The following is a 576,716-nucleotide window of genomic DNA, read 5'->3' on the forward strand; positions in this document are numbered from 1 at the left end:
CTGACCTTAACAGAGCATAGATGTGCATGAAGCTAATACTTTTTATTTGAACAAAATAGCAAGTCAGAGTAAGAAATACAGCAACAAAAGTGTCAATTAGGAATGGAACTAGATGGCTTATGGAGAAAACAAAAATGAATGAGTCCCTTCAGCTTTGGCCTAATTCAAATTTCAATTTTGTGAAAATGTAGACTGATACCAAGCAGGTGATTGACACTGTGGGGGATCAAAATTGGCCACTCCAAAATGTATCTCTTTGGCTTGACTACTTTTAAAGACAGAAAACTCTGAACCTTTGACCTTTCTCCTAACTGCCTAAAAGAATTCAAGATAGAAAGGCCTCTCCCAAGAAGGAGCTATCACCATGGATAATTCAAGGTGTGGTAGACAGGAAGGCATCTAGCAAGGACCGTGTTATCAAAAGATCTCTTTCAGGTTCTATTGTCTATAGATAGCCCAGCAAACACTTGTTTATCAAAAATTTGCATTTCCATCTGCGTGTAAATTGCTTTCCTCCCCTTTGAAGCCCCAAACCACTACCCCCAACATCCTCCTTTGTCCTTAGCTGAAGATGGTATTTAAGATGGTGGCTTCAGGCATCTTGGGAGGTTGCTCAGTTTTCCTGGGTTTCTCCCATGTATACATGTTATTAAACTTTGCTTGATTTTCTCCTGTTATTCTGCCTCATATAACAGAGTCAATTGCTCAAAACAGAATTGCTGGCCAATTGAATTCTTAGACCAGCCGGAAGGACCTAGAGGGTGGAAGAATAGTTCTTCCTCCCCTACAACACCATTGAAACTGTGCTACCACTCACCCAGCTGCCCTGCGAGTCTGGAAAACCGCACCCCCACTGGGTCTCATAGCTCTTGGCCCACTGTCTTTGCACTGTGTGGCCAGGCAAAATGTTAAAACGTTTACTAGCTTTGTTCAGGAGGCCTTCTCTGGCTCCCCAGTCTGTCATAGGACCCCATTTTACATCTCTCAAAAGTCTCTTTGTCCTTATTCTTTGATATTCTCATATCCTCCTGAACATATCACAAGTATAATTAAATACTTATTTTCTTATAGGTTTATTAAAAGCCTGCCTTCTCCCAAGGGATGGTCAGGTGCAAGAAGGTAGGTCGCTTCTGAGGGGAGGAAAAATCATTTCCCCTCTACCTTCTAGGTTCTTGGCTGAAACTTCCCTATATTAAAATATGGATTAACAGGAGAAAAACAAACAGAAGTTTAATAACATGTATACCTCCTGTACACATGGGAGAGACCCAGGAAAACTGAGTAACTCCTGGAAATGTCCCAAGCCATCACCTTAAATACCATCTCCAGCTGAAGACAAAAGACATTGCAGGGGGCCAGCCCTGTGGCCGAGTGGTTAAGTTCGTGCACTCTGCTTCAGCGTCCCAGGGTTTCACCAGTTGGGATCCTGGGTGCAGACATGGCACTGCTCATCAGGCTATGCTGAGGCGGCATCCTACACAGCACAACCAGAGGCACTGACAACTAGAATATACAACTATATACTGGGGGGCTTAGGGGAGAAGAAGAAGAAGAAAAAAGATTGGCAACAGTTGTTAGCTCAGGTGCCAATCTTTAAGAAAAAAAAATGTTAGGGGAGTTGGGGAGGCAGTTGTGGAAGGTGACCAGGAAAAGCATGGTAAACAAGGATAAGGTTGTAATGCAGATTTAAGTCAGTGCCTTCTTCATTGATAAGAGTTTCTAGAGATTTGGTCATCCCCCTATTCCTGGCACAGAGAGAGAGACACACATACAAATGGAGATTTCCCTTATAAATGTAAATGTCTCTTACAATAGGGTAACTTTAGAGGTTTCCCTGTGTCTGCAGTCTCTGAAAAATAATCATGCCAAATAATTATGCCAAAGAGGCGCATTTAGGGAGCAAATTCTGCTCCCTTTTACTTCCCCCAGCACCTGACACTGTGTGTGGCTCATGCTGGGGGCTCAAGGGACATTTGTTGAGTGGATGATTTATAACAACTTTCTATATGTTCATGTCCCCTGGCTGGTCCACCATCCTAAGCAGCCACGCTACTACCATTCTGTGCTTCCTGGATTCCAAGTTCAAGGGGTGTCTCCAAAAGAGAAAAAGCTCATGGAGCAACAACAAAGAGGCTGCTTTATTGTTCTTTAAGTGCCCTTCCTTCCGGCCCTATTTACATGCAGCATTAGCCCACAGCAGCTAAAGCACTCTGTTAGAAGTGACTTTAGAAATCCTAAGCCTTACAATTGGAAACTTTCATTTAAGCCAGACTACCCCTTTGTAATATTGAAGTACCTGCTCTGTGCTTACTTCACTCTCTCCAAGAGGCCTATTCCAGCTTTTAACCTACCCTGTAGATTTTTCATTCAGAGCCTCTGTGATCTTCAAGCTGTAATTTTCACAAGTGGAGCCCTAAAGATCTTTAATACCAGAATTATTCATTTCATTTCTGCATGTGTTTGGTAGATGAATTTTCTGTAGCATCTCACAAAATAATGCTGTAACACCTTATAACAGTAAGAGAAAAAAGGGAAAAGGACAAAAACAACCACAAAAAAAAATTAGCTGGGCAGTTAAAAGATTTAAATTAGTATCAGAAAGCTCAAATGTAAGCAACAACTAAGTCATCCCAAGCACATTCAACAGGAAAGAGTTACTGCACAAAATTGGGGCTCTCATCCCCATGCACATAAACAAGCCAATTAATTATGGCATCAGCCTTTGGGAGAGAAATCAGCTTTTATTCTGCGAGATTGATCTGCAGGAAAACAGGGGGCATGTGCCCCCAGATCTGTCTCCCAGATTCAGGATTTGAGGAGAAATTTAAGAGAGGGAGAACAGGCTGGCATGTGGAAACGTTGGTAGGACAGGCTTTGATTGGTGGGCTTCAAGTATTTACATAAGGTTTTAAACATTTATGACAGGGTTCTAAACATTTATGATGGGGTTCTAAACATTTTTGATGGGTGGGGAAGGAATTTTAACACTGGATCTTCCTGAATGAGGGACCCCTTCGCTTCTGATAAGAGTCCGACTTTCAAGTTCTGGTCATGCTCCTGTCTTTAGGTTCCATGGGAAGGAGGATCTTTGGTTCTGAGGTTGTTTCAGCTCACAATTTCTTTTGCACACGCTCTGGCTATGTGACTTTGCAGTTTTCTGAAAGATAATTTTTTTTTTTGAGGAAGATTAGCCCTGAGCTAACATCCACCACCAATCCTCCTATTTTGCTGAGGAAGACTGGCCCTGAGCTAACATCCGTGCCCATCTTCCTCTACTTTATATGTGGGATGCCGCCCACAGCATGGCTTGACAAGTGGTGCCATGTCCACACCCAGGATTCGAACTGGCAAACCCTGGGCCATGGAAGCAGAGCATGCAAACTTAACCACTATGCCACGGGGCTGGCCCCATGAAAGATAATTCTTAATCACTCTATTGATAAGATGTGGGGTCACTTAAACTAGTCCTGGAGGGGCCTGCAATTACAAAGTCAGGAAGCATACTGGATGAGAATGTTGTATAACAGGGCCAGGACTGGGCAGGTGAGGGAGGCGCAGGGCTGGATCCTGTCTTTATATTAAAATACAATATTTTGTTCATTGTGAACTTTTTAATTAATTTTTTAAAATACTGCATTAAAATATTACTGATGCTTTCTTAAAAAGTTAAACAGAATTACCATATGACCCAGCGATTCCACTCCTAGGTATAAACCCAAAAGAATTAAAAACAGGTATTCAAACAAATATTTGCACATGAATGTACACAGCAGCATTATTCATAATAGCCGAAAGGTGGAAACAACCCAAACGTCCATCGACTGATGAGCAATAAACAAACTGTGGTAGATACATACAATGGAATTTTATTCAGTCATAAAAAAGAATGAAGTACAGATACATCCTACAACAAGGATGAACCTTGAAAACATTATACTAAGTGAAAGAAGCCAGACACAAAAGGCTACATATTGTACGATTCCACTTATATGAAATATCCACAATAGGCAAATTCATAGAAATAGAAAGGAGATTAGCAGTTTCCAGGGGCTGGGAGGAGGGAGGAAAGGGGAGTGACTGCCAACAGGTATGGGGATTTATTTTGGAGTGCTGGAAATGTTTTGGAAATAGATAAAGGTGGTGGTTGCACAGCACTGTGAATGTACCTAATGCTGCTGAATTGTTCACTTTAAAATGATTAATTCTATGTTATGTGAATTTCACCTCAATTAAAAAATATACATATTACTGATCTTGATTCCTGAGTTTTTTATGCCCCCTTAAATTCTGTACCTGAGGTGAGGGCCTTATTTGCCAACCCCAGTCTTAGACCTGTTTAATTTTACTTTTAACTAGAAATAAACAGGGTGAGAAATTGAAATAAGCTTGGGGAGCACAGAAATCTGTGGTTGAGTTCCAGGTAACAGAATGAGTCATTTTTGACTCAAAATTAGTTATCGCATGTGCCCTGCCACCCTTTCCACACGGCACAGCGAAGGCTCAGTTACCCCGATCCTTGCTCACCACCTGCACATCACGATACATAGGACGAAACACGAACACGTTTTCTCCCCAGTGAGGGTGTTGGGAAAGTTTAATCAGCTACAGAAATTGGTGAGAAGCGAAGGCCACCTCTAGAGGAAAAGGGAAACTACCCCTTTGGTTCTGGTTCATGGAAGGACGTATTATTAGCTTCCCTTCGAGGCTTTACAATCCCACGTTTGGTGGAGAAGACAGTGATTAAGAGTGTGGTGATTTCTTCAGACACTTCCTTCATCTTGGCTTCAAGGACTTCAGATCCTTAAAAAAACCAAGAACATCAGCATCAGCGACATCAGAAACTGAGCAATGTAAGTCTTTCAAATACCTCCAGCTAATCTTTGCACCATTTTGGTCTGCTCCTAAAGGTCTCCATGTTTGAGGCAAACCTAGACACAGATACGCTTTCCCTGGTGAACACGAATATTCTGCCCCTCAGTGAAATATGAAGAGAGCTCACACTGGAGCAATGAACTCTTTACAAATTTTCCAAAAGCTGCTGTCCCTGCTCGAGAGAGCAGCTCATCCATCTCAGGGCCCACTATAACCCTAGGGTTGTCCCAGGCAGTATCTGCCTCTGAGCTTGGATGTGATAAAGCCATCCAGGCTGCTCTCCTCTCTAGTAAAGCCTAATAGAGCCTCAGGGAAAATAAGCTGCCCTCGGAAGCCAAGCCAGTCTCAGCATCTCCCTACGAAGAAAGAAAATACTACAAATCCAAGGAAATCTGCTTTTCCATGAGTGACCTAGACCAGGGGTCAGCAAACTATTTTTATAAATAAAGTTTTATTGGGACACAACCGTGCCCATTTCTTTATGTATTGTCTATGACTGCTTTCCTTCTACAATGGCAGAGTGGAGCAGTTGCAACAGAGATGGCAGGGCCCACAAAGCCTAAAATATTTACCATCTGGCCCTTTATGGAAAAAGTTTGCTGACCCCTGACCTAGACTATTACAACTCTAACCATTACAGCCTCCAGGTATACATTTATCGGGCCACTTATAGATTTATTCCTGGCCTCAGGTGCTTTCCATTTTTCCCATGCTAACAGCTAAGTGCCAGCCTTCTCAGGTGCATTCCAGTTTCCCAAAAGCGTGACCGGCCGTCAAGTCTACCCTGCTAACTATACCAGTCAAACAGGAGCAGCCCGGGGGGAGCAGGATCCTGCGAGACAGGTCCTGTAATGCTTGCTTCTACCCCAAGACGACAGCTTGACTGTAAAATAAACAAGAACTTCAAGAGTCCACCTTACCCTCTCAGGCAATCCCTGTTATTCCAAGTCATGTATTGGTTTCAGCTTATTTCCAACTCAGCTATCCGTGGCTCTGAAAAGCTGTCATCACTGGCATCACTGTACCTATCACTAGATGAAAAGAGGAACTCACTTAGTAAGGTGTAAAAAAACCCTGGATAATTATTCTATTTACAATCCTGCACACTTTCCATAATTAACCCCCACTCACAGAAAAGACTCTGGGATACTCTATTATCACTTTCTAGTTACCATAGGAAGATGTTAGTCCAACCACACCCAATGGTCATCTTCTTTTGTCAGAGGAGTGGATCACTTGCTTTCAATCTTAAAGATTTTTTTTTTAATTTTTCCTTTTTCTCCCCAAAGACCCCCGGTACATAGTTGTATTTTTTCAGTTGTGGGTCCTTCTAGTTGTGGCATATGGGATGCCGCCTCAGCATGACCTGACAAGCAGTGCCATGTCTGTGCCCAGGATCCGAACTGGCGAAACCCTGGGCCGCCGAAGCGGAGCGTGTGAACTTAACCACTCAGCCATGGGACCGGCCCCACTTGCTTTGAATGTTAAACTGAAAGTAACTTATTCAGAAAATGTATAAAAGCATTTCAATTTAGATTAAATCTGTAATTTTCTGAAGATCACTGATCATTTCTAAAGTTCGACAAAAGCCTTGAAAGCAGATTGCTCCTGCCCCTCTTACCTATTGTTTGCTTTCTACTAGAGGTGTTATGTTAATAAATTAAGTTGAAATGAAAGCCTGACCTGCTGGATTCATTTATTTTCTGTGAATCTACTCTTGTCACACTAGGGCCCAAAGCTCAGTCCATCTGAGGTTGAACATCACTTAGTCCTACTCCTGCCGATCTCAATTCGTTGTCAAGTGCAATGACATAGCAGAAAAGAGTACCTGGATACTCAGAGTTTTTTCATTTTTCACCCTTCCGACGACAACTGTTTCCTTTAGCGACACGAAAGGACTAGAGAACAGCGAGAATAGCTGCATAGCCCCTGATTACGTTAGTCAAACACTATCCTTTTTGTTCAGCAGCAGGCTGGATTTTGCTTCTGTGTTTAAGGACCACAGCAGCTCCCTAGATAGCACCATTATAGAGAAGCTGGTGATCCACAGTCAGCAAACTCCGCAGGGATACTGAACTTGGTGGTCATTAGAACTAAGACATGCGTGTTGGCTCAAGACCCAGAAAACACCCAGTAGTGCACATAAAAAATGTTAATGTACTCTCTAAACTCGCCTTGAAATCCTATCCGCTTCAGATCATATCTCCACTACAATTTACAGGTCAGCAGCATGAAAGTTTTCCATTCCAACAAACATTCTCATAGATCCAAGGATTTGAGAAATAATTATGCTATTTTCAAATTGGAAACTTTATGGGATGCTCTGACTACCTCGAGTCACATCTAGTATTCAAAACAGGACCGCTTATTGACATAGATGTCACCATGTTGAGTGCCCTTAGAAATACACCCTCTCCATGAGACAGCCCTACATTTGTACTTTTGCTCCGAGCTGTGTGTTCAGTTCAGGGTTCCTCTTGCTCAACTCCATATAAGTCAGCAAGTTGATGAACTCCAGAGTTCTACTGATCTATGGGATAACATTGCCAGCAAGTAAGTACTTTATGCCTGATCCATCTCTAGCCTTGGCCAAGTTTTTGCTGACTTGTAGCAATAGAAATCTGAATTCCATAACAGGTGAAAATCCCCTTTTTTTAAGGGAGGAGAGGGAACAGTTGGAGGAATCTATGCTGACAAGTTAGAAAACCAAGATTTACTCTAAACATATTAAGTATCACTAATTACGTAAACAAAATAATAAAAGACAACCTTATTCTCCTCCCTGTCTTTTGGACAAAATACCGGGGTCGGGGGGCTAGAGTACGGAGATAGAAGAGTAAGAATTGGCAGAAAAGACATGTTAGATAAACATATAAATCAACATATCCTTAAAACTAATCAAGTAGAAGATACCTCCTAGTTAGATTCTAGTCAGTGAAATCACTTCTGTTACAAAAGGGTTTCCAATAAAGAAAACACAGGAATAACTTAAGAATATTTAAAAAGAACGCCCCCAAAAGTTGATATATCCTTATTCATGCACTTACACTACACAAATACAGAATCCTTCCTGGTTCCACGCAACATTTCCCATCATAGAACTAGCAACGAAAGAGGATTTGGAAGTTGTAGTCAACTCCCTATCTGAGAAGAAATGAAGGTCCAGGGTGTTCAGCTGATTCACGGGGCACAAAGCCCATTCGAGGTGGGGCCAGAATCCCCATAAGGTTAACCCAGGCCACAAGCTCAAGTCCAAGCTGCCCTGCAGTGGGCCAACAGGGCCCACAGGGCATGTCTCCTGATACCACAAGTGAGAAGGCCCGAAGGGCCAAGGGCATTCCATTTCCTCAGGCATCCAGATTTTATACCTGGTTTCTTCCCCACCTCGGAGCCCTGGAAGAGTAGGATGGGTCCACATCTGCCCCCTCATACTCCTGGTTGTACTATTTACCAGCCATGTACCTTTGGACTGGTCATTTGACTCCTGAGAGTCTAGGAAAAAAGCAGTAATAATACCTACAACCTCACCAAAATGGTATGAGGGCTGAAAGAGAATATACAAATGTGCTCTGAAAACTATATACAAATATAAGCTGTTGCTATTTAGGGGAGTTACATATTCATAATATGGTATCTCTCAAAAAGTCATGGAACTATACAGAGAAGCCATGAAAACCGCCAAGTGCATGATTTTCAGAATTGTTTCCTGTACCAGGAGAAATTCCTTACCCCCATTAGCAAGTTGACTTGAGTGGGTCTATTTCTAACCTAATGGCTCTCATTTCCTGTCTGATGGCTATCTGCCTCAAATTCTGCCAACACATCAAAATGGCACAGGCTGACTCTAACAAAGTGAGGTTTGGCCCGAGTTTACTCACCTCCAAGGCAAATGACTGAGTTCACTAATTTTCTTTCATATGTGTCAGGGGCTGGTGGTAGGACAATTAAATAAACCATGACACTCAGGAACAGAATTATCAAAATAGACATTGCTGCTAAACTTGCTGATTTTACGACATTCGTGTGCCGGCAAAAAACAGCTGCTAGACTCAAATGTGGATCATTATCTGCATGCAGAACAGCAGTGGCTCCTGCACATTCAGGAAAATGTGGACGCTATTCTGTGCCGCATATGACTTAGGGTTCATTTTTGTTTCACACAGAACAGACTTAAAGAAGTCATAAGGTATACTTATCTGGGTATATCGTCACTTAATTTGAGACATCTCAGCTCTATCTTAAGACTAACCTGTCTTTTTAAATAATCTTTTCTGTACACACACACATACACATGTGCATGCATACACGTGTGCACGTGGACATACACGTTTCTCTATGGGGACAGTTATTAGATATTAGGGTCTTGCATGTTAAACTTTATGAAATGCCACAGAATACAGACCCATTCATGTGTGTCTTGTTATATTTGAGGAGGGGAAAGTTTTAAACTTGCACTGTCCAGTATGGTAGCCACAAGCCACAGTGGCTATCTAAATTTAAATCAATTAAAATCAAACAAAATTGAAAATTTCATTCCTCATTCGAACACATGGAGCCACACTTCAAGTGCTCAATAGCCATGTGTAGTTGGTGACTGTCATATTGGATGGTGCATCTTATAGGACATTTCTACACTGCAGAAAGTTCTACTGGATAGCACTGATTTAAAAACAAATGAATAATGATTTAAAAAAGCAAATCATCATCACCATGCAACAGTCCTCCTTGTTACTTTCTAAAAAGGGGTTTTTTTTAAGGTCTGGATGTCTACAGTTAATTAAAATCACAGCAAATCTCTCTCGTGCATGCATGTGCCCCCCAAATAATGGAAGCATCCTTTAAAAACATTTTTTACTGTACTACTTACAAGACAAAACCCAAATCAGCAGCAGCAACGCATGAGAATCGCTTTCCTTACAACCCTGGCTTGACTTGCAACACTTGACAGCAACAGTCTACACATGGTTCTTTGACAAACAAAAGGCGCCTTTCATCATAGTCAAGTTTGTTTGTCAAAGACTTCTAGTTCCTAATAAATTCCCAATATAAGAAAACATATATTCCAAGGCGCCAGGGTAAGGGTACAGCAATGCCTCATATAGCCCACCTTTTATGCTGCCCCAGGGACAGCTGTTAAACCATTTCTTCTCCATTAACAGAAAGAGGTGGTTGGAATTAAATTTTTTTTTAACGGCATACTTAGGATTCCCAGCATGCACGAGTTCCTACAATACTTTATGTCAAAATCCATTTCATGTGGAAAAAGCATGTTTTAAAACAGGTTGCCATGCACACAGTTTTCCCCAAAGCATTTTTACCACTGTACTTACTTCCTTCTCAAAGGGCCCCTGGAAGCCGTAAAATATAAGAGCAATGGGAAAAAATTTAGTATGCTTTGAATGAATTTTGCATTGAATACTAAACAGTAGAATTACAACCCCAGCAGGGCATTAAAAGCACAATAATCTATATTACTATTAACTCTGTTCCTGGCCGGAACCACGTCATCAGCACCGCAGTGAACCGCGACGATCAATAAAGAGCACCTTGTGACCAACATTTAATCCTCTAGGGAAGATATATTCAAATGTGGTTTACTAGCTGTACTTTACCAGAAAAAGTCTCAAGGTATGGAGCTGGAGTCAAACAATCACAGAGGGGGAGCTGTTTTAAAAGATGTTTAAAAGAACTGTTAATAAGAAAGCAAAAAAGAATTGGTTTTTTCCAGTTCATTTTTGCATGAAATGTAATAAAGGGGGAAAAGTGTATTCTTCTATCAGCTTAAAGTTTACAAAGCACCATCTCAACGTTCCTCACAGCATCCCTAAAGGATGAAGGTCCTGAGGTTTAGGAGTGGGGCTTGGAAAAGATTACCCAGTAAGTGGCAGACCCAGAAATTAAATCCACAGCACCCGCTCTACTCATCCCCGCTGTCCCCAGTGAAATAAAATATTTGCACCATAAATTGCAAGAATGGCTCCTGGCAGCATCAACCATGCAGCTATTGCGGCCCAGGGCAGGCCACCCCCAAATATCCCAGAAGAGCATATTGATTATTTTGAATTAAAGTTACTTGAGAAACAAACAGGGCATTCAGACCCTCCTCTCTCTGTTCCCTCTGAAAGCGGGAAATCCCTCTCCCCTGGGGAAGGCGCTCTCCCTGCGTCCTTATCACCAGAGCTGAGGGATTCCAGGCGAGAAGGCTGCAGAAACAAACCTTGCTAATTTACTACCTCAAGCCTGGGCTCTGTGTCAATTCCTCGCTAATTATGTACCTCAAACCTAGGTTTCTTTGTCCTGTTGTTCCTCACAAATTTATCATTTCTTTGTGTAAAAGATATCTATACTGCCTGCTTTGTTCACTCTCCGAGCATCATTTTCATGATTCTCCTGTGTGCACATATTAAAACGGGTTTTTCTCCTGTTAATCTGGTCTTGTGTCAATTTTATTATTAGTCCACTCATAAGAACACAAGAGGGGATTTTCCCCCTCCCCAACACAGCCCAAAGGTAAAAAAATAAGCAAGGTGATTGTGAGTTTAAAACAGCGCTGGAAAATGAACATCAGATTCACGCAGGAGAAAAAGAGTATTTTACTCTCCTTGTCAAAGAGAAAGAGCCACTCAATGGCATAAGTATGCCTTAGAGGGAGGAATGCACACTCTATAATCAATAGAGGGGCCACTCCCACCTCCGATGCCCACCGTCAGTAATGATTCGGCGAACTAGCATCCTAACAGGATATAGATCAGTACTCCCCTCTTGCTAAGCAATTCAGGCGTGTGTATCAAGAGCCAAGAGAGGGGTGTGAGCCGAGGCAAAGGCATTAAAACCCTCTGGGGAGATCAGGGGACTGCAAGCTGTTCCGTGTGGCTTTGTGTGCATTTTATCCTGTAAGTCAAGGGAAGCCATTGAGAGTTTTAAGCTCCACAATAATGTAGGAAGATTACCCTGCCAGCAGAGATGGATTGAGGGAGGGAAGCTGGAGGCATAGAGACCAGGTAGGAGGCTTTGCAGTAGGCAAGAGATGAAGGCGACTGGAACTCAGGTCAAATTAATAATAATAACAGCAGCAGCAGCATCATCATAATTCCCATTTAACTTCCTACCATAGACCAGGCACTGTGCTAAGGACTTTACATTTAATACAAAACTGAATCTTCATTACTACCATGTGAAGTGGGTACTAGTACCAACCCCTTTTTATAAAGAAACTGATGCGCAGAAGAGTGAGATCACAGCCAGCTGGGAAAGAAAGAGCTAGGTTTGAACTCAGCAGCTCCCACCTCCAGAGTCTCGTGCTAAGGCCCAGACCACACTCCTTGCAGTGCAGAAGAAGATATGGGGAAGGCGAGTGGACTCCAACACCAGGAATCTCCAGGACGTGCTGACTGTGAGAGATGGAGGGAGAGAGGAGGAATCTGAGCTTACTCGTAGGAGTCCAGCCAGGTGTGCGGATGATGTGGATGGTGGTACGGCTGGCAGGAAGATGTTTATCTGGATTAGGCACAACCCTGGGAACCTGGGGGCAGCCCTGGGCTGCGGCCATCGAAGAGAGAACAAGCTATAAGGCAGCATTTCCCACATTGCTGGGGCTGTACACGGCCCCGTCGTTTCTTAGCTGGGGGTCTGTATCTGAGGCCCCCTAGAAGAAGGTCGTTGGATGGGGGGCTTCAGGATGTGAACTCCAGGAAACAACACCAAATTGGTATGTGTGTGCAGTCTTCCAGGAAGTGGGTCCAGAGCTTTCATCACATTCTCTGAAGGTGATTTGTCAGCCCCAAAAAGTAGAGAACCATTATACTATCCGATGAAGCCCCAGGACAGGGAATGTGTTCGTATCAACTAGCACTTGATTCTCTCATGCCCAGCAGAGTGGTTGGGATAGAATACGCTTTAATACATGCAGTGCATTGAGTGAGTGCTGGGGTATGCAGCCATTAAATATTATGAGCATCATGCAACTTGGAAAAATGCATACGAGGTGTTAAGCTCAAAAGACAGGCTTTGTAATTAATAAAGAATCTGTGGTGATGCTTTAAGAACATGTGGATATCCTGTTTCCCACAACCTTTCACGCAGTGGTTTTGGCATCCGCTAATGATCCTCATTTGACTCAGTTATTACATCAGGGGTTGCTTCTACATTTTTAACTGACCTTTTTTAAAAAAAGCTTCTTAGTATCATTATGGAATTTTAAAAAATGTAAATGTGTTATAATCCAATACTGTTATTATTCTTTTTGATGTTCAAATTGTCCAAAATGAGGCCGGCGGGAGCCCTTTCAAGCTGACTTCTTTGACTTTATACAAAACCTCCCCACTGGTTTTTTAGCTCTTCCTTCCTAGAAGTCCAGCAATATGTGCCAGGCTCACCTTCTACTTCCCCTGCCCCAGTCCTGGAATCAACCATTTCTTCCAGGAGCCCTAGTTCATCTCAGTGGGGAATGGTATTTTAGAAACAAAAATGGAAGAAAATATTCCTTTACAAGAGATATTCAGACAGTCACGACCCTAACCAGGTGATTAACTTAATCAGCATCACCCACAGCGGGACAAAAAAGGGAATGTGAGGTGCCTATGTGGCTCCTATGTGTACTTACAAAATGCACCACAGCCCCAAAGAACTATTCTTCAAAAAATCTCTAACCTGATTCTAATCATGAGAAAACAATCAGATGAGTTCAGATTCTGGTCATTTCTACAAGACAACTGGCCTGGACTCTGTAAAAATCAATGTTATGAAAAACTAAAAAAGACAGGGTGATTTATCCAGATTAAAAGAAACTAAGGAACCACAACCAAATGAACCTTGAATGGATCATTGACTACATTTTTTATTTTAAAAAAAGCTAAAAAGACATTTGGGGATAAATTTAAATACGGACTGGATATTAAATGATATCATTAAATTAACCTTAATTTTCTTAAGGTGTGATAATGATATAGGAAACGGGTGATGAAGCATTTAGGGGTGAAGTGCTATGATGTTTTGCAACTTACTTATATGTGGTTCAGAAATAAGTTTATACAGAGAGAGAAGCAAATGTGATAAAATGGAAACAATGGATGAATCTAGGTGAAAGGTATACAAAAATTCACTGTACTATTCTTTCATCTTTTCTGTAGGCTTGAAAGTTTCCAAAATAAAAGAGTTGGAGAAAAAAATACATATATACACAGACACACTCACTATTATAATTACAACCATGAAAAGTGTCATATATGGATACAGAATAAAGACGAAGGAAATACTCAAATATGAGCACGGTGACTGCGTTAGGCTGGAGAATTTATGGGTCCTTTTTTTGTATTTTCCCAATTTTCTAAAATGCTGCATCTAGAAGTCAACAGAAAACAAAATCTTCCCAGGCTGGAAGCCCAGGATGTCACTTAAAAGGAAAACACCAATAGTTGCCGAAGAAAGACCAAAGACGACGGTGAATGAATGGGCGCTTTCTCTCCCTGACTGCTGCCAGGATTCAAAAATAAAAAGGGAGGGGGAAGAGTAAGCGCGAAGGAGAGAATGGACTTATGTCCTAGGAGCTCTAAAGGGATCAGGAAATGGAAGGAAACGGCTCCGGGTATGTTTTTCCTGTAAGGACCCTCTGATTATAAAGTAGTTTCAACTTTTGAATTTGGTCTGAAACAGTCCAGCAAAAACAGTGAATCACCCAGTAACTTCCCTCTTGTTGTTTCTGTACCAGCCTGCCTCCTGTTTTGCCACAAAAAGATGATTTTTCTGCACAAGAGATAGAGATTGGGTGGAGACGTGGAATCCAAGAACCTAAAAGCCAGGATAAAACGCTGCTCAAATGTCTTAAGATTCCAGTTCTATACTTTAAAAACATGTTTCCCTGCTGACTGAACCCCATGTAAGTTCTTGCTTTCCAACAGAGAACTGAGTACTGTCTAAGCAAGAGAGTTTTACTCTGACCTGACAAATGGGCATGATGAATGCCAGCATCATAAAGACTGGAAATTACTCCTAAACTTGGTATATAGTGAGCGCACCTACAAGCCTTGAAGGCAGTCATGGAGATGCACGTGCTGAAAAACAGCTTAGGAACTTTAGACTTTGAGCCCTCTTCTGTTTCCAGGTGCTTAAAAATGGAAGTCTGGACAGAGATCATGTGCTTTGTCACAATTACAAGCACCTTTGTATATTCTATTTAGAATAAGTCTCAAAATTTTTTTCTCACAATTACACGAAGCAGTCTCATTCCATTATATGCCAGCAAGACCATGCAAATTTGTGGTTGACTTTTATACATGGGACAAATTATCTTTAGATACCAGGGGAGAGATATCAGCAAAGAATTACAAAGATTTATTTAATGGGCCATAATTATATTTATTTATTCTAAAAAATGGTTTATTAGACTCGTGCAAAAGAGTTAACACAGCAGGCCTGCTATCTTTGGAAGGGGCTGCTGGCAGGGAACTTGGCTTTCAGAACGTTTTCTCCATTACTAACTGATAAGGTCATTTTGCTGGGCCTAGGCTGTTTGTACACACAATGTGATTTATAACGAACACTTGCTTTCCTCCTGGGAGTCTGGAATTTGGATGGTTGCTAGGTAGAGAATGCCTATGTGACCAGCCCCCAATAAAAACCCTAAATTCTGAGTCTCCAATGGGCTTCTCTAGGCATACACATCACAGACGTGTTGCTGCGTTTTCACTGCTGGAGGGAGGGTGAGCTCCGTGTGACTTCTCACAGGAGAGACGGAGCATAGGAAACCTGCAAATAGATTTCACCAGACTCCTCTTATCCCTCTTCCCCTTACCAATCCAGCTGTGTATGCTTACTCTGTCACTGTGATAAATTTTAGCCGTGGGTACAACTATATTCTGATTTCTTTTAGTGAATCATTGAATACGTGTAGGTGATCTTGGGGGACCTCCAAAACCAAGACTCTTAGTTTGATTTTGCAAGTACTTTTGAGTAGCTTATAAAAGCCTAAAAAATACTATCCTAAATCTATTGTGCATCTTGAACTGACCACAAGTCTAAAACCCGGTGGAACTGGTCTTCATAACTCCTGCCATTCTGTAGAGAGCGAGGTAGCTAGGAATTTAACTCATCAGCTCCAGATCCCAAAATAATATTCTTACTGCAACTTCCCAGGCACTAAAAGATAAATGTTCTCCACAGGGCAGAATGCAGGGGTTACAGCTCAGGTGCACTTGCTCAAGGCCAAGGATTTTTTACATTCTGGGCTTTAAAGACATCAGCTGCACATGTGCCATACAGTTAACTATCACCAGCCAATTTCTGGGAGAGGAAGTCATTATTCTAGTGTTCATATTCCTTGTCACATTTGTTTAGGGTTGATTGCAGATAGTAATCTTGTTTGACAGAAATACGGTCCCAACTCAGCCCACATTAGAGCCCGGCCATCAAAGCAGTCATGCTTTGCTTTTCAGTGCTCACTAACGCCATGAAGCCAGGCAGGGAGGAGGTGAAATGCAAGGTTCCTCTGGAATCCTAGTGTCTGTCACCAGATTAATACAGGGTCACCATTCTTAGTTGGAAAACCCGCTACAAGGTGTCAAGATTAAACTAAACTATGTCCATCCTCCCATGCTACCTACATTTATTACTTTAATGGGTAATAAACAAGCCCCGCGTGCTAGGGAGCTGGGGAGATAAAGATGAATAAGATGCTGGTTGCTCTTAAGGAATACATAGGAATTCTTTGACCACAGCGGAAGCCTGCTAGTCAGCTGCAATTCCAATACCAACATCAGAGTTTTGTTAAAAGGTCTTTCCTTCTCTCCAAGACACACTGTGTCTTGCTCAGGAGTCACTAGCAAGCAGTCACTTTTCTCAGAAACTACCTGTGAGCTTTACCCAGAGACTACCAGCCCCATGCAGGAATCAGCAGGCCATTCAGCACAGAGGTGGGCAGGCCACATAAACCAGACACCATCTGTATATTAGTTGATGCTTGCAAACAACCAGATAGTTAGGCGTGAATTATTATGCATGAGTTATTTCTCCCAGCCATCTAACTTGCTCCACTGTCACCCTCCTTTCATGTGTGAACACCTGAAATAATGGAGACGATAAAGTGGCTGAGAAGGGTCACAGCACACATCCAACATGGGACCACACTAGAATTTCCCATCTGCTGTGTAAGCCATGTAGCCTCAGAACACAGGAAGCTCATTTTCATAGGAAACCTCATGCAGAATCACCCCACATGAGCCAGAAGTGTTGGAGCTGCTCAGGTGAAGCAGGGAAGAGCCTGGAGCCCCTCCAGCCCGCTCCTCAGGAAGCTCAGCTCCGCAAGGCACAGTGTGAAAACCAGTGCACTGGTTCAAGAATGCAAGGAGTGATCATTAATTCAGTAAGACGCCCGACATGCAAAATATGTAAAGCTATTCCCATATGTACGCAAGATTAAAGGAAATGCTAGAAAGCCTTGAGCTTCTCCTAGCAAGTAATGTTGCAAACAAGCAGGCTTGTTAACACAAGCATACACAAACACACCATGTACTGATCCTGGCAGTCCTTAATTGCAATATCGCAAGAGTTATCTGCTAGGATGAGCGTCCATCATGGTAATCTTCTAAACAACATATATCTAGTTATTGTGGTAATAACCCCTACCTATGTCCATGATTCTGGCTGGTTCCTCCCACTTTTAAAGTTATTACACACACTATTCTTGGATGAGAAGAAGTAAAGATATAAATTCTCCCCAAACTAGTATTTAAATGTAAAAAATATTTAATGAAAATCCCTCAGGGATTTTTTATTCGAACTTGATTTTTAAAAAATCATTGTATAATTCATCTAGAACAGCAAAATACATTTTTTAAAGTGTTAAATAATAATGGGATTGGGTAGATAAGGACTTGATTTACCATAATGCTATGATAATGAAAAGGGTGATAAGGGTTCAGAAATAAGAGAGGAAATCATCAATGGAACAAAATAGAAATCCCTGGAACAAATCAAAATTACTCAACTTACTAACAAATGGGGTGAGGGAGAGCCAGATCCCTACCTCACACACTACACCAACAATAAAGCCCATATAGAGTACAGATTTCAACTATGAAATTGAAACCATAAAAGTGCTAGTGGAAAACAAATGGGTTATTATTTCTATCATCTTTTGATAGGGAAAGACTTTAGGCATGATACTAAAGGCAGAATCCATAAAAGATAGATTTATGGACTGTCCATAAAAGATATATATATTTATGAAAGACTACATAAATTTAAAAAATACATAAACAAGGACTACATAAAGTCCTTATTTTAAACTCTTTAGGGAAAATAAAACCTACCATTAACAACTCAGAAGAAAAACAAAATCATTTTGAAAAAATATTTGCAATCTAACAAAGGATTAACGTCCTTTATATCTAAAGAGCTTACCAATCATTAAGAAACAGGATATAATAGCAAAAGGAAAAATAGGGCAAAGGATATGCACAGGCTATTCATAAAACAAAGAGCCAATAAACATATAAAATATTCATATATATTTACTAATCAAAGAGTCAACAAAAGAAAATCCCATTTTTCACTACCAAAATGACAAAAATTTCTAAAATAATGCCCAGCATCAGCATGATTTGGAAAGCTGACATGTTACAGTTGTAGATACGATTAAATCATTTTCACTAAGAGAAAAAATTATGCTTGCTAAGAGGGGAAAAAAATCATTCTTCACTTTAAAAAATCCTATAATGATATTAAACTTTATGAGAAACTTAAGATGTTGATAACTGCATCTTGGGTTGTTGCTAAGAGCAGTAAGCTAATTACCTGGAAGACAGCTTGCATCCCTGTTGCAAGTAGGCATTCAGGTTCCCAGTTGCTGCAAGTAACAGTCCCAGGTATGGAGGGGAAGGCTTCATTGGCCTAGAAGAAAACTCGGGATGGAATTGGACACCAACAAAATAGGGATGATCTGAAATGAGAACAATCACGATGCAATTGAAGCAGACAAACATAAGAACTGCTTGAAAGGTCTTCTTACCTTTGAATAAGAAAACTCATTAAATGGTAAGATGATTACTTAACTTGTTATCATCATAGCCAGTTACTTTCATGATCCATCTCCGCAGCAGAATCTCAAATTGCAAAACACATCTCACTTATTAAGAGATTGGGCATTTTATTTGTGGAAGGTGTTAGCCAAGTTAAGGAAAAATTTTTGAAAAGCAAGATGAATTCTGCTTTCCCAGAATTTGAAGGTCCTTGGTATCCCTCACACTTTAGGCTGACAGGAGATCATTCTTCTCTTAGATGGCTTCAGGCCATTTCTCACAAGGTCTTCTCCTTTCCCAAGGGAAGGGTACCTTTGGGAATGCAGCAAGTAAGCTGCTTTTCTAGTCACAGCTTTAAATTGGATATTAATCCTAGATAGTACCATGAAACTGAACCGGCACACATATTTCAGCCTATGCCAACTTATCCTTTGTGATGAAGAGTCTTTGAGTGATAAAAGGATGGCCTTTCAACATATTAATGGTGGTTATGGCTCACGGTGGTGAGAGTTCAAGATATTTTTCTTTTTTTCCTTACACTTTTCTGCATCATGTGAACTTTTACAATGAGCACATACTACTTAGATTATCAGGAGGAAAAATTAAGCTATTTTCATAGTGAGGGTTGAAAGAAGCCCCTATATGAGCAATTCCAGTTCTCCTACATTTAATAGGAACAGAAAAGTAGCTTTTCCCTGGTATCTGTAATCTCCTGTTTTGGAATGCTAAAAACTAAAAGGACAACATTTCCAAATCTGGGTAGAAATTTTCTAGGATTACACATTCCTTCTCCCAATCTCAAAAACTACGTTTATTTCCAGATTAGGAAGCAACTCCTACTCAGAGATTGGGCAACTCTCTAATCCCATAATTACTACAGTACAGAGCATAGTCAATGTGCCATATTCTCTATTTTGAAATCATTTTAATTGATATATATATCAATCTGAAGATGACAAAATGTAAGTTTTATAGAGAGAAGTAAATATAACTTTAAACCTTTCAATGAGACGCTTTATCAAATGATCTAAAAATCAAGTATGGAATTCAAAATCACAAATCCCCATCACTTACCATTGGAGACCCAAGGCTAATGCTACAGTAGGGAGGAAATGATGACTGAACAGAAATATCCACTCTCCTAAGGTTATCATTTAAAGTTTTGCTACACCAAATGATAGCCCCTAGCCACATGTGGCTATTTAAATTCTTTCAAATTAATTGAGCATGTTTCAAGTGCTTAATAGCCACAAATAGCTAGTGGCTACCATATTGAATAGGACAGAATAGCTCTGTCATGCCAGCATGCTCTATTGGACAGCTGAGTCCAGAAAAACCCAGTGTAGAAATCCTCTACATCACATCTGGGAAGAAGCCTTCTTGAATTAGAGGGGCACTCGGATATGAAAGCTTGACGAAGGGAATGCCACCTTCTCCCAGGAACATATCCCCTCAAGAAAAGAAGAGATATCATCCACACTTAGAAAAGAAACTAAGTAATGTAGCTTTAAATTTAGGATGCAATGAATCTTACGCAGCACAGCATCTAGGGATGTCTTTGAAAGAAGCAGACAGTAATTGTGCTTTTGTACCACTACAAACAGAAGCTGAGCAATGGATCATGTCATAGCCAGGGACAGAATATTTGAATAATGGACCATTGCTCCGAATCACTTTATCAAAAAACTTCCCTATGCCAATATGAGGAAAGAGACTAAAATGTTTTTATTTTGATGATATTCCATTAGTCAGACAAAGTATCTTTGAAATAATGCTCTTAATTGCTTTGAACCAAATTCTGGCGTTATACTAATCTCAAGTTTTGTTGTTCCTTTTAGAACTCCTTTAGCAACGTAGAGATTTGTGGGTATGCTTCTAAGGGGTAGCTAAGATCAAAATCTTCTGGGGAATTGTCCTTAATAAAATGAATTCCCTTGCAGTCAGCTTTTAAAAATCGCAAGGTTTTACAGGGGCTCTCATTTCCTTTACAACCCACGTGAAATTTGAAAGTGTCAATGGGAATCTAAGTGCTTGAGATGAAAGAGGCTTCTAAGTATTTGCTGACAATAATGAGAGCCAGGAGAATTAGAAGAGAATCGGTACTTGAACAAAGTAAACAGATAGTAATCTGCTTAAGAAATTCTCTGCCCTCTCACATGCCAGAAAGACTTGAGACTTCAACACCAAGCAGTGCTCCACACTATAAAAATTCGAAATGATGAGCATTTCCATCAGAAAGACTATAGGAAATACATTTTCATATTCTAATTCAAAACTTGAGGCACGATTAATAATCTTAGGCGGAATGTCCAGTGGAAACAATAGGAACAATAACATCCCACAGGGGTGGTGGCAGAAGGAGGTGATGACCTGGCTTGGCTCCAGCCCTGCCGGTGACTAACTGGATGGCCCTGGGTGGGTTACTCAACCTCTCTACACTCTAGTCTCCTCTGTAAAGTTGGAATAATATCACCTGCCTTGTGAGTTACATAAGACACGTGGAGTCCCTAGCAAGGGACTAGTGAATGCACACTCAGTGTCCATTGCTTCCCTTCTTTCAGGATCCAGGTAACATGTTACTGTATTCAAAGAAGCCTTTTCCAACTTCAGTTCTCCTCCCTGCTCAGGACTCCTGAAGTGCCTGAACAGATTAGAGACAGAAAGGGAAAAGGACAGAGAAAGGGAATCTGAAGTAGAGAACAGACATGGGCTAAGATGAAAAAAAGAGGTAGGAAAGTTAGAAAAGTAAGTAGTCCAGGTTATCTGGAGCCTAAAGCATACAGGTTGAAAAGGCAGGTGCTGGAAAATTATACTACCATTTTTAGAGTTTCCTGTACACACTAAGCATTCAATGGGAGTGCTTTATCCAACAAATTAGTGTCACATGGACTGTACAATCAGAGCCCTGTCATCGTCAGCAGGAACTGGAGAGGGGAGAGCCTGCAGGCAGAAAGGAGCTCGAGAACTAGGCTGGGTTGGAGTCGCTATGCGTGGGGACCAGGGTGACAGGAATGGGAATGCAATCCCAAAGCTGGCCTATCTTTCCAGAGACGGAATTTACAGGACTTGACAACTGATTACGAGTTGGGGGTATGATGGGGAAGAAGAGCTAAATAAGTCCAATTTCAAGGCTGATAGTCTAGGACAGTGGTTCCCAACCAGGGGCAAATGTGCCCCTCAGGGACATTTGGCAATGTCTGGAGATGTTCTGGGGTGTTGCAACTCGGGTGGGGGGTGCTACTAGCATCAAGTGGGTAGAGACCGGGGATGCTGCCAAACCTCCTACAGTGCACAGGACAGCCCCCACCACAAAGAATGATCCCCCTCCAAATGTCAGTGGTGGTGAGGGCAAGAAACCCTGGACAAGGAGATGGATGACAACAGGAACCGTCAGGAGGAAGAACCACTTTGGAGATCATGTAAATTTAGTTTTAAATAAGTTGAGTTGGAAGTGCTAGGAGAATATCCATATAGACAAACAAGTCAAGCAGGCACCTGACAATGTTGAGTTCAAGTTAGTTAAATGAAGCGCGTGTGTGTGGGTCTAGAACAGGGCTTGGCAAACATTTCTCCAAAGGGCCAAGTAGTAAATAATGTTAGGCTTTGGGGGCCATAAGGTCTCTTTCCCAACTACTACTCATTGCCATTGTAGCATAAAAGCAGCCACAGACAATACACAAATGAAGGAGTGTAATTGTGCTCCAATAAAACTACTTATGGACACTAAAATTTCATATAATTTTCATGTGTCACAAATCTTATAATTTCTTTATTTTTTTAACCATTTAAAAATGGAAAAGTCAGGGGCTGGCCCCGTGGCCGAGTGGTTGGGTTCGCGCGCTCCGCTGCAGGCGGCCCAGGGTTTCATTGGTTCGAATCCTGGGTGCGGACATGGCACTGCTCATCAAGCCATGCTGAGGCAGCGTCCCACATGCCACAACTAGAAGGACCCACAATGAATAACACACAATTAAGTGCTGGGAGGCTTTGGGGAGAAAAAGGGGGAAAAAAATAAAATGTTAAAAAAAAATGGAAAAGTCATTCTTAGCTCATGAGCTGTACGAAAATGGTCAGCAGACTGAATTCGGCCCACAGGCCTTTGTTTGCCCACCCCTGGGCTAGAATGTCAAGAGAAAGAGCTGGAATCAGCTGGCAGCCTGGGCTTACTGTGTCTTTGCAGCTCTGAATGAGAACACTGCCCTCCGTCTCATCAATAATAGATGTATGGTTTGTGCCTATGCTCTGCGGGTGTCCCAGCCCAGACACAAACAACTTCTTTGGTGGCCTTCCTCAACAGAAGTCCGATCCCTTTGTGCTCTGTTTGGTCTTACTAAGAACTTGTCCAAGTGCAGAAATTAGTGTCCACAAGTTTAACGCCTGGCTCAGGCTTGACAACGGAGCAGGAGCAATAGGAAAAGGCAGATGCCCCATGGAATGAGGGGCCAGGTCTCACACGCAACACCAGTCACCAGTAGTGAGGAGGGCACTGGGCCACTCTTCCTCAAAGGAGGGAGAAAGCAGGGTGCTACTCATCAGGGGGCCACCTGCCTTTCCCAGAGCACCTAGCCTAGGGGCTAGCAAGAAGAGAAGCCCCAGAACGGGATGGTTAAGAAACATCCTACCGGGAGGACTGGGAGGCTCAGAACAATATAGCATTTTATGGTAGGTTCACACTAACAGACCGCAAAATGGTTAGGATTATAAGCGGTCTGTTTTTTCTTGCACTGTATATTTAGTGCATATTATTTATATTTAGCTGCATATTTATTTCAAAGGAGAGAGGAAAATAAAGAGAACAAACAAAATGAGTCTCAAGTTATATCTTTGTATGTCTACAGTCGACAAAATGACGTTAACTCATCACGAAAATTTCCAGAAATGAAGAGCCCACTTACTCGCCAGTTCAATGATTTCCATCCTCTCCCCATCGACATCCTGACCTACAAAACTTAAGTCGTTCTGCTCAAGTTGGTGGATCAGGCTAGGGTTCACCTGGAAAAACAAGAAATTGTCTTTGGGCAGCAGAGCAATACAGACATATCAGCTTAGGAAAATGTCCTCCACCAACTGCGTGGATTTTCAGTGATGTTCTAACTAGCAGTTAATTTCCACATTCAACCTCCAAAGTCTATTTTTAAACTCATGATGAACCTGAGATGGAAAGGCTAATCACAGCCTCTAAATCTTCCAGGCCCACTTTCTCTCACCCAAAAATGAGATTCAAAAAGTAGGACTGTGACACAGATATTCTGACTTGGAACCTTGAGACTAGCTATTTATAGCTGTCGTCATATTTGCTTCTTCCCTTGAGTTATGTGTAATTAATTATCTCTTCCCAAATCACAAATCTGCTTGAGGATTGAAACTCTCTTATTTCCCTTGTGACTAACCCCAAATGCTTTCTTCATATATAGCTACATAAAAGCTCTAAAGAGAAGCTTGGTGCAATTTTTCTACTAAAATATTGGTTATAGATGACAACTTGATGACCTGGCTCAAACCCCTTGCCTCACTCATTTCATCGCTAGCCTTTTCCCAAACTTTTCAGCCTCTCCTTCACAGAAAGCACTTCCTCAGCTAACACCAAAATGGTGTCCCACTTGTCCTCAATCTTAACCCCATACGCTTTTATTTTATTTTTTAACTTTAGGCTAGTTGTCATAATTTGCAATTATTTTCCTTTTTTTTAAACAGCTTTACTGAGATATAATTCACATACCATACAATTCACCCGCTAAAAGTGTACAACTCAATGGTTTTTAGTATATTCACAGAGGATTTCAACCATCACCACAATCAATCCAAAAATATACCCTATACCCTCTAATCAACATCCCCCAATCCCCTCATCATCACTCCTTCCCCAAGCCCTAGACAACCACTAATCCACATTCTGTCTCTTTAGATTTGCCTATTGTAGGAATTTCATGTTAATGGAATCATACAGTATGTAGTCTTTTGTGACTGGCTTCTTTCACTTAGCATAATGTTTTCTAGATCCGTCGAGGTTGTAGCATGTATCAATATTCCATTTCTTTTCATTGTCAAATAATATTCCATTGCATGGATATACCACATTTAATTTCTTCATTCATCAGTCGATGGGCAGACATTTGGGTTGTTTCTACTTTTTTGGCAATTATGAATAATGCTGCTATGACCATTTGTGTACATATGGTTTCACTTCTTTTGAGTATATACTAGGGATGGAATTATGGGTCATATGGTAACTATGTTTAACCTTTTGAGGAACTTCCAGATGATTTTCCAAAGTGGCTACACCACTTTACATTCCCACCAACAGGGTATGAGAATTCTAATTACTCCACATCCTTGTCAACACTTGTTATTATCCATCTTGTGATTATAGCCATCCTAGTGGGTGTGAAGCGATATCTCTTTGTGGTTCCCTGATGACAAATGATGTTGAACATCTTTTCATTTGCTGATTGGCCATTTGTATTCTTCTTTGGAGAAATGACTATTTAGATCCTTTGCCATTATTTACTATTGAGTTGTAAAAATTCTCTATTCTAGATTCAAGTACCTTGTCCAATATATGATTTAATAGGTAATCATTTTATCTATTATCTTATTTTTCGTCCTCTCCAATTAGAATATAAGCTCCCTAACAGGAGGGAGACCATGTCTGTCTTTGACCCTTCCATCTCCAATGCATATCAGTTGCAAAGTAAGTATGAATGAATTAAAGTCCACACTATTGTATGCATAGTAGTTCTTACACCTTCTAACCACCACTTAGGCAAAGTAGCTCAATAGTTTTTGTCCCACCAGTTGGGCCAGTTCCCAACAGAAATAAGACCACAAATAGCCTACACTCAGAAAATCACGTTCACTCGAATGGATAAAGAAGATGTGGTACATATATACAATGGAATACTACTCAGCTGCAAAACAGAACAAAATCATTCCATTTGCAATAACATGGATGGACCTTGAGAGAATTATGTTAAGTGAAATAAGCCAGCGAGAGAAAGATAATCTGTGTATGACTCCACTCATATGAGGAATTTAAAATTATGGACTAAGAACAGTTTAGTGGAAACCAGGGGAAAGGTGGGGTGGGGGTGGGCACAAAGGGTGAAGTGGTGCACCTACAACACGAATGACAAACATTAATGTACAACTGAAATTTCACAAGATTGTAACCTATCAATAACTCAATAAAAAAAAAAAAATCACGTTCACTGATTATAGTGACACTGTTGGTAGCTTACCCAGCATCAGTTCCCACTGGCCTTCCTTCAAAATAGGACCCTGGTATCTGGTATCTATTCCACCCACATATGGCCCAGGGAACTCCATCTCCCCCATTCTAGAAGTTGGTCCTAAGTGGTCTAAGCCAAACATGATAAACTCATCCTTCCTGGCAGATGAATGATACAAGAACACAGGATTAAGCCTGGCTCAGTATTGCCCTGGCAATGGTTACTAGTTCACAGTGGGGCAGGTCATCTAAATTGACCCAATTAAACTGAAAAAAAACTTCCATGTCTAAGAGAGACACACGTTGCCTTAATTGCTGCTGGCAGCCATCTTGCAACCATGAGGAAGACCAGCTTGAGAGCAAGGCACACACACAAAAAAGGGTAGGGCCAAGAGAATGCCAGACACAGCAGGAGCCCTGATTGTACCATGCCTGGAGCCTGCCCAGCCTCTGGACTATTATCCGAAATAACAAATTTCCTTATTGTTTAGGCTGGTTTGAATTTAAAATAATGAGCAGCGATTTTGGTTCTTCATTGCTGAAAGCATCATAATTAATACACTATGAATCCTGGTATAGACAATCTGTATTTTGGGGAACCTGTGCTTCTCATGTAGAAATCTCAACAATAACTCCTCTTAATCATGTGACACTAAGCCTCATGCTCAATGTGGACTTCCAAAGAGATTCTCAAACCAAGAATCCATCATGTGATACTCAGAGAAACATCTCTATCCCAAGAGCCATTTGGTTCCTTTTCAGAAGATGCAAGTCCCCCTTTTCCCAAACCTGCCAAAATAAAGGGCAGGTGGTTAAGGATAAGGATGACGACCTTATGTTGGTCTAGGAGACAGCAGTTAGGGTAACATAGAACTCGGATATGTCCTGTGTGCAGATACTTAAAGATTTTGCCTTTGGAAAGCTAAGAAGAGCAGAGTCTCCCCACCCCACCCACCTCCTCTGGGAAATTTGGCACACCTCCCCTGAGCCCTACAGATACCACGGGGCTGGACACCTTTTCCAGAGGCCCACTTGTAATCACAAGTTCCTCGCACTCAGCAGCTATATTCTACAGTAATTCAGTGTGAAAGCCATACCTCATATCGATGTCTGTGTCTTTCTTCTATAAAAGGAACATCCCCATAAAGTTTCCCTGTAAAGATACGAGAGTAGAATTAATACTGAGTAATTGGCTTTAGAACCACATCCATGGCAAATATGTGGGCGAAGCCTCTTTGATCTGTCTATCAGAGACCTAAAAATGAACTAGACCCTGAGTAGTAATCTAAATTTTCTTCTTTTATGGTACAGGACAGTGATAGCTTCTTTGAAACCCTGAAGCAATTCTCAAGCAACCATCACCATTGCCTAAAGGGAAACTCGCTCTTATACGAGTCCACCTTGTACTCCAGCAGATGTGCCCTCCTTTCATACACCTGCCTACAGGACTGAGACACTGAGTGATGTCCGCACCATTGCCCTATTGTATTTTAGTCTCCAAAAAGACTAGACAGCAAGGAAGGTTGTGTCATTTTGTTGTTGTTGAGGATGTCCCCCTGTGCCTAGCATCATCGCATGGCAGGTGTACTCAATAAGTCAGTCCAGAGAACTGCTCCTAACAACATGGTGGGTCTACTCCTCAGTCTTTTCATTCCGCACCTAGACACAGTCTACACTCAGCAGCATCTAGCATCTTGCCTTGTCATGGATCGTCCTCCTACAGCACTTTCGGGGACAGTGTGGATCAATGGTTCCTAACCAGGAATGCACAGGGAGCCACTCGTGGTGCTTCGTAAAACCTCACATGCCTGGGCACTCTCCTAAAAGTAACCAAATTAGAATCTCTGGTGCCAGGGCCCTGGAATGAGCATTCTTAGTTTTATTTTGTTTTTAAGGTGTTTTCAAATAGAACTGGACTGGTAACATTCTGAGCTGATTTTTAACATACAGTTTTAAGGGAAATTTCAATTTTTTCCTTTATCACGGATATGGCAGCGGATTAATTTTTCTTCAATTATTTTATTGAAATCGTAAAGGTTTAATTTCAGGTGTACATTATTATTTGCAATATGCAGTATAGACTGCATCGTGCTCACCACCAGTAGTCTAATTTTTATCTGTCACCATACATACATGCCCCTTTACCCCTTTCACTCACCCCCCCAATCCCCCTCCCCTCTGGTAACCACTGGTCTGTTCTCTTTGTCCATGTGTATGTTTATCTTCCACATATGAGTGAAATCATGCGGTGTTTGTATTTCTCTATCTGGCTTATTTCGCTTAACATCATACCCTCAAGGTCCATCCCTGTTGTTGCAAATGGGACAATTTTGTCTTTTTCTTATGGCTGAGTAGTATTCCATTGTGTGTATATATATATATATACAAAACATTTCCAAAGTTCTGAAAACATGCTTCATCATACACCATATACATTTTATATATATATTATATATAGAGAGAGAGAGAGTACTTCACAAACAAATATTATTGAGTACCTGCTTATGCACTAGACACTGGTATCAAGAATTGAGGGAAGAGGTCCCTATCTTGTCTGTTATCTTGTAGAGCTTATGTTCCAGCTTCCATTCTTTCTACTGGGATTTCATAGTCTAGAGATAACAACAGCAATCACATGGTTTACTTATTGTTCTAAGTGCTTCACATATTTTGACTTATTTAACCTTCACAACAACCCTAAGAAGTAGAGACTCTCATAATCCCCATTTCACAGGATGAGGAAGCTGAGGCAGAGAGGTGAAGCAACTTGCCCAAGCCACACATCCACTAAATGATGTAGCAGAATTTAAAGCCGGGCAGTCTGGCTCCAGAGTCTTCACAGCTCCCTGTTCTTCCTGTCACCTCTGAGATATCTTAGCAAACACAGAGTTTGCCTTAAGCCAGGCAGCAGGCACAGGCCATGCAGTTTCAAAAGTGTGCACAATATCCTGCAAGTCCGGAAGACTCCGAGATATAATTCCTTATATCCTAATTTGGAGATTTTTGCCATTTTCCTCACCATCTCTGTTAATGTTGGTAGGCTCTCAGATTGGATTTGCTAAGTCATCTGTTGTAATGAGGAAGCAGAGAAGACATTTTGGACTATAGGAGGAAAAGATCAAAGTCAGAGGTCAAAGGGGAATCAGAATCCTCTTAAAGTTAAGTCCAGATCTTTCAACTGCTTTTTCTTGTAACTTTATCGCTTGCATCCCTTGAGTCAAGCACATGGTTTCAGACTGGCTTTCAGAAGCAGGGGTGGGTCTTCACTTTCTAGGCCCCCTGCTCTCCTCCCACAAGACACTCCTCCTGAAACATGCGGAACCCTGTCTCAGGGCTCTCAGCACGCGGTAGCTCTCAGCTCTGGGAGCTGATTGGGTTTTTCCATCCCCTCTGTGATTAAGGTCCAGCCATTCAGTATAGTGCAGTGGTCAAGAGTTCAGGCTCTGAAATCAGCTCAGAGACTTTCTAACAAGTGACTTAATCTTGCTGGGATTCCTTTCTCTCATGCAAAATGCGGCTGGGTCCAGGGGTGCTGAGAGAAATAACTGAAATGATGCACATATTGTCTTAATCACTGGTGCTTAGAAAGTGCACAGTCAAGGCTAGCCACTGTCTTTCTCCTTTGTTTATTACTTTTGGATTTTAGTATGTCATTCTTTTAATTTTTATAAAACGTCTCATTTCTTTTAAGTATCTAAACTCCTTCCCTTTCCCTCATCTTATTTTTTCATGATCTGCTTTTATCTCAATTATAAAAATGACAATTTTCTAGTTTAAAAATGCTAATCTTTGCCTTTAACTCTACATTGCAATGTTACATTCTTTTTCATTGCTTGTATCTCTTTTTTTCCCCCATTTAGTATTCTTATCCCATTTTCAACATCTCTTTTCTTAGATTTTCTGTATTCTTCTGCTAGTCCATATTAGTAGGTGGGCAGCAAAGACACCAGAACCTGCAAGACAAAGGGGCTGCCTGACCCCCTCTCTTCAGGCTGCCCTCCTGCTGCCCCAGTGGGACCACATTCTTAATACTAGGTCACTGACTGAAGTTTACACTGAGCTTTGAGAGAATCACAGGTCGATACAATAAACCCTTCACATTTATGATCCTCACAGCCACCTTGAATAGTGCCTGTGCCTGGTACTATTCTAAGGACCCACACGTATAATCGATTTAACCCTCACAAGAACCCCACAAGGCAATAGCTATTCTGACGTCCGTTTTACAGATGCAGAAACTGAGGCATAGTGCGGGTAAGGAGCTACACAGCCAGTGACGGAGAGCTGAGGCTGGAGGGGCCTCTGATGGGGCAGTGTGGCTCCAGGGGCTGGGCTGTTACCCACTCCACTAGCTCCCATGGGTGAAGTATTCAGCGCAGGTCCAGTAAGGGGACATAAATGCCATCTGTTGTTATGACTAAAGGAGCTGTGTCCCAGACCTGCGAGCCCCCATTTTAACAGAAACACTTTAGCAAGTGTTTTCCCCAACAAAAGGCAAGAAGCAGGGGAGAGAGGCGCCCTGCAGCATGGACCATCCGTAGGGAGGCAGGGAGGCTGGCCGGCTGGCACGCCCCTCTCACGAAGCCCCTCACTCTCCTTTCAAATTTGTGTCTCAGCATGACAAATTACCATGGCTTGGACTTTCAGCATCCTAAATCCCTGGCGACCTCTTTTAAACTATTTTGTAAATCACCTCATTAACCCAGCCACGGCTTTTTGTGTGGCATGGTTTTTTCTTAAACTTCCTAAAAATCTAGTCACCCCAGGAACTAGAAGGAGTTTTTCCCTACCAATGCTTTCATAAGCGATAAGAAAACAAAAGCAATTTTTCTAGCCTGTGAAAATTTGTTCCCCCATATCCTCATTTCTGTCAGTTCTTTCAAAGTGGAGATTGAACCACTCTGCATTTCCAATGCCATGAATTTGACCCAGATCCTTAACACCAGGACTCACTCAATACCTCCTCATTGGCCTCTTGCCTCTGTTTTCTCAGAACAAAAACCTTTTTCTCTTACAGTAAGGCAGAACCAAGCATTTTAGTCAAGTCTTTCTTACTATTATGAGAAAATGCAGAGAAGGTGCCCGAAAGGAATTGTCTTTTTCTAAAGCATTCAATTTCCAGCTGCCTGTCCAGCCGCCGGCGCTGGCCTCCTGCACCCTGGGCTCGGCCACATTCCCTGCAGCATCACCCTGAGGCACTCTCCCTGGCCTCTGCCAGCTGACACCTGCCTGCATCAAGTCTCACCGTCCTGTGTTGTCTGCCCTGAGGATGAAGGTCATCTTCTGGGAACTCTGACAGGAAATCACCAGGATCTGGTCTCCTGCACTGTTGTGTACACTGCACTGCAGTGGGCTCCTGATTCCTTCTCACACGTCCTGCTGCATTCTCCACTGGACTGGACACCCATAGAGGGCAAACTGGCATCCACTCTCTTTTAATGACCCCACAGCCCCGCACTGGGCTCATGGGGTGGCCCTGTCCCTCCTATGCCTCCCAGAGTGCTTGGCCTCCTCTGCACCCCTCCACCTCTGTGCATTGCTGTTTCTAAAGGCAAGGTCTCCCTACCCGTTTGGGTGCTGCTTTAGAGGGCAGAGTTACACAAATTGCATATAGAATTCAAGACTGCTTTAAACCGGGTTTACTGCTTTAAACTGAGCATTCCTAGCAGCGCGTATACACCAGATTGTGCAGTGTTCAAACACGTGACATGAACGGCCTGAAAAACATGTTCTTTCTGGTAGGCAGCAGTTTGGTTTGAAAACCAGACTCAGCATAAAGAAAGGCTTGCTTCCCTTCCCGGATATCTTGGCAACATGTCTGGGACCTGACCAAAAAAATTAAGCCTGGGGCTTGTCTTATTTTGGAAACACTATCAAACAAGTTGTCAGCTGTCCCCTGAATGAGCTCAGAACCTGGTCTGAATTGCTTTGCACTTTATGATGTTCCCATCTCTCACACTCAGTTGAAAGCCCCAAGCAAAATGATAAAGTTTATTTTTAGAGTCTTAAAACCCTCTAATAACAAAGTTCCTCAGTGCTCTCCCTGACTCCCCTGTCACCTAAGCCTGATCCACTCCATCTCTAGTCATCCCTCATTCTAGATTTCTCACTCTTCAAAGCACCCCATTTAATACATAACTGCTCTGTGCCATTTCTCCCTGCTTTGCAAGAGTCATCTAACGAGTTAATCAACCAAGTAATGGTGTCACTATAAGGAGACAAGTCCTACCATCTAGGTTCCCAGATAAAATGTGGGGTTTTTTAAATTGCGGTGTAATTTACATTCAATAAAAGGTACAGATCTGAAAGGTAGAGCGTTTGACAAGTTTAACACTCGTCAAATGTGTGTTTTAAGGGTTACATTCCAGAGAGTGATTGGAATGATGAGCTGTGTGGAGCCAGGGCCACGTGTTCCAGCAGAAGACTAGAAACTATGTGAGAAGAGTGGCCTGGGCCTGTTCTGACCACCCCCTGACCATAAGCCACTTCAGCTCTGAGCCCTCTGCTTCCTCAGCTGAGAAACACAGAGGTTGGGTCAAATGGCTTCTGAAAGCCCTACTGGCCTTACTCTGTCACTAAATAGGATATTTAGGCAGGCAAGTAGACAACTAGGAAGATGTCCTTGAACCCCCCCAGGAGGAGAGCAGCCTCATTGCCTCAGCCATGCTCCTCATTCAGCCTGTGCTGCTTCTGTCTAGCCAGGGTTTAGCAAGCTGTGGCAACCCCGAGGCAAAACAGGATTCCCCTGACTGTTTTTGGTCAGCCCTCAAACTAAGAATGATTTTTACATTTTCAAATGGTTGGAAAAAATCAAAAGAAGAATAATATTTCACGATGCTTGAAAATTAATGAAATTCACATGTCAGTGCCCATAAATAAAGGTTTATGGGAACACAGCCATGCTCGTTCATTTACATATTTGCCTATGGCTGCTTTTACACGACAATGGCAGAGGTGAGTGGTTGCATCCAAGACCATATGGCCCCAAAGTTGAAAATACTTACTATCTGGCCTTTTACATAAAAAGTTTACTGACCCCTGGTTTAGACCATTTAGGTAACAGACTTTGGGTTGGCAGACCACTCCCTTCCCATGTTTAAGTGCTAGTGGAGACTTGAGACGTGGGCAGTATACACACATGTAAATCAACATTTGGGGGTGGGGGGAAGTTTCCACTTTGTAAGAATGAAAAGAAATGCAAAATGAAATACAATAATAAAGGGCCCTTTTGTTCTTGCTCATAGAGCAAAAATAAATATAACAAAAATACTAGCAAAAGACTAGAGAAGGCAAGAACACTACAGTACAGTTAAGGTCATTGTGAACTGGTTCACCTCTTCTTTCAAACAATCCAGCAGAATTATCAGTCATAAAAGCATTCATACTCTTTGACCTAACAGCGTGACTCCTGGAAATCTATCCTAAGGCAACAATCAAAAGAACAAAAACACTGTGTCAAGACGCTCGCATCAGCATTGTTCTAATAAAATGCTAGAAACAACCTGAAATGTTTAACACTAGGAAATGACTCAGTAGATCATGGTTCCCTATCTCATATCGAAAAATTATATGCCCAAGTAATAGACATGAAGGCTAGATACATGAAAAAGTTACGCTACAAAAAAATACTAGACAAAAACTAAGCATGATAGATAGTTTGGAAAAGACCATGAATATGCAATTAATACTTAGGTAAAGGATTAGAGATATAAAGTTTGGGAAAATATCTTATTTCTAAAGACTCCTGAACCAGCTTTGACAATTCTACACATATTATCATTAGTCCTTTTATAAGAAAAAGCCTTTGCAGAACACAGACAGAACACAGGACAGGAATGAGCCTCTGGGAAGACATTTCTTATAAACAGAACAAATGATGAGTAGCAGTATTTTTGTTTAAATCAATTTATACCTATAATCTCCACTTGTGAAAACTCAAATTCAACCCATCAAGTTGTATACATTAAATATGTACAGGTTTTTGTATGTCAATCATACCTCAACAACCAGTGTTTAAGATTCATAAAAATCATCAACATTATTTTTATGTCTACTGTAAAGAAATACAAATCTTAAATCAGTCTTATTTCCATTAAGACACATCAAATTTTTAAATGTACTGAACACAATGCTCTTTTTAAAAAGTTTAGTACAGTTATCACTGAATCTTTTATAGCAGATACAATTTTAAAACATTAAATTTCTCACTAACCATTTTTTGTCACTTAGGTAATTATTTGAACAAAGTTTCAAAGTATTTGAAAACATCGGAAAGCCAAAGAATCACTGCCAATATCCACGAAGAGAAAAAAATTCTTCTATTCTTAAAGAAAAAAGTCACTTTGAGAACACCAGCTTCTTATCCAGAGAAAGCAGGGAAATGTGTACACTTTGAAACTTTTCCTTCTCAATTTCACTCTTGCTAGGAAGCTCTATATTCCTTAGAAGCTGTTTATCATCCTTAAAGGAGAAACTCACATTTCAGGTCTTATTCTTTGAGTTAAGAAGGCATGTTTCTAAGGTATTCTGATAACTTCACAGGAATGTGCTGGACGCCCCAGATGCCGGGATTCCCTTCCTCTGCCTCCAGCCCTTTTAGCATTTTGCATATCCCCTTTCATCACGTTCTTTCTGCTGGTTTTGAGGCCCAGGGAGAGCAGTGCTGGTATCTGTCCCATTCGCTACTGTATCTGCAGAACCTAGCACAGTGCATATGGCACAGAGCAGGCGCTGAAGATATATTTATTAAATTGAATTAAGGGCTTTGGGTTTTTTTACATTGTTGTTCTCATATAATACATTAATCTATAAAAAAGCTCCACAGAAATTAGAATAACTTTATGGGGAGTAGGAAGATCAGCAACTATCAGATGGTGAGCCACGTCATATTTTCCTCTCCACATGCTGGAGCTACGGGGGACAGAGAAACAGACTTCTGGGAGACGTAACTGCTCTCCTCCTCAGGAAGTTCATAAACTAGCCGCTAAAACCAGTCAGACATGAAACAATGAAACAGGGAGCGTGTTTCAACGCAGTGGAGAGAACAGAGATTCAAAAGAACTAAGTCTGAATCGGGGTTCTCCCAGTGCAACGGCATCTGCAGGGAGATCAGTGAGTCACAAAGCCGCCCGCTGGATAGGATACAGCGGAGATCAAATGAGAAGGGGCATTTGCGTGTGTTCTACCAACCGTTCCAGGGAGAGGAATCGGGAAGCAGGAGGGGCAGTGAGGGCAGGAAGAGACAGGTGAGACGGAGTCCGAGCTCCTGAGGCTGCTTGAAAGGAAGAGGGCAAGGTGGAAGGGGTGGGGTGAACGCCACCAGGAGGGCTGCAGCTGCACACAGTCCTGCACGCGACACCCGACATCTTGTAAACCAAATGATCCGAGAAACTTACTTAAAATTGAATTTTCAGTTTTGAAAACAGTTCTTCTTATTCCCAGCCTCATTGTTCCTCCCAAATTGCCAGGGTTGTGTTCGGGCATATCGATCACCTTAGAAAACAAAACAAGTCCGATTTTGTCATTTTGTAAAAATGCCATTTCCCAAATTTCAAGCTTTACTTTTAGAGGCACGATCATTGGGTAAGCATGTTCCCTAAATAATAAAACCTGATCATTCCTTTCAATTTTCCTATTAAATACAGCCATGCTTTATACACTCCTCACAGTACACTTCCTTTTTATCTCTGCTCCTCATCTTTCATTCAAATCCTTGTAAAAAATTTATCAGGGGCATCTTTGTGTCCTTCTTCCCATCACTACTCAACCTGTCAGTTCCAGGCAATGTTCACACTTCAAGTTCTGGACTTCTGAGGCCTCTCACTTGGGTATTCACATCTCTCCCATAATAACGACCCTCTCTCACTGCCCACTTCATTCCCTAAAGGTTTTCCATGAGCAAGTTTGTCAATCCTTGTAGAAAAGTATACCAAAAGTACTTATTTGTAGGAAACCACTCAATTCCTTTAAAAAAAAAACAGTAATATTATCCATTCTAGCACATTCTATAGGTCAGAAAATAAACACCACCCTGGATCTCTCTCCCCCCCACATCCTTCATATCCAATCTGTCAAGTCCTATCAATTTACCCCCTGCAGACTTCCTACGTCCATTCACAGCTCCAACCACCTCCCAAACCACAGCACCTCACCCAGGCTACAGCCAGAGCTTACTGACTGGCCACCCCACATTTACACGGCCCCAGTCCACCCAGCATGCTGCAGGCAGAGTGGTTGTGGTATTTCTCTTGCTTAAAATCCTTCAATGTGTGCTATTGGCCCAGCCTCACCCTCCAGCCTCACCTCCCGACTTTCCCCTCACACCCTGAGCTCTGCTCGCCACGGCCTTCCTTTAGTTCCTCAGGTGCCTCTTCTTCCCTACTGCCATGGGGACTTTGCACATGCTGTTCCCTCTTCCCAGAACATCTTCTTCCACTCTCCTACCCTCTTTTTCTAAATTAACCCATCCTCATCCTTGAGTTCTTAGCTCAACTCTCCAATACAAGCTTCTACAGGAGCTGACATTCCTGGACACTTAAAGCCTTGTCAGGAGGATCCTCTACCTACGCCCTCCCCACCACAGTACTTCTCTCAGTTTGCGCCTGTAGAATGCAGTCTGCAGTCTATAGACTGTAAATCTTTGAGAGTTGGGGTAGCATTGCTTTTCCTCACCATTGCATTTCCTCGAATTATTCATTTATTCCTCGAATAAATGAAACTGGCACACGGTATGCACTGAATGGATGCATGAAACACCAAACAAACTCAGACTAAATAATTTCAGATTTATCTTTATGATTAACTCACAGAAATTCAGAAACACATGATTTTTATGAAAAGCCTGTTCTCACTAGTCACTGGTCTGTTTTCTCAGTTCTGTTCACTACAATCTCATGGTTTTGTTTCATCTTTCTTTTAAAGTAATTAGGAGAGACTACAGTTGGGTGAGTTAACTTGTTCTAATGGAATTCACAGGCTTCCCTCTCATAAAACCTTTCTGGGTTTTTTTCCCCATACCCTAACTGCCACATTTGCTCTATAGGAATCTTTGACAAGTGGAATTTTCTGAGGTAAAAATTTTCCAAGAACTTCTCTGATCTTATCAGTGCCCCAGAAGAACTTTCCGAGCCATCTGAACCCTGTGCCCCGAGTTCGCTCTAAGAGCCCCTGAGGGGAAGGGGTGGAGAAAAAACCTGAATATGTCCCTTGTTGGATGGAACGCTCAATTCTGAAGTGCTCTTGGCCTTCACATCTCTTCCCTATCTACTTTGGTTGGCTAATTATGGCTAGATTAAGCACTACTGGAGTAAGGCGAGAGAGAGCATTAGCTTCTAGTTCACAAAGCTGAGCTGCTTACGTGTTTTCTAGGAAAGGACAGATAAGGCTACACTATTAACCACAGACTCATAAGACGTCCCAAGTTTATTCAGAGCCTCAATTTCTCTTAAGTTTAAGACAACCTGAACCATCTGGGAAGACCACAGCAATAAACTCCTCCTGGTTCCTTCTTAAAAGTGTACTGTGATTCTTCAGTCCACCCTTACCTGCTGCATTGGGTCCGTCTACCCAGGAAGAGTCTTGTAATGTAGTGTGCTCAGTTATTGGCGAGTTTGGTGTTCAGGAAATTTTCTGGTGTGAACCATTGAGAATAGAGTCAAATGACTCAACTAAGAATAGGAAATCTGACTTACTGTTTACTTGGGATAAACACGACAAACATCTCAAGACCAGAAAATATTTCCGAAATTAAAGTGGAGGCAAGGAGAGAGAAGGAAAATGCACAAGGGCTGCCTAAGGGCATGAAATACTCCTCCAACATAGGGGGAAGTCTGGAAATTCCCGACAGGGCAATGTGAGAATGTTACTCAGAAACAAAGAGGCAAATATCAGGAGAAAGAGCTGGAAGAGTTGACGGTGGAAGAGAGGAAGTAAGGATTACTGAATGTTTTTATTAAAGTCCTTTTGAAACTGTTGGCTTTTTAAACTTTGTCCATGGAATTACTTTAATGAAAATACAAATTTAAGGCCCGAATAGTGAACGTATTATTTAGGTTTTCCACTAGGGTATTAGTTCACGTCACCCCTGCTATTTCAGCAGCAATACATATGACCTGCTCCTGAAACGACAGCACTAAAAGAAATTCTAAGGAGTGACAGCCATGGTGATCCTCCGATTAAAACATGCAAGAATAGAACCCAGTGGAGAAGGTAAAGAGAATGTTAAAGAAAAGATGGGGGAGCAGGTGGGAGCAGCTTTCCAACTCCAAATGATGCCCTGAACGTCAGGGAAAGGAGAAAGGCAGAGCAAGAACTGACAGGAGAATTGCCGCTCTCTCTGGCGTAGGAGCCTCATCCGGGGCTGCCCATCACACACTCAGTCGAAGAACGTCCAGGCCAGGAACAAACTGGTGGGATCCAAACACTCAGGAGGGGGACGTTTGGGGAAGGTCAAGAACACAGTGCCTTTCTGGCCAAGCCTGGCCCAACCAGCTGCCTTGCAGAGTTATCAGGCAATCGTACAAGTCCTACAGGCCCTAAAGATAACACTGTGGTGCCTCTCGGGTTGTAAGCAACCTGATTCAGCAACAAAATTCAGGAAAACATCTTTGTTCCTGGCATTCCTTCCACAAAAAGTGTGAGAGACAGGAGAACATCACAGTTTCAAAACATATCTTTTATCATTACTGGGGTGATTAAAGAAAAGAACCTCAAATATGCTTTAGTATTAATCTCAACATTTCCCAAATACCCTAAATTTTGCGTTTAAGAGGAAAATGCCTCTTCCGCTACAAAAGGATTGCCTGGCCCGCGGGCTCTGATTTTACTTAAATACGGGCTGTCATCTGATCTCCACTACAGATCTGTCCTTTCTTGGAACTGAACCACATAGTACAAGAAAAATAAAAAAAGATCAATAAGTAACGAAAATTGGTGGTGATAAAGCTTTAGGAGATGTAAAAGTACCACATAGGGATAAATACGGCACTAATTAACCTTTACCAAAGTTTCTGCAGCCCGCAATAAAAGTGCAATGGGTTCAAGATCTTATGCATCTCGGGTGCCTTAAACAACAAGGTTTAGGGAACTTAGGTTCTCTTATCAAAGATGAAATTCCTAAATGGCAGTGCATGAAGGAGGGGAAGCCTTCTAACCAAGCCGCCAGAGCCCTGGGAAGGCTGGCTTCCCTCACGTCCCTTGCCTTTGGACATTTGATTTGGGGATATTGGGAGAGCCTACCCCCCAGCAGACCGTTTCCAGTCTCTTAGGCCACACACACAGTGATTCTCTCAGACTTTCTAGTATATTCTTCATGTATTCTTTACAAGGATTTCCCCAACCCATTCCTTTCCTCCTGTCCATTAAGTTTTTCTGGTTATTTTTTTTTTCAAGCCTGTTTCGGATTTTGATTCTTTTTTTTTTTTTTTCCAGAAGATTAGCCCTGAGCTAACATCTGCTGCCAACCCTCCTCCTTTTGCTGAGGAAGATTGGCCCTGAGCTAACATCTGTGCCCATCTTCCTCTATTTTTTTTTAAAGATTGGCACCTGAGCTAACATCTGTTGCCAATCTTTTTTTTTTGTCTTCTTCTTCCCAAAGCCTCCCAGTACACAGTTGTATATTCCAGTTGTAGGTCCTTCTGGCTCTGCTATGTGGGACACCATCTCAGCATGGCTTGATGAGCAGTGCTAGGTCCATGCCCAGGATCCAAACCGGCAAAATCGTGGGCTGCCGAAGTAGAGCATGCAAACTTAACCACTTGGCCACAGGGCAGGCCCCATTCCTCTATTTCATATGCGGGAGGCCTGCCACAGTGTGGCTTGATGAGTGGTACATAGGTCCGCGCCTGGGATCCAAACCAGTGACCCCTGGGCCGCCAAAGCAGAGCGTGCCAACTTAACCGCTAAGCCACTAGGCCAGCCCCTGATTTTGATTCTTGATGAGCCATATTCAAGTTGTGCAGAAAGTATGAACCAATTCATGTTGTTCAGTATGAATTAATGCTGAGTCACACTACTAGCTGCAGCAGCCACCATAGCCACAGATCAAATCTAAACTCTTCCACGTGGCACTCAGGTTCCACCACCTCATTCAGAAACCCAGTCTAGCTATGGTCTCTCCATGTATTCTAACTTGTGTTTCCCACCTCAGCCAGAAGGGTCCACTGCCAATGGCTCCTCTGCTCCCCTCCGCACAAGCCCACTACACACATCTTGCCTCTTCACTACTTTTCCTAAGAGGCCTCTCCCTACCATTCCAAGTGGGCTCATGCTTCAGGGGCACCATCCAGTTCTCCTTATTGCCCCATAATTAATACCACCCTGTTATGCTCACCCTACCAAATAAAAAACGTATACATTGTCAATTCATTTTTAATTAATTCTTGTGGTAGTTTGAATGATGCACCCCCTCCCCCACAAAAAATGTCCAAGTCCTACTCCTTGGAGCCTGTGAATATGATACCTCACATGACAAAAAGGACTTTGCAGATATGATTAAATTAAGGCTCTTGAGATGGGAAGATTATCTTGAGTTATCTGGGTGGGCCCAGTGTCACCACAGGGTCTTTATGAGAGGGAAGCAAGAGAGTCAGAATCAGAGAAGGAGATGGATGACAAAGCAGAGGCCAGAGAGAAAGAGAGAGAGAGAGATTGGAAGGTGCTGCATTGCTGGCTTTGAAGACGGAAAAAAAGGCCATGAGTGGGCAGTCTCTAGAAGCCGGAAAAGGCCAAGAAACAGATTCCCCCCTAGAGCCTCCAGAAGGAATGCATTCTACCAACTCACTTTACACCTCTCAGATCCAGGACAGGAAGAAAATTAATTTGCCTTGTTTTAAGCCACTAAGCTTGTGGTAATGTGTTACAGCAGCAATAGGGAACTAATACAGTCCGTTACTGTATACAACTTTAACCTCCATCATTTTGTATATGTGCCTCCTCTCATAAACTAAAGTGTGGGCTTGCCAAGCACAAGAACCAGATCTTCTCTGTCTCCACCAGAGTCCAGTAGAGCGTCAGGTTCTGATCGAGTGCTCCATAATTAAAGCCCCCTAGATTTTTATCAAAAACTAAGAGAGGAGACTAAGGGACTGGTCAGTGGGCCTAAGAGCGGCGGAGGGGTCTCTGAGATGCCGTGGATCGTCCCAAGCTGCAGGCAGGTCACTTCAGCAGATGGGAGAGGAGAGGCAGTGCCCTGCTCTGAGGCAGAGGCACCACAGTGCCCAAGCCCACCTCTCATCTGATACAGGGCCATTATTTCCCTTTCTGTCTTCCCAACCCGCCATATCACAGAGCAGCAAGAGGATGCAATCTATGATGGTGAAAGCATTGAGCAGTCCTATGAATTCGTATTTATCTTCCAGTCTTTTAAACTTGGTTTTTTTCCACCAGTAAATAAAGGCGTATATTACTTCCATCAGAAAAAGAACATTCTTCTACCTCAGGTGTGACCATAACACTTAAATCGAAGTCCTACCTCTGGGCCTCACACTAACATTTACCAGCTCTTCTCACAGAAGCCCCACTCCTGGGAGGGGGCAGGTGGCACAGTGGCTGAGGGTGCAGGCTGGGCCTAGGCTAGAAACCCAGCTCCATTACCCCCCAGCGATGTGACCTTGAATGGGTCCTTGACAGTCTCTGTAGACTGGAGGTAACAGTGGTATCCGAGTCACAGGAATGCAGCAGGAATTTCTCAAGGTAATAGGTCAGGTCCGGGGGCCTCACACAGCCCACAGTAAAAATCAGCTCTCAATAAACGTGCTATGATCAGGAGGCCTCAGGAGGCCTCAGGGAACTCAACCACCCAGGGCCAGCACAGGCAGGCCTCCAAACCGGTGAGACCCACAGCCCAGGAAAAGGTTGGAAGTGGAAAAGAAGGTGAACCCTGTCCTAGGGCTCAGGGAAGGCAGGGAAGGAGATGGGGCTCCCTTTTAGGGACGGCTGCACCGGAGCAGTCAGGGTCTCCTCCAAACCTCAGGATCAAAGACCACATGGAGAGCACTTCCCACCCATTTTGTTTTGCAGGGCCTGGGTACTGATACTGCACCCTCTTCCTGAAGGTGCTTTTCCAGGCGCTGCCTGCTGTGGACTTCAGTAGAAGAACGCAGCTACGGAAGCCTCTGGTACCCGGAGCTTTTAAAATAAGTTACTCTTAGCTTTCCTAGGAAAAACATAAGTCTGTCCAAAGATCAAGCAATTGAATAGTGAGGTGACAAGTAACCTTTGCCTCTCCATTTCTCCATAACCAATCTTGTGCCTGTCATTTTTTCCCCTTTCTCTAGTTTCAAAATGCACTCTTTTGAACACACCCTGCATTTATCGCCCGTCTCCATATATTTTTAGTTAATGTTTCATGAGATTATCTATTGGTGGCTTTCATGTTTCCCACTGCAGGTTTACCCTCACACTTGAGTCTATAGGTAAAGAGAAAAATAAGAGATGAGAGATGTGACTGGCAGAGCTGAGCAAGTAAAAATTTAAGAAGACCCATGAGTCATTTGTCAAGTTTTGTTATCGTTACTACAAGCATTAAGTTCTAACAACAAGCAGCATTGGGCCTATTTTAATCAGAGGTCTTCCCTTGAAACGAGAGACTTGTAGCCTAAAAGACTATTAACCAATACTGTTCCAAATGTTTTTCTTAGAGTTAATTTTATATATATACACACACATACATACATACACACATGTCATATATATGTCGTGTTATATATAACACATACCTGTCATATAACAGATAGTTACTAAAATCATATAGTTATATATTATATAGTTATTAAGGTCATACATAGTTAATATAATCATTTCTTCAATATAGACTCAAGAAATGTAACAACTGCCATGTTGATTTTAACTCAAGAGCTAATTTGAGAGAACAGATGATCTAAGATGCTATTTCCACAACTGGAGAAATTTGAATATGGGTTGTGATAATAGCATTGTGGTTGTGTGAGAGAGGAGATAAGATGCTGAGGTATTTAGGTGGAAGTTTCTGGATATATGTAACTAATTCTCAAATGGTTCAAGGGGGGAAAGGTTTCTGTCCACAGAAAGAGAAAGCAAATGTGGAAATGTTAGCGATTAGTGAATCTGGGCAAAATGTGGGTTGATGTTCACTAACTATTCTTGCAACTTTTCTGTAGATTTGAAATGTTTTAAAAAGGTCTTAGAGGGAAAACAACAATCTTATCGATTGCTCAACAAAACCCTACTTCCTCCAAGGTAAAACAGAGCATAAGTATAAAAACACTGGAAATTCTCTAAAATCTTGATTAAAATGCATTGCCAAAATTAGAATATTTTTGTGTAAAAGTCTTATAACTAAAAAGAAAATGCTTATCTTTACTCCAAGAAGTGAGTTAATACATAGTCAAAATACTGATGCATACCAAAGTCAAAGAATCTGAGATAAAAGCAAGGATAACATATACAAGACAGCGAAGGTGCATGGAACGATGACCGATGACCATTCGGGATTGGTGGGAAGCTTTTAAGGAACTCTAAGAGATTTCACATTTGTTCTCCAAGGTAGACAAGGCCCTAGAATTTTAGGGCTGAATAATGAAGGGTCAGCGAAAATTATACAGGAGTGGAAGTGTCCAAGTGGTTAAAAGCTGGTAAGTGCTTTTAAAGTCGATCTGAAAACCCTTGTTGTGAGTTATAATCAGTATTAGATCAATGTCCCCATTCTTTCATGGAACTCTTTCCAATAGAAATAAATTTTGTCTCCAATTTTAAAGCCCGGCAGTTCTAAAAGTTCGAAGTATTTCCAATTGAATAAAAGTCAGTCAAGTGTTTTCACAAGTTTTTAGAATGATTAACAAAATATATTTGGTAAAGAAAAGGGTATTAAACAAAAAGCATATATGGGAACAAATAATAAAAAGGTTGAAAAACGACCGCACTACTTGGTAATCTTGCTTTGCCAAATAAAACCACAAATTACTGTGTATCTTCTCCCCGCTTCTTAAACCTGCTTCTCAATGATACTTCTATTCATTCATTCAGTTATTCAAATATTTAAGCATCTAATATGTACAAAACATCAGAGGGACTTCAACAGCCAGACCGCAATTTTTTAAAACTATGTAGTATTGACTATCTATTATAGTATTTTCGTTCCTGGATGTGAAGAAAGTTATTTTTTCAAACTTAAATATGCGACTAAATTGAAATAAACCAACCTTCCATATTTAAGCTTTCCGAAAGGTGAACAGTGAGCAAACCATAATTCTACCTTGGAGGGAAAATATAACCTAAGGGGGAAAAAATCCACGCTTACTCTTGGGACTCTGAACCATGAAGCAATTGGGGAGGGGCCCCTTTATTGTATCTTGCCCTTAGTTACGAGGTTCATGCAATCTTAAGCTCGGTTTCAAAAACCATTAATAATTACCCTTAAGAGGCAAACAAAAGGAAAATTTCATAATCAGCGTGGTGTGCCTGTGAAGACTATAAAAGCCGCACAACCCTGCTCAGCTCCTCACACTCCTGTTCCATTCTCCTAGCTGCCTCACTGCTGGGTGACCAGGTAAGTGTGATCTTAGTATTATCTGGAGCTCCTTCTGCTTGCATTGATATTCACTCTGCTTCCTTTCAGAATGGTGTGAACGATAATGGTCTGGGGAGAAAGTGGGTTTGTGCCATCTAAACAGTCACTTAGAGGCTAGAAGCTGTGGTCAGGGTTCTTCAAGACCACAGCCTAGAGCGCAGACCAGGTACATAAAAAGTAAAGAATATCATAATTACCAATAAAAGTGTTTGGCTCCAGGGACTATCTCCTAACAGATGTACTCTAAGAACAAACATTTACAATACTGTCTAAGATGATTCTCTTTAAAATATGTGCAGTTCCAACGGTTCCTGCCGCCTCCCTTCTCCTCCTCCCCCTCTATTTCTTCTCTCCCTCCCCCCTTTTCTTTACTTTCCCCCACCTGTGCCAAGGAAACAGCCCAAGGGCACTAAACCCTTGCTGGCAATCATCAGTATAAAACTCCACTCCAGCTTTTTGGTAAATTCATTTCTTTCCCAAGTTACAGGACACCAAAATGAGCGTGAAAAAGTCTCCTGAAGAACTGAAGAAAATCTTTGAAAAATATGCAGCCAAAGAAGGTGATCCAGACCAGCTGTCGAAGGAGGAGCTGAAGCTACTGATCCAGAATGAACTCCCCGCTTTACTGAAAGTGAGTGCACAACCGCAGAGCCCGCTGAACCGGCCTCTGATGGGGGGAGTGGAAGTGGGTGCGGAGAGGAAAGGACACAGGGAGAGCCTGAGAGCTGCGACACTGAGCACTGAGCGCAGCTCGGCCGGGGCAGGGTGCGCAGCAGCCCAGGCGCCAGCATCGCTTGAGGGAAGCATCGCTTGAACCGGTGCTTTCCGCCCCTGGTGGCAGGTCACGGTTCAGACAGCAATCTCCTAGAAAGCCAGGGCCGAGCCGTCTATCCCTCACAGCCTGGGGGATAGTACTCTAGCCAGAGCAAACGGAAGCAGGGGTTGCACTTTCACTGAGCTGGGCCTGGAAGACCCGCTGGTCGCCAAGCAGACACACCAAGGCCTTCAGCCTGGAATCAGCAGCCCCGTGCCAGGCTTTCGGAAAACAAAGGGGCTGGCAAAATAACAGTCAGCCTTGGACGTGCTTCTCTGTTATAGGTAGGATCTCTCAACAACACCAACACTTACTTGGCAGTCCCTTAAGAAAACCTGCCTCTCACTGACAAATTGCCCTCTGTCGACAACCATTTAAATTTCAAAAGTATTTAAATTTGTGTTAATTTGCGTCAAGCACCTAAATGTGTGTTAATGAGGCAACCATGCATTTCTAAACAATCTTCCGGACTGCCTCTCCTTAGCCATAAAGTTTCTCATCAAAGCCGCCTCAGAGTTGTCAAAATCTAAACGCATCTGGAGGCCATGAGGAACAGGGAACTGCTGATTGTCCGGGCTCCGATGCCTTCCCTTGCAACTAAAAGCCACCTTCAAAATAGAAGCAACCTGTGCAACTATCACATCTCACTTGGTCACTATTTAGCTGTAACTTCAGAAGAAAGCATTTGCTTCTCAGATTTTAGCCAGAAATGTCCCTTCTGCCAATATGACATGTGAGAAGGTTTCTGGTCTTAGTTGTTGAGGTTTCTGTTTTTAGCACTATAAAGAAAAGTGGTTGAATTCAGTGAGCTTATAATCCAATATTTTCTCATTTTCTTCTAGTTAAAACATAGAATAACTTTAAAAAAAAGTTCAAGGTGCTAGCAGAAAGAGAGACTTTTTAATTAAAAATAAAAACAAAGGTTTCTGAGAAAGACTAAATCCTAAAAAAACTGTTAAATTTTTCCAAAAGGAAAAACAATAATAATAATAATAAGAGGAAGGAATAATAATAAAAGGAAGGAATAATAATAATAAAAGGAAGAAAAATAATCTGACAGGAAAGCCTAGGCAATCTACATGAACATGTTGTTTTAAAAGGTAAGACTGGGGAATTTTTCTATATTTAATGTATTTCCTATAGAAAACATATGACTTTTATAATTTGAATAAAGGTAGGAAGACTAATGGTAAATTTTGAAAAATCTACTTACCAAGTCATGTACCTGATTATATTTCCATAAGGATTACTAAGGTTTTCCAAGCTATACTCTGTTTACATCATCACCTTGTATGGTTTAGAATCTAGTAAATACTTCAGGAAAACAGTGTTTGGTATTTATAAAACAGACGCTGAATACCTTACAGTTTGTTATCACAACAAAGTGCCAAATGTCTTTGTAGGAATCTTAGGGGTTACGACATATCTTGATATAGAGGTCTGTGGCACAACAATGTGAACATACTTAACACTACAGAACTGGACACTTAGAAATGGTTAAGATGGTAAAGGTTATGTTATGCGGTTTTTTACCACAATTAAAAAACAGTTTTGAAGCTGACTTATAAACAATAGGTTTCCTAGGTACTATTTTGTCACAGACAGAAAGTCAGAGCTGCAATGGCTTTAAGATTTGAGTTTTACGGCAAAGACAAAAAGTGTCTGCTTAAGACACTACAGGAATATCAATAGTCAATAGGGCGTCAAGGTGAACATGATCTCATGTAACATCTCCAGCAGTGGTTCTCTGAGCGTGGTCAGTCCTAGACCAGCAGCATCAACAGCACCGGGGAACCTGTGGGAAACACAGATTCTCAGGCCTCCCCCCAAGCCTAGCGAATCCGAAACTCTAGGAGTGGGACCCATCAATCTGTATTTGCTAGGGTCAGCAAGCCCATCTGGTAATTCTGATGCACGAAGTGTGAGAACCATTGATGCAAAGTCATCATGCACAGCACAGAGGTGGGCTGCAGCCCAGGGTCTGGAAACAACTGGGGTCATTGCTAGTTAAAGGGTTGGGCTCTAGAGACAATGTTTGAGCCCCAAGCCCTCTTCTGACCAGCTGTGAGGCCTGGAGCAAGTGAGCAGCTGTCTCAGAGCCTCAGTCTCCTCATCTGTAAAGTGGGTCTCTCCCACAGAGTGGTTGGGAGGACTGCAGAGGCTACAGAAAGCCCTCGGCACAGTGCTGGCCAGTGGCCAGCCATGCATGCTGCCTCAGGTTAGATGGCGGCCCAGCCCTGGAGCTGGACGCAAAACCAGCTCCCAGGAAAACCCTGGGAAAGCAATCCTCAACTGTTTGTGGGCCGTGGGCCCCTCGGCAGTCCAGTGAAGCCCTCGGGCTCCTTCTCGAAAGAAAGTTTTCAGAGGCATAAAGAAAAATACAGAAGAGTACCTAGAAACCCGATTATATTAAAATAATAAATGTGTGATATGGGAAAAAAAAAAAAAAGTATAGCCAGTTCTGTGACATGGAGCAATACTACAGCTAAAGTTAGTTTTTCCACCTCTACCTCTCAGCAGCATATGACCAAAAACTCAGCTGCCTTCTTGGAACGCAGACCTAGTGCCTCTAATTTCAGAGAATGTGGAGCGGTAACTGATTCATTTTCTCTCCTCTCACTTATCCCATCTTTTTTGTCTAAAACTAGGGTTCAAGCTCCATTGATGACCTCTTCAAAGAACTGGACAAGAACGGAGATGGAGAAGTTAGTTTTGAAGAATTCCAGGTGTTAGTGAAAAAGATATCCCAGTGAAAGAAAAAACGAAACAATGTCATTCTAAGCCCCGAAAGAAGAGCACCTGGGATGTGGCCCTACTCTAGATGAATGGCTAAAGTCTCTGTTTCATTCTTTGCTATTGTAATAATCCGGTGGTGAGGCCCTAATAAAGAAATTCTTAAACATGTCTTACCTCGTCAAGTACTGACTCCCATAGTTTAATGGATCTAAAGGTAACTTGAGTCTGATGCATCTAATTTTATAGATTAAAAAAAATTGAAAAGGCCCAGAATAGTGCCGTGATCTTGACCAAGACTACAAAGATGTTGGCAGAGACGTGGAAAGAATTCTGACATGCCAAACTAACTCCCTCACTCCACTCCTCAACCAGAATAACCCTGTTCCAAAAAAAAGAATAACTGTTCCTTGCTCTCCCTCCCTAACTACTCAGTGCTCACATTCTTTCCACTTTCAACTCGTATCAATAGCTAGTGAGAAACAGAATTGAAAAAACAGACACTTGGCTTTAAAGTCATCTCCCAGCACTCGCTGTGCTTTTTGAGTCAATGACCTTCTCAGGGAATAGAAGGAAGACAAGACCAAGAATCAGATCTGCTCCATCACCCAGGGGCTAGCCTTTGTACTGGTATGCGATGTGTAAAATAAAAGGGACAGGAAGACAGAGGGCCCTCCCAGCTCTGGCATCCTGTGCTCCTGGGACTCTCGGAATCTCAGAAACAGTTAGCTCTCAAGTTCCACTTGTTGAGTCCAGCTAGGGGAACAGAAGAGTGGGGAGTGTGGGAGTGGAATTTAACCAAAAAAAAGAAAAATGACTTCTAACCCCTCCACCAAGAAACAAAGGAGATTTTTATATACAGTGAGAGAATGTTTACATACAATTTGTGGCATTCTAATTCAACACAAGAGCATACTCATGGCATCAAAAGCCTTAAATAGGGGTTGGCCCTGTGGCCGAGTGGTTAAGTTCGCGCGGTCCGCTGCAGGCGGCCCAGTGTTTTGTTGGTTCGAATCCTGGGTGCGGACATGGCACTGCTCATCAAACCACGCTGAGGCAGCGTCCCACATGCCGCAACTAGAAGGACCCACAACGAAGAATATACAACTATGTAACGGGGGGCTTTGGGGAGAAAAAGGAGAAAAATAAAATCTTTAAAAAAAAAAAAAGCCTTAAATATTTCCAGGGACTATATTTCTAATATAGTGTAATATAGTCTAAATATTTCTAATGACTATATAGTGATTATATTCCACTGCAGGGATATCCCATAATAGTCTTAAGTATTTACCCATTGTAAAGCATTTAGATTATTGTCATTTCTGATTCTTCTAATTAACGTTATAATGAGTACCTGTTTATATCTCTGTCAACGTATCAGATTTCCTTAGGAGAATTTCTGAGGAGCAAATGTCTAAGCCAGTGGGCATGAATATTTTTATGGTTTGTGAAACAGACCCCCAATTGATTTTCCAAAAGGTTGTATTGATTCATATTTCTACAAACAGGCAGGAAAACACCAGCCTCACTCCCCAGACAGCATTAGCCAGCATTACCCATTTTAACAACTTTATTAGTCACAAGAGTGCACGTCTTTTATTTGTCTCTGTTTTTAACAGGAATCCCCTACTATTTCACCATTGAGTTTACTGTTGGATATTGGTTTGTAAAAGGTATTCTTTCTCTTGTTTAAGAAGTATTCTTCTCTTCCTAGTTTGCTATGAGATTGTGAGCAGCAGGGTTTAGATACTGGAGACTGCCTATTGAGCATCTATGCTGACATAGAGGTTGTCTCTTTTGTTTGATCAATATGATGCGTTAATCGATTTAACTCCTGGGATAAACACACTATTCAGTCATGATCGATTATTCTTTAATGCTTTTTAAATTAGTCTACTATTTTATTCAAGATTTTCACATCTTTATTAATAACCAACATTAGTCTATAGTTTGGGATTTTATTTTTTGTTGCGTGTGATTTGTTGAGTTCTAATATCTAGGTCATGCTAGCTTCCCATTTTAGCCTATGTTCTGGACCTCAATCAGCTGCTCGCAGAGTAAATACACATTATCTCTTTCAACTCCAACATATATAAAGCACCTACTGTGGGCAAGGCATTATACAAGATGCCAAAGGAGATACAAATTTCCAGACCTCTGGGATCCTAAGTCAGTCAATCTGGGATCAGGCTAGGGAAAGGCTTACTTGAGGAAATGGTATTTCAACTGGAATTTGTAGGAGGAGCCTTGAGGGGAGCCTGCAGGGAATGGGCACGACTGGACATTCAAAAAGAGAGAAAACACCCCAAGGAAACACATCATGTCCAAGCACAAGGCAGTACAGGGGACGCACACACCACGTTTTGGGTGGAAAGCCAGCTTTGAGGAATAAAGAAAGCACACTAGCTTCAGATCATGAAAATCCTTGGTTGCCATGCCAAACCAAGGTCAGAAAGGGAGCAGGAAGGTATAGGAGTCAGAAAGTGACGTGAATGTGCTTTAGGAAGATGAGGTGGCACCAAGAAATAGTCTGCAAGGGGAGGTGGTCCCAGAGTGGAGGTCAGAGCTAGGCAGGAGGCCTCCCAGGCAAGCTGGGCAAGCTGGGCAGGCCTCGAAGGCACACCACCAATGCACAGGAAATGCATGGGAGAGATACTTTCTCCACCTGGCTGAGATTTACTGACGTGGACGAATTCATTTGAGGGTTAACCCTCAAGAAGGGTGAAAATGTTGTGTGTGGTGTGGGTGTATGGTGTCTGTATGTGTGTGTGTGTGTGTGTGTGTGTGTGTGTGTGTGTGTGTGCGCGCGCGCACGCACGGCTATTTCATTGGCCTTCCTGGCCTGGTTTCCAATATTGATTTCATCTCCCACATCCAACAGGATTCACCTGAATTTCCTCTTGAATCAACCGCACCAGCATTTTGTCAGCCACAAAACTCCAATCCTCATTAGATTGTAGGCTCCACCAGGGCAAGAAGTTTTATCTGTTCTTTTACTGATGTAGCCCCAAGTCTAGATCGGGGCCTGGCACATGGGAGACGCTCAATAGCTACTTACTGAATGAATAATTCTTGACTATCCAGTCAGTAAATCTTGTTGATTCATTCCATAAAGCCGCTTTGCCAGCCAGGTCTTTCTACTGTAACTCCCACTCCCACCTGGCTCCTTAGATCACAGACGGACGCTGCTGTAATACTCAACCACATGAGACCTCCAGGAGTCTTTTCTCCCTCTCTATCTCCCATGCCAGCTGAATCTTCCTAAAGCACCCATTCTATTGGAAAGCCTTCAGTAATGAGTATGGTATTTGCATAATATGTCACAGTTAACAGGTATCAGCTTCTTGGTTCCCTATTGCCTTCAGGATTAATCTTGGCACTGACACTCAGGGACCTCCACAAATCTGCACCAATCTTGATTTCCCTCCACTTCCCTACTGGAGCCACGTTCTTCAGCCAAGCTATCTCCTATTTTATGACCAAATCCTGGACATTCCAGCCTAGCGTACGCCTCTCCTCCTTTCTATGAAATTTCCAAGCCTTTGACAATCTTCCCTTCTTACTCTAACCCACAGCATTTTTCCCTGACTCTGAATTCTTAAAGTATCTAAGGTCTACCTGCACCGTGTAATACCATGACCACTAGATCAGGTGGCTATTGACATTTAAATTAAGTATAATTAAGTAAAATCTAAAATTCAGTTCCTCGACCACACTAGCCACATTTCAAGTGCTCCGTAGTCCCATGTGGCTAGTGGCTACCACATTGGATGGCACCAATACAGAACATTCTATCATGGCAGAAAGCTCTAGATGACAGTGCTAGTAGCATTAATGAGGTCCTATTTACATACTGCCCATGTATTTCGTAATATGTTTCACCAATCTATGCCTTGTGTCTCCAACTAAACTGCAAGTATGGCTGTGGTGCAACTCATCTGTAATACGCTATATTTAGGACTGCACTTAAGTGGACTAGCTCCAAAAGCACAGTGACTTTTTTCTTTTTAATAATCTCTTTCTGCTACCATCCAGCTATTTCTACCGCAAAAAAATCTTTCAAGTGATTGAAATACCTATTCCTAAGGCATCTCCCATTGAGCTCAAGGTATAAAAGCTTTAAAATACATTAGCTTTGAAGAACTCATTTAGTCATTCATTTACTGTTAAAATTATGGACTCCCCTTGTGATTCACTAATGGGGGCTTACTCCTAGCCTCTCTGTCTCCTTTCGAAATGTAGACTCAGGTAAGGGGGAGGGCCAGGTAGAAAAGATGTCCTTGCCATTAGGCAGCAGCCATCATGCCTGGAAGAATTTTTCTTTTCCCAGATAGAAAGCAGTTACTATGGCCAACAGCCTGATATCAACTCTGAACCTATCATCCCCACAGAGACAGGATTAAGCGACTATTAGGCCCTCAGACTGGTCCATAAAAGGCTATTTTGCCTATAACATAGCTGTTTTCCTGATGGCTGCTTTTATGGGAAAAAAGTTCTTTAGCCCAAACTAAGCTCCAAATGACTTCTGTAAGGTTGTTTTGTTAGTTGGGAGATGCTTAATACAATGTTCTAAATGTAAAGCAGTCTTCAAAGTAACAAAAGTTGCCTGAAAGCTTACTCTAAGTGGCTGTCCGGGTTTTAATGCCTCTTAACTTGCTTTCCATATGAAGTTGTCAAAAAAAAAACCACGGAAGTAGAAAATATTTCAAACAGGGCTTCAACTAAAGGCAGGAAAGGGTTATGCATTAGTTATGCTTAATGCATAATAAAAATTACCCTTCACCTGAATCGACTTTTAATTATATGTGACTATTTCACAAATCCATTGCATAGATGTAAAATTAATTTTGACTTTGAAAACTCCTGGATCAAAAAGGGGTAAAAGAAGTCATATCTATGATAAATAACTAAAATTGAAATAAAATGCCGCAATCTCAAATTTCCATGTGCATCTGCTTAAAATGCTTTGAATTTCTCACTTTTTCTTACCAATACCACCATCCAAGTGTGCGTGTGTGTGCCGACATGTCTGAAGGTGGAACATGGATTCTGTTTCCAGGATGTTATATCTTATGTAAATTCAGATTTTCAAAGTTACTATTTTCAGTAAACAGAAAAGAAATGCTAAAAATTAAGCATATCCATCTACCTCAACATCGGATTGAGATCATTCTTCCTTTATATGTCTCAAAAGTCAAAAATATTGTAAATATAAAGTCTACAGTGCCATTGTTACAGAGAAAAACCACAGGCCCCAAATGGCATCACTTGGGCTAAAGACCATGAGACCAAACCTAGATTTCATACCTGACCTAATTTCAGGAATGTAATCTTAATGGACCAGTCTGGAATTTCCTGACTAGCATTAGTCAGGTATCTGCAGGATAAAACCCCTGCTGTTCTCTTCCCCTCAAAGAGACGATGTCCTGGCCCAAAATAATCCTTTCTTTTTCTTTGCTAATAACTTCCTTGCCCCACCCTCCTTCCTATAAATGCCTTTCATTTTATACAGCTCCTTGCGGTATCTCTCTACTTGCTAGATGGGATACTGCCCAATTCATGAATTGTTGAATAAAGCCAATTAGATCTTCAAATTTACTCTGTTGAATTTTGTTTTTTAACACCATGAACTATCTTCTACACAAACTGGAGAGATGTGAAGCCAAATTCAAGGTCAAGGGTGTCAGCAGCAGCCACGTGATTGATATAAAGTCAGAACGCAAGTCAGTTACAGCTGTGTTCCTGGTAAGCATCATCTAGAAGGCAAGTAAAACTACTGTGAAGCAGGCCAAAAAATCAGACTTGCTGTATAACACTAAATATTCTGAAAAATTCCAGAGACTTCTATTTCACCTTGAGGATTAAGAAGAGAAATGACACAATAAAATAAATGTTACTCACTCTCTCCTGGTACTCTCAAAAAGAGTCTACCTTCACTCAGAGAAAAATCTGTTTCTCCTTTTATGTGTATAAATGACATCTCCACTTAGATATCTGTCCTGGATGCCAGTGTCTCTACTGATTTCATAAACAACCATAAGACTAATCAGGCACACTAAAGGAGAGTCATGATGGCCCATGAAGGGGAGCAGAATTTGCCACCCCAAAATATGTCTCTCTGGTATGAAGATTACCTTGAGCTGATTTTTTTTTCTTTTTTTTTGCTGAGGAAGATTCTCCCTGAGCTAACGGCTGTGCCAATCTTCCTCTATTTTGTGCGTGGGTCACTCCCACAGTATGGCCGATGACAAGTGGTGTAGGTCCATGCCCAGGAACCAAACCCCAGCTGCCAAAGCTGAGGGCACTGAACTTAACAACTAGGCCAAGGCACCAGCCTCTTGAGCTCATTATTTTTAAGAAACAACAAATAAAAGAGAAGCTCTGAAAACCTACCCTTTTGGAAGAGACATTTACCTTTATAAGGGAAATCTATATTTGTAAGAGTGTCTCCATTTCAGTACCAGGAAGAGGAGGATGACCAAATCTGTAGAAAGTCTTATCAATGGAGAAGGTGGGACTTAAATCTGCATAACAACTTTACCCTTGTTTACTGTACTTTGCCTGATCGCCTCCCATAACTGACCCCCATCTTCTTTTATCTTTAGCTGGAGATGGTATTTAAGGTGGTGACTTAGGCCATTTTGGGGAGTCACTTAGTTTTGCTGGGTCTCTCCCATGTATACTTGAGGTATATATGTTATTAAACTCCTCTTTGTTTTTCTCCTCTTAATCTGTCTTTTATGACAGTGAAGTCTCAGACAAGAACCTAGAAGGATAGAGGGAAAATTATTTTTCCTCCCCAACACTCATGAAACAGATTTTAGCAGCAAATATACCCTAAAGGAGGCTCCTGGTTTCCAAATTATTTACTTTTTTAGCTAGGAGGGCCAGAACAGCCATTACCCACTGTAAGTCATTGTTATTTGCTCGAGTTTAAGTGATTCCCCAGCCTTCCTGGTGTTTGCTGCCTGGTGATTCTATTACCTTAGTCTTTTTCTTTAATAAGACTTCTCACCATCGTCACAAAGGCTGGCTCTTATGGCTATTTTTCTCCGACAAACTGATTGCAGGCCATAAAGATGTTCAGTAGCAATTAGGTTTTATTGTTCTCATCTCACTTAGGAGGATAGAAGCTGTCAAAATGTAAAATGCGCATATCCCCTGACTTAGCAATTCCCCTTCTAGGAATTTATCCCATAGAAGTGCGTATGCGAGGGTACAAGGACATATGTACACAGATAGTAATTTGCAGCGTGATTTAAAGTAGCATAATCATGGACACAACCTAAATATTCATCAATATGAGACTGGTTAAATAAAGAATGATGCATCCAGCAAGGCAAGCACGTGGGAGAGCCCTGTGCATTGATGTGGAGCGATCAGTACAAAAAGCAAGAGAGAATGGTGTCTCAAGCACACTAGCATATGGATTTTTACAAAAGGGAACATGTATCCATGTATGTGTGCGGGTAGGTGGGTGTACACACACACACACACACACACACACAATCTTTGGAAGAATAACAAAAGAAATGGATGAAGGTAGTTGCCTCTGGGGAAGGGCACTGAGGTGAGATGGGGGGCAGATGAGAGGCCGTTTTATACCTTTTCTGTAGGGCTTAACTTTTTTACCTTGTGTATACGTTTTAAACACACACACACACACACACACACCCCCAGTAAAGGACAGTCATCAAAGAATTAACCTTGCCAAAGCTATCTAACAGTGGCACCTACTGGTAAAGTCACTTTCTACCCCAAAGTATTATCTTAAAAAAGAAAACCTATAGTTTGCCTGGCACAGCCATTTCAGCCATTAGTCAGGAAACATGTCTATGTTAAAGCCTTATAAGGAACTCTTCACTCGAATTAGGTCTTCTGAGCATAAGACTTAAAAGTACCATCTGGCTGGGAAGCCATGGCTCATTATAGTCTGAATTGCAAGCCATAAAAAGGAGTGAAGACTCTCTATCCTTCCCCGCTATGCTCTCCACTCCAGCATGTAGTGTTAAGTGAAAAAAGCAAAGCAGGAAACATGTGCAGAGTATGCTACCATTTATCTAAGAAGGGGCGGGGGTTACAAGTAGACATTCAGGTTTACTTATACTTTTAAAATGGAAAGATAACCCATACAAAAAAAAGAATTAATGGTTGCCATAGGGAAAGAACGGAATAGGCTGGAAGGGAGAAGAACAGAACTAGATTTCTCTAAATCAGTGGTTCTCAACAGGGGCTATTCTGCCTGTGTCCTCAGGGGATGTTTGGCAATGTCTGGAGGTATTTTTAGTGTCACAACTGGGGATTGAGAGAACTGTACTACTGACATCTAGTGAACAGAGACCAAGGATGCTATTGAACATCCCACAGGGCACAGGACAGCCTCCCTACAACAAAGAACGCTCCAGCCCAAATGTCAATAGAGTAAATTATATATCTAATAAGGAACTTGTATCTAGAATACATAAAGAATTCTTACAACTTAATAATAAAAAGACAAATAACCCAATTTAAAAGTGGGCAAAGGATCTGAATAAACACTTCTCCAAAGATGATATACAAGCGGCCAATAAGCACATGAAAAGATGTTCAACATCCTTAGACATTAGGGAAATGCAAATCAAAGCCACAAGGAGCTGCAACTCCACACCCACTAGGATGGCTATAATCAAAAAGACTGACAATAACGATTGTTGAGGATGTGGAGAAACTGGAAGCCTCATACACTGCTAGTGGGAATGTAAAATGCTGCGGCCACTTTGGAAAAGAGTCTGGCAGTTCCTCAAATGGTTAAACATACAGTCACCATATGACCTATAATTCCACTCCTAGGTATACATCCAAATGAAATGAAAACATTATGTCCACACAAAAATTTATACACAAATATATACAGCAGCATATTCATAAGAGCCAAAAAGTGTAAACAATTCAAATGTCTATCAATGGATGAATGGATAAATAAAATGTAGTATGTCCATATAATGGGATATTATTTGCCAATAAAAAGAAACAAAGTACTGATAGATGCTACAACATAGACAGACCTTGACAACGTTATGCTAAGTAAAAGAAGTCAGCCACAAAAGGCCACATATTGTATGATTCCACTTATATAAACTGTCTAGAAAAACCACATCTATAGATTTCTCAAAAAATTAAAAATAGAAATCCCATATGACCCAGCTATCTCACTACTGGGTATTTATCCAAAAAACTTGAAATCAACAAGTCAAAGAGATTTATGCACCCCCCCCCATTCACTGCAGCATTATACACAATAGCCAAGACGTGGAAGCAACCCAAGTGCCCGTCAACTGATGAATGGATAAAGAAGATGTGGTATATATTTTATATATATATATATACATACACACACACACAATGGAATACTACTCAGCCATAAAAAAAGACAAAGTCACCCCATTTGCAACAAGATGAATGGACCTTAAGGGTACTATGTTAAACGAAATAAGCCAGAGAGAGAAAGACAAACACCATATGATTTCACTCATATATGGAAGATAAACAAATACATGGACAAAGAAAACATATTAGTGGTTACCAGAGGGGAAGGGGGTTGGGGGGTGGGCATAAGGGGTAAAGGGGCACATATATATGGTGACTGACAAATAATAACGTACAACTGAAATTTCACAGTTATAAATTATTATGACCTCAATAAAATAATAAAATTTTTTAAAAACCACATCTATAGAGACAGAAAACAGATTAATGGTTGCCTAGGGCTGGGAGGATAGGAGGACTGGGGATGTCAGCTGAGGGGTGTGGAGTTTCTTTCTGGGGTAATCAAAATCGTCCAAAACTGATTATGGTGATGGTGGCAGAGATCTGTGAATATGCAAAGTCATTGAGTTATACACTTTCAATGGTTACATTTTATGGTATGTGAATTATATCTCAAAAAACTGTTTTTTAAAAAGCCAATCACAATGGTGAGGTGTGTACTCCGATAGAGGTGTGTGCAAGGTACATTAGGCAACGGCAGGGAAAGAAAGGAGGCCAGGGGAGGCTTCCCAGGATGAATAGGAAGTTGTCAGTAATCAAGTTTGGTCTATTTTTTTAACTAAATTCTTCACTGGTTGTATTGAGATTCCGGGGGGGGCGTAGTGGCAGAAGGGGGACATCTCAGGTGTAGGGAACCGCAGGATACATCTATAAAACGTATTCAGATTGTCCAAACCTAACACCTCGAGTGCAGGAGGGAGGGGCAGGCCACGGGATGAATTAGCAAAGCGGCAGGTGACAAAACACGACGGACTTCACTCCTGGCCAAGAACCTTGGACTGAATATGTTACGGGAAAAGGAATCAGTGGAAGATGAGGAGCAGCGGAAGAACAGTTGTCACTTTTGTTTTAGAAAGACAGATGACCGCCAATGTGGAAACTAGACAGATGGGGGATGAGTCCAGAAACAGGACAGCCCATTTATTTATATTAGCTGTTACAAATTGTTGTCACAGTCAATTTAATCCTTTCCTAAACATTAAGCTTGAAAACGGCTGCAAAGAGAAATCAGTCCAGGATGGTGTCTTTCTTCAAGGCACAGTTGACAAGATGGACCATTTGAGAACAAAGCAGTTTGATGCAAAAATAATAATAATGATAGTAATGACAATCATAAAGTTATTATGATTTAAATATAAACATATAATTTAAAATGTCCTGATGTTGTAATGAAAAAATAATAATAAACACTCCTTATGAGTTTAGGCTAGAGCCAGAAACAAAATGACAATGACTCAAGCCAGAAAGATAAACAGGCCACTTACCATAGGAACACGGGCATTTGGCTCAAATTCTGTGGAATCGGCATCTGAAGATGAAGAAACGAGTTCAATAATTCACCAATATTGCTGAAAATATTTTAAATAATAAGAATTTTTTTAATAAAAGGTTATTAGCCAATCTCAGACTTACCTTTCAAGTTAAGGCAGTTTCTTGCAAACTCTATCACTGCTAGCTGCATCCCAAGGCAAATTCCTATTTTAAAAAGCACATATATAAGGCAAATGAACCTCTCTTGCATTGCTTCGTATTTTCTGTTCATTTGTTTGCTGTCTGTCTCCTCCATCAAGAATGCAGGCTCCGGGAGAGCAAGACTCTGCCTGTCAGGTTCGCTGCTGGACCTCTGCCCTCAGAATGCCTGTGGCAGAGGCAGGGAAGGGGTCTGGACAACCCGGAGTTGAGGCAGAAGGAATGTGAGGCTAGAAAAGGGCAGGAGAGGACAGAGCAAGGTCCAAAAGGCAAATCTGCCTCCTTCCAAACTTGTCTCTAAACCGAGGTGTACGTGTGGGCTGCAGGGCTGTCCCAGAGCACCTGATTCCTTCAGAGGATATCTAACAACACTCCAACTCAAGAGGGAGTCTCCGGGGGCTGAGACTTCACACACTCTGCTCAAGGCAGTTTCACAGCCTTATATATGGGCTTTGCCTGAGGGGAGCCTCAGGCTGGCCAGCTGGCTGGGATCTAAGCAGCGCCTAAAGGCAGGCAGTGGAGCCGGAAGTCTGTGCCAGGCTGCTAAGCCCAGAACAGCGCTATCACCTCACTGTAGGAAAAGAGCAGCAGCTGGGGAAGTTGGCACCTCCCCTGCGGGCTCAGAGGTGGTGGAGAGCAGGGAAGGGAGAAGAAAAATGGAACTGAACAGAGAGCTCAATCAGGAGGAAAAGAGACCTGTGTGGCCTCAGATCTGTTGTCGCAGGGATGCATCCTTCACCCATCTCCACATTCACCGCGGCCCACAAACTGTCTCCACTAAACAAATGCCAAGGAGCATTCCAGACACTTTTATAGATACATCCAAGGTATACAAGGGACTCAAAGGAGAGAGCAATCAATATACTGGCACGCCAGAACAATAGTCAATAAGCACGAAATAGCTGAGCGCTCTGGGGGAACTTTAGAAAGATGCATATGGCTTGGACATAAAGAGACGCTGTGTTAAAGAGAAAGCTAAAAGAGTTACAAACTATTCTATACAGTGAAAATTATCTGAAGAACACTAACCACGTTTAGACAGAAACCAAACAAGATTACTTCAAAAGAAAACAGTGGCCCAGATGAGCATAGATGGGTAAAAGAAACCAAGGTATCAAGGTACTACTCCTGGCTTCTCTTTTGAAAATGGATCCCAAGTGAAGAGTGTCTAGGAAGCTAATCAAAGAACAGGCAATGGGGAAAAGGAACAGTCTGCTGATAGTAAAAGGCACCGAAGCCTGTCCACTCCGCTCACAAACCCACCAGTACATCCAAGCACAGTGTGAAACACAGCCTCTCCCCACTCCACTTCCTGCCTGAATCCCCAACTGCAGGGCTGCTTTAGCCCATCAAGATTCCGTTTCATCTGGTTTCACTGGTCCAGAAGCCATGCTTTGCAATTTGAACAAAAGCATTAAAAAGACGCAGCTCTATCGAATTTTAACAGAGCTGTTCCTGTAATGTTGGATAGTCTTTCTGCATTATCATTTCTAGAAAGAGCACACAAATTTCAACTTAAACACTTTTTTTCTGATTAGAAAGAACATTGTGGAGTTCTGTTGAATGCTTCTCTGCTTCAAGTGGTAAAAAGACGGACTCGGGTGGGAATAGGAGAAGGTAAGGGCAGGTGTGGACAGCTACTTCTCCCAGCCTCTTGCTACACAACCAGAACAGTAGTAAGTTCTATTAGATCAACAAATTTTTCCAGTACAGGGCCAGATAGTAAAGATTTTAGGCTTTGCAGCCTGTAGGGTCTCAAACTCTGCCACTGTACTACCAAAGCAGCCATAGACAATATGTAAACAAATTGAGGTGGCTGTGTTCCCATAAAACTTTATTTACAAAAACACCACAAGCCAGGTATGTCTTGCAGGGTATAGTTTGCTGACCCCATAGCAGACTGTTTGGCGCCTGAATATTCAAATCTGAGATTACACCTTTTACGTTAACAAATCTTACCAAGTGTTACCCCAACACGTGTCAAAAAATCAAATAAACTCATAGTCAGAATCCATAAACATGAGTTTTACCCAGAAAAGGAATCTTCTTTGCCCTTGCCCAAGAAATCGCTTGGAGTTTCCCCAATGTTCCTCTGATTCCGAAGCCTCCTGGCACAAGAACACCACTGCAATCAAGATAAGATGAGGGTGAATTTGACATTATTTTTATTTTTAAAGCTCTTATTTTCAGCCAGCCATGCTTACTGATCTCAAATCCAAGACTTGTTGCCATCGCTAGAGAATATGCTTGGGGTCTACTTTCAGAATCGATTACATGATTTCACATCCTGAACTTTCTTCTTGAAATTCTCCCAATGTTATTGAAGAAGCTGGGACAACTTCTCACAACTGACCTCAATATAATATATTTTCTGATAGGTGTCTGCGGCATGTGCGCATAGTGACTGAGAAATGCAATTCGATTAAAAATGCCACTGAGAGAATTATCTGAGTAAAAATAGGTTAAGGTTCTTTTAAAAGCACTATTAAAAAAATGTTAAGATCTCTTCCATAATCAGAAAGAGTTAAACTGGTAAAATCAACCTTTGATTTCAATCACTAATTATGTAGTGGCACATGAACATTTCCTGGCTGGGAGACACTTTAGAGACCTTCTAGATAAACACTCTTATTTGAAAAGACAAGAGTTCAAGAGAAAAAGCGGGAGGGTCACGCTACCCTCACAATACAGTGCTGCCCCCAAGAGTTCTATCGGTTACTTATGAAATAAAACCTAGAATCAAATGATGTGGAAAAGAAAATAAAACCAAGAGAGAAGGTTGTCATTCTCGTACTTTAACTTTGTATATGTAAGATCTCTGCATCTTTTAGTAGCATCAACACACTTTCTCTCCAATACAGTATCCCCATCCTCCGCAAAATAAAACCATTTCCAGTGCACATGCCACTAACGTTACCATGGCACATTACAAAGTAAAGGCAGTGTGAATGTGGCACAACCACCTGCAATGGCCAGAACTAATCCAAACTACCTTTAAAAATGAACAAAAATTAGTAACTGGGGTAAATCGAATCATTATGGAAAAAGCACAATGGCATTCTCCTAACTGGTGTGGATGGTCCCCAGGACTCACTCAGCTTTGCATAGCTTCTGCCAAGCTTCATGGAATTTCACAGGGTCCTCGGTTTCAGTGGTCTGCTCCAGATCAATCGAGTCTATGTACTAAAAAACATCCAATAGATTAAAGGAACATTTAAGAAAAATAAATACTGGAAAATATTAGAGCTGTCCAGCACTATGACACAATTATTCAATAACCACTTATTATGCAAACACCGGACTGGTCACTTAGGTTAGAAAACCACGATTTCTGTCTTGTGGCTCTTACAATCTTTCAGGAAGATTACAAAACCAAATAACCAGGCATCCACACCATAGTGTGACAATGGCTACGATGGGCAAAGAAGAGAATGCTGCAGAAGTAACCAGGAGCCACACCTAACCTAGACCTGGACACGGAGGAAAGAAGGGAAGGAGCACCAGCAGGGAAGATCTCTGAGGAGGTGATGTCCAAGAAGCTCAGCCCTCGAGGAGGAGCAGAAGCAAGATGAGCATGTGTGAGCATGCTGGGAGGCAGGCAGGAAGGTGTGCAGGAGACAGAGGGAGGGGAGGAGGTGAAGGAACAGCTTGTATGAACCCTCAGAGGAAAGAGAGAAAGTGGTGTCCACTTCGGGGCCCTCCTCTACCCAGCAAGAGGAGAAGTTTCCAGTTGAAGCCACTGAAAGGTCTTAAGTAAGGGGAGAGAGAGAACAGAGAGTGATTTTCGAAGCTCACTCTGGTATAATGTGGAAAATGGAGGGAAGACTGGAAACCAGTTACAAAGTTGCTGCAATAAGCCAGGCAAGATAAACACAGCAGCAAACTGGTCTAAAAAGAATATGACAAGACCATGATTCAAATAGTACTTGGTAGAAGCTAACGTCAATAAATTCTATTAAATAAAAAAATCACACACAACAATTCCTATGTACATAACAGTCCCCATATAGCTATATTATTTTAGTATTTCTTTCATAAAAATTACTATCTGAATATATCTTAAGATACAAGATTTTAAAATTTATATTATAACAATTTTCTATTGTTTTCTTTTTTCTACAAGGGGCCGGGGACTTGGCAGAGTGGGAAGAACAGGAAGTGAAATATCCCTTGGAAAGCCAAAAACAAAAAGTGATTAGAAAAGCAAGAGGCTGCAAAGAGGTGAGAGAAAAATTGGATAGGTCCTAAGCTGGTGTGGAAGTGGAAGTTACTAAATTTCTGGTACATAGAAGTGTATCTTTTTGCTCATTGTATAAAGGTTTTATCATTTAAATCAAGATAACAAGGGCTTGCTTAAACTGTGATATATCCAGACAGAGTATCAGTAAATATAAATGTTCATATAGAGAGAGAGAAAAGTCTCAAAAGAGATGCACCAAACTGGGAATGACAGGTACAACAGAGAAGTGGGATTTCAGGGAAGAAGAATTTTCCACTTTCTGCATCTTACATTATGCTTTGCTTAAATTTTCCACACTGAGCATGTACTGCTTCTATTTTAACAAAGACAAAGAATATACCCAGGCTATCCACGATAACTCCACCTCTGCTATCCCATTATACTCATTTTAAAAAACAAATAACTACTGTTTGCCAGATATCAGTCCTCCAAGTTAGAAATAGGAATATATATATACACACATATATGTATGGCATTTTTAAAATCTGGATTCAATTCCAGTGCTAAAGGGGGGAAAAGTTCTATCATTTTCTTATTAGGCAAATACAATGTACTTAAATGAGCATGAAGTACATATGTCCCTGGATGTGCAAAGCCTAATTTCAGGATCATGCCTTAAACCTGTATGCAGAAAAAAAGCTAACATGGCAGGCCTGATCGCTGTCCTTGGAAAGGCCTGCTTACAAGGTTGGCCCTTGGCTGGCATCTGGGAACTTGGATTTGGGGAGGGCTCCCACCATTCCCAGAGCTGGTAAGAGTGGTTCACTGTGCCTACAGTGTTTGTAGAACCTACATGATTTATCCTGAACACCTGCTTTCCTTCTGAGAGTCTGGAATTCTGGTACTCGGTAGGCAGGGGGTGTCTATGTGGCCAACCCCCAATAAAAACCTTGGGCACTGAGTCTCTAATGAGCTTTCCTGGGAGACAGCACTTGACACATGTTGTTATAGCTCATTGCTGGGAGAATTAAGCTCAACCTGTGTGACTCCACTGGGGGAGGACTCTGGAAGCTTGTGCCCGGTTTCCCCCATACTTCATTCTTTGCTCATTTTGCTCAGTATTCTTTCACTGTAATACATCTTAGCCATAAATCCAACTACATGCTGAGTCCTGTGAGTCCTCCTGGCGAATCATCAATTCTGGAAGTGTCTTGTGGAGCCTTCAACACAACCTGCCTCTCTGAACCACGAGATAGCAGAGTGAATGACTGAAATATGCAAAAGACCAGGGCTCACCATCAGATTCAGTTTGTGGTTGATGGCCAAGGCTGAGTGTTCCAGGGCTTTGAACACGGAGGCGTAGCAGTCCCTGAGCTTGGTGTATTTGCCAACCAGGGCTATGGAGCATGTTTTCTGTAACCTTTCATATCTGGGGAGGAAGACAAGCTTAAAGGTTATATGCACGCAACGTAACATCACAAACACTATGACAGCCACTGTTCTTATCCCAAGGCACTTTTTAAAACCTTAGGAGCAGACTAGCCTCAAACTTGATATACTTAACTCAACTCCCTACCCACCCCCAAAGAATGAATATCTGTATGCCAACAGATTTCAAAATCATAAGAAATCCCAACGTTGGCTTGCATAAGCAGGCACAGATATAAATCCAAGGAGAGTACATCAGAGAAAAAGGTAAAAGCATTACAAATAAAAAATAAAAAAGCTGTTCCCATCTCATAAACATGAGCTGTCCTTAAATTCATTTATAAGGTGACATTGCATAAGAAAAAGCATTCTGAGAGTCAATAGGAAACATTCCAATATTAACTTTGTAAGGTGACATTATATAAGAAGATGTATTCAACGTGTCTGCATTAAAAATTGTTACATTCCCAGCTGGCCCGTGAAAGGCAGGTTATTCACGGTATGTCTGAAGAATGATGCTAAGGGAACTGTTTAAAATATTACAAGCCATTTAGATCACTTTTATGAGAAAATTCCATTCTACATAAGACGCTCAATCACATTCTACCATTAGAGAGACAATCTTTACTGTTGCTTTTGTCAGGAAATCTCTTCAAAGAACATGAAAAATGTCTGGTCTGATACTAAGTATGTGGAAATGTGATCTCGGGGCTGAAGATGTTTTAGGGCTTTGAAGCAAACCCTTCCCCAAACACCTTAGAACAAAAATGTTACCGTGATGAGGAATATTTCTCTTTCATATCAACACCTGTGAAGAATGCAAGAGAAACGTGGCTGCAAACAGGCTGGGAGGAAAAAAATGCACAAGAAGCTGAGAAGTCAAAACTGACAGTAAAGGTGACTTTCCAGGAAAGTGACTAAAGACCTGAGAGAAGGCTGCTGACTTTAACTTGCTACTTAATTTTATGTTGCTATGGAGATTGCGTGGCTGCCTGTGTTTCACCCCAGCACTACATAAAGGACGCAGGTAACAAAGCAAGTTGGTAGCGAGCCAAGATTCCAAGACGACAGCAGAGGTCAGTGCTTCCTGTCCCGGTGTCTGGCGTGTGGGAACTGGCAATCACAACCACATTTGAGCACAGCAGCTGGGCTGAACCCTCACATCCAATTTCACTCCCCCGTTGATGAAGGGACATCAGCTCTGCTCCCGGGAAGGAAGCAGGACTGGAGTCAACACCGCCAGTTCCTTCTTCCACTCACTCATGTCTGGTCTTCCCAGGGGAGGAGGAGTCACTCATCAGCTGGGTGGGACAGGTGAGTTCACCGAGTCACATGGACCAGAGAAGAGAGCTGCCATCTAGGAAGATATCCTGAGCCCACTCCCCTCGTGCTCTCTCCCTCTTGGACCTGCAGGCTAGGCTCACGGAGCACTGCCCAGACCAGCCAAGCATCTCTCTTGGGCGTTCCATTCAGCCATCAACTGGGTGTGAGGCAGACCACTGACAACGCTGTGAGCTGCTGGTGGGAGGCAGATGAGGAGTCTGCTTTGCATACTCATCCCCCTACAGGCAGGTCCCCCAAGAGGCAGGGTTGTCCCCACTTTGGCCTCAGGTCTCAGGCAAGCTCTCCCATGCAGCTTAACCAGGGACCCCTGGCCTCTGAACAGCACTGGACCTCCAGGATCAAGGCTGCCCTTTGACCTCTGTTTGCCTCCCTTGTATCTCACCACAGGCTGTACTGAGGGGACAGGGCCTAAAGAATGGACACTCCAGACCACCATTACCAATGAACCAACATTACAGCCAACATGACACAGAGGGACTGATGTTCAATACTCCCTTTGTTTGAAGACTGCGGTGAGCTGAATAGTGGTACCCCCAAAAATATATGTCCCCCAGAACCTATGAATGTGAGCATATCTAGAAAAAGGGTCTTTGTGGATGCAATTAAATTAAGGATCTTGGGATAAGATCATCCTGGATTAAAATGGGCCCTAAATCTAAAGACAAGCATCCTTATAAAAGAAGAGAAGGAAAGAATACACAGAGAAGGCCGTGAGATAACAGAGGCAGAGACTGGAGTCATGCAGCCACAAGCCAAGGAACACCAAGGATGGCCAGCAGCCTTCAGAAGCTAGGAGAGACGCATGGCGTTAGCGGTTTCTCCCTCAGAGCCTCCAGAAGGAACCAACCCTGCTGATGCCTTGATTTTGCACTTCTGACCTCGACCACTGTGAGAGAACAAATTTCTGTTGCTTTAAGCCATCCATTTGAGGCGATACGTTACGGTAGCCACAGGAAACTAATATGAAGACCAAACACTGGCTTTAAAAAGCACAGAAGCATAGAGTACAATTTAGAACGACTTCCAATAAAAAGAGTCAAAATATTAAAATTTCTAGTGCTTAAAGAGGGTCAGCCCTACCAAGTGACTACTTCCTTAAGCAGTGTGGAGGGCGGGGGCTTGACTGTATCTCCAGGTCTTAGAGTACCTAAGGTCAGAAACTGTACTTTGTTCCTGATTCTACTTACCCTAGAAATTCTAAAACACTGTGCAAATTTTTAAGTGAAAGGATAAGAGAACTTCAATCTACTAGTCATCTACCAAAGGTCAGCAATTTTGTCCCATCAAATCATTTTAATTATTGTAACCGACATCAGTGACCCATACTTAGTGCCTGATGTGATGTTAAGGCCTTATGTGTTTTCTCTCATAATTGCCGTAACGTGGGCACTAGTACCCCCCTGTTATATATGGATGGGAGAACAAGCCCAGAGAGGTTAAGTAATCTGCCCAAATTCACACAGCTAGTAAGAGGGAGAGCTGGGGTCTGAAGCCACGTTGCCTGAGGCCTGAGCTTCCGGCATTTTTTATTGAGATATAATTGATGTATAACATTATATTAGTTTCAAGTGTACAACATAATGATTCGATATATGTATATATTACAAAATAATGACCACAATAAGTCTAGTTAACATCCATCACTGCTCAATGTTACAATTTTTTTAAAGATTCTATTTTTCTTTTTTCTCCCCAAAGCCCCCCGGTACATAGTTGTATATTTTTAGTTGTGGGTCCTTCTAGTTGTGGCATGTGGGATGCCGCCTCAGCGTGGCTTGATGAGCAGTGCCATGTCCGTGCCCAGGATCCAAACTGGTGAAACCCTGGGCCACCAAAGCAGAGTACGCAAACTTTACCACTCGGCCACAGGGCCGGCCCCAATTTTTTTTTTTCTTGTGATGAGGACTTTTAAGATCTACTCCTTAGCAACACCAGAGCCCACCTTTGTAACTGCCGCCCCTCCTGCCTCTATCTAAGCCGCACCAGAAGCCGGGCAGCCAGGCCTTTATGGACTCCCACCTCATCTACATTTAGTAAAAGAAAACAGATGATGGGGATTTAATCTGCATATGACTTCAAATTAGACAAACCTTGCTAAAATTAATATGATTGTCTTAAAGTTAAAACCTATCAGGGGTTTTTATAACAATGCTGATAGTTAATAACTGCAGGATGGAACGACAATGATAAGAGCCAAAACTTCCCATCCAAGAGGATTTTCTTGGGAAATGTTAGCCAAATCTTAAAAAACAACCAAAACAGTTGGGGCCGACCCCGTGGCCGAGTGGTTAAGTTCGTGTGCTCTGCTTCCGCGGCCCAGGGTTTCGCAGGTTCGGATCCTGGGTGCGGATATGGCACCACTCATTAGGCCATGCTGAGGTGGCGTCCCACATAGCACAACTAGAAGGACTCACAACTAAAATATACAACTATGTACTGGGGGGATTGGGGGAGAAAAAGAAAAAAAAAAGAAGATTGGAAACAGTTGTTAGCTCAGGTGCCAATCTTTAGGAAAAAAAACAAAGCAAAACAGAACAAAAGAAAACCTTCATTCAAAATATTCAGAAACTAAGAAATAAACTAATAAATAAATCAAAAAGCTCCCAGAATTTAAAAAAGAAATCATCTGGAATCTAAATTCCTTCAATTCACCTTGGTTTAAGCAGAGCAAAATCAGAGCCCCAGAAATCTTCAAAAAATACAGCAAAACACTCTACCAATGTGCTAAAGCATTAGATATATTCAGACCAAAACACACACATACAGAAAGCTGAATGCTAAATAGGTACTCTTTAAGGTACATCTCAGTCCTACCCCCAAACCCAAGAATTATTAAAGATTACATTAGTAATTCCTTTCACGTACCTGTCAGCCATATTTCTCCACTTGAAAAGCAAATGACTTGCAGAATCACCAATGGGCAGATCCAATCTCTCTTTAAAATATTTAACAATGCCTTGTTCCTCCAAAAGCACAGGCACTCGGTATGTGGAAGAAACATCATGGATACATATGACCTGATAAATGATGATAAAACACCATATTTAAGTGGAATGACTCAAATATGCCACAAGAATGAATTCAAGGATGAGGCAAAACTCAAGAGAGACTGCCCATTTATTTATACCGAGAGAAGAAAACCAAGAACCCAGCAACTTTAATAAGAGTCAAAATTAACACAAAGTTAGTTTGATCCAATTATAAAACTCTTTGAACTCATTATTCTACCTCCGGAACCATGGATGTTGTGGTAGAATAGAAAATATTATACATATGGTCTTTGTTCCCAGTTCCTGGCACAGAGCTTCAAAATCCTTTCAAATTTCCTAAGTGACAGGGGTCTCTTTGTTATGCTAATTAGGTGACTCAGGGTAGCCCCTAGATGGCTTCAGGATGAGAACTGGTCACCAGAAAAACCAACCAAGTCATTAGAGGGCTGGAGCTGTCAGCCACCTGACCTCTGGGGAGGGGATGGGAACTAGAGATTGAGTTCAATCATGGGACCAATGATTTGCTCAATCATACCTACATAATGAAACCCCAATAAAAACTCTGGACATTGAGACTCAAGGGAACATCCTGGTTGGTGAATATACAGACATGCCAGGAGGGTGGTGAACCCTGACTCCACACGGACAAAAGCTCTTGCATTGGGGACTCTCCTAGACCTTGCCCTATGTATCTCTTCATCTGGCTGTTCATTTGCACCCTTTATAATAAAACTAATCATAAATACAGTGCTTTCCTGAGTTCTGTGAGTCATTCCAGAGAATTATCAAAACTGAGAGGGTTATGGGAAACCCCAAATTTGTACTCAGCCAAGAAGAAGTGTGGGTGGCTTGGGGACACTGGAAACTCGTGGCTGGTATCTGAAGTGGGAGGCAGTCCTGTAAAGGACTAAGCCCTTAAACCTGTGGAGTCTGACACTCACTCCAGGTAGTTAGTGTCCAAGCTGAATCGCAGGACTCCCAGCTGGTGTCAGAGAATTGGTGTTGAAACACGCGTGCCTTATTTGTTGATATCTAAGACACATGGCCCAGGGCACCATCTTCTAAGTCTAGGTTAAAGGAGTAGCATTGAATACACACGTCTTGTCTTCTAAGTGTGGGTATGCAGTTTGCTTATTCATTCATTTGGTGTTGCTGCTGCTGCTGGAGTTGCTTTTGTCTGCTCCTTTCATTTGGGTAAATTTACAAGCACACATTGAACATGGTCAAGTTAATTACACCTGTGAGAGGAGACCAGCTCCTTGAAATGCCAGGTGGTGTGGTTGTTTTTCACACTTATTCTAACGAGCTTTCACCACCCTCTCAAGTACATGTAAGGGGCTACTGGCAGGCATTTAAGGATCTGCCACATCCTAAATAAATGTTCTGCCAACTCTATGTGTTCAGTCTTCCCAAATCCATAGCTATCCAACCAGGGGTTCCTAAGCCATTTGGACAAAGCCAACTTGCCACTTAAGACTATCGTGTCTCACTTGTGCATTCGCCAATGCAATTCAAAGTGCTGAGATGTCACTGAATTGAGGCTTCATCCCAATTACTAATTCAAACGAAATCTCTGGACAGTCACAACTCCCATAGTGGAAGGCATGGAGTATGAAGCTATTTACTTATTTATCCTCCAGGCCAGAGAGATATTTTTTTCAAATAGCATGGTAACGGACCACATCCACAGAGACACCTCTGACCCTCCATCCCCCCCTCAGCAATCCAGAGGAGAGGAGCTCTAAACGCAAGTTCACTAGGAACTAAGAAATGGGAGCACTGCCTCAGACAAGAAAAAACGATGGGCTGAAAAATGGCTAATCAACTAGCCTGTGGACTGATGGGATAGAGCATTCTTCAGAATCTATAGTTATATAGAAAATAGACTCCACGTGGTCAAAAGTTTGGACTATCTCTTCTGTTCTCAGAGCTCTAAGCAACCCAACTCTAAAAGATGTATCCTTCTATTCCGGAAACTGGGTTATAGTTGTTTAATACCCACAACGAAGTAGTATTTACGAATAGGAAGGGTACAAAAAAACAACCGAACAAACTCAAAATGGCTTGATGACATACAAATACAGGAGAGTCCTTTAAACCTGCCATCATATTTTTCAAAGTGGTTCAGCCTTGCGCACTGACCTGAAGCATTGGGCAGGAGGGAGATGCAGAAATCCCATTAGATGGCTTTTAGGCTTCTGAGAACCCAGAGCTAAACTAAAGAAAACAAAAGGTTTCTGGGGAACCTCACCCTTTTCCTGCACACCATTCATACCACTTTTTAAACTATAGCCAACTCCGATCCCTTGCACCTGAGCCTTATTGCAAACAAGAGACAGAGATAAGAGAATGAAAGAAAAAGGAAAAGCTGGCTCTCAGATGCCCAGGTGGAAAGTCCTGCAGGACAGAGGACCTGAGCCCAAATCACAGTGCAGTTTCTGTAACGATGAATTGAACTGAGGCACTGATGTAATCAGAAGTGACAGTGTGAATGTCGATGTACTGTGTGGTCTGGGGCGAGTTAAGCTGTAACACGTACAAAGGAGAAATCGCAGTGAAAGCAGTAAGTGTCCTGGAAAGACAAGATAAAAAGACAATAAGCAGGCTTCATATGGTTCTCTCTCTAGAGACTTGACTGTAAGTTAAAAAGCCCACCCGGTTTTATACCTATAACTTAAAGAGTGATTATGCAAAGAAACATGCAATCAATCTGAGGAATCAGGAGTCTCCAGATCGTTCACTGAAGGGCAAGTGAGCCATGGTTGGATATGAATCTCCCAAAGCTTTCATAAACGCCATGAAAAGTAATATGATAATTTAAGAGATACAAAACGTTGGCATCAGCAGAAGTGCCTGCAAGGCAATAAAATCTAAAGAGCAGCACTAACCTGTTCAGGGTTCACGTGACAAAACATAGAAATCTTTTCCTTCACAGCCATTTCGATGGGCGTTGAACTTCGGCAGACAATCTGTCAAAGTCAGTTAGGCACAGGTCAGCAAACGGGAACCAGGCTATTGACGCCACCACTCGTTCTCAGGAGGACCCTATATTAATTTCTTTTTGCTACAAGAGACTTGACCAAGTATGTGCCTGTTCCTTCCGGGCGTTCCACTGGACGATTAGAAATGAGGATGAGCACTAATATAAATAAAATCAAACTCAACTCAAATCGACCAGTAAGAACTCGAAATGTCAAGGTGCCTCTCGTGAATAGAATCAAAGCTCACAAATGTTACTCCTCTAAAAATACAAGATCAGAGCAAGATCAAGGGTTGGCAAAGTTTATCTCTAAAGGGCCAGATGGTAAAAAGTTTAGGTTTTGCAGGTCATGCAGTCACTGTCCTGACCACTCAACTTCACCGTTGCAGTGCCGAGGCAGCCATAGAGAAATGTAAACAATAGATGTTCCAATAAAACTTTATTTGCAGGCAGCAGGCCTGCAGGCCCTTATTTGCCAACCCTGACTTAGACTACTGGGGATAATCGGATTCTCTGCTATAAATGAGAGCAGTGACAGCCCATCTTGGCAGGGTCACAGGGAAATCTCCAGGGTCCCACCTCACTCTAAAGGACCCAGGGACTATACAAATGACAGGACATTGCACTTGGCCAGGTGTCAATGTGGCCAATCAAATGAGGGCCTGGAGAAGAACAGATAGCCATTTAGAAATGTGAGGAGCGACACTGGAGGATGAGAGAATAAGCCTTCCCTGGCTCCCAGATACAAAAAGCTCAGTGCCCTAGGAAGCATTTGAGAGCAAGAAAGGACTTAGATGATGTTATAGATTAAAAAACGGAGGTCCTACTCCAAGCAACTTACCCACTCTCCTTAACTCACCAGATCTGGAGACAGGCCTAAGCCCCTCAGCGCACGGACACTGTTTTGTGTGGGTTTGGTTTTTTGTTCTCCAGTAGCACTGGGCTGGAAAGCAACGGGTCACTGTCAGTACACTGCACATCTAGCGTTTCTGGAGAATGAATGGCTCCCTAGTTTAAAATGTGGAATAAATAGAAAATCATGGGAAGACTTACAGAAGTTGCTGTCCACATACCTATCTGGAAAGCTCACCTGTGGGACAAGGCTAACATGGATATTACAGAAATTCTCTCTTTTTGCTTTAAACTGGAATTGTCTGAACGCTTCCACAAATGGCATTCCTTCAATGTCTCCAATGGTGCCACCCAGCTGAGAATGGAAAAAAAAAGACACAAGTGATCTTCCACAGTACACAGACGAACAGAAAAATTCTTAATAAACTAAGCATAAGAACTGAAGTCTGACGGTTGCACAAGAAGTTTGTAAATATACTAAAAATCCCTGAATTGTACACTTAAAGCAGGTGAAATTTATGATATATAAACCTCACTAAAGCTGTTAAGAATGAACAAGAAAAGCACTGTACGTTTAAGAGGGAGATGAAACAAAGAGAAGAGAAAATGGAGACTAGAAAGTAAAATATGAAGAAATGGACGGAGTATTACATAGCCAGGAAAACTGCTAAGAGAGTAAGCAGAGTGCTAAGAAGGGAGGAGAAAGCAAGGTCAAGGAGAACTTTAAGAATGATCTGATTCCCATGTTTATAAGATCAATCAGCTTGTTGTGTAGAGATAGGGAGTAAGTTAAGTAAATATATCATGCTGTCATTGATTCACTTGGATTTTACAGACTAGTAAATCCCCCCCCAAAAATGGGGGATCATTATAAGGCTGTCAACCTTTCATCTGACCAAGATTGAAAATATTTAAAAAAAAAAAAAAAGGAAGGCTTTAAGAAAAGAGAAGGGAATTCATAAGCAGATAGATCCAGAATGTACACCACAGAGGAGTGAGATCAGCCAGTTTCTACCAGTGGTCCTGCTGGAAGGTAGAATTCGAATCTAGTGACACTAGGAGAATGGTGAGAGCCACCTGGCTCCGCCTGGTGAGAAATAGTGAGCATTCTCTCTCTCTGCGTGAACACACATACACACACCTGCGTGCATCTGAACTGTCTCCTCACAACGGCGGTACTACTGGAATTAAATCACTACTATTTAAACATGTAGCTTTCTGAAACAAGTAGTACCAAAAGCCCTCGAGAATATTCCTGACAGTGTAATCCTTCGATAAATGTTAACTTAATTTACAGTGTGCTTCCAATAAAGTTACTCAAGCATTTTACTTTCGACTATGATAAAATTCACCTTAACCCATTCCTCTTCACCATATTTAAATCCTTAAAGATTATCACACGGATTTTAAAATTAATTCTCTAGCATTTGAGCAACTACTATACGCTCAACATGATAAATGCGATATTGGGAAGAATTTAAGATAATGCGCTGCTAAGGAGCTCAGAATTTAGCAAGGAAAATAGGGCACAGCTAAAGGACAGTAATCAAGAGGAAAAGGTAGGGGCTGGCCCCGTGGCCGAGTGGTTAAGTTCGCGTGCTCCGCTGCAGGCGGCCCAGTGTTTCGTCAGTTCGAATCCTGGGCGCAGACATGGCACTGCTCATCAAACCACGTTGAGGCAGCGTCCCACATGCCACAACTAGAAGGACCCACAACGAAGAATATACAACTATGTACCAGGGGGCTTTGGGGAGAAAAAGGAAAAAATAAAATCTTTAAAAAAAAAAACGAGGAAAAGGTAAGCACCAAGTGGAATGATCTGGGTGTGGTGGAGGAAGACATCGTGGTGGGCCCTGTCCCAGAATTCACCATCTTCTGTGGCTTCAGCTACCTAACCGGGTCCGAAATCTACTTTGAACCCTGGCCTCTCTTTCCAGTGTGATTGGGCTTTGGAGCCAACTCATCCTTGAAACCTTGGATGGCTCAACAATTACTCAAACGTACCATGTCCCAAACTAAACTCCTGGTCCCCCCACCCCTGGGCCTGTTTCTCCAGAGGCTTCCTCATCTCAGCAAATAGCATCTCTTCCCACTAACTGGTTCATGCTGGAGGCCTGCAAATCATCCTCGAGCCTTCCTTTTCCTCACTCAACCCAGTCCAGTGGGTCACACCTCCGAAACCTCTTGCAAATCTCTCCACCGCTCTCTATCTCCACTGCTACCACTCTAGACACTCAAGCCAGCACCGTCTTTTGCTGGGATTACTGCAATAATCTAAACCAGGGGGTGGCAAACTATGGCCTGCTGCCTGTTTTCATATATAAAGTTTTACTGGCACACAGCTATGACCACAGATTGCCTGTGGCTGCTCTCATACTACAATGGCAGAGTTGAGCAGTTGTGACAGGGGATCTCTGACCCACAAAGCTAAACATATTTACTCTCTGGCCCTCTACAGAAAAAGTTTGCTGACCCCAATCTAAATGGCCTCCCAGCTTCCACCTCTGCTGCTCTACAACCAAACTATTTGTCACCCACCAGCAGAGTGACATTATAAAAACTCAGAGTACGTCTCTCCAGTGCTCAGACCTGTCAGTGGCTCACTGCTTCACTAGAAATAAAATCAAAACTCCTTTATGCAGCCAACAAAAGGCCCTACATGATCTGGTCTTTGCACAGCTCCCTAATCTCAATCTCATGCCCCCACCTCCGCCTTTCCGCCCCTCTACTCCCACACCCCCCACCTCCCGCTCTCTGTGCTTCAGCCCCACTGGACTTTCAGGTCCTCGGGTGGGCCACACTCTTCCTTCGTGCCCCTTAAGCCCTCCTACCCTCCTTCTTCATCTACATCTATCTCCTCTTTACCCTTCAGCCTGGGAGCTGTGTCCCCCTCAGAAAGCCCAAGCTTGACCACCTACCGAAAGCAGTCTCGCTCCCGCTGCTCACTATCACAGCATCCCGTCTGGACCCTGCCTGGTAACTTAGCACAGGTGCCATCATTTTACTGGAGTCTTTGTTTCCTGTCTCTCTACCCTACCCAGGCTGTAAGCCTCACGAGGGCAGGAATGTGCCTGCCATATCTCCAGCACAAGCCCAGAGCCCTGCCCGCAGCACTGGCAGTTTAGGTTAGTGGTCAGGATAGGACAGAATGGTCTCGAAATTCAATATAAGCTCTAGGTAACAGTGTTAGTACCTATTACCATAATTACAATGGAATAAAACTAAGAAGTCTCAGGATTACATTGCTACAGAAGAAATTATTCTTTACTAACTTTAACTCAGATAACAAAACATAATTAAAATTCAAGTTTCCTGGGTATGGAACAGATAGAAATAAATGATCATTCTGTAAGAGAATGACAAAGTTAATTATGAAAATCCAAGAAATATCACCTTCAACCAGGAAAGGAAACTGGCAGAGGGTGAGGGATGTAAGCACCCACTCACTGTTCTTAGTGCAGAATCAGAATGCACCAGAATCTAATGGGGAAAACAATTTTTTAGGAAAAAAAGGTCTGCACTTATACTAAAGCGTAGAGGGCCATCTGGGCGTCAAGAGTGAATCCGAAAAAGGAGGCAAAAACTTTCAACGTTATCCGCTTCTGCCCTCACATGGCTGACAGTGGTACTGCATTCTCTCGGCCAATTTGGAAGGTCCCATTAAGACCCCTCTGGCTCCTCATCACCAGCAGTGTGATCAGAAATTTTCACTGTTACCACTAGAATAGGCCTAAGTGAAATACGTCCTCGCACCACAGGGAAAATATCCCCCATAACAATATTTTAAGACCTATCCAAAACTGAAATTGAAGCAGCAGCAAATGTATGAGCTGTGCAACGTCCCTTTTGCCTTTAAGGAAAGGAGTCTTATCTGAAAGTTGCTAAGAGAGTAAATCTTAAAAGTTCTCACACAAGAAAAAACTTATAACTATGTGAGGCAATAGACATCTATTGACTCTACTGTGGTGATCATTTCACAATATATACATATATATAATCATTATGTTGTATACCTAAATCTAATACAATGTTATATGTCAATTATACCTCAAAAAAACTGGAAAAAAATTTTAAATAAAACATAAAAGGAAAGAAGTTTTCTTTTGGGGGAAAAAAAAAAGCCAGGCCTTTAAGCCAGGCATATCTTATTTCAGGTTGATGCTTAGATGACCTGTAGCAATATGAATAAAGCCTGTCAGCTCACCAGTCTGAGAAGTCTAGGCCTTACCTGCAAAAAGGCTTTGGAGATTTTTCAACAGCTTCTACACACTTAAAAACTAAAAATCAGCTTTGGCGGTCCTTCTTTGAAAGCTTAAGTCATGCACAAACACAAATATTGAGCACAACTTAAAACAAACACAAAAGGATGCCTGATCTAGGGTCCAATAAACAAATATAAACATTAGGGTTATATGGAGAAGAAGAGGTTTTGCTGGGGACAGTTTGTCACAGTTTCTGTGTTTCCATGAAATTAAAAATTAGAGACGATGAGTCCTGCCTGATGAGCAGGAGTCTGATCACATTCGCCCTCACATCCCTAGCATCTATCATTGGGGCTAGTACATATTAAGTGCTAAATTAATGTTTGTTAAGCCAGACCAGTCAATTTAAGAGCAGAATTTTAAAAAATAAAGAACATAGGCATAAAAAAAAAGAAAAATGGCAGGTACAGGCCTAAAATGTTTGCCTGTTGTTTGTTGAGATGGAAATTTCAGTTTAATTTGAGATGTCATTGAGAATTCTTGACTTTATTGTGCAAGTGGAATCTTCAACAATTAGTCTGAATAACGATGACAAAGACAATCAGGTGCACCGGCCTCAGAATGAAACATAAAAGCTTTGTTCGGGATGATTCTGAAAAAACAATAGCTAAAGAGAATAGAAAGAAAATTTTAAAAAATTTTTTAAACAAAGAACAAAAAGAGATAAAAATAAAGAAAGAAAAGAGAAGAAAAAAGAAAAAAACAAAAACAAACAAACAAAAACAATAGCTAGAAAAGCTGAGAAGACAAAAAAGAAGTGTTAAGAAGGCTCATCCCAAGGTCAAATTGGGCCTATATATACATATTTTTTGTGTGAGGAAGATAGGCCCTGAGGCAACATCTATTGCCAATCTTCCTCTTTTTGCTTGAGGAAGATTGTTGCTGAGTTAACATGTGTGCCAATCTTCCTCTAGCTTGTATGTGGGACACCACCACAGCATGGCGTGATGAGCAGTGTGGAGGTCTGCGCCCAGGATCCAAACCTGCGAACCCCAGGCCGCTGAAGCAGAGCACACAAACTTAACCACTACGCCACTGGGCCAGCCCTAGGCCTATATTTTAATGAAGTTCAGCAGCAGCTCAATTACATTTAAAAAATACGTTTCCCTCTTCTCTTTTTTTGTGATTATTATTAAAAATGTAATTTTTTTATAAAAGAGCAAAATCAGAGAATAAAAGGTAAAAACATTCATACACATGACCATTTGGAACTTTTCCTGTGATTAAAGTTAAGAGTCTTAAGAAAAGGCTATTCTTTTACCTACAAAAACTAAAAGAAAGAAAAAAAAATCACTCAAAAGTTGTAAACACATTCAAATTTAGAAAATTAGCCATTACTTTGGGGCCAGGGATCAATTCTTCTTCCGGGAAAATGCCCCCATCCCCAGATCCCCATCTCAATGGTTAGTTCTGTTGGGTAGTTTCCCAACCTGAGATACTTTTGTTTCTTTCCCCGCCAACTACTAACAGTGTCTGCAGATGCCTCACGGGTAAAATGAGGTTCTTATCTCCTTCCTTCCCCTGCCAGCGCTCCTCCACCCCCTCCACCTCATGAATCCTCTTTTCAAAGCTGATGACATTTACACCCCTGCTTTTAATGCTTCTCTGATGCATCTTGGGGAATGATTCTAAAACCTGAAAATGAATAAACAGAGTAACCGCGGAAGTTGACTTCACTGGAGAGCCCAGCTCCGCCCCGGGTTACAGCTCCGTTCTCACATCAGGTGTGATTCTTCCTGGAGCGTTTAGCTGCCTTTCTCTTTTCTTACACTATTTGTCTTTACCATTGCCTCAGTTTGCTTGCAAACTATTCACTGTATTGGATATTAATTATTTTTTAAAGGAAGTGAGCCTAGTTATGCAGGTATGTTCAGTTTGCAAAACTTCATCAAGCTATACATCTATGATATGTGCACTTTTCTGTACTTATGTTACACTCCAATTTTAAACAATGATGAAGAAAGCATCTCTTCTTTCCTTGTAAGTTGTGAAGGAAGAAATATCAAGGGAGAGAAAACTTCGTATAGCACACTTATATTATACATTTATATTAAGTTTATCAGCCATACTATTATAGTAACACAATCTATAGTTAATATATGATAGCACAGCACATTTATGGTAAGTTTATCAGCTCTACTATTAACAAAATGGATCTTGTGGATAGCATAATATCTATCTGTCAACACTGATAATGATGACAATAATAACAGCTAACATATTTATACAGAACTTCCTAAATGCCAGACATTGCCAAGTACTTTTTATTATCTCATTTAATCCTCACAACAACCCTGTTGTTATCACCACAATATTACATTATTACCATATTCTTATAGATGAATACATTGAAGCTTTGAGAAGTAAGACTTTTGCCAAAAATCACACAGGCATCTTAATAACAGCTAATAATTTTTGAGCACTTACTATAGATCTGACACCATTCTAAGCACTGAATGTATTGACTTATTTAATCCTCAAAACACTATCGCCATTTAGCAGATGAGTAAATTGAGGTGTAGAGAGGTTAAGCAAACTTGTCCAAGGTTGCCCAGCTGGGAAGTGACCCAGCTGGGCCATGAACCCGAGCAGTCTGGCTTCAGACTCTTAACCACTGAGTTATACACCGCTCGGGGTGGGTTACGGCAGAAATGTGAACTTGGGCAGTCTGCCTCTAGGAATGAAACTATTCATTATTCGGCTATCCTGCCTGGCAATCAGGCCAATTGAGATTTACATAAGGAGGACATGGATGTTATTCTCATTCTGCACATGGAGAGGAATGGAAGGAGTGAACAAGTAGCAAGTTCAATACTATGTTCTTTCTTTAAATAGCTAATACTCAGTTCTCACCTCCAAATCACCTCTACCATCACACTTCCCTAATTCAGTCTCTCTATGCTTCCAAAGCACTTTATAAAGAGTTCTCAAATAGCCCTTGATAGAACACATTCTGCAATTCATCTGTCTCCATATGCAAATTGCTACACAGCCACCCCAGGAATACTCACCCTGTTTAATACCCATTTTGCCCACTGACTTCTGACCACAAGGGCAGGGACCATCTATGTCGTCCCCGGCTATAATCCCACCTCCTAGCCCAGTGTCCAGCACACAGGAGGCATCTGTACATATTTGCTGAATGAATGAAGATCAAATGCTTAAAAACCCAGAAGAACATAAGTTTATACAGAAAAGTTCCATGCTTGCCTCAATAACGCATATTTGGGGCTCTTCCTTATGACCATCCACAGGCACCATGGCTTGATTCATAACCCACTCTTGGACAGCATCAGTAATGTGAGGGACAACTGCAGAAAGAAGTAATAATTAGCACAAAAGCTTATTTCAAGGTCATAGTCATGAGAAAGGAATGTATCAGTGTCTTTAGCCCTCCCACCTGAAAGCCACCTGGCAAATTAGACAAGCTATAGTCCTCATGTTATTATCCATCTCACTGAAATTAATATAGGCAACATAGGTTTAGCCATTTAACGTTAAGCCATTTCTCTTGAAACTGACAAATCAAAGAGAACAAGAAACAGAGGCCATCTTCAATGCAACCAGAAAGCACCTATAATACCAACGAAAAACTGTGCAAGGAAGGCTGCCAAGGGTGCTGAATGCAGGACTCCACGGGGAAGAAGGATGCAGAGTGGTCCAGCCCAGGAGACCCTGGGTAGCCCACTAGTGAGTGGGGAGGGGTCCACTGAGAGAGTGTAGACAAGGCCTGCATGCTGACCAGAGGCCTACGGCTGCTAATGTCAGCTGAAGAGGCCAAAAGGTGAATGTCAGCAAGTGCATGAGGCCCAGAGGTCCCTTGGGTGTGAGCAGGCCTGCAGCTAATCTCAGCTGAAAAGACCAAAAGGTGACATCCTCACGGGTGCATAGCAACTGGGTGCAGCCAACTAACCCTAATGTGATGCACGAAGCAGGAACGTGGCCTCTGGGAAGCTGAGGCAAAGGAGCATCTGTCACCTGCTCCATCTTGCACCTGCCACTCTCTCGAGGCGGGAGGAGGTCGCCTCTGACTAGTGCATTTGGAACGACACACTGCGCATGCCCAGCCCCGGCTCCTTTCTGGGGCCTTGCCCTCTTCCCAATGTTGGGATGTGGCAGGTGTGAGGCTGCAAGTCTCCCTCCTGCAGGTCTTCCCAAAACCTACACTTGGGGGAAAACTATTAGAAAGCACAGTTGTGGCTGAGATCAAAGCCAACAATCCAGTTTTAGGAATAATTTAACTAATCTTTCATCACCATCTGTCCGACTCTTCTGTCTCCTTCTCAGCTGGTTCCAACATGAAAGTGATTTAAAGAGGATGGGGAACTATCGCCTTTACCCTACCATGGAGGAACGTATGAATACAAGACTTCAGAGGCAGCCCCAAGGAGGGAGCGGGAGGACGGTCTCTTCTAAGACAAAAGAGAATCATACCCCCTGGGGAAAGGGTTGGTGAAAAAAGGGTCAGAGCATGCTGCCTGCCACTCCAGTTCAATCCCTTAGTCCCTCCCCAACTGTCCTTCTTCAAAGGGGAGTAATCATCAATCATCATCCATGCAAAGATACAAGACAAAAGTGGAAAAAGAAATATTAAACAAAAGACAGATAAAACCAAACCAAAATAAATCTGCACCCCAATCAGGTAAAAATGATGAATAAATGGTTCTCCGTGGATTTGATAAATAAAAGCTAAAGAGAGAGAAGAATAGATATATGGACTAAGGGAAACAATGGCCTTAGTAAAAAAGAAAAAAAGACTGAAGAAAATACAATCAGGAACATGGAGGATGAATTTGACACCTTTGAGGAAAATGAAAAGGAAAAGAACACAGGGATCCGAAAAGGATTAAAACTTGCAGAGCTCAGGAACCTCCTCATGTTCACATCTATTTGGAGCAGGGTGTGGGTACTCAGCACACGGGGATCCCTAATGTTTGTGGAATATAATACCTTGTACTGTTTTCCCCAGGTAATCGCCACGCCTCTCTTTATTAATCACATGCTGATAGATCTTCCCAGTGGTGATGTTGTTGTCTTTATAAAGATTAATATCCAAGAATCGTTCATAATTTCCCAGATCTAAATCAACCTCTCCACCATCGTTTAAGACAAACACTTCACCTAGGATAAAAAGACAATGTAAAAATCACAAATTTGCTTCCAGTAGATTGTTTTTCAAAGATAAGCATGTTACTTTTTTTTTTTTTTTGAGGAAGATTAGCCCTGAGTTAACATCTGCCACCAATCCTCCTCTTTTTGCTGAGGAAGACTAGCCCTGAGCTAACATCCGTGCCCATCTTCCTCTACTTTATATGTGGGACGCCTACCACAGCATGGCTTGCCAAGTGGTGCCATGTCCACACCCAGGATCTGAACCAGCGAACCCCGGGCCGCCAAAAAGGAACGTGCAAACTTAACCGCTGCACCACCAGGCCGGCCCCGAGCGTGTTATATTAAAGAGGTGATAAAAGACTTATTTATAAGCCACATTCTATCACCATTTCCTTATTTTGATGGGAAAACAACAATTCAATTCTAGCCATGAAAATGTATCAGAAAAACTCTAGTATCCTATTATAGTTTTTTCTTTTTTTAAAAAGATTTGCTAACATGTGTTGCCAATCTTCTTTTTTTTTGTCTTCTTCTCCCCAAAGCCCCCCAGTACATAGTTGTATATTCTAGTTGTAGGTCCTTCTAGTTCTGCTATGTGGGACGCCACCTCAGCATGACCTGACAAGCGAAACCCCGGGCGGCTGAAGCAGAGCACACGAACTTTACCACTCGGCCACAGGGCTGGCCCCCTATTACAGTATTTTTTAAATGCTTACTGAAATTCTGTCTTCGAGATTTAGCTTTTCCAAATTCATCATATATCACATAAAAAAGGGACTTTAAAACAGCAATTTTAAAAATAAATAGCAATTTACTTCAAAGCATCAGTATCCTGGACTGTGGAATTGGCATAAGAAAGTTTTAATTGATTCTCATCTTGGTTAAAGCCACAATTAAACAGACAGTAGATGAAAAGCAGGGCCCCAGGTAGCCCACAGGGCAACTTGGTGAGAGCGAGGCAAAAAAGCCAGTGTGTGCAGTAAGCCAGCTGCACAACAGCACCATGAAAAAGGATATAGATGAAGACCTAATCACATGGGGAGCACTTGTGTTGACTACTGGGCATGTCTCGGGGTCCCCAGTTTCACTTGAGGCATCAATTGGGAGTCCAGCATTCTAAAGCCACCTTGAAGAATTGAACTTCCCTCTGATTAAGGAAATTCTCTCATTTACTCCTATTGTGAGATGTTTATAGCAAAAAAGTTTGGTTAGCTTACAAACCTAATCAGAAAACTTTTGTATCTTCATTTATGTCTCCCTCATAAGGTAACTAGGTGTGGTCGAGAAGGTCTCTAAGGATAAAAGAGTAAACTGATGAAACTGCAATATTTTTGTATTTCCAGTTCAAATTCCACTTTCTCATGTTAATCAGGAATCACCAACGTATGGAAAAGTCTTTTTACTTTGATCAGCTTAACTTTTGACAAATAAGGGACAATCTCTGAAATTTAGTTAAGTCAGGCCAAATCCAGTTTGCCAATACTTCAGATATATGGCAAAGGTCTTGATATTTAAATTCCTATATTTTAAATTTCTAAATTTTAAATTCTTAAATTTTAAAAGTATGTACACATTATGTTTCTAGAAAAGAAAGAAAAACTGTAGATGTCTTCAAAAATAATTTTAGATTTAATGTAATTATAATAAAAATTCCAATAGGTTTTCTTTTAACCTGACAGTGATACTAAAGTTAATTTGGAAGAAAAACAGGTATGATTACCAAAATAAAATACACACACACAAAAATGAAAATAAAGGCTCCTATACCGAATAACAATGAGTAAATGAAGACTGAAATACATATACATATATATATTTCAATATATATAAATACGGAACAAGATAACATCAACAAATACACAAAACCAAGCTATCCAAAAAGGTCTGTATTACATAAAGGAATTTAATACATGACTTAAAAAAATAATCAACAATATCATCACAAATTAAAGTAGATAAAATATTCAGAAATAAACTTCAGGGGCCAGCCCAGTGGCGTAGCAGTTAAATTCACGTGCCCCCCTCCAGTGACCTGGGGTTCACAGGTTCAGATCCCAGGTGTGGACCTAGCACCACTCGTCTAGCCACGCTGTGGGATCATCCCACATAAGATAGAGGAAGATTGGCACAGACGTTAGCTCAGGGCCAACCTTCCTCACACACACACACACACACAAATACACAGAAATAAACTTCAAAAAAATGTGTAGGATCTATATGAAGAAAACTTAAAAACCTTACTTCAGAGACATAAAAGAAGGTATGAATAAAATGAAAGCCATTTAGAAAGTTCCTGAATGGGCCAGTTAATATTTTCAGTGTTTTAAGTCTTCGCCAAATTAATTCATAAATTTAAAGCAATATCTGTGAAAAACTCCAATTTGATTTCTTGTAAAGGTTGACAAAATGATTCCCAGGTTAATCTTGAAGATGACGAATATTTTGAAATCAAAAAAAAGAAGAAAAGGAATAATGAGGAAAGTCCTGACCTACTTGATAAGAAAAAGCTGCAGCTATTAAAATGGTAGGCAGGGGCAGCCCAGTGGTGCGGTGGTTAAGTTCACACCTTCCGCTCCGGCAGCCCAGTTCGGATCCTGGGTGCGGACCTACGCACCACTTGTCAAGCCATGCTGTGGCAGGCGTCCCACAGATAGAGCAGAGGAAGATGGGCATGGATGTTAGCTCAAGGCCAGTCTTCCTCAGCAAAAAGAGGGGGATTGGCAGTAGATGTTAGCTCAGGGCTAATCTTCCTCAAAAAAAAAAAAATTGGTAGGCAGGAATAAACAGAGATCTGGAACAGAACAGAGCACAAAGACAGACCCAATTACAGACAGAAATTTAGTATATAATAAAAGGTGGTATCTCAAGTCAGTGGAGAAAGGATAATATCTTTGATAAACGCCATTAGGAACAGTTGGTTAATCAGAAAAAAATTTAGAAAAAAAATTGTTACATCCTCACCTCCCACCAAATTAAATTCCACATGTGTTAACAATGTTAAAGTCAAGTCAAAGGGAACTATAAAAGTGCTAGAAGAAAATATAGATGACTATTTAAATATTCCTGGGGCGGAGAAGTCTTAAAGGTGACATCAAAGGCAGAAGCCATAAAGGAAACAGTTGACACATTTAATCACATAAATGGTAAATTGAATTTATCAGCAACTAATAGAGGTAGTATTGACATATTTCAAACAGAGTAAAAATATATACATGTGGTAAATGTAGGTTAATATATTTACATAAAGTACTCTTTAAAATCATAAGAAAATAATTCAAAGGAAAACTGGCATTCTACATGGCATTGGTCAATTTTGCTGCATACCACCAACCCTAAAATCTTAGTGGCTTACAAAACATTTATTGATTTCTCCCTCACGTTACATGGGGGCTGTGGGTCAGGCAGCATTGAAAATTTCTGCTTCAACAAGGCATATGTCATATTCGCTTATATCCCAAAGGGCAAAACAAATCGCATGGCCAAACAATGTGACGAACCTCTCCAGTCTGCCCAGAACTAACAGGGCTCCCAGGACGCGGGACTTTGTTTGCAAACCAGGAAAGTTCCAAACAAACCAGTACGAGTTAACCACCATACGTGGCTGAAGTCCAAAGTCAATGGGGCAGGGAAATTTACTCCACAGAAGGAATAGTTTCAAACAAAATACAATCTGCCACAGACTTGAATAAGTCATTCTACAGACAACATGAAAATCAAAGAAATCTAAATTAAAACAATGAAATAGGGCCGGCCCGGTGGTGCAGTGGTTAAGTTCGCATGTTCCACTTCGGCAGCCCAGGGTTCGCCGGTTCGAATCCCGGGTGTGGACACGGCACCACTTGGCAAGCCATGCTGTGGTAGGCGCCCCACATGTAAAGCAGAGGAAGATGGGTACAGATGTTAGCTCAGGGCCAGTCTTCCTCAGCAAAAAGAGGGGGATTGGCAGCAGATGTTAGCTCAGGGCTAATCTTCCTCAAAAAAAAAAAAACAATGAAATACACTTTTTTTGCTTTTTTGGCTTACTCTCAGGTTAGTAAAGTTAAAGAATAATATTCAGCAAAGGCATAAAGAAATGGACCTTCATATACACTCTTGATGACGATATAAATTGCTGCAGGTCCACAAGCCTTATTGGAAAATTCTTGGAGACAAGATGGAAACTGGAATTTGGCATTTTTCCAATCATAGAAAGGTAATACAGAACACTTTCCATATATTAGAAAACACCCCAAAAGCAACCCATAATCAAGCACATTCCAAGTGAAATAAAGACTAGAAATAGGCACAGCTTTATGAAGATTTTTCTATTCTCAAAACTCTTGGGAAAAGATTATAAATAGCCACAAACGTATGAAGAATTTTAAATTTTCAGAACTTTTTGTATTTCAGAGCTGTAGGTAAGGGATCGTGAACCTAAACACCTTTGGCAATATGCATTATGTGTCAAAAGCCTGAAAACCATAGCTACCCATCAAATCAGAAATTCTGCACCTAGGCATTTATGTCTAAAGAAATAAATTTTAAAGATTTCCATCACAGTATTGTTTATAATAGCAATACATTGAAAATTATTTCTTATTATTGTTCAGCCTCTGTGCAGCCTTTAAGAGTACAGAATATATAAAAATATCCACAGTACATTGTGTTAAAAATTCGATCAAAAAATAATGTGACTGTAAGATTCAATTCATTTAAAGTTCAAAAACAAGCAAAACTAATCTGTGGTGTTACAAGACAGGATAGCAGTTACCCTGGTGGTTTTGGCGGGGGACAGACTGCAAGGGGAATGAGGGGCCGTTTCTGTTTCTTGATCTGGGGGCTGGTTACACAGTATGTTCATTTCAACAAGTGGTACACTTATGATTTATGCACTTTCCTGTTTGTACGTAAAAAGTTTAAAGAGAAAATATGTAAGTCCTAACGCCTTTTTAAAAATAATTAGTACATACATCAAAATGTCAACATTAATCATAGTTACTCCAAGCAGTGGGAAATGGATGATTTTTATTTTCTTCATGCCCTCTATAGTGTCAATATATTCTATATTGTCTGAATTTTCCTCTTAACAATGACAGGCTAAAAGAAATATATTACCTTTATGATACAATAAAACAAAGCACGATCCATACTGCAAAAGGTACAATGAAAATGGTATTCTCACACAGTTTTTCCAAAAATGTGGACTTATTTGGAATGTCATTAGCAAGCTGAAAAAATGTATCAACAACCATGAGAACATTCACATATTCATAATGTGTGATTCAGCGACTCTACTTCTAATACTCTTATCATCAAGAAATTACCCAAAATACCAGAAAGAACGGCAATTTAACTCAGTGCTTTATAAGGGAGAAGTGGTTCTCTTTCATACCGTGCTCATAAGGGGAAAAAGTGCCTGCGTCGATGTTAATATAGGGGTCGATTTTGATGGCAGTCACTCGGAGCCCGCATGATTTCAGAATCATCCCAATGCTACTCGCGATGATCCCTTTACCGATGCCCGAGATGACCCCGCCAGTGACCAGGATGTACTTCATTGGCAGAAGAGTGGCTGGGTGCCGGCACCCGGATAGAATCTGAAAGGTAATAAAATGAAGGATCAGGGAAGAGAAACATTTTCTCAACCCAGTAGAGAGTGTGTTAAACCAGAATTTCAAAAGCATACAACATTCTTCTATCTACACTCAATATCTGAAACTTTTGAAACAAAATCTTATCTTCTAGGTTTCTAATTTTTGTTGATATGCAGGACGCTGTGGCTGCTTTCCACAAGCAAAGTGGCTGGCTCCATTACCCTGATTACCATTACCATTGACCTCAACTCTATCACGTGACAAACTTCATCATGAGAAACCAAATTTCTCTGGGATTCAGAGGCATGGTATAATTTTTAAGAGAACAGGCTCCGGAGTCAGACGGATCTGTACGAGCTGTACCTGGGCAAGTTACTAATCCTTTCCGTGCCTGTTTCTTCATCTGTGACATGAAATAAAAAATACCAGTCCCTTGGAATATTGTTCAGCACTAAAAAGAAATGAGCTATCAAACCATGCAAGACATGGAGGAACCTCAAATACGTGTTACCAAGTGAAAGAAGCCAGTCTGAAAAGGCTGCATACGGTATGATTCCAACTATATGACATTCTGGAAAAGGCAAAACTATGGCGACAGTAAGAGGATCAGTAGTTGCCAGGGGTTCGGGGGAAGGGAGGGACAAAGGCAGAGCACAGAGGATTGTTAGGGCAGTGAAACTATTCTGTGTGATGCTGTAATGGTGGATACATGTCACTATACATTTGTTCAAATTCATAGAACAAACTCTAATGTAACCTATGGACTTGGAATGATAACGATGTGTCGATGCAGATTCATCAGTTGTAACAAATGTACCACTCTGGTTCAGAATATTGATAGTGGGCAAGGCTGTGCATGTCGGGGCAGGGAGTATATGGGAACTCAGTACTTTCTGCTCAGTTTTGCTTTGAACCTGAAATTGCTCTAAAGTCTCTGTTTTAAAAAAATCAATATTCAAATATGCCAACATAAAAAAAAAATCTCATGGGTGGTTGTGAGGATTAATTGAGCTAATATAGACCAGAGGTCAGCAAACCAGGGCCCACAGGTCACATCTGGCCCACTGATTTTGTATGGTCCCCAAGCTAACAATGTCTTTTACATTTTAAAAGATTTTAAAAAGATCAAAAGAAGAATATTTCATGACACATTAAAATTGTATGAAATTCAAACTTCAGTGTCCATAAATCAAGTTGGATTGGCACACAGCCACGCCCTTTCATTTGCATATCGTCCATGGCCACTTTCTTGCTTCAATGGCAGAATCGAGTAGCTGCAACAACAGAGACCTTCTGGCCCGCAAAGCCTGAAATGTTTACTATCTGGCCTTTTACAGAAAATGTTTGCTGATGTCTGGTATAGAGGGGATCAAAATCAACTCCTATATTAACATGTAGTAAGAACTTAATAAAAGTTAGCTATTAACATCACTACTACTAATAATAAATGTATCCTCCTTAACTAAGCATGCTGAACACTGAATCACTACCCATCAGTTTTACCACGCAGGAATATCCAAGCAGGAAAAAAAAGAAAATATTATGTCACATGGAAATTTCACTTGACTTTTCTGCTGCTGTCTGATTTAAACCCGTTCGTTTTAGAGGCAGACAGAAAGCCCAATAGCTATTTGGTTTTCTTTATTTTGAGTACTATTGTTCTTCCCTTGAGCCTGTATAGGGGCCTTGCCTGCACATGAAAATAGGCCTTAACAGTAACATCTGTGTAGTCGTGGCAGGCAAATGGACAACTGAGTAAGACCACTAACATAAAATTACAACTGCAAAAAAAGAGAGTAACTAACAAGAGCTAATAACTATAAATCTCACTTTTTATTGTAATTCACAAATTTTTTAAAATACCTAGAAATTAAGCACAAATGCAATCAGGTAGGAATGATTTCAGCTACCCGTTTATCTTATTTGTCTGTCCTCCTCAAAGCAATGCTCATTCTGACTTTGTAGTTTCCTCTACTTTCAAAAGGAATGATCTGAACTTAAAGGTGTAAAGTTATTTCACTTTAGAGCTGTGAGTTTAACTTGAACTAGCCGATCGTGGTCAGGGCGAGTAAACTGAAGCCATTCAAAATATACATGTCCAGCGGAGTTGCCCCGTGGCCGAGTGGTTAAGTTCACGTACTCTGCTCCGGCAGCCCAGGGTTTTGCCGGTTCAGATCCTGGCGCCGACACAGCACCGCTCGTCAGGCCATGCTGAGGCGGTGTCCCACATGCCACAACTAGAAGGACCTACAACTAAAAATATATATATACAGCCATGCACTGGAGGGCTTTGGGGAGAAACAAAAAGGAGAAATTTTAAATATGTATATATATATACATGTCCCATCCCAAATGGCTTTCCTAAGTCCCTGGGCCTGCCTTTCTCTACACACTACAGTTGATCACATTCAATGCCGTTGTTCCTCTTCACTAGCCACCTGGCCATCTACTCCCTTGAGCTAGGATTCTCAATCTAAACCCAGATGCTCCTCCTGTAGATCCAAAATGTATCTGAATATTCATCTCTTTCCACTCTTACTGGCCCAGGTAGTTTTTATAGTGGTAATTTCTTCACTGCCCTCCCTTACCCATCCCACTGTTGATTTCCTCTATTTTGATAAGTGCCCCTCCTCTGGAGTCAGACAACCTGGGTTCCAATGCTGACTGTCATTTACAGCTATGACGCTGGGCAACTTCTTCAACTTTTCTAGACGTCGATTTTCTCTACCTATGCAGTACACAAAGATAACAATAGCGGCCACTTTACAGAGGTGTGTGGGCATTGACAAAGAGAGTGCCCAAGTGCTAGATAAAAGTTATTCATTCTCATTTTTCAGAACCATCTACTCACTGATTCAGTCAGTTCACAAATGTTTATTGAATGTCTATTATATGCTTGATACGTTCCCAGGTCCTGGGGATAGGAAGGTGAACAAAAAGTCAAGGTCCCTGCCCTCCTGGACTTCACCTTTCCCGTGGGATTAAGGGGCAAATAAGCAGTGTTGTAATTGTACCTTATACTGGCACTGTCACCCTATTAAAATGACTTCCCATTAGTAAGAGTTAGCAAAATCAAAAAATGCCATAGAAAACGAGTGTATCCATGTGAAGTCACATTATGTGGTTATCAAAAAGCCTAAGAATCTTTCATATAAGATATGCTTGTTACATGAACAAAGCAGGATATAAAATTAAATATGATATTATCTCAACTATGTTTTTTTAATTAAAACTGGTCAAAAGTACACCAAAATGCTAAATTTTTATATATTTAGGTGGTTGCGTTGTAGGCAATCATTAGTTTTCTATATTTTCAAAAGCATAAGATACCTTCTTTAAGTACATTAAATATTTTACAAAGTCCTTCTTGAAAATATCACGTAATACCAAGGAGACACCAAGTCCTTTTCACCTCTTTTAAGCAAACAAGTAAGTTTGAAGCAAAGTTTTAAAACTACAGGAAAAGGCAAGTTCTTCAGGCTAGTTCCTTGAATCGGGAGGTTTTTTCCTGTGTGAAGACTGAGGTTTTCGTTTACTCTTATAGACAGTGAGCAGAACCAATTATCTGCAAAACAGGAGTGTGTAGGGCTGCGCTGTCTACTGTCCAATAAAAACATTACACCTGTGTAATTTTTAATTTTCCAGTAGCCATTTTAAAAAAGTAAAAAGAAACAGATGAAGTTAACTTGAACAATATCTTATTTAACCCAATGTATCCAAAATACTATCGTTTTAACACATAATCAATATGAGAATGTATTAGTGACATATTTTACATCCCTTTTTTTTTTAACTAAGTCTTCCGAAATTAGGTGTGTCTACTGAACAGCACATCTCACTTCAGACACCCCACATTTTCAGTATTCAAGATCCACACGTGGTGAGTGGCTCCCACACTGGACATTGCAGGCCTAGAACAACTAAAAACATCAGAAGCACCAAGAGACACCTTCTCAAACACGGCCATTTAAAAAGTAATGTTAGCCGAAAACAAAAAGAGTACTTACTGAATGATCCCATTTTATGAAGCTCTAGAACAGGCAAAACTAAACTACGATAGAAATCAAGGGAGTGGGGGGTTGTGGATTGACTGGAAAGGGGCATGAGGGAACTTTCCCGGAGTAAAGGACACGGTTTATGTCTGCGTTGGGGTAGTGGTTACACGGGGGTATAATTTGTCAAATCCCCCATCTGCACACTTAAAATGGGGGAGATTTTATTGTATGTTAATTACACATCAAAGTTGTAAAAATTATTGCAAAAGAAAAGCTATTTTGTAGCAGCAGCTTACTTAGGCACAGGGCGCCCTAAGCAGCTATCATGGAGGAAACGCGAGGGTCGTTGTCTAACGAGTGCCCTGGGCGGGGCAGGCGACAGACCAGCTCTTTCTCTCGGCTCGGGGCTGCACTTCCGCCCGCGCCAGCCCCGGGCTCTGCGGCCCCCGTGGCCCGGGAGGAATGGCGCTGGGGGCGCGGCCAGCCTGGCGCCCCGATCCGCGGCCTGGGCGGGGAGAAGCGCACCCCGGGGAGGCGACGCGGCCGACTCCGGGCGCAGGCCGCCGCAGGCCGGACTCCGACGGCGCTGGGCGCTGGGCGCTGCGCGCGGGCAGGGCGGCCCCGGCCACTGCGCCCCGCCCGCCCGCGGTCTGCGTGCGCCGGGTGCGGGGCAGCGGCCGGCGCCTGGCCCCGTCTCGGACACCGCGAGGGCGCCATCCGGGAGAGGACAAAGGCGCGCGGCCACACGTGCGCGCCGGGGCGTGGGGCGTGGGGCGCGGGGCGCGGGGCGCGGGCGGCGGGGGGAGGGACCCTGGAGACGCGGGGGGACCCCAGTGCGGAGGCCCTGGGGGTCCCGGGGAGGCCTGGGCGGGGGTTTACCTGCGCGGTGGCGGTGGCGCCGGGAGGGTGGCCGCTGGGGACGCCGGACTCCGCCCTGCGGCCAGCCCGCGCTCACCTGTCGGGCTGGGGAGGGGGCCAACGCTAGGGGTGTCCCCAGTCGCCACCCGCGCCGGCCCCGGGTGCGCGGCGCCCTTCTCGCCCCCCTTCCCTCGCCGACCCCGCCGGCCCCGCTGACTCACGCCGGTGAGCTGGGGGGTTGTGCAGTGCTCCGAAACAGCGTCTTAAAAGTGGCTCCTCCGGCGCAGCTTCCCGTCACCGTCCTCCCTGGACGCACTTGGCCCCAGGCCTCGCTCAGCCCGGGGCTGCCCCTCCCCTCCGGGGCTCCCTTAGCGACAGCACTTCGGGGATGCGAGTGAGCGCCACGTTTCCGCGAGCTCCGGCCCCGTGCGAGCCGAGCGCCTGGCCGGGGCCTCCTGTGCACTTCGCACGGCTGTGAAGAACTTCACTCTGCCACAAACGTTCGTGGGTCCCCTGCTGCGCGCCAGGAACTGCAGGAGTGCTGAGGAGGGGACGAAAATTAGACAGGATTCCTGCCTTGGAGGGGCTCATAGTCTGGGCAAGGTCTACAGTCTGCTGGAATCGGGAAAGCTCCTAGAACAATACTCTGTGTTGCAAAAAAGAAAAAAATGTGGGGGCACGGGAGGACAATTAGGGCTTCACCCAGTGACTTTTTAAGAGTATTTGGAGGCTGGAAAAGGACACAGGAGGTTATTAAGGCGAAGGGAAGAACACACAAACCACTGAAGGAGAAAGGATCTAACTATGGACGATAGAAGAGTTTGGAGTGAGATGGAAGGGTTAGGAAAGTGGTGAAAATTTTCACTAACCAGTGTGAGTCGCTAGAGTGCCGAGTTAGACAAGTCACTGAGGACCTGGTGGAGTTTAGAAACCACAATTGTGTAATGATGTCCAGCTATAATTTTGCAAGATATATATAGGCGGATATATAAATATAGATAGTTGTGATAAAACCGGAGTTTGCCGGTTGACTAGAATGGAAGGACAAGAGAGGGAGGAAGTTTAGGGCGCTGAAAGAATGTGATTGTAGGAATGGTCCAGGGGTCTAGTACACAGAGGAAAGGAAGGGGAGCAGCAGGAAGCTGATAGACTAGGAGAAAGAAAAGAGAGGACCAAAGACAAGGGCCTATGGGAACTGGCGAGTTGTCACCAGAGTGTGGAAGCACTTACAGGGAATGATACGGTTTAGGGTGTGACTGCTGAAACGAGTCAAGTGAGATGGGCATCACTGGGATTGGGTCTAGTGCCCCCAGGCTAGCGTGTGGTACATCCAGGGCCCTGGAAGGATGGCGGAAGTTGGAGGAGTCAGGTGAGGTCAAGGAATCAAGTTGTCACTGAATGTGGAGAGTGACTCTGAAGCTAATAGATGACAATAACAAGGTCGGGTAGAGGATTGTATGGCACAATTAAATGAATTTCAAAGCAAAAGAGTTTCTCCCCACCAAGGATGACAGGGCAGTGTCGTGGAAGAAGCAGTAAAGAGCTGGGGACAGTGACGCCAACTTCTGGCAGAATGAGCAGAGGCTCTGCTCAGCAGGGGAGACCCAAGTCTCCAAGGCCAAAAAATAAGGAAGTACATTTTTTTTTAAAGGAGGAAACACCTTCTAAAAAGGCCAGAGGCATGGAGGAGTTTGTTAATGAAACAAGTCCTCCAGAGGGCCCAGTAGAAAGGATGTTTGTGCAATGGGTTGACCTCGATGGCAATACTAATACCTGTCACATATGTAAAGTTTCCTTCCATATTTCAGTACTTGATTTCCTTTTTACAACCAGGACAGTTATTATGATCCCCTTTTTATAATGAAGAACCCGAGGCTTAGAGATGTGAAGTGCCCTGACCAAAGGTACGTTAATTAATATGAGTTGCAAAGCTAGGACATCAAGGCAAAATGTCCTCAAAGCCAGACTCTTCACAGGATGTAGGGCCTCATCCTTACCATCTATGAGACTAATGGATGAAAGGTTTTTTGGGTTTTATTTATTTATTTTTTTTTTGATGAGGAAGATTGGCCCTGAGCTAACATCTGTTGCCAATCTTCCTCTTTTTGCTTGAGGAAGATTGTTGCTGAGCTAACACCTGTGCCAACTTCCTCTATTTTGTATGTGGGACACTGACCGCCACAGCATGGGTTGATGAGTGCCATGCCCGGGATCCAAACCTGCAAACCCCAGGCCACCAAAGTGGAGTGTGCGAACTTAACCACTACACCACCGGGCCAGCCCCAACAAAAGATATTTTGTGACTACAAAGGGGTTATTATAACTATTGTATTATTACTACGAAATGGGAGAAAAATTTGATAACAGGCTTCAGATCAACTGATTTGTGTGGGATAAGGGTGTGTCCTGATTCAAGTGTTTATTCATGGCCTACTGGCAGCATAGGATTGTGCTGGGCCCTTGAGAGGATGACAGAGATGAAAAGGAAGTCCGGCATTAAGTTGACTGCTCATTTTCTTTTATAATCTTTTATTTTGAAGAATTCTACCTTTCAGAATGATTATAAAACTGCCTGTGCCCTGGGGAACACAGCCTTCACCGTGGTTTTGGTGAAGTAAGGCTGAATGGGCGGGCCCCACCTCTGCTATGGGAAGGGCCAGCACAATGTTCCTTTTGCGGATGAAGAAACTTGAAGGGCAGGAACGAGGAGAAACAAATCAAGATTATTCACCTATTAGATAGTGGAGTTAGAACCCCCCCCCCCCCCACTCCAGGCTTCTGATTGAAATTCCGCGCTCATTACAATCATACTTGAACCAAATATCCTTTTTCTACAAAATGTCAACCACTTTCAGGTTCTCACTGATTTAATAAGTCCTAGAAAGGCATTGGTCCTAAGATGCGTCCTGACTTTCAAAGCTGAATCAATACCCAGACTCTAAAAACATGATGGAATGTCACTGATGCCACTGAATTGTACACTTAGAAATGGTTAAAATGGCAAATTTTGTTATATATATTTTACCACAGTTTTTTAATTAATAGTGTAATATACCAAAAACCATTGAATTGTACACTTTAAACAGGTAAATTATATGTCAATAAAGGTATTTGGAAAAAAAAAAAACAGGTTGGAGTTGTTAAGCTAAAGTCCTGGCCCTGATATGGAAATATACTCAGGCTGGAAAACCAGACAGCAGGGCAATCAGAACTGTGCTCCGGCCCCCACATATTCACACAGGTCACTGGAACTAGGCTACTCTTCTCCAAATGGTGGGAGAAGGAATAATGGGTGTCCTTCCCCAACAGATTGCTTGAGACTACTTGAGAAATATGCTTCATGAATTCTCTGCTCTGAATGAGGTAGTTGTTCACCTACCCAGTTTTTTTGTTCGTTTGTTTACATGTTATTATGGAAAACGTTAAATATACAGAAAAGCAGACATAAAAGTATAACCACCCAGCTTCAACAATGACCAACACACGGCCAGGCTTGTTTCATCCATCTCCCTACCCATTTGCCCCCATCCTGTATTAATTTGAAGCAACTGTCAGACATCCAGTCATTTCATTGATAAATATTTCAGTTTGATTCTCTAAAAACAAAGAACTCCTTTGAACACACGCAGACAATACCATTACCACATTTAAAAATTAACAACTCCTGGGGCTGGCCCCGTGGCCCAGCGGTTAAGTTCCCACGTTCCGCTGCAGGTGGCCCAGTGTTTCGTTGGTTTGAATCCTGGGCTCGGACATGGCACTGCTCATCAAACCACGCTGAGGCAGCGTCCCACATGCCACAACTAGAAGGACCCACAACGAAGAATATACAACTATGTACTATGTACCGGGGGGCTTTGGGGAGAAAGAGGAAAAAAGAAAATCTTTTAAAAAAAAATTAGCAATTCCTAAATCCATCAACACATGAACGGATAAGCAAAATGTGGTATTATACACATGCAAGGGAATATTATTCAGCCTTTTTAAAGGTAGTCTAAGGGAGAATTTTAAGGAAATTCTAACACATACTACAACATGGATGAACCTTGAGGACATTTGCTAAGTGAAATAAGCCAGTCACAAAAAGACAAATACGGTGTGATTCCACTTATTGTGTTCCTGGAGTAGTCAAACTCATAAAGACAGAAAGTAGCGTGGATGCCAGAAGCTGCCGGGAGGGGAGAATGGGGAGTTAACAGATACAGAATTTCAGTTTTGCAACAAAAGCTTTGGAGATTAGTTGCACAACGCTGTGAATGCACTTAGCACTACTGAACTATACACTTAAAAATGGTTAAGATGATAAACTTTATGTGTACAATTAAAATTTTTAAAACGACCCCTTAATTTCATGAACTATCTAGTGCCCAAATTTCCGATTCTTACAAATGTCATATTTTTTTCCCGAATGTGTTTGTTTGAATTAGAATCCAAATAAAATCCACAAATTGCCCTGGGTTATGTCTCTTAAATCGTTTTTAATCTATAGGTTCCCCTTCCCCTACTTCCTTGCAATTTAGTTGAAGAAACAACGTTGTTTGTCCTGTGGTTTCTCACAGCCTAGATTCTGCTCCCCGCATCCCGTGGTGTCCTCTAACACTTTCCTCTGTCCTCTGTATTCCCTCTGTAAATCGGTAGTCGGACCGAGAGGCCCCGGGCTAGTTTTATTTATTTTTTTTTAAAGATTTTATTTTTTCCTTTTTCTCCCCAAAGCCCCCGGTACATAGTTGTATATTCTTAGTTGTGGGTTCTTCTAGTGGTATGTGGGACGCTGCCTCAGCGTGGTCTGATGAGCAGTGCCATGTCCGCACCCAGGATTCGAACTAACGAAACACTGGGCCGCCTGCAGCGGACCGCGCGAACTTAACCACTCGGCCACGGGGCCAGCCCCACCCGGGCTAGTTTTTATTTGGACTCAGGAGGAGGATAAAGATATCGATTTCCGCGAGCCGGTCCGGCTGGACTCGAAAAGGAGAGGCTAAATCACCAGCCACGCTGCTGAGAGTGACAAAGACGCCGTTCACACGCCCAGGGCGGTCACCAACGAAGCTGAGAAAGAAGAAATAGGGGCGGGGCGAGACTACGTGGGGAAAACCCTTTAACCATTTTCCACGCGCGCGCAACGCAGTTACCGAAACAACCCGCCAGCGGGGGCGGGGCCTTTGGCAGGAAGTGACGCCTGAGCGGCTGGCGGCAGAGTTGCCATAGAGGCGGGGAGACGGCTAGACGGGCTGCTCCGGGGTCGCACTTCCGGCCATCTCCCTGGGAGACGCGCATTGTGGAGTCAGGAGCGGGCAGTGAGCGCTAGGGTCTCCAGTGGCCCGGACCGCGGCGGCGGCCCCGCGAGCGGGATGTTCCGGGGTTTGAGCAGTTGGTTTGGCTTGGAGCAGCCGGCGGCGGGTGGCCGGCAATCCGAGGGAGACGGGCAGCCCGAGGGAGACGCTCCACCCGAGCAACGCTCCGAGACGGTGGCGGAGCCGGCACCGCAGCAAACGGGGGACCAGGAGCTTCTTCACCAGGCCAAAGGACTCGGCAGTGAGTCTCCCCCGGCCCGCGGGACCATGGAGTGGCGCACAGTGCCCGCATCCCTCCTCTTGACGCCCCCGGGGCGTGGGCGCGACTGGTCCCGAGGTGTGGGGTGGGGGGAAGGGGAGGAGGGTGTGTCAGTCGGTCGGTCCTCTCGGGAACGGAAGACGTTGGTGAGGATCTGGGCGAGGCTGAAGCTTCATCTAGCAGTCAAATCCTTTGCCTGAAGTTCCTGGTGACATGTCATTCTTTGCAAAGTGTGTAAACATTGGGAACAGGGCCGCAGTAAAGCGGTGTGACACCACGTCTTTAGATTTGACGAGGAATCTTTTTGTCGAACTCGCCGACTTTCACCTTCACACTTCTCCACCCCCACGACAGGGGACGTTGGGAGCTTGAGTTGGCTGGAAAAAGTGCCTTTTGCCCTTAGGGCAGAATGTGTTGTCCGATGGCGATTGAGGAAGAGTTACTGAAGGCCTCCATGAGGCTCATCTCCTTTTTAAAGGTGGAATGGGAGTTTTTTCCTTAAGGCGGGAGAGTAGCTACCAATTACTGTCTGTGATGTGCAAGTTTCATTACTAGATGTTTTATGAACGGTATCTCATTTCATCTGTTAAACACCCAGTGAGTGGGGGGAACAAGCCCAGAGTTAAATTGGCTCAAAGTTATACTGACAGAAAGTGGTAGAAGTGGAATTTGAACCCACATCAGTCTAAGTTCAAAGCCTATGCTCTTTCCGAGCTTACAGTGTAGTTGGGGAGGAGAGTAGAAGTAGTAGGCTTGAAGAAGAAACACATGCTCTAGTAATTCTGATTCTGGAGAGACCTTGGCGGGCTTAAATAGTCAAAGAAAACTAAAGGTGGGCCCTAAAGCGGACAGCACTACAAGTGAGAGAATTTCAGCAAAGGTAGATATGAAATTCAGCAAGTATTTTTTAAGAATCTATTAAAAGGCAAGCGCACAGGGGAGACTGGAGCCTAAGAGTGGAGAAACACATATTTGAATAAGAAATTCTCGGACGTTCAAAAAGTTTACTGTGGGGGGGGGCGTGGCGGGGAAAATAGACATCATCTCAAATCGGGCAGTACATCATCTCAGCCCAAGGCCCCGCCCCCAAACAGAGCACAAGAGAAATCACTAAAGAGGGAACAACTATTTTCTGTGTAGAAAATGGGAAAGAAAGGAGTTTGGAATATTCTAGAGATGTGAAGAGATGAACTTGCCTAGAGCAGAGAGGCTGTGTTAGGTAGTTGGGGTAGATCAGAGTGGGACCACATTAGGAAAAGCAGCGTTTGGGTGCTTACTTAACTTCAGAGAACATAGAGAATCATCTTCATTTGTCTTCAGAGGAGTGTCAAAAGTGACTTCTTAAAGCTTAGTGAGGGCTTTATTGTCAACTTGCAACCTCATGTTTGTGTTTGGTAATAAAGACCTGTGAATAGTTTTTAAAAGATGTTTGGATATGGATGTCTACTTTGGAGCTTAGTGCTGCCGGCTGTCTCTTCCCTCACCAGTACCCCTCTCCCCACCCACACGCACATTGTGAATGCAAAGTTTCTGAATAAATGAGAGCTCTTGGTTCTGAAATTTATGATTTTAGAAAGATGTAAAGTTTCTAGTTTATACCCAAGCCTGCAGAAAGACGAGAGAGATGATCAGATGTTTTTTATCTCTACTTATTGATCCTAAGAGGTATGTTATCTTTAAAAAGGCCAATTTATGTTTTGAAAACTGAAGTGAAACATCTCTGAGCCTGACTCGCACTAAGTAGATTAGTTTCTTTAGCCTTTTAAAATCTTAGGGAATCTCCTGGGAGTCCCATTTGTTGTGTGAACATTTGTTGAGTGCCTGCCTTCAGGACTGGACCCTAAATACTTCTGGTTTGTGGTGACCTATTTATGAATATAGGCAACTCACCAGTTGCAAGTGGTGGACACCCAGGCCTGCATTCCACTCCCTCACTAAAACCAAACCTTCCCATCCTTGGCCCTCACGCCCCAAAGTAACTTCTTATTCAGCACAAATTGGTTAGTTGGTTTTTGTTAAAGTCGACCAAATTAGAGCTTTGTCTGTTTTCTTTATCTCTTTATCCAGGTCCATGCCCAGGAAGGGAAGAAGGGCCACCTCCTCTTCCTTCTCCTATGAGAGTGCTATTAGTATTTGCAGTGGAACTGTGTTAATTAGGGCTATCCTCTTCTTTTTCTGTAGGGAAAGTGCATTTCAGGTTCTAGATGCCCAGCTTGCTTAGTTTATAACTAAAAGGACTCCAAAAGTTAGTGTGTACGTAGGAAAATATATATGTGCTTTGAGTAGAAGTAAAATAGCCATTTCAGTTCTGTTGACAAAGCCAGGTTTGCCACAAGGAAAGCAGTGCAGATGGTCAAGAGCTTGGATCCCGTGGCTTATGAACAATACTAAAAAGGTGTTTTTGTAGAAAATAAGTCATTTTGTGTTACTTAAGGGGACAAGTCTAAATCCGACAGGTATAAATGACAAGGGAAGTGTAAAGGATTTTCTAATTAGAGATGGATGACAGTAATAATTGGCTGCCCTTTGAAGTCGTGTGCTGCTTCTCATTTCTGGAAGTGGGGTTACCTGGGTGGGAGTTGAATTAGGTAACCTCTAAAGTCCCTTCCAACACAAAGATTCTACAATTGTATGAAGTGTAATATTTTTGAAAAAATAAGCAGCCTCTTCATAAGAATATTAATTTTCTATGGCCTGTATATGCCTTAGAAACCACTATCTGCCTATTATTTTCGTATTCTATCAGCAAGCCTTAAACTCTGCCTTCTTCTCTTTGGTAAATTTATGCTTTTTCAGAACTTTGAGAACTTTCCTACTTCCTTTACCCTCATCATTCCATGAGTTCTGCAAGCCCTGTCACTTGCTCATCTGATGTGAGGTAGTATGGGATTGGGGCATGAGCTTGCCCTTTAGAGGCGGATAGGCTCTGTCTGAGTTCCCTACACTACTCTTGTCTTTATTGTGATGTCATTTGCAAATTACAGAAAGTCCATCAAACAGACTTAACAAGAAGACCTTGATTGTGTCCGAGGTCCCCAAGACCACCCCCAGGTTTGATGAGCACCCACCAAAATTGGGGTTGTTTTGGCAGGGAGGAAGGAGATAGGCTATTGGCTAGGCAGTCAGCAAGGTCTGCCCCTCTCTTGATGGATGAATCATTTATCTTCTGTGAGCCTCGGCTTTCCTGTCTGTAAACTGGGAAGATTATACCTCCTCTTCCTAGGATGGTTGTGAGACTAAAATGACGTAATGAAAATTAAGGTGAAATGACTACTTTTGATGTTGGCGATCTGGCCCTCCTTCCGTAAAGTTGCTGAGTGTACTCTCTCACAGACGTTTTACTTAGACTTCCTTTTCTTCTTTGGTTGCTGCTTCAGTTCAGACCCTCTCTGTGCCTAAGTTCCTGAAGTGGCCATTGTACTCCTGTTACTTCCTGTTAACTCTTAGTCTCAATTTTTTCTAGCCGCTTAATAAAAACTGTCTTTCACTTGGTGTCAGTTGATCTTTTTGCAAAATTAGTAAACCGCTTCTCATCTCTGTGGGCTTCTTACCTGAAAATCTCTCGTCGTGCTCTCCCACTTCCCACTCCCTCTGACTTCGGAATGCAGGCTGCTCTCTAATTGCTCTTGGGGGACCTTCTCCCTCCCTTCTCTGAGTGCCTGTTTAATGAATACTCTTGCTCCTCTTGTTGTCTTTCAGTCTTTGTTTAGAAATGGGCATTCCTTGAGGGTGAGAACTCTGCTTTCTCTAATGCTCAATATGTTCAGTGTACGCCACCCATGGAGTCATGAAAATCTGAGAATTGAAATTATTTTGCTAAAATACCAGTTTTTAAATTACAGTCCTCCCTTAGAATAAAAATGATGATTCTAATTCAAAACGTATTCCTGAGAAAGCCTTAAAGGGAATCCTGCTCTTGTAGAACTTTAGATTTCTTTGTGTATCTGCAAAGAATATTTTTACAAAGTAGTGTAGCTGTCTAGTCATTTTCTCATACTACTTTGGGTAAATAGACTAGTCATAACCGAAGAGGAATGAAGGCTCTCTCTAAAGCTCAGCACTCATTATGTCACTCCCCGTTCATCTATTCAGCAAGGCCTTACTGGTCACTCACAGGGATACACTGGTGAATCAGACAGCCTTGGTCCCTACCCCAGTGAGACTTAGGATGGGCCTTTAGTCTAGCTGAGAAGACAGATTCACCAAGTAATCGATAGAGTGTCATGAATATTGGTGATTGGGCAACACAGGTGCTGAAAGGACACATCTCAGGGGCGCCTACTTCTGTCAAGGAGCCGGGGAACATTGCCTGAGAAGTGATCTGTAAGCGGAGACCCACAAGATGTGGATTAGCCAGATAAAGGGAGGGCAGATAAAAGTGGGTCAAACCAAGGAGTAACATTTGAGGCCTCTTGGAGATACTCAAGAATTTCTTGTGGTCATATGAATGTAGAATAGGAGAGGAGAGAATGGCAAGAATGAGACCAGAGACAAGAGTGTCCTGTGGTATAGTCACAGTGGGGTGTTGGTGTCATTGACAGATGACCACCACCAGGCACAGTGGGAGAGAGTGGATTTTTTAATGGTAAAGGTTGTGGGAAGTGGAGAGATGGTCATTCAGATTGGGAGATACTACGGCTGCTCCCAGCTAGTTGGACAAGTTGCCTGATTCTCTGGAAGTGATCCCACCCACAGAGTGGTGGGATTTATTTAAGCAGGTATGCCAAGCTCCCTTTGCCATTCTTATCGGGGGTTTTCTCCCTGCCTGAGTATCGTGAGAGTCAACCCACCTGCCCTCTCAGCAGGTGTAAGTAGCAGAGGCAAGACTGCCCTGCCTGACAGGGTATTTCCTGTGAGATGAGGAGATTCAAAGGCCAGTTGCCGTGGAGCATCCCCCCAAGAGGTCCAGTTCAAGACCTGCCTGAGGTCACTTCGTGCAGCACAGATTGTGTACAGTGTGGACTTTGAAATGATATTCGTCTACGTACAGTCCTTTATACCATAGTGCCATAGAGCCTTGAGACATGTCTTTTCAGGTCTTCAGGAAAGCTAGTTTTGTGTTTTTGTTTTGTTTTGTACAGGTGAAAGTTTTTGTGTTCCAGTTTTAATTTTGTTCTACATATTTTCTCATTATTAGTTAAGAAGGATTTATATTTATATTAGGGCTTTCCAAAATTTTTACTTATTAAAAATTCCCCCAAATTTATCATGGGATGGGTTAATCTAGGAAAGGAGGGACGGTTTTTCTTTGAATAGGAGGGCAAAAGGAGAAAATGAAGACGGGATACTTAGGGTCTAGAAAGGAAAGAAAGTAAAAAGAGCCTTGATCTTATTTGTAAAGTGGGAGGGGACTGAGACAGGTTAGAACTAGAGACTGAGGAACGGCAAGACAAGTTTGAAACAGCTACTCCGGTGAACTGGGGAGTATGCTAATGGTCTTTGAAAGAGATGGAGTAGAGGCTCGGGATGGATAGCCAGTCCACCAAGACAGTGGGGGACTGTCAGTGCTTCACATTCCTTGTTGCAACTCCTAATTAACAAGGAACGTGCCCTATGGTTTAAAATTCTTCTAAGAGCTCTTTAAGGGGAAAATCACCAATATAAAGACCGTTGTACTTGAATGGAGCCTAGACTCTTTTTTTATTCTTTACAGACTATCTGTTTAACTTTGCAACGGCTGCTACAAAAAAGATAACCGAATCAGTTGCTGAAACAGCACAAACGATAAAGAAATCAGTAGAAGAAGGAAAGATAGATGACATCATTGATAAGGTACATTTAAATATCTTTTGGAAGTCAAAATTTATGAAATTCATTAACAGCCAATATAATCATGCCTTCTTCTTATGAACTTGATTAACCCAAGTAGGATATCATATTCTGATTAAAAAAAATGTTGTTGAGATTCTTAGCTTTTTCTTTCTTTTCCTTTTTTTTTTAAAAAAAAAAGATTTTATTTTTCCTTTTTCTCCCCAAAGACCCCGGTACATAGTTGCATACTTTTAGTTGTGGGTCCTTCTAGTTGTGGCATGTGGCATGCTGCCTCAGCATGGCTTGATGAGCGGTGCCATGTCCGCACCCAGGATCCGAACTGGCAAAGCCCTGGGCCGCCAAAGCAGAGTGCGTGAACTTGGTCGTGGGGCCGGCCCCCTCTTTCTTTTTATATAACAAGTAGCTATGATATAAATTATTTGATTTAAATAACTTTGGTTTTAATTTTAGTGTATTTTAAAATACATTGATACTTTTGGGTAATACTAAACTTTTCATATTGTGAGTTTAATTTTAAACTGTAGCTATTTCCAAAGATATTTATGCCTTTGCATCATTCATTTAAATTTTTAAAGGCCTAGCCCATTAGGAACAACCCTGTTAAGACTCTAAGGAGTGAGTTTGTTTACTTTTTGTGGTGGTAAGGTGCAGGCCTAGGGAATTTCATTGATGTTGGTAATTATTTGAACTAAGGAGGTCACCAATTAAACTTTAGATAGCTTGTTATTTACATACTTTGTTGTGTGTACTATTTCTTAGAATGAGATTTGACCTGGCTTTTATTGTTTTTTGGAATAACACAAAAATTCAGTTTTTAACTCATTTTGTTTTTGCATTTGAAAAGATAATCTATCATAAAGGGGGTTGTATACTTAAAATTCGAAAATGTTGAATTTCTCCTTTCGTTGGGGAAAGAGGGAAATATCACTTTTTTAGCCTTTCTATTTGAAGAAAATGAGTCAGATGTCTCAGACTTCAGAAATCTTGAATGTAATTATTATCTAGTAATAAACTTTTCAAAGTAATGTGACTCTTTATGCATTTTTTAACAGACAATTATAGGAGATTTTCAGAAGGAGCAGAAAAAATTTGTTGAGGAACAGCATACCAAAAAATCAGGTATGGTATAGGTTTGTTGTACACGACTGACTTACCTGCCAAATTTTATCGAGCACCTATTGCATGCCAGACAGCACGCTGAGACTCTGAGAATACAAAGATGTGTCAGTAACAGTCCCGGTCTTTGGGTAGCACAAAGACTAGTTGGGATGACAAACTCACAAACCTTCGGGGTTGGCAGGAAGGAAGGAAGTCATTCCCTGCGCCTGGGATGGTGGGTGAGGTCAGCCAGTGACAGCCCTCTGGGGAGCTGGCTCTGAAGGAGAGAGAGGAAGCTTTGATTTTTCACCTTGTAACATGTCCAGCACAGTGTATCCTGTACACATAATAGGCACTTAGCAGATGTTAGCTCCCTCTTCATTCTCTTCAGGAGAAAAAAATGAAAGAGCTTTTCAGGGGAGTGACAGAGGGCCGTGAAAAGTCATGGGGTGTTTAGGGAACTTAATACATTTTTTACTGACAAATGCTTGTTTAAATGTTTGCAGTTACAAAGTCTCAAAATGCCTACTTTTACCGTTTGGTGGTGTTCAAACACAGAACTAGCCTCATGTCTTTGAATTTGGCAAAAGTGTGAAATAATTCGCTTGGTTTGAGCAGTGCCACAAATTCAAAAAGAACTAGTTAGTCCTGTGGCAAGTTCCTGTCAGGCATTGTCACGACTAGGTAAACTCAAAAGTATGAAGCACCTCTTTGGGACAAATAAACTATACAAACTAGCATAACTTAGTGATTCATGGGAAGCAGTAAGTTTGATCCTGGCTTGGAGACTTGGTGTTAGAACTGGTTGGTGCCTCTGCGATAAGAACTGTGAGGGACAGGTGTGAAGGATTAGAGGCAATTTCAGTTATGAGGTGCCCAGTAGATAACCTGGTGAGAGGAACTCGTACAAAAGCAGGAAAGGGAATGCAGGTGGCATATCGGGAAAATTCTGTTACTCAGTGGCACTAGTCACATTTCAGATGCCGCAGAACCGCAAGGAGCTAGTGGCTTCCATATTGGACAGCGCAGATACAGAACACTTCCATCATTGCAGAAAGTTCTGTTGGTCAGCACTGCTTTAAATTAACTGAACGGGGTCTAGCAGTAGTTTATTCCAGTTTGAAGCATGGGGAGAATTCTAGTGATACAGATTATTAGTCAAGTCATGTAGAAACCATGAGAGTCGGTGAGCTCCTCAATGAAAAGTGTGTCAGGCAGTAAGAGAGCTGAGCAGACATCTACAGTGTTGAGGGGAAGGGAGGAACGGAAGGAATTGACAGTTTCTGAGTGCCTGCCACATGGCTGGCAGTTTGTGTATAGCATCTCCTTTAATAAAAGGAAGGATCAGCAAGATTAAGTAATTTGCTGAAGGTCACTCAGCTGGTAAGTCATGAAACAAATCTGCCATCAAAACCAGTGCCCATTTACCCAAGAGAGAGAACAGCTAGAAGAGAGAAGCAATGGGGGGGGTGGGTTTGCAGCCATACCAGTAGCTTGGGCCTTGAGAGGGCCTCATTATCTGAGGCTAAGTAGCATTAGGACAGGCTGCCTAAGGTGAATAGACTTAAGATGGAGACCAACATGTTAAATGGGGTAAGCAAGTTTTGAAGGGCCTTTACCCTAATTTTTAAAAAGTATGAAAATGTTTATTCTATCTTATAATTAAGAGAATTTGGATTATAATTGCCACTATTTGCTTGCTTAGGATGAGCCAAAGAATGAACCTGGTGTCTTTCTGTCTGTCCATGTGTCCATCCATGCATGCACATAACTTTTCTTTCTTTCTTTTTTTTTTTCCTCCGCGAAGCCTTTTATTGGGGGGAGGGCGAGGGTCTCAGTCCTTCTTGGCTGCCGCCTTCCGCATGGCCGCCAGCGCGTTGCTCAACTCCTCCCTCTTCCTCTTGGCGCGGATGTGCATTCCCACCCTCCTCTTGATGAACTTGAGCGTGCGCTTGTCCTTGGAGACCTTGAGCAGCTCCATGGCTTGCCGCTCGTATACGGGGCGAAGCCGCACACACCTCCTGGATCACGTTACACACGAACTTGGTGTGCTTGGTGAGGCGCCCGCGGTGGCAGTTGTGCCTCCGCTTGCTCATGTTCTTGGTTACCTTGTGGCCCTTGTTGAGGCCCACGGCCATGGGGTAGCGCAGGGCCATGGCTGCTGCTCTCCAATGGCGGCTGCGGCGGAAGGAAGCTGCACATAACTTTTCTATCAGCAGTAGGATGTCCCTTCCATTTGACTTTTGTAGCATAATAGAAAAAGGGATTATTTATGCAAAACTGTTTGGACCCTCTGCATGTATATCTTCTGTGCTGCCCACCCCCTCCGCAGCCTTAGCTCTGCCCTCTTGCCCTGCTCCAGGCTCAGACAGTAGAGCTGAGCCTCCACTCCTCTACACTTGCTGTTCCCTCTGAACACCACCTGCACACACTCACCACTGAACTCCTCCTAGACTAGGATCCGCTTCCCAGTCACCACAGAAAGCTCCGCGGGACTCACCTCTCCAGGTGGTTGCCCTCTGTTGTCTGGCATGATAATCCTGCTGAGTTGTAATCATCTCTTTTTCTTGTGAGCCCAGAACGACATAGGCTGGGTGTTAGTTGTCTTGGTATTCCTGGCATTTAGCGTCTGAAGGCTCAGTGAGGATTTGATCCCAGCCTGTTGCTGATTCCCCCCGATTTGCCCATTTCTTTCTTCGTTTGCTTTCACTCCTGACAACCCTTTTCTCAATTCCTAATCACTTATCTTGCACCCTCCTTATCACCTTTTGTCCTGAATAAAGTACAGTAACTTTTTATAAAAGCTTTTTGTTTGAAAGTGATTTCAATTTACAGAAAAGTTGCAAGACTAAAAGTAGTACAGAGAACACCTGTATGCCCTCCACCTAGATTGTTAAACTTGTATTCCATTCGCGTTATCATTTGCACTTGCTTTCTTGCTCTGTGTGTGTTTTTCTTTCTATTCCATTCAGTGTGTATTTCCTAAGAATTAGGGATATTCTCTTACATAATCACTAACTGTACGGTTACCAGCTTTAGGAAATACAACATTGATATAATATGCATATTCTAATTATGTCAGTTGACCCAGTAATGTCCTTTCTACATTTTTCCCCTCAATACAGCATCCTGCAGGGTACAGTATTGCATTTTTTTGTCATGTCTCTTAGCCTCCTTTTTTTTTTTTTCTCCCCAAAGCCCCAGTACATAGTTGTATATCCTAGTTGTAAGTCCTTCTAGTCCTTTGTGGGATGCCTCCACGGCATGGCTTGTATAGGTCCGCACCCAGGATCCAAACCAGTGAACCCTGGGCCACCAAAGTGGAGCGTGCGAACTTAACCACTAGGCCACTGGACCAGCCTCTCTTAGCTGCCTTTATTTCTGTTTATTTATTTATTTTTATTGAGTTCATAATAGTTTACATCATCGTGAAATTTCAGTTCTACATTATTTCTTGTCTGTCACCACATAAGTACTTCCCTTCACCCCCTGTGCCCACCCCCCAGCCCCCTTCCCCTGGTAGCTACTGAACTGTTTTCTTTGTCCATGTGTTTGTTTATAGTCCACATATGAGTGGAATCATATGGTGTTTGTCTTTCTCGGTCTGGCTTATTTTGCTTAGCATAATTCCCTCCAGTTCCATCCATGCTGTTGCAAATGGGATGATTTTGTCTTTTTTATGGCTGAGTAGTAGTCCATTGTGTGTGTGTGTGTGTGTGTGTGTGTGTGTGTGTATGTATACACATACATACATATATACCTGTATACACACTACATCATCTTTGTCCAATCATCGGTCGATGGGCACTTGGATTGTTTCCATGTCTTGGCTATTAGGAATAGTGCTGCAATGAACGTAGGGGTGCGTATGTTACTTTGCATTGTTGATTTCAATTTGTTTGGGTAGATACCCAGTAGTGGGATAGCTGGGTCTTATGGTAGTTCTGTTTTTAGTTTTTTGAGAAATCTCTATACTGTTTTCCATAGTGGCTGCACCAGTTTGCATTCCCGCCAGCAGTGTGTGAGGGTTCCCTTCTCTCCACACCCTCTCCAACATTTGTTATTTTTAGTCTTAGTGATTATAGCCATTTTAACAGGCGTAAGGTAATATCTTGGTGCAGTTTTGATTTGCGTTTCCCTGATGATTCGTGATGTTGAACATCTTTTCATGTGTTTATTGGCCATCTGTATATCTTCTTTGGAAAAATGTCTGTTCATATCCTCTGCCCATTTTTTGATTGGGCTATTTCTTTTTTTGTTGTTCAGTTGTGTTAGTTCCTTATATATTACGGAGATTAACCCCTTGTCAGATATATGATTTATAAATATTTTCTCCCAGTTGGTGGGTTGTCTTTTTGTTTTGATCCTAGTTTCTTTTGCCTTGCAGAAGCTCTTTAGTCTGATGAAGTCCCACTTGTTTGTTTTTTCTTTTGTTTCCCTTGTCGGAGAAGACATGGTATTCAAAAAGATCCTTTTAAGTTCTATGTCAAAGAGTGTATTACCTATATTATTTTCCAGGAGTTTGATGGTTTCAGGACTTATCTTCAAGTCTTTGATCCATTTTGAGTTTATTTTTGTGTATGGTGTGAGATAATGGTCTACATTCATTCTATTGCATGTGGCTGTCCACTGTTCCCAACACCATTTATTGAAGAGACTATCCTTTCTCCATTGTATGTTCTTGGCACCTTTGTTGAAGATTAGCTGTCCGTAGATGTGCGGTTTTATTTCTGGGCTTTCAGTTCTGTTCCATTGATCTGTGTGCCTGTTTTTGTACCAGTACTATGCTGTTTTGATCACTATGGCTTTGTAGTACATTTTGAAGTCAGGGCTTGTGATGCCTCCAGCTTTGTTTTTTCTCAATATTGTTTTAGCAATTTGGGGTCTTTGGTTGCCCCATATGCTACTAGCATCCTTTAATCTGGAACATTTCCATGACCTTTCTTTGTCTTTTATGATGTTAATTTTTTTTTTTTTAAGATTGACAGCTGAGCTAACATCTGTTTCCAATCTTTTTTTTTCCCTTCTTTTTCTCCCCAAAACCCCCCAATACATAGTTGTATATTGTAGTTGTGGTCCTTATCGTTGTGCTATGTGGGGTGCCGCCTCAACATGGCCTGATGAGCGGTGCCATATCCATGCCCAGGATCTGAACGGGTGTAACCCTGGGCCACTGAAGCGGAACGCTTGAACTTAACCACTCCACCATGGGGCCAGCCCCTGACGTTAATATTTTTGAAGAATACCTCCCCTGCTTTTTTTTTTTTTGAGGAAGATTAGCCCTGAGCTAATGTCTGCCGCCAATCCTCCACTTTTTGCTGAAGAAGACTGGCCCTGAGCTAACATCCGGGCCCATCTTCCTCTACTTTACATGTGGGACGCCTGCCACAGCATGGCTTGCCAAGTGGTGTGTAGGTCCACACCCAGGGCCTGAGCTGGCGAACCCTGGGCCACCAAAGTGGAACATGTGAACTTAACTGCTGTGCCACCAGGCCAGCCCTCTCCTGCTATTTTTAAATAGACCATTCCTTGTTTGCGCTTTGTCTGGTATTTCCTCATGATTAGATTTAGATTATGCATTCTTGCCAGAATACTACATAAATGATGTTGTGTCCTTCTCAGGGTATCACATCTGGAGGCTCACAGTGGCCCTCTCTCCTTTGTTGGTATGTTGATTTTGGTCACCTCGTCAAGGTGTTGTCCAATTTTTTACTAACTCTATATGTCCATAAGATTCATACATTAAGTCTGGGAATTATGGTGAATGTTCATATTTGGAACTTGTTAGTAAATTGCTCAAATGGTTGTGTGGAAACTTTCTCATTCCTTCAAACCACGGATTGCAGTATAACCCTTGTAACCTGTTTTTCTCTTTTCTTCTTTGCCATTAAAAACCCTTTAGAAGCAGCAGTGCCACCATGGGTTGATAGTAATGATGAAGAAACAATTCAACAACAAATCTTGGCCTTATCTGCTGTAAGTATCTTGTGATACCCTGTATAGAAATACTTTGTTCCTATCATGACTTTATCCTTGGAAGACTGTTTTTCTTCCATACAATTTTAAAAACATTTTGAGATGTTAGGAATGTACACCTCAATTTTCACTATTTTTCTTTCACTAACTTTTAATTTGCTTCTCCTTAAGTTCTTTTTTCTTAATGGAAAAGTATAGTCTGTTACACAAAATAATCTTTCAGCCCAAAAGGATTCTTTTATGTTACTAAGATAATCTTTTGAGATATGCTATCACAGGAAGTTTCTAGACAGCATTCTGATTTTCTGAATGAAACGATTCTATTCTAAATTTACTCTTTAACTGCTATATGTATTTGTTTGAAGCTGTAATTGAAAGAAGTAAAATTCCACTTGCTAGCCCACAAAAATTTCTCTCAGGCCTTCAGAGGGAACATAGCCATACCAATTAACAATTGGGTGACTCCTCACAGTTTCGGAAAGCATTTTCCTACACATTTTCTCTGTTGAGCCTCATTGCACGTCTGCAAGGTGGGTAGGGGCTTTTGTCCCCATTGTGCAGGTGTGGGGACCGAGACTCCCAAATGTGCCCCTCACTTTTTTTTTTTTTTTTTTTAAGGATTGGCACCTGGGCTAACAACTGTTGCCAATCTTTTTTTTTTTTTTTACCCTGCTTTATCCCCCCAAACTCCCCCTGTACACAGTTGCATATCTTAGTTGCGTGTCTTTCTAGTTGTGGGATGTGGGACGCCGCCTCAATGTGACCTAACAAGCGGTGCCATGTCCGCGCCCAGGATCCGAACCCTGGGCCGCCGCAGCAGAGCACACGAACTTAACCACTCAGCCACGGAGCCGGCCCCCAGCCCCTCACTTCTTATCTGAGCCTCCACTGGGTGGTAAACTCTCAGCGGGCAGAGGCTGGCTTTGATCTCTATCTACAGCACCCAGCTCCCGCCTGGCACGGGACTCAACAAATAGTGCTTTTTACTCTGTCAGTGGTTTTCAAGCTTCATTTCTAACCTACTCTTTTTTTTTTTTTTCTTTAACCAAAGTCATAAATGGAACCTTAGTCTAGAAAACAAACAAACGTAGATCTGGGCTTTCCCTCCCTTCCATTGCCCTCCCCTAGGGCATTTTAAGGGCTTTTCTTTCCATTAGTAAACCCTTTAAAGGCATGAGCATTTCTTATGAGTTCAGTGTGAACACCATGTATTTTGTTCACCATGTTACAGCCAAACTTGATGCTGGCATCACAAACCTCCTTCTTTCCAGAAGGGAATTGGGACAGTGAGAGTTGGTGTCATTTGAGGGCAAACCTTAGATGCTCATCAGAAAAGCCCCTACAGCTCCTCTGTCCTCTACGGCTGTTCTTCTCCCCATCTTCTCCATCTTAGAATGAGACTCCAGTTACCTGCCAATTTTTTTCTACCCACAAACCTAGGAGTTTTCCTTGAGTTGTACCTCTCCCCTCTCTGTCCTAACAATGCTGTGTTCAGAATATAGTCCACTTCTCCACTGCCACCACCGTGGTCCTGGTGCCATCTCCTGCCTGAGGCATCCTGACTGCTGTCCCATCCTTGCCCCTTTCCAGTACAAGCTCATTTCAGCAGCCAGGGGGTCCGTTTATGGCATAAATCACTTTGTGTCACTCCCCTACGTAGACCGTTCTAATGGCATCTCCTGTCTTGTAGACTAAGATCCAGACTCCCTCCACTGGCCTTTAAGGCCCTTGGCTTTGCACATCTCTCCTCCCTCGTGCCCTACTTCCCTGACTCCCAGCACTCCAGCCACTGTTCTTTCTGCTGCACAATCAGGCTGAGCCTTGTCCTGCCTTAGTGCCTTGTGCTTGCTCTCCCCTCTTCCTGGAACCCCACCCTGCACCATCCCACAAGATCTCAGCTCAAATGTCACCTCCTCCTAGAGACCTTCTCTCACCACCCTTTCAGCCCTCCACTCCCAGTTACCCCATCTCAGAGCCTTAGCCATATAAACCCTTGTCTCTCTCTCTTCCCACTCCCTTACCCCCTAACTGGAATGTAAGTGCCATGAAGGCGGGGACTCCATCAGTACCTGGGCCCTGCTGAGCAAGTGGCACAGTGCCTGGAGCACAGCTGGTGCCGAACAAGCACCTGTTGACTGGATGATGCAGTGAATGCTGCACGCACACATGCCTATGAGAGAGCTCCCAGGATTTCAGCATGACCCAGAACCTTTAAAACCGTCTTTGATACGTCCTTTCTGATGGCTGCTGAATTTGTTAAGGGATAGACTAAGTTGTTATAATAGATCCAAAAATAGAGTAGATTAAGCTGGGGCCGCCCCGTGGCCGAGTGGTTAAGTTCACATGCCGCACTTCAGCAGCCCAGGGTTTCACTGGTTTGGATCCTGGGCACGAACCTAGCACCCCTCAGCAAGCCATGCCGAGGCAGCGTCCCACATAGCAGAGCCAGAAGGACCTACAACTAGGATATACAACTATATACGGGGGAGCTTTGGGGAGAAGAAGAAAAAAACAATAATAAGCTATAAGTTCTTTCCCTCCCTCCCTTTTTCCCTCCTTCCGCCTCATGTAAGAGTCTAGAGGTAGATGGTCCAAGTAGGTATGCTTTGCCCCATGAAGTCATCTAGGGACCCAAGTTCTTCCCATCTTAGTCCTATCCTATACCAGCCCCTAGGATGTTGTCTGTCTTCTGTATGGTGAAGCCAGCTCCCCATAACCATGACTGTGGTCTAGCCTGTGGGAGTTGGGAAAGAGGTGGGCATGCCAGACCACTTGAAAGATGAGACCCAGAAACTACACCTATCACTCAGGCCCGCATCCCTTTAGCAACTTAGGCCCATGTCTACTCCTAGATACCAGGGAGGCTGGAAAATCCGATCTCTGGCTGAGTGGCCACATGCCCAGCTGGAACTCAAGAGTTGTGGTCCTGAAAGAAAAGGAAGGGAAGGGATACTGGGAGGCAATTAGCAATCACTGCCAGAGTTGCTTTACATTCTCTGACTTACCAGGCACTAGTTTAGGACAACACAGAGAGTATAGCAGAATAACCCTTTAAGCTCCTTGTATTTAGGAGCCGTTTAGGGCCACATAATGCGTGAAAAGAAATTGATAGGGATTGGCCCCGTGGCCAAGTGGTTTAAGTTCGCGTGCTCTGCTTCTGTGGCCCAGGGTTTTGCCACTTCAGATCCTGGGCATAGACATGGCACCACTCATCAGGCCATGCTGAAGTGGCGTCCACACATAGCAGCGCCAGAAGCACCTACGACTAGAATATACAACTGTGTACTGAGGGGCTTCGGGGAGAAGAGGAAGAAGAAATTTTTAAAAAGAAGATTGGCAACAGATGTTAGGTGCCAATCTTTAAAAAAAGAAAAGAAAAAAGAGAAATTGATAGTACAGTTGTCATTAGGTACTTGTGAGACCTCAGTTCAGCAAATTATCGTTAGTAGTCTGGACCAAACCTTGACCTACGACTTGAAGTAAATGAGACACACCCTCCAAGAGCCTGAAGGCTTACTACAGAGAGCTGCTAAGTACATATCCAGTAGTATTCCCTGTAGTAAGTCTTGTAATAAGGATGCAGTGGACAGGAGTGGTTCATTTATTTTGGAGAGGGAAAAGGATGTTCCCGGGGAAGCTTCCCAGAAGTGGTGACACTGGAGCCGAGTTGCTGAGTCTTAGAAGGAGGGTGCAGGGATGTTTGGGGATGTGGGGCAAGGTTTGGCATTTGGGCAGGGGTTTTGCAAGCATTTGGGTGTGACTGGACTATAGAATGCAGGTGGAGAAGTAGATCAGGAGCCAGTTGGTGAGGACTTTTTTATACCATTCTGCTAAGTTTAGGTTTTATCTTAAAGGCAACAGGGAGTCATTGAAGGATTTTGGTCATAGGTAAAATCTGTTTTTCGTGGGGCAGTGTAGAGAGTGGGTTGTTACGGGTGGGAGAAATGGAACTGGAGGCAGCTACCCATTAGGAGGCTGCTATAGAAATACAGGTGAAACATTCTTGGGACAGTTTCAGGCTTTGAAATTTTTACATTGGAAGGTAAAATAGCTAAAATCCATTTAGGTTCAGGTTTGTTCTTGCTTTATTTATATAGGAATTCTCAAAACCCAGAAATATTGTTAAAATTTAACATGGGCAAGATGAGATGAAACTGACGGGCGTTGTTAATAGCGGTATAAACTGCTACAGTATTTCTGCCGGAGAGTTTGGGCAGTGTGTATCAAAACAATCGTAGCCTTGGACCAGAAATCCTACTTCTAGGAATTTCGTTTAAAGAGATCATTTTAGAAGGGAATAAAAGCTGTTTGTTTGTAAAGTGTAAAGGACTGAGTCGGGTCATGGATTTCACTTTTCAGATATGACCACCATGGTTAGCTGACTTCACCTTTGGCTTAGAATGTTTCTAAGATTGTTTACACTAGTTTTCACGTACCTAAAGGTGCTCTAGATGCCCACTAAAGCAAACGTGTTTGTATGATTTCAAACTATCTAATTTTAACTAATCACACAATTGAATTTCCTGACCTCCCACGAGACTCTCTCCAGTGGAGACGGTGAAAAGATATGTGAGCTTTCAGTGACTGGAAGCTGGGGAGATCGGGCCAGGCTGAGGATGTCAGATCTCACTGTCCTCGCAGCCCTTCGACCCTCCCCTGAAGCCCCTCAATAAAATGGTTTGATCCAAATATATGTGTGTGTGTGTGAGTGTGAAAGGATCTGTTCTCTGTTCTATTAAGCAGACAGCTTAATGACAGCTCTGTGGACTTCATGGCTGAACTCTTTAGGAGAATTCAGTGTTTGTCAAATCAGTGATGCATTGTTACATATTAATTGTCTTCTGTGGTTTTCCCCATGTTTTTACCCTTTTCATCAAAGGACAAGAGGAATTTCCTTCGTGACCCTCCAGCTGGCGTGCAGTTTAATTTTGACTTCGATCAGATGTACCCTACCGCCCTGGTCATGCTCCAGGAGGATGAGCTACTGAGCAGGATGCGATTCGCCCTTGTTCCTAAGCTGTAAGCAGTGTGTTCTCGAGCCGGAGTGGTGCTGCTCATGCAGCATGCATGTGTGTTTTCGAAGGGCCTTACTCATGTGCATGGTCTCAGGGAGAATCTTGGAATGGGAGCCAGGATGGTCTCAGGTTCTCTTCATAAACATGGGCTCTGCAGCCCTTCAGCAACACGCACACGTCCCACAGAATCAAAACCAAAAGCAGACTTTCTAGGAAATTGGGGTGGAAATGAGATGTGCTCTTTTATCCGCAGTTAGGGGGTAGAACGCATTTTCCTACAGAAAGAACAAATGTGCCCATGTCTTCCTGAATAAAATTAAGGTCCACGAGGCCGGGCTGCCACCTTCTCTGCACGCAGGCTCTGCTCTGTGGCAACAGTGTTCTTGTTCTCTTTGCCACCCGCAGCTTTCCCTCTGCCTCAAGGCCCTGCTCCCCTCCCCAAATCCCTGCTTGTCCTTTAAGCTCCAGCACAAGCCTAATGTCTCCTGTGACATGCCCCTGACAGCCGTCAGCACAGGGCCCCCTTCCCTACCCTTCCTCTCTGCAGCCGCAGGGCTCTTCCTCACCCTTTCTAATTCCAGTCCCTTGTTTTGCATCTGTCACGTGTTTAAAGTCAGCCATCTTTCTTATTCCGTGAATGTTCCTGTTCTGTGGCTATGGTGTCTTCCTGTTCTCTGAGGATGTGAAGTGTCATTTTCTTGAGATGCTCTCCTCTCTCTGCTCTTCTCTTGGAATCTTCGTGTTCGCTTTGGGCTCTGTCTTTCATGTGGCAGGCTTTCTGTACGCGTCCTTGCTGGCTGAAGGTGCTGTGCTGAAAGGGTGCTTGGAGCTGTGTGTCCACAAGCCTTTGGGGCCTGGTGGTTTCCCCGAGAGGACTCCTCAGCCTTCTGCCTGGCCGCAGGTGGGATGCCAGGAGCACCTGACCCCTGTGGCTTCAGTGTGGCATCACACCCCCTTCTCAGCTGCACCAGCTGTCCCTGAGTGTGGGGCAGCTCAGGACTGTCCGTCTGCCGGTGGGAACGCAGCGCTGGCGGGAGGGGGCACCGGAGTCAGAGCCGTCTCATACTCCTTTAGGGTCTCTCCACGCTGCTCTGGTCTGAGCCCAGCCTGCACCCGGCCCTCAGAGGTGCCTGGCTCCTCCTGTCCTGTGGCCTTTGCAGGCTTCCACTTGATGAACAGGCTCGCTTCCTGCTGGCTACCCCTACTGCAGGCAGCTCAGCACAGCTTTCTCTGGTCCGCAGAGTAGCTTACTATTTGCCCATCAACTTTTGAGTTTCCACTGTCGTTTTCCTCACCAGTTCTGTTTGTCATTGTGGGTTTTTTATCTACTTAATTCCTTTTCTAACATTTTAATGGTGTTTTCAAAGGGAGCACAGATAAACACGTGTTCATTTTGCTTGGTTTAGCTGGCCAAATCGGGATTTGAAGAAATATTGGCTAGCCTTTTGATTCACATAGCAGCAAGGGTCTTCTATCTGTGAAAGAAAAACACTTTGGAAGTGTTCTTCCAGACTTGGAATAAGAGTTATATAGAATCTTTTCTATTTTTTTTTTCTTTTTAGTGAAACTCTTTTCTCCATAAAGGGAATGAATTTCTACAGCCCTCCCCCACCCTCCCAAAAGAAAAGTATATGTTTTATGGCTAAAATCTCATTATAAATTTAACCTTTAGACTATGTCTAAAATAGCTATTTTTATTTAAGGATATAAAAAAATTACCATCTGATCTATTTCTGACTATTATGCTCAGAAAACTCTGGGAGCTGGCTTCTGAACAGCTCATGTGTATGTATCTATTTGAAGCTCTTTTGTCTCAGAATGTGAGATCGTCCGTATTCTGGATAATGGCCTCCTTCTGAGAGAAGAGTAGCAAAGCTCTGGGGGTGAGGTGGGCTTCCCACCTGAAGGCTCCATCATCTTGAAGACCATTTGAATCACCCTGAGCTGCTCTCTGGGCCCTGTGGCAGGGTTCTCGGAACAGTCCAGAGGCCCTGGGGTGCTGGGACATGTGACCTGAGGGGCTTGTGACAGGCATGTAGCTGTCCATAGTTTTGAGTATTGACAATTCTGGACTTCCTCTCTCTGACAGTAATTTTAGATTTTTTTAAGGCTTTGCAGAATTGGTATTTAGCAAATAGTATTTCTGATTTGTTGCAGACGAAGTAGACGGCTCATTGAGTAATATAATTCCACTTTCCTACTTCTGATTCTGTAACGGATGATATAGAAATGAGAGTTATTATTTTTTATGTCTTTATCTGTTAGAAATGCTTACTGAAGTCTTTCTGGATGAAAGCACATGATATCTGGCATTGCCTTAAAATATTGCAACCCCCACCCAAAGGAAAGTGTGCAGGGGAGAGGACATGACACATGACTGGCAAATGCTGGTGATTGTTGGAGTTAGGTCATGGGTACATGGGGGTTCTTTGTTCTAGTCTCTCCACTTTTATTTCGTTGAAATTTCCAGAATAAAAGAAAAATGAGCCATCACACACAAATACAGGACTTCTGGACTTTTCCTTTCTGACATACAGAAGTGTATCTTTGATCATTTGAGACACTTTTTCTGAACAGAAGCCATCATTAACCAGGAACAATTTAGAAAATAAAACAAAATAACATTTGCTCTGTGTTTCAAAACGTCTTTTAGTGTGTTAGCACTTCCCAATGACAGCAGTGCTGGCATGAGACAGCCCTGCTGGTGCGTCACAGACACCCTCTGAGGCCTTCACTCTGACGACAGTAGGAAAATCACAAGTCCCTTCCAGCCTTAGATTGTGACATATGCCCATTGTTTCCCAGAGGGTGCTCACAGCATACTAATGTCTTAAAATAGTCAGTGAAAGCATAAGTGGTCAGATAAACATTTGGGAGGTGCTACATTCAATGGTTTTCTTTATTAGAGGGCTTCTCAGAACCTTGAGTATGTCATCTGCATTGTGACTCTCTCTGGAGGGTAACCGAAAATTTCTGCAGTGCTTCCTCTTACATCAAGAGGGAGGACTCTGGAAAACAGCTCAAGTGTTTGTCTTTTTTTTTTTTTTTTTTGCTGAGGAAGACTGGCCCTGAGCTAACATCCATGCCCATCTTCTTCTACATTACATGTGGGATGCCTACTACAGCATGGCTTGCCAAGCGGTGCCACGTCTGCAGCCGGGATCCGAATCTGCAAACCCCGGGCCGCCGTAGCAGAACATGCACATTTAGCCGCTGTGCCACTGGGCTGGTCCCTCAAGTTTTGTCTTTATTAAGAGAGCAATCATGGTCCATGATCCACTGTAGATAGATAGTACACCTCTTTCATTTTGGACATTTCATAGAGCTCAAAATTAAAAGTGACCTTGAAAATATCCAGGCAGCTCACTACCTCGTGAGAAGGCTAATCTCATTTTGTGTAGCTGTGATGTTGTGTTTTAAGACCCTTGAACTTATCCAGGTAAACAGCCCAGTTCCTTTATTTATTCCCAAGGTGGCTTAGTCTCTGTACCCCCTCACCATGCAGGTGATTTACCTCTGAAAGTGTGTTCCCCGAGGTGAATACGGTCTGTTGTCTAATTGCAGAAGAGCATGTTGTAGTGTATCTTGTGTTGCACTGTAATGCAGCCTAAGATTTCGTTAGCTTTTCTGGCAGCTGCAGCATCCATCGTTTGCTCGGCTAAACTTGTGGTCGGCCATGACCCCTTAAACTGCTGTTCAGCCAGATCTCCCTCCTGCCGAACTATTTCCAAGAGATGTTATGAGAAAAAGAGTTAGGAGGCCGTGTGAGTTTGGGAAATGTGCTTGGCGTGCAGTGAGAATTTAACAAGGAAGAGGTCATTATTATTCCTGTGACCATCTCTGTTGGCACACAACTTGTCTTATTCATCCCAGAATCTCTCTGGCACCTAGCCTGGGGCCTAATGCGTGTGGCACTCGGTAAATGAGGTTGGAATTAATGAAAGAAAAGATGGGCTGCATCTAGCAGTGTGTCATCTTGTTACCTAGCCTGGCATATGTAGATAATCTTGCATTTTGCCTCTGTCACTTAAAAAGCTAGCTTCCTAGTCCAGCTTTGCCATTCACAGATGTGACAGCCATGGATTTTGATGTCTTGTCTCAGGCAAGCCCTGTCCTCATTCACAAGCCTGGGCCTCAGGATTTTCTCCCTGTTCTCACTGATTTTATTCTGCTCCTTCAGTCTTCTTCTGTCGTGCTTTCTTCCTCGGCTTCCCCCCTTTCTAAGAACCTGCATCTCTTCTAGTAAACCAGGAGGTGAAGAGGCATTCTCCTACCCTTTTGTCATTTCTACTAGCAAAACATTTTTGGAACACAAAATGTGTGATTCCTCCAGGCAAAAAAAAAAAACAAAACCCGACACACACTCTGCAGGTCACCAAAGCCGTTCCTTGGGCCTTGGTTTCAGGGGGTTGTGCGTTTTATGGTTTTTGTTGAGTCTTGTTTTGTCTTCCACGCTCGGGATTTTTATTTAATTGCTCTGAGGTGAGCGCAGTCATCAATGTTTTTTATTATTTTGAAACAATCACAAACTTATGGAAAGATTAGAAGTACAGTATGAACTTTTTTTTTCTGAATCATTTGAGACCAGATGGCCCGTCCCCCTTGAATAATTTAGTGTGTATTTCCTACAAACAGGGATTCTCCTACACAACCATGACGCAACCATCCACATCAGGAAACGGTCACTTATGCGTTATTATTGTCTAATTCTCCGACCCTATTCAGGTTTTACCATTTGTCCCAGTAATATCCTTTTTAGCAAAAGGATCCAGTTCAGACTTACATGGACATCAGCTTCCTTGAGTCTGTTGCATCCATCAGGTGGCACATGGTGATCTTATCCCATTCCTGTCCCTTCTTTGGTCACTTAATGAAGGTAGTTTCTGCCAGACTTTTCCTTTCCTCTTTGAAATTAATAAGTATTTTCTTGGGGAGGTACTTTGAAACTGTGTAAATATTCCATTCCTCTTCAGACTTTCAATGTATTCATGTATTATATCTGTATGGACTCATGGTCCTGTTTTACACAATGGTTATAATTCATTGCTATTGTTATTTATTTTGATGCCCAAGTTATTACCAATTTGGCCAGTGGGAGCTCATTCAAGCTAGCTTTTGTGTTCTTTTCACTCATTCTTTGAGTGCTTCCTTCCTTGCTGGCACAAGATAGTCCCGGCTCATCTTGTTCTTTCCCTGTTGTAGCCCTGGAATCAGCCATTTATCCAAGGAGCTCTGGTTCCTTTTAGTGGAAAATGGTGTTTAGAAACCAAGATCTGAGCATTAGGCATGCTCATTGCTCTTGAGGTGTCACTACTCCTTGGCCCACTCAGTGGACAGAGGTAGGAAATATGTGTGTGCTCGTGTACATACACATGCATTCATTTGCATCTCTATTGAATGAAAACCATGTGTTCATAGTGATACCTCATGACAGGATCATTCTAGAATTTTCCCTTTCAATGTTTATAACTCCCTTCTCTGATGGTGAGAAACCTGGTTTCCACTATCCTTAATATTTTTACTTAATGATCAATCCCCCATGTGTAACCAATCTTCCATTTTTACCGCCACCTCCTCCCCTGCTCAGACACCCTCCTCTCCCTGCTCAGGCTCTCACTCCCCATTCCAGGCCACCCCCTTGTGTGGACACTTACCTTACCCAACTTGGGCACCAATACCACATCCCAGGTGATTCTAATATACAGACAAGTTTGAGAACCACTGAGAGTTCTCAGGTTGAACTGCACTTCAGTCTTTTTAGCAACTATCTCCCACCTCATTGCTAACTCTTACTGGTTGCTAGTTGTTTGCAAACTGCCAAACATTTCCTTTCATAAGGAACACCACCCACAATCCTTTCTTCTCACTGCCTGAAAGCACTTAATCCTCTGATGAACAGCAAGTAATTGATGGAGACCTGGCTCCACTTCCAGTCTCCCAGCTTGATTATGCTGCTTTCACAACAGTACCCTCTTTTCCTCTGCTGAAGGTGGTATTGGTGTCATTAAAATACCTGAGATGTCATTGGTGTTCTGTAAGTTGTCTTTTGCTCCTGAGGAAAAGATAGCTCTTCTTTTTATCCTGTTATTCAGCTTTCAACAAGAAAGCAAATGAGAACCTCCTTTGGCCTCACTTGGGTTTGAAAATGCCCCTAAAAATCATCTATTCCAATCTCCACTGCAACAGATAACCCCTGCGTGCGTTTGTATGCATGCATTCTCAAATGTGGTGGTGTTTGTCTTTAAAAGCGTGAAGGAAGAAGTGTTCTGGCGAAACTACTTTTACCGGGTCTCCCTGATTAAGCAGTCAGCCCAGCTCACGGCCCTGGCCGCCCAGCAGCAGGCTGCCGGAAAGGAGGAGAAGAGCCATGGCAGAGAAGAGGAGTTGCCACTGACAGGTATATTCAGAGGAGACGTCACTGTGCAAAAGAGAGTTACTTTAAAAATATTCTTAACTTAGAGACTCTGATGAGCTTGTCATCTTGTATGTACCAGAAATGTCCTTGTCATCTTATGGAAAATTCTTTTCTTTCCAGAGCAAATATTCATTGTTCTCTTGTTGCCCTCTCTCTGACCCCACTCACACCTCTTCCCCAAGCTTTCCTTGACTTTGCTATCTTTTTCTCATTCTTTGGTTTTTTAATTTCTTCCTTTTTATTCCTCCCTTGATCACTAGTCATCTTCCCATGTGTTTCCTTACCTCTTATTTATACCTTCTGTCCTTCACCAATCCAGTCCACCCTTTCTCTTTGTTTCTCAGTCTTCCATCCGACCTGACGTTTCCCCAGTACTGTAGCCTGTAGAGCAGAAGTGAGCTCCGGTCCACTCCAAGTTACAAATACCCAGCTCCCCGCGAGGCACTATTACATTACACGTTGGACTCGTTCCTATTGTGACAGTTTACCTCTGCTTGTTGAGGAAAGTGTTTTATAATATCAGCAGTGATTTCACATCTGTAATAATAAAATAAGTGTATTTTGTGTCATATTTTTAACATTTAATGAATACTTGTGTATAGGTACTAATTACAACTGGAGACTTACCCATTCATGGAATTTTAAATGATTACACCAAACATTGTGTCCTAAGGCACAGGTTGTACAGACCACTAGGAAAGGACCTGACCCTGCATTTAGGGTCCAGGCAATGTAGTGAAGTTGCTCTACACAGTAACATTTAGCGTTTTGCCTGTAGATGTTAATATGAATCCCAATTGTCTATCATTCTTTAGTATTTCTTTTTAATAGTTTTGTTGGAAAATTCCATTTTACCAAACACTGCCTGTGTAACAAAATGGACTCCAGACAGGGTTCAGTAAAGACTGCACATCTAGTAAGGTGGATAAGCTAGAAAATGTGGCCTGTGAGAAAGAGGAGAAGCTGGGACTGAGCAGTACTCTCTACTTTGTGCTTTCTAGCGTTCGTGATGAAAGGGAAACTTGCTAGATACCTTAACTCTCATTAGCCTAAAAGAAAGAGCAGAACTATCCTTTAATGAATTTTCCTAACACTGAAGTCAAAATTTATTTCCTGCAGGAAATCTAAGGGGCATCGAATATGACGACATATTAAAAATATCCCCAAAAGAAAGAGGTTCAGATGGTTTTACCTGGCTATTTCTTGTAATAACTTAAGAAAAACTGAAAGCATAACATAAAAGCTCATTTCTGAAAATTATTTAGTATCATCATACTTGTGGGTATTTTAGTTGTTATAATATGTATTCAGAATTGAATCAAGCAATTATTGTCTCTTTTATTCTCACTTCTTAGAGGCAGTACGGCCCAAAACGCCACCTGTCGTAATCAAATCTCAGCTTAAAACTCAAGAGGTAATACAGTTTTCTGTTGTACCTAGTAGTTGATGTCTAGAAATGAAGTAACTGTGTTAACTATCTCATATAACCATTTCAAACTACTTATGAATACAGGGCTTATCTGTTCTACAGAAGAGGGGTCTGGTACTTGCATAGTTAAGGACCTAGAGCTGAGACCTGAGGCAATTCCCTGGCATAAATAATTCCAGATATGCTCATCAGGAATTGGACAGAATGAGTGGAGTGATCCAAACTGAGTGTAATAGATTCAGGTGGTAACTCATTTAGTTACCAAGCAACTGTGCAGGTTAGAAGGTTGGAGAGCAGTGAGCATTCGACTAGCAGAGGAAGGAACCGAAAATGATGCTGCATTAAATTGTGAGATGACCATAAACCAGAGCTCTATCTAGCACATAAATGTCACTTAGAAAACCGTTTTCTGATCTCATTTGTTGCATTTCAGGATGAAGAGGAGATTTCTACCAGTCCAGGTGTTTCTGAGTTTGTCAGTGACGCCTTTGATGCCTGTAACTTAGATCAGGAGGATTTGAGGAAGGAAATGGAGCAACTGGTGCTTAACAAAAAGGAGGAGGAGACAGCCGTACTAGAAGGTAAAAAAAAAAAACAAAACTGTTCGCCTCCCTACTTCTGAAGTTGATTATAGAAAATTGTTATTCTGAAGCAGATAGACAAAAATACATTGTAACTTTTGCATCAGAATTGCTTCTCTGTTCCCCACTAGAAGGTGGATTCTAGCACACGTGACCAGACCTCATGTCCCTTTGCCCTAAGCATGCACAGAAGCATACAGAGGAGAAACTAAGAGCCAGAGAGGATAAGTGATTTGTTCAAGGCGCCTCAGCCCCATGGACATGTGGCCAGGAGCCAGGCGAGGAAGTGTGCACACCCTTTCGCTTAGAGATGCTGCCCTCTGGCCTTCTGCTTTAACAGCTACCCTCCTGCTTGGGTTGATATTTGTATGTGGGAAAGTGTTTTCCCAGCTGCTGTGTGCCACAAGAGCATCACTTCTGGGAAGGAGCAGCCTGCCTTTAAAAAAATAATTTAGAAAAAAGTACAAGCAGAGAGGGACTGGCTTTCTACTGGATGAAAAGCAAAGGCTTGGGTTCATCATCATCAAATGAAGAGTGTTTCACGAAGCCTTCTGAGACTTCCAGTGCGTTCAGGAAGCCAGTTGTTCCCACAGTTGTGCAGAGAGCACCAGTGAGGTGCTCCCGTAGGAGAACCAGAGCCCTGTTTGCACACTGCAGAGGAACTCTGGAGGAGAGAAGTGGGAAGGAAGGAGATGGGAGGAGCTGTGGGAGAAAGAAGCGAGTGGGGAAGTGACAACCTGGGCTCACCAGGCCCTTCAGACCCCACCCACCTCATCTGTTTTCCATACAGATGGCTGCTGGCCACCTCAGAAGGAAGGCGGGCACGAGCCCCATGTGTTGTGGGCAGTAGCTTGAGCAGACTGTGCACTGGCTCCATTTTTGCTGGTGATAACTAATAGCAGAGGCCCCACAGGAGACTGGAAGGAGCCCTGGGTCAGGACTCATAAGGTGCTGGCAGGCTGCTCCGGGCGAACTGCTCTTTCTCTGAATTCCTGCCCTAGTTAGAATTTGAACCACTTCATAATATTCTTCTATATATGAGTTGTCTTGGCCCCCCAGCTAAATTGTAAGTTCCTCAAGGGTAGTTACACCGTGTCTTGTTATCCCCCCAGTACCTAACGTGGAGCCTAGCACCCAGTAAGCACCTAGTAAATACTTGTGAAATTGGTGGTTTGCTATGCAACACACAGTGTCTTTTTCCCTTGAGGTCGCTGCTGCAAAAACATCCAAACATTTGGCTTTCGTTTTCTCTGTAGCTACTAAGTTTAAAATTGGTTTTTGAAAGATGAAAATGAATTTTAGCTTTACCTTTTCAATAGCTGGTTGGTTTGTTTTCTCCGTATTTTATAACTATATAGCAGATGCCTTATCCTATACATACATACATACGTGTATACACACACACAGAGGTACAGTGAGTGTCCGAGTGGAAGGTTGCAGCTCTAAATCTCAACAGGGAAGACTGGTGTGAGAGCTCAGAGGGAGCCCAGGTGAGGGGCCAGCCTTTGGCAAGAGACTGCCTGCCTTCAGCTCCTGGGAGCTGTTGCCACTGTGGGGAGACCACTGCTAATGGGGCTAAGCACACACTGTGGAGCCTGCGCATCTGCTTCCATCTGTATGTCTGTTGCTGTCAAGCTGTTTGATCTTAGGCAAGTCACTTAACCTCTCTGTGCTTCCATTTCCCCACCTGTGGAACGTGTGCAATAGTCTGTCTAGTCCGTGGATTGTTCTAAGGATGGAAAAAAAAGTGATATGTGGAAAGTGTTTAGCCCAGTGCCGGCTCAGTGAGTACTCAAGAAACGTGAGCTGGTTTTGCTGTCGTCATCATCAGCAGTGGTAAAAATGAAGTTGCAACCAAATATTAATTAGCAACTGTCCATTTTAAAAACAGAGGCCTAGGTAAAGCAAAATAACACCCCAAACTTATGGCGACATCTGATACCTTTGCTTCTGTGTTCAACAAATTTACCTTTCTGATCATATTTCTCTTTGGTCACTGTTAAAATTTGGTTCTTCTGAGCACACACAGTAAGGAAGCCTGGGATGTTAAAAATTAGCGTGGCTAGGACTTACATAGGTTGTTATAGTTGACTGAATTGTTAAAACCAGCGTTGTGAATTCAGAGCGAATCTTTGAGTTCTCGTTTGTTTCTCTTAGAGGATTCTGCGGATTGGGAAAAAGAACTACAACAGGAACTTCAGGAATATGAAGTGGTGGCAGAATCAGAGAAACGAGATGAAAACTGGGATAAGGAAATAGAGAAAATGCTTCAGGAGGAAAATTAGCTGTTTCCTGAAATAAAGGAATAATCCTTAACATTGTGTAACTGACATTAAATTCTGGATGGCAATACTCGCTGAATCAGAAGGCACAAAAGCGTATAACTTTATGAATTTTAAAATTATTCTTTTTTCAAGCTGAAACTTGCCTCTTTTACTTTTAAAAAAAGTATATAGAACAGTTATTCTAATCATCAAAAAGGGATGTTTTGTGTAATATTTCTTTAATATAAATTTAGTTAGAGATGTTCTTCTAGTCAGTATGGATATCTTTGCAACAGAAACACAAGTAAAATTTTAGAGTTCTGTTTTCCATGAGGTCAAAAATGTAATTCTTCAATTGTGGTTTTCTAAACATTTGTACTTCTTGTTGCATTTTTGTTGATACATGTACGTTAAAGTACTTACTTAATGGATTCATAACCATCAAAACGACCAAATTGTACCAAAGAACTTAAGAGGAAGCACTTTCAGGACTATTTTCTTGCTGGTTATTTTCTAAAATTCCATCTGGAAGCCAAAAGATAAGATAATTATGTTGATTTTGATGGTATAAGCATCACAAAATTTGACATTGAGAAATACTGTGCAAAAATGTTTTTATCTGGGGCCTTTTTTCTCTTTGTTTTTTTTTTTTTTAACTATACCACATTCAGTAATGTTGTTTTCCTGAATCTCACATCACAGTTTTTGTAGAAAGCAGGGCCTTTCATCCTTTTTGTAGTAATTACCTTCAGAAGCCTGTTCACCTTAAAGTATCATTCTTGTTTAAATCATCACCACATATAAATGTTTTGGCTTTGTCTTAATTAAACTGTCTTTATAAAATTGTATCCTTCCAAGTACAACTTACGGCACTTCACTGATCAGTCCTACTTGTATTCTGCTACACCAGCAGGCCCATGTTCATAGAAGGTGGTTATTTTAAAAGAACAAGGTGGCTTAGTGTCAGAACACTTCCAAGGCATTTGCTTCCCGAAACTTTCATATTTTTCAGGGAGCCTTTATTTCCTAAAGGGGAATACAATGTAGACAATTCTTTATAAGAAAAATGTACATATTTATATTCTTGACCCCATAAAAGTTAGTCCTTGGTTCTCTGGCAAAGGCATAGTCAACAAGAGAACTGGGCGTGGGTCCCAGCATTACTGTTGTTTGTAGTTTGGGATACGCACATGTGAATGAGCCAGACTGTGTCAGCCTAGGATCACTTAGGTTGTAGCAATAAACTCATGTATTCTATGAAACCACTGACCCCATTATCAAGAGATTTCCACTTGTGGTGCGGCAGTTGCCAATTACTGAGATTAGGTTCAGAGATGATGACTGGCAACTTCTAAAATAATCCTGTTGAAGGGAGAAGTTTGAATTTATTTTTTTAAATAGAGTTTGCTGAAGGGAAGGAACTATGTTAAATGTTTTTAAGCAGCTAAAATTCCTAGATGTAAGTAGATCAGAATATGACAGTGCTTGGCTCTTAGTATATGCACTAAAATTCTTTTTTTTTTTTTAATTACTTTGTTTGAATTGTTTTTTTTTCTTTTAAATATTGGCACCTGAGCTAACATCTGTTGCCAGTCTTCTTTTTTTTTTCTTCTCCCCAGAGCCCCCAGTACATAGTTGTATATTCTAGTTGTAGGTCCTTCTGGCTGTGCTCTGTGGGACACCACTTCAGCATGGCCTGATGAGTGGTGCCATGTCCACTCCCAGGATCCAAACCGGCGAAACCCTGGGCCACCAAAGCGGAGTGCACAGACTTAACCACTCGGCCATGGGGCCGGCTCCCTGCACTAAAATTCTCACTGATGAATGTTGAATAAATGTAAAAAAGCAAAGGTTTCAGAGAAAGTAAAAAAAACCTCTAAAATGACAATAGAAATATGTTACGATTGCTAGTATCAGTTTTACCTGATACTCCTACTGCATTTAAAAACAACCTAATTGTACATTGCCCTGTGAAAATAAAAGGATAAAATAAGATTTTATAAACAGCATAAAAATACAGTTCTATATTTTTATGTGTTCATCAAGGAGTAAAATGTTCTGCTTTTGTAAATTATACAAGTAACTGAAGTGTTACTCCTTTAAAGGGCAAAATAATTTGTGACCATGTTTGGTGGAATATTTCTAAGTATTTATTACATACCTGGGGGTTAGCCAACAGGACATACTGAGCATAAAAACACGTAAGCTTCATAAAAGGTTAAAATATGAACATACTTGCTCGCACTGTGGGGATTATACCTCACTACCCGGAGTGTGGCTCAACCAGCATCACTGGCCTGCCCTGGAAGCTTGTTAGAAATGCAGGGTCTTGGCTCCTGCTGCAGCCCCGCTGGCCCAGTCTGCATGTTACTGAGACCCCCAGGGATTAGAACAGCCTTGACAGTTTGGGACGCGCTGGACTAATGTACTAATGTGCTCAGGGCAGCCGAGGTTTCTGGACCCCTTCACTAGCGTCCTTGGATAAGTGTCTTTCTAGTTGGCGTTACAAGTCGCCTCTGCTGTGTCAGTCGGTACTGACTGCAACTCCCCCTTCCACATTGCCAAAGAAAGAGGAACCAAATCCCCAGGGGGACCACAAATAGTCCTGCTAAATCAGATATTTCTAATAGCACACATTTCAAAGGAAAATGATGACACTGCGAAGCACAGACATAAGGCGCTCTCAGAACCTTTTGAGGCGAGGGGGTTACATGTTAACAGAACGTTTTACATGTTCGCAAGCTTTCTCTGAGGTTCTTGGGGGACAGGAGAGGAATGATGTGCCATGAAGGCTGTAAAGGATGGACGGTACCATGGGTGGCAGGTTTGTGCACGTGAAATCAAATAACAAAAACAGTTTAAAAGGTACCAGAGCATGGAACCAAACTATGTCTTTAAAGCCTGTTTGAGGTATATGGAGTCAATACAAGAATTAACAATATCCCTTTATTTGCTCTTAAAGCAGTTTATCAAGCTAGTAAAGTCCTCAGCTGACGCAGCCAGTCTTGGCAACAGCAGACTCAATCACAACGTCAGAATCTCGCTATACGCAGAAGTGGTAACTTATACAAAGTGGGAAAGCTCAATTTGTAATTTTTGAAGAGTTAAGCTAGAGGAGCTTATCTTGTAGGAGATAAAGCAGCGATTATGCTTGTACTCACAGGGTTTGCAGATGTCCTACTGGAACCGAGACAGTTTTCCACTATGGGAACGTTGTCACAGAGAGGATTTTTAGGACATTTTAAAGGTTTACCAAAAGAAAACTTATGATCACATCAAACTGGCAATATTTTATTTGCCTCTTTGACTGCTTTGGTATAAAAATCAGGACTCTGAACGTGCTTCTATAATTTAAATAGTTTGATATGGTTGATCATTCTGGTAGTAGTGAGATTTCCCCTCCATTTTTAAGTAAAGATAAACATTTTCAAATATGAAAATTAGGGGAATTTAATTTTAGCAAATTTATTTTTAAGCTTTTAAAAATATAAGTGGTAGAAACTGATAGTTTATATAATCAGTTTTATTGGGGGGAAAACAGGCCATCTTAAATGATTACTTCCACAGGCTATGTTGATAGGAAAATAAAATTACAAAATGCATGTTACAGTATCCAAAAAAGATGGTACTTAGAAAACTAATGTCATGACAGATGACAAATACATACTCATTAAGCTTTAATCACATACAGTTATGTCTGTCGCACAAATCATATTGTTTATCTGGTCTTCACACTAAGGGGTTTGTTTAGATAGAGCTGTTTATGATTTCAGTTGTTAAACTATGATTTTTTATAGCATTTATTCAATGCATCCTGATTTATTTCCAATATGAAAAACTATATTACACTTTGTTCTGAATAAATAAAGCTCACTTTTAGCGGTAAGATATGTTACAGTGGTTTTTCCTGAATAACTAAAACTTCTATTCTGGTAAAGAGGACTTGTAAGTATTTCAAAGTTACCTGGTATGTAGGCTCCTACTGTTAGCATTAAAGCTGCCTTGAGATAGTACTGCGTTTTAAGAACACGTTTTACTTTGACCGTGGGGTTCTACTCAGATGCGGATCCTCCTAACCCAGGCAGTAGGTCTTTTACTCTAAAGCTATTATGGGATTTTTCTCTCCTCCGCTACTGATGATATACAGTGATCTCTCTTGTTCTTTCCTGAAAACCATGATGAGCAGTGACAGTGCTTTCTGCTGGCTAGAGCTAAAACTCAACAAAGTTAACCAGCTCCTCTAAGAATTAAGCATCTTCTCAATAAAGCTGGGGAAAAAAATTAAGCCTGTGACCTAATAAATAGAGATAATAGATCAATCCATCGTAATGGAGGATTTTGGTGACTACTACTAAAGTATCCACATTATAATGATAACAGCGATTTTGTGCATAATATTCTCTGCCATTACTGCACTTAGACAATGCAAAAATCCAGATACAGCAAGATGGCCACATCACTCGACAGTTTTAACTCTTTCATGGAGACACTGCAGGGTATAAATGCGATGTGAGAACTGAGCTGAAACGTGTGCCTCTACCAAACGAATATGGAACGAGATACTAACGCCACTAGCAAAATTGGTGTAAAGTGTTCTGTGTTAATCAAATTAAAAGAATACATGCTTATGAAAATAGACACTTAAAAATTTGGACATCACACAAAAGTAGTTAATGGGATGGATGCCTTACTGTCCATATTACCATGCTTTTAGAAATAGGCCAAGCCAGAGACTCTCTTGGCCTAGGGCAGTGATCCTGCACTTGAGAACCACCTGGGAGCTTTGAAAATGATGCCCAAGCCCCAACCCCAGAGAGACTAATTGGCCCAGGATGTAGCCCTGGACATAGGATTTTTAAATAAACTCCCTAAATCATTCCGGTGGGCAGCCAGGCTTGCAAAGCACGGGGCCCAGGGGCAAGAGGCCTGCGGGAAAAGTCAGATTTGCTTGGGTGAGATACTCAACCAGAGGGCACTCAGCCTCTTAGAAAAATGAAAGGGTGGAATTGCATGTTTTTTAAAGTCCATCCCATGTCCTAAATGCTATCCTGTTTTAAGAGAGACCTTTGTAAAATAGATACACTTTTCATTCTGTTTTCGAAGTTTTAAAATTTTTCTGAAATGTACAATATCTTGGGCTTTCAGATTGAATACAGCAGATTAAATATATGCATTTATCTCCACTCCAGCCACAAACCTCAGTAAAGGAATAAAAAGAAAAGGTATAAATTCATAGTACAAAAACAGGAGAGCAGGTAACAACAGCCAGGTGGTGACAAGGACATTTGAATACTTCAGACCCCTGGGAAAGCTCAGGAATTCCGGAGGTGCGCTATCTCTGAAGGCCGAGGAAAAACTGGTATCAGGGTGGGCAAGTAGAAGTCTCTGCCACAATTTAAAACTGAAAATCAAGAAAGCCGTATTAGCATATTATCAGCTATAAAAGCAAACAGATGAAACTGCTAAGAGTTTAAAATGATGGTTCCTGGGAAACGGGAATCAGGGATGAGGAAGGACAAGTCAGGGGTCTGTTGTTCTGAAAGCCTTGTGTCATTTAACTTCTAAAATTAAGTATATACATCATTTAGATTTAAAAAAAAAATTTAATGTACTTTTGAGTAGGGTATGGGAGAAAAGATGCAAATACTGTAAATGGGAATGTAAAATTGTAGAATCTTTCCTAATGGCAGTTGGGGGATACGTATCAAAGTGTTAAATGTGCAGAACATTTAGTCCGGCATTTCCACTCATGGAACTTATTCTAAGGAATTGGACAGGGGCTGGCCCCATGGCCAAGTGGTTGAGTTTGCGCGCTCCGCTGTGGCAGCCCAGGGTTTCACCAGTTCGGATCCTGGGTGCGGACATGGCACCGCTTCTCAGGCCACGTTGAGGCGGCGTCCCACATGCCACAACTAGAAGGGCCTGCAACTAAGATATACAACTATGTACCGGGGGGATTTGGGGAGATAAAGCAGGAAAAAAAAAAACGTTGATGAGCTTGTGAAAGGGAACGTTGATATACTGCTGGTGAGAGCATACACTGATAGGATCTCTTTGGAAAAAAGCACAAATTGTCATTACTTAATTGAAAAGTTGAATATGCACTTCTCTTTGACCAGCAATTCCTCTCCTAGGGAGTATAAAATGATATAACTACTTATGAGGGAAATTACCATTACTTAGTAAAATGGAAGATACATGGAAGGATATACCCACGTGCAACTAGGTGACACGTGCAAGAACATCTATAATAGTATTCTAATGGCCCCAGACTGCACACAACCCAAATGTCCATCACACAGAATGAAAATATAATTATGTGATATGTTGTGAGTGAATCTATGAATCTCACAAATATAAATGTTGAGCAAAAAAAAAAAAAAAAAAAAAAAAAAACCAAGACCCAGAAGAACAGAATAGCTCCAACCTGGACTTAAGAGAACAACAGCAAAAAGAAAAAAAACAGAACAGGAAATCACAGCTACCCAAAGGTCTACTATTACACACAAATACTAGCCTTGCACACACAAGGCCTTAAAAAATTCAATCAAGGCTCATTTGTTTCTCTCCACGGAAATCTTTAGTAAAAGGCGAAAGATTTATGCGTTTTGAAGAGAAAGGTGAGTACAGTAATACTCTTGGAGAGACAATTGCCAGGGAACTGCCACTCCTGGTACACTGAGGGTGAAGTTCAGCCCGACTTGAGAGCCTGCAGCAGCTCTTTCAGTTAATTGGGTAAAGAACAGTCTCATTCTTTGAAATAATAGGTTTAAAGGAAACCTACAGCTTTTAACTTGAAAATATATTGCATGCAGTGCACTATGGTTATGCAAATGAAAGCTGAGTCATCACCCGGGAGATTCACACCGTAGCTGCCAAGTTCATCTGAAGCCTGCTTGGCAGGCAAAGGACCCGTCCCCAGTCTACCCGGGCCCCTGATTCCATCTGTTTTGTTCATTGAGGCTCTGAGTGTGAATTTTGGGGGATAAAGGATTTTGTTGATCGCTTAAGAAAATGATGTCAGAGCTCTGTATATGACATGAGAGAGGGTTCACACTATAACGTTAAATGAAATATAAAAGGCAAATTACAAATATCTATTTAATTTGATAGTTGAGGCTCTAAACCAGGGATCAGTCAAGTATCCTTATGAACTGAGGGGTTTAAATATATTCAATATGTGTCAATTCATTGCTCTTTTTATCTTTATTGATGTTTAAATTGTCCTATCTTAGGCCAATAAGAGCTTCTTCAAGTAGGCCCTTGAGTCTTTTTGACTCAACCCTCGTAGTCTTTGATAGTTTCATTGCTTGTCAGCATCCACACACACACACACACACACATACACAAGATGACAAGATGTCCCGTACTCATCTTTCATATTTCTGCCCGAGACCTGGAATCAGGCATTTCTCCAAGGAGTCCTGGTTCTTTCAATGGGACAAAGTCTTTATTCTTCAAGAATTGTCTTGGCTATTCTTTGCCCTTTGCTTACTGTATTCAGGATATAGAAGGAGTTTTGAAGAAGAGTCAATGACATGAACAGTTGATGAGGGAAAATTCTTCTTTATAAAAGAATTCCAGCTAATAAATACAAAAAGTACCATTTTGCAAGGCAAAATGAGGTAAAGATCTAGTCAATAATCACGAATGATGCTAGAACCATTAGGAGAAAGGTTGATGAGAAACCTTATAATGAACTTAAAACAAAACAAAAACTCTAATATCTTGAATGACATATTAGAAAGTATTGCATCCATGAAAAAAATAACAGTATGCTATAGAAAAAGAACTTATTCAGAGAACAAGAAATAGATCTAGGGAATTAAATTATGATTGCATAATTCAAAACTTCATTTGAAGACAAAGTTGAGATCGTCTTCTAGAAAGTAGAGCAAAATAGGATGTAGAAAAATAGGAGAGAAAAGATAAAAATTAGGAGATCATTCCAGAAGGTACAATATCTAGCTAAAGGAAGTCCAGAAAGAGAAAACAAAATGGAGAGGAGAAAATTATGAAAGAATTAAGGAAACTTTTCCAGCACGCACACGCACACTCATGCACACACTTCCCCATCACCATCCTCCTGATATAGTTATGTTTTAATTTTGTTAATTTAATCTTTTTTACATTATTTCCATGTGAATATTATTCACAACCTAGGCATATAGTGTCCTATGAATACAGTACTTTTCTTGTTCAACTTCTTTTGTCTCTGAGTTAATAACCACCTTGTGTTTTGTTTTTGTTTTTTTGCTGAGGAAGATTCTCCCTGACCTAACATCTGTGCCACAATCTTCCTCTATTTTGTATGTGGGATGCTGTCACAGCATGGGTGATGAGTGATGTAGGTCCGCACCTGGGGTCGGAACCTGCGAACCTGGGCTGCCAAAGTGCAGCATGCTGAACTTAACCTCTATGCCATGGGGCCAGTCCCTCACCTCATGTTTTTATTTGCTTGATTTCTTATACATCTATTACCCAATTCTTTTTCAGAGTCTCTGCTAGAAATCTTGCTCTCCTCTCAATACATTCCAACAGCTCAGATAATTTAGTCATTTTATCTACTTCTTCCAGGAATCCTATGCCCTCCTGCTCCAATCTGGTCGTTTGCTCTCTCCAGCCAGGGTCTCCCTTCTCCTTTTTCCTGTTGGGTCCCTTTTCTTGGTTTTCATATTTCTCTCTTTTCTAGGTTACCCTTTTGTATGTCACCCAAAGTTAAGTTATACTGTGGTAACAAATGACCCCAACACCTCACTGGCCTCCAGCAACAAACATTTCTCATGTATGTTATGTGTCCCTCACAGTTGGCTATAGCTCTGCGCTTCCTCCTATCCCCAGGACCCAGGGGATGGAGCAGTCCCTGTCTGGGACATCAGTCTCAAGCCAGAGAAGTGACTGTAGCTAACCAGAGATGACCCTTAACCTTCTGCTCAGAAGTGACACATGTCTCTTTTGCTCACATTCCAATGGCCAAAACAGGGTCACATAGCCACTCTTGAGTTCATTCCATATCTATACTTTGGCTGGGTATAAAATTCTTGATTGGAAAAAATTTTTCTTTGAGAATTTTGAAGGCATTGCTGTATTGCCTTCTAGCTTTTAGTGTTGTTGTTGGGAAACCAATGCAATTTTGATTCTTGAATCTTGATATGTGACCTTTTTTCTCAGGAAGCTTTTAGGATTCTCTTTTTGTCCCTGTGGTGTGGTGTGGGAGGGCGGGTGAAAAGCATCAGACCCTCTTCTTCCCTAGAAGCAAATCTATATATAATATCTTTCTATGATTTAGGAATAAGTTTCATGGCATGTGACAGAAAATCCAAATTTATAGTGATCTAAATTGGATGCTTATTTCTGTTTCACATCAACAAAGTCCAGAGGAAGGTAAGCAGGGCTGACCAGTGTGCCTCAAGAAGCAATTAGAAACTGCTCCTTCCAATCCTCGGCTCCCTAGAGGGGTTATTTATCTGCCTTCCCAGCATTTGGATGGAGGAAGGGGACAAGAGGCAATGGCGCCATCTGCTATCCTGTAAGAAGGAACCAGCCACACTACATTTCCACCCCAATCACTTGGCCAGGACTTTATCACTTGGCCATTCCAGCTCCAAGGGATGCTGGGAAATAAAGTCTTATTCTCGATGTCCATGTGCCCAACTATTAATTTGGAGGGGGGGAGTATTACTAAGGATGAGGGAAGAATTGATCTCAGAGTAGGCAGCTGGAAGTCTCTACCATGATCTAAAAGTAAAAATCACAAAACAGCTTTTAAAAAGAAGCTTGTTGGTGGGGGCCGGCAGTGGCATAGTGGTTAAGTTCGCATGCTAGAATTCAGCGGCCTGGGGTTTGCAGGCTGGATCCTGGGCACAGACCTACACACCACTCATCAAGCCACACTGAGGAAGCATCTCACATACAAAAAAAGGAGCGGAAGATTGGCACAGATGTTAGCTCAGGGACAATCTTCCTCACCAAAAAAAACACCCCTTATTAGCACAAAATATAGCTGCAAGTAAGGAAGACTGTTTAAAAAGATGAAAATGGTGGCCTCCAAGTAGTGGCAGTTGAGGGATGAGGATGTGTGAAGCAGGAGACTGCTGACTTTTTTTAACCTTTTTTTTGGAAAACAAAAGTAGAATATACAAGTAGCTATAAAAATGTGTAGCTTAATAAAGTATTTTAAAGCAAACACCCTGGTAACCACAATGCAAGTCAAGAAAGAACTTTGCCAGCTACCACCAGAATCCTCTCTGAGGGCCCCAACTCCATCTCTGCTCCCTCCCTCCCTCCTCCCTGGAAGACAATCTGACTTCTTTTTTTTCGGTTGTTCTTGCTTGAGGAAGATTGTCCCTGAACTAACAGCCGTGCCAATCTTCCTCTATTTTGCATGTGGGATGCCGCCACAGTGTGGCTTGATGAGCAATGTGTAGGTCCAGGCCAGGGACCCGAACCCATGATCCCGGGGCCACCGAAGCGGAGCATGCAAACTTAACCGCTTTACCACCGGACCTACCCCAATCTGACTTCTACAGTCATCATGTCCTCCTTTCTTGATGGTTCACCCAAATGTGCATCCCTAGGCACTATAGTTTGGTCCTGAGTCCTGCCCATTTTTGTAAATGTCTTTTGAGTTGTTTTTATCTGCAGTTTCCCTTCCATCCCTTTATTTTCTTTATGATTTATCTACAGAAGAACCCTGAGCCTTTGACTCCCACAGCTTCCCACAGCCTGGATGTTGCTGATTGCAAACACTAGGTGAAGCTCCAGTAGTAACTGCGCCCTTGGTGTTTCCTGCAAGCTGGCAGCTGGATGCCGAGGCTTGATCCCACTGAGCTTTGATCACTTTGACACAAGCATAGGTGGTCCACAAATCAGAGACGTAAAATGGCTGCTAGTTTCTCCTGGTGGACCTTGGGAGCCGTTGATACTCAGTGCCTAGTTCATTCATTCACTAGAGGTTGCAAAATCATGATAGTCTACTTCTAAGTGGTTAAAATGGCAAGTTTGATGTTATATATATTTGACCATAATAAAAAATGCATGCCCGTTGGTGTATATAGGAAACAAAACTGGAAGGCTGTACAGTAAAGTGTTAATAATGGCTCTGTCTTGGTGACAAGATTATAGGGGATCATTTTTGACTATATCTGTCTGAAAGTTTTTCACTTTGTATATATTACTTTTATAATATAAAACATCAATAAGACGATTTCATTATAGACTAAAACAAATAGAAGAAAATAAAAACTATAGCAGAAATGAATGAATGAATATAAACCGAGATTAGGCTCAATGAAACAAAAATATTCATCAAGAAAGAAAAGAGAAAGCTTAATAATATTAGGAATGATAAAGTGTTACAGTCACAGCTAGCTGCCTTTTCAACATGAATGGTACTTCAAAAAATTTGTATATATATATGTATATAACATGATGCTAAGTGAAAGAAGTCTGATACGAAAGGTCACATATTGTATGATTGCATTTATATGAAAGATTCAGAATAGGCAAATCTGTAGAGGCAGAACAAAGATTTGGTAGCTGGGAGAGGGCAGGAATGGGGAGGAATTGCTTAATGGGTACAGGGTTTTATTTGGAATGACAGAAATATTTTGGCAATATATAGAGGTGGTGGTGGCACAACATTGTGAATATACCAAATGCCACTGAATTGTTCTCTTTAAAATGGCAACTTTTATGTTATGTGTCTTTCACCTCAATAAATTAAAAAATATATATGACATTTGATATATATGTATACTCTATCCTTGAGACAATACATTTGAAAATGGACTGGATATTGGATGATATTCAGAAACTATTGTTAGAAATTGAGCATTGGTAATGACACTGAATATGTCCCTCTGCCATTCGGGCCACTCAGATCCCTCCCCAGCCCCGCCATGATCCAGCCACTGACCCCACTAAAGCCCGCCATGAGCTGAGAGCCTTCAGGACCTCATCCAGCCAGAAGCTGACCACCTGTACTGGTCATTAATCTTTCCTCTCGGAGCTTCCCCAACCGGTCCCTTCCACGCTCCTCGCGTCTCCTTGGTCCGCTGCTCCCCGTTAGGCTCTGCCATTGGGAGGCGCTAGAGGGCAGGCTGGAGGAGAGAGGGGACTTCTCAGTTTTGTCCGCATAAACTCAGCTGCGGTCTTCACCTGGCTGTAATGGGTCTCAGTGGCAGCAGTTGATTCCTATCTGCAGCTTTTCCCCAGAGGCAACCTCAAGGTGCCCTCAGAGACTCCAGCGGCAACAGCGCCCCCTCTTGAGGGGTCTGAGCCCTTCCTCCAAGCTTGTCAGTCTTATCATTCCAACTTCTCTCCTTTTTTTCCTCCTATCCTAGGAGCCACAGCTGTTTCCAGCAATTGCTACCTTCGTATTTTCTTTCCTCCTTTTCACCTCTCCAATACATAGGTTAATCATTCTTTATATTAAATTTTATCTGTGAAAAGAACTGTCTTGTTTCTGTCTTTTGACAGGACATGACTGATGCATCACCTGTAAACAGTTATTCATTATATTTGCTTCATGGCTTTTTGTATGTCTGAAATATTTCATTCCAATATTTTAATTTTACTATTTTAATTAGCAACAAAAAAATAAGGTAGCTAGGAATAAGCCTGACAAAAGATGTACATGCAATGTAAGGAGATATTAAAGAACACCTAAATAGATGGAAAGATACACTCTATTCATGGATGGGAAGACAAATATCACTAGACACCAATCTTCTCCAAATTAGATCTTGGAGGGGTGTCTGGAATCTGTATTTTATCCCAGGAGAATCTGAAATTGTGGTTCTTGGACCAACTTTGGAAAACTCTGGTGAAGAAGGATAATATTTCAAGTCAGAAATATTTTCTCAAGAAAAACTTGACATTTTATATGGTGATTTTCAATAGCGCCTAACTCCATGAGTATTTTATATTTTTCTTTACCATTGTCTTTATTCATTTATTTATTTAAATATAATTGATAATCTGTTGTATTTTCACATTTTTCTTTCACTATGCTTTCCTCTCTTTTTTTGCTGGGAAAGATTCACTCTGGGCTAACATCTGTTGCCAATCTTCCTCTCTTTTTTTTTCCCTCCCCGCAGCCACAGTACATAGTTGTATATTCTAGTCGTAGGTCCTTCTAGTTCGTCTACGTGAGCCACCACCACAGCATGGCTACTGACAGACAAGTGATGTGGTTCCGCACGTGGAAACCAAATCCAGGCAGCCAAACTGAAGCGTGCTGAACTTTAACCACTGGGCCATCAGAGCTGGCTCTTTACCATTGTCTTCATACTTAAATATACTTTCCATTTCCTTGAAAGCCTATAATCATAGCCAAGACTTGGGGAATAATAAATCAGAACAAAATTCATGAAGCCAATATTCTGAAATACGCAATATACACACACATATTTGAAGTTTTGAAATGCATGTACTATCTCCCAATATGCTGTACATGACAAGAGTTTTTATTTGATGTATCCTCTTGCTGCTGGACCTGGCCCCCCAGTGTGTGCCAATCTAATAGTACACTCTACAGCCTGCCATCAATATGCCTGAGCAAGCTGGGTATAAAGTATAATCATTTTCTAAATTTTTCAGTGTTTGCCAGAAATGTGGAAGTGTAAAGGAAATGCCAAAACTGGCCAAATTCCTATAAGGACTAAAATCAGAGTTAGCTCAGACGGATGGTATTGGGTAACTGAATTAAACAATAAGCTCTTTGTTCTATGAAAAGGCAAATACTCCTTTTTCACTACCTACAACCCCAGCAGTATGCAACAAACATGAAATTCAACTCTTTTGATGAAATAACACTCTTGGCTACTTAAAAGGTTAGCAGGAGCTTTTCTTTCTCTGAAAATACTCTGAGGTGGACAAGTCAAACTAACGTAGTCAATTTAGCTCCTGTTGACCCTTCAAGATACAGCTTAGACGTCACCTTAAACCTTCCTTAGACCTCCCATCACCAGTAGAAAATATCCCAGAATACAGTCTCTCCAGAATACAGCTCTCAGGCCTGATTTACAAAGTCAAAATGTCCCTTTAGTAACAATGAGCAACAGAGGGGCTGGCCTGGTGGCACAGTGGTTAAGTTTGTATATTCCGCTTCTCAGCGGCCCAGGGTTCACCAGTTCAGATCCCCAGTGTGGATATGGCACCGCGTGGCAAGCCATGCTGTGGTAGGCGTCCCATGTATAAAGTAGAGGAAGATGGGCATGGATGTTAGCTCAGGGCCAGCCTTCCTCAGCAAAAAGAGGAGGATTGGCAGTAGTTAGCTCAGGGTTAATCTTCCTCAAAAAAAAAAAAACAAGCAACGGAAGCATCTCACCAAATGGAAATGTACACATATCTATAGTCTCTCTGCTGGGTAGTCAGACCCACATAGGGAGCCAGATCATAATGGGAAGGTTGTTTGGTGAGTAAGAAATCAAAACAATTTTCCCTGTCCAAAGGCATTAGATTAGGATGACGGGGCCTCCATCCCCAGACTAGGGATAGCTTTGCGATTAGGGCCATTACTTTTTTGACCAAGATTCGCTCTCTTCCAAACATTGCTTGGATGGGCTCTGCCAGCCTGGCCTCCCTGACCGTCCATTTTCTAGGTTTCTACTTTTCCGATAAACATTGTTTCTTGATATTTGCCAATACCTTCCATCATATTATAGGTATGATGAGGTCTGTAATTTATTGTCACCAAAAACAGTGTAGTAGTAGTGGTGGTCTCTCTCGGCGTGTGTGTGTGTGTTGTGTTAAATTAAGGACGGCAATGACTCCACTCAGGACTTTGCACACCAGGGGTGGTCAGCTACATTAATCAGGGAGTTCATATTCCATATTCTAGCCACTACCAATGTTTCTGTTAGCCAGAGCTCAATCAAACCAGAGGCTCTGATAAGCAGCATAATGCAGGTTAGAAATGGTTTTTCACTGGTGAAACTAGTAGCTTGTTAGCCAGTCTAATGGGTGTCAGAAATGGGCTCACATTGGTAAAATTCATGATATTCAATATATGTGCCTTGTTTAAAATAGGTGAGACTCTCCTCACCGCTGCATTGACCAAGTATAAGAACCTAGCAAATGGTCCTGTATCCAGCTATGAACACTGAGGGTTCCAGTTGCCTGATATTGGCTATGAGACCAACAGAATCCTGCCTCTGTAATAGCAGCCAGCCAGCCTTGAGTGCCTTGTATTTCATGCAAAATGATAGTCAAGCAGGTAAAAACACATACAGTTGGGACATCATTGAGCTTATTGTTCATAAGAACTGTCTTGTGCCTCAGGCTCATGGTTGTTTAATAAAAGCCTGAATAAATAGTCCCATATTCACATCATATCTATAAGGCCTTAGGGAGCTTGGGGAGAATACCCCCTACCCAACGAAGAGCTGTTTTTCTTGTGACCTTCACCTTTCTGGCAGGCACAGTTCTTAACAGAGATAATAATTCCTTGAGCAAACATGAGAATAATTAATGCAGACAGAACATGAGATGCCCCTTAAAGACTCGGAAATAAAGAAATGATAGCCCTTGAAGACCTACAATATAACCCTGACAATGGATCCCAGCAGAGATAAGCAAAGTGTTTTACAGAGCTTTGGGCTAAGGCTTGACAGTAACCTCTATGAACACATTTAAGATAAAAATCTAAACAAAGAAAAGGTCTAGCAAAAATCAGGTTAGTTTGGGGGCTGGCCCAGTGGTGTAGTGGTTAAGTTTGGTGCACTCCACTTCAGCGGCCCAGAGTTCACAGGTTTGGATCCAGGGCGTGGACCTACACCACTCAAAGCCATACTGTGGTGGCGACCCACGTATAAGATAGAAGAAGACTGGCAAAGATGTTAGCTCAGGGTCAACCTTTATTTTAAAGATTTTATTTTTCCTTTTTCTCCCAAAGCCCCCCAGTACATAGTTGTGTATTTTTAGTTGTGGGTCCCTCTAGTTGTGGCATGTGGGATGCCACCTCAGTATGGCTTGATGAGCAGTGCCATGTCCACACCCAGGATCCGAACCGGCGAAACCCTGGGCCGCCGCAGCAGAGCACCCAAACTTAACCACTCGGCCATGGGGTTGGCCCAAGGCCAATCTTTCTCAAGCAAAAAAAGAGGAGGATTGGCAACAGGTGTTAGCTCAGGGCCAGTCTTCCCCACCAAAAAAGAAAAGAAAAGAAAAGAAAAATCAGGTTAGTCTGACCTAAGGAAGAAGAAAGTGATCCTAGACCTAGAGAGCCAGGCAGAAGCTATTCATTCTCTGACCAGCGTTGGAAGCTACACATCACTCCTGCTATGCTATATTCCTCAGAAGCCAATCACTAAGCCTGGCCCACATTCAAGAAGAGGGGAATCAGACTCCACCTTTGGAAGGGAGGAACGTCCAAGAACTTGTGGACAGATTTTAAAACCACCATCGCCTACATTAAAGATGTTATAAGAAACAGACCTCTAAAATCCCTATTTCTTGCAGGAGCAGTAATAGCTGTGGTTCTCTTGGGTAACCAGTTTGTTTTTATTTTGTAATGTTGTGAATCACCCTGTAAATTGTGTTTTCCTTTTTTCTCAGCTGTCAAGAAGCTCAAAATAAAAATGTGGCTCACCTCCAGCTTGTGTACGAGACGTTTAGGCATATGTTTTACAGATTCAACCCGCCCATGACTTCCTCTTATTTTTCCTCTCTTCTTTCACTTTCACTTTCTTCTCATTTCTCTCTCTCTCTGAATGAATGACATGATATATATCCATATATCTACACGCACACATATGTCGTGGAACATTGTGTATATGTTTACAAACTACTCAAATCCCTTTTGAAATAAGAACATGTATAAATAAAATACAATTAAATATTTTTCATTTCTCTTAAGACTTGAGGTCTCTTGCATAGTTCTTTTGTTTCCTTAATAAAGATAACTATTGATTTTTTTTTTGTTCCATACGTACTTATATGAAAACAACACAGAAAATCATGAAGTAAAAATACTCCCAAATCTTGCCACCCAGGGAAAAACATTATTAACATTTTGATTTATATCCTAAACATCTCTTCATAAGCATACAGGCAATTCTATATAGATAGAATTTTTCTTTTTAAGCTCACCATGCTATGTATATTTTGTAGGTCAATTTTAAAAATGTTTATCATTTTTAGTAGTTGCACGGTGTTCTATTGTACCACAATTTCACTACGGTACATTTTGACACTCAATTCCCTGGACGGGTTAGAAGAAACATTGCCGATCGATTTGTTTGCCATCTTTTGGAACTTTGGCCCTTAAGAAGGTGAGGGATGGTGGCTGAGGCAATCAGCTTTATACAGAGTCTGGGTATGGGTTCATCATCCTCTGCTCTAGTTTTGAAATCTCAAAGCTGTACTGAGATGTTCTGCCCATGAAATAAAACAATGGTACTTTCCTCAAATTTACAGAAATAATTAAAAATAATAGAAGGAATTTCCCCAATACTGAAATTTACTCTCATGTTTATGTTATCAAATTTTTGGCGTCTGTTATCACTATTGCGTACTCAACTCTAATAAAAATGGTATAGGATTGATACAAATTTTTGAGTTATTTAAGACAACATGTCAGGATTTCATGACGGTCTGTGACCTTCAGAAGCTCGGTCATTGGAACTCTGGTTCCATCAGATGGAAATAGGGAATATTCCTGAGGAAAACTCCCTCCCCGCCCCAACCATGTCAAGAAAAAAAAAATCGATTCAACAAACCGAGTTTGTCAAAAAATTTCAGCAACGAAACGACTGGCGGAGAAAGCAGGATACATTTAACATGTATTAAGTGTCAACGAAGTGTAGAGAACTGTGCTAGAAGCCAGGGTGGCTCACCCAAGGTGCATAGGATGCAGCCCCCACCCCGCAGGAGCTTGAGTCAGATAAACCATGCTGAGAGCTCTCGTGGAGGGGCAAGACTCGGGCAGGTGTTCGAGCCCAAAACCTGATTCTGAAAGCCATTACATCTCTCCTGCCTTGAAAGTCACGAAATATTTCCCCTTATCCCCAAATCATTCGAGCTCAATTCCAAAGAAGAGCAACAAAAGCAGAAACACAACAACGGGTCACCGATCCCACTCCCTCCCAAACACTGGAATATTTCTAAACTTTTCCCGAAAGATTATAAAGAGTACCTTCCGGTACCGGCGCATCGCCCCCAAAAAACTACAAGTCCCAGTAGGCTGCACGCTTAGCCGTGGGTATTCTCCTCGTCTCAGATCGCCGCACTACGCACCAATCCCGATCCGGGCCTGCGAGCTGGGGCCGCGCAGGCTGCTGGGACTTATAGTCCGCTTCAGAGTCCCTTTCCCCTTCTGCGCAGACTCGCGCGGCCTCTGTTCGCCCTTCGGTCCTGCAGAAGCCCAGCCCAGGCTTCAATGCGCCCCACCCCCATCCCGCTCCATCCCCTCGGGGGCCAACCTCCTCCGGTCACGTGGGGAGCCCTCCATGCGACGATTGGATGTGGGGGTTCAGGGGCGGGGCGCGAGGCCCTGTGAGGTTCCGTGCCCCTTGTCCGGCCGCTTGTTTGGCTGCTGCCGTCACCTCATGGCGACGCGGGTAGAGGAGGCAGCGCGGGGAAGAGGCGGCGGCGCCGAGGAGGCTATTGAGGCCGGACCGGGCGGACGGCGACGCAGCCCGCGGCAGAAGGTCAGTCTGGTGGGCGCCCGCCTTGTTGCCGGGCCGGAGGAATGCTTGGGCTGCTTTTTCGGGGTCCACCTCTTCACTCTCCTCGGTTACCTTTAGCCACGGGACGAACATCCGGCCCTCTTCCCTCCCGGGGGTGACGACAGTGGGAGCAGGTGGCGGGGAGTGGGACTGGGATGGATGGAGTGGGAGGTGGCGACCGTTGGGGTTTGGAGGCGCCCTGCGGAGGGGGAGGGAGGGCTGGGGGCGCAGCCCCGTGTGAGGGGGAAGGGGCGCGAGGCCGGGGTGCGCCAGGTGTGACAGCCACGTGCGGCCGGCGCCGCGGGGCCCCGGGTGCCAGGTGTTCTGTTTCCCAGCCCCCGCTCTCCGCGTGCTCGCCGACTCCCCGCGCTGGGTGCCGTCGGGGGGCTGCCTGGAGTCCCAGGCTCGCCTCCTCGCCGGGCAGGTGCGCAGGGCGCGCTGCGGGGTGCGCCCGGGCGGCGCGGGCGAGGCTGTTGCGCAGTAAGATAACCACGCGGGAGCCGGGGCCGCGCTGCGCCCCCCTTCCCCCGCCCCCCGCGCTCCCCGCCACTGCGCGGGCAGGCGAGCACCGCGGGGCTGGAGGGGCCGGTCGGCCCCCGGACCCAGATCCCGGGGCTCGTCTCTGGGCACCACGGGCCCGGCTGCACGTGGGACTGGCGATGGGGAGACGATGCTGGAGGACCTGGGTCCCGCAGAGTTGGGAGCAGCAGCGTGTGATAGCCAGTCTTCCCAATCCAGCCCCCCTCCCCCTTCTTGCTCTTTATTTTCTCTCCCTTCCCCCCCCCTTTTTTTTTTCTTTTTTTGGTGAGCGGGAACTTGAGCGCCTCCCCCACCCTGGCCTTTGGTCTCTCTTAATCTGGGGGACAGGCTGGACCGTTCCACTTGCCATACTTGACTCATGTCAAAGAGTTTTTACTGTCTCCCTGGATACAGGAAAATCGAGACCTTCAGAATGGGAGAATTCCCCTTGTTCTGGAGTCTGTGAGTACAGTTCGAAAAAGATTGCACAACAAATGGAGTACAGGGCTTTCAGGGCCCAGGACTGGAGAACTGTGAGGAAAGGGGCTGGAAAGGTGGAAACCCCATCTTTTTTTTTTTTTTGCAGTTGAACATGTTGAAACATTCAACTTGTTGGACGTCCTGCTTGATCACTCAGGGCTATTTAATATTACTTAGGTATTTGAATACTCTTAAAAGTCACTCCTGTATAAAATTACGAAATAATATTTTTCTCATGCGATCTCATGAACTGGAAAAAGGAGAACAAAGGTTCGGTTTACATCTGAGCAAAGTGTCAAGAATTAGCTTTTGGGGGCCTGTTTCTAAGGTCAGGTATGTTCTGTCTCTGCGTGAGGGTGTTACTACTTCTCAATTACTTGTCTTTCTCTCCCTCTCTTTGTACTCTAAAAGAAAGATCCAGTACTTGCAGGACTGAAAAAAAAGCTGTGGACCGAATGTGCTCTAGGGATTGAACACTGTCACTTTGGACACTTCACTTACTCCCCGAGGGCGGGGAGCCAATCTCAGTGTTTGATTTCATAGGTCCCCAGGGGAGGACTCCAATAAAAAGCCACTGCAATTGAGGACGTAAGTTCTCTCTTATGCCACTGGGGTAAGGACAAAAAGTCTGAAGTAGGAACTGAGGTTTAATGAACTAGCACTTTAAATGACCACGGTAAGAGGTAATGACCCTTTGAGGCGGTGCTCTGGTTAATAGCTGGATATGAATAGTCATGCGTGTCTGTACTGTCTCATTTTTGTTTACTTAACCTCACGCACCTATCGTCTTTGCTCATGCTTTTCTGGGCCTCTTTTTTCCTTTTGATTTCCAATTGACTATGACATGGAATTGAAATACATGGTGAAATATTAGTTTTTGAGTTTTCATTTTAAAAAACTGGGTGAATATCTTGTGTCTGCAAAAATAACTTTTATTTCCTTAGGACCTTTAATTTTTATTTCCTCTGGGTCATTGACTTGAAAAAATATTCCTAATTCTAACTTGACTTCTGTCCTGTTTTTCAGGAAGCGGAAATGATGTTTAACTGATTGGGTTGTTTCAAAATATTGAAGGAATTAAAGGAAAAGTGCCCGTTTTGTCACTACTTGGTTACGTTAAGGGATGTAAAGTGAGAAACAATTGGAGATGGGCTTTATTGATTCCTGGTTGTTTTAACCATCTACTTAGTTACTCTTGACCTGCTCACTTGGTTGTGGCATTGTTTCATAACTTCATCCATTTGAATGGTCTCTTGAGGTCACTCTTTTCTTCTAAAGTTAATATTACAGTACATTTCTAGGGGTATCTTGAATTGTCTAAAGGTATCTATTTTTTTTTTTTTAATGATTGGCACCTGAGCTAACATCTGTTGCCAGTCTTTTTTTTTTCCTTTTCTTCTTCTCCCCAAAGCCTCCCAGTACATAATTGTATATTCTAGTTGTAGGTCTTTCTGGTTGTGCTGTGTGGGACACCACCTCAGCATGGCCTGATGAGCAGTGCCATTCCGTGCCCAGGATCCGAACTGGCGAAACCCTGGGCCAGTGAAGCAGAGCACGCAAATTAACCACTCGGCCACGGGGCCGGCCCCCTTGAATTGTCTAAAACTGTGCTAATATGATAGCCACAAGCCACATTGGGCTATTTAAAGGTTAATTAAAAATAAATAAAATTAAAAATTTCATTCCTTAGTCGTACTAACCACATGTCAGGTGTTTTAGTTTTTTAAGAAATTAGTAGACTTTTTTTTTTTAAGGAGTTTTAGGTTTACAGAAAAATTGAGCATAAATTACAGAGTTCCCATATATCCCCTCACACACACCACTTTTCCCCTATTATTTACGTCTTGCATTAGTGTTGTGTATTTGTTAGCAATTGATGAGCCAGTATTGATATATTATTATTAACTAACGTCCATAATTTACGTTAGGGTTCATTCTTGGTGGTGTACATTCTGTGGGTTTTGACAAATGTATAATGACATGTATCCACCACTACAATATCATACAGAATAGTTTCACTGCCCTACAAGCCCCCTATTCCTGCCTCCTCCTCTTCCCCCACATCATTGTCAACCACTGATCTTTTTATTGTCTCTATAGTTTTGCCATTTCCAGTATGTCTAAGGTTGGTTTTCTCCTTTTTACTAGATTTTTGGTTGGGAATGTTAAAAATTATTTAACTAAATTAAACTTATTTTTAGGTCAATAAACCATTTGGAAGGATAAAGATATATAGAACCTAGGCTCAAATTAACACAATCTTATATTTACATATTACCCTGTAGTTTTTTGTTTTTGTTCTGAGGAAGATTAGCCCTGAGCTAACATCTGCCACCAATCCTCCTCTTTTTGCTGAGGAAGACTGGCCCTGAGCTAACATCCATGCCCATCTTCCTCTACTTTATATGTGGGACGCCCACCACAACATGGCTTGCCAAGCCGTGCCATGTCTGCACCCAGGATCTGAACCAGTGAACCCTGGGCCGTTGAAGTGGAACGTGTGAACTTAACCACTGCACCACCAGGCTGGCCTCATACATAGTACCCTATAGTTCTTTACGGCATGTTTGCACGTACATTAACTCTTTGAGCATCACTCGGATGGCTAGGAGAAGGCTGGGCAGCTGTCATTGCCCTCATTTACAGATGATCAACTGCTCAGTGAGGTCAAGTGATTTGCCCAAGGAGTGAGGCTGAGTCTGGAAGTCCATACCCTTTCATCTACGCTACAGTAATAAGTAGTGTGGTAGTGGGTAAATAGTATGGATTTTGGAGTCAAGACTCCTGGCTTTCTGCCACTTATTAGCTGTGCAGCCTTGGGCAAGTTTCTTGACCTTTCTAAGCCTCAGTTGCATCGTCTGTAAAGTGGGGATGATGCTGATACTTACCACATTCGGATTGTTGTGAAGAATAAGAGTTGATATGACGCATTCAGCACAATGCTGGGCATGTGGAATTTTACTTGGTTTGGAGGGGAGAATATGTGAAAGGTCCATTTCTGTTGCTTTTAGGGCGCTATTAATTTTATAAATCCATCTTCTAAGCTTTGTATTTTTTCTTCCCAGAATCTCTCTGTGATAGACATAGTGAGGAGAAATCAGGTCAGGGTGGGGCAAAAGTATGGGGTTGGAAGAAATCATTTCATTATCTTGTTTTTCTCCCTCTTTGTGGATTGGATGAGTTTCCAGTCTTCTGGCAAAGAGATTAAGTAATGACAATCAAAAGTGATCTTCTGTTTACAACATTGTCGTCTAATTCTATGGTCAAGCTTTGGTAAATTTCATTTTCACGGGGAAGCAAACAGGCAAAGCAGTAATGAGCGCAGACCAGATCCAGCACATTCCTCTAGTCATACCGCGTTTTTACATCAGAGTATGCCACGTTTATGATGTTACTGGAAGGTGTTTTATATGTTATTTTCTGTGACATTTATATTGGTCTTAACTAGAGGAGTTTTATTTAGAAATGTAGATGTCAAATCCAGATGCCGCAAAGCAGGGTGTCTGTGATTTGCTTTTGTGTGAGATTCTTCACAGAGCATTCACTATTATAGATTTCTTTTCAATACATACGCTGTTCAGATTTTATACTTTTCAGAGAGTTGTGTTTCAAAGGAAAGAAATTTGAGTCCTCACTGTTTCCTGTACTATGGTAGGCGCTTAAGATGTGCTTGGATTCTACTATCTCCTTACTTCTGAGGAGTACGTGGTAACCCCAGATATATAGATAAGGCATCTGAGGCTCAGTCCAAAAAAAAAAAAAACTTGTTTAAATAACATAGCTCAGAGTTGGTGAACTTGGCCTAGAGTTGGTGTATAATTGTGTAATTGATAGTGCAACTGATGTAACCTGCTACATGGACAGTTTCTGCTGACCTAGTAAGTTTTAACCTAATATCCCAAAGAAAGCCCTTTGCCTCTTCCTCCCCTTGCTACCCCTTCCCCTATTCTCGTTTGGTTCTAATGAGATTATTAGTAAGTTTGAGTTACTATAGCAGATGTGACAGTATTTAAAACGTGTAAAGTAGTATACAAATTTAATGCGGTGTTCATCAATATTGAGAATTAGCTGTGTTTAAAATTTTCCCAACTGGGGCATTTCCAGGAGAGGATAAAAATAGGTCATGGGACCCTTTAAAGATTTGAACTCTGTGAGTATATTTTATGATTCAATTTATTTCCTAGTTGAAATTCTCTTGGTACTTAGAACTACTTAAATTTTATTACTTGAAGGAGAAGATATATAAAATGACCAGTGTTTTCCTCCTGTGCTATCAAAATAATTTTATGAGCATTTATTGCAGGGTGTTGATTTGCATTCTGTGTTACATTTCCAAAATGTCTCCAGAACAACCCCATCATCCCCCACTTCCCACTAGGTAGTCTGCCACGAGTAATATTGCTAAACCACCACCTTTTCATTTTTCTTCCTTCTCTACTCTCAGAAAGGTCAAAGTAGAATGGTTTGGCAAGGAAGATGTGCCAGTAGCTTAGAAGCACATTTCTTTGAGGATTTTTTGGATTGACATGTGGGCCATATTAAAAGTGAGAGTGTAGGCATTTTGCATAATTTGCAAATGCTTCCTTATTTATTATTATAACAGTTCTGCTGCACGTTGACCATTTATATTCATTTTGTCTAATCTTCTTATGACTCTAGAAGGTAGGTACTGTACATTCCTAGTTTACAGATAAGGAAACTGAAAGGTCGGCCTCCCTATGGCCACCTGGGAGGGAGGCAGTGGTATATTCAAATGCCAGGCTTTTTGGGCTCCAAAGCTGTTACCCATATTCCATGTGTCTTGTGCTCTCTTAACACCTTTCTTGAGGATAGTGAATAAAAATGTGCTCCTTATTGAATGTGAGCAAAACTTGGTGGTAGGTAAAATGAGTAATAGTTTTTGCTAAATGAAAACAAATTATGAAGGGTGGGGTTGGGTCATTGGGGGTATAGGAAAGTTATTGTAATCCAGGAACCAGGAGAGTTTGGAGCCTTAGGTTTACTCCCTTTTGATTCATTCACTTAGGCCCTAGGTTGACCTTAAAATACGTGATTTAGGAGATGTGCTGCACTGTAACTCCCTGCGAGGCACCTCCAAGTGTAATTTGGATAAACTGAAAGGTCAAGGGTTTAGAGAGACCCCTTTTTTTTTTGGTGAGGAAGATTGTCCCTGAGCTAACATCTGTGCCAGTCTTCCTCTGTTTTTGTATGTGGGATGCTGCCACAACTTGGCTTGATGAGTGGTGTGTAGGTCCACGCCCAGGATCTGAACCTGTGAACCCCAGGCCACCAAAGTGGAACATGTGAACTTAACCACTATGCCACCAGACCAGCCCTAGACTCTTTTTTTTTTCAGCCTCTCTTAAAGTCCTCATGTCATCATATTAACAAAGAGCTGAAGTGGTCTGTGTAAGTAGGATAAGTAAAAAGAGAAGGCTTGGTGTTTCAGAGGTGCATCATGATTGGTCCGGTGGAGTTGGCAAAGGGTGACTTCTTAGAATCGGGCCAGGGATGTTCCATTAGATAACCTATAAAAGTAGAAGACCGTTTTACATCTTAGGAGTCTGTGGCTTGAAGATGCTAATGGTGTGACCCAGCCACTGCCCCTCTGCAAAATAGGTGAGGCCCAAGCATATTTCAGTAACTTCGGGCATTAAAATCTTTGGATTTCCTGATCCTTTTGCTGCCTAGATAGGTATTTAGGCTAATACAGGTATCTCTCAGATTGTAAATAATCATTGAATTACAGTTTTTAGATCAAGAAGTGATTTTACAAATCATGGAGTCCAGCATGCTTTAAAGAAATAGCCATGAAAGTTAAATGAAATCTAATGCCATCATCCTCATTTTAAAAGGCAAATGATGTGCACCGTCTAGTACAGATGTTAGCACCTACTACTACAAGAGAGATTATGAAGCTAAAGAAGCCGTGTCCTAGCTACACCTTTTCTAGCCCCATTTGCTCACTCTTGGCTTCTTCACCAGTGGGGGCAATCAGGTTCCCTCATCCTAACTTCAGCGCTGGTTTCTCCTCTTTTCTTCTCATCTTTCTATTGATGCCTTTGCTCCCCTGTTCTCCTACATACTGTGACAAATCTTTCTGGAGCTTTTTGCTGCTGAAAGTTAGGAGTTGGGACAACTCCTAGAACTTATCTTGCCTCTACTTTATCTTCCTCCTTAGAACTCCATCATTGCTCTAGCTTCACTCATGTATTCACTTATTAATTTTTTGGAAAACAGCTTTATTGAGGTATAATTCACATCCATACAATGCATCCACTTAAAGTATACAATTCAGTGGTTTTTAGTACATTCACAGAGTTGTGTGATCATTGTCACACTTGTTTATTTTTAATGTAACCTTGGAAGAAACATACTTTTTAGAATGTTATAGAGAAAGATAAGAATTCAGTCTCAACTTTCCAAGTCCTAGGTTCATGACTGTGGATGAATTACTTAAAATTACCTTATCTCTGAGGCTGTTTGTTTGTTATACCTGCCTATAAGATAGTTCTGAGGATTAAATGAGGAAGTATATCAAGTACTGTTGGAGAGGCTTCTGAATGAGCCAGAGCAACAAGGGCCGAGAGAAGACGGTTTATACCGGTTCTCCCTCACCACCCATGTGGGTTATACTGATTGGTACACCAATCATTTAACAAAGGGGGAAAGAGGCCAGTTTGTTAGATGTGGCTGAGCAAGAAAGAAATGGCGCTCTTCTCCCTGTCCTCCCACCTGGTCCAAGGGTATATTCCCTAGAGATGCATCTGCTTAGTTATGGGTGCCAAGATATGGACCCCTCTCAGACCATGGTTTGACTGAGCTGGCCTTCTAGTTTCTCTCTTTCCCTGTTCCACCACAACCAGGACAGCAGTTGTCAAACTTTTTGGTTTCAGGAGCTTTTCTTTATGTAGGTTATATCTAATAATATTTCCTATATTAGAAATTAAAACAAAAATTTAAAATTATTGTTCGTTGTACAAATGAACTGATGTTGTACTAGTTATCTATTGCTATGTACCAAATCACCCCAAAATTTAGTGCTTTCAACAACATGTATGATCTCACGGTTTCTGTAGGTCAGGAATCTGAGTGTGGCTTAGCTGAGTCCTCTGCTTCAGGGTCTCATGGGTGACAGTCATCTGAAGGCTTGACTGGGAAGGATTCACTTCCTAGCTCTCTAGTTGTTGGCAGGATTCAGTTCTTCGTGGGCTGTTGAACTGAGGCCTCAGTTCCTCATGAGCTGTTGGCTGGAGGCCTCCCTTGGTTCCTTGCCACATGGGCCTTTCCATGGGCATCTTAAAATGGTTGCTGGCTTCATCAGAATGGGCAAGAGAGTGCCAGCACAAGAGAGAAGGAAGTTGCAGTCTTTTGTCACATAATCATAGAAGTGACACCCCCTCACTTTTGCCAAAATCTCTCTTCATTAGAAGCCAGTCACTAGGTCCAACCCACACTCAAGGGGAGGAGATTATACAAGGTTGTGAATACCAGGAGGATCGTTGGGGGCCACATCAGAAGCTGCCTACCACACATTAACGTAATGTATTTTTTTAATTAAAAATAACTGGGTTTCCAAAGTAAAAGTTAGTGAGGCAAGTGTCATCGTTTTATGTTTTTGCAGATTTTTTAAAATTTATTTTTTATTGCAGGTTTCTTTGATGAGTTTGCAGATTTCTTTAATGATGGCTTAATAGGAGACAGCTGGATTCTAGCTGCTTCTGCAGTCACTGTAGCAGTATGCCATTTCAGTGGAAGCGTGTGAAGACAGTCTGGCCTCACACATGTATGTAGTTGGAACAGGGAAGAATATTTTAATAGCCTGTTTAGGTAGTTGTGAAAATTCTTTGATAGTATGCCAAAACTTGACAAGTAGTACTTCTTAAAAGTTAGTTACCAATGTGGGATCTGAAACCCTATTGAACTTTTTGTACTGTTACATTAAAATTTGTTGGTCCATTTTGCACATTGAATGGGTGTTTTTCCCAACGAATCATTTTGTAACATCATCCATTAGTCATTTAGAAAATATTGGTTTACCAAATTTTGTTGATCTTCCAAATGTTAACACATTTTGTTATACAATATTAAAATCACATTAGTTAGTATCACCACTGATCTCATGTGAAAAGTCTTTTCAAGTATTGGGAAACCATCAAGCTCATGGTGGCAGATAGTTTTCAAAAATTCTAAATTTTGCTTGAAAACTCAAATTTTATCATTGGCAACAAAGACTGTCAGTTTGCCTTGAAGTGACAGCCTCACTTCATGTATTTTGGAGAAAATGTCTGCTAAGTACCCAAGTCTGAGTAAACAACCATAGTTTGTCTTTTAAGAAAAGAAAAAAAAATGAAACAAAACAAAAAGAAGATGATCCATGAAAAAAGCTGCTAGTTGAGCTTATAGTTCAAACAGTTGCGTTACTGCTTTTCCTCAAGATCACCATCATACTAGGGGTGCAGGAGAAGTGTTCTATGTGTACTTTCTGTGTCTTCACACAGAATTCAAAAGATGTGTACTCAAGGGTTGAAATTCAATAAAAATAATTTTGATTGCTTCCTCAGGGTATTTTTAAGTAAAAATCCTTGCCCCCCTCATACCTGGTGGTGAAGGAAACTGTGACTCCCAGTATAGTGTGGTGCCACTGCCTTGATTTGTTCTAAGGAGCCAGCAGTGTTGCTCATTACTGCTTTTGCACCATCAGTGCAAAATATCAACACCAAAAAAGACGAATAACTTCTCAGTATTATTGTGAAAATAGTTTTTTGAGCTTCCGGACTACCTAGAGGGGTCCACAGACTGTACTTTGAGAATCACTGCCCTCGGGTTTTACCAGAAGTGGGGGCTGCTTTTCCTTGTTTCGTCTTTCCCAAGACCATTCTCTCAAAAGAATAGGCTTATTTTTCATGAGCCTGTTCCTAAAATTTGTTCTTAGGAATGTGGCATCCCAATTATTATTGACTCAACTGCTTTAATGCTAATGGAGAAATTCAGTAATCCTACCAACCAGAATATTTTTACAGTTAATTCCTGATGACTGGTATAAAGTTAGGTTTTAGTTGCTAAAGGCTTGAAGAACAGTCTAAACCAAAATTTTTCATCATGATTCTTTTTTTTTAATGTGTGTGAGATACAATATAAATAACAGGGGCTGGCCCGGTAGCACAGCGGTTAAGTGCGCACGTTCCGCTTCGGCTGCCCGGGGTTCGCTGGTTCAGATCCCGGGTGTGGACATGGCAACGGTTGGCAAGCCATGCTGTGGTAGGCGTCCCACATAGAAAGTAGAGGAAGATGGGCACGGATGTTAGCTCAGGGCCAGTTTTCCTCAGCAAAAAGAGGAGAATTGGCAGCAGTTAGCTCAGGGCTAATCTTCCTCAAAAAAAAAGAAAAAATTACCATTTTAACCATTTTTAGGTGTAAAGTTGAGTGGCATTAAGTACATTAACAGTGTTGTTCAACCATCACCACCATACATCTCCAGAACTTTTTCATCTTCCCACACTGAAACTCTGTACTCCATTCTTCCTGCCCCCAACCCCTGGCAGCCACCATTCTCTTTTCTTTGTCTGTGAATTTCACTACTCTAGGTATTTCATATAAGGGGAATCATACAATGTTTGTCCTTTTGTGTCTGACTTTCAATTAACATATCTTCACATTATAGCATGTGTCAGAATTTCCTCCCTTTTTATGTCCGAATAATATTGCAGTGTGTGTATGTATGTACCACATTTTGTTTATCCGTTCATCCGTCAGTGGCTATTTGAGTATTCATCATGATTCTTAACTTTAAATGTGATTCTTTAGGACAATCCGCCATAGAAACATTACCTCCATACCAGGCACAATAAATGTAGGTCTCAAGTAATAGCCTTTTCCCCCCTCGCACTTCCTACTTTGCTCCTTAGTTTATCTATATAATGGAGTAATATTCTCACTGTCTTAGAATCTTAAGGCTAAAGGAAATAATGTGCTTAAAATGTTGAGCACATAGCAATTAGTAAATGTTAATTTTTTTCCTTCCTCCCTTCACTCAGAACTTAACCTTATATGCACTGTGTTAACTGTCTTTTGTATATTCCATATATCTCAAACAGTTGGCTTAGATAGTGACCATCTGATTCCATTTGAGAATAATTATCCACGATTGAACCTTTTTTTTGAAAACTGGTAAAGTGATTTGTCAGATGTCCTAGCCATAGTTGTAAATTGGGGCCAAGTTTAAATGAGATATTTCGATTTTCAGAATTGTTTTAAGAAGAAAATAAATGAGAACTGCTACAAAAGTTCACACTTAGTAGATCCTACTTCTGTTATAATCCGCTAGAAGACATGAGTGTAAAGATGTGGGGGGACAGACCCAGAAGTCCATAGAGCAGGGTGAAGGAAAGAGATGACGTGGAATGTGATACAGACTCCTGCGATCTTCATACTCTGAGCTTGGGGTAGCAGTGGCATAATGAACACATATAATTCTGTGATATTAACCCCAAATTAACTTGATTAAAATTAAATTAACTAATCAACTTCCAAGGTCTTTTTTAAAAAATGAAAATACTCCATTCACATAATTAAAAAATGAAAATAGAACTAAAAAGTATAAAATGAAAAAATAAGCCTTCCTTCATTTCCAACTTCTAGGTCCACACTCTAGAGGTAATCATGATGAACAATTTGGGGGATACCTTACAGAAAAATTTATCTGTATCATGGCTTATATATGAATACGTTTTTAAATTTATACTGGCATATTCATCCTGCACCAGATGTTTCTTTTTCACTACTTAATTATACCTTGGACATCTGTCCATATTGACATGGATCTACCTTATTCTTTTGAATAGCTGCATAGTTTTACCTTGTGTGGATGACCGTTATTTATTTAACCTGTTCCTTATTGGTAGACATATAGGTGATTTTGCATGGTAACAAGAAGTGGTTTGCTGAATAGCTTTTTCCCTTGAGTGAGGCTAGCTGTGGAATAAACTAGTGGTGGAATTCACTGGGTGAAAGTGAATGTGCATTCAGATATTGGTAGATAGTGCTGAATACCTCTACAAAACCGGTAGGACTCTGCCAATTTAGACAGCCCAGGACTGTGTCCTGAGGGACCTGTTTGCCCATACCAAGGTTTGTTTTGCTTTTTCAAATCATCCTTTTGAATCTGGTACGTAAAAGATGGTGCCTTGCTTTGGTTTGCATTTTTATTTGTATTTCTTTAATTATGAATGAGGTTGAATGTGTTTTTTGTATGCTGGGCATTTTTAGTTCTCTGTGATCTGCTTGTTCACAAACCCTTGAAAACTGGATCTCTGACTCATTTGAAGCCCTAACAAATCTTGACTAGTTGGAAGCTTTCCATTGTTATTTGGTAAATTGATTTTCCTCTCCTTTAAAAAATAAAATATCTTCTGAATTTTTTTATTTCCTTAGAAAGGCCTTTTCCCATGCCAAAGTTATGAAAGAATTTTACTTAGGACTTCTTCTAATTCTTTGTGGTTTTCATTTTTCATGTTTCAGTCTTGGTACATCTGGAGATAGGATATGACTCCCCCTCCCCCATATGGCTTGGGCGATATCTCAAATCGTTTATTTCCTTTACTAATTTGAAATGACACCATTTTTAATGTAGTAAATTTCCATATATGGGTTGTGTGGTCTGTTTTTGAAGACGGTGCTATATAATTAGGAAGCCTCAGACAAGTATTTCATGCCTGAAATGAAAATAAGATCTCACCTTTGGGAGTTTATATTTTGAGATATTAAGAATTTATTGTCTTAAAGAATATAGGCATATTGTAGAGACACATACAACAGAATCTAATTATATACTAGTGTACAGTAATGTATCATTTTATCTGTCAAAAATAAAAACCCTTTCATTTCATTCCTTTGTTCTAACATAGTAAAACAGACTACTATTTAAGGAGGCATCGAGTTATGTAATACATATTTTAAAGACTTTAGTTCAAGACGGTTAAAACCGACTTTTGAGATGAATGATTGCTAAAGTATTAGCTGTGTGGAAAACTTTGCTATCCAAAGTAATTCTTTGAAAGATTAAAATATCCTTAGTACATAAACTGTTTTAAGTGGCTTGTATAAACCTAAAGTCACTTTTCTAATTTATTTTTGTTTTTTTAAGTTGACAACACAACATATTTATTAAAATTTGATAGTGCAGCATCACAAAGAATTTCAAAACCAATCTGCTTCAGGCCAGATATCTCATTTCTAGTGGATAGTTACAAGAATGGTCTCTATGTGCTTCTCCTGGGACTGTGAAATGTCATTTCTAAGTTGCAAAGTGAGTGTTCTGTACTCTTAACGTTACTCACAAGATTTATCCATAGACAGTGTTACTGGAATAGAGTATATCAATAAATTACATTTTGTTTTTTAAACACAAAAGCACAGGAAAATGAAACCAACTGTGTTTCTAAAAAGTGATGGAGCTTTGGCCAAAGATTGTCATTCCTATGGCTTCATTACTTATAAGAAAGTGGAGAAGGAACAAACATTTATCAAGCATCTCCTATGTGTCAAACACTATCAGATGTTTTACGTAAAGTTTTTAACACTTTTTAAAAGTACAACATAAATACAAAAAAGTAGTGTTTGTAGAGCTTGATTAATTTTTAAAAAGTGAAACAGAGCTGTGATTCACTTTTTTTTTTTTTTTTTTGAGTGAGGAAGATTGGCCCTGACCTAACACCCGTTGCCAACCTTCCTCTTTTTGCTTGAGGAAGATTGTCCCTGAGCTAACATCCATGCCAGTCTTCCTCTGTTTTGTATGTGGGATGCCACCACAACATGGCTTGATGAGCGAGCAGTGTATAGGTCCACACCTGGGATCCTAACCTGTGAACCCCAGGCCACCAAAGTGGAGTGTGCGAACTTAACCACTACACCACACCACCAGGCTGGCCCCTGTGATTCACTTTTTAAAAGCTCTCAGTCGAGAAGCAGAGAGTAACCCTAAACATCACTCTCTTTCTAATTCAGAAGTGTACCTCGTATCCCCTTCTAGTCACTGCTTCTCGAAGGGTAGCCTCCTGACACCACAGGTAAATCTTCACTGTTCTTAAAATTTATATAAGAGGGAAAAAAAAATTTATATAAGAGGGATCACACAGTATGTATTCTTTTGTGTTTGTCCTTTTTTCTTTAATTGTGAGCTTTTGGTAAAATTTTATGCAGGTCATTTCTGTAATTATATAATCTCCCATTAGTGACTATATTATGATTGATTTATTCTGCAGTTCATGAGCATCTGGTTAATTTCCGGTTTCCGACCATCATAAAGAGTGCTATTATAAATACTCTTATATCTATGTTATTGTGAATATGTATACATTTCTGATGACTATACACTAGGAGTTTAATTGCAGGGTTCTAAGATATGAATATATTCGGTTTTAGTAGATACTCCCAAACTGTATTCAGAGGGTCTTTCCTTTACATTCCCAGCAGGACAGTATGAGAGTCTCTTGCATATATATATCATGTTTTACCAGCATCCCTGAGGTGAGTAATTTCATCAGTATCGTATACAAATAGAAAATTAGTCCTGGAACGCTTTGTGACTCACTCAAAGTCATGCAACTAGTAACACGCTGGTGAGCACAACTACAACTTTCTGATGCTAAGGCTGTGTTTCGTATTATATGAATAATGTAATTACAGAATCAAGAATCATCAGGGAATGTTAAGCCCATTAAATAAAGGATTATTGAAAAATAGGAAATGGGTAAGATGTCAAACTATCTTTGTGTGGATTACTAGTTTTCTTTTGGTGAGGTTCACCCTGAGCTAGCATCTGTTGTCAGTCTTCCTCTTTTTTTTTTTTTTTGCTTCAAGAAGATTGTCCCTGAGCTAACATCTGTGCCAATCCTCCTCTATTTTGTATGTGGGATGCCACCACAGCATGGCTGGTGAGTGGAGTAGGTCCACGCCTGGGATCCAAACCTGCAAACCCAGGCCGCTGAAGCAGAGTACACGGAACTTTTAACCACTTGGTCATGGGGTCGGCCCCACTAGCACTTTTTTTGGTGGGAGGAGGACTGTGTTTACAAGGCAATGATTTGGCAGTAACTACCTTAACCAGGTGATCAGTCCTAGCATCAGTGATAGTGGGGGCTGTAACATTATGTGTATCCTGGTTCCTCATGCGATGTAATATGTAGAATACAACATCTCACCTATGCAGGAACTCACCAAGGATGTTTACCCTGAATCTAATCAAGGTTTTAAAAACAATCAGACAAATCCAAAATGTGGAAAAGTCCACAGAAAACTGGCGTGATCACTTGAAAGTGTCAGTGTAATATAAACATGTATTTTTTTTAAATGGTGAGACTGTTCTAGACTAAAAGAAGTTCATGTTCCTAAAAACAAAATGGAATATGTGAAACTCGTCTGGATCCCTTTATAAAGCTGATAGTAGACAAAGAAATCAGTACAGTGAGAAAAATTTATACAGTAAATTGATTATCACTTTTCTAATTTAAAAAACACATAAACCTTCCAATTCCATCTACCTATTTAAAAATAATAATAAAAACACATGATAATGTAATTTTTTTTTTTTAAAGATTTTATTTTTTCCCCTTTTTCTCCCCAAAGCCCCCCGGTACATAGTTGTATATTCTTTGTTGTGGGTCCTTCTAGTTGTGGCATGTGGGACGCTGCCTCAGCGTGGTCTGATGAGCAGTGCCATGTCCGCGCCCAGGATTCGAACCAACGAAACACTGGGCCGCCTGCAGCGGAGCGCGCGAACTTAACCACTCGGCCACGGGGCCAGCCCCCATGATAATGTAATTTTTATAATAGGTTTGTAAAATTTGTGTTTGGAAATGTAAAGGCCCCTCAAAATACTGGAAACATTTAGGAGGGAAGTTCATATTTAAAAAACCAAATAAGGCCGCTAGCTGATGTCCTGAGAGAGCCAGTGTGTCTTCGGTGTCTTTCAGTCTTTCCCCGGGCCTTTCCACCTTTGCTGGTCCCCACTGGCCCAGGCATGCATGCACTCTTGTCCTCACATTCCTGTTTGGTAGTTGACAACTCTTAGGGTAAATTATTAGAAACATAGAGTTGAACAGATTTTTAGAGATAGTTTATCCTAAGACACAAAAAGTTAAAAAAAAAACCAAAAACCTCAGGGCCTTAAATAAGCAGTTAAAATTGTTTATAAAGGCATCCCTAACCCCAAATTAGTCCTGTCTCACCTCCCTAAATTCCGGAGTTATCACTGCTAAAAATTCTACAGCTCTTTCCCAGTGTTTTCCTAAATTCATACTAGTATATATAGCATGCTATGTATTTTTAGACATTTAATTTCTTAGACTTATTTTGTAACTGCATGAGAGATCGGTTTGACTTTGAACTTTGATTTTCCAAGGCTGATGTACGTAGTGAGAGGAATGGTGTAATGGAGAGAACATAGGCTCTTGAGTTTGACAGACCTGGTTTTGGATTTTGCCGTCCCCTTTTACTGACTTGAATATGATGTTGGGCAAGATACTTCACCTCACTAAGTCTCCTTTTCCTTATCTGGGAACAGTAAGACTCAGCTCCTGGTGGGGTGGGGAAGGTTAAATGGGGTGGCGAGGCTTGTAGGTTCTGAAGGTTCCCTTTACCTACTTGGTAAGTTTCTCCAAGACTCTTTAGGAATCCGAGGCAAGCTAACGATCTCCCCGGGAAAATGCATAAATGTGCACCTTTCCTGCCTGCTGCCTCTGAAGGGCCACCCTAGCCCTCAATGGCAAGGATGAGTGATTTGTGCTCTCTGCGCATGCCTGGCGCTGGTTGAAGGCATTCAAGCTCATTTAAGCAGATGGTAGTTGAAATAATTAGGAAGTGAATGTGGGTGTTGGCTTTTTTGTTTTTTATTTAGACCAGTCTAAGTAAAAGAACAACCATTACTAAAAACATTTAAGCTCTTTAAACAAACTTAGCCAAAGAAATATGGTTCTTTAGCTTCAACAATATTTGAAAGAGCACAAGTGAAAGTTTTAAACTTTAAAATTATTGTTCTCTTTATTCAGAGTGGAAGGGAAAGAAACTTAATTTTTTTCTTTAGGCTTTTAATTCCCATGTGATCTCAGTTTCAAATGTATTGATCCAAAAAGCTATTACAAGTAGTATATGAATACAGAGTATTCATGTTTGTTTGCAAAAATTGTATAATAGTTATTCCTTGCTCCTACAATTGATTGATGATAAACTGGTGGCTGTCCATTTTGAAAGCATCTCTTCTTCAATTAAGGAGTCATCTTAGCTCCAAGTATTGACAGTGGAAGGAAGATTGAGAAATGTATCCTTTAACAGGAGGGGAGTGGCTGGGGTGGAGGATTGGTGGGGCTTAAGGCTCTAGTAAACACTGTTGTGGCCAAATGACCCTCTCTCTAGTGTCTTTCAAGCGACACGTGCTGATCATGACCATAGACTGATAAAATGAGAATGTGATAGCTTTTTTTTTTTGCTTGAGAAAGATTGTCACTGAGCTACGATCTGTGCCAGTCTTCCACTCCTTTACATGTGGGATGCCACCACGGCATGGCTTGATGAGTGGTTTGTAGGTCCACACCCGGGATCCAAACCTGTGAACCCCAGGCTGCCGAAGAGGAGTACGTGAATTTAACCACTACACCACCGGGCTGGCCCCTATGATAGCTTTTTTTAATATGATTTTCTTCAGGGGCAGGTTCAGATAGAAATTCATCTTAAAACTACTTATTGTTGGTTTCATTTTCATTTGAGATTGGAATTTAAATAAACATTTCCTCCTCTTGTTTTTCCTAATAATGACAAGTAGTCTATTAGAGAACTCCATTCATCTTAATATTTGAAAAAAACAGCAAACTGTTATGAGGGTAACTCATGATCCCTAATCGCAAGGTAAATACAGGCATGCTGTCAAAGCCCAGTGTCCTTCCTCTCCTGTCCCCATTCACCCAGTTTCCCTCCATTAATACATTTCTTTATATCGTTCCAGAGATTATTATATATGTTTACTGCTCATAAACTTATACAGCCCCCCCACACCACACCCCAAATTGTGGCATATGGTTCATACTATAGGGGATTTTTCTTTTTCTGTTTTCAACCTAACTTACAGATCAGTAATTATACAACTACCTCTATAGGACTCCATTTTAAGGCTATACCACAATTTTTCCAGTCTATTATTATTATTATTATTTTTTAAAGGTTTTATTGTTCCTTTTTCCCCCAAAGCCCCCCGGTACATAGTTGCATATTCTAGTTGAGGGTCCTTCTAGTTGTGGCATGCGGGATGCCGCCTAAGCATGGCCTGATGAGTGGCGCCATGTCCGCACCGAGGATTCGAACCGGTGAAACCCTGGGCCGCCGAAGTGGAGTGCTTGAACTTAACCATTCAGCCCTGGGGCTGGCCCCACTCTCCAGTTTATTATTAATTGACATTAATCAATTATGTAATTCTGATTTTTTATTACTATAAATAATACTGTATAAATATCCTATGTATATTATTTCACATGTGTACTGGTTTATCTGAAGGAAAAATTAATAAGAAATGAATTTATTGGGTTGAAGCATATGTGGCATGATGATTTTTTCCAACATTTTATTATGAAAATTTTCAAACACACAGTAAAGTTGGAAGAATTTGATACTGACCATCCATATGGCCATCACCTAGGTTCTACCATTGACAGTTTACTATCCTTGCTTTTTCACATGGCTGTCCATCTGTCTCTTCAGCCACGAAGCCGTGTTAAGCGTGTACTTGCTGAGTTTTAACAAATGCATGCAGCTCTGTAACCCAAACCTCCATCAAGATATAGAGCATTCTCATCACCCCAGAATGTCCCCTCGTGCTCCTTCCCAGACACTCCCCACCCTGAATTAGACTCCTTAGTGGTTAAACCAATTTATCCCCAACCAGGAATGCTTGAGAGCACACCACACCCTCTCCCACACTGTGTGGTCAATGTTTTTGATGTGAAAAATGGTATCTGTTTAAATTGCATTTCTCTTATTGTGAGTAAAGTTAAGTGTATGTTTATGAACCATTTGTATTTCCTTTTCTGTGAGTTCTTCATATTGTTTGTCCATTTTTTTTTAAAGATTTCATTTTTCTCCCCAAAGCCCCCCGGTACATAGTTGTGTATTTTTAGTCATGGGTCCTTCTAGTTGTGGCATGTGGGATGTCGCCTCAGCATGGCTTGATGAGCGGTGCCGTGTCCGCGCCCAGGATTCAAACAGGCGAAACCCTGGGCTGCCAAAGCGGAGCGCACGAACTTAACCAGTCGGCCACGGGGTTGGCCCCTCGTTTGCCCATTTTTGTTGGGTTGTAGTCTTAACATTATTTCATTTGACTATCCTTTTGTGTTAAGTAAACGATTAATTTTTATCCATGACTGCCTAGAATTTTTAATAAAATTTACATATGTCCTGTGATGCTTCCACTGTTCTCTTATTAGTGCAAGTAGTTTTCTTTTTGACTTTTTTTTTTAATTCCAGGAGTAATAAAAGTTCACTGTACTAAAACTAGAAAATATAGTGAAGCAAAAAGAAACACCACCTATGAGTACACCATTTAAAAATAATCATTATTAGTATCTAGATGTATTTCCCCTCCCAATACTTTCTATTGTATGAGTGTGTATATATACATACATACATATACCCACACGTGTGTGTGGGTATAAAATACATGGTGCATGCTGTTTTGTGATTTGCTTTTATACATACTATTTTGGGAGCATCTCTCCCATTGGTAAATAGACTTCTGTAAGATGGTTGGACCAAGACAAGGATGTTTGTATGGTAGACAAAGGGTAGTCCTGAAGCAGTGTATCATTGTGGTTAAGAGCATGGACATGGAAGCTAGACTGCCAGGGTTCAAATCTTTGCCCTGCAATTTACTAACTGTGACCTTAGGCAAGATAGTTAACTTCACAATGCCACAGTTTGCTCATCTGTAAAATAGAGATAATAATAGTACCTATCTTGTGACATTATTGTGAGGATTAAATTAGTTAATATAGGAAAGTGCTTACAGTAGTGCCTGGATGTAGTATTTGCTGTATAAGTGTTTGCTGCTGCTACTATTGTTTATACAAGAGGTTGTACTCAAGAAAAGGCATCCAGAATGGGTATTGGAGAGGGCAGAGTAGGAAGTTGTATTGGCCATATGATATAGAATTCTCTGCTTAAGGAGATGAGGGCCAAGAAATCATTTACAATTTAAATAAAGTTGTTGGCCTAAGAATTTGCTCCGTATCAAATAGCCCAGTGCAGAACCTCAAGTAGGTTCTTGAAGGAATAGTCCTTATAGTAGAAAAATTGGCACTGCTATTTCAAGAGTATTTGTAGACTAGGGTTTGAATCAAGCCCAACTAGGACTGGCTCATTCATAAAGAAAAAGATTTTGTGGAGTCAGCAGAAGTTTTTCATTAGCAAATGTGAAAAATAAATCAGATTAGTTGCACAGGAGATAAGGGAAATGTAACACTGTCTTGCTTCTAACGATAAAATAATACTAGTGGTGTTTTTCTCTAACTTGTGTAGTAATGCTTAGGTACTTCCCATGGCTTGTTTTCAGCAGCCATTTTGGCCCCGTGTGTTCTCCATCGATTGTCATTTGAGTACTTTTTATGCGTAAGCTGTTGCTATCTAGGAGGATATACATACCAAATAAGTGATAATATAATATATGTGACAGGAGTTTAGAGGTGAAAGGAGTGTCTGGAAAGAAAAAATAAGTATTAACTAAAAATAGAGAGTGATGAAATAAAATTAGAAGGACAACATGGGATGTGATGATTATGCCCTATACAGATTAACATCCTGGTTTATGTTGAGTGCCACCACTATTATTTTGAGGTGAACGTTTTGGCTTTCTCAAGTCTTTAAACTGTCTTTTTTCTGTCAATGATAGTTTTAATTGACCTATATGCCTTTAATGTGAAAGCCCAGAGTACTTTTAATTAAATCTCCTATGACATTTTGAAATAGGTGAATATATTGGACCTTTTGTCTAAAATGGAGAGAATGAAGAACAGTAATAGGAGAAAATACTGGCAAATCATATGTCTGATAAGCGACTTGTATCTAGTTTAGGTAGAACTCTTGCAACTTAATAAAATAACAAATAGCCTAATTAAAAAATGGGCAAAGATCTGAATAAACAGTGCTCCAAAGGAGGTATGCAGATGGCCAATAAGCACCTGAAAGGATTCTCATCACTGATCCTTAGATGAGACACCTTCACACCAACTAAGATGGCTTTAATCAAAAGGACAGACAGTAACAAATGTTGATGAGGATATGGAGAAATTAGAACCCTCATACACTGCTGGTGGGAATGTAAAAAGGTGTGTTCACCTAGAAAAAGTGTAGCATTTCCTCAAAAGTTTAAACATAGAGTGACCATATGACCCAGCAATTCTGCTCCTAGGTATATATTCTGGAGAAATGTAAACATTTGTCCCCACAAAGACTCGTACATGAATGATCATAACAGGATTATTTGTAATAGCCAAAAGTTGGCAATAATCCAGATGTCCGTCAACTGATGAATGGATAAATAAAATGTGGTATATCCATACCATGTAATATTATTTGGCAATAAAAAGAAACGAAGTACTGATACATACTCCCAACATGGATGAACTTTGCATTATGCTATGTGAAAGAAGCCAAACACAAAAGGTCACATATGGTGTGATTCTGTTTATATGAAATGTCCAGATAACCACATCTATAGAAGCAGAAAGTACATTAGTTGCCTAGGGCTGGGGGTAATGAGAGAATTAGGGGTTTATAGCTAAAGAGTACTGGGTTTCTTTATGAGGTGACGAAAGTGTTCTAAAATTGACTGTGGTGATGGTTGCACAACTCCGTGAATACACTAAAAACAAGTGAATTGTACACTTTAAATTGGTGAATTGTATGGTATGTGAGTTACTATCTCAATTAAAGCTGTTACCAAAAAATGACTAATAGAATGGAGAAACTAGAAATTAGCCACTTCTATTCCTCAGGTAGATTTCTTATTGAAATTGGTCTTAAGAGAGGCCTCAGGTTTTTCTTGATGAGAATTATTTATGCTCCCCCTTCTTCCAACAAATTGCTTGCTCGTTATATTTTTGATGTGGCTCGACACCACGTTTTCTGGTATTATGTGAGTTTTATTATTTGCTTCTGAGAAATTCTGTTATGTGTTAGAGATAAGCAATCTTCCGTTTTAATTATATTTTAATAGACTTTCATTAGTACTTAAAGCCAACATTGTGATTTTGTAGCCCTATTTTTATACTAATGGTTTTCAGGGAATAGGTTTAAAAATGATTTTTTAAAAATTTGGGAAGATGATATTAATAGTACTCATTTTTTTCCTGTATTGCTTTTGTGTAAAAGGGTCTCTGTTAACATTATCCATGTGCCCAGCTAGGATATGGCATTTTAATATTTGATACAAAGTAGAGGTGGAACTAGCAGTTATATGTATAATGTAGTGTTAAAATGGTCACTTTGCATTTGGTTTGATATTAATACTTCTGTAGTATGTTATTTAGGCATATTAGTGACTTCAGGATGTGTCTGCAGTAATGAAATTTAACAAAAGACGTTTCCTAAAACTTCATCATGAATTTTGTAAACTTAATGCTTATGGACTCCACTTGAGAAGCGCTGCTCTATGGAATGTGCATTACACATGGAAGTGCACTTTTAAAATTTTTTGAAAGAATTTAAAAGTCTTTCGGTATTACTTTTTTTTAAAAAATCTGAATTAGCCTTAGAATGTGGCATCAAACCATAACTCTGAAAATAGCCCATTTCCCCTTACTGCATTAATTTTTTTAAGAAATGAAAGTATTGCATGCACATTATTTTAAAAGTATCATGAAAAGCAGCCTATCTCTATTCTCTCTCCCCAGAGGGAAATACTTCTGTTTTGGTTCTTCATAATTGAATAATGTGTAAATTGCAACTTTTAAAATAAAACCTTATTGAAGTAAAGCATACAGTCAGAAAAGTATACAAATCATAAATGTTTAGGCTTAGTGAATTTTCAAAAAGTGAACATCTATGTTACCCCATCTAGATCAAGAAATAGAATATTACCAAGCATCCCAGAAGGCCCTACCCCCAACAGTAACCACTTTCTTGATTTCCGGTATCATCGATTAGCTTTGCCTGGTGTTTAAAATTTTTTACTAAAGTATAGTTGACATACAATATTATATTAATTTCAGGTGTGCAACATGGTGATTCTACATTTATATACATTATGAAATGATCACCACCACAAGTCTAGTAGCCATCTGTCACCATGCAAAGTTATTGCAGTCTTATTGACTATTCCCTATGCTGGATGTGACATTCCGGCGACTTATTTATTTTATAACCGGAAGTTTGTACCTCTGAATCCCCTTGCCCTCATTTTGAGCTTTGCCTGTTTTTGAACTTTATATATACGTGGTTTCCTACAGTATGTATTCTTCTGGCACTTTCCTTACAACATTCTGCCTATGGGACTCGTGTGTTGCCGCATCTAGCAGTAGTTCATTCTCATTGCTGAGTGGTATATGAGCAGACTACAATGTGTTCATTCTTCTGTTATTAGAAATTTGGGTTGATTCCATTTTGGGGCAATTAGAAATAGCACTGCTTTAAACATTCTTGGCCTTTGGCTGCACATAGGTACATACTTGGGTAAAATCCTAGGAGTAGAATTAACTGGGTTGGAAGGTATCCATATTGCCAGAGGTTTTTAAAGTGGCTGTACCAATTTGTTCTTCCAAAAGCACGGTACTTGATTTATCGACATTAGACTATAAAAGATATGGATTGGGGCCAGCCCAGTGGCGCAGCGGTTAAGTTCGCACGTTCCACTTTGGTGGCCCGGGGTTCGCCGGTTCGGATCCCGGGTACGGACATGGCACCACATGGCAAAGCCATGCTGTGGTAGGTGTCCCACATATAAAGTAGAAGAAGATGGGCATGGCTGTTAACTCAGGGCCAGTCTTCCTCAGCAAAAAGAGGAGGACTGGCAGTAGTTAGCTCAGGGCTAATCTCCCTCAAAAAGAAAAAAAGAAAGGATTTAGTTCCCCTTAACCTCTCCCTCCCTGCTACTTTGACACTTTATGTTTAGTTCAACTGTAGCTGAATACTATTGTAATTTGAAATAATCTCTGCTCTCCTACTGATTTTGGAAAGTAGCTTTTCTCTGCTTGCGATAAGAAAGCATTATTAGACACCTCACCCCTCAATTGTATTATTCAAAAAAGGAATGGGCCCTCTTTCATACAGACAGGAAGTGTACAGAATTTAAATTTGTGCCACATCATGTGACTAAGTAGTGTTAACAAGGGGGGAAAAACCATAAATAAATGAGGTTAACAATATGACAGACGAGAGAGTAGTGTAAAACTACTGATTTGAGAATAAAATACTAGAATAAAACCATTTCTCCCATGCCTGCTATCTGTATTTGTTAGGGCAGAGATAGCTGCTTAAAACATTATTCTCAAAATTTCTGTGGCTTAATGTGAGAGCACTTTATTTTCTTGCTCATCTAATAGTCCAGCGTGGGTGTTCTTTGTGAGAACCGTGGCTTTCCTTGTATGCATGTGGGATTTAGGGGCCCAGGCTGCTTTCGTCCTGTAGCTCTGCCGTCTCTTAGGGTCTCGGAGACCTCTGCATTCAGCCAGATTGGGGAAGAGATTGTGGAGAAAGAATGTGCTTCTAAGAATAAAAGACTTGTTGCAGAGGGGACCATCATCACTTCAGTTCACATTCCTTTTGTGGGAACCTCATGTGGGAGTCCCACCTAGGTGTAAGGGGCTGGGAAATGTAGTCCCAGGCTGAGCACATGTCCAACAGTGCCAGCTCCACAGGATAATGGAGGAGCATGGGTTTTTGCTGGGTGGCTAGTGAGCCATTTCTCCTGTACCATCTCCTTGAAGATAAGACCAGAATAAGTAATGTTTGTTAATTTGGGATAATTTCACATCTTTTAAGATGCTAATTATTTTAAGTGGTGAATTTTTATAGGGAAATAAGTTTAGATTTAGAACTAAATGGCGTTTCTTGCTTCCTTTGGCACCGCTTAGTTGCGTGATTTGTTTTAACTTTAAGTTTCTTATACTTTACAGTTAGGTCATCTTTCGGTGAAACTTAACATATTTACACCAATTTTACAAACTGCTAAGAAAGAAAAAAACTGTCAACCTATGTTGTGCCATTGGTTGTAAACATAGATTACATTTGATTTAACCCCCTTTTCCATCTTTTTCTCCTCCCTTCCCTCTAGTTTGTGATTGGCACAATGGAAGAAGCTGGAATGTGCGGGCTAGGGGTGAAAGCGGATATGTTGTGTAATTCTCAGTCAAATGATATTCTTCAACGTCAAGACTCAAATTGTGGTGGCACACGTAACAAGCATTCATTGGAAGATGAAGGCAGTGACTTTATAACAAAGAACAGGAGTTTGGTGAGCCCAGCATGCTGCACACAAGAGTTAAGAGAGGAAATTCCTGGGCGAGAAGCTCGAACAGATCCCCCTGATGGTCAGCAAGATTCAGAGTGCAACAGGAACAAAGACAAAACCTTAGGTAATCCTCTCTGCTCCGTGGTTGGACGTTTCCACATGCTGCTCATTTTACTTCTGTTTTCTGCAGCACAGGTGATTAGGAACACGGCCAGTGGTGAGGTGGATGTTGTTTACCTAAGGCATCTCTTGTCTTCAGTGGGGTCAGCCTACCTGTCTGCTGCACTTATGTAAGCAGGAGGTGAAGATAGCAGAATAGGAAGTTGTTTCTCTCAAACTAATCAAGAATTGGCTTTCTTGAAAAAATTTGGGGTCAACTTGATGGAAATAGTATTCGACTTGCCTTGTTTGCATCTTTAATATAGTCTCACCAAAATTTACTGTGAAAACTATATTTGATCACTTTATTTAAAAACTTAAAAAACTTTAGAGACTACATAATGTTATTTGTAGTTCAGAAAGTGGGTTAAGACTGGCTTTCAAGGATATCTCCTGCTGTGGTTGAGATTTAGGACTAAGAATGTGATGTGTTAAAAATCTCATTATGAAATCTGAAATCCCCTTTTATTTTAGCCTTAAATGTTGCCCCTAGGTTTTTTATACTTATTATGCCTAAGATTAACAGTTTGATTTGTATAGGTTTCCCGTATGCTAAGTTAGAATTATCCTGCTTATTAAATCCATTTTCTGCTAACTTGTAAAACTTTAAAATTATAGAAATACAAAAATAAATTTTAATTTCTTACAAATAAGACAAATTTCTTCAAAATCAGCAGCTCCAATTATATATGTAAAAGCAGTGGAGTCTTAAAAAGTCACATACAACATTCCTGTGTGACCAGGCAATTCTACCTCCAGGTACGTACCCAAGAGGATTGAAAACACATCCACATGAAACCGTGTACACAAGTGTTTGTGGCAGCATTATTTATAATTGCCAAAAAGTCAACAGCACAGTTGTCTGTCAGCTGATGAATGGATAAACAAAATATGGTACATCTGTACAGTGGAGTATTATTCAGCCACAAAAAGGGATGAAGTATTGATAGACCCTACATGGGTAAACCTCGAAAACATTGTGCTAAGTGAGAGAAACTAGACACAAAAGGCCACATATTATATGATTCCATTTTGTGTGAAATGTCCAGAATTGGCAAATCCATGGAGACCGAAAGGGTAGTTTTTGCCAAGGGCCTGGAGGAGGGAGCAGTGGGGGAATGACTGCTAATGGGTATAGGGTTTCTTTCTGGGGTGATGAAAATGTTCTGAAATTAGACAGTGGTGATGGTTGCATAACTTTGTGAATATGCTCAATTGTATACTTTAAAAGGGTGAATTTTATGGTATGTGAATTATATCTCAAAAAAACCCAGATGGAGTGTGAGTTTAAAAATCTTCATGAAAATTGCAGGTTACATTAACAGTTATTTCTAAATATATTCAATAATCGTGTTTAATCGTCTCTTTTAAAGTTCTTATTGGCTTTGGGCTGAATGAGAGACAGTTTTGTTACTAAAATTTTATGTGGATAGAAAAGTATTCTATTTTATACCAAAGTCATTTTAATATATATTTTTCATGAAATATCTTACATATAAGAGCGAACATTTAAAAAAATAAAAATGGTACCTATCACCCAGCTTAAGAAATAAAACATTATTACTTAGTTTGAAACACCATGTGTACCCTCCTATCTCAGCCACTTGCTTCACCCTCCTAAGTCCTTAAAATACGGTTGTTAAGCTCTTTTCCCCAAGGGAAGAGCTATCTTGACATCCTTTTATTTATACTAAACTTGGTTAACACACAGAATATGCTTACTAAATCATCAGAAGTTATTTAAATTGCTCATAGGAAAAGATATGTGTCACAAGTAATTATGTGCATCTTAGATAGGCAGAGAGTACCAACTGAAATTCCCTTTGAACTTGCTTCTATATTTGTACTTGGTTAGGAGGAAGCTTTTAAAAATATTCTGCCCTTTGTAACTTGCCCTTTGCCTTAACTTGGACATCAATGATTAAGCAAGGGAATTTTTAAGCCTTCCACAAGAGTTTTTCTTACACATAGCTAGCCAGTGTTAGTGGGTGAAGAAATTTGGAGTGGGGGTGGGGAGGGAGAGATGCCTGCTAATCCAGAACTTAAAAATAGCTTTCTTAATTTAGCTGGTAAATCTCTTATTTCTAGTTCTAGGCATAAATTATTTTACTCTGGATGTCAGAACATAGGAAGTATTATGTAGAATTCACAGGTTAGATTTGATCTCATTCTTCTTCGGGGACTTATTTCTTATCTTGTTAATCATCAGGAAAAGAAGTTTTATTATTGATGCAAGCCCTAAATACCCTTTCAACTCCAGAGGAGAAGCTGGCAGCTCTCTGTAAGAAGTATGCTGATCTTGTGAGTATTAAATCAAGGGAGTGAGGTCCATATAAAATATAGCAAAATGTATATGTGCTTGATAAGCTTTTTAAAATATGATTTTGATGTAGCTTTAAATGTAAAATTATATTTTATTCCAAAATTGAAGAGAATATTATTTCTTGGGCTTTTTGTGCTTGTATGCCTTCATTTTATGAGATGATACAGAACATTATAGTGCACAGATACGGCAAAGTTTTTCTAAAACTCTTCTTAGAGTATCTCTGAGTTGGCCTCTTTATTCCTGTGTTGTGCTGCTTCTGATGCCGGTCAGGTGGGGTGTAGTAGTTCCTGGATTTAACTTTTCCCCAGGGGATTCTAGAGCTAAAGGCTCTAACCATTGTGATTGAAATTGTGAGTTAGATGAAATAGTCTACCAAAACAATACTGTGTCTCAGGAAAATACTTATTTAGCATCTACTATGTGCCAGGTTTTCCTTTTTCCATCTTCCAAAGAAATTGACCTCATTTGTTCTAGGCCCATGTTATTTCAAGTAACATTAATTCTTTTTTCAAAATTACAAAAGCAGTCTCAACATGGAAACACTCCCATCCTATTTAAGTTGAAGAATGGGAAAGTCATGGAACCTTTTGAAGTAAGGGTTGTGGGAAACTTACAGAGTGAGTGCTTCTAATAGAAATGCTGAAATTAATGCCTTTTGTGAAATACTTAAGTGAATTATCATTGACAATTTTTATGCATTTTCATCTGTTGTTAAAGCAGTTATTCCATATCATCAACACTGCTCTTTCTCAATACCAGCTCTAAAAATGAATTCTGTTTCTTTATTTCTCAAATAATTACAATTAATTTCCTTTAGTTTATAAAGGGGTCTGTGCATACCTCCACATAGCTGGCAGGCAGCAGCAGCAGCAGCAGGAAACCCTGTGCCTCAATGCAGATGGCCTAGAACAAATGTACAGATGACAGAAAACACAGTGTGGTCAGATTGCTGGCTTCGGGAAAGGAACGCTTCCATTGGCTGTGGAAGACAGTTCCTATTGGTTCCATCCCCATGAGGAGAATCATGTGAGAAGTGGTGGAGAAAGAAGATAAGAACAAAAAAGGGAAAAAGAAAAAAATGGAGAAGAGAGTAAAAGACAGAAAAAAGGCAGTGTAGAGGGTTAGCCACATGATCCAGTGTGTGACAGCAGCAGCCGGCCATGGATGGATTTGGAGAAGAAAGGGCAAATAGTTGCCTAGGGCAGTCCATCTCAGGCTCTCAGAGATCATTGGGATTTTTGTTAAAAGGCATCTTCTGATTCACTGGGTCCGTGTTGGGGCCCGAGAGCTGCATTTTAAGAAGCTCCCAGGTGATGATGATGATGCTGTCAGTCCTTGGATCACACTTTAAGTAGCAGGGTCTAGGGTGTTTTGTCTGGCTTTTTTTTGTGTGTGTGTAAATGGGTATGGTTATTTTTAAGCACCAGTAGTAATCACTACATTCATTTTTAGGGTGTGACACATTGAAGACTTGCCTAGGGAGTAACCTCTCTTTGATTTAGATTTGTGCTGGACATATGAAGGACAAAATGTGTACTGTTTTCAGAAAATGTTCTAAAGCTTTATTTCTTGAAACAACACTCATTTCTTTTAAAAGGTAGGGTATATAGGTTATGTAGCAGTGAGACCATCAAGGGAGTAGCCTCTTCCCGAGGATTATTCAGAAAACTTCCCTTTTGCCATTACTGTCCTCTGCCTTTTTTGTGACAGCATCTTCTGACATCACTGGTGCTTGTGGCACTGACACAGAGAGTCCTGTAGAGCAGGTGGAGTAGTACACCACACTGTAATCAGGACTGTCCATCAGGGAGACCCTGTGGCTGCCACAGTCACCAGATAACATGGGTCCAGGAAATTGTTACATTTCACTTTCTAAGTGTGAACACCATCAGGCCTGTGACATGAGCCTTAAGTACGTTATAGTGCTGTTCTTCCCGCTTCCTTCCCCAGTTTGTGTAGGCTATTACAGCGTAATGATCGATCTTGATATCTGGTTGGGTAGGTATATTCTCCTTACTGCGTTTTTCCTCAGCAGTATCTTGGCTGTTCTTGGCTCTTTACTCTCTATAAAATTTTAGATTCAACTTACTAGTTGCATGGGAAAAAACACCATTTGGGGATTTTGAAGAGCATTTCATGGAATCTATAGATGCATTTGGGGGAGAATTGCCATCCTTATGAAATTAATGGGACTTAAAAAGTGGATATCCTTATGGAAAAAAATGAAATTAGATCCTACACACCATACACAATGATCAATTCCTGGTGGATTAAGGAGTTAAATGTCAAAAATTAAGTTTTAAAAATTTAAGCATTATTTAGATTTTTTTAGATATATTAATAGGTGAATATTTTTCCAAACTTGGGTTAAGGATTTCTTACCTCACAAAAAGCACTATCAGAGAAAAGATTGCAAAAATTGGCTATATAGAAATTAAGACTTTCTGTTCATCGAAGCACTTTAAAAGAAAGTGAGAAGACACATTACAAACTGGGGAGAACATATTTCCAACAAATATAGCCAACAGAAGATTTACTATCGAGACTATCGAAGGAACACCTACAAGTGAATACAAAAATGACATATAGCCCAGTGGAAAGCTGGGTAAGAGACACATAGGAGCATTTCATAGACGTGGAAAAACAAAGATAAAGAGATATCTTAACATAAAGGTACATAAACATGCAGAGAGGTTAGTGATCAGGGAAATGCAGATCAGGAAGGACTACAGTGAGATGCTATTTTATGCCCATTGTTGTGGCGTAAATTAAAGGTTCTTGTCATGCTTAGTTTTGGAGAGGATGTGCATCTACATGATCTCTTATAAATTGCTAATGGGAGAATAAATTTGCCAGCCACTCTGGAAAACAGTTTGGCATTGTCATGTGAAATAGAACATTTAGAAATCATTGCCTAGCAACCCCACTTCTAGGTTTGTACCCAAGAGAAATTCTTGCAGGTGTATACCAGGAAACACAGGAGAATGTTCACATCTTTGTGAGTTATAAAACCTGGAAACAACCCAGATGCCCATTGACAAAAGAGTGGATCAGTAAAGTGTGTTGTGTCTTGTATATTTTTTAAAAAGTAGAATATTATACAACCTGTGGGCCAAATCCAGCGAGGCCTGTTTTTGTACTGCTCATAAGCTAAGAATGGTTTTATATTTTTAAAGCGTTGTTTAGAACAAGAAGAAAATGCAACAGACACCGTATGTGGCCGGCAAAGCCCAAAATGTTTACTTTCTGGCCCTTTACAGAAAAAAGTTTGCTGTCTCCTGATCTATAGCTACATGCAAACAATCTAGATGAGTCCTAGCAATATAATCCACAGCTGTACTGTCCAAAAACACTAGCCCTTAGCCACATGTGGCTACTTAAGCTTAAATTAATTTAAAGAAAATAAAAAATTCAGTTCCTTAGTTGCACTAGCCACAATAAAGTCGAAACACCTAAAACCAAAACGATTTCTTTTAGGACCGCACACAGATAACATAAAATAAAGAGAGCAAAGGAGTTGTCAACCCAGGATTCAGGGGTCAACCCAGGATTCAGGGTCGTGGTCCTCTGAGTCGGGAGGGCAGGGTGAGTTCAGCCCTCCGTGGAGTTACAGACTGTGCGCAGAGCTGGCAGCCTCTTTGAACCGTGCTGCAGCCCACAGGCCATAGTAGGATTACTTTACACAAGGATTATACAAAAACCAAATTATGTTTCTGGCCGGAGTTTCTGTCAAAGTGTTTTTCATAGCTGTAAACATATTGCCTCTAAGATGCTTGGCATGTTTTGATAGGCCACAAGGTGTCACTCTTGCTCTTAAAATTGTGACTCAGCATCATTTCCTCCTTCAAGTAAAAGGTCAGTAGGGCTGCCATCTTATCTGTTAGTATTGATTTAACCTTGAAATAAACTCATTTACTTCAAAACTAAAATTGGAGTGATTCCCCTCTCACAAGGAACCCTGCGTGCTGTTTAAGTTCTAAATCGGAGGACTGTTTCAATAAAGTAGCCCATGCGTGTTTTTCAGAAAAGTAAAACTTGATGGTGTTGAGTCCTAAAAAGTTTTCTGAGGGCCGGCTCAGTGGCATAGTGGTTAAGTTTGCGTGCTCCGCTTTTGTGGTCCGAGGTTCGTGGGTTCGGATCCCAGGCGCAGACCTAGCACCGCTCATTAAGCCAACACTGTAGCGGTGTCCCATATAAAAATAGAGGAAGATCGGTACAGATGTTAGCTCAGCGACAATCTTCCTCAACCGAAAAGAGGAAGATTGGTAACAGACGATAGCTCAGGGCCAGTCTTCCTCACACACACACACACACACACACACACACACACGTTTTCCAAAAACATCAGGTTTTTTTAATCAGAAAATTGAGATTAAGACATTTTCCGTACCCTAAATTATTTGCTTACTTTCCTGTTACAAGTGGAAAAGAGAAAGTTGGCAGAGTAGCATGGCATGAAATAATTTACCAATTATACTGCAATATTTGGTTTTTAAAATGTGTTCCGCAGCTCTTCCTGTAATCCTTCCTTGTTAATTTTAGCTGGAGGAGAGCAGGAATGTTCAGAAGCAAATGAAGATTCTGCAGAAGAAACAGGCCCAGATCGTGAAGGAGAAAGTTCACTTGCAGAGTGAACACAGCAAGGCTATCTTGGCAAGAAGCAAACTAGAGTCTCTTTGTAGGGAGCTTCAGCGTCACAATAAGACGTTAAAGGTCAGTTGGTTCATTTTCTCTTTTCAGGAGGAACTGACAGCTTATTTTATAATCACTGTGTACCTATTTGCAATAAATCCTTGTCTCTACTTGGAAACAGAGATGCCACCTTGCTTTCTATTTTGCTTGCCTGACCTGATGCTTCTTAACGTGCCTCACACTTGGTCGTGGGTAATCTAGATGAGGTGGATGTTTAGACCACAGCTCTCCTGCTTGGAGCCGTGCCTTAGGAAACTCAAAGTTGCCAATTTTCTGCTGAGCACTGATGTGGTTAATTACCATGTATGAGAAGCTGACATGAAATAAGAAGTGAGGAGGAACAGACTTGGGGTAGAATGAGTGTGGGAAGGGAAACTGCGCGCTGAGCTGCTCCAGGGTTGTGAGTCGGCCGCATTGTCAGACTGCCGTTGCCCCACCCCAACAACCTGGTTGCTACGTACTTTTAGAATAGCACTTACACCTTGCTGATTATAAAGGAAGAGGGCACAGGTACCCAGAGAGATTAATTGGTACCAACAGAGGAAGAAGGAAAAAGAGGAGAGTCATGGGGCAGGCCTGTCCTCATATACCGTTTCAGTATGATTCCAACTGAGCGGAGTCTCTTGTCAGACTCCCCCACCATAGCAAAGCCCCAAGGCCCTAGAATATAGGAGCACTCCGGAAATGGATCTTCACCTGTTCCAGGAGCCATTAGTTTTTTTCTTTGCTTTTGAACCCTTGGATTTAGATATTAATTAAAGTAGGTGCTATCTTTTCCCCATAGTAAATCACCATTTTAATTGGACTGATGACTATTTAGACATGTAAAGATCTTTTAGCACTTGTATCCTAGCAAGCGTTGGAAGTAAGCTTTTTAAGATAGAGATTCCTTTTGTCCCTTGCCCTCTAGGGAGTAGAAAGTGTGACCCAGAAAGTAAGCTGCAAGAAGGGATCTATCTCTTCAGGCTGATTGAAGATGCTCCCCTGCATAACCAACAAAGAGGGTATTTGGGAACACTGTGTGGAGAGAGCTGGCTGTGTGGAGAAGCTCCTTGCTTAGCTTTCAAGATAGTGAATTTTAAATGGTCACCTAGCACTTATTTTAGAGCAGGGCAGTTTGTATCTCTCCGAGTACTCTTATCTGTTTAGGAAAAGCTGCTTGCTTTTAAATGAGAGCCTTCTGGTCATAGATAAAGGGAAGGAATTATAGTTCAGAAGCAACACTTTGGGGCAGCAATAAATGAACCCATATAGCACCAGCTTCTTTTGTGAGCGTCTTATCTATAGGTCTGTGCCATTAACAGAAATTATTTTGGATGATAAGGAAGAAAATATGCAGCAGGCACGAGAGGAGGAAGAAAGACGTAAAGAAGCAACTGCACACTTCCAAATTACTTTGAATGAAATCCAAGCACAGCTGGAACAACATGACATACACAACGCCAAACTCCGCCAGGAAAACATTGAACTGGGAGAGAAGCTGAAGAAGCTCATTGAACAGTATGCACTGAGGGAGGAGGTAAAGACCTTTTGTTTGTTTAGACAGCTTCTCATTATTAGCACGAACTTTCACCATTCACTACTAAAGTAAAACTATTGTCACACGATGTTTTAGAACTTTTGTATATGTGCAGTAGAAGTCGGGCATTTATTAGGATAAGCCTCAGCCACCACGTGAGCAGGATTCTTTGGGATCATCACTCAGTGGCCCAGGAGTCAGTGGATTTTGGTTTATGAGGCAATTTCTTGGAGACATGTTAAATACTACTTGTCTTCCATGTGATACTGGAAGATTGTGATTTAGCATACAGATTTTTTTCCTCTTATCTAGGCTAATAATAAATGTTTGGCCCCCAAATACCCCATATTTCAGACATTTATGATAATCTGTACAGTCTCTACTACCATTCCATTACACCTATGTTTCAGATTTTTTTTTTTTTTAAATGGGAGTTTTATACTACTGGGGAGAAAAAGAGAACTTATTTCTAAACCTTCATACATACACCCATTGAAGTAAAAAGTTTGCTGGACAGATCCATGGCTGCTGATCTTGGTTACTGGCCTCCAACTAAGACTTTCACAAGCTAGTCTGGAAGGTCAGAGGGGGCGTCTGGATTAAAAGCAAATAGGTGAGGGGCTGGCCCGGTGATGTAGTGGTTGAGTTCACGCGCTCTGCTTCAGCGGCCCAGGGTTCACAGGTTCGGATCTCAGGCAGGGACCTACACACAGCTCATCAAGCCGTGCCGTGGTGGCATCTCAGGTACAAAATAGAGGAAGATTGGCACGGATGTTAGCTCAGGGACAGTCTTCCCCAAGCAAAAGAAGGAAGATTGGCAACAGATGTTAGGTCAGAGCCAATCTTCCTCACCTCCCCCCCCCCAAAAAAAAACCAAATAGGTGATTGCCTGCTTTCAAAGGTTCCTCACTTTGAGACGTCAGATGGGCAGGATGGAGGCATTGGGGTTTTAAATGTTGCCTCCCCTGCCTTTATGTTAGTAATACATGTGCTTTTATGTGTGTTGTATCCCTTATACAAACAGGTTAAAATAGCTGATTAAAATTACCAGAAAAGATCGGGGTGCCTCTGTTGTTTTTTGTATCCAGTTTGCAAGGCAAACTTTAGATTATATTAATTTAGAGTTTTACATACAGCCCTTCAAAAACTGTTAAGGTTTTTAAAAGATTTTATTTTTATCATTCTCTCTGCCTTTTGCTTTTTTTTTACTTTTTCTTATGGAAAATTACAAGCTTAAAAGTAGAGCGAGAATATATCACCTGGCTTCAGCAGATGAAACCACAGTTTCCTGTATTCCCTTCAGCTTCTCCTGGGTTATTTTGGAGCAAATTCAAGGTGTCATATTATTCCATTCATAGATATTTGAGAATGTCCCTCAAAAAGATAAGAATTCTTTTTAAAGCATAACCACAATGTCATTTTCACACCTAAAAAATTAACAATAAAATTATTTAGTATTAAATGTGTAGTCGTTGTTCAAATTTTTGTGATTATCTCCCCCCCTTTTAAGGAAAAAAAAAGCTATTTGAAATCAAGATCTAAATAAAGCCCATCCATTTCATTGGTTGATATGCCTCAAGTCTCTAACATAAAGATTTCATTTTCTCTCTCTGTTTTTTTCTTTCAGTGGGTTATTGAAGAAACTTTTTTTGTCCTAGAGAATAAATTTTCTATTAGATTATAAAGCCCTCAATTTTCTTAAAATTATTCTTTGGATTTTGTTGTTTCTGCCACATCACAGAGGTAGAAAAATTGAAAGTTATATATGTTTAAATCACAGAACTTGTGAGTGTTATTTTGAATATTATCAAATGTTGTTTCTTTGGTCAGGAAGAGTTACTCTTTCTGCATGTGAGAAGGGGTGTTCTTATTACTTTATTGCACGTAAATAACCACTTAACGATTTCATTTGGAGAAAATGACAGTAAGAAATAACTTGTACCAAATGTCTAATGTGTGCCAGGCGCCAAGCACTCACGTATTGTCACCAGTGCATTGGCTTTTCTAACTGCACGGAGGTATGCTTATCCCCCATAGGCAAGGGAACTGAGATTCAGCAGAGGGGGGTTTGCCTGGGGCCACACACTAGTCAGGGTTTGACCCCAGGCCATTTGTACCATCACAGTATGCTGCCTCCAACTGAGAAATTCGGGAAGATTTAATGGGCAGAAAAAGATATCCAGGAATTTTGTGTATGATGTACTGGTTTAACGCTTTAATCCCCATATCCATCTTTTTCTGCATACGGTTTGAGCCTCATTTTCATTGTAGGGCAGAAATAGGAAGTATAAGCCGGGCCTGCTGACATGCTCGATGGCCCATCTCTGAAAGGGAGGGGTACAGGGTGGAAGTAAGAGGGCTGCGTTCCCGCAGGGGCGTTTGCAAAGTGCTGTAAAGCAAGTGCGGGGACAGAGAGACCCAGTGTTAGCAGCTGTGGTGGCATTAGCAGCAAAGGCAGGATAGTAGGGAAGGTCTTGTAACGTGTGTTAAGTCCCCTCGTCACCATCCCTCCTTTCATGAAGTGATGGAAGACATCTTACTGTTCCCATAGCACATCGATAAAGTGTTCAAACATAAGGAACTGCAGCAGCAGCTTGTGGACGCCAAACTGCAGCAGACGACACAGCTCATCAAAGAAGCTGACGAGAAGCACCAACGAGAGAGAGAATTTGTAAGTTCCAGTTGTTAAACAGAGAAAGTAGTGCCAAAATTGGCACCAAAGCCATTTAAAACATTCAAACTTATTCTACACTGAGTGAAGCACCTGGGTCATGCTAACTACTTTTTTGCTATAGACTGAGAAGGGCATTTGTGTGTGTTAGGAAGCATTCGGCTTTTTATTTCTATTTAACTTTTTATACAGAAGATACACTGGAGAGATGAGACCAAGTTAGTGGAAAGACCTGCACTCATTTGACTTTTCTGTGCTTAGAATATCTATTTCACTTCTTAGGTAATGGCCACCAAGTTCAAGAATTATGCCAGTATATAGCACATTAAATTCAGCGGTTCCGCTTAATACCGGGCATATGGAACGTGCACCTCCTAATATATTGTTACATTTGTTTTAAAACAAGTAACTTGAAGCTAGGGAAACTTTGTTTATTTACTCTGGTATAATTTTCTGGTAAAATTTTAACAGAATTCTCTATCCCCTAATCACTCAGCGTTGTTCCTAGAGTGTATGCTCAGATTATATTGCCTGTCAGTAATTGCGAATACAGTGGAATCTCACTGGGTATGTATATTTAACACATGCAAATTCAACTATACGTGCTTAACCAAAAACATAATAAAAGTGAAAAGTGATTATCATAATGAAGACTGTTCATCCAGCCTTCACTCAAGTAGCCTAGGCCCCAAGGCGAGCTGGTTATGAAGACTTGGTTCCCGGGTGGCCCTCAAGATGTGAACAGTCATGCTGAGTGTAAGTCTGGGATTAAGAGAGATGCCTTTTTCACACAGTATGGTCCTTCCACGTGAACCAGCAGTACTGTCCTGTGCATAACTGAAAAGACACTTGTCATTTCCAAAGCTGGAGTATAAATTTCATATATACACATGGACGTGTGTACATTACACATGTATGCTTTTTGGTTGGTTTAAGGACTTTTCAAGGCTTATTTGGACTGTGTGTGCCATTTTACTTCAGGGACTGAATTTCACAGCTGCCTACTATGCACCTTCACTATATAATTTTCTTGAAAACCCAAGTATTTAAATTAAAACTCCCATCCACCTCTCCCCGGCTTTTTAAAAAGTGATCAGAAACCAGACCTCAATTCCTGGCTTTGCTTCATACCCTTCACCCTGCGTCATCTGGCCCCTTGTGGAATAGAGGGGCTTTCTAAATCACCCAGATAATGTCAAGATTCCTAGCCATGTTTTCTGCTAATATTAGACTTCTAATTATTTTCATCTAAAACACAGCAATTTACCCTGACTTTTGTAAACCTATTTTTAGCCCTTCGGGGTATTTTTCTTAAGCAATAAAAGATTATTTCTACATTCTTAAGTGTTAACAAGTGAAACAGATAGAAGATATAGGTAATTGGTAATTGATGTAACATTGTTTCATCTATAGACATGTGGTTCTTGCTAAAAGAATAAGTGGAAGGATTAAGCCTATCTGGTCATTTGACATTGGAGTCATACTTGTAATTACTATTAGTATTTTGCCAGACTGTTTCTGTTTTCTAGTTATTAAAAGAAGCAACAGAATCGAGGCACAAATACGAACAAATGAAACAGCAAGAAGTACAGCTAAAACAGCAGGTAACTGGACAGCAGGGAATGGCAGGGTTTGTAAGAAACGTCTGTGCTTCATTTGCCGTCTACCTTTAAGATGCTTTTGCGTGTCTGCAGCCGGAGCCAGAACTGAGAGTAGATCACGCGTCCCTGCTGGAGTCTTTCTCTCTGTTTAGGGTGACCGACCCATCCTGATTTGCCTAGGACTTTCCTGGTTTTCACAAAGTCCCGTGTTCCAGGAAACACTTAGGTCTCAGGCAGACTGGGATGGTTGGTCACTCTGTCTGCTGTGTCCCCTTTCCAATAGTCTAGGTATTTCCCCCGTCTCAGTTTGTTCCCATGTTTGTCAGCTAATTTTCAACTAAAGAAAAATTGGTAAATCTTCAGATTTTACTTCTTTTGTATTGTCGAGCCACATGAAATTGCTGATACTTGACTTCTTTGACCTACAAAATGGCAATTTCATATAGTTTAACCTAAAATCTTTAGAATTTTGTGTTATGAGCATATAACCTATTTTAAAAACTGCCTATTGACCATACAGTTCCACTCCCAGCTAGAGCTGTGGAGGGGAGTGTTTATTGGGGGCTTTCCCTACTTTTCTTTTTTTCAAGTATCCAATACAGTATTATTAACTACAGTCACCGTACTGTACATCAGATCCCTGGAACTTTTTCACATTATACCTGAAAGTTTGTGCCGTTTGACCAACATCTCCCCATTTTCCCTAACCCCTAGCCCTTGGCAACCACCATTTTACTCTGTTTCTATGAGTTCCACATGTAAGTGAGATCATATGGTATTTGTTTTTCTCTGACTTATTTCACTTAGTGTAATGCCCTAAAGGTCCATCCATGTTGTCACAAGTGGGAAGATTTTCTTCTTCTTCTTTTTTTTTTTGTTGAGGAAGATTGTCCCTGAGCTAACATCTGTGTCAGTCTTCCTCTATTCTGCATGTGGGATGCCACCACAGCATGACTGATGAGTGGTGTGTAGGTCTGCGCCTGAGATCCGAATTCACAAACCCCAGGCCACTGAAGCGAGGGCGCAAATTAAGCACTACACTACTGGGTCGGCCCCAAGATTTGCTTCTTTTTTGTGGCTGATAATAGTCCACATGATAATAGTCCATGTATATGATAATATACATACACCATATTTTCTTTATCCATTCATCCATCAATAAACACTTAGGTTGTTTCCATGTTTGGCTTTTGTGAATAATGCTGCAATGAACACAGGGGTGCAGATATCTCTTTGAGATAGTGATTTCCTTTCCTTTGGATATATTCCCAGAAATGGAATTGCTGGATCATATGATAGTTCTATTTTTAATTTTTTGAGAACCCTCCATACTGTTTTCCACAGTGGCTGCACCAATTTCCATTCCCACCAACAGTGCACGAGAGTTCCCTTTCCTCCACATCCTCATCAACACTTGTTATCTCTTGTCTTTTTGATAATAATCATCCTAACAAGTGTGAGGTTACTTCTCTTTGTGGTTTTGATTTGCATTTCCCTGGTGATAAATGATGTTGAGCGTCTTTTCATGTACCTGTTGGCCATTTGTATGTCAACTTGGGAAAAATGTCTGTTCAGGTCCTTTGCCCATTTTTTAATTGGATTGTTTGGTTTTTTGCTGTTGAGTTGTATGAGTTCCTTATATATTTTGGATATTAGCTCCTTTTCAGATGTGTGGTTTGCAGATATTTTCTCCCATTCCGTAGGTTGCTTTTTCATTTTGTTGATTGTATCTTTTGCTGTGCAGAAGCTTTTTAGTTTGATGTACTCCCACTTCTTGATTTTTGCTTTTGTTGCTGGTGCTTTTAGTGTCATATCCAAAAAATCATTGCTGAGACCACAGTCAAGGAGTTTTTTACCTATCTTTTCTTCTAAGAGTTTTACAGTTTTAGGTCTTGAATTTAAATCCATAATACATTTCAGGTTAATTTTTGTGAGTGCTGTAAGATAGGGGTCCAATTTTCATTCTTCAGCATGTAGTTATCCAGTTTTCCCAGCATCATTTATTGAAGTGATTGTCCTTTTCCCATTGAATATTCTTGGCTCCCTTGTCAAATATTATTTAACCATATTTGTGTGGATTTATTTTTGGGCTCTCAATTCTATTCCATTGATCTATGTCTCTTTTTATGCCAGCAGCATACTGTTTTGATTACTTTAACTTTGTAGTATGGTTTGAAATCAGGGAGCATAGCACCTCCAGCTTTGTTCTTTCTCAAGATTGCTTTGGCTATTCAGGCTCTTTTGTGGTTCTATATAAATTTTAAGATTTTTTTTCTAGTTCTGTGAAAAATACCATTGGGATTTGATAGAGATTGCATTGAATATATAGATGGACATTTTAACAATATTAACTCTTCTGATCCATGAACATGAGATATCTTTCCACTCATTTTTTTTGTCTTCAATTTCTTTCATCAGTTCTTATAGTTTCCAGTGTAGAGATCATTCATTTCCTTGGTTAAATTTATTCCTAAGTTCTTTATTGCTTTTGATGCTATTGTAAATAGGATTGTTTTATTTATTTCTTTTTCAGATATTTTGTTGTTAGTGTATAGAAACGCAACTGATTTCTGTATGTTGATTTTGTGTCCTGAAACTTTACTGAATTTGTTCCAACAGTTTTTTGGTGAAGTCTTCAGGATTTCCTATATATAAGATCATGTCATCAGCAAATAGAGGCAGTTTTACTTCTTCCTTTCTGATTTAGATGGCTTTTATTTCTTTTTCTTGCTTAATTGCTCTGGCTAGGAATTCCAGTACTGTGCTGAAGAGAAGTGGTTAGAGTGGCCACCCTTGTTTTGTTCCTGATCTTAGAGGGAACTTTCACTGTTGAGTATGATGTTAGCTGTGGGTCTGTTGTATATGGCCTTTATTATATTAAAGTATGTTCCTTCTATAACTAAGTTGCTAAGCATTTTTGAACAATTGTTGGATTTTGTTAAATGCCTTGTCTGCATCTGTTGAGATGATCATATGATTCTTGTCATCTATTCTATTAATGTGGTGTATTACACTTACTGATTTGCATATGTTGAACCATCTTTGCATTCCAGGGATGGATCCCATTTGATCATGGCGTGTGATCCTTTTAAAGTGCTATTGAATTCAGTTTGCTAGTATTTTGTTGAGAATTTTTATGTCTGTATTCATCAGGGATGTTGCCCTGTAGTTTTCTTATAGTATCTTTATCTGGCTTTGGTATCAGGGTAATGCTGGCCTTGTAGAATGAGTTTGGGAGTGTTCCCTCCTCTTCAGTTTTTTGGAAGAGTTTGAGAAGAATTGGCATTAATTCTTCTTTGACTATTGGTAGAATCCACCCCATGAAGCCATCTGGGTCTGGCTTCTCTTTGTTGCCTTCCTACTTTTCAATTCAGACCTCTTAAGTTTGTCCTAATGCAATCTTTCTCTGTGGTTGCCTTTTGTGGAGTAAAGGTGGCAGATGCTGCCTCCCCACTCAAAGAAAAAGTAAAGAAAGGACTTCCCATGTTTTTATGTATAGATGAAGTTAGGCATTTGTACCTATAATCCACCCTTTTTGAGTTTATTAGATTACTTTCTTTTGAAAAATATTATTCATTTTCAAAGTTTATTATATGATAAGTTTCTTTAATATAAGGATTCTAAATTAGTTCTAAAATGCACTGATATTTGGAGGCTGGCCTAATTTTTTTTTTTTTCTTTTTTAAAGATTTTATTATTTCCTTTTTCTCCCCAAAGCCCCCCGGTACATAGTTGTATATTCTTCGTTGTGGGTTCTTCTAATTGTGGCATGTGGGACGCTGCCCCAGCGTGGTATGATGAGCAGTGCCATGTCCGCGCCCAGGATTCGAACCAACGAAACACTGGGCTGCCTGCAGCGGAGCGCGCGAACTTAACCACTCGGCCACGGGGCCAGCCCCTAATTTTTTTTTTTAATAATATTTTTTTTTCTTTTTTCTTTTTTTTTTTATTGAGTTAATGATAGGTTACAATCTTGTGAAATTTCAGTTGTACATTAATGTTTGTCATTCGTGTTGTAGGTGCACCACTTCACCCTTTGTACCTACCCCCACCCCACCTTTCCCCTGGTATCCACTAAACTGTTCTTAGTCCATAATTTTAAATTCCTCATATGAGTGGAGTCATACACAGATTATCCTTCTCTCGCTGGCTTATTTCACTTAACATAATTCCCTCAAGGTCCATCCATGTTATTGCAAATGGAATGATTTTGTTCTGTTTTACAGCTAAGTAGTATTCCATCGTATATATGTACCACATCTTCTTTATCCATTCGTCTGTTGGTGGGCACTTAGGTTGCTTCCATGTCTTGGCTATTGTAAATGATGCTGCAATGAACATTGGGGTGCATAGGACTTTTGGGATTGCTGACTTCAAGCTCTTTGGATAAATACCCAGTAGTGGGATGGCTGGATCGTATGGTAGTTCTATTTTTAATTTTTTGAGGAATCTCCATACTGTTTTCCATAGTGGCTGCACCAGTTTGCATTCCCACCAGCAGTGTATGAGGGTTCCTTTTTCTCCACAACCTCTCCAACATTTGTTACTATTAGTTTTAGATATTTTTGTCATTCTAACGGGTGTAAGGTGATATCTTAGTGTAGTTTTGATTTGCATTTCCCTGATGATGAGCATCTTTTCATGTGCCTATTGGAGGCTGGCCTAATTCTTTATGAGCACTTCTTTGAAGTGCTATTTGTCTTTGGGCACATTTTTACAATGTGGTGGTACTCATTTCCTATAAAGCTAGCCTAACTTAGAATGAAAATTCAAGAAGTCTTTTGAACTTTCAACCATAAGTTATCCTTGTGCTAGAATGCTTTTAGGAAATTTGAGCCCCTTATTAGCCCTATAAATTCAGTTGTCCATATAAATGGAGAAGAGTATCCATGTGGAAAAGGTATAAAAAGTCTATACAGTTGTCCCTCGGTATCCAATGGGGATTTGTTCCAGGAACCCTCTGGATTCCAAAATCTGTGGATGCTCAAATCCCTTATATAAGATGGCATAGTGCAGTGAATACAATTGGCCCTGCATATCCGCGGGTTTCACATCCGCCAATACGGAGGGCCAACAGTATATGGCTTTGGAAGATGGACTTTAATGTGGGAGTCATGGCTTACTCTTCAGTGTGAGCCACCAGAGGGCCCTTCTACCAACCTCACAGGCAGCTCCGATTCATTGTCATTATCAGTGCAACTTCGGTTTGTCTGTCATCTCTGTCACCCTGGGTCATGTCATCTGATCATCAGTTTATTTCCTTTGCTGTCACTTCTTCCTTTTCCTGCCCCCTAAATATGCATGTCTTTCCCAAGAGTTGGTCTCATTCTGTTCTCTTACCATGTCAGTTTCCAGGATTTGTTGATGATCTCATGGTCTTACTGGTGTGTCTTGACCCATGTTTTGTAATCCAGCCACATCAGTCCAGGTGTGAGGGTAGTTGCTGCTTATGAACAGTGTGGGCCAGCATGAACTCTCAGATGGGACAGTCTACCTGGATGTTCCATCTTCAGTAAAGATGGACCATGCTAAAACTGCCCCAGCTTCTAATCGCTCTCAAGTGCCACAGCTGCTCCTTGATTCTGCCTGAGCACCATCATTGTTCCCGACTCCAGGCCAGCAGCCTCAGGCGCCGTCAGGGTGTGCCCCTCTGCAGGCAGCTCCTAAGTCCTCTGCGTTCTTCTCTCGTTTGCCCCTGGGTTTCTGCTCCTCCTCGCCCTTGCCCTCACCTTTTCTGCAGGCGTGCTTTGGCTCTCTTACAGTTGGCTCTTCTAGCCTGTTGTCACTGGTAACACTGCTCTCAGCCTCCTTCTCCCTCCCACGTGCTGCAGCAGAGCTTGCTTCCAATAGAAGTGCTTCCCACGTGGCCCATCCCACCCGAGGACTGTGGATGGGCTGGTTCCATCATGTCCTGTCCGACCCCCTCCCGATGTGGGTCTGTTGAGTATTCCTCATACAACACTAGTGGAAGTGGAAAGGCATCACTTATGCTATTTCTTGGCCTCTGGTGATCTTTTATTCTTCTCTTCTTTCCTTATGTGTATTGTGTGATCTTGAGCAAAATGCTTTATTCCTCTGGGCCTGTTTCCTCATCCTGAAAATAATGTAATTACGTTAGATGGGCTCTAAAGGGTCCCCTCCTGGTCTAAAAATGAAATAATTCAGCCTACCCTTGAGCCCAGCTCAGGCCCCGCCCACATAAACTTTTCCCTAACTGTTCTATTCTGACCCCTGGTGTGTCTCCCCCTGACATCTCTGAACCATTCTAGCGGGGGAAAACAAGGTGACTCCATGTTCTGTATTTTGCCTGGCTTGTCGGTTAGCATTATTTTCTCAGCTAGAATAGAAATTTCTTTAGGGAAGGAGTTAAAAGACAAATCAGTTTCTACCTCTTTTAGCTTTTCTTTTTTTCTTAACCTTACTCCCACTGAATTCTTTCTCCTCCAACAAAACCGATTCTTTGGCTTCTCTTTCATTTTCCTGCCTATGTTAAGGAAAGAGATAGCAAGCTAAGAACTATGCAGATAGTATTCTAAAAGAATGGTCTTCTTCCAAGGACAATTTTTCAAATAAAGGAGAGGGTGTAGTTCATAAAGGATTAATGGTATGAAATTTACAGCTCTATCCTGCCTTTCAGTTTTTATACAGTTGGTGGAATGGAGCTGGGAAATATTTGTACATTTTAAATACATCTAAAGATGGGTAAGTCAGCAAAATGTCCTTGGTTTCCTTGCCTTTCAGTGGGTTATTAGAACTTCAGCCATCTGTGCATGCTTGCCAAAGGTCGGGTGTGCATTTGTTGTTTCTGTTGCTTATAACAACCAACTAATGTTTAACTATATTATGTTCTTATTGAAAGTCTTGGGATTTTAAATTGTTTGCCTGGAGCTCAGAATATTTCATACTTTTTCTCTGTAGCTTTCTCTTTATATGGATAAGTTTGAAGAATTCCAGACTACCATGGCAAAAAGCAATGAACTGTTTACAACCTTCCGGCAGGAAATGGAAAAGGTATTTGCATATTTTTAGTAGAGTGTTACCTAAAAGGGAATTTATGTAAGAAGCTATTGAAGCATGCTCACTCCTTGGGTGAGTTCGTGTTGGTATGGTACTGTCTGCATGTCATCTTTTCTGGTCTTCCAGTGGCATCATATTTGGTCATTTTGCCCTCAGTGTATCTCACATAGCTGGTGACCTAATGCTCTTAAAATTCCATCCTTAGTAAAGTGAATTCTTCTATTAAATACAATTTGTTGTTAGAAATAAAGTGGTTTCTGTTTTGCTTGTTGTGTCTTTTGTTTTATTCACTTCAGGTGGTTCCCTCCCCCCCTTTCATGAAGCTCTGTGTCCTTGAAGATTAAATTATTTAAAGACACCCAAGCCTGGGACAGTAATTACATATTTTAGTTGGTTTATATATATATATATATATAGGTGTTTGTCTTTTTTAGCTTTTCTTTTTCTCTTAACTGTACTCCCACTGAATTCTTTCTCCCTCAACCAAACCACTTCTTTGGCTTGTGTTTCATTTTTCTGTTTACGTTAAGGAAAAAGATATCCTTGATGACAAGCCAAGAATCAAAGTACATACATCTGCATGCATCTATCCATCCATTCATCCTCATTTTACTTGGCATAGCCCATTAAAATGGGGGCTTGTTAAACATGCTGGTGGGCTGGGGAGAAGTACAGCAGTGTCTGGCCCTTGGTAAGTATTCACTAGATGGTGGTCATGACTGACTAGATCTTACGTAGTGGCCGGGAGTGTGTGCTCTGGGGTAATATCCCAGTTGCATCATATAACGTGTGACCATGGACAAACTGTTTAACCTTTCTGTGTCTTTCTGTTCCTTCCTCGTAAAAAATAACAAAATAGAGTATTTCAGACAGCTCTTGGCCATGTTAAGTGCTCAAATTACCACCTTCAGGTATTTTTAGACCCAGTAATCTGGAGAATTCAGTGAGCAGCAGATTGGTTCTGCCTGCCGGTCCTCTCAGCTGAGGCTCCGGTCGGGGAACCCTCGTGCACAGTGAACACCTTCGCTGGGCTCCAGCACACGTGCGCTGTTGAGGCTGAACAGAGTTGGAGACAGGGATTCCCCAGTTCACCATCCTGGAGACTCCTCTGGACTAGAACACGGTCCTCTCTGCTAGTGGCTACAGAGATCACTTCGGTCAGCACTCAACCCAGATCCTTCCATGAACTCTTCCCACGGCCTTTGTCCCACTCTGTCTTGTGGTGTGGTTTGTGGGTGATTACCCATAGCACAGCACACTGGCTCTGTCTTACCCTTGTTTCCCTTTACAGCGCCTGGCTAAGTGCCCCAGCTGGGCTCAGAGCTGGGGCACAGTCGACAGTGCATAAAGGAATCTTGAAAACGGGGCTCATTGACAAGCAGAGATAAATTTCCTTCTGAATTTCTGAAAACTGGATTCTTATAGCATAGAGCATTCCCCTTATTTTTGGACCCCTTTTATCTTCAGCAAAATATGAAGTCTTATGAGTTGTGAGGATGACCAAAGCTAAGGACTTAGTACTATTCCCTTTTCTTGGTCGCGGGAGTCTCACCTAAATTACACTGCCTCTACTTCTGAGACTGATGTGGTCTCGGAGGTTGTGGTAGAGTACCAGTTCTTAATCGCTGGCGGGGCTGAAAACCTCCATCTTCCCAACAATCACATGAATTCGTTTAATGGGCAGAAGAGTCAAGAACATGGGCATTTTTCCCTGCAACTTGGGCAGAAGGAGGGCTTGTCTCTTGCTCCCCTCGGCTGGAATGGAAGATGCACTCCAGCCTTACCTGAGAGTTCAGGGTGTGCTGTCTGACAGTTTCCTCCATGTGCTGCCGCTTCTGAAATCCATGAGATGGCATCTGTTTTTCTCATAATAGGAAGCCCCGACTTCGGTCCCTGCTGCTGCCGCCCAGGAGCTTTGGGATAAGCTCTGCTCCTCACAGGCACAGCTGTCTGCTGAGCGAGGCATGGGCAGGGCAGGGGGCAGGAGGAACATTCAGACTGCTTTGTGGTGGGCCAGGGCGTAGAGGTAACAAGTGGAACTTATAATTTAAACTTGTAATTGTGTTGATTCACAGATGACAAAGAAAATTAAGAAACTGGAAAAAGAAACAATAATATGGCGGACCAAATGGGAAAACAATAACAAGGCACTTCTGCAGATGGCTGAGGAGGTGAGGGGGTTCCCTCGGTTGCCGTGTGTCATGGGGACTCCTGAAGTTCAGGCACTGAACAGGGCAGGGGACGGGAGTTGTGACACTACCGCAATCGCTGAGGACTCCGGCCAGAGCTGGGGGCGGGGGATTGCTAAGGAGACTCTGGCTTTCCTGGCAGTAAGTTGCATTGATGGTGCGGGGTCCCTGCTGAGGTGTCCAGGTTCCTGCTACCCAGGCATGTGTTGGAGATGGCTGTAAAGCATCTGGATTTTGCATCCTTCTCCAGCAGCAGTTTCTCAAGCTTGAGCTTGCATCAAACTCCAGCTCCATAAGACCAGGATTGCTAAGCACCCCTGCCCCGAGTTTGATGCACTAGGTCTGGCGTGGGGTTGGAGACTGCCTTTCTAACAAGCGTGCAGGTGGCGCTGCCACCGCTGGTGCAGCGCCCCGCCTCACCGATCGACTGCCCAGTGAGGGCGCACAGGCGAGCCACTCAGGTGCCTGCCTTTTTGCCTCAAGTCTCTTCACAACGGCAGCAGAGTACTTTTTGCTAGTCTTAGAAAGCCGAAATGTATTGTTTGCAAACTCAAGTTTCACACCTTGAATATTGTTCTTATCTAAAATTTGGTAAAACAGAATTTCTGTAGAAATGAGTCCTTTTCCATTTTTTATCAGGCCCTTAATTTTCTATCTGCTAGTCTTTGTGATGAGTATCTTGAATTTCCTTAGTATTTCATCAGTACAAAATGTTTTACAAAGTGGTTATGGTTTTTAAGAAAAACAACAAGGAGGGAATTTGATCCTGTCACTGTGGGGACAGTGTTAGTTGCGTTGGAAATTACGTGGTGTCCATAGACGTGCGCACAACTGCAGCCAGCTAGACCCTTAGGAGGTGTTGGAAGAAATGGAACATGTTCGACAGGCGATTAAACAAGTAGTTTCCAGTATGGCTCAGGAAAAGTTGTTTGTATCCAGGAACCTGATTCGTATTCAGCAAGGTCACATAATTTTTTCTTTTTAATCTTGCAGAAAACTGTCCGAGATAAAGAATACAAGGCCTTTCAAATAAAACTGGAACGGTTAGAGAAGCTGTGCAGGGCTCTTCAGACGGAAAGGAATGAGCTCAACGAGAAGGTGGAGGTCCTGAAGGAGCAGGCCTCGGGGAGGGTGGCGGGGGCGGACCTAGCCCCGCCCGGGATCCAGCCGTGCGCCGCCCTGGCCTCTCCCGGGGAGCTGAACACTGCCTCCGCCAGGGCGCTCCGAGCCCCGCTGGAGGCTGTGCTCCAGGCCGCGTCCCTGGGCACCGGGCCGGGCATCGAGTCAGTTGACTGAGATGAAGCGTGAGCACTGTACTGAGAGCTATATTTTGTGTATAACTTTCTCTGTTAGTAGTAACTATTGGTTTTGTGGTGAAAATTTTCTTACTTTTTCTACCATATCTGTATTTTCTTAGAACTACTGGACTTATGTGGTACAGGAGGCTGCTTAGCAGTTCTGAATAGTTTTACTCGATACAAATTCCTCAGCTGTGTTGCACATCTGCCTCGTCCCCCTTCATTGGAATGCATGTGGTCACTGCCTTGTCCTTGCTTCCCTACTCCTTGCACAGAATTAGCCTAATGAAAATTTCACTCAAGATAGGGCCGACCATTACAAGGGAGCTTTGTTCTGATAACGGTTCCTTAATGTGAAAATAATACTCATTTAAACGCCCTGGCCCCCCCATTATTCAAACAAAAAAAAAATAGCAAGATGATTAGTTTTTTGTCTAATAGTTCATTTAAATGCAAAGTAAAAGTAAAATTCTAGGGTCAGAAACAAGCATAGCATATTTGATTCATATTAGCTTTTTTTTTTTTTTTAAAGATTTTATTCCCCCCCCCCCCGCCCCAAAGCCCCCCGGTACATAGTTGTATATTCTTTATTGTGGGTCCTTCTAGTTGTGGCATGTGGGACGCCGCCTCAGCGTGGTCTGATGAGCAGTGCCATGTCCGCACCCAGGATTCGAACCAACGAAACACTGGGCCGCCTGCAGCGGAGCGCGCGAACCCAACCACTCGGCCACGGGGCCAGCCCCTCATGTTAGCTTTTTGATAATATTTATATCACTTGACAAATTGAGATGGTCACAAGCCTTGAATTCTTCAAAGTTTTGGCAGAATATGTACATAAAGGTGTCACTTGTAAGCAAAGGTAAATCACTGGACAGACAGGCCTAACGTTCATGTGACTACAACCAGTCATGCTGCTGTGGTTTCTGGTTGGGTAGAACCAGTGTGTGACTTTGGACCACCTGGATGCTTACTGGGGAGGCTGGTGGGGTTGGTTTTCAATCCAGGATTTGGGTGCCCATGCCCCACTTTTCCACGGGAACCTGTCGCCGCTCAGTTCTGTCAGCATAAGACAATGTGGGTCAGTTCGTGTGTGGCTTTCACTAAGCAGAGGTCCCTGCGCTCCGGTCTGGCTTGAAAGTTGGTGTTCACCTCTTCCGAGTCCCACCAACAAAGTTCTCCAGGTTTTTTTTTTTTTTTAAAGATTTTATTTTTTTCCTCTTTCTCCCCAAAGCCCCCCGGTACATAGTTGTATATTCTTCGTTGTGGGTCCTTCTAGTTGTGGCATGTGGGACGCTGCCTCAGCGTGGTTTGATGAGCAGTGCCATGTCCGCGCCCAGGATTCGAACCAACGAAACACTGGGCCGCCTGCAGCGGAGCCCACGAACTTAACCACTGGGTCACGGGGCCAGCCCCAGTTCTCCAGGTTTTTTAAAAGGGCATTTTAATTATGGATCATGCTAACGGAAACGGATTTCATTTCCAAAACGGAAAGAGTGGAACCAAGATTTTTAATTTGAGGGCAACTTGGCAGAGTTAAGTAGTACCTCTTCCTGATGCTTTCAGTCTCTTTCTTAGCTACTTTTTTTAAAGAAAAAAATCAGTATTATCAAAGTCTCTACACTCGGAATGGGGCAACTTTGGCAATTAAGCACATCACTTCTGGATTCGTACTTTCATTTGTTCATCATGTTGAATGTGGCTAAGTTATGCAAATGGTTAATCAGGCTGCACTGATGAGTTTTGACTTTCTCCGTGGTACAATTTGCATTGAAATACTTTATGAAATAAAATGGCTCTACTAGAACTGATGCTAGCACATTCCACTGAGCAAAACTATCAAACTGACACTTCTTAAATAGCTTACTGGGCTGAATAAACTGTTCTGTCCAGTTAAAAAGGTTTTTTCTCTGTTAAAGTTTTATTTGTAAAGTCCTGTCACATTCATGGGCTAAACTGGGGTGAAAAGAATTGAAAGTTGTCCAATAGATAAGAAACAGCACCTGGAGTGGAGGATTATTATATCTAAGCTTCCACCATCAGTCATGTTAATCAAGGGGCCAGACAGTGGAGGAAAGGAAATCCGCAAAGTAGGTTATGTAATTACTGTGTCAAAATGAGTCGGAAGCAAAAACATACTCTCCTCCAACAACCTCTTAGAACTACCCACTTCCACTACTAAGTGAAATACTGGACTCATTTCCCCGAGAGGAAATGAAGGTATATATCAAAAGTATAATCTACGGTAAAATTAGTCCTAATGATTACATTTCACAAGAACTCTGCTGGACGTACAGCTCGTAACATTTTATTCAGCCGTCTGTGTAGCCCACCACGTTTCTTTGTGGTGCTTGTCCTGCGTGGAAGATTGTAAATCTGGGACATGTTGCATATTTTCAAGGGCTTTATAAAGCAATGTGATTAACAGTACTTGGCCTGCTGCTTTTGGCTTACTGTGTATTTTTAGCTAGATGCTATCATGGTGTTTAAAGGATATAGATTCTGTGTGGGATGCGTTTGGTGTCCTTTCAGAATCTTTCCTCCCATTACCCTGTGAATGAAAACAAACGGGACCCTCTGTGGACACCCTCCTAAAGCAATCACCTCACCAGCCCAGTGTTGTGGCTTTGTAGCGCGCCCTGTATCTACCACATTCTAGAACACTGTAATGCTACTAGGCTGGCCCAGAAAAGGTTTAAATGTCGAATTCACTTCAATTGCATTTGTTGCACCATCATGGAATCTTGATGTGTATTATTTATAGTGGCAGTAGACTCCAGGAGGAGAGAAAACTTGGGTCTTGGATAATGGACCATTTCATCCTCAGACTTGTAGGAGTACGTTTCTCAGTCTTGAGACCAGTATTGTTTAGTTATGTTATGCAACTGCCTTTATTACACCTGGTTATCACAATTCAATTCTCAGGTGTTGCAGAAAAATCTACCTCTTTCAGACTGTAGATGGAAATAACTGTGAAAAAAATGATGCAGATATCTTCTAGTTTGTGCTAAACACACTGCTTTATTTTTACAGCCCACGTCTTTCATGAGGATACGAATTGTTAAGAGGCAGTCTTGTTTTGCTTTTCAAAGACATTTTGTAGAGATTTTTCACTAATGTGAATCTGATTTTATCTACTCGATTCTGTATAGATTAAGTAAATATGTATGATAAATTTAACAGCTTCTGTGTATTCTTTTGTTACCCATGTGACCTTAATTGTATAAATCAAGTCCAAAGATAGTTGTAGATAGTTGGTTTTTTGGGCCTCAGAAGGTTCTTGTATGATTTAAGAAAGAAGGGATGAGTGTGCACTGGCCACCCTCTGCCTGGGTGGCATAAGCCTCATTTTACGTAGCCAGACCTCTGCCAGTACCTTTTTTCCTCTTTAAATAGATGACTCTAGAAAAATTCTACAGTGTAGCTGCTGTCAAAGTTTTAAAAAAAAACAAGGACTGTGGATTTCTCCAGTCTTGGCTGCTCTTAGCACATTCCAGGGTGCACCTAGTTGAATAGCAGGAAAATAAGTACATATAGGTGTCTGTGTATATACACACAGGAAGGATCTTAGCTGATGATGAGCAGAAAGTACTGAAGCACATATAATCAAATGTAAGGGCTCAGCAAGCTTTTCTCTAAGTCAGGTACGAGTAAGTATTTTAGGCTTAGTGGACCACACAAGGTCTTTGAGGGTTTTTCCCCCCCAAACCTTTTTAAAGCGAATGTGAAAACCATTCCTAGCTGGCAGGCCCTAGCAAAAGAGGTTGAGGGACTAACGTACAGGCCTGTTTGTCCCCTTTGCTGACCTACCATGTAAGCAAACAAGCTTTCATTCTTTTGGGGAGAAATCTAATGTTTATTTAAAACTGCCCAAGTTAAGGCACAAATAGGATGTGGGTCAAATGACATTAGGTTAAGGTAGTTCTAGATTTACAAATCTCCCAACCACAAAACACAGACATGGAGCTTCTCCCCATCTTTGGATTAGGATACTGTCACGTACCCCGGACAGTTCTCAATGTATGTACATAACAGCTTCCTCACAAGAAAGGGACACACGCGCACACACACACCTAAAGAAAGGGATAGACACACACACACCCCTACCAAGGTTCTAAAAGAATAAAACAAAATTTATTTTAAAACTTTATTTCTGCAAAGCCAATCAAGAAGTGTTGGAGGGAAAAAGTGTAAAAGTTATTCTTGCATATTTGGGAACAGCAAGCACTTAGTTTGAGAAAACAAGGACTTAAAACAGTTCAATCAAAGGCAGTACCCTGCTACTTGTATTTTAAAACATGATGTTCTTTCTTAAGCAACATTCCTTTCTTCCCTAAAAGCTACAATATGATACAGTACGCAATAGCTCACTTGAAAGTGCTAGAATCAAAGATAGAGAACGCCATATGCCCTCCCACTTCTACTCCCTACTATCCACTGCCTTTGTGGCGCTTGATGAACCAAGCGTTCATGGAGCAGTACATTCAACAGAAACATGTCTCGTACTGTGGGTTTAAGATCCTTGCCCCTCCAGTTCCGATGTTGTGACATCTGACTCTTCATCATTGTAAATATTTTCAGCCTGGAGATAACAACCAAATAAATTCATAGGTAAAACTCCCCATGGTTTTTACAAGATTATCTAAAAATAGCATTTAATAATTCTGCCTATCTAGATTTTAGGATTCATTGGTCAGTGTGTTTCAGTGTTAGTAATTAAATGTGGACATATTTTTAAACTAATTTATTTGGTAGTTTCCTTTCTGTGTTTTCCCCCCAAGGATTTTAATAAGGAAAAGGCAGGCCAGTGTTCTCAAAAATTATCTGCCAGTGTATAATTCCACATATATACCTAGCTGCCCATGCACTACTTATTTCAGTTATTGTTCATAAACAGTGTTTCCCAAAAGCATTTCAAACATCAGTTAGAGGGAGCGATAGCCCTGAAGTTTATGAAAGGGCTGGTTCACAACTCAATGCCTGAGAAACGTCAAGTACTTAGTGCTCATCATCAGAGACCTCAGTATCATGTGAATGCACTGACACTTTCCCCCTGGATCCTTCATGCCTATGACACAGCAGACACTGGACAAAGAGCAGCGATGCCGAGAGCCCAGGTGACAGAGTGCAAGAATCACGTCTACGTCTGTGTGTTTATAGACATGCACAGAGATTTCTCCCAACCTGACAGGTGCGTACTGAACTAAAGACTTGTTAAAATGGAAAAAGGTCTGCAAAGATTGTTTCCTTTCTCTAAATATTTGGTATAACATGCAGCACCTAAATATTTGAAATATTTCTATTACATTATATCATCAGTAAATATCTCCTTTACAAGACAGTCATTCAGGAAAAATTCGTATTTCAGCTCACCATTTGCCATATCTGCATGATGTTGTCCTCAGACACGGAGCAAATGACCCAAGGCTCATTGGGGTTCCAACTAAAATCTGATATCTTGGCGGTGTGTCCTCCATGAATAAACTGTTAATAAGAACAAAGAAATTCTTGGTTTCCTATCTTCTTATGGTCAAAGTTTTTAGACCATCAGTCTTGCAACTAGGGGTCACTGTCCTGCGTTTTGGAGGGAGGGTGGTACAGGCTTAGTAATCTATCCCTCAACCACTTTTTTTTTTTTTTTTTTAAAAGGTATGCTTGGGGGCCAGCCCCGTGGCCGAGTGGTTAAGTTTGCGCCCTTTGCTTCAGTGGCCCAGGGTTTTGCTGGTTCGGATCCTGGGCGCGGACATGTCACCACTCATCAGGCCACACTGTGGCGGTGTCCCACATGCCACAACTAGAGGGACCCACAACTAAAATATACAACTATGTACTAGGGGGGTTTGGGGAGAAAAAGCAAGAAGAAGAAGAAAAAGATTGGCAACTGTTGTTAGCTCAGGTGCCAATCTTTAAAAAAGAGACAAAAAAGATTCAGAAGAAACAATTCTCACAAGGACAATATGAATACACTATTCTGAACTGAGGCACACTTCCTGACAGGAAGTCCGATTTGACTAGTTTGACAGTGAGGCCTCTGTTTTTGCCAACTAGATTACATGCAAGGCGACTATTTTACTTCAGAATTTTATCAGTTCAAAAACGTGAGGTGAGATAAACAGCTTTTCAAAATAGCCTTAAGGGGGACATAAGTGAAAATATTTTAACACCACTGGCCTGGAATATATACAGGAGTCATCAAATCAAAATATTGTTATATTAAAATTATAGTTAGTATCCAGTTTACTACACTTAAATGTCCCTTGATTTCAAGCTCTCTTGTGAAAAGAGTAACATCCTAGTGGATTTTCTTAAGGATCATGAAATTGTTAGAGTCATACAAAGTAATTCTCCTCTCCCTGTGATATCAAAAAATCACTGGAAACCTTGAGAACATTGTGCTAAGACTCAGTCACAAAAGACCACATATTATATGATTCCATTTATATGAAATTTCCAGAATAGGCAAATCTAGAGAGAGACAAAGTAGATTAGTGGTTGCCAGGGGCTGAGGAAAGGAGAAGACTGGAGGGTGATAGCTAAAGACTAAGAAGTTTCTTTTTGACAGGACGAAAATGTTTTCAAATTAACTTGTGGTGATAGTTGTACAACTCCATGAATACGTTAAAAACCACTGACCTGTACACTTTAAATGGGTCAACTGCATGGTATGTGACTTACATCTCAATAGAGATGTTACCAAAGTAAAAACAGCTGGACAAAAACAGCTGGTAGCAACACCTTAGCTAGAAAATACTTAAACTGTGAAGCCCTGCATCACAAAACAGACTTTTCAGGTTACACCACCATTCGGATGCTGTCATCTGTCTAGGGTGGCAGTTTACTGAGAAATACTCCTCTTTAAGCAGCAGTGGCATTACCACTGAACACGCTCCTACATCGGAGTCTCACCACACCTCTGCCACCGTGTGCAGTGCTGCTGGGCATGAACACCCTGGACAAGGAGTACGGGGGGCTCAGATGTCCGCACAACGTGGGATTGAGTGAGCATCTTGTGTGTGTAGGGGTGACCCTCAAGGGCCTTCTTTACCTTTAAAGATGGTGGGCAAAGCACAAGTGTACAAAAAATTAGCACTAGCCTAAGAGCTAAGTACACGTTAGGGAGGGAACAGTGCTTATCTGCCAAAGGAAGGGTGGAGACAGAAGTTGAATTCAGAGTGAGGACAAAGAACCACTGCTAAGTCTGGCAACGCTTCAGGGTGTACAGTGAAGGACTGACAGAGATGGGAAGGATGAGGACGGAGAGAAGGGCTGAGGAGAGGCTAAGATGACTCAATTAGGAACGAGCGGGAGATGGTGGGCTTTGGTGGCATCAACAACACAGACGAAGCATTCATTTTTTGGGGAGGGAACTCAAAAGTCAGGGCATTAAATTTCTTCTATACTGTTAGAAAGTATTGCTAATTGAATATCAATAGCTGCTCCCCCCCAAAAAAACCCCTCACAGATACTACAATTGAGAATCAGTGAGAAAGTACTAGACACTATTTTCCAGGAGCTCGAATTCTTCTCAGTGAAACATTCATAAAAACCTACTTGGCTCTATTTACTATTTTCAATAAATGTCAAAAGCTAATCACAATAACCTCCAAGACCTCCAGTTTGAAATCATCTTCGAGAGCTAGAATTTGAAGTTCTGCCTCATTTTCCAGATACACGGCTCAATCTGCATATGACATTTCATCGTGCATAAGAAAGCCAATAAATACCAGGAGTTCTGGAGGCCCGTCTTCCGCATCTTCTGCTGACTGTTCTTCTCCAATTTTGCTATTAACAAAGAACATAAAGCTTGCATCACTGAAATTCTTGTAGCATGAATGTCTGCAAAACCAGTATCAGCCGAGAAAGCACATCTTAAAACACACACACACTTTAAAAACAACTTGTTTCTGTACTGCTATCAATTAGAGATTTTATATTAATTATTTGGTAGGAGGGTGGGATGTTTACTTTCTGGAAATGGGTAAGAGCTGTTCACAACTACAGCTGAAGAACAGAAATTGTTAATGCTAAATATTAAATTAAAATTCAATATTTTAACCATGGTATTTACTGCATTAGAATTAAAGGTGAAACTGGGAGAAAATATCTGTAAATCATATATCCGACAAGGGGTTAATCTCCAAAAAATATAAAGAACTCATAAAACAACAATGAAAAAACAAACAACCCGATCAAAAAATGGGCAGAGGATATGAACAGACATTTTTCGAAAGAAGATATACAGATGGCCAATAGGCACATGAAAAGATGCTCAACACCACTAATCATCAGGGCAATGAAAATCAAAACTACAATGAGATATCACCTCACACCTGTCAGAATGGCTATAACCAAGACAAAAAATGACAAATGTTGGAGAGGACATGGAGAAAAGGGAACTCTCATATTCTGCTGGTGGCAATGTAAACTGGTGCAGCCACTATAGAAAACAGTAGGGAGATTCCTCAATAATTTAAAAATAGAAATAGCATAAGACCCAGCTATCCCACTACTGGGTATTTATCCAAAAAAACTTGAAATCAACAATTTGAAGAGACTTACGCACCCCTATGCTCATTGCAGCATTACTCACAATAGCCAAGATGTAGAAGCAACCCAAGTGCCCATCGACTGATGACTGGATAAAGAAGATGTGGTATATATACACAATGGAATACTATTCAGCCATAAAAAAAGACAAAATCGTTCCATTTGCAACAACATGGATGGACCCTGAGGGTATTATGTTAAGCGAAATAAGCCAGACAGAGAAAGACAAACACTGCATGATTTCACTCATACGTGGAAGATAAACACACACATGGACAAAGAGAACAGATTAATGGTTACCAGAGGGGAAGGGGGTTGGAGGGTGGGCAAAAGGGGTAACGGGGCACACATATATGCTGAAAGATAAAAATTAGACTGTTGGTGGTGAGCACGATCCACTCTATACAGAAACTGATAAATAATAATGTACACCTGAAATTTCACAATGTTATAAAAACCATTATGACCTCAATAAAAAAAATTAAAAGGTGAAATGTATATAAAGTATCTACAAAAGAACTGATGCCCAGCCCCTACACTTCCCTCTAATCCAAGCCTTTCATTCCAGGAGTAAGATACAGTTACACATCAGTATCACAGATCTGTCTAAAGATATGTCAACAGAACAACTTTAACTACAGAATGTATAAGTCAAGGAAAGGTTAAGTTTCACTTTTTTTCTTCTCTCAAAAATTTCACTTTGTGGAATTTGCCATCAGTCTCAACAGCGAAATCACTCTGAAGTTATACACCAATCTCAGCCCTATCTGCTACCTAGCCCAAAGGCGGACTGCGCTAGTAATAACTACTGAAAAAAGTGATACTTTCCCCCTATAAAACTAATCCAACAAACCAAACACGTGGGACTGCTAGACCCGTCAGGAGTACAACTACCAACACTGGTCATTTTAATCCATAATGTCATCTAGTGTAGTTTTAACAGGAGAGAGTCATGAATGAATTTTAAGAAATTCTACAATGCCTGCAAGTTTAGTATTGGCACCTGTAGAGACAATTCAGTTGCCAGAGCATCAGACTTTCAAACCTTGCTGCACCACTTTGTATAACCACTATATAGTTTTATTTTAGGTTTCTAATTTTAATACTAAAATTGTTTTCAAATAAAATAGAAGAAGATACTTAAATGCCTGCTTTAAAGATTCTCTACATTTTCAAGCATCTATCATGGCTAGGGTTTGTTCCATAAGAACACAGAACATTAGATGTTCAGAAGTTTTACAATACAAGCATTTTATTCTGCAGTGTGTCTGTTCCAGACACTGAAGGATGGGTCTGCTGCCTCTGTAATTAAGGCAGCCTTGGTTTTAATATACTAAAAACTTAGTCCACTTTAAGGCAATACACTTAATAAAGGTAGGAAATAAGTTTTTTTTTTGGTAACTGATTTAAACTTAAGATAAAATCTTATGGATAAGTATATAACTGAGCAACTTTATTAATGGCTCTAAAGGCTCAAATAAAAAAAAGTAAGGGAGTCTGAAATTCTTAAAATGCAACTCTGAAGTCAAGGACACTTAAGAATTGGAAAAAAGTCCTTATACAGTGAGCCCCAGAAGAACACAAGCTCTCTGACACCATGCACTGTGCTCACCCCAGCCCAAGTGAATCCCCAGCACTTCCACAACCCACAGCAGGAGCTCCTGTCTGCAGGATGAATCCATGAAAGCCAAGAAGAGCAAACGGCTGAGAAACTCTGGGAAAGACCAGTCCTGCAGGTGTACTTGAGATCCAAAATGACATGAACAGCCAACATCTTTACCCCTTTCTATATACCAAGAGTGTTTTCAATACACTCATTTGGATGCTAAAACACATACTCCCTGACAAAATTCTTGCCTGAATCTTAACAGAAAAACAAAACTCATATAAAGGAATTTTACAGTCCATTTGCCAATTCACTTCTCTTTTAAAGAACAAAGACCTTTCAGAAAGGTACTTACAAGTTACTTTAATATTAGATTAAACTGGGGTTAGCAAATTGCTCTTCTAGTTTATGAATTATTACATAATCTGCCAAATGAGCATATTTATGCAGTTTCTTGTCACCAGGTTCTAAGTTACCTTAAATCCCACACATTCAGGCGGCGATCAGTACCACTTGAAGCCAGAATAGTTTCATTATGTGGAGACCAGTGGACCTAGCAATACATATTCGAAAATGTAAACAATCACCCGTTTCTAGGTTTGTGGACATTGTTCTACTCCTATCTTGGGTTCTGTATCCTCTCCTTGGCCTACAGCCCTCACCCTCCTTGTCTTATCCTTTCAAGGCTCTTAAATGGCCCGTCTCCCCAGCCTGCCCCCAGGAAGGTCGCACACTCCCCAATACAGAGGAACTCCACTAGGGGGCCCAATAAACTTATTCGGCCCCAGCTATCCAGAAATTTTTAAAATTTTCAATGAGGTGTATCTTAACCTATGTGAATCTCTATTTTAAACCACATACAAGACGTTTTTTCACTCAAGGACCCGCCGTGCTGGCACACCTTCACTGAAGTCCTTGGATCTCACTCTTTAGACAGATCTTGTCTTGCAAGGCTTTTTTCTACTTCTGAACTAACAGTCTCTCAAAAAGCTTCAAGTTATTTCCCACTGTTAACTTATAGAGTAGAAGAGGAGCTTTTAAAAGGAACAATGTCCCATGCCCAATATATAAGAGAACAAAATTTTTCCAAATTTCTCCCTACCAAAAGTTACTAAAACTGGATATAGCAACACCAGAAAACTGTGACGTACCTGAAAAATTTCATCTTTATGAGATTCGAAGGTATGGAGTTTTAATTTTAAATTACGCAGATCCCATAGAGCTACAGTCTGAAGAAAGATAGCAAATGAAAAGGAATTCATTTCTGCACTTTACAGAAGAATTTAAAAATATCTGATTACAAGTGTACAGTGCAGCACAAGTGCACCAAATACGCAGAAACATAGAAACCTTATCCGCAGAGCCAGTTGCGAGAATGAACTCGCTGTAGGGATTGAATGACAGGCAATTGACCTCCGCAGTGTGCGCATCCACCAGGTGGCTTGGCTTGGAGGTGGTATTGGACCTGGTGTCCCATCTGCAACACAAAGGTACAGGCAGACAACACAAGAGGTAGCCACTTGACCCTCCCCCGCTTCTCATGTGCTCACGCGTGTTTCCATGTCAGCACCAACAGGTGACTGAAGGCAGCTCTGCAGCCACGCCCTGATGTAATCATTCTCTGCCCTCATCTTCAACGGAAGTCACCCTGATCCCAATTTTGACATTTACCACTATACCAAGCAGGTTTCTTCATGTTTACATACCTGTTTTCTTTTTAAAATAAAAAATTGTGTTCATATAGCACAGTACCTTTTATGTAAAAAGACCATTATATACGTGTATTCTGTCAATTATACCTCACTAAAACTTTTTTTTTTTAAAGGCCAGGACATAACTTAACAAAAAAGAAATCAAACCACAGGCCACCACAATCACTGATATAACACCCATATAACAAGACTCTGCTGAACTTTCCATCTTACATCATAAGTTTCTGATCATCAGCAACAGATCCAAACAATGACTCGTGCAGCAGGTGCCAGGCCACATCCTCCACAACAGCCGAGTGGCCAGTAAAGATCGCTTTAGCATCCACAATTTTGCCTTCCTTTGGTCCTGCATTTATATCCCACAGACAGACAGTCTAAAGGAGGAAAAAACAAAAGCAGTAAGAGATTGAATTTAAATGCCAACATCTTATTTAAAAAACCTTCATTAAAAACAAAACTAACTATTATAAAAGTTAGAGATAAACATGAGGCAGAGGAAATACAAACAAAAGTGAAGCTTCATAAATAGAAGAGTATAGTATGGGTGTAGCTTCTATGATCTGAGATGTGGAGGGCAAGGAAAATACACTGTAGTGGGGGCAGGGGGAGACCGAGCATGGTGGCAGGCAAGGGACACTCAGGTTAGAATTTCTACCTACATACATTCAGTCAAGTATTTGAAATTCGTCTAGATTGCACAGCACAACACTAAGGGCCCGGCATTCAGTATCTACCAAACAGAAATGCACATTCTAAAAATTCACTGGGTTGGGAACCTGGGGAATAAAATTACAACGTGCCTCTTAAAAACCAAAAGCCTTTGGACAAGCCTCTTACTTCACAGCAGAAACCAGTAGAGACATCAGGAAGTGCAACAGGTGAATGACCTAGAAACCCTACTAGGCTACTTTGAGAGGCCAAAGCTTGAGGCCTGCAGACAGATCACCACAGTGTGCTCCTCGAAACGTCAGCAGAGCCCAAGGACAGGCCACGGGGCCTTCCCCAGGCCTCAAAGATCACACATCAGCAGGTTCTGGGAGTAGAGCCTTCTCTTGATATCCCATTCTTAAGTTTTTACGGAAAAAAAAATCACAAGCTATAGGGCAATGATTCTTATCCAACGGTTTAAAATAAGAGGTAAATCCATTAAGGTATATTTGCACTAATTCCACTGACACTGGTATGGGCTTCATCTCTTTTTAAATCACCTTCTCATCTGAAAGGTTTTCTGTAACAAAGCTACTTCCCAGTAACAAAAGAATAATTCTACATAATATATGTGCCCTTAGTCTCTCTTGATACTTACACACTCAGACGCACAATTTACACGCACTGAAGAAAAAGGGACGTGGGGAACTCCTGCCCTTCTCCCCTGCTCCTCACCTCAGAAGGGTCCCGGAGAGATTAGTAAGATGCTTGGCACATGCGGAGCCTTTGATAAACGTCAGCTATTATTATGACCAGCAACTCCCAGCCTGGCATCTTCAAAAAGTACTAGTAATTAAGTTACTGAGTACAACCCATCCTCCCTGTTTGGGAGACTCTCCCATATCCACCTTGAGAGAAACGGAGGAAAGGTTCCTTTCAGAGAACTAAGGCAGACCCTTGCTTCCTGGCCCCCCTTGCAGCAGGGCTGCAGGAACATGACACAGGCTCCATCGGTCCGAGCAGGACTCTGAATTGTAAACAGGACCAGGGAGAATCTGTTCTGATGGCCGGGGGGTGGGGGGGAGTAACATCCACTTTCCAGAGGTGGCAAGAGTGACGTCCTCAACTGGCCTGATTTGGATAGTAGATCTGACCTCTTCCTTTCTTTTCCGGGCCATTTTCTAGCTATCATGGCAATTCTGTCAGCTACCCTACCCAATGCCCTTCCAATAAATTCCTTTTCTGTTTAAATTAGCCAGAGTCGGTTTTGGTTACCTGCAACTAAAGAAGCTTGACTGGGCCAATTATCTACTTTCAGTATTTCAAAAAGCTTAACAGAAATTGCAATCGACAGAAATACAAAGAAGGTCTGCGATGTGACAGGCCCTGTTCTAGGCATGGGGATATACTAAGAAAGGAGGTAAGGAACCTGCTCTCATGAAGCCAACGTAAAATGCTAACTGTGGCCAAGTTACATAAGCTTTCCAAAGCTCCCGAGGTCTACTCTTGGCTTCTGGTTGGAGTCACACCAGTTTCTGCTTGTGGTACAGGACCCACAAAACAAGGTATAGTGACAGGAATCCTACAAACACTGACCAAGAATAAATTAAAACAAGATCACTTTGCATTTCTGTGGTACTGTTAATGGTTAGAATACTTTATATTAAGGATGCCAAGGCAACTCAATAGGGAAAGATGAGTCTTTCAACAATGGTGCTAGGAAAACTGGACTTCCACGTGCAGAGAACAAAGTTGGACCCCTACTTTACACCATATACAAAAATTAACTCGAAATGGATCAAAGACTCAAATATACGAGCTCAAACTATAAATTCTAACAAAACATTTAAGTGCAAATCTTTGTGATGTTGATTATGTAATGGTTTCTTAGATATGATACCAAAAGCACAAGTGATAAAATAAAAAATATATAAATTGGACTAAAAATTAAAAACATTTGCGCTTCAGAAGACATCAAAAAAGTGAAAAGACTACTCACAGGATGGCAGAAAATTTTTTTGAAATCATATATATGATAAAGGACTTGTATCTAGAAAATACAAAAACTTACAACTCTAAAATCAAAAACAAAATTTAAAAATGGACAAAGGATTTCAATATGTATTTTTCTCCAGAGAAGATATACAAATGGCCAATAAGCACATAAAAAGATGCTCAACATCATTAGTCATCAGGGAAATATAAATCAAAAGCACAACGAGATACCACTTCACACTCACTAGGATGGCTATAATAAAACAGATAGACAATAACAAGCATGGTGAGGACATGGAGAAACTGGAACCCTGGCACACTGCTGCTGGAAACGTGAACTAGTGCAGTCGCTTTGCAAAAGGGGTTTGGCAGTTCTTCAACAAGTTAATCACAGTTACCATATGACCCAGTAATTCCACTCCTAGGTAATTACCCAAGAGAAATGAAGACATATGCCCACCCAAAAACTTGTACCAAAATGTTCACAGCAACATCATTCAAAATAGCCCCTAAATGGAAACAACCCAAATGTCTATTAACTGATGAATAAATTGTGGTATAGCCACATAATGGAGTATTATTCAGCCATAAAAAGAAATGCAACAGACATATGCTTCAACATGGATGAACCTTAAAAACACTGTGCTAAATCAAAGAAGCCAGAGAGAAAAAGCCACATATTATAGGATTCCATTTATATGAAATATCAAGAATAGACAAATCTATAGAGTTCGAAAGTCCTGACTGCCAGGAGCTGGGGCAGGGAGGGAGTGGGGACTGACTGCTTAATGGGTATGGAGTTTCTTTTTGCGACATTTGATGAAAATGTTTTAGAAATAGACAGTGGTAATGATTGCACATCTTTGTGAATATACTAAAACTCATTGAATTGTACACTTACAAAAATGAAAAGTAAACTAAAATGTAATTTATATTAATCAGGCCTCACAAACACTTTATAGAGTTCCCACTACAGAGATCTGCTTTTAAATAATGGACCACCACTATTTTTACCCACCTTCCCTCCATTCTAAGGCTGCTTCAAAAGAGTTTTGTGGAATCCTAAGGTGCCCAAAAGGGCAGTTCAATAACCATTGCTCTAAATCCTGTGAAAATGTTATCACAATCATCATCAGTATTATCTTAGAAACCTTTCATCTATATAGTGCTCCTTTGGGGCAGAAGTGTCCATGACACTGCCTTCAACTCTCAGTGCATGAGTAGATTAGGAAGAACAAGTTTCTCACATGGTCATCAGATGCACTTAGGAGATGTCCACTCAAATTAGAATTCCAGGAAAGACCATAGCCTTCCTTTTGGTGGCCTCTTAGTCTGAGATCAGGATTACATTCTCCACTTGGGTCTAAAGAAAAAAAGAAATACATTAAGTACTAAATGATTCTGTTTACCAGAACTGGTAAGAGCAAATTCTCACTCCTGAGTGAGCCATAACATTTATTATAATGCTTGGAAAAGCACTGCACATCAACAAGGACTTGGTCTGACCCATAGCCGCCTTGAAAAGGTCTTCTCTGTGCTTCATTTCAAATACTCAGTGCAAACCAGGTCTCCTGACCATAAAATGACTGATTCCTTGGCAAAATCTAGTACTGGCTCTAACACAAAAGACTGAAAACTACAGCCATCCCACAAATTTGTGTGGTGACAACCCACCCCACGCCCGGGTCAATTTTTAAAAATATTTTTGTAAGGCAAGAGTTAACACAGCAGATCTGGTTGCTCAGTCCTTGCATGTCTCCAGGGTAGCCTGCAATCATGATTGACCCTTAGCCAACCCCTGGGAATATAACCCTCACAAAATTCTTCATGTCACTGATGATGAAGTTGTGTACGCCTAGAGCAGTGGGGCACCCTGTAGCAGCTTGTCAAGACCTGTAGGATTGTTTAGCAAGAGTCATGATTTATCTGGCTTCACTGCTGGGGTCCTGAGTTTCCTCTACCATGGCTGGTCATAGAGCAGGATGTGCCTGTGTGACCAGACCTCCATAAAAAACCCCAGACCCTGAGACTCAAGCAGGCTTCCCTGGGCAGAGACATTTAGCATGTGTCCCTGTGGTTTGCTGCTAGAGAGAAAATGCACATTCTGTGTGGCCCCAGCGGGGAAGGAATCAGAAGCCTGTGCCTGACCTCTCTGGACTCTGCCTGATATGTATCTTTTTCCTCCTACTTTTGCTCTTATCTTTTGCCATAATAAGTCTTAGCCAGGAGTATAATCTGTCCTGAGGTCCTTCTGTTAAATCACTCAACTGGAGGGTGGTCATGGGACCTCGAAAAATTTTTAAACCTTTAAAAATTATAGAGTATACTGTAGTTTGAGCAACCTCAAAGCAATTATTCCAAATTAAGACAAATGGTCAAGCAATGGCCTGACTTTATTACTACATACCTGGTTTAGCAGGGTGCTTTGTATAATCAAAAACCAGCACGTCAGAGGATGGTGTTTTTGTAGCAATGATGTGAGGATTCTGAGGCATGTAACGAGCTCGGTTCACTTCTCCTTCGTGGTTAATTTTAATTTCACATTCAATTTTTCCTGTTACAGAACCAAAGCCACCAAATTCTAATGTGAGAAGAAAGAAATAAACACATACACTTATGATTAAAATTCACAAGTCACTTAGTTTAATCAACCCAACAGATTTGAACTTGACAATATAACACAAGTTGATCCGAGAGAAACACACACACACAAAAAGAGGTTCACTTGCCACTTGGAATTAATTTATTCTCAAAGCTCATCTTCATTGGAAAATATTGGTAGCTATTTTATACAAGTTAATTCACTTCCGCTTTGGATTTAAAACAATTGAAAATCGGCCTCTTTCAGATGTGAAGATGATAGTTATTCAATAAACTTCAAATAACCACGTAATAAACACATCTCTGTCTTTTAGTTCAAATACAACTCATTTGGAAGTGCTACAGTGAATTAGCATCTTATTTTAGGGTTCATTAAGACAGGGAAGATTTCACGCTCAGGGTATGAATGCCCCTTCAGTCTAAAGTTAGACACATCCTCAAATTGGAAATCCATGCTAACTCACTCCCACCCAACCCCAATCAATACATGTGCTGATTCCACCAGCATACTTGGTTCAACTGCTAGTGGAGTGCCAAAGCTACGAGGGGGCTAACATCTCTATCTGCTGTGCGAATAAGACTACATTGTTAGTTATTAAAAAGGCCTTGGAAAAGTAACAAAGCCACATAAAAAGTCTAATTTCTCAGAAGCAGCAAGATGATAGCAGAAACAATACAAGTAGAGAACATCCAAGCAGATAATAGCAGATAAAAACACCATCTTTGAACGTTTCATAGAAAAAAACCTGAATTAGTTGCTGACACTTAAAAAGTTCAGAGGCTTCACATTATAACTGTTTTATTTCTTCTTGATCTATATTGCTTTTTCTTTGCACATTCCTTTTTAGCTCACCCTGTGCCTCAGGTTAGGGAACACTTAACTCAAATGCCTAACGCAGCCAGGCAGGTAGCAAGTCAAACGGAATGGCCGGTGCCTGGTGAAAACACATGGAAAGCAGTAAACCATTTCTGTTTCCGCCAGCTCCTGCTATGTGGGGATGCTTAATGAACACTGGCTCCCATGGCTTACTATCAGCGTTCAGCCATTCTTCCTTATGGCAAACACAGCTTACTATTTTTGTGTGGCTAAAATTCACATGCCATTCCACACAACTACTCTCACACAACCACATGCAATCACTTCTTGGCCTCCCCTTCGTGTTAGTGGAAGAAATGTGCCTCAGCCTTTCTAAGACCACCCCTCTTGATCCCCTCACCTCCTCCCTCCTGAGACACTGCTCCAAACCTGCCCCGACTTTGATTTTTCAACCTCTCATCCCCACGGACTCCAAGAGCACTTTCTAACCCTTCCGCTACCAAGACGCTCAATTTTCCCAATTCCTTTAGTTAAAACAAACTGAATAGCTCTCTTTTTAAAAAATTGGGATTCCAGTTAAGATTTACTTTGAATATAGGGCTTTGCTCTCTCAAACTCAAAAGTTTGAAAAACCACTATTTTAATGATAACAGTATCCATTAAAAATATCATAACTGAAAATTTAAAAAAAGTGTTAACTGAATTATTCCAGTCGCTTGTTAGAATGTAATACACTGGACAAGTGACTTCAATAACTTAATATATCCATATATTATACACAGAGACTAATTCTTAAGCTGAAAGTCCAATAAGTACATACTTTAGGACCAAAAGCCATTAAAAAGTTTCTGATTACAACAGTATTTACAGAAATAATGCATAAGGTTGTAGGGGAATGGACTGTGAATATGGGAGTGATAAACTGAGTAAATCATTTTGGAAAATAGTTTCATATTATTTTAAGTTGACAATGAATATTCTATATAACTCAGGAGTTCCACTCCACTAGATAAATTCTCCCACATGTGTACAAGGAGACATGGCAAGGATGTTCACTAAGCAGTGTTTGGAAGAGCAAAAAAACCACACAGGTACAATCCAACCGCCCCTTGGTAGAAGGGATAAACTCAGGTTTAATCGCAATGGAATACTTTACAGCAGTGAAAAGAATGACACAGACATCTACACAGTATACAGACACATAAACAATATTGACTGAAAAAAGGAAGCTGCTAAACAACATTAATGTATACTCATTAGTGTATGAATAATAAAAATACAAACAGTTGAAAATGGCACACTAATTTCAGGACAGTGATGAATTCTGGAGAGGCAGGGAGGAATGGGTGGTGGTGAGACTTTAGCTATAATGCAACATTTTATTTTCAATAAGAAAAAAACCTAAAGCAAATACTGGAAAATGTTAAGATCTATTAAAACATTTGGGGCAGTGTGGAAAGCACTAACCCAGCAGGTCTGGTTGCTTAGTCCTCATAGCTCTGAGCGACACTGGGACCATGACTGACCCTTGGCCAACTCCTGGGAACATGGACCTCAGAATGTTCCTCATGTCACTGATGGACTGATGATTTTGTGGTGTACACCCGGAGCAATGGACCATGCTGTACCAGTTTGTCAGGGCTGCTTTGCACAAATATCAAGGTTGACGATACACACCTGGTTTCATTATTGGGGTCCTGAGGTTCAGTTGTCATGGCTGGTTGCCAGCAGGATGTGCCTCCGAAAACAGCCCCCTACAAAAGCTTCAGACCCTGACACTCAAATGGGTTTCCCTGGACAGAGATAGGCTGCATGTGCCCCTGTCATTCACTGCCAGGGAGAAAGCACGTCCTGTGTAGCCTTGGACGAGACTTGTGACAGCCCTCTCTGCAAATCTTTTTCCTGCTGCTTTTGTTCTATATTCTTTACTGTAACAAACTTTAGCCATGAGCATAATTTGCTATCGAGTCTTATGAGTCCTCCTAGCAAAATCACCAAACTTGGGTGGTTGTGAGCATGAGAATACCAAAAGAGAGGAATGCGTGTGTGGGGGGTGGGGGTGGGGGCAGTGGGGCTCAACAGCTTCCATAAAAATCCCACTATTGACTGATTAACTGTTTGCTATATATGCCTCCTGGCTTTTTCCTATGCATACATCAACACATTATTACTTTTACAAAAATGGGTACTATAATCACAAATACCAGTTACTCAATTTACCTTGGAAACCTTTCCATACAAGTGCATACATTATTTATCTCATTCTTTGTGCGTGTATAAAACTTCAGATTTATCTCATTCTTAGTAATTGCTGCACAGTACTTCAAACATAACATAACGTGTTTAACCAATTTCCTATGAACTAACATCAGGGTTGTTAGGTTGATCCTAATTTTTCAATCCTACAAACAATGCTATTGTGAAATCCTTGTGCACATGTGGGTGCATAGTTCTAGGATAAAGTCCTAGAAGTTAAACTGCTGAGCCAAAATATATTAGCATAAAATTTTAATAACATATAATTAGAAAGAGGCATACTCCCTGAAACATCAATACTGGAATATATGGTATACCTACCACCCTTCTCACTGTCACAGTGGGAAGCATCAAACTGAGCATCATCATTCGGAATATGGACACGAGCAACCACGAGATGATTCTGCTCATCAGATGTGTGAGTCCCCAGCACTAGCCAATGAAGGGCATAATCCTTTCCTTCCGGTCTGTTTAGGAAAGAAAATAAGTCACACTAATCCTACAAGAAATTAGTTGCTAACAAATTCAATCCATCACCAATCCCCATACTCATAAATCATGACTTTTCGCCTAAAAAAAACTTCCATTTTAATGCTAGATGTTTCCAATTTCCCACTAAGAGGCAACAAGGTAGAATGGAAAGAATAAAATGTTGAGTTAGCAAAACTGGGTTTAAATCCTGGCTCAAACTAAAATTAGCTATATGCAATTTCTTAAATCACAAGTTTCCTGTGGGCCTCAGTTTCTTCATCTAAAAAATAGGTTATGAGTGCAAATGGCATGATGTGAAAACCGCTTCTTTATGTTTATGGTGCTTAAAATTTATGAAATGGGCATTCTCAATTTTACGGCTGGGGGCGGGGGGAAGGTCTTTGTTACCTTGTTCTATGGAAACTCACTTTGAGGCTGAAAAACCTGCTGATGGCTCTTGGCACCCTGGTCCAAGCAGTGATTTTGCATCTTTATCTATTAACAAGGCTTTTTCATTCATATTATCTAGAATACGAATTTTCATCTGCACTCTATGGTCCCACCTCAGTGAGGAGGACCAAGAAGTAGGGCTCTGAATCCCAACACCAGACAAGTTAGGCTGCTTATCTGTTTCTAAATTTCTGTACAAAGGATTCAGTGGTTTTAAAAAAAGGTTTGGGGGTTACTTCTAGGCATGTAATTTACTAATAACCAAAAAAGATACAAGATGAAATTTTGCCAAGACTTGGCTTAAGGTAAAAAAGAACAATAAATACACATACAACCCCAAGAACAGAATAAGGCAGCCATGGCTAAGCAATAGCAGCTCGTTTGAAAAAAGACATGAGTTTTAGTCTATGTATGTTCAGAGGCCAAGAATATAATGTAGCTATCAAAAAGGGTAATTAATTCCATCTTAGATGAACTTATATGGGGAGAGGTGAGGTAATGTGCATGAGCACTTGCCCACTTTTAACTGGAAAAACCACACTTAGAAAATTAGGTTTTGGCAAGGTACTTTAGGAGGGCTTAGACAAAATGAAACCTTTTCCAGAAATAGTGGCTCAAAATCAAAGGGAACTTAAACATATCTCATGAGAACCATTTGAAAAGAAATAGGAATGCTTAAGAGAAAGGAGGCACCACAGAGCAATGTTAGGGCTAACACAAAAGGAAGGAAGCGACTTACTTTTTATGGGATTAAGCAGAAAAACCAAGACCAACAGGTAAAAGTTACAGGTAAACGTGTCAGTTCGTCACAGGACCTTTCTAAGGAACACAGTCCCAAGATGGACGGAGGATCGGAAAAATTCCTCTTGACTCTCAAATTCAATTATTCCAGTTTCCCCTCACTTGATCATCATAGAAGGATTTTTCTTTTTACTACAAATCCTTTCATCTCCATCATTAAAATACAAGCCTATTTTCCTGAACCAATATTTTCCTCCAATACTGGATGCACCTAAGGCTGCAGAAGCACTCATAAGACCTTGTCCATTTTCTTTTTTTTTTTTCTTCAGATTTTATTTTTTCCTTTTTCTCCCCAAAGCCCCCCGGTGCATAGTTGTATATTCTTTGTTGTGGGTCCTTATAGTTGTGGCATGTGGGACGCTGCCTCAGCGTGGTTTGATGAGCAGTGCCGTGTCCGCGCCCAGGATTCGAACCAACGAAACACTGGGCCGTCTGCAGCAGAGCGCGAGAACTTAACCACTCGGCCACGGGGCCAGCCCCCGACCTCGTCCATTTTCAGTGCCAGAATCCTTTGACCATTTTGACTCCACTGCTAAGAAATTCACCCAACAATCACAGATTATCACAAGGTTATTCTCAGCAGCACTGTCTGAAGCAGCAAAAGACTGAAAACAATCTAAATATCCATCAATAAGGAACTGCTGACATAAATTATGGTATATCCATAAACGCAATTCTATGGAGCCCTTAAAACAAATGATTATATCTAAGTATGCTGATAGGAAAAAGTCTCCAATATAAACTCCTAATTAAAAAGTTAAGTGAGCACCTTACTACCAGAAAAAACGACGGAAGGAAAATATATGTATATACTTCATGCCGGCATGATGGCTAAGAAATTGCAAACAATGACTGACTCCACTCTGGGTAAGGGAACTAGGAGAACTTATTAGAAGACTTATTTTTCACTCTATGCCCTTTTGTACCGTCTGAATTTGAACGATTACAAAGCTTTTTAGATAGAAAGTTAGTCAGTCTAAACATGTTTAAGAAATTATTTAATAGGAGATATGAAACCACGATCTACTAGGTTGGAAAAACAATCTCTTAGAGACACCTAAATAAAAATTTTTAAAAGCCAAATCAATTATCTGGACAATTATCTAACTCAATTTAAGGACAACAGCTCAGAAAGTCCAAGTAATCATTGGGAAACATATTGTATATAGGCAGAAGGCCTTATGAGTTTGAGTACAGTCTAGCTCCTCAAAGAGGCAGGCAGTAAGAATAGCCAACATTTCCACTGTTCTGTATAGTGACAAAACACAATCACAGGCCCTTCATCCCCCAAAGAGAACTCTGCAAAACACCACACAACCGTCCCCAACATCCAAGAATGCAAGCTGGCTGGCATTTTCTTGCATTCCCAGAGCCACTGCACGTCCCACAACCAGATCCCACTTCTTTGTATGCAAAGAACACCATGGAATACATAATTTAGTTAAAGTATTTTCTGTTAGGTTCCCAAGCATTAATACAAAGGCAGTATCTGGGCTGAGAACATAGAACTCTGTTATCTTTAAAATCTTTATGCAAAACACATCATAGGTAACATTTTAAAAAGACTTCAGTAAGCAGCTTTCATTGAAATCCAAACGGAGAAATACAGTGTTATTCCATCCTATCTAACAAATTATTTCTGAAGAGAAGGGCTGGAAAAATCAGCATCAGTCACCACCTACTGTGTACTTACTCTGCGCCAGCACTTTAACATACACCATCTCATTTAATTCCTTCAAACGTACGCAGCCAGTACCATCAGCACCTCCATTTACAGACCAGACAACTCCGTCTGAGAGAGAGACTGACCAACTTGCTCTAATTCACAAAGCTACAAAGCAGGGGGCAGGATTCAAACTCAGGTCTCTAACCTTAAAGCCCCAGCTCTTTCCTTACTGTGACAGTAGGTCAAAAAGACCCAAGAGAATGCAAATTAAGTTGTTGAAGTTTTACATTTGCTTAACAAAAAACCACAAAGAGTAAAACACACAAGACACTCTAAACCAGAATCTGAATACCCTTAAGTATTTGATATTTAAAGCTGTTATAAATATCAATGCTTAGACATTTCCATTATTTAGTTCTTGGCTACTCTTCCCACATCTGTGTATTTACATTGAGATTTCTGGGAACCCAAATGGAAGCCCCATCTGTATGGAAGTCAACGTTCGCATATGGAGAATCTGGCCACTATACGAGTAATTTTATATAAAATTAATTTACTCTTATTTTTATAACTTGTGGCAAAATCCCCTTTCTAGATTAGAGCTTGATTAACCTTCATTAAATTATATGCTCATGATACCCAAATTTAATACACTAGTAAAGTGCATAGCCAAATTCCTACTAGAAAAAGTGCAAGTATACAAGAAAGGTAATCTAGTGCAGGGGATACTTCAACTTTAGGGCCACTCGGTTTGGGTTCAAAAACCCGATCCACCACTTACCAGCTGTGTGATCTTGGACATGTTATTCAGCATCTCAGCCCCATTTTCCACATCGGTAAAACAAGGATGATAAAAAGTAATCATAATACCGTTGTATTAAACCAAATAGCACACAAAACTCTCCATGTGTGTGAGGCTCTGTTCTAAGTGCTCAATAAATGTAATTATACCAGAGAAATTTTAAATATAGCTGAAAAGAATACTCTTATGAAGGCCAACAGTAACCTCAAAGTATTTCATATTGTAAACCAATAACAGCTATTCTTTGGTGAACTGTTACTAAATTCTTTCCCCCTTTGCCAGTTAAAACATATTCATCTTGGTGGCTGATTACATGGGTGTGTTCACTTTGTAAAAATTCATCAAGTCGTACGCTTATGATTTGTGCAATTTTCTGTACATATGCTATTTTCCTATGAAGTTTTAAAGAAATCCATTAGTCTGAGGCCCAAAGAGAGCTGCTCTATATTTAAGCTCAAGAAATGTCCAATATATCTGGTGCTTCCTACAAATATCATTAACCTCACAGATTTCTTCTCCCCTTTTAAAGCCACGCTTATACGTCAGAAATCATCCCATAAAACACTTCAGTTTCAAAAATAAAAATCACCTGCCACCTCATCCAAAGGCTGAATTGATTACATGCTTCTGTTCTATGTATAAAATGCCCAAACTACGAAATTCAGGACAACAGTTAAATTTGTGCAAAATAAAAGTTGCCAGAAACCCTTACTTAGTCACTTCAGGAAGCCACTGAACGGTAAGACTCGGCCACTGAAGAGCATGGGTCATAACCAGGTCATAAAGAAACGGTGTATTCTTCTTCCAGATTTTATATTCTTCATTGATGACACGCTCCTCCACAGTATCTTCAAACACTGAAATTTGGAGAAAGCCCATACGATTAAGTAGCTGAGATGGAGCGAAGGCACAATCTGTACACGGATACTGGAGGTCACCTCGAGATGGCCACACCTAATCTACTCTTTCCCTTTCCCTCTAATTTGGACGCGAACAACTAACTGCTCTTCCAGAACGTGGAGAGAATATTAACACCAAGAAGCTTATTTTTTGCACTTTGAGATCAATACCGCCTGCGTATACAGAATTAGATGATCAATTACACGGATATCGAAATTGTTTCGCCACTGACGGCCGTTCGCACCTGTTCTAAGATAACAACCCGTATGTAGACGGGCACCACGACCCACCCCGGGGAACGAATCCACGTGTAGCAAAAACCCCTCGGCCCGCGCCCTCCATCCCCCACCAAGAGAGGCCTCCGTTCCCCAGAAGCCCGCGTCGGCAGCCATAGGCCAGCGGGTTCCAGAATCCCCCGGACAAGGGCCGCGACCCCGAGGCGGTCGATGCGCGCGCGTGGAAGGAACCGCCGTGCCCGCTTTCCGGCGGCGGCGACTGCCTCTGCCCGGGACCGAAGGCGCGGGAGGGAGCGCCGCGGCCGGAGGGGGGGCCCGGGGGAGAGGTGGAAGGGGGCCCACCTCGCGGCCCCGCGCCCGGCTCCGGAAGTGCTCGGAGCCCTCCGCGCCGCGGCCCCGTCGCGCGTAGGCCCCTCGAGGCGCGCGCCCAGCCTCGCGCCCGGCCCCGCCCCCTGCTCTGCACGCCAATTCGCGCCTTTCGCCGGCGCGTGCCGCGGCCTCGCGCGCCCGCCGCCCCCCGCCGCCCCGGCGTGCGCCGCCCCGCAGGGCCTCTTACTCTCTTTACTCGCCATCTTGCGTCGGGTCGTTCGCCCCTCGCCGCCGCCTCAGACTCCCCTCGCGAGCCAAGAGCAGCCCAACCGCAGGCGCTCCTGCCTTTCCCAGGCGCGTCACACACTTCTAGCTCTCGAAGCCTGAGCTCCGGCTCCCAGCCTGGGTGCTCCCCAGACGCCGCGTCCTTCCCTCCTGCCTCCTCCCCGCTCGCGGGTACCGAGGTCTGAGGCGCTCTTCCCTCTCTCTCTCTCTCCAAACTTGGAACGAGACTTTTCAACCCGCGCCTCTCAGCCCGCCCAGGCAGCTGAGCGCAGGCGCATCCGCCCTGGGAAAAGCAAGAGGCCGTGGAGAGGCGGGCCTGGGAGCCAACGGCTTCGTTGTCTCGACCAATGACGTGCGGCAGGCAGGTTTCACGCGGCGTTCGGAGGCGGGCTTCTGGGGTTGGGCGGGGCGTTCCGCGGCAGGAAGTTGGCGGGGCGCAGGCGCAAGGACTCGCCCAGCGCTCTCAGGGCCGGCCGCGGGGGCGGATGGGGGTGCGCTGGGGGTGGGGCAAATGGGGGCCCGGCGTGCGGGCTGCGCGGGGGCTGCGAGCCTCGCAGAGGCGAGCCTCGGGGGCCGCGGGGCGTGGCTGCTTGCAGAGGCTGTGGCGGTGGGGGTGGGAGGGGGCAGGGAAGCTGCCGCCGCTTAGCCAAGCAAAATCTCAGAGCTAGAAAAGAAAATGGTTTCTAGTCTCGAGAGATTACTGTGCCCGCAGTCTCCCCAGTAATCACGAGCATGCAATTCTGTGCACCTTGAAAGGTCTCCTTGCAGCCAACTGGCCTTTCCTGGGGCCCAGTCGAGCCGAGGTGGGGTTTGTCGGAGGCAAAGGGGAATTTTTGCAGAGGCCGCGGGCGTTTTCTGACTGCAGAAGCCGCCGGGCCTCCCTGTTGGCTAAACCTGCGGCCTGTGCTGGCCCAGGCCGCCAACGGCCCGACGCTCGCTTGAATTACATTTTCGTTTGTTCACAAATTTGGGTCCTTAAAAATGATGATTTGTGGCCTCGCGTCCTGCAGCGGATTTTGTCCCTGCACTGGCATTCTTGTTTCTGTCCCAGGCCCAGCTGAGTCATTCTTGTCACCTGCGGGGGTCCCAGAGCACCCGCATCCCAAGCTGGCGAGGCTGAGAAGAGTTGGGCTGAGCTGACCAGGGGCCGGCTTGCCTGAGCCCTGTCTGCCCTGGAACTTGGGAGCCCCTGAGGAGCGCGTGGGTGTGAGGAGAATGCGGGCTGCAAGGCCGAATGGGAACGAAAATGAGGGCCAGGAGCAAAGGGGACGGGGTAGGAGGAGGTGGCCGAGGTGTCTACATGCACAGGGAACTTCTGTCTGCATCCGGACGCCGAGAAAGGCTCCCCCTGCAAAAGCACCCCCGGAACACTTGCTGCCTTGATATTTTCCAAGTGCCTTCATGCAAGTGACCATGGTAATTTTCAAACGAAATCGTGCAGCTGCCGCTGTGATGCCCACGTTGCTGATCGGGGAACAAACCCAGACGTTACTCTAGTCTGTGGCAGAAGCACTCGTATTACCTTATATAGAAATTTACTGTCGGGTGTCTCTGGTTTCTGATACGATCCATACTATACGATTATAACGCTCTCCCTTCGTGTTAGGCCCAGGAATCTTGTTAGTGACTAAGGCTGGGAAGGGGGCGGCTGGAGAGGGAAGGGGGTTGCAAGGGTGTTTAAACAATACAGCCCTCGTGTTCTAGAGCACTGGTTGGCAAACGTTTTTTCTAAAAGGGGCCAGATAGTAAATATTTTAGGCTTTGGGGGCAGCTACTCAACGCTACCACGTTATAGCGAGAAAGCAGCCCGAGACAATATGGATGATCATGGCTGTATTCCAGTAAAACTTTGGACTTCAGAAAATTTTCACGTGTCACAAAATATTCTTTTGATTTTTTTCAACCGCTTGAAAATGGAAAAATCTTTCTTAGTTTGTGGGCCATACAAAAACAGGCGGTGGGTTAGATTTAGCAGAGAACTGTAGTTTGCCCATCTTGTTCTAGAATAATTGTCTCTTACAGCTCTACTTCAATGGGCACCTCCTCATGTGCACAGCAAGAGAAGGCTTGGCAGACGATTTCCAGTCTCCCTTTAATATATTTTACTTATTCCTGATGGGTAGGCATAATTTCCAAAACCTGCTAAATGTCTAAAGGATTGAAAGAAAAGAAATCCTCCCAGACGATATGGCTTTAAAATCTTTATACTGTCTGTCTCACTGAAGATCAGAGTAGGAAGTATGAAGCAGATATTTTGGGAGTTTCTGAAAATGTTCAGGCACTATCATACACTTAACCCGAAAGTATGCACAGCATATTTTGTTAGCTTTGGATTTTTTTGTTGTTCAATTGAATCTGTGAAATCTGTTTCTCTAATATTTTTGGTCTTTCTTCTGTCAGGTACTTTTTTGCATCAAAAATGTAATACGAGTTTTCTCTCTTGAATTGCTTAACTGTTCAGTTTTGTTTTTGCCTTTCACCCCAACTTCTTAGCTCTGGTCCTAATCTTTTCTCCCACTTTCTATGGGGTTGTCTTTCTGTCTCTCTTGCACTTGGCTAGGTCTGCATCGAATGCGGCACCAAGAGGTGCGTGCGCAAGATGGGGGCAGTCTTAACTGAGAGAGGCCCTGTTTGGGTCCCTTTCTCTAAGACTGCTTGCCTCAGAGTTGCTGTAGTGTTAACCACCACTTTCTCCGTGCCCACCACGTTTTACAGACTAGTACACTTGTATATAAACTGGAACAAGTTACCCCAAACAGTGCTGACCTTTATCCTTTTAATATGTATGATGCGCTTTGGTACTTTATCTCATTTTTAAAAATATGCAGATTACTCTTTACGTTGATTTCGTAATTGCACTTAGTCACAACTTGAAGTCTGAAAAACACAGACACTAGGATATTTTTGAAACCTCTAGCCAGTCCCTGACCACCCTTTATAAAATAGCACCATGCCCTCATCCGTCCCCACAGGTAATCACTTTCTATCTCCCTTATTCTGTTTTCACCACCTGACAAAGGTTGTTCATAGGCTTTTTCCCCTACGCTAGAATGTAAATTGATGGCAGCATCTTTGTTTTGTCGTATTTCCAGCCCTTAGACCGGTGCTTACCGGATGAGGAAGCTCAGGCAGAGAGTGATTTTTTTTGCCAAGGTCACATAGCCAGTGACTGTTGGAGTTGGAATTTGAATTCAATCGGTCTTATAGTAAGACGGCAAAAGTGGTTGTATGTGTTAGAATGAACTGTTTACCAAAAGCAACGAGAGAGGGAAATAATACCCAGACAGAGCTGCAGGGTGATTTTGTGTTCATTAGCGACCCTGTCTCACCAGTTTTGGGCGAAAATCTTAGCCATTCAAAAAAATTTGTGCGGTACCTACTGTATGCCAAGAGATGTTCTGGGAAGTGGAGATCCCTGGAATGAACGAGACATATAGGGCACTTGCTCTTTTATACATTCCGTTATTTGTTTTTCTTATTACAAAAGCAAAGTTCATTACAGGAAAATCTGAAAATTACATTAGCAAAAGGGGAGCATAAAGAATATCAATTTTGTTTCTAGACAAATCATTTTCATCCAAATCATTAGGAGCGGAAGAAAATACACGATAACATTAATAGCCATCATTTCTTGGTTACTGGTATTATGGATGATGGTTATTTTATTCTTCATATTGCTCTATTTAAAAATTTTCTCCAGTGGACGGACATTACTCTTTTTTTTTTTAAAGACTTTATTTTTCCTTTTTTCTCCCAAAGCCGCCCGTTACATAGTTGTGTACTTTCTTAGTTGTGGGTCCTTACAGTTTTGGCATGTGGGATGCCACCTCAGCATGGCCTGATGAGCGGTGCCATGTCCACGCCCAGGATTCGAACTGGTGAAACCCTGGGCCGCCAGAGTGGAACACGCGAACTTAACCACTCAGCCATGGGGCTGGCCCCAGACATTACTCTTATAAACAGAAAAAAAGCCCACACATTTTAGGAAAAAATATATTAAAAAATGGTAGAAGAGTGATGCAGACAAATGAAAAGCCTTGTGGCGAGCTAGAATTCTAGGTAATTTCTCTTAAAATATTGTTTAATACAATTGTGTGAGGGAGTTAAAATTATTATAAAATGGAAAACACTGTACTTGTTTGAACTGTTTTCATTTACTATTGTGATATTAGGTAAAGTGAAGTAATTGTTTTATACTTATAAATGCGCTAATAGTTAACCTTTGTGGAGTGTCCCTCTGGATTTCTGAAAGGCCAATTTATCCGGTTGTGCTAGCTGTTAATGTTAAGCCACAGGAGCTGTGCATTGGTGACAGTGAATAAAGGAAATGACCTAGACCAGAATCCCTGGGGCTTAGACTTAGAATCACTGGGGCGTAGTAAATAAATATTTGTCAAACGAAAAATACTGAATAGGCACCTCCTCCTGGCCTTGTTCCAATACATAAGCAATGATGAGAGGGGTTCACCTGAAGAACCTTCTTTTAGAAAAATTACTCTGAGCGTTCTACTCCAAGCACCTCGTTCTTTTATTCCAAGTTTTAGTATCAATGCATTGTAATTTACAACTGAAGACCGCTTCTGAAGTTCACTGTAGTGAAAATTTGTTGTGATTGCTGGCCATCATCCATTCTTCCTTCTCCAGGAAACAGCATGCTAAATTTGTTTTGGGTGAGCTCCCCTCCCTTCTTCAAACTTCCTACAGTTCAGTAGGACTGCCCATCAGGATACCCTGCTCTCTACCAGCCAAAGGGTAGGCACTTAACCTCAGTGGGGCCAGTCAGCCACTCCTTTCCTGGAATGTGGATTCCGTAGATTCATGCTGGTGAAGCACCCCAAGGGGCCGTCTGTTGGTTCCTACTTCCTAGATCTCTGGAATGGTTCTGGTTCCCACCCTTTCCAAATCGGCTCCTTTGATTCTATGAGCTCCTCTTATCCTTCCATATATTCCTTTTTTGTGTAAATGAGCTTGAGTCCTTTTGTTGCTTACAACCAAAGAATCTCTGATGTTCATCAAACTCTATCCCCGTCCTCCTCCAAGTTCTGAATTTAACCACAGATTCTCCTGAATGAGGAATATGACCCTTGTAGTTGGAGAGGAAACAGATACGATACTAAAAAATTTGCAAAATTTTGTTTGCAATTATGTAAAAGCTGCAGGAAAACAGCCATGCTAAGTATTTCCAGTAGAGTGGATTCAATAAAGAATTGGGCACATAGATGTTAGAAGGCTGAAAGAGGGGACACTGAGGCAACCTGGATATTTGTCACTGCTTCCTGTACCTCTAGGGATGATACTAGTAAATGCAAGAAGCAGCTGCCACACCCAGGGCTGGGGGAACAAAAGGAAAGAAGTGGGGTTATCAGATCCTTGGAATTTAGTAGAGAGGTCCTGTGCTGGCTAGTGTGTGGCCCTCAGGTGGGGGCACTCCACATAGCCCCTGCTCAGACCACCAGGGAAGGCATGGCCAGTGAGTGCTGGTGCTTCTGTGGGGACCTGGTATGGTGATGCTGGGAAGGCTAAAAGAAGCTGGAGGCTGGAGCCATGCCCAGCTTGCGTGGGGGCGGGGGTGGTTGTCCCTTCTCCCTGCCAATCTCCCATCAGACCCTCCCATTGACAGAACCTAACAGGAGGACAACTGGCTTGGGAGTTTGGGAAAAGCAGTTTGCAGAGTCCCAGTCCTGACATCACAGAGTGGAGTGAAAAAAGGGTTAGCTTAGAGCTAAGAGATGGCAGGTAAATAGCCACGACAAAAGCATGCTTTCCTTTTAAACGGATCAGTAGTGGTTTTTGAAAATAGAGTTCCCTAGTAAATTGGAAATTTTCAATATATCTATGGCTAAATGTAAATTACATCATTATTGTACTTTATGCCGAAAGACTTAAGGGCACAAATGTCAAACCTGTAACATGTTCTCTGGCCCTTAGTGATGGCATATGGATGTATCGGTTGGAAAATTTGTCTCCTGATACATATTTATGAGGTGCAGGAGGTACAGCGAGATTGTTCCATTTGATTATTACAAAGAAGAAACCAGCATTGATGTAAAGCTATCTTAGTGATCAGAAGGTCTGTAATTGTAAGGTCATTTGCAAATTCCTATTGAGAATTGCTTTCAAAATATGTTAGAAAAGCCAGAGAAATTCATTATATCGTTAAGAAAATACTTCATCATCTCACTTAAGGGAAATTACACATGCTGCAAATGTATAGATTGATTAAGCCAACAGATTTTATTTGGAAAGTTGACAAAATTACCAATCTTCTAAGATTAATGAATAGAAGGGGAAATTATTATACTAGTAGCAAAACAAACTGTTAGATGAGAAATGCATCTATGAATGTTCATAGCAACTTTATTTGTAATAGCCAGAAACTGAAATCAGCCCAGATGTCTTTCAGCTGGTGAACAGGTAAACTGGGGTTCATCTATACCATGGAATATACTCAGCAATAAAAAGGTGGAAACTATTGATACCCCCGACAAGTTGGATGAATCTCTAGGGAATTATGTTGAGCAAAACAAGCCAATCCCAAAAGGTTACATACTTTATGATTCCATTCATATAGCAATTTGGAAATGACAAAATTTTAGAAATCAAGGAGAGATTAGTAGTTGTCACGGGTTAGGGATTGGGGGTGGGAGTTTGGGAATGTGAGGTGTGGTTATAAAAGTGCAAAATGAGGAATCCTTGTGCTTGTGGTGTTGGAAATGTTCAGTATCTTGACCGGGGTGGCGGAGCCGTGAACCTACATAGGTGATACAAGTGTAGAGCACTTAATCACTAACACACACACACACACACACACACACACACACAAATGAATACAAGTAAAACTGGGGAAGTCTGTAAGATGAGTAGATTGTATCAATATCAATATCCTGGTTGTGATATTGTACTATGGTTTTGCAAGATGTTGCCTTTGGGAGAAACTGGGCAAAGTATACACAGGATGTTTCTATCATTTCTTACAACTGCATGTGAATCTACAGTCTTCTCAAAAATTTTAATTAAAAATGAGGGGCTGGCCCAGTGGTGTAGTGGTTAAGTTCGCATGCTCCACTTCGGTGGCCCAGGGTTCATGGGTTCAGATCCTGGGCATAGACCTACACACTGCTTATCAAGCCAAGCTGTGGTGGCATCCCACATACAAAACAGAGGAATATTGGCACAGATGTTAGCTCTTTTTGCTTGAGGAAGATTGGCAACAGTTGTTAGCTCAGGACCAATCTTCCTCACCAAAAAAAAAAACCCAAAGTTAAAAATGGTGTGTGGCAACAATCAGAAAACCTTGGTGATACTTTCAGTCTTGTTCCATTTATTAACTGAAGTAAAGACAAAATCCTGCATGTGTGTTTTTTTAACTTTTAAATTGTGGACAATTTTAAACATACACAAAAGAAAAGAGAATAGTGGCATGAACCTGCATGTACACAGCTTCAGTAATTATCAGCTCATAGTCAAGTGTATTTGATCTATTCCCCCATCCACTCCTGCTATCCCTCATTATTTTGATACAAATATCACATCTCATATTATTTCATCTGTAAATATTTCTATATGCATCTCTAAAATATAAGGGCTCCTTTTAAAAAAATTCAAAATAACTACAATATGTTCTCACACACTCACAAAAGTAACAATTCCTTCATATCGCTATCCAGATAGCATTTATATTTCCTGGTTTGTCTCATAATGAGGGTGTGTGCTTTAGCTTTCTTGAGGTATAATTTATGTATCATGAACTGCACCCATTTGATGTATACAGTTTAACAAGTTTTGACAGATGTAAACACCCATGAAGGCATCACCACAATAGAAACAAATAATAACAAAAAAACCTCAGAACATTTCGATCATGCCCCAAAGTTTCCTTGTGCCTCTTCCTTCATCTGTGGTCACAGAACAACCACTGATCTGCTTTCTCTCACTATAGATGAGTTTACAGAGAATGCAGTTAAAAAAAAAACCGTAAATGGTACACGATTTTATAAAAATTAGAAGGAAGTCAGGAGAATGAAGAGAAATATGTGTGTATTCTTGTCTGATTTATTTTGATGGTGAGCCCCTGAGACAGAAAGCAATTTCCGTTTGGAATACTATAATAATAGCTAACATTTATTGACACTCAGTATGTGCTAGATAGTTTACAAATATTATCTAATTTATCTGATGACAACCCTGTGACTTTTATCAATCCTATTATTATCAAACCCGTTATACAGTAGAGAATACTCAGGCTTAGGTAACTTGCGTGTGATCTCACAGCTTATAACTGGAGGAACTTAGGTAAAAAGCTAGGTCTTTGACTCCAGAGCAATTCCCTTAAACTCACCTGTAGTCTGTTTATCAGCAAAAAAAGCTGACATGAGAACACCTGGCTTTGTTGCTAAAAAGTCTTAGCCTTTCTTTGACAAAGGAGCAAAGGCAATTCAATGGACAAACGATAGTCTGTTCAACAAATGGTGCTGGGACAACTGGATAGCCATGTGCGAAAAATGGAATCTAGACACCTAACTTACATCTTTTACAAAAATTAACTCAAAATGGATCATAGACCTAAATGTGAGACTATAAAACTCCTAGAAGAATTTAAAAGTGGGCAAAGGGCCTGAATAGACATTTTTACAAAGAAGACATACGAATGGCCAACAGATACGTGGAAAGGTGTTCAACATCAGTAATCAATGGAGAAATGCAAATCAAAACCACAATGAGCTATCACCTCACACCTATTAGGATGGCTATTACCAAAAAGACGAGATAAATGCTGGTGAGGATGTGTAGAAAAGGGAACCCTTATGCACTGTTGGTGGGAATGTAAACTGGTACAAGCCACTGTGGAAAGCAGTATGAAGGTACCTCAAAAAATTAAAAATAGAGCTACTATTGGGTATATATCCAAAGGAAACCAAAGCATTATCTTGAAGAGACATCTGCACTCCTGTGTTCATTGCAGCATTATTCAGAATGACCAAGATAGGGGAACAATCTAAGTGTCAGTCGATGGATGAAGGGATAAAGAAGATGTTGTATGTATATACAATGGAATATTATTCAGCCTTAAAAAAGAAGGAAATCCTGTCATTTATGACAACGTGGATGAACTGAGGGGCATTATGCTAAGTGAAATAAGCCAGATAGAGAAAGACAAATACCACATGGTATCACTTATATGTGGAATTTAAAAAAAAAAGTCAAGCTCATAGAAACAGAGAGTAGAAAAGTGGTTGCCAGGGGCTGGAGGGTGGGAGAAATAGGGAGAAGTTGGTAAAAGGGTACAGACTTTCAGTTATAAGATGGATAAGGTCTGAGGATCTAATGTATAACATGGTGACTGTAGTTGATAACACTATTGCATAATTGAAATTTTCTAAGAGAGTAGAACTTGAGAGTGTTTTCCCCTCCACCCCCCAAAAAAGGTAAATATGTGAGGTGATGGATGTGTTAACTCAGTGAGGGGAATCCTTTGACAATGTATACGTATATCAAATCATCACGTTATACACTTTAAATATCTTACAATTTTGTTAATTCTATCTGAATAAAACTGGGAGGGGGAGCTGAAAAAAAAAACCTCCTAGAAGATAACATAGGAAAAAATCTAGGTGACTTTGGATTTGGTAATGACTTCTTAGATATACACCAAAAGCATGATTCATGAAAGAAAAAACTGATAAGTTGGCTTCATTAAAATTCAAAACTTCTGTTAAGAGAATGAAAAGACAAGCCACAGACTGGGAGAAAATATTTGCAAAACACACATCTAATAAAAGACCAGTATCCAAAATATACAAAGAACACTTAAACTCAGCAATAAGAAAACAGCCCAATTTAAAAATGGGCAAAACGATCTGAATAGTCATCTCACCAAAAAGATACTCCGATGGCAAATAAGCACATGAAAAGATGCTCAATATCATATGTCATTACAGAATTGCAAATTAAAACAACAATGAGATACTACTACACTTCTATTAGAATGGCTAAAATCTATAGAGACAGTAAAAAGGATGCCAAGGAATTCAAGAGGAGGGAGGAAGGGGTGAATAGATGGCACATGGGGAATTTATAGGGCAGTGAAAGTGTTTTGTATGATTCTGAAATGGTGGATGCATGTCATTCTGTGTTTGCAAAAAGCTTAGAATGTACAACCCAAAGGGTGAACCCTAATGTAAACTATGGACTTTAATGACAATAATGTATATATATTGACTCATTGGTTGTAACGAATGTACCACATGAATACAAGGTTAACGTGAAGTTGAGCTAATAAAGATTAGCATGTATGAATTAACATGGGAAACTGTGGATCGGTGGCGTGAGGAGCTATATGGGAACTCTCTGTACTTTCCACTCAATTGTTCTGTGAACCTAAAACTGCTCAAAAAAACAAAGTCTATTAATTAAAGAAAATCTTTTGCTCTCCAAGCCTCAGTTCCTCATCTCGGAAGTGAGGAGTTGGACTAGATCTCAGAATGAAATTCTGTCCTTAGAAATAGAGGTAAATTTTTCCCCATTACATTTTCCAAAGCATTTTACTTTGTGATTTTTATCTATCCTCGCCGGGTGGCTTTCAATGATTGCATTGATAGATCAGCCAAGCTGGCATCACTTGGCTGTGAGTATTCTGGCAAAGAATAGATTCACACAGAAGATTCAAAAGTTTTCTTTATCAAGTGTTTCTGGTGATCTTTTAAATAAAACTTTAGGGAAAACTTGTTTCTACGTCTATCAAATGTTTCCTGTCTGTTTTAGTTTGAAAGCCATTTTGTGTGTTCATCTACAATTTTTGCTTCAGTGACCTAAATATGACGATCATTTATTTTTTTAAATGGAGGTAACACTGGTTTATAACGTTATATAAATTTCAGGTATACGATCATTTCCGGTTAGAGTAAATATTCTAACTTTGGGGAGAAATCTTAGTTATATTATAATTTCAGTGAAATCCCTCATTAGCCATGCCTTGTAGCTAAATATCATAATTGTTTAGTTTTAAATGAACATAAAGATTTATATACTAATATAAAGTTAATTGGTCACATGGACCTTGTGTTGTCCTAGTATGAAATATAGACATTCAAGAGCATCATGGCCATATAAACTGCCACTCTGTTTCTACTCTTTGAGGGGAGGTATGACACATATAAGCCACCATGTCCCATGTTCCCTGCAGGTTGTCATAAATGTTGGATAAATCCAACTGAGTGAAGAGGTACAAGAGGACTAGATTGCAAACATCAGCAACTGTCTTAATATATACCACAATGCTGTTTAAATTGCAAACGGATGAAAATGTTATGGATGATTCTTATTGAATTGTTTAACTCCTAAGAAGTCAGGGCCATTTGAATTGTTGGAGCCCTGACTTTAAATTTACGTTATCCAATATTTAGTATGGGAATCAGTGTTGCTTTTCTGGGGAGTAACTGTTAACACTAAGTATTTTTGCTTATGTTATATTAATTGTTCCCTTTTAGTCAAGAAAAAACAGGCTTGCCCATCCACCACTTCACTCTCATTATAGAAAGGAATGTTAAATATATATTTAGATTGCTTAAAGCAGTGGCTTTAAATTTTTTCTTGGCTGCAACCCACAGTAACATGTACATTTTACATTATCTATGTATCATCTGTCTATCTTTCTATGATACTGAAACAAATTTCTCACAAAGTAGTACCTATCCTTGCTATGTGTAATATATTCTGATCTGATCTATTCTATTCTGTTCTATTTCATTAAGAAACATGCTGATCATGACCCTCTAATTAGATTTCATTAATGGGCCAAGACCCGTAGTTTAAGAAACGTAGCTTAGAGAGCTCCAGATGAAATGTGCAGTGAATAGACCAAAGTGTCACATAAAATGATAAAAATGCATTGAAAGGAGGCTTTTACCACTTCACTGCTAGATAAATATAAACATTTAGAATTGACACACCACAGACTATATTTCTGTGTGGGATTGAGAGAGAGAGCCTTTTTAGTTTTATCTTCCAAATTATTTGAAAAAATAATTTTAACATGTATAACTTTTATAGTAAAAAAAAATCTAGCATGATGTAGCTATTTACCCTAAACTGATGTCATACATTCTAAAAGTTATGTTTTATTAAAAATAGTGGAAAATTTGACACATCAGGAATGTGCAGTTATAGAGTACTAGTTGCATTGATTGTGGATTATCCATGGGATGCACTACTCAGCCATTAAAAATGATGATGTAAGGTCTAGCTCAGTGGTTCTCAACCAAGGATGATTTTGCCTCCCTGATGACATTTGCCAACATCTGGAGACATTGTGGGTTGTCACAACTGGAAGAGGAGAGTGCTCCTGGCATCTAGTGGGTAGAGGCCAGGGACGCTGCTCAACATCCTAGTGCACAGGACAGTCTCCACTGCAAAGAATGATCCCCAAGTGCTAATAGTGCTAAAGTTGAGAAACTCTAGTCTAGCTAAATGACTATATGTACATGGAAGCCTTACCTTCTTCCTCATATCTGCAAATAATCTTTTTTTGGTAGCATTTTATTGATATCTCTCTCATACTTGGAATACAGTTCTTTGTGTTCATGTCCTATTTCCATTCTCAGGTAGAAAGCTCCTTTTTACAGGTGGGATACGTGCCTGATTCACCTGGGTATAACCAGCAACCAGACCACCTCATGTCTTGTAATTGTTTAATAAATATTTGTTGAATTGTTACTTAAGAAAAAGATCATGATACTCTGTAATTATTGAAATGGAAAGATGTCCACAATATATTTAACTGAAAAAAAAGCAGGTTATAAAACAGTATGAGTGATGATTTCCAGATTCAGTGTAATCACTATCACAATCCCAGCTAACTTTTTTGCAGAAATTGATAGGCTGATTTTCAGGTTTATATGGAAGGTCAAGGGACCCAGCAAAGCCAAAACAATCTTGAACCAAGTTGGAGGACTCACACCATAGAACTCTCAGAATAAAGCATAAGATTAAATCTTCATGACTTTGGATTAGGCAGTGATTTCTTAGATATGACACCAAAAGCACAAGTGACAAAAAAGATAAACTGGACTTCATCAAAATGCATCAGAAAACTGTGCTGCTAACGATACCATCCAGAAAGTGAAAAGACAACCTACAGAGTGGGAGAAAATTTTTAGAACTCGTATATCTGATAAGGGAATGTATCCAGAATATATAAAGAACTCATACAACTCAATAATAAAAGACAACCCAATTTAAAAATGGGCAAAGCATCTGAATAGACGTTTCTCCAGTGATGACGTACAAATGGCCAATGTAGGGAGGAAAAATAATTTTCACTCTGCCCTTCTAAGTTCTTGACTGGGGCTCCTGTAACAAAAGACAAGTTAACAAGAGAAAGTCATACAAATTTATTTGTTTTCTGTGGCACAGGAGCCTTCATAAAGAAATGAAGTCCTGAAGAAGGGGTTTAACCTGAGTGCTTTTATGCTAGGTTTGATGAAGAGTAGAGTGTTGTGGAAAAATGTGATAAGATAAAAGGGAATGAGTTAAGAATAGTAAATTGGGGTAGCATGTCCTGAACCCCATCACCAACAAGCACATGAAGAGGGAAATGCAAATTAAAAACCACAAGGTGCCACTTCGTACCCACAAGAATGGCTATAATAAAAAAGACAAACAATAACAAGTGTTGACAAGGCTGTGGAGAAACTAGAACCCTCAAACATTGCTGGTGGGAACGGTGCAGCCACTTTAGAAAAGTTCCTCAAAAGATTAAACACAGAGTTAGCACATGACCCAGCAGTTCCAATCCTAGGTATGTACCTGAGATAAATGAAAACATGTATTCATACAAAAAATTGTACAGGAATGTTCATAGCAGCATAATTCATAATAGCCCAAAAGTGGAAACAACCCAGATGTCTACCAACTGATGAATGGATAAATAAAACGTGGTATATCCATGCAATGGAATATTATTTGGCAATAAAAAGAAGTGAAGTACTGGTACATCCTAAAACATGGATGATCCTTAAAAATATTATGCTTAGTGAAAGGAGCCAGGCATAAAAAGCCATGTTTTGTATGATTCCGTTTATATGAAATGTCCAGAATAGGCAAATCCATTAGAGACACAAAGTAGGTTAGCAATTGCCTTTGGCTGGGAGGTTTGGGGGAAAATTGGGAGTGACTGCTAATGGGTCAGGGTTTCTTTTGGATGAAACGTTCTAAAATTAGATTGTGGTGATAGTTGCACAAACCTGTGAATATACTAAAACCCAGTCAGTTGTACATTTTAGATGGATGAATTGTACGGTATGTGAATTATATCTCAATAAAGCTATTTTTTTAAAAAGCAAAGAAAAAGCAACACTATGGGTATTTGCTTCCTAGAATGTAGTGAGCTAAGATAAATGTGGAATGTTAGCGGGTCAGCTTGTACCTGGTTTTCAAAAACATTCATTGTGCAACCCCTGATTGATGAGTTGCAGCTGCAGTAGGAGGGATGTGACTTGGCACTTACTCGCAGAGACAATGCATCAAGCGTAGTGTACGAGTAGCTGCTGAATCCAATGGGTGGCTGCCCTGAGTTGAAGTACTCTGCACCGGGTTCAATCTAACGCTTGCAACTGAACGTGCTCGGTGTGGTGGAGGGACCTGAAAACTGTGCCTGACCACGTGGCCAGATCCCAGGAGGTAGCTACTTTTTGGTTACTGCATTGCTTACTGCGCATCTTTTAAAGCTAAGTAAACTAGTGTGTGGGGGGGAGATGGAGGAGTGGAGTAGGGGTGGGGGCAGGATGACACAATGTGTAGTGCAATCTTGTATTTCGCTATATTAGTAAGTGGTTTTCTTTAAGTGGCAGGATTCTGGTGATCTCTCTTTTTTCTTAATACTTCTCTCTGTTTTCTGATTTTTTTAAATCTATAAGATTTTATTTCTTTTTTAATAAAATGATCTGATAAACAAAAGTCTTTATATTCCTGGGCTAAATCCTACTTGGTCATGGTGAATGATTCTATTAATGTATTCGTGAATTCTGTTTGCTATTATTTTATTTATAGATTTTCATCTAGCACCTTGGTCTTCTGTTGGTTTTTTCCCCACTATATTCTTCAAGATTGGATTTCAGGGTTGTACTGTCCTCATAAAATGAATTAGAGAGTTTTCTATGCTTTTCTATAATCTGGAAGTGTTAGTTGAGTGTAGGACTAATCTGTTTACAGATTGCCATTTTATTATAAAAGGATATAACTCAGGAAGTCAGATGGAAGAGATGCACAGGGCAAGGTATGGGGAAGGTGCACAGACCTTCCATGCCCTCTCCCAGGGGTTCACCCTCCCAGTATCTCCACGTGTTCACCAACCGAGAAGCTGTCTGATTTTCTTTTTTTTTTTTTTTTTTTGGTGGAAATGATATATTAACGTTGTCTTCAGAAAAAATAAACCTTTACAAAGGGTTTTGATTTTTTCCCCCCACACCAAGAGTGGCACTGGTGAAACTGGAATCCCGGGCAGAAGGGTCAGCGGCTGCTCAGGCCCCCCATGCTCTCTGCATCCTGTGGAGAGGGTACTCGGGTGGGGCTGCTGAACTTGGGCACCGACTGCTCCAGGGGAGGCCCCACCCTGCCATCTCCTCCATTTTTATTGCGCAAGCCTGAGAATGGCCTGGCACTGGTGAGTGGGGAGGTGGGGAATAAACTTTTGGGATCAGACACCAAGCAAGCTGAGAGCTTCGATGCCAGCTGTGTAGGGAAGTGCCGGGAAGAGCCACATGCCCGGCACCCAGAAACAGGAGTCCCCTTCATCCAATGGGAAGTTGAGTCTCAGTTTAGCAGTCCCCACCCTACCTCAGTCCACACTGAGGGAGCCACAGGTTCCAGCTTGTTTCTTGCCGGCTGCCACTGAGAGAACTCCTGGGATTATTCATCGAATAATCCTGCTTGTCTCTCCTCACTTTTAAACACTTAGATAGTACTGTCCTTTGTTTAAACAGGGTGTCTATCTCACAAGCATAGGTAGTTAACATACCGAGATTTAGGAATGATATGAGTACACGATCAGACCTTCTCAAAGGGATTTTGTTTAGTACATAGTCTCTAGAGAATTCAAAATGCATATGCTGTTTTATGTTACTTTTCTTTCTAGCGATCAGATTACTAAAGATTTCTAAACTATCCTTTTAATAAATAAGCTGCTTCACGTCAGACACACACTAGTTTCCATCTCCAGCCACAGGAGGGCGCACAAATACATTAATCAAGTGAAGTTTGGTATAAAATGTTAGGGACGATCTTTACTTAGGTTAAGGGAAAAACCATGAGCAGTGCTGTACTCTCGTTAGTGTAGAGCAGCACTGTCCGATAGAACTTTCTGTGATGAGGGAAATGTTCTGTATCTGTGCTGTCCAGTACATCAGCCACTAGCCACATGTGGATATCGAACTCTCGAAATGTGGCTAAGACGACCGAGGAAACGTTTTAAATTTTAGTTAATTTAATTATAAACTTAAATAGCCGCATGTGGCTAGTGGCTACCGTATTGGACTGCACAAGTCTAGAGCACTAGACTCTATGGGAATATTGGTTTTTATGAATGGCTTTATGAAGTTGGCATTTAAACGACTTTGGATCTAACAACAATGACTTAAGAGGTGAAGGAAACTAACATTGATGTTCCCACCGTTGGCCAGCTACTGTGCAAAGTGTACTTATATACCCATCTCACTTGACCCTCACTATGCACCTGAGAGATGGATATTAGTATGCCCATTTTATGAATGAAGACACAGACTCCAGAGAGATGAAGTAACTGACCCAAAGTCATTGAGATAGTCATCGAGCCAGATATACTCATCTAATATTTTTTGAGAACCTACAATGTGCTGATAAATATATCAGCTTGGCACTATTATAGACACTGGAAATCTATAACAGGAACCAATGCTTGGTATGGGGGCCTTTTTAATAAATGCTATCATTCTGTCTTATATAGCATTTTCTGATTTATCTGAGGATGAGTCATACATTTTAGCACATCATGTTCTCCTAGTTGGAAGGAACCTCCAGACTAACCCTTATCACCATCTCTGATGTATGAAATTCTCTATCACTGTGAGCTCTGATTGAGGCAGGGAGATAACTGGGTTCCATTTCCAACTCTGTCACTAACTAGACCTATGACCTTAAGTAGATGGTTTTGCCTTTCCAGAGCTAGAATTTCCTCATTTCTCAAACAATGCTTTTTGCCTAGGAGATTTACAAGGGCTATTTCATATTTCACTGATTCTGAGATTCACATTTTTTTCACATTTTAACATCAGGTTTCATCTGATGGTCAATGGCACATCACAGTATAGTTGGCAGCATTTTTTCTTACTTTTATTCATAGAAGAATGGTGTATTATAATCATGACACCTTAGACTAGATGAAATATGATCTGTATGATTTTAGAATATCAGTGAAAATATTTATCTTTATTTTAATATACATTTTGAAATTGCCCCAGAGGCAAAGACAATGACCTATTGTGATTCTAAATCCAGTTTAGAGTATCAAATTGCATATGTCATAATCAGTGCTTCCCTAAGAGGCCGAGGCATGGCATGCAACACACAAATTCAAAAATCTCCGCTGCAGTGACCCGCACCCCCCTCCCCGAGCCCCACTGAAGAGCAGCAGGAGTCATCTTAGGCAAAGGTGGGGGGCGGGTGCAGTTTTGTTTGTCTTGAGAGTTTCCCATCCTTTTTCTTGGTTTCTCTTCTTCAGGTACTCAAAGCTTCTAAGCTCTGTCTCCTCTGTGATGGCCTCTATCTGTTCTGCACTCCCTACGCCCTGTCTCTATCAGCTACCTTGAGAGTAAATTAATTTCGGGTATATTTTCTCTTGAAGATTTATGACCAAGGAAATCACTTGGTACCAGTGGTGTGTTGGCATCAGTTTAACATCTGGCTCTCTGGGGATGGGGTGGAAGGAGGCCTGATTTGTAGCATTTGCCAATTTCTGTGGTGTAAATACTCCTACAGTAGCCGACTTTAAGCTTCTGATGTGATATGAACCACTTTGTAAAATTCCTGAAAATTTAGCACTTAACTCTCATGAGCCAATGTGATTCTGCTCTAGCATACTGCCTCTCAGTACGGGTCTGATTATTCCATTCTTCTGCCATAATCCTGTGATGGTTCCCCATTGCCTCCAGGAGAGAAGCCAACTTCTCCAGCTTGATATTTAAAAGCAGAAGATGATCCAGGTCTCATGGGTCCTGAAGCTTATGCAGTTTGGGGGCCCTCTTTAAGAACAATAATACAAACTTAATAATACAACATTAGTTACAAAAGTGAATAATTATTTGGAATGAAAAAAGAAATAATAAATTACAAATATTGAAAAGCTGGTAAATACCAGCAACATTATAAAATCTGAAAAAAATTACATAATACGATTGGAAAGACTTTCTACAGACTTGCTTCTGGCTCTGTACATTTGAAGCCTCGTTTCTTGTCCACTACCCACGTACTTTTCATGCCAGGTGCCCTAAGACGTGATCATATTGCCATATGTCGTTTGGCAGTGGGTCATAGGAAATTCCTGGGAGCCATTCCTATTTGGGATGGCTAACAATGACTTAACCATTCATGGAAGTGATTGCAAACCATTTAAATATATCTCTCTGAATCCCAGCAAAATTATCTCCAACTCAACTTCCCCTTAGCTGGGTCCCCAAAACGTCTGTGACCACCCCAATGCCACCGAGCACGATGGGAAGTGTATTAAGGTTCATCAGAGAAGCAGAACTGCCATTAGTGGTAGAGAGTAAGGGTCTCATTATAGGGTAGATCTTTGGCAGCTGTGGGAGCTGCTGCCTCTGTCTGTTGTTGAGCCCAAAGTTGTTATAGGTCAGCTGGACCAGCAGTTGGGAAGGAGAGCTGAGGGGAAGGAGGAGATCTGACAGCAGCCAAAGGGGCTGCGGGCCTGAGTAATGCCCAGTGCCGTCTAAGTGGGGGATCGGATCAGTGATACTGCATGCAAGCTGCCACAGTGCCTGGCACCCTGGACTAACCTTCAGAGCTTCAGAAATATGACTGTGGTTCACATCTGCCTCACAAAATGTCTCTCGTGGCCAACGCTAACCTGTAACCATACAGGGAAGAGAACACGGTACCAGCTTAGCTAAGGTAATGCAGGACAAAACCACTACAGGAAGTGTGAGGGAGGGGACACTGGAATGGAAAGAGATGATGTTTTAACTGATTGCAGTTTAAGCATTTTCCTTCTGCAAATTTAAACATATGGCCATGTAAACAGGTTGCTAGGATCTTTCCTTAAGCTACGTGATAAATCCATTCTGTTAGAGAGTCACTAGCATCAAGTTCCAACCTACCTCTCAACCTTATCTGATCTCCTTTCCCTCTCTCTCTGTCTCTCACACACACACACACAAATATTTACTGAGCTCTTATGTACCAGGTGTGTTCTAGGGACTGGAGATGCAGAAGTTAGCAAAACTGACAAAAATCCCTACCCTGGTACAGTTTGCATTGTGGTGGGGTGGAGTAGATAAAGCACAGAAACACACTGCACGTCAGATGGCTAGAAGGGAGACAGGGAGTGGGAGCGAGCAGGGAGGAGTCTTTGGGGTAGTCAGAGAAGGCCTCACTGAGGACGTTGAGCAGAAATCTGAAGAAGGGGAGGGAGGGAGCCTCATGGCTATCTGGGACACAATGTCCCAGGCCAGGGAACTAGCACAAGGTCCCTGAGGCGAGGTGGGGTGAGCTTGCTTTGTTCTAGCGGAGAAGCTCAGTGAGCTGTGGCATTGGTGGGAGAAGAGGTCACAAAGGCAGGTGGGGGTGGCTCTGCAGAGCCTGGTGAGCGATTAGCGTTTCACTCTGAGAGCAAGAGGATTAAAGTGACGGCCTTCGGGTTTTAAAAGCAGGCTCAGGTTCCCATGTTGAGATAGACTGAAGGGGGGCAGAGATGGGCTTCGGGGGTCCGGTTAGGAGGCCTGACAGTAATCCTGACCCGCACCCTCTGCTCCGAGCACCAGTGATGTTTTGCCCGACAGACCTTTTCTCACTTGCTCTACTTTTATTCCTTTTATCCCCATCCACCTGGATTGCGCCTCCTGCTTCCTCTTCTCATTAGATGAAATTTGATGTCAGAATTTGATTTCAATTTTATTTTTCAAATTTGGTACCATAATTTTAAGTTCACCTCCTCAACTTGCTAAGAGATGGCAGATGAATTGCTTGTGTAGCAAGGTGTTTTCAAAAAGGGAGAATAGTGTCACCCCATCAGAGGCTGGACTAGCGCTTGCATGCCCCTTAGAGTGTCTGCTGACGTTGTGTGCCCTCAGTGCCTCGCTCACCTCATCTTAGTCCCGGCCTTGCAAGTCCCCCAAAATGACATTACAAGGTGAAAATTAGTAACTTTACAAGGGAGAAAACTGGCAGGCACCGGACACTACCTTAACCAAGTCATCGAAGCTAACCAGCAATGAGGCAAGCTGACTTCATGAGCCTCCTAATGTGGTACCCCGAGAAGGACACAAGATCTCTTATGTGGTATTCCCATTCAAAAATGTGTAGCTCAATCTAATCATGAGAAAACATCAGACAAACCCAGACTGAGGGACGTTCCATAACATAACTGGCCTACACTCCACAACTGTCAACGTCAAGAAAAAGAAGGCCAAGGAAGGCTTTCTGATGAAAGGAGACTGGAGAGACAGGACAGCTAAATGCCAGGCATAGTACTCTTGCATTGGGCCCTGGACTGCAAAAAAGAGCTAGAAAGGACATTATTGGGACAGTGGGAAAAATCTGAATGTGAACTATAGATTGGATAATAGTATTATATCAACATTAAATTTCCTGATTCTTGGGGGCTGACCTGGTGGCGTAGTGGTTAAGTTCAGTGCGCTCTGTCTTGGCAGCCTGGGTTCATGGGTTCAGATCCCAGGTGCAGACCTACACCACTTGTCAGCCATGCAGTGGTGACAGCAACCCATGTACAAAGTTGAGGAAGACTGGCAACAGGTGTTAGCTCAGGGTGACTCTTCCTCAGCAAAAATAAATAAATAAATAAAAAAAATCCTGATTCTTATCAATGAACTATTGGTTATGTAAAAGAATACCTTTGTTCTTGGGAAATATACTCTGAAGTATTTAGGAGGTAAAGGGGCATGATAAACTCATAGGATGAAAACTATCTATATCTATTTACATCTATCTGCCTATATCTATCATCTTTCGGTGGAGAGAGAATGATAAAGCAAATGTGGTAAAATGTTAACAATCGATGAATTTGGGTGAAGGGGATATATGGGATTTCTTTGTACTATTTTTGCAACTTTTTTGTAAGTTTGAAATTATTTCACAATAAAATTTTTTTTTAAAGGCAGTTATAATTTTAGACTTCTAGATGGAGGGAATGAAGTTTGGAATCGTTCTTTAGAGCAGGCATCTCTTTTGCTTTCAAAATAAACATGAATGTTATCAAATAGTCATCTTTCTGCAACAACAGGGGGCAGGATAAATCATTAACTTTTTAATAACTTTGAACTTGCAGTTCCCATTTATATCTTAAGTCCACTAGTTCCATTAGAGTGGGCAATTAATAAGGTACAAACAGTTATGAATTCAAATGACTAACCTGTTTATCTTTAATTGCTTGAATGGACAGAAATGCACAAGGAAAATTTATATAAGAATAGCATGTTATTAAAAAGTGAAGTGTCTCCATACACAGGCGTGCATTTTATGGTTTTCACAGCACTGCATAGAATTTAGCATAGGGCTTTGGACACAGTAATAGTTTGTCAGTTTCTCAACCTTGGCTGCACATTGGAATCATCTGGGGAATTTTTTTAAAATGCTGATGCTTGGGTCTCTCCCCCCAAATTTTGACGTAATTGGTCTGCAATGGAGCCTGCAATCTTTAAAAGCACCCCAGATGCTTGTAATGTATGGCCAAGGAGAAGAACTGATCTAGTCTTTCTTTTCTTGTTTAGGTAATCATAGTAACATCTTAAGAGATGCCACAGAGCAGAGGTGACTCAGCTTGGGAAGGCAGCGACCTGGGAAGGTGGCACGATCAGTAGAAATCATCTCTCCTTCCTCTCAACTCCCATAGAACTTTCCTTTCATGCTGCTTAATATTTTTTACCTCGAATTATAGTTATTTATATTCATAGTTTCTCCCCTGCTAGACTGCACAGGGTTCATGGGAAAGTGATTGTGTATTATTGTCAAGTTAAGATGACAGGACCACTGCGCTGAGCTCTTGGAAGGACAGAGAATGGCCTTCAGCCCTTTCCCTAGAGCTTTCTAGCACATGGCTGTGTTCACATTTGTGTTGAAGAAATGCTGAAATATTTGGAATCTAGTACATTCTCACCCAATAAAACTATATGTATAGAAAAAAGACCAGAAGGAAACAAACCGAAATGTTAACAGCAGTTGCCTCTGGTGCATATGATTATGGATGACTTTTTTCTTCTTCTCTATATTTTACATGAATATGTATCAATTTGAAAGCTATTAAGGATAGAAAATAAACACATCAAATATTCATCAATCAATGAATTCATCATGATTACTCAAAAAAAGGAACACAATTTATTGGTCATATTTGGTGAATGTTGGAAAATCAAATGATGATTTTTTTTTTTAAAGATTGGCACCCGAGCTAACAACTGTTGCCAATCTTTTTTTTTTCTTTTTCTTCTTCTTCTCCCCAAAGCCTCCCAGTACACAGTTGTATATTCTAGTTGTGAGTGCCTCTGTCTGTGCTGTGTGGGACGCCGCCTCAGCATGGCCTGATGAGTGGTGCCATGTCCGCACCCGGGATCCAAACTGGCCAAACCCTGGGCCGCCAAAGTAGAGCACGCAAACTTAACCACTCAGCCATAGGGCCGGCCCCCAAATGATTATTTTTAAGGCTGGTAAATAAAGAGAAAGAACCAATGATTCATCCAGCTTTCTTCAATGAACTGTAGCTCAGTTCATTGTCTATCCATTCACCAGTTGGTGGACACTTGGGTTATTTCCAATTTCTGGCTATTATGAATAATGCAGCTATGAACATTTGAATACAAGTCTTGGTATAAACATGTTTTAATTTGTTTTGGGTACACACCTAGGAGTGGAATTCTGGGTTATATGGTAAATTTATGTTTAACTTTTTAATAAACTACCAAACTACCAAACTGTTTTCCAAAGTGGCTATACCTTTTCACATTCTCACCAGCAATCTATGAGGGATCTAGCTTCTCCATGTTCTCACCAACCACTTATTGTTTGTCTTTTTGATTATAGCCATTCTTAAGGGTGTGAAGTGTTATGTCCTTCTGGTTTTAATTTGAGTTTCCCTAATGATATTGAGGATCTTTTCATGTGCTTATTGGCCACTCATTTATCTCCTTTGGTGAAATGTCTATTCAGATCTTTTGCCCATTTTTAAAGATTTTATTTTTCACTTTTCTCTCCAAAGCCCCCTGGTACACAGTTGTGTATTTTTAGTTGTGGGTCCTTATAGTTGTGCTATGTGGGATGTTGCCTCAGCATGGCTTGATGAGAGGTGCCATGTCCGTGTCCAGGATCTGAACCGGCAAAACCCTGGGCTGCTGCAGCGGACCGTGCAAACTTAACTACTCAGCCACAGGGCCAGCCCCTTTTGCCCGTTTTAACTTTTTAATTATTTTTAAAGATTTTATTTTTCATTTTTCTTCCCAAAGCCCCCTGGTACGCAGTTGTGTATTTTTAGTTGTGGGTCCTTCCAGTTGTGGCATGTGGGACGCCACCTCAACATGGCCTGATGAGTGGTGCCATGTCCACACCGAGGATCCGAACTGGTAAAACCCTGAGCCGCCAAAGCGGAGTGCGTGAACTCAACCACTCGGCCACGGGGCCGGCCCCATGCCCAGTTTTAAATTGGGTTATTTGGCTTCTTATTATTGAGTTGTAAGAGTTATTTATATGTTCTAGATACAAATCCTTTATCTGATATATGATTTGCAAACATTTTCTCCCAGTCTTGTGGCCTGTTCCTGACTGTGTCTTGCGGCCTGTTCCTGACTGTGTCTTGCATATATGCAGTGCTCCATAAGAATGTATTAAATGGATGTGGAAAATAAGGGAACCCTCATACACTGCTGGTGGAAATTCAAACTGGTGCAGCCACTATGGAAAACAGTATGGAGATTTCTCAAAAAATTAAAAATAGAAATACCATATGATCCAGCCATCCCACCACTGGGGATTTATCCAAAGAACATGAAATCAGTAATTCCAAAAGATATATGCACCCCTGTGTTTATCGTGGCATTATTCACAATAGACAAGATGTGGAAGCAACCCAAGTGCCCATCAACGGATGAATGGATAAAGATGTGGTATATATATACAATGCAATACTACTCAGCCATAAAAAAAAAATCGTGCCATGTTGGACAACATGGAAGGATCTTGAGGATATTATGGCAAGCGAAAGAAGTCAGACAGAGAAAGACAAATATCATATGATTTCACTCATATGTGGGAGATAAACAAACACATAGATACAAAGAATAGATGGGTCGTTACCAGAGGGGAAGGAGGTGGGGGGAGGGTGAAAGGGGGAAAAGGGGTACATATGTATGGTGACGGATGGAAACTAGACTATTGGTGATGAACATGATGCAGTCTATACAGAAACTGAAATATAATAATGTGCACCTGAAATTACACAGTTGTAAGCCAATAAGACATCAATAAAATAATTTTTTTAAAAAAAGAATCTATTAAATAAATGGCTTAGCTAATTAGGTCTCCTCCACCAGGACGATCCATTTCATGGCTGCAGGTTGTGCCTCTAACCATTTTGCTGCTGAATTTACTAAAATTTTATTTAGGATTTAGCATCTGTAGTCATAAGTGACATTGGCTGGTAATTTTCATATTTCAGGCCTATATCAGCCAGGGTCAGTCAGGAGACAGAAACCACACCAGTTATTTAAACAAAAGGCAAATAAATACTGCATGATCTCACTTATATGTGGAACGTAAAATAGTCAAACACATAGAAGCAGAGAGGAGAACTGTGGCTACCTGGGGCTGGGGTAGGGAGATAGGGGGAGGTATTGGTCAAAGGGTACAAAGTTTCAGTTATGCAAAATAAATGAGTTCTGGAGGAAAAACAATAGTTACCTGGAACAGGGCTCTCCTTATGTGTGGAATCCAAATCAAGTTGTATTATATCAATTGAGCAAAAGAAAAGTTTTTTTAAATTTATTTTATTTTATTTTATTTTTTTGAGGAAGATTAGCCCTGAGCTAACGTTTGCCGCCAATCTTCCTCTTTTTGCTGAGGAAGACTGGCCCTGAGCTAACAGCCATGCCCCTCTTCCTCTACTTTCTATGTGGGACGCCTACCACAGCATGGCTTGCCAAGCGGTGCCATGTCCACGCCTGGGATCCGAACCAGCGAACCCCAGACCCCCAAAGCGGAACGTGCGCACTTAACCGCTGCAGCACCTGGCCGGCCCCAAGAAAACTTTTGTATGATACATTTTCTTGAAAAATTGTAGTTATCCCTTTGCGTTAGGATACTCTAGGAAAATCACTGTGGAGGGGACATCCTATAACTCTGTATTCAATTCTAAAATAAATAGGTTATAATTTTTTAAAAAGAATTTAATGCAAAGAATTGTAAACTATGAAAGAGTAAAAAGAGAACTCTAAGGTATCATGGCTGAGTGAACAAAAGGAAGAGGTTGGACTTATTAAAACCTAGAAACTTAGAGGTGGGGACTGGGACCCAGATCTCAGGAGAGGGGCACTGCTTACTGGGGCTGCTGTCTCTGCAGCTGAGGTGCAGTGACAATGAAGCTGGCTCTGCAAATGCTGAAAAAGCTGCCAGCTGGGTTCAGCTGCTGCTGTGGGAAGGAACTGCTGCTGCCAAAGTGTGGGGAGCAGATAGGGAAAAGCAAGTCTCTTCCTCCTTTTCCAGCCTGACAGTCTCAAGCTCCCTCTCTCACTCCCGCTCCCCCTACTGGCAGAGATGTGGTTTGCAGAGTCCCAAGCCCTGGCATCATCAGCCAGAATACAGGAGGACTGGTTTGGAGCTGGGGACAATAACTTATGGTCTGACACAAGGTCACAGAAAAATAAGGTAATCTTTTCCTACTTTTACCATAAGTTATTACAATTTATACAATGCTAACTTCTCTCTTTATTAGCTGTGTAGTTTAGATGAGTTTTTAAGTTTCGTTCCTTTCATTTACTCATCTATAAGAGAGCAATAATCCTATACCTACCTCTTGTGTTATTATTTGAAAGCTTCAGATAAATTCTCTAAGAAGCACAACAGTTTTGGGTGCTTTTATTTTGGGACAATCTTTTACACATTTCCCTCTTTTTCCCCCTCTGTCATTAATTCTCAATTTGGTGTTGTGTCAATGTAGGTCACGTTTCTTTTCATCAAGAAGCATCTTGTGTTTACCTTATTCAGAGTCAAGAAGACAAAGCCCGTCTCAAACTTAACATGTCCGGAACTGAACTTTTAATCCCTGTGTACAACCTTTACCTCATGCCCCGCTTGGTTGTCCTTATCTCATTAAAAGTCAATACCAACCAATTGCTCAACCAGAAACCTAGGAGCCAATCTTGATTCTACCTTCTACATCTAATCCATCAGCAATTTCTTTTGAAAGAATGTTTTTAAATGATTAAACATTTAGTGAGTCATCAGTCATCCAATTATAAGGGCCTGAATATAACTTTTTTTCCATTTCAGGTGAATTAGAATGATGTGTTTTTCCAAATCTGATGGCATTTATACAACGGTTCATACAGGGTTTTTTTTCTTTCTTTTCTTTTTTTTTTTTTTTTTTTTTGCCGAGAGAGATTTGCCCTGAGCTGACATCCATGCCAATCTTTCTCTATTTTTTTTAGTATGTTGGCCACCAGCACAGCATGGTATAGGTCTAACTAACAAACAGTGTAGGTCTGCACCTGGGAACCGGACCTGGGCTGCTGAAGCTGGGCATGCTGAACTTAAACACTAGGCCACTGGGGCTAGCCCTCATACAGATTTTTTAATATCATATTTCATCTAAGTCCTTCAGAATAACTTCTTTAAATCACAAATGGCAATTTAACTTAATTTTTCTTTCTAAAATTCTCTTTACATATATTTTTGTGATGTTGATCTAGGGATATTTAATTTTTTTATTATTAATGCAACAAATGAGTCTATTACTATTTGATGAAAGTGGATTTTTTAAAGCAATTTCCTTTGATCCTACCTCCAAAATATATCCTTAGATCCCTCTAGTTCTTTCCATCTTTGTGGCCACCAGCCCAGTCCCAATCACCATCATCTCTCAATGACCAGAGTCACGGCCTCTTAGCTAGTCTTCCCACTGTCACCCTTAACCATTCAATCCATTTCCCACAAACTATCAAGAGATATTTGATTATTTCTCTTCCCTACTTAACTCTTCAATATCTTGCCATTGCGCCTTGAATAAAATTCAAACTCCTTACCATAGTCTCGAAGGCCTTACATAATTGGACTCGAGCATCTCACAGGCACTTTCCATGCTCAGTGTGCACCAAGAAGATTCTGGTCTTCTTTCAATTTAATGAACTTGCTGATGTTTTGTTCCACCTCAGGGACTTTGAACATCACTGTTTTTCTGCCTCTCCACACCCTAACCCCACCCCGCCTTCTCTTTCTTCGAATCTCAGCTTAAATGTCATTTTCTCAGGGAGACCTTTGCTAAGCACCCAATCTAAGTCAGCCTCCTCCCTTTTACTTTCTAATTTAACATTACGCTCTGCTTTCTTCCTAGTGTTTATCACACGGTGTCAGCTTTCTCTTTATTTACTTGTTTTGTCAGTATCCCTTGCTAGAATGTAAGCTCCAAAATACTAGGACCATTTGTGTCTTGTTTACCATCCCGTCCCTAGTAAATAGCACGGCACCTGTCCCATAGCGGCTACTTAAGATTTATGGAGTGAGGGGCCGGCCTTGTGGCTGAGTGGTTAAGTTCGTGCGCTCTGCTTCAGCGGCCCAGGGTTTCGCCGGTTCGAATTCTGGGCACGGAGATGGCACCGCTCATCAAGCCATGCTGAGGCAGCATCCCATGTGCCACAACTAGAAGGACCCACGACTAAAAGTATGCAACTATGTACTGGGGGGGCTTTGGAGAGAAAAAGGAAAAATAAAATCTTTTAAAAAAGAAAGATTTATGGAGTGAAAAGCAAAATGAAGCCTTTTCCCTCCATCTGGCAGGCTGGGAATTGAGCAGTGAGAGTGAGGGAGACTATTTAGGGTAGCCAAGACAATGATCAGGCTGCTTTTCCCATCCAGGCATAGGCAAGGCCCAAGTCCTACAGGCAGGGAATGGGTCAGCTTGGGCTCACACACTTTTAATTCTTTTTTTCCCTTGGGGTTGCAGGAACTAAAGCCTTGTGAGAGGAGGTTGACCAGAATTACCTATGCAAGTTTCCTTGTTTGCCAAATGAATGAAAGGAACATGACGATTGCTGAAATATTTAGGAGATGTGTGGAACATAGACCGTAGAGGAACCTGGGTGGGATGAAGGGAACTAGTTAGCAGATTACTGTGGTGGTCCAGGTGAGCATGATGTGGTTTGATCTGGGGTGGCAGCAGTAGAGATGTGAGAAGTGGTTGTATTTGAGATATACAAGAAAAATCTTGTAATGACGTGTTATCCTTCTTGCTACTTCATTTGATTTTTGTTCTATGAACTGAGGAACCCCATCCACCCTGCTCCGATATCCTATTTACATTTTCTGATATTTGTATATCCATGGAATTCTTTAGAAGTTTCCTAACAATCCCCAAGGCTTAGGGTATTCATCTGTAAATTGGAACAATATTGTGGTGTGAATTCCCTGGTGATGCTGACAAAGATTCTTTGCTTGACCAAACTTTAGTCAGGCTCCTAAACCTTCTCCTAGGCCCATCTGTGCACTTCCTTGTAAAATCCAATTTAGCAAGAACCCCACTAAGTCTGTTTAGCTACAAGTCCCCATCCTCTATATCTGATCCCCTTTGATATCTGATCAGGTTCCTCATCCTCCACCATCTCCCAGGTGATATCCGATCACTTTGGCCTGTCTTCAGCAAGGAGTCTTGTTAGGTCTGTTTAACCAGAATCCCCCTTACTCTTGATGTTTCTTCTTAGTAATTTTCCATCCACTACCCCCATCCTGCTCCTTGGCTATAGATTCCCACTTGCCCATGCCGTATTCAGAACTGAGCCCCGTTCTATACTGACGTCTCTTGTCTATTGCAGTAGTCTTGAATAAAATTTGTTTTACTGCTTTAATTACTGTCCGGCTCTGGTTTTTGACATTGCCAAGGGGTAGCTTGGGGGAAGTTTAGGCCTCCTACCAATAATCTTCATGTGGGTAGGCCCATTCTTTGATATGGACAACTGACATCTTCTCAGTCTTTGTAAATTGCTGTGCAAACACGGATTCAAACAGATAGCTACTTCTAGGTACTTTCCTATATCGGAATTTGGAAGCAGCTATTGTGTGGATTATATGAAGAAAGTTATTTTAAGAAATCAGCTAGCCCAGTGCTCTGATAGGCACTAGGAAGTGTGACTTTCCAATTCTTCAACCTTGTTAATTATTGAAGAAGTAATTAAAATGGAAACCAGAATTCATTTCTCACCAAAATTAACAAAGATGGAAAGCAAAACAAAATGAACAACAATGAAAACTCTATGCGGCCTTTGAGGCTTTGGTGAAATGAGTACTCAGTGTTGATGGGTGTGTAAATTGGTATGAAATCCTTTGTGAAAGTTGTTGATATGTATTGGCTCTAAAAGATATTCATACCTTTTGATCCAATTACTCTACTTAATGTGAATATTCTAAGCAAATAATCCTAAATCTGGAAAGAGCTTTATGCTTATGTAGGTTCATTGTGGCATATACCTAAGTGCCCAACAACAGCTAAGAAATCACGGTTCATTCACTGGATGGACTATTATCCAGTCATTAAACATGGTACTTTTGAAGAGTAAAAAATGAAAAAACATACTTTTTAAATACAGTTTAAATGCAGGATGCAAAATTGTCCATATAGAATTATAACCATATAGAAAATAAATCTGCACAGAGAAAAAGATTGGAAATAAAGATCCTAAAAATGCTTATAATGGTTATATCTAGGTAGTACAACTATGGATGACATGTTTCCTTCCTTCTATCTTTCTGATTTTCCCTAATGAGTATGTATTAAGAGAAACTATTGTTCTAGCGTGGCATCACTCACATATTTGGAGTGGGTGTTGGTGATGGCTGGGGTGACGGGGGAGACTGATCATGTGTCTCCAACAGGCTAGCCTGGACATATTCACATGGTGATGGCTGCATGGTTCCCAGGAACAGCCCCAAAGTGCAAACACTTTTCAAGTCTCATGTTTATTTTATTTTTTTATTGTGGTCATAATAGTTTATAACATTGTGATATTTCAGTTGTACATTATTATTTGTCAGACACCATATGAATGTGCTCCTTCACCACTTGTGCCCCCCTCTAACCCCCTTCCCCCTGGTAACCAGAACCTGGTAATTGTTCTCTTTGTCTGTAAGTTTGTTTATCTTCCACAAATGAGTGAAATCGTATGGTGTTTGTCTTTGTCTGGCTTATTTCACTTAACATAATACCCTCAAGGTCCATCCATGTGGTTGCGAATGGGACGATTTTTTCTTTTTTTATGACTGAGTAGTATTCCATTGTATATATATACCACATTTTCTTTATCAATTCATCAGTCACTGGGCACTTGAGTTGCTTCTATGTCTTGGCTATTGTGGATAATGCTGCAATGAACATAGGGGTGCATAAGTCTCTTTGTATTGTTGATTTCAAGTTCTTTGGATAAATACCCAGTAGTGGGATAGCTGAGTCGTATGGTATTTCTATTTTTAATTTTTTGAGGAATCTCCGTACTGTTTTCCATAATGGCTGCACCAGTTTGCATTCCACCCAGAGGTGTATGAGGGTTCCCTTTTCTCCACAACCTCGCCAAGGTTTGTTATTTTTTGTCTTGGTGAGTATAGCCGTTCTAATGGGTGTAAGGTGATATCTAAGTGTAGTTTTGATTTGCATTTCCCTGATTATTAGTGATGTTGAGCATCTTTCCATGTGCCTATTGGCCATCTGTATATCTTTCAAGTTTCACGTTTATTAATGGACCATTGTCCAAAGCAAGTCACACGGCCAAGCCTGAAGTCAGAGTAGAAGGGGACTTACCTGTGCCATGGATACAGAAAGGAGAATGATGGCAACTGTTTGCAAACAATCTATCTCAGTAATCATTGACCATAATAGCCACTCTGAATCAAGATGGTCTAGGATAAGAAATAAATACAAGTGACCAACCCATGGCTTATGAGTCCCTATGAGATAAAGTTTAAAGTCCTTAGCTCTGACATATGACTACCTGCCCCACATTATCTCACTCTACTCCTTTTCCCCACCTCAAAACCATGGATACCAGGCAACTGAGCTTTTTATAGTTATCTGAACACACCTTACTGTTTCTCACCTTATGTCGTGGCTCCCACTGCTGCAACTGGAATACAATCACCCACTCTGAGTCCCACACACTAGTCTACCATTGATTTTTGAACATCTTTCAAAACAGAAAAGGTGTCCCTCCTCAAGGAAGCCCACCCTGCCCTTAGGATAGAATTGAACATTCTCTTCTTTGGAACCTGTAGAACCACATACAGATTTCTAATTTTCCACCTACATAACTTTAGTATTTATTTGTTATCATGTCTGTTTCCCTTTTTTGTAGGCTCTGAGATCCTCAAAGGTAGACACTATATCTTTCTTGTATTTATATCTCTAGAGTCTCTTAGCTAGAATTATTGGATGATGAATGTTTGGATGAATTGTTTTAATATACATTTTTAGAAGACATCTAGATGGCCAAGAGGTAGACAAAAAGGTGCTCAAAACCACTAATCATCAGGGAAAAGTAAATCAAAACCATAATGAGCTATCACCTCACACCTGTTAGAATGGCTGTCATGCTAGTGATGGTGTGGAGAAAAGGGAAACCTTGTGCACTGTTGGTGGGAATATAAATTGATACAGCCACTATGGAAAATAGTATGGAGATTCCTCAAAAAATTAAAAGCAGTACTACCATATGATCCAGCAATCTCACTTCTGAGTATTTATCCAAAGGAAATAAAATCAGTATCTCGAAGAGATAGCTGCACTCCCATGTTCATTGCAGCATTATTCACAATGGCCAAGATATGGAGACAACCTAATTTTCTGTCAAAAGATGAATGGATAAAGAAGATAATGTATATATATACACGGTGGAATATTATTCAGCCATGAGAAAGAAGGAAATCTTGCCATTTGTGACAACAATGGAGGGTATTACGCTAAGTGAAATGTCAGACAGAGAAAAACAAATATTGCATGGTATCTCACATGTGGAATCTAAAAAAAAATGTCAAACTCGGAAATAGAGAGTAGAAAAGTGGTTGCCTGGAGCCAGCCCCATGGCCAAGTGGTTAAGTTTGCACATTCCACTTTGGTTGCCCAGGGTTTCACCGGTTCAGATCCTGGGCATGGACGTAGCACCACCCATCAAGCCATGCTGAGGCAGCATCCCCCATAGCAGAGCCAGAAGGACCTACAACTAGAATATACAACTAAGTACGTGGGGGGCTTTGGGGAGAAGAAGAAAAAGAAGAAGAAGAAGATTGGCAACAGATGTTAGCTCAGGTGCCAATTAAAAAAAAAAAAAAAAGAAAAGTGGTTGCCAGGGGCCAGGGTGGGGGGGAGGGGAATAGGGAGAGGTTGTTAAAAGGGTACAAAAAGAAAGAAAAATGTACATTTAAAAATCACTAGTAAAATCAGGCCTTTTTCATATATTTATTTACTGCTCACACATTTTTCTCATGGGATAATTTACTACTAGTAAATCACTAGTAGAATTAAGCATTTTTCATATACATGTTTATATTTGCAGTTTTTCTCATGAGATAAAAATTAACTTTTATTTCATTGTTATACACAATTATAGGATTATGTGTATTAAGAGACTAACTCAAACGTTTTCAAATTGTATATGTTTTGTTTTATTACTTCGTAAAACAACAAACTTGAAATTCTGAAAACCGCATGGCAAACTTTGTGGGGAAAAATCCAGTGTTACTTATACTGAAAGCAGAAATATATAGCTCTGTAGCCCAAAGAGAAACAAAACTCAGCTTGACATAACATATTAGATGTAGACATAATTACTTAGGTGAAAAAATGAAAACTTTGTCAGTTTCCTTTAGAATGTTATAACAACACAAATTCAGAAAATCCATCATCTCAAAAAATTTTAACATCCTCAATATTTTTCATACTTATGTTCCTGAAAGAAGTGCAAATGAAAACCCAGGAAACAGGGTGATACTATTACTAGTTATACTTTCTACTTTTAACACCCTAAATTGCTTAGTTCTCATTTCTTTTTGCATTTCAGCTTGTGGTTGGCTTTGCAAGGCTAACATTTTCTTTGGTGACAGTTTTTCAAACATAAACCAGAAGAATTTGGTCACTAACTTCCCTATTTCATAGAACATTTAAGAACTTCAAAAAAAGTCGTTTAAATTGGACTAAGAAGGTAAAGTAATGTGGTATTTTGGTAGGAGATTGTTTTTGTTTTATTTTGTTATGTTGTTTCTTTCTTTCTCTTTAACTTCGAAACCCACCCTAATGTTTTGCAGGATCCTCAGAACATGTGAAGGTGGCTTTTTTTTTAACCATCCTTTTGTAACAGAGCAAGTTATTGACACATTAATTTGTGTCTCATCTGATTTTTATGCTGTGGACTCGTAAGAAAGATAATTGCTAAGACAACCTTCTCCTTGCTTCTATTATGTCTACCCAGGCTCTGCATTCTGAGTTCCAGTCTCTAGGCCCTAAAGAGAGGTGAGAGCTTCCATGTTTCATTCATGTTCCCAGAGTGAAAGGGAGTGGAGGGGAGAATTTTGATGGATTTGGCCAAACCCAGAGGGATAGTTGGCTTCTTGGAGACTGGGAAGCAGGTCTGGCTTCATGGGTGAGTGACTCACGCAGTTGCACAGGGCCCTGTGCTTGGTTTAATGCTCTGCTGTTACTCTCTTGAAATTCTTCGTAATTTTTGAACAAGGGGCCCTGTATTTTCATTTTGCACTGGGCCCCTCAAATATATAGCCAGGCTTGCTGGGAAGACCAAGGGGTAAGGAAGAGCAGTGGTAGGGACTTTCTCCTCCTCTCACAGCGGGGCCACAGGGATACTTGAGGACAGAGTATGTGTACCTTAGGAGTCACTGTGAGGATCCTCAAAACTGAGCTTGGCAAGGAATGAGTGGCTCCACCAGAGGAACTCCCTGCTTTCATAGGGACAGTGACTACAGTAGACTGAAAAGAAGCCCTTTCCCAAATGTCCTGGATTTCACAGGCCCCAGGGTTCAAGTCTGAGCTACAGGAGGGTCTCCCTCCAAAAAGACAGATTAGACGTGTGTAGTGGGTTGAGTGGGGTTCCCCCAATAGATATGTCTACCTGGAACCTCAGAATGTGACATTTGGAATAAGGGCCTTTGCAGATGTCGTTAAGATAAGGGTCTCGAGATAAGATCATCCTGGATTACAGTGAGCCCTAAATCCAATGACAGGTATCCTTATAAAAGACAGAAAAGGAGAAGACATACAGAGAGACCCACAGAGCAGAAGGCCATATGAAATTGGAGGCAGAGATTGGAGTGATGCATCTTTAAGCCAAGGAATGCCAAGGATTACCTGCAACCACCAGAAACTAGGAGAGAGGAACCAACCCAGGCAACACGTTGATTTCAGACTTCTGGCCTCCAGAACTGTGAGAGAATAAATTCCTGTTATTCTAAGCCACCAAGTTTGTGATAATTTGTTATGGCAGCCCTAGGAAACTAATGCAGCCTGTGTCAGTGAGGTGCTTGGCTTTTGAGATTTAATTTGATTTGGGGTGGGGGGGCGGGAAGTGTTTCCTGTGTCACAGTCTCTTTTAGCCAAAAAAATAAAATCTTTCCCAGAAGCTTCCAGGAGACTTTCTTTTGCATCCCGTTGGCCAGTGTTGGGTCACACGGCCACCCTTACATGCAAGGAGCCCTGGGAAGTTGGTATTTAGCAAAGGGAGCAGAATAGCCAAGGTTGTTGGATTGCTGCCCTGAATAAAATAGAAATTCTGTTAACAAACAGAAGGTGCTTAGGGGTTGGAGGACAAGAGATGGCAATTGGGTAGAGAAAGTACATCATCTGCCATAATGTTTTATTTGTATAGCTAAAAATCTGTAATGGTAAATTTCACTTGAATATCAGTCAGAACAGCAACAAGGTTATGATTATTCTGTAGCTCCTTGCTAGTAAAGTGGCATCCCTGAGTGAGCAGAAAGGCCATCCCCAGAGAGCTGGTTAGAAATGCAGAATCTTGGGTTCCACCCCAGACCTACTGAATCAGAATCTGCTATTGAACAAGATCTTCAGGTGATTCCTATGCACATTAAGGTTTAAGAAGCATTGGTCTAGGTGACTTAGGATAATATAACTAAACTACTCAAGATAAAGCAAGTTACTGTTGTGAAACAGGAACGGATTGGCATCGCTACTCATAAACACAGAAAATGTCAAGTCCAAATATAAGAATAGTAGGTAAAAATCAGAAAACTTTGAAACGTTGTAATGTGAGCATGATGCAGTAGATACACAGGAAGAAAAGAGATTATATTTTTGGTCAAGTTTAAGTGAAATGAGACAACCGATGACCATTGTACTACATCCTACCATCACATTTATGACTACATTCAGTAGGATTAAGTTCCTTACAGCACATAAAAGTACCAATTAATAAGTCTTCACTAGAAAAGATGGAATAACCAAGCATTCAAACTGATTAGTCCTTAAGTGTAAAGATGGATCTGGTGTCACTGGTGATATCCAACATTAAAGTTAGATGAATTGGTGTGAACTTCTCTCAGAAATCCAAGACTTCCTTTCTGTAAGATCTTGATTCCTTATTGAAATACTTTGTAGTGGGTGAAAATAAAGTTTCCTTGTTCATCCTTTAATGAGACCCTACAGTTTATTTCATAACAACCATTCTACAGCGTTTTAAGACCCATTGATTTATATACACGTAAATGTATAAACACATTTATATATATAAATATATATATAAATGTATAAACACATTTATATATTTATAAGCACTTATTGCCTCAGCCTCATTCTGTGGGAATAGAAATCCTTTGATTTGCAATGTTCCACCAGACCAGAGTTCATTTAAAAGCAGATAGATTGTTTTTTTAAAACATTATTTATTTATAATAGACCATAGCCTCCAGTTGTTGCGCTTGTGGTGAAACTGCTTATTTAGAGTACATACATATATCCCAGAGTTGGAAATAAAATACTAGAGTAAGCATTTTACTTTGGGGACATCATACCAATTTATTTGAGCAAGGGCATTTGCTTTTTAACAGTGAAACTGGGCCAGTGTAGAAAGCTATATTGGCTAAATGTGTTGGTTGAATTGATCTGTTTCATCACAGAACTCTTTCAGGCAGCAAACTCAGATAACTGCTTCTTTAAGGGGATAAAGCAGGCTATAAAAAAGTCAGATGAAAGGCATTAAAAACAGACACTTCACAAAAGAAGATATAGGAATGTCCAATAAGCACATGAAAAGGTGCTCAACATCATTAGTCATCATGGAAATGGAATTAAAACCCAACTGAGATATCATTACAGTGACTAAAATAAAAAGACTGGCAATACCAACTATGGGCAAGGGGGTGGAACACCTGAAATTTTAAGCATACATCTACTCTAGGACCCAGGAATCCTGCTCAGGTTTTTTTTATGAGTCATGAAAACATTTGTCCACAAAAACCTGTATAAAAATGTTCATAGCAACTTTATTCGTAAGGTCCCCAAACTGGAAGCAACTCAGATATCCATCAGATGGAGAATGGATTATCAAATAGCAGTATATTTATACAATAGAATACTACTGAGTAATAAAAAGGAAATAAACAGGACACACACAACAACATAGATCAATCTAAATACGTTATGAATACGAATGAAAGAAGTCATTCTGTTGGATTCCATGTAAATGAAATTCTAGAACAAGCAAAACTAACCTATAGTGATACAAATCAGAAAGTGGTTGGAGAGGATTGGAGATTGGATGGGAATTGACTGGAAAGAGGCACAAGGCAACTCTGGGATGAAGGATGTATTCTGTGTATTGATTAGGGTGGTGGTTATGTTACTGGACCAAAGTAAGTCTGCTCCTTGGTGAGTTAAAATCAAAACCTATACCAGAAGTAGTTGTCATACAAAGAAAAATTTTATTTGTAGCATGCAGCAAGTAAAAGGAGACCATAGGGAACAATTTCACAAAGCTGTGGGCCCCCCAAGCAAGGAGATGTGGGTACCTTTATTTTGAGTAGGGAATGAATATTCAAAAGGAGGAGTTTCATCATCGCATGTAGAGGTGGGTACGAGCTTGAGTATGCGTAGTTTGGCAACATGCCTTCACATACATTGCATGTTATGCTAATAAGGCTTTAGCTCCTCCCAGGGTGGTGATTCTAGCATTATAATGAGGCAAAGGCTACTTTGGTACAATTTTGCGCCTATCTGCACAAGTGTCACTCCTGTGGTTGCCGTCTGGACTGATTCAGAGTGGTTGGGTCCAGGGTGGTTGGAGTTTAGATCTTCCTGGAACATAGCTGAAATTGACCATCTCAAGACTCCAAGCATGTTAGAGAAAAGAACATCTGCACCTTTTAACAAAACAAGAGAATTCGGTCAGATAAGACAAAAAAAAAAAAGGTTAGAGTCTATGACTGGTGAGAGTTACATGGGTATACAATTGTCAAAACCCATTGAACTGTATACTTAAGATCTATGTGTTTCATTTTATGTCAATTATACTTCAATTTTAAAAATAAGAGCTCCTCCCACTCCCATCCCATCCAAGAAAACATCTGCCCAGACAACCTGCAGGGCAAAGGATTCTCTTTCAGCCTGAGGCCCTCTAGGTAGTGCATCACCAGCCCACACTGGTGCTCTGACCTGCTCCTCTACATGGCTTATCTATCTGAACCTGGTGATCCTGTAGTTTGACTCCAGTCTCACTGTAGTGGTGCAGTAAAGGCTGTCCTCAATTTTTATTTTTATTTGCTGCCTTAGCTTTTCCTTTACCCTTTGACTACAAGCACTTGTTGGTAAGGCACAATATATATGAAAACAAGAAAAAACAGAAATAATTGTTGTCTCTTTTGAGTCTTATTCCCTCTCTAATATTTTTTTTAAAGACAGCACAATGGTGTGTTTGGCTTTTCTAACTGCCACATCTGATGCAATGTAATTACTTAATTAGATCAGATTACTGTTTATATTAAACTCAAATAATGATTAAACTGAGAAATCTCATGACAAGAGCTCACAGGTGAAATCAGCTGAAATCAACCAGTGCGTGTCTTAACCCATCTTTTGTGTATCCTGCCTCAGTGACCAGTAGGTAAACAAGGCTGAGCTGACAGATTAATGGCTCCTGTTAATGGGATACATCTAGGTCACTCTTAAGCCCACATGTGAAGCCAAACACAAGCTGCAGCACTTCCATATCTCTGTTTCAACACTGCCATATGGCAGGAGCACAGGTGGTGTCCTCCAGAGGTCTCTCTCAGTATACAGCCCACCTCCTGCTGCAGCGTCCAAAGCCTTTCCAAACGACAGGACTTTAAAAAAAAACACTTACAAAATTGAGGTAAAACCTATATACAGTTGTGATAGCTAGTCTCCATAAATGGCCCCAATATTCATGCCCTGGTGTTCCCCTCCCATATTGAATCTGGCTGGTCTGTGACTTGAGTTAAACAATAGAAAGTGGCAGAAGTGACCCTGGGCCGGTTCTGGGCCTGGATTTAGGAGCACTGGTAGGTTCTGCTTCCTTTCTCTTGGAATACTCTTTTTTTCTCTTTTGCTGAGGAAGATTCACCCTGAGCTAACATTTGTTGCCAATCTGCCTCTTTTTGTATGCCGCCACAGCATGGCCACTGATGAGTGGTGTAGGTCTGTGCCCAGGAAATGAACCTGGGTCATTGAAGTGGAGCACACTGAACTTAACCACTAGGCCACCGGGGCTGGCCCTAAAACACTCATTTTGGGGAGCCCTCTCAGTTTGGATCCTCTAAGAAGCATCCACCAAGACAAATCATATATGCAAGAGGCTGATCAGGTGAAATGCTAAGGAAGGATAAAGAAAGCAGGCATAGCCTGGGAAAGCCTTCAGATTGTGTTGCAGATCTGACACTTGTGAAAGGAGAGAAGGAAGGAAAGAGGATTGGGTAGGAAGCAGTGCAGCTCTGAGAAATTCTTGGTCAGGCTGATGGGGAGCCCCAGAGAAAAGATTGCCCATTAGAGAAGTCCTGTGATAGGCAGGAGTGGCCCGGCTCTGTTACCCGCACTGCACTCAATCACTGGCTAGGAAAGGACCAGGGAGAACATGGCCTTGATGTGAGGATTGCAGTAGCTCCCAAAGATGTGATCCCTGGAGGATGTCGGCTAACTATATCCTCATAGCAGGTTCTCTCTTGAAGGAAGGTCTGAATGGCTCGCTCCCATGGCTGCCACATGTAGTGACCCTACTGGAGAGACTATGTGGAGAGGCTGTGTGATGAGGAGAGGTCCTAACACTACATGGAGAAGGAGCGAGGCCCAGTCACCCTAAAATCCCAGGTGAGCCTCCAGATGACTCCAGCCCCAGCTACCATGTGACTGAAATCCCCAGAGGATAAGGCACCCAATCAACCTACAGAATTGTGAGTGATAATAAATAGTTGTCATTGTTTTAAGCCACTAAGTTTTGGGGTATTGTTATGCAGCAATAGATAACCAAAACAACAGTAAAGTGCATAAAGTACACTAATCTTATATATACAGCTAAATGAATTTTTACCCATGTGAACCCCTATGTAAAGATCACTCAGATCCAGATATAGAACATTTATAGCAACCCAGAAGATTCCCTCATGCCCCCTTCGCAGTCAATACTGCTCCCCAACCCTGATGTAACCACTCTGCTGAATTCTATCACTGAATTAGTTTTGCACATTCTTGAGCCTCATTTAAATGAAATTATACAGTATGTATTCTTCAGTGTCTGGCTTCTTTCACTTATCATTATGTCTGTGAGACTCATCCATGTGGTTAGGTGTAGCAGAAATTTGTTCTTTATTGCTATGTAGTTTTCTATTTGTATAAATACACCATACTTTATCCATTGTCCTGTTGATAGACATTTGGATTATTTCCAGTTTTTGGCTATTAAGAATAAAACTGCTTTAAACATTCTTGTGTAAGTCTTTTGGTAGACTTATGCATCATTTTTCTTGGCTTTATATCTAGCAGTGGGATTGTTAGGTCATGGGATGGCATATGTTTAGCTTTAGTAGATAATGCCAAACTGATAGAATATTTTGTAAATAAATGTCTTATTTAGTTTAATGAATGATAAATGGTACATCAGGGGCATTTAAATAAGAGACCCCCTGCTTACTTGTCTTTCTCCCTCACTTAAGTCTCTATGGAGGCGTGGATCATGTCTATCTTTTTCATGTAGTGTAGTGTCCACTGTGGTGGGGATGCAGTACCTATTTGTTGAAAAAAAAGAATAAACAAGGTTTCATAGTTTAACACTATGAAATATATTCTTAAGAGTGGATTTTAGGTACTATGGTGAGTCAATGGAGGAGAAAAAAGCTCTAATTTTTTCCTGAAACTTCCAAAGACATTATTTATAACCAATTGACTATAGCCATATAGATAGGGATTTCATAGACTTTCTACTAGATTTTCAGTATTGTGTAGACACACTCAGAATAAAATGATAAATTATTAAGTCCTTACAGTAGGGCTTTTTAATCTGGGGGTGGATGGGTTTTGTGAGGGCCTGAAACTGAATAGAAAATTTTGTGTGCCAATAGATATATCACCCAGGATTCTTGGTTGCAAGTGGCAGAAGCCCAACTAGGATTCACTTAAGTAAAAAGGGGATTTGATGGCAGGGTCTTGGTTTGGCTCATGGAGTCTCAGGAAGACATGCACAGCCATGCTCCAGAAGGGCACAACCAGGGAAGCTCAGGGTCTGGGGCCACGATCCACGCCAGCAGAGAGAGGCCTCGTGTCCTGCTGACTTGAGAGCATCTGATTGGCAGCACTCAAAGCACATCTGAAATTCTAGCTTCAGGGGAATCTAGAAAATGTAGTTTTTAGCTTTCAAATTTCTACAGAGCAGGAAGCATCCTAAAAGAATGTTGTAATAGATCACAGGATTCTTTCTTTAAGACCCCCAGACATGGCCTCAAAATCCTTCTCAACCCAGCACTGTGCCACCAATGGCTCTGAGTCGGATCTACAGGTTGTCATCCTTGCACTGTATCACATTGTTCCCAGACCTCTAATGCATAGCTTTTACTTTTGTTAAGAAAAAAATATGCAAAACTTAGAAATAGGCAAAATGGTGGCTGTGTGTCCTTTCAATGTCATATTGGGACACTGCTTTTAGCATAATTTCCTATAATGGATAACATAACTGTCTATCCCAGAAAGACAAACCACAAACTTGCAACAAAAACAGCTTGAGCTCAAGTTGTTTTAACATCAACTCATTCAGATCCATGTGTTCCAAAGTTCAGCAACTTGTGTGGTTTACAAATTCTGACACACGTTCATTCCCTGCCCAGACCAGCCTTAGAACCATCTGAGCCCAGCCCTTGAAGCCCTATATGTATGCAGCTTCTCTAACTTCCTTCTTTTAAATTACTACTGAGACTTTGTGAACTTGAGACTCTCCCTTACTCAGCAAGTTTAATAAACCCAGCTTTATGTGATCAAGGGGTGGCTCTGGTGGTCTCTGTGGAACTTTGACGTCTATACAGGTCATGTTGCTGAATAGAAAGTGAAGAATGGGAGAAAAAGACAAAACAAGAACACCCCCAAATGTAACTTGAAGCAAGGTTCTAATAATATGAACTTCTTGGAATTAGTAGTAAATCAACAGGAGTATCCATTATCCTTGATTTGAGAACAGGCCTCTGCTTGCGATGCCAAACCATGGTTGAATGGTGGAAACTGCCGTAGAATGAGAACATCAGGGAAGTGTTGAATCCCAAGTGGCTGCAGTCTCCCTCCAAAAAGACCACCCTCTACTTGCCAAAAAAGCACCAGATGATTGTTTTGGTCCTATCTCTATGCAATATTTAATGATATTGATCACTCCATCCTTCTTAAAATTCCTCTGTAGATTTCCATGATGCTGTGCTTTCTGGATTATCTTTCATCCTCTCTGATAATTCATTCTCAGTTCTAGATGGGCAGGGAGATCAAGCAAGATAAGGAATAAGAAATGACCATTAAGTGAGTAGTTATGATGTCATCCATACTTTTAGCAAAAGCAGTGGTGTGGAGGAGAGAAGACAGATTGCAAGGGACAGAGGAAAGAGAGTACCAATGTAACCACAGGCCCATTTAGAGCCAGTTCAAACAGACCCCATCTCTTATCAACAAAGCGATTAAGGATTGTCTTTCAGAAAATCTGCAGCCACATAGCCAGAGCATGTGCAGAAACAGAAATCTTGACCTGGGCCCAGCCTGGCAGCGTAGTGGTTAAGTTCAGGCACTCTGCTTTGGCGGCCTGGGGTTCCCAGGTTCTGATCCCGGGCGCAGATCTAGCACCATTTGTCAAGCCACACTGTGGCAGCATCCCACATAAAATAGAGGAAAGTTGGCACAGATGTTAGCTCAGTGACAATCTCCTTCAAGCAAAAAGAGGAAGTTTGGCAACAGATGTTGTTAGCTCAGGGCTAATCTTCCTCACCAAAAAAAAAAAAAAGAAAATAAATCTTGACCTGAAATGACCTCAGAACCAAAGGTCCTCCTTTCCATGGAACCCAAGGACTGGGATATGACTGGAACTTGAAAGTGGAACCCTTATCAGAAGTGAGAGGCCCTCATTCAGGAAGATCCGGTGTTAAAATTCCTTCTCCACCTCATTAGAAATGTTTAAACCCTATCATAAAAGTTTAGAACCTCATCATAAATGTTTAGAACACTGTCGTAAATGTTTAAAACTTTACCATAAATGCTTGAAGCCCACCAATCAAAACTGTCTTTCCAGTGTTTCTGCATGCCAGTCTGTTCTCCCTAACCTCTTAAATTTTGCCCCAAATCCTGAATTGGGGAGACAGATCTGAGGGCACATACCCTCTGTCTCCATGCAGATTGATCTTGCAGAATAAAGGTGATGTCTCCCCCAAAAACTGATGCCATAGTTAATAGGGTTTTTTTCTAATGCACATTGGGGAGGGGAACACAAATTTTGTGCGGTAACAGCAACAATGAGCATGGTCCTCTATTTCAAAAAGCATGGAGATTGTTATTTGTTTGTTTTGGGGTTTTGTTTGCTTGCTTTTTGCTCTCTCTTGTTTATTAATGTAGTTCTCCAAGCAGTTAGTGTACATCTGACATGCACAGGAGCTATGCCCAGAGCTACTGGGATGCAGACATGGCAAGGACCTTCCCTGTCCTCCAGGAGCAGGTATCTGAGCATGAAGAGAAGCCAAACACAGGAGGAATCACAGGAAATGTTGAATGCCCCATGAGCCCCCAGGTTACCTGGAGAGATTTTTTTAAAAAAATGTAAGAGGCTTGAACATATTTATGTAGGAAGATAAAAGCTAGAGATATGGGGGCTAGGCCAGTGGCGTAGTGGATAAGTTTGCACGCTCTGCTTCGGCGGCCTGGGGTTCACAGGTTCGGATCCCGGGTATGGACCTATGCACCGCTCATCAAGCCATGCTGTGGCAGGCGTCCCACGTATAAAGGAGAGGGAGATGGGCACAGATGTTAGCTCAGGGCCAATTTTCCTCAGCAAAAAGAGGAGGATTGGCGGTGGACATAAGCTCAGGGCTAATCTTCCTCCAAAAAAAAAAAAAAAAAGCTAGAGATATGTTAATATGCTTTCAAGCTGGTACTTTATTTTTTTGTTGTTTATTTTTATTTTTTTTAGGAAGATTAGCCATGAGCTAACTGCTGCCAATCCTCCTCTTTTTGCTGAGAAAGACTGGCCCTGAGCTGACATCCATGCCCATCTTCCTCTACTTTCTATGTGGAACGCCTTCCACAGCATGGCTTGCCAAGTGGTGCCATGTGCGCACCCAGGATCCAAACCGGTGAACCCCGGGCTGCCAAAGCGGAAGGTGCACACTTAACTGCTGTGCCACTGGGCCAGCCCCAAGCTGGTACTTTATAAAACTGAACGCTACTGCATTAAGCCCGGGGCGTCTGTTGTCCTGAAGATTTTAAAGATTATTACAGAGGAATGCAAAAAGAAAGTCAAGATCTAGCTTTTAAATCGCCAAAATAGGCTCTGAAACCCATTTCAGAGGTTGTGGTTGAGAATGAAAGCCATCTATTCCCACAGTTGACTACCTATATTAACATGCCTTTGCTATTCCAGTGTCTTCATCAATGTGACTTTACCCCAAGAAACTCTTGCCTAGAAAGACAAAAGTGTAAATAACTTTATTGTTCTGTTCAGAAACCTTTTGATTTAAAGGAATGTTAGACTACTGAACATCTCAATAGATCGCATCGAACAACTCTGTTCTCTGAGACTTGATTGAAACACTCAGCTCATTGTGTCCATCAGTCCTAACATTACTACATCATATTATGTCACGATCTGATCCTTACTCAATCCTAATCAAGCCCTCAGATCAAAAGACCAGCCTTAAACCAGACCTGCCAAAAAGCCTTGTAAATATCTCAATTTGGCCTTCGCCCTTTGGAGATGCTGTGAGACTGTCAAGGTAGTGATCTCCCATAGTACAATGAGCAATAAGCTCAGCTTGTTCATCAATAGTTTATTTTGGTGGTATTTTGGGAGAGTCAGTGAAACTGGGGGCCAGCTTGCTTTAACTATACTCAGTTGTCTGTTTGCAAATGTAGTTAGATAATGCATTACAAAACCCACCCTATGGATAACATCTCTGACACTTGAGCCACCATGGTAATGGCTGCTTAAGTTTTTCAGGAACTGAGAGTCCACTCTTTGCCCAGTTCAGGCCAGTTGAGACCATCAACCCACAAACCGAGCCTGCACAGGTGTCCGATAGGTGACCTCCTGACATCAGGGAGCCAAAAACTCCACCCTTAGATCATGCTAACACCACCATTTTGTGAAGATGCATCCTATAAAGAGCCATGAAGCTTGACTACACTGCACAGATCATCCATTACCTCACTTCTCCTTACCTCCAATCGTGTACTCCCACACTTCAGACTACCTTCTCCTTTACCCCATAAATATCCCTAATCCCCCTTTTCAGGAAGGCAGATTTGAGATTTGGTCTCCCGTCTCCTTGCTTGGCTGCCTTGTGAATAAACCCTTTCTCTGCTGCAAACTCGTCATCTTGGTGATTGGCTTTATCACGTGATGGGCAAAACAAACCTGGTTCAGTAACACTAGTATTGGACATAGTGTAAAAGACAATGCTTTTGATTTGCTTGAGCCAGAGTTTTTGAGGAAAGATAAGGTTTTCGTAAATCAGAGGGTAGAGCCTTAAAGGAATTGGGAATAAGATTTATTCATAAGCAGTGACTTTAAAAGAGAGTGGAGAAAGAAATGAATGACCTCATAGGAGGATGGAATTAGGATTGTTCTGGTTTGGGTTGGGCAGGCTGAGAGGTTTGAGGAAGGAGAAAAAGGAAGTAAGAAAGAGGCCAGTGGGACTTTGAGGACCTGGAGATATATGTGGAGAAGACAGTCTGGAAGGCCATTGCGGCAGAGCCAGGGAGCCTCCTGGGTACAGTGGTTGTCTTGTTTCAGTCCCTTGTTCTTGCCCAGGCTGTGGCGAAACCCATCTCTACTCTGTGCCTGTCCACCTACTACCTTTATGTACTAAGGCATATTTTCTTAAAATATGGTCAGGATCTCTGGTGGGCCTGAATCTGCCTTTTTTTTAAAAAAAAAAAAACACCCCAGATAATGTTTTACACATTTAGTTTTAAGAACCAGTGTTCTAAGGGGAAGGAGCCAGAACAGCAGAAAATGTTAAAATCACATTGTGAGATAATATAATTCTTACTACAGTAGTATGGAGAATGCTTGTAAGTATTCAAATTATGGCTTTTCAAAGAGGTGTTTATTTCTCTTATTAAGAAAAATTATCCAAAACATATAAAAAGGCAAAAGGATGACTGAATGTCTTTTCAATGTCATATTGCAGCATTGTCCAGCGGGCCTGCCCAAGGACTATTTCATTGTCTGGGAGAATCTGCATTTGACGTACTGCTTTCTGTTAATTCGGGTTCATACTCTGTAAACGTACATGTTCACCTGTAGACTTTTGTTCAATAGAGATGTCTAGTAGAAATGACAACCCCAAGGTTATGGTTTTATGGTCCTGTAGAATATTAACAGTTCTGTGGCTAAATAAACTTATTTCAACATGTTTTTCCTGCTTGAGTATATACATTTCAGGTTCTAAAATGATCTTTGAACCTCCTTTGCTGTGCTGCAGCTTTCTTCATTGGTAAATTAAGTAATTTTTTTACATACATTCATTCTATTTTTGGGACTATGTGGAGGCAGGATGAGATCTGGGCTCTAGCTCTTCCTCTGAAAGAATTTTTGCCCACTCTGTTTTCAGCTTCACCCTGCATACCACCTTCAGAGGGCCTTCTCCAGCTAGCTTTTCTGAGAGTTCTGTGACATGGATAATCTTACTTTTTATTGGTTTCCCACCTTGTAGGCACTTAGCCTTTTCTGCTTCATTATGTCATATGCCACTTGGCCATCCACTTGGCCAGCTTTCAACATTTCGTTGTCATATCTTATCTGCTGTCATCTTCTCTAGCTTTCTGTTTCCTTGAGAGTTTACGTCTTACAAAATTTCCTTTCAGTCTTTCTAGTGGGATTTCCAGAGGGATCCAAGACATATGTATGAGGTCAATCTGCCTTGTTTAACTAGAACTGCATGTGATTCTAGAATAGACCCCCAAATACAGCAGTTATTTCTTTCTCCATCAAATGAAGAAACTCATCAAAGGTTGAGAGAGGGTGAAAGTCCTGGTGACTGAGTCATTTGTATCTCAGTCTGATCTTTAAAAAGTCCAATATCTTATGTTGAACAGTAGAAATCACAGTGTTTTGGATCTCAAGTGACAAGTTCGGATATCCAATGCATCACTGAATTCCACTTTAGAAAGCAGCAAGCACTGGAATATGCAGAAGTGGTTTTTACTGGCATTATCAGTGTCGTGCTTATATGAGCATCTTTTTCTTGATAGTTAATGCACTCCAGTATGGAAAAGTCATCTTATACATGCTGCCTATTACTTTCCATAGCATACTGAAAATACATGTACCGAGTGGTAGTAGTTTAATCAGATTACTTCCACACTGAATCACGAAGCATACTGCTGACATCCAGCTGTCCTGAGTGAATAAAGGAGCATGAAAAACTCATTTTATTCACAAACTGTAATTGGCATCTATTATCACCCCCTCCCCATCATCTATTCAACTTTTTCTTGGTATAATTCCCTAATTTTCCTTTGGAAGACCAGCCCTACTTGCATCTCAGACTCTGTGCTTTGGTGAGAGTTGAATTCATCCCCAGTTCCAGGGATGAATGGTGACTCAAGTATGGCCAGTCAAAGCATTGCATTCCCAGGACTGCTTTGGCTATTCAGGGTCTTTTCTTGTTCCATATAAATTTTAGGATTCTTTGTTCTATTTCTGTGAAGAATGTCTTGGGATTCTGACTGGGATTGCATTGAATTTGTAGATTACTTTAGGTAATATGTACATTTTAACTATGTTAATTCTTCCAATCCAAGAGCATGGAATATTTTTCCATTTCTTTGTGTCTTCTTCAATTTCTTTCAACAATGTTTTGCAGTTTTCAGACTACAGGTCTTTCACCTCCTTGGTTAAATGTATTCCTAGGTATTTTATTCTTTTTTGTTACAATTGTAAATGGGATTGTTTTCTTGATTTCTGTTTCTGCTAGTTTGTTGTTAGTGTATAGAAACATGACTGATTTCTGTATGTTCATTTTGTACCCTACAACTTTACTGTATTCGTTTATTATTTGTAATAGTTGTTTGGTGGATTCTTCAGGATTTCTTATATATAAAATCATGTTATCTGCAAATAGAGATAGTTTTACTTCTTCCTTTCCAATTTGGATGTCTTTTATTTCTTTTTCTTACCTAGCTAGGATTTTCAATACTATCTTGCCATTTGTGACAACATGGATGGATCTTGAGAGCATTATGCTAAGTGAAATGTCAGACAGATAAAGACAAATACTGTATGATTTTACTCATATGTGGAAGATACAAACAACAACAAACAAACACATAGATACAGAGAACAGATTGGCGGTTACCAGAGGGGAAGGGGAGTTGGAGGAGGAAAGAAGAGGGAAAGGGGGACATTTGTATGGTGATGGATGACCACTAGACTTTTGTAGTAAACACAACAAAGTGTATACAGAATTGAATTATAATGATATACTCCTGAGATCTATATAATGTTATAAACCAATGTTACCTCAATTAAAAAAAAAAAAGCATTGCATTCCCTTGGCCAAAGAGACTGATTCATGGAAGGGCATGTGATCCAGTTAGACTTAGCCAATGAGATTCAAGTAGATGTTAGTTGGGGCTATTGGAAGAGTGGCAAGTTGGACTTCAGCCTGAGAGCATGTGTGATTGGAGTAGCTGGGAGACACTCTGTGGAGACTGAAAATGAAGCTAACAGAGCAGAAGGCAGAGAGGAGAGATGGAGGCGCAACAAGTTGTGATGATATCGCCTGAGTGCCTGAATTAAGTTGTATGAGCCAATAAATGCTCTATGGCTTAAGGCACTTTTGATTATTTTTCTGTCACCTGCCACCAATCTGACTCACCTAGCAAAGCCCTGCATTACTGTTTGTATAGCTGGTGCTATCCCAGTACTGGATCCCGCAATAATTTTTACCTAAATGAAAAATCACTTTTGTAATGTGAGTATTCAGAGATAAACAAAAGAAAACACTGAGCACTTCTCACTCATATATGCTCATTACATATGCCAAGAGCAAATTTATTTTAGCTGTAATGTGAAATATCTATTCACATAAACACCATAAGTGCTTGTTTATTCAGAACGCTATTGATATTAGGGGATGTACGACACCATTTTTTGGTCAGAGAATTTTGCCAACAGACCATTCCATTTTCCTTCCTAGCATAACATTTCCATTAACTTTGTGAGTGGTTTTACAAATTTCTCGGCAGTAGTACAACTTGAACCTTTAGCATCCTGGAAAGCACAATTTTTAGTTTATTCTGGAAAATCTCACTTGGTTTACTAGAGAGGTCATTGTGCTTTGTTTATGAAAAGTATTCAAGGCTTCGATGGCTTTCTGCCACTATTTGACAGTTTCATAACAGGCAAAGCACAGGGATCTAGAGATAAAATCTAATTTTCATATAATTATTGTATTTTTCATTCCTATTCTTTTTTTGTCTGCCCGTCACACTTACAGAGCCCCAGAAATACAGTCAGCTCTATATTCACAGTGACTTCTTACGCACTGTTTCCATTTATGAAGTTATTCTGCACTGCAGTATTTAGATAACTTTTTCTTCACTGCTTTTATGCTTCAGTGGACTGCTGACTCATTTTTACGAATTGGGAATATGATGACGCATTATGGTTACAACAAAAAATGCAAATTGGACAAATATAAGTAATAATATGCAAGTGACATAAAAATACATTAGCTGAGATCAAATACACCCTGGCAAATGAATGTTAGTTGATCAATTGAGTGTTTATGGTGCATGCACAAACTTTAGGGTTGTTTCTGTGAAAATCATAATTTATCTTCAAGTCAAATGTATTAAATGTATGTGGACACAATTGTTTTAGTTTTCCTCTGAGACTCCTGAACTGTATATAGACCCCTTTTGTGGACTCCAGGCATCACCAATGATCTGAGCACTGCACTCAGCCAACACTTCCCAGAGGATAGTTTTTGGAGGGTAACCAAGGAGGCAGTTGGGGACAGGAAAGCCTCGACAGTGGGAAGGAGAACCATTGGCATCAACAGTATGATTTACCAAAATATCAGCTGTCCACAGGTTGGGACTTTTAATACTGTATTGTGTACCTTTAAGATCTATTCTCTTAGCAGCTTTCAAGTACACAATACAGCATTATGAACTACAGTCACCATGCTGTACATTAGATCCCCAGGACTTAGTCATCCTATAATTGAAATTTTGTATCCTTTGACTATCATCTCCCCATTTCCCCCCCCCCACAACCCCTGGCAACCAGCGTTCTACTATCTGTTTCTATGAGTTCGATGTTTTTGTTTTATTTTATTTATTTATTTTTTCTAAAGGTTTTATTTTTCCTTCTTCTCCCCAAAGCCCCCCAGTACATAGTTGTATATATTTTAGTTGTGAGTCCTTCTCGTTATGGTACGTGGGATGCCACCTCAGCATGACCTGATGAGCGGTGCTAGGTCCATGCCCAGGATTCGAACCAGTGAAACCCTGGGCTGCCAAAGCAGAGGACGCGAACTTAACCACTCGGCCATGGGGCTGGCCCCGAATTTGATGTTTTTAGATTCTACATATAAGTGAGATCATATAGTAGTTGTCTTTCTCTATCTGACTTGTTTTGTGGATGTCCTCAAGGGTCCATTCATATTGTAGCATATGTCAGAATTTCCTTCCTTCCTTTTTATTGCTGAATAATATCACATTATATGTATATACCACTTTTTTTTTTTTTTTTTGCTGAGGAAGATTTGCCCTGAGCTAACATCCATGCCAATCTTCTTCTATTTTTCAGTATGTGGGCTGCAAGCACAGCATGGCTGCTAACAGAGTGGTGTAGGTCCATGCCCAAGAGCCGAACCTGGGCCGCTGAAGTGGAGGGCACCGAACTTAACCACTAGGCCACTGGGGCTGGCCCTACCACATTTTTTTTTAATCCATTCATTTGTTGATGGAAATTTGGGCAAGATAATTGTTATCTTTTAAAAATTTAGTTATTATTTTACATATTTATACTTTGCCTCACTCTTATATAAATTAGAGAGATAATTTTCATTTAGTTAAAAAAAGAGAAAAAAATAAAACCCACTTAGCGTTACTAACTTACTAAGTTAGCCTAACTAACTTACTAAGAACGTTTTTGATGTGTGGTTTTGAAAGTTGCTAAAAAGAAAGTTTTAAATTAATTTCACTACTTAAGATCTGAACCTAACCATTTTCTGGGTTCAGGAAGTTCTTCTCTGATGAATTGTAGATATAAATAAATATTCATATATGTATAAATGTATCTATCATACAGAATCTGTATTATATGTCTGCTGTGCTTTAAGTAAACTAGATATATGAAAATCAGGAATGACCCAACAAGGAAATAGAAGTAATTCGTCATTTAATAAAGTGATTCATAATAAGATTTATTTTGTATGCCTGTCGTGGATTTGTTCAAATTTCACTCATCCTTATGAAAATCTGATTTATACAGTTTCAGAAACATATCTCAAACATACCCACTGTGTCCGATGAGACACAACTGAGTTATTAAACTGCTTTCCCCCACGGAGTGGGAAAGAGAAATGGCTGTGAGGAAGCTTGGGAAAAGGCTGGAGACCTCCCTCTCCAATGGAGCTGCCTCACATGGTCCTACTCTCCAGAGGAGTCATAGACTTGTTTTGAGGACTCTGAGCCAGGGTAAGAAAGAGGCAAGGAGTGAGGCGAGATTTAGAAAGGGCACCATTTGAGAAGGCTCAATTCCACCCTTGTCAGGGTTGAGTCTTTTGGTTTGCTTTAATTCATATAGTCCGAGGTGATCATGACATTTACATGATGTAATGAAGTGGGAAAAGAGCGGCATCACCCAGTGTGAAGCGTTGCCTGTTGCCTGTTTGGGTCAGTGTGGATTGGTATAGGCTGGGGGTTAAATTCCAAGCATGACTTAGGCAAAGGAGAGGAACTTCATTGTTATTGTACCCACTACACACTGTTCCTCTGTTTTGCTTCTACAAGGAAATAATAGGGAGGTGGTAGTGACATGCTATGTATTTAAAAACATTTTTTTATTGAGATATAATTCACATGCCATAAAATTCGCCCTTTTAAAGTGTATAATTCAGTGAGTGTTAGTATATTCACAAGGTTGTACAGATATCACTACTAATTCCAGAACGTTTTCATCACCCCCCAAAGAAACCTATACCCACTAGCAGTCGCTCCTCATTTCCCTCTACCCTCCCCCCGCCCAGCCCCAGGTGGCCACACCATCTCTCTAGAGTTGCCTGTTCTGGACATTTCATATAAATAGCATCATACAATATGTGGCTTTTGTGTCTGGCTTCTTTCACTTAGCAAAATGTTTTTCAGGTTCATCCATGTTGTAGCATGTGTCAGTACTTCACTCTTTTTCATTATCAAATAATATTTCATTGTTTGCCTATATCACATTTTGTTTATCGTGCATCAGTTGGTAGACATTTGGGTTGTTTCCACTTTATGGATACAATGAATCATGCTGCTGTGAACATTTGTGTACAAGTTTTATGTGGATGTATGTTTCATTTCTCTTGGGTATATACCTAGGAGTGAAATTGCTAGTTCATATGATAACTCTATGTTTAATTTTTTTTTTTAAAGATTTTATTTTTCCTTTTTCTCCCCAAAGCCCCCCGGTACATAGTTGTATATTCTTCGTTGTGGGTCCTAGTTGTGGCATGTGGGACGCTGCCTCAGCATGGTTTGATGAGCAGTGCCATGTCCGCGCCCAGGATTCGAACCAACGAAACACTGGGCCGCCTGCAGCGGAACGTGCGAACTTAACCACTCGGCCACGGGGCCAGCCCCTCTATGTTTAATTTTTTGAGGAATTGCCAGACTCCTTTCCAAAGTAGCTGTACTATTTTACATTTCCATCAGCTGTCTATGAGGGTTCCAGTTTCTCTGCATCCTCACTAACACTTCTTGTTCTCCCTCTTTTTGATTATAGCCATCCTAGTGGGTCATGCTATGTCTTTGATGAACTCTCATAGACTTGGCTAAATTTATATTTTAAGCCGATTGTTACGAACAATCCCTGGGAACATAAGAGGCTTGTAAAAGTTTTCTAACAGCACTTTCCTAAAGGATCAGAAGTCTGTTGAGGCTTTGCTAGGTGGAATCTGGCTCCAGAAAGAACAGCTTTTTTTTTTTTTTAATATATATCCATTGGGTTAAATGAAATAGCTAGTTTAGGTCAAAATTGAGAATGAGTTTCATGAACTCAAAAATATTTCCAGTTTTTCTGTTGCACAAGTCCTCGGATTAAAGCCTCATTGTGCATTAAGGCCTTTTTCTATCAATGCAAGTACAGTACTCTGGTTCCAAAATGGAAAGAATTACAGAGGTGATACACTCTTTTATTTATTTTTTTAATCCAGTGTTGTTATTTTCATCGTTACTGAGCTGGCATGTGTAGTAATATGGAAACTGTTTGCAAACATATATTTCCCCAAGAGATTCTGAAGCTAAAAGAAAAAAATTCAGCTTATTAGTGGATGCTCCTGTTTCTGGCTCCCATTTCAGTTAAGAGGTGGAGTCTTGTGAAGATAATACACCACATGTGAAACAAACATCCTCTTCAAAATGAACGTACTCTTCTGTTTCTTTCAGTGCAAAAGGAAGGCAGGCATTGTTGGCCAGCTGTGCTGAACTTTCTCATGCGGTCACATTCTAAAACAACAGCAACAAAAATCTGAGTAGTTGCCAGATATTTCACTATTTTCAAAGAGAAAGACATGACCTAATATTGTTATTTTGTTTAACATTTCTGTTTAATGTTAAGGTTCAAAACCACTTAGATACAGGAGTCCAGGTAAGAGCTTACATATTGGAATGAAAAATGGGAGTGCTAAGGGGTGCCGATAAAGGTTGACATATTTTTAAAATATTTTATTTTGGAAAATGTCAAACATAAAAAATTAGAGAGATTGGTATAATTCCCCCCCTTGTACACATCACTCAGCTCAAACAGTTGTCAACATTTTCCAATTCTTGTTTCAGACTAACCCCTCCCTGCTTTTTTTCCTTTGTGCCTGAGTATTTTAACGCAAATTCAAGATATCATGTCATTTCACCTGTAGATAATACAGAATGCATCCATAAATGATAAGAGTTGTTTTTTTCATAAACATTATGCCATTATGTCATTACCACACTTTAAAAATACATAAACAATATCCTTTAACGTCATTGAATCAATATTCAATTTTGAATATTGAATTTGAAGTCAATATTCAAATTTCCTTTATGGTTGACAGACTTTGTTTTGAAATTTTTTTATTATGTGAAATTTTAAACATACATGAACATAAAGAGAATAATTAATGAACCCCCATGTACCTATCACACACTTTCAACAATTATCAATGCTACCTCACTGTTTCGTCTATAATCCCATATTCTCTCTCTCTCTTTTTTTTTTTTGGTGAGGAAGATTGGCTCTGAGCTAACATCTGTTACCAATCTCCCTCTTTTTGCTTGAGGAAGATTGCCACTGAGCTAACATCTGTGCCAATCCTCCTCTACTTTATGTGGGATGCCTCCACAGTGTGGCTTGACCAGCAGTGCTAGGTCTGAGCCTGGAATCTGAACCTGTGAATCCTGGGCCTCCAAAGTGGAGCATGCGAACTGAACAACTAGGCCACTGGGCCAGCCCCGCATATTCTCCCCTCTTATAGTTTTATTTTTCTTTCAAATATATTTATTTTTTTTATTGCGATAACATTCATTTAACATAAAATTCACTATTTCCACCATTTTAAAGTGTACAATTAAGTGGCATTTAGTAATTCACAATCTTGTACAACCATCATCACTACTTAATTCCCCCCAAAAGGAATCCCATCCCCATTAAGCAGTCACTCCCCATTCCTCCCTCTTCCCAGTCCTAGTAAACACTAACCTGCTTTCAGTCCCTATGGATATGCCTATTCTGGATATTTCATATAAATGGATATCCCTTATAATTTTGAAGTAAATCTAAAACACCATATAATTTCATCCATAAATACTTCAGTATGTATCTTTAAAAGATAAGGATTCTTTTTCTTTAAACATAACCACAAGACTATTATCACACCTGAAAAAGTTAAACAAAAATTACTTACTATCACAAAATATCCAGCCAGTGTTTAAACTTTGCAGATTTGAGAGGGACTCTAAAGAACAAGGGAATAGTTAGGAACCAGTTGTGTGAAGAGTTGTGGGGTGGTTTAAAATGTGTCCATAAATTCTTTGACATTTCTTTCAAGAACTGGAGCTCAATTCCCCTCTTTTTGAGTGTGAGTTGGACTTAGTGACTTGCTTCTAACAAATAGGATATGGCAGAAGGGTGTGTCACTTCTGAGATTAGGTCATAAAAGACGGTGTGGTTGCAGAAGCACTTGGTCTTGGATCACTACCTCTGGGGGAAGCCAGCTGCTGTGTCCTGAAGCCACTCAGGCAGCCTTGTGGAGAGGCCCGGGTAAGAAGGAACTGAGGCCTGCTGTCCACAGCCATGTGAGCACGACATCTTGGAAATGGATCCTCCAGCCCCAGTCCAGCCTTCAGATTACTGCAGCCCTGGCTGACAGCTTGGCTGCAACCTCCTGAGAAACCCTGAGCCAGAACTACTCAGCTAAGTCACTCCTGAATTCTTGACCCTCAGAACTGTGAGATAATAAATGTTTGTCGTTCCAGCTGCCATTATGCAGCAATAGATTACTAATACAATTCCATGTTGTAAATCATGAAATCATGCTGCCTGGAAAGCTGCCTGAATGTAAAACCTATCTTTTCCACCAGATTCAGATATAATCTGCAAAGGAGGGTAAATGTAGAGAGGAACATTTCCAAGACACAACCAAATCTACATTGTTATTTTGGAAACTATTATCAAGATTATGGTACTTGCTCAGAAGTCATCAGGAAACAGCTAAACTAAAATTTAAGTTTTTAGTGACTGGATGGAACTCCTAAAGAAGAGAATTAAAGAAATGAGTGAAAATGTACAATAAGACATAAAGTGGAGAGTAAAATCATGGCAGAAAAGTAGTTTAAACTAGGAGGGGATTTAGTGGCAAAGGCAAACCTAGGTCTCTCACGAGAGAAAATCTTTGAAGGATACTTTCCCATTGTGTTTCTAGTACTTGCCAGGTAATTCTTATTCCTCGTTTGTTTTAAATCAATCATTTATTGAGCATGAGATGATTAAAATGTGCTCCTTGTCTTCAAAACACTACTTGGAAGGATCCTTTACAGTGAAATAGGGTGTTTCAGGTTCATTTAGTCCTTATTAGGACTAAATTCCTTACTTAGTCCTTATTTACTTCCTTTGTTTTTATGATTTTATATTTGAGAAGCAGTTTTCTTATTTAAAATTAATCTTCAGAGAGAACTTATGCACACAGAAGGGGAATGCTATGTGCATGAGAGTTGTGGTTCGTAGAACAGATATCACTGTGGACGTGAATCAGTTAACTGGAATTGTAATTTATGTACTGCACTCTCTTATGGGTTGTGATACCTCCAAAGAAGTGATAAAGGAATTTCTGGCCTTGCAAGGCTGCGACTCAGATCCTGGATGACCCAGTAGCCACATCAACTTGGTCAAAGCAGAAAAGGGCAGGAAACGAAAATGAAGAATGAGGCTGCAATCAATATTCACCGTAAAAGGATTCTGTTTGCAGTTCTGGGAAAGCGGCCTTTGTTTATTGAGTATAAGACTATATATACTCTACTGAGAACACTTAAATATTTACAGATCAACTTGTGCTGCACATGCTTTTTCTATAGACGTGAGTCATATTACTCTCTGATGTAAAATCCTGGCTCAGGTTGGGTTCTCTGGGAGCAGAAACTGAGATGGGGAGTCTGTGTAAGTGCTTTGTTGAGGGAGAGCGCTCAGGAGAAGGGGAGTGAAAGAAGCAGGGTAGGGCTGGAGAAGGAGCCAAGCAAGGAAGCAGTCTTAGCTGGAGACTCCCCTCAGCCTGATCTCACGGGGCACACTGGAGCATGATTTGTACCTCAGAGTTGGTCTCACTTTGAGGCAAGGGGCTGGCCTTTTATACCTCGCGTCAGTCAGCCGTTGGCTGTGCGCTGCTCCCTGGGGTGTGTGGAGGGCAACCTCCCTGAAGAGGTTCCAGGTTGGCTGAGAGCAAGTCTCCAAAGAAGGGAGCAGCTGTGAGCCATTTGCAGACAATATTACTGATGGGTGCATTGCCTGGTGACAAGAATCTTGGCGGTGAACCAACAGTGTCTACAATAGGTCTGAAATTTTTACATGGTAATTATGTCAGAGTCTGGCTAGATGTTCCCCAAACCCATTTCTTCTTCCTGGGTACACAGCTTGACTACATTTCCCAGACTCCCTTGCAGTTCAGTATAACCACATGACTCAGTTCTAACCGATGGAAAGCAGGGAGAAGTGATATGTGCCACCTCTGACCCTAGCTCATGAAATCCCCTGTGCAAGCAATCTTCCATGCCGTCTCTCTTTCCAGCTCTGTTGAGCTCCCTCTGTCTTTATTTGTATAACTGCCAGATGTGGAGCATCTAGTGGAGGACTTTGAGGACCCACGGGATGGAGGAGCTACTAGATAGTGTCCCCAAATGAACATGAAGAGAACCAGTCCCCTTCACAGACCCTTGGACTGTGACATGAGCAAGAGATAAATCATTAGTTATTTATCATTATTGTTTGTTTCAGTAGTTAGCCTACCCTGACTCATTTAGTGAACCCTCCATTTTTCAGAAACATGAATAGCTTCTGAAAATTTGATTTTCAGAATTCTATCAATAATAATCTTTGCTCAAATCTGTGATGACTGAAGTGCTGACTAACTAAAGTAAGAATTTTTTTCTTATCCCTTTAAAACATAGAAAAAACCTTGGACAGTATGTTTGAGTATTATGGGTGATTAAAAAAAGCACCATGAAAATATATGGCTAGGATAATTCTTATCCAAAATCCTGTTCAGGGAAGCAAAGCAGGAAGCTGCCTTCCCAAGGTTAGACAGCTTGCTATTGTTAACAAGTAGTGAGAACTGTTGGCTCCAGTTTGTCTGACATAACTATTGGACTTTCCCAGTGCACAGAAAGCTTTTTAATGTTTCTGCTCAGCCATTCCCAGGGCTACAAACAGGCTTCATTCCGTGGAGAAAGGTGAACTGTCTGGTACTTTACATAAGAGGCCAGCAGGGCTGCTGAGAACAAGCTTTTTGTTGCTTGAGAACAGCCACTTTCTCAATTTGTCAAGCTTTTGCTTCAGAGGATAGAGTTTGTATAGGAAGGAAGAGGACACATTAGCTCTCTCTCTCTCACACACACACACATACACACACACACACATGGGTGGGTACAGGATGTAATTTCACCAATGTTCAAAACTGGTTTTATGGGAGACAGTAACTTGTAAGATTCCATTGTCATTAGTGGTTTGTAGGGCATACGGGGGTCCAAGTACTCCAACCCCTCTCTTTCTCTGTGAGTGTAGAACGAATTGGGTGATGTCCAAATGGCCAACATCAGCTTCACTGTTGCTGGAGCTGGATTGGAGATTCAGATTGGGTTTGTGGCCACAATCAGGCTTCCTCTTTCTCCCTATCCCCTTCCTTCCCCACCAAAGAGAGCATCTACAAAATAGCCCCTTACCTGGGAAGCTGCAAGGAAAATGCTGTCTTATACCCATCAAGTCCTGCAAGTAGGAACAGAGAGTGGCCCCAAATTAGGTGTGCTTTTTATGTGGAATTAGGGGTAGTCCCCTTTGAGGAGTGGAGTCCCCTCTGAGGGCAGCAGAATTCAGAAGTGGTGGAGGTGTGGAGAGAGACTGAGAGGGAGAGAGAGAGAAGAGGACACAGTCAGAGAGACAGAGGGAGACAGACAGAGACAGAGAGGGACACAGAGAGAGACAGAGACAGAGACACTGTTGGAAACAGGAATCATCAGTTTCTTTTCCCTTCCATCACTTCTTCCTTAGAGAAGAGTAAATGAGAGGAGCTGGGAGAAGCGCCAACGTTACTTCATCAATATTCCCTCCTGGGGAACAGAGAGCAAACTTTCTCATGAAAAAATGCGGCCAGGGGAATAGGATTCCCTCTCACACTGTTGAAGATCTACCTTTCTTCACTTCTAGCAAAGAAAAAAAAGTTAAAATCAGTCAAACAAGTGATTATTTAGGGTTTACATGGCTGAGTCCCTCAATAACTACTTTTTAAAGTTCACCAATCTTTGAGATACAATCTAAATGATCACTCATGAAAATTCTGAACCTCAGAGAAGCCAAATAGAATTTTCCACACTGCCCTCTCCCAGGTGACCCGTAAATTGGCTGTAGGTATAAGAACATATTAGGTCTTCATACTATAGAACAGGAGTCAGAAAATTTTTTCTGTAAAGGGCCGAAGAGTAAATATTTTAGGCAACGGCTCAACTCTGCCATTGTAGGGCAAAAACAGCCATAGACAACCCATAAATGAATGGGTGAGGCTGTGTTCCAAAAAAACCTTGCTTATGGACACTGAAATGTGACTTTCACATGTCCTGAAATACTGTTCAGTGCAGAGAAAGCACTAATTTTTTTCAACCATTAAAATGTAAAACTCATTCTTAGCTCGTGAGCCATACAAAACCAGGCAACTGGTCCTAGTTTTGCAAACTTTGCTTTAGAAAACTCTTCCCTGTAGGTAACCAGTGCTTTGTTCTGAGTTCGTTAAGCTGTCAGCGTCATGCAGGGCACTGATGCTGGACTTAAAGGAAAAAAGCATAACTTAAAGACTTTCTCTTGGCGTTTTTTGAGTATATTATCATTCTGGCTTTTCTGGCCACGAGGGAGCCAAAACAAGGGTGTAAGTTTAGAATTGCAAAAAGTATAAGGAAATTCTCTTCTAAAATGTTCTTGTTTACTGTCAGCCTTAAGGGATATGAGTGTTTCTAGTTTCTACATTCTTATCTGTGTTTATTTTGAAGTTTGATAACTGTTTCTTCTATTCAAAAAACTGTTGTAGAAATAAAGAACAGTACTTAGCATTCCTTAGATATTAAACATTTTAAAAATGCCAGTTTTTCCTCCTGTGCCCTGGGTTTAAATGTTACTGCTGTTGGGTCACTTCTGGCTGTGCCTCTCATCCTTCCTTGAGCAGCTTCCCTCTGACATCCCAGAGCCCTTCAGAGGCTGCCCCTCCCTCCGGCTCCAGCCTGCTCTCCCTCACTCATCACTTTCTTGGCGCCAAGTTTCTAGGGCTCCTCCCTTTCCTGGGATCCTCTCTCTCTGTTCTGTCCTTTTGCCTTCCCAGTCCCATTCATTCGTCAACATCCATCTGGGGGGCCCCCTTTATCAAGCCTTCTCTCTTCTCTCAACTCCCACAGCACTTAGCCCGGGGTACACAATTTAGTACTTAATTATATATTGTCTTTTATTGTTTGTTTTTATTTGTTGTGTTTGTCTTTTCCAGTGAGGCTGTAGACTCCTTGAAAGCAACACATCTTGTATATATTTTTTAATCACTCACAATATTCCAGTAGGGACATGGTCACTACTTCCTGCTCTACCATAAGTGTTGATTGATGGATTGATAGGCACAGATGTGAGAATTTTTGCCCATTTCTGCAGTAGTTGGTGCTTAATAAATATCTGTCAAATTTATTAAACTGAGTTGAGTAATGAAGATCAGCTCCGAATCTAGTATTCAGTTGGGCAAATCACACCGTCTCTGCATCCATTTTCTCATCTGCAAAGTGGAGATAAAAATGTTTTCCCAACCTACCTCGGAGAGTTACTGTGAGGCTTACATGAGACAATGTAGCTTTGAACTATATGAATGTTAGGGATTATTATACGTCATATTTCTTTTTGCAGAAGTCACAGGGGAAAGTAGGGTTTGGCATTTATCACGAAGAGTGGGTTCCTTTCTAACCTCTACTAGGATGGTGGGCCATTCTCAGGGAGGCCCAATTACAAGTGGAAAGGTAGGAAAAGAATAAACAATCTCTTGGCTTCCAGTTTTCCTGAGAAGGTATTACGGTTGTGGAAAATACAGTGGTGGTGAGGTTTTGAAATGAAAATTCCCCAGCTAAGTTCGTCTTTGCTGCTCCTAACTTACCTATCCTTTCTATACTCTTGTCCCCAAGCCTACAGCTGTCTTAATTCTCTCTTGGCAGGTCTGAAGCAGAATGTGTAAGGAAATCTTAGTGAAGAGATAAGAACTTCCTGCTTTCGGAGTGGATCTTCTTCTCTATTTCATTTCTTCAGATTCCAAAATGGAAATATTACTCTGGCCATCATTCATGAATCGACATAACTTTTCCTTTTTCTTAAGTAGCCGCCTCCCCGCCCCCCCCCCACTCCCCCCGCGGCCCCGTCTTTACCATCTGCTGATTTTTTCCTCTCTTCCTATCCTTGGTCCTTATTTTAGTTGACCAAAATGTGTTTGTTATCATCAGTGCTATTCTTTGAGATGTTTTTTGTTTTCTGTTTTTAATTAAAATAAAACTATTTGGGGTGAAAGTTTTATGTATCTGTTTATTAAAGCAAATTGTAAAACATATTTTTTGTTAGTGCTTAATCCGAATGACTTTTTCCCTTTGGGTGTTTCCCAGCAAGGCTTAATATATATATGTGCAGTTCTTCCCAGGGCCTTTTTTACTCTTATTATTCTAGTATTTAACACTAACTGATGTTATTCCTTTTTAAGGGTCAACTCCAGGTTTGAGCCATGCCTGAGAAAGTGGCCTTAACCTCGTCTCCACCCTGAACACTATAGGAAGTCACTGGGACCCCGTTCGTACGGAGATCTCTGTCCTCCAGCTTTTCAAGACATAAGCAGTGCTGCTATGGAAAAGGGAAGCCTAATTTCCCATGCCTCGTCCCTTTTCTGGGAAGGGCATGGCGTGCCGTGGGCACCACATCTGCTCCAGCGTCCTGGGGAGAAAACACCGCAGCCTTCCCCGCCTCCTGAAAACCGTCATTCTCCAGGTAGATGTGGATGTTCCCCTTCCCAAGCACGGCGAAGAGCCAAAGACGCCCCTCCTGCGCAGGGTGGGCGCGGAACGGCGCCGGCCCCCGCCTTCTCAGGCCCGGCTGCGCGGGCGGAGCAGGTGACCAGCCCTTGGGCGGGCAGCGAGCGGAGTTCGTTACCTGGCGCGGCGCGGGCGGGGCGGGGCGGGGCGGACGGCGGGGGCGGGGCCGGGCTGCGATCCCGGGCTGCGATTGGTTCGCGCCGCGCCTGTCTCCATGTGCCGCGCAGCGGAGGCACAACATTCAAGTCCGGGGGCGGGGCCGGCGCGCGCCGGGAGGAAGCGGCCGCGCGGCAGCTGCGGGGCGTGGGGGCGGTGGCGGCGGCGGCGGCGGCGACGGCCGAGGCCGAGGCTGAGGCGGCGGCAGCTGAGGTGAAGGCGGCGGCATCCCGGCCGTGGACGGTGCTCCGCCGGGCCCCCTGCCAGGCCCCATGGAGGCGGCGGCGGGCGGGGGCTGCGGCTCCGGGCCGCCGCTGCTGCTGAGCGAGGGCGAGCAGCAGTGCTACTCCGAGCTCTTCGCGCGCTGCGCCGGCGCCGCAGGCGGGGGCCCCGGGTGCGGGCCCCCTGAGGCCGCCAGGGCCGCCCCTGGCGCGGCCACCGCAGCCGCGGGCCCAGTGGCCGACCTGTTCCGGGCGTCGCAGCTGCCCGCAGAGACGCTGCACCAGGTAGGTCGCCGCGCCCCTGGTCTTGCGAGTCCGTGGGGACCATTTCTGTGGGGACAAGGGGGCGGAGTGGGGCGACGGAGCCGCCCACAGGGGCCCGGAGGCCTCGGCCAGGTCGCAGAGAGGGGGCTTCGCAGCCGGGGATGGCGGCGACGCCCTTGACCCCCGGGAGACAGCAGGCTTCTCTGCAGCTTAGCAGCGCTGGGTGCGCTCGCCGTCTTCCTCCCCTGAGACAGCCTGACACTCCCTGCCCTTCCCCGGCCATTTCTGGGGCCCTGCAGCCGCTTAGACCCAAAGTTTGCCTTGTTCTGGAAGTAGTGTTTGTTTTGGCTGGTGTCTGGTTTAACCTCTGCTCGCCGCTCCTGCCCTTCCCTCTTCTGGGTGGGTGGAAGGGGTGGGCGCTCAGGGTGCCTTGCTGGGATTTGAACTTGAAGAGTGTGCGTGTGTGTCTGTAGGGCCGGGAGCCCAGGACTGAATGTCGTCCGCTCTGTATCCTTGTAATATGTACACATCTACCATGTATATTTGCCCACTAACGTATTTCTGAATATTAGTATTAAACTGGAAAGCCTTAATAAGTTGCAGAGCAGGGACGCAGGGCTGCAGAGGACATCCGTCAAGGCAAAGCCAAGCTTCCCATTTAGGGTGAGAGGTGTACCCCAGACGTCCACCGCGGGGGACAGCTGTAGTTTCCCATCTTATCATTACTTGGACTTGAAATAGAACTGGAAAGTAAGGTGTGTCGTAGTTGCCTCCTCTTGGCTGCTCCTTATCTGGAAAAGGACGAGGGGATGATCCACAGCAGATGCTATTTTTGTTTTGTGCTTTCCTTGGAGCAAGACTACTTGATAAGCACTTTGTCTTTTGATGTTACCAGCACTTTATGGTGATAAGGTTCTTAATATCAGGCTCAAAACGTGAAATGAAGCTTTTCTTAAAAGCAATAGTCAGTATGAAAGTTAACGTCAATTGAATATTTAGAGTGGGGAGTGGTATTTTAAAATCTAGTTCCAAAGGAGTACTGAGAGTTTTAGGTTTCACTTGCAATATCATTATGTTTGTAGGTATTTTTTTAAATCACTTAAGGCTGCATGCATATTCCTGTATGTTTGTTAGCATAACTTTAGCCACTCTGTAATCTTTCACCTTTTAGAATTCAGGATTTCTGAAAATATAATTAAGATTTACAGAACTTAGCATGGCTGCTTGTCCCTTAAGAAGCCCTTGATATATAGACAGTTCTGTCACTGCTCATGGGCCGTCGAGCTGGACCAGGTAGAGAAAAGGTCAGTGTCTTAAAACACAAACCATGGCCATTACATGAGGCTCTCAGAATACTCTCAAGCATAATAAATTTATTAAATGCCGTTGTTACTTCTCACCTGAAAGAGGAATAAGTGTCTGAGGCCACACCAAGTAAGTGACAGCTGGGCAGCTGTTAAGGCTTATTTTGTTGTCAGTAATACATGGAGTGTGAGAGAAGGTGGGCATGTTAAATCTGAATATGTTGGTTGACTCCTAAGGAGTTGGGGTAGGGGCTTTCCTGGTGTTGGAACCCATGCTCCTTTGAGGTATGTATGATGTAAGAACCCAAAGCACAGTGCCTTTGCACGAATGAGGTTATATTCTTGATGTCCTCATGAAACTTGCTTGCAAAAGACTGCTTCAGATGCTGGCAGAAGGGGACATCCCTAGAAGATTGCTTGTAGTAAATCTCTCAGAGCTTTAAGATGTCTTTTTCACCCCAGCAAAACAAAATAGATCCTCCCCCATTAACCTAGCACAATTACAGTAAGCCAGTAGTCTTCGTACAGGTGAAAGTTAACATCAAAGGCATCCTGGACTGGGAAATATAATCAGAAGAGATTCAAACAAATCAAGCAGCTGGCAGCCACCTAATTTTTACCAACCACTTTGGTGGTGTGTGATGTAGTGTGTCTGGGTGTGTGCGTGCACATGTGCTGGCTCGCTCCATTCATTTTGATTTGCACTACCCTGTGAGTGTATTAGCCATTCTTTAAAACAAAGGTAGATGTTTTTAGTCTTTCCCTGTTAAACAGAAACCTGTAAGTTCAGAATTAAGTGGCCCAACAGGTATAACTGCCCAAATCATGGAGGCACTAACCAGCCCTGGTAGTTTCTATGGTAATAGCCAGATTTTCTTCCTAATAACCAAACAGTTAAGGTTATCATAATGTTCCAGCAAGGGTGAAAATCTTACCCAGAGTAAATGTTCTATAAAAATACTTAATTTTGTCTCCTCCTTGGAGTAAAAATAAACCACTACACCTGTTACTTTGTTACGGAAGTGAATTATCTTAGGGTTTTTTTCAGTTGAAATATATATATATTATTTATTTATTTAAAAATATTTTTAACAGACTTTATTTTTTCAGAGCAGTTTTAGGCTCACAGCAAAATTGAGGGAAAGGTACAGAGATTTCCTATATCCTCTGGCTTCACATGCACTGCCTCCTCCATGATCAATATCCCCCACCAGAGTGGTACTTTTGTCACAACTGATGAACCTACATTGGTGCATCATAAGCACCCAAAGTCCATAGTTTACATTACGATTCATTCTTGGTGATGTACATTTTATGGGTTTAGACAAATGTATAATGACATATATCCATCATTATAATATCATACAGAGTATTTTCACTGCCTAAAAATCGTCCGTGTTCTGCTTATTCATCCCTTCTTCTTACTCCCAACCCCTGGGAACCACTGATCTTTTTTCTCTGTCCATAGGTTTGCCTTTTTCAGAATGTCATATAGTTGGGATCACACAGTACGTAATCTTTTCATATTGGCTTCTTTCATTTAGTAATATGCATTTAAGATTCCTCCATGTCTTTTCATAGCTTGATGGTTCATTTCTCTTTAATGCTGAATAATATTCCGTTTTCTGAATGTATCATAGTTTATTTACCCATACACCAACTGAAGGACATCTTGGTTGCTTTCAAAATTTGGCATTTATGGATAAAGTTGATATAAACATCCGCGTGCACTCAAGTTTTCAGGTCCTTTGGGTAAATATCAAGGAACGTGATTGCTGGATCATATGGTAAGAGTATGTTTAATTTTGTGAGAAACTGCCATACTGTCTTCCAAAGTGGCTGTACCATTTTGCATTCCTCCCAGCAATGAATAAGAGTTTCTGTTGCTCCACATCCTCGTCAGCATTTGGTTTTGTCAGTGTTCTAATTTTGGCCATTCTAATAGATATATAGTGGTACCTCATTGTTTTAATTTGCAGTTCCCTAATGACATATGATGTTGAGCATCTTTCCATATGCTTATTTGCCACCTTGAATTAAATTTTATTGCATTGTAATAACCATTTTAAAAGACCTTTTGGTCTCTTTATAGAGTATTTATCTTCATATGCTGATTTATTTTAAAAGAAGGATTCTAGTACTAGATAGAAAAATGGTAGAATGAAATGCTTTTAAATTAGAAAAAGAGGGGCCGGCCCGGTGGTGCAGCAGTTAAGTTTGCACATTCCACTTCTTGGTGGCCCGGGGTTTGCCGATTTGGATCCCGGGTGTGGACATGGCACCGCTTGGCATGCCATGCTGTGGTTGACGTCCCACATATAAAGTAGAGGAAGATGGGCATGGATGTTAGCTCAGGCCCAGTCTTCCTCAGCAAAAAAGAGGAGGACCGGTAGTCGTTAGCTCAGGGCTAATCTTCCTCAAAAAAAAAAAATTAGAAAAAGAAAATATGAGTGTCTGAGAAACAGGTAAATAGTTTTTGTTTAATATTTCAAGACAAAGAACTACAAATGTTAGAGTGATTAGTTTCCCGGGTTATGAAGTATTTTGTTGGTATTCAAAGGCTAGCATTTTACTAGAAGGCATAGGATGTGGTGGGAAGCAGGTTTGGGTTTGACATGTAGTTGAGGTATTTGAGTTTCTGTTGTGCATCAGACACTATTCTAGGTGCTGAGGTTACAGCCATGAATCAAACACAATTCCCTGTCCCCTCGGAGCTTACATTCCAATGCAAATATTTCTATTCTTCAGAGTTTGAGTAAGAAAAGATTTCCAATATAGCATCTAAAAATAGAATATCTACCTTAAACTGGCAAGTTTGATGTTTGGCATAATGAATTAACAAACTATATAGGGTCCTTTATAATATCTTTTTTGTTGTTGTTGAGGAAGATTAGCCCTGAGCTAACATCTCTTGCCAATCTTCCTCTTTTTTTGCTTGAGGAAGATTAGCCCTGAGCTAATGTCTGTGCCAGTCTTCTTCTATTTTATATGTGGTTCACTGCCACGGCATGGCCGATGAGTGGTGTAGGTCCACACTTGGGATCTGAACCCATGAACCTGGATGGCCGAAGCGGAGCATGCCAAACTTAGGCACTAGGCCGTGGGGCCAGCCCATATAGTATCTGTTTTTTAGGATGGTGTCTTTAGTCTCTGGGAATTCTGTGCGTATTTCAAGTAGTCATTATAATTAGCTTTCATTTTTATGATAGTTAACTCTTTTTTTTGTTTTGAAGTAATGTCTTTTTAAAATTGAGATATAATTGACATATAACATGTTAGTTTCAGGTGTACAACATGATTCAATATTTGTGTATATTGTGAACTGATCACCACAATAAGTCTAGTTGACATCCATCACCTCACATAGTTACAAATTCTTCTTGTGATGAGAACTTTTATGAATTACCCTCTTAGCAACTTTCAAATATGCAATACAGTATTATTAACTATAGTCATCATGCTGTATATTGTATCCCCAGGACTTATTTATTTTATAACTGAAAGTTTGTACCTTTTCACCACCTTTACCAATTCCCCCCTTCCCCTCTGGCAACCACCAGTCTGCTCTCTGTATCATCTATGAATTTGGGGGTTTTTTTGTTTGCTTTTTAGGTTCCACATATGAGTGAGATCATATGGTATTTGTCTTTCTCTGACTTGATAGTTAAGTCTTAGCCATTAAGGGGAATAGTTATAAAGCACTGTTGATTCTGTGTTATTAGGGGAAATCACTGAATGGGAGAAAAGCCAATAAGTAATTTGTGATTGTTTAAGCAGCTTTAATTGAGGTAAAGAAGTAGAACAGAGCTGTGAGAAGTAGGAGATACTTTAAAAATTCCTGTGCATAACCTCACCTTTGGGAAGAAGTCATATTTAAAAGTTTTCTTGTAATTCTTTGAAGCAACTGTTTCCTCATTAAAGAAAACTATAGGCAAAAGACAAAATTCTTGTGAACTCTTTCCTGTTATAATTAGCCAGAACTATTTTTAAAAATGCAAATGGAACAATTCCCTGTTTTTGCATCTTTATATCATATCCCTTGTAACATATACTTTAGGGAAGTAGAGGCCAGCATACTAAAACACTAGGAATATATGTTATTTGAGATAGATAGTGTTCTTTTTTGTAAAAGAGAATGAATGCCAGCAGATATAGGAAGTTCCAGAACCAAACCATTGTCTGATGAAAAGGAGAACATTTGCATGATAGTTACTTATTTCCTCTTATAAAAAATATTTCAGGTGTGCAAAACTAGAGGATTACCCAGCAAACAACTGTGTACCTACCACTCAGCATAAGAAGTAAAACAGACCAGTTAATGTGAAAGTTGCCTGTGACCCCTTCTCTGGTCATCTTTTCTTCCCTCCCCACCCCAGAGGATACTGCTGTCCTGAATGTGGTGTGCATGAAATGAAATTTTTTAAATACTTTTATTATATGTACATATATTGTATGGACATATATTGTACGTGTATATGTGTGTATATATATATGTCACTAAAACAATGTATTGTTTTGTATGGCTTTTCAACTTAAAATGAAGACTGTCATACTCTGTGTAACCTTCCGCAACTTGCTTTTCCTCTCATTGTGATGTTTTTGAGATTCATCCTTGTTGACACATGTAGCTCTAGTTCATTTGTTTCCTTAGTTCGTTATGTAAAAATCTTCACTGGCTGCTGTTACAATGACTCATCATTATGGTGCTATAGAGACCTTTATGCCTAAGGAAAGTAGGTGGCATTTTTCTTTATTTGTATAGAATGTCGCGTGACTGGAGGACTGTTCTAAACACATACTAATATTAAAAATGCCTTCATAGATAGCAGAATGCACACTGATATTCTTGAGCGTGTTAGAGGACTTTTGAACTAATTGATTAGGTTTTCATAGGCTTGCTTTTTTTCTCGCCTTTTATAAATGGGAAATCTTAAACAAGTAGAGAGAATGATATATTAAACTTCTCTGCACTTGCCAACCAGGCTCAACAGCCATCAGTACATGTTCAGCTCCATTCCATCTGCAGTCTCACTGTTGTTCCTTTCCCCCTCTATTATCCTGAAGCAAATCTCAGACATCATATGATTCATAGGGTTTATCTTTAATGAAGGAACCTGTGGGTGGTCAGAAGAGATGGGAACATGAAGTTTAATATGGGCAGAAAAGGTACCCACAGCCTATGGTCAAATGGCAAGACTGAATGATGATTCCACACGATCAAGCCACTGGCAGTCTTAAGGTAACGATGTTTGAGAACTGATTTAGAATAATTGGGGAAATCAACAGGGAGATTGAAAATGTAGCAAAGTGAAGATTAGAAATACAAGACGGATTTGAGCATTGTCCTAGTTTCACACTCATAACTAGGGACTGCCCTACTTTAAGGGTATAGAAAATGAGTTTTGAGGAAATCTTGAGTTGTTTCACTAATTATTGGGAACTTTTTAAAGAGAGTTTGATTCCTTTCCAGGTTTTTTTCATACTTTCTATTTGTTTTCTAAAGGCAGGGGCCTAGTATTTTGTATTTATATCATTCTGTTTTTTAGTACACGTCTATTGGTGGACAGCTGTCTTAGTCCTCTCGGGCTGCTATAAGAAAATACTACAGACTGGGTGGCCTATAGATAACAGAATTTATTGCTCATGGTTCTGGAGGCTAGAAGTGCAAGATCAAGGTACTGGCAGATTTGGAGGCTGGTGAGGGCCCCCTTCCTGGTTCGTAGTGGTGCCTTCTCGCTGTGTCCTCACGTGGTGGAAAGGGCAATAGAGCTCTCTGGGGTCTCTTTTTAAAGTACTAATCCCTTTCATGAGGGCTCCACCCTCATGGCCTAAGCACTTCCTAAAGATCCCACTTTCTAATACCATCATGTTGGGCATGAGGATTTCAACATATGAATTTTGGAGGGACAGACACATTCAGATCATAGCAGCAACCAGCCAGCCTGGGTTGCTCAGGATTGAGGAGTTTCCTGAGGCATGGGACTTTCAGTTTTCAAACTAGGACAGTCCTAGGCAAACTGGGATGGTTGGTCACCCCCACTATTTGTTACTGCATTCGTTATCTATTACTCTATAATGAATTTCCACAAATTTAAATTGCAGCTTAAAACAACACATATTTAGGACCTCTTTGTTTCTGTGGGTGAGGAATCCCAGCATGGCTTAACTGGGTCCTCAGCTCGGGATTTTACAAGGCTGAAATCAAGGCCTTGGCCAGGTGGCATTCCTTTCTGGAACACGGGGACCTCTTCCAAGCTCATGGGCTTGTTGGTAGAATTCACTTCCTTGTGATTTTAGGACTGGTGCCCTCAGCTCCTAGAGGCTACCCGCAGTTCCCTGCCACATGGCCCTCTCCATAGGTGGTTCATAACGTGGCTGTTTGTTTCTTTAAGGCCAGCAGGAGATTCTCTCTCTCCAGTTGGCTTAGATGAGTAACATCCCATCACCTTTGCCATGTTCTGTTGGTTAGAAGCAAGTCAAAAGTTTCTTTCTGCACCCAAGGGAAGATTATACAAAAGTACAGACACCAGGAAGTGAGAATTATGGGGGATGGGTCACCTTAGGATCTTTCCACCACACTTGCCTTCCAGGGTTTTCTGAAGCAGAAAATTAGTCTGTTTAGCTTTTTGGGGCCAGAATATACATATGTCTTTGCTCAATTGCTAATTTCAAATTTATCTTTTTAAAAAACCATTTTCATGCATAATTCATCTTCTTATGCCAAGTAGAACTGGCAAATATGTATCTTCTTAGGTATTATTTTCAATTTTAGCCTTTAGGTGATTTGTTTTTTCACTCAACTAGTAGGAGGCAGGAAAAAAAGTGGAAAAGCAGATATGAATGCCCTGCATACCCACTCCTGCACGGAATATGCTAAAGTAGGCCTTTTTAACTTGGGTCCGTTTCAGGGGTCTGCACATTTAGATGTGGAAAAAAAATACATCTTTATTGTTACTAACTTCTAATTGAAATCGAGCATTCCTTCTATTATGCATGTAGGCAACAAGCTACAGTTGTATTAGCAGTACCTGTGACTATCACTGGTAGAAATAGGGTATTTTTTTATCATATTACAATTGTTGCAGGTATTTCAATGATAATTTACAATAGTTTAGATGCACTGGCTGATATTATTCACTGTGTTAATGAAGAAACATGTATTACTACCACAAACTTATTAATATTTTGATAACTGTATTTCAATATATTTTGTTTATAATCCCACATATTTTAAGTGTTTAATTTTATGCATTTAAAAACATTATTCTGAGAAGAGGTCTATGCAGACTGCCAAAGGGGACCGCAGCACAGAAGTGGTTAAGAAGCCTACTCTGAAGAGTTGCGAACTGTCGGGACTAGACATTTCAGTTCTTTGTAGTTCATTATTTCCAAAGTCAGAATGGCAGCAGCGGGCAAGTCTGGGTCAGGAATGAGACTCCGTAAGGCACTGTGGTCCCTCCCCCTCCAGTCCGTCCTGCAGTCCTGCAAGGATGACGGAAGCCCAGAGTGAATGAACGCTCAGCTGCTTCCCCCAGGACCTCACCCTGCAGTCCTAGCTCTGAGCTCTCCCTGCTCCTGACCTTTCTATCTGGCCTTCTGAACTCCGCTTCACTCCAGAGAGCCCCTCTGGAGCACGTGCCTGTGAGCTGTTGGGCCTATTTTATTTACCACTATTACCTCTACTTCAGAGACTGGCTAGAACATGGACTTGAAGGAAAAGGTGATTTTAACAGACTGGAGAAGCCCAGCTATCTTGATAATTTAATTCAGGACCAGGAGAGGCTGTTAACATTAGGCTAGTAGTAAATGTTTGCTTTGACTTAATTCATTTCTAACACTTTGCCGTTGGTTTGTTCAGCCTCCTGAGGGTAATTAAGTGGTTCACCTGTGTTAATTTCCTGACTAATTGAAGTAAATCCCATAAATGTCAGCAATTAAGAATTATTTTTGTTTTTTTTAAAAGCAGGCTTTCTTAAATATGTATAAATATTAATGTGTAATGTTTGTCCTTGATGCCTTCAAAAGAACATATTTAATACAGTAATCTCTTTGTTTCTCCCTTAGTTCAGGGTCAGCCTTGTGGAAAACAGATGATTATACATGAACAGCTTTTTGCCCTCAGAGATGTTTGGTGTGCTTGCTTTTTGAGGGTTTTTCCCCTTTAAGATCTCTTTAAAATTATTTAAAAATGTTTTAACTCCTCTCCTTTGCCTATACTCTGATACCTTTATAGTCCTATTGCTGAGAGATGGCAATAGAAGTAAATAAAACACATGAAATTTAGCCTGTGAGTGTTTTAGATTCTTTTAATTTACTCATTGTTCTAGATCAAGCTTTCTCTACCTTGGTACTATTGACACTTTGGGCCGAATCATTCTCTGCTGTGGGGCTTGTCCTGAGCATTGTAGGATGTCTAGCAGCATCCTTGGCCTCAAACCACTAAGAGCCAGTTTCTATCCCTCCCCCAGATGTTACAACCAAAAATATTTCCAGACATTGCCAAATGTCCCCTGGGACAAAATCAACCCTGGTTGTAGATATATGATGATGATAATCATAATAGCAGCTACCATTTATTTACTGATTACTGTGTACTTGGCCTTGTCCTATAATTTTTAGAATGCTCATCTCATTTAATTCTCACAACCAAACCACGAGATAGGTATTATCATTTCCAGTTTGAAGAAAACAGAATGGAGGTGCAGAGGTTCAGTAACTTGCCCAAGGTCACATAGATAAGTGACTTCTGGCAATCCCTTTGATAATTATTTGGGTTGAAATTCAGTTTTTGTTGAGGAGACAAACTAAAAAAGGGAAATTTCTTGATGTTGTCTCAATGGAGAGGCTATTGCTTTCATAGCAATTCTGTGTAAATGTTGGAAGTCTTGCTTAAAGGGTGATTTCATGGGTGTGTGTCTGAGTAAGGGATTTGGACCGTTTCTAAGGAGCTTCTGTGGTATGGTGAAGCAGAACATGAGACAGTCTAGGGTCAAGATTAATCAAACTTTGAGGCCAAGGAAGCCATCAGAAATTGGAGTAAGGCTATGTATCTTTCAGGGTCCCACAGGAAATGGCATGCTCAGGGGATTTTACTGAGAACAGGAACATTGACCCATGGAGCGACTAGCAGCAGGAAGTCATGGCTGTCCCTAGACAGCATCCTAGATGTGAAGGGGCCAGGGGAGGGAATGTTGTTGCTAGAAAGGTGGTTCCCTTACAGGAACAGTATTTTAGAATAACGCAGCCATTGCCAGAACTGTGGCCGGGGAAGGGCTGGTGGGTTGAAGGACAAATAACCACTCTGTCTCCTGCTGTCTGATGTGCTGCAGTGCTTCCCATTGTCTTCACCCAACTGGAAGCCAGAGGCAGGGGAGCCAGAGTGTTGAAGCTAATAGGGGCCAGCCTTCTGGGCAGAGTAGATGAAGAAGGGCTGAGGGTGGCTCTGGGGGATAGATGGAGGAAGAACCAGCACAGGCTACAGGCTGGACTGGGAACCACTGCCCTGGATCCTAGGGAGAATGTGGCATGGCTGGTGTGGGGAGCGAGGGAAGTCCATTTGTGCCAAGCATGGCCTAAGTGTAAGACCTTCAGGGGGGACAGGAGAGGGCTGGATAGGAGTGACCAGTCCATCTGAGCTGTTTTTTCCCACTTCTCCAGGGAAGCCTTGAGGACTGTGGGGTTGTCTCTTTACATTCGGGTGTATGTGCGTGTGTGTGCTTTTTGATCAGAGTTTGGCATTTCCATGGGTTGCAGTGTTTGTTCTTGTTCAGGGCACTGGGAAAGATTCAGCAATGGAGTGGACCTCTTAGAGATTTTCCTAGGAGTAGCTGCCCACGATGGGAAAGATTCCCCTAGGACCAGAGATGAGTTAGTTTAGGGGAGTAGAAAGCATATTATAACGTTTAGGGGTACAGCCTAGCCTTAGTTTGGCTTTTTTTCTTTCCCTGAAGGATAGGATTCCTGTAGGGATTCTTTCTCATCCAAAAATAGCTATTTGTGTCCACTCAGGATTTCTTTGTACATTGCTCCAACTCACTAGGGCCCTATTGAGCAGCCTGAGGCCTTAAATAACTTAGAATCCTCCTCATATACTCGAAAGGCAAATGCAAAGAACTAGCTTTGTTCTCTTTTGCATTCTTCATGGGCTAACATGTCTTCTGGAAAACTTGTTGCCATGGCAATGGGATATTATCTAGCTCCGTAGTGTACTACATAAAAATAGTCCTTTGTGTTTGAGGGCGATGTTGGTGACAGGTGGTTGGGTCAATGTATAGCAGGGTGCTTTGTCAGCATTCCATTGTTTAAGGTTGTGAAATCAAAATGAGTATTGATTTGTTTTTCTCTCTCAAAATGTAATTTTATCTGGAAAAGGCAGGTGGTGGCGCTCTGTTTAATTATGAATTATAAACCTTCCTTTGCAGGTCAGGTAAATATGATTGAAGCCACCTCTCATGGTGATAGGTAAATGATTTCTCTACCCTTTCTGTTGGTGCTACAGGGTGTGCAACACAAGATTGAGTGGGGGGCAAGTAGTATAATTCTCTCATTCTTGAACAAATGGTTTTGCCTAAGTGCCTTGTACTTAGAAACCAAGAAGTAGCAAGTGGTCAGATGGAATAGATGAGCTCTGAGCTGTTTAGCAAATACTAACTTTTTCTAGGTTCTTAAACGGAACAAATCCTTGGTAAAAGTCAGTTCCCCCTGCTAGTTTTAGCATTAGTCTCACATGTGGAGCCAAGGATGACCCTAATCTTAATTTTTCCTTTGAAAAATCCATCGGGCAATTTCTTAGAGCAGTAACTCTCAAACGTTTTGTCATCCTCTCACCTTTCTTCTAGAAATTTGTCTTACATGTAAATAACAGCTTTCTGGTGCTGAAATAAAGTTTACTCTAGTTTTGAGAATTTTAGGCTCTCTTAAGAAAATACCATGGCTGGGAATTTGGGACCTAAAAGTAGTCGCTCTCATTCTAATGTGCATTGTACTACTGCAGAAATGGAATCATTGCCTTTGTCTTTTCTCTTGGAGTCAGTATGAATATCTTTTTGCTAATAATATTGGAAATAGTTGTTGAGTGGCTTGTGGGTTATCCAGTACTACTCTTAGAACTTTTTTGTGTATTAACTCACTTAATTCCCATAAACATTCTCAGTGGTTTTTGTCACTATTTTCCAGATGAGGCGTAGTTATTAGTATGCCTTTCTGTTTCTGGTAAGTGTTGCTGTGCAGTGTAAGACTTGCTTGCTCCTTCTTGCTTATCAATATGTTGAAGTGTTTCTGATACAAAAGCATTCTTCTGTCAGAGGATGGCAAAATAGAGCCTGTGGGCCAAATCCTTCCTGTCACCTGTTTTTTTGTTATGTGGCCTATGAGCTAAGAATGGTTTTTGCATTTTTAAATGGTTCAGAAAAAAAATAAAAAGAATATCTCATGACATGAAAATTACATGAAATTCATATTTCCATTTCCATAAACAAAGTTTTATTGGCACACAGCCATACTCATGTGTTTACATGTTGTCCGTGGCTGCTTTTGCGCTATAGCGGCCGAGTTGAGTAGTTGTAACAGAGACTGTGTAGCCCACAGAACTGAAAGTATTTACAGAAAAAGTTTGCCAACCCCAACTCTATATTCTTCTACATCTAGAATGGGAGATTGTAATGAATAATAAAAGCAGATTGGAATTATATACAGGTTCATTTGTATTTGAATTCTCCTTTGGTGTGTAGTATGTTTTCCTCTCTCCTACTAAATGTTACTGTTTTCATAAGCTTGAGTTTCACGTACTGTGGCATATCTCAAATATATTTGATTTCAGCTCTCTTTTTATACCCGTACTAGTTTTTATCATAACAAGTATTCATAACTCTTCCCAAATGAGGGAGAGTAATGAATTTTATCATTTTACTAGTTAATGTGTTTCCTTTGTTAGGTTAGTAATTATAATTCTCCTGGCTCTATTTATTTCTAACTATATTGCTTTCTACTTTTGGGCTTTCAGCCAACATATAAACATTGATACTTTAATAATCCTAACTAAGACACCTTCACTATTGTGCTATTTTAATTTAATAAATCCTCTGTATGATAAAGATTACATCTACATTCATCCTGTTGGATTTAATATGCTCAACATAATCAACTTTGGAACATTCATGCAGTTTAAAAAATGTTTTCTCCTTTATCTCTTGTTTACCTACTTTTTAAATAACAGCTTTATTGAGATATAATTCACATACCATACTACTCACCCATTTAAAGTGTACAATTCAGTTTTTGATATATTAACTATTTCTAGAATATTTTTATCACCCCAGAAAGAAACCCTGTACCCACTAGCAGTCCCTCCCAATCCCACTATCTCTAGGCACCCACAACTCTACTTTCTATCTGTATGGATTTGCCAATTCTGGACATTTCATATAAATGAAATAGTACAGTATGTGGTCATTTGTGACTTGCTTTTTTCACTTAGTATAATGTTTTCAACATTCGTCCATCTTGTAGCAATGTATCAGTACTTTTTATAGCCCAATATTATTTTATTGTATGGATATACCACACTTTATTTATCCATTTATCAGTTGATGGACATTTAGGTTGTTTCTACGTTTTGGCTATTGTGAATAATGCTGCTATGAACGTTTGTGTACAAGTTTTTGAGTGGATGTATATTTGCATTCTCTTGGTTAATTATCTAGGAGTGGAATTGCTAGGTTATACAGTAAGTCTATGTTCAACCTTTTGAGGAACTTCCAGACTCTTCCAAAGCTACTGCACCATTTTACATTCCCACCAGCAATATATGAACATTCCAATTTCTCACATCCTTGCCAACATTTGTTATTGTCTGTCTTTTTGATTATACCCATTCTAATGGGTGAGAAATGGTATTTTATTGTGGTTTAATTTGCATTCACCTGATGACTAATGGTGATATTAAATGCTTATTGGCCATTTGTGTATCTTCTTTAGGGAAATGTCTGTTTAGATCCATTGCCCATTTTTAAGTTGAGTTATTTGTCCTTATAAAACATTGAGTTGTAAGAGTTCTTTATAGTCTACATATAAATACTCTATCAGATAAGTGACTTGTGAAAATTTTCTCATTCTGTGCATTGTCTTTTCACGTTCTTGGTGGTGTCCTTTGAAACACAAAAACTTTTAATTTTGGTGAGGTAATTTATTTACTTTTTGCTTTCATCACTTATGTTTTGGTGTCATATTTAAGAAACCATTGCCTAATCCAAGATCATGAAGATTTACTCCTATGTTTTCTTCTGAGAGTTTTAGCTTTTATATTTAGGTCTTTGATCCATTTTGAGTTAATTGTTATATGTGGTGTGAGGTAGGGGTTCAACTCCATTCTTTTCTATATGGATATCCAGTTGTCCTAGTGTCGTTTGCTGCAAAGTTGTCCTAACATCATTCTTTTGCCATTGAATGGTTTTGGAACCCTTATCCAAAATCAATTGATGATAAATATAAGGGTTTATGTTCTGACTGTCCATTCTGTTCTGTTGATCTATATTTCTATGATGCCAGCCCCACACTGTCTTGATTTATTTATTTTTGAGGCACATGCCCTGCCCTGCCCCATCAGGACATTTCACAATTGACGGTATCTTACATTGCATCAAAGCTTTCAGGCTTGGTGTTAGTGGCTTGGGAAGGGATACTGGAGTCTAGAGTGGAACATTGTTAGCTCTTAGGATCCAAATGGGTGAGAGGTGGGGTTAGTGAGAGAGGTGGTAAGTTGGATGCTCTTCCAGTGTTAAGCAGCAAACTCAAAGCAGCGGTCAAAAATAGTCTAGCTTTACATAATTTCAAAGCTGAGTACTAATGGTTCCAGTTTCTTTTTTTTGGATTTTTTAAAGAAATGCTGCATCACTGAATGCTATTGATGGCACAGAGGACAACACTGTGGAAGAATATGGACATTGGCTACTCTTAATCAAAAAGATTAGCAAGGCAAATTCTGAATTTGAAGAGGTATTAGGAAAACCTTGAACAATTAATTTGCTTATTTTCCTTTTTATGTATATATGAATGATAAATGAAAAATCTAAGTCTACAGGAGTTCCTTTAAATAAGTCTAAGATAAATGCTAAGTGGTAAAGTATTATGGCATATCCTATTTGGCAGTGTACTCTTGGCAGTCTAGCTACCTGAAATAATGGTGTCTTAGGTTTGAAATGCTGTTATCCTCCTGCTTCTAGCTCCATTTACACCTCAGAGGGAGTTGGGTCATTTCCCAGAGTCTGTTGTATGAATTGACCCTCTTGGTTTCCACTTCCTGCGGTCACTATATGTCCATCTGTTTTCTAGCTGCCATAATTTTGTTGTTTCCCTTTCTTTTGTTCTTGTATGTTTAAGCATTTTTTTAAAAAGCCCTGTATTATTGTTCTAGTGGAGTTTTGAGTGGGAGTGGAGGTTAACATGTATATTCAGTCCAGTGGGAATATTGAATCACTCAAGAGATGAGTTTACAGAAAATGACTTTTAGAAAAGTTGCAAAAATAGAACAGAGAGTTCCCTTATATTCCTCACCCTGCTCCCTTAATGTTAACATCTTACATAATCATAGTACAATGATCAAGAACAGAAAATTAACATTGGTACTATATATATATATATATTTGTGTGTGTGTGTGTGTGTGTGTATGTGGGGAAGCTTAGCCCTGAGCTAACTACTGCCAATCCTCCTCTTTTTTGCTGAGGAAGACTGGCCCTGAGCTAACATCCATGCCCATCTTCCTCTACTTTATACATGGGACGCCTACCACAGCATGGCTTTTGCCAAGCAGTGCCGTGTCCGCACCCAGGATCCGAACTGGCGAACCCCGGGCTGCCGAGAAGCAGAATGTGCGAACTTAACCGCTGCGCCACCAGGCCGGCCCCTGGTACAATATTTTTAACTAGACTACAGACTTTATTTAAATTTTATCACTTTTTCCACTGGTGGCCTATTTCTGTTCCAGGGTACTATCCAGAATCTCCTCTTGCATTTAGTTATTTCTCCTCAGACTGATCTAGTCTGTAACAGTCTCTTAATCTTGTCTTTCAAGACACTTTTGAAGACTATTGATCAGTTATTTTGTAGAATGCCTCTTATTTTGGGTTTGGTTGATGTTATAATTTGAGTAAAGTTGTGAATTTTTGGTAAGATTACTAGAAAAACGTTGATGCATCCTTTTTCACTGCATTGTATCATGAAGAGCATAATGTTGATATGTCTTATTACTGGTGACATTTACCTTGATCCCTTAAGTTGCTGTCTGCAGGGTATCTTTCCCCTTGTAGTTAAAGTATCTTGGGGGAGATGTTTTGAGACTATGCAAATATCCAATTTTCCTCAAACTTTTGCCCATTAATTTTTGGCATTCATTGGTGTATCCATATCCATTTCATTTCATATAATTTCCTAGAGTATTTGTGATAAATATTTGATTAAGTAAAATAGAGTTGTGCCCTACAAGAAGCAGAGATCAATTATATTTAAGTTCTATCGTATTGGTTAGTGTGACACTAGCAACTGTGTATCCCAACTTTCAGGGGCTTAAGCTTTCACAAGCTTTCCTTCCCAATGTGGGTATTTCTGGTATTGTAGGTGGTTTTCTGCCATGTAGTGATTCAAGGACTCAGGCTGAACTTTTTATTTTGAAGTAACTGCAAAGTGACAGAAAAGTTGCAAGAATAGCACTAAGAAATCCTGTATACTCTTTGCCTAGATTTGCTTAACATTCATCAGATTTGCCTTATTTTCTTTCTCTCTCTCTTTTATATCTATCCATCCATCCATGTTATCATTTATCTATACTAAACCATTTGAGATTAGGTTGCATACATCACGTTCTTTTATGCCTTAGCAGTTTAAATTTATATATTTATTTCTTTAATTCTAGTATACACATAAAGTAGTTTCAGAATTGCTAACCCATACCCATGTGAGAAATACTTTCACTAACTAGATTACAGCATTTATGAACAGTTCTTTTTTCTTTAGCCTTATAGTATCTAGTCAAGATACTATTTTCAACAGTTTTCTACTGAAGTATTAAATTTGAAAACTGTACACAAGCATATACAGTTATTTAAATTCAGGAAATTTAATATCAACACAATATTCTTCAGTTTATATTCCAATTTCGCCAGTTGTCCCCAAAATGTTCTTCATAGAAATCCTTTTTTTCCCCTGATACAGGATCCACCCCAGGATCACATATTGAATTTATTTGTAATGGCTCTTTAGTCACCTTTGATCTGAAAGTTCCTGTAAGCCTTTCTTTGTCCTTTGTGGCATTGACATTTTGAACAATGACATTTCATGACACTTTTCTAGAATGTGCCAAATTTGGGTTTGGTTGGTGGCTTCTCATGTTTAGATTAAGATTATGCATTTTTGTCTGGATACTGCATAAGTGACGTGCCCTCAGGTAATGAATGCATGAGGAGGCACGTGATATCTCATTACCTCTCTTTGGGGATTTAAATTTTGATCATTTGGTTAAAGTATTGTCTAAGTCTGGAGCATTTCTAGATATGAAATATCAGAGTGATCATTACTGTGAAGCCTCTTAGGACAATGTTTAGATTAAAAAATTATGATTGAAAATGCTTTCAAAACCATTCAGATTGAGATATACCTAACATGGAATCCAAACTGTTTTAACTTTTCTTTCTTGAGTCATTTTCTACCATTGAAATGTTATTGCATGATTTAACCATTCATAACTGTTTTATTTCTTCATGCCGGCATATTTTTCCCTTAAAAATTTTTTTTATTGCAGTAAAATATACATAAAATTTACCATTTTAACGATTTTTAAATTCAGCCACATGAAGTACCTTTGCTATGTTGTGCAACCATCACCACTATCAGTTTCCAGAACTTTTTCCTCATCCTAAACAGAAACTCTGTACCCCCTAAACAATAATTCTCCATTCCCCCCACTCCCACCTCCTGATAGGCTCATTTTATATGCCATCACAATATTTTAGAATAAACACCAGCTTCCTGTGTTATCTGGGATAAGGTCACTCGACTTTTGCTCCCATGTCAGGACTATGATAAAAATATTATTTGCCATATAATGCAGAGTAATTTCTTCTTTTTGGCATAAGTTACCATATAGTAAGTCTAAATCCTGTTAAGGGAAGCAGTTTTATTCTGAAAGTTGACAGAAATAATCAGTAGTTTGAAAATTTTTGCCCCTGAGGGTGGGGTATTTTGGATGGGATAAGGGCAAGGAGAGGTGAAATTATTCCTTTAGGGTGGCAGACCAGAGTATAAATTGCCTCTTACGTTTTCCATCTTGCCTGTCGACCAGTTGGATATAGTCATTCAGATCATCTATGCTTTTGTGCATGGCTTGATAGGTATAGATACATATAAATTGGAATAAATTCTAGCAGTTTTAGAGGCTCAGAGTTCGTAAAGGCAGTTTCTCACTGCAGTCTTTGTGTGTCCCTATTCCCTGGTCTGTAAAGTGAACATAACAAAACTAACTTCGCTCTAAAGAGTGCTTTGGGAAGAAACTGTAAAACGCTTTGCAGAGTAGGAGGGACTCCTTATTCTTAGTAACATTCCTCAGTGTTCTTCAAGGGCCACCCACTCCCAGTTATTCTTCTAACTGGGTTAGGAATATTTATTAGAACTAATTTTAGTAGCACCGTAGAATATAGATAGCATGGCTACATGTCCTGGTTTGCTGGAGCTGAAGAAACACTGTAGATTAAAAAGTACTCAAATAATAAAATTGCCCAGATGACCCGCCTAGTCCTTTGCTGTGTGGTGTTGGGTGTCTGTTTCATTTCCTTGACAAATTCGACAAGGCCTTGAGACTGTTAGCAGATTCCTTAGTTCAAGTGGGCTGTAGATGGAAGAGCGACCCCAGGACTAGCCTGTGAGTGTGGGGCTCTGGAGAGATTAGCATATTGATAGATTGCATCACCCGTTATTAAAGTGCCTGCCAAACAGTTTACAGGCTTTCTCTGGGGTTCATACAGTTGAGCAGGATTCCTAGAGGCAAGAGGTCATTTATCTGAAGAGTCAGCAGTTACTTTAGGGTCCTACTCTAGGCTTCCTCCTCTTGGGAGACCTTAATTTGAATGAGGTAGTCCTTCACCATGAGTGCCCATGGGGCCTTGATGATTCCTATTGTGATGAGTTGGCCAGAAGTCAGATGATCCACTTCTTGCTGTAACTAACTTCTGCCTGAGGATTAAGGATGGGTGACTCTGAGGTCTGAGCCAGCTGGAAGGACCCTTGTTCATTTTCCACTCTTATCTGAAGAATGGTCACTGTAACTTCTCTGGTGGTACCAAATCTCACGCTCTTAAGAGGTGATGACTGACTGTTTTGGTCCTATATTGCTGCCTGAAAACCCACCCCAGAACTTAGTGGCTTACAGTAACCATTCTCACACTTTTTGTCAGTCAGAGATTTCAGAAAGTCTCAGCTGGGCAGTTCATCTCTGCTCTAGATGGTGTTGAGTAGGTGTCTAGGACTGGAGGTTCCACTGCCAAGATGGCTTCTTCACTCTTAGGAATGGCTCCTCAGTGTCCACAGCCAGTCTCTCTCCATGTGATATCTTGTCCTCCAGGGCCTCTCCACAGGGTTTAGGCTTCTCACACCATGGTGGACCCTGAGTAGTTGTGCTTCTTACAGGGTGGTGATGAAGTGAAAGCCTGTATTTTAAATTCACTTAAATATTGGCAAACATATTTGGTATTGAGATTGTGATATTTATCATTTTATTTTGTCATATTTATAACCCAATCAGGGTAGAAACCTGAAGGAAAGAGGAAACACATCATTTTTTCTGCTCTTTGCATGGGTGATAGGTTTTCCAAATAGCAGGAGGTTCAACTTTTGGCTTGTTTTGGATTTCTGAGCACCATCCTTCAGAAATGATTTCCTGATGCTCTCCTGGCCATCTGGCATGAGCACAGAAGACTTTTTACTCAATAAAAGTAAGCTGATAATAATAACAAGTGGAAACATCTTGATAATAAATATATTTGTACAGCTTTCCTATCCTAGGTTATTGAAACTTTGTCAGCCTTGGCTGGTATCCATACTCTCTGTGCCCCTGTGTTTTCTTTTTTCTCTTGAGCCACTCCTGTCGAGTGAGTGCTAGTGCTCTGGAAGGAGGAGCAGCGTCCGGGGCATGCAGAACGGGTGAGGGTAAGGCTTGGGTTCAATTGCAGTAATCCTCCTGAATTTGTAGTAGAAGAGGGGCATGGCATCTGCACCCCCATTTTACGTGTAAGGAGGAAGAGGTATAAAAAGATAAAATGGCTTTTCTTACTGACAGCATCTGATTCTCTACCCTCCCACCCTAGTACCGATTGATAACACAAAACAGATGTGCCTTGGTCAGAGAAAGATAGTAGAGCTGGATCCTGTATTATTTGTAGCACTGGACATTTAATATAGGAAAAGTGATGTGGGTTCTAACGAGAAATTGTGGGCCATTTAATAACACGTGAGGCAAAATTATGAGGAAAGGTTAGAAACCAAGTGGCTCTCAACTTCTAACACCTTATCTTCTATGGCGTAAGTTAATAAGTGGCCAGTTTTTAATGCAATAAAAAAAGGGAAATTTATGATAAACTTTGCCTAACTTGAGAGTGCTGTTTATATTACAGACAAAATGCTGAATTTACCAAGCATTGCAAACACATCCTGGTCAGAGGTTTGAGTGCCCATAAGCAATTCCCTAGAATTATTTTGAATGCTCAGATTACAGGTTTCCCCTCATACCATATATGTATTACCTAGCATTGCAAGACTCTTTATAGGGTGTCAAATATGTGGGAGGGTTTAAATGAATTCTCTTAAATATGCTTCATGGGATAAGATGATCCAATGGGAACTGAATGTTTTCAATTAGGATGTTTCTATGGATACCATCAAGCGTGCCAGAATTCATAGCCACAGGAGACTTTACTTGCTTCAATATTGATTAAGAAATCTGAGAACAATCTCAAGAAGTGTAGGAGGTAAGCGGAGGATAAATTCTGTGGGTAGTATAAAATTTGCTTTCTCTCCCATGGTTAAGGGCTAGTCCAGATAAAATTCTAGGCAGTCAGCCAAGTCTAACAACAGGATTTATGTCAAGACAATGTCCAGAATAAAAGTGAATATGAGTTACTTCTTTTATCCCAGATGTAGATATTACTTATTTATTTATTAACGTTTGCTGTCTTATGTGCTGGGTACAAGGCATTAGCAATATTAAAAAAATCACAAAAAGCACAACCTTTTGTATTTATGTCGTTTATAAAGAAAACATTCTAAATGGTGTCTGCAGACATTTTAAAACTTGCATCCCTCTGGGAACGATTCACATCTTAGGTTATTACTCATTTTTAAACACAGATTCTTTACGTGGGTTCTCAGACCTCCAAGGGATCTGTGGATAGAATTCGAAGAGACGCTGACCTTGGATGGAGGAAAAAAGAACGTCTGTATTTTAACTAACAATGAATATTTAGCATTTTCATCAACTAATGAATGCAGGCAACAAATCACAGTACTATTAGCCTTACCTGTGACTTTGTTGTCAATAAATCAGGTTCATATTGCATCACAGCTGTTGCAGATATTTTGAAATATCATTTATGCTAATCACTACTTCAAAATTTTGGCAGTTATTAGAATTTCCACTAGCTCTTGATTCTTTTTTTTTTTTTTGAGGAAGATTAGCCCTGAGCTAATATCTGCCGCCAATCCACCTCTTTTTGCTGAGGAAGACTGGCCCTGAGCTAACATCCGTGCCCATCTTCCTCTACTTTATATGTGGGATGCCTGCCACAGCATGGCCTGCCAAGCAGTGCCATGTCTGCACCTGGGATCCGAACCGGCGAACCCTGGGACCCTGAAGCAGAATGTGTGAACTTAACTGCTGTGCCACCGGGCCGGCTCCTAGTTCTGGTTTCTTAATGCCATGATAAAAGAGCATATATATATTACTATATCACAAATTAGTATATTTTAATATAATTGGCTTTCCTTGTAATCCTAGGTTTTATTTTTTGCATTTAAAAACATCATTCCTAAAAGGGATCCATAAGGCTTCACCAGACTGCCAAAGGGTCCATGGCACAAAAAAAGAAGAACCTCTTCCATAATAGAGTGCAGATTATAAAGAGTTATCGTATCTGAATTTTCTGACCACAATTTAAGAAAGCAGTTTCCTACTTAAGAGCCTTTCATGGAAAATCTTTTTTAAAAAATTAAAGGTTAAAAGAAAATTCTTTTCTGTTGGCTCCTCTGTGGGCCCTACAAGGTATTTTGCAGACACTTTTCACTTTCATTTGAGAATTTGTCTTCAGGGGATAAGTTATTACTACGGACAGAAGTTTAAGAAGGAAAGGTTTTTGGATCTATGATGGGCTGTAGATCACTGTTAAATCCATGGGAGGGGAGAAAAGGTTCTGATTCACTTTCTTGTGGATTGTTGCATAGGGGTCACACTCCCAGAAGTTTTCCCAGACCGTGCCTCTTGCCTCCTCCTTTGCTGTGTCACAATCCTCCATGGAGCAGATGTGGGAGCTTGGATGCTCCATGAGAATTGGGACCCTGACTTTTTCTCGTGGAGCTGTTCTCTGACTTATCCTGATGGGGAGTGATCAGAGGTTTAGCCATGAAACTCTGTCATTTCATGGCTGGGAGTATGAATGCAGAAAAAACGGGCAAAAGGCTGGAGGGAGATTTAAATAAAATGCCATAACTGACTTTTCCCCAAGACATTGTTTTGCAAAAGATGGCAGTGATGTGAAGGCATCTGCTGTCATGTGAAGGCATCATTTTGGTTTGTTACTTGATCATGGCCAGCCCCTTTATCTTTAAGGCAGTTTTGGTAGCCTTTTAATGTTCTCTAGCAGGACACTGAAGGAGCACATGTAAGGAGTAGGTAGTTGGTACTTGGTTCTGTGACAAGTACTATCTTGTTTAAAAAAAAAAGCATATATTTTTTTGTGTGAAATTGCAAGTTCATTTTTATTCCCCATCAAGTTTGTGAATCCGAATCCTCCACCTTCTTTTGTTTCCAAATTACATTTTCTTCTTCTCCCTGTAGGGAAGCAGTTCTTCAGAGTGTGATCAAGCACTGTACCTGAGAACCTCAATTATCTCCACCTGTAGGCAAAAATTGTATCATGTTTATTTTAGAGTGATCTGGAAAAAGGAGATGACAACAACAACAACAAAAAGGCCGGCACGTTTCTATTCTGACTTTTTTTTGGTAATAATTTTATGACCATACAAGTCACACACCATACAAGTCACTCATTTAAAGTGTACAATTCAGTGGTTTTTAGTATATTTACGGGATTCTACCACCATCACCACAATCAAATTTAGATAATTTCCATTACCCCCAACAAGAAACCCCATACTCTTTAGCAGTTCCCCACCCTACCCCTAGGCAACCACTAATCTACTTTCTGTCTCTATAGATTTGTCTGCTATGGACATTTCATATAAATGGAATCATACAATGTGTGGTGTTTTGTGTCTGGCTTCTTTCACTTAGCAAAATGTTTTTAAGGTTAATCCATGTTGTAGCATGTATCAGTATTTCATTCCTTTTTATGGCCAAATAATATTCCATTTCATGGATATACCACATTTTGTTTATCCATTCATCTGTTGATGGACATGTGGGTTGTTTCCACTTTTTGGCTGTTATGACTAATGCTGCTATGAACATTCATATATCAGTTTCTATGTGGACATATGTTTTCAGTTCTCTAGGTTATATACTTAGAAGTGGAATCAAATATATTTTTTAAAAATGAAATTAAAATGAATTAAATGTTACAGAATCTCTGAAGCACTTTTAGAAACTGTTCACTTTCATAGAGTGGTTTGCAAATCGGTGTTAAAGTGGAGAGAATGTTGATTTTGTGTGTGTGTGTGTGTGTTGGGTAGATATGGGTTGAATCTTGGTAGACTGTTGCGTGAGTTTTGTCAAGTTACTTGTGAATATCTTTGTGTAGAAAATATTAGTACCTCTGGGTGTTTAAGGGTTGATAGACTGCATAATTGCTTACAAATATTCACTGTCCCTTTCTTAATATCATCTTTGGCCATGGATTTGCTTTGGCCAGTGGTCTGTGAGGGGAGGTGAAGTGTACCTTCTTCCCAGCAGAAGCTTTAAGAGCTAGCATGTGATTTGGCATGTCTCTTGTCCCTTCTGCCATGACGACCATTGGTGTTCCAGATAGACATAGCTTCATCAGCTTGGGTACCAGAATGAAAATGATGTTGGGTAGGGCCCTAATACCCAATAGACTTTGTAGCGTGAGCAAGGAAAAAAAAGTTAGTTTAAGCCATTAAGATTTGGTGACTATTTGATACTTTAGCACAGTGGTCCTCAATCGGAGTGGTTTTGCACTCCCCACCCTGAGACATTTGGCAATGTCTGGAGACATTTTTTCTTTATCACAACTGAGGAAGCTGCTATTGGCATGTAGTAGGTAGATGCACTAAATATTCCTATAGTGCACAGGACAGTCCTCACAACAAAGAATTATCTGGCCCAAAAGTCAGTAGTGCTGAGGTTGAGAAACCCTGCTTTAAACGTAGTTTACCCTGAGTAATGCAGAGGTGTTGAAAAAAGATTAAATGGAATAAATTAAATATAACACTTAGCACACAGGGTAGCCTCCTTGTTTTTGTAATTATGTGGCAGACCCTGGCAATAGCTCTGTCTTCTTCCCTTGTGTCTATGGGAAAAGGGATCTTTTCCAACTTCCCTAGGGTTCAGTAGTTTATTTTAATTGTAGTTGTGTTTATAAATTGTCTCAATTTTAACAGAATCATTTACCCCTTAAAAAAGGGAGGAAACTAACATTAAATGCTTATTTGGTACTAGGTTCTTTATATATACTTTGATTTTATAAAAATACCCTGAAATTGATATTCCCACCTCCGTTTTGTTGTAGATGAAGAAATTGAGGCACTGGAGTTAATTTCACCGAGACCACACTGCTTGTAGGTGGTGGGTCTAGGATTTGACGCAAATATGTTTGCCTGCAGAACCCTGTTCTTTCTACAGTGTTATACTCCCTCTTTAGCATTGGTTTCAACATAAAGGAAGGAAGGCAATGCCTGAGTGATAGCAATTATGTGTGGTAGTAATCTATTGCTGCGTAACAAATTACCTCAAAACTTAGCACTTTAAAACAACAAACATTTATCATCTCACACAATTTCTGAGAATCGGGAATCCAGGAGAAGCTAAGCTGGGTGGTTCTGGCTCAGGATCTCTCTTGAGGTTGCAGTCAAATTGTCATCCAGAGCTAGTCATCCGAAGGCCTGATTGGAGATGGAGGATCTGCTTTCACGATGGCTCACTCACGTGGCTGTTGACAGGAGGCCTCAGTTCCTTACCACCTGGGCCTCTCCTTAGGTCTGCTTCTGTCTTCATGACATGGCAGCTCGCCTCCCCCAGAGTGAGAGATCTGAGAGAGATAACAAGACAGAAGCCAACAGTATCTTTTATGTCCACACCTCAGAAGTCACATATCATCACTTCTCCCTTATTCTGTTGGTCACACAGACAACCCTGATACAATGTGGGAAAGGGCTATGCAAGGGCATTGTGAATAGCAGGAAGTGGAGATCATTGGGGGCCATCTTGAAGGCTGGTTACTACATATGTAGGATCCTTATTTCCCATAGTTGCAAAATTATAAATTGCATTTCATTTTCATACTCTAAAATTCCAAACCAGTATTTCATACTTTAAAATACCCAAGTCATTCACAATGTAAATGAAAGCATAAATTTGCTTTTATAAACATTTGGTGAATGGGAAAAATCAAGTACCTAATATAAAAGCTATGTTGCAAATACTTCATTTGGGAGATTTGTATTTTAATGGTCTGAACTAGCAGAGGCCTCTTTGAGTCCTGAGAAGTTTGGACTGCTGGTGCTTGCTTTTTTTTCTGGAAAATCTCCCTCCACTGAACACTGAATTCTTCATTTTCCAAAGCCCTTCCAACTTCCTCACGTTTTTATTGCTGATTTGATGTGCTTGAATGACAGCCAAAGTATAAGAGAAATGGTAGATTCAAAGACTGGGTGGTTTCCATGGAGACTTCTTGCATGAGCCCTTCTTTCTTCATCCAGCTATTGCTGGGAACATCCCTTTCCAGTTAGCTTGTGGTGCCCATCAATTCAAGTGGCTCTTGGAAAGGGGATTTGTTTAAACAAATTCAGAACTGAGTTTTTCTATATATCTTTAAGGTTGAATTAGGTTTTCCTGAAACTTGAAGATATTAACGGATACTCTTCCTGAAGCGATTTAACTATACTTTTGTTTATTACACTTGGTTTGAGCTTTGGGGAATAAAAGAAGGGCCTTGACTGGCTACAGCAGTGTATGGATTTACTGTGTCTAATCATGCAACCATGAAATCAAAAATGTTTCCACCTCAGGAATCAACCCATCACTTTTAACCACTGTTGATTGCATTGGCCTAGAGCCTTTTGCCTCCTTTAAGTATTTTCCTATTTCTTTCAAAATTGTGTTCAGTTGGATATGACCAATTCTCCACAGAGGCCGGCTCACTTACTTTCATTCTTGACTCTACTGTCCCAATGTCATGCTTCATTTACACAGTGATAGCTTTTCTTGCCTTTATCTGTTCACTTGACATCCTGTGCATGATATTTTCTTAGACATATGAAGTTGAAAAAAAATTAAGCATTTGAAGAAAATTTGAAAAATGAGTAGCATTGTGAAAGAGGCAGCTTAAATTTTAATTTTCACTGAAGCCAGAATAGGTGGCCACCTGATGGACAGACCTGTCTTCTCATTGCACACTGCCCAGTGTAGGTGCCCAGGTCAATCACGGTCAAACTAGTTACCAATACTACTTTGGGTTCCAAGTGTAGCTGTGTACAGAGGATCTTACCATAATTAGTAGAGGTTATACTAAAAATGAGGTTTCACAATTGTCTGCATGGGTGGTGGCATGGAGCTTGAGTAGTTGTCTAGTATTTGAAATTTGGGAAGCTGGAGGTTTTCGTAATTTTCAGATATCCATTATCAATTTTAGGAATTTTTTGATCATTATCAAATGCATAACTGATGCTACTTTCTGATCCTGAGGTTTTGTGGGCAATCATTTTGAAAAGGGACCAGGATGAGAATAAAAATTAATTATGAAAATCTATTTGAAAGACTGATTATACTGTGATTCATTACAGATGTTTTTATGCAACTTATATATTGTGTTTTTACCTTTGGGACTAGCATTCTTAAGAGATGACTTTTACTTTGGACTTTCTAATGTGTGTCAGCTATGTCAGCTCATGAGTATGTTTTCATCTGTGCATCATGTTATATTGGGACTTGGATGGAATGTAAATCTTTTATTGGCCTAAATCTGAGTCTAATCCTCTGCATGGCTTTGGTAGAAAATCAATTTCCTCTGCTCTGTCAAGATTTTTCAGGTCAGTGCTCTTTGGAAGTTTCCCAATTCTCTTAGATTAAAATAAATTTTGTTTCTGTGCTACATACTGGTATCTTTTAGCAAGACACTGGGATCTAGAAAGTGAGAAAACAGAGCCTGACAAGATATCCATGAGTTCTTCTATTTCAGTTAACTTGTTGCCACACTGTACCTTTGAGGAGCCAAGAAGTTTGTTGTTTCAAAGACATCACTTGGGAGCAATTACAGGTGGTATCTCTAGATGATGCCGTGTGCTTGACTTTAATGAGTTCCACTTGGTTACCTGCTCGCTGGGGTACTAGAAGTGAATGGAAAAGAGAAGAACTAGTCATGCCTCACGCAGTCCATTTCACTAGTATGGGCCATTGGAGCTGGAAGTAGGTTGACCAATTTGGACTTTCTCAGTTTTACCAATGAAAATTCTACATCCTGGGAACCCCCTCAGTCCCAGGCAGGCCAGGATGGTTGATCACCCTAGTAGTGAAAAGCATGGGGATGGTGGATTGGAACTGGTGAGTATCCTTACAGATATTTTAAGGGTGGGTTTATTATGGACATGTAGCATCTTGCTGCCCAATGATACTAGTGGGTGAGTGATACTACTTTGATTTGACTGAAAAACAATGGAATGAGAAGAGATAGAGGTTTTTCTACCTTCTGAACCTAAGAGGATGTGTTTAGGGGATGTTTTGGTAAAAAATTATTACCATTAATGTTTATCTTTTTCCTGGACAATGCAAGGATCTTTAACTCCACTTTTCCCTTCTCCCAACTTACGTTATTTTTACCTTATATTTTAGTGCTATATGTTAAATTCTACCAGACATTATTATTTTATGCCAGCATTGTTTATTTAGATCAGGGTTCAGCAAACTTTTTCTATAGAGGGTCAGATGGTAAATATTTTAGCTTTTGTGGGCCATAGGGTCTTTGTCACAACTACTCAACTCCACTGTTGTAGCACCAAAGCAGCCATAGATAATAGGTAAATGATTGTGCATGCCCATGTTCCAGTAAAACTTTATTTACAAAAACAGGCAGCAGACCAATTTGGGTTACAGACCTCAGTTTGCCAACTCCTAATTTAGATTTATCTAAATTACATAATTACTACTTTGTTTTCCCTTCACTTCTTGTTACATCTCTGAGGTTCTGTCTGGGTTCGTTTTCAAGGCAAGGATGTCTGCTCCCATCTCTCTTTTTCAACATTGTGCTAGAAATTCTAGGCAGTGTAATAAGGCAAGAAAATAAAAGTTGTACAGATCAGAAAGGAAGAAATGAAACTGTATTTGTAGATGACATGATTGTCTGCATATAAATCCCAAAGAATACACAAAATAACTCCTAGAACTAATAAATGAGTTCAGCAAAGTCACAGAATACAATATAAACATACAAAAGTTAGTTGTATTTCTATATTGTAGCAATTTCTATATTGTTTCTATATACTAGCAATGAATACGTGAACACCAAAATTACAGTGACATTTACAATTGCTCGAAAAATAGGTTTAAATCTAACAAAGCATGCACAGGACTTGTACACTGAAAACTACACAACACTGATGAAAGAAATCAAAGAAGATCTAGATTTTAAATGGAGAGATGTACCATGTTCATGGATCAGAGGACTCAACATAATAAAGATGTCAGTTCTCCCCAAATTGATATGCAAGTTTAACAAAATTCTTACAAAAACATCCCAGCAAGATTTTTTTATAGATATAGATTTTATTAGATACAGATATTAATAGATTTTATTCTAAAATTTATATGGAAGGGCAAGGGAACTAGAATAACTAAAACAATTTTGAAAAAGAAGAATAAACTAGGTGGAATCAGTCTGCCTGATTTCAAGACTTATATAACTACAGTAATCAAGATGGTGTGGTATTGATGGAGGAATAGAGACATAGATCAGTGGAACAGAACAAAGAACGTAGAGATAGACCCACAGAAATATGCCCAATTGATTTTTGACAAAATTGCAAAAGCAGTTAAATGGAGGAGGAAAGATAGCCTTTTCAACAAATGGTGCTGGATCAGTTGAACATCAGTAGGCAAAAAAAATGAGCCTTGACATAAATCTCACATCTAATACAAAAAAAAATCCCTCAAAATGGATCACAAACTTAAATGTAAAACATAAAACTATTACTTTTAAAAAAAAGATAGAAAATCTTTGGGAACTAGAGCTAGGCAAAGAGTTATTAGACTTAATACCAAAAGTATGATCCATGCAAGGAAAAATGATAAAATGGATTTCATCAAAATTAAAAACTTTTACTCTGAGAAACACCTTGTTAGGAGACAAGCTAAAGAGTGGGAGAAAATATTTGCAAACCACATATGTGACAAAGGATTATCTGCAATATATTAAAAAAACCTCTCAAAACTCAACAGTAAAAAACCAAACAATCCAGGGGCCGGCCTTGTGGCCAAGCGGTTAAGTTTGCGCACTCCGCTTCAGCGGCCCAGGGCTTCACCAGTTCGGATCCTGGGCGTGAACATGGCACCGCTTGTCAAACCATGCTGAGGCGGCATCCCACATGCCGCAACTAGAAGGACCCACAACTAAAAATACACAACTATGTACCAGGGGGCTTTGGGGAAAAAAAAATAAATAAAAAACCACCAAACAATCCAATTAGAAAATGAGCAAAAGAAATGAAGAGACATTTTACTGAAGAGGATATACAGATGACAAATAAACACATGAAAAGATGTTTAACATTCTTAGCCATTAGGGAAATGCAAATTAAAGCCAAATGAGGTATCACTAACATACCTATCAGAATAGCTAAAATAAAAAATAGTGACATCACCAAATACTGCAGAGAAACAGGAGTACTCATACCTTGCTGATGGAAATGTACAATGATCTAGCCTCTCTGGAAAAGTTTGACAGTTTCTTAAAAACACTAAATATGAAACTACCATTTGTGACCGAGCAGTTGTACTCCTGGGCATTTATTCCAGAGAAATGAAGATTTACGTTCACACAAAAACTTGTACATGAATGGTTATAGTCGCTTTATTCATAATAGCCTATAATGGGAAATGATACAGATGTCCTTCAATGAGTGAATGGTTAACAAATTGGTATATCCATACTATGGAATACTACTCAGCAATAAAAAAGAATGAACTATTGATACATGCAGCAGCCTGGATGGATCTCCAGAGAATTATGCTGAGTGAAAAAAGCCAATCCCAAATGGTTACATACTATATGATTCCATTTATATAATGTTCTTTAAATGACAAAATTATAGACATGGAGAACAGATTATTGGTTCCCAGGGGTTGAGGGGGTAGGGGCAGGAGGGAAGTGATTGATGTAAAAGGGCGGCATGAAGGATCCTTGTGGTAATGGAAATGTTCTTTATCTTGACTGTATCGATGTCAGCATCCTGGTTGTGATATTACAGTATAGTTTTGCAGGATGTTACCATTGAGGGGAAACTGGGTAAAGGTTACACAGGATCTCTCTGTATCATTTCTTACAACTGCATGTGAATCTACATTTATCTCAAAATATAAAGTTTAATTTTAAAAAACAGGATCTAAAAGGAACAGAGTCAGAAGAATCACAAATATAAATACTAAATAATGTATACTTAGCTGTGTTCTAAGTTCTGGCCTAATTTTGTTCTGAAATGGTGCCATGTGGGTCCGTGTGAGTTCCTGCATGTGAGTATATGATTGACTTTTTTCCTCAAGTGCTTCTAATCTGGAATGCTATTCACTGTAAGCCCTTTGAGTGCCTTTTGCCTCTGGTTTTCTGTTAGACACAAAATAGTTTCTTCATTTTAGTTCCAAGGTCATTTCCAAGCACTGTTAACTTTTATGATCTCATTTTTTAGTGGGTTCTCACCTAAGGGCCAGAGTATCTGGACACTAGATTTGTTTCTCCTGAGTGATTTTTTTTTCTTTGCCTATGTGATAGAGATTTCTAGTTGTCCCTTGATGTTTATTCCCTTCTCTTTTGCAGTAGAAACTCCAGTTTTGAGCTGGGCACATGGCTGCCCAGAGTAAAACTTGCACTGCTTAGATTTCATTGTAGCTAGCTGTGGCTATGTGACCAAGTATGAACCTCCTTCTCTTTTTTTTGTGAGTAAGATTGGCCCTGAGCTAACATCTGTTGCCAATCTTCCTCTTTTTGCTTGAGGAAGATTGTCGCTGAGCTAACTTCTGTGCCAGTCTTTCTCTATTTTGTGTGGGATGCCACCACAGCGTGGCTTGATGAGCAGTGCTAGGTCTGTGCCCGGGATCCGAACGTGTGAACCCTGGGCCACCAAAGCAGAGCGTGTGAACTTAACCACTATGCCACGAGGCTGGCCCCTGAATCTTCTGTTTTAATTAAGCCACACACTAAATGGAACTATCAGTTTGCTTTAACAAACACTTAGTGAGTAGGTAAAATCAAATACTTTATATAAAAGCTGTGTGTTATGAGTTGAGTTTTGTCCCCTCCAAAATATGTGTTGAAGTCCTAACCCCAAGTACCTTGGAATGTGACCTTATTTGGAAATAGAGTCTTTTCAGATGTAATCAAGTTAAGATGGGGTCAGACTGGTGTGGGGTAGGCCTCTAATCCAATACAACTGGTGTCCTTGTAAGAAGAGGGTCATATGAAGACACAGACCCACAGGGAGAATGCCATGTGAAGATGAAGATTGGAGTGGTACATTTAAAAGCCAAGGAACTTCTGGGACTACCAGAAGCTAGGAGAGAGGCATGGAACAGATTTTACCTCAGATCCCTCGGAAGGAACCAACCCTGCTGACACCTTGATTTGGCCCTAGGGAAACCAGTGCACTGTTTTAAAACTTCTTTTTGGGGTAGTTTTAAAAATGTGTTAGGCATGCAGAGGGTTCTTAATCTGAGTCCTGAGATGTTTGGACTGAATATGCCACCTTTTTCCTGGAAAAATCTCACTGTACCATACAAAGACATTCTTCATTGCTCCAAAGCCCTTCTATCTTCCTTACATTTTTGTTGCTGGTTTGATGTGCTTGAATGCCAGCCAAAGTATAAGGTAAAATGGTAGATACAAGGACTGGTTGGTTTCCATGGAGACTTCCTGCAAGAGCCCTATCTCAGTTAAACAGTTGTCAGGGAAACATCATTTCAGTTTGTGGGGTCTTCCAATTTGAGTGGCTCTTCGAAGAGGATATGTTTAAACTTCTTCAAGATCCTAATAAACAATTCAGAGCAGAGCTTTTTTAGATTCCCTTAAAGTTATAGTAGGTTTTTCTGTAACTTAGGGATATTAACTAGTCCTATGCCTGAAGTTATCAAACTACCCATTTTTTCATATGCAGAAAATGTTGTTTTTGACCTGTGGGGGAGGAAAGCTGAGGTTCAAAAAAAGAAAGGCCCAAAATCAAAGAGCTGGTGTTGGATAATCTTTAGTATGCCCTGCAGTAGAGGAGATCTAAGAGGCCTGCCCTGTACGAAACTGTTTACAGGCTGTGGAGTTGGCAGGCTCAGCACTGGCGTTTATTGCTTCTATTTAGCTATTGTCGAATCAGTGGCTGGCATTGGTTGTGGTTAATGGAAGTGGTGGAGGGATTACAGATTCTGGATATAAGCACTTCTAATAAGTGGGAATCCTTAGGGTTATCGCTATTGTGACAACTTCCCTATTGTGCTGTTTATCAAACAGTCAGGTATAGTAGATTGCAAAATACCCCCAATACTTTGCAACACCTTCCGTCAAGAGGTAGAGTCTGTGTCTCCATTCTTTGTGTCTTGGTTTGACCATAGTATATGGCAGAAGTAACCTTGTGCAAGTTTTAAGTCTAGGCCTGAAGAAGCACGTCAGCTTCATTTCTTGCTCCTTTTGGAACTCTGCCACCATGTGAAAAAGCTCAGGCTCACCTGCTGGAGGATGAGAGGCCAGGTGGAGGAGAATAGAGGTGCCCAGTCAACTCAAGAGCCAACTGTGGAAGCATAAGTGAGCCCCACCTGAGGTCAGCGGAGTCTGAGCCAGATCAGCATAATTGCCCAGCTGAGCTCAGCCCAAATTGCTGACCTCCAGAATTATGAACTAAATAAATGTTGTTTTAAGGCACTAACGTCTTGAGGTGGTTTGTTATGCAGCAATAGATAATTGATACAGCCAAATTTGGATGCTCTGGACCAATCAAGGCTCACTGCTGGCCTCTATTAACACCCAGGACTCTTAGTGACACAATCCCGTTAGTAACAGAAATTACCTGTGGAAAAGAGTTGGCAGGATATTGGGAAGCTTAGTCTTTCTCTAGGAAAGCTGGGAAAAAGACTTGAAAAATGCACAGCTAAAGGGCAGCACTGCCAGAACTACAGCCATATCATACCACAGCATTGGTCTGGTGAGGATGCTGGAACTGTAACTAGTGAATATTGGATGCTTCCAGCTACTCTGCACGTTGCCTATGCTGGATGTCGGGCCTGGGGCTCAGCATCTCTGCTGCCCCTGGGAACTGGTGCTGCTGTTACCAGAATACAATAATCTCTATTCTTGTTGCTTCGCATCACTCTTTACGGATAGAAATACCCGTGTGGTGTATCTGGTCAAGCTTGGATCCTGTGCCCATATCCTGATTGAGAAGAAATCAGGAAAGTGAGTATCTGACATTTTTAGCTTATGTAGCTGAAAGCAGGTGGAAAATTTCATAAACATTGGTGAGGGATTCTGCTACTGGGCAGCCAAGAGAAAAATGGCAAATGTTCATGAGTTTCTGTTCTGTACTCTGGTTAGCTCAGTTGGTTACAGTGCGGTTATGATGAAGCCAGCTTTGTTCATTCCTTGGTTCTGCTGAGAGAAAATACTCAGTTCTGAGGCTGTACCCTTTACACCTGCTCCCTCTCTCACAGATGTGTGCTGATGGCTATTTGGAAGGCCAGGAAGTAATGGGACCTAATTTGCATGTCTCTCTGGCTGCCAAGCTACAAACAGTATGTGTCTTTCTGTTGGTTGACCCAAAGAGACTCCATTCACTGCCATAGCGTGCAACCTAAGAGAACTGAATGAATGGTATCTTAGTGAATACAGAAAGTTGCCTATTTGTGCAGTGAATTTGGTTAACATGACATTTATAATTTGTTGGGCAGCAAGATCTTTCAATTCAGGTGGTTTCTTATTTTCTGGAATTTCTCTAATAACCTTTCTGAACCCTGACATATCTATCTGCAAAACCATCCATATAGGATTAAATATTAGAAATAATACATATAAAGAGAAAAGCATAGCACCTGGAGAGTGTGTAGTAGGTGTTTGAGAAATGTTGATCCTTTTTCTCAAACTTCTTAGATACACACAGCCCAGTCAGATTATGTCTTAGCTCAGGCTGCTGTAACAAAATACCATAAACTGAGTGACTTATAAACAACAGAAAGTTATTCTCACAATTATAGAAGTTGGAAGCCCAAGGTCAGGGCACCAGCATGGTCAGGTTCTGGTGATGGCTCTCTTTCTTCCAGGTTGCAGATTACCAACTTCTTGCTGTTTCCTCACGTGGCACAGAGCAGAGAGAGGAAGCAAGCTCCCTTGTGAGTCTAGAAGGGCACTAATCCCATTCATGAGGGCTTCACCCTCACGACCTCATCTAATACTAATCACCTACCAAAGGTCCCACCCCCTAATGCCATCACATTGGGGGTAGGATTTCAACCTGTGGATTTTGGAAGGACATGAATATTCAGCCTATAACAGATGTATAAACCCTTTGAAGACAAGGACTGTTCTTTCTATGTCAGGTATCTATAACTTGTCAAATCTCTAGGTATGGCTTGTGAGAGTGGATTGTACTTGAGATAGAATGTCTTGGGAGAAGTCAGGACCTAGATCTCAGCTCATCCATTGTGGTGGGGCTGCCAGTGTAGGGCGGATGAGTGGATTGTATCAGATCAGGCAATCCAAAGTCTATCTGGGCCAATGGAACGGTGTCTATAGGTAATTCAAGGTAGGAGGCAATCCACCTGAGTCCTAGGGATGTCCCTCCTGGCAAGCACAGCTCATTGGCAGGAAATCTAAGAGAAGGGAAAGTTTGGGGGTTTGGGTACAAGGGAAGTGTCAGCGGGTAGCTGGGGGTGAGGTGCAGGACAAGGATAGACAGGTAAGAGCAAGGCCAGGCCATAAATGTTGGGTGTCTGTTAAGCTAGAGAGGAAAGAGGATGGGATGTTTATAGCTGATGCATAGAAAGGGGATTTGGTCATCTAAAGAGGCCAATATAATGTGGTCATTAGGTCACAGTAGGACCAATAGCAAGAAGGACTTGGGGCTGGGTTCCAGCTGGTTGAGCCAAAGCCCTTTAAATCCACCTGTATTTTCCATGATGATGCAGGGAGGCTGAATGTGCTGGCTGTCATGAGGCCCTGCTGTGGGGAGGAGAACAGTCATGAGCAGGGAGGGGCCATCTTCAGCTTCAGTGCCCTGCAGTAGCCCGCTTTGGGGGTGGCCAGCCTCCTCAGAGGGAGGCTGCCTGAATGTCAAGGAGGCAAAGCAAGAGGGATGTTTGTTATTTTAACAATTGGATAGGGTCTTCACTAGGAATTCGACAAAGAAACCCAACTAATGAAGTCAGATTGCTTACCCCATCAAAAACTGCTGTTTCTTGTGTGAGTTTAACTCTGTGCTGGAGGGTTCCAATTTGTCTAGGTTTAGGCTGGAGAGTGAGAACTTCAGTGTGATCTGAGACTGAACTTCCATTTGTTCATTCCCTCTGAAAGCATTTTGAGCATCTGTGTATAATACATGGATGTTCCACTTACATGAGATGTCCTGGCTTGCTCTATTCCTCTCACTAAGGTGCTAGTTTCTTTAAAAAAGAAACGTGTGTGAGTGCATGTGTATATAAAATAAAAGATAAAATATAGACTGGACTGAAATAAACAAACATATAAAAATACCAAATAACCCCAACCTTTAATTTTATTTTTGAAAAGCACTAAAAATGTCAGTGAACAAATTGTCTGAGAAGCGAATCCTTTGGCTGCTAAGATAAGTCTGAGTTGCCAGAACCAGTAATGCTTTATATAATCCTGGCAGTGCATCTGTGATCACCTGAGATTTTGCTGCCTCCAGCTGTACAAAATTCTGTGATGTGCAGAGCCTAGAAACCTGGGCCAGAATCCTAAAATGAATTTTCTTTTGTAATCTGAGCTGTAATTGCATTTTAATTCAGTTCTAGTCTCAATACTGCGTGTGTGTGTGTGTGTGTGTGTGTGTGTGTGTTTCCTTCATCTCATCAGTTCCTGGCATTTAAGACAGTGCCTGGCACACAGTCTGCCTTCAGTAAATGTTAGTTCTTACTGTTTATTCTACTCTTTTTTCCCCCTAAACTGTTCTACATCACAGTGACTGTCTTCTTTTGGTGGGGAGGATGCTTCCTTCGTATCTCGGTGGTCCACCCATTGCACTCTTCCCCTCTCCTCACATTGAGTTGCTGGCTCTCGGTTTCTCCCAGGCAGGTTCCAGCCCTGAGGAACTTCTGACCCTGAGATGCATGCCCACACGTGTGCAGCTGGCGGGGCAGCTTGAAACTTGTGGTATTGGCTTGTGAAAGAAGGCCTAGCTTACAAAAGTCATAATAATAAATCATTGTCATCAAATGCCCTCACTACTTATAATCCTTCCTCATTCCAAAAGACAATCTAGGTGCATGATAAAATCTATAGAATCACTCTGTTGAACCTATATGTGCTAATCCATTGTGCAAAAACCAAAACAACTAGCCTGAGTGTAGAATTTTTTAATTCTTTAAGAACCATACTAATTTCATGTTCAACTCCTTAATATTTCCATGTTTTAATACAAAAATGTTTCCCCTTCCGCAAAACAAACAAAAACCTAAGTAATTTCGAAGTTCTGGAAGAGTATGTTGTATTTCTCTTTGACTTTGCTTGCTCGGAAGCAGGTGATTACAAAATGACTTACTTGAATTCACCTTTGGTTCTTGCTATCCTGGGATCAGGTAGGTCTGATCCTTTAAAACTTAAATGTTATTTGAATAGGTTGATGTATTCACATAAGTCACAATTCAAAAGGACAAAACAACATGCATAGGGGTTCTCTTAGTGCAATGAAAGAGTTAAAACTCGCTAGGCGTATTTAATTTATTCTGTAAGCCTTCCCAGTGGAAATCAGTGGGATGGGTGCTGTGGGTAAGGCAAGGATGATTTTAAAAAAGCAGGGTTTACCCTCAAGAGACTTATAGCCTTGTAGGGGGATGTAGTGGGTATACTGAGAAGCATAATACAAAATAGAGGTGGTAAGTGCCCCAGGGAGAGGTTCAGACCATAGTTGTAGCTTTCACCCATAGAATTCCTTTTTATAGAATTTTTGTGTCTAGAAAAAGTCTTGCGTTCTATCTAGTCTGACTTCTTCATTCCAGATGAGACTTGAGACCAAGGGAGGTCAGGTACCTTCCGCAGGATCACCCAGCTAGACAGAGCTACTTTTGACGAAGATAACTAGTTTTTATAAAGCAAGCTGCTGCCTTGTTCTATGTTGGCAACTTAGAGGAAAGAGCACTCTATATGTGTATGTGTGTGTGTGTGTGTGTGTGTGTTAAATCCAGTCTCGGTGAGTGAGGACTGTTGCAGCTTTGTCCAGCTGGGCACTTTGTTTTGAAATTGCACTGAGAGCAGGTGGGAGGGGAATGTTTTGGGGTACATCTATGATATTTCTTGCTGACGTGGAGTTAGGCCCTGTCTCTGTACAACTTTTCTAAATTCATTTTTAAATAGGTAATACCACATGATTCCAATTTCAAAAGGTACAAAGTGAAAACACAGTAAACTCTTCCCTATCCCTGTGCCCCCACCACCTTGTTCTCTTCCCTGGAGGCAGCTGGCAGCCAAGTTTGTTAGCTTCCACTTCCAGAGATAGTGTATGGATACCTAAGTAAATGCGTCTATAGGCAACTCCCTTTTAAAAGAAATACCTCTAGGTTGGCCCCGTGGCCGAGTGGTTAAGTTCGTGCACTCCACTTTGGTGGCCAGGGGTTTGATGGTTCAGATCCTGGGTGTGGACTTATACACCACTCATCAAGCCATGCTGTGGCGGCATCCCACATAGAAAAACTAGAATGACTTACAACTAGGATGTACAACTATGTACTGGGGTTTTGGGGAGAACAAAAGAGGGAAGATTGGCAACAGATGTTATCTCAGGGCCAATCTTCCTCACCAAGAAAAGAAAAGAAAAGAAAACAAATACCTCCTGTCCCACTGTTGTGCACCTTGCTTTTTTCTTTTCAGCAGTTTAACCTGATGATCTTTCCATATCAGTACACAAAGAGCTTCCTCATTCTTTTTTAGTTGGTGTTTTTTGTGGCAGACAACCAAATCTACTCTAGACGGTTAGGCCAGAAAGGGATTAGGATGTTAGGTAGCTCATAGAATCGTTTGGAGGGCTGGAGGAACAGGCCAGCATCTGACTTTCCAGAAACAAAGCCCAAGCCACGTGTAGTACTGGTATTAAGTGGAAGCCACTGTTTTCTTGCCTGCACTGAGGAGCAGAGAGCAGGGATTTGATTTGACTGCAACCTGCTTTCAGCACTGTCCTGTGCCAGGGAGGCAAGCTTGTAGCTACTGTAGCTTCCCACCTGCCAAGGTAGCAGCTCTGAACAGAGCCTCTTTCCTTACATTTCTCACTTCTAAAGCAAAATTTTGTGTGACTATGTCTGATCAGTGGAGACTTGGTCACGTTTGCAATTTAGCTGTAAAGGAGCCTACGAATTTGATTCTCAGCTTTCAAGCTGGGAGGTGGGACTTGTAATATGAGACATTTCTCCAGATGAGAAAGACTTCAAAAGATGATGGGTAATCACAGATGTGACAAATACCCACTAGAGCTGCCTAGAATTCTATTGTGTGACGAACCACAATTGATTAATATTTTAGATGGTGGACCTCTAGGTGTTTTCCAGCCTGTATCTTAGATGATACCTATTGAATGACCTTGTACATATGTCATTTTGCTTGTGTAAAATGGAGTATAAATTCCTAGAGGTAGAATTGCTAGATCAAAAGGTTGACTGTAATTTTTACGGATGTTGCCAAATGGTCTTTGGATGTTATACCTATCTGTGCTTCCACTAGCAATGTACAAGTTCCTGATTTTTTGCCCAGACTCTTTTCCCTGTTCAGATCCCATCTGAGCCAGAGTGATAGGGTCTTCCCCGCTTCTGGGCTGAGTTTTGGGCCTTGGGCCAGGAATGCTGACACACGAGATCTGGGCCTTAACCTCTGCCAATACAGCCTGTATTTAGCATCTGGGCTGGATTTGGCCTACAATTTATTATAGGCTCTCTAGTCCTAAATTAAATGACATCTTAGGGGATCGGAAAGATAATGTAGCTTCTAAAATTGATTTGCAGCTTGAGAGTAGCTTACATGTTGGGAAATCTTGGATCATTGTGTGTTCACAAATGCATAAGGATGCTTTTAAAGAATGGTTATGAAGATTTATAACACCTTTTCTCTTTAAAAATAAAAAGCAAATAAGTGAAATCAGACAGAGAAAGACAAATACTTCATGATATCACTTATATGTGGAATTTAAAAAAGAAAAAAGTTGAACTCATAGAAACAGGGTAGACTGGTGCTTGCCAGGGGAGCTAGGGGGTGGGGGAAATAGGGAAGATGCTGGTAAGAGGATACAAACTTTGAGCTGTGAGATGAATACGGTCTGAGGATCTAATGTCTAACATGGTGACGATAGTTGATAATACTGAATGGTATAATTGAAATTTGCTAAGAGAGTAGAACTTGTGTTCTCACCAAAAAAAAAAAAAAAGTTAAATATGTGAGGTGATAAATGTGTTAACTAACTAAATTGTGGGAATCCTTTCACAATGTATACGTATATCAAATCATCGTGTTCTGCACTTTAAATATCTTACAATTTTATTTGTCAATTATACCTCAATAAGGCTGAAAAAAATAAAAGCAAAATCTTATTTTTTGGCTTGGGAACTATTGCATAGATTTTGCTCATATCTGAAATATGGCATCGAATTGCTCTAATTGGTTGTTTGGAAGTTTATAGTAATGTAGGAAGCCCTTGTTCAAAAGCTTCTTAAAATTTTAAAGAAATATATAGAAATGGGTGGAAAATGGAGGTGAATACTGGTATGTTTTTCCAACGAAGTGTTCACTCTTTAAGTTGGCATTTACTTAGTGTAGCCGATTATTTCCAGAAAATATCCTTTCTGTGTGGCTGTTGAGGGTCTTCGCAAGGATATAAAGTATAACTCATGGAGGCAATGTTTTGTTATGCAGGGGTTGGTAACCCGTTCTGCAAAGGGCCTGTTAGTAAATATTTCAGGCTTTGTAGGCCAAGAGGCAAAATTGAGGGTATTATTTAGGTATTTATATAACAAGCGAGAAAACAAACTTACACAAACTTTTTATTGGTAAAATTCAAAATATAATAATAATTGAGTACAGTTTTTTGGTAATACAGGTCTACTAGTAAGAAGCATGGAATTCTTGTTTTTTGGGATAACATTTTACCTAATGGAATTCAGAGTATTCCTTATCAAATTGATTGCAAGTGTTCATGTGTAGAAACCATTCTCAGTTCATGGGCCATACAAAACCAGGCAGTGGGCCAAATTTGGTCCATGAACATTAGTTTTCCAACCCCTGATGTAATGGAAAGATCATGAGGTTTGGACCCAGGCACATGCAGGTTTGAGTACTGGTTCTGAACTTGTGACCTTGAACACATCACTTAACTTTTTGAGTTTTGGTGTTTATTTGTGCATAAACTGGAGGTAGTGACACCTATCTTATGGAATAAATATCCCCATCTTTGTTGTGGTTTTGCATTATGGTTCCAGTTCTGTAGATGCTGATGTAGTTTAGTTAGACTTACTTAGAATTAGTATTTAACAGATTCAAAAGCCCATTTGTCAGGGGATGGAATATTCATATGGTCTCAAAGTACCATGTGAAAACATGTTTTTGGAATGGAGAGATCTGGCAGTCAACACCGTAACCAAATTGCCAAGCTTGGTAATCAGTGGTGGGATGTTCTAACATTATGTGCCCTTCACTGATGTGTACCTTTTACTATATCACAGTATCACCTGTGTGAGTGTTCTTGCCAGAAATGTTGGACATGAATGTTATCACAAGGAAACAGACAAATCCAAAACGTGGAACATTCTGCAGGACAACTTCGCTGAACTCTTGAAAGGATTCAGTGTCATGAAGAATCGAGGAGGATTGTTCTAGATTAGGGGAAGACTAAGGAGACATAAGATAAAAATGTAATGCATGAACATTAATTAAATCTTGTATTGGAAAAAGAAAATCCAGTTTTTTAGGCCGTTTTTAAGAAAATTGAGGAAATGTGAGTATGGACTGTATGTTGTATGACAATATTATTAATGTTGATTTCCTGAGGTGTGGTGATGGTGGGATGGTGTAGGAGAATATCCCTGTTCTTGGGAGGTGAATAATAAAGTATTTAGGGGTGAAGGAGGGAGGGAGAAAGGAAGGGAGGAGAGAGAAAGAGAGAGAGAGAAAGAAAATAAGTTGTTTTGTTTAGTGCTGCTCACTTCCTAGCATAGTACTGAGCACAGTGCTTTCAATGGGGAGGTGCCTAATACAGTTTAAACTAATAAGTACTTTCAGGTGTTAGTAGGCTTCTCTGAAATCACGCTTAAGCACTGAATGTCTCTCTGCTCTTTAACAGTGTGGTGGTTTGGTTTAGGCATGTACTGTGGTACCTAATGTTGGGTAATTGGATTTGAGGGTTCATATTTTCTTGAGTGGCTCACCCAGGTCCCTCTGGACTGAAAGTCCCTTGTGATTTTTAGAAGGTATAAATGAATAGGAAGGGAAAAGCTAGGATAGTTGACCTGACTCTTCAACTGTTTCCTGAGAGGCTGAGGTACAACTTGTAAGCATGTACTTCAAATTGTCCTCTATATTTCTGTTGTTGAGGGTGCCTACTTGGGGGCTGACATCCCCTGGGGGTGTGCTGAATAGAAGGAGGCTCAGAGGAAGAAGCCTACAGTGAATCTCTGGAGCACTGAGTGGCTAGAGCGCCACTGATGTGTTCTGAGCTACAAGGCAGAGGGCCAGGATAAAGCATGGTGGAGGCCTTTCCTCATGCTTTCACCCTAACCAGTCCCTCCTGGCTGAGCTGAGAGGAACAGAGAAGTTAATATTCTATTATATTCCTGCAGAACTCTTATGGCTATATAGTATAAGATGACTAAAGTGAATTTAGCAGTCACTTGTAAAAGTAATTACAAGATGAGAGAAAGAAGAACGATTCTCCTACTACAGGCTGTGAAAACTAATTCAACAAACATTGATTGAGCAACAGAATATATAGCAAGCATCATAAACTATGAGTCCTCGGGGATACAAATGATATACTCTTGCCTTGTACTGGGCACTTGGTGGGTAGGGGAAAGAAATATGGGGTACAGTGGATACAATGACCAAAATATCTATTTTGCTATATTACATGGCTAGTGATATGATAGAAAGCTAGTGAAAAGTGTTACGGGAATGCAGAAAATCATATGGAATTGACTAAGGTTTCAAAGATAAGGTTGGTCTTAGGGTGATTTGAAGAAGAAGCCTGGAGGGTAAAGAAGTGGGGAGAAATCCAGCTTCCAGGCAGGGGACACACCAGCTGCCCAGAGGCCTGAATGGCCCTCATGTGTTGAGAGACTGGTTAGCATCTGGAGTGGCTGAAGCCTTAGATGCAGGGTTGGGAGGAAATAGGCACAGGGTTCTCAGAAAGGTAGTTTTGGGCCAGATGGGAGGGCCTCAAAAACCCTGCTCAGGAGTCTGAGAATGAGGAGTCCTAGAAGCCTATTTGAGTTGGAGGTGAGCTTGTTTTAATAAGATGTCATGGAGGGAATGTGGAAGATGGTGTGTGAAGTTGCATGAGTCTCGGGGCAGGACTTGAAGCAGTTGAGGGAGAGCAAAGAGTCTGAACTTGGTCAGCTGCAGTGGAGAGAGAATAGAAAATACGAGTCTACTGGTGCTCTTGTAGAATTCTTTTAACCCCTCCCACCAAGACTTTTTAAATTTTTAAATCTTTCTAAGGAAGTCTTTAAAAATACTTGAAAGAGAAAAGCTTATTCAGACCTTTGAACAGTTCTGAAAATTTATTACATTTCAGCTAGGAAAGAAAGTATTATTTCAGGCAAACTGGAACGTGTATGGACTGATTACTCAGCACAGTCACTTAATCTTTCAGAATTAGGTAGGAGGGAAGCTATTTTAGTGGCCTTCAATCTTCTTCCAGAACTCTGTCCAGGTTCCTCCCAAACGGTCGGTGAAGTTTTCTGATTCGTATCCAGTCCCCCGATGGTTTAGTGTACATCTGTAAGCTGTAAAGAAGTTTATTTCATCCATTCGTTTTTTTTTTTTATCTCTTGCCTTCCACCTGAGAAAACAAACACTAGTCCATAGGTTCTTGTTCTGTATTAGAAATTTGCACAATGTGTAACCTAAGGTGGATCCAGCTGAGAGTGTTCCAGGTTTGGGGTTTAGACTAAAGAAGAGGAGTGGAATTTATTCATTTTTTTTCTTTATTTTGAGAAAAGCTTGGCAACTTGGACTGTTTGAAGAAGCAATTATATAAAATACCTCCTGCTAATTGAGTATCTGGGATAAACCACCTCCTTATTTTCTTTAGATTGCGTTAAAACATTTGTACCCGCAATTTAGAGCTTTTCCATGGAGAATTTAGACTTAGAACGTTGAACCTTGATAAACAAGAAACCTTACAAAACTAACCTGCCTTTTGGATTGAAAAGTCTCAGGCTTAGGAGGCTCCATATGTAAGTTCCAAAGGCTTATAATTACATCTTCCTTGAGGCTTCAGTATTTCAGAAAGTTCTTAGTACGTCTCTTGGAGGTTTGGGATACAAAGAGCAAGAAGAGTGACCTATGGGCTTACCTTGCTTATGTGTGTATATTCTGCGTTGGTTACAGAACAGTGATTCTAGTGGTGTATGCGACCAAAGGACAGATTCCAAGGTAAATGCGGTGGTTTACTAATGTCAGATGTGGGTGTTAGTCTCAAAGTACCATAGTGGATATGTTAGCAGCAATTTCAGTCACATTTAGTTGAGAGCTTTCTAGTTCTATGTGGTAGTTATGGTAAAGGGATAACTGAAGGTTAACTTGATACTAAGTTAACACTGACTGAAATATAGTTGTTAAATTCACATATCAAGGATTACAATTTCTTAATATTAGGAATTATTCTGCAAGGCAGCTGTATTGATGTTGGACTACATTGATGATGTTGGTGTTTTTTTTTCTCTCATGTACAGGCCAGCATGTATCTGAAGCTGTGTAATTTATTCACAATAAGGGATGTATTATAAAACTCAGTTGCTTTTTATTTGTGAGAGTTGGTTCATTCACTTGATTGAGAATTTATTGACTGTATCCTGGGTGGCTATCCTTGTGCTAGGAGATGAATGGAAGTTACCTCTTGCCCTTGGAGAGGAAACATTTTAATGGGAGTTAGAGATAAACAGATAATTATAATATAATGTGATAAGTGCTGAAATAGATGCTAAAAAGCTTGAGTTTGGAGATTTTCAGAAGTACAAAAGTACAGAGTAGGAGAATGAACCCCCATGAACCCATCACCCACCTCCAACAATTCTCAACTCTTGGTGGTGCTTGTTTCACCATACTACCCGCCCCCCCCCCCCCCCCCCCCCCGCCGCCCTGTATTTGGAAGCAAATTCAAGACAGTGTATCATGTGATGGACATTTATAGACACTTCATCAGTCTGAGAATACCCTGGGAAAATAAGCTATGCCTGGGGACTTGGGAAGGAGCTACAGAGAAGTACCATTTGAGTTAAATCTAGTGAGGAGGGAGGATGTTCCAGTTTTAGGTGAGTGGGCTGGAACACAACAATTATTGAACATTGCTAAGCACTGTATTGGGTTCATTTAGTACATTATTTAATTTTTTTTTCCTCACAATAGTCCTGTGAGGGAGGCAGTATTCCTATTTTACATATAAGGAAATTAGGCTTTGGGCAAATCGCTCAAAGTTATAAAACTAACTAGTTTCTTCCTTGAAAACCAACTTTGACTTCAGGACTATTTAGTTTTCCATCTTTTGCACCATGTGCACTAGATACAGAGATATAAAAGGGCAAGATGTATTTGGAAAAGTGGGAGAAACTGAATGCAGCTACAGAATTGTGTGTGTCATGGGATGAAACTAGAGAAGCTGCTCAGGGCCAGGTTGTGAAGGGACTTTAATGTCAGACTAAGGAGAATAGGATTTTGTCTCGAGGTGGTGAGGATCCAGGCTGAGATGTTTTTAAGCATGAGAACAGTATTGTCAGCTTTTTTTTTTTTTAAAGATTTTATTTTTTGTTCCTTTTTCTCCCCAAAGCCCCCCAGTACATAGTTGTATATTCTTCATTGTGGGTCCTTCTAGTTGTGGCATGTGGGACGCTGCCTCAGCGTGGTTTGATGAGCAGTGCCATGTCCGCACCCAGGATTCTAACCAATGAAACACTGGGCCGCCTGCAGCGGAGCGCGCGAACTTAACCACTCGGCTACAGGGCCAGCCCCCAGTATTGTCAGCTTTTAAAAAGAAGAGTATGCAGGCACTATGGAGGATGATCCAGAATTGGAAGAGGAGCTGAAGAGAGACTGGTTCAGGAAAATTATTTATTCAACCACTATTTATTAAGCACAAACAATATGGCAAGGAATGAACTGATGAACAAACACACGTCTCCCTATTTCATGGAACTTAGCTTAGTAGAGAATCAGTCACATGCAAATGGCCTACTGTGATTTATAATAAGAAATATATATTTGGCTCTAGACCCCCTTCCTGGCACAAGGCTCCTAAAACTCTCAGAATTTCCTGTGATAAGATCAATAAAGGTGTCTTTTGTTATGTTAATGAGGTGACTTTTGGAAAGCCTATAGGTAACCTAAGGATGGGGGCTGTTCACCAAGGGAACCAACCTCATGATTAGAGGATTAGAACTTTAAGCCCTCCCCCCCAACCTCTGGGAAGGGGAGAGGGGCTAGAGGTCGAATCAGTCGCCAATGGCCAGTGATTTAATCAATCGTGATTATGTAATGAAACCTCCCTAAAACCCCAAAAAGACAGGATTTGGAGAGCTTCCAGGTTGGTGAACACGTGGAGATTTGGGCAGAATGGCGCACCTGGATAGGGCATGGAAGCTCCTCGCCCTTTCTCCATCCCTTGCCCCATGTATCTCTTCCATTTGGCTGTTCCTGAGTTATATCCTTTTATAATAAACTGGTAATCTAGGTAAGTAAAGTGTTTCTCTGAGTTCTCTGAGCTGCTCTAGCACATTAATTGGTCCTGAGGAGGGGGTCATGGGAACCTCTGATTTATAGCCAGTGGGTCAGAAGCATAGGTGACAACCTAGACTTGCAACTGGAGTCTCAAGTGGGTGGAGTTGCTGTCTTGTAGGACTGAGCCCTCAACCTATGGAATCTGATGCTATTTCTGGGTAGATAGTGTCAGAATTGAGTTGAATTGTTAGACACTCAGCTTGTGTAGGAGAATTACTTGATGCTGTGTAGGAAACCCACCCTCCACTTGTTGGTATTAGTTTCAGAACCTAATACCTATGATCATATGAAAAGGTGCTAAACTTCATGGTTCTCAGGAAAATGCAAACTAAAACTACAATGGGATACTACCACACTCTCATCAGAATGATGGAAATGAAAAAACTGAAAAATACCAAGTGTTGGCAAGGACGTGAAGCAGTCTGAATTCTCAAACACTGATGGTGGCAGTGTGGCCATGTCTGCTAAAGCTGAACATAAACATGTCTGGTAAGCCAGAAATTCCCACTCCTAGGTGTAAACCAAAGAGAAATGTATTTCACTCTAATGTTTTCCATTTCACATATTTTGACAAGACGTGCTGGAATATTAGAGCAGCACTATTCAGAATACACCCAAACTGGAAACCAGCCAGATGTCCAGTGGCAGAAGGATAATTTGTGATATATGCACACAAGTACTGAATAACAATGAAAATGAGTGAATCACAATTTCATTCAACAACTTGGAAAAATGTCATAAACAACATTGAACAAAGAAGTCAGACATAAGGGTACATACTCTATGATTACATTTATATCAAGTTCAGAAACAGGCAAGGCTAATCTGTGGTAGTAGAAGTTAGGAAAATGTTGTGTGGGTAGTGATTGAAATGAGCTGCAAAGGGGGGCTTCTAGAAGGCTTGTAATGTTTTATTTCTTGATCTGGGTGCTAGTTACGTAGTTCAGTTTATGAAAACCTATCTAACTATATGCTGTACGCTTTTGATTTGTATGTTTTTCTGTATGTGTATTATGTTTTTCTATATGAATATTATACTTCAATAAAAAGCTAAATATATAAATTAGTGGAAAAAATTTTAAGTTTCAAAGAGCAACATTTCTTCTAGAAACAGATTCTCATAAGTATTGATGCATACTTGCTTACTTGAGGAAAACTGACACTATTATCTGAAAGTCGCACTCGGATTCTTTACCTCTCTCAGTGCTTGCCCTTTTTGTTGAGAGAAGAACAACAACTAATGGAATAAAGTAAAAAAAAGAAAAAAGTTAAACAAGAAATTTGTTCCTATATGTTTAAATGTGTGAATTCTATTTAAAAAATCTGTCACAATAGCCAAATGACATTAGAAAGGATTAAACTAAGGCAGTGGCAAAGGAGAAGATAGCCTTGATTTGGGCAATGGTTCTGCGGTAGAATCAGTTGGATATGGTTAGTGTTGAAGATAAAGTTTCTGATTTGGGATATGGAATGGTTGATGTCATCAACTGAGGTGAGGGCTGCTGAAAGATTAGCAGGTTCAGGGATACGTGGGGAGGGGCAAATGAGTGAGGTTTGTTGATACCATGTCTGAGATGGCTTAGGGTGTTCATGTAGAGATGTCCAGTAGGGTTTTGGAAAAGTTCCTGAAATGTCTGAAATGTTAGATTTGGAGAGAGTGATTTGGTGATATTAGTATTTGGGTGGTAACTGAAGCCTGGAGAGAGAATGAGATCACTCAAAGAGCAGTGATTCTCAACCTTGGTTGCACATTAGAATTACCCTGAGAGCTTTGCAGAAATACCTGTGCCTGGGCCACACCACTGGCCAATTAAAGCAGAATCTTTGGGGGTGGGGCCTAGGTATCTGTATATTTCAAAAGCTCCTCAGGTTTTTCTAATATGCAGCTGGAGTGGGGGAAAAAATAAGACCAATAAAGTAGACAGTGGTGCATTTATTGTATGGACGCTATTGTCAGCACTGCTACTTTAGCCCTCAGGAGGTAAGCAGTTTTATCCCCATTTACACTTATGGGGAGACTGAGGCACAAGAGTTAAGTAACTTGCCTTAGGTTATACAAACAGCTGGTTAGTGCTAGGGCCAGAATTTGCACCCAAGTCATTTACTCCAAGGGCTGTTGTCTTTACCATAACATCCTGTTGCTTCTCCATTCAAGAATGAATCTGGGGAGGCTTAAGACTTTTGGAATGGCAGTGTGAGAAACTCAGCAGACCCTCTCTCCAGTGAAACAACCTCTTAACTGGTAAAAATTATAAAAAATAATCATTTAAAGTCTCCGGAAATTGACCTGAGGACATATAGCAAATGGAGAAACACTTATTCAAGAACATCTACTAAATCTTGGTGAGAACAGTGAATCTGCAGCATTTGAGCCTCTACTTGCTCCCCTCCCTTCTCCCGCTGATTTGGTATGGTGAAAACTTTATTTTTGGTGGGAACAACCAAGAAGACAGGGTTCCCACCCCGTCAACCCCAGCTCCTAGACTAGGGCTAGGAGAGATGGACTGTGGGCTGCTGGAAATACCAGAAGTACCAGAGGAGAAGAGAGAGAGAGAGAGGGACAGAAAGATATTTGAAGAAGTAATGGCTGACATCTACCCCAGTTTTATGAAAAACACTAATCTACACAGCCAAGAATCTCAGCCCTGTCCTGCCCCCTCCCTTCGCTGCCAGGCTGCTTTTCTCATGTGAGTGCAGACTGGCGATGCCTGCAATGCAGTGAATATACCCTGAGTTTTGGTGGAGGAGAATGGGAATAAGGCTAATTAAAATGCCACAAAGCCCACTGTTCTTCCTGAGATTCAGCTGTTTTTCTTGAATAAACACTCCCTGGATTGCTGCAAGCCTTTGGTTAATTTCCAGAGTTCTGTCCATTTTAGTCAATTTTATCATTGCTTTGATGGAAGAGAGAATTTTAGAGGCCCTTAGTCCGCCATTTTTTGCTGACATCCAAGTTGAATTTTTATAGGAATTTTCTTAAGATTAATTAATGGCTATTTATAGTTTGTTTTGAAAGCACTTCTGGTGTTTAGTTATTGGAAATCTAAAAGCCCATCCATAAGGACCAGCTAATTAAAAAAAAAAAACCATGGTGTATCTCTAGAGCAGAATACTAGGCAATTGTTAAAACAATGAGGTAATTTTAACTGTGCCGATAGAGAAAAATATTCAAGGGATAGTGCTAAATGAAAAACAAGTTGCAAAATAATATATGGTATTCTATTTGTATAAAGTATTGAATAGACAACAGGAAAAACACAGGTGTCTGCTATATATATATGCATAGAACATTTCTAGAAGAATATAGTGTTTTCCTCTGGGGCATAGAAAGTGAGGGGTGCTTTTTAGTTCTTCACCCCCACTTACTATTATTTGAACTTTCAAATATCTATTATTTTGAAATAACTTTTAAAAAGTCATTGAATGTTTAATTTGTTATTAAACTACCAATAGGATATGTGTTAGTTTAAGGTCTGCAAATGAAAGATTGCAGTATGTTGAAAATATTTGTGTGTATAGTATTTCTTTTTTGTTTCTCTGAAGTGGGCACTCAAGATGTAATTTTAATGCTTAGCAAATCATTTTGCCTGAGAACTTTGAAAATAATTCACTTTTAATTTCGATCAACTAGGATAATCCACAAGTAGTGGTAATGACTAATCTGTTCTCTTTTCACCCCAGTGACTTTGTAGACTTTGTACATTAGAATCCACCCCCTGAAAAAGTCATTTTCTTTTGTAAGAAGAGTAACAGCCATCCTTTGTCACTTTTATTTTTGTCTTTGAGATAGGAGGAATAATCACTCAGTCCTGAAACATCACGAGTAGGTAGAATTTAATTATCCGAATTGAAAACCTCCCTGTAAACTGGAGGAAAAAGAAAGCGACCAGTGTGTACACATAGTTTCTCCAGGGACTTTTGGTTAGCTACACTGTGAAATCCTTGAGATTTCATAATATATCTTGTCTCATTTTCCTGTCATGAAATGACGTTTTTAGCATTGTTTTTCATGTCTGTTTTCAGATCACAGAACTGTGTGGTGCCAAGCGAGTTGGTTATTTTGGTCCGACACAGTTTTACGTTGCCTTGAAATTAATTGCTGCAGCACAATCTGGCCTCCCTGTGCGGATAGAGAGTATTAAATGTGGTAAGTATCTCCCATTTACACGTTTTTTTTTTTGTCCATGACAGATTTCTTGTTTATGAGAACCATTTTTATGGGTTTAAGGCCTGTTCTATAAGCATTTGTGGAATTTCTCCTTGCTTCTCCAACTCTTCTGTAAAGTAAAATAAGAAAACTTAGCAGGTATCTTGGTTTCTTGTTTCTTTTTTAAATGGGGAAAAAAATTCAGAGAATGGCTTGAGATTAGTTCCTTTTAGCTGACTTGCAGTTAAAATAGATTTTGTTCTTAGCAGAAAGCAATGGGAATGAGAATTCTAGAGCCTGTGGCAAAATAATAAGATTCAGTTTAATTTTTACTTGCACAATCTATAATGTCATTTAAGGCTCTGTTAGGGACAAGGGGATGGGTAATTGGGAGAGTTTGAGTGAAACTTCCCCTTTTCTCTCTCCCCTGTCTCTGCCAGTCATATTACATGTGGTCATCCTTTAATTCCCCAATTCCTGAAGCACTATTCTGATGATTATTAAGTACTGTGGGGCTACCAAAATTTAGGCATCTTCTCAAAGTTTTGATTTAACATTTTCTTATCTTGCCGTCCCTGCCACAACCCACTGTATACTTGAGCACTTTCTGCAACTTAAACCAGAAGCAAAGTCCCCAACTCTTAGCATCATTTATACTGTCTCAGTATTGGTTTTATAAATCTGTGTGAAGAAGGTGATTATTCAAGGGATGTGCTGAGGTCCTCTGTTAATTCACTTTGATACAAATTACTTTCATATGTCCACACAGCCATGTAGGAACTTTTTCCTTTTCCTCATTTTGAGATAAAAACCACTCAACTGTCTCCTCTCCTGTCAAGTCCCTGGTAGACTGTGAGTAGGGTTCAGGGTTTATGGTTAGTCCATGGTAACCTTGTAGGACAACTCCAAATAGCTGAGAAGATTCTGGTAGCTTGACTGTGGAAAACAAACCCCTTTTGCACTAGCCATCATTAGATCATCCTGCTAATCTTTATTAAAGGCTTAGCATGTGTGCCAGGCACTGTCTCATTTAGTACTCACAACATCCTACTCAATTAGGTATTTGTGTCAGTTTGCATTGCCTAGAATAAGCTGTGATAACAAACACCACCGAAATCTCAGTGCCTTAACAAAACAAAGGTTTGCTTTCTGCTTTGCAGTGGATCAGGGTGACCCTCTAGGGCAGCTGCCCTCCATGTGTTGGCTCTGTGATCCTGACTGCTTTATCTTGTGGCACCTCCAACACAGCACCTGTTCCCATAATTGCTGCAACAGAGGACTAGTGTCTCACCCTAGCAGTTAAATGCTTTGGTCTGGATGTGACTCATTTTACTGTTGCTCACAGTGCGTTGGGACTTATCACATGGATCTGCTAAACTGCAGAGCAGACTGAGGGAGATGTAATTCTCTCCTGTGCATTACAGGAGAGGAGAACTGGCTATGGTGAGCACTGGCAGCCTCTGCTGTGGTACTGTTCTTATCCCTGTCTTACAGATGGGGAGATTGAAGTTTAGGACGTTGAGTAACTTTCCTTAGGACGCAAGGTTCGTAGAGTTTGGAGACAGGAGCTCAGCCTCCAGTTCTCAGGCTCTTCATTGCTATGCAAAGTAGCCTCTTCTTGATTATTCTTCCTGTTTAGTAAGGTGCTGACTGTAATCTGTAATCATGGAATATGTTCCAAATGGTGAAAAAATATGACCCAAAAGGCATCCCTTGCTTGGTATTACATAATTTGGTTCCTTGAAATAGGTTTCTTGAAGGAGTGTTATTTCAGTGGCAGATTTGGTGTTTATTGCTACAAGACATAGCAGTCACTTGCTTTGATTAGTTTAAAACTCACATTGAGTTTGGGTTTGTGATAGGCACTGATAGTTTCCGTTCAATTGTAAAGGGTCATTAAGTTTTACTGTAGTATCTTCCAATTTTATCTTCCGGAAAAGTTAGAACTCCTTTGTTGTATACAAGGATAAACTTTTGACACTTTTGTTGCTTACTTTAAGTTAGACTGAAGTCTTTTACCTGATTTGTACTCATATGTACCCCTTATTATCCCCGGGGTGGGTGGGGCGGAGGAGGGGAAGGATTGTCTAAGTTATCACTTGTGTAAAAGATTAGCACTTTTTCACAAATATAAGGCTTTCTCAGTTGTATTTTATAAATCCTGACACTGCCTTTTACCTCTGAGGGTTTAAGTATACTCAGAGTTAATTCTGAATTTTCTTCCTTCATTTAAAGATTTATTAAATAAAAGTTATTTGCAGTCAGAATATGTTGAGTAAGAATGAGGGCAAGATTGGGCCAAACTTAGAGCCCCCACTTAGAATTTTCCAATTTGTTGCTTGAAATCTATTAGCTTAATGTTTGATGACACAAACCTTGAAGGCCAAAGAGAATGCTCTCTGAGAACCTAATCTGATAGGCTATGGTAGTCCCATCACACGCAGGGAGTTGTGAGTCCATCCTTAACTTCTCTAAGAGTCATACCCTTACTTCATGGATGACACGTGCCTGTGTGTATGTGTGTGTTAACCTCTAACCCCTAGCCTTTCCCATTTCGGTAAATGTCACCACTGTGTACAGTTGCTCAGGCCAGGAACCTAGAAGTCATCCTTGATTCACCCTTTTGCCTCACTCTTCAACATAATCCATCAAAGGTCCTGGCAGTGTGGCTCCAGTTTCACTGCCTGTTCCCTCCATCTCTCTGCCCCTACTAGACCAGGCCATCTTCAGCCACTCACCTGGGTAATACAATGGTTTTGTCATTGGTTTCCTGACCTCTTCTCTACTCCAGTCTCTTTTCCCACACAGCAGTAAGAGTAGTCTTTTCAAAATATCCATCAGATCATTTTGTCCTCCTCCTTAAAGCCCTCCAGTGGTTTGTTGTACATAGTACCAAATTCAAAGTCCCTATACTGATCTGTAAGGCCCTACATAATCTAGTCCCTGCCTACTCTCCATCCTCATCTCACACCTCTCCCCCTTGCTTACCATCTGTCCCTCAGCCTCGCTGGCCTTCTAGGCATTTCTGGACCATTTCTTTCCTGCTGCAGGAAAGACTATGTTATCTCAAGGTCTTGGGTTCCAATCAGTCTGTTATTCCCCTTCCCCTTCCCATGGCTGTTCCTCCTCATCTTTCAGGATTCAGAGACTGTTCCCACCATCCTGTGTAAAGTATGTCCTGTCTATTAATTAATTAACAAAGGAACCAGCATATAGTAAAGTAAAGCTGGTTCAAGAAAGTATAGGAGAGTCAGAAGTATTTATAGTGATGGTAAGAAAGAGTGCTGGAATAAGATTGCTAGATTACATATAAAATTGATTAATACCCAACAGGGCAATAAAACTGTAGCTTGGTTATTATACTCTTTTCTAAGATGAAAGTTATTTGCATTGCTATTAGATAGGAATTATTTGTTAGCTAACAGTTTTCTACAAGTTAATATCTACCCCTACAGAATTGTAAAATGCCTAATCAGGAGTAAATAGTAAGTCAAAACAAAAGTGCATATCCCTGGGGAGTTAGGTAATCCTGGAGGTACCTGTTAGGAAATGCTTCTGTGTGACAATCCCCTCCCTGCTTTAGCTTTATTGTCTCTCCGGATCTGCTCCCTCATAGCATTTATCAGAGTTTCTAAGTATTCCTTTACAGACTTGACAACTTTTTTGTCTGTCATCCTCACTAGTGTGCAAGCTTGCCTAAGGGGAAGGGAGGAGGATCTGGTAATCCCTGTGGGGTATTGTGGGCACTCAGGGCATGTTTGTTGATATGACCGATGTGATATTTTTTCCAGAGTAACTACAGGAAAATGTGTGGCGATGGCTTCACTTTGGAATTATAGAACATTATGTCATTACTTTTTGTTAACCTGTAAGTAGCTGGTATAAATGAATAGGCAATGAAAAGTAATGGGAAGAGAAGGGAGCCCCAGGAGCCAAGAGTGTTGTTGTGGTCGTAGCTCTGCCACCATATTGCTGCATGACTAAGGCAAAGCCCACCTTCCCCTTCCTGGGCTTAGTTCCTCATTTGTGAAATGTGGATATTCTAGCAGATTTTCTCTAGACTATTTTCCAGCTCTGAAATGCCAGTTCCATGTTGAATATTCAAACCTACAATAGAAAGAATATTTTAATTTTCAGGATGATAGTGTAGCCTAGTGGCTAAGAGTATGGGCCCCAGCAATAGACTTTCTAATTTTGAATCTTTGCTCCATCACCTTTTATTTGTGTGCCCTCAGGCAAGTTTCTTAATCTCTTTCAGCTTCAAAGAACTCACCTGGGGAAGGGGTATACCAATAGTACCTGCCTTGTAGAGTTGTTGTGAGAATAAAATCAGGTAAACTCTGCTATCTAATATGGTAGTCACTAGCCACATGTGGCTGGCTGTTGAGCACTTGAAATGTGGCTAGTGTGACTGAGGAATTTTAATTATTTAAAATTTAAATAAACGCAAGCACTGTAAAATATTTTTCCATTAAATGCAACTTTATTGTTTTAGTAAGATTACATTTCACTTTAACCATTGCATTGTGTAAGACCGGGATTAGCAAACTTTTCCTCTAAAGGGCTAGGTAGTGAATATTTTAGGCTTTGTGAGCCATATGGCCTTTGTTGCAACTACCCAGCTCTGCCATTGAACTGAAAGCAGACGTGGACAATATGTAAACAAAGGAGCATGACTGTGTTCCAATAAAACTTTATTTATAGACAATGATGTTTGAACTTCATATAATTTTTATGTCATGGAATATTTTTCTTCCAGTGTTTTTCAAACATTCAAAAATGTAAAACCTATTCTTAACTCACAGACTGTACAGAAATAGGCAACAGGTTGGATTTGGCTCATAGGTGTCCCCAGTATAAATGAATTCATGTCCTTAAAAAAGCAAAGGAATGTTCATAGCAGCTGTATTCACAGTGGCCCCAAACTGGAAAGAACCCAAATTTTCATCACAGGAGAATGGATTTAAAAAATTTCAATATATTCATAAAAATGGATTATTTCATGGCAGTGAAAAAGAATGAACTGTGTCTACATAGAATGTATTGGGTGATTATCACAGACAAAATGTTGTGAAAGAAACTATTCACAAGGATAAATGCTGGATTTATTCCATTATGTGAAATTCTGTAATGGTAAAGGTAATCTATGGATTTAGAAATTAGAACAGAGGTTCCTGAGTGGGACAAGGGGAGAGGATTAACTAGAAAGGGATGTGAAGAAGAATTCTATATGATGGAAATGTTATCTTAATTTGGATGTTGGTTGTGTGCATATAGATACATTTGTCAAAACTCTTCAGATGGTACACTTAAGATCTATATATGTAAATTATCCCTCCATGTAAAATGCTCCTTACATAATTTGGAAACAAATCAATTAGTTGTTGACATTTAATGTTATAATATTTGTTGGTAAAATCCAGATTTCTGGCCACAATGGTTCACATTCCCTCATGGCAGCCATCAGCTAGAGCTGTGCTGCTTTACTAGGTAGCCAGTAGCCGTAGTACTGTGGCTACTGAGTGCTTGAAATGTGGCGTGTCTGAATCGAGGTCTATGGTATAGGTAAAATACACGTGGGAGTTTGAAGACTTAGTCTGAAAAAAGAATATAAAATCTTTCATTAATAATTTTTATATTGATTACGTGTAATGATATTAGGTTAAAATTTATTAAAATTAATTTCACTTGTCCTTTTTTACTTACAATTTTGATAACATACACATAAAACACGTACATACACACAAAAAATATAAAATTTAATGTCTTAACCATTTTTAAGTGTACAGTTAAGTAGTGTTAAGTGTATTCACATTGTTGTGCAACCAATCTCCAGAATTTTTTCACCACACCTTGCAAAACACCTTGGCACCCATTCACCAACTCCTCATTCCCCTTCCCCTCAACCCCTGGCAACTACCATTCTACTTTCTGTCTCTGTGAGTTTCACTATTTATTGATCCCTCATGTAAGTGAAATCATACAGTATTTGTCTTTTTGTGACTGGCTTCTTAACTTAAAAAAAAATTTGTAATGTAGCTACTACACAATTTACAATTATGTGTGTGGCTTGTATTATACAGTCGGCCTTCCATATTCACAGGTTCTGCATGCAAGGGTTTAACCAACCTTAAAGGTCTGTGATGGTTGTGTCTGTACTGAACATGTACAGACTTTTTTCCTTGTCATTATTCCCTAAACAATACAGTATGACAACTATTTGCATATCATTTGCATTGTATTAGGTATAGGTAATCTAGAGATGATTTAAAGTATACAAGAGGATGTGTGTAGGTTATATGCAAATACACCATTTTATATAAGGGACTTGAGCGTCTGTGGATTTTGGTGTTTGAGGGGGTCCTGGAACAAATCTCCCACGGATACCAAGGGACAACTGTATTTGTAGTGGACAGTGTTGAAGGACAGTGAACAGCAGCTGCCATTTTAGATGAGACACGAGCTCTCTGCCCAGCCCCAACCCTCTCTGTTGTCATTTGCCATTTGTTGTTACATTTATGCTGCTTTTGTTTTTTCTAGTGGATTGAGGAAATTGAAGTGTTTCTTATATTCATGTCTCCATCACACGTGGAAAAATAGGATTTTTGCTTTACTTTTTAGAAGATCACATGTTTAAAAAAAGAGACAGTTTTCTTTGTGGAAGGGAAAAATAGTCATTTATATTTAATATACAAAGCATTTCTATGTTCAAAGAATACAACTTAAGATACCATTATGAAACAAATTATTGCCTTGCATGGCTGTACTCATTGTCTCCTTGGCCCCTATAAACATTTAATTTGAACTCTTAATTTGTTTCCTGTGTGTTAATTAAATTCAATTTGGGAGAAAAGATTCTAACCAACTACTACAAATGGATCTTCTCCTGTGATTACTTGACATACAACACTGGATAGCACAAACTTTATTGATTAATCTTCTAATACAGTTTCACTATTGGATTTGGTGTATGTATGACTAGGAAAAAACATATAGACTGAAAATTTGCAAACTAGTTTTACTTTCTACTTTTTAAAAGCTTGCAACAGCTGAAGGGAATTAGCACCCTCATTAAAGTTTTCAATGATAGGAATATTATTATGTCTTGTTACGATTTTGTTGAGTGAGAGTTATTTAAAACCACATAACCAAAGAAAGTCTGAGAGAAATTCAGCTGTATTTTGCCTTTTCTATTTGGTGGCTGTCTGGGAGAGATAAGTTCTTTCCCAGGTAAACAGTTCTGGAGAAGTGCCATAGCCAGGGAAGGAGAACATGTGAAGTGACAATGTCCTGAAGGATATCTGGAAGCCCTAGTCTAATAGTTGATATTCATCATACTGTGTTCATATTCCACTGTTCTTGGAGTTATCTGTTGAACACCAGTAAGGCACTGGTCATGGAGCTTACAAATGCTGAGCATTTACTTCCTCAAATAATGTTTGGAAGTAGAGTCATCCTCTCGTGGTCAGATCAGGGTGCAAATTATTTTATATCATCTTATTCCATCTTTTTACATTCTTTTTGCAGACTGGGCTGAAACAGATACCTTTCTGAGAAGAGAACCATAGGATTAGCTTATATTTGATTGACTTGGAATCTAGATTTTCTTTTCTCTTGCCTTTTTTCTTTTGAAGCCCTTGTTCTGCCTTGAGTGCTGGAGAGCTGCTGAGGTTGGGACACATTAAAACGTTAAAAATGGCGGTCATCCTCTCTTTAGAGGAGAGTCTTGGTTTAATTTTCCAGATTGGTAATTCTATTTGTGTCTCTTGGGCCCTTGGCTGATTGATCACGCAGGGATTTGTCATTTTGCCTACTTCTTTGAATCAAATGTGGACATAGCAACTAAAAATAAACATGATGTGGTTATTAGAGAACCAGGGGCTTTCTTTGCCTGGGGAGCTAGGATACTTGCTTGCTGTTGCTAAGATGTTTTCTGGCTTTAGCACAGCATCAATCATTGGAAGTGCAGCTGTGTGTTTGAAATAGAGAGCTGATGGAAGCACAAAGGCACACTGATGAGTATTATCCCGAACAATGGATACAGATGCAAATCGTTATGCGTAATCCATAATATTATGCCCATTTTTGGAGTTCTTTTGTGCTGTGTGGTTGTGCGTGATTTGCTATGCTGAGAACTAGAAGTGTGCCAAAGCATCATTACTGTTTTCAGAATAGTTTTGTCAGAAATTCAAAAGATAAGTATATCAGACTGTTGCATTTCAGCTCTTTCTAACATTGGGAGTGTGGCTAATGATTTCAACAGTAGAATCTGGCTGAACGTTAGACTGACTGCTCTAACTTGATACCATTTTCCTTATTCCATTATGAAACAACAACTGGAGATTGAATGTGAAAATTCCTTAAGGAATGACATAGGGTAAGACATTGTTCTATCCAGTAAGTTTGCCCTAGGAATGAGGCAAACTGTAAGGCAGCAGTACTTGGCACTGGTTACGAGCTAGCTCTGCCATAGGTGAGCTCTGTGATCTTGGGAATGTTACTTAGCTCCTTCTTGTCTATTTCCACATCTGTAAAAGAAGGCCCATGATAGTCTTACCTTACTGAGTTGTGAGGATTAAATGAGTTAATACTTGCAGATCTTAATACAGTGTCTGGCATATAATAAGCATTGTATAAGTTTTTGCCTGCTACCATTTTTCACTTAATATTGTATTTATACAATGTCATATCCTTTTTCTTCGTGCTGGACTAAGAGCGGAAGCGGGAGATCAGTCCAAAACCTGAATTTGGTCTGCGATGATTCAACAGCATTTAAAAATGTTAAGCTGGAATACCTTGGTAAAACTGTAGCATTTTTCTTTTATCATGACCTTATTATAGGAGTCCTCATTGTGTTGAAATAAAAATTTAATCTATATTTAGTGCTCTGGAATTTTTCCTCAGAAGTGATTCATCTTTTGGCCATTGAGTTCCCCTTTTCACATTTTAAGATAAAGTCTCACTTGAGCTTCTCTGATTCTGGTCCTAAAGAATTGCCGCTGCCTCGCTTTATGATGTCAAAGACTGATGGTGAGATACGATTTGGGAACCCGGCTGAACTGCTTGGAACTAAGATGCAGATTCCATATTTAATCACGGAAAAAAATACCTTCAAAAGAATGGACGATGAGGATAAACAGGTAAACAGTTGGATCAGGCATGTCCATTTGATCTTGACCGTGAAACCCCACGCAGCAGTGCCTCATATCTGCTGTCAAGCTTCCAGCAAATCTCACCATCTGGGATACAACTACAGACTTGAAAGTGAGCCAGTCAAGTTTCCTTGTAGCAAAAACAAGAGGCTGACGCATAGGAATTACCATGAGCCCCCCATGGGCCCTTTAGAGCCTACTTTAATGTAGAATTGTGTCTAAAGTAAGGCTACTGATTTAACACACTTATCTGATTTCTCTAATTGGCATTTCCAAATAGGTTCTTTGAAATGTAACTTCTAGGAGTTTTTAATAGGTCTCCTCCTCCAAAAAAGTCTAGAGAAAAGGTTTCTCTGGGTAAATATATTTGGAGAATGCTGCTTCATATCCTATTCTTCGGGGAAAGGCTACATCTTCAGTCTTGGAGATTCACAGCGCACATTAGAACATTAAAGGCCTTGAGAAGTCCTGTAATGAAGAGACCTAGAAATCTGCATTTACTTTCTTGGAGAGCATGTTTGGAATGCCATCTTGGGAAATGCTGCTATTACATATTTAGCAGGTTAGGAACAAGAATAGGGAGGATGAGCTTTTAAAATTAGACCACTAATTGCAGTAGTCAGGTGGTGATTGGTAGAGACAAAAGTATAAAATTCCAGAAGAGTGAGCCTATCAAGAAGAGATAAATAATCTTACACATTAGTAAACTCTGAGGGAGTCAAGGTACAAGCTCATACTTGTAATAAAGATGCAAAAAGTCATAAGAAAAGTCAAATTATATTCGATATAGTATTTTCTATAAGGCAAAGAGATTTGTTATATTTAGGAAGATGAATCAAAATGTTTTTAAAATGCAATAAATATTAAAGGGCAGATGTTAAGTCAGAAAACTAATTTACGTGGCTCACCCATACTGCTGGATATATGAGGTGTTGCTGCAGAAGTTTTATATTTAAGTGAGGTGTAGTATGTCCTGTTAAATAACTCCATGTACTGTTGCTTTCATAGTTCTGATACATTTTAAACTAGTTCCTCAGGGATTTATGTAAAATGGAGTATAGAAATCTTTAGTCAATACTCTTTGGCATGTGTTCCCACTGGCATTTGGAGAGGAATGAGATTCCACTATCGGAAGATGGGTGATGCCCTGGGAACTTGCCTGGATGCATGATTGAGGACCCATCCTTTCACTTCAGCCTGGTTTAATGCTAGGCCCAACCGATCTGTGGGTGTGACCTCACAGTTAAAAGCAAATATTCTTTTCTTTTTCTTGAAGAAGAGTAGTTGATAAGTATTTCAGATTGCATATATATGTTTAGACTAAGAGCAGCTGTATAGTCTCTGTTGGTAAAAGTACTGTTTCCTTATTACTTGGGTACTCCAAAGTTACCACTCTATTGGTATATTAAAAAAAGGAGGAAACCCAGTAATAGAGTAAGATTGCTTACCTTGCCTTGGGTCCTACATAAAGTTCACATTTGAGTTCAGATTCAAATTGTAGCTCGTTAAGGCTCCATTCTAGTGTTTAGGAGTGGGCTAGTTGGAGTGGTTTGCCCATAATGAATTGTTTTGCAATCTCGGTGTAAAAAAAGAAAAAGCTGGCATTTTACTTTGGCATAATAAGCTCCAGGAATATTTAGCATTAATCATTTTGTTTTTGAGGAAGATGAGCATTGAGCTAACATCTGCCGCCAATCCTCCTCTTTTTGCTGAGGAAGACTGGCCCTGAGCTAACATCCGTGCCCATCTTCCTCTATTTTATATGTGGGACGCCTACCACAGCATGGCCTGCCAAGTGGTGCCATGTCCACACCCGGGATCCGAACCGGCGAACCCCAGGCTGCTGAAGCAGAACATGCACCCTTAACTGCTGCGCCACTGGGCCAGCCCCAGCATTAATCATTTTAAATATTTTTTAATATCCACATTTGCTAGAAGACTTGATAAGTGTAAATCCAGGAAATAGGAGCCTTTATTAATGAATGAAAATTTATCCACAAAGAGATCAAGATTGGGGAGTATGAATGTTCTTTCATGTGATCAACGTCCTTCATTTCCTGAAGGAAAATATTGGCATAACTGAAAGTGTTTCAGTCTTGTTTTAGTAATTTAGGTGACTGAACCCCGTTGAGACTATTCTCTGGGAGACCTTTGAATCCTCAGGTGCTGCTTTTTAACCAAGCTGCGTTTTTGAGAAAACATTTCCTCCATTTGTTAAATCAGCCAGCTCACCAGCAGTAGAGTTACGTTATACTTCATAACTGCAGCTCAGAGCGCCAGGCTTCTTGAGTGATCGCCTCTGAACTCTGCTCTGGTTCTTTGAAGCAGGAAACACAGTCTCCCACGATGTCACCCCTCGCTTCCCCTCCTTCTTCCCCGCCTCATTACCAGAGGGTGCCCTTGAGCCATGGCTACAGCAAACTGCGGAGCAGCACGGAGCAGATGCATCCAGGTAAGAGGCAGTCTCGGGGCCAGATGTCCCAGGCAGCGTCTTCGAGACTCAATCTATCAGGCAGCCATGCCACCAGCTGCTGAATCTCCTGACGTAATTACCTCTGTCTTTGGAAACATGGCTCAATTTAATTGTATGCTCTTAAGGTTTTTTAAAAAAATAAAATTAAATATATCTTAGTAATGCCTTGTCTCCTGTCCTACACACTAGTTCATCTTTAGACTTGTGAGCAGCAATTTAGATGATTTAATCCTTCATATGCAGATTTCATTTTACAGGAACATGGCATATTAAGGGTTTGTATTATTTTGGAATTGTTATTCCTTTCTGCAAACATACCAAACATATTTATATAATAACTGCTTTTATGAAACTACTTAAGAAATATAACTATGCAAAAGCAAAAGAGTTGATGCAACCTTTAAAGACTGATCACACAAACGAAAATATTTAGCTCTTATGTTTAGGAATAAGAATAAAGGAAATGCTAGGGGAAGCATTTTGCTGAGAAGTGTGTTAAGTGCCTGGTTGTAGGGGTGCCTGCTTGCTCATATTTGTACTGTGCTGGCTGTGTCAGTGGTAAAATACGTTTGTTGGTTCTGAGGATGACTTGCAGAGTTGGCCGCCCAGGCTGCAGTGCTTAAAGCTCCATAAATTCACTGCAGCATCTTGTCCTCCTGGGGCTCAGGCTCCTAGTTTAAGATACGACCAATTTAAAGGTATTCTAGAATTGGATATTCGTAACCCCCCCTTTTTATTTTGTGGGCCATGGCTGGAAAGACCCAGTTTCTGCAGGTTTTTGCTGCATTGAAAGTAGTGGTGACTTCTAGAGGGACGCAGATATAAAAATGTGTGCTAGACTGGACTAAAGAGAGGCTGTAATCTTGCAGAGAGAAGCATATGTGACATAATGGAAATGTCTTGTGATTGGAATTAGAAGATGTGGGTTTATGTGCCTAGCTCTGTGACCTTGGGCAAGCAATTTAACTTCTGTGAACCATGATTTCCTTTCTTCTTTTAAGAGGGATGTTGTGAGGATTAGTGAGAACATGAGTATAAAATTGGAAATTAAGTCCTATGCAAATGCAAGATAATGTTGTTAAGGGATAGTAACAAAAAAATCACTCCCCTGCAGCTTGAATGTCCCATTGGTGTCTGAAATGAAATGGGGTTGAGAATTCTTATTTTCCTCTTATAGTCTCTCCTGCTTGATTTCCCTATTTTTAGAAGTAGGGGTTTTGATTCCTAATCTTATTTGGGTTTGGAAGGTGGAGTCCTCTGCATAGCATGGTGCCTGTTTTTTGGTGTTTGATTCACAGGTGAGTCATGTTTCTTCTGCTGAGTTAGCCTATCACCAAGTTCTACCCTATCTTTTTTGATATTCCTTAAAAAACTTGCCTGTACTTGCTCTCTCTACTTCATGCCCCATTCTCTCCTCATTCTGTTCAAATTGGGCTTCTGTTCCCCCAGTGGCAAGCAAACAATCTGCTTCTCTCAATCTTTCTTGACTCCTGGCAGCCTATGTCAGGGTTGTCCATGCCTTCCTTCTTTTTCATCCTTTTTTTAAAGTGAGGTAAAATTTACGTATGATAAAGTGAACACATTTAAAAATCTTAAATTTGAGGGCCGGCCCGGTGGCACAGTGGTTAAGTGCGCACGTTCCGCTCCGGCGTCCCGGGGTTTGCCAGTTCGGATCCTGCGTGTGGACATGGCACTGTTTGGCAAGCCATGCTGTGGCAGGCGTCCCACATATAAAGTAGAGGAAGATGGGCACGGATGTTAGCTCAGGGCCAGCCTTCCTCAGCAAGAAGAGGAGGATTGGCAGCAGTTAGCTCAGGGCCAATCTTCCTCAAAAAAAAAAAAAAATCTTCAATTTGAGTTTTAACAAATGGATATACCCAGGTAGCCACCACTTTGATCAAATATAGAACATTTCCGGATGTGAGGGCTATCTGGCTGTGAGATCTGTTACCCCATTGATCGCCAGGGTTGATTTAGCTGATCTGGCTGGCTATGTGGGTGTCCCATTCCTCCCTCACTGCTCCATGTGTGTCCTTCCCAAAGATGCACGCTCGGTTGGAGAGGATGACCTTCTTCGATAGAGGAGGACCATTCTTCGGTCAAGGGTATATGAGTGGCTGTGCTCCCATGACAGAACCTCCAAACAAGCTCTCAAGGTCCATTTGTAGGAGAATGTAAAGTGGTCAAGCCTCCAAGACTCCAGATACATCCAAATGAGGTGCTGCATGTGGCAGTCTGCCTTTCTTTAAAAAAAAGAAAGAATAAAACATTTCCATCACTCCAGGGATGCCCCTTTCCAGTCATTCCTTGTACCCCAGTGCAAGCACCGTTCTGAGTTTTATCACCATAGATTAGTTTTGCCTCTTCTAGAACTTTGTATAAATGGAATCATATTGAATGACTGTGGTTGAGATTGATCCACATTGTTGTGTGTATCGGTAACTTGTTCCTTCTTGTTAGTACTGTTCCATTGTATAATGTACCACAGTTTGATGATCTATTCTCCTGTTGATGGACATTCGGGTTATTTCCAGTGTTTGGCTGTTAAGAATAAGGATACTATGAACATTTGCTGAATCTTAGGGTAGTTATATAAGAAATTGCCAAGAGTTTACAAAATGGCTGTATACTCCCACTGGCAATGTTTGAGAGTTCAGTGCTCCTTGCCAGCAGCTGGTACTCTCAGTGGTTTCTTTTTCTTCAGTGTTTTTAATTTTCCATTCTATTGGGTGTGAAGTGACATCTCCTTGTGGTAACTCTTTCAATCTTGAAACATTGTTTCCTGAGTTTCTGTTACCCCTTCCTGGTTTTTCTCCTATATCATGCTCCTTAAACTTGATGAGCTGCTCTTCTTAAAGGTTTCTCTTTTGCACAGCATACCCATGAAGAGGAGTCTGAGTGGACAGTCTCCTGTTTCTCAAGGAGCTGAGTTTTCTGGATCTAGTTATCAGTTAGGAGGCTGTTCGGTACCTGTAGCTGGGAACAAGGTCATTCATAAATAAAATGTTTATAGGTATTTCCATTTAGACTTCTCCATCTATCTAAGTCAAAGGGAGGGAGAGGTTTTTTCCTATCTGCAACTTGGGTCCGTCTTGTGATTTTTGCTTCTTCTTAATACTATTCACTTCAAAGCTTGTTCATTCCTGTTTTTTTAACGTCTGTAGATTTTCCCCTGAAGGATTTTCTTTACCTCTCTGCTTCCTTTTCTGTCTTATATCTTTAGGTCAAGAAGTAAGAGAAGCCCACACGTCTTCATTGTCTTTCCCCATGTTTTTAGAACTCAATTTCTCTTAAGGCTTTCATGTGTTTTTCCATCTGTTACTTAACTCTCCTCTGTTGCCTTCAAAATGCCATCAACCCATCTGAAGAACCCAGGATTCTCTTTCCTATTTCTTTCCTCTGTCTTCCCTTTGATCTACACAGTAACATATCTAAAACCTGTTAAACCTTAGTGACTCTGGTATTAAGCATTCTAGAGTTATTCTTAATTTATGAATTTATGACTTTGCAGAAAGCAATTTTGCTGCTGGGATAATTTTCTAGGAATACGTTTTTCTGGGGTCCTTTCCCTGTCCAATATTCTGCCATGATTCCTGGCTAGTGGGGCATGTGTGTGAGTATGTTTTAAATCAGACTGAGCATCTTTGGGCCAGTCTGTGATTCAGAGTCCCTCTTCAGCTTCTCCCCTGGGCTCCTGCTAATATCACCTGCGGGAGATAGCTATCACTAATGTTCATTGGGTAAGACTTACGCGCCATGCATCATGCAGAGGTCTTTATGTGCATTATTTTCTTCTTACCACAACCCTCAGAGGCAGATACTGCTATCTATATTTTTAAAAAAAGTTTAAATCACAGTAATATATGCGTATAATTCAATAATACTTAAATGCCTATAGTAAAAACAACTATTCTCCTTTCTACACAACCTGTTTCTGATCTCTGGAGGCAACTACTTTCAATTCTTATACCTGTTTCTTCTGATATCTAATGTCTTATCTCAAAATCAATATGTCCGTTCTGCTTTTTCTTATACACGTTATTCTCATGAATCACTTCTAACTATCTACTCAAGAGCATGGGCTGTGATGTCAGTCTCCTGGGCCTAAAGATAGACTTGGTGGGCCTACATTTCTCGTTTCTGTCCATTTCTAGCCTGTGTGACTATGAGTATTTTTCTTTTCTGAGCCTCAGTTTCCCTTATCTGTAAAATGGAATAATCGCTGCCTCAGAGGTTTGCTCTCTGGATCAGATGAGAGGTGTTATGCAAACATCTGTGCCTAGCACAGATCTTGGCATATTGTAGATGCACGAATGTTCCTTTTTATTTTCTTTTGTGTTTTTACACTCTGATACCCGTTTTATTTTTGAAGCTCTTAAGTGTTTTGAAAGTCACTCTGGATGTCATTCACTGGATTGACTACAGTCTTTAATGTACAGTTACTCGTGGTCTCTGTTCCAGTTTGACACTGAATCTCAGAGTGGTAAAATCTTTAGGGTTTGTTTTATACTTCTCCCCTTGGAGAAAGATAGTATTTCTAGTTCTTTATTAAATCTCTCATAAAGGAACCTAAGAATTATTTATTTTGCATTGAGTTGCATGTTTTGCATTTTATTTGGGAGGAGGGAGGGTAGAGGTAATAAGTAACACCTGCCTTTTTACCTCCTGAGTTCAGATCCTCTTGAGGAATGAGGCAGGAATGAGATGAGGGTGGCCTGAATATCAGCTGTGGTACTGATAGAGCTGATTGGAGCACGTGTCTTAGATTTGTGACCAGATGGGCTTCAGGCACTCACCTTTCCAGTCACAGGCAAGTGTAGCCAACCCAGGCTTCCCAGAGGAGTAGGAAGAGAAAATCTGCTGTGAGTCCAGGCCTCTCCAAAAATGACCCTCCATGCAGCTGAATCTTCGTTTAAGCCTTACTGATGAGACGTGTCTGTCTCTTCTGAGGGAAAGCCCTTGTAGGTGAGGGACTGAAGCCAAGGGCCAGATGGTCTTCCCCTACATTTGTCCCTCCTGGGCAGTAGAAGCTCTCTCCCTCAGAGGGAAACCAGAGGCAAGTGGGGTAGCTTCCCAGGGAAAGCTCATGACCACTAGTATGCCAACCATGGTACAGTTTACTGTGGTTCAAACCTTCCAGCATGAAGAGCTTAATTCAGCGTTCCATCAAAATGGAATGATCTTAAAATTTCTTCTCCGAAGGCAACACCTGACTACCAGCTGAGACTTATTTTTTAAGATTTGGGTTATGTGCTCTCTGTGTGTTTCTTTTGCAATTTTTATATCTTTATCCATTCTTAGCAGGGTCTGAATGTTTACTTAATGGTTTGGCAGGCAATAATTTTGATATTTTAATGTATTTTAACGTGTTATAATGTTGTTTTATCCATTGCTTGGAGGAAATACTAAAAGCAGATGTGAGCTTAAGAGTGGTTTGTTGTTCTTGATGTGCTTTTGTTATACCTTCTTTATTTTAAAGAGAGAAAACTATGCTAAATGTGACACCATAACAGGCTGCTCTGCTCTCTCTACCTAATTTTATTTATAAGGAATCTACAGGAAGAAAGCATTTTACTTATTTATATACTTTCAAAAACTCAAACTGTTAACCCATGGAGATCAGAAATGGTTTCAACTTGGGTGATAATTTCTCCTTTCTGTGAGAGCTGAATACTCTCTGGTTATGTTGAACTGTTTTCCTACGGTATTGGCAAGGTCATTATTAAGTGTTCTGAAAATAAAAGGAATAAAAAATGCATTCATTTTTGTAGCTTAAAACTTTTTAAAGGTAGCAAAATTACTTTTAGTTTGGTTATTGAATGATAAAATAATAAATATAAAATACATTTATTTCTTTTTGTACTCTTCTCTACTTGGTTTTACATTCTTTCCAATGAGGAAAAGAAGACATTGCCATTTAGTTTTCAAAAATAAACGAAGTAAACAATGTTGATTCTTGGTGTTCAAAATGCGTGTTAATTTTCTTCTTTGTGTGGTGGAGGATGAATGGAAGACTTTTAAACAGGAAGGTATATATAGAATTTACCTTATATTTAGAGTTTGAACGCTCATAACATGGCACTTTTCTAACTATTCCCGTTGTTTTCTATCCCAATTTAGGTTCTCACATTCCACCCTTACAATTTATTCCTAATCTTAATTTGATGTAGATATTTTCCTGCCTTATCATGAATTGGTTGAATGTCTTTAGATTGTTTAAATTGTACCCAAGGGCACCAAGGTTTGTTTCTTTGTCCTAGGTGGCCCTAAGCATATAAACGCTGATTCCTTTGCTAATTCTTCCCTAAAGAGCAGACACTGTATCAGTTTGAGTGTGAGGTCATAATTTTTGGGTGAAATCTTTGTGTACCATGCTGACTTTCCCTGTTGCTGTTTCAGCTCCTTATGACGCTAGACAGCCTCTTGTCCAGCCTGAGGGAGCCTCAACGGGAGGCCCAGGAGCCAAGCCCCCTCGGCATCAGACTTCCCTTATCCGGGTAAGTGATGTTGTGGGGGTATGCCAAGGGAAGACTTCGGGGACATGGCTTTTTGATGGGCCTCCTTTTTTTTTTTTTTTTTTTTTTTGCAAAGGTGTAAAACTGCCCCTCATGCAAATATTGCATTTCTTGTTCTGTTGCTTGTATGTTTTCCTAATCTTTTCTCCTATGTGTATTTCTACTCCTTCTCAGTGTCTCTAGACTAATCCAGGCTAGTTCTTGGTCTTTGGTATGTCTAAAATGCCCTTCCACCTTCATCTACTTAATCACTAGGCTCCTCCTTCAAGAGGGCTTTACTTTTTGCAAAACGGCCTCTTATCTCTGCCTTATTCTTTATTATTACGCATTCAGTGCATTTGTTTTGTGCCTCCAATTACATTATAAGCTTTTAGAAGGCAGAGGTATTTCTTCAGTATTCTCTCTCAGTGCCTAATCCAGTGCTGTGTGGGGAACAGTTATTTTACAAGTGACAGCAACTACTGTTTCCCATATGTAATAAATACAAAAGAAATATGGCAGAAGTACCAATGATGTCTCGGTTTCTCCTGGCTATGCTACAGCTTAGGAAATTTCAGCTTCCCTTTCTCCAGTGTTTGCCTTTGGCTAAAGAGCTCTTCTTTTTTCTGTGTCTGCAACTGTTATCTTGTGTAGTATCTCTGAGTGCTGCACTGAGGAAGTCCTACTCTCAAAAAAGGGGGTGTGTGTGTGTGTGTATATGTCTGCATAAGAGAAGTTATGAAAACAGTACTGTTTCACCCTAAAGACAAGAGGAAGTAGCGTGGTTTGTATAACATTTCAGTTGCCCAGCTTAGAAGAAGGATCATTTATGTGCAGGCAGTTCTACTCAAAATAGAAGGGTGGTGTCAGATACTCCCATAAAGGAGTGGCTGGTAGTCTCGAACAGAATAAAAAAAGCTAAGCAAGATCATGGTGTTCATGGAATACCCTCCAGGAATGGGGTGCTGTATTAGGCATGGTACAGAACTTTATCTTCTAAGTTGATACTCTGTGTGCAGAGAACTTTCTTAAAGATAGTAATTTAGCCATCTGCTATGTATTTATATTGAATACTTCCTACAACCATAGGATCTAGGTACTGTTTTATCTCTTAGTACAGATGAGTTAACTCTGACTGGGAGAGGTCAAGTAATGTGTCTGAGGTTTCATTCTTAACTAGTAAGGTGCAGAACCAGAATTTGAACCCAGGCCTGCCCAATGTCAAAACCTGCACTTGAAAATACTTTGCTATACATTAGAGTCCCATATTAAAAGGAGGCTAGGTTCTAGAGTTTCTGCATAAACAAACATTGAGTGTAGTAAAAAAATATTCCTGAAAATCCCTTCTTGGTACCACATTGGAGAGCCAAGATGCCATTCTCTCCCAGGTCCAGTAGAGCTCAGTTTTACCCCCAAGTTGGAACAGACAGCTGTTTCTTCAGCTGAGCCCCAGATGTAGTAGTTGGCTGTGTTTTGAGGTCCTGTGGTACAAAAGTATGTGTCTTTAAACATAAGAATTACATCCACTGTTGAGTGAGGATTACATTAGGAAAGGTATCGGAGGGACTGGGGTTCATTTAAAGAATCTCCGGGGTATGGGTGTGTATGTGTCTGCAGTGTATGTTCTAGTGCTGTGGAGACCAAATCCTGAATGGTTAGAATGATGGTCAAACAAGGAGTAAATCGTTAACTTTACAGTGATTGAATGGGGCTCACTGGACCCTTTCTACCTATTTGCCTGGATAGGATGGTCATGGACTCTTCCATGGATTGGTGTCCTGTGACTTCTCTTCTAATCTTTAGGTCCATTTTTCTACTGATAAACATGCTTCTTGGGCACTTCACTCAACTAATATTTACTAAATGCCTATTAAGTGCCAGGTACTGTATTAAGAATACAAAAATGAGGTATAACACTCCCATTCCCTGCCCTCATAGAGCTTATAGGCTGTTGGAGGAGATGCAATTAATCAAAGCATCACAAAGTAAATATATAATCATGTGAGGTGAATAGAAATTTCGCCATGCTTTGAGGATGAAAAATTGGGAGGGGGAGTTATGACCTGGCCCTGGCAGACAGGGTCGTCAAGGAAGGCTTCTAGTGGGGAATAAATTTGAGTTGAAACAGAAAGGATTCATAGGTGTTAACCAGGTTAGGGGGTGGGATTGGGGGGAGTAGGCAAGAAGATAGAGGGAACTGCACATATCAAGACATGTTCTAGGGGCCGGCCCTGTGGTCGAGTGGTTAAGTTCATGCGCCCTGCTTCGGTGGCCCAGAGTGTTGCCAGTTTCGATCCTAGGTGTGGACCTAGCACCGCTCATCAAGCCATGCTGAGGCGGTGTCCCACATAGCAGAACTAGAAGGACCTACAATTAGAATATACAACTATGTACCGGGGGTGGGGGTGGTTTGGAGAGGAGAAGAAAACAAAAAGATTGGCAACAGATGTTAGCTCAGGGCCAATCTTTAAAAAAACAAAACAAAGATGTTCTATGTGCTTAGCATTTTATATACTTTGTCTCTTTCCATGCTCACAGCTATCTTACGAGGTAATTCCTGTTATTATCCCATTCTTCAGATGACAAAACCTGAGGTTTAAAGGCCTTATTTAATTTGCCCAAGATCACAGTAGGAAGTGGTAGGGCTGGAGTTCAAACACTGGACACAATTCCTTAGTCTCTGGCTCAGGAAATGGATGGATGGTGATGTCATCTGTTAAGCTAAGAAGCCCTGGATGAAAAACTGGTCTTGGGAATATTGGGGAAGGATCATGAGTTCACTGTTGGATGTTTGGATTTGAGCTTTGGAGATAGCCAAGAGGAATGTCAAAGAGATGGTAGGATATATGGATCTGGAGCTTTGGAGAGAGCCAGGGCTAGACATAAGTATTTGGCAGCGATTGGCCATTAGAAGGACTTAACGATATAGTGCAGAAAAAAACCAGACAGGTTCTCGCCCAGGTCCGGTCAAACTCTATGTGACCTTGGGCAAGTTCCTTCTCTTTTCTGTAACATGAATGACTTGGAACGGATTTAACAGTCCATTGTAATAATATGCAACAGTCCAATTCCCTTAATGTTTGTTTGGCATCAGTGGAGGTTCCCCCCTCTTGTTTGGAGCATTGCCTTCTGTTTAAGATGAGAGCAAGGGGCCTTTCTTGGGACAGCAGTCTGTGGTTTTCATGGCTGATGTGTTTTTCTTTCTTCAATTCTTCAGTTTCCTTCTAATGCCTGTCAGCGTGGTTTGGCTGGACTCCATGTCTCAGAAGGCAAAATGCCAACCTGAATCAGTCATGTAGATGAGGGGATTTGAAGTGAAGGTTCTTGGTTGTGTGGATTGGGCATGGTGCTAGACTAGGCTGGGGTGACTAATTCCCCTCACGTTGCATTGTTAATGTATTGTTGGCAACGTTGCTGTCTTCTAGCTTTCTCTGTGGCCTTGTATTCAAGTCCCTGCCTGATTGGAACGAGGATGGCCTCTGCGTACCCGGGGAGGCTTTTAGGGACCCTGGCCAGTACTGTTGTAGCCCATGGGCTTGGCATTTTAGAGGTGCTTATGCTAAATTCAGCACCCAAATATCAGAATGAATAGTCTTTTTGCTTAATATTTTTGGAATTTCAATTCTTTTGTTCAGGTGTTGGATGTTTTTCCGCTTGAAATTTCATATACTGAGCATATCCTATGTTGGTGGGTGGTTGACAGTGGTTTGTAAAGAAATGATGTCTTCATTCTTGCTTCATCTTGTATCATGTGTTTATAGGTCATTTTATTGTTTACTTTTCACAAGTTATCCTAATCATGTAGTCATTGGTAATTTTGCTGGTGTAGGATTTAGAATTGCCCTTTCTGCTCCCACTATGCTCCACTGCCTCTGGTTTCGCCATGGTTGCCAGAAACTACCTTGTGTTAAGCCCTTGTCTCATTGACCTCTTGGCAGCTCTTGACTCTGATCACCTTGAAATGCTCTCATCGTTTGGTGTCCATGATGCCATCATCTCCTGGTTTTCCTCCTGCTTCTATGACTACCTCTTCCTAATCTTCTTTTTCAATTCTTTCCTTGACCTGCCCCTTATATATTGGTTGTTCCTAGGTCCAATTCTCACTGTGTTACTCTTTAGCTACATGGAGGCTGATGACCACATATCTCCGTTTGCCAGACATCTTCACTCAGGTGTCCTATTGTCATTCCCACATTGTCTTTCCCACCAAACCAGCTTTCACCCTTCCATTCCTGGCTCCATCTACCCATCAGCACAGGTCAGAATGCTGGTCACTGCCTTTGACTCCTCTATCACCCATTCAGTTACCAAGTCCTGGCCATTTCACTTTCTACATGCCTCTCTGTTCCCCTGCACTTACTCAGTTCAGGCCATCCTCTGTCACTGAATGTGTTATATCAGCCTAACTCTTCTTGCTTCAGATCTTTCCCTCTTCAAATCCTTTATCCTCCCTGCAGACAAAAATGGTCTTCAAAACACAAATCTAATCCTCCTACTCCCTTGATTGAAACCAGTCACTCTGTCCACTGCTCTCAGCATATCATCCACGTTCCCGAACGTGGCTCTGGGCAGCCCTGGTGTTTGGCCTCTGCTTACCTCCTCAGCCACAATAGCTCACTTCTTCTCTCCCTCTGTACTCCGGCCACGCAGAGCTACTGGTCGTTTCGCATGAGGTCAGTGGTCTCTGTGTGGGAACCTTACTCTTCATCCTTGCTCTTGCCTTCTGTTTTCTCTTTTGTCTCAATTCATCTATGCTTATTTTCCATTGATAACATGAAGTATGAGAATTTTCTAATATTTCTTGTATATGTATAGTTTCCATTTTTTCATTCTTAAAAAATCATTTGTTGCTCCTCTGCTCATTTATCTGTGAAGCCCAGTCAGAAGGATGGGCGTCTGACCTTTACTGGTTTCCAGAGAAACCAGTGTTGTCTGTTTCTTTTGTATCATTCCATGAATGTTTCATGCGTATATAAGCAAATATAGGTATTCTTATGTATCTAATATACACAGCATATTTTTACCTGACTTGAGGGAGAAAGGGTTGGCAAATGAAATATCCTTCCAGCCAGATCTCTCCAGAAAAGATTATCTTTTATTTTAAACTACAACACACTCACTTTTTAAACCCTAAACATACTTGCTGTGATGTTTTCTTCTCTTTCTGGAGGGATGAACTTAACAGTCTTTGGGGTAAATTCTCAATACTCACTACTCTTCTTACTTCAAAGACAAAATAATGACAAACAGAATTTAGAGAACTGTATCACTCTGCCATTCTACTGGGGTTTGGGCTGTGTTTTTGGTGGAAGATTTCTGATGAACAGGTAGGGGAGGGGTTGTTAGACATTGCTAGCCAGCCACCATATTAATCTAAAAGTCTGTAATTTGGAAAACATTTATTCAACTTAGTTATCTCCTTTTTTCCCCTCATTCTCACTCAATCTCAGTTTCTTGTCATTTCCCCCACCTTGCTCTGGACTTAACTGTAGGTACTCAGGGCCAGAAGCAGATTCTCTCTGTTCCTTGGGTCTTTTTGGAATTGTTCTAAATAGCAGACATGTATGTAAAGGATGGTGAAAGAAATGAATACCCCGAGGCTCTGTTGGAGTGGTGTTGGCATAAGTCCAGAGGGAACTGATAGTCGCCACAAGTAAATTGTTCATTCTAAGAGTTTTGAGGGGAACAGGAAGAAATAGTCTTTCTTTTGTCAGGGAGGTTGACACTGCCCTGAGAGAACTTTTTATGGTGTGAAAGATGTGGGTAGACTGGACCAGGATGCTGGGCAGATAAGGAGAGTAGAGAGTAGAGATTGTGGCTGAAAGATTGTGGTGGGGTTGAGTGAGATAGCTTAGAGTTGAGTCATGAGAGAGTTGGTCCTCTGAGTTGGGAAAAGAAAGAAGCAGGTAAGCAAGTGGGGCATATTAGGTACTGTCTCAGCCACTGTGGTTCTCTTACCTAATACTCAGCCCAGGGAAATGACCCACAAGGCAGATTGGGCCCATGGGGCCTCTTTGAGGGTCCAGGAATTCTCTATCAAGGCATCATTTGGCCTGTATTTGGGTGGTTGTTTTTTTCAGTAGAGGCTCATGCACATTTTTCCTTCCTTATTTTGGAGTCTTTCTCCTCTCCCCTTTTCTGAGAGCTCTGACATTGCTCCCTGTAAATGCTCCTGTGTCTATGTCAGCATAACGCCATTGCCACATTTAGTTCTTACCTTTTCTTCTGCTCATATTGCAGTCAAACCCTCAGGCTGATGAGCCACTGAGGAAACACATGTGGATGTTCTCTGAGTGGCTGAGGCCAAGAAACCGCCTAATGATGGTCTCTCTTCTCACACAGCCACAGGAAAAGCACTCTAAGGTTTTGGTTGCTTGTTTCAGATTATACAGTAAACAGCACACTGTTATTTTTTTTGCATCATGGGTTGTAAGCTTTCAAATACTCTTGTTCTTCAGAGCAATTAAAAATTTAAAAAATATGTGTCAGAAATTCAAAAGATACAAAAGGGTACAGAGTGAAAAGTGTCCTTCCCACCCTCTGCCCTAGCTATCCAGTTCCCCATCCCAGAGGCAACTGATAAGACCCGTTTTTTTGTATCAGTCTAGGAATATTTTATGCATATACAAGTAAACATAGTACTTGTATATGTAGTTATATGTAGTTATACATATAATATGTATTATATGTAGTTATATAATATGTGCAAAATATAAAGTTCCACCTTTTTACATATAGGGTAGTATACTATATATCTGTTACGCAGTTTGCATTTTAAAAAATTATTTATTTATTTATTTTTTTGGTGAGGAAGATTCCCTCTGAGCTAACATCTGTTGCCAAACTTCCTGTTTTTTTGCTTGAGGAAGATTAGTTCTGAGCTAACATCTGTGCCTGTCTTTCACTATTGTCTATGTGGGTTGCCGCCACAGCATGGCTTGACAAGTGGTGTCAATCCATGCCTGGCACCTGAACCCACGAACCTGGGCCACTGAAGCGAAGTGCGCCAGACTTAACCTCCACACCCTGGGGCCGGCCTCAACTTTGCATTTTTTACTTAGAAAAGCTTAATAACATTCTGTAGCAGTATGTAAAGTACTTCCTTATCTTTTTGGGTTTTTTTTCCAAATGCATAGTAGTTCATTGTGTGCATCTTCCATAAATCATTGAACCAACCCTTTCTGATAAAAATCTAGAACTTTCAATCACAGCATTATTTGCATAGATATATATATAGGATCAGTTCCTAGAAATGGAATAATTGGGTGAAATGTCTACACAGTTTTAATTTTTGATAGAGATTTCCAAATTGGAGACTGTACCAATTTGCACACTTACCAACAATGTATAAAAATGTTTATTTTCCCATACCCATGCAAACACAATGTACTAAAAAACTTATGAATGTTTGCCAACATGATACGTGAAAAATGATATCTCACTGTAGTTTTAATTAGCATTTCTCTTTATTAGTTAAGTGGAATATCTTAAGTTTACGAGTCATCTGTATCTCCTTTTCTATAAATTGCTTCTTTATATCCTATGTCCTGATTTCCTTTTGGGTTGTCAATGTTTCCTTACTGGTTTGTCATTCCTACCAATCTGAAACCAGAAGCTGGTGTCCCTTTTCCTTTGGATGAGTGAGAAGCTGCAGCATATGTGGAAAATTATTCCTTTTGTGGTCGAGAGGAGGTCCTGGGCACCTGAGGTCCTTGAAGGAGGTTAGGGACTCTAGCTTCTTTTTGGTTCTGGAGTGCCCCAGGCCTGCCAGTAGTGGAGATTTCTTGTTTATTCCTTCATAGTAAAGTTGAATTACTTAGTTTATGGGTAGAGATTAAGGCTAGGAAAATTTGTTCTTATGGATGGTAAATGTCAACCACAGTGTGTGTGTGTGTGTGTGTGTGTGTGTGTGTGTGTGTGTGTGTATCTCAGCATTGCTTAGACAACTACATTCTCTTCCTCTGACAAATAGAAGGGAGAGAGGGAGGAGGAAGAAGAGGGAGGGAGAAGAGAGTATATGTATTTGCCTTTGTGTATAACAGGAAGAACTGGTTTGATAAATTTTATAGGAATGCATGCACCTTGTTCTTGACTTGACATCTTGTTTTACCAGATTCTTTCCCCATTTGATTTCAGACCCTTGCTGGAGTTTGACCATCTCCTAAGGGGTGCAAGGGGAATGTGTTCTCAGCGTGTTTTACTCCACCAAGTCTGCCTAGGACCCGCAGACATCCAAATGGTCACTGTTACCACAAAAAGCTGCTGTTTTTCATAGCATCAGCCTCCTTCCTACTTGTTTCCTTCACCTACTTTTAATTTATTTTTGGACTCTCTAGTCCTTATTTTTGAAACATTTCAGTTGATACTGAAATTTCCTTTTCTCAGCCTAAATCTGTTTTAGCTGTGTCTTATTGTATTCCTCAGGTGCTTACTGTGTACCCACACTTCTTAACAGTTAAAGTAGTGAGAATTGCTTGGTTTCTTTGCTGAGGGGCACTTCTACATGAAAGGAAAAAATGTTTTGTGTTATGAGAATAGTAAAAAGATACTGGATCATTGAAAGAGAGGTGACTCCAGGATATAAGAAGAGAGTGCCTGGGATAGAAATTGAAGGATGTTTATGGGAAAAAGACATTGATTCAGTAAATCTTAGGGCTGATTGGGGTGCTGCCTTAAGGCCTTGCAGAATACATGCTTAGAGACAGTGGGGTGAGGGGAATGGTAAAAATGGTAGACTGGTACACAGTAGAATTCTAGCATCCATCTAGTGGTATTACAACAGATTGGTTAGACTACTGATAAAAGCAAATGAGCATATTTTATTTGTGGGGTCAGCGTTGCTTTCCCCCACTAGGTATGGGCATTGCATTAAAGCTTATGGTGGCCAGAACTTTCCTGGTAATAGCTAGGGCCCACATTGATTTGGCAGACAGGAGCATCTCTGATTTAGCCTCTTAGTTGTAGCCAGAAACACCCCATTGAACTCCTGTCCCAGACAGTACTTTTTAAAGCTAGAAAGGAGAGTGGTGTTTGTTTCTAGCTTATTCCCAAGGATCCTTTGGTCTCAGTTAGTTAATATATACTAGGCTGTGAATATGGAAGGCTCCTTGACAAGGGCACCATTTCAGCCCCTAGGCCCATCAGTATCCCCCCTGATCTCAGGTGAGTCGGTAGTGTCATGCCTTCAACTGCCTATCCCAACAAGAGTCACTACCGACCGACTGCTTATTTGCTCCCAGTGTTATGCTGGCCCCTTAGCTTGTATGTGTCCTTTCAGTCCTCCCAACAGTCTTGCAAGGTAGACTATATGCAAGATTACGTCCTCTACTCATCCATTCAGAAATACTTACTAAGTGGGTTATATGGTTCAGCCACCATGCCGGAGTACCCTGAGGACTACAAACATGGTCCCTGCTCCAAGGGAACTTGACAGTCAAGTTGGGAGATGGATGAGGATCAGATGATCCCACCTCTGTATATATAATGGAAAACTGACAGTTGCCCTAAAGGCAAGGGAGTACTTTCTTAGCATATAACAGAGAAATCCAACCTAGGGCTAGAAAGTGAGGGAAGGCTTTGCCAAAGAATTGATGCTTGAGCTGGGCTGTGGAGGATGACTAGGAGTTCACCAGGCAAAAGAAGGATGGTGCTGGGGAGGCAAGGAGAGGAGTGTCTCACGTAGCGGGAAGAGCCTAGACAAAGGGCATGCATTGGTCAGGGTTTTCATTGTGGACAAGAGAATCTCCTCTGGCTAGCTTAAGCAAATAGGGGTTTACAATAGGAGTGTGGATGGCCTGCTAGATCTCTGGAAGGGCTGAAGATTCAGATTCTATTCTGAGCTTGCAAGAACAATTCCCTAAACCACACTGTAGGACTAGATGGCTAAGGGAGCATTGCCTCTGCTACAATCAGAAAGCTACAGAATTAGGCAATGGCTGTGTCACTTTCAACTCCAGCTCCACACCATGCATGATCTAGGCCAGCGGAATGAATGCTTTGTTTCTGGCCTCTTTCACCACATGACACAGTTCTGATCAGTCTTCCATGGGTGTGTTTAGTGGAACCTAAGTCCCATCTGGAATTCTACCAGCCAAGGTGTTTGGACAGTGTAGTTTTTACCTAGCCAACCTCTGCAGTGCAGGCAGTTATGCCAAGAGGGGGTAGAGTAAGTGTTGAGCGAGCCCATATATCATGGAGAGGAGACACAGTCAAAGGACTGAAAGCAGGCCAGTGTGGCTAGAGCCTGGAATGGGAGGGAGATGAGGCTGGAGAGGTAGGCAGAACCCTGTGCGCCGTGTCCTCACCTTTTAGGTGGGGAACTGGTGGCCCAGAGGTTAAGTAACTGGATCAGGTCTCATGGTGAGTAAGTGATCATCCCAGATTTGAACCCAAGCGTTTCTGCCTCCAGAATCTGCACTCTTTTTGCACCTCCAATCTGTAGCCTCATTCTCTAAAGCATTCCTTGAATTCAGCCCAAGTTCTTGGCACATCTGTTTCCCATCTGACCTCAGGCTGCCTTGAGTGTTAAGGGGAAGACTTAGTGGAGAAGAGACAGGCAGCCTTGACTTAGCAGACACTGATGGGGCTGGTAATGCTAGTGCAGTGGTATTGGAAGTCTGCAGCCTCATCACAGTGTCTTCTTACTGCTTATTTCTCACTTTTCTCCTGGCCTTCTCTAAGCCTGAGCAAAATCCTGACAATTGTAAAGGAAAAATGCCCTTCTGGAACAGCAGATGTTGGCTCCAGAGGGGAGAATTGGAGACGGTGATTACTCATAAGCATTTCTTATGTTAATCAAAATAGTATTAGTGCCACATACTAAGATAACAGTGAAATGATTGAATACCTGTATCGTATGGCTATCTACGGGATTCTTTCCTCATGTGAAAACATGCCAGATGCTTATAGGCAAAAATTATGTGAGAAAGAAGATGATACTCTGTGTAATTTAATAGTTCACTGACCAAAATCTAGAACTAAACTAGATCATAGAGAGGGAGGTGGAAGTGTAGCATATTCATATCTCAAGCTCAGATCCTCAATCTGTAAAATTGCTGCAATGATGTAGGAATTGCAGTGAGATTTTTTTCTTGAGAGGGAATGGTCCACTGCTACAGGATGGATGGTGCATAAGGGGGAGAAACATAGAGCTTGCTGATGAAGAATATGGACCCTGGGTTCTGTTTGTGTTCTGGCTCTACCATTTTCTAGGTGTGTGGTCGTGGTAAGTCACTTCTCTTCCCTAATCGTCAGTTTCCTGTTCTGAAAAATGGGAATAATGGGACCTACTTTGCAGAGTTGTAAAGATGAACATAGGTCAAGTGCATTAGGTGCTTACAGTGTCTGACACTTAGCAAAGTGACAAATATGTGTTACCTATTTCTCCTATGTCTGGTGATCATTTTTAAAATTTAGTTTATCTTAATAAGCAGCAACTGTGTGTTGCTTGTTAGACTCAGAGAGATTCCTACAGTTTGATAATCAACCTTCTAAGCTGTTGAAAATAGATCTCTAAGTGAGTTTGGCAGTGTGTGGTTAAAGGCATCTTTGTGGATTTATTTCCATAAAGAAACTAATAAAGTTAAATTGCTCTGTTAGGATTTAATTTTAACTAACTTCTCTACAGGCGAAACCAGAAGTTATTTATTGCAACTTCCTGTGAATCTATTTATTTCAAAATAAAAAGTAAAAAAAGTTTTTTTTGAGGTTCTCTAATTTTATAGATAAGGGAGAGGGCCCCCCCTTTACACTGTTGGGAGACATTGTTTGATAAGTGCATATAAAGTTCACTTCCAGTCATTATAGGAGAGCTCAGGTTAACCTTTCTGTCTCTGGACCAGAACTGACAGTTTGTCTGATCATTTGTTTATTTATTCACTCATTCAACACATATTTAAGTGTTTCCTATGTAATAGGCACTTTTGTAGGTGGTAGGGGTACAGCAGTGATCAGAAGAGACCAAATTTCCTGCCCTTATGGACCTTATAGTGAGAGTGGAGTGGGAGACGGAATATAAACAAGATTATAGAGTATAATATAGAATGGCTTAATGTGAAAACAAAACTGCTGAGCTTCGTCTCCTTTTTTAGCTCTTTTTCTTCATTGCTCATTTAACAGTTTTCCCACAATTTTACTTTATCCCTCTTTTCTTTTTACTGTGTACATTCTTCCTGAGAATCTCCTTCAGACCCATGAAAGATAAACTCATATTAACCAAACATAAAAAGATGGCTGTAAAGATGCATCAACATGCTGTCCCTATAGATAATCTGCATGGATAGTCAAATTATAAAGTTGTTTGGGCTCAGAATCATGTCATTGTGTGGTCAAATTACAAAACTAAGATAGCCTCATGCTTCTCTCTGCAGTGCAGGAATGGCTGTGCTGTTAGAACTGGGCAGGTCTGCTTTTCCTTTGGGCCTGCATTGAAGGATAGATTAGTTAGGGTCACAGCTGCTGTAACAAATATGCCCCACAGTTTGATGACTTACCACAATAGGTATCTTTCTCACTCATCTAACAGCTTGGCAGGCAGCTTTCCTCTCCATAGTGATTCAGGCACGGGGGCTTCTTCTGTCCTGGGGCTGTATCATCCTCCCTTCAGTGGGCCAATGAAGATGAACATAGAGGAGTGTCATAGGGTGCTAACCCTGCCTGGAAGTGGTGCAGATCACTTGTGCTCACATTGCATTGGCTAGAACTCAGTCACATGGCTGCACCTAACTGCAAGGGGGGGGCTGGAAAATGTCATTCCTGGGTAGGCAACCACTCAGTGACACCTCTCCCCGAGGCATGGTGGGGCATGAAGGATTGGAGGATAGCTTCCATAATCCCCCATATAAGCATGGCTATCATTTGCTTCTATGACTCTTCTTTTTTCTCTGCCCCATGACTGATTAATCTCCTTGGTCTTTCTTTAGACAGATTAGTATTCACTTGGGCTGTAGTCTAGTCTTACCAGCCTGTTAGCCGTTCTTTCTCTTTAGGGTTGTGTCTTCTCATATGTTTGCTCATGAGAACACATATTGATCAGTGGTTGCAGTATATGACAGTCTTATTTCCAAAATATTGTTGGCAAGGAAGGTGTCCTCACACTTTCACTGTGGGCTTGGTATGAGTTTTTGCTACTCCGATGGTTTGTTTACTGAGGCACCAAAAGGACATTGTTATGAGATCATTGCCTGCCTCAGGTGAAGTGGCTGCTCTCTAAGGCAGCATTTACAGGATGCCTGCAGGGTGCGATCATATTTTAAACAGACATGTTCTATGGTTGAAACAATATACACACCCTTCTTCAGTTCTCCCTGACAATGCTTCCTTGAAATTCATATTATTCAGCTATGCTTGATTTTTAAGATACTTCAGGGGTCTATGTCACCTTCTGGGATTTTATTAATAGCATTACTTTTTAATGAGTCTTTTGAAGTCTCTTTCATTATAAACAGCCTGTTTTCCCCAGGGATAATAACTTGCAGTGCCAAATATTTGCATTTCACTTGAAACAAAACCAGGGGTTTGAATGTTTTAAATATAAGCAAATCTAATTCTCCTGTGTCTAGAGAAACTGTATAATGAACCATATGTATGTGGCTTAAGCAGACAGATGTGGAAGATTTCTCTCTTTCCTTAAAAATGCTGGCTGAGCTCAAAATTGGCACTAAGTAGCAAATATATCTTCCCAGCCAACCAAACCACTGGAGCTGGAGTTGAACTGGGGGAGCTCACCCACTCCCATTTCTCAATGCTTTCAGTCTTTGCAATCAGATATTCTCTCTTAGGTGACTGACTTTTCAGGTCTTTGTAAAGTTGTGTCGATTTTAGTGCTTGACTTTTGGGTTCATTTGGAGGAGAGGGTTCCATGCATCTGGGTCATGCAGCGAGATGACCCCTAGCTGCTGACAGAGGGGTCATGAGCTGCCATCCCACTGCTGGAATTGGGCCTTCTTCTGGCGGTGGCCATATGGCTTTCTCTCTCATAACCCTCCCTACCTCAAGGCCAGCTTGACCTCTGGCTGGGGTTGCCGATATGGCCTTAACTGGGCTTCCTGCCTTTAGTCTTCCCCCTCTATTCTCCTCACTGTTTCTTTCTGAAACTCAAATCTGATTATTTCATTGTCCTGCTTAATAATTATCTGTGGCTCCCTATTGTCTTCTAGATAAAGTCTGTACCCCTTAACCTGGGCCTTCGTGATCTGGGCTCTACTTTCTGTCTGGATCATATTGAGGCATCTCCACTAACATTCACTCTGCACTGGCAGCCTATTCTATTTCTATATAGGCCAACCAAGCTACTTTCAGGAGATGGCCATTTTCTCTCATTTTTTGGTGTCTTTGAAAATGGTATTCATTTTGGTTGCCTTGCCCTTTGTGTTCTACGGCATTGCTTCTCAAACCTGAGTGTGCTTTGAATCATCTAGAGGGCTTGTTAAACCACAGATTCTTGGGCTCTGCTCCCAGACTGCATGATTCACCAGGTGCAGGATAGAGTCTGAGGTTCTGTATTTCTCAGAAGTCCCCAGGTGATGCTGAGGTGGGTGGTCTGGGTCCTGCATTTGAGTAGCAAAGCTCCAGAGAACCCTATCTTACCATAGCACTTACTTCACTGTTTTGAGATTGCCTGTTTATCTTTCTCCCTCGCTAGACTCTAGGCTTCCTGGGAAAAATAACCTGTTTGTCCATCAGTGTATCCCTAGTGACTAGTATCTGGGATATTGTTGATGTTCAACAAGTATCTGTTGAATGAATGAGTGAGTGGGTCACTGTTTATGCAGCAAAGTTCAAGTCATTTTGCTTCTTGTAGTGGTTCAGCGTTCTTTTGGAATATTTCAGTCTAAGGGTATGTGGAATGTGATCTACCCCTTCCATATGCCCCTACCTGTCCCTGAAGCACTCACTGAATGGATATGGAACTTGAGAACTCCCCATAGAGATCAGAGACCATGGGTGAACTACAGGAAGACAGACAAGGACTTCTTTTGATAGATCTCAAACTTTAAAATATGAAATGGGCTCATAGGTTTTCTTTCATTAGGCACAGCATAGTGTTTCTGCATCTCTTTCAATATAAGACATATCCCTGAACTTACTAGAGCCTGTCAGTAAGTGGACCTCACATTGCATTGTCGTATCTGTGATGTACCTGCTGGGCACAGTATGTAGAATAGAGTATATGATATGGTTCTAGCCCTCCAGGTTGAAACCTGAGTGATGATATTCAAGAGCACCTGAAATGTTGAAACTGTGTGATACTATAATTATAATAAGGATTCATATTTTTTAAGATGCTCAAATCACTTGGTTTATTGAGTCAATTAAAAACATGTAGTGAAGCAAGGAGAAAGAGATGGGGGTGGTTAACAAGCCAGTAGAAGGCCAACACTATGTATGAGTTACACAGTGTTCATATGCTTTGCCCTCTCTCTTTGTTGCAAGGCCTTTTTGGTTTTAGACAGCAGGAACTCTTCTTGCCAGCTTAAGTTTTCTTGGAAAGGAGGAGAGGTTGAGGTTCTCATGGGAATCTAAGAGATGAGAGACAAGGAGTGGCCCAGTGACTCTGAGGAGTGGGAGTTCTTGGTTGTTTGTGCTTGTTCTACCATACACAGGCCTTGCCCTCACTGCCTTGAGTTTGCTTTGCTATCCACTTGTCTTTTGGCTGCCAACAGCCATCCTCACTCCCTACTCTTTCTAATACTTCTCTATCTCACTGGTTCTGCTGATGCTTGGTTCTGGCTCCCTCCTGACCTTCACTCTAGGTTACGGTCCTGCTGTGCATCTGTTCATGGTCTGCTTTCTCTGCTTGTTGATCTTCATATTTCTTATCCACATCCCAAGAATGAGGAGTTGGCCTAAGTTGTTCTTGCTAGAGAAGAGCTTTCTATGCCAGAGTGTCCCAGAAGCCAGCAACTGTATGCCCACCCGCCCTGACTTGGACTCAATCAGGTGAGACCAGGTGTGAGGTGAATCTTGTGGTGCACGTGTGGCTGCCAAGCCTATCTTTGTAGCAGAGCTGGGGTTGGGCAGTGCCTTCTAAAGTGGCTGTGGGCCTGGCAGGTACATTGGAGAGCCCTTTGGGGCTGTGGGACTAGAGCAGTGGGTAGGATTGAGCAGGCTGGGATTAGAAGAAGGGTGTTCTGGGAGGAGGTCACAAATCTGACCTATGAAGAGTGAGCACGTTGGCAATCAGAAGCCTGCCGAGAGTAAGCAAGGAGGAGGCTGGATTGTAAGGGCCGTAAAGGCAAGATGGAGGAGGTGGATTTTTTTTTATTAGGCAACAGGTCATCCTGTAAGCTTTTAAGGAGAGGAATCAATCACTTTCTCCTGTTCCTTCTTGATTCCTGCTGTCACAATAGACTTGAGACCTGCTAAGAGGCCACTGACTCCATTCAGGAGTGAGGTAATGTGGGAGAGGAAATAGAGTGAGCAGATGGTCATGGGACTGGAGAAAGAACAAACATAGGCTGACATTAACAACAACAACTGGATATGGGAGCTTCAGTTTGAGACAGGGAAGAAGTGTATTCTAGGGGAGTAGTAGCGTCCATGTCAGAACCAGGGAATGCAGCAGCCAACACCCAGCATGGAGATTTTGGTGCCTTCATTCACAGGGCAGCAGTGGGATGGAACTTTCCACCTGTGTCCTGCTGGCTTCGTGAACCATCTCTGCCTGCTTAATTGTTCACTCATAAACATCCATTCTTGTCTATAAGCTGATGCCCAGCTTTATAGGTTCCTTTACTCCAGCTATTTCTGTCGGTGCCAACCTGGAGGGTAGTGCTCCTGTGAACTCTACACGTTATAATCTGGCCAGGAACCAAATCCAGTGCGTGCTGACACCCTCCACCCTGGGTTTCTGCCCTCGGAACTCAGTCAGACATCTGAGCTCCCTCAGAAAATGTTGCTAGAGCATTTGAATTTGGCTCTGGAATTTGATGGGAGCGATTTGGAAAGTTGTGTCTTCACATCATCCATCGGGTGCTCAGACTGACTTTTCATCTTCTTTGCTTTTTAAATTTATGTTGTTTGTTTATTACGAGAATAATAGGGCGTTTCTGAAAACAATTCAGATGGATGCAACTCAATTTAAAAAAAACTTGATATGCAAGAGCCTGAGTTTGAACAACAGATACAAAAGAGGGCAGTTATTTGCTGACTGAAGGATATGGGCACATCCCTTAAGTTCTCTGAGCGTCGGTTTCCTCATCTGGGAAAAGGCTAATAATACCTGCTTTGTCTACCTCTCAAGTGTTTTGAGATGCTCAGATGAGATAGGAGTGTGTGAAATGCTTTGTAAATTTCAAAGCTCTGTATGAATTTAAGGTATTAACTAATGGATAGTGGCTTCTGGGCATTTAAAAATGGTTTGGTTTATGTTTAGTGGAAACTCATCTAGTATGAAAATTTCAAAGATGACATCTCAAGGTTATAGCTCAAAATTTTGTGGTCTCATTTCTTCTCTGAACCTCCTCAGAGGAGAACCAGGTCTTCCTGGGAAGAATTACTTCCTGGAATGGGGTGTGTGTATGTTGGGGTAGGGGAAAGGGAGAAAAGGTGATCTGGGGTCTTTTCTAGGGATAGTGAGTAGAATGCCCTCCTAATGATTAATTCCTTGATAGAGTGTTCAGAAGTGGGCAACTTGGTGGCTTATTAGTGGTAATACCTCTCCCTTTCTTTCCTAGTCTCCTTTTGTTGTGAAGGTTTACCCTCCTTGTGTTCACCTTTGGTGCCATGAAGGTGGCCCTTGGCAAGTAGCACCTCAGCCTTAGGGTAGATGGGAGGGCTGCAGCAAAGCCCTGGGCCTCTCCTCCCAGAATCACCATTTTTGCTTCTTTCCCCACTGCCTAGCAGAGCTGCCTTTTCTTCTGCATTACTACTTTGGTTCTCTGTATTCTTAAATCCTCAAATTTGGCTTGCCCGCCCCCTAGTGGCAGGTCTGATGCACCCCTTGTTACCCTGTTTGTTGTGGTATCGTGACAGCTGTTCTCTCCACCCAGCTCTATTACTAAGTGTTATCCCCAGTTCACAAATGTAGGGTGAGAGGTTCTATGATCCTGACTTGCCACTCAGGTAGGACCTGGGGAGGAGGGGTTTGAATGGGAAGTTTTGATTCTCAGATTTGTACAATGGAAATGCCTTAGAAAAAAAGATGGTGTGGTTATAGCTTTTCTAGATATTTTATAGTTTAAAAGAATCTAGATTATTTTACTATCTGTTCAGCTAATCTGAAGGATCAAAATGTGGTGAATATTTGAAGATAAGAATGATTGTCTTTTTTACTCTTTCTTCATCACATTGGAAAAACTTACTGAGTATTTAATATTTCGTGCTCAGTACTGTTAACTTTGGAGAATGCAAAAAAACAAATAAATAAAGCATGATGTCTGCCCATCAGAAGTTTACATTCTACTTACATTCTAGTTACAAGGTGTTTTACATTTATTCCCTTGAGGGAAAAATGTAAGTATAACACATGATAACTTCTATTGATGTTTAATATTTCTGCTTCATTTTACTAAAGACAGATTCTCTGAGCATTTGCTTGTTTACTTTTAAAGTCCTTTTCAGTGGAGAGAGAACCACAGGATAACAACAGTAATTACCCGGATGAACCCTGGAGGATAACAGAAGAGCAGCGAGAGTACTATGTTAATCAGTTCCGATCCCTTCAGCCCGACCCGAGTTCCTTCATTTCAGGTAACGAAGTCTCACGGTGAGAATGTGGGTACCACATCATTGTCTCACATAAATAACAAGACACATCTTGAGAAATAGTTCACACGAAATGAGTACGACAACCTTCTGTGATTGAAATTTGTTTTCCTCTAAGGTTGAATTTCCTATCAACTATAAACCCTGCAGGAAAACACTTGACAGTGACATTTGAAAAATAATGTTTCAGTTTCAAAAGGGTTAAATGGGATTTGGAGGAACCTGGTTCAGATCCTGGTGCTTATTAGCTGGAACAGTTCTTGGAATGATAGAGTGTGGCACCAAGGCGACACCTTTAATTGCTTACTCATTGAGGTAGAATTAGAGCAAAGTCGTAGTGTAGACTTCTAAAGAGTTAGTGTCAGAAGCCTCCTTATGTTATATATGCCTTAGAAGTTCAAATTCGTGCTCGTTTTCTTTGGCTCAATCTTTCTCCTCTGGTTTTTCTGAGAGAAATTAAAATATAGGAGGAAAATTGGCCAGCATTTTTATGTCCACATGTCAGTTTTTCTGGGTTGTCTTCAGAATTATATATTCCTGTTGGGTTAGCATGTAAAATTCAAGCTGAGAGGAATGGATTTAATTCCTGTGTGCCTGTGTTTTGTTGGGCTAAAGACTAAACAAGCAGTGAAATAGTAGAGTCTGGAAGAAAAATTCATAAAACTTTTTTTTAACATTTCAATTTTGAAGAATAATAATATGTCCTTAATAATTGTAACCTGACATATGGAAGTGTGGACTAAGACTAATTTTCTCTCGTGAAATAAGGTGTGTAATTGAAATATACATGTATAAATGCCCACATCATTTTCTGATTGGTAGTAATGGCTTTGTTGAAGGGAGAATGTTGTAGATACAATGAATTAATGTTGACAACTTGATTTAAAAAAAATAAGCAGAAACCCAGATTGCACATATTGACCACTTGCTAACTTTACCCACTGCTTAAGTGAGTTTTTTCACAATGTATGCAAATAATTAGACAAATACAAATTGCTAGTTGTTAAGAATGTTTTTATTTTTTCTTTTTATTTTGCAGAATTTCAAATATAGGTATAACTAGAGTGATAAGCATAACAAACCCCTATGTATGTGTCACACAGCCCCACCCATGTTGTTTTATCTATATCCTCTCTCAGCCCACATGATTGTGAAGCAGTCATCAGATCATTTCATTTGAAAATATTTCAGGATGTATCTCTAAAGATAAGGCCTCTTTTAAAAACATAGCCACAATTCATTGGCACACATTTAAAAAAAAAACGAAGAACATAAATTCCTTAATATCATCAAGTCTTCATTGTTCAAATTTCCCTAATTGTCTCACAAATGCCTTTAAAAAAATTAGCTTGATCAAGGTTAAGTGGGGTTCATTTAGTGGAATTAGGTGATATCTCTTTTTAAAAACCATCTTTATCGAGATATTCACATACCATAAAATTCACTCATTTAAAGTGTGCAATTCACTGGTTTTAGTATATTCACAGTCTAAATTTAGAACACTTTCATTACCTCCCAATAAACCACCTACCTAGTTATTAGCAATTATTCCCCATTCCTGCTCTCCCCACCTCCCAGCCCTAGGTAACCACTAAACTACTTTCTCTCTCTATAGATTTGCCTGTTCTGGGCTTTTCATATAATTGAAATCATATAATAAATGAAGTCATATAATATGTGGTCTTTTGAGTCTGACCTCTTTCACTTAGCATAATGTTTTTGATGTTCATCCGTGTTGTACTATGTACCAGAAGTTCATTCCTTTTTATGGCTGAATAATTCTATTATGTGGATATACCACCTTTTATTTATCTGTTTACCAGTTAATGGGCATTTGGGTTTCCACTTTTAGGCGATTAAGAATAATGCTGCTGTGAATATTTGTGTACAAGTTTTTGTGTAGATGTATGTTTTTATTTCTCTTGGATGTATACCTGGAGTGGAATTGCTGGATCATCTGGTAACTCTATGTTTAACCATTTGAGGACCAGTCAGACTGTTTTCTAGAGTATTGCACCATTTTACGTTGCCACCAGCAATGTATGAGGGTTCCAATTATTCCACATCCTTGTCAACACTTATTATCTGTCTTTTGATTATAGCCATCCTAGTTGGTGTGAAGTGGTATCTCTTTGTGGTTGTGATTAGCATTGCCCAGATGAATGATAATGAGCATATTTTCATGTTCTTATTGGCCATTTGCATATCTTCTTTGGGGAAATGTCTATTCAAATCCTTTGCCATTTTTTAAAATTATTATTGAGTGGTTAATTATGTATTCTAGATACAAGTTCCTTATTAGGTATATGATTTGCAAATATTTTTTTCCCTATCTGTGGCTTGTCTTTTTATTTTCCTAATGGTGTCTTTTAGAACACAAAAGTTTTTAATTTTGATGATGTCCAGTCTGTTTTTTCTTTTATTGCTTGTTCTTTTGGTATCATATTGAAGAAATAATTGCCTAGTCCAAGATAAAGAAAATTTACATCTATATTTTCCTCTAAGAAGGAATGTATATTACAGGTTTATCTCTTACATTTGGGTCTTTGATCCATTTTAAGTTAATTTTTGTGTATGGTGTGAGGTAGGGGTTCAAATTTGTTCTTTTGCATGTGAATATGCAGTTGTCCCAGCACCATTGTTGAAAAAACTATTTTTCCCCCATTTAATTGTGTTAGCATTCCTGTCAAAATTCATTTGACTGTAAATGTGAGGGTTTATTTCTGGATGTTAATTCTGTTCCACTGATCTGTCTGTCCACCCTAATACCAGTATCACACTGTCTTGATTATGATAGTAAGTTTTGAAATTGGGAAGTGAGGGTTCTCTAACTTTGTTCTTTTCAGTTTTGTTTGATTTGATTTCAATTTTTAGGGATTGTGTTTTTAAAATTTTCTACTTATATAAAATATTTACATGGTTCTAAAGTCAAGTCTACAAAACAATCTACAAAGAAGTCTAGCTTCTATCCCTATCCCCTCTATCCTATTCCTTTCTTGCCCATATAGGTAACCACCTTTTTTTATTATTTGTCTACTTTTAAAAGTAAAAGCAGGGGCCGGCCTGGTGGCACAGCAGTTAAGTTCACACGTTCCGCTTGGGCAGCCCGGGGTTCGCCATTTCGGACCCTGGGTACGGACATAGCACTGCTTGGCAAGCCATGCCGTGGCAGGCATCCCACATATAAAGTAGAGGAAGACAGGCACAGATGTTAGCGCAGGGCCAGTCTTCCTCAGCAAAAAGAGGAGGATTGGCAGCAGATGTTAGCTCAGGACTAATCTTCCTCAAAAAAAAAAATAAATAAAAGTAAATACATGTATGTATGTATCTATATGTATGTGTGTATTCTTGCTTTTTTCAATTAACAGTATATCCTGGTGATTACTCCATAGTCACATGTAGCATGAGATACATTTCCCATTCTCTTTTATAACTGTGTACTACTAGTTTGCATGAATGTACAATCATTTATTCAGCCAGTCCCCTGTTGGGATTATTTCTATTCTTTTGCTATTCCAAATACTTCTCATGTAAATAGCCTTCTGCATATTGTCTTTTTATATTTTGCCAGCGTATCTTAGGATAATGTGATTTTACTAGATATTGTAAAACACCCCTTCATTGCGGTTGTGCTGTTTTGTCATCCCACCAGCACTATGTGAGATGCCTGTTTCCCCACAGTCTTGTTATCAGAACACGTTAGCTAACTTTTGAGTTTTTCCCCACCTGATAGGTGAGAGATCATATCTTTGTGTGGTTTTAATTTACAGATCTCTTATGAACAAGGTTGAACATTTTTTTATGTGATTGAGTCAGTTACATCTATTTCTGTGAACTCTCATAGCTCTACTCATTTTTATATTGTGTTACTGGTCTTTATTTTTTAAAGATCTATATGTATTCGATGTGTTAACATTTTATCACTGATATATCAATGCTGTGTGTAACTGTAGTTTACTGGGTTGAGAGACTCTATCCTTATAATAAAAAATCTGAGTCCATGTTTTGATGTTTGATTGCTGACAGCTTTTAAGCCTCACCTTTTCCTTTTCTGCCCCACGTATGGCTCTCCAGCAGGTCTGAAAATGGCTGGAGAGAACAAGGGCATGAGGCTGGCTTGAGGTTTCTATGGTGGTTGGGGTGGGGCTGGAGTGAAGGGTCCAGCTCATGGTTTGAACTTTTGTCAGCATCAAAGAGGGAGCATTCAGGCTTTCTCATCAGCTCCCTCCTCTGGCAGGTGGCAGCTGGGCCACAGTTGAACTTGTTAGCTCTCAGCTTCCCTATGGGCTCCACCTAACCTCTTTGAAACACCGTGGTACAACAATCTCTCTCTACTATGTGAAGTCCAGGCCAGGTCTCTAGTGGTGGGTTTGGGCCTACTGTGATTTGAAGAAAGGCTATCAAGGGAGAAAAAGAATGACATGAGGGGAGGTTGTCTTTATATCTATAAAATAGGTAGTAAATAGGCTTTTAAGACATTTCTGACAAATGTTTGACAAGGTAGCTGCATTGATGGCCAGTAGTCGTATCTCAGCATTATTTCAGGATGCTTTTGGGGAGAAGGCTCATTGGTTTATAGGACACTTTGCCTTTGATCCTTAATAATGTATCAAAGGAAAATAAGTTTGCTTTAGGGTCCATTATAATCTTTTGTTTTAAGGCCAATTAGAAATTGTGACTGCTGTGGAATGACTTTAGACATTATCAGCTTAGAATAGAGCTTAGGGCTTTGATTTGACTATTCTTTGTATTAGAATTGAGAGGTTTGAACTGTGAAACTGTTGTAAGAGCTCAAAGCACAAAAGTTTCAATCTCAATAAGGATTGGGTCTAACATTCTAAGAGTTGGGGTTTGCAGCTATGTAACATGTAAAATGGAATGATTACCTAATTTCAATTAATATTGGTAAATTTACAATGAATAAAGTAGCAAGAGATTCCTGGATAAGTTTCTCAAAGAGCCATCAAGAGATCTTAAATCTCACCAAAACTCTTTCCCAAGACAGCTGTCGTATCTCTGTGTGATGATATTAATGGTGTTAGTTTTCTTCTTTTGTTCTCTTTTCTATCATGATCATGTATTACTTTCTCACCTTTTCATTAAAAGTACTTGACAGATTTTTACTTAATTTTGAAATTTGTCTTCTGAACTTTTAGCAAAATTTTGCAGATTTGTGGTAAAAATGAAGCAGGAATTCATATAATTTGCATGTCATAATAAGTATTATGTCATTGCTTCTTTTGCCCTGTTCTAATTTACATATTCTTTTAAAAGCTGTTTACATGTTGTTTTTAGCCACATGATTTGTAGTTGCCTTAATGAATAAATGTTGTGTTTATGGTTATATGGTAGTGATTGCTGAATGAAAAAATGGTGATCCATTGACATTAACTATAAAAGCTACTCTAGATAAGTAATTAAGGATTTATTTAAACAATGGCTCTTGACAGGTTCTGTGGCCAAGAACTTCTTCACCAAATCAAAGCTTTCCATTCCAGAACTCTCCTATATATGGTAAGTACAATTAATGCACATACCATGAAACTGTCATACATACATATCCTTTAGCTCCTACTATTACTTTTTTTGTGTGTGAGGAAGATTGGCTCTGAGCTAACATCTGTTGCCAATCTCCCTCTTTTTTTTTTTCCTCCCCAAAGCCCCAGTACATAGCTGCATATCCTAGTTGTAAGTCATTCTACTTCTTCTATGTGGGACACTGCCACAGCATGGCTTGATGAGTGGTGTGTAGGCCTGCACCCAGGATCTAAACCAGGAACCCTGGGCTGCCGAAGCAGAGCGTGTGAACTTAACCACTATGCCACTGGGCTGGCCTCTACTGTTAGATTTTTAAAAGTCTTATTTTTTGAATTTTTTTTTTAACAGACTAAGGGAGTGAATAGAATGTAGATTTTTGTTGCTATGAAGATTAAGTCATTATATGAAAAGCACAATGAACAGTGTCTGGCACATAGTGCACACTATACATGTTAGCTATTATTTAAAAAGTAATTTCCTAATTATTATCCTCATCTAGATCCCTTTTTAGTCTAAGAAGTTGTGTGCGATATGAGAATTTCCAACTTGCATATTTTATTTGCAGATTTTTCTTCTTGGTGTGATGCAAGTAAACAGACTACCTATAATATTTCATGAGACCAGGTGAACAGAAGGTCCACACATGTTTTGGAATTAAGTTAAATTTGACTATCCTACCTGCCTCTGAGCTTCCTAAATGTAGCTGGTATTTATCAGCTGGGCCCTAGTTCAGACTCGCAGCTGTGGCATGCACTACACCTTGCTGTCGAGCAAGCTGCAGCCCTGACTCCAGAAGGCTGTGCCAGGACCATCCAGATGGCTCTATTTGCATTTATGAGAATGCTCAGTGCCTCTGTAAATCCTGCCTGTATGTGGGCTCTTCTTACTCAAGACCGGGTGGGAGACCATGCTGCTATAAATATATGATTAAAACTTTGGAATATTTATGTACAACTTTTTTCATAAAGATTTACAAAAATTACTATAGGATTTAAAATTGCTTGTCATGTTTTGTGCATCTTATTGGAAAACTATTCTAACAACACTTGTGCATGCTAGTGTATCTGGGATTCTGAACTGGATTTAGATTCTTCGGCAATATATTCTAGTGTAATTTTTTTTTTTTTTTACAACAAGCCTTATGTTAGAGTTTTAAAGCTAGGGGAAAAAATTATCATTTTGAAAAGAAAATGTTCTGTTTTGGCAGAATTCCCAGTTTTAACATTATCAGCACGAGGCTTCCTATCTTTTTCTCAAGACATATCTGTGGAAGCTGAATGGTATTCTCTGCATCCAGCCTTTGAAACAGTTCCCTGACTCCTCACCCTGGAGAGCTGCTATTTCAGGGCTGGTACATTCTAAAATATTTGAGGGGGAGGAGGATGTGAATGGTCCAAAGGAAAGTTGTGGAGCTTACTTTAGATACTTTTTTCTTTCAAGTAGTAACACCTTTCTAGTACAATTTTATATGTCTTATCTCTCTGCTTGTCCTAACACAAGTATACTTGTCTCTGTACACCTACGAGACTGGTTGAGCTTATGGGGTCTTAGTTACTTTGGCAAATAGGTTTCTTTTGTGCTCAGTAAATGGGTCTATGCCTTTCATTGGGAAACAATGACTGAAGGGAAGATAAGCCTTTTCAAGATTCTCCCTTTCTGTCTTATGTGGTTCCAGCCTTCCCTGGTTGCTAGTTTTATCTGAAAACATAGTTCAACCAGTGTTTATTGAGCTTACTTGTGTTTTCCCAGGAGGGAATTCTCAAGCAAATTTTTGTTAGAACATTTACGTGACTTGAAAAGTTCAAGGTTTTTCCTTAAAGCTGAAAAATGAAGCACCTATTTCTGAGCTCTGGTAACTATATAACAGCTGGGACAACTGTGAAAGGGCTGAGGCCAACCCTTCCTTTGATTGTTTTGAGCACCATGTCTGGAGCTCTTCACACCTCGCATTTACTGAATGACTGTCAACTACAGTGGAATTCTGGGCATCGTTTTCCTTTTTGTGCCATAGTTTCTTGTCTTGTGTACTCAGTGTTGTAAAACAGACCTACCAGAGAACGTGAAGAATTTAAAATTTTATTTATAAAGTGCCACTGATGCCAGTGCTGTCGATCAGCATTCTTCTTCCTCCACTTGGCTCCCTGAGATTTCAAATGGGTTTGGCTAGGAGGGTTTGGGGACCCTGCAGGGCCGCCACCAGAGAGCTTAGGAGTTGTGTTTGCATGTTTGAGGCTGAATAACTTTTCCTCTGAGTTCTGTGTTAGGTACTCATCACATCTGTTATATTAAGGGAACTGAGTGATGCCGATTGCGATGGAGCCCTGACCCTGCCTGAGTTTTGTGCTGCGTTTCATCTCATTGTGGCCCGGAAGAACGGCTACCCACTGCCTGAGGGCCTACCTCCAACTCTGCAGCCAGAGTACCTGCAAGCAGGTAAGGCCTCATCAGAAATCCTAAACCTTAGGCTTTTTTTAGTCCAGGACTTATAAAGAACTTTTGTTTCTTAAGATGGTGTCCAGCTGCTTTGGGGATTCCTTTGTATCTACAATTATTGTCTTTTAAATGATATTAGACTTTCACATCTTATGATGTGAGTAATAGGGATGATCTGGGTAAATGTGAGTCATCTGTTACCCCCATTCTAGTGCTCTGGATGGATTTGAACCAAAGTCACTTGCGCTTTCACGAAGATTGTGGAGTAGGCAGGTGCTGAACCTCCCAGCTGATAGAAAATGAAGATGATCTTCCTATAGAGCCAAGTGCTGACTTGGAGTCTTTAGGCACGTTTCAGTGTACCCATGTAGTCTTGGGCAATGGAATGGAATAGAACTCTTACACCTAATGAAAAAATTAAAAAAGTACATGCAGTGAAATGTGCGATGTGCTGTAGTCTTAAATGTACATGTGATGAATTTTTACATGTGTGTACACCATATAACTGCAATCAGATAAAGATATAGAACATTCCAGCACACTGGAAGGTTGGAATAGAACTCTCTTTGTCTTTCTCCTTAATAAAACAACTACCCCCAAACCCTTTGGATAGGAAAGAGTCATGGTGAGTCCAACATTTCTATCAGTTCTTTTTGGATGTTTGGGAAAATTAATAATGTCTCTTGCCTTTTTCAAAGGCAGTGATCTGATTTCTGTTACTCAGAGAAGTATAGCTTCCATTGAAAGGGTCCAGAAACAGCTGGTGCTTTCAACAACCTTTCTTACTTTTTAGAGAAGGTCTCTTAGAAACATGAGAACTTAGTCATGGATGATTATTGGCAAGAGGGAGCAGTGTCTAAAGAAAATGTGATTAGTCATTAATAGAGTATGAATTTTTTCATTAAATCTGGAAAATACCTTAGATTACCTTGTCTTGTCTCCTTCTCATAACGACACTAGATTCAAAGTGGCCAATGACTTGTATAAGTCAGTCTTGGGGTTTCTGACTCTTAAATAAAAAGTCTATCACTTTCTGTATTAGGTAGTGGGGAGGTGGACATGGAGGCTCAACCAAAGGGAAGAGACCCAGTATGTGGCTGATGCTGGTGAGAGGTAAACATGTTGAGGGAAGAGTGACCCGTTCTGGGATCTTCCCCAAAAGTCCCCATAAAAATGTATGAAGGAGAGAGTTCAGAGACCAAAAGCTACAACTCATTTCAGAGCTTGGACTTGGCTAATAGCTGCTTTCTGACTATATCAGGCTGTGACTCCAGCCTGCTACCCTTCCTTACAGGCTTGGGGAGACCTTCATGGGTCACCAGGAACTTGTTTGCAATTGAGCAGCATGACAAACTGCTCTGTTTCCTCTTTGGTTTCTATCTTTCCATCTTTATTTCTCTCTCCTTTCTTTCTCTCACTCTGTTTATCCTAGATTGAGGCAAAGAAGTGCGAATAGTCCTGAGGCTATCTTGGCAACCACATGGCTCCCATAACCAAGTCAGTGCAGGCTCATTCAGGAACCCCTTCTCCTGGGAGCGAGGCCACGTGGGGCTTTGTCTCTCTCTAATCGGGATGAACAGCTCACCAAAGGTCTGCTCCAGGGCTATTTAGTTTTATTTAATACTCTCACTGTTTCCTCTTTTGAGCCCTGGGGAGAGTTCTGGGTAACCTCATCTCCCATGTTCACACTTAACTTTCCACTTTTGGGTCTTGATTAATACTGTTCTGTTGTTCTGATGCAGGATGGCCATGGAATCTATGCCAGGTGTTATGATTCCTTGTAGAGAAGTCACTTTGTAGGTGTCCAAGTGTTTCATGGACTGTTTCAAAAGTCACTGATAAAATTTTTGAAAACCTGAAAGCCCCAAGTAAAAAGTATGTTAACAGAAGAGAAGTAGCCTCTTGATTCCTTTACTGCTGCAAATGGCTGTTTTTGCCTTGCTTATGCAGTAGAGGGGCTCTATAAAATAGAGTGCCGGTGAAGAGGCATCTCCCTTCATTTGGAATGAAGCCCCTTGTTTCCTCCTGGTCTTTTATGGAGGCTGTCAGCATGTGTTTATACAGAAACAACTGAAGAATCCATCACATACCCTTCAATTAAACAAAAATTGCACGATTTCCAGAGCTTGTGGGATTAACCTTAAATAGTAATTATATAGTTCTAATAAAAAATGTGAGAGACCTCATAAAACCTCATCAAACTCAGTAACAGTATATTTTAGGCAAACCCTGAGGGTTTAACAGTTAACATTTAATGCCTTATCATCCATCTTTATCTTTGTATACAGCTCAAGAAAATGGCTAGAATTGTCTCAGTCTTCTCTGTTTTTAGACTTTGCAAAAATGAGTGGTCCTGTTCATTTTTGGGGTTCGTTCTTATGGTATCCCATTTGGCTTTTTTAAAAGCTCAGCTCTTGTTCCAGCATTTTTCTAACTGATCTATATTTAGTCTTTTAAAAAAATCTAATCCAGTTTTCAACAAGATTGGTGAAGACTATAAATTTGGTTGATATCATCATGCATTCGCAACTATACAAGCTTTTATTGTTTTCAATAAAATAATGAAGCAGGAGTTGTTGTATCTGATTTTTTTTCCTAACAGTGAAAATTAAAGGGCAGAGTTGGAAGGAAAAGTTGGATCATTTGGTGGCTTAGTCATGGGCCTTTTGATATTTTCATGCCTAGGTGACTGGGTGGATTCTGGTATAGAATTTTGCCATATAGTTTGTTAAAAATATTTATTGAGTACTTACTATGTGAGAGGCACCCTGTTATTCCCTGTGGTCAGAACGCTATATAACAGAGTTCCTATCGTCATGGAACTTGCCGGTAGTTAGAGGATTCATGTTAAACTCATGTATGCATAATTGGAGCCAGTGATAGGTGCCATGAAGGGGAAGGACAGCCGCAGCAAGAGGGTGCATGACCTTAGGGAAGATGTCCCTAAATGTTTGAATTGAGACGTGAAGGATGAGCTAAGGGCTACATAGGTGAAGAAGGGGGAAGAGTGGACTCTGGGCAGAGGGGACAGCAAGTATGCTGCAAAGGCCCTGAGAAAGGCTTGGAGCATGGGAGGCATGTAAAGTTCAGGCTGCAGTGCAAAGAGCCAGGGCTTGAGGGGCTGGCGATGAGGCTGAAGAGGAAGGTGGAGAGCAAATCATGGGCAATGACGTTGACATGTTTTAAGCAGGGAAGAATCTGACACAATCAGATTTGCTGTTTGAACTGATTATGCAAGGGTGGAAGCCAAAAGACCAGGTTATGGCAGTAGTCTAGTCAGGAGCTGAGGGGGCACTGGGGAGGTAGCAGTAGAGGTGGAGAGATGGGGACACACTAGACAGAGATTAGCAATTACTTGATGGCATTTGTAGTTTTTGAAAGTGTTGGCTTTCAATACAGCAAGACCCCCTCATGATCAGACATTACTCATGTAGTTCTAGTCAGATCACTGATTGGTAAACTGGAAAGAGAAGTCTTATTTTGGTTAAAACTGCTCTTGGGCCTTGATTGAGGAATGGTACTTGGAAGGGTGTTTTGCTGAGTTTTTACCAAGGAAAGAGTGAGACCACCTGGTATAGTCAGAAAAATCACCAGGGCCCACAATTTGCCCCACCTGACATCTGTGAAATTCAGACCAGAGTAAGCAAATGAACAATTTAAGATGCTTATACTGAACTGCATGTGGTAGCTGTTACTCAGTGGCCAGTACGTTACTGTAGAGAGATGTTGACATTTCAGACTCTGGTGGGGGTGGGAGATTGAGAAAGGATTAAAAACAATGCCTATCATTTTTTTTTCTTTTGCTGAGGAAGAGTCACCCTGAGCTAACATCTGTGCCAGTCTTCCTATATTTCGTACGTGGCTTGCTGCCACAGCATGGCTGAGAAGTGGTGTAGGCCCATGCTCAGGATCCGAACTCACGAACCCAGGCTGAGGAAGCAGAGTGCACCAAACTTAACTATTACGCCACGGGGCTGGCTCCTGCCAATCTTTTTTTTTTTTTCACCCCCAGTAAGGAAGATTGGCCCCAAGCTAACGTCTGTTGACAATCTTCCTCTTTTTTTCTCCCCAAAGCCCCAGTACATAGTTATATATCCTAGTTGTAAGTCTTTCTAGTTCTTCTATGTGGGATGCTGCCACACCATGGCTTGGTGAATGGTGTGTAGGTCTCTGCCCAAGATCTGAACCCACAAACCCCGGGCCACTAAAGTGGACCATGTGAACTTAACCACTATGCCACCGTGCTGGCCCCCCTGCCAATCTATTTTTAACATTTGATTCAAAAAATTTTCTTTAACCTGCTATTAAAATTTTGATGTCTTAATAGCTTGTCATGACAGATTTGATTGTAGCTTCTGTTTATTGTCTACCCCAATCTGCTTTTCCTCTTTGGAATATTGACAAATTTTCTAGTTGTTGAGACATTTCTTTCTTAATTACTTTGTGACAAAGTGGTGAAATAGAATCCGCTTCTAAGAAATAGCTTGAGTGTTAAGTATTAGCTTACCAAGTAACATGATTTTTCCTCAGGCTGACCCACTCAGCTACCCAACTAACAGCCCCTGTCACTGTTCTAGGTCAGAAGAAACCCATGATGTGATTCTTATTTCCTTGTTGTGAATCAGCAAGAACTTGTGCTCTTATTTTTGTTATTCCTGCTAACCAAAAGAAATGAATATTTCATCATTTTCTTGGGCACATATCATTATAAGAGCTTGTTTATTTATTTCCAACAATAGCTAAAATGAAGTATTTCCTTAGTGTTTATAGTGTTGAAACTATTACTATAGTTACAGCCATTTAAAAATGATGCTAGTAGCATAGTTCAAACTTAAGTATTGTGATAGTGATGGTTAATGTGGAAAATGACTACTCTGCTACAACATGAAATGCTGAGAGCGTGGACCCTCCAGCAGGCCTGCTGGCAATTCATGTCCCTGCTATTCCATTTACCAGCTATATGACCTTGAGTAAGTTGCTTAACTTCCCTGCTGCTCAGTTTCATCACATGTAAAATGGACATAACAGAAGTACCAGATTGTATATATAAAGAACTTAAAAATACTACCTCAGCGTGATTAGTGCCATAACTATTATACAGGAGCTAACTGATTTTGTTGTATTTAGCAAGCACAGAAAAGTTGATAGGAAACAATGCTCGCTATGACTATAGTAAATATTCTTATGTATTCTTTTTGTTTCTTCTTAGCCTTTCCGAAGCCCAAGTGGGAGTGTGCGTTATTTGATTCTTATTCTGAGTCAATGCCAGCAAACCAACAACCCCGGGACTTGAATCGGATGGAGGTAAAAGATTTTCATATGTTAAATATATAAGGATGTGTGTAGAATTAAATCCATTAGCCTATGTTCTGTACAACCTCTGGAAAATCCACTTTCATAACATTTTCTCTTCATACTTAGTACTTACTTTGAGGCTCAGCTTTTCAAATCTAGATACCAGATATATCTATAATTATCTCTTTTTCTCTTCTCCCTAAAACTAGGTTTGGTAAAAAATAAGCAAAGTAGTCTCTTGACCTTCTAGAGGTGAAATTTAGGTATAGCCAAACTAAGCCAGAAAAATGCTAGTCAAGTTATTTACTTTAACCAAGCTTTAATTCTGAAGTAAACATTGTAAAGTTGTATTTTTAGTAGCTGAGTATTAACAAGGTATAATGAACCACAGCAGTTCTGAGAGGAGGTTTGGGAACTATATGTGAGGGCCCCAGACCACATTCAAAACTGCCTTCTCCCTCAGGGTTTTAACTTTTGCACCAAACGAAGACTGTGACTCGATGATCCCCAAGAGAAAACCAGAGAATTCCCACAGTGGTGGGCCATTGATGTAAGGGCTTAGCCATGTGCTTAGTGGTCCTTAGGTATGCATCAATAAATAGGAGTCGTTATGGTTATTGTTAATATCAGCACTGTCATCATTATTATCATCACCATTATGATTGCTATGATGCCAACTTATCTGCTGTTCCTGTCCAAAAAGAGTCTGGAAATGTTTAATAAATGGAGGTTTATTCATAGGCTCCTATTGTAGTCCTCTCACCCTAGTTAAAACCATTGCAGGATGATAGAGGGTCAAAGACAGGATTCAGAACCATTTCTTTAATTTCTTGTAACTGTGTGTGATTATTTATTCTTTCCCAGGGCGCTCTCATGCTTATAGTCTGTGTTATAGATGACATCCTCTGTGAGTGAATCAAGCCTACTTCTGCAGTACTTGCTCTGATAACATCTCTCTTGGCCTCTCTGCTACTCCCTCTTTGGGTCATAGCTTCCATGTTACTTTCCTCAACAGATTTCCACTCGTGGGAAAAAGATAAAAGGAGAAGTGATTTTAGGAGTGGTAGATGTGCATTTGAAGAATTTTGGCTTTTTAAATAGTCAGTTTTCATGGCCCTCGGTATACTCTGGGGCTGCTGCACTGGTCTGGAGAGGTTTGTCTGTCAGGCCAGGACAGACACCTCTACAACTCTCTTACGCAGTTGCCCTGTTTTTTGTTTGTTTGTTCTTTTGCTATGGGTCCCACTGCTGGTGTAAAATTATGAGGTGGTTAGGTAATTTACTAAAAAATGTCATAAATTCTTATTATTCCTAGATAAGCGTTTTGTTCCAACTTGTCATCATATCAGATAGTCTTTGCCCTTCCAATAGAGACAAATAATACTGTTGTTTTGGAGAAATTAATTACTGACTCACGTTGCTTTCCCCCATGTAGTAATTTATCATCTGTCTAAAAGGAAAGGAGCAAATATACAGGTGACTAAGAAATATGGAAATGGAGATATTTTTAATACGTGCATGTGCACATACACACACACATGTCCTTGATGACATTATGGATACTCACTTTTATGGATGTTATGTGCAGCTAGTTTTATATGCTTTTGTATACTTTAACTGGTTCCTTTGTGGGGGGTAGGGGGGATCAGGTTAAAAGCTACCTGGTCTTTGCTTTGCCCTGCCCAAACAAGAAAGCAGAAGAACAACAAACTCTTTCCCAACAAAACTGATTTTAGGAGGTGGGGTGCTTTTAGATAATGATGTAATAAACAAAATTCGGGGGCAAAGTAATAAGATTAATTAATGATTTGGCCATTCAAAACGTATAGGTCAGATTTTAATAGCTAATGATTAAATATTTCATGTTCTTTTAAACTATTTTATTCATTGTTCTTTCTACCAGTCTTTTAATTTCTCTTGAGTGCATGCATGGAGTTTAAATAGGTCTTGGTACCAGCCCTCTGAGGGATGACTCCATATAGGTGTTTGTGTTGTGAATGAAACTGTAGTTGATTCAGGACATGAGAAGTTTGCTCAACAGTACATCTTTTTCTAGAGACAGCAGAGCTGTAACCATGTACTTATTTTTATCAAGAATTAAAGATTATAAGGGCTGGCCTGGGGGCATAGCGGTTAAGTTTGCACACTCTGCTTCGGTGGCCCAGGGTTCACAGGTTTGTATCCTGGGCAGGGGCCTACATACCGCTCATCAAGCCATGCTGTGGTGGCGTCCCACATGCAAAATAGAGGAAGATTGGCACAGATGTTAGCTCAGGGCCACTCTTCCTCAAGCAAAAGGGGGAGGATTGGGTACAGATTGTTAGCTCAGGGGCAGTCTTCCTCTTACACACACAAAAAGAATTAAAGATTATAATTTCAGTTATACTCCTTTTTAGAAGTGTTTTTTAGATTGCTGGATTTCTTTCCTTTTAAAACAACTTTATTGAGATATAATTCTCATAGCATACTCATCTAAAGTGTACGATTCAGTAGTTTTTAGTATATTAACAGAGTTGTGCAACCATCACTGTAGTTTAATTTTAGAACATTTTCATCACTCCAAAAAGAAAGCCTGTACTAATTTAGCAGTCATTCACTATTTCCTCCTCCCCCCAGCTTCTGGTAATCACTAATCTATTTTCTGTCTCTGAATTTGCCTGTTCTGGACATTTCATATAAATAGAATCATACAATATGTGCCTTTTTGTGACTGGCTTCTTTCACGTAGTATAATGTTTTAAAGTTCATTCATGTTGTAGCATGTATCACTGCTTCATTCCTTTTTACTGCTGAATAGTATTCCATTGTATGGATACCGCATTTTGTTTCTCCATTCTTCAGTTGATGGACATTTGGGTTGTTTCCACTTTTGGGCTATTAGAAAAAAATGCTGCTATCAACATTCATGTACAAGTTTTTGTGTGAACATATGTTTTCTGTTCTGTCAAGTATATTCCTAGGAGTGGAATTGTTGGATCATATTGTAACTTGTGTTTAACTTTTTGAGGAACTACAAAACTGCTTTCCAAAGCAGCTGCACCATTTTACATTCCTCCACCAGCAATGTATGAGGTTCCGATTTCCTCACATCCTTGTTAACACTTGTTATTGTCTGTCTTTTTGATTTTAGCCATCCTAGTGGGAGTGAAGTGGTATCTCATGGTGGTTTTGATTTGAATTTCCTAATGATTAATGATGTTGAGCATCTTTTCATGTCCTTATTAGCCATTTATAAATCTTTTTTGGTGAAATGTCTGTTTAATCCTTTGTCCATTTATAAGTTGGGTTGTTTATTATTGAGTTGTAAGTGTTTTTTATATATTCTGGATATAAGTCTCTTATTAGATTTATAATTTGCAAGTATTTTCTATTTCTTTGCTTTTCCTTTTCTTGATAATGTCCTTTGCAACACAAATTCTTTTTTATTTTGATCAAGTAGAATTTATGTATTTTTTTCTTTTGTTGCTTGTGCTTTTGGTGTCCTGTCTAAGAAACCATTGCCTAATGTAAAGTCATGAAGATTTACTCCTGTTTTCTTCTAAGAGTTTTATAGTTTTAGGTCTTACATTTAAGTCTATGATTCACTTTGAGTTAATTTTTGTGTATGCCGTGAGAAGAGGTCCTACTTCTTTCTTTTGTGTACGGATCTCCAGTTGTCCCAGTATCATTTATTGAAAAGAGAATTTTTTCCTGTTGAATTGTTTTGCACCCTTGTTGAAGATCAGTTGTCCATAAACGTAAGGGTTTATTTGTGGATTCTTAATTTTATTCCATTGATCTCTATGTCTTTCATTATGCTAGTACCACACTGTCTTGATTACTGTAACTTTGCGGTAAGTTTCGAAATTGGGAAGTGTGAGTCCTTCAACTTTGTTCTTCTTTTTCAAGGATGTTTTTGCTATTCTAGGTCCCTTGCATTTCCATACGAAATTTAGTACCAGCTGGTCAAATTATGTAAAAAAAATGAGAAGGATTGCATCGAATCTGGAGATGAACTTGGGGATTATTGCCATCTTAACAATATTATGTCTTCTGACCCATGGGCGTGGGATATTTTTCCATTTATTTAGATTTTTGAAATTTCTTTCAACAGTGTCTTTTTCTATTTCTTTTTATCAACACTTTCTACTCCTAAATCATTTTCTTCTACTAAGGATCTGATTTATAATGCAGGTGGGAGAAGAAAATGAAAGAAAGGCGCTGTTAAGATACGTTCTTTGTTCTCTTGGAGATAGTAGACTTTGAATAGGAAATTACTTCTGGAGGCTACATTGTAATGCCAAGAATGATCTGCCTGAGGATTGTCAAATCCTAGATCAGGTTACCACCAAACAGTACTGTAACTCCATTGTTTGAAACAGTTTAAAAACAGAAGTACTGTTTATCTCTCTGCAGTTGTTCAGATTCTATGAGGTAAACCAGTTAATCTTTTGGAGCACCAGATAGCTTCAGAAATACCCTACTTCCTTTAAGCTTAAAAATTTATCTTTATTTGATTTTTTTGAATATGTTTAAAATAAAAAGAATATGAAAAGGCATATACAAGTCCTCCTCCAATCCTTTTCTCCATCTACCTTCGACTTTTATATATCTTTCCAGAATTTGTTTATATATATATAGCAATATGAATATATATTATTCTTTAATCTTATCAGAGGTCTTAGAGTGCATGTTCCTTGAGAGTTTATAAGAAATAAATTTATAGCAAGTAGATTTTAAACTAATCAATACTTGATCAATTTGGGTATTCATCTTATTAGTATAGGTGGAGACTTCCTCCATAAGTGAGTTAGGAGAAGATTTTGTTCTGCTCATCAGTAAAATTCTCTTATTCCATGACAAGGAGGTTATTTGAATTAGGAGTGAACTCTCTCTGCATAACAGATCCTCGTGAATACCCACATTATGAGACCGCTTGTCAGAACTTCTCTCTGCTTGTGAAAAAGTACATAAAGTATAGGTTTGTTCTTGACTGAATGGGAAAATGCTACATGATTCTCTGACTGAATCCCACACCAGATTCAGATTTAATGCAGTCTACATGTATGCCTCGATCTGAATTATTTTTTCCTCTGTGCATATAAATTTTTCAATACAAATGAACTTATACATCACTAGAAACCTAAAAAATGCATTAAATGTCAGGGTTTACTGAAGACAGAAATATTGGCAGGATATATAGCTTTTAAAATATTTTCATTGTATTTGCATATCACTTAATTTCCATTCCAACTCATATAATTAATTTACTTTTCTTTTCCAAGAAGCTGTCTATTAAAGACATGGCTGACTTTCCTGTCCCTATCCAAGATGTGACTGGTGATGACAAACAAGGTATGATAAGAATGAGTGTTCTTCCTTTAGGGACATTCTGCCTATGTTTCTTTGTCTACTTCTCTTGGAATGCCTATGTTTCTTTGTCTACTTCTGGAGCATATGAGGACCATTCTCAGTATATGAACACTTTAGGATGGATTAAGTAGTTCAAATTATTGTCACAAAACTATATATCATAAAGTGGTAACAAGAGCTTGAGTGTCCAAAGCTCCTCAACTCATTGGCTCCTTACTCACTACTGACACTCAGGCTACTCTGACACATTAGATTGGAATCTGGTTGTACTAACTAGGGATGACTGGAAGCTGAAACAATTAAGAGCTTAACATCTTGTGTTGGCAGATATGATCCTAGAACATCAATATAAACGCACATTCGTACACAGGTCTAATCCAGGAGGAAGTTATCTTCTGTGGAGAGTTTTTGTCCCTGGGCTTTATTCTGTAACTGTGGGTACGAGACTGTGATGTGGAGCCCAGCAACAATTTGCCCATCTTAGTGAGTGGGTGAGATGCAGTGCAGCACGGTGTTCCATGTTATAGCTACCATCAAGCAGAGAGATGAGTTGGCCTAGGAGTATCTAGAAGAGCAGGAGGAACCCTCCCACACCTCCATACTTCCGTATAATGCTTTAGAATCTACCAAGTTTTTCCTCATACACTGCCTTATTCAGGCCTCACAAAACTATATGGAGGCCTGGTATGTTTTATCACCTAAAATTTAGAGGTGAGTAAACTGAAGTTCAGGCAGTGTGAATCATTTTCTTAGTAAGAAAAAGAGTGGAGATAAGAATCAAGATTTTTTAAATCTCAAGCCAGTATTCCTTCTCTTAGCTGATATTGATTCACTAACTGTGAATGAGAGACTTATCTGAAGGCACTAAAAATCAGTGAAGCTATTTCAGGATTTATTGTTGAGACCTGCCATTGATGCAGCTTTGTATGGGAGTTATACATGAAAAATAAGTTTTCCACTAGGAAACAGTAATTGCACGCTCTCTATTTAAATATTTGCTCTGGAAGGGCAGGCAGAACTGGACATTGTCTGCAGCAGCGTGTACTCTGATCACTCTCTTTGCTAGTGGGTCCTAGCCTTGACTGCACATTGAAATAATTGGGTGAGCTCTAAAAATACTGAAGCCTGAGTCTCACTCCCAGAGAGATTCTGATGTTGTTGATCTGGGTGTCAGGAATGAAAGGGGGAAATTCCTGATACTTCCTGGTAGTACTCCTCCTAGCCACTAGAAGCACTCACTGGACAGTTGAAAATACTGCTTTGGTCTCTGTAGGAGGAGAACCTTATTTCCATGCTTTAGGAGGTCTTTATTGTTTTAGTAAGTGCTATAGCAACTTATAATAACACCATTTTTATAAGTGATGATGGGGATTCTTTGTTTTAATGTAATGTGCTTCAGAAATAAAATTTTACAGTTTTTCTTTTCTTTTCCCCTTTCTCTCTCCTGTTCTTTAAAAATGAAACCAAACACTGCTAGCTTTGAAAAATACTGTGGATGAAGTCTTACCAAAGGACATGTCCGAGGATCCAGGTAGGAGAAAACCATTTTAATATATTTTTATGTAATTATTTCTAATTAAAAAAAATAATTTCAGTGAGTAAAAGATTGGTACACCTGTGTTAGTGTGTATGTTTCTCTCTAAATATTTGTCTTGTGTCTTATTACACAGAAACTTTTTGGCATTTTTTACCCTTTCCCTCTTTTCAGGTATGAGAAGAGGGTGATTTCTTCTTAAGTTCTGAATTTAAGTTTCGCTGAAAGGGTCACTGAGTTTGAATTTAGAGTCTCATTGTTACTAAGTGTAAAATTGAGAAGGCTTGGAGTTGAGAAGATTTCAACAAGCCGTTGTGGTTTCTGTGTAGTGTAAGGAGATGGTGCAGGTAGACCAACTGGAGGCCCACAATTGAAATTCCCATTTCCAAAGCAAAAATGTCAAATATTTTCATTATACTTCACCACCAGGAAGGTAAGTAAATGTGCTTATACGTGGAGTGGATTCCAAGGAGAAGAATAAAAGTTGTGTTTGCCTAGGTTCTTGTAGAGTCGGAACTGTGTCTGTGAATGGTGGAGATGGCCAGGCCTGTGTCCTCAGCTCTTGATGGAACCATCATTGAACCAAGATGAACCTAGTTAGAAACAGACTGGCTAGGGAAGGGGATACTATTTGGAGCTCTGGTTATGAGGACATGAAATAAGTTGCTCCTTTCTCTTATTATCTCTCTTAATATTTAATAAGTAAATCATGTTTGTTTTGGTTAGCTAGCTATCATCCTAGGCTTATTTGTTTAAAGTTGGAACAAAGGAATCAATATAACATTGAGGCTTATACTATGGTACAATATTTCCCAAACTCCAAGTTCATTCAAGGTTTAAAAGAGAGAGAGGGGTAGATGGAGAGGATGGAGTGAGGGGAGAGGGAGGCGGGGAGAGAGAGAGAGAGAATGATTATGAATGAGAATATATGATTGATTTCAGTGATGAGGCCTAAGAATCTGTATTTTTAGGCAGCCCCTCAGGTGACTGATGCACAACCTATTTTGGGAACCGCTACCTCTAGAAGGTGATGTTAAGAAGTAGAAAATTAAGATTGTAGATCAACCATGACTCCAAAAGTGGTAGGAATTCTCGAGCCTAGTTTTGGCTTTTGAAACTGATTCGGCTTCCTTCATCATAAGGGGAAATGCTCTATTTGAGTAGGACAAACACCTGAGGTAGGTTCTTTCCAGCTCTAATTTCTGGAGCTAAAGTAGGTAGATCCCAGTTTTTGTAAACTTCATTTTATGTTATTAGTAAAAGCTATTTAAATTTGGAGGGTTAAATTGGTGCTGCTTCAACAGCTTTTGAGGCTAATGACTTCCTATTTTTTTCCATGAGCATCGTGTGTTCTCTGGGGCGTGAGCTGTAGATGTCATTTTTACCATTCCTTCATTGAATAGGGCATGGCATCACCAGACAGAACCTCTCAGGGTGTGCCACAGTGCGTGAAGTACTTCTGAATTTGCTTCGCAGTCTGCCTGGGAGCATGCTATGTGGTTTCTGATTTGTTCTTCCCACTGCTGCCGCTTTTTGGAGTGGATATGAGGAAATCCCTCGTCTTAAAATGTATTTGATACTCTATTTTCTGGGGAATGTTTTGGATTCCCAGCTGGAGACACTAGAGTTTCAAGATGGTAGTTTCTAATTCTGGATGCTGTCTACGCCATGTGGACAGTTCACCTCAACTGAGTTGCTGCCTTTTGGAGAATTAAACTTTAAGCTTGCCCTCTTATCCCGTTTCTGTTTCCTGGAAGAGTGTTCTAGGAAGTTGTTGTTCTTCTCCCCTCCTCCTAGCTAAATGAGAAGCTATGATCTACTTGTTGGCTTCTGCCTGGATTCCAACACAATATACCCTTGCCATTTTTGCAGATACTCACATGCCCCAAGTGCTGAGTCTGACTTTCAGGGGCTTAGAGGCTGATGGAAGACTTAACTAAAATAGTGTTCTCCAGCGTTTTCTGATCTGAAACCTGTGGAGACTTTCCAAGACATACCTGGGATATATTTTTGCAGGTAGAGGGAGAAGTGTCTCCTTGCTCTGCTCTTCCACAGTAGGTGGTAATAGTGATGATAATAATGATCATGGTAATGGTGATGAAGATGATGATGTGGTGGGTTACAGATAGGGTGGGGCAGTGTTATCAGGGAATGAGAGTATTCCTTGTTACATATTTTTTCATATGCCCTTACCCTTTCATTATATAAGGTGTATATATTAATGGAGTCTAATAGATTTCTTAGATACCATCACATTGCAGCCTAATTCAGCAGAGCACACTGCACAATCATGATCTTTTTCTTGATTTCTCTAGGTCATGCTGAGGGTATTAGGCCTGTTCGCCCTCACCCTTTGCTCTTCAGACTGCCCCGTTGGTGATTCTATCAGCTGCCCATGCCCTGCTATCACCCCATGGTCTTATGGGGTAGAGCAGTTCTCTCCTTTCATTACCTGCTCCCACCAGCCCCTCCTTTGCTGTCCTAGAAGGAACTAAATTTGGAAACCAGATTTCTAAGCTTGAAAAATTAGGAGCACTCTACAGCAGTAATACTTTGCACTTCTAAAATACATTTAGTTTTCAAAGTACCTTCACCTTTGTATCTCTCCCTGTGAGAAAGGGGCCGTATTTTTACCTTCATTCTGTAGGTGAGGAAACTGAAGTTCGGAGAGGTAGGAGGAGCACCTAGGCTTCAGGACTCCTGGCCTGGTCTCTACTGCTCACCCATACCCCTCACCCCATCTGTCTGTCTATCTCTCACCAGCAGGGTTCATCCCTCCTTCCACGCCCATTCCTACCCCAGCAAAAAGACAAAGATAATGGCAAGTGACAAAGGAATTAACTGTCACCACAGTCTGTTTTGGGGAACAGTGTTTTAACATGGTTGAGACTTCTACCCACATATTTCTGGAAAGCACTGGGACCTGAGGGAGAAGAGAGGCTCGGAGCCAGCTGTGGGCAGCCTGCTCAGAGGGCAGCCCCCAGCTCTGTGGTGAGTCTGGTCACACTGTCCACCCAGCCCCAAGGCAGCCTTCTTGGCTGGAGGAGAGGCTCCCCTTAGGCTGCTTTCCTTTGCTGCCTGGGGTTTGTAGGAGGGGGAGTAGTTTTCCATCTACGTGCAGGTGCGAGTGCACCATAATGAGCAAGACAGGGCTCAAGCTGCCCATGCTTTTCAGGGCTCTGGCATCGTTTCAGTGGTTTGACGTTGAAAGATGCCTGTGTTCTCACTACAATAAGCCAAAGTGCTTAGGTTGGGAGAAATGCATCTCTCCTGCAGCTGACCATATCTAAGGGAATATGTATTGCTAGTTTGCTTTGTGCTTTGTAAGCATTTCAGCTCCCCTTTCTGCCCTGCTATTCTAACCTGAGGATTTTAATGATCATCATAAACTCAGGTTGCTTCATACCAAGGAGGGTTTTTATCTTTGGAGCAATGTAAAAGAGGATGGGATAAAGCAGTGAGACATTTTCTTTCTAGAAGAATTTGTGCAACCAATGTACAAACTGTATTCTCCTTGTTCTTAGTAGCACTTTTTCTGCGAATTTTTATGATGAAAAATTTGCAATGTGTGTACAATCTTAGAATAGCTAGTGGTTTCTAAAGTTGTCTTCCATAGAGGATTGAAAACATAAAAAGAGGATTAATGTTTTTGTAAATGTCTCTAGTTACTCCCAACAACTTGAGGTGGGAAAGTAGGCTCCAGGGATTCAGTAGTGAGCAAGTTAGTTTATCATTTAAATTTGATAGGGGAAAGTTGTATGGTTTACAAAATATTTTAATGATTTCACCTCGTAATATTCTCTGTATGATTTGGTCACAGAGATGTGGGACACAAGAATATTTTCTTACAAGAAAAGCTGCATAGCTCTTTTCAACTTACTTGTGGGAGCTTTGATTTCTTGTGGTCATGTTACTCTGGGAGCGTATTTTAAGAAAATCTAAAAAAAGTGTAGCCCAATAGATTTCTTCACAGCCTTTAGAGGAGACTGGTTCAAAATCTCTTACTAGGCTGTCATGATAGACCAAGAAACCCTCAGGTCTGAACCCATCATTATGTAAATAGGTAACCTCTTGATAGAGTTGTCTTTTTAGACTGGAATTTCCTCATTAATCAGCTTAGATGTGAGAGTGGCTTCTTAGATAGTGCTATGATGAAAGGAAAAAATGTTGGTTTTTCTTTCCTTTTAATTGTGCCTTTAGCTTTAGAAATAAAATCATGAAATTGTGAAAATGTGGAAGCGGTCAAGTTCTCCACAAGGACACCTATACCTCATGTTTACGTGTTGATGTGTTCTGTACTAGGCCAGGTGCTGCATATAAATCTGTTTACCCGCAGAAATGAAACCCAAGCAAACAACAACTAATCTTTGTTTCAGCCACTCCCAAGGATTCCAACAGTCTCAAAGCAAGACCAAGATCCAGGTAGTGTTCCTTTAATTTCTGCTTCAGTGCCCTTTTTTGCCCTGTCCTTGACTAGAGATAAAACCTCCCAACCCAAAGCCCAATCCCCATCTCCTTTTCTTTTAGATTTAAAGCTTAGAGTGTAGGTGAGTTCACTGGTCATGAGAGGCCTGACTGGAGCATGCAGTGCTGCTGGGGAGACTCTTAGTTTCTGTGTTTGTTAGTGCTGGAAGATGGTGGCTGCTGCTCTCTGCTCCCCTGACATGAAGAAGTGGCTTGTGTGATATGTCCCAGTTGTTGCAGGGGCATATCACACAGTATGCCCCTGCATATGAATAGGGGGAAGTAGCTTCAGAAAGAAGGAAGTAAGGTTAAAAGGTAACTGTGCACTCTGCTTTGGTGGCCCAGGGTTTCGCTGGTTCAGATCCCAGGTGCAGACATGGCACCGCTCGTCAGGCCATGCTGAGGTGGCATACCATATAGCACAGCCAGAGGCACTCATAACTAGAATATACAACTATGTACTGGGGGGGCTTTGGGGAGAAGAAGAAGAAGAAGAAAAAGACTGACAACAGATGTTAGCTCAGGTGCCAATCTTTAAAAAAAAAAAAAGGTAACTAACACTGAAATTTACTCTCATGACAAAGTGAACACCAACAGATAAGAAGCCTAGGGGATAAACTCTAGAGTAGGGAACAAAAATACGGTGATTTCAGTGAGGCTTGAAGCTTCAGGTAAGCAGCACTTAGGATCTTTTTCATCCTATCTTAGAGCCTCTTCTCAGCTTCATAGTTTTTAAATGGTAGAGGCTAGTAAAAGAGGGAGAGCCAGTAAGATAGAGCTGTGGTTGACATCAGACACCAGAAGGGAGGAGCAAGGAGAAATACAGAAACACTAACAGAGCATGAAAGAGGGGAAATGGTGTTGGGACCGCTCTTCACCAGCAGACTGCACTGTTAGATAGGACACTACGTGTGTGTGTTTCAAGTCTTGCTTTGGCTCTTAGTGACTTTTTTTCCTCCTTTGGCTACTAGACACATTCCTGAAAAAGTGAATTTAAATCTGATCATATTTTATATGATTGAAATACTGACATTTAAGGAAATCTTGTCTTCTTGTAAATCCGAGTTACTCCTTAGTTTATCTATGTCTAGATTTTTTATAGAAGATACAGATAATCTGTATTCATATATTTTTTAAACAATAGATCCGATAATTCATTTTGGGAGGAAAAAAAGGTATGCTCACTGTTTCTATCTATGGTTACCACATTTACTCATCTTTTTTTGAAAGGATGAATGGATCTTTTACAAATTAGTCCGTGCTGGCTTTAGGATGTAGGAATAGTAGCATTTATCTGTCCTTTTGTAGGGAAAACTTTGAGTTGCAGAAATCTGCTTATGTGTATTATGTTAACCATGAGTTGAACCTCACAGTTTTCACTTCTGCTGACTTCCTGTCTCTCTCAAAGTGAGTGAAATTATAAAGTCTCATAGTCACATACTCTATTATTAATATCTCTGGCTAAATTTTGTATATTCTTTTAGGGATTTGTCTCCTGTTCTAATTTGGATGCTTTTATTTTCAGTACTGCCAACTGGGTCTTTACTGAGACCAAGAGAATCAAATTATTTTTATCCTCCTGTTTAGAATAACAAGGCTTTGTAGAGATTGTAAAACAAAGAGGGAAAGATCACCATTCTAACACTACTGCATTCATCATTTTGTTGATTCCCTACACATTTATATTTTAATTGGTTGCAGTCATAGTTTTACAATATCACTTATTTGATATTCATGAACTTTCCATGTGAAAATATAAATACACAAGTTATATATGGAAATGAAATGAGATTTGTGGTATTGGCATAGTGTACTTAACATGTATGTGTGTGTGTGTGCGTATATATATATATATACGCACACACACATTATTGTTTTATTGTTTCTTTGAGTGAAAAATGTCACTGAAGCTATATCTGGCATAGAAAGTTCTTTTAATTTCTAGCTAGGGTCCCTTTTTTTCTTTTGGTGAGGAAGATTGGCCTGAGCTAACATCTGTTTCCAGTCTTCCTCTTTTTGCTTGAGGAAGCTTGTTGCTGAGCTAACATCTATGCCTATCTTCCTCCACTTTGTATGTGGGATGCCACCAAAGCGTGGCTTCATGAGCGGTGTGTAGGTCTGCACCTGGGATCCGAACCTGCATGTCCTGGGCTGCCAAAGCAGGGTGCGTGAACTTAACCACTATGCCACTGGGCTGGCCCCTCTAATTTCCTTTTTTGATCAAGAGTTCCCATTTGAAAACTTTGTTATCCTTTCATATCAGTTCCCTTTACTCTGTTGAAAGTATTAGAACATTCTTCCTGCTAGTTCCTGCATGCCTTTGCCTTGTTTGTCTTGCCAGTTATATTACAGGGACCACCCCAGAGCACGTCACATGCCATTATGGTGGCTTTATTAAAGATTGCAACCCTGCATGACAACCAAAATTCTCGACTATCACAGAGAAACCTGGAGGAACTTATTCGGGAAATAAAAACTCACTATGTCAAAACCACCTTTACCAAGAACTGAAGTTGCTTAATAATAATTGATAGATTCTAATTTCCTAAGTGCCACTCTAGTAGCTAAATATTAAGAAGAGTTTTCTGAGGTTAATTTTTCTCTAGGACACATCTCTGACTCAAGGTCATTTTCTTCTTTGATGTGAAGTTAGCCAAGAAGCTGAATAGAACAGATGTGCACATCCACTTCTTAGAAGATCAATCTGGAACTCATCCACAGACCTATTTCTAAGCAATAGACTAGTGTACTGAGTTGAATTAATTTAGAAACTAAGCAGGTCTTTAATAAATAGTCTAGGTGCTACTACCAAAAGATTTCTTCCCTGGCTCATAAGCAGTATCAGAACATTTTTAAAATGGAATTTAGAAAGAGAGACTGGAGTTTGAATCAAACCTATGTAACTTTCTAGCTGTGTGACCTTTGGCTAGTTATTTAGTTCTTTTTTCTTTAAAAGTCATTATTGGAGTTACAGTCTCAGAAGTTGCCTAGTTAGCTACGGCCTTTTTAGAGATTGAGGGAGAAGGCTAAGAAGAGGCTTTTGCTTTGAAAATTCCCCCAAACCCATATTTCTTGTGGTAAGACAACCTAGAACCCTTGATCTGACTGATGTGTGTTTTCATTTCCTGAATTTCATTTGTGGCGTATTCCCTTGAACATTTGATTCTTACTCTCAGCTTGTCTGTCCCAGTTCTATATGTGCCTCTCATCGCATTTGCATGTAAACAGGAGAAAAGTTCTGCAATCAGTTAATACCTTGAAGCCCTTCTATTAAAAAATATGGAAGTACCTTAAGTGGGAGGGTTTACGTGTTATTAACAATTTCAATAGAAATTGATTTGAATTTACAGAAAGCTTTTCCTTTTAGGTAAATTCAGGTCTAAGGTATAATAAGAGCAAAGAGGTTAAAAAAGATTCTGATTCACGGTTGGGATTTGGGCAATTATTGCAGATAGTAGCATCCAAGGGACAGTAGAATTCATGGTTGCTTTGGGATCTCATCAGTCCTTTGCAGTCACTTTGACTTTTGGGGGTATTTTCCATTTCAGCCCAACTTCTGAGAGTAAAGCTTTGCTGTCTCCCTTCTGACCCTTCCTTATTTTGCTGCAGATCTTACTCTAGCACCTCCATAGAAGAGGCCATGAAAAGGGGTGAGGACCCTCCCACCCCACCACCGCGGCCACAGAAAACCCATTCCAGAGCCTCCTCCTTGGATCTGAATAAAGTCTTCCAGCCCAGTGTGCCAGGTGAAGTGCCCCTCTGCACCCCAGCCTTTCCCTTTCCTGTTGGAGTCAGTGGATGGGTGTCTGCCGCAGAGGCCTTTGCGCGTCCAGAAAACGGGCAGACCTGGCTCTTGCCCATCCCAGGAAGGTCTTCAGATTGCTATGATATTCTTGGGAGGGAAAGCGGTTCAAGGTAGATAGATATCACATGTGTCTGGAGCCTTGCCCACACTTGCTGTGGGTCAAGAATTAATGAAATTCTGTACCAAGAGGATAAAAATGCTTCAACCCCAGACAACCACTGAGTGCGTGGCTGGGGTCTTGTTCTTGCATCATGGTAATTTGTATACAAGATTGCTGTCTGTCATTTCCTCAGACTCTTATGCTGTTCTTGTGCAAAAGATCTTGGTGATCAGTGCCTGGCCAGAGTCTTCTGCATTTTATCCTTGTGGTGAAGATCCTGTGTCCTGTAACGTTTAGTACTTTCTAAAGTTGACTGTTGGTTAGGTGATTGGTGGAGGGGTCTAGGGCAAGGATTTATTCAGGTGGGTTACTCTGGGTCTTCTGGGGCTGGGACATTCTTGAGCCAGCTGCTGTCCAGCTGGGCTGGAGGTCAGGGAGGTCAGAGGTCCTGTCTGCTCCCCTGGCTGCCTGTGAAGTGGGAGACATCCTTCCAGGGAGCCTACAGAACAGCGGATGAGAACCATGCCTTTACTTTAGTGAAGGTGGTAGGATACAGCGCTGTCCCAAGTGTTATTTTGGGAGCAGCAAGGGCCTTTCTACTGACTAATGCAGGCAAGCTATAAATACAGTGATTTCCTGGAACTTCTTCTATATCTATGTGCATTTTAAATCAAGCCAGCCTCAGATGCTAGTGATTTGCAGATTATTATCTTTTCTACTAAAGCAAGAAAAGACTCTCCTTGGCTCACACATTAGCATGACCTCTGTGTCCCGGCAGAGCTCAGCATGTTTTATTTGTTCTAATAAAGTACTCTCCTCACAGTAAAGTTATAGATTGTTTTTTAATATACTAGAATCTGGAACTCTCTATGAAATTTGATTCTCTGCCATGAGTTCATCAGATAAAAATTTGCCTTGAATTTTCTCCCATACTTTGATCCAACTTCTGGCATAATTTCATAGTAACTGGTATTTGGGGTGGGAGTAGCCACAGATGATGATGCTATAAAAATTTCACATGGCTGGCGGATTATGACCTAGAAGATTTTTCTATGGATGCAGGAAGATTAAAACAATCTGGGAAGCTATCTCAATACATTTTCCTTTCAAGGAGAGATGGTGGAAATGTACGAGCATCTCTCAGGCTGTGTAACCCTGAAAGGTGTGCCAGCTGTGTTGGAGAATGGATGTGCTGTGGCTTTTACAACATTGCATCATATAGTGGAAGAGACAAGACTGGAGTTGGTCTCCAGCTCAGCTGCTTATTAACTGTTTGATTTTCAGCAAGTGGCTTAATCTTTCTGTATCTCAAATTCCTAATCTGTAGAATAGGGCCAATACTGCATGGAATTGTAGGGTTTTGGTGAGATAATAAACGTAATCCAAATAGCACCATGTCTGGCCCATAGGCACTCATTCCCACAGAAGACCAATGAGGAAAGGGAGTCTGAGGATAAAGCCCCCTGACCCCCTTGACCTCCAGTGGCACAGCTCTGTGATTCGTTCCCCACAGGTCCTTAGAGGGCTTGCAGAGGGCTGAGCCCCAGGTGTCTGCTGTATACCTCATTCATTAACACAACTTTTCTCTTGGCTTTCTTCCCTCCTGCCCTGTCTCACTTTCCCCACACCCAAATAAAATACCTGTTCTCAAGTCCCTGGGAACTGCTTTCGGGAGAAAGCTTAGGGGCTTTCTTTCAGGAGAAACCTGAATTAAGACAGCTTCTTTTTACATCTCCAGTGTTGATATGACTCCAAGAGGAAAAGTATTTTGGTTTGATAAATGCCAAAGAATAGCTAGGCGGTTGACATCTGTATTCATAGCCTAATTCCATTATCTTTTCAGTACAGGTTTACACAAATGAAATTTTAATGAGCAGCTTAAATTGATCACATGAATAACAGAGCATTTCTGCAGTATAAAAAGCAGGTGGTACCATTGCGTCTACTTAATTTGTTTCCATGTTGGTTAATTCTCACAGGAAAGTACAAGAGTCTAAGTTATGCAGAATTTGAGTGTATTGCATATTGCAAGAAATTGCTTATTAAAATTCTGACAAACTAGGAAAGCACGAAGTGGAGTATAAACCTGTGCACCCAGTGAGAACCATGTTGTCTGTGTAGTAACCCCTCTGCTGCATTTGTCTTTATGTGTTGCTTTAGGTAAACTGGGTCACACTATAGTTTCTGTCCTGTATCCTGAGCTTCCCAATTACTCGTCTTTCTAGTTCATAATAGAGAGCTGCATCATTTCTTTTAATGCCTGTGTGATACGGACGTACCATAATCAATTGTGCATTGACAGAAATTCTTCTCTCACCCTCTCTCCCTCTCCTTGTCTCTTCCCCTCACTTCCCTCTCATACTCATACACTACTCCCCTCATGCGTGCTCTCCTTGCTCCTTTCTCATGGGTGTCCTCGTGAGCCTCTTTCTTTCCCTATTGTGTCTTCCTTGCATCCCTCTGTGCTCCTTCCTGCTCCGTATCTTTTCTCCCCCTCCTTCTCCTCCCCTTCCCTCTCTGCTTCTCTCTCTTCCCTCGCTCCTTTCCTCCTTCACAGGCATCAGCCTCCCTTTCCCAGGCTTCCCTGTCAACCTCACTTTGCCCTCATGTCGTATACAAGGCAGAGGTTATTAATGATTTCGTATCCATATCTTTGTTACCTCGTCTACTTATTTTCTTGGGTGGAATCTTGCAAGTTGGAATTGCTGAGTCAAAGATCATAGATGTTTGATGTGTAGATGTATTTTGCCAAACTGCTGTAGAAAACTTATACTGATCAACTTACCCCACTGCTAACATTGTTTGAGAGTGTTTCCTCTCACCCTTGCCAACACAATGGCCATCTTTTTTTTTTATAAGGTCACATTGGTTTATATAATGCAAAGAAGCATTATATAAATTTCAGGCATACATCATTATATTTCAACTTCTGTGTAGACTGCATCGTGTTTACCACCAAAAGTCTAGTTTCCATCCTTCACCCTACACATGTCCCCCTTTACCCCTTTCACCCACCCCCCACACCAGTCTATTCTCAGTATCTGTGTGTTTATCTTTCACATGAGTGAAGTCATACTGTATTTGTCTTTCTCCATCTGACTTATTTTGCTTAGCATAGTACCCTCCAGGTCCATCTATGTTGTTGCAAATAGCAAGATTTCATCTTTTTTATGGCTGAGTAGTATTCTATTGTATATATATATATATATATATATACACACACACACCAAATCTTCTTTCTTCATTCATCTGTTGATGGGCACTGATGTTGTTTCTAAGCCTATTGTGAATATTCTATTGGCTATTGTGAATAATGCTGCAATGAATATTCATCTTTTTGATTGTTACCAATCTGGTAGGCACATGTTTGCATTTCCTTGATTCCTAGTGAGACTAAACATCTTTTCATATCATTCTTGGTCATTAATATTTCTTTTGTGAATTGTCTACTCAGAAGGCTCACTCAGCTTCTGTTGCTACATCTCTTTGCCTAGCCACAGAGACCATTTGTCTCCTCTTGACTTCTCCTACGAGGTTCTGGACCTGACGTATTTCAAGCACTTTGTAATGTGAGGGTGGCAGTGGGAAAGTTAACCTAACTTGCTGCTTCACTGGATTTTTGTCCTTCCAGCCCCCAGTACTCCGTCTTTCTGCCAACTTTATCACTTAAGATAGACTCTACCTGGGCCACCCTGTTTATAACAACAGAAGAATAAAGAAAGCTAAAGAAAAGAGGGGAAGATAATATGTGATGGAACAAGATGTGAACTTGAGTTGAAAGCGAAAGATAAAATGAAGCCAATGTTTTTAAAAAAAAAAATGAGAATCACAAGATTGTGAAAAACAGAGTGAATGAGGCTAAGTTGCTGAGTCAGAGTAGCCTAAAGTGGAGTGATAGTGTGGAGAAGAAATAGGATGTAGAGAAGGTGCAAAGAAACAAGAATGAAAGAGAGGAACGAAGAAAAAGATGAGATGGTTGTTACATAGGAATGGTGATGTTTATACAAAGAGAGAAGAAGCATATAGGATAAGACTGTAGAGACCAAGGGGAGGAGAGCCCACAGACTTGGTGTAGGATTCAGATAGGATTTAAGGGAATAGCTTAGAAGTGGGTGGCATGAATGCCCTCAAATTTATGAAGATAGGTAACATGATATGGGGAACAATTACAAAGGGCTGATTTAGAATGTAAATCTATAAAAATGAACAATGCCAACTTTGGCAGTATGGGACAATTGGCTTTAACTTTGATATCTGTGAAGAGAGTGTGAACATGTGATTTATAGGAGCCTGGACTTTCCCAGGGCTCTAGATAGGTAGGTGCTGGTCTTACACCTAAAGCGTGTGTTTTCATGGTGAAAAGTTGATATAAAATAATCGCTGTGTGTGAAAGGGAGATCACCTTTGTAATAGCTGATCCAGGTTATGGAACCATCCTCTCATAGTTCCACACAGCTGCCGCGTCTGAGAGAAAACAACAGTGTGCAAGGAAGTCGAAGTCAGTGATGATGCAAGCATCCAAATCTAAAGACAATGAAACCCAGACTTGCTCAGTGATTTAGATTTTAGAGCTCTGCACTTACAGCCCTAAAACATATTTTTTTTCTCCCCAGTAATTTTATTGAGATCATAATGGTTTATAACAATGTATAATTTCAGGTGTACATTATTTTTTATCAGTTTCTGCATAGACTTCATCGTGCTCATCACCAGTAGTACGAAACATATTTTATTACTGAAATTCCTGTAAGAAAAATCACACTGAAGGCAATACTTTTTAGACCCTAACCTCCTTTTCCTCATTGAAACAGTTGTTTTCATTAGGTAATTTATTTTCATGGAAGGGATTTCTTCTGTTCCACTCTATGGGGTGGGAACTCCCCTCCTTCCACTCTCAACACTGAGCGCCCTTTCCAAGGCCGTGCCTAAGGTTTGTGGCCTGAGGTTTCCATAGTGACCGTCAACTGCCTCAGTGCTGCCTCTGCTGCATCAGCCCTGTTCTGTCATTGACCATCCACCTGGCAGAAGAGGTAGAAATTGTGTACAGGAGATATAGCCAGGCATTTAAAGCTTCAGACCGGGAACCTTCATCACTTCCACTCAAATCTAACTGAGGAAGCCCAGTCTCATGGATATAGCTAACTGCCAGGCAGCTGGGAAATGTCATCCTGGGCAAGGAAGCCATTTCCCAGTGATACCTCAGTAAAAGAGGACAGTGGATATTGGTGGACAGCTTTTTCTACCACATCCTGTATAGCCAAATAAATAGAGATCCACCTGTTAAAACCATTGTGATGGCTGAACAAAACCCATCCATAGATAGTGTCTTCCCCTGGGTAGCTAATGTCCTATCTCTCCATTAGGCATATTGATAATAAAAATTCATTCCTTGGTTAAGAAATTATGGTACATCCATATCATGGAATTTTACGAAGCTGTTAAAAAGAGTAAGGTATGTGTACTAAGTGGAGAGTTGTCTGAGGTAAATTAAGTGAAAAAAGGCATGGTGTAGAATATGTATATTCTTAAATTTATAGACAGTTTCTGGAAGGATACTTAAGAAGCTGGTAACAGTGGTTGCCTCTGGGGAAGGGAATAGGATGACTGGGGACAGGACTGAAACTTACTTTTCACTGAATAACCATTTGTATCTTTTTAATTTTGCCTTATGTACAGATATTGCCTATTACAAAAAATTTACTTCTTTTTCTATAGTTGTAATGACCAGATAGTACCTGAGAGTACTAGAGATGTCCTCCTGGCTGAGTTTACCTATCTCAAACTAGCCTACCATTCTGTACCCAGGGTATCTTTATGACCAATCTGCTGCCATCTCCTAGGATGCAGCTGAAATGACGGAAGCATTCTAGAGCATTCTTTAAGTCCATGATATGTTCTTCAGATTCCTCTTCAGTGCCCCTCCAACACTGAGGGATAGTTTGGGAGGATTTCCCAAAGCCTCCATTGTGAGATTACAAATAGTTAAAGTGTTGTGATAAGGACTCTGTCTTAACTTGGAAGGGAGGTTGTGTTTATTGGGTGGTGAGCTTCGAAGACTCTCTCCTGGGTTTTCTACAAATGAATATTTCTTTCTGCAACTTGAGAAATAGATAAACCCCTTGGGAATAATGGATGTTCTCAAAACCAAACTTCCTTTCAAGTTCTTTAAAGGATGAATTTGGTAGTACAGACAGCTTTGACCTTACAGATTTCCTTTTTGTATCATTCCTGTGAGTGCTACTTGTTCCCTTTTTAAAATCTAGTAGGATTTAAAAATCTAGTAGGATTATGGGATTCCTGCCCCACCCCCAAACTTTTGGATCTGCAGTACACAGCCAGCCAAGGGTTCAGTTTGGCAGTCTGGACAGTTTTTTTTTTTAAATGAAAGCTTTATTGAGATACAATCCACATACTATAAAATTCACCATTTTAAAGTATACAATTCAGTGGCTTTTGGTATATTCATTGTGTTGTACAACCACCAGTTTTATCTGATTTCAGAACACTTTTATCACCCCAAAAAGAAGCCCCATACTCATTAGCAGTGATTCTCCATTCGCCTTTTTTCTCTCCCCAGCCATTGGCAACCACTAACGTACTTTGTTTTTCTGTGAATTTGCCTGTTCTGGACATTCCATTTTAATGGACTCATATAATATATGGTCTTTTTTAACTGGCTTCTTTCACTTAGCATAATGTTTGCACAGTTTACCCACATTGTAGCATGTGTCAGTACTTCATTCCTTTTATGGATGAGTAATATTACATTGTATGGATATGGCACGTTTTATTTATGATTTGATGGACATTTCAATTGTTTCTGCTTTTTGACTATTATGAATAATACTGCTCTGAGCATTCATATACAGGTGTTTGTGTAAACATGTTTTCCTTTCTTGAATGTGTACATAGGAGTGGAATTTCTGGGTCATATGGTAACTGTGTTGAACATTTTGAGGAACTACTGAACTGTTTTCCAAAGCAGCTGCACCAATTTACCATCTTACTAGCAATGTATGAGGATTGCAGTCTCTTCATATCCTTGAAACACTTGTTAGTGTCTATCCTTTTTATTTTAGCCATCCTAATAGTCATGTCATGGTTTTGACTTGCATTTTCTAATGACTAATGATGTTGAAGATCTTTTCATGTGCTTATTGGCCATATTTATGCCACCTTTGGAGAAATGTCTATTCAAAATCTTCGCCCATTTTTAAATTGGGTTATTTGTCTTTTTATTGTTGTTGAGTTGTAAGGGTTCTTTATATATTCTGGATACAAGTCCCTTTTCAGATAGATGTTTTACAAATATTTTCTCTCATTTTGTGGGTTGTCCTTGCAACCTTTTTGATGGTATCCTTTGAAGTGCAAAAGTTTTTAATTTTGGTAAAGTCCAGTTTATCTATTTTTCTTTTGTCACTTGTGCTTTTGGTGTCATATCTAAGAAACCATTGCCTAACTCAAGGTCACAAGCATTTACTCCTCTCCTAAGAGTTTTATATTTTTATCTCTTTCATTTAGGTCTATGATCCATTTTGTGTTCAATTTTTGTATATGGTATGAAACAGGGGTCCAACTTAATTTCTTTGCATGTGGCTATCCAGTTGTCCTAGTGCCATTTGCTGAGAAAACTATTAATTCCCCGTTTAATTTTCCTGGCATCCTTGTTGAAAATCAATTCATCATAAACATAAAGGTTTATTTCTGGACCCTCAATTCTATTCCATTGATCTATATGTCTATCCTATGCCAGTACCATACTGTCTTGATTATTGCAGAATTATAATAAGTTTTGAAATCCAGAAGTCTGAGCCTGCCCACTTTATTATTATTTTGATTATTCTGGGTCCTTTGCATTTCCATCTGAAATTTAGGATCAGCTTGTCAATTTCTGTAGAAAAAACTTTTTAAAAGGCCAGCTGGGATTTTGGTAGGGATTGCATCGAATCTATAGATCAGTTGGTTAGTATTGCTATCTTAACGATATTTTTTTCTTCAACTTTATTGAGGTTAATTGACAAATAAAAATTGTATATATTTATGGTGTACAACATGATGTTTTCCATCTTAACAATTTTAAGCCTTCCAGTCCATGAACACAGGATATATTTCCATTTATTTGTCTTTAATTTCTTTCAGCAATGTTTTGTAATTTTTCAGCTTACAAGTTTTGCACTTCTTTACATGTACTTACATTCTTAAGTATTTTATTTATTTTGATGTTATTCTAAAGGGAATTATTTTCTTAATTTCATTTTTGCAGTCTTCATTTCTAGTCTATAGAAATATAATTGGGTTTCGTATGTTGATCTTATATCCTGTAACTTTATTGAACTTGTCTCTTTGTTGTCTGGACACATCGTATCATTAACTTAGATAATGAGGTAGGAAACATACTCATTATTGGTCTTCTGACTGCTTAACTAATCCTGCAGCTACCCACAAATCAAGGAGGAAGTCCCTTTCAGTGTTTGGAAAACATTGAAAGAATCATTACTGAATGCTTGCATCTAATTTTACTTTTTCTCTCATATGTGAAACCAATTGATGTAGTTCCATTTATCTAATAGTATATTCTTTAGCCATTAATATGCAGTGTTTACTTCATCCTAAGCAAAGTTTCTGTTTGCAAGAGTTGTTTCTGGGCTCTCTACTCCATTAACACCTAACACTAGATATAATAGTGATAATGGCTGATATGAATTCGAGGCTTACTTTGTACAGAGGACACATTTGCAGCACTTTACATGTGTTATCTCTTATCCTTACAATAACTCTAATGAGGTAGGTGCTGTTTTATTCCCATTTTAGAGATGCAGAAACTGAGGTACAGAAGTTAATTTGGCCAAGGTCATGGAACTAGTAGATGATAGAGCTGGGGCATAATCTCATGCAGTCCAGTGCTAGAGCCTACACTCTGCTGCCTCAAGAAGGGGCAAGTATTTCTCTTCTCTCTACCCTACTTGTCTCTTCCAACTTGTCTACTTGGCTAGATATTTAGTAGCTGTGTCTCTCTTCAGCTGCCTCTGCTGGAGGTTGAGTTCTTAAAACAGAGCAGAAGGCAGAATGCTGTTATTCCTGTTGGTCGCAGGCCTCATCTTTCCTCACCAGCCAGCTGAGAACTGGGATTCATCTCCAGACCTAGGCAATTGGCTGCTGCTACAGTTGTCACTGAAGGACCAGGGTATACCTTCTACCTTTCTGGACCTGAATCTTGCTTTCAGGCCTGATCTCGTTTGTGGTAGGGGTCTATCGTTAGAAGTTATAGTGACAAAGCATTAATGTTTCCCTTTGAGCTTCTCGGTAGTTGATAGATAAAAGGTGTTGGCTGCAGTATAGCGTCACTTTGTCATGAGATTTGAAGTCTAGAACTTCATTTAAACATAGAGAGGTATATTTGGGCTGTTAGGTTTGATGAACATTTTTGGAGGTAAAAATACAGTCTGGGTATTTTCAAGCTTGACTGTGTTGGTATTCAGCATGTTCATCTAGATACATGCCAGTCTCAGTCTTTGGAAGGTGGGGTTGCAGTATGCTGTCTGTCCTTGGCTTCCCTTTGCCTTTTCCTGTTTCTTTCTCTATTTATAGGGTTTTTTTATTTTCCAATAATTTATGTGAAAGTTGCTGTACTAGCACAGTGCTATGATTTGTGCTGGTAGAAGACAGAAGCCTGGAGAAGGTTTAGAAAGGCTTGCCAAGGTGAGGGTGCAGCCAGTCCTGCTATTGGGCAGGGTGCATTCTCTTTTATATGCACCCTCTGTTTTTACAGCTGTCGTTGGCTGGCTGAGTGCTTTAATGAGGGAGTGTGGGGAGGAACAGAACTGGAATCTCTGGAGGATGCAGTGGGAAGTGTTAGTACAACCTTTATTTTTAAAATGTTTATAAAACTCATTTGAGTAATAGACAAATACTTCCTTGTGTGTAAACTTCAAACATTATAAATCTGTCCCTTAACTTCATCCTCACCAAGCCCAGTGTTCTCCCCAGGGAATGTATCCCTCTGACATTTTCTAGTGCATTTATGAATGTATATGTGAAACATCAACTTCACGGTTTTTTGTCTTTAAAATAATTGGCATCACCTTGTGCATGTTTCCAAGGCTTTTTCATACTACATTATTTCTTGGAGAAATATCCATGTCAGAACTGATAATTTTTTCATTCTTTTATATATATTCTATACACTGGCTACTCTTAAAAACTGTATGATGGAAAAATTTCAAATGTATGTAAAAGTAGAGAACCTTCATCCTCAGATTATTTTGAAGCAAATCCCAGATACTGTATAATTTCATACATAAATACTTTATATGTATCTCTAATGGATAAGGCCTTTTTAAAAAAACATAACCATTAAACCTTTATCGTATGTAACAAAATTAACAGTAATCTCTTAATATTGTCTAATATATCTAGCTAATGTTCAGATTTCCTGCATTGTCTTGAGTATATCTTTCTATAGTGACTTGTTCAAATCAGGATCCAAACAAGGGCTACGTGCACATTGTGTTTGTTTTGACATCTGTTAAATCTCTGAATGGATAGGGTCCTCCTTCAATCCCACCCCCCGCTTTGATATTCATTCATTCATAAGAAAATCATCCACCTTGCAGACATTTCCACATTCTCTATTTGACTGTTTGTCTTTTCTTCCATCTCCTTTATTTTATATAAACTGGTAGGTGGATCTAGGCTTGATTAGGATCAGATTTACTATTTTTGGCAAGAATATTTCCTAGCGATGCTGTGTACTGCCTACTGCATCACCTTAGGAGGTCCCTGATGTCTAATGCCTCAGTTTTCTTGAAGTTTTACTGATCAGTGAGTTCATATAGTATTAGCCTGAGTCATCTATTATGATGAAGATCCCCAACAGCCTTTCAAATAATGGTTTTATCAGGTATTGATCATCATTGCCTACATCCAGTGGTGTGTTGGTAAATGTTTAGCAACTGGCCATTTACCAATTTTTATGGTATGAACACTCCTGCCATGGCCAATTTTGCTGTTTCTGATGTGTCATTGAATGTGGGGTTGGAACAGATGTGCACAGTTGCCTCTCACAAGCTGGTGTGAGCATTTTCCAGCAAACCGCTGCTTAGATCTGCTGCTTCACTGGTAGTTGGAAACTGGTGATACTCTCTTTTATTTCTTTTACCTTTATTAATTTGGACCATGGTTTATTTAACCATTTTCCCATTGTTGGACGTTTTGCTTAGGACTGTTATGAAGCTTGTGACCTGAGGAGTGCCATAAAACAATATAATTCTCAATACATTACCAAATTCCTTATATGCATTCGAGTTTAGAGAATTATATGAAACCATTGAAATAGACTTCAGTAGTGGTGACCAGGAAAAGTATCTTATTCATTTAACCAATATTTACTGAGCACTTACTGTGTGCTTGGTACTGTGGAGAATTCCAAGAAGAATATGGATATGGCCCTACATTCTGCCAATCAGTATTACAGTTACAGATGAGAGGGGTGCTGAGTCTGGGTGGTTTCTAACAAGGGTGATCTGTGGGTATGTTGGTGGGGGGTGCACAGTCTGTTGAACTAACCTTTGAAGGATGGATATGATATTTGGAGTCAAATTCTGTTGATTCTTCTTTGATATCTGCCTTGGTTCACTTTGTATTACCAGTTGCCTGGGAAGCTAAACAGTAATCTCTAGTCTGGTTTGCTTGCTTCGTTCCTTCCTTCATAGAGCAACAGGATTACTTTTCTTAAGCACAGCTATGATGTCACCTTTCTACTCAAAACTCTTCACGACCTTCTATGTAAACACCAAATTCCTGTGTCTTGACAACTGGACCTGAAGCCATGAGAGTACATGAACTCAGTAAGGGACAGAGTAACATGGCCTGGCATGCCCATGTTATAGGAATAGCTGGAGACTGGTTAGAAGTTGGTCTGATTTTTTAAAAATTCATGATGGAAAAGAGAGAGTTTCAAGATAATAGAATCTTTTTCCAGATTGCCTGCCTGCCTGTCTTTCTTCCTTCCTTTCTTCCTTCCTTCCTTCCTTCCTTCCTTCTAACATGCACACACACATGCACAGCTAGTGATTTTAACCAACCTAAGGAGTTTAATAGTAAAATGATTAGGAGAAATGCGTTTATGTAAATATGAGAAATGAAACTTGACTTTCACTAAGGTTAAATCTCATGTCTTTTTTGTCGCTCAACTCTGCATGTGTCTCCATCTGGGACCTAGTTAACCCTTACCACATATCCCATGGTGCAGGAAGAAGGAGTTATTGGTCAACACTGGCAAATAAATTCTAGGATCATAGAGTATCAATGCTGAAAGAGATCTTAAATGTCATCTCAGCTAACTCTCACATATTACGGGCAAGGAGACTGAGATCTGCAGAATATAATTGCTTTGTTCTCCATCAGAATCCTTTGAAGATGGGAAGTCTTTGTTCAGATCTTTGTTGCAGCCAATTTGGTGTCAGAAAAAGCAATCTATGTTAATTTAATTTGGGGGGCACACCATACTGTTTTTCTATAGGTAATAACACTGATATCTAAAGTTAAAAGACATATTAAACAATAAATATGCTTCCCTCTGTATACAAGAAACTAATATTGTTTGCCTGTGTTTTCTTCCATTTGATTTACAGTGTTGGGCAGGTTTCCCTGAGGTACTTCAGGGAGACAGGAAAGAAAGTTTTGCCTTCATAAATACTTGGAAATCTTAGGAATATAACTATTTCTTTTTTTAATGATCAAAAAACTGTTATTATCAGAAACTTCATATATTAAAAAGAAAAAGAATAGTATACTGAACACCTGGCTTCAACAGTTATCAACTGTGGCCCATCTTGTTTCATCTTTATTCTCCCTCCCATATGATTAATTATACTTTTTTCGCCAGTCTTAGCTTTTAAAAAAACTATTGAGGTATAATTTGTAGACCATCCAGTTCATTCATTTTAAGTGTACAACTCAATGGTTTCCAGTACATTTATCAAATTGTGCTGCTGCTACTATAATTCAGTTTTAGAACATTTTTCAGCACCCCAATAATATCCCTCATGCCTCTTTACAGTAATCCCCATGCCCAGCTCCAGGCAACCACTAATCTACTTTCTGTTTCTATAGATTTGCCTTTTCTAGACATTTCATATAAATAGAATCATACAATATGGGGTCTTTTGCATCATGTTTTTGAAGTTCATCCATGTTGTAGCGTGTATCAGTATTTTATTTCTTTTAACTGCCGAATAGTTTCCATTGTATGGCTATTCCACATTTTGTCTATCCATTCTTCAGTTTGATGGACATCTGAATTGTTTCTACTTTTTGCCTATTATGAATAATGCTGCCATGAGCATTTGCATGGAAGTCTTTGTGTGAACATATGTTTTCATCTTGGCAAGATAAGTAGGAGCAGAATTGCTGGGTGTATGGTAAATTTATGTTTAACTTTTTTTTTTCTTTGGATGAGGAAAATTTGCCCTGAGCTAACGTCTGTTGCCAATCTTCCTCTTTTTGCTTAAGGAAGGTTGTCACTGAGCTAACATCTGTGCCAATCTTCCTCTATTTTGTATGTGAGATGCCGCCACAGCATGGCTTGATGAGTGTAGGTCTGTGCCCAGGATCCGAACCTGTGAACCCTGCGCTCCCTAAGTGGAGCATGTGAACTTAACCACTATGCCACTGGGCTGGCCCCTGTTTAACTTTTTAAGAAACTACGAAACTGTTTTCTAGAGTGTGTACCATTTTACATTCCCACCAGTAATGTATGAGGGTTACTGTTTCATCACATCTTCACCAACACTTATTATTGTCTTTTTTTATTATAGCTATCCTAGTAGATGTGAAGTGGTATTTCATTGTGGCTTTGATTTGCATTTCCCTGATGACTAGTGATGTTGAGCATCTTTTCATCTGTTTTTTAGTGATTCCTCTATCTTCTTTGGTGAAACATCTACTCAAATTATTTGCCCGTTTTTTAATTGAGGGTTTGTCATACTGTTGAGTTGTATATTCTGAAGTTCTTTGTATATTCTGGATACAAGTCCTTTATCAGATAGGTGATTTGCAAATATTTTTTCCCAGTCTGTGACTTGCCTTTTCATTTTCTTAACAGGATCTTTTGAAGCACAAAAGTTTTGAATTTTTTTTCCTTTTTCTCCCCAAAGTCCCCCAGTACATAGTTGTATATATTTTATTTGTGGGTCCTTCTAGTTGTGGTATGTGGGACGCTGCCTCAGCCTGGCCTGATGAGCAGTGCCATGTCCGCGCCCAGGATTTGAACCAGTGAAACCCTGGGCCGCCGAAGTGGAGCACGTGAACTTAACCATTTGACCACGAGGCCAGCCCCAAAAGTTCTGAATTTCAGTGAAGTGCAGTTTATCAATTCTTTGCTGTTTGGATCGTGCTTTTGGTGTCACATCTAAGAAATCTTTGCCTAACTCAAGAAGATGGAAGATTTTCTCATGTTTTCTTCTAAAAGTGTTATAATTTTAGCTCTTACATTCATGTTTCTAGTCCATTTTGATTGAATGTTTACATATAATGTGAGATGAGGGTCTAAGTTCATCTCTTTGTATGTAGATATCCAGTGGTCTCAGCACTACTTATTAAAAAATACTCTCCTTTCCCTATTGAATTACCTTGGCACGTTTGTTGAAAATCACTTGGCTGTAAATATAAGGGTTTATCTAGACTCTCCATTCTGTTCCGTTGATCTATATGTCCTTATGCCAGTACTATACTGATTTTTCTTTGTTTTTTTTTGGTGAGGAAGATTGGCCCTGAGCTAACATCTGTTGCCAATCTTCCTCTTTTTGCTTGATGAGCATTGGCCATGAGCTAACATCTGTGCAAATCTTCCTATATTTTGTATGTGAAACGCCGTCACAGCATGGTTTGGTGAGCAGTGTATAGGTCCACACCTGGGATCTGAACCTGCAAACCCCGGGTAGCTGAAGTAGAGCACATGAACTTAACCACTATGCCACCAGGCTGGCCCCCTGAATATATTTTGTTTTTTTGGAAGGTTAGCCCAGAGCTAATGTCTGCTGCCAATCTTCCTCTTTTTGCTGAGGAAGATTGGCCCTGAGCTAACATCTGTGCCCATCTTCCTCTATTTTATATGTGGGACACCTGCCACAGCATGGCTTGATGAGTGGTGCTAGGTGTGCACCCAGGATCCAAACCAGTGAACCCAAGGCCGCCGAAGTGGAACACGCACGCTTAACTGCTATGCCACCAGCCTGGCCCCCTGAATATTTTTTTAAAGCAGGGGAGTTGTACATAGTCCTGTGAAGAGGTGATCACATGACTCAGAAGGCTAAATATTTACTACAATGGCACATTTTTAGATGGTGTCCAGCATCTTATTTGTCTGAGTTTGTGGTGTATAGCATATTCAGAAGCATCTTTTTAGTTCCTTGAAGTTGCAATAATTTCTTGTTTTGCAGCCTTCTGACATGCTTATTCCCTGGATATATAGAATCACTCCTGTCCAGCTGCTTATCCCCCCTCTTAGTGCACTTTTCTGCTCTTTACCACTACCTGTCATATAGGTTCAAAATGTGATACTCACTGTTGCATCGTAGTAGCCTTGTGACCTTGGTGATGTCATTTTACTTCTCCAGGCCTTAATTTTCTCATCTTCAAAGTGAAAGAATTGAATTTGATCTCATTACTTTTCCAAACTCAGTCATTAAATGTTTTCCCTGTTGAACAATTTCAAGGCGTGTGTAAGTTTCTCTCTTTTAATTGGTGAAAAAAAATTGTACTGTTTAACAGAGAACTTAATAAGCTTGTATTTTAGGGGGTAAGTGGGGCATCATCAGGGGATGGAGGCAGGTATTATTGGAAAAGTTTTCCTGGCAAACATTTTATCATATGCATAGGTGTGTATGACATATGAACCCATCACTGTGTGTAACTGGGTGATCAGTGGATAGGCATAGGCTCAGACATGCTTTTGTGATTAGAAAGAAGAGAAAGAAAGAACAATTTCTGTTACAAAGAAATAGCCATTTTTATGAACTTGCCAAGAAAAGGAATGGTCCTTACTGATGAAATCCTTGAAGCTTTTCATATGGCTAACTCCACTTGATTGATACTTAAAAGTGTAGGTCTCACTGGCAGGCTCCTTTCAACATTTTCCATCCTTTAAGTGTTTTTTTATTTGGCATTTGAATGCTTTTATTTTCTTCATAAAATATTCCTAATTGGGGGGGATGGGAGTCCTTTTCTGCAGCTGAAGTAATTCCAAGTTTCACTCCCTTGAAGAATCAGCTTTCTGTTCCTTGAAGCTTTCAATTACCACATCTGCTGCTTTATTTCCACTCAATAAGTTGGAACATGTTTTCATTTAGTCACTGATTTGGGGCTTTGTAAAAATCTGAAGGAAATTAGTAAATAGACAGTAATATCTATGAATAATATTTTGCCTGGAAATTTCTAAGCATAATGATGTAAGAGGATAAAAAATTGTAGAGGTTAGAGTTTTGGATGAAAATACCAAGAAGCTGAGATTTAGTGGATCAGTGTCAGAAAATGCACATCTTTCAATAAATTTAATAAATACTGGAAGTTATTACTATGTTTTCTGAATTTAGGATTAAATGATAGTTTCTTTCATGATCTTTTTAATCTGTTTTTCAGGACTTGGGTATTTATTAGTTTTTCCCTGATTACACGTATAAAAATTTTTGATTTGACAAAGCCTTGCTGGTATCTGGTGTCCCACCTTATTAACTGTAAGACTTCAGGAATAAACCTTCAATTGTTTCACAAGTGTGGTAGCTTTTAATGTATGCAGAAAAGTGTTCCTCTCCTCTCTTCTTTCCTTCTCTTCCCTTCCGGGAAAGCAGGTGTTACTATGAACAGGTACGTTGTCATCTTTTGCATGTTACGCTAGATTGTTGAGCCAAAGTATTTTTTCAATTTCACTTTGCATGAAGGTGTACTTCTTTTTTTAAATTGATTAGAGCATGCTGGATAAAATATTTGAATCCAATTTAAGGTCATGAATGGACTGAAAATATTCTAAGAGGAGATTTCTTACTAAATTCAATTCCAATTATTCACCTACTTTGTGAGTCCATACTAAACACAAGGCAGTGTATTTAGGTGCTCTGGGAGACGAAAAGATGAATTAGATGTAAAATTGGTAGAATGAAGTTAGATTAATATCTCCTGCCATTAAAGGAAATGAACACAGAATCATAAACACATGGAAGAGATTTTTCAGCAGCAACTCATCAAGGAAAGATACATGAGCTAATGCCATTTTTTTTGAAAGAGTGGCAGCTGAAGGAAAACCTGAGGCTGTAGGTGCACTCTGAACTCTGCCTGCCTCCCTCCAGAAGCCGTGTGTGTGAGTAGGCAAATCTTAAGATTTCTTACTGATACTCCAAATCTGGAATGAAGTAAAATGAGTGGTACTCTTAGCTTTCCTTTCTGTTGACTCAGGGTCAGTGGACATGACTTGTGGAAAGAGAGGAAAGAAGCTAGAAAAGTAAATAATCACAGCTGATATCCTGATATGGTGGAGGGGAAGGCCCAGGGCTCCATGCTGAACTGAGGGGACAAACTGAAGTCTGGGAAGTACCTCCAAGGCCGTTGATAGACCTCAAGACTTGGGAGAATACACTTTGCTACAGGACTTTTTATGTTGATTATTTTGGTATTTCCTTCATATTTCAAAATAACATGTGTGTATAACCTCTTGTGGACTTTCCGGGGTTAGTCATCATCTACTGTCTTCCCTCCTCTAGCACCTTTCCCCTCTTCCACCCTCCCAGTATATTTATATTATAATTTTGGTTAGATTAGTAAGTAGTGTTTATGTTATTATTATGACTATATAAGCCATATAGTAAATTATTTACTTTTCTTACTTGCACAGAGTTTTGTTTGCCTTGAAGTGGATAATCAACTTGTATCTTTTTAATGTACTTGCCCCTGAATCAACTGTAGACTCCCTCAATGTTCTAAAGTTCCTCTCATGAAATTCTGATACATCGTTTTAGTTTCATCTTTTTGAAGAAATCTAAAGTGATTGTCTTCTATGCCTGGTACATAGTTTTTCATTATGGCATCTCCCTACACTGTTATCTGAGGATTCCCTTCTCCTTTCTCCCATAGTGGATGTCCTTTATCCTGTGTCCTATGTCTGGCTCTTTCTTGGTTTACTCTCTTGTTTGATAGAGCACATCCTTGAGTAGGTTTCTTGGAAAGGGTGCATGGAGCTCAACTTGAGACCCTGCATGTTTAAAAATATTTTTAATTGAAGCATTGTGCTGGCTGCTAGTTTGGGTATATAATCGTCGGATGGAAATAAGTTTTCTTCAGAATTTTGATGACATTGCTCCAATGAATTCTAGCTTCCAATGGTATATTAAGAAGTCTAAAACCATCTGCACTCCTGATCCTTTGTATGTGGCCTGCCCTCCTCTCTTACCCGCTGCTGGAAACTTGTAAATTTTCTAACTCCACTATTTTGAAATTTTGTATTGATGTGCCTTGCCACGGGTCTGTTTTCTTCCATTGTTCTGGGCACTCAGTGGGCTCTTTTAATTTAGTAACTCACATTCTTCATTTCTGGGAAATATTTTGAACTATTTAATTGATTTCTTCCTGCTATTTTTTCTGTTTCTTTTTGTGGAACTTTTATTCAGATATTACGCTACTTTCTTTAAGATTTCCTCAGATTATGTTTGAACCTTTCTATTATACTTTCCTTTTCAGCTATCGTGTTTTTAATTTCCAAGTGCTCTTTTTAAGTTTTTGAATGTTCTTTTTTCAATAGCACCCCATTATGTCGTCTTTGCAAATAGCATCTCTTATCTCTTATTGAGGCTTTCCCTGATGACTCTATTAAAATTTCGTCCCTCACTTCCACCCCATTATTTATCTTCTTAGTAGAATGTAATTTTCATGAGGGTAGAGCTTTTTTTCCTATTTTTTAAGATAATTTTTATTGAGTTTGTGATAGCTTACAATCTTGTGAAATTTCAGTTGTACATTATTGTTTGTCAGTCGTGCTATAGGTGCACCTATTTTTTCCACTGATATTTTCCCATCACCTCAAACAGTGCCTGGCACATAGTAAATATTTAAATATTTCTGGACTAAACTGAATGATCAGTCTGATAATATTAATATATATTTAAACATTTAAACATAGATCTAATCTGTTTCTTTGAGGTTACTTTTTTCTATTTTTATTGCTCTAACTTAGGTTAGAAATTTTCTGCAGCTATCTAGTAATACTTCATTATCTGTTTAGATTTAAGAATGAGGGCTAAAAAGCTGATTGGAATATATGAATAAATGGATGGGACTTGCCGCCTGTGGGCCTCATGGTAGAATGATCTGACTGGGCCATCTTATTGGAGATCTCTTGATGTTGGTATCTAGAGCTTCCTTCTTGGCTGGTCCAGTTCCCTGGAGCGCATTCTTCCAATCTCTGGATGCAACAGTCTGGGAGCAGAGAAGAAGAGGGCTGGAAGAGTCTCAGCATCTCCAAAGTACATACATTTACCGAATCCTCCTGTTTTCAGTGTGGCCCTCATCCCTTCATCTGGGCCTGATGTCCTCCCTGGAAAATAAAAATATTTCTTGCCTTTTGCTGAAGGGGAAACATGCTGAAACTGAGCAGAATGTGGGAGAAAAACCTCAGGACCTAACTGCTCCTGAACTGCTTCAAGCAGTCTTTTTTTTTTTTTTTTTTTGAGGAAGGTTAGCCCTGAGCTAGCATCTGCCGCCAATTCTCCTCTCTTTGCTGAGGAAGACTGGCCCCGAGCTAACATCCGTGCCCATCTTCCTCTACTTTATATGTGGGATGCCTGCCACAGCATGGATTGGTAAGTGGTGTGTAGGTCCACGCCCGGGATCCAAACTGGCGAACTGCAGGCCACTGAAGCGGAACGTGTGAACTTAACCACTGCACCACTGGGCATCCCCAGTCTTTTTTTTTTTTTTTTTTAATATGGGGATGGAACATAATCCTATAGTTCTTCCTTATGTTATTTCAAACAAATATTTATTGGTCGCTTACTATATTCTGAGTTATCCAGGTGAAGTAGGGGTAGGGCATGGCCACTACAGGCAGAGGGGACCACAGGAGCAGGGATCCTGAAGCCAAAAACAGCATGAATTATAGCTGGAACCAGATCTTAAGGGTCTTGTCGAGGTATGCCCTTCTCCTGAAGGGTAGGAAGTAGGATCCACCGTCAGCTAATTTTCTTTACTTTTTATTACTTTCCTCATTTTACCCCTACTTCCAGAGAAGTTTGATATCACCAATTCTTGAGAATCAGGAGGCTTCTGTGGTGCAAATTGGTTGCTCTCTGCTTTCTCTACTGCTCATTCAGCTATCGGTCACTCGTCTGTTTTCCCAGTTTTAAACAGTTCTCTTCACTGTTGTGTTAATGAGATAACAGTGAAATTAGTTGTAAATATTAAAACTACTATCTATACTCAAAAGTTTTACTATAAGACAGGTAGCAAAATCTCAGGACAGCAGAAAGTAGGAATCTCTCACAGTATCAAGCCAAGATTTTAGTTTAAAGTGGTTCCAGGTTGATAGTACCTTCAGTTTTCTGGCAGAAGTAATAGAGGAGAAACTCATTTTCCACCCAGGCCCCAGAATATTCCTACAGGTAAAGTCCCAAGGAATATGCGTTCAGAGTCAAAGGTTGCCAAGCACTCTAGGAAATGGAACACAATGAGAGAGAGCCAGCAGAAGCAATAAAACCATAGGAAATACAAAGCCCTCAGATTTTGGAATTATCAGACACAGACTGTTACATAAATGTGTTTACTATGTTGAAAGAAAAGGAGATGAATAAAATGAAAAGTAATTAAGAAATTATAAAAATGAAAAAGCCATTTTGGAAAAAGACAAAATTGAACTTCTAGAAATGAAAAATTAGTAATTGAAATAAACTCAAGACTGGATTAACAGGACGTTAAGTACAGTTGAAGAGGGAGTTGCTTAATTGGACAACAGATCTTAGAAAATTATCCAGAGCACAGCACAGCTAGACAAAGAGCTCCAGAAGGAGAGATGAAAGAAAATGGTGGAAAGACAATATTTGAAGAATCACTGAGAATTTCCCAAAGTTAATGGGATATCACATAGTTCAGAAATTCCATTGAAGTTCAGCAGGTTATGAAAGAAAAAGAGGATGAAGAAATGGAATGCAGACACAGGGTAAAGTTTGGTACTGCAGAGTACCAAAAACAAAAAGAAGATCTTGGAAGCAACCAGAGAGAAGACAGACTGCCTACCAAAAACAATGATTGTACGACATCTGACTTCTCAACAACCATCATGGAAGCCAGAAGACAGTGAAATGTTATTTTCAGTGTGCTGGGAGAAAACAGCTGTCAATCTAGAATTCTGTACCCAGTGAAATCTTCTTTCAAGAATGAGGGCAAGGTAAAGACTTTTCAGTCAAATAAACTAAGCTTGCTACTAAGAGACTCTCAATAAAGGAAATTCTAAAGGATGAACTTCAGATAGAAAGTAATATCATAAAGGAAATTATAATGGAAATTAGGAAAATTTTAAAACTGAATGATCTCATATATCAAAACCTATGAGATTCTGTTAAAGAGATACTTGGAAGAAAATTAATAACTAAATGCTTATGGTAGAAAAGAAGAAAAGCTGGAAATGAATGAGCTAAGCAACCAATTTAAGCTAGAAAAAGAATAATAGGATAAGCCCAAAGAAAGTAAATGGAAGGAGATGCTGCAGACATTAATGAAACAGAAAGCAAGCATATAATATAGAGGCTTAAAAAAGTTAAAAGTTGGTTATTTGAAAAGAGTAATAAAACTGACAAATATCAGGTGAGATTAATGAAGGACAAAGTGATGACGGACGGTATTAGGAATGGAAAAAGAAAATTACATATGCAGAGATTAAGATGACCTTTATGGCAATAAGTGTGAAAATTTAGACAAAATAAATATTTTTCTAGACATTTATTCATCAAAACTGACTTAAGAATTAGAAAGTCTGAATAATCCTATAACATTTAAAGAAGAGGAATCGTTAAAAATCTTGTTTCAAAGCAAACTCTGGGCCCACATGGTTCTTATCAAGTTTTGCCTGACGTTCAACAACAACAAACTTTTCCAATCTTACAAACATATTCCAGAGTATAGACAGGGGGAACACTCTCCAGCCAAATCAAGTATAACAGAGGACCACATGGGAAAGGAAACTCAGTCTCACTCATGAATATAGTTGCAAAAATTCTAAACAAAATATTGACTAAGTCTAAATATAAGCCAAGAAGATATAAAAATCTGACTAAATTGAGATTATCCTAGATCTACAAGTGTTTTAATATTAAAAAATTCATAATATATCATATTAACAAATTATAAGGAAAAAAATCATACCGTCATCTCAATGGCTGCAGATGCAGCTTTCGTTAAAATTCAACAAGTTATTAAAAAATCTCAAAAAAATAGATGGAAATTTTTATCATCTGTTAAAGGGTATCTACAACAAACATATGGCAAATACCAGACTTAATGGTGAAATAGCCTTATTACCTTTGAGATCAAGAAAAGACAAGAATGCCTGTATCACCACTATTATTCAACTTTACAGTAGTTCTAGCTGGGTGAGTAAGATCAAAACCAAAAATAGGGGCCTGCTCCATGGCTGAGTGGTTAAGTTCGCGTGCTCCGCTGTGGCGGCCCAGGGTTCGGATCCTGGGTGCGGACAAGGCAACGCTCATCAGGCCACGTTGAGGTGGCGTCCCACATCCCACAACTAGAAGGACCTGCAACTAAGATATACAACTATGTATGGGGGGGTGGGTTTGGGGAGATAAAGCAGAAAAAAAAAAAAGAAGATTGGCAACAGTTGTTAGCTCAGGTGCCAATCTTTAAAAAAAACAAAACAAAAAACCCCACAAAAATAGATAAAGGTACTGAAAAGAGGAAACAAAACTGCTGTTAATATTCATAGGTGATATAATTTTACCCAAAAGTATTTTCAGAAACAGACCCTCACATAATCTTTTACAAAAATAGGACATTTAAAAAAGTTAATAGTAAAAATGAAATTATTCAGACATGAATCAGGATGTAGGTCCTATTTCTAGTAACTCTCAGGGCAGTAAGCAGGGACAGTCAGTCACACAGCTCACCTTGTTTCCTGTCTCTCAGGGATCACTGTCTTTTGTTGCCTGATTTCCTAGTGTCTTGAAAACTGTTGTTTTATATGTTTTGTTCCAGTGTCTTAAACTGTTGTTTCATATAAAGAGTATATGTTTGTTTTTGGCTGTTTCAAATGGGAGAGTATAGCTCTTACTCATTTTTGGCTGGAAGCAGAAGTCAGTTTCATTAAATGGCTTATCATTTCTTAGTCCTCTTTTGTTAATGAAAGGTTATTTTAACCCACACTTTATTCTTGGTGCAAGGCCTTTCCCTTAAAAGCGTGTATAGATTTTTGTTTGTTTGTTTTTAAAGTACCTGGTAATGTAAAGGCCCAATCCATGAGGACCTGTGGAGTAGGGGCCCTGAGATGGATAATTTCTGAGACTTTTGTCATTCTCTGCTGCTACATGCTTTGTTATCGAAGTCTGTTCAAGGTCTCATCACCTCTGCAGTTTTGACCCACTGATGTGTTTCATAAATCTTAACACAAGACAGATTGAGAGGAATCGTTGATGGGCTCACATGGTTGTACCATATCCGTGCACTGGCTCAGAATGAAAATCTCTGTGAAATTACTCTGAGTTACCTTTGTGGAAAGCCCCAAACTCCGTCTTCTAGCTTGTCTGATTTAACTAGGTCAAATCAAAAGTGATTTGCAAAAACTTTTATGTTCTTCGCATGTTGCTGATTTATTTTTAAGGCACAGAAAATTGTCCAAATATTAGCATGCATATTACGGTTTTGCAAATAAACTATGTTTAGTGATATAGAGCACAGTGTTCGAAGCACTAAGGAGTTTGTAAGGAATGTGGTTTAACTTGCCAGTGTGTGATGATAAACTTATTTCTTGTGTGCGATTATGAACTTTATAATTCAATAGCAGATGTTTATTTTCATTAAGTTACAGTTCAGATGTTCTTGGCGTAACTCATATTTTCTCTGTATCTCACAAAATTAAAAAAGAATTAGACTGAAACTTTCTTTCAAAAGATCCTTTAAATGGGGCCAGATTATTTGAGAAACAGATTTAATTATCCCTGATAATAAGGATCAAGGAGAGAAAAGGAAATTGAGATTTTTGAAGAATCCCTAAGCATCATTTTAGTCCATCACTTTGACCTCCCCTACTGCTATCAGATCCACTCACTTACAGGGCAGCAGAGCTGCGTAGTTGGGATTTCGGCTCCCTTAGTTTCTGCAGCCTACCTGCTGAACTAATGAGCAGTGTAATGACCAGAGCTAGGGAGAAATATGAGAGAAGCCAAAGGGCCTAGATTATTCAAAACTAAATAATTAACATCAGAATGATGAGGGATTGACTGCCTTTCATGTGCTAGGTTCCAGTCTTTTGATGAAAGGATATGTTTTCCTTACTGTTTTACACTGTCTTAATCACAACAGCCTATATGAATACTTGGATTTCAAGTAGGATGAAAATGAAAAAGTGATTACAAATAGCACATACTCATTTTTTTTTATAAAGCCTTCAGATGGATTTAAAAAATTTAAACATGTTAAATGGGATTGCTATTTGCAATTAACAAGTGGAAGGATGTTTTATTTTGGTAGTCTTTTACAGTATGCGTTTTTCTTTTCAGCCACTAAATCAGGATTGTTACCTCCACCACCCGCGCTCCCTCCGAGACCTTGTCCATCACAGGTAGGAGACAGATGTTGATTTCTGTAAACTGTTTGGTCATAGAGGGTTGTCCTACCAGTGTGCTTCCTTTGCATGACTTGATTGCCATAAAACTGGCTGGTCAGATTCCCAAGATGACATCTGGATGAAGAGCAGAGAGTGATTGAATTTCTTCTTATCTGCTAGCCCCCCAACCTCATGTGGAAAAGGGAAAGTTTTCTCAATCAGCAACCAAGCAAATGTGTACTCGTGCACTCATGGCTGCAGAGGGTTGCATGTGGTTTTCATTCAGAGAGAGGAGTAGAAGAAGGGGTGTCTCTCCAGTTGGGGGTGGAGGACATGGTTTTCTGTATGCTATGTGCATTCTGGGTGCCTGTATTTTCATCACTTGTTTTAGGAGCTGTGTTAATTCTGCATAAACTAAAAATAAATGGTCATCAGCATGGGGTTAGTGCTGTGGTTTGGGCCCAGTATGCTTTCTTGAGGCTATTTTCCCTTGGAACAATAAGCTGAAACAGCAGGAGTTGGGAGAGTGTGTCACCAAAATCTGTTTCACCTGTGAATTAATTCTGCCTTATTTACATGTGCTACTAAGGCCTTATTCATCAACACTCTTTGCGGAGTTGAAAATGAGAAGCACGCAGCAAATCTGTGGAATATGGTAAAGGGTGCTACAGATCCTTTCTTTTATTAATTGCTGCTGAAGAAACTTTCTTTCCTTAAAGACCCTCTCTGACTTTTGGCACAAAGTGTTGGGAAATTTCTCTATAAACAGTCCCAGTTTCTACCTCATTGCTCTGGATGGTTCAGAGTGTACCTTTCCATATGGCACAGCTCAGAACTTGCTGAGTCAGTGAAACCACTTGTAACATTTGCTTGTCCTCCTTTTAGAGAATTAGATGGTCTTTAGCATCCACTCAACCTTGAGATGCAAATACCATGAGGTATTGGCTTCCTGCTTCAGTTTGAAGGGTAAAAGTCCTGTTCTTCCTGACCCACCTATAAACAAGTGAGAAGCCCTTCTCCAAATACTCCAGCGTTGGCTTTAAGAGATATTGGTTCATCGATCAAGTATTTATTGAGTCTCTGCTTTATGTCTAATGCCAAGCTTTAGTTCTAAGCCTTTCCCTGATTATAATTTCTCCTCACTTAAATTATTAGGTTTGTTTATTGAGCATCTACAATAGACCAGGCATTGTGCTAAGTGCTTTCAATGCATTATTTAATCTTCACAAAAACCCTATGGAGTAGGTACTAATATTATCCTTTTTTTACAGATGAGGAAATTGAAGCATACAGGGGTTAAGCAAGTCACTCAAGGTGACATAGCCAGTAATAGTAGAGCCAGCTCCCAAACTGAGGTCCATCTCCTAAAGATTGCTCCCCTTCCCATCATTGGGGTCAGAGTGTCTGTGTGTACAGGAAGACAGTGATCCATTTCACTGGCAATTGAGGCTTTCATCACGTCCCCCGGAGGAGGACCTGGATGAGATGAGGCTCCTGATTTGCACCGACAGCAAACCTGGACTGTGTCACAACAAAATTAGCGGGCATTCTGGAGGTGCTTATCTACCAGCTGCAGGTTTCAAACTGGGGCTTGGGAGGCACCTGGATGAATGTGTAGAAGACCTATCTGAAAGGGCTTTTGTGACCAACTTCCTTATCTTTCTCCTGCTGTGCAAGTGACAATAGTTACTTCCTGGTTGTAAAATGTGTTGCTGCTATCAGTAGTCCTCATCTGAGCTGCTTGAGGTGGGCTTCCTGCCTACTTTGGGGCTTAGTGACCCAGGATCAGACCGGGGACTGAGAATTCTCAAGTCACTATTAATGAATGAGATTGTTTCTTTGTCTACCAGATTCCCCATCACAATGTAAACAGTGAGCCCAGAGCTCAGCCCAAGCCTCCAACTCAGATGCCTAACTGGAGATTTCAGATTGCAGACACAGGTGTGTAAGAAATGCAGGCAGAAAATCCCTACACCACTTCTCTCCCCCGACTCTTCGCCTTTGGTCCATTGTAGGTGGGATACACATATTCAGCAGAGGAAGTCCTGGGTAATAAACACATGATTGTGTTTAGTCTTTGTGCAATGACAAATTCCTAATATTGACCCCAGAAGAAACTCACCTAACCACCTGTATGGGTCACTTATGTGTTCTAGTCTTTCACAAACTGCTTGTGATAAAACAGTCTTTTGGGAGATATTAATCCGGCTCTGTGGTAAGACAGATTTGCCAGCTGCTGCCTCTTTACCCGTTCTGGGAGATTCACAGTGCATATGAGCCCATTAAAGGTTTTGAAGTCCTATGGTAAAGAAACCTGGTCAATTTTGTTAAAGGCAATTTCCTAGCTTGTGTGACCATTCATCTCTTTATTTATAAAATGCCTATTAATATCCTGAGGGCTTAGTGGTTAGGAAACATTATTATACGCCAGCCTTAAGATATTCATAAGAACATTTCCAAACCTCTCTCTTCTGTCATCTCATCTCTGTATTATGTGATTAAAGTTAATTTTTGTATCTTATGCCAGTAGTTTTCCCTAGAAGAGTTGAAAATGTAAAAGAAAGTTACTGTACATTAGCTTGGGATTTCAAATTGTCATGTTTTCAGTTTGTTATGTTTTCTTCCTTGCTTTTCGATTCCCTCTTGCTTGCTCTCCCATGAGGTAATTTTTACCACTTCACAGCAAGTTTTATTACAGAAAACTTAAACACTCTGAATTCTTCTTTTGCTCTGTTAAAATTTTCTTTGACTGTTCCTTGGTATATATGGACAATCAACCTGACTTTGGGAAAGAGATGTATATACTTAACTACAGAGACTTCTTTTATGGGGTTTAAACTGTAGTACCTAGGGGAGAAACCAGGAAGCCTGGTGTAATTAAAATCGTTATATTTATTAGTAGCTCTGAGAAGAGATTAAGATAAAAAAGTTTTGGATTATTTTTGGATTTAAAATTTTCATATTATTTAACTTGATAAATGGTCAAGACTAGATTGTAATTAACAAGAAAATGTTTTGTTCCTAAAAAGGAATGCTGTTTAAAAAACTTTGTGGCCGGGGCTGGCCCGATGGCTCAGTGGTTAAGTGCACACATTCTGCTTCTCGGCGGCCTGGGGTTTGCTGGTTCGGATCCCGGGTGCAGACATGGCACCACTTGGCACGCCATGCTGTGGTAGGCGTCCCACGTATAAAGTAGAGGAAGATGGGCATGGATGTTAGCTCAGGGCCAGTCTTCCTCAGCAAAAAGAGGAGGATTGGCAGTAGTTAGCTCAGAGCTAATCTTCCTCAAAAAAAAAAAAAAAACAACTTTGTGGCCAATCAGTGGTGTACTTCCAGGTTTTAAGTATGTAAGATAAAAGAATTTATACATTTGCAGATATGTGCACAAAGGTATGTATAGATAATTTCTACATACACTAAAAGTATATCTCTACTTTTATCAAGTGAGTGAGATGAGGTATAGGTTTTCAGCATAGAATGCAGTTTAGCTGGCCCCTACTTATACCAACCACTGCGATGATATGATATGAGCATCTGGATTAAGTTATACAAATAGGGTCCTGGAGTTAGGAAAAGGAATAAATTCAAAGAAACAGATCTTTTTATTTTTCTTACATAGGTAAGATCAAGAAGGACCAAGTGAATATATAAAGAATGAAGTGGTTTGTGTCCTACGTTTTCCTGTGGACAGGCTGGAGACCAGGGCATGGTATTTTGGCTCAGCTCAGAAGAGGTGACACATTTTTAAAAAACAGGCTGATTCATAGGATAAGTGACTAAAAAGCAATTAGAGTTAGTTGTTTCATATGGAGCAGTGTTAAACTGAGAGTTCAACTTAATAGCTCACTGTTTGCATATAAACGGAGTAAAGTGCCATCTACAGAGTTGGTGCTTATCCTATAGGTCAATTCTCTGCTAAGGGAGTAATGGCATGGCAGTGAGTTGCCTGAGTTTTTTTTAAATCTCCCATGGATCCTGGAGAAGCCTGCAACCTTGAACCGTTAACAGATGCAGACCAAAGAAGCCCTGAGAAAGATCTACTCTCTAGCCAAAGGACTGGGAAAGGGGTAGCCAAGCTGGATATAAACCTTTTTTGACAATACCTCCCCTACCCTAGCCAAACACCATGGATGTCCTTCCCTCCAGTGTCAGCAGAAACCAACTGGGGAGTCTGGTCTCTTGTCCCTCACCTGGCAGCATGTAGTGCTTTCCTAGCCAGCAGACATGGCTTCAGTGGAGATCAAAGGGGGAATCTAGTCTCCTAACCCTGACCTGATGGCAGCAGGTGGCCTGGGGAGGTGCTTGACACCCCCATAGATAGTGTTACTGGAAACTGAGACATTCCTAGATAAGCAAAAACTCAAGGAGTTTGTCCGTAGTAGACTTGGCCTATAAGAAATGGTAAAGGGAGTCCTCCAGGCTGAAATGAAAGGATACTAGGTACTACCTGGAAGCCATACAAAGAAATGAAGAACGGTAAAGTTAGCTATGGAAGTAAATATAAAAGCCAGGAGTGTTGCATTGTTGGTAACTCCTCTTTTTTTTTTATATGATTTAAAAGAGAAACGCTTAAAACAATAATTACAAATCTATGTTAATGGGCACGTGTATATAAAGATGTAATTTGTGATCATAATATAAGGGAATGGCAGGGCTGTAAAGGAACAGAGCTTTTGTATACTATTGAAACTAAGTTGGTACTAACTCAAACTTAATTGTTACAAAGTTAAAATGTTAACTGTAATCCCTAGGGTAACCACTAAGGAAAAATCTTAAAAATATACAGGAAAAAAATGAGAAGGTAATAAAAATGGTACACTAGAAAAAAAACCCAGTTAATCACAAAAGAAGACAGTGATAGAAGAATTGAGGAACAAAATAGGTATAACACATAGAAAAGAAATAGCAAAATGGCAGAGGCAAATGTTTCCTTATCAGTAATGACTTTAAATTAAATGGATTAAAATCTCCAATTAAAAGGCAGAGACTGAGTGGACTAAAAAAGTATCCAACTATATATTGTCTACAAGAGATTTACTTTAGATTCACTGATACAAATAGGTTGAAAGTAGAAGGATGGAAAAAGATACTCTATGCAAATAGTAACCAAAAGAGAGCTGGAGTGGCTATACTAATATCAGACAAAACAGACTTAAAGACAAAAATTTTTACGAGACATGGAAGGACATTATGTATTGATAAAAGGGTCAATCCATTAAGAAGATAAGAAAATTGTAAACATATAGATACCTAACAACAGAGCCCCAAACTATATGAAGCAAAAATCAACAGAAAAGGGAGTAAATAGTTCTACAGTAATGGAGATGTCAAAATCTCACTTTCAACAATGGATAGAACTAGACAGAGACCAGTAATGAAGTAGAGGACTTGAACAACCCTATAAACCAACTAGACCCAACAGACATCTATAGAACACCCTACTCAACAATGCAGAACACACATTTTTCTCAAGTGCACATGGAACATGGTACAGGGTAGACCACGTGTTAGGCCACGAAACAATAAACTTAAAAAGATTGAAATCATACAAAGTATCTTCTCTGACCACAATGGAAGAACTAGAAATCAATAATAGAAGTAAAACTGGAGGATTCATTAATATGTGAAAATTAGACAACATATTCTTAAAAATCCAGTGGGTCAAAGAAGACATGACAAGTATTATAATATGAAAATGTGAAGTATTTCCTTACATTAAGCTAAAATGCTTATTTTTAAGTGCCTTCCCCTTAAATTCATCTTGGCCAAAATAGCTTTCACATTTTGGTCAGTGGGTGGGCCGTATTTGGTGTAGCAAAAGGCCAAGTGTACCCTTATGTCGCCTTCTCAAAGGGAACAAAAAGGCAGAACTTTTGCATCAATAAATCATTATAATTTGAGCATTTCAAAATTGATTTCAAAAGTACTCAAACCATAGATGCTTTGTGATTCTTCGTTTATTTTATTAATTTACGAAACACTTAAGTATAGTGCTTATGTGCCAGATCCTCTTCTAAGTGCTTGACAAATACTAACTCATTTAATCCTAGCAACCATGTGCAATAAGTTCTGTTGCTATCTTTATTTTGCAGATAAGTGAACTAAGGCACAGAGAGCTTGGGGAATTTGCCCAAGTTCACCCGCAGCAAGCAAGAGTTAAAGTTGTGATGCTAACCCTGGTTCTCTCGCCCCCAGGTGCCAGCTCCTCCTACTATGCTATGTGTGCAACCACGTCTCAGAATTATTAGCTTAACCTCTCTCTTCTTCACAACGGAGTTGACACGTTATCTTTATCAGGGATACATTTTATGTTATGAAACCACTTAATAAATTAGCTTTACCCCACCACTGGTAGCTTGTTTTTTTTCTTAGGTTTCCCCCTCCTCATTGTCGATGAAAATAATCCATAACCAATCTGTAAATGAAAATTTGGGTGAGTTTATTCTGAGCTGAAATCTGAGGACCTTTCTTCCTTTGGGAAGCACCGAAGAAGTGGGGTGCACAGAGTGGTTATATACCCCCAAACAGGGTGTTTCACATATGATTGAAATGTCCCTCCCACAATAGTCACAAGATTGCCCTGTCGGCACAACACTTGATGGACACAGCAGGTAGTGGGTCTGCTATCTTGGAGGGCATAGCAGGAGGCAAGTCTGTTGTCTCGAGCTGGGCGGTCACAGGTGAGTGCAGCAGTCAGTTTCTAGCCTAAGGAAAGATGCTTAATCCTTAAGGAAACGCCAGCGTTGGGAGGGGGAGGGAAGTTGCACCTTTATCTCAAGGGCCTTTGTTCTTGCCATAGGGAAAATCTAAAGCAGATATACAATGCATGCTCAACGCCTCGGTCAGCCCTTTTGGAAAGACAAGGTCAGGCTGAATTAGGTTTATACCAAATGGCTTCCTCATATTCTCCAATATAGCCTATTGCTTGCCATTTTTATTTGTCATCATTATATTGTACTCACGATATTATTGTGTAAAGCTTACTTTGGTAGCATCATTCTTCTGAAAGATGCCGTAAGTTCATGTAGTCAATTCATCAGGTGTTAATGGAATGTGCTTACATAGGCCCACACTTTGCTGAGAACTATGGTAGCACAAAGGTTGTGATTTGCTCCTTATCCTGTGGCTCCTTCATCTCATCCTTCCTCACCCTCTGAAGGCAGTCATGCCTATCACCATCCATTCTGTAGTCTCTCATGGTGCACATACCCATTTCCTCATGCTTTATTGTCAAGGGTTGTGGGCAATAGCTGGACACCGTTTCTTTTTTCTTTTTTTCTTTTTTCCTTTTTCTCCCCAAAGCCCCCCGTACATAGTTGTGTATTTTTAGTTGGGGGTCCTTCTAGTTGTGGCATGTGGGATGCCACCTCAGCATGGCTTGATGAGTGGTGCTGTGTAGGTGCCCAGGATCCGAACTGGTGAAACCTTGGGCCGCCGAAGCAGAGCGTGTGAACTTAACCACTCGGTCATGGGGCCAGCCCTCATGTTTCTTATATCTAATAAGATAGCCCAGTGTTTTCCTGGCAGTCAGTTTGGCTGATTTCTAGGTTCCTGAGTAGTGGAATCCTTATTTCTCCTCTTTGATCCCCCACACCACACAGTGACAGAAGCTAGGAAGCATTCCTAAGTGTCAGGGGAGGAGCAAGTGTGAAAGTGGGGCAGGATGGAAGGGCGCCCAAATGTGCTATGGCATTAATCGGAAAGGACAGTGGAGGACAACCAGAGGTCAGGCCCAGGAGGCAGCCTAACTAGTTAAGAACCTGGGCTTGGAATTCACATCCTATCTCTATCTCTTACTGGCTTTGTGTCTTTTGGCAAGTTGCTTAGCCTCTCTGTGTCTCAGTTTCGTCATCTATAAAATCATCTGAAAGACACTATGGTAGTATCTACTCTCATAGGGTTGTTTGATGATTAAATGAATTAATATTTCCAAAGCACTTTAAACAGTGCCTGACATATGGTCAGCCCTCAATGGCAATTAGCTGTTAGAATTATTATCACTGCAGGCCCAGTGAAACAGAGGCAGGGTCTAGTTGGCAAACCCAGAAGAACAGACTCAGGATAGCCAGAAGTTAGTGATCACAAGCCAAGAGTGAGTGCTGGACTGGCTTACTAAACCACTTGCGGTACAATCACATTCTTTCTCGCTTCTGTGACCTTTCACCGGCTGACCCTCTGCCTACATTAGGGGTCAGCAAACTACTACCTGTAGGCCAAATCCACATCATCACCTGTTGCTGTAAATAATGGCAATGAGAAGAAGAATCAATGGAAAGACAGATAGGCGTCCCCATCAGCCTTTTAACCCACAGTCTCTTAACTCCAGGATCACGATGCCTGTGTCTATAGTTTGCAGCTTTGCCTTGAGGACCTTTATCTGACAAAGATGCTCTGTCTTTCAGTCTTTACTAGCAAAACCTTAAGCAAATATCCTTTATTAAACTGGCAACTTCAAAGGCTTGCTGTGAGTGGTCCTTCCCAACTCTGTGTTTCTCAAGCATAATAAGAAGAAACCAGACTAAGGCCTTGCCTTCAAGGTGAGGAAGAGGGAAATAAGTCTGTCCAGGGAAGACAGGTTAAAGGATTTCTTTCCTCATGACTCCCTCCTGAATACCCTGTTCTGCTCAGCAAGTTCTATAGATATCACCTACTGGTGTGCTGGTGAACCTCTCTGAAAAAAGAAAAAGCCCCAATTTGTAGCCTTTGTCGATGTCTGTGTTATAAATACTCCAACCATAATTGATCACAGGCGGAGTTGGGAAGAGATGTGCATCATTGTAGGCTCATTGGTGCTAGCATGCTCTGTAGTGTTAGGTTTGCTTGCCACTGAATCCTTGTGTCAGGATTCTGTGTGCCAGGGAGAGCTCCCAGAATGTGCTGCTAGAAATTGGGCCATATTCTTTAAAGTGGCTAGAGATGAATCTTCCCTCTTGTTTACACTTAATTTGTGCCACTAGGTGGCACTTTAAGGACATTATAGGAAATTGGCTCTACTGGATTTATTTTTAACTTTTTGTTGAAGTCTAATATGCGTATTGAAAAGTGCACATTGAGCATGCAGCTCAGTGAATTTTCACAAGCTGAACACATGTAATCACTCACATCAAGAAACAAAATATTACTAGTACCCCAGAAAGCCCCTCTTAAGCTATTTTCTAGTTCCTATCCCTTATTCTTAGGGTTACCACTATTCTGATGCCTAATAGCATAGATTAGTTTTACTTGTTTTCTACCTTATATAAGTGGAAGCATGCAGTATATACTCTTGTGTCTGGCTTCTTTTGCTTAAATGCTGTTTGTGTGATTCATCCATGTTGTGTGTAATTGTAGATCATTGCTGTATAATATTCCATTGTATGTGCAACTCTATCACTGTTTTCTACTCTTGATGGACATTTGGGTGGTTTTCAAATTTTAGCAATTATAAATAATGCTGCTATGCATATTCATGTGCAAGTTTTTGAGTAGATGTATATTTTCATGTCTCTCGGATATTTACCCAGGAGTAGAATTGCTGGGTCGTAGAGTTAATATATGTTCAGCTTTAATGGATACTGCCAAACAGTTTTATAAAGTATTTGTACTGATTTATACTCCATCAACACTGTTCCCATTTCAGTTCCACATCTTCATCAATATTGAATTTATTTTATGGCTGGTTCCTAACTCTTAGATAATTTTTGTAGCTCCCTGTCTAGCCAGCTATTTCTAATTGAATTTTTTGAAGCTACCTTCCTCTGATGGACACAGCTCATGCAAGCAGGACCCTGTCAACCCAAAAGGGGGCATTTATCACAGTCTAAGTATGAACTATCAGTAGTTAGAAAAAATGTTAAACACTCTATCACTAATACAGAGCAATGGAACTGGGAAGGGAATTCAAAATTATAAGTGTGGTAAAATATTGGGTTAGGCCAGGAGTTAGAGGTGCCTTGAAATTTTTATATACTTTAGGTATTGTTGCCAGGCCTATATATTTCAGGGTCAAGGGACCAGCAAAAGAGGTTTTTCTAAAGGCCTCATAACCAGATGCTTTTGAATGTGATGGTGGTAGGTGCCTATTTTAGTAAAATCTGTTTGGTGTGGCAAGAAGCATGCATGTGGCACCTTTCTTCACCCTTATCCAATGGAGAACATAAGTCTCAAGAGAATCCTGCCATAGATTGCCTTATCTGTGAGCTCCATGTTGTTGACTCTGCAGATGGTGTTACAATATGGCTTTAGGTATGTGATGAAATGAGGGTGGGCCTCAGACTTGACTCAGGTCTCTGTTCTATTACTAGAAATTGGAAATAGAAGAGCAAGACCCTAGTCATGGTCAAAATATTTGTCTTTTAGACCAAAATACAGTGCTCATAATCTTTTAGTTGTAACAGCAAATCTGTTTCATGGATGTTGTCCATGATCCAGTGGGTTCCAGGAATCCCCAAGGGATTGTGTGTGATTGCTGTATCCAGGGAATAGTTGCCCATTATAGTTACTGATTATTCACTTCTGTCGAAATTGTCCCTGAGCTCTTTTATCGTCATTCCCCTGGGTGTCTCCAGGATTGGATTGGCCTACCATAGGGGGCCACTAGAGACATTCAGTGCAAGCTGACTGAGATGTCTGTGCTGAGGCAGCTATGGAATCTGAAAGTCTGAGAGGGCTTTTATTTTTAAAAATTTCTTCCCTCCAATATTGGTAGCAGTAATATTCAGTGGCACAAATTTGGATGTGGATAGCCTGCTTTATGGGATCTGCTTATAATCTAAATTGGAGTCAGCACTTTCTCAGTCTAGGTTTTCACCATTTGGCAAGAGAGGAAAAGTCCCACATGTTGAATTGGCTGCTGCTTACAGTAGCAGATCCTATGCCTGGGAAACCAATTGTGATTTTACTCCTAATTATGATTGTAGCTGCCATTATTGAACAGCTACTATGTAATTGTGCTTAGCGCTCTAGACAGATATTTCACTTAATCTTCACAATGCTAGGAGTTAGGCGGATTGTCCCCTTTTGCAGACAAAGAAGTTGTGGCTCAGAGAGGTAAGCACATGCCCAGGTTGTACACCAACAAGTGCAAGGCCTGGATTTGAGTGCTGTTCTCTGTGGCTCCGGTTACTGTGGGATGAATTCTTGACTTGTCCAGTGGAACATGAAATGGTGTTGGATTCGTTACTAGCTCATTGCACACACTGATCAGAGGACTTGCTATTTGCTGACATTCAGCATAGGCACCAGGAAAATGGTAGTGAAACAAGATGCAGAGCTTGCCCTCCAGGTGCTTTTGCTTCAGCTCCATTCCTGTCTCTCACAGGTGACTTGGGTCATGGATGTTGGTATTTATTCTTACAGAGAATTCAGTCCTTTGGACTCTCTCTGAGACTGATGTTGCAATGATGGGATTTGCTGTGACCAGTGTGCTGCTGGCTGTTGGTTCTCCATCTTCTATGCCTGTTTGACCACATGGCTTCTTATTGTTTCCTTACCAAGCAGAGATCGGGGTTGGGTGAAAGTTAGGCATCAAATGACATTTAGAATACCAGTAGGATGCTGGAGGTCCCCTAGAGGCTGTAGCAGGATTGTCTGCTCATCCGCCTAGAATTTGGCCACTGCCTTTGTGATTCCCAGTCTTGGGATCTGCCTGGATTCTTGCATAATAAACAAAGCTTGAGTTTCTTTTTCTACTCTATCAGTAGCATGAATGTTACAGGCTTTAAAAAAGTCACCAATTATCCACACTTTAGCAATTAGTTCTGCAATTAGACTTTTTAAAAATGAAATTTATTTTTTTGTTGCAAATTTGACTTTTAAACAAAAGTCTTATTGCTGAAGATTTTGCCCAGCTTCAAATATTTATCTACTTATGGAACCATATTGCATGCGCTCCCTATTCCCTCCATGGTAAGTGGACAAGAAAACAGTTAAGAAGCCTGTCAATTTTTGGTGGAGCACCTATGGCCTTTTCCAGACTAGGACCTTGGAGACTTGGTTTTCTCATGTCTTAAATGAAGAGCTTGGACCATCGGTGGTTCCCAATTGGTCTGGGCTGGCTACATAAAAATCACCCAGGGAGCTTGTTAAAATAGAAGTTTCTAACGCTCCACCCCTAGGGCATTCTAATTAGGGAAGTCTAGGGTAGTATCTAAGTCTGTACTTTATAAAAGTTCCCCAGATAATTCTCTTATGTAGCTATATTTGGGAACCACTGGTCTAGATAGTCTAGAACAAACAGAATTGAGTTGGGAAGAAACTTGTGGTGTGTTTGAAGATTCCGGTAATACTTACGTGCCTGGAGCAGGTTCCATATGGAGAACTAATGCAGTTATGATGCTGAGGTAAATTGGAGTCAGATGATGGAAGAGCTTTAACTGGCTGAGGGATTGTGTTGTGTGCCATAGGCCTTAGAGACTCATTCAAGGACTTTGAGAAAGTGTTTTGATGAAAAAGTGCTTACAAGATTAGTTCCTCCATGGTGTGCAGGGTGGATTGGACCGGGAAAAAAACTGAAGCCTGGAAAAAGACTCTCTGACATTTTTGCTGTGGCCCTGGTAGGAGCTGTGATGAGCATCTGGACTCAGATGGGAGCTGTGGAATCTTTGTAAAGCCAGCCTGCCTGGGTGGAACTGGAATCTGAAACATGTTGTTTTTAAGCTACTTTAAAAAAATCCATAATTTATCAGTGTTGTTTTCATCTGCTTTAACTATTATAATGAATGATTTTTATTGTATTTGTGTCCAGGAGGTTTTAAAAGGAGCCCAGTAAATAAATTCATGCAGAGAAGTAGTTGGCAACAGCAACTGCTACTGCAGGGACCCTTTTTCCACCCTACTAGACCCCAAATTCCAGACATAGTAGAGTGTTTTTCTTAGAGGCCTAAAATAACTAACATTTGTTATCTCGTAGTTTCTGTGGGTTGGAGATTCAGGAGCAAACCAATCTGGGTGGTTCTGGCTCAGGCTCTGTCATTAGGTCACAGTCAAGATGTCTGTCAGGGCTGTGGTCATCTGAATGCTCAACTGGGGCTGGAGGATCCACTTCTAAGATGGCTCCCCTACATGGCTGTTGGCAGGAGGCCTCACTTCCTTGTTACATGGGCCCCTTGTTGGGGGACCTTGAGTGTCCTCACAACATAGCAGCTGGCTTCCACCAGAACAAGTGATCCAAGAGAGAGAGACCGAGGAGGAGCATACCAGAGTGCTTTAACTCCCTTCTTCTGGGAGTACCTTGCCTGGCATCTCAGGTCCAGTTCCCTAGAAGCAGAACCTGAGATGAGGATTCTTGGAAAGTGACACATCAGATGTACGAAATAAATATCTGTATAATTGAATAAGTAAATGAACCCTTCTTCTGGTGAAGAGTCGAAATGCTTAGCCTCCCTAGGCCTGTGTCTATTTCTGGGGAGCCAGCTGGCAGGGACCATATTGTCCCATCAACCATGGGAATAGGCAAAGCCCCAGAACAGTTCTCCACATGCTGAGTGGTAGCACCTTCCAAATCTATGTGACCTATCCAGACTTTTCGTTGCAAAGTTAGAGTGAAAATATATTTCTCATTTGTGGATAGGAGAGTATTAATATTTTATATATATATATATTTTTATTGAGTTAATGATAGGTTACAATCTTGTGAAATTTCAGTAGTACATTATTGTTTGTCAGTCGTGTTGTAGGTGCACCACTTCTCCCTTTGTGCCCACCCTCCACCCCCCCTTTCCCCTGGTAGCCACTAATCTGTTCTCTCGTCTATGTTTTTAAATTCCTCATATGAGTGAAGTCATACAGAGATTGTCTTTCTCTAATTGGCTTATTTCACTTAGCATAATTCCCTCAAGGTCCATCCATGTTATTGCAAATGGGACGATTTGATCCTTTTTTATGACTGAGTAGTATTCCATTGTATATATATACCACATCTTCTTTATCCAATCATCTGTTGATGGGCACTTAGGTTGCTTCCATGTCTTGGCTATTGTAAATAATGCTGCAATAAACATTGGGGTGCATGGGACTTTTGGAATTGCTGACTTCAAGCTCTTTGGGTAGATACCCAGTAGTGGGATAGCTGGGTCGTATGGTAGTTCTATTTTTAACTTTTTGAGGAATCTCCATACTGTTTTCCATAGTGGCTGCACCAGTTTGCATTCCCACTAGCAGTGTATGAGGGTTCCTTTTTCTCCACAACCTCTCCAACATTTGTTACTATTAGTTTTAGATATTTTTGTCATTCTAATGGGTGTAAGGTGATATCTTAGTGTAGTTTTGATTTGCATTTCCCTGATGATCAGCGATGATGAACATCTTTTCATGTGCCTATTGGCCATCCATATATCTTCTTTGGAGAAATGTCTGTTCATGTCTCCAGCCCATTTTTTAATCAGGTTGTTTGATTTTTTGTTGTTGAGTTGTGTGAGTTCTTTATATATTATGGATATTAAGCCTTTGTCAGATATATGACTTGCAAATATTTTTTCCCAGTTAGTGGGTTGTTTTTTTTGTTTCAATCCTGTTTTCATTTGCCTTGAAGAAGCTCTTTAGTCTGATTAAGTCCCATTTGTTTATTCTTTCTATTGTTTCCCTTCTCTGAGAAGACATGGTGTCTGAAAAGATCCTTTTAATACTGATGTCAAAGAGTGTACTGCCTACGTTTTCTTCCAGAAGCCGTATGGTTTCAGGTCTCACCTTTAGGTCTTTGATCCATTTTGAGTTTATTTTGGTGAATGGTGAGAAAGAATGGTCAATTTTCATTGTTTTACATATGGCTTTCCAGTTTTCCCAGCACCATTTGTTGAAAAGACTTTCTTTTCTCCATCGTATGCCCTCAGCTCCTTTGTCAAAGATAAGCTGTCCATAGATGTGTGGTTTTATTTCTGGACTTTGAATTCTGTTCCATTGATCTGTGCACCTGTTTTTGTACCAGTACCATGCTGTTTTGATTACTGTAGCTTTGTAGTATGTTTTGAAGTCAGGGATTGTGATGCCTCCCGTTTTGTTCTTTTTTCTCAGGATTGCTTTAGCAATTCGGGGTCTTTTGTTGCCCCATATGAATTTTAGGATTCTTTGTTCTAATTCTGTAAAGAATGTCATTGGGATTCTGATTGGGATAGCGTTGAATCTGTAGATTGCTTTAGGTAGAACGGACATTTTAACTATGTTTATTCTTCCAATCCTTGTACATGGAATGTCTTTCCATCTCCTTATGTCATCATCCAATTCTCTCAGAAAGGCCTTGTAATTTTCATTGTATAGGTCTTTCACTTCCTTAGTTAAATTCACTCCAAGATAGTTTATTCTTTTTGTAGCGTTTGTGAATGGTGTTGTGTTCTTGAGTTCTTTTTCTGTTAGTTCATTATTAGAATATAGAAATGCTACTGATTTATGTAAATTAATCTCATACCCTGCAACTTTGCTGTAGTTATTGATTACTTCTAAGAGTTTTCCAATGGATTCTTTGGGGTTTTCTATATATAAGATCATGTCATCTGCAAACAGCGAGAGTTTCACTTCTTCCCTCCCTATTTGGATTCTTCTTATTCCTTTTTCTTGCCTGATTGCTCCGGCCAGGACCTCCAGTACTATGTTAAATAAGAGTGGTGATAGAGGGCATCCTTGTCTCGGTGCTGGTTTCAGGGGGATGGCGCTCAGTTTTTGCCCATTGAGTATGATGTTGGCTGTGGGTTTGTCATATATGGGCTTTATTATGTTGACATAGTTCCCTTCTATGCCCATTTTGTTCAGAGTTTTTGTCATAAATCACTGTTGAATCTTATCAAATGCCTTCTCTGCATCTATTGAGATGATCATGTGGTTTTTATTCCTCAGTTTGTTGATTTGGTGTATCACGTTGATTGATTTGCGGATGTTGAACCATCCCTGTATCCCTGGTATGAATCCCACTTGATTATGATGTATGATCCTTTTGATGAATTGCTGAATTCTGGTTGCCAGAATTGTGTTTAGAATTTTTGCATCGATGTTCATCAGCAATATTGGCCTGTAGTTCTCTTTTTTCGTGCTGTCCTTGTCAGGCTTTGCTATCAGCGTGATGTTGGCCTCGTAGAATGTGTTAGGAAGTGTTCCATCCTCCCTAATTTTTTGGAATAGTTTGAAAAGGATAGGTATTAAATCCTCTCTGAAAGTTTGGTAGAATTCCCCAGGAAAGCCATCTGGTCCTGGGGTTTTATTCTTTGGGATGTTTTTGATTGCTGTTTCATCTCTTTCCTTTTGATTGGTCTGTTCAAATTGTTTGCTTCTTGAGTGAGCTTTGGGAGATTGTAGGAGTCCAAGAATTTATCCATTTCCTCTAGGTTATCCATTTTGTTGGCATATAATTTTTCGTAGTATTCTCTTATAATCTGTTGTATTTCTGCAGAGTGTGTTGTTATTTCTCCTCTTTCATTTCTGATTTTGTTTATTTGAGCTTTCTCCCTTTTGTTCTTTGTAAGTCTGGCTAGTGGTTTGTCAATTTTATTTATCTTCTCAAAGAACCAGCTCTTTGTTTCATTGATCCTTTCTACCGCCTTTTTCGTTTCAATAGCATTTATTTCTGCTCTGATTTTTATTATTTCTCTCCTGCTGATTTTGGGCTTTGTTTGCTCTTCTTTCTCTAATTTGGTTAGGTGTAGTTTAAGATTGCTTATTTGGGATTTTTCTTGTTTGTTAAGATGTGTCTGTATTGTGATGAATTTTCCTCTTAATACAGCTTTTGCTGTATCCTGTATGAGTCGGTATGGCATGTTATCCTTTTCATTTGTCTCCAGGTATTTTTTGTTTCTTCTTTAATTTCTTCAATGATCTATTGCTTGTTCAGTAGCATATTGTTTACTCTCCACATCCTTGTGCCTTTCTCAGCTTTTTTCTTGTAATTAATTTCTAGTCTTATAGCACTATGATCTGAGAAGATGCTTGTTATTATTTCAGTTTTTTTAAATTTGTAGAGGCTTGCCTTGTTTCCCAACATGTGGTCTATCCTTGAGAATGTTCCATGTGCACTTGAGAAGAATTTGTATTCTGCTTTTTTAGGATGAAGTGATCTATATATGTCTATTAAGTCCAATTGTTTTAGTTTTTCGTTTAGCTCCACTATTTCCTTGTTGATTTTCTGTCTGGATGATCTGTCCATTGATGTGAGTAGGGTGTTGAGGTCCCCTACTATTATTGTGTTATTTTTAACATCTTCCTTTAGGTCTGTTAATAGTTGCTTTATGAACTTTGGTGCTCCTGTGTTGGGTGCATAGATATTTATAAGCGTTATTTCTTCTTGATGCAGTGTCCCTTTGATCATTATATATTGTCCCTATGTGTCTCTCTTTACCTGCCTTATTTTGAAATCCATTTTGTCTAATATAAGTACTGCAACACCTGCTTTCTTTTGCTTGCTATTAGCTTGAAGTATTGTCTTCCACCCCTTCACTCTGAGCCTGTGTTTGTCCTTGGGGCTGAGGTGTGTTTCCTGGAGGCAACAAATTGCTGGATCTTGTTCTTTAATCCATATTGCCACTCTGTGTCTTTTTATTGGAGAGTTCAATCTGTTTACATTGAGGGTGATTATTGATACATGTGGGCTTAATGCTGTCATTCTGTCGCTCGTTATCTGGTTTTCCTATGTTTCTCTTCCTGTGTGTTTTAGCCTACCCATTGACTTCTGCAATTTTTTGTGCTGGGTTTCTTAGATTTTTCCTTATTTATGTTTTGTGGCTTTGTTCTGTTTTTTAGTTTAGTGGCTACCCTGAAATTTGTATTTAGAGTCTCATGTATAATATAGTCTATTCTCTGGTCGTCTCTTACTTACTTGGCCTAGACTGATTAAGTCCCTTTGCTCTTCCCTTCCTAAATTATTATTTTCATCTCTTATTCCAACTCGTGTTATGAGTTTGTAGTCAGAGTGATGAGATCATCTTTACTTTAGTGGTTTCCTTACCTTTATCCTAATGCTATAGTTGAATATTTGCTATCCTATTCTGGTTCTATCTATCTGTCTCCCTACTCCATGGTTTGTGGCCCCTTTCTCCCTTTTTTTCTTTTTTCAGGTATGAGAGCCTTCTTGAGGATTTCTTGTAGTGGAGGACTTTTGGTTACAAATTCCCTAAACTTTTGTTTGTCTGAAAAAGATTTAATTTCTCCCTCATATCTGAAGGATATTTTTGCTGGATAGAGTATTCTTGGCTGAAGATTTTTATCCTTTAAAGTTTTGAATATGTCACTCCATTCTCTCCTGGCTTGTAAAGTTTCTGTAGAGAAATCCGCTGAAAGTCTGATAGGAGTTCCTTTGTAGGTTATTTTCTTCTGTCTTGCTGCCCTGAGTATTCTTTCTTTGTCTTTCATTTTTGCCATTTTTACTATTATGTGCCTTGCAGTAGGTCTTTTTACATTGACAAATCTAGGAGATCTGAAAGCTTCCTCCACACACATTTCTCCCTCAATCCCTAGATTTGGGAAGTTCTCTTCTATAATTTCCTTAAGCACACTTTCTGCTCCATTTTCCTTTTCCACGTTCTCAGGAATTCCTATGATCCTTAAATTTGTTCTCCTCATTGAATCTGCTATCTCTCTGATACTTTCCTCATTCCTTTTAATCCTTAGTTCTCTTTCTTCCTCTGTCTGGAGTCATTCAGCCTGTCTATCTTCGATTATGCTAATTTTCTCCTCTATGTTGTCTACATGGGCATTCAGGGAATCTGTATTCTTTTTTATCTGATCCATCATATTTTCATCTCTAGTATTTCTGTTTGATTCTTCTTTATAATTTCAGTCTCTTTTGTGAAGTAACTCCGGAACTCGTTGACTTGTTTCCCTGTCTTTCCCTCTACCTCATTGAGTTTTTTGATGATAGCTACTCTGAACTCATTTTCACTTAGTTTACCTATTTCCAAGTCCTCAGGACTTAATTCTGTGTTTTTATTGTTTTCCTTCTGGTCTGGAGCTTTTATAAATTGCTGGATGGTAGAGAAGCGGTTTTTGCGCATGATGGTTGTATTCGGTTGCAGTTACAGCCTGTCGCCACTAGATGGGGGTCGAGAGCCGCGCGTTCTGAGCTCTCTGCCTTCGGGCAAGATGGTGGCGCCCAGTGTGGTTTGCAGGGAGGAGGGCCGGTTTCTCTCACGTGCCGATCTGGATTCTGATCAGCTCCTGTTCTGTGGTCTCCTGGGGCCCTGGTGTGATGGTGTCCCCATGCACAGAAGCTTTCCCCCGTCAGCGGGTTTCCACTGCACTGGTGGCGGGAGTCCTGGACGATCACTCGGTGGCACGGCCCCTCCCCTGCTCCTTCCCTCACCCGCCACAGTGATCCCAGTCTCTAGGGGAGGGAGCGAAGTTCTCTCTTACCCTGTTCCAGCTCCTCCGAGGCTGGCTGCAGCGTCTCCGTCCTCCGTGGTTTTGTTTCTGTAGTTCTCTGATGGTCTGGCATTAGGATTATTGGCTGAAATTCAGTTTTTCCAATCCTTTGTTGTAGTTTGGAGGGGAGAGAGTCCCGCGTCAGCTCACCCCGCCATTTTGCTACACCCCTCTCCGAGATATATGTTTTTTAAAGGAACGTTAGCTTGAGTTTTAATGAGATCTTGGCTAAAAGTATTTTCCTGGCTTGCCACATCTCGGCTGGGTACATGTTGTTACGCATGGAGCCATGAGGGAAGGACTGCCATTTGCAATTTAATTGTAATCCAAGTATTTGTTTCTTTCATGAGATTCAGGTGTTGGATTTCAGTTCAGACAACCAGAACTTTTGGACAAGGGTATATTGTCCATATATTGATACCGAGTTGTTTCTCCCTTTCTCTAACACACAAAGGAAAAAGGGAGCCGCTCAGGCACCCCTGTTTTTATGGGTTATCATTCTCCCAAAATTGTTAACTTAGAAAAGTCTGAAGAAATAGCAAAAAAATCTCCCTGGTTTGTTGTGCTTTCCAGCTGCTAAATCTAATGGAAGCCTCATACTATTTTGATGAAGGAAAGTGAGATAGTTTATTGGGAAGAGGGACTTTTACATGTCTAAATCTCATCTTTAGGTTTTTTTTTTTTTTACCACAAAGGTAGTTTTTTTCCTCCATCTCTTTTCCTGGGATAATTTCTGGCTCTGGTGAGGCTCTGCCTTTCTAGGACCTTCCTGATTCCAGTGTTCCAGGCCCCTCATGAGACTCACCTCTCTGAATGTTCAATAGATAGATCCATTTAGAATCAGTCATACAGCAGTATGAAGGGGTGGGGAGGTCTTCAGTTTCCTTCTAAGGAGATTGATGGTTACATTCAGCCTGATAGAACACAGAGGAGTTGTTTGTCACTAGTCATAGAGCTAGAAACCCAGGCCCTTGGATACAATTTCAGGAAGGCAAATTTGTAAATGGAAAACAATTTTCAGACACGTCTCCCAATTGCTCCCTCATCCTTCCCAACCCCTCCCCCATTGTGGTTTTTTGTTTTTGTTTTTTGTTAGAAATGTTTAAAACGGAGACAGTGACAAAGACAGCTGTCCCACTTTTGCTGTGCTCAGAATCCTCATTTTTGTTGAAAAGAGGATCCAATTTATCACTTCCCTCAGTATTTCCACAAGAAGAAGACTTCATTTATCTCCCCAGGAAAGGGAGCATCAGGGCAAATGCTTCTCTGTCTGCCTGATGATAGAGGGGAACTGACCAATTGAGAGGCCTGTCACTCCTTTTCTCTCTACCTGGCTGGTGGGATGTGTTGATGCACACCTGTGGTCCCTGCAGGGGGCTGCGTGTGTAGCCTTGGGGCTAGAACACATGTGTTGTAAACAATAGATTTGCAGATGGACGGGTAGAAGGGGCTTCAGGTCCAAGTTGCGTTCTTCAGCGCAGTTCTTGGGAAGGCCTGTATTCGGGGGCTTATTGGGTCTTTATTCAGGCATTAATAGAGCTGACATTGGGCTTGTGGATCTTGAAGTATGATACCATTTGTCAGAACCCCCACAGAAGGGGAGTGAATTCTTGCATCCCCTAGACTCCTGACAGTGAATGGCTCCTGAATGGCTTTGCTTGGATATTTCCCAGGTGCTTCCAACTCGGTATGCCCAAAACTGAGCTCCTCCTCACACCCACTTCTCCTGTGGTTCCTGTCTTGGCGATTGGCTTCAGCCAATCTTGTGGTTCTTGTGGTATGCCAAGCTGACATTCTAGATGTTGGAGCATAGGAGGCCCTTTGGGGCTCCTTTTTCACCATTCCCATGCAGTTCCCTTCTTGTTGGCTGCACCCTGCTTATCACTCAGGTCTTGGCTAGGACATCACCTTTGCCTGAGTCGTTGCTGACCCACAAGGCTGGGTGCTCCTGCAGCCCCCATGCTTCCCCACCATCATCCTAATTCCACTGAAGGTTGCCTGGTCATTTCTCTGCCTCTCCCGCTAGACTTCAAGCTCCTTGTAAGCAAGATCTGGGCTTGTTCATCCTTGAATACCAGCGCTAGTGCAGGGCCTGCCTATAGCAGCTGTTTAATAAATAGTTCTTGAATGAATAATACTCAGGCCCAGGAGTACCTGAGGCTGTATAGCATAATGGTCACAAGCCCAGATTTGGAACCTGAGGCCTAGATTCAGACCCTGCTATTTGTGTGATTTTGGGTGAGTTCCTTCTTGAACCTCAATTTCTTCACTAATAAGATAGGGATAATAAGCACTTCCTAGGGCTGTGATGATGAAATGCAGTAATCTATGCAAGCTACCTAGAGCAATGTGTGGCACATAGTGTTTGGTGTTTTGTATATCTATTAATGATAATAACAACAATAGTAATACAATTATCCTTAATAGAAAGGAGAAGGCTGTAAGAGAAACTTGGAAATAGAAATCAGGCATGCTGAATGCCTGTATAACAGGTTTAGAAGAGGTGGGGAGTGGGCTGGGAACCGAGGTTTCTAGCTAGGGCTATGAAAATGTAGGAACAGCTGGGATTACTTTGGGAAAGAATGACCAGGGAGGGAAAAATGGGGTAGGGGAATAGAAGACAGAACATTGAGAAATCCTACATCTGAGGGATAGAGAGAAAGAGAGAGAGAATGATTACAAGTAGGAGATTGCAGGTAGTCAAGGGTGCCATGCTGGGTGGAAGGTTTGCGAGTAGACTAGAAGAGGCAGCTAGAATTGGCCAAATGGGAGAGCATTAACACACTCGGGGACAAGCTGTTTCAGTAGAATCAGAGAAAGGAGGAAGCCACACTCCACAAGAGGTTAGAGCATGTTAGGGACGAAGTGGGTGCACTGAGCCATTTGTTGTGCCGCAGTGTGTGTTTCTGTGATGCAGATTAGTTTGTGGGTAGACAGAGGATCAGTGTCGATATAATGTGGAAGTCACGTTGGTTCATGTGGAGGGTTTTTCTTAGTATGTTAATGTTTTGCATCGCTGTCTAGTAGCAGCTGAAAGCACAGTACTCTAGGATAGCTGAAAGTAGCAAGCCCTGGGGAGACAGGGAGCTGCACGTGGCGCCCAGTCTCCCTGGCCTTTTCTGCTTAGCTGTGTGGCACCTGCTCTGTCTTGAAGGGCTTTGGGAGCAGTCCTCATCGATATTTGTGCATTTACTGATTGATTCCACACCACTCAGCAGCCTGAACCCCTCTGTTTACTCCTTCCATCATGCTTACACTCCCTCACCACCTTTTTTAAGGTAAAGAGTCATATCTACTGCAGTGCTTTTTATTAGGAATTTAATATATTTTTTAAAATCTCAGTTATTTTGTTTTTATTTTTGTTTTTTGGTGAGGAAGATTGTCCATCAGCTAATATCTGTTGCCAATCTTCCTCTTTTTGCTTGAGGAAGATTGTCCCTGAGCTAACATCTGTGCCAGTCTTCCTCTATTTTATATGTGGGATGCTGCCACGGCATAGCTTGATGAGCAGTGTGTAGGTCCATGCCTGGGATTGGAATCTCTGAATCCTAGGCCACCAAAGTGCAGTGCACGAACTTAACCACTATGCCACCAGGCTGGCCCCGTTAGTGTTTTTCATTGTGGTCGTTGTTTTAGTGCTCTGGTTAAAAAAATTTTTTTCATTTGGGAAAGATTGGCTCTGAGCTAATATCCACTGCCAATCCTCCTCTTTTTGCTGAGGAAGAGTGGCCCTGAGCTAAGATCTGTGCCTGTCTTCCTCTACTTTATACGTGGGACACCTACCAGAGCATGGCTTCATGAGTGGTGCGTAGGTCTGCGCCCGGGATCCGAGCTGGTGAAACCCAGGCTGCCAAAGCAGAGCACACAAACTTAACCACTATGCAACCAGGCCAGCCCCTGCTCTGGTTAACCCTGTTTTTCCAATTAGCCTTGTTATTTTTACTTTGAGCTTGTAAAGCATTAGTTTTTAGCAATACATATGTTCAATTATAGAAGTCATTCCCGTGACTCTTTTCCTACGGTTGAACAAGGCTAGAAGGAGGGATGGGAGGAAATAGTGGGCTCTACAGAAGGTTTTTCCCAAGGATCAGCAGACCTAGCCATGCTTGGCTGCCATTTGGTCTAAATCAGTTTTCCTTTAGTGACTATTTTCTTAAGTGCTCTTCATGATATATTTAGGTGGTTGTGTTTGTGCATTTTTTCCTCTCTGTGATCTTTTGCTACAGCCTGAACAAGCATCTGAGGCCGAGTTACACCCCCAGCTGAACAGAGCCCCCTCCCAAGCTGCAGAAAGTAGTCCAACAAAGAAGGTAAGGCCAGTGTGAGGGTGCGACATTGTGATGGCATTGTGAGCCTCTTTCCTGGGCTTCTTGCCTCTGTTAGGAAATCTACCGTTTTTTTTTTTTTTTAGGAATCTGAATTTTATTCTGAAACAATGGATAGCCATTGAAGGGTTTAAGTAGGGGAGTAATATGGTATTTGCATTATTTTTTTGAGCTAACATCTGTTGCGATCTTTCTCTTTTTGCTTGAGGAAGATTGTCCCTGAGCTAACATCTGTGCCAGTCATCTTCTATTTTGCATGTGGGACACTGCCACAGCGTGGCTTGATGAGAGGTATATAGGTCTGTGCCTGGGATCCGAACCCCTGAACCCCAGGCCACCAAAGTGGAGTGTGTGAACTTAACTGCTACACCATTGGGCAGCCCTGCAAGTCTACCCTTTTAAGGTTTTCATGTCCTGACATGAATGTTAATAGTTGAGATTTCCTAGAATTTGGGTTCTTTGTGAAGATTAGGGTCTTGATGATTCCTGGGCTTGACCTTGATGTCACTGACAGTTTGTACTTCTTTCTTCAACCTCCTAGCTAAATATGGTGGCCTTGCTTTTGGCAAGTTGAGGAGGTGTTCTAGGGAGGGACAGATGCTGTCAGCAGAACCTTGCATGCTGCTAATGTCCTAGGAGTGCCTCATGGGGGTGGGAAAGTCTCCCCTTCTTTTTGTGCCGTGGTCTCCTCTTGCATCCTGGCGTCCTTTCTGTAGCCCACCCATGTCACTGAGTCACGGGTCATTTGTTCAGTAAGCACCACTCAGTCATCATGCTCTCCTTTCATCTTCTCACTCTCTTCTTGTCCTTCCCCATTTTCTCAGGCCCTTGTACCTTCAAAGATAGTGGGCTCTGGGCTCAGGAGCACAGGTGAGGCAGGGGCCTCCAAGGAAGCAGGCCAGCTGTCTCCTTCCAGGCAGCACTGTTGCTCTTGAGCTTGACTTGGTGTAGGAATTGGGGGTAGGGGAATGATGAGCATATGACTAACACCTTTACAAATTTCAAAACGTATGTTCCATAAAGCCCCAAAGGGAGGCAAGAACCAGTTTTGTCTTCAATTAGAAAAGGCCCTGGGGTGTGAGATGCGCACAGAATTTAAAAAAAGGAAGGCAGGCAGGGAGGGCAGGTGGGCCACTACACTGATTCCTGTGTCCTTCCAGGTGACAAAAAGAGGTAATAGTCTGCAAGCATGAAAAAAGAAAAAGAAAGAAAGAAAGGCCACTGGAATCTGATGCCCGTGTCCCACCAGTTCTTGCCAAGACTTGAATCAGCCACATCTCCTTGGGTGTGGAGTTTGAATAGAGCACACACTTGACATTGGGGGCGGGCCTAGAGGAACATGGGGCATTGGCGTCTAGGGGGGAGCATTTAATTTTTTAACTTTTTGGGTTTTTTTGTTTTGTTTTTAATTCACAGGACTTACCATATTCTCAGCCCCCATCAAAGCCCATCCGTAGGAAATTCCGACCTGAAAATCAAGCTACAGAAAACCAAGAGCCTTCTACCACTGTAGGTGGGCCAGCTTCTGTAGCAGCCGCGAAACCCCATCCAACAGTCCAAAAGTAAGTAGAGCAGATAAATGAGAGCAAGGTCAGAATCTTCCTTATAAATCTGTGTGTCTATGTAAATGGAAATAACGTTTACATTTACACTCACTCCCATAGAAGGGTGTGATTTTGTGCTTGTAGTCTGACCTTCCTCATCTCGATGATTGGATTAGTCTTCCAGTCACAGAGAGAGGCTTTCTAAGCTGTAGGATTTAACCTGGCCCAAGGGGCAGGCGAGTCCCAGGCTGGGGTGTGTTTCAGTTTGGTTTGATTTCCTTCCCTTCCTCCCTCCTCTTCCACTCCTTCCTATTCTCTTCCTTATGCTGGCCTCCATTTTCCTAGGAAGAAGACATTTTTTTCCTTCTTTGCCTGCCTAGTCTCATGTTCCTCTGGGGCAAATGGCCCTAGTTTCATGACCCTCAGACCCAACTTTCAGTAGATATGGTGTGTGATTTCTTTTTAATCCCTGTAAAGAGTTTCTGTTGTCAGTTGTATCAGCACAGAATGGTCACATGCGGAGCCTCCAAGATACCTAACTAACTGTTAACAGACGTTGGAAGGGAGGATGTGGACAGCTTTGGACATGGCCAAGGACCAAGACAACAGTGTTATGGACAGACCATCCTTCTCCAGAAGGCTTTGGCTCTAAGAAGAGCTGTCACTTGCCTCAGTTTCCCTGTAGTGAAATTGAGCAAGATGTCGAGGGCAGAAACCTGCTGCCATGCGTGACTTCAAGTGAGCCCAACTGGTCACTAATGTAAATGTTAAAGATGTGTCATGACGCTGCTCTAGGGGCCTTGCAGATCTCAGGGGCTGCTGCGGATTGTCTCCTGCCTACACTGTTATGGAAAGAACAACTTGCCCTTGAATCCCAAGCCCCATTCTGAATCTGGGCAGCACTCTTCTTCAGATGATGGTTTTTGTTTTTGTTTTTCGAAGTGGACAGTTCCCCAGTGGTATCAGTGCATAAAGGAAGTATATTTTGTCCTTAACGGTCACTGAGAACCTTGACCATCTTCCAGCCACCCTCAAGCCTAGGGGATGGATCCCTATCAAGGACAAAGATGACTGAATTTTCTTACATGTTCTACGCAGCTTTTCACTTCAATCTCCACTTCACATTAATGCTAGTCAGTCAGTGGTGCCTATAACATCCTCCAAAGTGTGTGGCAGGGCAGGTAGTGGAGTTCGCACAAAGATCCCTTTCGTTTTCTTTTCTTCACTTGTTTTTTCTTAAACAGCTTTATTGAGATATAATTCACCTAGCATATAATTCACCCTTTTAAGTGTACAGTTCAGTAGTTTTTAGTATATTCACAAAGTTTGTGCAACCATCACCACAATCTAATTTTAGAACATTTTCATCACTCCAAAAAGAAATTCTGTGCCCATTAACAGTCACTTTCCATTCTCCTCTCTCCCAAGTCCCAGACAACCACTAATCTACTTTTTGTCTTTCTAGATTTGCCTATTCTGGCCATTTCATTTAAATAGAATCATACAACATGTGGTCTTTTGTGATTGGCTTCTTTCATTTAGCATGTTTTCAAGGTTCATCCATGTTGTAGCATGAATCAGAACTTAATTCTTTTTTATTGCTGAATAATGTCCCATTGTATGGATATACTGCATTTTGTTCATCCATTCATCAATTGATGGACCTTTTACATTGTTTCCATTTTTCAGCTATTAAGAATAATGCTGCTGTACTGTTTGTATACAAGTTTTTGTTTGGACTTATGTTTTCATTTGTCTTGAGTATATACCTAGAAGTGGAATTGCTGGGTCATATGGTAAGTCTATATTTAATATTTTGAGGACCTGCCAAACTCTTTTCCTTAGTGGTTGCAGCATTTTACAGTGCTGCCAGTAATGTATGAGGGTTCCAATTTCTCCTCTTCCTTGCCAACACTTATTTTTTTTTTATAGCCTTTCTAGTGGATGTGAAGTGGTATCTCATTGTGGTTTTGATTTGCATTTCACTAATGACGAATGATGTTGAACATCTTTTCATGTGCTTATTTGCCATTTGTATATCTTCTTTGGAGAAATGTCTACTCAGATCCTTTGCACAATTTTACTTGGATTATTTTTTTGTTTTTGAGTTATGAGTTTTTTAATGTATTCTGATAGAAGCCCTGTGTCAGATATATGATTTGCAAATATTTTCTCCCATTCTGTAGGTTGTCTTTTCACTTTCTTGGTGGTATTATTTGTAGCACAAATAATAAGTTTTTAGTTTTGATGAAGTCCAATTTATCTATTTCTTTTTCTTTCGTCACTTTTGCTTTTGGTGTCATCTCTAGGAAACCATTGCCTAACCCAAGTTCATGAAGATTTATTCCTGTGTTTGCTTCTAAAAGTTTTATGGTTTTAGGTCTTACATTGAAGCCCATGCTCAGTTTTGAGTTCATTTTTGTGTATAGTATGGGGAAGGGATCCAACTTCCTTCTTTGAGTATGGATATCCAGTTGTCCCAGCACCATTTGTTGAAAGGAGATGCTTTTATCTGCCTGTTCAGTGACTGTCCCTTACCATGATGCTCTCTCACTAGTTAGGTGACCACATGGTGTCAGGTTGAGAGGCTAGTGCCCATCAGCAAGACTTAATAGTGCTATAAATGGCAGGGATCTAAGCTTTGTGGTTGGAGAACTTCATAAAACTTATTTCAGTTCCAAGACCAGTTTATTTTGGAGTGAAAAAAAGCAACTTAGCATTCATAATTTTTTAAGCCCTGGAGAGAGAGACAGCCAGACACATGATGGTTAGTATGTATAGTCCTTTCTCAACCAGGGTTCTGGAAAGAATGAAGCTCTGATGCCCTTAAGACATCCATTGTCTGTAGTTAGTTAACCTCTCTCCTGCATCTAGAGTGGTCTTTACTGTGTATCATCTTTGGGAAAACTAAGAAAAGAGTCACAAATCATTTTCTTAATTCTCTAACAGAACACTGGGTAAGAAAGGCTAAAAAAATAGACTAGTTGCAAAATGGTTATCAGCTCTTTGGAAAATGAACATGAGAACTGATCTATCAAAAGAAACAAATTCTCCTTCAGATATTATTATTGTCTACTCCATTCAGGGCAAAGGAACTAAGGAAGTGTTCTCTCCAAGTGAGCTGCTGAGTCCAGGTTATAACTAATAAACAGCTCTAAGGTTGTGTCGTCAACAGTGAGCTTCCCATGAGGACAAAAGTGGGTTTTTCTTAGAAATAATTTGGCTTAGTTGGTTTTTCCCCATAGCTTGTGTATCTGCTAAGGATGGACTTTGGGAAAATACAATGGCTTGAGCAGTTTGGAGATAGAGGATTTTGTGTAACAGTACTGTGGCTGAACCTGTGTCAGCCTCTATGGCCTCTGCTCTTCTCTGTAACCCTGAGAGGTGTCCTGGACCACCCCAGGGCATGCCCAGCAGCCAGGGTTGCAGTGGTATGATGTTATCAATGTGGTTGGGATTCTGTTTCCCTTCCTACCTCGTGTTTGGCATTACTGGAATGTCTGTGGGGTTAATTATTGGCATCCCGAATAAAAACCTACCATTTCCAAGTAGAGAAAAGGCAATAGTTCAGTTCCTAGAAGCTGTACTCAGAATTCCTTGGGAGAAATCAGGACCTAGGGTGAAGACTAAGATTTTTCTCATCTAGAGACCATAGTTTCTGTTCTTTCAAATAAAGACCAGGTAACAGTTGCTCAAATAACGTAGAAATTGACTTCTTTCTTATGTAAAAGTCTGAGTTGGTGAGTGGTCCAGAAGCATAGAGTAGCTCTGTCCGGGAGCCCAGGTATCTTTTGTCTTCTTGTTTGAGATCCCTCTGGGGGTTTCCTTTATCCATATGGTTGAAGATGGCTCACCACTAACATGTTCACATTCCAGGCCCCCGGAACAGGAAAGGAACAAATAGAGAGAAAAGAGATTACTTTTAAGGGCGTGACTCAGAAGTGGCACACACATCACTTCTCTCTGATTCTTTTAGCCAAAACTTCGTCATATCGCCTCACTTACTTGCAAGGGAGACAGGGAAATGTAGTTTCTAGTTGGATGGCCATGTGCCTAGCTCAAACTGAGGATGATATGCTTCTGAAAACAAGAAAGCACAGAATAGGTTTGGGAGGATAGTCTGCCACAAAACTGAGTGGACAGTGTCTCAGAGTGCTGCAGTTTAAAATTGATAGATAGCATGGCACACAACAGAACTGGACAAAAGAAATGTATGCTTAACTATTACTTCCTCATCTTCCTCCTTGGAAACCAGGCCAGTTAGAGCCCAGCCTGGAACAGTGGGTAGCAACAGTAGGGGAACCTGAAGAGACAAACTCCAGAAGCAACTCTTGAGAAGGTGAGGCAAGTTAAATAAATGTCTTTGCTGAACCCTTGAGAGGTATTCTGGGGCTTGATCCTATCTTTGCATTATTTAGGGCTCCTTTGATGGCAAATAATAAAAAACAACTTGAGGTCGCAAAACCATGTTCTTTATTATAAGGATATAGGAGTGACTCGTGGAAACCCGTGGCAGGAATGGATTGGAAGAGAGGATTGCAAACCTTTTGGGGCTCCTCCTGATTCTTCTCAATTTTCTTAGAGTGTTTCTGTCATTTTTTTTATTGAGTTCATAATAGTTTACATTGATGTGAGATTTCAGTTGTACATTATTTCTTGTCTGTCACCACTTAAGTGCTCCCCTTCACCCCCTGTGCCCACCCCCCACCCCCCTTCCCCTGGTAACCACTGAACTGTTTTCCTTGCCCATGTGTTTGTTTATATTCCACATATGAGTGAAATCATACGGTGTTTGTCTTTCTCAGCCTGGCTTATTTCGCTTAGCATAATTCTCTCCAGGTCCTTCCATGTTATTGCAAATGGGATGAATTTGTCTTTTTTTCATGGCTGAGTAGTATTCCACTGTGTATAAATACCACATCTTCTTTATCTAATTATCAGTTGGCACTTGGATTGTTTCCATGTCTTGGCTATTGTGAATAGTGCTGCAACGAACATAGGGGTACGTATGTTACTGTAGATTGTTGATTTCAAGTTGTTTGGGTAGATACCCAGTAGTGGGATAGCTGGGTCATGTGATATTTCTATTTTTAATTTTTTGAGGAATCTCCATACTGTTTTCCATAGTGGCTGCACCAGTTTGCATTCCCACCAGCAGTGTGTGAGGGTTCCCTTCTCTCCATACCCTCTCCAACATTTGTTATTTTTAGTCTTAGTGATTATAGCCATTTTAACAGGTGGTATCTTAGTGTAGTTTTGATTTGCATTTCTGTGATGATTCATGATGTTGAACATCTTTTCATATGTTTATTGGCAATCTGTATCTCTTCTTTGGAAAAATGTCTGTTCACATCCTCTGCCAATTTTTTGATCAAGTTGTTTGTTTTTTATTGTTCAGTTGTGTGAGTTCCTTGTATATTATGGAGATTAACCCCTGTCAGATATATGATTTGCAAATATTTTCTCCCAATTGGTGGGTTGTCTCTTTGTTTTGATTCTAGTTTCTTTTGCCTTGCAGAAGCTCTTTAGTCTGATGAACTCCCACTTGTTTATTTTTTCTTTTGTTTCCCTTGTCTAAGAAGACATGGTATTTGAAAAGATCCTTTTTACTTCGATGTCAAAGAGTGTACTACCTATATTATCTTCCGGGAATTTTATAGTTTCAGGACTTATCTTCAAGTCTTTGATCTATTTTGAGTTTATTTTTGTGTATGGTGTGAGATAATGGTCTACCTTCATTCTTTTGCATGTGGCTGTCCAGTTTTCCCAACACCATTTATTGAAGAGACTATCTTTTCTCCATTGTATGTTCTTGGCATCTTTGTCTAAGATTAGCTCTCCATAGATGTGCAGATTTATTTCTGGGCTTTCAATTCTGTTCCATTGATGTGTGTGCCTGTTTTTATACCAGTACCATGCTGTTTTGATCACTGTGGCTTTGTAGTACATTTTGAAGTCAGGGATTGTGATACTTCCAGCTTTGTTCTTTTTTCTCAGGATTGCCTTAGCAATTCTGGGTCTTTGGTTGCCCCAGATGAATTGTAGGATTCTTTGCTCTGTTTCCGTGAAGAATGTCATTGGGATTCTGATTGGGCTTATATTGAATCTGTAGATTGCTTTGGGTAATATGGACATTTTAACTATGTTTATTCTTCCAGTCCATGTGCATCTCTTTATGTCATTAGCAGTTTCTTTCAGTAATGTCGTATAGTTTTCATTGTATAAGTCCTTCACCTCCTTGGTTAAATTTATTCTTAGGTACTTTATTCTTTTAGTTGCGATTGCAAGTAGAATTGTACTCTTGAGTTCTCTTTCTGTAAGTTCATAATTGGAGCATAGAAAAATAACTGATTTTTGTAAGTTGATTTTTTTACCCTGTGACTTTACTGTAGTTGTTAATTATTTCTATTAGTTTTCTGATGGATTCTTTGGGATTTTCTATATATAAGATCATGTCGTCTGCAAACAGTGAGAGTTTCACTTCTTCGCTCCCTATTTGGATTCCTTTTATTCCTTTCTATTGCCTAATTGCTCTGGCCAGTTCTATTGAATAAGAGTGGTGATAGTGGGCATCCTTGTCTTGTTCCTATTCTCAGAGGGATGATGTTCAGTTTTTGCCCATTGAGTATGATGTTGGCTGTGGGTTTGTCATATATGGCCTTTGTTGAGATAAGAGAGTTTTTATCATAAATGGCTGTTGGATCTTGTCAAATGCTTTCTCTGCATCTATTCAGATGATTATGTGGTTTTTATTCCTCAATTTGTTGATGTGGTGTGTCACGTTGCTTGATTTGCGGATGTTGAACTATCCCTGTGTCCCTGATATAAATCCCGCTTGATCATGATGTATGATCCTTTTGATGTATCGCTGAATTTGGGTTGCCAAAATTTTGTTGAGGATTTTTGCATCTATGTTCATCCATGATATTGGTATGTTGTTTTCCTTTTCTGTGCTGTCCTTGTCAGGCTTTGGTATCAGAGTGAGGTTGGCCGTGTAGAATGTGTTAGGAAGTGGTCCATCTTCCCTGATTTTTTGGAATGGCTTGAGAAGGATAGGTATTAAATTCTCTCTGAAAGTTTGGTAGAATTCTCCAGAGAAGCCGTCTGGTCCTGGGGTTTTATTCTTTGGGATGCTTTTGATTACTGTTTCAATCTCTTTCCTTGTGATTGGTCTATTCATATTGTCTGTTTCTTCTTGAAACAGCTTCTTCAGCTTTGGGAGGTTGTAAGAGTCTAAGAATTTATCCATTTCCTACAGATTATCCATTTTCTTGGCATATATTTTTTCATAGTATTCTCTTATAATCTGCTGTATTTCTGTGGCGTCTGTTGTTATTTCTCCTCTTTCATTTTTGATTTTGTTTATCTGAGCTTTCTCTCTTTTTTCTTTGTAAGTTTGGCTAGGGGCTTATCAATTTTTTTTATCTTCTCAAAGAACCAGCTCTTTGTTTCATTGATCCTTTCTGCCACCTTTTTTGTTTCAATAGCATTTATTTCTGCTCTGATTTTTATTATTTCTCTCCTTCTGCTGATTTTGAGCTTTGTTCTTCTTTTTCTAATTCAGTTAGGTGTAATTTGAGATTGCTTACTTGGGATTTTTCTTGTTTGTTAAGGTGTGCCTGTATTGTGATGAATTTCCCTCTTAATATGGCTTTTGCTGCATCCCATATGAGTTGGTATGGTATGTTATCATTTTCATTTGTCTCCAGATGTTTTTTGATTTCTCCTTTAATTTCTTCAATGATCCATTGGTTGTTCAATAGCATGTTGTTTAGTTTCCACATCTTTGTCTCTTTCTCAGCTTTTTTCTTCTAATTAATTTCTAGCTTTATAGCATTATGATCGGAAAAGATACTTGTTATTATTGTAATTTTCTTAAATTTGCAGAGGCTTGCCTTGTTTCCCAACATATGGTCTATCCTTGAGAATGTTCTGTGTGCACTTGAGAAAAATGTGTATTCTGCTGTTCTTGGATGGAGTGTTCTATTTATGTCTATCAAGTCCAAATGGTTTAGCTTTTCATTTAATTCCACTGTTTCCCTGTTGATTTTCTGTCTGGATGATCTATCCATTGATGTGAGTGGAGTGTTGAGTATAACACTCAATAATAACACTATTATTGTGTTGTTATTAATAGCTTCTTTTAGGTTTGTTAATAGTTACTTCATGAACTTTGGTGCTCCTGTGTTAGGTTCCTAGATATTTATAAGCATTATTTCTTCTTGGTGGAGTGTCCCTTTGATCATTATATACTGCCCCTCTTTGTCTCTCTTTACCTGTCTTATCCTGAAGTCTACTTTGTCTGATATAATTATTGCGACACCTGCTTTCTTTTGTTTCCCATTAGCTTGGAGTATTGTCTTCCACCCCTTCACTCTGAGCCTGTGTTTGTCATTGGAACTGAGATGTGTTTCCTGGAGGCAGCATATTGTTGGGTCTTGTTCTTTAATCCATCTCACCACTCGGTGCCTTTTTATTGGATAATTCAATCCATTTACATTTAGGGTGATTATTGATGTATGAGGGCTTAATGCTGTCATTATATCATTCATTTTCTGGTTTTCCTGCATTTCCTTTGTTTCTTGTCCTGTGTGTTTTGGTCTACCCATTGAATTATGTAGTTTTTTATGATGTGTTTCTCCTTATTTATTCTTTGTGTCTCTGTTCTGATTTTTTGTTTAGTGGTTACCCTGAGGTTTGTATTCAGAATCTTGTGTATAAGATAGTCCATTTTATGATGGCCTCTTATTTCCTTAGTCTAAACCGATTTGGTCCCTTTCCTCCTCCCCTCCTAAGTTGTTTTTCTCATATCTTATTCCATCTTGTCTTGTGAGTTTGTGGTTAAAATGACAGGATTAACTTTGTTTTTGGTGTTTTCCTTCCCTCTAGCTTAATGCTATAGTTGAATATTTGCTATCTTACTCTGAGTCTCTTGACCTATTTATCTCCTTACTCTGTGTTTTGTGACCCCTTTTTCCCTTTCTTTTTCCAGGTATGAGGGCCTTCTTGAGGATTTCTTGTAGTGGGGGTCTCGTGGCTACAAAGTCCCCTCGCTTTTGTTTGTCTGGGAAAGTTTTAATTTCTGCCTCATATCTGAAGGATTTTTTTGCTGGATAGAGTATTCTTGGCTGAAGATTTTTGTCTTTTAAAGATTTGAATATGTTGTTCCATTGTCTCCTAGCTTTGTAAGATTTCTGCAGAGAAATCTGCTGAAAGCCTGATAGGAGTTCCTTTGTAGGTTATTTTCTTCTGCTTTGCTGCCCTCAGCATTCTTTCTTTGTCATTCATTTTTGCCAGTTTTACCAATATATGCCTTGCAATAGGTCTTTTTACATTGACAAATCTAGGAGATCTGGAAGCCTCTTTCACACAGATTTCCTCTCTTTCCCTAGGTTTGGGAAGTTCTCTGCTATTATTTCTTTGAACACCCTTTCTGCTCCATTCTCCTTCTCTCCTCCTTCTGGAATACCTATAATTCTTATGTTGCATTTCCTCATTGAGTTGGATATTTCTTGGAGACTGTCTTCATTTCTTTTTAGTCTTAGTTCTCTCTCCTCCTCTGTCTGGAGCATTTCAACATGTTTGTCTTCGATTATGCTGATATGCTCCTCTATCAAGTCCACTTGAGTGTTCAGGGAATTCGTATTTTGTTTTATCTCTTCCATTGTGTCTTTCATCTCTAATATTTCTGATTGATTCTTCTTTGTAGTTTCAATCTCTTTTGTGATGTAGCTCCTGAACTTGTTGAATTGTTTCTCTACATTTTCTTTTACCTGATTGAGATTTTTGATGATAATTCTTTTCAATTCATTACCACTTAGATTACATATTTCTCTGTCCTCAGGACTGAGCTCTGGGTGCTTGTCGTTTTCTCTCTGGTCTGGAGATTTGATGTAGTGTCTGATGTTGCTAGGTCAGGTCTTACACATTCTGATATTATTCGGTTGCAGTTACAGCCTATTGCCACTGGGTGGAGGTCGAGGGCTGCGTATTCTGAGCCCTCCTCCTTGAGCTGATATCCCAGGCAGTGGAGCAGCACAAGGTGGGTAGGGGGAGGGGCACTTTCTCCTGTGTGCACTCTGGGCTTTCTCGATCAGCTCTCGCTATCTGGTCTCCTGGGGTCTTGGCTTGATGAGGTCATCCCACCCGAAAACTTTCACCCCGTTAGAGGGCTTCCCTCTAGGCTGCAAGGGCCCTAGGGAGTCCTTGGTGATCCCGCAAACAAGCGATCTCTCCCCCTTCCTTCCTTCATGGAAGCTCCTGCTATGGCGATGGCAGTCTTTAGGGGAGGGAGCAAAGTTCTCTCTTACCCCATTCCAGCTCCTCTGAGAGGGGCTTCAGCCTCTCCACCCTCCATCATGTGGCTGCATGTCTCTCTGACGTTTTTGTATTGTTAAGATGTCCTATGTGGAATATTGATGCCCCTTTTTCTTGTATGTTGGAGGGGAGAGCCCAAGCAAGTTCACTCTGCCATGATGCTGATGTCACTCTTTGTCATTTTTATCTATGAAGATTCTCAACCACCTTCAGCTCTAGGGATTATATTCTCACTTTCCAGGGCCCAGGCTAAACTGAACTCTTAGCCATAACCCACATGCCTGGGAGAGAAAATCTAGTCAGGTCAGCATGGGCCAGCGTCCATTCAAGTGTGAAAATAGAGGCGAGAGTTTCTTAAGACAAACTGCTTGCCAGGGACCCATCCCTGTGGAGAAGGGGAAAAGGGATGGACACAGTTCCCAATGAAGGAGGAAACTGTTACAAGCTGGGCACACATAGCATGGTAGTAGTTGAAGGAGGGGCATCCAATTCTGATTGACATCTTTTTTCTTTTAAACTTTTTATTTTTAAATAAGTATAGATCCATAGGAAATTATAAAAATAGTACAAAGAAGTCCTGTGTATCTTTTGCCTAGTTTCTCCCTTTAATTACATTTTACCTAACTATAGTACAATATCAAAACTGGGAAGTTGATGTTGGGACAGTGTATATGTATAATTCCATGCCATTTTATCACATGTGTGGAGTCTTGTAACCACCACTGTGATCAAGATACAGAGGTCACACCTACCCCCTCCTCCTCAACATTCCTTACCCCTGGCAACCATTGATCTGTTTTCCATCTCTGTAATTTTGTCATTTTGAGAATGTTATATAAGTAGCATTACACGCCTTTTGAGTTTGTTTTTTTTCACTCAGCATAAATGTCCTTGCCATCCATCCAAGTTGTTACATATCTCAATAGTGCTAAGCAGCGGTCTGTACCACAGTTTGTTTAGCCATTCACCTGTTGAGAGACATTTTGGTTGTGTGTAGTTGTTGAGTATTATGGATAAAGCTGCTGTGAGCATCTGTGTATAGGTTCTTGTGTGTGTATAAGTTTTGATTTCTCTGGGATAAATGTTCAGGAGTGTGATTGTTGGGTTGTATACCGTGTATGTTTAGTTTTTAAAGACACTGCCAAGTTGTTTTCTAAAATGGCTGTACCATTTTTACATTTCCAGCAGCAATATACAAGAGATTCAGTTTCTCCACATCCTTACCAGCATTTGGTATTGTCACTTTTTAAAAAAAAATTTTAGCTGTTCTAACAGATGTGTAATTCTATCCCATTGTGGTCTTAATTTGCATTTCTCTAGTGGCTAGTGATGTTGAACATCATTTCATGTGTGTATTTGCCATCATATATCCTCTTCGGTGACATGTCTCTCATGTCCTTTGCCCATTTTCTGATTGTTTTTTCACTGTTGAATTTTGAGAGTTCTTTATATATTCTAAATACAAACCACTTGTCAAATCTGTGGTTTGCAAATATTTTCTCCCAGTCTGTAGCTTGTCTTTTCATCCTTTTAATGTGAGTCTTTCCCAGAGCAAACGTTTTTAAAATTTTGATGAGGTCCAACTTATTGATTTCTTTTTCTTTTAAGGATCATGCTTTTGTTGTCATGTCTAAAATCTCTTCACCAAGCCCTAGGTCCTGAGGATTTCCTCTTGTGTTTTCCTCTAAAAGTTTTATAATTTTACACTTGACACTTCAGCAGTGTTTGTTGAAAAGGCTATTCTTTTTCCATTGACTTGCTTTTGTACCTCTGTCAAAAATAAGTTGGCCATACTAGTGTGAGTCTTTTTCTGGGTTCTCTGTTCTGTTCCATTGATCCATGTGTCTTTCTTTCTGCCAGTACCGCACAGTCTAGGTTACTGTCTTGGTTATTTGATTACTTGATGCTATAGCTATATAACAAGTCTCCTATTTCTCCCACTTTATTATTATTTTTTTAAATTGTTTTAGCTATTCTAATTCCTTTGACTTTCCATATAAATTTTAGAATAATTTTGTCTTGAACTACAAAAGATCTTGCTGGGATTTTGATAGGAATTTTGTTAAACCTTTATATCGATCTGGAGAGAGTTAACATCTTTACTATGTTGAGTCTTCCAGTCCTTGAATGTGATATATTTCTCCATTTATCTGGATCCTCTTTTTCTTTCTTTCATCAGTGTTGTATAGTTTTCAGCATGTAAATTCTGTACAAATTTTGTATCTAAGGATTTCAGTTTGAGTCTTTGTAAATAATACCATATTTTTAATTTTGACTTCCAAGTATTCATTGTTAGTATATCAAAATACTATTGATTTTGGTATGCTGATCTTCTATCCTGCAAACTCACTTCTATCCTTGCTGAAATCACTTATTAGTTCTAGGAGTTTTTTATATATTCCTTGGGATTTTCTACATAAACCATTATATCATCTGCAAATAGGGACAGTTTCATTCCTTTCTTTTCAGTATGTGTGCCTTTTATTTCCTTTTCTTGTATTTTGCTGGCTAGGACTTCCAGCACTGTGTTGAAAATAATGATGAGAACAGAAATGCTTACCTTGTTCCTAATCTTAGGGGGAAAGCATTCAGTTTTTCATTAAGTTTGAAGTTAGCCATAGTTTCTTTATAGAGGTTCTTTATCAAGTTGAGAATGTTCTCCTCTATTCATAGTTTTCTGAGTTTTTATCATGAGTAGGTGTTGAGTTTTATCAGGTGCTTTTTCTACATTAAATGATATCGTCATGTGATATTTTTCTTCTTCCATCTGTTAGGGTGGGGGATAACATTGATTGTTTTTTGAATATTGAATTAGTCTTGCATCCCTGGAATAAACTCCTCTTAGTCATGGTGTATAATTCTTTTTATATATTGCTGAATTCTGTTTGCTAGTATTTTGTTAAAGATTTTTCACCTATATTCAGGAGGGATATTGTGTCTAATTTCTGTCTTGCTAGGCTGCCCCTTTTCAAGTCCTTTGGCTAGAGAGTGCAGGATGTTGGAGAGGCTTTTTTTGTCTGCCTTCATTGACATTTATGCATTGCCAACTTCTCCACTATCCAGTCTGGGATATATGGAGCAAAAAGGAAAACCCCGGGAATTCACTGCTATGTGATTCTCTGGGTATTGAATTCCCTAGCTGGTTTGCCCTCTTCACTCCACTTTTTGGAGTCATCTTATGTTTGTTTTATATAATATGTCCAGGGTTTTAAGTGTACTTAGTGGGAAGAATTGAGAGAAGTGTGTTTATTCTATCTTGTCTTGAAACCAGAAATCCAATCTATGTCTTTTTTTTTTAAGATTTTATTTTTTTCCTTTTTCTCCCCAAAGCCCCCCAGTACATAGTTGTATATTCTTTGTTGTGGGTCCCTTTAGCTGTGGCATGTGGGACGCTGCCTCAGCGTGGTTTGATGAGCAGTGCCATGTCCGCACCCAGGATTCGAAGCAACGAAACACTGGGCCGCCTGCAGAGGAGCGCACGAACTTAACCACTCGGCCACGGGGCCGGCCCCATCCAATCTATATCTTTTTAAAAAGTAGATTTTGGATCTGCTTCCCTGTCTATTTATGGATGAAAAAATTAATCTTTAGCTCTACGCTTGTTGGGGAAGAAAGTATGTCTTGTACAGATTAGTGGAGTGGCCAGCGTAGTGTATATTCTCAGTGAGTATTAATCAGATCTCTAAGGTAGTCACAATGCATTGCAGTTCAGTTGCTCTGGCCTAGAACCCGTCTCCTAGTGACTACAAAGATGTTTGTTTTTCTAGGGGAACTTAAATTACCCTTTTGCTTTGAGAATTCAGTGTTTCTTGCTGTGGGATGCAAGGTTGTAGGTGATACAACAATGTTGATTTATCATTCCAACCGTGGACAGTTTTGAGGGCTAAGAGAGCACTAAGAATAATTATGACTGAACAAGAAGTATAAACAGAGACTGTAAGGGACAAAGTGGGACATATGGTCACCCTAGTTATACCTGTTCTGTGAATTTGCTATTGACTTAATTTGGGAATACTGGTTTTAAAACGTTTCTGCATTTTTCTCAAGTGCCACAGATGTATGCTGGTTTATGCACGTGCATGTGCACACTCACACACATACACACTCAGGCATTCTTGCCTAATAATAAATAAAGGAGAGTTATGTAGGTTGGCTAAGTTAATGTAGGATTTTTGCTGTAGAGAATGTTCTTCTTTTCCTTCAGACTTGTCAACCTGCAGGTCTTTTAAATGCCATCAATGCTTACACAAAAAGGGCATTCCAGTTAATATGGTTTGTCAGGAAGAAATACTTATTAAAATGTCTTGGAGTAAATGGGATGCAAAGTATTTGAAAAGGCTCAATTTACAGCTTTTGTTCAAATTATAAAATGGGAATTACTTCAGGTGTAAATAATTCATCCTGACAAATTTGTTTCATTTGGTGTGTGCCTGCCTCTCTGTGAATATGTGAATTTATTTTTGGAGCCCTGTGACGTTAGCCCCTTGTTAGTTTAGCACTTCTCATGAGTCAGAGTTCTGACCCACAAGGGTCCAGACCTCTAAGTTCTATTTCACTAAACTGTTTCTACTTTTTTGTAGACAGTCTTCCAAACAGAAGAAGGCTATTCAAACTGCTATCCGCAAAAATAAAGAGGCAAATGCAGTGCTGGCCCGCTTGAACAGTGAACTCCAACAGCAGCTCAAGGTAAGGAACTTCCTGAATTTGAGTTACCAGGGTTTTCATCTGCTTGTTTTGTTTTGTTTCATTTTGACCGTTGGCTGAGGACCTGGTTCTATTCCTGTTGGTAAGACTTGCCTCTTTGATCTCAAACACCTTTTGGAAGGCAGAGAATCACTGTATTTAAGTTTCATGGGTTGGTTCTTGTATACTTAAAGGAAGGCCGGTAACTTTAATATGTAGGCTGCATATTGTGTCTTAGTTAAAAGGACTGGGAATCTATTACAAAGGCTTTTGAAGTGTTCTTTATTGTTGAAAGCTGCTGGGTAAAAATTGTTTAGATCCTCCTTGAATGATGCTATACTTACTTCAGTGGAAGAGGGTGGCTGATACTATCAAAGGTCAGCTCCTCCCGAGTACCTTGGAAATGATTCCGTATCACCTTGTCAAGGACATCACCCCTGTCCTTATCATCTATTTCTCTTCACCATTAATCTCCCCTGTGTTAGTTTCCCAGGGCTGCCATAACAAAGTACTATAAACTTGGTGGCTTAAAATAACAGAAATCTATTCTCACAGCTCTGGAGGCTAGAAGTCTGAAATTAAGGTGTCAACAGAGCCATGCTCTTTTTCTGAGAGCTGTAGGGGAAAAGCCTTTCTTTCTTCTTCCCAGTTTCTAGTAGTTGCTGGCAATCCTTGGCATTCCTTGGCTTGTAGATGCATTACTCCAGTTTCTGCCTCCACTGTCACATGGCATTCTGTCTCTTGTCTAAATTCCTCTTGTTATAAGGACACCAGTCATTGGATTAAGGCCCACCCTAATCTAGCATAGCTTCATTTTAACTAAATTATATCTTCAAAGATCTTATTTCCATCTAAGGTCACATTTATAGGTACTGGGGGTTCGAACTTAAACGTATCTTCTCAGGGGACACAATTCTACCCACTACATCTTCTGATTCTCTGCTAGATCGTTCTCATCTACACACAAATCTGCTCTGGTATTGTCCATTGTCTTGACCCCACACCCTCGTTCAGCTGCTGCCCCATCTCTCTGGTCTCCTTCACAGCCAAGTTTCTTAGGAGTTGTTTTCGTTTATTGTCTCTATTTTCTCACCAAGTTTTCTCTCCCTCTGCTTCATTGTGGCTTCATTTTCTTCCACTCACACTTCTTTCACAGCCACATCCCCTGGGCCTGTTTTGATATTACTTGAATTTTCAGAAAAATTCTACACAATTGACCATTCCCTCCTCTGAAATCACTTTTCTCACTGGCTTTTGGTGTATCAGACTGCTCGTTTTCCTTCTACTTCACTGGTGCTTCTTCTTTAGCATTCTCTGCTGTCTCATCCTTCTTTGATTTCTCTTTTATTATCCCCCCCTTTTGCCCCAATATTTTATTATGAACATTTTCAAACATATGGGAAATTTGAAAGAATCAGAGTAAATACTTTTATAGCCATCACTTTGGTTCTACCATTAACATTTTACTATACGTGTTTTATCACATATCTGTCCCTCTATCCATCAGTCCATCTTATTTTTAACATATTTTCAAGTAAATTGTAGACATCTGTACTTGTACCCCAAATATTTTTAACATGCATATCATTAACTAGAGTATTTTTACAAGTTTTTCTTATGATGTAAATTTTATATACAATGAATACACAAATCTTAAGTGTATATTTGCTGAATTTTTAACAAATGCATATACTTATGGAACCCAAACTCCTATCAAGATATAGAACATTACCATCACCCCAGGGAGCTTCCTCATGTTTTTTCCAAGTCACTACCTGCTCCACTCATACAGAGGTAACCACTATTCTAAATTTCTTATGCAATAGTGTTGCCTATTCTATAATTTTATGTAAATAGTGTCCTCAAGCATGTATTTTTGTGTAAAGCTTCTTTCACTTAGTATTATGTTTTTGAGATTCATTTATATTGTTGCTTGTGTCAGTAATCTGTTCCTTTTTATTGCTGAGTAGTATTTCATTGAGTGAATATGCCACAGTTTGGTTTATCAATTCTCCTATTAATGGACACCTGAGCTATTTCCATTTTTTGGCTATTTTGAGTAAAACTACATTCTTGAATAAGTCTTTGTGTGGAAATATATTCTCATTTCTCTTGGTTCTCAAATAAGTGGTGTCATCTAGTGTTGTCCTTTTCTGTGTCTGGCTTATTTCCCTTACCATAATGTCCTCCATGTTTATCCATGATGTTTCAGATAGCAGGATTTCTTTATTTTTTAGGGCTGAATAATATTCCATTGCCTGTATATACATTTTCTTTATTCATTGTCCATTGATGGACATTTAGGTTGCTTCCATGTCTTGGCTGTTGTGAATAATGCTGCAACGAACATGGGAGTACAGATATCTTTTTGAGATACTGATTTCAATTCCTTTGGATATATACCTAGAAATGGGATTGCTGGATCATATGGCAGTTCTTTTTTAAATTTTGAAGAACCTCCATACTGTTTTCCATAGTGGCTGTACCAATTTACATTCCCACCTGTATTCTCTTTTGGTGTCTACTTGCATGGAATATCTTTTTCATTCCTTCACTTTGAGGCTTTTTGTGTTCTTAAAGCTGAAGTTTTGTAGGCAACATATAGTTGGGTCTTGTTTTTTTATCTACACTATATCTTTTGATTGGAGAATTCCATCTATTTACATTTAGAGTAATTATTGATAGATAAGGGCTTACTAATACCATCTTATTGTTTTCTGGCTGTTTTGTAGTTCCCTTGTTCCTTTCTCCCTCTGTTGCTGTCTTCCATTGTGAATTGATGATTTTCTGTAGTAGTATGCTTTGATTCCTTCTCTTTATCTTTTGTGAGTCTACTGTACGTTTGGTTTTATGGTTACCATGAGGCTTACAAACAACTAACTTCTGTCGCATATAAAAGAAAGTCCTTTTTATTCCCTCCTTTTTTGTTTTTGATGTCGTGATTTCTTCTTTTTATATTGTGTATTCATTAACAAATTGTTGTAACTATAGTTATTTTTAATATTCTTTCCTTTAACCTTTTTACTACAGTTAAGTGTAACATACCACCATGTTACAGTATTAGAGTATTCTGAATTTGACTATATACTTACCTTTACCAGTGTCTTATATATTTTCATATGTTTTTATGTTACTAATTAGTGTCCCTTCATGTTAGCTTGAAGAACTCCTTTCTGCGTTTCTTGTAAGGCAAGTCTATTGATAATGAACTCCCTTACCTTTTGTTTGTTTGAGAAAGGCTTTTTCTTTTTTCTTCTTTTTTTAAAGATTTGCACCTGAGCTAACATCTGTTGCCAATCTTCTTTTATTTTTTCTTCTTCTTCTCCCCAAAGCTCCCCAGAATATAGTTGTATATTCTACTTATAGGTCCTTCTAGTTCTGCTATGTGGGACACCCCCTCAGCATGGCTGATGAGCGGTGCCATGTCTGTGCTCAGGATCTGAACTGGTAAAACCCTGGGCTGCCAAAGCAGAGTGCATGAACTTAACCACTCGGCCATGGGCCTGCCTCAAGGGAGGCTTTTTCTTGCCTTCATTTCTGCAGGAGAACTTTGCTGAATGGAATATTCTTGGTTGGCAGTTTTTTTCTTTCAGGACTTTGAATATATCATCCCACTCTCTCCTGGCCTGTAAGATGCCTGCTGAGAAATCTGCTGATAGCCTTATGAAGGTTCCCTTGTAAGTTACAAGTTTCTTTTCTCTTTCTGCTTTTAAGATAGTCTCTTTGTCTTTGATTTTTGACAGTTTTATTATAACGAATCTTGAAGAAGATCTCTTTAAGTTGAGTTTGCATGGTGATCCATGAGCTTCATAAACTTTGATATCCATATCACTGCCCAGATTTGGGAAGTTCTCAGCCATTATTTCTTTAAATAAGGTTTCTGCTCCCTTCTCTCTTAAACTTCTGGAACTCCAATAATTCACAAATTATTTCTTTTGATGGTATACCATAGATCATGTAGGCATTCTTCACTCTTTCTAATTCTTTTTTCTTTCTTCTCCTCTGGCTGGACAATTTCAAAGTTCCTGTCTTCTATCTCACATATTCTTTCTTCTGCTTGATCCATTCTGATGTTGATGCTCTGTATTGCATTTTTCATTTCATTTATTGTATTCTTCAGCCGTAGAATTTGTTTTGTCCTTTTTTTTAATGATTTCTGTCTCTTTGTTAAACTTCTCATTTTGTTTGTGTAGTGTAGTTTTCCTGATTTCATTGACTTGTCTTTCTGTGTTTTCTTGTAGCTTGTTGAATTTCGTTAAAACAACTATTTTATCATCGGGTAAATTGTAGATCTCCTTATCTTTGGAATTGGCTACTAAAAGATTATCGTGGTTCTCTTGTGATGTCGTGTTTCCTTGGTTTTTCATGTTCCTTGAAGTTTTGCATTTCTGTCTTCATATTTGAAGTAGCAGTCACCTCTTCCAGTCTTTATTAACTGCCTTTGGGAGAAAAATACCTTCCTTCAACCCTGCTAGGGATTCTGAAGCTTTCTCAGACCTTCTATGGATGCACCTGCTTGATGTATCTTGCTCCCTCTTGTGGCAGAATTCTTAAGCTTGTATGCCTTCTTCTCATCCTGCAAAACACTAGGCCAAGTGCTGACAGCCTCTATTTTCTCCCAAAGGTGGCACTAAAGCTCAAATTTGTAGTCTCTCTCTGGCCCACAGATTTGGGCCAGCACAGGCTTTCTGCATGTGCTCACTAGCCATCTGCCAAACTCGCTCTTGTGGCCACTATTGGGAGTGTGAACAGGGAGCTGGGCATAGGGTGGGGGTGTGTGCGAGTAAATCCCATGGAGCATTGGGCATGCCCCATGGCCAGTTGGAGGATTCCCAGTGACTCATAGGTGGGCTTCTTGATGGAGTCCTGCAACACATTTTGTAGGATCCATGTTCCTTTAATGCCCTTCCAGATTCTGATCTGCCACTTTCCCAGCCTCTTCCTGCCTCCCAGTCACGCAGTTCACAATTCAGTACTCTGGATGGAGGAAGAGAGAAATGAGCCTCTTTGGCAGTATCTCACACAGCTGGTGAAGCTGGGTGCTCACTTACACACTCTCACTTCCCCCATGGGAGAAATCATGGGCCAAGGAGATCTCTCTTGGCCCTAAGGTGTGCTGCTTTGGGAGAGGGTGATGTGAGTAAAGTCAATGAGTTCCTCTTACCCTCTCCAATGCATCCAAACTTGTATGTTTTTCCTCCACTGTTGTGCTGGAACTTCTCTGCTGGAAACCTGGACTTCCACAAAGGCTCTTTCATCTGTGGGTGATTGTCTAAAACAGTTTTCCAGGGGATCCTGGACTGCAGCTGAGAAGGGCTAGAGGTGGTTCATGGGCCATTGCAGGATCCAGAGCCAGGACTGAGGTCTGTGTGTCTCTTATCTGACACACAACTGGGTGAGACTCCTTCTGGGTCCTTTGGTGTATAGTGCTGGATCCCAAAGCTCCCATAAAGGCACTTGGTCCATGAATGGATGCCAAATTGTTGTTATTGGCAGGGGGACACAAATGAGCGGCATCTGATTCAGCCATCATGCTGATGTCACTCCAGTAGTTCTATTTTTAATTTTTCAATGAACTTCCATAGTGTTTTCCATAATGGCTGCACCAGTGTCTATGATCTGTCTTGAATTAAGTTTTATGAATGGTGTGAGATTAGGGTCAAGGTTTATTTTTTCCCATATCAGTATCTCATTAATCTAGCACCATTTGTTGAAAAGAATTTCTTTTCCTCCTTGGATTACTTTGGTGCCCTTAGCAAAAATCTAATGACCATATAAGTATAGAATTATTTCTGGGTTCTTATTCTGTTCCGTTAATCTATTCATTGATCTTTATACCAGTTCTACACAGTCTTGATTACTGTTGCTTTATCGTAAGTCTATAAGTCTGGTAGTATAAAATTTTCAACCTCTTCTTCTTTTTCAAGATTCCTTTGGATATTTTGGGCCCTTTGTTTCATATAAATTTTAGAATTAGTGGTTCATTTGCTACAAAATAGCCTGTTAAGATTATGATTTGATTTACATTGAATTGATAGATATGTTTAAGGAAAATTGACATCTAAACGATGTTGAGTCTGCCAATCTGCGAGCAGAGTGCTCCTCTTCAGTTATCTAGATCTTGTAAAATTCCTCTCAGTGGTTCTGAGTGTGTAAGTATTACATGTCTTTTGTTAAATTTATTCCCAAATTCTTTTTGTGACACTATTGCAAATTGAATTATTTTTTAAAATTTTATTTTCTAATTGAGTTTATGCAGGTCACAGAATATAAGGTCAACACGCAAAAAGCAATCATATTCCTATATACAATCAATGAACAATTGGTAATGGAAATCTGAAAAACAATACCATTCATAATAACTTGCTCCATCCCTCAAATGAAATACTTAGGTATAAATTCATCAGAACACACAGGATCTGTATATGGAAAACTACAAAGTACTGCTAAAAGAAATCCAAGAAGATCTGAATAAATAGAGAGACATATGCTGTTCATGTGTTGGAAGACTCAACATAGCATTATGTCATTTTTCTCCAAAGTGATCTATAGATTCAATTCAATGCCAATCAAAATCCCTGCAGGATTATTTGTAGGTATAGACCAGATAATTCTATAGTTTATATGTAAGGGCGAAGGAACTGGAATAGCTAAAACAAATTTGGAAAAGGAGAACAAAGTTGGAGGAATCACTTTAGTATCAAGCTTTAATAATCAAGACAGTATGATATTGGTGGAGGGATTGATGCATAGACCAATGGAGCAGAATACAGAGTCCTGAAGTAGACCACATGAATAGAGTAGTGGTATATGATCATGGCTTTAATTTGCATTTCCCTAATGGCTAATGATGTTGAAAATCTTCTCACATGTTTATTTGTCATCCTTATATCCTCCTTAGTGAAGTATCTGTTCAAGTCTTTTGCCCATTTTTAAGTTGAGTTATTTGAGCTTTGAGAATTCTTATTATTGAATTTTCTTTATATAATCTGGATACAAGTCCTCTGTCAAATAAGTGAGTTGCAAATATTTTCTCCCAGTCTGTAGCTTGTCTCTTAATTCTCTTGATGGTGTTTTGGCAGAGCAAAAGTTTTTAATTTTGATGAATTCCAATTTATTGGTTTTTTTCTGTTGTAGATTGTGCTTTTGGCATCATTTCTAACCCCAGGTCATGAAGATTTTTTCCTATGTTTTCTTCTAAAAGTTTTATACTTTCATGTTTTACATTTGCATCTATGAACCATTTCAAGTTAATCTTTATATAAGGTGTGAGGTGTGAGGTGATCAAGGTTCATTTTTTTACATATGGATGACCAATTATTACAAAAACAATTTGTTGAAAAGACTATCATTTCTCAATGAATTGATTTTGCACCTTTGTCAGAGATCAAATGACTCTATTCATGTGGTCTACTTCAGGACTCTGTATTCTGCACCATTGGTCTATGCATCAATCCCTCCACCAATATCATACTGTCTTGATTATTAAAGCTTGATACTAAAGTGATTCCTCCAACTTTGTTCTCCTTTTCCAAATTTGTTTTAGCTATTCCAGTTCCTTCGCCCTTACATATAAACTATAGAATTATCTGGTCTATACCTACAAATAATCCTGCAGGGATTTTGATTGGCGTTGTATTGAATCTATGGATCACTTTGGAGAAAAATGACATAACTGCTACGTTGAGTCTTCCAACACATGAACAGCGTTTGTCTCTCTGTTTATTCAGATCTTCTTGGATTTCTTTTAGCAGCACTTTGTAGTTTTCATTATACAGTATACAGTATATTAGAATTGCTAAAACAGAAAATAGTGACGACACCAAGTGCTGGCAACCGGAACACTCATGTATTGGTCGTGGGAATACAAAATAGTACGCCACTCTGAATAATTGGCAGTTTTTTATAAAATTATACATACACTCACTATGTGACCCAACAGTGATAGCCAAAATCCGGAAAACAATCCAAATATTCTTCAAAGGGTGAATGGATACACTGTGGTACATCCACGCAATGGAATAGTACTCAGCAGTAAAAAAGAATAATATGCACAACAGCTTGGATGAACCTGAAAGACATGGTGAGTGAGACAAGCCAGTGTCAAAAGGTTGTGTACTGTATGATTCCTTTTATTTGACATTCTTGAAAAGGCAAAACTATAGTGCTGGAAAACAGATTGGTGATTGTCAGGGGTTATGCATGGAATGAGGGTTTATATGTCAATGAGTAGTACCAGGGAGCTTTTTGGTTGTTGGAACTGTAATGTACCCTCTTTGTGGTGGTAGTTACACTAATCTATACATGTGTTAAAGTTTATAGACCTGTTTGCTAAAAGAAAAAAGTCAGTTTTACCATATGATAATAAAAAATAAAATTATTTTTTAAAATGTCAAACTTCATTCTGTTTTATGAATCTTTGTATGTGACCTTATTTTTGTTTTATATTTTGTTTGGTTTTGATTTTTCTCTCCTCTCTCTCTGCTTTGATGTCAGTCAGTTTCATCAATTGTTCTTTATACTTGGTAAGCCCTTTTAATTTAGAAACCCATATTCTTCAGTTCTGTGAGTTTTCTTGATTTTTGTTGTTGTTAATTATCCCTCGCCTCCATTTTCCCTGTTCTCCCTTGCTGATATTTTTCAGACATTAAGCCTCTTAGCTTAGTTCTCTAATTTTCTCTTCTGTTTTCTTTCTTTCCTCTTCTTTCCTTCTGTATTTTTGTCTCTTTGTCTATTTTTGGAGACTGACTTAATTTTAAATTTGAAATCTCCTATTGTTTAATAACCAAGAGTTTACTTTTTGTTCTCTGTTTTCTTTTGATGGTATCCAATTCTTGTTTCATTGTTGTAATATCTTCTCTTGATGGTGGTGTTTTTCTTCTTCCTGAATACTTCCTTTTTTATTTTGTTGTATGTATTTCTCATTAGATGCTATCCTTCAATATCTATTGGGCCTTCTTTGCTTATATTTTGGAAGAGGATGAAAGCACTAATTGGAAGTTCATAGTGTGTTGTGGGGCTTGTCAACTTTGAGCTTCACTCTTCAGCAGTCTGGCTGGGCTGGATAGTTAGGGAACCCCCAAAGACAGTATCATTGGCTCTTTCCTTTTGGTCTGGTTTTTGTCTTTTTTGTCTCCTCTTTGGAGGGAAAGACCTGGTTCAGTGGAGGGAGAGGGCTGTTGGTCTCAGCATCCAAGATACTCATTTAATCCCCCTATTTCCAGTCCAGCATGTTGTCCTCAACTGTGTCTGTGTATTGCCAATTGAGAGGGCCTCTCTTTTACCTTTTCAAGGAATAAATATTTATTGGTCTGCTGTGGCAGGAAGGATCTGGGGATCTAATTGCTTCTGAAGCAGACTTTCAACTAACGCTTATTTTAGCCAGTCTCCTCCCCTCTTTCACTCCCACCTTCATAGGTATCTAGTGCTGCCACTCTGAGTCTTTCAGGCATCATTCTACGTAAAATCAGATTTGGTCTTGTTTTATCCTTGTGCTTAGCTTGCGATTCAGTTTTCTTTACTTGATATGTATGAGTGAGAGTTCTAATTCAAGTGAACAGAAGTCTGAAGAATCATTAAAACAGACCTCTAGTCATGGCCTCTCAATCTGTTCCCAAACTAAGTCAGTTTCCAGATGCAGAGCCCCTTCAAAAAGGGGCATCTGGGTCACCTTAAGAAAGGACCCCATTATGCAGCCAAAAATTTATACTGTTAATCTTTCTCCTAGCCTTTCCAAAAGTGACCTGTGACCATATACAAGGGTCTGTGCATTGGGGAAAGGGAACTAATCAGATTTTGGGGGGATTACTAGCCACTGGCTTTGAACTGACACTAATTCTAGGAAATTCAAAATGTCACTGTGATCCACCAGTCAGAGTAGGATCTTATGGAGGTCAGAGGATCAGTGGAGTTGTAGCTCAGGTCCTTCTCACAGTGGGTCCAGTGGACGCCCTAATCCACCCTGTGGTTATTTCCCCAGTTCTGTAATGCATAATAGGAAGAGACCTACTCAGCAACTGGTAGAATCCCGACATTGATTTTTCTTGAATCTTCTAAATAATTTACTGTTCATCAGTTTGCTTTCTAGTTTACAAATTTTATTGCTATCACCTCTTCCCGTTTGTTTTTCCTGTATTTGTGTGTTTATGACTTAAAAATTTTTTTTTATTGTTTTAGTGGAGTTCCAGTAGGGAATGAGTATGGTGCATATGTTCTGTTCCATCTTTACTTGCAACCTCTATCTATATTCTTTTACTAGATGATGTTGATCATGAATTTGTATCTCAAGCCCTACTTCTATTTCCCCTCTTTTCTCTTTGCATGAGCTCTCAGCATGCATTTACAACTGCTTACTCAACTTTTTCTCCTAATATATCTAATACACATCTCAGATGCTCAATTCCCAAGCCTCTCCTTGAAATGCCTATTTCTCATCCAATCTTCTTATACTTAATACTACTACCAGCCACGCACTTGCTCAATCCCAAATCCCCTTCCTTCTTTCCTACATCAATTTCCTAAGCAAGTCCTATCAGTCCTAGATTCAAAATATATCCAGAATATCCACCTCTCTCCATCTTTATGGCTGCTACCCTGATCTAAGCTATTTTCGTTTCTCACCTGGGTCTGTGCAGTAACCTCCCAACTGCTCCCTGCTTCCACTCTTGCCCTGCTACAAACCACTGTCTGCACAATAGCCAGAGTGAAAATTTTGAATTCTAAATTAGGCCACATGCCTTCCCTGATGCAAGGCCCTCATTGCCATTCCCCTGCACTTTGAATGGCGTCTACACTCCTTCCTCTGTCCACAAGGTCCCTGCCTAACTCTGACTTCAACTCCTGCCAATGTCTTCCTTGCTCCCTCTGCTCTGGTCACACAGGCCTTTTTGTTCATCAGACACACCAAGCTCATTCCCTCCTTTGGGCCCTTTGCAGTTGCCATTATGTCTTTCCCATATCGTCACATGGCTCACACCTCACTTCATTTAAGTCTCTTCTCAAATAGCATCCCCTCTGAGATGCCTTCCCTCACCACCCTCTCCACTTTTCTCCTAGATTCCCCATTACTCTCTATTGCATCGTCTTGTTTATTTGCTTCTGAAAGTATCTTGTTCTTTAACTTGGTCTTTCTCTTGCCATTTGAGTATAAGCCCTTTGAGGGCATTGGTCTTATCTGTCTGTTCTTTGCTGGTACCATCACATCTAGAGCAGAATCTGGCCCATAGTAGATAGATACTCAAAGACTGTTGGATGAGTGGGTCAGGGGTGGGGGGGGGGGGTTGAATATGTGCTTGTTGAGTTCTACACTATTTTCATGTTCATTCTTCTGGGACATCTCAGAATTGAGCCTTTATATAGAATTTTTTCCCACCTTGACTGATTCTACTTAAGAATGCATTTATTTGTTCCTCTCTCTCCCTACCAATAAATCTGTTTTAGGGCTGCATATTTGAAGTCCCAAATAGCAGATTGCTGATCCTCTTTTCTGCCTTTAGCCAAGAAGTCACCTTAAGCTATAATTTGTGCAGGAGCCTGGATGAGACTTTGATGGAGGGACAACTGGTACACTTTCTCCCTCAGACCTGACTGATTATGGTGCTGATGGAGTATTTCTAATCCAGAAATAAGGTTTCTGGATTAGAAATGAGAGATTGCAACTAGAGATTTAGTCCTGATAGCTCACCTCTCAGTATTAGGAATCTACTTTTGCTTTTCTGCTCCCTCTGTCAGTCTTGTAATTTTCAACATCATTCTCTGCCAGCCACTGATCCTGTTAAAACTGAGGGTGAGATTCAGGCAGGGCTGGAGAGGTCAGTCAGTTTCATTGCATCATCTTCAGAAAAGAGTTGAGAGACTACAAATTGTCAAACTTCCTTTGTCTGGTAACCAGCTTTAAATATGATGCTTTCCAGGCTGCTTGTCCTTGAGTCATATGGCACTTAAGTATTTATGGGTCCAGTTATAAATTTATTTTTACTATCTAATGAAGTAGGGATGAACCCAGGAAATGACCCCTTTGCTCTTTTGTTTTTCTTCTCTCTGTTTTGTACAACTCAGGAGGTTCATCAAGAACGGATTGCATTGGAAAACCAATTGGAACAACTTCGTCCAGTCACTGTGTTATGACTCCCAAGATTCAAGTAACAGTGGTGACCTTTTCTGCCAAGGTCTTTCCTTTGAATTTTTCAACCCAACTACTTGTCAAAGATGTCTGAGACTGTGTCAAAAGCTGTGAGCAGCAGAATATAATCCATATCACCTTTTCTCTTGTACTTCACTTGTGCGTTTGACTGTGGTGGAAAAAATACAACTAGTTATCACACTTGTAATTGTCAGTGGAATTTATCTCCCTTTCTTAAGTACTTCCTTAAGGTGTTAGATGTTGCTCCCTACCAAAAACCAATCTTCTGGCAAATAAAAACAATTTAGAGAATTATTTATTTAAAGGATTTATGATTTGTACAAAACCTTATAACTGAGTACCTTCAGGATGCTTGTTTTATTTTTGTATGTATATCATATACAGTAGGTTGGTTTCCTGAATAGTTGAGATTCCAACTGGATAGTCTTTGGCATGATGATAATAAAAGCTAAAATAAAACAAAAGTATCGGATTTAGACTGGCGCTGTGCTCTCCACAACTATATGCCAAAAATTGCTTCTCTAGTGCCATTTTGATATTATATCTAGCTATAAATAATACATGACTGTTGTTTTCTATTGAATGGCAAAGATTTACTGAGTCTTTACTCCTCCATAAAGTGGAAGTTTCGTCAATGATCTATTTAACTTGGCCCAACTAGACCATCAACCCAGATAACTCATTCCTTTCATGTAAATTTTCAGGCAAGAGCAATCTGCTTTAACTGCCTCGCCCAATCAAATTAAATAAATAGTTGCCAGACCTCTACTCTTATCCTGCATGGGATAACATATCTGTAAATGCATGAATTTGGAAACCACCTATCAAATATGAAAGGCTGATGAGACTGTTTGGACTGATAAATATTTGGTGTTGAACCCCAAACTGAGGAAGAAGGGGAAATGGTTGTTACCAGCAATCCAACCATCTCTGGTACTTATTTTTGTCTTTGTTATTTTAACCTGGATTGTGAGTGTATTGGGTATGAAGAAATAATGAAAGCAAGCCAATCCTCACACTGGATATACTACTGTTTTGTTCTCTGTGAAGCATACCCTTAGGAGGTGATTGGTTTATGTACAGTCCAGAGGAGCCCAACTGACTCCAATGTAAGTCATGTAAAATAGTAAGCTCAAATTGCAGAAGCTAGTATCCTATAGAAATTTAGATAGCCACTGCTTCTCCTGAAAGCCCAAGTTGAAAGTGAGCATTGACCAACCGTAGAGGGATTGGGGCAAACCAGCTTTAACATCACTTCCAGAGACTGATGGAAGAAACGCTGTCTCTTGTACATTTTGCTAATTTACCCATTCTTAGGACAGAGGGGTAGGGTGTGCCTAGGCTCCTTTTTGAAGTAGTTTCGGATAGGTTTGCAGAATGTAGGATTAAGCCTTTGATTTTGGTCGAGTTGATGGCTTTTAGAAAAAGTAGGCATTTATTTAATGCTTCCTTTTCCATTGGCAAGCTTTATCAATAGCTTAATAGCCGAAGAGAAAGGCTCAAACAGATGATATTTTTCCAAAGAAAAACAAATTGTTGATTCTGTTCTATGCATATTAAAGGATTTTGCATTGATTTGATTTTGGAAATCACAAAACTTGAACTATTTCTCTATTGTACCTTTCCTTCCCTTTTGGCTGTCTCTTTTTGTCCTTGTGGGAAGGGTTTGGAGTCAGTTTAAACCCTTTCTAAGGTTGTGAATGGGTCATTGCAGATTTTTTAGGTAACCTCTTTTCCCATGTTCTGAGATCTGGGGGGCTGCAACAAATTTTATCAACAGTGTCCTTGTTGCAGACACTTCACAGCATGTTTGCCTTTTGTTATATTCAATCCAGGAAAGACTAGCATGCATTTTATCTCCTAATCTTCCAGTCCATATGCACTCACTCAACGTAGCACTTCATATCCATTAAACAGACATACAAACTAAGGAATGTTAGTCTACATTATGCATTTAAAAAATATTGACATGTTGTTTTCCCCCATCAAGTCAGTGCCAGAGTGAGCCCAATTAGGAGGTTGAGGTTTCCTTTAGTTGGCTTGGTTTTCATTAAAGGAAAAAACTTGCATTGGATGATCAAAGCCCCGTGAGTTGCATAGTCTCACCAATGTTTTAAGATAGGCATTGCATTAAAGCACACGCCAATAATCTCTATACCCAGCCTTCTTGACTGAACTTAATAGTGACCACAGTTTATTAGTTGCTTAGAAGTGGATTTTTAAAAAGCAATTAAATACACACACACACATACACATACATACACACTTCTCATTATTATTACCTAACTAGTGTTCATCCTGTATTTCTCTGTTTTTTTAGGATGTGCACTTTCAGTTTAGGATTATAACTCTTGATAATGTTTCTGTGAGCCTTTAATGTGATTTATAGGAAGGCTGGGTTATTGAAATCACTATTATACCTCTTGTATAAATCTACTCAAAAATTAGACCTGCTTGGGGAGAATTCTTGGACAGGGTCGATGTTGCCCCCATCCATGGGGGTTTAATGACCTTGTTGTTAAGTGCTCTACCTCCATAGGGATCCTTTAGTCCCAAGGATGAAAGCACAGTAGGAGTTGGTAGCGGGCTTATTGGGTATCTCAGTATCTCTTGAATGTGATGTATTGCTTTTGCCGCCTCCCTATCCAGCAGACATGAAGCAAAATGAAAAGGCAGATATCTGGAATGGAGGTGCATGTTGTAATCAAGGCAGATATTTGCCTTAATTAAGGATCTAACTCCTCTTTAAATATTAGAGAAGTGCTTTGGGCCTGATTGGGAGAGGAGGCAGCTTAACTGGAAATTATGCCCATTTTACTATTATTGGAGAGTAGGATGTCAGAGCTGAGAGGACCTGTACCCATCTCCTGCAGTTTGCTTGTGGGGAAATCGAGGCCCTAAGAAGCCGGTTCCTTGCCCAAGAATCCATAGAAAGAGGTAGCTGGTGGCAGAGTTGGGATGCCAGCCTGATTCTAAGTTGAGTCTTCTAGCCTCTAGCAATACTAAAAATGGATTATAAGGGTTTCTTCTATTTACCATGTTGAATTTTATTTACTTAATCAGCCTTAGAATATGAAAACACGTTTTAATGAGTTTTAGATCTAGATATTTCTCTTGGATTGAGGCAGAAAATAAAGTCTGAAGGGAAAGAATATGATTGAACTATTTGTTCTTTTGAACACCTCACCTTTCATGATGCAATAAATTACTCTGAGTTTCTTGGCAGAACTTTTGACAGCTGTTGCTTTGAATGGATTCCATTCCTATATTCCTTATGGGAGTTTGTTTTTAAAATAGACTACTGTGATTGAAATGAACTCAATATGTAGTAAGTTATAGTTTTCTTCAATATATCTTTGGTTACTTGGGTTGCAAATGTTCAATTTCAGCATATTTTAGGGTGAGTAATCAAAAACGTGAATTTCCTTTGATTTCCTACCAATGTCTGAACTATCATAAAGCATTCTTCTCTTCATATGTGACTAGGTTCTGTAGTCTGTTTCTAAATGATATTTGTTTATTTCTTAAGTGATCTCACAACCATGGTAATAATAGATGTGTACTCAGAAAATCAATAACAAAATAATCTGGAATGGGTGTGTTTCTTGCAATTAAAACAGGCATTTGCAAATGTTGTCTTCTAAGCAGTAGTTGGAAAGATCTCAATTATAGTATAACACCTTAGAGTTAAAAACATTTGTTCAACACAAACTAGAATCACACCTCCTGACTAGATATCACCAAGGGAATGCAATTTTAAAAATATAAAAAAAGAATTTGAAATATCATAGCAACCAGATCTTCCCATATTATTGACAAGTAGAACTCAGTAGGTTGTGGTTTGAACATTATGAATGTGAACAGACTGAGCTATCAGTTCAGAAGTCTTTTTTTCCTCTAGTTAAATAGAACACAAGTAACTTTGGTTTCTCTTTTGAACCGGTTTACTCTGTTTCAAGTGTACTCTTTTTTAAAACTGTGATTTCAAAGGATCGCTTGAATTTGCACTTTAGTTATGGGTGTTTTGTTATGGTTTTTTTGCATCATGACTCAGTGTGGTTCTCCTACTAAGAAGTGGGGATTTGGGTTTTTAGAGCCCTGAGGTGGCATATCTTGCTTCTCCTTGGGCACAGGCTAAGGGAGACTGCCCACCAATGCCAACAGATCGGTCATGGATGGCAATTTGAATGTGAGTCTTACTCTGTGAGGCACCCTGCTTTTGCTTGTTTGCAATGAGAAATGTAGCTAGTTACATGACCCTCCCAAGAGCAACAGTAAGAACTTCAGACACAGAGGGTCAGACTTTAAAAGCAATGCAAGCAGATTCTAAGAGCTGCTTCCCTCCCCAAAAATAGGCTTTCAGAGGTTGCCTTACAAGCGTTCCCTAAAACAGTCTGTTAATGTGAGCAAGACATCCCAGGTACACAGTTGCTTTTAGGCTTGTATAGTTATTTTCTACATTTACTAATACACTTGATGATAAAGGAACCTTTTCTAAAAGGCATTGCAGGGTTTCAATTGAGAGGACTTGTTCTAATTACAGAAGCGTTGCTCTGGTCTCCTGAGTTGGAGAATGTTCATATTTTATGTTTTGTCAGTTCTCCTGCCTTGCTCTTAGCTAAGTTCATGGCTGTGGGAGGTTGGAGAAAGTGGGTTTATGACTCTGAAGACCAGAGGATATTGGACTTTTAAGAGGGCTTGAGTTGGGATTTGAGGGCTACAGCCCTCAAATATTTTTGTCTTCAGCACAAATACGATGTTCAAGTGAGCCAGAGGTGGGAAGAGCCATTTTAGTCTTCATAGCAGTGGGCCCGGAGAGATCATGAGCTGATGGTCTATTTTAATCTTGAAAGTAAAAATGTATATTTTTTCACTACAGGTACATTAAACAGTAAAATGAGTAACAGCAAAGTATATATTTGATGCCTTCTGTCTTTTCATGATGATGTGCTAACAAGTTGTGTTAATACTTAGCCAGAGTCTCATTCATTTGCTAAGCATTGGGAATATTATGTATATTGATCTTAAGCATAAATAAATATAGGGCATCCTATATTTGGATTGTGACTTGTAGACTCAAGCTAACCTTACTGCCTCTTTTTCATATTTGTTGGAAGGTGTGTTAAGAACATAGTAGGTTAAGAATTTCCAACTTTAGAAAATGTACATGATGTGAAACTGGGGTGCTATGTTAAAAATAAATGTATGATAACTAAGCGTGGCTTTTATGGAGTCTTGGTGTCAATATATTGTGGTCCATATTTGGTCTCATGCATTTAATGCAAGTGACATGAAAAGGAATTGGAAGTCTTCCCAATTAAATCAAAGTCTGAGACTTGATTATTTTTACCTCCTGGTGATCTGAGCTAGGTCCTTAAATGTCTGCACACGGTAAACACTGGGCAGTCATGAGATATCATGGCTAACTCGCAGTGCATTTTAAAGATCCACTGAATTGAAAACTTGCCTTAACGTGGGATCTGGTTATTTGCTTCATCTTGTCAATGTTCTTTTGTTCAAAAATGTTCTCAGCATGATGTCCTTAGCTGGAGTGGGAGTAAAGGGGAGGGATCAGGAAGAATTGGCTTGAAATCCCAGCCAAGTACTCTGGCACCAAAGTTGCAGTTTCTTACCTTTAAAATTTGAATTTTAGGAGGCACCAGTCTCCTATCAGGTAGAGGTTTTATCCTGTATTGTAGGTGCAAATGGTGGGTTACACATAGGATATTTCCAATCTCGTAGTTCCAAATGCCAGACTAACTCTGGAATAATCATCCCTGATTTGGCTCATAAGCTTAGACACTGGAGATCACCAGGCCCTGACCTTTCCCAGGCACTGGTGAGGATCACTGGGTCACATACTTTAGAGATAAAAGAGATGTGAGATCAAATAGGCAAGTCATTCACAAAGTGTAGCCCCCAGATCAGCAGCATCAGGGAACTTATTAGAAATGCAAATTCTAGGGACCCGCCCCAGACCAGTTCAATCAGGAAGTCTGGGAGTGGGCCTGGCAATGTGTGTGTTAATAAGCCCCCCAGGTGATACTGATGCTCACTAAAGTAGAACTGCTGATCTAGCTAACATCATTTTACAGTCAAGGAGGCAGTGGTGCAGAGAGGCAAAAGTGACTCATCTAGGGTCTCAGCTAATTCAGAGCCAGGGATCAAAATGTTCTCAGGGCAGACTTTCTGCTGTGCAGCTGTGTCCATTCATGAGTTTGTTCCCTCTCCTGACCTTCCTTCCACAGATGTTTACTGTGCCCCTACAGTGTATCAAGCACTATGCGAGGAGCTAGAGATGAGACCTACAAGACGGAATCCCTTCCTCAAGGAGCTCACAGAGACCTGCAAATGAATTGCAGTGCAGTGTGGGATAGGTACTGCGATGTATTAATCAGGGTGGGCTAAGTGCTATAACAAATAACCCCAAGAGTTCAGTGGCTTGACACAATGAAAGTTTATTTCTCACTCACAGTCCAGAGTGGATGTTCGTAGTTGTGCCATTTTCTTTGTGGTTATGCAGGAACCCAGAATCCTTCCATGTGTACCTCCATCTTCCCCTAGGGCTCGAGAGTTTTCTCCTTTTTAGCCAGTGTGTGGAGAAAAGAGAGACTGCAGAGAGGATACAATTTCTCTTCACAGAAGTGACACACATCACTTCTATGCATATTTCATTTCCCAGAACCCAGCCATATGATAGCAGTTAACCACAAGGGAGCCTGGGAAATGTAGTCTAGCTCTGAGCTGAAGAGGAAAAAGTTGTGGTGAGCACAGTTCACCAGTAGACACAAGGCCAGGTTGCTCTGAAAACACACAGGAGGGCCATCTAACTCAGACTGTGGGGATCCAGGAAAGCTTCATGGAAGAGTCTTAAAAGAGGGATATGCATTAACTAAGAAGAGGATGTTCCAGGCAGAGGGAGCTGTGTGAGCTGAGGCAAGTCGGGGTAAGAGTGTAGTGTATTCTGGGAACTGCAGAAGATTCCCCTCTGGATGGAATGGGTGGATGTGGAGTGTGGAAGGGAGGAAGCGGCAAGAGTCAGGCACAGGGCCTGATGGGAAGGCCTTGCATATCATGAGACGGCATAAAGCATCCTGAGATTACAGCCCTTTTCAAGATTTAAGCACAAATGCATGAAGTCACTTCACTAATATTTAAGAAGTGATTTGTGTTCTCCCAATTTTTTCCTACCCCCTAGATTGGAAATGCTTCACTGGGAGATTGCAAACTAGCATTTCTGACATGAACCAAGTCTGTTAGTTTGATTTTTTACACATCTTCTGGCATGTGTTTGGACAAGGGACCAAAGCCCAGAACACAGGGGACTAAACCCTGGTGGGCAGGAGTCCTATTGGATGACATGAGACTTTTTCCATCCTCAACTCTTTCTTTTTGGGGGAGATATCAGGGGCCCCGAGATGACCAAGAGGTGCAGGGCTCTTTTTTTTTTTTTTTTCCTTTGGTGAGAAGGCTTATCAAAGTGTAGAAATGAAGAGTTTGGAAATGAAGCTGAAATAGCCAATTCCTTTTGAATAAAGGGTTCTCAGTTGAAGTTATTTAACAATTCTGAAAAGTCCCCAGGCCTTGGGGAGAAAATGCTCCCAGTGTAGCATCTCCATGGCAAACTCCACCTTCAAAGAGTGCTGCCATATTGTTTTTTGAATATGCGGTGTTCTGGAAGTGTGAACATTAGTGTTTGCAGGTATCTGAGTGGTTTTCCCCTCATTGCATTTTTCTTTAAAAACATAGAATAAAAAGGATCTTTATCTTTGGTTATAAGATTGTAACCCAGATGTACCTTCTTTTATTTGCCCTGAAGTCCTCTTAGCAGATTTGGCAAAAAAAAAAAAAAAAAAAAGCATTTGGCACAGGAACTGTTTAAAATTTTCAAGATTCACCTGTGAGTATCCTTTAGCATCCTAAGCAAAAGCAACATCAGCAGAAGACATAAATATTACATGTCTATCTGTGTGTGTGTATATATATTTCTGTCTTCTGCTTCTGCTCATGTGCTTATACTTGTGATATAAATGTAAATGTATATTTAAAAAATAGTAGCCATGGGCCTGGCCCCATGGCTGAGTGGTTAAGTTCACACACTCTGCTTCAGCAGCCCAGGGTTTGCCATTTTGAATCCTGGGCGGGGACCTACACACCACTCATCAAGCCATGCTGTGGCGGTGTCCCACATAGAAGAACTAGAATGACTTACAACTAGGATATACAGCTATGTACTGGGGCTTTGGGGAGAGAAAAAAAAGAGGGAGATTGGCAACAGATGTTAGCTCAGGGCCAATATTCCTCACCAAAAACAAAAAGCATACCTCAAAAAAAAAAGAGAAAAATAATACGTATAATTTGAAAAACAAAACATCCACAGGAATTGTTTAGAACATAAACCAATAGAATATTTTTTTGGGGGAGGAGCATTTTATCATTGACCAATGTCTAAACAATTTCAAAATTGCTGGCATATGGTGATGATAAAAGCAAACTGACTTTTATTCAATTTTATTGTTGTTTTTTAATTTTCTACAGAGAATGTACCCTTTATTCTTGGACCTGGGGTGGACCACTCCCATCTTTGGTACACCACTGGGAACACAGCACATGCCTCCACCCCTGTATTAAACTTAATCAAAGCTGCTAGGCTGAAGGAAAGCCAAGGGGAAAGAAAGATAATGTTTGGGCAATGAAATAAAGGAAAGCAAAGCAAATTAAATACAGATACAGAGAATTGTGATGCAAGACCTTTGAAATGCAAATGAAATTGGCTCTAACCTCAACCCATGTGTGGTGAGAGCCTGCATCTCAATCTTTCTGGAGATTCTGAGAGGCAGAGGTAATGGTGGAGGAACTGATGTTTTTATCCTAGTCACTTCTGGCTCTAGTATGCTTCCTAGGAATTAGTTTGATAGATGGATCATCTGTTTCCCCCCTAAACATCATTTACACAAGGAATTTGTGTGTATGTGTATGGAGAATGGGGTGGAGTGGGAAAGGGGCAGAATTTATAGAATATTTAGGGAAATGGGAGCTTGTAAATAGTTTATATCCAGGCCTACCACATCGCACAACTCCAGGGGACATTGTTCACATTGTATTCTATGCGAAAGATGACCCTCTGAGTTTGTGATTGAGCTGTCTTGTTTATAATAGCTCCATGCTTCACAGTCCACTCTTTCTCAAAGTGTTCCTCCTTTCCCTCTTTATATTGTTCTGCTTCTGCTAGTTGAGGGAAGGTGGGCAGGTGGCAACTGTGGGGATCCTGCCAGTATTTCTAATTCAGTGCTCATACCCCCACTACAGATCTCTCTTCCACCCTTCCTGTTTCTAGTCTGAGTCTAGGCCAGTAGTTCTCAACTGGGTGCAATTCTGCCCCTGCCACGCAAGGAACATTTGGCAATGTCTAGAAACATTTTTGGGTTGTCACCACTTGAGGAAACATCTGGTGGGTAGAGGCCAGGGGTGCTGCTAAACGTCCTGCAGTACACAGGACAGCGCCAAATGTCAATAGTGCCAAGATGGAGAAACTTGCTTTAGAGGAGCTCCTTGGGCTTCCCTCCATTTCCCTCAATTATCCAGAGCAATGGAGCTTTCTCACCACTACTACCAGGGACACCCTTTCACAGGGTGCTAAATTAGTCCACTAATTCAGATACCGCTAGGGTCCAAGCCTGAATGTAAATGAGTGAAGCAAGTCAGGAGTAAGATAAGTGGCACTGGCCCATACACCTCAGTGATAGGGAACAATAGGTGGCGACTATGACAAATTGGAGCTTGCATACCTTGTCTATAAAGGCAGCTCTACATTCTTGCTATACACACTCCTGTATTGCTAGATTTCTGATTCCTTGAGAGAGGCTCAATATCTCATCTCCCATACTCCCCAGAAAGGCCCTTTTGTGTTATTTACTTTTTTATTGAGGTATAATATACATACATACATGCACTAATTTTAAGTGTTCATCTCAATGGTCAAGGTAGAGAATCTTGAAGAACAAAGTTGGAGGACTTACACTATTAGATTTCAAGACTTATTATGAAGTCACAGTAATTAAGAGTGTGGTATTGTTGCAAATGTTAGACAAATAGATCAGTGGTACAGAATAGAGAGCTCCAAGACACCTCCACACATATACAATCCCTTGATTTACAATAAAGACGCCATCATAATTCAGTGGGGAAAAGACAGTCTTTTCAATAAATGGTGCTGGAGCAATTGAATATCCACATGAAAAAAACCTGGATCCCTACCATGCACAAAAATTAATTCAATATGGATCGTAGATCTAAATGTGAAAGGTAAAACGAGCTTCTAGAAGAAGGCATAGGATAATATCGTCATGAATTTCATGAAGAATCTTTTAAAACAGCATGTAAAGCACTAAACATAAAGGAAAAGACAAATATGATTTCATTAAAATTAAGAACTTCTGTTTATCAAAATTAACAACTAAGAGTTTTGGCAAGCTGCAGAGCAGTAGAACTTATTTGCAATACATCTGTCAAAGAATTCTTGCCTATGTTTTTTATATGTTGGCAACTATTTCCAATTTAAAACGCTGAAGTTGCGGGGGGAGCCACTGTGTAGGCTAACATTATGCAGGCCAAACAAAACATATCCGTGAGCCGGCTCCGGCCCATGCATTGCCAGTTTGCAACCTCATCTTTAGCAGCCGTAGAAGAATGACAGAAGTGTTAACATTTCCATGCTTTCTCATTCTTTCCTTGCCAGCCTCTGTAAGAAACAATGTAGAGATTTCTCAATAATAGGAATTTTTCCCTTAGATGGTAGGGTGGCTGGTTATATGAATTTAGGTTTTAAATAGCACTTTTCCCCCCTCTGATAGACACAATAGTTAAAATATCTTAAAATATGTTGTTTTTTTAACTGGCCCCCACTGTGCATTCAGCCTGCGGGGCCCTGTGAAGATCACAGCTGAGCCCTTTTTCACTCAGCTCTCTGACTCTAGAATGTCTCAGAATCCCTGAAAGTCAGCTTTAAGCTACAATGAGGCAGAAGACATGGAAAAACAGAGCTTAAACTTTTAACATTTTGAGCTCATTAATGCCCAACCTCCTTACTTTCTACTTCTTTCCCTAACTCTGGTTTTGGTCTCCTCCTTTTCTTCTCCCAAGCACTGCTCTTCCTTAATTTTCTGATGATCCAGTTGGAGGCAGTGGCGTGGGCTGGGGGGATAATTTCCTCTTGTCACCTCTTCTAACCCCATTGTTAGGATGAATAAGAAGAGGTGGCCTGAAGGATGGCACTCCGGCAGCATAGCATCATGGTTGAAAGCATGAGATCTGGAGTTTGCCTGCCTGGATTCAAATCCTTGCTCCAACCCTTAATAGCTTTGTGATCTTAGACAAGTTACTTTTTTTTCCATGCCTCGCTTCCTCATCCATAGGTTGCCAATGATAGTGCCTATGTGTTAATATAAATGTAAAGCCTTTAGAACAGTGCCTAGTAAGCACTAGACATGTGTTTGTTAAATTAAAAATTGATGGTTGGGGGGCTGGCCAGGTGGTGCAGCAGTTAAGTGCGCACGTTCCTGTTCAGCGGCCCGGGGTTCGCCAGTTTGGATCCCAGGTGCGGACATGGCACTGCTTGGCACACCATGCTGTGGTAGGCGTCCCACATATAAAGTAGAGGAAGGTGGGCATGGATGTTAGCTCAGGGCCAGTCTTCCTCAGCAAAGAAAGAGGAGGATTGGCAGCAGTTAGCTCAGGGCTAATCTTCCTTAAAAAAGAAAAGAAAAGAAAAAAAAATTAAAAGAAAAAAAGAAAGGAATCCAGCCCTGCTGACACCTTGATTTTGTTTTTGAGGAACTCTAAATGGAGGACTCAGTTGAGCCATGCTGTACCCAGACTTCTGACCTCCAGAAGGGTAAGATAATAAATTTATGTTGTTTCAAACCACTAAATTTGTGATAATTTGTTATGACACCAATAGGAAACTAATATGAAGTCCTTATTCAACCTCTGACATTATAGTGTATATCAGGAATTTCCTGGGTTTGGGGTAGGAAGAGATGAGGGAGAGGCTAAAAGATAAAAGGCCCCTTTGGGCCTCTGTGAGCATTCAGGGTTTTTATGAAAGACTGTCCTTTGAAAAATAAAAAAAAGAAGATCATAGAGGTACAACAGGTGCTTCTAGTGGGTTTCTAGAGGAGATTCTGTTCTTGTCTACATCAGTCCTATAGGGTTATTTACTCCCCAGTTCATTAGCCTGCTATGAAAGCAGCATTTCTTAGCACAGTTGCAGATAGATGCTGTAACAATGAGGTGAGGAAAAGTAGCACCAAACAGCCTGGCCTGTGGGAGTGCAACTTACGAGTCCCTGGAGACTCCCAAGTCCTTCAGAGGAGGACCCTGAGGACCAAGTTCTGGCAGCTGGGCCCCAGATGTCCACAACAGAGAACAGAAAGAGCAAGAGATCTGGGGATGGAGGCCCAGCTGCCACTTCCAGGCTGTGATATGTGAAATTCACTCCTCCTAACTTCTCCCTGGCTTCCTATTATAAAATGGGGACAAGAAGAGCCACCTGGAGGAACTGTAGCCCCAATTAAATAACATGATGCATGTGGAAGCGTTTTGTCAGCTGTGCAGCATCACGTAAGTCATAGTTGGGATTTGTTATATCTGACACAAAACTGAAATCAACAGACATCAATTGAGTTCTTCATATAAAATGCCTTGGAGAATACAAAGGAGACCCTGCCTTGGCCCCTGCTGAATGGCAGATGTGAGACCCCCACAACCAGAGCTTAAGTATCCCAGAGGATTTCCACCTACTTCACGGCTCCAGTGCAGGGCAGGAGTAAGAAGTGGCAAGCTGCCTTCCTACTTCCTTCCCACTTCACCTATGGCAATTTTCTTGGGAGATGGTGTTGGGGAGGCTGAAGTAGAACTACATTGAGACATTTGTGGCATTGTGATTTATGAGTGATTTTTAAGGTGCATAACATTCTCCAGGAACGTGCTGTGAAGTGTGTGCATGTGTGTATGCATATAGTGGTGGGAATTGGAAGAGGCCCCAGTAACACATACAGACACACTGAAGTTAATTGAAGTGAGGGATCTATTATTTAGCCATAAATAGAGATCCATTTTGTTGAAGGTCAGGTTTCATCTGACTGTGGAATCTCAAGTGCCTGTAGACTGCAGATAAGATCTGGACAGAATTTACCTGTGTTCAGTCCTGCTCCATTCTCTGTTTCTGGGAGGTCTGGAATGGTTGGTTCTGTAAGTGGTTAAGTTCATAGGGCTTGGCTTTTATAATATCAGGAATGGTGCTTGTCTGGTTTTCATAGGTAAGTAGACGAGGAGTGTTTGCAAAAGCTGTGGTGTCTGAAAATGATTATGGGAGTATCTGGAATCACTCAGGGAAATTTCCAGAAGCCTGCCAGCTTCTAGGCAGCAAATATAAATAAGAGAGAAAAAAATAAAAGCATTTGGTGAACATCCCATCCCTAGGACTCCTTAATAGGGGAATTTATTATCTCACAAAATAAAAAGACCTAAGGGAGAGTGGTTTTGTGGCAGATCAATTAGATGGCTTGACAACCCATCCAGAACCCAGGTTCCTTCCATCTTTTTGCTCTGCCGTCTTTAGAAGGTTGTTATTCCTCAGACTTGTCTCTTACTGACTGCAAGGTGGTTTTAGCAGTTCCAACCACTTTATTCTGAACAATAAGTTGGGAAAAGCTATTTCCTCTCATGTCTATTTTTTTTAGGTTTTTAAAAGCAAAATTCACACAACATAAAATTAATCATTTTAATGTGAACGATTCAGTAGCAGTACATTCACAGTGTTGTACAACCACGACCTCTATCTAGTTATGAAACATTTTTATCACCCCAAAAGGAAACCCCATATATTAAATAGGGTTTAATTGAGCAATCATTGCCCGTTCCCACTCCCCCAGTCCCAGGCAACCACTAATCTGCTTTCTGTCTCTGGCTTTGCCTTTTATGGACATTTCATGTAAATGAAATCATACAATATGTGATCTTTTGTGTCAGGTTTCTTTCATTTAGTGTAATGTTTTCAAGGTTCGTCTACATTGTAGTATGTGTCAGTATTTCATTTCTTTTTGTGGCTGAATAATATTCCATTGTGTGTATAAACCATGATTTGTTTATCTAGGCATTTACTGATGGACATTTGGGTTGTTTCCACTTTTTGACTATTGTCAATAATGCTGATATGAATATTTGTGTACAAGTTTTTGTGTGGACAAATGTTTGTATTTTGGAGGAGTAGATACCTAGGAGTGGAATTGCTGGGCCATGATAATTCTGTTTAATTTTTTTTGAGGAACTGCCAAACTGTTTTCCATAGGAGCTGTACCATTTTACATTCCCACCAGCAGTGTATGAGGGTTTCAATTTCTCCACATCCTCACCAACACTTATTTTCCCTGTTTTTGGAAAATCCTAGCGGATGTGAAGTGGTACTTCCTTGTGGTTTTGATTTGCATTTCCCTAATGACTAATTGTGTTGAGCATCTTTTTATGTGCTTTTTGGCCATTTCATGTGTCTATTTTTAAGCATCTCTCTAGAACTCACAAGATGGTTACATTGCATTTCTCTGGGCCAAGAAGAAATTCTTCCTCCTTCCATATATGTTATTTGTGGAACTTTCATATCTGGTGCTCTTGATATGGTCACAGGTGTAAAGTAAATGCTGAGTGAATGAATAGACATAAAAGAAACCGCTGCCTACCCAGCTCTCCTATTATTCTTTGCTAATAGAAACCTAGTTTGATTCAGGTAGTGGGTAACCATGTGATTTAGGAGAGGATAAACCATTCAGACACTGGTTGGCTCAGTATATAAACACTCCAATGATGAACTCAGGGAGAAAAAATGATGTCAATAAAAGGGCCAGTGTAGCTTTACATTTTTAAAAAAATAAAAAGTACTATCATGCCTTTTGACCTAATAATGTACTTTGGAGAATGTGTCATAAGCAAATAACCCAAATGAGAGAAAAAGTTGTGTGGAGATAATCATAGCCTAGGAAGCTAAATTTCTGTAATTCCATTCCCTTTGCCAGTGATTGGTTTAGGGTGGACATGTGACCATTTCTGGCCAATGGGATGTCAAGAGATGTCTGCTTAGGGAAATCTTTTGGAAAGATTTCCTCACATGTCAAAAATAAACACTTTTGGGGCTGGCCCCATGGCCTAGTGGTTACGTTTGGTGCACTCCACTTCGGCAGCCTGGGTTTGTGGGGTTCAGATCCTGGGCACAGACCTACACCATTCATCAGCCATGCTGTGGTGGTGGCCCACATACAAAATAGAGGAAGATTGGCATGATCTTAGCTCAGGGCTAATCTTCCTCAAGAAAAATAAGAGGAAGATTGGCAATGGATGTTAGCTCAGGGTGAGTCTTCCTCAACAACAACAAAAAAGACACTTTGGCTGTTAATGTGTGGGATTGTGATGATTAGAACTGCTTCAGCCTCCTTGTGACCAGGAAGAGACAAGCCTGAGGACAAACCCAACATGCTAAGGATGGTGAGCAAAAAGATAGAAAGAATGTGGATTCTAGATGGAGTCATTGAGCCATTAATTAGCCTTCTCTAAAACCACACTACCTTTGAACTTCTTACTATATGAGACAAGAAGTCTTCCTACATTTAAGCCAATTTGACTCACTTGCAGTCAAAAGCTTCCTACCTGAGACACACAGCATGACCTGGATGGCTCTTTTCTCTCTAGTTTTCATCGAGAAATTTAAAGCTTAGGATATAATAGCTGATTTCTTGATTTCCACCTAAGTTTTTACTTGTTCAAATAAATGTCAAGATGTAGTAGCTTTCTAATGTGGCAACTTGGCTAAGCTGGTACTACATTTCCCAGAGTTCCCTTCCCTGTATGTTTCTAGTTAGGGTTAGCCACAGGAGAATTTGGCAGGAGATTTGGAAGGTGGAAGTGAAGCAGCAGCCATGTTTGCTCTCAGCAGGTCAGTGTAGGTCAGGCCTTGTTACGGTTTGTGCACATTTCCATGGATCTGCTGGCACACCTTGTTTTCAGGGCAGCAGCCAGGCTTGCAGTTCCAGTTACTGCAGGATCTCTTCCTTCAGCATCTCCAAATCGTAGGCCAAGTGTCAGTGTAGCTTCATGGCAAGAGCACCAGCTTCTCTTGCAGGTCACCCAAAGCAGCAAGGTTGGAGACTTGGAGGTGGGGAAAGGCCAATGCAAGTTCTAGCTTGTTCCTCGCAGGTTCCAGTTGTCCCTGTTCTCGCCTACCTCATGCTTACCTGACTACAGCCTCTGCATGAAACGCAGAAGAAATGACCAAACTGAGACTGTTTTACCAGTTCCCATAATTGCTTGCAATCAAAGCCCTATAATAGATTCCTATTCTACATCATTCCTAGTGGTTCTGTTTCTCTGATTGAACCCTGTATGATACAGAGTCACGTTTTCCTGACCCCAGAGTTTAGCTGTAGATTTTATATCCAATTTGTAGTAGCAAAAGAAGTTTAAATGAACAAAGGTAAGCTCTCTAATATAGACTCACTTATTCTTTCTGACTTAAAAGAAGACAAGAAATCGTGCTTCCACCATTCCATAGGAACACATCTCTAGACTGGATGTGAATGGTGGGCCACCAGTTTGCAGCCTCTGATCTGGGTTTTAGAATCCATCACTATCTAGATATTTATGAGTATTCAGATGACTTGCTGAATTTATCTATTTTTATGTGAATTTTGGGCCTACTGCCCCAAGAAAGGCTATACTCCTCAATCTCCAGCCTTGCTGTATTAATTATGTATCTTCATCAAAATGCTATGTAACAAACCATTGCAAAACTCAGTGGCTTAAAATACTAAGTATAAATTTAACTGATGTGTCTCTGGGTTGGTGATTTAAGCTGGGCTCAGCTGGGCAGTGTATTTGCTCTTGCCTGGGCTTACTCACATACCTGGCAATTAGCTGACAATCAGCTGAGCCAAGATGGCCTTGGCTAAAATGAGTGGGGTGACTCATCTCTGCTCCACATGTCTCTCATCCACCAGCAGGCCTTCCTGAGCATGTTCTCATGGTGATGGCAGAGGGCAAGAGTGAGCCAGTCCACTCATGGAAGCTCTTTTCAAGCCTCTGCTTGTGTCATGTTCTCCCATATCCTGTTGTCCTAAAGTAAGCCATGTGACTGAGCCCCATGGCACAGCAGGAGAACACTACAAAGTTACATGGCAGAGTGCATACAGGGAAAGGTAAAGAATTGGGGCAATTTTTGCAATCTATCACAATTACCAACACTCTCTCAGAGGTGATTAAGTAATCATGTCAGTTTCTGCTATTTCCAGAACCATTTCATTTCCAATATCTAGATTTCTCATGACTTAATTGCCATGTTAATGCAGATTGCAAATTGTTCATTGTCAACCCATTATGTTCAAGCCTTGAGCTCAGCAGCCCCACTCATTAGGATAAGTAGTTGTCTTATAAAGCTGCAGCTTTGTGCAATGAGCTTGCCCTCTTTTTTTTCTTCTCAGGTATCTTATGGAAACAAACAAGTAAGGGATAGCAAAAACAAAAACCCCAGGGGTGAAGATTTGCTGAACAGTGACAAATAGACAAATACATACTGTTAGGCTGAGAATAAACTGAGTGATAGCCAAGATTGCCTGACTTATCCTTCAGAAATGATGAGAAGATCAACTCTAAGCCAGTTGCACATATTATTGCTTATTTTTAATTGCACTGGTTTTATAGACAGTAATTCTAAAGCATATTTGTAGGCTGAAAAAAAGACAAGTATCAGATTCTTGAAAGTCTTGGTAGTTTTTCTATTCAAGTAGTATGTTCCTTAGCAATTTTTCTAACCTTTAATGTATTCACTAAAGGTGCTGACTGCATATTTGTCTTAGTTTGGGTTCCCCCAGAACCCAGCTCTGAGACAAGGATTCAAATGCAAGTAGTTTATTTGGAAGTACAAGAAATGCCAGTATAGAAATGGGGAAGTGAGACAAGGATGGGAAGGCAGCTGATAAAGGGTACATTATCAAGCCTGTTAGCTCTGTAGGCAACTGGAGAGCATAATCTTGTTGTGGAACTCTGGGAAACAGTGTAAAACATATATTTCAGAGTACTCTACCTAAGGGGTGAGGAAGCTGGGATATTTATACACCAATCAATTCCAAGCAGTCACTAGTTGAGGGCAGTTCCTCTGGGGCATTAATTCCCTGGCACTTCTGGCCTGACAAATGGGCAGGCAAAGTAGGCTTCAGCAGCTGGAAAAATACATCAGGCAAATGCAGGTTCTGGCTGTTGGAAGTTGGGTGAGGGCATAAGGGCACACCAACAGAGCCTGCTCTAATTCCCTTGGGTATGCTCTGATACCCAAACTATAAGTATTAGAACAGTTCTGTCTACAGAAAGTTCACCTTCTCTACTTGAGTGAAGCACCAAATTGTTAACTTTTCATTGGAGAATAAAGTGCAATAAGATTAATACATTTTCTAGTGTTATAAAGGTATAATATATAATAAACTGCAGATATGTAAAGTATAAAATTTGTTGAATTTGACATATGCATACACATCAATGAATCTTAACTGCAGAAATTATTGCTGTGGTGTTCTAATGGTGATTTTTCTATTTCTCTCATTCTTTGTTTTTTAAGATTGGCACCTGAGCTAACAACTGTGGCCAATCTTTTATTTTTTTTCTGCTTTATCTCCCCAAATCCCCCCTGGTACATAGTTGTATATCTTAGTTGCAGGTCCTTCTTGTTGTGGCCTGTGGGATGCTGCCTTAACGTGGCCTGACAAGTGGTGCCGTGTCCATGCCCAGAATCCAAACCAGCAAAACCCTGGGCCACCGCAACAGAGCACACAAACTTAACCACTCGGCCATGGGGCCAGCCTCTCTCTCATTCTTTATACATATGTTAATTGAAATTCTTCTGTAAGGAATATTTGTTTCTTCTTCATCATTTATTTATCCAATCATTTGTTTATATCAGTATGGATTCATGGGTATTTATTTTATTCTTTGGGTTATAATCCAATGCTATCATTATTTATTTTGTTGCTCAAATTGTTTCACCTGTGGCAATTGGAAGCTCTTTCAGGTTGACTCTGGTGTCCTTTTGACACCTTTTCTTTTAGCACCTCCATCTATTTCTTTCAATTGAGTATTTGCTGCACTCATAAGGAGTTGTGAATGCCTCTGTTTTGGTAGCATTAGGCTTGGCTGCATGTGACAACAAACTGTAATTAACAGTATCTTAAACAAGATTGAACTTTATTTTTCTCTCTTGATATACCACGTTCATGGATCAGAAGGCTCAAAATTGTTAGGTTGTTATTGCTTCTCAAATTATTTATAGACTCAAAGCAATCCCAGTCAAAATCATAAAATTCTTTTTTTGTAGAAACTGGCAGACTGACTCTAAAATTTATATGGAAAATTAAAGAAACAGAAATAACCAAGACAATTTTGAAAACAAAAAGGTCAAAGTTGGAGGACTCTCACTATCTGATCAGGAGACTTACTATAAAGCTACAGTAATCAAGACAGCATGGCATTGGCAGAAAGATAGATATATAGATCAGTGGAACAAAATATAGAGTCCAGAAATAGTCCAATACCTATATGGTTAATTAATTTTTAACAATGGTGCCAAGATAATTCAATGTGGAAAGAGGATAGTCTTTCAACAAATGGTGCTAGAACAACTGGATAACCATATTAAAAAGAAAAGAACTTCAACCCTTACCTTGCACCATATATAAAAATTAATTTGAAATATATCATAAATCAAAATGTAAGCATTAAAACTATAAAAATTCTAGAAGGAAACATAAGAGAAAATCTTTGGAGTCTTGGAGAAGGCAAAGTATTCTTAAACAGGACACAAAAAAGCACAAACCACGAAAGGAAAATCTGGTAAATTAGACTTCATCAAAATTAAAAACTTCTGTTTTTTTTAAAGTCACTGGTGAGGAAATGAAAAAACAAGTTGTACTTTTGGAGAAAATATTTACAAAGCACATATCTCATGAAGGACTTATATCCTAAATACAACTCAATACTAAGAAGGCAACTAATTAAAAATATGAGCAGAAGATCTGAACAACACATTTCACAAAATAAATACAGATGGTATATAAACACATGAAAAGATGCTCAATATTATTAGTCATTAGAGAAATGCAAATTAAAATCACAGTGAGATATACTACACACCTACTAGAATGGGTAAAATGAAAAACTCTGACACTATCAAGTTTTGGAACTCTTACACATTGGTGGTAGGTGCAAATGGGTTTGGCTGATTCTTATATTAAACATATACTTATCATACCATCAGTCCTGTTAAAGAGAAATGAACTATATCCAAACAAGGACTTGTACACAAATAGTTATAGTAGCTTTATTTATAATTACCACACTGGAAACACCCCAAATATCCATCAGCTGGTGAATGAATAAACAACTTGTGGTAACTCAATCACAAAATGGCATGAACTACTGATACGTACAATGACATGGATGAATCTCAGAAGCATTATGTAAGTGAAAAAAGCCAAACACAATAGGCTACATACTGTATGATTTCAATTATGTGACATTCTAGACAAGGTAAATTATTTGGACAGAAATCAAATCAGTGATTGTTAGTGGCTGGAGATGGGGGTAGGAATTAAATGCAAAGGAACATGAGGGAACTTTCTGGGGTGGGATGGAAATGTTCTACATCTTGAATGTAGTAATAGTTACATGACTGTATATAAATTCATCAAAAGTCATCAAACTGGACACCTAAAAAGGGTGAATTTTATTGGATGTACATTATACAGTAAATCTTGCTTTAGGGAAAAGAATTTTATTTTTCTCTCAGGTAAAGGAAATCTGGAGGTAACAGGCCAGGCCTAGTGTGGTGGCTTAAGTCATAGGAAACCTGATGAGTATCATTCTGTCTTATACTCCTTAGCATGTGGCTTCCTTTCTTTAAGTCACTTCGTGGTGCAATATGATGGTTTGGATCTCCAGTAATAATATTCATATTCAGGCAGTAAGAAGGAGAAGGAGGTAATTAAGGGAATTACTACTCTTCTAAATAAACTTCCTGTAAGTCATACATATGTCCTTTTATATTTCATTGGCCAATACTTAGTCACTTGGCTACATATAATTGCAAGAGAGACTGCAGAAATGAAATCTTTGAGCTAGACCATGATTATATTGAAAAAATTGGGGTTCTATTACTAAAAAGAAGAGTATGATGGGAGTTAGGATAGGCAAACAACAGTGGCTGTCACAAACTCACAAAAATTGTAAATGTGCCATAGGTTGCCAGTCTCCAAGCAAGCAGTTGTACTTGGTTTACTCTTTGGTTCTCAAGGAAGTGTGTTTCTCTTTCATTAAAAAAAAACCCAACACCTCTTTGATGTACATAAGCCCCTCTTGAAGGGGATTACATAAATGAAACATGTCTTAAGATTGAAGGCAGAGGCATCAGTGAACTACTAGGCTTAAATTTTCATACATGTACTCACAAGATACACTCTTTCCTATATCCAGAAAAGAATTGACTAATTCTTCTATACTTACTTCATTCTTTAATATTATTCTAATGATCAGGAAATGGTCATCATCTGTGATTAACATCATCAGTAAGAGTTTACCTATTGAAGACTAAAAATGTAACTGAGCAAGGTACAGTAATCAACAGAAAAATTATTACCACTTTAAAAAACACCTATAAATTTTACCAAGTACCTTCACACTCATTCTTTCATATATCTTCCTCACAGTTTACCATTTTCGGAGCCAAGAATAGGCAGCTGAGCAAATTTTGACCAGAAAGATACTGAGGCAGAAACTTTTTTTTCCCACAAATGATGTCATCCAATCAGAAAAGTATGATCTCAAACTGATCTGAAGGAAATACCTAGTTTTCTGGAGGAAAATCCATGGAATGACAACTGGAGTTTCCATTGCAGCTCTCTATGTTGCAAACTGTTCCTCTCAGAGAGGGAAGAATTTATCATTTCTCCTTTGAGTTTCTGCTGTGTGGGGAATGATTTGCTGGCTGCTTCCCTGAGAGATGGAGGCTGTCTTGAGTGTGCTTGACCTAATGTTGCCTTTCATACCAGACATTCATTCATATATACTAACCAAAAAACAACAATAGCCATCTTTACTTCCACACCTTTAGCTACTCCATCTCACTCCTTCCCAAGATTGTAGGCACCCTTTAGAAGTGAACTGCCTGGGAGTAATGTCATTGGGGATGTTGGAGCAAGGGCCTCCAAAAATCCTCTCTTCTGTAAAAGCAACAAGAACACTGGCAAAAAACCCACCTTTTTCAGAGCTCTGGAAATTAGCCAAAAGCATATAGCAATCCAAGGAACTATATAGGAGCAACGTTTTTGTATACTTAAGTTGGTTTTAATCCAAACTAGATTGTTATAAGATGTTAATTATAATCCCCAGGGCAATCACTAAGAAAATAACTCAGCTTTTGGCATTGGTAGTCAAATGGTGGCCTCTGTCCCTGGGACAAGCGAGGCTGTGGACCCCACAGAGTGACGACAGCATCATGGCAGAGTGAGACCTCCCCATAAACTCTCCCCTCTAAGATACAATGAAAATGACATTCATATTCCAACAGAGGACATCCACACAACATAAAAAGACGTTTGAGAGACCTACACAGCCATATGTCAGAAGGTGGAGGTGCTGGAGTCCCCCCTGAGGAAGTGGAACAAGATAAGAGAAAGCTTCTCTTCCTCCCCGAAGGGCAGCAACCCAGGGATTGCATGCAGCTTCCGAGAGGAAAGGGGGGAGGGGGTAGTGGCCCTCTGCAGGAACACCATTGATCTCTGAGTTTTCTCACAGCCCAGGGGAAAGCCCCACATAGAGGTAACTAGCTATCACAGAGGTGTCTTCATCAAGCTAACACCCCAGGAGAGTAGATAGCAAGGGCAGAGCAAGAAGCCTCCTAGATGGTGCAGGAAAAAGAAAGTGCCCCTCCCCCTCACCTGGTGCCCCAGTTCAGCATCTGGGAGCTGTGCTGCAGATCACAGTGGGCTCAGGATATGCAGCTCTTGACCCCCACCCAGTGGTAGTAGGTGAAAGCAGTGATCAAATACTACCACAATGCAGAAGTACAAATCCACACCATCTAGCAGTATGAAAAAAATATATTAAATTGCCAGACCAGAAGGAAAATGACAAGTACCCAGAAATCAGTCCTGAAGACACAGAAATCTATAATCTAAATGACAGAGAATTCGAAATAACTATCATAAAAAAACTCAATGAGTTAAAAGAAGTTCAACAAATTCAGGACCTACTTCACAAAAGAGATTGAAACTATAAAGAAGAACCAATCAGAAATATTGAGATGAAAAACACAATGGATGAGATGAAGAAGAATATGGACTCCCTGAACAATAGAGTTTATATTATGGAGGAACAAGTCAGCAATATTGAGGACAGAAATATAGAAATGCTTCAGATGGAGGAGGAGAGAGAACTAAGAGCAAAAAGAAATGAAGAAATTCTCCGAGAAATATCTGAATCACTTAGGAAATGCAACATAAGGATTATAGGTATTCAAGAGGGAGAAGAGAAGGAGAATGGAGCAGAAAGCTTGTTCAAAGAAACTAATTCAAAAATGTAGTAAAAGAAATAAAAAGAATTAAAATGTACAGTAAATATATCTATTTAACACAAAAGAAGGCAGTAATGGAGGAATATAGGAACAAAAAAGACATCATACATGTAGAAAATGAATAGCAAAATGGTAGATGTAGATCCTGTATTATTACATATAAATGGATTAAACAATCAAAAGGCAGAGATTGGCAGAATGGATATTTTCTTAAATGATCCAAAATATACGTTCTACAAGAGACACACTTTAGATTCAAAGACACAAATAGGTTGAAAGTAAAAGGATAGAAAAAGATGTCACACAAATGTAACCAAAAAGAGATAGCATGGCTATACTAATATCAGATGAAATAGACTTTAAGACAAAAATTTTTACTCGAGATAAAGAATGACATTTTATAATGATAAAAGTGTCAATTCATCAGGAAAATAGAACAATTATGAACATATGTGCACCTAACAACAGAGTCCCAAAATACATGAAGCAAAAGCTGACAATTGAAGGGAGAAATAAAGAAAACTTATGGGATACAGCTAAAGCAGTGCTTACAGAGAAATTTATAGGTATAAATGCCTACATTAAAAAGAATAAAGATCTCAAATCAATAACCTAACTTTATACCTTAAGAAACTAGAAAAAGATGAGCTAACTAAATCCAAAGCAAGCACAAGGAAGGAAATGACAAAGATTAGAGTGGAAATTAATGAAATGGAAAATAGAAAAACAATAGAGAACTATCAATGAAACCAAAAGCTGGGTCTTTGAAAAGATCAACAAAATTGACGAACTTTTAAATAGATTGAATAAGAAAAAAGAGAAGACTCAAATTACTAAAGTGAGTAATGAATGTGAGTATATTACTACCAACCTTGTAGAAATAGCAATGGTTAGAAGGGAATAACATGAACAATTGTATGCCAACAAATTGGATAACCTAAATGACATGGACAAATTCTCAGAAAGATACAAGTACTGAAACTGACTCAAACAGAAATAGAAAATCTGAATACAGGTAAAGACATTGAATCAGTAATCAAAAAACTTCCCACAAAGTAAATCCCAGGACCAAGTGACTTCACTGTGTGAATTCTACAAAATGTTTAAGGAAGAATTAACATCAAGCCTTCACAATCTCTTCCAAGAAAACAGAGGAAGGAATACTTATCAACTCATTCCATGTGGCCAGTATTACCCATCAAAACCAAAGACATTACAAGAAAAGAAAACTACAGACCAATATCCGTTACGATTATTGATGTGCAAATCCTCACCAAAACACTGGCAAACCAAATCCACATATAAAAAGGATTATACACTATGACCAAGTGATATTTGCCCCATGTATGCCAGATTGTTTCGATGTATGAAAATCAATCAGTGTAACACATCATATTAATAAAGGACAAAAACCCCATGTTCACCTCAATAGACAGAGTAAAAGCATTTTACAAAATCTAACACCTTTTCATGATAAAAAACACTCATCAAACTAGGAATAGAAGGGAACTTCCTTAACTTGATAAAGGACACCTATGAAAAACCCATAGCTAAGATCATAGGACTGAAAGCTTTTTCCCTAAGAACAGGAACAAGACAAGATGTCCCCTTCTTGCTACTTCTATTCAACATTTAACTGGACATTCTAGCCAGGGCTGTCAGGAAAGTAAAAGAAATAAAAGGTATCCAGATTGGGAAGAAAGAAGTAAAACCCTATTTGCAGATGACATGATCTTGTATTTAGAAAATCCTAAGGAATTCACACACACACACAAATTAGAGCTAATCAACAAGTTCAGTAAGGTGGCAGGACACAAGATCAATGTTAAAAATCAATTGTATTTCTATACACTAGCAATGAAGAATCTGGAAATGAAATTTAAAAACACTTACAAAAGAAACAAAAAGAATAAAATGCATAGGAATAAATTGAACAAAAGATGTACAAGACTTGTACCCTGAAAACTACAAAATATCATTAAAGGAAATTAAAGAAAACTAAATAACTTGAAAGGTATCTCATGCTCATGGGTTGAAAGACTTAATATTGTTAAGATGATGGTACTCCCCAAATTGATCTACAGATTCAGTGCAACCCCTATAAAAACCCCAGGTGCTTTTTTTGCATAAATTGACAAGCTTTTCCTAACATTCATATGAAAACTCAAAATACCCAGAACAGCTGAAAAAATGTAGAAAAAGAAAAACAAAGTTGGAAGACTCACACTTCCCAATTTCAAAATTACTACAAAACAACAGTAATCCACACAGTGTGGTATTGGCGTAAGAATAGACATACAGATCAATGGAAATTCTGAAATTTCTGAACTGAAATTCTGAAAATAAACCCTTACATCAAAATAAACCCTTTGATTTTTGCAAGGATGCCGAGATAATCCAATAAGGTACAAATAATCTTTCCAATAAGTAGTGCTGGCACAACTAGATATCCATATGCAAAAGAATGAAGTTGGACCAAACCTCACATCATATACAAAATTTAACTTAAAAATTGACCAAAGACCTAAATGCAAAAGCTAAAACTATAAAACTCTTAGAAGAAAGTATATGCATAAATCTTCATAACCTTGAGTTAGGCAATAGTTTCTTAGCTATCATGGCAAAAACACCAGTGATGAAAGAAAAAAATAGATAAATTGGACTTCATCAAACTAAACACTTTTGTGCTTCAAAGGACATTATCAAGAAAGTGAAAAGACAACTCACAGAATTGGACAAAATATTTACAAATCTTCTATCTGATAATGGACTAGTATCCAAAATATGTACAGAGCTCTTACAACTCAACAATAAAAATCAAATAACCCAATTTTTTAAATAGGCAAAGTCTTTGAATAGATTTTTCTCTAAAGAAGATATACAAATAGCCAACAAGCATGTGAAAAAATGCCCAACACCAGTAGTTATTAGGGAAATGCAAGTCAAAACCACAATGAGATACCAGTTCATACACACTAGGATGGTAATAAAATGGAAAATAACAAGTTTTGGCAATTATGTAGAGAAATGGGACCCCTCATACAATGCTGTCAAGATTGTAAAATGGTATATCCTGTTGCATTTTTATATCTCAATAGAGTGCCTTCTATTCTCCTCTTTAAACCTTTTCCTGGTCTCCATCCTGTTGGCTTGATTGTGGATTTCTTATTTGGAAATGACCAAGGTAGATAGTTTGGCAGATAGTACATATTGGTCCACTCAGTTCCATCCCAAACCCTCTATAGCATGCCTTACTGCATGCTTGGGGCTGGAAAGCTAAATTCATTTCTCATACTGCTTGGTTTCCATATGTGTCCCAAATTTTGCCTTGAAGATACTTCCCTGAGAGATTTGCAAAGTGGAAATGAGGTGGACGCCATGCTTCTCATGGCACATGCAGTTGGAGAGTTTTGTTTCTCTGCAGAATGAATGCAGAATTCCCTGAATGAAGCTCTAACTTTATGGATGTTAAGAGGCAGATCATGGGGCTTTCATTTTATTGATATGGCCTGGGCTGAGGCTATATGGTACTTGAGCAGGAGTCAACAAACTTTTCCCTGTAAAAGGCCAGATAGTAAGTATTTTTGGCCTTGTGGGCCTTGTGGTCTCTGTTGCCACTGCTCAACTCTGCCATTGTAGTATGAGAACAGGCGTATACAATACATAAATGAATGAGTATGGCTGTTTTCTAATCAGACTTTATTTATAAAAATTCGGCCCATGGGCCATAGTTTGCTGACCCCCTGTCTAGAGCAATAATCATGGTGGTGGTAGTTTTCCGATGGTTTATTAGCTTCTTTATTGCAGCAGAGGTAGGATTTCCTTTATTGGGTCAGTTCTGTGGTGTGTGTTAAACAGCTGATTATCTTTTAGTCATTGCTTTAGGGATTGCAAAATGCATACTTAACTTTTCACAGTCTATATAGAATCAATGTTTTCCTACTTTGATGAAAATGTAGAAACCTCACTGCCGTCTAGATCCCTTTACCCTCCCCCGTTTATGCTATAGTTATCATATATATATATATATATATATATTTTTTTTTTTTTTTTTGCTTTCAACCTTCACACATGCTTTAAAGAACCATAACTTACCTAAATGTTTACCATTTGTCTCTAGTTAACTTGTGCTCTTTCCTTTAGCTTCTTGAACATATGGAATACAGTTATAATAACTGTTTTAATGACTGTCTACTAATTCAATCATTCCTGTCATTCTAGGTCAGTTTCAATTGATTGATTTTCCGGCTTGCTTTCCTGCTATTTTTTCTATTGTATTCCAGACATTGTGAATTTTACCTTGTTGTGCGTTGGATATTTTTGCATTCCTCTAAATAGTTTCCCCTCTTTCTGGGATGTGGTTAAATTACTTAGAAACAGTTTGATTCTCTTAGGTCTTGTTTTTAAGATTTGCTAGGCAGGACCAGGGCAGCATTTAGTTTAGCACTCATCATTTGCCACTATTGAGGCAAAACGCTTCTGAGTACTCTACCTGATGCCCCATGAATTATGAGGCTCTCCACTCTGGTTGGTGGGAACAGGCACTGCATCCTGCCGTGTGTGAGCTTCAGGTATTCTTCTCTCTGGTCTTCCCTCCTGGTCCTCTTCACTCTCCTGAAAATATCCTCAGCATCGTGGCCTCGTCCATTAATTGCATTCACCTGATGAAACCCTGCCCCTGGGTCAGTCTGGCTCTCAGACTCATTCAGTTTATACCTAGGCTTATGGGAAAAAAAAATCAGACAACGGCACATTCAAAGTTATATTGTCCAATTTAGTGGGGGCCTCAAAACTGTTATGCAATCATTCTCTATGTCCTTTGCTCTCTTTCTCCCATTTTCTGCAGCGGTTATTTTCCACCTTCTCCATTTTACTCAACACTGCCCTTCACCAACACACACACACACACTCACTCACTCACTCACACAGCACCCGCACTGAATTTACAGGAAATAAACTTGTCATCATTTTCATTGAGGAAACAGAAGCCATCAGATGGGAACTTTAACTTCTGACTACCAAACTTACTAAACAGCCCTGGTTTACTCCACCAAAGACAGCACTGGTGAGTCAGTCTGAGAGAGAAGCCTTTGGCAATGACTTTTGAAAACAAACTCTGCACATTTAAGTGAGAGATAGACAAACCAGTTTGGATAAACTAAGGAAACCTGGACCTTTGCCCACTGCCACCAACAGAACCAGACTGGATTCTGGCTGTGTTGCTTGGGATGGGCTCGGCAATGAAGTGCCTATTTGTTGGCTGGTTAGAAATTGTTTGCAGTGCCTGGGAGTCTTGTTCTCCCCTTGGGCATTTAAAGTGAGTCCAATATTTTCATGTGGCTTTATCCCCCCAATTCTGTTTCAAGGGATCTCACTCTCTCCATATTCCCATCTGCAGGGATTCTGGTTATGAACCAATCTGCACCCTGTTCAGTTGTCTGAGGGAGGAGCAGAGGGTGTTTTTGAACAGACACTGCTTTTGAAAGTGGCTTGGAGTCTGCTTTTTGCAATGCCCTGGCCTAATGTTGAAACATCATGCTAGGGAGATTGTTATTCATCACTCACTGACTTCCAAGCTTGGGAGGAGTGGGTGGTATGAAGGGAGGAGAGAGTGGGTGGAGGGGAGGAAAGAGAACAGCCTGTGTACTTGTTTGCTGTAGTGGTGAGAATGTTATGCCCTGTCCTTATTCTTGAAGAGCAATGATGCATAGCTTTATACAAGTAACCTGATCCCTCCCCACAAAAGTGTGTTTAGACACACTGTGAACAAAAGGAATGTTTTTGCCTTTACTAAAAGAAAGACAGAAAGCAAGCAAGCAAGCTGTGACTTCTTCTAATGTTCTATTTCTAAAATTCCTTTAAGCCTTCCTGATTATTATACATAATTTTTTATGAGATGACACTGGGTGCCAGCACAGGGGGAAAGTTAAATAATTCCAAAGCTCTCTTTTGACGCCCTGATTCTCTCACCCTTGGCGTGGGTGATAATGGCAGTGGATGGGTTGGAAGTTGCTTGTGGGAAGAGAGGTGGGGAGATGTTGCTTTGCCACCCAGAGTCCCTGCATATTTCTCTTCTGCTACCAGAGGATTTGTGTTGTCAGTTAAGCCCAGAAGAAAGATAATCATGGTGGCTAAGACACAGAGAGGTTGGGCTTATCTGTGACTCCAGTGACTATGGGCTACTCCCCAGGAAATGCATTTGGTTCATTGCTGCTAATCCACAGCGTGCTATAATGAGGGAAAATAATAAATGAGGCCAGAATGTTATGTTGGGTTTTAGGTCATTGACTTAAAAGGCTGAGGTACAGTTTCCCGGAGATTTTTACAGTCATAAACATTTGCTCACAGGAGCCTGCAACATCTGCAGCACTTGTAGTCATTCTTTGCAAAGGACCATAAAGTTTATAGAAAAATGAATCCACTCAGACACAGAGGAGACCTGGCAGAACCACCTTCCTGGCTGAGAATTTTGTTATTTTATATTCCAGCATGGGCGACAGAACATTGTGAGCCTATACTTGAGGACATGTGGAAAAAAATAGAGCTGAGATTTCTATTCTGTTCTCTATACATGCCCCAATCACGGGTACCCCCCAGTCACACATGCTGGGTGCCTTCTCATTACTGGTATCTCCCGTAACTCTTGCACTGGCTTTGTTGATAGCCATTACTTCTTTCCACAACAATGTATACATATGTAGACAGAGAATTTTAAGTGCACATACTGATTTAGAAAATCTTGAGCCCCAAACATAAATATCTCGTCTATATTCACAATTATGTGGGGAGGAAGAAGAAGTAAATAGAGGTAGTGTCATATAGAAACAGCACTGGATTGGGATTGGGAGACCTCCCTTCTGGTCTCAGCTCTGGGGCCTTCCTAGACCCCTGATTTCTTTGGGCCTTCCATTTCTCATTTATATAGTGAGGAAGTTGGACTCGATTTTCTCTGTCTCTTTTATCTCTCATGCCAAATAAACCAGGAATCAATATCCAGTATGACTTCAACCATGTAACATAAATGTGTAGGAAGAAGGAACTATGCCAAAATGTTTTCAGTGCTTACCTTTGGGTGGTAGGATTATGAAGGAATGCTAACTCTATTCTTTGTTCTTTTTGGTGTTTTCTAACTCTTCTATAATGCACATGTATCATATGTATGATCAGAAGGATGTTGTAAAAATATTGAACCATTTGGCAAAGATGACACCTCCTTTTTATTACTTTATCTTCTTCAGCTAGGCCTCCATTATGGCAGCCAGACCAAAACAACACCTCCAGTGAGTCTTCCCTGAATAACCATTGTCCCCCTTGATTGCTCCCATGGCACTATCATAGACATGCTAACTTTTGCTTTGGGCACCTTAGACTTTATGGTGTGTATGTGTGGCTTATATACCCAACTAGATTAAAAAATTCTCAAGACTGGTGAATATGTGTCTTCTGCTTGTTCATGTTTGTTTTTTACAACCCCTCTGGCACTACACATTATAGGTACCTACAGTTACTTGTTGAAGGAGTGTTTGAGTGAAAGATTACAATGTCTTGGATCTAGGACTTTCCTTACTCAGCCAATAAAATGTATAGAACTTTGCATTAGGGACCAACACAGGGCTCTAAAAAGTTCTCTCTGATGTGGCCACTGTCCTCCAGGAGCTTGTAGTCCATCAGGGGAGCTTATACACATATATGAATGTCTGCAATTAAAAACACTGTGTAATAGCTGCCATAGGAGTGATGGAAACTTCAGAACACAAGGATCCCTGAAGGAGGGAGAATTCCCTTCCAACAAGACATCAGGGAAATTATACCTAACATTTTTGGTACCTCACAAAATATTCCCTGCTCTCTGATTTCAGACACAGCTGTAGTGTATAGTTCCAGGAAAGCTCAGGGTCATGCTGACAGTATCCCATGTTAAGCCTACACATGTGTCTTTCTGCCTCAAATCTTTCTCTGATGCTGTGGGAGCTGGCTTGGTCCATATTCAAGAGTAGCCCAAAAGTGTTGGGAAGATACTGCTCTCTGGGGTAGCCCTCAACCAATAAAAAATGGGAGTTGGTGGATAAAGGCTGCAGGCTCCACTTCTTTGAAGGGTGGACAATTCTGAGAGGCATCCTGTAGCTTTTTGGGGATCCCGGTGGAATTAACCTCTCATTGCCCACAGCAGTAATCTCAATAAAGCACCCTTATATTGGCTTTTCTTTTATCTCTGTTTTACTCTCCTCACTTCTTCACTCAATATCTGTTCTCAAGTCCTTATCTCAGGCTCTGTTTTTGGGAGAACCTAAACTAAGGCAGAAGCCATTGTGGAGCAGGAGACATTTGAAGTGGAATTGTCCACAGGCAAAGACAAGGAGGCGGAGAGGTTTTAGGTAGATGGCACAATGTGAGGAAGACATGGAGAGTACAGTACATATCTGGTATAGTAGTTTTGAAGCTCCTCCTATCAAAAGGTGGAATCTATTCTCTACCCCTTGAATCTGAACTGGACTTGTGACTTGCTTTGTCCAATAAAATGTTGCTGAAGTGAGTGAGTTCTGAGCTTGGGTCTCAGGTGGCCCTGCACAATTCTGTTCTCATTCTTCTAACATACCACTGCTATGTTTACAAACCAGTACTAGCTTACTGGAGGATGAGAGACCACATGAAGCAAAGGAAAGCTATCCCAGCTGAAGAGCTCTCTAGAGCCAAAGCCCCCACCCAACCCGGCAGTTGACCATAGACACATGAGTGAGCACAGCTGGACCAGAAGAATCTCTCAGCTGAGTTCAACCCAAATTGCCAATCTGAAGAATTGTGAGCTAAATACATGGTTGTAATTTTAAGCCACTAAGTGTTGGAATGGTTTGCTATGCAATAAATGCTAACTGATATATCTGGGAGAAAACTGGGTCGTCCTGATTGGCTAGAAGATGGCCTTCATGACTTGAATTGGGACTAAATTGGGGTAGGCCTTGAATACCATCCTAAAGAGTTTGGAAGTAATTCATTGATAAAGAGGCATTGTGGAAGAGATGGTTGGCTGACCAGAAAGATTTGGGTTCCCCATTCTGGAGTGTAGAGTTGTTGCTGGAAAGGAGCTGCCCAGCCAGGGACTATATTTTTCTAGTTCTCTTTGCACATGACTAGTTCTGTCCCAGGGAATGTGAGTGGTAGAGATGTGTGCGACCTTCAGGCTGAGATGGTTAGGCATTAAGTGTAGGATCCTCCATGCTCTCCCTCTGCCCCATCTGGCAGCTGGATGATACTGGGGCAACCTTGATCGCACAGGATGGTAGAACCGCAAGATGGATTCAACCTGGATTCCTGAGTTGCTCCTTAGAGGAAAACCATTCAAGAGAGTAGACTTTGCATAAGCAAGAAATAAACTTTTTATCATGTTAAGTCATTGAGATTTTCAGGTTGTTTCTTACAGCATCTGGTGTTACTCACCCTGGCTAATGTAGGCACCACCACAGACTTTTGAGTTGGGTATTAGACCCCTCAAAACAGTGGTTTGGGGATGCTAGCTTTAGCAGCCAAATGCAGGGAAAAAATGTTCCTGCAGTGTTCTGATTCTTAGGAGACAATGACCTGGATATGGCCTTGGCCGTGACAGCAAAAAGGAAAGAATCAAAGTAGGCAGTCCTTTCAAGTTAGACATCTTCCTTCCAGGGGAGGAAATTAGTTAAACTGTGAACAGGCCTACGTGGACAGGAAAATATTTATGTCTAAATCTGTTTCCACCTGTTTGGTTGTAAATTAGAAAACTTGTCCTGGCATTTCAGGATTGGAATCTTAAAAGGCCAGTTCTTCAGAAATAAACACATCTAAAGGTTCTTTTAAAGGATAATAATAATAATAATAAAGCCCAACCCACTAGAGAGGCACTGTCCCTTCCACATTGCTCCTTCCTCCCCATGCACTACTGAGCTCCTAGTCTAAATAAAATGAATGCTACCATTTGGCTGCTTAGTTCTTTGTGAGTGTGGAGACAGGTTCTCCTGAGAAAACATAAGGATCCTTTAGGAGTTTTCTCGGGGAAGATTTAGATGGAATTTATTTTTACCCTGCTCACCCTGGGAGCAATTCCATACCCGTCCCTGGGAGTGTTTTGGAGCCACTTGCTTCTGAGAGAGACTCATCCCTTAGAATTGCTTCTTGGGACAACAAGACATCCTTAACATCTCATAACTGTGCCACTGCTACCAGTAGCTTTGCTCTCTTGTGCCATCAGTGGCTTGGCCTAGCCTCTGCCCACCGCTCGCTGCCAGACTCCCAGGGCCAGGTCTGTCCTAGGCAATGAAAACTTTGTAGGACATCCCTGACTCCATCTGCTTGTCTGCCTGGCCATTTGCCTATTGCCTGTGACTACACTACCACACACTCGGCCTATAGGTCCCCTGAAGTTGGACCCTCCCCTGCTCCAGTCTGTTCGTCAAGTCTCCTTGGCCTGGCCTGCCCCAGCCAACCCCAGATTTTGACACTATCCCAAGGGCAGCTGTAGCTCTTCAGCTGTGCTTCGTGGTGGCCTTGGAGTGGTTCCACCTCCCACCCAGCGCCCAGAGGCCCCTGGAATGTTGAGAGAGAGCTTTGACCTAGACCTCGCTCACCTCACACCATAACTAACCAGTTTATTATAGCACGTAATAAACCTCAAACCAGCCTGCCTCAGATCCTTAAAGGGCCAGTTCCAACACCCCACGTCACCCCAGCAGAAGCATAGTGTTAATTGTATTTGAGAACCTCTTTCTAGTGCTGAAGTGGGCAAAATGTGTCTTCAGCATCCCATAGCATCCACTTTAGGTCTTTCAAGGGATGTGATATTCCTTTTAATATCTGAATTAATATGCCGTAATTATAATTCTTATGCTTTTCTTTTGCACTTGTTTTAAAAGCTGAATCTAAGAACAACACCAGGACTGAAATATTGGCCTCCCCTCCAATGGGAGGTTGGTTGATAATAATAATAATGATGATGGTAACACTAACTGACACTTATTGAACATCTATTATATGCCAGGCTCATTTAAAAATAAATTATATACACTATCTTATTGAATCCCCATGATATCCGTACCCTATGAGGTAGATATCATTATTCTCCCATTTTATAGATGAGGCTAAGTCACTTGCCCAACTTCAGAAAATATAGCAATTGGGTAGCCAGGCTTGGAATCCAGGTCATGTGGCACTAGAGTTTGTGCTGTTAGCTCTATGTTATCCTGTATCTCTATGTGTGGCAGACAGACTCTACGTGGACAGTTTTTCCCCCCTTAATTAAATCTGGGAGCAATGACAGTGGCATGTTTTTTTTCAATAATTGAAAAAAATAATTGGGAGTTATTTATTTATTCTGTTTAATTACACAGTCGGTGTCAGCTCTCCAAAGCGGAAAAATTAAAATAACTTTCTAGAATTCTGGAATATAAACTTCAATCATAATTTCACTACCCTGACATAACCACTGTTAATACTTGAACATTTTATTCAGTATTTTTCTTTTCAGTGTTTTCTAATGTTACATTAATAATGCAAGTAATTTTAGGAAGTACAGAGAATCAAAAAAAGGGATAAAAGTCATCCCAAGTTCTACTATATTATTAGCTTTTCAGATTCTGTGTGTGAGTGTTAGATCATATTGCTTTAAAATCTGAGCTTGTAATTCGATAATATTTTGTAAATGTCTTTCATGTAAAAGAATATTCTTTCATAACACCTCTATTAGTTTCTATTTCAGTGTAACAAATTACCACATATTCAGTGGCTTAAACAACCTGCATTTATTACCTCACAGTTTCCATGGGTCAAGAGTTGAGACATGTCTTAGCTTGAGCCTCTGCTCGGGGTCTCACGAGGCTATAATCATGGTGTAAGTCAGGCTGCATTCTCATCTGGAGGCTCAACTAGGGAAGAATCCACATCTGAGCTCATTCAGGTTGTTGGCAGGATTCATTTTCTTGAGGCTGTATGACTGAGGGCCCGGCTTCTTCATGGCTGTTGGCTGGCCACTGCCCTTAGGTCCTAGAAGGTGCCAGCAGTTCCCTGCCATGTGGCTCTCTCCATAGGCACTTCACAATATGGCTGTTGTTTCTTCAAGGCCAGCAAGAGAATCTCTCTAGTATGTGCTGGCAGGGTGAATATTATATCTATGTCTTTCTATCTCTATTATAATCCAACCACAGGAGTGACATCTCATTACCTTTGCCATATTCTGTTGGTTAGAAGCAAGTTGCAGGTTCTGCTCACACTCAAGGGGAGGATATTATGCAGGGTGTGAACATGGGACCATCCTAGGGTTTGTTTGCTATATACCATTTATTTATTTTATTTTAATTTTATTTTATACCTATTATAGATTTTATTTAACTCATTAATCAATGAGGGAACCACGCAGACAGATGGTATAATCAGTTCAAGAAAAAATCCAAAGAACAGACACATTTATACATCAAAAATATTTAAATAAATGTGCAAATAGGGACAAAACTAGCCTTTCCCACAGTGTGGGCGGGAAGTCACTAGAACCTCAATAGGACAGGACAGGACAGGATAGGATTCGCATGACTCCAAGCAAGAGATATTTTACATTGCTATCAGTTATACAATGTACAGAGCTGTAAAACACCTCCCACAGAATCAGAGTCGGATAACATGGAAAGGTGTGCCACGCATCGTTTAAAACTAAGCCATGCTGGTTCAGTTTTTTGATGTGCTGTAATCTATTTAATGAATCCCTTATATTTGAACATTAGTGTTTCCGTTTTTGTCATTATAAAAACTGCACTGATCACCCTTGTGGTTAAATTGTTTCATACACCCTTTGTTTCCTTTTCATGACTTATATGACTTTGCTGGGTCAAAAAGTTCACACATTTTAAAAGCAATTGCTAGTGTTGCTAAATCGCTCCCCATGGAAGATGCCCCATGGCGCGGGTGGGTATAGGAGGCTATTTGTGTGAACTAAGCGAAGTTAATATTTCTAAGTGCTTAAACAGTGCTGGGCATACTGGAAGGCCATGTGTAGATATTAAGTAAAATAAATTAAAAATAAAATCAAGTTGTTTTATCCTTACAATAACCCTGTGAGGTAGGTTAATGGTATAATCATTTTATAGAAGAGGAAGATGAGGCCAGAAGGGTCAAGGAGAAAGATTACTGAATTAAACACCAAAAGGCCATTCCCAGCTCCTTCACTTATCAAGCGTATGACTTTAAGGCTAATTAGTTTTTCTTGTCTGAGTTTATTGTCTTCTCTGTCAAATGGGGCCAACCATCCTACATCAAAGGGGCTAATGCCTGGGCGAGGATTGGAAGCCACAGCCCAGTGATTCTCACCCATGCCTGCTCAGTGGAATCACCTGGGAGCTTTAAAAACTCCAGCTACTTGGGTCCCAGCCCCGGAAATTCTGACGTCATTAGCCTGGGTCGTGGGCTGGGCATCAGGAGTTTTTAAAGCTCCCAGGTGATTCCAATATGCAGCCAGTGCTGAGCCCCACTGCGAGAGCCGCCCACACTTGCAAGGGGTTATTTCTGTATACAGCTGAGGAAGCAACGTTCACTTCTTGCTTTCTGCTCGGAGCTGTCAGGAAACGGCCCACTAGGGTCAGGCTGGAATCAAACCTCTGTGTTAAGCTCCAGAGTCAACTCAGTCTGCTAAGTTAGTTTGGGGAGCCATCAGTTACCTGCTGTTTTACCCTCTGGTGTGGGTCCCTGGGCAGCAGGGTGTCAGCATCAGCCAAGCTGGCAGGGCTGCTTTCCAATGGAGCCTGCTGCTGTTGCTATTTTTCTAGAAGCCAAAGCAGGATCCTCACATCAGAGCTTCAGCTCCCTGCTGCTTGTCAATCACAGCTGCACGACTGAGGCTGAGGGACCAGACGCCTGGCTGCCCGCCACTGGAGCTGGGTAGCAGATTTGCTGAGGTATCTTTGGGGCCAGTCCAGCCTTCCAGCTCACTGTGAGGGCTGGGGATGAATTCCTCTGAGCAGCCAAATGCAGCTCAAAATGAACATGATCAATCAGTGGAATGAAAGCTTTGGTCAACTTGCCCCGGCGTGACAGAGAAGGCTAGCACCAGCCCCTGTTTTTCTCCTGCACCTGATAAATTGCAAGAGGTATGTGTATCTGCCATTGTACTGAGGTCAGACACTACCCAGTGATAATGGGAAAAAATGGTAGTGTGGAGAAGTTTCCAGAGGAAGACAAGGAAGAAAATGGAAAACCCATATTTAAGGTGGGTCTACTATGCGTCAGGTGTTGTATGGACACTGGATGTATAATCTCACTGAATCTGAGTGTTACAACAACCACAAGAATGAGATGTGGTTATCTCCATTTAAAGGTGAGGAGATTGAGGCTTAGAGGTGAAGCATCCTTGTGAGATCACACAACCAGCAAATCACAAAGGCAGAAGTCACATCTTGGCCTGTCAGCCTGCAGGGCACTTGTTCTTTGTATGTTGCTTCTCAATTTGGGAAGGGAAATTTTTGATCCAGGTACCTGGTTTTTGGTTGGTTGGTTTGTTTCTCATTAGGATTACTGTCAGCAGGGCCATCCTTGGCCCAATTGTGAAACATTGAAGGTCGCTTTTGTTGTGGGTCAGCTTCTCTGCTGAATTGATTTAGGTAATATTAGCCGCGATAACAGATAAAACCCTAAATCTCAGGGGCTTAACGCAATAGATATTTATTTCTTGCTCATATGAATTCCAGCTGGCTGTGTGGGGATGGGGGTTTGCTCCGTGCAGTCATGCAGGGATCCACATTCCTTCCACCTGCGCCTCTGCCCTCTCCTGGGGCTTCAGTGTTGTCTGCTAGATCCTCGCCTCTGGAAGGCAGGCAGGTGATCCTGTAGGAGGTTCTACTGCCCAGGTGAAGACACTACACCTCGTTTCTGTCTACATATCATTAGCCAGAACTCAGTCACATGTCAATGCCTAATGCAAGGAAGGCTGGGAAATGTATCTAGCTGTGCCAGTGAAGACAGGAAATGAATTTTAGTGAACATAGAGCAATCCTAGCCACAGCCATATATGCCCCTGAGATCTCTTCATTCCAGAGACCTCACCCTCCAGAACCCCATCTTGTGCTTTATGTTAGCTCTCCTCTGATTGACAAGTACCTTCCACCAAATTTCTGCCCAAGGTGCATTGATCAGGGGAAGAGAACAAAGGGGACCTGGCATGGCTTTGCTGAAAGCCTGCATGAGGCCACTTCACGCTCAAGTAGCACCTGGGCCACAAACCGTGAGCTTCTCAAAAGCTATCTGGCCTGCTTTCAGCCAGCCCTTCAGAGGAGGGAACTGGTAATGGAGAGGTTGCTGACCTTTGGCTTAACTCTTCATTTGGCTAATGATGATGAACGTAGGTGTCTCTGAATCTGAAAGCCCTGGCTGTTTTTCCCTGCAGTGTCTCCTCCTCGATGTGTTTTTTTTCCTCAGCTCTGCTAGCTTCAAACCCCAGGGAGAAGATGAGTTTTACAGTGATGGACGATAGGGATTTTTCACACCTGCCAATTCTGACATCCCAAGTCAGCAGGATCTGTGCTGCCAAGATACATGACTTAGAGGTGCTCCATTAAGACTAAAAATGTTCCCTTAGTGTTTTCATGATCCTCTGTGGTAAAGGACGGTTATAACTTAGAATCCCCCTCAGAACAAGCATGACAAGGAAAGGCCATGTGTCTAATGAGAATTCTTTTGCTGTCTCCCTTCCCCAGGTAAAGTGCTCCCCCACTCTTCCCCACTGTAACCTCAGGATGAGTGGTCAGGACCCAAAGCTGCGTGCCTTTTTCATGACACTTTTCAGAACCACTAGGGCCAGCACAAGCGAAGTTTATCTTGGAAGCTACTTTCAATGGCTTCTAGAAGACCTATTAGCAGTTTAGCAGAGAAGGCCTCTATCCAGAAGGTTTGGTGAGCTCACAATACCTTGCCAGGATTAGCGAGAAACAGGGCAGTTGCTGAGGGGAGACAGGCCCTGTCACACTGTGGTTTGTAGCCTGGAAAAGGAGGTGGTTGGCCCAGGTGCCTGTCACCAGATGGTGTGAACAAAGGCCTGAGGCTTTAAGCAATCAGCTTGCCCTGCCCCGCCCCTTACCTAAATCAAGCCAGTGGGAACCACAGCCTCCTCCAGTTCCAACACTCACCTTTGGTCTCAGGCTGAGATCCCTGGAGGCAAATTCTGACCTGAGGCTTCATGGGACAGTGCTGTATTAGAGACCAGAGGGGAGTGGGAAGTGGGGCTGGGGAGGGAAGGAGGCACAGCAAAGGCGTGGCAGCCAGTAAAGCCCACGGAGGCAGCTGACTCAACCCTGTAGTAGCGCTCTGGAGTTTGTGTCTGCATTAAGGGACAAGGGGTCTTTACACCCTGTGCCCATCAGTATGTCACCAATGTGCTCTCCCTGGGAAGCTCATTGTCCATGCCCAAAGACAAAGCAGGCTTCAGCATCCTAGGGCAGCCTGCCAACCAAGACACGGGTGCTGGTGGTTGGGCGGGAAAGCCCACCAGGCACCATGTGCAAAAATGGAAATGGCTCTGAGGGGGTCTGGGTGGATTACTGACAGTCACCGACTTTGTGCCCACTTGGGCACTTCTTTTTCCTTTTGGAAGATCCCTAAATATCACCTTTATCCCAAGAACATAAAGTGAGTTTGGCCTGGGTCTGAGGACTCTCAGGGATGGCCTGGGTGGGGAGATGCTTTGTTGTAGGTGTGGGGCTTCCAAAGCCCCTCTCCATATAGGGCAGTGGCTGCCACTACATAAACTGAATGCAGAGGAGGGCAGTGGCCAGGCACATGGAGCCAGGCCATTAGAAACGTAGAAGAATTTTCAAGGGAAACTTCAACTTAATTCACTGTGAGTAAAGGACTGGTATTTCTGATCTGACACTTCACAGTCTGTTTTAAGCTTAGCTGGCAGTCTGGAGGTGGGAATCTGTGTGTATGTGCACATGCATGCATATCAGTAATCCACATTGACAGTTCTAAGCTGGCACTCCTCTCCACCCAACCCGGCCGGCAGAGCCATTGGCCTCGTGGACTGAAGCCCTGCAGTGCCCCTCCCCAGTGCTCCCATAACGCCTTGCTTGCATTTCTACTGTTGCCTGAACCACATTATTTTACAATGATTTGTTATATGTCTGTCTTAATCCATAGGCTGAGCTCTTTGAGGGCGGAGCCCATGTCTTATATTTGTCCAAGCTCTAGCACCCACTGAATATCTGGACATAGGGTAGATGCTTAGTAAATATTTGCTGAATGAATGAATCATGTGGGAGAACTGGAGAGTTACTAGAGGAAGAAACCAAGGGCATGAGGCCAGAACCATGACTAAAAAAGAGATGAAAGGATTGCAGGAACTGGAATAAATAAATCCATGAGACAAGGATATGGAGCAATAGGGAGCCTCACCCGCTGCTTGTGAGAGAAAGATTGACTCAACACTTTGGCATTACCAGGTAAACCTGCACATGTGCATACCCTACAAACCAGTATTTCCATTCCAAGACAAATGCCCTAGAGAAACTGTTGCACATATACACTAGGAGGTGTGTGCAAGAATGTCCGTGGATGCATATAGCCCCAAACTGGAAACAACCGTGTGTTTGTCAACAATAGAATGGATAAATAAGTTGTGATAGATTCATACGATGGAGTACTATACAGTACCGAAAATGAAGGAACTACAGCTACATGCATCAACATGGTCGAATCTCAAAAATGAGATGTTGGAAAGAAGCAAGTCATGGAGGGAGTTATACAGAGTGATTCTATTTGCATGAAGTTCCAAAAAGGGGAAATGAAAAAAACTCTTAAGGATCCATGCATAGGTGATAAAAAAATAGAGGCAGATTAATACAGATTAATTCAGGATAGTGGTTACCTCTGGTGGGAGTAGAGAGGGTAGTTCAATTATAGATGGACAGATGGGGTGCAGGGGCTTCTGGGGTATGATAAAGTTCTATTTTTTAGGCTGGATGATGGTACATGGGTGTTCATTTTATTGCTTTTCTTTGGACTATACATATGTTTTATACATTCTTTTGTACATATACATTTTTATGGATACTTTTATTTTATTAAAAAATACATAAAGAGAGTTCTGAAGCATCTCTCCTCTCAAAAATTTCACACAAGAAGAAACACTTCCCAATATGAATGGGGCCATGAAAACCTAGGGATATTTTATAAGAGCTTTCTTGCTGCTAAGAAGTCAAGCTATGCATTTCTTGAGTCACTGGGCATTTCTCCCCTTTTAGAAGCTCAGTGTGGAAGCACAGGTGGGAAGGGGAGATTGTGTTAAAAGAGTATTGTTTCCATGAAAGCAGCTGCCTTCTGGTAAACCATGCGTTGGCAAACTATGGCTTGTAGGCCAAATACTGCCAGCTACCTATTTTTTTAAATCAAGTTTTATTGAAACACAGCCATGCTCATTCATTTACTCATTGTCTATGGCTGCTTTCACACTGCAACGGCAGGACTGAGTAGTTGCCACAGAGACCATATGTGGCCCATAAAACTGAAAGTATTTACTGTTTGGCCATTTAGGAAAAAGTTTGCCAACCTGCGGTCAGCCAGTCCCCGATCCTGCAGTGTGCTGAGGCAGTGGTGCTCAAGCATTAACGTCCATAGGAATCACCTGGGAGGCTTGTTGAACTGCAGGTTCTGACTCACTGTGCCGGGCCTGAGAGTCTGCGTTTCTAACAAGCTCCCTGGTGATGGAGATTCTGCTGGTCCATGGACCACAGCTTCAGTGGTGAGTTGGTTACTGACAATGGCCTCCTGGCTCATTCATTCCATAAACGTTTGTTGAGTATCTTCCACATGCCAAACCCTGGGGACACAGTTGAAACGGAGGCAGTACCTGAGTTTGGGAAGTTTAGTCTAACAGGGGAGGCAGAAGTATACCAAAGTTATGAGGTTAGTTCTGTGTTAGCAGCAAGGACAAAGCCCAGAGGAGGGAGCCATATCCTCCTGGAGTTGTTAGGGATTGCTTCCTTGAAGAGGCTGCATTTGAGAGGGGTTTGAAGGAGAAACCACACACCTGAAGAAAAGCAGTTGAGGTGAAAGGAACAACAGGTGAAGCCATGGTCATGGGGGAAAGAACTAGCATGTTCTGAGAATGCTGAGTTCAGTGTGGCATTGAGTGAGCCAATAGAACTCGCTGACTACAGTAGTCTCCCCTTATCCGTGGGAGGTATGTTCCAAGACCTCCAGTGGATGCCTGAAACCGCAGATGGTACCTAACCCTATATACACTATGTTTTTTCCTCTGCATACGTATTTGGGGTGCGACAGGAAAATTAGCATGACTTTCTTTTTCCTTCACAATTTCATGGATAGAAGATTCATTCTTGCTATAGATCTTCACAACCTTAGCAAGATTTTTTCCTTATTAAGTCGAGAACTTTCACCTTTTCACTTAAAGGAAGCATTTTACGGCGTCTCTTTGGCATATCTGAATTGGCAGCATCACTGCTCTTGCACTTTGGGGCCATTATTAAGTAAAATAAGGGTGACTTGAACACAAGCACTGCAATACCATGACAGTCGATCTGATAATAGAGCTGGCTACTAAGTGACTAATGGGTGAGTAGTGTATACAGGGGGGATCCACTGGACAAAAGGACAAGTCATGTCCTGGGTGGGACAGTGCAAGATTTCATCACCTTACTCAGAGTGGTGCACAATTTAAAACTTATGAATTGTTTGTTTCTGGAATTTTCCATTTAATATTTTCAGACCACGGTTGACCGTGGGTAACTGAAACCACGGAAAGTGAAACCATAAATAAGGAGGGACAGCTGTATCTCCAAGTCTAACTGTCACCTCAGTAGGATTCTTTACCTCCTCTCCAACAAGCCTGTCCTGAAAACTACCAAAGGAGGCAAGCTTCCTCTCCTTTTCCCTGTCTCTGATGATAGAGGCACTAATGAGCTGAAACATCCAAAGCCCTTGACAGGGGAGAGTGATAGGGGATCAGGTCGTGCTGGAGAACCCAGGCACGAAGATGCAGCATGGAAGTGAGGGCCTTCAGCTCTGCACACCAAGTCCTAGAAGCTGGAGGAAGGGACTGGGTTTGAGGGCTCATTGCCTGGCGACTGCCTCCCCAACATGGAGAAGCAAGGCAGTCCTCTTCTCCTCAGGGGCTGTCTCAAATTGTTCTCAGCTGTGGTGGCCTCCTGCTGTGTCAGGTCAAAATCACAAAATTTTAAGGTTAGAAAGCACATTGAACATCATTTGGCTAATCCCCTTCATTGCACACTTGGCAAAATTAAACTCACCTGCACATGTTGTTAGTGCTGTCGAGTGGGTTCCTACTCCTAGTGACCCTGTGTACAGCAGATCAGAACCCTGCCTGGTCTTTTTGCACCATCCTCTCACCTTCCAGCGCTCTATCAGACAACGCTCTGCTGCCATTCTCAGGGTTTTCATGGCCAGTTTTTTCAGAAGTGTGGGCAGGTCCTTTTTCCTAGTCTGTCCTCTCCTGGAAGCTCTGCTGAAACCTGCTCACCATGGGTGACATTTGAAATACTGGTGGCATAGCTTTCAGCATCACAGCAACATGCAGCCTCCATAAATGACAACTGACAGACGGGTAGTGTGGGTCCCTGACTGGGAAACAAACCTGGGTTGTGGCAGTGAGAGCATCGAATCTTAACCACTAGGCCATCAGGGCTGCCTCACCTGCACATGGGGTGTGCCAAAAAAAGTTATTTTTATTTGATCCTTAATGAATCTACCAAGACAATCTCTTGGCTCTCAAGCAGCTTGCCTGCTGCATGTTTCAATTTTGAACATCAAAAGCCAGATATTACTTTGGTCTTTCCACATTCCCTCTGTCGCAAAATCTCAATCTCCCCTCATTCCACCCCATCCCAATGCCCCGCAAATAGATGCCTCAGGCTGACCAGGGCAAAGTCATGTCCCTGAGAAGGCATAGGAGAAATGCATCCTGAAGTTGTGAAAAATATATTGTCCTTGTGGTATATACATGAGGCAGCTGAGAGTCATAAGGTTGGATTGCTTTGCCCAAAGTTATCTGAAGGGCCCCCATTTCCCAGCTACTGTGAATCTTGGCTGAAAACTCATAGCTGCTCTTGTCTCTGCAAGCTATACCCCTCTGCTACTCACTTACATCTCTCCCCCAGACTCCCACAGACTTTGACCAATGACTGACTGGCATGGGGGTATAAAAGCTTCGTGGAAATTTGACTAACTTTGTGGTGCTATTTATGCTCCAGAGCTCCCCATGGGATCAGGCTGAAGGTAGCCTCCAGTAGAGACCACATCCTTGCTTAGGTTTTCCCCTGCCACATCCTGGCTCCCCCTTGATAAATCACTTGCACAAAAATCCCTGTCTCAGGCTCTGCCTCTAGGGAACATGACCTAAGACCTACTTAGGCTTAATGTTAGCTGTGTTAGTTTTCTATTGCTGCCTAAAAAATTACCACAAACTTGCTGGCTTAAACAATCCGATTTTACTATTATAAGAACTATAAGGATCTGCAGGTCAGAAGTCTGACATGGGTCTCCCTGGGTTAAAATCAAGGTGTCAGCAGGGCTGCATTCCTTTCTGGAAGACCTAGGAAATAATCCATTTCCTTGCTTTTTTCAGCTTCTAGAGGTTGCCACATTCCTCTGCTTGTGGCCCCTTCCATCATCTTCAGTGTCACGTCTCTCTCGCCATTCTTCCATCCTCACGTATCTCTTTCTCCATAGTGGGAAAAGATTTTCCACTTTTAAGGATTCATGTAATTATATTGAGCTCACTTGGGTAGTCCATGATAATCTCCCCACCTCAAAGTCCCTTGAGTAACCTTAATCACATCTTCAATGTCCCTTTTGCCATATAAGGTAGCATATTCTACAGGTTCTGGGGATTAGCGTGTAGATATCTGTTATGGGTTGAATTGTGTCTCCCCAAAAGATTTTGAAGTCCTAAACCCCAGTACCTGTGAATATGAGCTTATTTGGAAATAGCTTCTTCATAGATGATCAGATTAAGATGAGCTCATTAGAGTAGGCATTAACCTGATATGACTGTGTCCTTACAAAAAGGGGAAATTGGACACAGAGATATGCACACACACATAGGGAGAATACCATGTGAACATGAAGGCAGAGATTGAGGTGATGAATCTACAAGCTAAGGAACAGCAAAGATTGTCAGCAAACCACCAGAAGCTAGGAGAGAAGCCTGGAACAGATTCTTCCTCGCAGCACTAGCAAACTAATACAACATCCTTGGGGGGCCATTATTCTGCTGTACCAGGCCTATGAATTTGGGGAATCCCAAAGAGCAGCGTGAAATTGAGTAGTGTCCTACCTACAGCTCACATGATTCTGAAAGGTTATCAGGAGAAGGGGAGAAATTGTCCTAGATCTCGGCCAAGAACGTATCTGCTGTCAGGGTCTGGTCTCAGTTCCACGGGCCTAATCTTAATGAAGGAGGAACAGATATTTGGAACTCCATTAAGGGGTTAGCTGCCAAGCTGTGGGGGTGGGTGGGTGGAGGGATAAGAACATGAAAAGAGGGGATGGAGATTGTTCTTTGGAGAGAAATTGTTCATAGTTTAGTTAAATACTAACCTCCCAAAATAGATATAGCCACAGAAGAAGGCCGTGGTTTATGTTTTGAGGATAAATGAGACATCTAAGCGGAAGAAATAAAGAAGGCCAAAGACCCAAGGACAATTTTTTAAAAATAATATTCTAAAATGCACTCGTGGCCTCACTTTGCACAATAACATACTTACCTCTGGAGCTTTGTCTGACCATGTAACCTTGTCCATTTATGTGGTAGGTAGCTTTCCTGCCCCAGCTGACCTTTTGTTCTTCTAGTCTCCTGGTTTGACCTGCTCGATTCTGTCAAAACAAAAATGTAAAAAGAAAAAAAATAGAACAAAGAGCAGAACTGAATTGCTTTACTTTTTTTGCTGATGATAGTATGAATGTATTGAAGTTGAATGATAACTCCCTTCTGGGATAGGTGGTAAATGATGAATGGGAGCAGCAGTGCTAGATTGACATCCTCTGGAAGGGGCTTGGTTGCCAAGGCCATTAGGAAGTCTCTTTGGGCCCCTAGCCATCTTGTCCTTAACCTTGATATGCCATGGGCAGAGAGACATTTCACTGCAGACACAGGCTTTTGAAAGTCATTGTATAATCCTGGTAGGTTGATTTCCATAAGGTTTCCATTCCAACCATAAGGTTGATTTCCATTAGTGCCCAGTTAACACCCTCTTCAGTCTTTCCTTGACTTGGTTTGCATACCCCAAATTCAACCCTCAGGAGATGGCTACACCCAAATATTACTGAAACATGATCACATTATGGAATGAAAAACAGACCAAAGTTTGAGTTTTAGATCCATCACTTATTAGCTATGTGATCTTTGTCTGACAAGGCTGTATTTTCCAAAGATGGCTGAAGCAATATCTTCCATCCCACATACTCTTCTAGAACCTTACCTCCCCCATTAGAAGGTAGAATCTAATTCCTCTCCCCTTGGATCTGAGTGGACTTGTGACTATTTCCACAAATAGAATGTTGTGGAAGTGTTACTGCATGACGTCTGAGGTTAGGTTATAAAAAGATCATGCAGTTTCTGCCTGGTTCTTTTGAGAGACTCATGCTCATAAGCCAACCACCATGCTGTGAGGAAGCCCAGTCTATGGAATGGCCAAAGTGGAGAGGAACCAAGGCCTCTGACCCACAATCCTGACTGAGCTCCTAATCGACAGCTAACACCAGCTTACTAACCATGCGAGTGAGCTATTTTGCAAGTGGATCTTCCAGCCCCTAGTTGAGCTGCCCCAAATAATACCACTGAGAACAGAGGTGATCCATCCCTGTTGACTCCTTCCTGAATCGAAGATGATTTGAGGTAAAAAATAAAATATTGTTATTTTTTTAAACCACTAACTTTGGGGGTGGTTTGTTGCATAGTAATAGGTTATTGCAACACTTGGGACCCAGAAGTCCTACATTTCAGAATCTGTCCTATAGATATACAATCATCAGTATATAAGTAGATCTATAAGGATGTCTTTGTGCCTTGGCTGTAGGGGAATAAAACCTTGAAGCAGCCAGAACATCAGTCAATAGAAAAATGGTTGCATAAATTGTGTGTCCCTTCCACAGTGTAGACTGCAATTATTACAAAGAATCAATTAGATCTATATTAATTGCCTTAGAAAGAAGTCTGTGATGTATTGTTAAGGTAGAGAAGCAAGTTGTAGAGTAATTTATAATATCCAATTTTTGTAAAAATTAACAGCAATTAACCCCCTCTATACATGTGTATATGTGTTTATAGGAGTATGGAGAATTGTGTAGAAAGATACACACCGTGTTGATAACATTGGTTACTTTGGCAAGATGGAAGTGGGGCAGGCAGGGACCACGCTCATGCTGGTGCTACTAAAGAGGGAGAGTCTTGGAGTAAAAATATTAACATTGTATTTATAAATCTTCAGATTATTTCACCAGGTACAATAAGCATGTCTTGTTTTTGAAGTAAAAGAAATGCAATAAAGGGGGCTGGCCCCATGGCCGAGTAGTTAAGTTCGCGCGCTCTGCGGCAGGCGGCCCAGTGTTTCATTGATTTGAATCCTGGGCGCGGACATGGCACTACTCATCAAACCACGCTGAGGCAGCATCCCACATGCCACAACTAGAAGGACCCACAACGAAGAATATACAACTATGTACTGGGGGGCTTTGGGGAGAAAAAGGAAAAAAAATAAAATCTTTAAAAAAAAAAAAAGAAATGCAATAAAGGAAAAGAAACTTTCCTATTAAAATTAAAAAGAAAGGAAGGAAAGGCATGGAACTTGGGCTTTGGTAGATCTAGACTTGAATCCTGGATCTGCCGCATACTAGGTGACCTTGAGCAACCCACTCAACCTTCCTGGGCTTCTGTTTCCTCACCTGTAAAGGAAGAATAACAATACCTACTTTGTAGAATGGTTGTGAGGATTAAACGAGAACATCATTTTGTGTGAGTAACCCCAAAATAAACCTTAGCTCCAAAGATCCAGGCTTGGCTGACATCCCATTTGAAGAAACACAGTCCAGCAGACAAAAAAGAAATTAATATTTCAGGCTTTTATTCTGTCTTTCTCAAGGAAATGTCAAAAGGGAATCAGAGGGCAAGTGAAATGTTACAAAACTTCATCAAAATCCTCTCTCCTACCACTTCCCACTCAGTAACCTCCACACAGACGATGGTGATGATGATGATTCATGGATCCTTGACTATGTGCTGGGAACTTTCAAGATGTTTTATGTGCATTATCACATCCCAGGGTCAAAAATAGGTAAGCAGCAGAGGGCAAGAATTGTTATCCATGAGGTCTGGCTGCAGAACCAGCTTCTTAACCATACTGTCACTCAGTGACACACCAAAATTCACTCTCTACTTCCCAAATCCCCAGTGTTGCAAAATTTCTGCTCTTTTCCCATTTAGTTCATCCTTGTGTAAAAGTATGCTGCCTTCATTCCAGGCTGGAAGTGGTCCCTGGACTTCTCTTTCTGCTGTGGACCATGTGGGGCTGCTCCAGTGTGACTAGAAATCCCAGAGACTGGGTGCCCCTTCTCCTCCCTTGCCCTCCTAGGGGAAGCATAAGGAGTCTCCAGCATGGTCCTTCTCTCCCTGTGCCTCTTTTCTGTGAGAAATTATTGTGGAGAAGTTGGTGAACAAAATTTTACATCTCCTGCTGGGGTAAGTTGCAAAAATGGCTGCAAATTATTCCCTTCCCTGTATCTACACTCTTGCAATGTTTGTGGATCTTGTCTGGCCATGTGACTTGATTGGGTCAATGAGACAATAGCAATGATGACATAAGAGACTTCAGGAGAGGTGTCAAGATGGCAGTGTAGGTGGACTCACCTCCTCCCATGGACACAACAAATTCACAGCTACTCTGGGAACAATTACTCCTGAGAGAGAACTGAAAACTGAATAAAAAGAACCCCTGCAGCAAGGGATAGTCCTGAATGATGTGGAAGAGGCAGAAATTCCTTTCTGGAGAGAAAAAAAAAGCCACCTTCACAAGCTGCAGTGCTTCATGGCCAGCCAGGAGCAATCCTAAGGTATGGAGCCTTCCCTAGAGGAGTGGGGGATTGCTGAGTGGGGGAGCATAACCACTATAAGTGCCCTTTGGTCTCAGGACAACCAAGATCAGTCTCATAATATCTGGCTTTGCTAGCTACTAACAACAATGAGGAATACCCCCAGAAAAGCTATTGGACACAAGCAGAAAAAAATCCAGCTCTTAAAGGGCTCAGGCCAAAATTCACCCATTTTGGAAAGCAACCTAAAATCCCCAGAAAGAAAGGTTCACAGTCCTTTGGTGAAGAAACTCACCTGATAGGCTCTGGGAGCAACTTAGTGAGAAGCAAGACCTCTCCAGGGACTGAGACATTGGTGGCGGCCATTATTGTGACCTAGTACAGGCGTGCTGACACAGATGCTGGCAGATGCCATTGGAGTTCTTCCCCTGGTCTGTTAGCCTAGCCCAGGGTCTGCCCCACCCACTAGAGCTCTGATTTAATCCAGCTCACCCAGGGCAGGCAGCCTACCCTAGGGACTGGACCCACCCAACAGCAAGCTCTCAGCCAACTTGTGGGCCTGCATAGGCTGGGTGCCTGGATCCTCTGTAGCCAGATATGTGGGTGCACCTTTGAGGGTGAGGGCATGCACTAGGAGCAGGTGGAGAGTGTGGGGCATTGGTGGAGTGTGTGGGGCCACTGCAGTGAGGTGACTGGGTCCACTTCAGGGGGTCAGGACACACACAGGGCAGGACTGTGTTGATGGTGTGTGTGGCCCTGTGGGTGGTGGGGTTTGTCAGCTGCAGAAGACTTGTTCTTCTCAAAGAGCCACATAGGGGATTGGCCCCCCCCCCCTTCCAAAGCCTGAAACAACTGGGTGCTCCTGTGCCTGGGGCCAGCCCCACTCAATTGCAATCCTGAGAGAGCTGACAACAGCTTTGCAGGCTGGAGGCCTACAGCAATTGTAAGCCCCTGAGCCTAGCAACCAGCCACTCTGGGGGCCTACAAACTTAACAGAAAAACTGCAACAAGAGTGTGCTATTAGACCTTGTAGCCAACTGTACTGGGGCTCCCCACACCCAATAAAGTGACTAAAGGGTCCATAGCAGCCAGATGTGGCTGAGCATTACAACCAGCTGGCCAGGGGGACAGCCTAGACTCCCTGGGCACCTATAGCAAGAGCAACCCTGCCACAACAGGACACACATAGCCTACATGAGGGACACTCCTGGAATATTTGGAACTGGTGACAAGAGGGAAGCACACTGCTGGGCCTCATAAGGCATCTCTTCCATAAGGTCACCTCTCCAAGATCAGGAGACGTAGCTGACCTACCTAATACATAGATATAAGCACAGAGAAAGAGGCAAAATGAGGAGGCAAAGGAATATGTTCCAAGTAAGGGAACAGGACAAAACCCTAAAAGAAGAACTAAATGAAACAGAAATAAACAATCTACCTGACAGAGTTAAAACAAAAAGTTGTAAGGATGCTCACTGATCTTGAGTGAAGAATGGACAAACTCAGATCTTCAACAAAGAATTGGAAAATATGGAAAAGAACCAATCATAAATGAAGAATACAGTACTGGAAATGAAAAATTCACTAGAGGGACTCAATAGCAGAGTATATGATACAGAAGAAAGGATCAGTGAGCTGGATGAAAGACTAGAGGAAATCACCCAAGCTGAACAGATAAAAGAAAAAAGAAAAAGAATGAGAACACTCTAAGGGACCTCTGGGACAACATCAAGCACACTAACATCCATATTATAGGTATCCCAGAAGGAGAAGAGAGAGACAAAGGGGCAGAGAATCTATTTGAAAAAATAATGGCTGAAAACTTTCCTAACCTAAGGAAGGAAACAGATATCCAGGTACAGGAGGCACAGAGAGCACCAAACAAGATAAACCCAAAGAGGCGCACACCAAGACACATTATAAGTAAAATGTTGAGAACTAAAGATAAAAAGAGAATCCTAAAAGCAGCAAGAGAAAGGCAACAAATGACATACAAAGGAAACCCCATAAAGCTATATGCTGACTTCTCAGCTGAAACCTTACAGGCTAGAAGGGAGTGGCACAATATATTTAAAGTGCTGAAAGGGAAAAAACCTACGGCCAAGAATACTCTACCCAGCAAGGTTATCATTCAGAATGGAAGGAGAGAGAAAGAGTTTCCAAGACAAGCAAAAATTAAAGGAGTATATAACCAAGAAACCAGTTTTACAAGAAATGCTAAAGGAATTTATTTAAGTAGGAAAGAGAAGACCACAAATAGGAATAAGAAAATTATCCCCCAAAAAGGCAATAAAATCACTGGTAAAGGCAAAAATACAGTAAAGGTAGCAGATCACCCATCTATGAAGACAATGTGAAGGTCAAAAGACAAAAGTACCAAAATAACCTATTTCCATGATAAGAAGGTAATGGATAAACACACAAAAAAAGAGGTTAGATATGATATCAAAAACATAAAATGTGGGAGGAGAGGAGTAAAAGAGTAGAGCTTTGAGAAAGAGGTCAAAATAAAGACCACCATCAACTTAATATAGATTGCTATATACATAGGTTATTATACATGAACCTCATGGTAATCACAAACCAGACACCTATATTGAATACACAAAAAATTAATAGAAAGGAACTCAAACATAATACTAAAGAAAGTCATCAAACCACGAGGGAAGAGAGCTAGAAAAGAAGGAAGGAAAAGAGAAGAACTACTAAAACACCTAGAAAAAAGTAACAAAATGGCAATAGGTACATACTCATCAACAGCTACTTTAAGTGTCAATGAACTAAATGCTCCAGTCAAAAGGCATAATGTGGCTGATTGGATAAAAAAACAAGACCTATATTTATGTTGCATAAAGAGACACACTTCAGACCTAAAGACACTCACAAACTGAAAGTGAAGGGATGGAAAAAAATACTCCATGAGAATGGCAATGAAAAGAAAGCTGGGGTAGCGATACTTGCATCAGACAAAATAGACTTTAAAACAAAAACTGTAACAAGAGACAAGGGCACTGCATAGTGATAAAGGGAACAATCCAACAAGAGGATATAACACTTTTAAATATCTATGCACCCAACATAGGAGCACCTAGATATATAAAGCAATTATTAACAGACATAAAAGGAGAAATAGACAGTAACATAATAATAGTAGGGGACGTTAACACTCCACTTAAACCAATGGATAGATTATTCAAACAGATGATCAATAAGGAAACATTGGCCTTAAATAACACATTAGACCAGATGGACTTAGTAGATATATGCAGAACATTCCATCCAAAAATCACAGAATACACATTCTTTTCAAATGCACATGGAACATTCTCCAGGATCACATATGAAGCCACAAACAAGTCTCAATAAATTTAAGAAGAATGAAATAATACCAAGCGTCTTTTCTGACCACAAAGGTATGAAACTAGAAATCAACTACAGGAAGAAAATCAGAAAAGCCAAAAATATGTGGAAATTAAACAAAATGCTACTGAACAACAATTGAGTCAAAAGACAAATCAAAAAAATACCTGGAGACAAATGAAAATGAAAATGTGACATGCCAAAATTTATGGGATACAGCAAAAGTGGCTCTAAGAGGGAATTTTATAGTGATACAGGCCTACCCCAACAAACAAGAAAAATCTCAAATAAACAATCTAAAAGTGCCCCTAAAGGAGCTGGAAAAAGAATAATAAAGTGCAAAATCAGTAGAAGGATGGAAATAATAAAAATCAGAGCAGAAATAAATGAAATAGAGATGGAAAAAAAATAGAAAAAATCAATGAAACCAACAGCTGGTTCTTTGAAAGGATAAACAAAATTGACAAACCTTTAGCCAGACTCACCAAGAAAAAAAGAGAGAAGGCTCAAATAAATAAAATCAGAAATGAAAGAGGAGAAATTATGACATCTCAGAAATACAAAAGAGTATAAGAGAATACTTTGAAAAGCTATATGCCAACACACTGGATAACCTAGAAGAAATGGGTAAATTCTTAAAATCATACAACCTTCCAAAACTGAATCAAGAAGAAATAGCGAGTTTGAATAGACCAATCACCAGTAAGGAGATGAAAACAGTAATCAAAAACTTCCCAAAAAAAGAGAAGTCCAGAACCAGACGGCTTCCCTGGTAAATTCTACCAAACATTCAAAGAGGACTTAATACCTATCCTTCTCAAACTCTTCCAAAAAATTGAAGAGGAGGGGAAGCTTCCTAACTCATTCTACGAAGCCAATGTTATCCTGATATCAAAACCAGACAAGGACAACACAAAAAAAGAAAATTACAGGCCAATGTCACTGGTGAACATCGATGCAAAAATGCTCAACAGAATACTAGCAAATCGAATACAACAATGCATTAAAAAGGTCATACACCAGCATCAAGTGGGATTTATTCCAGGGGTGCAGGGAAGGTTCAACATCCCCAAATCAATCAATGTTAACATCACGTTAACAAAATGAAGAATAAAAATCACATGATCATCTCAATAGATGCAGAGAAAGCATTTGACAAGATACAGCATCCATTTATGATAAAAACTCTGAATAAAATGAGTATGGAAGGAAAATACCTCAACATAATGAAGGCCATATATGACAAGCTCACAGTTATTATCATTCTCAATGGAGAAAAACTGAAAGCTATCCCTCTAAGAACAGGAACCCAGCAAGAATGCCCACTTTCACTACTCTTATTTAACATAGTATTGGAAGTCCTAGCCAGAGCAATCAGGCAAGAAAAAGAAATAAAACGGATCCAAATGGGACAGGAAGAAGTGAAACTGTCACTATTTGCAGATGACATGATTTTGTATATAAAAAACCCTAAAGAATCCACCAAAAAACTTTTAGAAATAATAAATGAGTACAGTCAAGTTGCAGGATACAAAATCAACATACAAAAATCAGTTGTGTTTCTATACACTAACAACAAAGTAGCAGAAAGAGAAATTAAGAGTACCATCCCATTTACAATTGCAACAAAAAGAATAAAATACCTAAGAATAAACTTAACCAAAGAGGTGAAAGATCTGTACCCTGAAAACTATAAAATGTTCTTGAAAGGAATTGAAGAAGACACAAAGAAATGTAAAGATATGCCGTGTTTTTGGATTGGAAGAATTAGCATAGTTAAAATGTCCATACTTCCTAAAGCAATCTACAGATTCAGTGCAATCCCTATCAAAGTTCCAACAACATTTTTCACAGAAATAGAACAAAGAATCCTAAAATTTACATGGAACAACAAAAGACCCCGAGTAGCCAAAGGAACCCTGAGAAAAAACAAAGCTGGAGGTATCACGCTCCCTGAATTCAAAATATGCTACAAAGCCATAGTAACCAAAACAGCATGGTACTGGAAGAAAAACAGACACACAGGTCAATGGAAGAGAATCGAGAGCCCAGAAATAAACCCACACATCTATGGACAGCTAATTTTTGACAAGGGAGCCAAGAACATATGATGGAGAAAGGAAAGTCTCTTCAATAAATGGTGTTGGGAAAACTGGACAGCCACATGCAAAAGAATAGAAAGTAGACCATTATCTTACACTGTGCAGAAAATTGAACTCAAAATATATTAAAGACTTGAATGTAAGACCCGAAACCATGAAACTTCTAGAAGAAAACATAGGCAGAATGCTCTTTGACATTGGTCTTAGCAGCATATTTTCAAGTACCATGTCTGACCAGACAAGGGAAACAATAAAAAAATTTAAAAATGGGACTACATCAAACTAAAAATGTTCTGCACAGCAAAGGAAACCATCAACAAGGAAAAAGACAACCTAACAATTGGGAGAAGATATTTGCAAACCGTATATCTGATAAGGGGTTAATATCCAAAATATACAAAGGACTCATACATCTCAACAACAAAAAAACTAACAATCCGATTAAAAAATGGGCAAAAGATCTGAACAGACGTTTCTCCAAAGAAGATATACAGATGGCTAACAGGCATGTGAAAGGATATTCAACATCATTAACTATCAAGGAATTGCAAATCAAAACTACAATGAGCTATCAACTCACTCCCTTCAGCATGGCTATAATTAAGACAGGAAACAAGTGTTGGAGAGGGTGTGGAGAGAAGGGAACTTGCATACACTGCTGGTGGGAGTGCAAACTGCTGCAGCCACTATGGAAAACAGTATGGAGATTCCTCAAAAAATTAAAAATAGAATTACCATATGATCCAGCTATTCCACTGCTGGGTATTTATCCAAAGAACACAAAAACATGAATGTATAAAGATATATGCAGCCCTATGTTCATTGCAGCATTATTCACAATAGCTAAGACTTGGAAGCAACCTAGGTGCCCATCAAGGGACGAATGGATAAAGAAGATGTGGTATATATATGCAATGGAATACTACTCAGCCATAAAAAATGATGAAATCTGGCCGTTTGTGACAACCTGGATGGACTTTGAGGGCATTATGCTAAGCGAAATAAGTCAGAGGGAGAAAGTCAAATACCGTATGATCTCACTCATAAGTAGAAGATAAAAGCAACAACAACAAACAATTGCATAGAGACAGAGATTGGATTGGTGGTTACCAGAGGGGAAGGGGGCTGGGGGAAGGAGTGATTGGGCACATGTGTATGGTGATGGATTGTAATTAGTCTTTGGGTGGTGTACATCATGTAATCTACACAGGAATTGAAATATAATGATGTACAACTGAAATTTATATAATGTTATAAACCAACGTTACCTCAATAGAAAAAAAAGAGAGAGACTTCAAAAGTGCCTGCTTAATGGGGCTTGCTGGTCCAGGCGCCTTCCATGATATGATCAGAGACCATGTAGGGGAGAACCAAGGTGCCTGAGCTGACTGTTGGCCGGTCTTCTGCTGATCTGGCAGCTGGCTGATGAGGCAGGAGCAAGCCCAGCAATCAGCTGAGGCTGGCATAGATCACAAAAACTGGCCAGCTGAATGAAATTCAAATTGCCACCTTGAAGATTCATGAACTGAATAGTTGTTGATCTACAGTCAGTTTTGTGTGAAGCAATCAGGGCATAATAGCTACTCCATAAATATGGGTTTCTTTCTTCCCCTCGTACCCATAATCATTCTCTCTCTTAACCTAATAAAGGCAGGTAAAGCTACAAGTTAAACCAGCTCAAGTGGACCTATGGCTTTTTGTTCATGGCGGGTATCATCTCCTTGGCCAGCACAGGTCATGCTTTGATTGACTGGCTCTTTGCGTCTGTGGCAGAGCATATTTTCCACAAATGGTCATAATTTTCCAGTCCCACATGCTCTCCCAGAACCTTGCCACCCTACCCCCTATCAGGAGGTGAAGTCTATGTTGCCTCCCCTTGAACATGAGGTGGGCCTTTGTGACAATATTAGTTGTGACTGATATGTGACTTCCAAGGCTAGGTCATAAGAGGCAATACAGCTTCTGCCTGGCTCATGTGTGGTTTCTTTCTCCTCCTCCTTTCCTCCTCCCTCCCTCCCTCCCCAGGTACTGTTGGAATCCTGAGCCACCATATAAGGAGTCTGGCTACTCTGTGGCTGCCATGTTGGAAAAGCCACAGGGAGAGACCACATAGAGATAGAAAGGTGCTATTTGAGTCTTCCTAGCCCAGGCACTAGACATCTGACTGAATAAGCCTGCAAGATAACCTCAGTCCTAGTCTCGAAGTGTAACCTCATGAACAACTCTTATAATCACCTCTTTTGGAGCAACAGGCAACTTTTCCATGAGTGTCTGGCGTAGTCACCATGTAGTGTGCTGTTGACACTTTTTTTCTTACATACGCAATCCACAGTTGAGAACTCAAGGCTAGTGCTGGCCAAGGGTACAGTGAGCATGAGGACCAGTCAGTCATTATTGGACAACATATAGTCAGAACAGAGACAGAAAATTAGGAAGGGAATGCTGGATTAGTGAAAATCTGAAATATGATTATTTTGTTAATTTTTAAATGTACCTTTGAAATAGTGTCACTAACAAAGATGTAGCACAGTGATTGGCATCCTCAAGGCATTCAATGTTAAATAATAATAGCTAACACTGAGTGCTTACTGTGTACCAGGGGCTATTCTAAGAGTGTTCCATGTATTAAATAATTTAATAATCACAACACCATCATACAGGAAGTACTATTCTTACTTCATTTGTAAAAACATACCAAAGATCACACAAGTGATAAATGGTAGAATTGGAATTTGAACCTGGCAGACAGGCTCCAGAGTCCATGATTTTAATCACCAAACTATGCTATTTCTTTTTTTCTTTTCTTTTTTTTTTTTAAAGATTTTATTTTTTCCTTTTTCTCCCCAAAGCCCCCCGGTACATAGTTGTATATTCTTCGTTGTCGGTCCTTCTAGTTGTGGCATGTGGGACACTGCCTCAGCGTGGTTTGATGAGCAGTGCCATGTCCGCACCCAGGATTCGAACCAATGAAACACTGGGCCGCCTGCAGCGGAGCGCGCGAACTTAACCGCTCGGCCACGGGGCCAGCCCCTAAACTATGCTATTTTTCACTAATAATAAGAATTATTTTTTAAGATTGGCTCTGAGCTAACATCTATTGCCAATCTTTTTTTCCCTTCCTCTCCCCAAGCCCCCCAGTACATAGTTGTATATTCTAGTTGTAGGTCCTTCTGGCTGTGCTATGTGGGACACCACCTCAGCACTGTATAGGTTCACGCCCAGGATCCGAACCAGCGAAAGCCTGGGCTACCGAAGCGGAGCATGAACTTACCACTCGGCAAAGGGGCTGGCCCCTCAATAACTATTAAACAAACAAGTGTTTCCAAATTAACTTCTAAGAAAAAGAACATTTTAAATAAATGGTTTATAAGCAAATATTGACATCTTGGGAAACTATAATGGGGATTCTGAGTAAAAATGTTGAAAATAATTTCTGAATAGAAAAAAATTTTAATCCTATTCACAAAATTTTGCATATAAGAATTATGAATCAAATATTCTATTCTGTGTACAACCAGATGCTGGATTTATGTTTTATCCACTTTTTTTAATATATGAGGAAAACCTTATGTACCTATTAATAATTAACAATAAAACTAGTATAAAATATGAGTAAATTATACACTTATTAAAAACTCCTCAATAAAATTTTTGGAATAAGCATATGAATAGTAAAGCAATACCAGTGACCTGAACTTTATTAGACGTATGGATCAAATAAACTTTGGTTTCAAGCCAGCATATGTGCTGTAAGGAAGCTTTCCCTCCAAAATAGTTCCAGAATCTAACCCCTTCTCATGACCACCACTGATACCTCCCTAGTCTAAGCCAGCATCTTCTCTCACCTGGATTTTTCAGTAGCCTCCTAACCAGCTTCCTGCTCCCACTCTTGGCATCCTACAATCCGTCCTCCATGCAGCCAGAGTGACCTTTAAAAGATGGAAATCAGATGGTGTCACTCTTCTGCTTAAAATCCTCCAGTGGTTTGTTGTTGCACTTTGCCCACCTCTCTGACTTTACCTCTGGCCGCATTCTCCCTCTCTCACTGGGCTCCAGCCACACTGGCTTTTATTCTCTCTCTTGAAAACACATCTTCAGGCTTTGACTTGCAATTTCCTCTGCCCTTGGGTCTTTACCTAACTGGCTCCTTCCTCTCATTTGGGTATCAGCAAAAATATCACCTCTTTAGAGAGGTCTTCTCTTGACTATCTTTTCCAAATTTGTCACCCAGAGTCCTCCATCACCTCACCCTGTTTGTTTCCTTTATTGTACACGTCATGATTTGTATTATCTTGGTCTTTTATTTGTTCTCCTTTACTTTCTGTCTCCCCCTATGTTAGTTAGTCTCCCCCTTTAACTGTTTTATTATGAAACAAACTACCCCAAAACTCAGTGACATAAATCATCACTTACTTAATTACTCACAATTTTGTAGGATGACAATATGGCCTAAGCTCAGCTGGGTAGCTCTGCTTGGGCCAGGCCTGGCTGATTTTGGCTGGGCCTGCTCTTGTGTCTGCTGTCAGCTGATGGGTCAGCTGGGACTGGCTGGCTTATAAGGGCCTTCATTGGGAAAGCTGGAGCACAGGGGCTTTCTCCACATGCTCTCTCATCCTCTAGCAGGTTAGCCCAGGCTTGTTCACATGGTATCCCAAGAGCTTAAGGGTGGAAGTGTCAAGGCTTCTTGAGGTCTAAGATAGAAATCGGCACAGCATCAATTCTGTTGCATTCCATTGGTCAAACAAGTCACAAGGCTAGCCCGGATTCAAGGGGTGTGGAAATAGACGCCACCTCTTGATGAGAGGCGCTGCAAAGTATGGTGGCCATTATTGGATTTTACCACACCCCCATTGGATTGTAGCTCCATGGGAGTGGGACCTTGGCCCTGCGCCATGGACTGGGGTTTGGAAACTACTGCTCAAAAGCCCAGGACTATGCTACATTCTGGTCAATCCCATATTCAGTCCTCACTTTGATTTAAGTTATTCAAGATGTGGCAATTCTGCCTTTCACATTAACCCACTCTGGAATGCAACCACCAACTGAGAAACTGTCGCTTTAGAGAAAAATTACCCAAGCTGGAATGGCAGGAGGGGAGGGGGTAACATGAGAAACTTCAAATTAAAGAGTGAGGCCGAAAATCTGTCAAGTTCTGTAAGATAAAAATCTTCTTGAAAGGGCACATCTGCCAAGACTGCATTTTCACAGGCAGTCTTGACTGGAAACAAGGTCAGCACGAAGCTAGTGTCCTCCCTCCCAGCCAGGCCCAGGGCAAGAGTGGAGGGATTGTGACTAGAACTAAATTGACCCCAAAAAGCTGGTGCTCTGTATCCTATCTTAAAAACAAACAAACAAGAAACACAAAAAAACCCTCTTAAGTTGGGGAGAGATGCTGGCAAGGGCAACCTCATCCCTGCTGTGGACTTGGAATTAGGCTACATGGAGTTTTCCCTTCCTCTTGTCTGAAATGTTTCGAAGTTGACTCCATTGAAATATATTCTGTATTTCAGAAGTAAGTCATTAAATTAGTCCACCCATCAATAAGTGTTTAGAACTGACCTACTCTGTTTGCAGCACTGTGCTGAATATCTTGGGGACACCAAAGAAGTGGGAGGTTCTGCCTTCAGAGAACTTACTAGGGCCACACAGGCCCTGAAGGCACTGACAGTGGTCCTGTGTGCTGGCAGCACTCCCCACAGCTGGAGCAAAGATGCTTTCCTCGAGGGAGGACTTGGGGCGAGCAGCTCCATGCTGTCACAATTCTAATTCATGGAGCAACTCCAATGTGCAGGCATTCTGCTAAGTGCTTTATGCTATCGTGCAATGGAATCTTTACAACTCTCTCTTGAGGTACTATTACTATCACTGTTTTATCAATGGAACCTGAAACCCAAAGTTACAGGACTAAGAAGTGGCCAAGCTGGGAGTTCAACCCATGGTTGTCTAACCCCAAGCTAGAACACTATCCTGGCTGCCCAGTCTAAGATTATCAATAATAAACATAAACTAACATTTGTTCTTACAATGTGCCAGGCTTTACATGTATTATTTGACTTAATTCCTACCGTAACTTTAGGAGATATTTACTGTTATTAAGTCCATTTCACAGATAGGGAAACTGAGGCACAGAGAGATTACGTTCTAAAGGGTCAGGGTGGTCCTGGGTTTCCTCATAATTTCATGAGCTGATGGTGACCCTCCTGTATCTCCTTGTTCTGAGTGCTGATCTGGTTCAGTGGTAGGAGAGCCACCACCCATCTACCCACCCACGAGTACCTTCAAAACACATTCAAATGGGAATCCTGGCTCCTTTCCAAAAAACCTTCCCACTGACCCTGATCCCATTCGGAGTGGGCCTGTCATGAATTCCCTTCCTCCTGCTGCCCTAAATCTCCTCCCTGCTGGAATCCTTACAAGTCTTCCCTTTTGCTCCATTCTTATTGGAGGATGGCTCTGTGGATACCCCTTCCCTCCCTCTTTGTCCGTCATGCTGTCCCCTCCTAAGCAGGCTGCTGGGCCCAGGGCACACCGCCAAGGAGAGGGAAAGAGATTTTAGAATCCAGGCTGCTGAAGGGGCCCTCCTTAGAAGCTCCTGAGGAAAGATCTTGAGCAGCTGACACAGAAGAATGTGCCCTGGATCCAGCAGCCTCCTGTCGGCTTTATTTCAGGCAAATGAAAGCTGACTGCAGAAGAAGGGGGCCAAAGAAACGCAGCCCTTCACACTTCTTGGACATAACACCCAGCTTTTATCTTAAAAGAGTCCAGCTGGAGAGGCTCCAGAAGTAACTGCAATTAACCTTCTCGTTCTACATAGGAGAGGACTGAAGCTCAGAGAGGTCATGACTAGTACAAGGTCACAAAGCCCTTTAGTGACAGAGCCAAGCCTAGAGCACCCATACCCAAATCACTGTCCTTTCTGACCACCTTGCAGCAGGTTTTCCAGCCTTCAGTCCTTTGGGGACTATCTTCACAATTTTTGCCATATCTATGTGCCATTGCTTAAGATTTCCTTTAAATTGACTAATGTTTTAAACAAATCAAATTTATTGAAAAGGCGACCTTCAAATTGCTAGTTTGTTCTCATTTTACATTGTGCTAATAAATATATCAAATATAAAATTAAGTTATTTTGCACCACCCTGGCAGTATGCCTTCCACCTTTTTAGAAACAGGGCCTTAGAAATAATGATGAGAAAGAGCTCTGAGTTCAAGTTTCTCCTCTATGACTTACCAGCTACAGTGTCACGGGCAAGTCACTTCCCCTTTCTGAGTCTCAGTTTTCTCATCTGTGAAATGAGAGTGAATACTAAGCTCCAACTCTGCATTCCTTAGAGAGTTGTTATGAGACTCAAACACAGGAGTATACTTGAAAGAGCTTTATTCATTCAAACAAGCTAAACCAATGGAAGTTTTCATTATTACTCTACTTTTGAGATTTATGATTTTCCCATTTACAGTGGAAATATTTCTTTAGTTGATCATCTTCAAAGAGATGTGGAGATCTCCTACTGCTGGTTCCATCCTTTTCCTGATAGAGTGTCTCTGATAAAATTCCTTATTGTGGCATGCTTATATGTCCTGTGGGGTCTCTACTCCTCGGTACTCAAAGACATCCCCAGGCAGGTGATGAGTGAAGGTTTATTTTCACACAGCTTGGTGAAAAGACTTTCCTAAACAGAGTTTGTCTCCAAAGTCAGAAAGGAAAATCTCCTAGGAAAGGCTCAGCTGATATTGCTCTGGACAGGGAAGGAAAAATGCCAACCTCCAGCTAAGAAATCTGATTTGAACTTTTGGTTGTAAAGTGAAAGGAAGAGCCCTGCTCAGTGCTTCAGGGTCAAGGAGATAGTGAATGGATGGCTTTGTTAGTTTGCAGCCCTTGCTCTGGAACCAGGGGTAAATTTCACCAGAGATAACTAATTTTCTAATTTTTTTTTCTTATCTAGTCTCTGTATTTAAAAATCTCAAGGATTTAAAATTGGTTGAAGACAGGGATGTGTGTGTGTGTGTTGGCGTGTATGCTTACCATTTATAGCATTTAGTGCTGGGTGCTAGTCCAGAGTTTTACAAATACTAACTCATTTAATCCTGAAGCAGGTACTTTTAGTAGCCTCATTTTATAGATGAGGAAACAGGCACAGAGAAATTAAGTGGCTTGCCCAAGGTCACACAGCTAATATTGGGCACATCTGGGATTTGAAGCCAGACAATTTGGCCTCAGAACTCCTGCTCTTAACTACTATACTATGTTATGGAATATAAACGTACTGAACATCTAATTTCTAACATCTTTCAAGGTCTAGTTTTAAAGGTTCTTGCTGCCTGGGGCCTCCCCTGAGCTCGTACAAGAGAAACCTTCTCTTAACTCCAATTGTACTTTCTCTATACCTCTTGAAAGGCACATACCACTTTCTAGCTTGCATTAGAATGACTTTTATGTCTTATCTTCCTGTATGTGTATAGTGCTCTTCACCAAATATTTCTGGCTCTCCACCTCTAAGCTTATGGTAGAATTGCATTTCCTAACCCCTTTGTGGTGGAGTGGGGTCATGTGACTTGTTCTGGTCAATGATTTGTGAGCAGAATGTATGTGAGTCACTTCTGGGTTGACCAATGAATCTTCTGTGAAAAATTCTCTGGACTTCTCCTTCGCTCTGGCATAGTCACAGGCAACATCTAAGACAGCGGCTGATTTATCTGCCTGAGTCCCTGAGAGGCCATGAAGGGCAGAGTCCTCCTGTCAACCAATAATGGGTTTATACTATGAGCAAGATTTTACATCTTTTTTATTGTAAGAGATTGTTGTTGAGATATCGGGGCTGTTTTTTACTACAGCAAAACCTAACCTATCCTGACTGATGTAGTTTAGTTGGTCTCCAGTTTTAGTTATTAGTGTGCAATATGAGAGATGGGCAATATCTTAAGAACTAGAAAGTTTGGCTTTTGGAACAGAAAATTTTCCCCAGGGATGGGGTTGTCCTTAAAATGCATATGTAAAAATCTTCCAGATTTGAAAGGAAGAATTAAACTTGTTTCTACTTACAGACGACATCATTGCCTATGTAGAAAGTCCCAAAGAATCTACAAAAAAAGCTCCTAGAGCTAATAAGTGAGTTATTAAGGTCACAGGATGCAAGGCAAATATACAATAATTCAGTCTATTTCTATATATTAATAATACACAATTGGAATTCAAAATTTAAAAACAGGACTATTTACAACAGCATCAAGAAAAAGTGAAACATTTAAGTGTAAGTCTGACAAAGTATCTGCAGGATCTGTATGCTGAAAGCTACCACACACTGAAGAAATAAATCAAAGAAGATCTAAATAAATGGGAAGATATATCATGTTCATGGATCGGAAAACTCTATAGATGTCAGTTCTCCACAAATTGATATATAGATTCAATGTAATCCCAATCAAAATCCCCGCATGATTTTTTTGGGTAGGTATTGATAAGCTGATTCTAAAATTTACATGGGAAAGCAAATGGACTGGAAGTGCCAAAACAATTTTGAAAAAGAAAAAAGTCAGTGGACTCACACTATGATTTCAAGACTTACTGTAAAGCCACATTAATCAAGACAGTGTGGTATTGTCAAAAGGATAGAAACATAGATCAATGGAATAAAATGGAGTCCAGAAATTAACCCACTCAAATATAGTCAATTGACTTAAATCAAAGTTGCAAAGGCAATTCAAGGGAGAAAAGATAGTCTTTTCAATAAATGGTACTGGAACAATTGGACATCCACATGCAAAAAGATGAACCTTGACCCAACTTCACAACTTATACAAAAATTAACTCAAAATGGATCATATATATAAATATAAAACATAAAAATAAAGCTATAAAGCTTCTAGGAAAACATAGAAGGAAATCTTTGTGACCCAAGGAGTTCTTAGATATGACATGAAAAACATGACCCATAAAAGAAAAAAAATCAATAAATTAGACTTTATCAAAATCAAAAACTTCTGCTTTTTAAAAGATACTCTTGGGGGCTGGCCCTGTGGCCGAGTGGTTAAGTTTGTGCACTCCACTTCAGTGGCCCAGGGTTTCGCTGGTTCAGATCCTGGGCGCAGACATGGCACTGCTCATCGGGCCACACTGAGGTGGGGTCCCACATGCCACAACTAGAATGCACAACTATGTACTGGTGCGGGGGTTGGGGAGAAAAAAGCAAAAAAACAAAAAGATTGGCAACAGTTCTTAGCTCAGGTGCCAATCTTTAGGGGGGAAAAACAAGGTACTCTTAAGAGGATGAAAAGACAAGCTATAGACTGGGAGAAAATATTTGCAGCTCACACTTCTGACAAAATACTGGTAACCAGAATAAGGACTCTCTAAATTCAGCAATAAGAAAACAAACATCCCATTTAAAAAATGGGCAAAGGATTTGAACACACACATCACCAAAGAAGATATGCGGATGGCAAATAAGCACATGAAAAAATGCTCACCTTCATTAGGGAAGTGCAAGTTAAAACCACAATGAGATACTACTTCACACTTATTACAATGTCTAAAAATTTTTAAAAGCGAAAATACCAAATGTTGGTGAGGATGTGGAACAATTGGAACTCCCATACATTCCTAATGGGAAAGCAAAATGGTACAAGCACTTTGGAAAACAGTTTGTTGGTGTCATAAAGTTAAACCTACACTCACCAGCAATCCCTCTTATGGGTTTTTGCCTGAGAAATGAAAACATATGTTCACACAAAAACCTATACATGAATATTTGTAGCAGTTTTATTCACAATTGCCAATAACTAGGAATAACCCAAATGTCCTTCAGCTGGTGGATGGTTAAACCAGCTGTGCTACATCCATACCATGGAACACTACTCAGCAATAAGATGGAATGAACTATTGATATAGACAACAACCTGGATGATTCTCAAAGGCCTTATGCTAACGGAAAGAAGTCAGACCCAAAAGGCTGCATACTGAATGATTCCATTTATGTGACATTGTGGAAAAGGTAAAACTATAGGGACTATAGGGATGGGGAACATGTCAGCAGCTGCCAGGGTTGGGAGGGACAAGGGGTTGATTACAAAGGGACACCTCGAGGGAATTTTTTGGTGTGATAAAACTGTTCTGTGTCTTAATAGTAGTGGTGGTTACGCAGCTGTATGCATTTGTTCAAGATTATACAACCGTATACCACAAAGAGTGAATTTTCCTGTGTGCAAATTAGAAATAGATAAATAAAAACAAGAAACGCATATGTTATGTGAGTTTGGCACACCCTGCTGATGTTTTTTTAATCTCTGTCTCTCATTTTGAGTACCTAAATCCCTCTGGAATCAGCACCTATCAGACGTAGATCCCTGGGGTGTGTGTGTGTGAGCGAGCGTGTGTGTGTTTTTCTGTCTGTCTGCGGAACTCACGTTTCCAAGGGAGCGGAAATCATCCATGCTCAAATAATTCCTCCATCTCCGCCTCAGCATGAGTCACCCTTTTGTTAACAGGAGACAGGAAAAGTCTCTGGAGGCATTTTAGCATGAAGTGCTTATCCTGCCTCAGGCTGCAGTGCCAATCTCTCATCTGGTTTCCCCCTAATTATGCCTACTATTGTATCAATTTGGCTCCCCCAAGTATCCGTTGGGTGGAGCAGTCAACTGGCTCTGCCACATGTTCCGGTGTCTACAGATCCCTAGACGAGGAGGAGGACAGGAAAGAAGGCTGGCCTGAGCCAGTGTCCCCTGAGGAGAATGGAGGAGCAACTCTCCTTTGCATTTTTTTAAACTTTTACAATTTTGGCATAATATTTATATAGTAAAGTGTATAAAGTATACAAATATTAAGTGTTTTGCTTGATGAATTTTTACCTATATATATACTCAAGTAACCACCACCCAGATCAAGATATAGAAACATTTCCAGCGCCCTACTTACTTCCTTATGCCCCCTTTCAGTCAGTAACCATCTCCCATTCCTCCAGAGGTAACGGCTACTCTAACTTATATCACCATGTATTAATTTTGCCTCTTATCTAGCTTCATATAAATGGTATCACACAGAATGTACTCTTGAGTTCAGCTCCTGTATATATCAGTAATTATTTTTTCTGTTTAGCATTCTATTGTATGAATATCCAACAATTATCTATCCATTGTCCCATTGATGAACATTTGAGTTTTCACAGTTTGGAGCTATTATGAATAAATCTGCTATGAACGTTTTTGTACATGTCTTTTGGTGGGCATAAACATTCATTTCTCTTGAGTTCATGCCTAGGAGTCGACTGCTGGGCTATAAGAGATGCGTATGTTTAGCTTTAGTAGACATTGCCAAACAGTTTTCCAAAGTGATCATATTATTTTTTGTTCCTATCAGCAATATGTGAGAGCTCCTATTGCTTTGCACATTGTCAGCACTTGGTGTTGTCAGTGTTTTTAGTTTTAGCCGTTGTGGTGGATGTCTGGTGATATCTCATTGCAGTTTTAACTTCCCCCTTGAGATTTACACATGCCCCCTTGCTATTGCCACAATTTCTGATGGAAACTGTTGCCACAATTCCAGAATTTCTGATTGGTTTCAGGGGTGTGAAGTGGAAGAGGCAGTTGTAGGTGATAGGCTGGTGGGAGAGGCACTCTCGTTAGGAGAGAGGGCTTAGGAATTGTCCTAGCATTGAAGTCCAAAAGTAGATAGCATCTATGTGCCTCTTTTCCTGAAGGCTGTCCCCTCAGAGAGCTGGTTCATTATTGACAGGCATACTCATTCCTCCAGGAGTCTGTGCTTGAGTTATGACAGGCAGAATGTGTCCCTCCCCTGGGCAGATAGGCCGCTCTGAAGCTTTTTCTGGAACTATGTGAGCTGGCATGGCATTTCCAGTCATTTGTTTTCAGAATGACAATGTGTCAGTTTAACTACCACTCCCCTGCTACTTTTGTCAGCTGGAAGAGAAAGTTGGAAAAGAGCACAAGAAACAATTGAATGTTTATCAGAATGGGGGAAACCAAATCTCACCTTCACCTTGTTATTTGGTTTCTCGATGACCTTTTAAGCACAGGCACCTCTAAAACAGAAGTCCATCAGGCAGGTGAGCTACCAGACATTTCACTGCCCAGTTCCTCAGGCTTGTCCTGATTTATGGTGGGAAAATAATGGAGAAACCTGGGGATGTATAAATAGCCCTGAGTGCTCTCACTCTGGGCTCATTTAGGCCAGCACCAGCCCTGATGCTCGTGCTAGCCCAAGGGCAAAACCATCAAATCAACTAGCAAATAGCTCATGGGCTTGGGGATTGAAGATCTGAGTATGAATTCTGATTGTGCCACTTACCAATTGTGTGACTTTGTCATGTTAATTGGCATTAAAACCTCAATTTCTTAATATATAAAGTGCAGATACTGTTTATCTCACAAGGATTTTGGGGGGTAAAGATTAGTTGGGATAACAGATACAAAAGTGCCTAGCATACGTAGCAGGTGCTCAATAAATATTACTGATCTAATAGCCCAAAACTGGAAACAGCTCAGATGTCCTTCAACGAGTGAATATTTAAACAAACCGTGGTACGTGCATCCCATGGAAAACTATTCAGCAATAGAAAGGAAGAGACTACTGATACAAAACTTGGATGAATCTTTAGAGTGTTATGCCAAGAGAAAAAAAAATCCTAAAATGTTACATAATGTATGATTCTACTTATATAACATTTTTGAAATGACAAAATTTTAGAAATGGAGAACTGATTAGTGGTTGCCAGGGGTTAGGGATGGGGTGAAGGGGTGAGAGAGATGTGGGTGTGTTTATAAAAGGGCCCCATGAAGGAATTCTGTGATAATGAAAGTGTTTAGTATCCTGACTGTGGTGATGGATACACAAACCTACACGTGTTAAAATTACACAGAACTAAATACACATACACACATACCCAAGTACTAGTAAAACTGGGGAAATCCAATTAACATCTGTGGATTGTATTAATGTTAATGTTCTGGTTGTGATATTATATTATAGTTTTGTAGCATGTTACCATTGGGGGAAACTGGATAAAGAGTCCCCAGGCTATCTCTGTCTTATATCTTAGGAATTCATGTAAATCTACAATTATCTCAATAAAGATTTCAATGGAAAATACTACTAAATTCTAAGTATTACATGCCATGGGTTATAAGAAGCGTTATTTAATAACAAGCTCAATTTTATAACTTAAGAAAAAGAAGAAATGTACTTCTTCATTAAATCTATTTATAGATTGTAGGATAAATCCTGACTTGAGAAATATTAAAATATGTGTGGATGCGAGGGAGGGAGAAATTACAACTTAAATCAAGGAAACATGATAGTTTCTAGCAGCTTCTCCACCCTCCACCCAACTTCCATCTTCTATTTCTCCTCCTTTTTCCTGCTCTCTCTTCAGACACCCAAGGTTCTCATTAAGCCTAATTTCCAAAGGAAGGAAAAACCTCTTGAAAAACTGTCATACCAAGGTGTTGCTGACTTGATAAATTAATTTGTTGCTTCTTCCTCATCTCTGCCCATCCCACCCCCATCCCCAACTCATCTTTGTGCCCTAGTGTAGTGATTTGTATGTAGTACTTATTAAATATTTGTTGAAGCTAATGAGAGGATTTTAAAAGAGGATTGCTGGTTAGGGTAATTCCTAAGTTAGAGGAATAACTCTAATGGTGAAATGTTTAGCACCTTGGCACCTGGTTGGGGAAGGTAATTAGGGATAGAGACCCTTTATGGCTCCGTTCAAATAGCCCAACAGAACCGCCTGCCCGCTCTAATCTCATCCACACACAAAGCTCCTCTTTTCCCACATGTTTTCCAAGTTTTAAGAAATGCAGCCTAAAATTGTAAGGTCATGTACACATTGGGAAATCAAATTGTCATTAACACAGCTGTGACTTCTGGTGAGTGTTCTAAGTCCATCAGATGATGATTGACGGTGAGCATATTGTCTTCTAAATTCATGATCTTCCTTCTTCTATCCTGGGAAAACACTTTAAAAATGTTGTACATGGTATATTCGAGGCAATATTTAAAAACTTCTCCCTCTTGCTTGAGAATTCGCCTCTGGATAATGATAACTTGAATTCAGATTTATGCAAAATGCAATAAAAATAACTCAATATTTTAATTATTGACAAACCAATTTTCGTTTTCTTAGAGTAGATAAAATTAAAAATAGAAGCCAATACTCCACAACTTCCCATGACTTTATTCTTCAACTTAGCTTAGATATTAGAATAATGTTCTAAAATATTATCCAAATGTGTTTCCCCTTTTTGGTAGGTAGTTTTTGTTAAAGAAAGAAAAGAAAATCACTTGCTGTGCTTCACTTGTTAAGCTTATGCCATGAGATGGAGGCTTACTGCCCTGGGAGGAGGTAGATACAGCATAGGACAAATTAATCATTGCTTAGCTTTCAATTTCGATTAGATTTTTTTCCCTGCTTTTTCTCCCCAAATCCCCCCTGGTACATAGTTGTATATTTTAGTTGTGGGTCCTTCCAGTTGTGGCATGTGGGACGCCACCTCAGCACGGCCTAATGAGCGGTGCCGTGTCCACGCCCAGGATCCAAACTGGTGAAACTCAACTAGATTTTTAAAAGCCTTTACTGGAACATTAGTCTTGAAAGCCAGACTAACAAGGGGAAGAAAAGAGTTTTCTCCGGATTCCCAAAGTTGGGCTCCTATAAAACAGAAACCAAAGTTTAGAGGGTTGACCATGGAAAAGCCATAGAGTAGGAAGGATGAGGACACAACGTAAGTAAGGTAAGCTCCTGCACACAGGAGAGAGAATATCCAGTTGTGGAGGTGAAGGTGGCCACAGAGAAAGGAAGAAGCAAATGTCCCCCTACCTCCCAACCCTTTCCACACTCTAAATAGGGCATAGGGGGCAGAAGTAAGGGGTGGTGGAGACATCTACATAGCGTTGGGAGAATCTGAAAGCATCAGGGTAAGTGACCATCCTACCAGACCCAACTTGAATTAATACAAGCATCTCAGAGAACCCTGCAATAGCAGTGTTTCATCCTCCCTGAGGAGAGAGAAGTGAAGCAATAGCAGCCACATAGTCTTGCATACTTCAGCAGGCAGGAGAGAGTTCCTAGGTCCCCGACTTGGGCATGGAAGCATTGAGAGGGCAGATGTACTTGAGAAGGCCTGAGGGGATCCTGCAGAATTTGGGGACCCTGGAATGGAGGCAATGGCAAGGGCCATGATCAACAGCAGGGGGTGCCAGCACAATGACTGAAAGACCAGCCACACCTCAGTGGAGACCAGGGCAGGATGCCAAGTGATCAGGTGGGCCAAGCCACCCCCAGAGAACAGCAGGAGGACCAGGCCATCTTCCCCCAACTATAAAAATGCACCTAGCTACTATATTGGGGAAAAAAGAGGAGGAAGAATCCTTGATAGAGAGGCAAAACTGAAAAACTAGCTAACTACGTGAAAGAAGCAGTTAAATCAAGAAGAGACTGAGATGTCTGTAATTGGCACCATCAATGGAGCTAGGAGCTCAAGAGTAAGAAATAAAGAAAGTTATATTTCTGTACAGTGCAGTTTGTAAGTTTTAAATGTTGATGCTGTTACACTTTTTTAAAATAATAATTTATTCAAAGAAGAATGGGCCAGGGAGTTGTGGCACATGCCTGGGGGTAAAGAAGAAGGGTTCAGTTTCAGAGGGACATGCCTCAGTCTCCTGCTTGGGTGGCTGGTTAGTGCTGCTGACTTTCCCAAGACAGGAGATAAGGAAGAAGAATGCAGATTGGCAGAAGGAGAAGGTGTGGCAATTAGTCGGGGATCATGGTTAGAGATGCTGCTGGGATAATGAGTTGGAGACGCTGAGAAGGCAGGGGCTTTCTTTCACTCTGTCTGCCTGATCTGACCATCCACTGTTTCTGGGGTCTGAGCTTGGCTCAAGAATGTTGACATACTGAGCCTATTGCCTGTACAAATCTGTTCTTCACATTCCTCAGGTAGGCTCCACTCCACTGAAAACTTTTCATTTCTCCCTAAAAGACACAGTCTCCCCACAGCTCTATTTAAGAAGCCTTGCCACTCCCTAGCCTGGTTGTTGTGGTCATCTATTGCTGCATAACAAATTACCCCAAAACTCAGTGACATAAAACAACCACTTACTATACTCACAGATTCTGTGAGTCAGGAGTTTGGACAGGGCACAGCAGAAATGGTTTATCTCTGTTACACTGTGGGGCCTCAGAAGCTGATGTTGACTTGACAGCTGGGGCCTAGAATCATCTGCAGGCTCCTTTGCTAACATGTCTGGGACCTTAGCTGGGGTTGTTGGCCAGAACACATACACGTGACCTCTCTGTGTAGCTTGAGCTTCCTCACAATATGGTGGCTCAGTTTCAAGGATGAGCATCTCCAGATAGAGAGAACCAAGTGGAAGATACATTGCCTTTTCTAATCTAGTCTTAGAAGTCACACATCACTTCTGCTCATTCTGTTTGTTGAGGCAGTTACAAAAGCCCACCTAGGTTCATGGAGAGGAAAAATAGACTCCACTACTTGATGGGGGAGTAGCAAGGTTCTGTAAAAGCGTGTGGAACTAGAAATATTGTTAAGGCCATTTTTGGAAAATATCATCTAGGTCACAGGTCTATTCCCTTTCTCAGTACAAGACTAGAAGCCATTAGACATCCTTCAACCTAATTCCTCTCCACCTCCTCATTTTACTGGGGTCTTATTCCATATTCTTCCACTTTCCATCCTCTTCCAAAAAGAGCATTCCTCTGTCTCTCCAGGGCCTACTCCCCCATACATCCCCTTGATCCACCACTCTCCACCCCAACCTGCCCCAGTTCCTCTCCTGTGATAAAACCCACTTGTATATGCAAGTATCACCTGACCCTCTTCACATCCCCTGTGGGAACTGGGGTTTGGGAAACTGATGCAAAAAATGCTAACAATCTGGCTACTATTATTGCTCTAAGAAACTGTCCTTTATCTCTGCCCCAGGAGTCTTGTTTCTTCTGCCAACACCCATGAAACTGTGGCAGGCTAGCTTGTTAGTTTGCAAGCAGGGTAAAATCTGAGACCCTTTGCAGTTCTTGACGCCTGCATTGTGCCAGGTGCTTTCACATACAGTCTAGCTAATCTTCATAATAACCCTGTGATGTAGGCGTGAATAGCCCCATTTTCTAGATGATGAAACAGATTCTAAGAGGTTTAGAAACTTGCTCAAGTAAGTGGCAGGGTTTGGATTTGAACTCAGTACAGTCTGTTTCCAAAGCTGTGTTTTTCCACAGTCTGGTAGCAATCCTGTTGCCAGAGCCTCTCTTTGCTTCAGGGAAAGAATGAGCCTTGGTTACTTTATCACTGTCCAGTGTCCCAAAGATTGTTTACCTACTGTAGAGGACAAAGTCATGCCGAGAATAGCTTTCTTCTTGACTTGTAAAGTAGAAGGAAAATTTCTTTGGAAATTCAGGGCTATTTGAAACAAAAATCTGAGTCCTCGCTATGTTTCATTTCTTTGTGGCTTTTAACATATATTATCTCTGTTATTGCAAAGTTCCACATGGAATTTGAGAATCTGGCGGTTGGTAATTTTTCTCAAGGAAAAGAAACATTAAGACATTTGTTCTTGGAAAAATAAATCCGTGTATGTGACATGTATACCCACACATGTATACAATAGAGCAATCTATTCAGGATTTATTTTTATATAGAGTACTGCTGTTATGCAAATATACACAGACCCACTCTATGCTTTAAAGACATTTTCTATGTGGAGAACCAGGGATGGCAGGAAGGAGAAGGAAACAGAAAGAAAGAGACAGGATTGCATAGACACACAGAATAAATCTACCTTCCCTAGGTTCTTAGATGTCTTTGGAATAAATGTTCTATGACGGTTTGAAAGTATACTCAATATTTTAACTCTGCCTTCAGAAGCAGAGCTCCAAATGCTAATGAATGGTTTTTGTGGCCTCTTGAGGTCCACATTACTGTAATTCCACAATAGCATCAGAGCCCATTTGTTTAAGAAACTGAGTAAAAATAACATCTGAAGTCCTCTAGACCCCAAATCCAGTTTTAAAACCATCCTAGAATGATTTCCCTCCTGTCATTGGTGATGATGGATCAGATTAACAGCAACGGTGTATCTTGCTGTCTGCTACTCTGCACTCTGGCGTATGGGCAGATTCCAAGGCCCAGGCGTCAGGAAAATAAAAGGAAGATCAGGGGCCAATTGGCCTCATACCTAAGCCTTGAATGCAAAAACAACTGCTGAAGCCTCCAAACGCTTTCCCACTCCCCTCCAGCCCCCAGACTCAAGTCTGATTTCACCATGTTCACCAGAGCCTCCTGGTTTAATTAGCATAACTGTGGCTGTGAGAGCACATGGCAAAGATTACGGTTTCCATGACCTCACTGATTCTGGAAAACACTGATGTTTCAGAAAATATATGTATTCTTTCCTTCTGGGATTAAGAACAAATCTAATAACACATACAGGATGCCTCCTCTGAGCCTTCTCTTACCAGCCCCCATCCCCCAAGTACAGATCCTCTTATCCCCTTTCCCACAACCAAATTCAAGAATCCATTTAATTGAATTCAGGGTTAAGAGGTACAGACATGGGCCACTCACCAACAATCTACCTGGTAGATGTGGTCCATTGTCTCCTGCATCCCTCTTTCTGGAAATGACTGTGCAACACCTAGCCTTTCCCCAACAACCCCAGTTGGACAAGTAGGTAATTTTTTCCCCATATAACTCCCCTCCTGGTGAGCTGCTGTAGTGGGAAGCTCTTTTTTAGCAGGCTCTTTTGGTTCCCTGTCCATATCCCTTGAACTCTACCATTTCAGAGTGCTGGGTCTCACTGACTTCCAAATGGCAGCATCTACATTTCTGTGCCAGATGGCTTTTTCTGGAACAGTGGGGGCCACTATGCTCCTATGTGTGGCAGGCTTGAAGTGCCAAGGAATTAACACCCCTGAGAGCAGCCTTCAACCAATGACTCTTGGCTATTGGAGTATACGTACCTCAGCTCCCTTTCCCCTCGTGTGTGGTAAATTCGAGACCTGTGTTTTACACCATTTCCCAGAACTTCCCCATGGGACTAATTTCCAATTATCTATTGTGAGTAGATGCTTGATAATATACTCCTTATTGGATGCCTTCCCTTGTCTGAATCACTTTTACATTCTCCTATTTGTGTTTCCCAAACCTCCCAAATAGACTACTTGCATTGAATTCTTGGGGGAACCCAAACTAAGATATCCTCTAAAAGTTATATAAGACTGTTAAAGCAGCTTCCATTAACCCATTAGCTGAAAGTGTAAGGAAGCATGGGTTAGTGATTCTGATACCCTTAGAAGCTCCAACAGAGCGGGGGGGGGGGGGGAACTTTGGCAAAGAAGTTTCATATGAGCAAGTGCATTAATTTTAGCTTTCCATTGGTCAATTATCCTCAAAACAAGTCAAGTAGCCCTCGTTGAGTTTTCAAGTGCTTGCTCACCAGTCAGTCTTCTTGACCCACTTTCATCTCTCCTAGCGGGTAAAGTCAAGATTATTTCTGTGATGAGAATTGTCAGCTGTCTTTATACATAGGGGATCTGGGTTTCAATCCCAATCCTCCCATTTGTGGTGTAATTGGGCACGTTTTGAAATTCTTTTGAACTTTCGTTGACTTATCTCTAAATTCAGGGCAAAAATACCTATTAGGTAATTCACTCAACAAATGCTTTTTGAGCACCTAGTAAGTACATACTGGTTTTGTGCTAGCTTCCTGAGGATACAGTCATGGATTCTCTCATGACACTCACAGCATAGATGTTGTGGGTTCTGAAATCAGATAGCTTGCCTTCAAATTCTACTTCCAACTAGTTCGGTGACCTCATTAAACCTGGTTTTCTTTGTAAAGTAAGACCAATTACCTCACAGAGTTGTGAGAATTAATATCTATGATCACAATAAAGCACACAGTATGTTGTTCCCAGTAAGGAAAAAATGTTCAATTATTGGGTAAGGCATAAGAAGATTACAATAGTTCATATTTATTGAGTGTTTGCTACACGCCAGCCACTGTGTAAACATTTTAAATGCATAAACTCATTTAGGTCACCCAAGAACCCTTAGAGGTAGACACTATTCTTTGCTATTTTTATCATCCCCATTTTACAAAGAAGTGTTGAAAGGCCTGGTAGCTTGTTAAAGGTCACATAACTAATGTACAGGGCCAGGATTTGAACCCAGCTGGTCTGGATGCAGAAGCCACACTCTTAAACTTCCACCTTCACTTCTCAAGATGTGGTTCTTGGAGGAGCTGGTTAGAAATGCAGACTCTTGGACCCACCCCAGACCTACTGAATCAGAATCTGCATTTTAATGAGGTGCCCAGGCTATTCATATGCACATTACAGTTGGAGAAAGACTGCTCTACGCTAAGCCAATGGGAGTTTGATGAGTTAAGGGCTTCAGTGGCACTGTGTCTAAGATGCTATTAGAGCAAAAGTCCAGAAAGGCCTGAACTGAAGATAATTAGGTGAAATATAATGTACCTTATCTGAAAGTCATCGGTATGTAGGTTCTCAATAAACACTAAAACACACATACACACACACACACATACACACTACTCACAAACATTCCGCCATTGTGAACGTGGGCACGTAGCAGTGACTTGTGAAAGCCTAGCTTCCTCCCCTACCACAGCTGCCCCCACAGGTACCATTAGCTCTAATTCATTCTGCGTTTGTCATTGGCCATTAGGCATTATTGCTGACAGCTCTGTTCTTGCTCACCTTGATGGTTCAGGAAGGAATTTCCATAAGCATAATTGGTTTGTTTTGTTTTCTTCCCTTCTTTGTTGTCATGGTTACTCAGTTTATTTGCATTTTCAAGCTTCTTTCATATTAACCTGAAAAACTCTCAGGAGATCTCCTTCAAGAGGGAAGGGAATGATACATAAAGGGTGAGGCAGAGTCCTAATTCTCAGGGGTCTGTGTGATGGTTTTAGATGAAGGCGCCTCCAAAGTAGAAAAAATTTTTAAGATTCAGCCTGAAACCATGCTTCATCTGGAGACCTCCTCTTCAGATCTGGGGTTGGAGCTCTGTATCTTGTATATGTGCATGTCTCAGTGGCAGACAAATGTCCTGAAGCAGTAAAAGAAGTCATTGTTGTAATGTGACTCAGTGCAGAGACCATAGGAAGAAGGCACACTTCCCAAGATAATGCCATTCTTCCAATTGTTCAAGGAAAAAAAAGTTTAACTCATTAAGCCTTTATCCCTGATGATGTTAATCACAAAAGAAACTCAAGCTTCCTTGGTCATCCCTCACTTACTTACCCTAGTCCCCAGATGACTTTGTGCATCCCTGTTTCAGTCATCTACTGTACCCAAACCACTCAAAAACTTATTGGCTTAAAACACCAAACATTTTATTATTTAACATGATTCAATGGGTTGAATAGGCTAAGCTGGATGGTTCTTCTGCTCATATGTCAGCTGGGGAAGTAGTCATCTGGGGGCTTGATTGGACTAGAATATCCAACATGGCTTGTTCACATGGCTGGCAGTTGACGGAAGCTTTTGGCAGAAGGCTCCAGTGGGTGGTTGACCAGAATTCCTTGGTTCCCTGCCATGTAACCTCTCCATAAGGCTTGCACTTCTCAGAGCGTGGTAGCTGAGTCCCAAAAGGGCGTAGTCCAAGGAAAGAAGTACTCTATTGGTCAAGGGACAGCACCGATTCAAGGGGAGGGGAAATAGGCTCTCCACCTCCTGATGAGCAAACACGGAAGGCAGGAGTTTTTGGGGAGTCCTTGGAGACTAGCTTTCCTGGCCTTTTTGTCTACCTTTCCCCAACTCCTCAAACTTTTCTGCTGTGCCATCTGGAATTGTTGTTCAGTCATCAACAAAATTCCTGGTATCCTAAATCTCTTCTCTGAATGTTTCCTTTATCCTCTTGCTCTGTATGAAACTTGATTTTCTCTTGAGGCCACAGGTTTTCCTGCCACCTTCTCAGGTAGTATCTCTTTTCTCTCCCATGTTCCTCATATCCCTGGACTGGAAGGTGGTATGGGTATCTTTCTTTGCTATTTATCTCTAGTTTCACAGACCTCTTCTTCCTCACTAATATCACCCCGTCTCCATCTTTGCGTGTCAGGTCATGGAACTATACCACCCATCACTCCTCCTGGTTATAATCATCTGCCAACTCTGTCATTCTCCCTCTTTCCTCTAAGATTTTAGATCCCCCTCACTATCACTCTCTCTAATACTGCTCCTGTCCTGATTCTTGGGTGTTTCCATACAATGTCAATAACGAATATTCTGCCTCTCTGTCTTTGACTTTCCTTCTTCCAGTGATTTTGTTTCTCCACTCCTCAGCCACACACTCTTATAGTCATACCCTGGAATTATTTCCAATTCCTTTGTCTCCTTTGTAATCTCTGTTCTTCCAAGGCATCAAGTCCAAGCAGTTGATTTCATTCTATAAAAAGTAGAGCTGGAGCATTACAAAATTACTCACAATACCCTTAATGCAGGATGGCTTTAGCCAGTTTATTTAAGAGCTTCTTAACAGAGATGAGCAATGCCCATCAATAGCATGCACAACACTGGAATGAAGAAACCTGCTAAATCCGCTGGGACATAACATAATGTGGAGGACAATGCAATGGGAATCATGCTGCATTTAGAGGCAAAAGGGCCTGGGTTTGAGATCTAGCTTTGTTTCTTGGGCATTGGGGTTCATTGGGCAATTCGCGTAATTCCTATGATCATCAGTTTCCTCATATAGAACTACTACAAGACATTCATCTGAGTCTACTTCATAGGATTGTTTTGAGGAGTAGATAAAATATATATGGGATATTCATTTGTAAACTATAAAGGACCTTACAGTGTGATTTCTTTATGTAAACTTGTGCCAGAATTTGGTCTGAAAGATGGTGTGACAGCCAGAGTTTCAACAAGAATACCCCCATTTTCAGAAGAAATAAAGGTATGTTTGAAAGTTTTCCCAGGGAGAGTTGGTTGTTGGAGACTGTTCAGTTCCGATGCATTTTAATATTTGCTCCTAATGTCAACACTATCACTTCTGTTTAGTTTGGGGAAGCTCAGTTTGTGACAAAGAACTGTTTTTAGAGCTTTATTATATTATTTTTTTCAACAAACATTTATTAAAGGGTTATTATATGCCAGACACTGTGCTAGGTGCTGGGGATAAACTAGATGGGCAAAAATAGACGTAGTGCCTACCTTCATGGAGCTTTTAGCTGGAGTAATCACCAATCACACAACTGTGACAAAAGCTGGAAAGAAGATGTACTCCATCTAGGAAAGCCTGCACTAGGTAGATCTGACCTAGCCAGAATGCTGAGAAGGCTTCCCTGAGGAGCTAAGATCTGAAGGAAAATAGGAATCAATTAGATGAAGAGGAGAGGTATATCAGTTTCCTGTTGCTGCTGTAACCAATTACCACAAACGTAGTGGCTTAAAACAACAAAAATTTATTATCTTATGGTTCTGGTGGTCGGAAGTCCTAAAATCAAGATTTTGGCTGGGCTGCATTCCTTCTGGAGGCTCAAAGGGAGATCCGTTTCCTTGCCTTTTCCAGTTTCTAGAGGTTGCCTACGGTTCTTGGCTCTTGGCCCCTTCCTTCAGCTTCAAAGCTAGCAGCATAGCATCTTCAGATCTCTCTCCTCCATGACCTCTGCTTTCATCATCACATTTCCTTCTCTGGCCCTGGCTGTCTTACCTCCCTCTTTCCCTTATAAGGACACTTGTGATTACAGTGGGCCCACTCAGATAATCCAGGATAGTCTCCCCATCTCAAGATACTTACCTTAATCACATCTACAACGTCCCTTTTACCATGTAAGGTAACATATTCATGTATTCTGGTATTAGGATTCTGGAACATCTTTGGGTGGCTGATATTCTGTCTACCATAAAAATCATTCTAGGTGGAAGGAACAGATTGTGCAAAAGCCCTGGAATTGGACTAAGCATCTCAAATAGAAGGGACTAAAGTCAAGTTAGTCTGCTGGAGCCCAGAAGCTAGAGAGAGGGAAGGACATGAAGAGGCTGGAGAGAGAGGCAGGAACTAGACTATATAGGACCTTCTAGGCCGTGTCAAATAATTTTGCCTTGATCCCTGGAGCCATGGGAAAACATTGATAGGCTTTAAGCAGAGAAGTTGGCATGCTCATATTTATACTTTGAAAAGATAATTCTGCTGCAGGGTGTGGAGAATGGACTGGAGGAGCTAGCAATTGAGGTGAGCAATGACGATAGCTTGTACTAGCTGCAAATGGAGAGAAGTGGGAGGATGGGAAAGAGAGATAGGAGGAAACTCAACAGGACTTGGTGATGCTTGGTCATGAGGCTTCAGCGAGAGGGAGGAGTGAAGGATGCCAGGAGTAACTAACTGGCTTAGGCCCTGCATCCCCTGGATGAATGATGATGAAACTCATCAAGACAGGGAATAGATCGTGAACAAGGACAAGGACTAGGTTTGTTCTGGATACTTAGGAGTTTGGTTTGGAATTGCTTGGTTTGGGGTGCCCTGGAGCCATCCATGAGGAGGTGTCAAGTAGGCCATTGGTGAGGTCTGGAGTTTAGAGGAGAGGTCTAGGGTGAAAAAGAAATTTGTGAGCCATCATCATGTACATGTCTGAGGTATGGGTGTGGATGAGATTTTTGAGGGAGAGTGGGAAGGGGAGATGGTCAAGGGCCAAGGATTGAGGAATTCCAAAATCTAATAGCTTAGTAGAGGAGGACAAACCCACCCAGGAGACAGAGAGCCCAGAAAAGTAGGAAGAAAACCAGAAGGGTGTTGTTTCATTGAAGCCAACAGCAGTGAAGATTTTAGAAAGTAGTGAGTGGTCCACGGTGGCTAAAGATTTTATGATATGAAGTCAGAGGAGAACAAAAAAATGTCTATCGGATTTAATGACATTATCCAGTAAATTCCTCCAAAGTATAGGACTGCCTAAGCCCATATATTTTTTTTTCAGTTTTTGCAATGAATAAACCGGGTCACGCTAGAAGAAAAATAACCAAGGCTAAATCACAGGAACCTGAACTGGGTGGGACCAGTTTCTTATTTGGGGTTCAATCTCCTGGTACCTGTGACCCCAGGCTGAGCTCATGGCCCTCCTCTCTTCTTCCTCAAGGTCCAAAGGAGTTACAAGTGCAGCACTCTGTACACAATTGGCACTCAACACATATTTGTGGAGTGATTACACAAACAACCCATACATTTCTTTCTGACATATATTCATCTTACCCACAGGAATTGGCAGTTCTTACCCACGTACTGCCTCAAAGTCCTGATTCATAATCAAACAAAACTTCTGTCTCATTCATCGAAGTGTGCTTTTTAGAAACCACAATAGCTCTTGTGTTCTCACATGCCTGAGAGATTATTTTCCTATTGTGTGTTCTTGGTCATTTCCTTCTTATGTACAAAAATATTTGGGAACAGTTCTTTGTGTAGACAAAATGAAAAATATTTTTTTTGAAAATGGAAGAAGATGTTTTCATTGTGGGAGAGATGGTACACAGGGCACCAGAAGTTTGAGCTCCTGGCCTGGCTATGAAATGTCATCATGAAGTTGCTTCCTGCCAATTGCTTTTTCCTTTGGCTCATGGCAGTTGCTGCAACTGAAGGCAACAAAGGGAAGTAATGAAAAGAAAATGAAACTTTGTGTTTGTGTGTGTGAACAATTTTGAACTTTCAGAATGAAGCAGCTCTACCAGCATTTTCACTCCTATACTCAACAGCACTGCATGCACATGTGGGCAAGTTGTGTATAAGAATGTTCATAGCAGCACTATTGCCAAGAGACCCAAACTGAAATAAAAAGCTCAAAATGCTCATTGTATCTGTTAGCTTCTGCTGCATAACAAACAACTCCAAAACTTAGCAGTTAAAACAACAACCCATGATTCTGTGGGTCAGCAGTTTGGACTAGGCCCACCTGGGTGGTTTCACTGATCTGAGCTAACCTAGATCAGCTGAGTCTGGCCCATATCAGAGAACTGTCCAGAAGAATGTAAACTAAATACTGGTTGTTGTTATAGGTGACTACATTTTGAGTGGTTTGCTATTCAGCAATAGATAAGTGATATAAAGCTACCTCAGTTCATAGTCTTCAAAGGCATAAAGTTTCTCAAGTTCCTGGAATAAAAGATGTAGCAATTATTGCCCCCCCCCCCCAATTTTCCATTCTCCTTTGCTTAAAGATAGACTCATGTTCTTGAAAACAGAGCAATGGTGGAAACTGCTCAAATTTTCCTTAGTGAATTTAATTATAGGCTGCTGTAAAATCGAATTATTTTCTTAAATGAAGTATCCTGCCAATTTGTACAAACAACCACCTGGAGCTTTATAAAAACCTTTAAAATAGGGTTTCTCAAGCTTAGTACTACTGGCACTTTGGACTGGATAATGCTTTGTTGTTTTGTGCATTGAAGAGTGTTAAGCAGGATCTCTGGTCTCTACTCACTGAATACCAGTAGCACCTCCTTCTCCAGTTGTGACAACAAAATATCTTCAGACACTGCCAAATGTTCCTTGGGGGTACAATTGCTTCTGGTTGAAAACCACCACACCAGAAAAACTGTTGAGGGACCATCAGCTCAGATACTACTATGAACACTGAGGACAGTGGTGATGAATTGTGACAGTGAAGCAAGTGAAGAGATAGGAGGAGGAGGGATGAAGAGTTATTCAGCCTCAACTGTGTGCATTGATAATGTCATTAAAGTCTCACAACAACCTTGTGAAGGAGTTGCCATCTCTTCTTCACATAGATGAGGAGTTAGAGGATTAGGGAACATAAGTAATTGGTGACTATTAAGGGGTGGATCTGGGGGCCAGCCCCGTGGCCCAGTGGTTAAATTTGCGTGCTCTGCTTCAGTGGCCCAGGGTTTCACTGGTTTGGATCGTGGGCATGGACCTAGCACTGCTCATCAAGCCATGCTGAGGTCGCGTCCCACATGCTACGACTAGAAGGACCCACAACTAAAAATATGCAACTATGTACCGGGGAGCTTTGGGGAGAAGAAGTAAAAATAAAATCTTAAAAAAAAAGAGAGGTGGATCTGGTGATCCAATCTAGGTCTGCCTGACTCCAATACCCATGCCCCTCCCACCATGAATCCAGGGCTGCCTCCCACTTAGGCCAGGAAAAGTCAAGATGTCCAGCAGCAGGCACCTAATGATGGCTGCTGGTCCCAAGGAGGGAACACAGGCTCTTCTCTAATGAGCTCAAAACTCAGCACCCAAGGTCTGATGAGTGACTGTGAGGAGGCGAGGCTCAGGCAGAGTTACAAAGCAGGACAGTGCTCATCATCACAACCTTAGGTCACAAAATCTTCTCTAGGCCTAGGTAGGACATGGAGGACTATAATCAGTTTAGGAAAGGAAGAGTGTGGGCAATTGAAACCCACCAGTAATGCCCAAACCTCATTTAACTCTAGAGTTCTCTTTAAAAGGTTTTGTAATCTTAAAAAAAATTTAATGTATATTTTAACAGACAATGCATGCACACAGTACAACTTTAAAAGATGCAAAAAAACCCAAACAATAAAGGATAAGTTTTCCTTCTATATTTATCCCCCAGATCCTTATTTCCCATCCCAGAAGGCAACTACTGTTACCATTTTTTCTGTACTTCCTTCCAGAGAGACTGTAAATATAGTCAAGCAAATATATGTATTTTTTCCATTGATGGCAGCATAGTATACACATTATGGGGCACCATAACTCTTTCCCTCTTGCTCTCTCTGTGTATATATACATATATACACACACACACGTATACATAGATGTCTGTCTATCTATTTTGGAGCACCTTTCATATCAGTACATGAAGATCTGCCTCATTCTTTTTAATGGTTGCTTACTATTCCATATTAGGATTATGGCATAATTTGGTAAGCCAGTCTTTTAGTGATGGACATTTAGATTGCACTCTGTTGCTATTACAAATAAAGTCATGATGAGCAGCTCTGTACACACATTTTTTTCCCACGTCTAAGTGTATCCATTCACTCAGTTTTATTTCACAATGTTTCATCTCTTCCTTTTGCCTGCAGCGTCAGTACTAAGGTCACTATAATTTTGGAGGTGAGGGAAGGAAATGGAGCATCTGAACAAAATATCAAGTGTACAATTAACCTTGATAACTCAAACCTCAAAGGTGAAAATAGAAAGGAGACTGATCACACGTGGTAAGTTAAATATTATGTCTCCTGCTTCTCAGGCCCCAGATTCCTCATCTGGAAACTGCTAGAGCTGGATGGGACCCCAGCTGTTCTTTAGTGTAGCCCTCCCCCCTGTTTTCACATATGAGGACATTGGGATCCTGAGATGCTTGTAAATAGTCAAGCTCAGTTGGATTGAGATGCAGGTCTTCCAAGTTCCAGTTCTATGCTCTTTCATACACACTATCACAATGTCCTTCTCAACCCTAATATTTTGAAACTGAGAAAAAATTATCATTTAAAACCCAAACTGACTATGTCCACCTCTGACTTCTAAAGTGGTGGCATAATTCATAGCAGTGAAGAGCTAAATCTCTGCTCTCTTTCCTCAGAGGGACTGTGGAGTGAGGGAGAAGGCAAGGATGGTTGGTTCAAAACCTCTGCCAGTGGAGTATTTGGCCCATTTTGTAACAAAATATAGAATAATGATATGCAGAAGTGGCTGCCCGCCTACATGGAGGTGTACAGAGCTAAAAGACTTTGCCTAGCAGTGTGAGGGAATGGGACTTTCAGGGAGACCCTGAGATGACAATCCCCAAAGTGGGTAAGCAAGGAGTTTTAGAAGACAAGCAGCATGGCTAAACAACATGAAGGGGTGGCCTAAATATTTTATAAAGATAAACACATCTGACAGAGAACTTTAAGTTGTTGGGCCTTGTTGTGGTATAAACTCAAACCTCAAGTAAAGTCGGCTTCACGTACAAATGTCTTCGGTGAATGGCTCTAGGATTGTTTCTTCAACTCTATCAGGTCAGGGCACTGGGCTGGCATTGTATGATTCTCTTGTTATTCTCTACCTCAGGGTCACATGAAGGCTGCCATATCTCTGTGCAAACCAGTCTTGAAAATGCCTTAAAATTCAGGATAGGAAGACCGGGAAGGGAGAAAAGTGTTTTCCTTGTAATGAGGAGAAGAATCTTTCTAGGGAGCCTTGCAAGAGACTTTACCTTGCTTTGGCCAGAACTGACTCTCATTTCCATCCCTAGCTGCAAGGTGGGCTGAGAAGTAAGTACCCCAATCTCTCACTTAACAACTTTAATTCGTTCTTGAAAGCCCTGCCACTAAGTGGAAAGCTGTTAATTTTTAAAATTCCATTAATTTTAATGGGAAAAATTGCAATATGTTTTGTCCCAATCCAAGATACTCAAATAATTTTCACAGATAAGAAAATACATCAAGTGAACAATGAAAATAAGTTTCTGTAAGAAATCGAGAACAGTTTGAAAGTCAATAAATACAGTTTGTACACAAAGTGTAATATAGACAAAGTAGATTATAGGGATGGCGGAGGAGAGGGCGAGGGAGTCATTCTTTGGAAGGTGAATTCTTTTGTCTACACCACTTGTTTCACCAGCTTTCCAACTTTGGAGAGGGGGTTCATGGTTATTTTGTACTCTAACTGCACTTAAATATAAAGTTGACACCTAGAAATTACCATTAGGACAAAATAAAAGAGAAACATAAGAGTGCTTTGAAACATGTGAAATTGCACATGCACGGAGACTAAAGAGATGTAGATGATACCTCTCCTTCCCTCTCGCTTGGTATCCGTATGCAAAGCAGAACGTTTTGGGCTCATTCAAACATGATGCTCAATTCAAATTTGTTCCATATGATATGCTCTGACTAGTCAATGTATGTCGAGTAAAATTGGTGAGCGTGACTTACCTTGAAACTGAAATGATGTCATGTCGCTTCTTATAGCGTATTTGTTTAGTGTGTTTTGGGGGTGAAGAAGTCAATATATTGGCAAAAAAAAAGGAGTCATTGTTCTAAAAGTGGTACAACTGTTCAAGAGTCATTATGACAAAAAGTTGCTAACTGAACAATCATTATGTAAGGTAAGTCTGTACCTGGAAGGGGGGAATGGAATTGTCTCAATTGGTTTCTCATTTATCATAGTCACCCCTTAAGCCTGGGCACATTGCCAAGCCAAACCAAATTAGAGTGAGTATCTTCTCACTGAGGAGGGGGCTGGCCTGGCCGTTAGCTAGGTCACTAAGCGTGTCTGCCACAAGATATCTGTTCCCTTCCACATTGCTTGGAAAATGTACTTTATGCAAGGAGTTAACTGAGGTTGGTAATACAACTTACATATAATTTTAATCACAGAGTAAATAGGTCATTGTGGTTCTTAGAAATACTTCACTGGCAAGTAATTGATGGGCAATTGTTGGTGCAAGGAGTCCTCACTATCTCAGAGACAGGCAATAGCCACCTTCCACACTGCAGAAAATGGAGCATTTGGCACTTGCATCGAAATCTGAAGATCTATGTGCAGCATTGTCCCTTTAGCTGTCTAAAGTGTCATGCCCATTCTGCTACTAGGTTTGGTGAAGGCTCCAGTGGCCATCTCTTGGTGCCATTCATCATTGGTATGAAGCATACCCCAAATCACTTTCCAGATAATCAAACTTGGAACTTTCTTTTTCTTGGACTTGCTGACTTTGCAATTGAGTTACTGATTCAATGACCCTTTACTGAGCATCTGTTGTGGGTTAGGCACTTTTCTCAGTCCTGTGGAAAATTCAGAGACAAATCAGACATGACTGTCCCCTCAAAGAGCTTACCGTCTGGCAGAGGAGATAAGATATAAATAAGAATGGTAAAAGCTATAAAGTAGTATCTGTACCATAAAAATGGAACACATAGATATTTCTGAAAAAAAAATTAGGAATGCTTATCAATATCCTAATTTTTTCATATCTCTTGACCTAGTAATTCAAATATATTTAACCCGGGTATCCTTGGACCCCTAGGAAATCCACATGAAAGCTTCAGGTAAATTTCCTTAAAGTGTATGAAAAAGTGTTGCTATATGTTTAATTGTATTATTCTTGGGAGAGGAACCTTAATTTTGTCTAATTCTTAAATAAATGCATTGTTTAATTCACTACAATACTCCCACTTTTAGAAACCTATCGTAAAGAAATAGACATGTAGACAAAGATTTATTATTAAGGATGTTTATCACAGCATTATGTATAATAGTATAAAATTGGAAGCAACCCAAATATTGAACAAGTGAGAATTAGATAATTGTGGTACATCTGCACAATGGAATTTATGTTCTCGTTGAAATGAGACATCAAAAAATTAATGACATTGGGGCTGGCCCCGTGGCTGAGTGGTTAAGTTCGCGTGCTCCGCTGCAGGCAGCCCAGTGTTTCGTTAGTTCGAATCCTGGGCGTGGACGTTGCACTGCTCATCAGACCACGCTGAGGCAGCGTCCCACATGCCACAACTAGAAGAACCCACAATGAAGAACAACGAAGAATACACAACTATGTACCGGGGGGGCTTTGGGGAGAAAAAGGAAAAAATAAAATCTTAAAAAAAAAAATTAATGACATTAAAATAAGCTTCTGATAAAATGTTAAATAAAAAAACTATCCATGGTATGCTCTCAATTATGTTTTTTAAAAATCATTGAAAAGGCTAAAGGAATAACACAGGAAAATGTTAACAATGATTATCTCTGTGTTTTGTGGGATTGAGTGATTTTTTTCCTATAAACTTTTCCATATTTCTCACTTTTCTACAATGAGCATGGATCCCTTCACAAATGAGAAAAAAATTAAAGTTGTGTAAAAACTAATACAGATGAAATATCATGGCAGTTCTGCAGTGAGATCTCTTCTATTTGGGAAATAGGAGAGGCCTCTTTGAGGAGGTAGCCTTGGAGCATAGCTTTGAATCACGGCCACAGTCTTGACCTTCTAAGGATCTGGGAGAGGGCAGTCAAGGGGAGTGGTTGAAGATGTCAAGAGTTGAGGGAGAGAGTTCCATCTAGAAGTTGAGATATGGTGGTGAGCTGATCACGTTCCCCAGCAGTTCAGGAGCAGGGAGCACTGGCCCATTTTCAGGCAAACAGCAGTTCTCAAGCGTAGGCTGACTCCCAAGGCCTTTCAGGACCCCAAAGATGTGGCCTGTGTTGTCCAGGGACTTTTCCCATTCCATGATAGAGAGTTCAACATGGGGTTACACTGGATAAATTGTGGAAGGATAGGAGTAATCAAAAGTTTGGCAGGTGGACTGTTTTGGAGGGATTAGCCAAAAATTCTGAGTGGGATTGTAAGACTCAGGGAAGAATGGTGAGAAAGCAAAAAGTATATATCTCTTTGTGACTTAAATTGTTGTAAAGCCAGATGTCTTAGTGTGAAGCTGTACTTTTTAATCTCTTATATACCCAGAAGAAAACAAAAGCTAGTAACAGATTGATTAATGCCGTATGGTATAAGATCACACTGCATAATGTTTATTAGCACAATTTACTATTCAATATTAGCTTTAAAAGACAGTATCTTTTAAGGAACTGACTATGCATTTTGACCTATTATTTCATTTGAGGAATAACACTTAGGAAATTAACTCAAAAAGGGAAAAAGTAGCTATTTGTGTGAAGCAACTATTTTAAAACATTAGAAATCCATTTGCATAAGAGCTCAAGGGTGCTTAAATAAGTAAAAGGAATATATTATTACCCTGAAAAGTATCAATTTATAGGTTTGATAGTTATGTGGATACATCAATAAATTTAGGTTGGGAAAAAAGAGCCCAATACTAGTATGTATAGATTGATTGTATTTTGTTAAAATCTATCTGTACGATATGGGGTGACTGTCTTAAGAATAGTAGATGTTATAAGGTTAAGAAGAATTGTGGGTCTGTGCTGTATGGTTTTATTTTGACAGGTATTCATCCCTAGTTCCTTATACGATCTCCCCTCTCCTGAGGGGCTAGAAGCCAGGGAGCTACATTTCCTAGAAACCCTTACCAGCCAGCTTCCAGGATAGAGTCCTCTGACGAGAGGCCGCTTTGCAAGATTTGGAAAACAGAAGAGGATATATAACAGCAACAGGTAGATGGGTGGGCTTTGCCAGACAATAGATGTGAGGTTTGTCAGCATCTTTTGTAAATCACCCATTTCAGTGCAGCACGTGGCTGCGACCATCAATGGCACCTTTCTACAATTCTTGCAACTTCCTGATTCCTTAAAAGCTAGGGGCAGCTTTTCCTGACCTTCATTTCCCAATGTTTTCCAGTGGTTTTGTAAGCATTTAATTTTCTGAATGAAATCTTTTTCTTCTTGGAATACCTAGAGTGGTTTCTGATTTCCTGACCAACCCCTGACTGACAGAGGTCTCTATAATCCCTTTGTTTGCTTTCCAGGTAAAATTGATTAAATAGTTGAAATACATGTTCAACCATTATCTTATTATGTCCCTCTAGGTTAAATATATTTTCAGTATATATACTTTGTACATTAGTCCTACCTGGATAAATTATACAATACCTCTCCCACCCACATCACCAGTGTTTCTGTAATCTCCAGCATATGCTCCTTACACAAAATGACAGAAGTGGATCAACAGATGTTGTAAAAGCAAGAAAGTGAAAAGAAAATCTTATCGCTTATAAATACTTATTGTTTAGCTTGAAAATACAATGACTGTGTGTATTTATGTATGTATTTTATCGAGGATTACATGGATCAGTTTACAAATTGATGTGAAAACTTCCTATTTCTATCAAATGAATAAGTCAGAATTGGGGCTGTTTATTTATTTGACCAGACATGATCAATATTGTATTGCTATGACAAAAAAAGAAGTGCCCAGACTCTGTACTAGCATGCATAGTTACCAAAAGAAACGCAGTATGTATGCGTATATACATAATTTGCGTGTATATACATATGTGTGTGATTTTGTTCTTGTAGAGATATGGAAATATAATTGAAACAATACCCTCTGGCAACTTTAAACATTTCACATCTTTTCCTTTGTTTCCCCCAAACCATTTCATTTTACCACAGGAAAAACATGAAACATGGAGTTCAACCAAGTCTATAACACTGCCAGCCAGATGCAAAAGAGAGTCCTTGAATGGGCTGCTATCTCAAAGGGCAACAGGGGCATGGTAGATTATTTGCAAGAGGCCCCAATAACTCCTGTCCTCTCTGCATGCACTCCCTTTTGCAATGTGACTTTGCAACGATTCCCATCAAGACGTGGAATCTATTTCTCTACCCCTTGAATCTGGGCTTGACCATGTGACTTGCTTTAACTAGTGGGTATTAGAAAAACATAATGAAAGCAGAGACTTGAGAAGTGCTGCATTGGGCTTGTCCTGACTTGATGCTCCTGGGACCCCTGAGAACCCTATCACATGAATAAGCTTGGGCTGGTCTGCTGAAAGTGGGTGGCCCAATAACCCACGTTCTCCCATCTGACAGCCAGCACCAACCACCAGACATGTGAGTGAGGCCACCCTAGACCAACCAGACTTTAGTTAATCCTCTAGCTGGCTACAGCTGTGTAAGTCCAGGTGAGACCACCAGAAGAACTGTCCAGCTGATGCCAGGCCAAATTGCTGACCTACAGAATCATAAGCTAATAAGTGATTGTTGTTTTAAGCTAAGTTTTGGAGTGGTAAGAATTAGGCCAGGAATAAAGCTGTGAGCCTGGGTCAGAACTGAAGACCCCATTCCCTGCCCTCCCTCTACCAAGTAAAATTAAAAACAAAAACAAAAAACCATGATGGATGTAGCCAACTGCATAAATTTATGACCTCTGCCTTACTGCAAGGCAAACAAGAAAAGCAATGTTGAAGACTCCTTATCTTTCTGTGCTAATTAAAATATTCTGACAAATGAGTAGCTCGTCACCTGATTACCATCAAAACTCAATGAAGTGAAAATGATTTTGATTCATCAAGAAATTCAAGGAAATTGAAATGAACCTGAGTCTACGTTCTCTCTTTATCAAGACTGCCACTGTTTTGCCTGAGAATGGTCCATCAATCGGCCTTGCCATAGACTCTTGGGACTCGCCCAGCAACTCCACTTTCTTCATGTTTAGCCAGCCTTGGATCCATGATAGCCCAGGATCATGGTTTTGTTCACTGTTTCATTTCTCTGTCGGTGATAAGTAAACTTGAGACAAAATAGGAAAAACACTCCATGGGAATATTCTCTCCCCAAATAATAATCCTTGCCTCACTTATCACATAGCTTCTTCCACCAGCCCATCTTGAGAATTATATAATCAAAGATTAAAAAAATCTCACTTGTACAACTCAGTGGTCACTTTCTTGGAGTAAGGACAGTGGTCTTCCCAAGTGATGAATTAGTCATCTCGTGCCATTCAAAAAAGGGAGAGAGCCATGCCAGGTGCCAGGTGGGAAGAAGAAGGTGGGGCTGCCTTCCACCTGGCTAGACTGCACTATTTCACATGGTCATCAGTGCAAGATCGATGAGCATCATATTCTACTTTTTCTCTTCTCCTAAGACCCACACATTGTCCTGGTCTTCTAGAAGGCAGGAACCTAAGGTTTTATCTGAATTCTTCACAGTTGTCTAGTACTGACCCAACTCCAAAGGAGAGAGTAAAGATACCTTTGGTAATTCCTCAAGGCTGGGAGCTGGCTCAGGGACATGTTTCAAACAGGACCAGCCATTTATGGTGCCCTCAAAGTAGCTAGACTCAAAATATATTTCTTCTCATCCCACCGCTCCATCAGGTGAATTTGTAAATTCACCCACAACCACATTTGTCTTTGGAGATATAGGTTAAAGAATGAATGAAATGTTGTAGACAGGCGTTGGGTGGATTTACTTCAAGACAGTCATCTCATTAAGGATTCTTCTCACGAAAGACCTTCACAGTGTATTGAATAACTGGAGACAAGGTTGGGAATGGGCTTGGGCAGTGATAAAATGGGAAAGTGGAAATATACTGTCTGTGACATTGCTTGTATTCTCGTCTGGAATTTTGATCTAGCTCTTGTGTAAGTATTTAATTCTTACTACACCTGTATTTTTTTGTCCCAAGGAAATTGTGGGTTCCTTGAGGTTAGCAACACAGTTTTTTGCTTCTCTGAATACTTCATATTGTTGAGTACAGTGTAAGCTAGATGGCAAGTTCTGTAAAGACAGGTAATATATCTGTCTTGTTTACTGTGCTATCTCTAGTACATAGAGTATCTGGCACATAGTAGGTTCTCAATAAATGTTGAATGAATGGGTGAATAAATGTGGCATCAGATACCTTACAATAGCTGTTGAATGAAAGAGTGAACTGATGCATAAATGTAAGAGAATGAGTAAAGTCTTGAAATCCGTTGCTGGTGCGCTTGAAAAGCCTAGGGTTATGCATGATTGGAATACAGCCCACAGGAAGAAGGCCTACGAAAAGTGTACCTACGTTTGCATCTTTCATTTACAGAAGCAGATGATTTTTCCTCTCTTGATTTTTACTGCTCACTGAGTCTGATTCACCTGGTTATTAAAAATTGCCTCATTCATTTTCAATTCATTTCCCTCCTTTGCTCAGCTTCTCTGCTTTAGGGTTTCATTTCCCACTGCTGGGGCTTGCTGTCTCTCTACTCAATGTGACACTGCTCTGAAGACCTTGGAACAGTTTCCATGGTTACTTCTTCTGGAATTCTCCCTTTGGAAACCTTGTGTTCTTTCCTTACCTTTGACTTCCATCTCAGAAATTTAAATGCACACCTTAGGGTTCTTGAGAGTGTTAACACTCTCCCTAGAAACACTTCAAACAGCGGAGGAGAGAAATCAAGGACTTTACATTTCTTTTCTTCTATTATACGTGCAATGGGGCAGATGATTTGATGCTGCAACCCCCAAAGCCCAGAGATTTCCAGCAAAAAAACCACGACTCCCTAAGTTGGCACAGCCACGGTCTTCTTATTCCAATTGGATTCATATCACAAAAGTGAGCATTGCCACCATCATCAAAGCCTTTCCTTTCTTCTTTTTATTTCTTCTTTTTTTAATGACGCTTCATGCTAAACTCATTGCTGATGTGTCTTGCCTTGAAGTGCCTTAAATTTGTTAGCGACTGAGAAGAAAATCAGAAAAGACTGAGGCTAGTGGAGATTGGGAGACAAAGGCAATTGATTTTCTTTTAGAGGAACTTCAAAAACGAAACAGATTTCTGAATTAAATTTTACGTTCTAAAATCTTCCACTCTTTCTTCTTCCGGGATTGTTATCTAAGATCTAAACAGCGAGAGACTTCTAGGGAATCAAGTTCTGAACCAGACTCATGTTGGGTACACCTGGGATACACCTGTGGATCCCAATGGACTTAAAATAAATTTACAAGCTATGCAGTCAGTAATACAAAAATACCCCTGGGGGCGCACCTCCTCTTTTATAGCTCCCCTCCTATCTACCTGTCTTTCCAGTATTGTCTCTCTGCCCTTATCTTCCCCCATGCAACCCCTCAGTCTTTCTTGAAATAGCTCCCAGGAAAGCCTCTTTCCAGCTTCCAAAGGCCCAGATATCAAAATGAAAAGAAGCCATTTCTGGCTCTTTCCCATGAGGTTCAGTGCACTCAGCTGGTCTTCAGATCCCATGCTCCATGCGTTTATACCCCAGAGGTATGCTTGGCTCTGGGAAGAGCATAAGGCAGCCGGCCTTGACACTGGACTTACTGCTTCTATCGAAAATGCAGGAAGTTTCACTTGATCTCCTTGTGGATTTTTCTCCCTTCACAGATCTTTACACTGTGATCAGTCCTCATTTGAGGCCTGTCTGGGTATCATGAGCCTATCCCTGGGCCACTTGGGAGTCCCGAGAGTGGCAGCAGCAGCAGTGGGGTTGGAATCTGGTAGCATTCTGACAGGCATTACAATGCAGCTGCTGAAAGTGCAGACTCTGAAGCCAGGCAACGTGGGTTCACGTCCTTGCTCCACCTTTTACTAGCTAAGGAATCTTGGGCAAGTTGTTTGGCCTCTCTGTGTCTGTGTTTCCTCATCTGTGGAATGGGGGTGATGATAATCGTGGTGCCTAGCTGTTCTGAGTACTAAACGAGTTAACCATGTAAAGCACTTAGAATAGTGTGTGGCACATAGGAAGCACCCCAAAAGTGTTGTCTACTATTATTATCCACATCAAGGCCTCTTTTCTTAGTGGGACGAGTACTGCCTCAAGTCCTGGTTCTGCCACTTTGGGGCAGTATCATCTTAGGGCAACTTACGTAACCTATGTGAACCTCAGTTTCCCCAGGACAGTTAAGAAGGTTAAATGGCCTAATGGCTATGCAAGCACCTGAAAATAATGATGTGTTTTCCTTCTTGCTCTTGATGATCAAGTCTGAGTGATATTTGTCATCTCTTCTTTCTCTTTTATTCTTTCTCTCATATGTTTTTCTTTCCTTCATTGTTTGATTCCCATTCTCCTTCTCTGACACTCAATTCCCGATGTTCTTTTCTCCTACTTAATCTCTTCTAACTCTCGTTTTGCCAAATCACACCAAGCTTGGGAAAAAGCAAGGGCCTGAGTAACCCTTAAAAACCTTTTTCTAGCCTCCACCTTCCAGGCCCTCCTTTGGTGGGAGATGGAATGGCTGAAGGGAGGAGCCCAGTAGGTCTCCTCTTTCTGGGGTCCAGATAATTCCAGCTAGCCCAGGGTTAGTGAGGACCCAGTATGGGGATCCTGGCCCCCCATCCTGCTCAGCCTGGCTTGCTGACCATGGCTTCAAGGGCTGCCACTGAGCCTCCCTCTGGTCTGGAGCCGTTATAGCAGTTCTGGTCCCCTTCCCTGCCATCTCCACCATGCATGGCCACAACTGCTGCTGGTGCTTGGGAGGAACAGCCATTCTCTTCCCTCCTGTATCAGTTAGCTTTTGCTACTTAACAAACCATCCCCAAACTTAGTGGCTTAAAACAACAAGCTATTTACTTAGTTTACAAGGTTGGTAGTTTGGGCTGGGCTCAGCTGAGTTGTTCTATTGCTGCCTCCTCAGGACTCACTCATGTGCCTGCTGTCAGCTGCCACCCAGATACATGATTCTACTTCTGAGGATTGACTGGCTGTAGGCTGGGATGGTGTGGGTGACTGGATCATATGTTTCTTGTCATCCATCAGGCCAGCCAAGGCTTATTCCTATGGAGGTGATGGCAGGGACTCTAGTAACAATAAAAGAGGGAAATCTCCAATATTTGAGTATTTTTCAAGTCTCTGCTTCTGTCAAAATTGCTACTGTTCCTTTGGCCAAAGCAAGTCACATGGCCAAGCTCAGAGTCAGTATGGGGGGGTGACTGTCGAAGGGCTGGATACACAGACATGTGGAAAAAATTGGAGGCCATTACTGTAACAATTTACCACCTCTCCTGAGAATGTGGGGCATGGCAACTAGTTCCAAAATCTCCTTTGCATATTTTTTCCCATAGGGCTTAAGGGCCCTCATGAATATAAGGACATCTCGTGTGACATCTGAGAATTCACAAATTAGATATGAACATTGGTTCCTCAAAATATTACATTAGTCCTGTGTCAGATTGCCTTTAAATATAAGTGTATGCTTCTTTAAGAAAAGGTGTTTGAAAACACCTACAGTAGCAGTGGCTCTTAACTCCTTTTTTTGGAGGTGGTAGGGCAATTACAAACTCCTTTCAGAGTCTGATGAAAGCTTAGTACCTTCTCCTGAGAGAAATTCACATTTACACATAGACACAGAATGGTGCTTATAATTTCATGGGATTCACAGATTTCCTGAAGCCAAACCCCAATTTAAGGAACTTTTCATCGCAGGGAGAATATATACTTTTATAAAGAATTCCTATGAACCCAAAAGGATTTGCCACGCACTTGCTTATTTAAAAGAAATCTTATTGTTTAAAGTGATTCATAAGCTACCACTACCTCAGGTTTATCCGGAACACTTCCAAAAACATTATTTAATTTAGTTAGCTTGCTCTTCAATGTAGGAAAAATTCAGTTTCCACCCAATTTTTCAGGAGTTGCATTAATTAAAGGCCAGATGGGCTTATTTAGATGTGCTCCTGTGTCCGTTCAGGCTGATTCTTACAGACATTACATGCATAATGACACTGTGCTAAAGAATGTGGCCAAGCCCAGTGAAAATATATGGGCCATTAAGAACATTTGTGAGCAGATTGTCTATGCATTAAAATCATTCTCTCATAAGTATTTTTTTAAAGACTAAGTTCTAAAGTCTAAGGACTTTATCATATCATTTCATGGTGCTTTTGGTTGCAAGTGACATGACAACTAAAATGGGCTTAAACAATCAGGTTGGCTCTAGGGCTGGTAGAGTTGGTGGTTCAACAACATAGTGGCTCTAGTTCCACTTTTTAAATGTTCTCTTGTATTTCCCTCATGGTTCCAAGAGGATTGTGGCAAGTCTGGGTGTTACATGCAGGTGACAATGCTCAGAAGCAGAAGAAAAGAAGATTCCTTTTCACGAACAAGGCAAACCTTCCCAGAGACCTGCACTGGGCATTTCCTAGGTCTCATTGGCCAGAATTACCTAACCTGACAATGTCTAAACCAGTCACTTGCAAAGGAGAGGCTAGCACCCTGATTGGCTTAGACCACAAAGTATTTCTCCTTTGGTCTTGGCCTCCTCTGAAGGACAAGGCTTCTTTTTGAAGGGTAAAAAAAATCAGTGTGTTCTTGGTAAGAAGAAGGGGATCAAATGGCCATTGGCTGAGCAATCCACAGTGCTCTTTTCCTTAATACTCATTTTGAGTGGGTAGCCTGACCTTTCGTGGAGCAAGAGAGAAGGAAATGCTTTTGCTAACAGAAGTCATGGGAGAAGAGACTTCTGAAATATCACAAAGGCTGACTTCTAAACAGTTGGGAAAGAAGTTAATGGTCGCCAGAGATGGGAAAACAAAGAATAATGGCTCAAACATGAGGGACTTGAGCCAAGACAGTGTGTAGAAGAGGGTAGTAATATAGGTTGGAGGGAAAGGTGAACGTAGTGTGGAAAAGAGATTAGGCGTGAAGCATGAGGATTAAATAAGAATATAATTACAGAGGAGGAGAATGGCGAGGAGGACAGTGGCCTCACACATTGTATTCAGCAAAATGGTGGAAGAGAGACTTTAAAGGGGAGTGGGATGGTGAAGGGGCAAGAGAGTGGGGCCAACATAGCAGCTCCTCTGTGCCTAGCACAGGCCGGCTACTTAGAGCAGTTGCTGTGATGCCCTGCTTATCGTCCATGGTCCTTCAGGGTGCTCTGGTCCACTTCCAACTGCCAGTGTCTGCATCTACTTGCCTGAGGGCAAATTCCAGCCCCCTCCCATCCCCATGACTGGGGAAAGATGGAAGAATTAATACCCTCCTAGTGATGCTCAGGAATTGGCATATAAATATCCCAGTTCTCTCAACCCTTGTTTGGGATAATTCTGAGCTGAGGGCTTTACACTGTTTCCCAGAGTTTTCCCACAGGATGAGGTTCCAGTTGCCCATCGTGGTAGCCAGCTTAACAATGCACCCGCTGTTGGCTGTCCTCCCTTCCCTGCTTCACTTCTCCTGCTTCCCTACCTGTCTTGTCTGCACCTCCCAATAAACTAGTTGCACCTGAAGCCTCGTGTCATGGTCTGATTTATACATATTGTTTTGTCCAATCACTACAATAACCCTCAGGTAGTAGGTATTATCAGATCTGACTGATAGATGAGGTAACAGGCTCAGGCAGGTCAAGCGATCTTCACAAGTTCATTCAGCTGGTAAATGGCAGCACTCAGATTGAAATCTGGGTCTGTCTGGTGAAAGCCTCTGCTCTTTCCCTAATAACAATTTGTATTTTGATGATATTGAACAAGACCCCAAATCAAAGACTGGAGGGCCCGGATAAAGCCAAGAACTGTGGGGCTGCTGCACCACATGTCTACAACCTGCGTTAGGTGACAGCTGGTTGCTTTAGGATTTCCACCTATCAGGCCTTTCTGGGCTAAAGCTCAAGAAGTTGATGCAACATACCTGCTTGTGAGAGCATGGTGAGATGAAGCAGATCAAAGATGATAATTATCCACAGTGAATCATGGGAGCCATAAAAAACATGGACTTTGGCTTCAAATTACAATCTGAACCAGAACTGACATGAGAACTCAAGGTCTGACTGACCCTTGTCTAGAGCTCTGTCTACATGGAAGAACTTGATGAGTGATATACTTCATACATGGCTGAGCTATTATTATTATTGGGACAATATGATGGACAGGTTAGAAGATGGATTTTGGAGTCAGACATGCCTGGACCAGAATCTTACTCTACCACTTTCTAAGTTTCCAGCATGCTAGCAGCTTCCCACCTCAGGAGGCTGAATCTCTGTTTCTTTCCTGTGAGCATTCTCCGATGCCACTGAAGACTGTTCAGCCACAAGTAGGTACAACCCGGAATTGTGGGTGAGTTAGTATCCCTGAGGGAACCCTCAACCAATGAGAAATAGGAGTCAGCATAAATGCTTCAGCCTCTCCATCCTGTAGTGGGATGATTCTGAGGGATGTTCCATATGGTTTATCAAAGGATTCCCAGCAGAGCTGAGCCTCAGTTGCCCAAAGCTGTGACCCATTCATTAATGAGCTCATTTATTGGTTTTTGTCCTTTCCCTGTCTCACTATCGTCAAGTCGCTTAATTTTCTTAAGCCTGTGATATTAGGATCACATCTTCATCATAGGGTTGTTATGAGGATTAAACGAGCTGCTATTTATTTATTCAGCAGGAACATGGTGGTGGTTAAATTATTGATCCCTTCTTTTCAGCTTTTAGGCTCCATCCCTGCAGTTCCGGTTCCTCCACTAGGTGGCAGAATATCAACATTCATCGTCCATGGAAGGCATGCCTCTTAGAAAGAGTACGTAAAATAAGTAAATGAGAGACCCGGAGGGACTATGGTCAGTGTGACATGAGAAGGGCAAGCCTATGATTAAAACCCAATCCAAATAAAGAAAGCAGTGCCCTGAAATTCCAGCCTCAGTCAGATCGGTGTCTGATTCAAGGCTTTGAAAGGTAGAGACTTGGATGAATTCCCAAAGCAACATGGGGAACCTGTATGAGAGAAGCAGGTGGAGTCTGTTTGCAAGAAATTACTGGGTGCTACTTTCCCATGCCTGGGGTAATCCTAAGTCATGGGAGATGACTAGGAGGCGGAGGAATGGCAAGGAGCCAAGGAAAAACCAAACAATCACCTGAACAAAGTAGATCCTGATAAGAGTCAGCATGATCCTCTGGTCAGCTTTGGGACAAAATCTGTCAGGATTGTTTGGTATTCCTTTTGGTAAGATGTTTGCATCATTGGACAAACCATACCAGCTGAGTATTAATCAATTCTCTGGTTA

General features: G+C 40.8%; 6 protein-coding genes, 1 non-coding gene and 1 pseudogene across 55 annotated transcripts; 4 read left to right on the forward strand and 4 right to left on the reverse strand.

Moving 5' to 3' along the window:
• Positions 1–3,846: 3,846 nt before the first annotated feature.
• On the reverse strand, positions 3,847–93,419 carry CTPS2 (CTP synthase 2). 10 transcript variants are annotated; one of them, XR_011434627.1, is made up of 21 exons: positions 92,994–93,219; positions 92,794–92,877; positions 87,718–87,922; positions 82,185–82,355; positions 80,445–80,545; positions 73,211–73,327; positions 72,980–73,063; positions 72,029–72,109; positions 69,016–69,167; positions 64,675–64,807; positions 62,293–62,381; positions 61,229–61,323; positions 59,142–59,204; positions 58,994–59,037; positions 35,508–35,604; positions 28,611–28,724; positions 27,210–27,265; positions 23,780–23,876; positions 18,661–18,805; positions 5,793–5,903; positions 3,847–4,800 (listed from the first exon to the last, which is right to left on the reverse strand). XR_011434627.1 is itself a non-coding variant. In XM_070256980.1 (21 exons), exons 4-20 carry the CDS (start codon positions 87,881–87,883, stop codon positions 5,834–5,836), a joined length of 1,761 nt encoding a protein of 586 aa, XP_070113081.1. In that variant the 5' UTR covers positions 87,884–87,922; positions 90,060–90,172; positions 92,794–92,877; positions 92,994–93,306; the 3' UTR covers positions 3,847–4,800; positions 5,793–5,833. The 10 variants fall into 10 exon arrangements, 7 of the variants coding, with proteins under 7 accessions (XP_070113081.1, XP_070113083.1, XP_070113079.1 ...); XR_011434626.1 differs by lacking the exon at positions 92,794–92,877 and adding an exon at positions 90,060–90,172 and having other exon boundaries at positions 92,994–93,107; XM_070256980.1 differs by lacking the exon at positions 28,611–28,724 and adding an exon at positions 90,060–90,172 and having other exon boundaries at positions 92,994–93,306.
• On the forward strand, positions 44,489–48,374 carry S100G (S100 calcium binding protein G). 3 transcript variants are annotated; one of them, XM_005613939.4, is made up of 3 exons: positions 44,489–44,635; positions 45,138–45,287; positions 48,119–48,374. In XM_005613939.4, exons 2-3 carry the CDS (start codon positions 45,153–45,155, stop codon positions 48,221–48,223), a joined length of 240 nt encoding a protein of 79 aa, XP_005613996.2. In that variant the 5' UTR covers positions 44,489–44,635; positions 45,138–45,152; the 3' UTR covers positions 48,224–48,374. The 3 variants fall into 3 exon arrangements, with proteins under 3 accessions (XP_005613996.2, XP_005613997.2, NP_001075359.1); XM_005613940.4 differs by having other exon boundaries at positions 44,538–44,635; positions 45,144–45,287; NM_001081890.1 differs by lacking the exon at positions 44,489–44,635 and having other exon boundaries at positions 45,153–45,287; positions 48,119–48,223.
• Positions 93,420–97,837: 4,418 nt separating the features above from the next.
• SYAP1 (synapse associated protein 1) lies at positions 97,838–130,761 on the forward strand. Of its 2 annotated transcripts, XM_001490807.6 has the most exons (9): positions 97,838–98,307; positions 103,979–104,097; positions 105,150–105,216; positions 111,098–111,171; positions 116,051–116,190; positions 122,435–122,583; positions 123,957–124,015; positions 124,464–124,611; positions 126,769–130,761. In XM_001490807.6, the coding sequence occupies exons 1-9, from the start codon at positions 98,124–98,126 to the stop codon at positions 126,894–126,896; spliced, it is 1,068 nt and encodes a 355-aa protein (XP_001490857.1). In that variant the 5' UTR covers positions 97,838–98,123; the 3' UTR covers positions 126,897–130,761. The 2 variants fall into 2 exon arrangements, with proteins under 2 accessions (XP_001490857.1, XP_070113085.1); XM_070256984.1 differs by lacking the exons at positions 103,979–104,097; positions 105,150–105,216 and having other exon boundaries at positions 97,968–98,307.
• On the reverse strand, positions 106,930–107,368 carry LOC138921757 (large ribosomal subunit protein eL36 pseudogene; annotated as a pseudogene).
• Positions 130,762–133,389: 2,628 nt separating the features above from the next.
• LOC111771666 (U5 spliceosomal RNA) lies at positions 133,390–133,503 on the reverse strand. Its single transcript, XR_002805594.1, has one exon. It is a non-coding gene; the product is annotated as a U5 spliceosomal RNA (small nuclear RNA).
• An 11,704-nt stretch (positions 133,504–145,207) lies between these two features.
• TXLNG (taxilin gamma) lies at positions 145,208–197,678 on the forward strand. Of its 2 annotated transcripts, none has more exons than XM_023633837.2 (10): positions 145,208–145,528; positions 170,853–171,153; positions 173,398–173,489; positions 178,057–178,227; positions 179,531–179,725; positions 182,277–182,396; positions 183,926–184,000; positions 190,916–191,008; positions 193,090–193,185; positions 194,197–197,678. In XM_023633837.2, the coding sequence occupies exons 1-10, from the start codon at positions 145,328–145,330 to the stop codon at positions 194,497–194,499; spliced, it is 1,647 nt and encodes a 548-aa protein (XP_023489605.1). In that variant the 5' UTR covers positions 145,208–145,327; the 3' UTR covers positions 194,500–197,678. The 2 variants fall into 2 exon arrangements, with proteins under 2 accessions (XP_023489605.1, XP_070113797.1); XM_070257696.1 differs by lacking the exon at positions 145,208–145,528 and adding an exon at positions 146,957–147,133.
• Positions 197,679–198,631: 953 nt separating this feature from the next.
• On the reverse strand, positions 198,632–221,063 carry RBBP7 (RB binding protein 7, chromatin remodeling factor). Of its 5 annotated transcripts, none has more exons than XR_011434847.1 (12): positions 220,563–221,063; positions 219,583–219,727; positions 215,002–215,147; positions 211,414–211,587; positions 210,254–210,369; positions 206,577–206,737; positions 206,002–206,128; positions 205,803–205,880; positions 205,128–205,204; positions 202,100–202,280; positions 199,872–199,982; positions 198,632–199,080 (listed from the first exon to the last, which is right to left on the reverse strand). XR_011434847.1 is itself a non-coding variant. In XM_023633838.2 (12 exons), the coding sequence occupies exons 1-12, from the start codon at positions 220,576–220,578 to the stop codon at positions 199,012–199,014; spliced, it is 1,278 nt and encodes a 425-aa protein (XP_023489606.1). In that variant the 5' UTR covers positions 220,579–221,063; the 3' UTR covers positions 198,632–199,011. The 5 variants fall into 5 exon arrangements, 3 of the variants coding, with proteins under 3 accessions (XP_023489606.1, XP_023489608.1, XP_070113798.1); XR_011434848.1 differs by having other exon boundaries at positions 211,414–211,560; positions 220,563–220,942; XM_023633838.2 differs by having other exon boundaries at positions 202,223–202,280.
• A 14,044-nt stretch (positions 221,064–235,107) lies between these two features.
• REPS2 (RALBP1 associated Eps domain containing 2) lies at positions 235,108–482,414 on the forward strand. Of its 32 annotated transcripts, XM_070257704.1 has the most exons (21): positions 235,114–235,276; positions 254,357–254,376; positions 254,521–254,561; positions 282,479–282,759; positions 334,594–334,717; positions 343,709–343,857; positions 346,198–346,321; positions 352,742–352,839; positions 371,388–371,526; positions 376,992–377,055; positions 379,370–379,512; positions 384,722–384,816; positions 390,072–390,141; positions 391,637–391,690; positions 396,070–396,115; positions 399,767–399,903; positions 424,827–424,888; positions 448,414–448,497; positions 449,929–450,074; positions 464,954–465,059; positions 477,114–482,414. In XM_070257704.1, exons 4-21 carry the CDS (start codon positions 282,643–282,645, stop codon positions 477,180–477,182), a joined length of 1,827 nt encoding a protein of 608 aa, XP_070113805.1. In that variant the 5' UTR covers positions 235,114–235,276; positions 254,357–254,376; positions 254,521–254,561; positions 282,479–282,642; the 3' UTR covers positions 477,183–482,414. The 32 variants fall into 32 exon arrangements, 28 of the variants coding, with proteins under 28 accessions (XP_070113814.1, XP_070113805.1, XP_070113806.1 ...); XM_070257702.1 differs by lacking the exon at positions 254,357–254,376 and having other exon boundaries at positions 235,148–235,276; positions 346,195–346,321; XR_011434850.1 differs by lacking the exons at positions 235,114–235,276; positions 254,357–254,376; positions 254,521–254,561; positions 282,479–282,759 and adding exons at positions 283,087–283,465; positions 426,145–426,428; positions 426,724–426,814 and having other exon boundaries at positions 346,195–346,321; positions 390,075–390,141; positions 477,114–477,674.
• The last annotated feature ends 94,302 nt before the right edge of the window (positions 482,415–576,716 follow it).

This window comes from Equus caballus, chromosome X (assembly GCF_041296265.1).
Source record: "Equus caballus isolate H_3958 breed thoroughbred chromosome X, TB-T2T, whole genome shotgun sequence".
Lineage (NCBI taxonomy): Eukaryota > Metazoa > Chordata > Mammalia > Perissodactyla > Equidae > Equus > Equus caballus.

What these genes read in the sequence shown, in the direction of transcription:
- S100G (XM_005613939.4), top strand. Translation starts at nt 45,153, where the DNA reads ATGAGCGTGAAAAAGTCTCCTGAAGAACTGAAGAAAATCTTTGAAAAA. An exon ending in AACTCCCCGCTTTACTGAAA is followed by an intron (nt 45,288 to 48,118) that starts GTGAGTGCACAA and finishes GTCTAAAACTAG; the next exon opens with GGTTCAAGCTCCATTGATGA.
- CTPS2 (XM_001915970.6), bottom strand. Translation starts at nt 87,883, where the DNA reads ATGAAGTACATCCTGGTCACTGGCGGGGTCATCTCGGGCATCGGTAAA. An exon ending in GGAAATCATTGAACTGGCGA is followed by an intron (nt 18,806 to 23,779) that starts GTAAGTGGGCTC and finishes TTCTCATTTCAG; the next exon opens with ATCATCCCTATTTTGTTGGT. An exon ending in GGATGCAAGCTGTCTTCCAG is followed by an intron (nt 5,904 to 18,660) that starts GTAATTAGCTTA and finishes CTTTTCATCTAG; the next exon opens with TGATAGGTACAGTGATGCCA.
- SYAP1 (XM_001490807.6), top strand. Translation starts at nt 98,124, where the DNA reads ATGTTCCGGGGTTTGAGCAGTTGGTTTGGCTTGGAGCAGCCGGCGGCG. An exon ending in ACAGCATACCAAAAAATCAG is followed by an intron (nt 105,217 to 111,097) that starts GTATGGTATAGG and finishes AAAACCCTTTAG; the next exon opens with AAGCAGCAGTGCCACCATGG. An exon ending in AGAGGAGTTGCCACTGACAG is followed by an intron (nt 122,584 to 123,956) that starts GTATATTCAGAG and finishes CTCACTTCTTAG; the next exon opens with AGGCAGTACGGCCCAAAACG.
- TXLNG (XM_023633837.2), top strand. Translation starts at nt 145,328, where the DNA reads ATGCGACGATTGGATGTGGGGGTTCAGGGGCGGGGCGCGAGGCCCTGT. An exon ending in AGTATGCACTGAGGGAGGAG is followed by an intron (nt 179,726 to 182,276) that starts GTAAAGACCTTT and finishes CTGTTCCCATAG; the next exon opens with CACATCGATAAAGTGTTCAA. An exon ending in TTCTGCAGATGGCTGAGGAG is followed by an intron (nt 193,186 to 194,196) that starts GTGAGGGGGTTC and finishes TTAATCTTGCAG; the next exon opens with AAAACTGTCCGAGATAAAGA.
- RBBP7 (XM_023633838.2), bottom strand. An exon ending in CTGAATGTGTGGGATTTAAG is followed by an intron (nt 202,281 to 205,127) that starts GTAACTTAGAAC and finishes CTTTGTTAATAG; the next exon opens with CAAAATTGGAGAAGAACAGT. An exon ending in TCATGCAGATATGGCAAATG is followed by an intron (nt 199,081 to 199,871) that starts GTGAGCTGAAAT and finishes TGTTATCTCCAG; the next exon opens with GCTGAAAATATTTACAATGA.
- REPS2 (XM_023633523.2), top strand. Translation starts at nt 283,232, where the DNA reads ATGGAGGCGGCGGCGGGCGGGGGCTGCGGCTCCGGGCCGCCGCTGCTG. An exon ending in GCCAGAGTACCTGCAAGCAG is followed by an intron (nt 379,513 to 384,721) that starts GTAAGGCCTCAT and finishes GTTTCTTCTTAG; the next exon opens with CCTTTCCGAAGCCCAAGTGG. An exon ending in CCCCATCCAACAGTCCAAAA is followed by an intron (nt 450,075 to 464,953) that starts GTAAGTAGAGCA and finishes ACTTTTTTGTAG; the next exon opens with ACAGTCTTCCAAACAGAAGA.